General features: G+C 43.7%; 3 protein-coding genes and 1 long non-coding RNA gene across 10 annotated transcripts; 1 reads left to right on the forward strand and 3 right to left on the reverse strand.

The window, feature by feature from the left end:
* Positions 1-25019: 25019 nt before the first annotated feature.
* On the forward strand, positions 25020-34182 carry PSMG4 (proteasome assembly chaperone 4). Its single transcript, XM_039528062.1, has 3 exons — positions 25020-25338; positions 28863-28938; positions 33345-34182. Exons 1-3 carry the CDS (start codon positions 25126-25128, stop codon positions 33464-33466), a joined length of 411 nt encoding a protein of 136 aa, XP_039383996.1. The 5' UTR covers positions 25020-25125; the 3' UTR covers positions 33467-34182.
* A 4736-nt stretch (positions 34183-38918) lies between these two features.
* SLC22A23 (solute carrier family 22 member 23) lies at positions 38919-217547 on the reverse strand. 4 transcript variants are annotated; one of them, XM_039525312.1, is made up of 11 exons: positions 216864-217547; positions 180792-180895; positions 176950-177104; positions 91339-91507; positions 79810-79937; positions 71166-71261; positions 64174-64276; positions 56937-57169; positions 53568-53600; positions 52756-52879; positions 38919-43253 (listed from the first exon to the last, which is right to left on the reverse strand). In XM_039525312.1, the coding sequence occupies exons 1-11, from the start codon at positions 217407-217409 to the stop codon at positions 42905-42907; spliced, it is 2040 nt and encodes a 679-aa protein (XP_039381246.1). In that variant the 5' UTR covers positions 217410-217547; the 3' UTR covers positions 38919-42904. The 4 variants fall into 4 exon arrangements, with proteins under 4 accessions (XP_039381246.1, XP_039381247.1, XP_039381249.1 ...); XM_039525313.1 differs by lacking the exon at positions 71166-71261; XM_039525314.1 differs by lacking the exons at positions 38919-43253; positions 52756-52879; positions 53568-53600; ... (3 more) ...; positions 79810-79937; positions 91339-91507 and adding exons at positions 149925-150103; positions 154425-154483.
* Positions 217548-224189: 6642 nt separating this feature from the next.
* Positions 224190-317322, reverse strand: LOC120398504. 3 transcript variants are annotated; one of them, XR_005594483.1, is made up of 6 exons: positions 317292-317322; positions 316795-316869; positions 315260-315401; positions 314764-314896; positions 244992-245080; positions 224190-224610 (listed from the first exon to the last, which is right to left on the reverse strand). It is a non-coding gene; the product is annotated as an uncharacterized LOC120398504 (long non-coding RNA). The 3 variants fall into 3 exon arrangements; XR_005594482.1 differs by lacking the exon at positions 317292-317322 and adding an exon at positions 316962-317072; XR_005594484.1 differs by lacking the exons at positions 315260-315401; positions 316795-316869.
* A 49343-nt stretch (positions 317323-366665) lies between these two features.
* Positions 366666-399928, reverse strand: PXDC1 (PX domain containing 1). 2 transcript variants are annotated; one of them, XM_039527541.1, is made up of 6 exons: positions 398565-399928; positions 383109-383200; positions 380884-381001; positions 376664-376775; positions 375551-375658; positions 366666-368298 (listed from the first exon to the last, which is right to left on the reverse strand). In XM_039527541.1, the coding sequence occupies exons 1-5, from the start codon at positions 398818-398820 to the stop codon at positions 375565-375567; spliced, it is 672 nt and encodes a 223-aa protein (XP_039383475.1). In that variant the 5' UTR covers positions 398821-399928; the 3' UTR covers positions 366666-368298; positions 375551-375564. The 2 variants fall into 2 exon arrangements, with proteins under 2 accessions (XP_039383475.1, XP_039383474.1); XM_039527540.1 differs by lacking the exon at positions 375551-375658 and having other exon boundaries at positions 398565-399909.
* Positions 399929-513457: the final 113529 nt, after the last annotated feature.

Raw genomic sequence — 513457 nt, forward strand, 5'->3', positions numbered from 1 at the left:
GTGCGAGTGGAAGACGTTAGCCTGTTTCATACATAGATCGATCCATCGCAGCCACCTTCCTCCGCCTTTTGTTTCTTAAGCAGCTCCATTTGCTGCAGCATCAAACACTGCAAGGTGCTGGGGGAGGGGGAAGGAGACGAGTTTGCTGCAATTCCGCACACCCCTTCCACGTCGGAGAGCCTAACGCATTTACAGAATAATGGCTGTGGAACACCAGATCCCACCTAGTCCCGTGGGGGTGATCGCCAAACTCGGACCCTTCAAGAGCCGGTAGATACAGTGTGAGGGTTACAAGTGGTTTGTAATATAAATTCGGTTTTCTTGAGGGACCTATTCTCCTACTGTGGAAAACAGGGACCGCTCCAAGATCAATACAGGAAAATGGGCTCTTCCTGAGACATGGCTCAGGCTGGACAGGCTGCATGCGGTTGTGTGATACCCAGCCTGTTTTTCAATGACTGTTTAAATGTAAACTCTACTGTTACTTGATTATTTGATTTTTGCTGGAGAGGAGAGCAGATTAAGGGGGTTTAAATAAGCTCGTCAGTTTCGTGGAACAAAAGAACGATTAAAAAGGATACTAGAAAGAAACATTGCTGCTTATTAACATATCCGTCCCCACAAATACACACATACACCATATATGCAATTAGCTGTTTGCCGATAGGTGTGTCCAAGGAGGAGCTAAGGGATCTGTAAGGAGATCAGAGACCATTGTCAGTACCGATTCTTGTGAAACTTAACAAAAAACTTCGCAACCTGATCTGCATACAATCGATTTAAAAATATTAACCGCAATATACTTTTTTTTAATTAGACCTTCCTTAATGGAATGAGACATTGGATCACTTTGAAACAGCCTGCAGAAAATAGGATCAACCGCTGTGAGACTTTAAACCGGTTCATTTACACAAAGCAGGAATTTTTTTTCCACCGCAGAGGCTATGTTGCTAAAGGCTGTATTTTTTATTTTATTTTCCTTTGCAAACCTTGGCCTTATTTCCAGATATTCCATGAGTAATGGTGCCTGATGTTTTCTAGGTGATGAGGTCAGCTTTTCATATTCCAACAACAGAGACTGCATTTAATCCTCCTAGCTGCTCCCTAGCAATGTAACATTGACCTCTGTCCACATGCCATGCAGCTATTTGCGATCGTCGTGCACAAAACATAGGCTACATTTTCTTGTTGCATAGCTTTATCCGACCCCTGCAGCAAAACTGATCAAACTATAGCAAACCTGTAGCGGTTTGTCATGTTGTTGCAGATTTACACTATATCAGAGCATGAGGGGCCGAAGAAAGTGGGAAGTCGAATGTGTGTGATACTGTGATCTGTAATTGTTTCATCAGATGGCTTGCTTTTATTTTTTATCACAGTACACCAATATCCTGATTACTGGGACAACTCCAAATATGTCAGATAGGGGCAGGATGAGCAAAGGATTCAACAGCGATAATGCAAGACGGAGACATCGAACCTATGAAAGCTGTGGGAGCAGTATTTTTTATGCTGCAGCTTCACTAGGAATGTTTTTCTTTGCTCAGCAAATCATGTAGGATACCAGTAATATGGTCTATTTCACTTTACATTTCGTTTGATGGTTACATGTATAGTTATTTTGCTGTGAATTTCCATTTTAGAGATTAAATAAACCCAGAGCCCAAACGCATATACTGTCTCAATATTCTAGGATTAGGAAATAGCCATTTCCCTCAGATTTTAGCAAATCTTTATATTAATAAATCTGCCAGATATTCCACGGGAATAAACAAAATGCAGCAGAGTCCAGAATTCACACCAGCTTTTTGCTAGATCTTTTTTCTTTTCTTTGTTCTGCTCTCCAATCATTGTCAATGATGAATCCTTCCTAACCTCCCTTACACAGTTCAGTTCAGTACGCCTAAATATTGAATATTGCAGATGCAGAGCATTGTTACAATATCCACTTGTTTCTTTTGGCATCCTTTCCTTTAAAAGTCATTCGACTTCCAAACTGGTCTGCTTGAAAGCTGCTGAGTTAGGTTTTACCTTTAATAAGATCACGTTATATTCCCTGTAAAATCTGCTTTTACTGGTCTAAACTAGCAGCAATTTAATTATCTGGTTGACTACACTTAGCAAACTATGTGTAGTTTTAATTCCAAGCAAACATTTTTGTGTCAGGTTAAGCATATAATCTAAATCTAATTCTTATAATTACATTCCTAAAAATAATTTCCATTTTATTAAGCCTATTTTCACCAGACCACTAGATGCTTCAGGTGACGATTCAGAATAATGTTTACATAGATTATTCACAGTAAACACTGCATTGTAGATATGTATACTGTACTAAAAAAAAGAAGACCGTAGCTTGCAGCAAAATTAGTGCAAATGTAATTGTATAATTGGGGTAAGTTTGCAGTATTTGTGTTACCAATGCTAAACGTTATGCTTTTATCCCATAAATTGCATATTGGCTAGCTACTGGCAGAACTATCCACATCTGAATGTGCAGAAGTGTATACAGTATATACATTCTATTAGTGTATGCATAATTATGTGTATGCATAGACACATAAACAGGTTTTCAGTATTAAAGTCAAACTGATTATTTACAACCCTACTGCCTAGGTTTTCATAAAATATACATCCCAAATACAAGTATTTCTGAGCTAAAACTTCCAAAGGGAAATGCTGACCTTTAAGATCCCCCACTTACTTTGAGTTCATCCCCCAACAGAGAGAGGCCAAATTTTGAGCTAATCCAAGAAAACAATTTAGTAAATACAGGAAGGGGGAGGGGGAACACCCAGGTATTCACTCCTAAAAATGAACAATAAGATTAAACTCGGATTATTGGACGGGAGGGAATTAAATACCAGATATTACAACCTTCTATGTAAGGGCTGTATTTGAAACCCATTGAAGTGAATGAGAATCTTTCCATTGACTTCGTGTCTCTCTCTCTCTCAATCGAAACTCTTCCCACAGCTCTGACGTTCAGTCTGGCCACACGGTCAATCAAATTCCTCCTACTGCAGTTTCCTAGGCAACCAACATAGCCTCAGAAGCAGCCCGCACAAAAAGGAAGGGAACAAAAAACCTCTGCAACATTTTCACTCATGTCGTTCTTTTCCCATCATTTAAAAGCATTGCAAATGCAGGAGTGGGAAAATTGCTGCAGCATAAAGCAAAGGGCTGGCCGTGGGGTTATACTTTTATCCCCACTGTACTCATGAAAGGAGGACTAAGATGATGTCACTTGAGCGTTTACCTAATGAAGCTCAGAGGATCAACCTGGTTTTATCCACTTTACCCTTCCCCCTACCTTTCTCTTCCATGGCTACCATCCTTCCAGCTGAGGCAGGCTGGATGTGATCCCTTTCTGAGCAGCAGGCTCATCTTTTGAAATGTTCGCTGTTGAGAGAGAGAGAGAGACTTGACTGTCCCTTCCAGATTCTGAGAGAGTTGCAAAGGCCCTTTTGGTCCAGGTAATAAAAGCTCAGGAGAGAGCACCAATCTTACTTCATAGTAAATAAATAATCCGTGCCTCACACAGCAGCAGTTTGTGGTGCATGTTGCAGTGTCAGTCAGAAAGGGCGTCATTTTCCTGCACTGGGGAAAATATATTTCTGTCCTCTTATGCTGTGATGCATTCCTGAAATTCTTCAAAGGAGGGAGCTGACACAAAGGTCTCCGGACTGTGGACTGTGGGTTTTAATATAGGGAACAGTCCTGAGTTACCGCGTATTGTTGTTTTTTAAAAAAAACTTATTTCTTAATATTTATACTAAGGGAATGCCCAAAGTCAGGAGGATCAGGAGCCCATTGAGCTAGGCCACCAACATTGGCCTGCCCCAAACAAACAGCCTGTATTCCCAGAATCTTACTGTTCAAACATGTATGACATACGACAGATGGGGGAATGGACCAAAACATGCAAGCATAGACCCCACTTCTGAAATCTGATCCTCTGTGTCTGTGCAAATTCCCCATTGACTTCAATGGGACTGCATGAGTGAATAATGGTCTGCCCATGTGGATCAAATTGCAGAGCCTAAGTCATCAGGGTGATTTTAGGTTTAAAATTTAAATATATATAAATTAACCTTAACTTCCACCTTGTGAAGTTATAGGTTTTACTGTCACTCTATGCCTAATTTCTACTTGTTAATGTTTACAATATATTAATTACTTTACTTTTACAAATAAACACAATCTTTTGCTCCAGCTATTACACCGCTGCTCATTAATTTTTTGCATTAAGATAACAATACAGAATTTCCCTCACTTGCCAAAGCCCAGCCAAAGCTCTGAGCTAAAATCCCATCCAATATCCATTGAGATGGGCATCCCCAATCTCACTTGAAAAGCTCTCATGTGTCTCCTTGTCAATAGAAGCAGAACACACAGATGTCACTGGGAAGATTTAGGTGTGCAGCAGAAGCCAATTGGGGTTCACAGGGGCACTCTGCATCGCCCAGGATGTGCTCACAGAGCAAACGCAGTACTTTCCAGAATGTGCTGAGTCCAACACAGGATTGTTATTTATTGACTTGTTTATCCATTATTTACTAAGTGTCAAAGAAGTGCCCTTATTTGGGCAGGTGATAATACAAGGGTCCAATAATGGCTCAGTCTATATTTAGCAAATGAAAACATACGGTGAGCCACAGAAAAATGTCTAGGAGGGATTGGAAATGCTTTCCCTGGCTAGGCAGTTATTGAACAGTTAGAGTCAGAGAGCAGACAGTTTAGGGGCAGAGTTTCCATGGTTTCCCCTAGGCCTCCCATTGACAAATGACTCTTTGCTGTAATAAATCCCGTAGCCTAATTTACCATGAAGCACAGTGAGGAGCTATATGGATGGTGTGGTGTACCAGTCAATAGAAGAAATGCAATTTTTTTATTCCTATGTGCAGTGCTCTCCTGGTATAAATATGAATAAGGTTCCGGTATCAATACAACATGAGCTGCTGATACAGCTGTTTCTAGATTCCTGTGGAACAAATTTGCTGTGTGCAGAAAAGCAAGGCATGAACAAATAATAACATTCACCTGCTATTCTGGGTTATTCTTGGTGCTATATCTCATAATCAGGTATTTGTTTGTAATTTAAATGAGACTCGGCAAATCTGATCCTTATCTGCATGGCTTGAGAAATTGGGTAAAACTACTTTAGGAACAGGAGACGTGGACTGAATTCATCAGGTCAAAGCATGTGGTCATAATGGTGCAGAATGCTTGGGCACAAGAAAAAAACTCTTTGTGATTAGAGCCTTCTGGCTTTGACCTTATTTCTCTCTAACCCAAGCATTCTCTTCATAGTAAAAATACTCAAGAAGTCCAACATGGGCAAAATACTGTGACACTGGGCATTCAAGTTCAGGGATACATTTGGTCCATTGCTCCCTGGGCCAGCAGGAGCTGGGAATACTATTGAAACAGTCATCTTTGTAACTGAGCTGAATGAAGCATTTTTCAGTTTTCTCAAGTTCCTCCCTTTTCTTTTGCTTGTTGCATGGAGTGGCTTCAGCTAGCTGCAGGAAGAGTATAGTTATCCACTGTGACGGTGCCACCCATAAGGCTTTATGGAAATATGCTTATGAATACATATGACATAACTAGAATATGTTATATGCTACACATGCTAGGTAACATATCTATGTAAAGGTTATGATCTACTGACTCTATTAATCCTCTTTGTATGCATGTATCATTTTTGTATTCAAAGTTATGAATATTGGCCATGTATTGGCTTGATTTTTAAATAACCTTAGTAGAGCATTTGATCAGTTCCTGGAGAAAGGAATTTGCAAAGTTAAGTGCCCAATCAAGAAGCACTTAAGGAACAATGCATCTTGGAATGCTCCAATCCATATAAGACATCTTTCTGGAGCCATTCAAGATACCATGTGGGCAATGACTTCTGCCTGTAAAAACTGTGAGTTGTGCATGGACATGTGACTTGCCCAGGTGACTCCAGAACTCCATTTTGGAGCTGGACTTTGCATAGGAGAGAGGAGGGGATCTCCACCCACAAGAGAGAGTCTATTTAAGCCCCTGGAAGATCCCTCAATTTTGTCTTCAGCTGGCTAAAGAGAGAGCCTCTCCACCCTCAAGGATACCCGAAAGAAAACTGGAACAAAGGACAGTCACTACAGGAGATGTGAGTGATTGCTGGACCCAGACTAGAAGGAGACTAGTCTGTAAAAGGAAGCTTACTAGGTATTTTATTTGTATTCAGTTTCTTAGACATAGGCTTGCATGTTCTATTTTATTTTATTTGGTAATTCACTTTGTTCTATCTGTCACTACTTGGAACCACTTAAATCCTACTTTCTGTATTTAATAAAATCACTTTTTACTTATTAATTAACCCAGAGTATGTATTAATACCTGGGGAGGGGGGCAAACAGCGGTGCACCTCTCTCTATCAATGTTATAGAGGGCAAACAATTTATGAGTTTACCCTGTATAAGCTTTATACAGGGTAAAATGGATTTATTTGGGTTTAGACCCCATTGGGAGTTGGACATCTGAGTGTTAAAGACAAGAACCCTTCTGTAAGTTGCTTTCAGTCAAGCCTGCAGCTGTTTGGGGCAAGTAATTCAGACCCTGGGTCTGTGTTGGAGCAGACAGGCGTGTCTGGCTCAGCAAGATGGTTCTGGGGTCCCGAGCTGGCAGGGAAAGCTGGGGCAGAAGTAGTCTTGGCACATCAGTTGGCAGCTCCCAAGGGGATTTCTGTGATCCAACCCATCACACCCCCATTTTACAGAGGGAAGCACAGAGGGCTAGATCCACAAAGGCACTGAAGCACCTAACTGCCATCTTAGGTGTGTAAGTTTAACACTTAGGCACCATTAAGGGCTTCAAAAAAATGCTGTAGATGCTTAAAATCCCATCGGGAGTTGGACATCTGAGTGTTAAAGACAAGAACCCTTCTGTAAGTTGCTTTCAGTCAAGCCTGCAGCAGTTAGGGGCCATGGTTCAGACCCCGGGTCTGGGTTAGCAGCAGGCTAATGAGTCTGGCTCAAACCAGGCAGGGCACTGAAGTCCTAAGCTGCCAGGGTAGGAAAGCAGGGGCAGAAGTAGTCTTGGCACATCAGTTAGCAGCCCCAAAGGGGTTTCTGTGATCCAACCCATCACAGCCACATGTTAACAGTTTCGCAAGGGGACACTTCGGCTGATGAATTGCATCCAGCAGAAGAATGTGTGGACATGCTGGTGACGTTGATATTGTTGAAAAGAAGGTGAAAACTAACCTTCAATTCACTAGCATACACACAAAACCCTCCAGCTTATTAAAAAAAATCATCTATTAAAAACATTTAGCTTCTCCCTTTGCCCCCACAGTTCCCTCTTTTCTGCCCATGATTCCTGCGTGAGCTTCCCTTTATCCCCGTGGTTCTCTTTTCTGCCTCCACAGTTCTCCAATGTCCTCCCCCACCCCTAACAATACCATAGCTTCCCCTTCTCCCCTTCCTCTCCTGGAACTGACCCATATCCCCTAGTCACAGAGAGAGAAGGCTCCCCAGCTCTGCTTTACCACCTGTCACTCAGCCGGAGGCAGCAGGAAGCAGATCTGGGAGCAGGTTGGCTGCAGCTGAGAAAGGCAAGAGTTCAGGGGCCACTGAGCAGGTGTTGCTGTACTCTGAGCATAGCAGTCTCATGCTACCACAGTCCCAGGGTATTAGCTAGGTCTTCCATTACCTGGGATTGATTTATAGAAGCTGGCAGAGTCCTAGTCAAACTGAGGCTTGGTATGTACCTAAAACTTAGGTCGACCTAGGTAAGTTGATAGTGTGTGTGTGTGTGTGTGTGTGTGTGTGTGTGTGTGTGTGTGTGTGTGTGTGTGTGTGTGTGTGTGTGTGAGAGAGAGAGAGAGAGAGAGAGAGAGAGAGAGATATCACTGCTAGATTGATGGAGAATTCTTCTGTGGACCTAGCTAGCACCTGGCGAGGGGGTGGATTTACTACAGAGAATAGAAAAAAAAAACCTTCCAGCTCTGTAGCAACTGGCTATGGTACAGTAACATGATGCAGTGCTGCAGCTGTGCCACTGTAGCACTCATAGTGTAGGCTAGCAGATCTGAAGAGTCATCTCCAGACCGTCTCTTTATGCTGTAGGAGCTGGTCTTCCAGGAGAGTTGAGGTGAAACAGAAGGAGGCAGGGAGGAGGGTGGAGACACAGGGCCTCTATATGTGACTGGCCTTTGCTGTGATAGATCTGAGTCTCAGTAGGAGACTGAATTTTGGAGACTTGTCTTCCCATTGGTGTGGTTCTGTGTAGCTGAATGATCCATCAGGCAGAAACTCATGAGTCCAAACTTGCAGTGTTTCCTGTTCCCTCTGTACAATTAATGTGCATAGTTACTTATTAAGGGCCTGATCCAAAGCCCAGTGAAGCCACTGGGCATTTTTCTATTGATTTCAATGGACGTTGGATCGGGTCCTGAATTCCCAAATGCAGTGAATACCTCTTATCATGATTTTTCTATTTGTCATTCACTACTGTATTTCAGGACAATTTCTGCCTGATTTGTGTCTGCTCCATGAAAAATGCATAACAGATGCATGTCACATGGAACTCAGTGCATGCACATGCATTAAAATTCCTGCTGAGCAGAGCTGCTTCTGTGATTCCATAGCTATGGCAGCAGCTTGCTGCATCACCCTTTGCAGACAAGCTGAAAAGGGGAGGGAGGGTGATTTCTGGCATTTTCTGTGCAGCAAAAGGGAAAATCATATTTATCAGCTAAGAGTTCAATAATGTGACTCAAGATTTTTGAAGTAAGACATGCAGCTGTTTGATTTCTGCCCATTAATCATTTAAAAGAGATAGCCTAAAGACCAAATTCTTCTCTCATTATGCCGGCTTAAATAGATAGCAACTCCCTTGACTTCTATGGATTTACTCCAGAGTGCTAAACATTATTTTGCACTGTTTTCTATCAATTAACCTTAGATCTGGGAATATGGTCCATAAGTGATGGCTCTGGAAAGCATCCTCTGGTAATAATGAGTGATGTACACTTTGCAGATACACTGATTAGATGATGAGGCACTGAACCAGGAACCTCCAGAGCTTGAGCTAAAGAGCCATGGTCTCTGTTGATCAGGCACGCAGAGGGGAACACAAAACTGTGACAGATGTGGTGCTGCTCTGGAACTAATTATGACTGCTGTATGTTGACCTGATTACTGGGATGTTTACTGCATGAATATATATGAATGGCTCAAGATAATCCCATCATAAACACTTGAGAGTTGTTAAGGGAAAAAGCCAGGAATATTTGAAAATTTTACCTTCTCCTACCCTACCAATCATAATGGCCGAAGCCTGGGAACACAGAACAAAGGAAATCTGCCAATCTGAAAAAGGTCTCTCCCTCTCCAGAAAGGGGGGTTTGTCTGGGGGAACCAGACCGATGGGCAGGCACCTGCTGTAGTGTCTGAAGAAGCTAGGCCTGCCTAAGTTACCACTGGGGGATGGTAAGCCTTTAGGTAAGATAGACATGTATGGAGGCTGTTTTTGTTTTAAAATCTTTTCTAACCTCTTATGCTTTGTTCCTACTGCTAAACAAACAATACTTTGTTTTAAGAAGGCTGTTTTGTCACTGGATACCACTGGTCACAGACTCCTGAAGGAAAGAAATGTGGGACCAGAACTCAGTCCAACCTGTACTGGATAAGCATGATTGATACCCAGAGTGCTGGTGCCCAGGGCCCCATCTAAGAGTGGGAGAATTGCAGCATTCTGCCCCAGGAGAGGTAAATGCACAAAGCTGAACCTGAAAAGATGAAGTCAGCAAGACCAGGTAGGTGACAGAGGTGCTCCTAGCTCTGTAACCACAACAATAACACACATATCTTACCAGTGGGTTACATATTTTCTTCCGGACAAAGGAAGCTCATCCCAAGCATCTGAGATGCAATTTGAATCCTAGTCAAGCCCCCATATATGTGATGACCACCTTCTTGGTCAACAGCATGGACTGAATAAGTGACCTCTAGGTCAGAAAGCACAAATCTTTGCAACTTGAGCAAAAGAGCTTTGTAGCTGGGGGCTGTATTAACTCTCATCCTCTGTAGATGGAGACAAAGAACACACACTTACAAAGTGGGCTACACAGAGCTATTTCTGACACAAAATATAGCAGGATACATCATCCCTGCCATATATTATATTGAGGCCAGGGACATAATTTTGAAATTCGGTGAGTGAGAAATTCCCTAATATATTCTCTTCCCTCTCTTTTTACTTACTCACACATTACTCTTCCTAGATTTTCTCACCCTTTCCAATGTTCATTTCCATTCGACACCATTTCCTGCCTGTTTTCCCAAGAGCGTTACAAGGTGGGTCACCTGTATGTAACCTGGTGCACTTCTTGACACTATGAGTCTCAACAGACACTTTAATGCACAAAATGGGGGCATTAGAGCCAAACTTTGCAAGCTGCTTTGGGATCCTTTAAAGTGGAAGGAGCTATATCCATGCAAAATATTATTAGATGAACCTAGTAGGGAAAACCTCTTCTAACCCCTGTGGGGAATGAGGGAGTCACTGAACATTGCACTTCCTGTGTATGAATTTGGACATTGTGAATATTCTGCTGGATCAAAGACAAGCTAATCCAGTGACTCACATAACAGGAGAATAATGTCTCATTCTACAACGGGAAAATGTTATTACTTTGCAAATATAGAGGCACTGACATGAAACGTGTTATCCACCCCTTAATCCTCATTAAAGCCTTGGGAACTAGGTCAGTATTATTTAATTATCCCATTTTACAGACAGATGAAATAAGGCACAAAGAGCATAAGTGATTTGCACAAGGTCACGTAGCGGGGCAGTAGAAGAGTCCTGACTGAAATCTAGAAGTCTTGATTTGTGTGCTGATCATTGGATCACACTGGTCATCAGCTGAGCTCTGTTAAAAATAATGCAGGGCAATGCGGTGCATACAGAACATGTTGGCAGAATGGCACTGTGGGAGGCAGAGAATCTGCACACTCCATAGACCCCCTGCCAAGCTACTGAGAGAAATTTGAACAACTGAGTTACAAACCACATCAAAGAAGATTTTTTTTGAAAGATGATACTTTAAGCTGTTGACATTAGAATTCTTCTGTTGTCCTAGCTACTGCCGCTTGGAGAGAGAGAGCAACTACATTGACGGAAAACCACCTTCTGTCAATATACACTCTAGTGTACACTACAGTGGTGTAACGGTGCCAGTGTAGACATGGCCCAAGTACTACGCAAGCAACATATTCACTCACACAAGTAGTGTATATTCTTCATTATATCTACTGTTTTGGTATTGTGATAGCCAACTTTACACCACAGCTCCTACTAATTGCAGCCTCATAAATGAGAGATGTGACCTAACATAATAAATTACATTCAACTTTCATCGCCATATAATAAAGATGAGATTGTTAAAAAGGTAATGGGTGGGTAAAGGTAGGTTGTTATATAGTTAGTTTTCCCCTGTTTGTGTTCTGACTCTTATACCGCTACAGCACTGTCAAGAACATGTTCATTTCACACCAAATGATCTGCCCCAAGACAAGTCCACTCACTCTGCAGCATGTTTCATAGCTGCATTTCCAAGCCACTGCAACAATTACCTCCATTTCTCTGGATGGGTGTTTTTCTCTTTCAGTCTTAAAGAGGAGTGTGCAATGTTCCACATGAGCAGCTGTATTCCGAGTGATGTTTTAAATATGCAGCACCGTCTATAGACAGAAGTCTGATGTGTTGAGATAGACACCTGTGGTTGGGCAGAATATATGATTTCTGTGCCTGACTTTTCATTGTGCAGATTGTTATGACCCTGAATTTCAGAGCTGAACACCTGTAATGCCAATGAATGTCAATAGGTGCTCAGTGCTCAGCAGCTTTGAAAGAAAATCAAATCTTGGATGGACTGAAGAGTAAGATGTCTCAACGTGATGAGATAGGCGCAGTTTCCAAGCGAGTGAGCTTTCTTTGAAGGTGCTCACATAGGAGAGAGGGCAACACCAAATTAGATTAAAATGAAAATGAGACGGGGAAACGTTCAGAGAATATAACACTGTTGTAGGAGATGAACATGTGTAATGGGGTCTCTCCATCATTAGAGCCTAGGATTCATTCCTAAATTTCCCTATTGGTTTATTGTCACTTGTATTGAATCAGGTCTCCATAGGCACAGTACAAACACATAAAGACATGAACCCCACCCTGACAGACCTACAGCTTAAGGAGACAGCTGCCATATGAAGGGCACGGGGACAGGGATACAAGATTTAATACATACACACTTGCAATTGCTTTATTATAACTAGATATGGTAACAAGTATCAGAGGCCATCCATAGCTGTCTTGCTGAAACAAAAAAAAGCAAAAAAGAGTGTAACATATAGACTAACAATAGATTTTTGTGGAGCTTTGTGTTTGTTGAATGATGTTGATGATTTGTTTAGTGGGTTTTACCATCTGCTGCTGCTCTTTTCTTCTTTTTTTGTTAAGGTGGCTCTTCTTTTTTTTTTTTTTATATATATGGTAAGTGCAGCAGAAGTGCATATTGTGGAGTGATAGGAAGGAACAGGTTACAAGACCTTATAAATCAGTTCAAGAAGGGTATTTCATATTTAAGGCGTCCTACAAAAGATAGTACGTGTGTGAGACAGTGGCAAATGGGTGTAGCAGGCTGTTATGGTTGGTGGAGCAAAGGTGATGGGGACAACACAATCAGAGATAAGCATAGGTGCTGGAACTAGAAGTGCTGAGAGTGCTGCCACACCCCTGGCTTGAAGTGGTTTCTATCATATACAGGGTTTACAGTTTGGTTCAATGGCTCTCAGCACCCCCCACTATACCAATTGTTCCGGCATCCCTGGAGATAAGAGCAGACAAGTAGGGAGGTGAAGAATAGTAAAGGGCCTGTGAGGCGAGGATAAGAAGTTTGAACTTGATGCAGTGAAACAGGGAGAGCCATTGGAGGATCTAGGGCTCGGTCCTGCAAGGTTCTGAGGACTCTGGGCCCCAACCAGCATATCAGTAGTCCTTACTTCCATCCATCTCAGTGTAAGGTGGCATGTCAGAGGTGGGCAGGGGTGTGGTGGAGTGCAGCTTTGCTATGTCAGATCCTCAACTGGGGACCAAAGCTGGCTCCCTGGTGGCATTCACCCCACTCCACTGCATCCAGGTTCTACTTAGATGCAATGGACAATCTGGTCCTACATTTGTATGGTTGCCTTTAGGTGGAAATTGATCTGTCACACTGTTTTTCTTTCTGCCTCAGTGACAGATACTAATGCATTAGTGATGAATTCATCCCTAGAAGATGAAGCAAGAAGGTGGGCAAGGTAATATATTTTATGGGACCAACTTCTGAACAGTCCAAAGGTATTACCTCCTACACCTCGTCTCTGTACTATCCTGGGACAACCTTGCAAAACAATTTATTTCCCCTGGTTTTGGATAAATCTTTCAACATTATACCCCTCCACACACACGATAAATTCAGAGTTTGTTAATGTGATCACATTAACAATACAGAAGGATACAAAGAAATGTTACCCATTTTGAGCCAGATTCTCAGGCAGGCTGAGCCAGAGTTAAATGCACTTAGGAGGGAGGGCAAAGGTGGCTTTCTGCCATCTTTCCACTCTTCTTATCCCTGTAGCTGCCATGGACTGGTTCAGAGTCAGGTTGTAATGGGCCCCTATGGGCCATTATGCTGGTGGAGACATCCAAGGAAACATCATGTTTGGCCTTGCCTTTGCTCCTCCTGCTGAGGTTGGGGATTGTGAGACAGAGTCAGCTATGTCAGCTTTACAGAAGCTGAGGATTCCCATGCCTGGGTACACTCAGCCATGCTGTAGCAGAACAATAATGTAGCAGGGCTGAGGATCTGGTTCTTTGTCACAATTCAGAAATAAATGATTTCTAAGGGTGGATACAGGATGTAAGCAGTCAGGATGAGCTCTATCCTGACATCTGGTGGTGAATTGTGGCAAGTTGTGGAAAAGAACTTCAGGGTTGATCTTGTTTGTATAGGCACATCCACCCCGCCTAGCATGAGCCCACAGCAGCCCAAAATCATCACTTTGGCTGCTGTGGGATCCCCAGTTTCTCTGTTATTGGGGCAGGAAGAATAGTGTTGTTACTCTGATTATACAGGGGCCATCTGCCCCAAAAGGCTACTCCCAGAAAGGAGGTCCCAGTGAGAGTAAGACTGTAAAGGAAAGGGGAAAAAAAGGAAGCAAGAAGGCCTGGGGCTCAACTGCCTGGTAACAAAAGCTTAAAGAGCCAAGCTTGGCAAGACTGATGCAGCGAACATGGGTGAGGAGACACAGAAAGCTGGGAACATGAGGGCGAGGAGATGGCCAGGAGGATGAAGGGAACAGGAGAGAGGAGGAGAGCAACAACCCAGAGCTGAGGATTGAGCAGCAGAGATAGAGAGCAACAACCTGACCCTACTAGGCTGGAGGAGAGAGAAGATGGGCGAGAAGCGAAGAGAGACGACTGTTGGACAGGAGGCTGACAGAGAGAGGCTGGATGAAAGGAGAAGGCACAAGAGGCACACAGGAGTAGAGAGAGGAGTGTGTCCTCCACACACAACAGAGAGCACAGGTTGGGAGGCACATGGGTCAGAGGAACACACAGCACCCTTCATCAGAAAAAACGAATGATTTCTGATGATGAAGATCAGACAGAAAGCTCATGAGAATGACAGGACAGGAGGACAAGACTACTTTAGACAACAGAAGACACAGCAGACTCAGACTCTGAGACTTAGAGACAGAACCAGACAGAAGTTACCCATCTGAGAGAAGGACAAAGACATTACATGCCAAAGTGGGATGAGGAATGGGAGGGAGAATGGAGAGAGGAGAATGGGACCTGTGAGAGAAGAATGGTCATAGAGGCAAGCATCAATCTGGTGATCTAGATCAGGATCTCATCTCATACTGCTCTGTTCCTCAGTGACAGAAAACCAGATCGACCAGGCAAAGACCACAGCAACCAAGGCAGAGCAGAGGCAGAAGTTCAGAAGATCCTTGCAGGTGCAGAATTTAAGCAGAGGCCCAGAGTGCATCACAGGCCATCAGAGTAAGGTGAAGAAGAGATTGAAAGAAAGCTGAAGAAAGACTGCAGAAGCTGCCAGACAGACTGCGAAAGAGAAAGAGGACCCTTCTGAAGGACCATAAGACCAAGGAAGATTGAAAGAAGAAGGAAAAATGAAGGTCCAAGAGAGAAAAGAAGAAGAGGGCTGAGGAAGAAAGAACAAGCAACAGAAGGCAGAAACAGAGAGACACAAGAGTGTCAGAAAAGCAGGAGACACAGAAAAGAGAGAAGCACAGCAGAAAGAGAAGGAGAACAGCAGACAGACAGAAAGAACAGAAAGAAGAAAGAAGAAGAGGCAGCAGACAGAGCAGCAAAGGCAAAGAGCAGCAGCAGCAAGCAAGAGAAGCAGCAGAGAAGCCCAAGAAGAAAGAAGGAGGAAGACAGAGAGAGCAGGAAAAGGACATGCAGAGGAAGGGAGATGGCAGAGCAGCAGCAAGCAGAGCAGACAGATACACTGGCACAGCAAGCAAACAGTACTGCAAACAACTGCAGAACAGAAGAAAAAGCCAAGCAGAAAAAAAGACAGGAAACAGAATCAGGAAACTGAACACAAGCAGGAACAGAATAACAGAGGAACAGATGGAACTGAAGAACAGACCAGCACCAACTCATCCACAGAGCACCCAGACCAGCCCCCCACCAACCCCAGACCCCCCCATGACAAACAACCACCCAGAGAGCGAGATCAGAAATGCAGAGAGAATGAGAAGAGAGAAGCCAGAGGTGATGATGAAGACACAGAGGAGCAGACAGCCTGAGACCTGGATGCAGAGAGAAAATGGTGGATGCCTGAAGGAGAATGGGAAAGAAGAAGAAGTGATTGAAGATGAAGAAAAAGGAAGGAAGAATCTATGAATCCCAAGATAGAGAAAAGAAAATCTCAGCAAAAAGGGAAACTACACTCTGGATGGTGCCAGCCAAGGTCCTCAGCCGGGGTCCTCTTAGGTCTTAGAGAGAGCTGAGATTGATGTCACAGAGAGAATGCAGCGCAGGCTCTCAGAACAGATCACCAGAACAGATCATGCACAACAGAAGAGATCATGCACGGAGCGCTCGTGTCGAGAGTCAGAGCAGTCTATGGGTGGAACTCATCAACTGATCGAGCACTCGAGAGACCTCTTGAAGAGAGAGAGCGTGGCATCCTGGACGGCTTTGCAGCAAGCTCCGGCTGGGTGGCATACCTATGGAGTGGATCATCTGATCAAGAATTCATCAGGGTTCTCCTCACTCCACAGCTATCAACTGAACACAGACAGAACCCAGGTCAGACAAGGATTCTTGTTGTTTCACTTCTCTTCTTCTCTCTTCTCTCACTCTGGATCATCGATTGGCACATGAAGACATCCACTGACAAAATGAAACAAGATGAATGTGGACATGACCTGGACCTTTTTGACTGACCTTGCACTCCTTGCAGCAGATGCAAGAGAATGCAGCAAGAAGAGGCAGAGGCAACAGCACGGCAGTCAGCCACCCACAAGACATCCAAGCCCACCATCATCAACCCATCAGCACATCATCAATCACACTCCTCATCAGCCAGGACCCACAGACACTGCCTGAGTGGACACCCTGAAGAAGTACAGTCCTTCACCCAGCAGCCATCACCAGCAGACATCAAAGCAAGGGCAAGGAAGGTAAGAAGAGCAAAGGCAAGCTCAAGAAGCCTCAGCAGAGCAAGAGAGAGCTCTTGAGCCTGCTGTCTGTCTTTGGCACCAAACAGCCATCAAACATCAACGTTCAATCATGAAGCTGAATCCTGGACTGGAAAAAAACAAACCTGGAGGACACCACAGAACCCCCAAGATTCATTAATCATTCATAGCTGCCTCAGAAGGATTCTCCCAGGCCAGACACAGCCACCATCCATCCATCCCACATCAGGACCACCCCATCACAGCCAGCAGAGGAAGAAGAGAGAGAAGGAAGGGCTGATAGGACATACTACACATACACAGCCAGCAACCAAACCCACACAGGCCAGGCAGGCTGCAGTGGAACCCCAAAGCAAAAAAAAGAAGCCAAGAAAGAAATACCGACGCGACCTCAGGTTGATAGCAAAAAAAATATATACTACCACCACCCAGAGCGAAAATGGCCCCAGATAGAAGAAGATGGATCTCTGTTGTTGGCCCCCATACCGGGTGGGGTGACGGGCATGAATGAATGATGATGAATGACTCTGATTATGTGAATCAAGGACAATGAAACTGTTTTATGACAGAGGGACTCTCCATCAACTAAGTAACACTCGCTAGACAAGCGACATGGGTTCCAAAACCCAGTGAATTGAGGGGGTGGGTGGAGAGAACAGGTATGTGCACCTGAAGGCATAGGCTGTTTTTCAGGGCCTGAAATACTAATTGTACCTCTTCTTCTCTCTACTGTAGAAGGACGCTTCAAACACTTTGTATCATTTATTATAAATATTCTCTAATAAAATTTATATCAAAGCTAATTTTAATTTCATTAAGAGTCTAGTTGCGGGCTGCTCAGGTGACTTCACTTTGAGCCATTAGTGCACCAGCACTGAGACTCCCCTACTACAAACTGAAATCACTAAAGAGCTAAAATTACTGAGAGCTGAAATCACTGAGTGCTGGGGTGGAGGCCTGAAGATACGTTGCTGAGGAACTGGTGGAGCAGAGAAGTTTGCGGGGCGACTGGAGCAGCTTGCTGGTGGAGTGGCTCACTGTGAAGGCTGCAGCAGAACCCCATAGAAAGGCGGAGCAGTTGGCCTCAGACCATGTAATGTGCCCCTTAACACTGCTGTGCCGCTGCCCCCCCCCCCAGCTGGGAGGTAAAACTCTGCAGATAAACTTTTGAACTCGGGGGCTGCACTGACCAGGGACAGAGACTTTTGGGTTGTTGAACTTCTGGGTGATTTTTGGGTTGCTGGACTCAAGAGACTTTTGGGATATTGGACTTTTGGGACTGTGGGTGATTTTTTTGGGTTGCCGTACTTAAGACCCTGAGGGGAAAAGGATACTGCCAAACTTACTTGGGGGGGTGGGTCTTTTGCTCATGGTTTGTATTATGAAGCCTGTTTGTGGTGTTTCCCCAACATAATGCTGCATTGTTTCCCTCCTTTATTAAAAGCATTTTGCTACACTGAGATTCTGTGCTTGTGAGAGGGGAAGTATTGCCTCTTAGAAGCACCCGGGGAGTGGTATGTAATTGTCCCAGAACACTGGGTGGGGGCTCGAGCTGGTTTTGCATTGCGTTATTGAAACAGAACCCCTAGATACTGAACCCAGTCCTTGTTGCTGCCAACTCAGACAGGCAGAAGGGTTACAAGACAAATACGGCTGCTACTCTGAAAACTTTCAAAGTCTTTTATGAATTTTCCTTAAATGTAATGATGAAAAAAATTCTGCCTCAACCTGGAAGTTAACTTTTAAAATGTGGAAACACAGAGCTGTGGATTTCCAGAGACACATGGTGGGGCTGGAGGGTGAAAATGAGCATTATAATGGCACATTGGTTGCCAGCTAACTCTGGCGAGGTTATCAGTCAGTTTATACTAGCATACTACTACTCTCAGATTTTAAAAGTCCACAGCCTTCCATACAATGGGAACACTGAATCCCCAAGCAGATGGGCGGCAGGTTGGTGTAATTCTTGGCGGTGCTGAGTATGGGCCCAAGTCCTCCTCCCCTCACTTGCCTAAGGCTCTGGGAAGGAGTTTGGGGGTGGTATGGGGTTTGGGGTACAGGCTCTGGGAAGGTTGTGGGAGGGGTGTGGGTTCCAAGAGAGAGTTTGAGTGCTTGGTGCGGGCTCTGGGTTGGGGTTCTGGAGGGAGCGAGGGGTGTGGGTTCTGGGAGGGAGTTTGGGTGCAGGAGGGGGTTCGGGCACTGGTAGGGAGTTTGGGTGCAGGAGGGGTGAGGGGTTGGGCTCTGGGAGGGAGCTTGGGTGCTGGCTCTGGGCTGACATGCAAGGGGAGGGGCAGGCTCTGGGAGGGAGTTTGGGTGCAGGAGGGGGTTTGGCGTGCAGGCTCTGGGCTGGGGTGCAGGTTCTGGGAGGGTGCGGGCTCTCGGATGGGGCAGGGGGTTGGGGTACGAGAAAGGGTGAGGGATGCGGTGCTTACTTTGATTGGCTCCCGAAGGAGACCCGCATATCACTCTGGCAGTGGCTCCTAGGCGGGTGTGTGTGTGTGTGTGTCTCCGTGTACTGCTGCCCGCAGGCACCGCCCTCGCAGCTCCCATTGGCCCTAGTTCCTGGCCAATGGCAGTTGTGGAGTCAGCGCTCGGGGCGGGGGCAACTCGTGGAGACCCCCTGCCCTCCCCAAGGGCCATAGGGCCATTCCAGCCACTTCCGGGAGCGGCGCGGAGTGAGGCTTAGCCCCATTGCACTGCAGATGGTGGCCGGGGGCTCACGGGGACTTTTTTAATTGCCTGGGGGCTGCATACAGGGCCAGGAGACACTCTGGGAGAGGTGTGTGGGGGGTGGCAGGCGGGGCAGGGGGGAGACCCAGTCCCCAACATTGTGGAGCTGGGCCCCCCGGGCCCTGAATATTCCTGGAGCAATGCACCACAGGCCCATACAACTCGCCGCCCCTGCAAGCAGAGCAGACATGTCCGGGTTGATTTCATCAGCTGTTGTCAGTGATGATCACAGTGAACAAAGTTCTACCTTATGAAGGATTAGGAAGCAAACAGCCTTGCTGTATCCTGGCAGTTGAAGGAGGAGGAAAGCGTGGTCTCCCCGAGGCAGCATCTTTCCTTCAGGATCACACTTTCTTCAGACACATCAGCAAATACCAGTAGCCTCCATCTGAGTAAACTTGCTGTCTACAGACTTGAGTAAGGACAGTATCAACATTATCCTCCCAGAGATTTCTGGTATGGGATAGCATGTTGGCAAACACTCAAGAATCAGGACTTTGGCTCTGCAGATCCTGAGGCACATGCAGTGTAATTTATTATAGCCAGCTGTATCCCAGTTTCCCTCTAGCTTTGATATATCATCTTGCCAATTTACTGTGCCATCTGGTGGATTCCAGCCACCACAACTGCAGCTGTTGTCAGAATTTTCTCTATTGTGTTCTTTGCCTGATTGGAAATTTTGGAAACACCTATTTAGATGCAATTCTGCTTCTGTGTAATATTTTTTGTATTTATCTTCCTGTATATTTGACTAGTAGAGACCTAAAACTCAAGCTGCCTGTTTGCTTCAAATGTTTCAAAACATCAAATGTTTCTTTTTGGTTCATAAGAAAGGCCATACTAGGTCAGACCAAAGGTCTATCTAGCCCAGTATCCTGTCTTCCAACAGTGGCCAATGCCAGGTGCCCCAGAGAGAATGAACAGAACAGGTCATCATCAAGTGATCCATTCCTTGTTGCCCATTCCCAGCTTCTGGAAAACAGAGGCAAAGGACACCATCCCTGCCCATTCTGGCTAACAGCCATTTATAGACCTATTCTCCATGAATTTATCTAGTTCTTTTTTGAACCCTGTTATAGTCTTGGCCGTCACAACATCCTCTGGCAAGGAGTTCCACAGGTTGACTGTGAGTTGTGTGAAAAAATACTTCCTTTTGTTTTAAACCTGCTGCCTATTAATTTCATTTGATGACCCCTTGTTCTTGTGTTATGAGGAGTAAATAACACTTCCTTATTTACTTTCTCCACACCAGTCATGATTTTATAGACCTCTATCATATCCCCCGATTGTCATCTCTTTTCCAAGCTGAAAAGTCCCAGTCTTATTAATCTCTCCTCATATGGCAGCCGTTCCATGCCCTTAATCATTTTTGTTGCCCTTTTCCAATTCCAATCTCTCTTTTTTAAGATGTGGCACCCACATCTGCACGCAGTAGATGTGGGCGTACCATGGATTTCTATAGAGGAAATATGATATTTTCTATTTTATTATCTATCCCTTTCTTAATGATTCCCAACATTCTGTTCACTTTTTTGACTGCCGCTGCACATTGAGTGGATATTTTCAGAGAACTATCCACAATGACTCTTTCTTGAGTGGTAAAAGCTAATTTAGACCCCATCATTTTATATGTATAGTTGGGCTTATGTTTTCCAGTGTACATTACTTTGCATTTATCAACATTGAATTTCATCTGCCATTTTGTTGCCCAGTCACCCAGTTTTGAGATCATTTTGTAGCTCTTTGCAGTCTGCCTTAACTATCTTGAGTAGTTTTGTAACATCTGCAAATTATGAATATGTTGAATAGGACTAGATCCAGTATGGACACGTGGGGGACACCACTATTTACCTCTCTCCATTCTGAAAACTGACCATTTATTCTTACCCTTTGTTTTCTGTCTTTTAACCAGTTACCAATCCACGAGAGGACCTTCCCTCTTATCCCATAATTGCTTACTTTGCTTAAGAGCCTTTGGTGAGGGACCTTGTCAACGGCTTTCTGAAAATCTAAATATGCTATATCCACTATATCCTTGTCCACATGCTTGTTGACCTCCTCAAAGAATTCTAGTAGATTGGTGAGGCATGATTTCCCTTTACAAAAACCATGTTGACTCTTCTCCAACAAATTATGTTTATCTATGTATCTGACAATTCTGTTCTTTACTATCATTTCAACCAGTTTGTCCAGGACTGAAGTCAGGCTTACCGGCTTGTAACTGCCGGGGTCACCACTGGAGCCCTTTTAAAAAATTGTCATCACATTAGACATCCTCCAGTCATTTGGTACAGAAGCTAATTTCAATTATAGGTTACAGACTATGGTTAGTAGTCCTGCAATTTCAAATCTGAGTTCCTTCACAACTCTTGGGTGAATACCATCTGGTCCTGGTGACTTATTACTGTTTCATTTATCAATTTGTTCCAAAACCTCCTCTAATGACACCTCAATTTGGGACAGTTCCTCAGATTTGTCACCTAAAAAGACTGGCTCAGGTTTGGGACTCTCCCTCACATCCTCTCAACCGTGAAGACCGATGCACAGAATTCATTTAGTTTCTCCACAGTGGTCTTATCGTCCTTGAGTGCTCCTTTAGCATCTCAATTGTCCAGTGGCCCCACTGGTTGTTTAGCAGAATTCCTGCTTCTGATGTACTTAAACAATTTTTTGCTATTATTTTTTGAATCTTTGGCTAGCTGTTCTTCAAATTATTTTTTGGCCTTCCTAATTATATTTTTACACTTCATTTGAAAGAGTTTATGCTCCTTTCTATTTTCCTCACTAGGATTTAACTTCCACTTTTTAAAGGATGCCTTTTTGCCTTTCACTGCTTCTGTTACTTTGTTGTTTAGCCAGGGTGGCTCTTTTTTGGTTCTCTATGTTTTTTTTAATTTGGGGTATACATTGAAGTTGAGCCTCTATTATGGTGTCTTAAAAAAGTTTCCATGCAGCTTGCAGGGATTTCACTTTTGGCGCTGTACCTTTTTAGTTTCTGTTTAACTAACCACCTCATTTTTGTGTAGTTCCCCTTTCTGAAATTAAATGTTACAAGTTGGGCCTCTGTGGTGTTTTCCCCGCCAAAGGGATGTTAAATTTAATTATATTATGGTCACTATTACCAAGCGGTCCAGCTATATTCACCTCTTGGACCAGATCCTGTGCTCCACTTAGGACTAAATCAAGAATTGCCTTGCCTCTTCTGTGTTCCAGGACTAGCTGCTCCAAGAAGCAGTCATTTAAGGTGTCAAGAAACTTTATCTCTGCATCCCGTCCTAAGGTGATATGTACCCAGTCAATATGGGGATCGTTGAAATCCCCCACTATTAGTGAGTTTTTTATTTTAATAGCCTCTCTAATCTCCCTGAGCATTTCACAGTCACTATCACCATCCTGGCCAGGTGGTCAGTAATATATACCTACTCTATATTCTTATTATTCAAGCATGGAATTACTATCCATAGAGATTTTATGGTACAGTTTGGTTCATTTAAGATTTTTACTTCATTTGATTCTATGCTCTCTTTCACATATAGTGCCACTCCCCCACCAGCACGGCCTGTTCTGTCCTTCCGATATATTTTGTACCCTGGTATTATTGTGTCCCATTGATTATCCTCATTCCACCAAGTTTCTGTGATGCCTATTATATCAATATCCTCATTTAATATGAGACACTCTAGTTCACCCATCTTATTGTTTGAGACTTCTAGCATTGATATATAAGCACTTTAAAAAGTTGTCACTTTTTAGCTGTCTCCCTTTACATGATGTAATTGAATGAGACTTTTTTTCATTTGACTGTTTCACATCAGATCCTACCTGTATTTTATCATCTTCCATACTCTCCTCTTTACTGGGACATAGAGAATCTCCATTTGTAGATCCTCCCTTAAGAGATGTCTCTGTCCAAACCACATGCTCCTCTGCACCTGTTGGCTTTCTCCCAGCCTATCAAATCCTACTTCTCCTGTATTGAAGCGAGTATGTAGTGATGGCTACTTGATTATTTCCACAATCACACTTTCACAATTCTCCCTTGGATAAAAACAAAACACATCTTTGTCTTTCAGTATTTCCTGTGTACATAGTAACTTTGTGTGTTCCAAGCCTAGAGTAGTGGACAGAACAATCTTTCTATAGAAGACAAGAGGTAACATTTTCAAACTTGGATACCTTGTTAGGCTCTTAAATCCATATGAAGGCTCCTGAATAAAAAAAACAACAACTGATTATCAAAAGTGCAAAGCACCTACAATTGACTTAGAATACAGTTGTGGTGGTGTAGCAACTCTTTAAAGCAAGCCTGTAAACTCTCTAGGCCTCACTTTACCCACCTGTAAAGTGGATATAATAATGCTTACTATTCCTTGTAAAAGCAACAAAGAGTCCTGCGGCACCTTATAGACTAACAGACGTTTTGGAGTATGAGCTTTCGTGGGTGAATACCCACTTAGTCGGATGCATGCAAAGCTTATGCTCCAAAACGTCTGTTAGTCTATAAGGTGCCACAGGACTCTTTGTTGCTTTTACAGATCTAGACTAACACGGCTACCCCTCTGATACTTATCCCTTGTAAAGTGCTTTGAGATCTATGGATAAAGAATGCTGTATATTTGCTGTTATGTACAGGAGCATCCTGAAGGGATGACTCAATTTAGGCAATACAGGGCACCAGGCACACTACGAGATGGGGCCTTCAGTGGCCCGGCCCCCGCTTGGAGAGGCTGTGAGGTCTTTTCTCCTCCCAATCTCTCATCTCAGGAGTGGCAACAGGAGCCTACCCCTCCTCTGGAGCAGCAGGCATCTGTCTTCCAGGGGAGGGGGTATGTGAGTTGGGCCACCGCATGCTTTTCACCACACACAAAATCCAGTGATGGATAGAATTGACGGGGTTCTCCAGAGCAGTGGGTCTTGGAGTTAAACACCCTCCCCTGCCCCATACCAATGAGATGCATGGGGCTGTTTGTATTTTTGAGCTATTGCATCAGGTTTTCTGCTGACTCAGGCAGACAACAGCTGCATGGGTCACATTTTCAGGTTTGGTCACTTCACAACCATGAAAAGAAAGCTGAGCTTGTGCCTCCAGGAGCGGGGGGTTGGGGCATGGCCCTAAGCCGTAGCTAGCTCCTGCCTGAATGTGGTGGATGTGGTAGTAACAAGGCTTGGACTGGGGACCACTGCCTTTAAATGGTCACCCCCTCCCTCCTATAGATCAAGTACAATACGGGTCCCCTCAGTCCCCTAAACTCATCCGCAGCTCGGCCCAAAGCCCACGCCCTAAAGGAGAAGTGGGGGTTGCAGCAGAAGGCCCCCGGGGCGGGTATGGGCAGTCGGGTTTTAGCGGCCCTGAGCACCCCCAGCTCCACCCAACGCCAGCTCAGGGGCACCGGGGGGGCTGCAGGGACAGGAGCTGGGGGGAAGGCTGAGAGCAGGAATAAGGCCTGGAGGGACGGGGCAGGTCGGGGGGAGGAGCCCAGCTACCACCCCCTGGAGCGGGGGGAGGGACGGGTTTGGCCCCCTGCCCACCACCGCTGGGCGCGGCAAGCGAGACGCGGGCCGGGCCTGCGCTCGGGGATCGTTTGCTTTGGCCTGGCCGCGGCAGGCGAGGCCGGGCGGGACACGGATGGAGCCGCAGCAGCTGCCTGAGGCGGCGGGGTCCCCGCGCCATGCGCCGGCCGGAGCCGCCCCGGCCGGGATCTCCCTGCACGATTTCTGCGGGCGCGCGGGCGAGCAGCTCGTGCACTTCCACGCCATGCGGCTGCGGGACTCGCTCTTCCTCTGGGTGGGGGCGGAGCCCGCGCTCCGCAGCCTGGCCGTGGCCATGTGCAGCCCCCACGTGAGTGCCGCCCCCCCCTCACCGACCTTCCCGCCCCCGCCCCGTGCTCCCCCCTCACCGGCCTTCCCGCCCTCACCCCCCCCGCCCCGTGCTCCCCACTCACCGGCCTTCCCCCCCACCCCCATCCCCCCGCCCCGTGCTCCCCACTCACCGGCCTTCCCTCCCGCCCTCACCCCGCCCCGTGCTCCCCACTCACCGGCCTTCCCCACCCCCATCCCCGCCCCGTGCTCCCCACTCACCGGCCTTCCCTCCCCGCCCTCACCCCCGCCCCGTGCTCCCCACTCACCGGCCTTCCTGCCCCCGCCCTCACCCCCGTGCTCCCCACTCACCGGCCTTCCCACCCCGTGCTCCCCACTCACCGGCCTTCCTGCCCCCTCACCCCGTGCTCCCCACTCACCGGCCTTCCTGCCCCTGTGCTCCCCACTCACCGGCCTTCCTGCCCCGCCCTCACCCCCTCCGTGCTCCCCACTCACCGGCCTTCCTGCCCCCGCCCTCACCCCCCGTGCTCCCCACTCACCGGCCTTCCTGCCCCCGCCCTCACCCCCGTGCTCCCCACTCACCGGCCTTCCGCCCCTGTGCTCCCCACTCACCGGCCTTCCTGCCCCTGCCCTCATCCCTCCCCGCTGGGGCGCAGAGCCCCTTCCCCGCGCCCCCCGGTGCTGGCAGGTGGCCGGCGGGCCCGATCCCACTAGGAGGATGTTCACGAAGGGAGTTTTAGCGGCTGCCAGGTTTTAAACCCTCCTGTAAACAGGCTTGATCCGCTTTGGCATCGTGTCTGTGAACGGGGCCTGGCCAGTCTAGGGGGTGGCCTACGATGGGGCGGGGTAATGCACTTCTAAAGATGCCGACCCGGCTGGAGGTGCGAAGTTGCGCAGTGGGGGCTGGCTAGGCCCCGGCGGCACAGCCGTGCTTGCTACAGCGAGAGCGAGGGAAGGGGTCTGCCCATCCCGGTAGTAAATCCACCCCTCCAGAGGTAGCAACTAGGTCTGCAGAAGAATTCATCCGAGGATGATTGATGTAACTGTGTCTGCACTGTGGGTTAGGTGACCTAACTTGGTCACACAGTGTAGACACAACTAGGGCTGTAGCAAGAGCCGCTCCTCCCAGTGTTTAAACATTTCCCACCTAAAATAGCTATAGCATAGGCACTTACTACAGCAATAGAAGGGGTTCTTATGTGGCTGTGTTAAATCTACCTTTCTGAGAGGCTGTACCTAGGCCTGCATGCCCTGTGCATTGTAATTAAGCCAAGCCAACCTAACTTTAGATAACCCAGCCCTAAGTTTTAGGTGTAGACCAGGCCTGGCTAAAATTTTCAGAAGCACCTATTGAGGAGTTTAAATTCCATTACTTTCAATTAGACTTACTTTTAATAATAGGATGTAGGCTCCTACGTGATTAAATGCTTTTGAAAATGTTACCCACTATTTATTTTTCTAGTCTATATCCTACCCAAACATTTCTACTTGAACCCCTTTTCTGTCATTTATACCTTTGCTGAATTTCCCTCTCAAGAGTTGAAATTTTAGGATGAACAGTTGAGCAGCTTTTGAGAACTAGAAGAGTTTATGTAGGAGGGAGGGGGAATATTTCCTTTCATTGCAGCATTTTGTCAAATAGACGGAGGGTATAAGTATATAATTTGGCAGAGAAATGGGTAAAATTTGACAGAAGAGTGTCATCATGATACTTCCTTAGAGGATCTGGTCACACTACAGAAGTCAGTGGAAAGTCTCCCATTAAATTCAGTGGGTGTTGTATGAGACCATTTTTCCTCTGTAGATCTCACAGTGCATTACAGGAGAAAGTATTATCCCCATTTTATGGATGGGGAAAACAGGCACAGAATCAAAAAAACACAACAGCGCTACATCTCGCATCAGGATAATGGGGAGAGCCAGGATTAGAATCCAGGTCTCCTGACTCCCATTTTATTGCTACTATGCTGCAGGTATTTTGATACAAATTGGCTGGATGATTTGGCTCAGCGTAAGCCTTTGAAAATTGCATTTTGCTCATTTGTAGTAGATTTTGACAATTACAATATATGTGACAACAATTTGCCAGTATTCCAACGGGGGACATAGCAGGCTGTGCCTGCATGACAGTTTTGACTGTGTAGTAATTTTTTTTTAAATGTATTCAAGATCTGTGCATTGAATGAGACAGGTCTGTGGAAGAGTACATCTTATTTACTGCATAGTAAGGAACCATACCTCTTTGATAAGGGAGTAAATGGGGATTGAGTTAATTGATTAATTCAAAAATATCTCCTACAGCCAGAGATGGGATACTAGATGAGGAGGGTTCTGAGTTACTACAGTGAATTTTTTCCCAGGTGGGTCTTGCCCGCATGCTCAGGCCATCTGGCCTTAAAGTCTATGGCTATGTGTTATTTGGATTGCGGTAGCCTCTAGAAGCTCCAGGTATGCACCAAGACTCCATTGTGTTAGGACCCTTCATCACTTACTGCCAATATAGCACACTTTGAATGGGGCAGGACTGTGTAGGAAATTGCCTCATAGGGTATGTTTATACTGCAGTTAAACAGCCTCACAGCCCGAGCCCAAGTTACCTGGCACAGGCCAGCTCTGGGTGTCTGATTGCAGTGTAGATATAGCCAGACCATGCACAGTGGTACACACACTTCAAAATGCGTCCAGTGCATAAAGTTTTCTATAAGGCAGTGTTTGTTCAGCAACACAGGCTTCATAGGAGCCCATGCCTCAGTGAGGGCCCAGTTGTGCGCTCCTCAGTAAATAATACTCAATTGTGTGAGTAATCTCAGTGAAACTACTTGTTTACTTCTCAGCATGAACAAGGGTTGCAGAATTGGATTCTGGTATGGGACAGGAGATTTAGGTGGTGTCTACTCAAGTATTTCCAGGTTATGGAATTTTTCTTTAAAAACTATGTAGGAAAAACTATATATGGTATTATTTGTGAAATAGTATTGGTGTGTGTAATTAAAGACTATTTTAATGGATACGCTGCATAAAAAATTGTAGACACCAGGGAAATTTTCAAAAGTGCCTCCGGTATTTGGGAATACAAGTCAGAATAATTACAGATTCATTGTAAGTGCTCCTGGTGCTTTTGAAACTCCCCTCCACCATCTTTATATAATGTATAGGACACTGACTGGGTTGTTTGGGGTTTTTTACATGTTGGAGTTCACCTTGACATGATAGCACACAGGTACTCAAATGATTGTAGGAAAGGTAAGTCTTTTCATAGAATCATAGAGTATCAGGGCTGGAAGGGACCTCAGAAGGTCATCTAGTCCAACTCCCTGCTCAAAGCAGGACCAATCCCCAGACAGATTTTTGCCCCAGATGCCTAAATAGTGCCCTCAAGGATTGAACTCACAACCCCGGGTTTAGCAGGCCAATACTTAAACCACTTGGGGATTCCTTTTTTTTATTAAACTAAAACAAAAAAAGTGATTATTGTTGTTACTCTTATATGGAAAAATAGCTAATTTTAGTACAGAATAAACAACTGATTCTTTGCTTTCTTTTCAGGACTCCATTCCAGTGGCTACATCACTCCTGGGAGATGCCTCTGACACTACCTCAAATTCTCTAGCCCAGCGCCTAGGTAGGTTCTTGAATGGTTCAGAGATTTTTATAACACACTTGTACTTTTGGGAATCCTCTTTAAATTCTTTGGTTGTTTTTGCTCTCACCTCGCATCTTTGGCAATGAAGCACCTTTGTTGTCACCACAAGTTATGTTGCCTGACTTCTCAAGAAGAGGCATACGTTTGTCTCATGTAGACATGAGCTTAAATATTGGCTGACCATGCTTGAAGCTTGCACTGTGTTAAAGCAAAATATTAGTGTGAATCATTCTTGAGGAAAAGCTTTTATTCTAATGGCTTTAGATTCTTCATGCCTAACTTTTCACGTTTCTACTGCTCACCTGCTTAAAGTTAGGCATGTGCTTAAATACCTTACTGAGTCAGTGCTACTGTTCTCTACAGCTATATATCTGCAGTAGAACCTAAGTTACAAACACCTCGGGAATGGAGGTTGTTCATAATCCTGAAATGTTCGTAACTCTGAACAAAACATTACGGTTGTTTTTTCAAAAGTTTACAACTGAACATTGTCTTAATACAGCTTTGAAACTTTACTATGCAGAAGAAAAATGGTGCTTTTAACCCTCTTAATTTAAATGAAACAAGCACAGAAACAGTTTCCTTACCTTGCAAATCTTTTTTTTAAACTTTCCCTTAACTGTTTTAGTAGTTTAACAAAGTACTGTGTTCGTTTTTTTCCCCCATCTCTGTTGTTCCCTGCTTGCGTACTTCCTGTTCCAAATGAGGTGTGTGGTTGACCAGTCAGTTTGTAACTGAGGTTCTACTTTACTACAGAGTTTGAAAGGCAGAAAGCACTTGGTTTCATTGCTGGTAATAGGAGTGTTATCCTAGGAATCTCCTGGCACTGCTGCTGAGGGACACTAGTGATAAATATAATGAGGGCTTTGCATTTCAGTAATCCCCATGCTTTGCTGAGTGATTAATATAGGACAGGAATAAACTTTCAAGGTAGGCCTCTCCCTATCCACTCCCTCCCCCCCAACACTTGCATATGCACTTTTAATTAGTCTTTCATTGCTTCAATACAAATTCTAATGCCTGTGAGCTTAATGTGCATGTGCCAGCACTCTGCAGATGCAAACACTGATGCTTGCACAAATATGTGCAGAATTGTGCATGCATAAATAAAAGCTACCTTTACATCCTACAGCTCTCTTCAGCCAGAAGGATCCCAAAGCACTCTAGAAATTATTGGCCCAGATTGCAGATTTAAGGAAATGGACATACGCGCGCAGGAATCACCTCACGCACCAGTGAAATGAAGCCACCTCTGGGGTGGAATGGGGCATCTGTCTAATAGCTCAGAGCTGTGCTGTAGTCCAGAAAGTGAAACTCTTAACTGAATGCTCCCCTCTACCTCTGCTATAGACGAGAGCACAAGTAGTCACAACAGCAGTGGTACATCCATGAGCCAGGGAGCAGCACCTCTCCTTCATGTTTGTGCCCTCTCCCAATCCTACAGGAGCTTTTCTTCAAGACTATTGCAATGTTGAGATTGTGAATCAGGATGCTGTGGATCTCATTGCTGGTTAACCAGTATTTCCGCTGTGTAGAAGGACTTGCTGTGCTCAGTACAGCTCAAGAGCTAGTCATGCTGTCTAGGCTAAAGGAGAGCAGGAGGGATGTGTGGAATGACACCTGCTCTGTGTGGTTATGGATCAGCCAGGTGTAGAACTACTGCTCAGCTCCTCAAAGGTATTTAGGCACTGAACTCATTCATTTCAAGGGGAGTTAGGTACCTACATACCTTTGAGGATCTGGGCTTATGTTTCACTAGCTTGAGTTGCACTAAACCTTCCAGTTCTTTGAAGTTGCAGATCTCACCCCTCTGAGGGGATGAGGAGGCAGAGTAACATGAGAGATCATTGTAGTATTTTGGGTACAACTTCCCCCTTCTCTTCTCATTTCAAGGGAATATAACGAGCAGGGCATATATCCAGCTGACTCTGCAGGGCAATTTAGATGGGGGAAGGATCTAACTGCCCTACTGGAGTTTCGACCAGGTCACGGGGGTTAACATCCCTACTCTTGTAAAAAGCGTCAAGGGACCAGTAGCGTTCACAAGCGTTGGAAACTCCATTTCATGTCTCCTCCAGACGACTAAGGCCAGACATGGTGCAGAAGTAATTCAGAACTCAGTCTGTTGGTTAAAGTGGTGTGGCAATTAATTAGCTTTCAGTTTAGAATTAGTACTGCAGTTATGAAATGTGAGAATTTTTGAGCATTGATGATAAAATGAGCCTTTGTGCCACAGGGGCCAATACCAAGGCAGAGATGCTTGTTTTTCAAGTTGTAGCATATTAGTGCAACGAGCCACATCCCATTAACGTTATTGTGTGAATTGTTAGAAGGAAAATGAATCAATTTCAGAAGCAGTTCATGGGGCTCCCTCTTCTCACTGAGCCAAGAGGAAGTTGATCATTCTATTAGAATGGAAGATAAGTCAAATGACTTGATTGGTATAATAATGAAACTGCCTCAACATTTATTTTTAAAAGAGAAATTCTAAGAGTAATTCTAATAGCTCATCTCAATTGATTAGACTCTTCCTGTTGGTATGCATACTTCCACCTTTTCATGTTCTCTGTATGTATAAATATCTCCTGTCTGTGTGTTCCATTCTGTGCATCCGAATAAGTGAGCTGTAGCTCACGAAAGCTCATGCTAAAATAAATTTGTTAGCCTTTAAGGTGCCACAAGTACTCCTGTTCTTCTTTCTAAGAGTACAGTCTTTCTGTCCTTGATTTTTCCAGCTGGCTGAGGTGGATTGAGATTTTTAGGAATTCCTGGCAGTATCTTTATTTTAGATACGGAAGATGATCCTTGGAATATCTGAGTTGATACATAGAAGTTATTTGTTCCTGTACCATCTAAGTGAAAGAATGTATGAAAGGAAGATACCCGTCTGCCATCTTTGGAAATCTGCTGTGTACATTTTTCTCCCATTACCATTTCAAGCATTTTTCTTGCTGTTTCCCTTTTAGTTATGGCTGTGTGTTCAGGAAAGACTTTTGTACTAAGGTGATGATTCAGCAAAGCATTTAAGCTGGTACTTAAGTGCTTTGCTGACTTGGGCCCTATATACAAAAGGAGCATGGGACTGGTAGCTCAAAACAGCAGAGTTCTTTGCTGGGTCTCACACCGTGACTAAGGCTCCTCACTTCCGAAAGGTATTACCTGACCTGACCTGTCTCTCACTCATCTTGGGGTCAACATGGCTACAATAACATTGCAATTTATTTCGGTGACAGGAGCCTAAATACCTTACGGATCTCAGCCTATCGCCAGTTACCATTTTGGGCAACTCAACTTCTGAGGGCGGTTGGATGGGGGTGGGAGTCCCGGGGGGGGCTGTCAGGGGGCAGAGTTGTGGATAGGGGTCGGGGCAATCAGGGACGGGGACAGGGAGCAGCGGGGTGGAGGTCCTGGGAGCGGGTGGTCAGGGGACAAGGAGTGGGGGGGGGGAGGGGGAGTTGGCTGTTCTGAGGGGGGCAGTCAGGGGGCAGCAAGTGGGAGGCAGGGCTGGCTTTAGGCTGATTCACCCGATTCCCCTGAATCGGGTCCCGTGGGTACGGCATACCGGCAAGAGCCAGTGCACCAGTTTCCCCAGCGGCAATTTAAAGGGCCTGGGGCTCCCAGCAGGGCCTGGGGTAGGGCTGCGGGGCTCCTGCTGCTTCTAGCACCCCGGCCCTTTAAATAGCCACTGGAGCCCCACCACTTCCCCAGGGCTCCCTCGGCTATTTAAAGGGCTGGGGCGGTAGAAGCAGGGGAGCCCCTGAGCCCTTTAAATAGCCCCCGGAGCCTCCTGCTACCCCAGGGTTCTGGGAGCTATTTAAAGGGCCTGGGGCTTCCCTGCTTCTACTGCCCCGGCCCTGTAAATAGCCACGGGAGCTCTGGGGAAGCGGTGGGCTGCTGCTGCTGCTACCCCGGTGCGGGAGGGGGCACTTACTGTACAGGGTGGGCTGTACCCACACCCCCTTGCCCACAGCCAGCCCCTGTCTCCAGCCAGCCCCCAGCCCCCTTTTTTTACATTTTTTTTTTTTTTTTTTAGTCATCCTGCCGGTGCCCTGCTGGGAGGAGGCAGATGGGGGTGGGGGCCAGGCTGTTTGGGGAGGCACAGCCTTCCCTACCCAGCCCTCCATAGTTGTGCAACCCCAATGAGGCCCCCCGGCCCTAACCTGACACATCTGCCACCCAGCACTCATCACTGACTGCTATCTAAGGGTTTTAGCCAACAAGCCAGACTGAGTAGGTATATAGGTTATACTACTACTTTAGAGGTGGTTCCTCCAGGTCAGTGCATTTGTATTGTGGTATGGGAAACTTGCCTCATTTCTCTCCATAAAATGTTTGATTACTACCAGCACTAATATTGGATGACTGTTCTTTGTTTTGTATTTCAGCCAGGAAGACTAAAAAACAGATCTTTGTCAGCTACAATCTTCAGAATACAGACAGCAGTTTCATATTACACATAGAGAACAGAATCAAGGAAGAAATGATGGCTTTTCCAGAGAAATTCTAACTTTGCGGCATTGTAAGCTACTTTGTTAAAGAAATAAACTGACTGGGTTTCCATATTGACAGACACAGTTAATATTTTGGCACTTTTTGGGTTTGTTTTACAAAATTGTTTGGACCAAACTTGAATAGAACTTAAAAAATGTATTTCTTCCAAACTTTGAGTTCCTCTGCTGTGTTAGAGATGGGCTGATGGCAGAGAAAGGGGGCTGTAGGATATGGGGAGGAATGTTGTGAGTTAGCAAGATATTGTAAACTTGTATATGCATGGAGCTTGACCTACCTGGAAATTATAATCAGGGGATGTTCTCTGGATTTTAGTTGCACATGTAACATACTATGTATCCTAATTAGAGCAAGAGAAAACAAATCTCTTCTAGTGCTTATGTGAAAGCCTGGCATGCTGTTGTGAAAAATCAGCAAATTAAATAAAAGGAAGTACATTGACGTCACTTTCATGATGGGAGAATGGCAGGAATTTGTTCTTTCCAAAGGAGAAGGATTTTTCTACTGAAAAGGAAAAAAATGTTTGATCCTAAAGTGTGCTTAGTACATATGTAACCAGAGTCATGTCTGCTGCTGTTAGTGATGTTTTCCTGTTAGTCGTGCAGGATTCTGTTCCATGTGTTACAACTACTGCTGAAAATGCAGGTGCAGAAATGCACTTTCAGAGTCTAGGCAGAGTTGGTTGGACAGGTAGGAACAAAGGCCTCTCTCACATGTAAATTGAGCACATTTGATGAAGAAATCAGTTAGACGCAATAGTCATGGCCCACCACACTGCCACTTTTACACTCTTCAGAGTAGCACTTCACTTTAGAAGGGTATTAAACAGGGGAAAATACAGTGGGGTAGTTTGACATTAAAGGCACTGGAATAAGTAACTCTACACAGGCATTTGTAAGGGACCAGGGGAAACCTGGTACCCGTAGAAATGAGTCTTTATACCAGTGATTGCTTTTAATATGCTGAATGGACTGGAAATTAGGATTTTTTCCTCTGTCCCTTTACTGAGCCCTCTGTTATCTCTCAAACCTTAAATAACAGTTTCAGATCCTTAAGTGAAAGATGCCATATATGTGCAAACTATTATTAAAAGGGAGTTTTCTGAAGTTGTGTATGAGAATCTTATCTAAAAAAGCCTGAGGGTTTAAGTTCTAGTAGCACAAAGGCAGAATTGTCTCATGATTAAACGGGGGGGCACTGAAGGTCAGGAGACACACATTCTATTTTCATCCAACCCCTGACTTGTTCTGTGACAGGAAATTGCATAACCTGTTTCCCCATCTGTAAAGTAACAAACCTCACACTGGAGTGCATGAAAAGTCTCCACTATAAGTATAAAATATTATTAATGCTGCTATAATAGCTTACTGGAAACAAAGACGCTGGCAGGCTCCACAAAAGCCATCTCAGACTAGTTTATTATGGCTTCATGGTCACTAGTTAAAAAGTAGATATAGCAAATAATGCTTATTTAGAGAATACAACTTCAGCCTCTGGTTATATCTAGTCTCTGCTCTGCATTGTTTTGATAAATAAATTATAATACATAATATCTGTTGCCAGCCCGTTTCTACAATAAGAGTATAAAGGTAAAGACCAAGACCTCTGCTTTCACCTGGCCTCGGTTGAACCCAGGGAATTACAGACCAGTCATCTTAACTTCAGTATCTGGAAAGATAATGGAGCAAGTAATCAATTTGCAAACACCTAGAAGATAAGTAAATTATGTCAAACCAACCTAATAGCTTTCTTTGGCAAGGTAACAAGCCTTGTGGATAGGGGGAAGTGGTAGCTGTATAGCTTGATTTTAGTAAGACTTTTGATACTCTCTCACATGACCTTTTCATAAACAAACTAGGGAAATACAGCCTAGATGGAGCTACTATAAGGTGGGTGCATAACTGCTTGGAAAACTATTCCCAGAGAGTAGTTATGAGTGGCTCAGAGTCTAGCTGGACGGATATCTTGAGTGGGGTGGTCGGCTTTTGTTCAATATTTCACCAGTGATTTAGATAATGGCATAGAGAGTACACTTACAAAGCTTGTGGACAATACCAAGCTGGGAGGTGTTGCAAGTGCTTTGGAGGATAGGATTAAAATTCAAAATGATCTGGACAAACTGGAGAAATGGCCTGAAGTAAAGAGGATGAAATTCAATGAGGACAAATGCAAAGTACTCAACTTAGAAAGGAACAATCAGTTACACACATACAAATGACTGCCTAGGAAAGGGATCTGGGGGTTACAGTGGATCACAAGCTAAATATGAGTCAACTATAACACTTGCGCAAAAAAACCAAAAACCAAAAAACCCATCATTCTGGGAGAAATAATTCTTCCACTCTACTTCATGCTGATAAGGCCTCAGCTGGAGTACTGTGTCCAGTTCTGGGTGCAACATTTCAGGAAAGATATGGACATATTGAAGAATTTCCAGAGGAGAGCAACAAAAATGATTAAAGATCTAGAAAACATGACCTCTGAGGAAAGATTGAAAAAAATTGGGTTTGTTTAGTCTGGAGAAAAGACTATGGGGGATATAACAATTTCAAGTACATAAGAGGTTGTTACAAGGAGGATGGTGATAAATTGTTCTCCTTAACCTCTGAGGATAGGGCAAGAAGCAATGAGCTTAATTACAGCAAAGGGAGGTTTAGGTTGGGCATTAGGAAAAACTTCCTGTCAGAGTGGTTAAACACTGGAACAAATTGCCTAGAGAGGTTGTGGAATCTCCATCATTGGAGGCTTTTACCAACAGCTTAGACAAACACCTGTCAATAGTTAGTACACCTCTACCCCGATATAACGCTGTCCTCAGGAGCCAAAAAATCTTACCGTGTTATAGGTGAAACCGCGTTACATCAAACTTGATTTGATCCACTGGAGTGCACAGCCCCCACCCCGGAGCACTGCTTTACAGCATTATATCCGAAGTAGTGTTATATTGAGGTAGAGGTGTACTTAGTTCAGTCTTGAGTGCAGGGGACTGGACTAAACGACCTCTTAAGTCCCTTCCCGTCCTACACTTCTATGATCAACCAAAAGCTGTGTTAATTCAGAGCTAAGGTTGAGATTTTATGGACAATCTTGGAAACTGAGTTCAGATCAGCAGCCTTAACTCTCCTGTTGTGTATGTATGCACTATGCTAGGTGGTCTCATTCCCTGGTCACCTTTCACCACCTGTTTCTCTAAGCAGTGCATTTTAGACAGAACAGTTCAAACTCCAACTTCATCAAGCATTGTTTTGCTGGCCACACTGAATTCTGCTGAAGAGCATATACGCTAATGGTTAAATTATGATAAATAGCCAGAGCTGGGAGTCCATATGATTTAACTAATTGTATTACAGTAGCACCACCTTGTGCCTCCAACTGAGTGTAGGACCATGACACACACACACCCCTTAAAATCTTCAATAGACAAGACACAGGGTCAGAGAGATGAAATGACTTGCAAGATGTCAGACAGCAGGTCAGTGTCAGAGCCAGGAACAGAACCCGTATCTCCTGACTCCCAGTCCTGTGCCCTAACCACTGGCGTATACTGCCTCACACTGGCTTAGTATGGAGCCAGCACCGCCCCAGGGGAGCTCAGAGAGATTGTCTCTCATGTGGTACTTTCCCTTCTTGGTGCACCCTTGCCCTCCCCCCGGGTTCAGGTAGGAGTATATATGCTGAAGCATCCCTTTGGATAGTGCAAGGTGCTCCCTGGCTAGTTGAGGAAGGTTGGACCACCCCACCCTTTCTCGAGCAATGTGTGGCCCTGCAGAGAGCTGTCCTTGTGTTCCTACAACTGCAGAGACTGTGATTGTCCCTGGGTCTTGTGCAATATGCACAACAGATGTGGCAAGGCTCCTTTTTCTCTGATCCTATTGGGGGAAGGGAGAAATATGGCCCTAATGCAGCATGATTCTACATGTAAACGGTGTCTCAGTTTCACTTAGCAGAACACTCATGACAATTGGGGTCATGGTGTCAACCTCACTTGCCTCAGGCAAGTGAGAAGGATGAGTTGCAGTTTTCCTTGCTGTTTCCTGGCAATAATATACAGAGAGAATCAGGCAATATAGGCATCGGAAAACTAAATGAAATGTACTAAATCAGCTTTCCTGATGTGAAAGCAGCAGCTCCCAGCCTCTGTGAAATCAGGGTGAATGAATGCATACATCAATAGTATAGGTGACAATACAATCACCAATCAAGGTTCCCCAAGCCTCATAGCATATGCCAGTGATACTAAAGCCAAAGCTGTCAAACTGTATATGGTCTTCATCTTCCTAAAACCAGCTGTCTCAGGTTTGACTAAGGCACTGGATGACATCTCGAGACACAGACACGCAGAGGCAGCTGGCCTGACCTCTGGGTTAGTAGTCAACTAAGGTAAACAATATTATTGCCTTGCTATTTTAGCCCAATTCAGTAGCAGTGGGGAGAACAACCTAGGTTGGGCTCCTTTTGGATCAAGACTTGTCTAAAATTATGAAGGCAGAAAATGTTACTTACTACATACAGCTAGATCCCAGAAATAACCTATTGTAAAAGGATGCTTTGTCTATCCCCAACTCAAGTGAACACTGTTTGGCAATCTTCTTTTCAAGATTCCTTCCACTTGGACTCTAGAACCCAGAAGAGATCAATTTTATTAGCAACATTAAGATTACAGTAGTGCATAGAGGCACTGTGCAAAGAGATATTAAGAGACAGTCCTCTGTCCTGAAGAGCTTACAGTCTAAACCAGGGATATGCAACCTATGGCATGTGTGCCAATGGTGGCACGTGAGCTGATTTTCAGTGGCACTCTCACTGCCCGGGTCCTGGCCACCGGTCCGCGGGCCTCTGCATTTTAATTTAAATTTTAAATGAAGCTTCTTAAACATTTTAAAAACCTTATTTACTTTACGTACAATAGTTTAGTTATATAATATATAGACTTACAGAAAGAGACCTTCTAAAAACATTAAAATGTATTACTGGCACGCGAAACCTTAACATTAGAGTGAATAAATGAAGACTCAGCACACCACTTCTGAAAGGCTGCCGACCCCTGGTCTAAACAGACAAGACAGACGAAGGGTGGGAGGAGAAACAGGCACAGATGAGTGAAATGACTTGCCTGAGGTTGCGCAGCAAGTCAGAAGTAGAATCCTGGTCTTCTGAGTCCCAGGCCCATGGATCATGCTGTGGCTTTTCTGCAAATGGAACTTGTAGTTGAGCAGCAGAACTGCTTCAGCTGCAACATATCCTCTTCCTTGAAGGACAACCTTAAGGCGGCAACTGGTGGCTGAAGTACCCTTAGTTAGAGAATCTTTTTTTTTTTTAAATAAAAAAGGTTAGTGCTGTTATGGGAGGTTTTAAAATTTTCATTAAACTTTTTCAGTAGCTGGGGTATTTTTGAAAGCACAGCTTTAACACTCATCACACTGAAGGCAAGAAAGACATTCAAAAGGAAGTATGCTAATGGGGCAACACCTTTTTATTTCTGTACATTTACATACAAAGTTTTTCAGTAGGTACAACAGATGTAACATCATGCAGACATTTAGCTTGTAAGACTGTTTTCAGTACTTGATTTAAGCTTGTGCTATGAATAAGCACCACCAGACTACTCATGATCAAAACATACAGTAACACGATTCTTTAATAAAACTTCATCAGAAACTGAGGGGAGGGAGGGAAGTCTCACCCACTAGACAAACACACTGTACTCCTTTCCCAAGACATTTCACACAATACAATTAAAATGAGGATTTTTTTTTTTAAGTTAAAGTGTGGGAGATCAACCCACACTTAAGTGTTGTCTTTATGTGCTAGCTACAGGTGCAATTTGACTTGACATTCACAGAGTTCATTTAATGGCACTTCTGCTTCCAATTTGGTGATCTTTAGCATTTGGCTCCAGGAAGTGGCATCATTTAAGAAAAATACTTCCATGTTAAAACAAAAACAAACCAAAAAACCCCTGCTTCACCAAAACAACATTTTTCAAAAGTGGCAAAGAGATTATATGGTTTTCCCCACCTTATCTATTTTCAGTGTGTTTGGCAACAGAAACATTGCTGAAAAACACACCCCTTAAAATGATCAGGTGTAATGCCATTTTCACATTCTCTTTAAAAATTCTAAAAACAAAACCCGCCCCTTAAATGGTAACTAAAAGCCCCACTAGTGGGCTAGAATAACTGAGGACTCATGGAAAGAAATGGGCCTAACTGGACAGCAAAGCTTTGAATGCTTTCCTTGTTGTGCTGGCTGGGAACAGTAGTCATCTGAGAACAGTGTTTCCTTTGCGCTGTGGAGAACCATGATTGAGAAGCGTATGGCTTGACAGACAGTTGTTAAAAAACTGCCACAGTACCCAACCATACAAAGAACCAGACAGGAAACATGTTTGTTTATAGCCTCCAGCCCTGCTGTATCATTTAGTACCGGTCTGTCTCTTCCCCAGAAACTTTCCAGCCTCAGATACACTCCACAAGAGCTGATGGCCAATATCTTTTTAAAAAACAGGCTTTCATCCTCTCAAATGAGCTATAACAGAGCTACCGAGGCAGGCTATTACTTAATGTTTTTGCCATGACTGAGCCAAGCACACCATAGGTGTTGGGACCTCATTTCAAAGGACTAGTACCAAATGCCTCATCTCAGGCAAATTAAAAAACAAAAAAAACAAAACAAAACACAAAAGTCAATTTCACAAAAATTGCCAAGTGCTCCTGTCACCTAATGTATTTATTTCTTATATAAATAGGCTGATATGTTTAAACAGTTCCATTTCCTGGGACTGTTTGTAATGAAAGAGCAAACACCAGAATAGGAAACTATAAAGTGCTGTGGACAACAGCGATGACACACCAGGACCATGACAGTGCTAAATGCAATCCACCTAATAGGCTCGTGAAAAGCCTACATGATTTGTACTGTAGCTTGAGTATATTTGCACAGAGACCATGAACTAAAAAGTATATGGTATATGGATTGCAAGGTGCTGCGTAACAGCTCTGAGTCTGGGTGCATGCCCGATTTCAAACAATCCTCCATGCTCTCTATTGGTCTCCTGTGTCAAGGCCCCCCTCCCTGGATTATTATTTGTTTTACTTTCTAGATTTTGATATAAACCCACTTTTCCTGATATGTGGCTTGTAACAAGCTTCATATAAAAGGCAAAAGGTATTACACAAATTTGGCACATGAATACTGCACAAACCAAAAGGCCTTATTTTCAAGGTGAATGCAGACTGCAAAAATCTGAACGCAGAACAAAGCGAAGGAGAGGTGGCCACTTTCAAACCGTACAGTAACTAGAGAGTGTAGGAAAAATTGGTCTGTTGCTGTCACAGCAAGTCTAACTAAGGTGAAAACAGTAGTGTAACTCCAGGCAAAATTACCATCAACTGGTCCAGTGTTTCTTATGTGGCTCAAAAAGAACCTAAATGTCCACATCCTCTGTACAAAAGTTAGCAGCTTTAGGACAACATTGATTTTCCAACCACAACAATCTTGTCACTTCTCCAGGCCTGCTCGTCCTCTTGCACTCATCAGCATCTGCGGCTGTGTGGCTTACTGCACTACTCACAGTCTTGCTGATTTTGTGTGGGTTACAAGAGGACAAAGGCAGCCTAATGGAGGATGTAAGTAGTAGGTACAGCAGTTAACAGACAATATATAGAGCAAAAGAAGGGGTAGGGAAGAAGAGGAAAGTGCAGATTAGCCTTTCCATGCCTATGAATGCAAGATGTCCATCAAACAAAGTGGCAATCATATGGATGCTCAATACAACATTACACATCCTGCTGCTCTGTTCATTTAAATGGCTGTACCACTGGGCAAATCAAAAATGCACGGCCTGAGTGAATAAGGTAAGGAAGGTAGCGGTGGGGGGATGGTTAATCATGAATATCCTTGTATTAACTAGATCCTTAAGACATTCACACAACAAGAATCAAAATCTGATGGCCAATGCAAATCTGTTGCTGGCTTGGGGACTGGAAGGAGGTGGTCACCTGGCTATTATCAAGTAGCCATCTTTACAATAAATGAAAGATTTGCCTCTTACTTTACTAAGCAGAGGCATTTTAAATTACTTTAATCAAACAAGTGATCCTATAGTACTTTTTTTTTTTTTTTTTTTTTAAAGGGAGAATCTACAAGAGCACATTTTTGGTGGGATTAAGGTGGAAGTTCATTGTAAATTCTTGGGTCAGAAATAGCAAACAGGAGACAGCAAAATATATAGTAATCACAATTCTGGCTTGGAGAGGAGGTTTTAAAAATGTCTAATTAAAGAGGACCCATTTCATAGGGAGTGCCCTCTTGACCTAAGTAACATTTTAAACAGCCCTTCCTTTTCCCCCCCCATCTTCAGTATTTATTCAAATAATCAATTCATTCCCTTTTATTCTAATAAAATAAATTTAAATAAGAATAGGCTTTAAACAGTTAGGGCATGCAATGTCACAGCTCTTGTACTAGTGGGAATTTCAGCTAAACTCCTTTTTGGAGCAAGCATTTCAGATTGTAGCCAATACTCCTACATTTTGTCTCCTTTAACCAAAAATATTCTCTGGAACACTAGGATACAGATATTGGACCTCCTGTTAGTTAAAACCATTCTTAGTAAATCTAATTTTACCACTGGTGGTCAACTCATTTCCGTTGTTTATATTATTATTAATCACTTGCAGGAAATCTCTAAAAGAGCCGAAAGTGATATTTAAAATGTAGAAGGCTGATCCTGACTGAAAAACTAAGCTAGTTTGTGTAGTGTTTTGCTGATTGCTTTAACTACAGTAAAAAATCAACTCTACTTTAATGTAGAAAATAACTTTTAAATACATATGGGGGCACCGTCAAAACCTAATTTACGCTAAATAAAATGCAGTCAGAGTTTGAATTACAACAGGTTTTTTTGTTGTTTGAACAAACAGAGCAGGCAACCTGGGGGATTTGACTTTCTAGACAGGCAGAACTAATGTTGCGCTAGCCTAAGTTTCAGTGGATTCAACTTTGCAGCAGAGATACCTCTTTCCTTTAACAAAACACAAAAACAAAAAACATCATCACACCATTTCTTTTCTGGAATGGCTGCACCTCTTGAAATAAGATGGCTTCATTCATGTGATCAGTGAAAAGGGAGTAAAGTGCTTCTTTAAAATGATAATCAAAATAAATATAAACATTTAATTCCAGGAAAAGAAAGTTTGGAAGGGTTATCTCTGGCCAGTTCTTTTCTCATATTCGTTATTTCCCCCCATAACCTTTTCAAAAGTAATTTGTATACCAGTTGAAAATTCCTACAATAAGTGGCTTTAGCAGCAGAGCTGAATTCCCCCATGTATCCATCTGTTCCATCACTGGTCTGCAAACCCATGCAAAACACCCCCACCCAAAGTGCTCCTTCTCCCAAAAAATAAAATAAAATAAAAAAAAATCTGCCCAGTTACATCCCATTGGCAGTGGTATTCTCAGACACCCCGTCGCCCACAGCTGATGAATCGTGGAGGCCAGAGTAATCCTTGAGTTCAGAGTTTGTTAGAAGCAGGGGCTGCTCCCCTTTCTTGTGTGGCAGGAGGGGCTTCCTGGTGTAGTGTTCGCCGTCTGGGATGTTCTCAGGCAGGTTTTGGTTCTTGCTCTCCGGCAAGAGAAGAATACAGATGATGCAAATGAGCGTACAGCAGGCAAAGATCACATGGTGCAGAAAGTAGCCTTTCTGGTTATGAAGCTCCATTATAGGTGCAGTCAGCATACCAAAGCCTGCACTGGCCAGGACAAGTCCAAGTCCACCTCCCCTACAAAGACAAACAGTCTCAACACATACAGAATATAGCAGCTGTGTATTTGAAAAAAACTCACTTCAGCAAAAGATTGAAAACTTTCCTTTTGGTTTATTTTCTGGAATCAAAGTTACTTCACAAAGAGTGGAGCAGTATGTAAAGTGAGGACATTACCCAAGCAGTGGCTGCAGAGGTCAGCAAAGCTTACAGCCTCATTCTCAAAACATGGCCACTGTGCCTACACCAGCCACCTGATCCATTCCTAACTGAAGTACCCTGCATGAAGTGCAGATGGCTCAGGCCTGGTCTACACTGAGGGGAGGGGGGAGAGATCTAAGTTACGCAACTTCAGCTACGTCAATAACGTAGCTGAAGTCGACTGAGTAGAGTGCTGCTGCTCCCCCGTCAACATTTATTAAGCCAAACCATTGTTATAAATAATTCATTAAACTATAACGAACATTGGCATATACTTAGGCCTGGTCTACACTACATCGTTAGATTGATCCCACTGATGTGAGGGCTTGTCTACATTACCTGCTGGATCGACGGGCAGCAATCAGCTGTCGACTTACCTCAGTGAAGACACCACGGTACGTAGATCTAAGTTGTGTAACTTAGATCAATCCCCCCTCACCCCCCAGAGTAGACCAGGCCTAAGTGCCCTACTACACTGACATAATAGCTCCACCTCCATGAGAGGCGTAGTGCTTCTGTCGGTGTAGTTAGGGAGACACAGTGTCTGTGTAGACACTGCATTACTTACATTGTCTGTTAGCTCTCTTGTCAATTTCACAGCTCCAGCTAGAGCCCAGCTCTCCAGCCTGGGAGCTGGGGCAAGAAGCCCTGGGCAGATGGACCACGCTCCCGGCAGGGAACAGGGAGCTGGGGTGGGGAGCAGTCTGCCAGGAGCCTATGGGGCTGCCAGGCTTCCAGCAGGGAGCTACCAGCAGAGGAGAGAGACCAGGCTCTCAGTGCCTTTAGATTACACACACAAAAACACCGTAAAATAAACCTTATTTAGGTTGCAAAGTCAAGTACTCAGAAGTTAAGAAATATCAGAATTAAAGTTACCTGGGCAACCTTAATTCGGTCCCTTTTTGTGTAAACATTATGTTACAGTCATGAATTACATGATCACATTTTATTGTTTTCCCTGCCTCACTCAGTGCACAGAATGATGGTGCTCACTGAATGAGCAGCTCTTAAAATTTTGTTTTCTCCTCATTGTTCAGTATATGGGCCACTCCTCCCTATTCAAACCCAGCTCTGAAAACAATTTTAAATTTCCTCATGGGCTTTTCTATAGCGCTTATCACAAGGCTATTTGAGAGCTCCACAAACATTAAGTGTTGTGAAAATAAATCACAACACCCTTGTGAGGTGGGGCAGGGGGGATCATTATCCTCGTTTTAGTGATGGGGAATTACGGCACAGAGAGAGACAGGTGCTGACTTTCCAATGTGCTCGGGGATGCTGGACCCCTGGCTCTGCCCCAGGCCCTGCCCTCACTCCACTCTTTCCCTCAAGGCCCCACCTCCGCCACGCCTCTTCCTGCCCCACCTCTTCCCACCTCCCCCTCCACCTTTGCTTGCTCAGTTCCGCTCCCTCCCCACCACAGCCTCCTGTATGCTGTGAAACAGCTGATTGTGGCAGGCAGGAGGTGTGGGGAGGGAGGAGGTGGCGCTGATCGGGACAGGACTGCCCGTGGGTGGGAGGCACCAGAGCTGACAGGGGAGCTGCCACCCATGCAGAGAGATTAAGAGCAAAAGCATACACTAATTTTGGTTGCCTAATCTGAGACACTTAGGACCTGATCTTTCAGAGTACTTATCCTTACACAGCACTTCATATCTTCAAAGCACAGCTCCCTCTGACTTTAAGTGCAGCTGTGAATGCTCAGCATGTCTGCAGATCAGAATGAACCCCTTAGGCCCATTGGAAAATTCCAGCCCTACAGTCTGGGTAGAATGGCTGGTCCAGATGCAGATCGATTCCCTCAGGCACTTTTCTCTAACAGCAGCTTTCACCTGTAGCAGTTGTTCCCAGGACTGGTTTCACCTTACAATGGGTCCTCAATGCAGCAGCAACAACTTTAGGTTCTCCCTCAGGTTACTGGATGGGGCTCATCTGTCCCCTGCCCGGAGATCCAGGAGCAGGTTTCCCAGTACCTCCCATTTTCTTTTGCACTTTTCTCCGCTGTGCTCCCTCACCCTCATTCTCAGCACAGAACTCAAAGTCACCTGTCAGCCAGAGCTTCCGTGTCTGTGGGACTCCACTACTGCAGCAGCGTGATGATCTCAGGACCCATAACACTCTCTGTGGTACCCTTTCAAGGCCTGATACCTGCATACTGCCCCATTACATTTAAATTCTGCTTCCTTGGTGCACAGACAGTACTTTCCTGTGAGTCAACATGTTCCAGTCCTCCCGGTGCTCAATTTTTCCCTTTTCCACACAACCAAAACTTCAAATTCAGCAGTAAACTGCACTGCTACATTTTTTTTATTACCATTATATAGGTTATACAGTATGATATAAATCAAACCCAGCACTATAAATCTCTGACCACCAGCCATCTTCCTCAAAAACTAATCCCCATATCCCTGATCTTTTCAGTCTCCATGGATTTACAGCTTGGCTGCTTAAGTGCAGCAAGGGTAGGACATCAAAAAATATGCTGCTCAGACCAGCAGACAAGAGCGAAGCAATCCCTCCTTGCAATGTTTAATTATCTAGCTTTCATTTTACAGAGACAAAGAGTGGTTTCCCCAGGTTTTACAGAAGAAACTGGATTTTTGCAGGGTTCACTGGATTTTCATAGAATCATAGACTTTAAGGTCAGAAGGGACCATTATGATCATCTAGTCTGATCTCCTGCACAATGTAGGCCACAGAATCTCACCCACCCACTCCTGTAACAAACCCCTAACCTATGTCTGAGTTATTGAAGTTCTCAAATCGTGGTTTAAAGACCTCAAGGTGCAGAGAATCCTCCAGAAAGTGACCCATGCTGCAGCTGACCCCAAATATGGCGATCAGCTAAACCCTGAGCATGTGGGCAAGACTCACCAGCCAGACACCCAGGAAAGAATTCTCTGTAGTAACTCAGATCCCACCCCATCTAACATCCCATCACAGACCATTGGGCATATTTACCGCTAATAGTCAAAGACCAATCTCATTATACCATCCCCTCCATAAGCTTATCAAGCTTAGTCTTGAAGCCAGATATGTCTTTTGCCCCCACTGCTCCCCTTGGAAAGCTGTTCCAGAACTTCACTCCTCTGATGGTTAGAAAACTTCATCTAATTTCAAGTCTAAACTTTCTGGTGGCCAGTTTATATCCATTTTGTGATGGCAGTAGAAATTTTGGGGTCTGGCATTAAGCTTTAGCTAACTTTTCACTGAAAAATTAAAACCTACCTAAGTCTATTGTTTCTGCAATTAAATCTCCCCATCACACTTAAGTAACTTTATGAATTTATACTCGCATGGGTCCCACAGGACTAGGTATTCAAAAGACGTACTAGCAGGATCATGCCCCAAATTGGTGCAATAGTGACAAAGGGCTGATTCTTCTTTGCCCTGCACATTGTGCAGTCATTTACATTAGTGCAAAGGGTGTAAAATTCTACCACAGGAGCACGATATGCTCATTTTGTACTGGTGCATTTGACTACGCTAGGGGCAGAGCAGTGGGGAATCAGGCCCAGAGAGTCAGTGGTTCTCAAAATTTCTGTATTGGTCACCCTTTCACACAGAAAGTCTCTGAGTGAGACACGCCCCCCCCCCAAATTAAAAACAAGGGGGTTAATTTAATTTAATGTGGGCTTGTGACCCCCCCCAGAACCACTTTGAAACCCCGAGGGGTCATGACCCCCAGTTTGAGAACTCCTCATCTATTCAATATTGTACCTCAAAGACTGGAAAAAAATGCTCACCTGGATTTTAAAGGCATTTAAATGACAAATTTAAATGCATCGCAAGGAAAACTAAGGGAGAAGGCACAATTTTACGTTCATTGTGTGTCAGGTAGCACTGTAGTTGAAGTCAGAGAGAGATTCTCTCACTGTAGGTTGCACTGTGTATACTAGAAACAAAATCAGGGAGCACTATTAATGCTTGAAAACACTATACTATTTATCTTTTGCTGAATTTTTTTTTATAATATAAAATGATGACAATTCAACATTTGCAGCGGATGTTTTCCTTGCTGACATGTACAATAGATGCGCATGAGTGAAACAATGAAACAACTATGTTTCAAAGTGCAGCACACTTTTGTAGTTCACTTTTCTGTCTCATGCGTGGTATGACAGCGGGCAGGATTTAGAACTTTTCTGGGATGCTTGATTCCTAGATATTGTTCTTCCTCACTCAAGAAGTTTCCTAAGATGTGATGGTGCAGTTTTTTGTTTCAATTTTCTCTAACTCATTGAATATTAATCGACTACGGCCTAGTGTTTCAAGCTGGGGTTTGGGCGTCTGAAATGGACACACTGCAACACCTTGGACAAATCAAACCTCTCCCTCAATTTCTCAATTTCTAAAATAGCTTCCTCATGGGGCTTTTTCAGTCTTAATTAATTTATATCCTCTGAAGATTATATTACATCATATCAGATCTTAAGAAAGCAGCTACTGTATTTGATTTCTGCCATTCTCTGTGTTACCACTAGAGAGTAGGCTTTGCTCACATTTATGTAAGCTAATAAGAGTGAGAACACTAAAAGAGGATCATTTATAAGACTGTAAAACTGCTCTTGTAATCTTCAATGGTGCAAATGTTGAAAGAGCCTGGTTCAAAATGTGTAGTCTTTAAAGGTCTCCCTATTCATATTTGAGAACTTTTCCTGGTCTATTAGAGTTTTAAACATCACCAGAACATGTTACTAGTAACAATTTAAAATAACAATAGTAAAATATTATCTCAGGAATTCTTCACTGAAGTGAAACTAAACCCAGGAATATGGCTTGCACCTCTCTATAATATTTAGAAACACAAAAGAGCAATTTTAATCCCACTGTAGTTTTTCTCAAGTGTTTGACCCTTTCTAATGCAAGTGGCCTGATGTGACAATGGGGCAGAGAACAAAAAACCCCTTCAATTATTGAAAAGATTATTTATTTGTATTGCAGTTGTGTGTTAGAGCCCCAGTCTTGCTCCACTGTGTAAAGTGCTGTGATTTAGAATCCTGATGTGATTATTTGATTTTAACCTCAACAATTTCCCCGCATCTCCACTGGGAAGCTAGAGCCATTGGTGGACAGTGGCCGATGGCTAAAATCCCCAATATTCCTCCCACATACCTTTTCTCTTCACTGCCACTATCAGTAGGGAGGGGAGAGCTGCACAGGAACTAACAGAAAAATTCGCAATGCCAAGGCCAAGCAATACATAGATACTCCCTATCCCCAGGGGCCTAACACCAGGTACGGCTCTCCATCTTTTAGAAACTGGCAGGGGGAGGGGAAGAAGGGAGAAAAACAAAACAGTCTTTCTAAAATCTTGGTCTCTTTGGTAAGTAGCACAACCCTCAGTGGCTCTGTCATCATGCTTATTGGAGGAGGATTTTCAGCTTCATTTAGTGCTTTAGTTCAGTGTTTGAAAGGAGCTTTTTAATGAACTCCTTGGCACAAGGAATTAGAACTCTTCAATGATGCTTTAGTGCTTAGCAGTGTGAAATCAGGGCTGACCAGCATTAAGATGTCAGGGTAATAAGGATCTCAACAATAAATATTTGTGTTATTCCTGGGAGTCTTTATGTCTCTGGAACATCTATTGTAGATTCTAGCAGGAGAAGATAAATTCTTGGAACCTGATGTTGGGGCTATTCAAAAACAACCTTTTGCTTTTTAAAAACTGTGTAGAAGTGCTGGCAAATGCTATTGATTGTCATGGTAGCAATCACACAACAGCCAATCTACTTGTAAGCACCTTAATATTGATACTGTTTTTCCTCACAAACAAAATATGAATAAAGAATTAGTTTGAAAAACCCAGTGACTCCCCCAGTTCCCTTACTATGCCCTCCCAAAAGACTCTGATTGGAGCATCAGTTGAGCATAGGTCAAGTCCTGAAAATAAGATGGTCTGCCAAAATGCAATGCATTATGGGTGGTATTTAATAAAGACAATTGCCCTGTAAAGGGCGTGAGAGAGAAGTGGCCAGATGCTTATTTCATGACACCAGAGCAAAGGCATATCAGCAGCTTAGCAATCACACTTCTGTTTGAAATGTGTTAAGAATATAAGAACGGTAATACTGGCTCAGAGCAACAGTTCTTCCAGCATCCTGACACTGGCCAGTGCCAGATGCGTCAGAGAAAATGGACAGAACTGTCCACTCCTAGCTTCTGGCAGTCAAAACCAGAGCATGAGAGTTGCATCCCTGTTTTATTATCTATCCCTTCCCTACTAGTTCCTAACATTTTGTTAGCTTTTTTGACTCACACTTTACATTGAGCAGATGTTTTCAGAGAACTATCCATGATGATTCCAAGGTTTGTTTCTTGAGTAGTAGCAGCTAATTTTGACCCCATCATTTTGTATGTGTAGTTGGGATTATGTTTTCCAAAGTGTGCTACTTTGCACTTATCAACATTGAATTTCATCTGCCATTTTGTTGCCCTGTCACCCAGTTTTGTGAGATTCCTTTTCACAGTCATCTTTGGATTATCTTTCTTGGGTCCTTGGGGGACCCTGCTATTTACCTCTCTCCACTGTGAGAGCTGGCCAGTTATTCCTACCCTTTGTTACCTGTCTTTTAACCAGTTACTGATCCCTGAGAGGACCTTTCCACTTATCCCATGACTGCTTACTTTGCTTAAGAACCTCTGGTGTGGGATTAGAGGAAAAGGACATTTTTGGTTTGCTTTGTGCATTTGACAACATTTAGCTGTTTGTTCTGCATAGTCATTCAGTTGGTGAGTTCCCTCTCTGTTTAGTTCTTTCACATAACAAGGAGAAAATTAAAAAAAAGAAAAATCTATTGTAAACCCATAAAAATCAGCAAGGAGTCAAAAAAAAGTAACAGTTCCTGAAACAACTTAAAAAAAAATAACTGGACTTGATTACATGTTGATGTATCTCTTTAAATTTTTAATTTTAATCTTTTCCACTTTATTATCTCTTGTGAGAAAAATCACTAAGGTTCAATCATTTTCATCTGTAATTTAGGAAAAACTAACTGGAGAACACAACCTATTGTAATGATGTCCTAAAATAACCCTTTAATAGTTATGATAGTAAACAAAAGGTGAGTTTTGCTTCACAAGCAAAAGCTAATAATGATTCAAACTAGCTTACACACTCGTCTCTTCCTCTGCCAAAATGAGTTCATTTGTGAAATATGTACCTCAAGCCACACAGCTGGAAAAAACAACACTGAATTAAAAAAGGAATGGTTTGACCCTTTGCTACACAGATAACGAAATATTGTAAGGACATTCCACTTTGGGAAGTTCTCTCTCTCTCTCCCCCCCCTTCCCACCTTCCCTTTTTAAAGAGCCTAAATCTAATTGAAAGTCAATGGGCCCTAAAGCACCTAAATCATTTTGACACTATTGCAACTGTTATTCAGAACGTACGAATGAAGTCTATGTACAGTGCATGAGATTATGCTGTTATAAGTAGTGAATAAATTAAATGGAAACTGATATTGCAAAGATATGGCTGGGAAAATTCCCAGAAAAGACCCGACCTTCCCATTTTCACTATTCTCAAGGATATCAAAGGCCATATTTAGGGCAAATATTTGACTCCTTTAAGATAGGCCTGTGTTGGGAAGGTGAAGGGAGAGGCAGACCACTGAACGGCCTTTGAAAGGCATCATGGTACCACTCGTGCTGGTGGAGAGAGGATGAGTGCAGAGGGAAATGATGCACCTTTGAAAGGTGCAGTTCCACTGACATCACCTCTGGGGCTGTTATCACTGCTCGCTGCACTGGTTGCCCCCCCTCTTTTCTTCACCAACCTGCCATTGATTTTTGGCTGCAGCTTTCACTGGACGGAAGCAGGGCTGCTTGTGTCTATTCCCCTTTTAGAACACCCACACAGGGCCAGCATAACCTTCTCTCTCAATGACTTGAGATGCATCATAGGCGCTTACTCATGGGTGCTCTGGTGCTGGAGCATCCATGGAAAAAAATAGTCGGTGCTCAGCACCCACCAGCCACAGCTGTTCGGCAGCTCAGAATGGGGCGGAGGGAGGGCAGAGACCAGCAAGCGGCGGGTGGGCGGGGGCCTCGGGCAGGGGGTGGAGTGGGAGCGGGAAGAGGTGGAGCAATGGTGGGGCTTTGGAGGAGGGAGGTGCAGAGGGGCGGGAAGAGACAGAGCAAAGGTGGTGCCTCAGGGAGGGGGCAGAGGCACAGTGGGGGTGGCACCTTGAGGGGAGGAGCAGAGTGGGGGTGGGGCCTCAGACAGAGAGGAAGTGGAACACCCCCGGGGAAAAGTAAAAGTTGGCACCTATGAATGCATGTGTTTACTACTTTCACAAACCCATGGGGATACGGAGAGGTACTTTTTATTAAACCAAGTGGCAACAGTATAATTTAATTGTTATACTCCGATTCAGCAAAGCACATAAGCACAGGCGTCACTTTTTAGCATGCACAAAATCATTTCAAAGCCTGCAAGAAAACTGAAGTACAACGCAGTGGAAGAACTGGAGATCAAACCAAATTATAGCTACAACGCCTCATGCGATTCTTAATGTAAAAAGTATTGTTCATAATTAAAGAATCATAGAAAAGTAAGGCTGGAAGGTACTTCAAGAGGTCATCTAGCCAATCCCCCCAGGCTGAGTCAGGATAAAATATACCTACACTTAGTAGTTTGTCTAACCTGTTCTTTAAAACCTCCAATGATGGGGATTCCACAGCCTCCCTTGGTAAACTATTTCAGTACTTAACAACCCTTATAATTAGAAAAATTTCCCTAATATCTAACCTAAATCTTCCTTGCTGCAAACAGAGATGATTACTTCTTGTCCTACCCGTGGTGGACATGGAGAACCCCCAGATCCTTTTCTGCAATACTACTGGCTAGCCAGTTATTCCCATTTTGTATATGTGTGTTTGATTTTTACTTGTGAAGTACTTTGTACTCATCTTATTGAATTTCATCTTACTGATGTCAGACCAATTGTCCAATTTAACATATTTTTGAATTGTAATCCTGTCCCCCAAAGGGCTTTCAACCTCTCCCAGATAGGTGTCATCCGCAAATTTTATAAGCGCTCTCTTCGTTCCATCATCCAAGCTGTTAATTAAAACATGGGAGAAAGGGTGAAACTGTCTGATGCAATGTAAATAAATCTCTCTATTTATATGCAAAGTAGTTCCCAAGAGACTGCTCAAACTACAGAACATCCCAGAGTCCGTTGGACAGTATCAGATTATTAGAGATTTCACCTGGCATAAATAAAAGTATGCATTACACAATACATGATTACTAAAGTAAGGACATCTGAACTGGTTCCCCACCCTGCAGTGTGAAGTTTGGAGGTCTTACCTTATTACTGTTGGTGTGATTTCAGCACAGAAGAAAACACTAAGACTTCCAACAGCATGCGATGAAAACATACCCACAATGGAAAATGCAGTAGAGAATTTGTCCTTGACGCTGTCACTCATACCTGTTAGACAGGCAGACAGACACATGTACATGGAAATTGAGCTCAGTACAATCAGTATATGGCCCTCAAGAAATGAAACAAGACTACCATATTAAGTCACTCATTTTCACCTTAGATGCAAGTTTGAGTCTCCTCCCCCAACATTTATTTAAATCAATGTTTAATAAGCCATGTACCAACTACCCAAAACATAAATAAAAATGTCATAACATATTTCCAAAAAACAGCAGTAAACCGACAATCTTCAGCTTTATTACCAACAGCCATCACAAAGTGGTAAAGCTCAAAAAATGTCTCCAAACACTTTCAGGCACTGGACATTTCCCACCCAAATCTGGTAGCTGTATGGAGACAACCAGAATTGATCATGACCTAGTACAGTTCTGTGGTTGAGACATTGCAGATGCTGCAATAGAGGAAGATACAAATAAAATGTTCTCATCTCTACCACAGGCCTGCAGAAAAAAATCCTTATACTGCAACTGATCAGACCCACAGGACCTGTAACAATGAGCAGCTTGCTCTACAAGAAGAGCCCTAGGACATTGAGCTCAGCAGCCACCTTGCACATGAACACTAGCAGTTACTGCAATCAGGCTCTGTATCCTCAGCGACTCTTGCCTTTCAGATACACCCACTCAGAGTGCAAGCAGTTCAAAAACACTGCATAGACATTTGTAAACAGTACCTGAGTCTGGAAGTTGACTATATTTTCCAATCACTGGATCCACAGACCGCAAAAGATAAATTAAAATGAGAGAGAGAGAGAGAGAGAGAGAGTTAAATATGTGATTTATTCAAAGTGGAAAAAAAAACAAACACACAACACCCTCCCCCACCCCAAACCAAACTGCAGCCCTCCACCTCCTCCCCATACTCTTTCCTTTCAGTATCATGACTGGAGTGGAATAGTCTTTCAAAACCATGGCATGCAATTTCCAGGCCTATTCCCAACTGGAGAATGGAATTCTAATGAGGTGATGATAATAACCGCACAGTGGTAAATCATTTGAAAAGACCCAGAATTAGCACTAAAATTAAACAAAAGTCTCTTTGTTGGTAACAAAGGTGGAAAAGAAACTGCTGTCAAGCTTTGCTGTAACCCTGAGGGAATGGCCACAGGGGCTTTAGTTAGAGAAGGAAACCATTACAATCAGCATCCCTGCATTGCTAAAACACATCTTTTTCCCTTGCCAAAATCCAAAGTGAGTTTACAGTGTTTAAAATTATCCACAAGCTGCTTTTTGGCCCACGTTCCTATGCGGTGCTAAGTAATGCTACATAAAAAGCAGAACAATAGTTATGCGAGCCTGGCAGAACACCCTAGCAGCTGGGTTACTCCAGAGAGCTTAGAGAAGTTCTGACTCAGGAGAAACCCTGAAATCTGGAAGGAGATCCCTCTGTCAGAGGCCTTACGAGACACAGACAGACGCAGACACTCACACACACAGACGTGCACACAACTGTTAAATTATACAAACAGCATGGCCATTCATTTCTCTCCAAACCATGGCCTTGCTGCCTATAAGGAGTGATGGTGGGATGTGACGGGGCGGGACAGACCGCAGTGGAAGGATACAAGCTGTTCCAGAGTCCAAGGCTGCCTTTTCCTCCTACTTTTGTACGGGCAGTTTTTAGAAATGGGAGGGGGACAAAGGGCAAACAGTACATGATGGGGGCTCTCAGCAGGTGGGAACAGAAGGGTTTAAGATGGGCATGACATTAATTCTCATTAATTCTCTATGTCCATCTTCAAGGTTAAGAACGGAACACAGCAGAACAAAAATAATTTAGAAATAGTTGTAATCTAGCTATCATAAATCTGTTTCTTCAAAGGCGTGCTTTTTTGTAGTTCATCATTATGCAGAGTATTATAAAAGGAAGATGACCATGTTAACATACCACCACCGATGTATCAACATGGTTGCAGAATTGTGATAAATCTTATACAAAGCACGCCTTGTAAGGTGTCATTGGAAAAGTTGTAATCTGTTGAACAGTGTTAAATGCGTATATTATCATTGTATGTGAAGTTATGAATCTTTGCTACATGTTTTGCAGCATGAGCTTTCGTGGGTGAATACCCACTTCGTCGGATGCAAGTTGGTATTCACCCACGAAAGCTCATGCTGTTAAACGTCTGTTAGTCTATAAGGTGCCACAGGATTCTTTGCTGCTTTTACAGATCCAGACTAACACGGCTACCCCTCTGATACTTGCTATATGTTTGTATCTCAAACATATTGCATTCCTGGGTAACGCCCACAAGACAGATTTACATCAAGACCAGCAAGCCATGGTTGATGGGCCATTAAGGAAAAACAACTCTCCCGAAGGGCCCCTCCCTATGCCTCAGAGAATATGTAGACCATGGATGCCTCATGACTCAGCCAGGGCATGCAGCACATGTGATCCCTGACTCCCATGTTTGTGCCAGTAACCTTCCAGGTACATGGACTGGGGAGTATAAATTGGAGACTCTGATATCATGTCCTTGCCTCTTGCCTGCTCCACATCTCTGGACTATGATTTCTAACAAAGGGAAGCTTTGAACATGGACTGAGGGACCCCCAATCTTTTGGGTGATCCAGGGAGACTTACTGCAAGCTAGCAGATTTAACATCACTGCTGTTCTCCTGATCTACAAACTCTGCCATCATCTGCAATGTATATGATTCACTTTAATCATTTAACAACTCTTTTTTTTTTAAATTAAAACATCTTTAGTTAGTTTACTAAAGATTGACTGCAGCATGGTATTTGGTAAGATCCTGAAGTATATATTGACCTCAGGTGGGTGTCTGGTTTTCTGGAACTGGAGGAAGTTAATACATATGATTGCTGGTTTTAATAATCATTTACCACAGAAGTCTGGTTTGTCTAGGTGGTGCACGAGGGGCTAGAGGTCCTGAAGGGAACTCTCTTTGGCTTCATAATAAGTAGTACAGTATTTTGGGAGCACATTTTTGTTACTGGCTTGATGAAGTCTTATGATAGACTAAACCACCAGTCTGGGGTATATGCCCTGTATTCTGGCAGTTGACCTGAGATTGGTGTTCTTAGCTGTGTTCCATAGCAGGCAGTGTGACAATAATTACTTAGACACATGCATGCACTATACATATTTCTTAATTACACTGCTACCTGTGTGGCCACACAAATCTACCAAGTGGGAGGGAGGAGATAGAGAACACACCTCCAGTTTGGGTGGGACTGCTCCCAATAATTTATAGTAGTGAGACATGTTCCCCTCTGGCCTTTTCTCCAAAAGGCAATTTGACAGATGTTCAGACGCACACTTTTTTTTTTTTATTTTTAACTATTTATAAGAGTTGCAAAACCAGAAACAACCTGAACCCACCCAGCATCAACCCACAGACCTGGTATACACTATTCTTGTCTCTGATATAATTGCAAAAGAGGATGGAAATTTTGGGACTCTGCCATCAATCAATTCAATTGCCTAAGCAGGCTCATTGCAGGTCAGAAAATCTGAGAAAGAGGAGGGAACCAAGAATGGGAGGCCAATTTCCTTTGGAGCCTCCTTAGAGAAAAAAAAAATCTGGTAAAATTGTATGCCATTTCCATGCATTCTCTTAAGACAACAACAAACTTTTTTTTTCCTTTTAAAACCCAGACAATCAATTTTGACACATCATCAGAGATTGAAATCCACTCTGTTTTTAACTCTTCTCAGCGTGGGTGACTAGCTCTGAGCTCTGCTACAGGAATAAATCCCTGCACCTAGAACAATGAACTGAAAGAATAAAGGGGAAATTGGAGGGAGAACAAAAGAGTTTCACTGTAGTTAAATATGTATAGAGAATGGGCTCAAATCTACAGTGACTTCCATTCCCTATTGCTTTCAATGGGATTGTACTGCATGTGAATCTGCACCATCCACAGAGAGCTGATTTACTGCTCTTCTGTTCTGCAGCAGACAGGTTTTTTCCATATGTCAGTTAAGAACAGCCATTGATTCAAGGCCGCATGCAGCTTTGCAAGGTAATGCTCTCTGACCAGTATCAAGGTGCAAGTCACTTATGCCCTCACTTACAGTTGAGAAGACCTAACTGTAGAAGCGATGCCAGAGCTGTCAGAATCATGAACAGCAGCAGTCCTCCTCTTCGCCCTAGAAACCCAACGACTGGGCACATAGCCAGGCAGGATGCCAGAGCAATCCCTGCCATGGTATAGTAGTCTGCATAGAAATTGTGGGTGATCGTCATCTTCGCTTCATGACCCATCATGCTTTTTGCAAAGCAGTGATGTATCCCAAATCCGGTCAGCCTAGAGGAGACAGAAAGTGACAATGGGAGACCACTTCTGAACAGGCAGGCAAATATGGCAAGGTAACAAGGAGCTGGAAAGAAAAGGAAAAACTTAAACTCTTTGAGGGTACGTCTACACTACAGGATTATTCCGAATTTGCATAAACCGGTTTTGTAAAACAGAATTTATAAAATCGGGTGGAGCGCGGCCATACTAAGCACATTAAATCGGTGGTGTGCGTCCATGGTCCGTGGCTAGTGTCGATTTCTGGAGCGTTGCACTGTGGGTAGCTATTCCCTAGCTATCCCATAGTTCCCGCAGCCTCCCCCGCCCCTTGGAACTTCCGGGTTGAGATCCCAGTGCCTGATGGGGCAAAAATCATTGTCGCGGGTGGTTCTGGGTAAATGTCGTCAGTCACTCCGTCTGGGAAAGCAACGGCAGACAAGCATTTCGCGCCTTTTTCCCCTGGATTGCCCTGGCAGATGCCATAGCATGGCAATCATGGAGCTTGTTTTGCCGTTTGTGACTCTCACCGTATGTGTACTAGATGCCGCTCACAGAGGCGATTCAGCAGCGCTACACAGAAGCATGCTTTTGCTTTTGCATGACAGCAGAGATGGTTACTAGCCATATTGCACCATCCAAACCCTTCCATAAATTGGAACTGAGGATGATCATGGCTACCAGTCCTTTTGTACCATTTGCTGCTAGTGCCCCAGGGGCGCAAAAGCCAAGATTGGTTACTAGCCATATTGCACCTTCCATCGTTTTGTACCATTAGCTGCTGTCATAAGTGCCCTGGCCGATCAGCCAGGGGCTAAAGCAAACATTGGGAATGACTCCCTGAGTCAATCCCTCCTTTTTGGTATCTAAAAATAGAATCAGTGCTGCCTAATATAGGCAAGTGTGCTAGAACACCACCGTATCATAGAACCAGAGAGCACAGCTGCTCTGTGTCAGAGCCTGCAGAAATTATGATCTGTATGCTATTCACAGGGGGTGCTCCTGTAACAACCCCACCTGTTGATTCCGTTCTTCCCCCAGCCTTTCTTGGCTACCGTAGCATTGTCCCCCCACTTGTGTGATGAATTAATAAAGAATGCAGGAATAAGACACACTGACTTGTTAGTGAGAAATGAGTGGAAGGCAGCCTCCAGCTGCTATGATAGTCCAGACAGGACATTAAGCAGTGTGTAGGAGAGAAGCCCAGCATCCCACTGCTAGTCCAGGGGCAACTGAATCTTTTCTTTACACATGAAGGGTGGGGGCTGATGGAGCTCAGCCCCGTTGCTATGATGAGGATGGTTACCAGCCATATTGCACCATCCATCCACCAGAAAAAATTAGGGCCAATAGGCTGATGACGAGGACGGTTACCAGTCCTTTTGTACCATCAGCTGAGGCTGATGATGAGGATGGATTTCCATCTTTTTGTACGATCAGCTGATGCTGATGATGAGGATGGATATCCATCGTATTGTACCATCAGCCGCCCATGGCGGGGGGGGGGGAGCAAGGATGTTGGTGTTGAGTGCTGCACTATCGCGTCTATCTGCAGCATTCAGTAAAGATAGGGTGACATGTAAAAGAGTCAGAGGATTGTTTTACCTTTCGCTTCTGGGGGTGGGTGGGGGTGGTGAGTAGATTGCCAAGCTATGCCCTGACCCGCGGACACTGTGTTTGACCCTAGAAGCATTTGGAGCTCAGCCAAGAATGCAAATACTTTTCGGAGGCTGCAGGAACTGTGGGATAGCTTCAGTCCTCCAGTCCATGAGCATCCATTTGATTCTTTGGCTTTCCGTTACGCTTGTCACGCTGCAGTGCGCTGAGTCCCTGCTATGGCGTCTGTCTGGAGATTTTTAAAAAAGGATTCTGAATTTCATCTTCTGTAACGGAGCGCTGATAGAACAGATTTGCCTGCCCTTACAGCAATCACATCCGCATGGTCCATGCGGGAGCTCTTTTTTTATTTTGATTTCGGACTGCATCGCCACCCGTGCTGATCGGAGCTCCACGCTGGGCAAACAGGAAATATTCAAAAGTTGGCGGGGCTTTTCCTGTTTACCTGACCACTGCATCCGAGTTCAGATTGCGGTCCAGAGCGGTCACTGGTGCACTGTGGGATAGCTCCCGGAGGCCAATACCGTCGATCAGCGTCCACACTAACCCTAATCCGATATGTTAATACCGATACTAGCGTTACTCCTCTCGTTAGGGAGGAGTACAGAAACCGGTTTAAAGAGCCATTAAAATCGATATAAGGTGCCTCCTAGTGTGGACGGTTTTCGCGTTAAATCGGTTTTACGCTCCTAAAACCGATTTAAAGGCCTAGTGTAGACCAGGCTTCAGGCAGGGACTTCTCTTACTAAGCCTATACAACAGCTAGCCCACTGGGGGCTGAATCTCCTTTGAGGCCTCAAGGTTCTACTGCGGGGGTCGGCAACTTTCAGGGGTTCACCACTTTCAGAAGTGGTGTGCCGAGTCTTCATTTATTCACTTTAATTTAAGGTTTCGCGTGCCGGTAATACATTTTAACGTTTTTAGACGGTCTCTTTCTATAAGTCTATATATTATATAACTAAACTATTGTTGTATGTAAAGTAAATAAGGTTTTTAAAATGTTTAACAAACTTCATTTAAAACTGAATTAAAATGCAGACTCCCCCCGGACCGGTGGCCAGGACCTGGGCAATGTGAGTGCTGCTGAAAATCAGCTCGCGTGCCGCCTTCGGCTTGTGTGCCATAGGTTGCCTACCCCTGTTCTACTATAATACAAATAAACAATGATCAAAAATTGACCAAACCAAAAGATTTGTGATCAACTGACCTCATTCTAATAGGTACTAAGCCACAGCAGTTCCCAAATCAAGCCATGTGAGATTACATTTTTATTATGTGATTGGAAGCAATCTGAAATCAGTCATGAAAACCAATCAGAAGCTGCCTTCAGATTAATTTAACAGACTTCTGTTTTGATCTAATATCTGACCCTTGGCCTTTAGAATGAGTTCTGATGTGATCAGTTTTATGAAGAAGGGCTGTATGGCTGGGCAGCAAGGAAGCATAATACAAAACAGATCACACCATAGATAGTAACCTCACTCCCCAAGGTAGTGCTGCTGCCAAAATAACTTTTAAAATGAATATTTAAAGTGACATACTGAACCTGTATTTAATTTGTTACTATGACTGTTATGAAACAGAAAATCTATGGCTTGAATTGTGGTTCACGCCATACCTCAGTATCAATTTCTTCCACTTACTTTTTACATGAAAACAGGTCTCTCTATTGACCATTTCTCCTCTGTTTCAAATATTTATTTAAAAAAAAATGGTGGGTGCGGTGAGATTCATCTGGATAGTGCGAGATCTTAGTGCAATGTAAAATCATTTCATGCGCTGACAGGGCTACTGGTATATTTTAGTGCTATCAACACCTCCTCAGGCAGTGCTACACCTCTCCCAGAAAAGGGCCTCATATCTGTGGTAAATTCTGTAGCACTTAGGTAATGTGGACCTGCCTCATTAACTGAGGAGCAGACTAAATATTGCCAAATTCATTCCACATGTGCATCAAGCAGCCACATTTGGGCCTAGGTGTCCAGAATGAATGGCTAGTATGTTACACCAGCTATCCTACTTAATTTCAGGAATTTGAAACAATTTTTATGGAAACCAAACTATGGAAAGCTTTTTGTTTTTTAAATAAACAAACTGTGGGGACTTATACAGCTAAATAAATGACAGTCCTGTGCATAGCAGACCAGTCAGTGAAAGCCAAGATAGAATTGTGCACTTTTTGGAACTGCAAAATTGACATATTTTACACTGACAGAATGCACTACAGGACACGTAGTTGTTTATTCTTGTACAAAATTTCATTTGATTTTAAAATCTACAAAATAATTGGTACATAATTTATTTTCTGTCTTAACTCTGGTGCTTGCTACCTTACAAACACTATTTAATACACAACTAGACAACACTAATATATTACACAAATATATGCAGCAATGATATCCATGTGATAAACGGAAGACCCATGAGATAAATGAATTCATTATACAATTTATTACCTGTGCTCTTCCCTTTAATCTACAACCCCAGGATTTATTCCAACATCTTAAAATTCTGAGGAGATTCAAACAGTTGCCTTTTTTTTTAAATAAATCAACGTGCCCTGAAAAAATTTCCTCTTTCTCCCCTGAAATGTCTTATTTTTCCCAAAATTCACACCTGCCTGAATCTCAGGACAGACTACATGATGCAGGAGGAATAATAATAATAATGAAAAATAGGCTCTTCTTTCCCTATAATAAACGAGATCTGCCTGACAAACACAAATTTGATTCACAGTCTTCAAAGACTGCAAAATTTCTCCACTGACAATGGCCAAAAATCATCCTTTGTGTTGCTTTTATTCTGGTCTTGGGAATTTCCAAATAAGTCTAATTAAAAGTGGGGTGGGTGAGTGGGAATTCATACAGAGACAATGTTTATAAATCCACTTGAGTTACTGTAGCTATAAACTCAGTCTAGCAGCAAAAAAATTGCTCCAGAATGCATGAGGCCACCACAGTGGTTATTAAAAGCCCACCACTTCTTTCACCAACCGACACTGTAAATTAAGGCGCTGATCAGGCAACTGATTCAGCACAGACAGATCCTTAGAGTCAATGGGCCTCACCCAGGCAGGATCAGTTGATCCAATGCTGCAATTCATAATCATATGGGTCACTAACTTCTCATGTGAGTGAAGATTACAGGTTGGGGCCCTAAAATCAAGTGGAAATTCTAACTATGGGCAGGGAACTTATATTTCTACACAATTTTTCTAGGCAATTTCTGGTCTTACTACCACCACTCCATCCCAATTTAAAAATCACACAGGTGATCCAAATGGGCACTTAATATAATTGACATACTAGGAAACACCACCACTTTCCCCTGTTCCCTTCTCCACCCTCAAAAGTAGTTAGGGTAATTTTGAAATAGATTTCAAGACCATACATTTACTTTTATTACACACTTGAGAAGCTCTCCCAGTTTTGTGTGAAATAACTCTCAATCAGGGCCTGATCCTGCAAACACTTGAGCACACGCTTAACTTTACTCATGTAGATGTTTGCCAGATTGAGGCCTTAGAATGTAGGTGTCACACTACTGTGTGAGAAAGTGCGCTTTCCCTGTATACCCCTTTAATGATTTGGAGGAACTGGAGTCCTTTTTGTCCAATTTTCAGGACATCATGGTCAGCTACTATACAGGTCACAGCTTAGTATTTATTGCCAGACAACTTCTTCCTTTGCCAAATTAATCCATTACATTTCAGAAAATGTTAAACAGATTGTAGATAAATTATGCAAACAGTGTTATACTTCTGCAATTGATTACATTCAAATCAACCATATGGGCTTATTTCCTCCTTTCCTCTGTGCTTTATTTGAAATAAAGTCAGGATAAGATGGTAATATCCTTGGACTTTTCACCTTACTTGCTCCCTTCTACCTCCCAGATAATTTAAGACATGCAAATTAAACTGGTAGTCATTAATTTTAATCCAGGATAATGGAAATCTACAGCTTGACCTCTCACTTGAGAGAAACTTACAAGACCCAGCACGAAACTACTGAACAATTGGTTTAAATTTAAAAAGGACATCATTGAATGCACCAAAGACATTAACCACTTTGGACTGATCTGCTTCCTTGACATTGTCCATTGGAAGTATAAGGTGGGATTTTCAAAAGCACCTATGGGTACATCTACACTGTGTTTTAAACCCTGTGGCAGTGAGTCTTAGAGCCCAGGTGTACAGACTGGAGCTTGTGCTACGGTGCTGAAAACAGCAGTGGAGATGTTGCAGCTTGGGCTGGAGCTCAGCCTCAAAAGCCCACTCCGCTCCTTGGGTTTCAGAGCCTGAGCTACAACTGAGTCCAAACATCTACACAGTTTTTTTTTTTTTAGAAAGAACAGGAGTACTTGAGGCACCTTAGAGACTAACAAATCTATTTGAGCATAAGCTTCCGTGGGCTACAGCCCACTTCTTCAGATGCATGTAGTGGAAAATACAGTAGGAAGATGTGTACACACACACACACACACACACACACACACAACATGAAACAATGGATGTTAGCATACACACTATGAGGAGAGTGATCAGTTAAGGTGAGCTATTATCAGCAGGGGAGAAAAATAACTGTTTGTAGTGGTAATGAAAATGGCTCATTTCCAGCAATTGACAAGGAGATGTGAGGAACTGGGGGCGGGCGGGGGGGGGGGGGGAGAGAAGCATGGGGAAATAGTTTTACTTTGTGTAATGGCCCATCCACTCCCAGTCTTTATTCAAGCCTAATCTGATAGTGTCCAATGCAAATTAATTCCAATTCAGCAGTCTCTCGCTGGAGTCTGTTTTTTTGTTGTTGTAATATTGCGACTTTTAGGTCTGTAATCGAGTGACCTGGGAGATTGAAGTGTTCTCCAACTGGTTTTTGAATATTTTTAGCACTGAAGCATGAGCCCCACTCTGAAGACTCAGGGCCTGAGAGTCATGACCATGATTTTATAACTCTGTGTAGATGTATCTTATGTGACTTAGGAGCACAAGTCCTGTTGAAACTGGGAGAGGAGGGTGGAATTCATGTGAAAAATCAATGGAACTTGTGCTCTTGTCATTCGGAAAATCCTACCCAGAGTAGCAAGTTTGTGCAAGACAAAAATATACAGTAGGTCACTGTCACAACAATGCACTTGCACAGCTACCACTCCCAAGAAAGCACCTTATGCTTTTTGCTCCACAGCTTAAAATGTCAGATGACTACTTCCTTAGGCTTCTACACGAGATCACTCTTCTGGTAGAGCTCACTCTTCTTATCAAAGATCAGCTCTCTAAGACACTGGGTTAAGGGTCCTGTAATGGGGCAGAAGAGCCTCCATATTTCCATCACCATCCACATCTACTTTCAGTTTACCAACAGAGAAAACATTCAACATACTTGACAGGAATATGTTGGACTTACGAGTTCACACACAATACTACAATGTTTTTCCACAGGTTCCTGGTTCCCACCACTTTAACAATGCAGACCTTCTTGGGCCTCCTGGTAAGCTCCTTCTCCAGCTCTGAAACAAAACAGATGGTCATTTTCTTGGTAGTGGGGGAGCAGAGTAGCCAGTGGATTTCAGATTTTATTCTGGATGTTCTGGGAAGAGGGACAGTAGGGTTCTCCTCCACTCCTGCCTCAGAGTTCTGAGGATGCCACACCACCCTGCACCCCTCCTCCCCCACCACACACACTCCTTGCTTGTTTCTCTCTTATCCTTCCATGTGTTGTTGATCCTCTCTGCAGTTTTGGATGGCTGCATGTGGCTCCCTGCAGATTCCAATGCTACTCACAATTTAAAAAATGTATGTAAAAAAATAATTGGGGAGTTAGGGATGGAATGTAGATGGATGGTCCTTGGGAGATGTCAAGTTGCCTGATACACTAGCAGAGGTTCTGGTGTATTTAGTCCTAATCGGCAACACCCTCTGCTAGTGCTATGCCTCTCACAGGCAGGGTCCTCACATGTGTGAGAAAATGGATAGCATTTCTATAATATGGGTCTGTGCTATCTAAGGAGTGGACTGGAGACCGCCAAACTCATTCAATGTGTGCATCTCTAACCCCAGGTTTCTAGAAAAAGACGGCTAGAAGGTTATGGCAATACATCATCTGTCCTCCTCAGTTTCAGTGTTGTTGCAGCCATGCTAGCCACAGGATAGGAGACAGATGAGATGGAGAATAGCTTTTATTGGACCAACTTCTTCTGGGAAAGACACAAGCTTTTGAGCTCCAAAGGACCTCAAGACATAGGCGCTGACTCTGGGGGTGCTTTGGGGCTGGAGCACCCACCGGCAGCCAAGTTCCCCCCCCCTCCCCCGCAGCTCACCTCTGCCTCCTCCCCTAAGCACGCCACATCCCCGCTTCTCCTCCCAGCTATTTCATGGTGTAACAAGCTGTGGGAAGGAGGGGGAAGGAGCGGGAAGGGGAAGAGGTGGGGAAGAGGCAGGGCCGGGGCGGGGATTTGGGGAAGGAGTCCAATAGGGGCAGGGAGGGGGCGGAGTTGGGGCAGGAACTTTGGGGAAGGGGGTGGAACGGGGGGCAGGGCAGGGGTGGAGTCGGGGCCGGTGGGAGCGAGCACCCACTGGCGCCAGGAGAAGTTGGCGCTTATGCCTCAAGAACAGCTCTGTAGAGCTCCAAGCCTTGTCTCTTTAACCAACAGAAGTTGGTCCAATAAAAAAATATTACCTCATCCACTTTGTCTCTCCTCCACTTCAGGCATTTAAAGGCATTTTGATGGACACTAAACAGAGGAATATTTTTTACAAAAATTATGGGGGGCTCATCATAGCAATCCCTTCAGATTTTAAAGCAGTGCTCAGTGTTCAAAGATCTTGCCCGCTCTTGAGTTCAAGAAAAGGCTGAAAGTCTGACTGACCCTCACGCTATGCTGTCGGAATCCTGCCGAGGCAGCCATAAACTGACTTTTCTTTGCCATTTTGTAGTGGAATACAGACAACCCTTAGAGAATAGGTATTTGCACAAAACCAGTCTATGAATGGTACAAAACAGAGTGAAGAGCACTGTATTACCCAAACATCTAATCCCCTGAGATTAATTTAGCTGCTACATAAACATAGTAGATCATATTTTCCAAGATACTGTATCAGTTACAAGTGATTCCAAGGATAAAAGCCCAGTAAAAACTTAAGCAGCTGTGACTAGAAACGTCAAAACAGTTCTACATTCCAGCAGTACAAACTGTACTTGCCTCAACACTTCTAGATTAATAGATTGTAAAGCCAGAAGAAACATTGTGATCATCCAGTCTGAGGCCATAGAACTTCACCAAAATAAATCCTAGAGCAGATCTTTTAGAAACACATCCAATCTTGATGTAAAAATTGCCAGAGATGGAGAATCCACCATAACCCACAGTAAATTGTTCCAATGGTTAATTACCTTCACTGGTAAATATTTACGCCTTATTTCCAGTCTGAATTTGTTTAGCTTCAGCTTCCAACCATTGGATCATATTATACCTTTTTCTACTAGATTGAAGAGCCCATTATCAAATATTTGTTCTCCCATAGGTACTTATAATGGAGTCACTCCTTAACCTTCTCTTTGTTAAGATAAATTGATTGAGCAGCCTTGAATCTATCACTATAAGGCATGTTTTCTAATCCTTTAATCATTCTTGTGACTCTTTTCTGAACCCTCTCCAATTTATCAACATCCTTCTTGATTTGTGGACACCAGAACTCTACCCAGTATTTTAGCAGCCATCCTACCAGTGCCAAATAGAGAAGTAAAATAACCTCTCTACTCCTACTCAAGATTCCCCTATTTATGCATTCAAAAAGTTACCCAAAAAGTCTTGGACTAGTCACAATATATACTGACTGCTTATGAGACTGCAACCCAGCCTCCCACAGTAGTTTGCATCAGCTCACTTCATACAGATATTAACAGTCTGGCTGTCTCTAGTACCTCCATCTTCTCCAACCTTTTAAAGGGATACAGGATAAAAAAAGATGAATGAAAACGACTGGGGAAGTAAAGAAAATGAAGGTAATGGGGTGGGGGAGAAGGGGGACAAACAAAGAACAGACGTGTCTGCTATTATCTGGAAAAATCTATCTTTTGCACGGAAAATCCCCCACACCAATAGAGAAATGCTATTTTGTAATCTAATTAGCCATGTTCTTCACTGCCCACAGATATACTAGGCAAGAGTTCAAACATTAACTATGAGACACATTTTAAAGGAAAGAGATATGAGGATGCTGTCACGCTGTTCTCATAATTACAGTTGAAATCTTTCAATTGCTAATCCACAAAATGCAGCAGAACACACCAGATGACAGAATCACAAAATACAGAGATCAGAGAAAAGTAAATTGGTCATATTCTTTGCTGCTTGGTCATATTATTATTCATAATAATTATTTGTATTACGCTAGCAACTGGGGACCACAGTATGCTAGATTTTGTAGAAACACAAGAAAAAGATGGTTCCCTGCTAGTACAGGATTGCTCCCTACAGTGCATTTTTAGTGCTTTGTCCAGTCTAGTTTTAAATTTCTCAAGCAAAAGGCACTTCCCACCTCTTTCTTTGGGAGACTATTTTAGAGTTTTAGTGGATCTAATAGTAAATATATTTTTGCGGATCTCCAGCTTAAATTTTGCCTCTCTTAATGGGATGATATTAACTCAATCATACCCCTTATACCATCACAAATAATTCCTCTCCATTCCTGATTTTTACACTCTTTAGATATTTGTAGACCATTATCTCCCTTATTAATCATCACTCATCCACGCTACATGTACTCAATCCTTTCAATATTTCCTTATGTACCAATCCTCTCAAACTCTCCTAATCCTCCCACTTTGTTGATTTTCTCTGAACTCTCTCTGGTTTGTTATGATGAGGACACCCAGCAATATATTCCAGATGTGGTTGCACCATCTGAACACACAACCTCAAACGTCAGACCTGAGCGTATGCACAGCACCTAGTAAAATGCTCCAATCACAAACCCAGCCAGTTAGCCTCTTTAAATGAGACTTTCGTGCTAATGACTATTAGCACTAAAATTTCAGATGCAGAGGGTACAGTCACTGGAATGCAAACAAATGAAATACTCTCAATAATCTTCAAAGTCATCTACCCTTTTCCACTCTTCATTATTTTTACAATTTCCTCCCCTGCATAGTTCATATTTATAACCAGGTATCCTCCAAGTAGGGGGCAAGGTTGATTTACATTCAAGCTCTAATTAATAGCAACAGATTAGCTACCCAGCCTGCAAAGACTCTCCAACTACAGTACTGACTTCCCATTTAAGTTTATACTACAGTAAACGAAAAAATACAGAACGCTAGGAGCCCTTGGCAAACTCTTAAAAATACATAAACAAACCGATTTAGTAATTTCCTGTAAATACCACCACCCAGCAGCAACATAAAAACAAAAATGTAATAATCCTACTTAGCAAGAGAATCACCAGAGTCCCCTTCTACCTACTCCAAACTCGCCCAACCCCTCAAAGGCCAGGGAGAAGAAATGACCTTTTGCACCATGCCTGGAAGGTTTATAAACTCAGGGTGCTGTGAACCCGGCAGGAGGAGGGGGTGAGTTCCAAAGAGGCAGAGTCCTGAAGGAGAACAGCCTGCCTGTAGCCCCCTCTCTTTTATACCAAGAAGGCTCTATCTAAGGTGCCTCGACTGACTAAGTGTAGTAGTATATCATGGGGATAGCGATGGTCTGTTACAGTGATACTCAGACTGAGGATCTCGAGCCGCAAGTGGCTCTTTAATGTGTCTCCTGTGGTTCTTTGCAGCACATGATATGAAAACCATGTGTGATTTAAACTATTAACCAATCAGAATGCTTTTACTACATTATTAACCAATTGTAGTTGATAAAATTTTATATATCCCTTTCATATGGTTTAATTCACACGATTGTGGCTTTTTTGGGTAATGTTGATCACTAATTTTGCTCCTGAATCACTGAGGTCTGAGTATGACTGGTCTGTTACTTAAGTAGATCCCAGATCATTTAAGTTTTATAGGTCAATGTCGTCTTCAAATCAACCAGAAACCAACAAGCTGATATTGCAGATCACAGATTGTAAAAAGCCATTACTGTCATAGGGGTATTGCAACAGAATAAACAGAGATATTTACTTGATGATTCTGCACTGGATTTCCCCAATTAAAAACAACCTGCATTTAACATTTCAGTTTTTATTGCTTCATTAGGATGTTGGGTATGAGGGAGAAGAAGCTTCCTTTACTCATCAACTCACAGACCCAATATATGCCTTCCTGTTCTCCACAGCATCACTATTTGTAACATTTCCACTCAGGGAAAGAGCAGGAAAACGATGAACAAGGAAGCTCTTTATAACTTCAGTGGAAACTAGAACTATAATGGCCTCATGAAAAAAAAAATATCCGCCTCCAATTCCTCTGTACAAGCTTTGAAGCTGTTGAATTTTCATGGGATTCTCTGCATTTCAGACATGCTGCTTTCAGATGAAACTAACTTGAGCCCATTATTACCAACCCAAAATCTATAATGCTTTTAATCTACCTCTTCCCTTCTGCCTTGTGACAAAGAGAAAGAAGCAAAGCTCATCAACCAAAGCCCAGCAAAAGGACATTCAAAACCACCTGTAGTCCATGGGCATGGTTTGATTCTAGAGCCTTGGAGGGGGACATGCATAGCTTACACTTTCAGATGATAGTAGCAATAACATTTAAACACTTTCACAGCTCTTTTCATCATTAAAGTATTTTACAGAGAACTAATCCTCACAAAACCCATTTTGCAGGAGGGAGATCTGAGGCACAGAGAAGGAAAGTAATCTGTTCACCAAACAGTCAGTCAGTGGCAGAGATAGGATTACAACTCAAAGGTTCCTCACTCCCTATCCTGTATTAATTTTATTAGCCCATGATGCCCATCTTAGTAAATTACATTTTTAAAAAATCAATGTTAAGGAACATTAAGGTTCCAAACACACGTTAGGAAGTGCCAGATTAAAGGTTTCATTTGAAACCTTAATTCAGTCCCCTTGCGTGTATGCATTATGATACAGTCTTTAATTACATGATCGCATGCTATTTTTTTCCACAAGGCTTCCTCTTTATGCAGTGAATGGTGAGTTATTTAATATTTCTTTTTATCTTCTTTGTTCAATGTGTGGCCTTAGGCCTTATTTCATTCACATCATCCAAACCCTGTATTAAATACAAAATTATTAGTTTCCTTGTGGGCATTTCTATGGTGCTCTCACCAGAGCACCTGAACTCTTCACAAAGATGAATGAAATTATCTTTACAACTTTTCAGTGAGCCTAGGGGTATTACCACCCCCGTTTTATGGATGGGAAACTGAAGCACAGAGTTTTAGGCTGGAATTGTCAAAGATATCCACCATTTTTTGGTGCCCCACTGGAAAAAGCTTAGGCGTTGATTTTTCAGAGTACTGAGCATTATATAGCACATTATATGTTAAAATCATAGCTCCAGTGATGAGCTGCCAAAATCTTAACAACGGTTCACTATAAAAAGTTCTGATTTAAGGGGGGGGGAGAGCGGGGGAGAGGCGAGGGCGGGGGGAGACATACCCATGGGGCAGGGGGCCCCTGCAGAGCCTGGGGCAAATTGCCCCACTTGCCCCCCTGGCAGCCCTAGAGCTTGCAGCCCCCTCCCCCCTTACCTTGCCGGCAGCTCAAAGCAGCAGGACGACTCAGGAGCTCAGCTGAGCTACCCAGCTGCTGGCCATCTGCAGCTCTGCTGGGGGGAGACATCCTCGTGGGGCCAGGGGCCCCACTTGCCCCGCCCCTCCCCTCCCCTCCCCTCTGGCCAGCCCTGGAGCTTGCAGCAGGACCCCCCCCCACACACACACACCTTGCCGGGCCTCTCAAAAAGCGGCAGCAAGATGACTCCGGAGCTCAGCTGAGCTGCCCAGCTGGTGCCGGCGACTGGCCACGCTGCAGCTGGGGGGAAGGGCCGGGGGAGCCTCAACCTCCCCAACTGGGAATCCTGGGAGCAACAGGATGGTCCGGCCCGTGGACTGGAGTTCTTTGCCCACCCCCTGGCCCTTTAACAACCGGTTCTCCAAGGAGGTCTAATTTTAGCAACCGGTTCTTGGGAACCGGCTCCAGCTCACCACTGCATAGCTCCCATTAACTTAAGCTACAGCTGATAATGCTCAGATCATCTGTACATCAGACCTCAGGGTATCAAGCCAGGCACCCAGAAAATGAGGAACACACAATTAATGGCCACCCGTGAAAAGTTTGGTTTAAGTGACTTGGCCAGAATCATAGAGGAACTCTGTGGCAGAGATGGGGATAGAATCCAGTGCTCCAGGGCAGCATTCAGTTGCCTTAACCATGACACTGTTCTTTCTCCTCCTGCAACCCTCTGTCTCATTCATTACACACCTTCCAACTTCTGCAACAAATGAGGTAGGGATCCTACAGACAACAGCTTCATTCCAGGAGTATCATCCATCCTGTGCACTGAGTGAGGCAAGGGTCCTGTGGAAAAAATAACTTGTGATCATGTAATTAAAGATTGTTTCATAGCACAAACACAAGGAGGCCAAATTAAGGCTGCACGGGCAATCTATTCTTAACTTTTGAGTGTTTGACTTTGCATGCTTATTTTAATGATTTTTTTTTTTAAAAAATGAAGCTTCCTACTTAACAACTGAAAAACAATCAAATACTGTAGCACATATGGAACTATACAGACATACAGCATTTGTCATCATTATATCATCATAGTAATACATCTGAATGGACTAAGGAATGCATATTATTTCAGAAGCAAATCTGCTCCTGTGATTTAGAAATAGGCTGCAAATTTCACCTATTTTTCTGAGTCACATGGAACTCCCTGCAAGTTCTGATTGCAAATTGGATTACTCACTCTCTGCTGACTGCCTTTGCAATTCTATCTGCGTTTTTTCCCTGTACACTAAGTATTCTTTCAACTTTATTATGCTGATTGGCCATATCTTGGAAATGAACATCTACCTCCTGAATATCAAGAGAGAGGCATTCCAGTTTAGATTTTCATTCAGAGATAAGTAAAGAAGGGAGTTTTGTTATTCAGTCTGGTCAAGTAGTTATTTTTCATCAAGGAATTTTAAGAAGTGTGTCCGTCACCATATACAAAAAACAATGAAACACACACAAAGGCAGGTTTTCATGGAAGCATCAGGTCTGAAACTAAGATATTTACCAGTATAGATTTTCAAGTAGCCCATAGCAGAGCATAAACAAAAACAGTGGTGTAGTCACCTTTCACTTAACTGTAAATAATTGTCTAGATCCTGACATGGTGTATATCAGTGCATTTCTAGTGACTTCAATGGAGTTATGCTGATTTACATGAGCTGAGGATCTGGCCCTTTGTCTCAAGTATAGAGTGTATCCTATCACCGCAATATACAAACTATTTAAAATGAATACAATCCTTTAATAATGTACAGGCAGAATGGAGCTTTGTGACTTCAAAATCCATCAACAAACTGTTCCTCTCCTCCTTCCTCAAGATGATGCGTCATCGATATGCTTCCTTGTGATTTACAGTCTTGTTTGATTAAAAACAACTTGTCTTTTAGCTACCCTGAAATGCAGGTTGTTTGTATGCCTCACCAAAGGAAACACTTGGATTAGTTCTGGTGGAAGATTTTTCCCATAAAAAATTTACTTCTTTGAATGCAAAATTTTTCCTGTCAATACTGTGACAATATTCCTTTACTGTGAAAAAAAGGTTATGCTTTAATAAACGTTTATCAAAATTATAAAAATGTTATCAACCTGCTTATTGAGGTTTTCCCATTTATAAAAACAGCTTTTTAGTAAACAAAAATGTCGACAATGTTTTTTGATTAAAAAAATCAATAAAAAGAGGGTGATTATGAAGTTTGAAATGAAAAGAACTTAGAAATTTCAAATTCTTTGTGAACTAGTTTTTCATTTTTCAAATTAATGCTAATTAGTATGCTTTGGTGTCTAATTGGTGGTGACAATATGATTTGTAAAGACAAAATATCTTCATGAAACAAACTGTTCCTGGCAAAAATCAAGGTGGCTGTTAAGCAATGAAAAATAAAAATACCAGTAGGAGGAGGAGTTTTCTCCTTTATTCTGTCTCTCAGAAAAGTATAGCTTATAACGAACACCATATTACCTCTCTGTGCAAGGCTACTGAGAAGGCTGGAGCAATGCAAATTTGCAGTCATCTAGAGTCATCAGATAAGCTTGTTTTTTCTCATTAGTTTGTTTTTTGGTGCAGTTATGGCCGTGAGACTGTTGTCTTGTTGGTTAAGGTTGTCCTCCTACTGATAACTTAGAATCAGATGTCTTTGCCAATGTACCTAGACTTTTCAGCTGCTTTTGACACTGTTGATTCTGGCTAAGTCTACACTGGAGCTGGAGGTGTAATTTCCAGCTTGGGTACATATACCCACGCTAGCTCTGATTGAGCTAGCATGCTAAAAATAGAAGCATAACCACAACTGTCTGAGTGGCAGAATGGGATAGCCAACTCGAGTATGAGCCCTTCTGAAACCCTAGTTTCACAGTTGGGCGGCTAGCCCCTTGTGCTGCCGTGGCTACACAGCGTGATCAATGAATGCATATGTTAACCCAAACTGGAAATTATGCCTCCAGCTCTGGGGCAGATGTACCTTATATGAGGTTTTGCTTACCTGACTCTGTACCTTTACAAGTGTGGATTGGACTGCTGTCAAATCATTCCATTTATTCCTTCAGAGAGACCCTTTAAGAGTGGTCTTGGGAGTTACTAATTCACCCGAGGGGATCTATGGTGTGAATTTCCAGGGGGTTCTAATTCTTCTGCCCCTTACTTTTTTTCATCATGTGGTCCATCTTCCCATTGACTTCAATAGGCTTTGGTTCAGGCACACACAGAGGCAGTTTGAGTTACAGTGTCATCAGCAAGTGGACAGATGAGGACTTGCACCAAGTAGTGTGAATAACATGAAATTCTGAGCCCTTCATAAATCTGTTCACTGTTTGGACTGAAATTCAGGTCCAAGGAGTTTCCCCCTCCACCAGAAAACTAGTTCACCCACTTATAAGCTCCATAATAAAGAATCAGCATTCACAAACTTCCTCAGGGCATTTCTGTGACTAAAGTAGTTGCTGTAATGATCTGTTGTGTTGCACATATTAATTTGATGGAAACATACAAGCAGAATTACAGTGGGTTTTCCAGCTGCAGACTGCTTCACATTTTCATTGCTAGGGACCTGCAGAAGCAGTCTATCATTTAGATGTATTGTGTAATTCTGTCACACAGGGCTATGTGTGATAATATAGTGAGTCAGAATATTGAGAGACAATGGATCCTAGCTAAAGCAAAGCTATACACTGTCTTTTCCGCTGGAAGACACAAGGCAGTTAAAATAGACTGGTGGACAGCTCAACAATAGGAAAAATGAAAATATGGAATTTCTGCACCAATGTTGAGACGCTGCCCCCGACACCTGTTGTGTACAAGTACAAGCTTATCACCCATCCTTCACTTGACACTTAAAACATAAAGCAGAAGCATCTGCTTTCCTCATTTGCTGCCAACATGCAAGATACCAGGATGGCCCTTTTGCACTGATGACCAGGTTTTCATTGGTCATTTTTGCCCCAGTGGCAGACACAAACCCTTGACCTTTTCAGCTTCAAGGACACTTGAGTGGATTATCTCAGGGTGGTCAGTCAGCTTCAGTAGAAATTCCCTCATGATGTGAACGCACCGACCCTGTAGGGTAACAGAGGAGAGTATTTGTGCCACAGCTTCATAGTCTTCCAGACCATCTAGCATGTTAACATCATCATCCTCAGTGACTAGAAGAAGGGTGTTATTCTGCCTCTGTCCAAACAGGGTGATACAGCCAATTGTAGCAGCTAGAGGTATTACACTGTTGTTGGTCCCAGGGAATGTCTTTGCTTCTGAGTTTGTCTCTCGAATCAGCGATGCACTGTGGGGCAAAGGCTGGGATACTCAGTGCAGTTTCAGACCTGGTCCCTCCATTTTCAGCCATCTTCTCAAAAAGCTGTCTCCGGGTAAAGTGGATGGCTGAATTTAGTAAGCCATGCGCAGCATTTTTTATAGACTTCTATCAAGTCTCTGAGTCAGTGCATCGAGCAAGTTTGTGGGATGTCATGAGGTGATACAGCATTCCTGGGAAGATACTGTCATTGATAGAGGAGCCCTAGAATGGAACAGAAAGCTGTGTTTGCATCAGTGGCAGATACTTCGTACATGGCTTCGTATTTCCCACAGAAGTTTGGCAAGGCTGCATCCTGTCACCATCATTGTTCAATATTGCCACTGACTGGCTGATGGATAAGGTTGATGAGGCACTCTCCGTGGTGTCGAGCTGAACATCAGTTTGTTTTGAGACAGCGAATTACACTAATGACATCTCCCTGGCTCAGTTTGGTGAATCGCTGTAGCTAAGAGCCACTCTCTTCTGGCAAGAAGCAACACACATTGCTCTGGTTATTAATCCAGACAAAACTAAGTCCCTGCCCATTATCAACAAGCAGCCGCTATTACAGCCAGCTCAGCATTAACATGTCAGTATTGATATCGAGCAAGTGGCAACTTTCAAATACTTGGGAAGCATCACAGACAGTGCTGGAGGATGTTGGAAAAATGCTAATACTCCTATAGTAGTAGCAACTGCCATGTTCCAGCTCTTTCAGCAGCCTCTGTGGAGACATCGGGCCATCTAGGTTACTACAAAGCTGCAGATCTATAAAACCACAATTATACCAACTCAGGTGCATGTCAGTGAAATGTGGGTGCCAAAGATGACTGAAGAATAACTTAAAAAAATTTTTTTTGTTGTGTTTGTCACTTGTTACATATTAAGAGGCAGAACAAGATCAGCAGTGAAGATATTTGTAGATGAACTCAGCAACTGCCTCCATCAGCACTGGTTTGTTTTCGGCAGCTTTCTTGGTATGGACATATTATTAGAACGGAAGACCAGCAAATCACAAAGCATGTTTTACCAAGGAATGCTGCTACACGTCTGGCAATCACATGATCCCCAAAAGCTCTAGTGGAACAATAAGCTTGCCAAGGAACATAAACTGAATATCCAGCCAGATCACCTTAAGGACCTTGCTAGAGATGGAGCTGGATGGCATCCAGAGTCTCCAAGGAGGCTATCGCTTTTTAGGATTTGCCTTGGCGACCACGATGATCTGTTTTTCTCTGCTTACTAACCTGTGTAGTCAGAAATCTACAGTTTACATGCAGATCAGGTTCTTTGATCATTCAAAACCAAGACTTTGCTGACATCCTCCCTCACTCTCTTGATTTAATCTACAACATTAATGTAAGCAAAGAAATAAGGGTTTTCAGTTAAGAACATTTTGCCCTCTTGCTAGTGTTTTCTATAATGCATCCCTCCAGCACAGCAGACTGGAAAACCTTAAGCTGCCAGGATAGTTTAAAACAAAACAAAACAAAATTGAACAAAAGCTCAGGGAGAGAGAAAAAGATAGCACTGGCATCAGTGAGGAGGCAGAAACAGACGTGTCCTGTTTCTTAACAGTATCTCGACTAAGTCTGCAAAGGGTAACATCAGCAACATTTATTGACAGCTGGTGTGCATGGATGTATCCAGAGATGGAGACAAAAGCCATAGCATCAAGAAATGCTCTTAGGGGGATATGATAGAGGTCTATAAAATCATGAATGGCGTAAAGAAAGTTAATAAGGAAATGTTATTTATGCTTTCTCTTAATACAAGAACCAGAAGCCACCCAATGAAATTAGCAGGCAGCAGGATTAAAACAAACCTAAAGAAGTACTTCTTCAGACAATGCACAGCCAACCTGTGGAACTCATTGCTGGGGGAATGTTGCGAAGGCCAAAATTATAATGTGTTCAGAAAATAATTAGATAAGTTCTTGGAGAATAGATGCATCAATGGCTGTTAGCTAAGATGGTCAGAGAAGCAACCCCATGCTCTGGGTGTCAATAAATCTCTGATTACCAGATGCTAGGACTGGACGACAGGGGATGGATCACTTAGAGTGACCAGATGTCCTGATTGTATAGGGAAAGTCCTGATTTTTGGGTCTTTTTCTTATATAGGCTCATATTACCCCTCACCCTCCAACCCGTCCTAATTTTTCACATTTGCTGTCTGGTCATCCTATGATCACTTGATAATTTGCCGTGTTCTGTTCATTTCCTCTGAAGCATCTGGCACTGGCCACAGTCAAAAGAGGATACTGAGTTAGGTGGGCCATTGGTCTGACCCAGTATGGCCATTCTTATGGCTCACACATAGAAGTAAGGCTCCCCTCTTAATAATGAATGACAAGGAGTCATATTTATAGGTCTCTGCTATGGGACCATTGATGAGAAAAAATAACTAGCTATGAATATGCAGGATAATAGCCACAAAGCCATTCTGATAGTTAACAGTTCATCTTCCTCCATGAAAATATTGTTAAAATGTCTTCTGTAGGTTACAGTTGAATTGGACAGAAATCGTTTTTACCTTTTTCCTTTAAAATGCCCCCCCCCAGGAAATTACATTAAAAATAACCGTGTTTTTAATTAATATAATGCCTTAGCCCTATGCCATATCACACAATATAAGATGAATAAAGGATTTCAAGTCAGTGCAGCTCTCTAAACTGAACACAAATTGTACACATACAAAAATTGTACACATACAAATCAGCCCTTCCACCACAGTTAAAAAAGGTTATTTAAGTTGCAAATTCAAATACAGACACTCCCCGACTTTTCCAAAATGCCTTGCGTAAGTCGAATTTTGCGTAAGTCGGGAATGTATACCCAACAATTATGCGGAAAAAAAAGCTTATGGAACTTTTTCCGTAAGTCCGGATTTGCCTAAGTCGGGTTTGTGTAACCCAAGTAGGGTGACCAGAGAGCAAGGGTGAAAAATCGGGACAGAGGGTGGGGGGTAATTGGCACCTATATAAGACAAAGCCCAAAATATCGGGACTGTCCCTATAAAATCGGGACATCTGGTCACCCTAAACCCAAGGAGCATCTGTAGTATAAAGTTTGGATATGCTGATTTCAAAGTTGCCCATGTGCCTTTAATTTGACTCCCTTGTGTGTATGCATTATGATACAGTTTTTAAATTACATGATCATATATTATATTTTCCATAGGACACGATATTCTATTCTATATAGGTTCTTAGGGTATCCTCTTCAATATAGTCTCTGAGCACCTTCCAGCAGTGCATTAAGCAACATGAGGAATATCTATCATGCATTTTGTTTTGGAAGTTGTGTGGTTTTTTTTGTTTTGTTTTCAATAATATATACACACTCACTGCTATATGTTTATGTTAGAGAAGGCAAGGTAAAAAAAATGCACCTTGCATTGGGTGATGAGATCTGTGATGGTCCTTAATTCCTGGGGGAGTTGATTCCACAGTTTTGGACCAGCCCCCAGTTCTGTCTCCTGCATAGGAGAGCTTTAGCCTTATTATAGAAAGTTCCATTGTGCCAGAGGAGCTAAGCTGTGAATCACAGACTTTATCCTGTCCCATTCACTCAACAGGTTGGATGCCCATGAGGGAGAATTCAGGTTGCCAAATGTCTGGTGTTCTATGTATTTCTTAACTTTCTAGTACTTGATTTTAAAACCTAAGTCCTAAATAACATTTTAATGTAGTTTGTTTTTTAATAGTTCATATAATTTACACACACATACTGTAATCTAAGATAGAATATATATTGACAGTTTACCACAATATATACATAAAACAATATTATAATCAAATAAGCATCACACCAGAGTAGATTGGGCCACACTCAGCACATAACAGACCACTTGGTATAAATACCAAGATGAAGCAAACATCTGGCTAGGATTTCAATTTTTAATGTACAAATATCAAGGATAAGAGTATCATTTAATCTATTAGCTTCTGGTACAATAGTGACATTTTTCACTCTCTGAGTGAAATTCACCTGAGTGCAGAGGCGGCCATTGCAAGAACCTATGGATTAATCTATTCCCATGTTAAGGGTTTAACTGGGATTTCAGTTGCTCATGAGGTCTTGAATGAATTTTCTGCACTGGGGTGAAATGCACTAATTCATAGTGATGGGCAGAGAGAGCAGACTTAACCGAAGAACAGTTAAGCCATAAAAGTACACTGAAAAAATGTACTAGCTGGCTTCTGGGTGGGTAACTGTTCAGATACTGATTCTAAGGGACATTCTAAGCGTATTTCTGGGCACTGACAGTGCTTTGAAGAGTAAAGGGGAGCTTGACAAGAATTTGACAGGTGCAACAACAGAGATGGAGGAGCTTCAGAAAAATTTTCTTCTTTGTTATAATTGTACACAGACAGAGCCATATAAAGCCCTTCGCTTTCTGAAACACTCTGAAGGACAATAACATCACTGTGTCAATGACAATCTTAGTGACAATAATAGTCCGCTTTTCTTAAAAGCTTCAGGCAACCAGCCAACCAGGTTTAAATTTCCAACAAAAACTACTTTGACCATCACCAGGAAACTGTCTTAAAAAATTCAAAGCGACTTAAAAAGGAAAGTGAAATGACTAGCAAAGATTTTAAGAAATGGAAAGAAATTGGGATTATTTTTAGATCTGCTTAATTGATATTACTTAGAATTTGTTGCTTGGCTGCTGCCACTTTTCGATATGAATAAATTAATGTGTTCTGAAAAGCATAATCTCATTTATAGACAAAGGTTAATAGAAAAAGGCTAATGGTGGTCTCTCTAGCCATGGTGAAATGTATTGAGAGACATCTCTAAAAACATATTGCACTGAAAAATGAGAAATAATATAACTGCTAGGACTATCCAATAAGCAGAGTAATTTAAACACAGCTACTGAGTTCAGGACTGTATTTCAACAATTGTAAAATAAATGAATGAACAGGGAAATTTTACAGATGGTGACTTGATTATTTAATCTGGGGCAGTTATGCCACATGAATACTTGCAAAAAACAAAGCAATTCATATGTCTGGACTTCCACTGCCTGACTTGTTGGGCAAACCTACTCACCGGGCATCACTCCTTTGATATCACTTTCAATGTTCATCTCGTTCTTGTTAGTGAAGTGAAGAATAAGTTTCTTGGATGCCTCAAATTGTTGTGTAGCCATCAGCCACCGAAGGGACTCCGGGAAAATACTTCAAGAGATACAAAATGTGTTAGTGGATGCTTCCAAGGCTCTATCAATGGGAGGCAACTGCATTTGTTGACTTACACTATTTGAGAATAAAGTAATAACATGGAAATGGTAAAGTAAGAATTGCCTGAACATTTAAAAAAAGGATGCTTTTTCCAAACAGTGGAAAAACAAAGGGTAAGATTCCCACTATATAAACTATCCAGGGGTATTTAATATCTCACCCTCCCACCATGTTTTCTTTTATACAGATGCATATAGAGACCAATTCCTGTTGCATCACGTCTTTTGTAAAATGGGGTAATATAAAACAAAATAAGGCAGGGTAACAGGATTGTGCACATTAGTACAATGTATGAAAGGGTTGGGGAGACTTGTCTACATGGTGAGTTAGTGTGTGGTAAGTCAGGGTGTGAATCTACAGTGCTCCAGTTTCGCATGTGCTAACTCTGTGTGGAGACTGATACAAAGAGCAGTGAAAGTCCTGGAGCATGGCTGTCGAAGTATCCACATGCTGAATTAGAGAGCAGCAAGCTGGCGTGCTGTAGATTCACACCCTGGCTTGCCTACTGCACACTAACTTGCCATGAAGGAAAGCCCTAGGAAGCACTGTCAGCAAAAGTCACCAGCTGCCAACCGAGTAAAAGAGTGGGACAGTTTCCAAATGGCAATTCTCACCCAGTACTCTAGTTAAGGAAATGACTGAAAGTTTTTTAAAGCTGGAGGGGGAAAATACCCTATTGAACTTGTTTATGATTACAACACAATGTTGATGTTGTTTTAAGGCAGATTGTTTAAAATTATCTGCAAAACACTGTTTTTCCTCCTATAAGCCAAAAATGTCCAGCTTCATAAACAGCTTTTAAGGTATTTTGACAGAGCAGTGATATGTATATTCCTAGTATGGCTAAATATGTAATAAGCAGCTTAATACTATGTTCAATTTTGTTACGATGAAAGCTCCCTATAGCGAAAATAATATTGCTTTATTTGTGTGATATGCTGCATAAAAATACCCCATATGGGATACTCCTCTGTACAATCATATCAAATATGGAATTAAGTCAAATAAAATGGAATAGCACTTTGAATATAAATCTCACAGGATATAGCGCTGAACCATGTAGGGGAACTTCAAACACTTACTTCTGATTTATTTAATAGTGAGAGTGTCAGAGGACACACCGTATACGCTTAATGCGCCATTATTCCTGAGGGTGGTGGATGAGCAACATTGGGAAAACATCCACCTTTGATATGAACTTCAAAGGAGCAATGTGGATATGAGTTGGTAGAAAACTGATTAACATTGTACCTCAAGAAAGGACAGAATATATGAAAATGATCAGTTTTACCTGCATATAGCAGCGTGTACTATAAAGGAGGTCAGAGCAGATTATCTAGGGGTACTGCCTGGCCTTAAAAAAAATCTATTAATATCTAACCAAGTCTAAAAAAGTAAGACTTGTGCGAGTTTGGAGAACTAACAGATTGTCTCATGAAGGGTAGGCTGTTTAAGAGATGCAGGCTTAATACTGATTAGTAGTAGATGCTGTCAGAAATTACAAGTTCACATATGAAAGCTCTGATAAATCAGGAACTAGGAGGCAGCTGGTGGGGATGTCATTAAAAAACAACAACAAAAAACCCTTGCTGTCAGCTATGTCCTTGATCCGACCTGCTGCCCCATGACCTATATCCAATAAATAGCAACTAAGAAGCATTTGATCAAATACATGTGTTTAAGCAATAATCACGAAAGGGCCATATGCTGTGATACAAAACACACAATTTTGTACCATTAACACAACATTTTGGGGTGGTTCTCCTTAAAAATATATTTTTCATAGAGTTCTCATTTATTTCCATTAAATCGTAGACACTCACCCTAAATCTCTGTCTTAATTGATTAACCTTCTCTATATTTTTAAATCCATTAATTTTCATACTGAGCCAAACAGGCATGTGTGGAACTTTACAAAACACACAGTTGAAATAGGTCCACAAGATTTGTGGTCTTCTCCCTTGTGTAGGCCTCAATTTCTCTTTCCCTTTGACTCAGTAAGTATATTTAATCCTCTAGGGCATCTGATGACACAGTTTGTGTAACAGATGCATTATAAAATAAAGTTATAGTAATCAGAAATTCCACGACAGTGCAGTGACCTTTGTCACCAATGCAGTCTCATGTATGTGAGGGGGCAGGGTGACAAAGGAATGGAGTAAAGGCAGCTGAACCACTAAACAGCCATCTCTTCAGGTTAATACAGTCAAGGCATCACTCTTGGCTTGAATGCAATCCTAGATGAAGAAAAAGGCATATTGATTTTATGCATTAAAATAAGGAGAATGATAGGAAAACTGATCTACAATCCAATGTGTCAAAGAACAGCAAGTAAGTATTGCAAATAGGAGAGCTGTTCCCCTTGACAGCTCATTATACTGCATTGATATCATGTGTCTGCCTCAGCAAATTTTCTAGCAGAACATATTGTTGTGGAAATGGCACATTTTGCAAATCGACTAAAAAAAAATGGTCACTGAATGCAACACACCATCCAGTATTTTGCCCTTGATAACTGGCAGCAATAGCTACCCTAATGGTCCTTTGGAACAGTCTGCTTAGTAACTGAACAAAAGTCACCAGAAACCTTTGCTAGCAAAGTGCTATTTGTACAGCAACTGCTGGAAAAGGATTGTGTTAATGGTTCTGAAGATGGTTTCCATAGTAGAAATCCCTTACAAGTATCAAAGCATTGTTTTTTGTCCCAATCTTTCCATGCTGCATCATGGATTATTATTTATTTTCAATCATTCTTTCCAGTAGTGGCTACAGTAGTTTAGGAGCTCTCCAGCAGAGAAGAAGGCAGTTTCCTTGCCTTGTGCAGCTTACAGTCCAAAAGACAGACAAGTAAACTATTCCCACTCACCCTACCCATCAATCATGTATGTTTTCTGAATAATGTACCGTATTTTCCGCACTATAAGGCGCACCGGATTATAAGGCGCAGTCTCAATTACGGGATCTATTTCTGTACTTAACCCATACATAAGGCGCACCGTATTATAAGGCGCATGCTAAAACATACGGTCTACAAAAGGTGGTAAACGTACGTACTGTACGTATTACGTAATGTTCTCTGATTGGTTTATCGCTGCCAGCGTACGTAGTTTACGTATTACGTCCCTGTGTCAGCGAAAAATGGTCCGACAGTCAATCAAGCAAAGCGCTTACCAAAGTCGCACAACAACATTTTTACAGATTTTGGAACTCAGTGCACACATAAGGCGCACCGGATTATAAGACGCACGGCCAATTTTTGAGAAAATTTAAGGCTCTTAGGTGCGCCTTATAGTGCGGAAAATACGGTAACTGAAAAGGAAGGCTGAGTGTCAACTCACCCACATGTGCGGCCTGATCCCACAAACACTTAGTTTGACTTTACATATGTGAGTAGTTCCACTGACTTCAAGAAAAGGAGGAGCAAAAGTTTCAGATTCACTCTGGCTCCTGCTCACCTCCACAACGTACCCCTCAGGTACATTTGGAAGGGGAGAGCCCCAGTGTCAAGGAGATCGTTGGGGTGGTGAATAAACAAGATGTTAGTAAAGAGGGAGTTAGAAACAGAAGGGAGGGAGAGGATGAAAGGAGGTAGAAAGGAAGAGTATAGTGGCAATTGGGGAGAGAAAAGTTAGGACAGAGGGGAAAGTAACTAAAAATAACGGTCGGGGTCAAACTGTTTAAGAACAGATACCCATTTTGTGTACACGGTGCAGGCAATTGTGTGTGAAAATGGGGCGACTGTACTAGAAAGTGGCTAGCTGGTTGCTCAGCCAAATTACCGTATTTGGGCGTACAATCATGCAACACCCTGCAGAGCTGGGCTAGGGGCTGTTGCCACCATTTTACTGAGCAGCTGGTCACCATCCTTCTCCTGGAGCCAAACCACACTGTGCTCCATTCTGCTTACACCAAAGCGGGGTGGAGGCAAGAAGAGCAGGGAGCACTCACCAGCTGGCCTAAGGTCTACTGGGCACAACAGCCCCTATTGTCAGAAGGCAGGCAGTGTTTCTCAGCAGCTGCCACAGCAAAATAGGCCTGGGCACTGAAAGATGAATAAGCCCCGAGGCAGTCATAGCCACAGTGAGACAGCTGGCATCTATATTTGGCAAGCACAGGAAAATCTTCAGGGCTGAGGTTTTAAAAATATCACACACACACACACACACCCCTCTTCAGAGACACTCACTTCCTCAATACCTGTGTAAGTGTCTTCTCACCTACCGTACACAGGTGATATTTTCCTATATGAGGCTCCAACCCAATTAGTAATAGCATGCAGGTGGACTGCAGCATAGAGCCTCCGCGTGGACAGTCTGCCTGTGCACTAACAATCGCAGGATTGGGGTCTAACGCATCTAACCTTAACTGAACACTTCCTTTTGGAGTAAGATAATTAAAAAATATATATATTTCAAAAGACTGGACAGGCTACAGCTTCCAACCTGTGCAGCCTGTCCGGAACATAACCTGGAAAAAGAAGAGTGGAGAGGAGAGGGTAAAGGATTTCCAGTCCGCCAAGATCTTTGTTTTGGTCATTCAGGAACAAATGGAGAAAAAGAAAGTCTCATTCTCCTATAGCTTCTGTACGATTCCAGCACTGGACATGCTCAAGCCCAAAGGCGAAAGACTTCCAGTTGCTCTAATTACTCAGTCTGATGAGCAACAGCAGGAGATGGAAGACACCAAAAATTTTGAGATAAAAATCAGGGATTAAATGCATCTTGAGGTCCTCAAACTTCCCTAATTGCTCTGTCTCAACTCCAGGAGGTTAAACAACATATTAAGTTAAAATTATCTTAAATATTTAATGCATTTTACTTTTCTTGTACCTGTTTTGATTTCGGTTGTGTGAACTCACACAGGGACTAGTCAGACTTGTGGCATGCATGCATGCATGCAGACACACACACATACACACAGACACACACACGTAGGATTTTTGCAGCTCTGACTTCCAAACTTTAGGCATCATGATAGGAAACTTGAAAGTAAGAAAGGCAAACAAATGAAAAAAAAAAAGCAAGCAAACAAAACGGAGAAGTTAGCCCCCAAGCCTGATTTCACGTCTCTAGTTCACTACAATTGTATCTCCTTGCATTGGCTTAAATTGGGATAATAAAAGAATGTTTATAAGCAGCTGCTGTGCCAACATGTTTTCACAACACAAACAAAATAGGAAATGTTTCTATTTTCTTTCAATTGCCGGATTAACCTTTTGTGGGCCGGGCGCCAAATACATTTGTGGGCCCCCATGTGGTTGTGATGGGCCCCTTCCAAGTGTGGGCCCGGTGTGACAGTGCCATTGATGCCATAGTAAATGTGCTATTGCTGGGATGGGGATGAAAACATTTATTCAAAAACAAAAGAAGATTCTTGAAGCCACACTTGATTGAGACCTCCACTCAGTCCACAGAGAATGAACCGGGCTAACGTCAATCTACCCAGAACACCATTGAATTTGATTTGTGTGGAGGGGGCTTGTTTGTTAGTTTTGTCTTTTTTGATTAAACGCTCAGGGCCTGCTTGGGGCCCTGAACACAAGTGCTTAATTAGCACACTTATGAGCCATATTAAGCCCGGATGTAGCAGTCAGTGGTGTCACACCTGCATCTCCCCACCACCACTGCCTCCTCTCAACGTTATGTTTCATAAATACATTTTTTGAAAGCTGCATTTTCTACTTTGGTACAATAATGTTTACAAAACTTTGGGGTGGCGTGTGGGGAGGAAAACTGCTGGTGCCCATCTTTTGGGGGGAGAAAGGGCCACTGAGAGAGAGAGACAGACTTTAACAATCCAGCCTCAAGCTCCTACCCCAACCTTCACTCCTGGGCTCTCCCCACCCCCATCCCTCCTACAGTTCCCACCCCACATAACTAGCCCCCAAAGAAAGGCTCTCCTCAATCTCCCTGCTACTGGTCCCCACACACTCTTACCCCAGGCTGTTACCTCCCTCCCCCAGCCAGCTCCCCCATCGCACCTGGACTTGCCCCACAACTACCCCTTTCCCCCCAAACCACACTGTGCCCCCTTCCCAGATTGCAGAGGGGCAGTTTCTGGGCATTCCCACTGGCAGGGGGCACAGCAGCCAGCAATGACAAGCCCTGCTGTCACCGCCCCCCCACCCTGCTCCCAGGGACCACAGACAACCACCCCCCACCCTTAAGTTGCAGGGTTGAGAGTGCCCAGGAACCTCGGGAATCATGGTCGCTGAGGGGCTGCATACCACCCAGGAGTCACAGCACCAAGGTTGCCCCCAGCTCCCCACCACCCCAGGAGAATTGGGGAGACTCGGGGGTGGGGGAGCCAGGAGCTCCCACCCCATTGGGAGGGAGGGCGCAGCGGGATTAGCGCCAGGCATCTTCTCCCTGCACCAGAACATTTCCTTGCTTGGGATTTCTTTTTGGTCTGCTCTGCCCACTTCAGCTAGGGCAGCTGGCAACATGGCACTGGGCATTCTGGGACTAGTAGTGCAGCTGGCAGCGCAGGTCCCAGAGCCCCAGTGGAACACAGCGGTGTGCAAACTATAACTCCCAGTACACCCTGCAACACCCAGTCCCTGTTGCATCTGCCCACTGTGCCAGGGGGTGAGGCTAATAGCCAAGTGGGACTAAGGCCCACCTCTGCCCCACCCAGGAAGACGCTGGCACAATCCGGGACAAATGCTGTTCTGGAGTCACTCAGCCCAGAATCAGACTTGAACTCTGCATTTCGGGACTGTCCTGCCTAATTTGGGATGGGTGGTCACTCTCCCCCATCTTCTCCTCTAGTCAAATGGGGAAAACCAGTTGTTAGCTTTGGCAAGGTTCCCCTTTTTTGCCTCACCCATCCCAACTTTCCCTTTGGAGTACTCTCTGTAAAGAGCTGAAAAAGTTTTCTGCTAAGGGTAATTGATTAGAGTTGGTCAGTTTCCCAGTGCCTAAAGCTGAGCAGGCTGCAGTCAGCTGATTGGTAGACTTCCTTTCCTTCTAGAGTAAAGGTAAAACAAGCCCTTTACCCATGGAAAAAACTGAAGAGGGAAAAACTAGAATTACTGTCAGTTTCTGGTTTCAGTGTGTAGAAGTTCTTGCTGCTATCCATGCAGAGACCACTGGGAGAAAGGGGAGGAGCATTGAAACAACAAAACAAAAATCCTTAACAGCACAGAAAAATTCAAACTACAGGAAAAGTCTAAACGGAGTTTTAAAAAAAGGGAGCGGGGGAAGGTAAACACAGAAACGAGGACAGGAGAGAGGCAATAAAAACGAGAAAATGCAGAGAGGAGGAAGGGGAGAGACAAGTGAAGATGGGGAAAGGGAGAAGATGCCTTTTAGAATTTTTGCGCTGGGTGTCACTGGCACATAAATACTGCTGCAGCCAGTGCCAAAGATTTCAAAGCATACTTGGGAGTAAGTGTGACCCCAGCCTGCAAACAGAGTAAACTGCACCAGTGGACTACACTAGAGTAAACTGTGTTTGCACTAGAGCAGGGGTCTCCAACGCGGTGCCCGTGGGCACCATCTAAATGTGCCCGCGTCCTGGCCGGTGGTGGAGCATCTGCTGAAATGCCGCCGAATTTCGGCGGCATTTCGGCAGTGACGCCTCTCGATGACGTCACTTGTCGGTGGCAAGCGGCGTCATTGAGAGGCGTCGCTGCCGAAATGTCGCAGAAATTTGGCGGCATTTCGGCGGATGCTCCACCACCGCCACGGTCCTTTGTCTGGTGCCCGCCAGACGAAAAGGTTGGGGACCACTGCACTAGGGGGTTGCATCAGGACAAGGACACCAGTTAAAATCCAAGCTGCTGCATTTGAGGAGTACGGGGAAAGGATAAATCTCAGCTTATGTAGGGTGACCAGACAGCAAGTATGAAAAATCAGGATGGGGGTGGGAGGTAATAGGAGCCTATATAAGAAAAAGACCCAGAAATCGGGACTGTCCCAATAAAATCAGGACATCTGATCACCCTAAGCTTATGGCACTTGTGCACCTACACCCAATGCAGCTAGCCCTTTTCACGCCCTTAACTTTTAGTTAGTATGTCGGGTTTCTTTGTTCTAATTATTAATACATTTGCTGACCTTCAGGAGAGCCAGATCCAGGAAGCATCTAATACCAAAAAGAGGAAACAGAAAGCCTTCTGTATCCTGGTGATTTGAAATCTGTGCCTAAGTGCATAGTTAGGACCCTGACTTCTTTCATGTACATGTCTTTAAGCGCATTTCTCAGACCTGGCTTACGCACAAACTTCTATGGTCTTCCAGATGTCTTGGACTATCCAGATTCCACAGCTCTGTCATTGACTATTACTTCACTTTTGTATGAGCTGCTCCACTCCCTCTCAATCAGGGTCTTGCTACAAGCTCTATCTGTTTAGGTATTACACAGCCCATGACAGCATGGTATCTATAATACAGGGCAAGAGGGGAGCAGAGCAAGCACAGAGATGGAAGAAGATTAGACCCAGAGATGTAGGAGGAAAGTGAACAGCACTCTCACAGTAGGAAAGGGATCAGGGATCACAGATCAGGGGGAAGACGAGGGAGGAGACAATATGGTAGGTCACAGAACCTTTCTAGCGTTTAACTGATTACTTTGTGTGGGTAATTAACAAGTGACAAGGAAGGGCAGTTTTTCATTTTTTATTTTGTTACAATTAAATGCAAGTTCATTCCCCCACCCGCCCAACTATGCATACAGCACGTGCCAAATTAACTACTCTCCTACACCCTAGTTGAAGGGAAGGGACTATAAAAATGACACCACCAAACCTGCTACATAAAAGAGGCATCCCACTTAAAAAGATGTGACAGGTGAGAGGTATGCACGCAGCATACATGTACTGTACACCCAGTATAACTAAACAAATGTTTTCAGTCCCTTTCTGCTCATTCAAGAAAAATCAGACTCTGCAAGTTTTGATACTTTGTCAAATATCAGAGGGGTAGCCGTGTTAGTCTGGATCTGTAAAAGCAACAAAGAATCCTGTGGCACCTTATAGACTAACAGACGTTCTGCAGCATGAGCTTTCATGGGTGAATTCTTCACTTGCATCTGAAGAAGTGGGTATTCACCCACGAAAGCTCATGCTGCAGAACGTCTGTTAGTCTATAAGGTGCCACAGGATTCTTTGTTGCTTTGATACTTTGGTTATTGCTACCATTATCAAACTATATAAGCAGGTCCTAATCCTACCTTTCTTCCAATCTTCCCCTCCTGTTTTCAATGGGATTACAGGTGCATATCCAAGGGTAGAATTTGGCCAGTAGCAAAATCATGAAGGCCTTTGTTTCGTTTGGGATAAAACATTAATATTTCCAACTCCCATTAATGTCAGCAGGGGTCTTTGCATTGAGTTTACTGGTAGCTGAATCAAACCTTGACATGACCGTGTTTATAATATGAAAAAAGTCTCTTTACACAGAAGTTTGTTTTGTTGGTGTGTTTGGTGCGTTATTGTGCTAGTTAATCATATGTCTTCCTAAAGGACAGTAAAACACTGTCAAATAAAATATTTGTAAAGGATCGTATTGGTATTGTATACTACCAATATGTACTGTTTAAAACCTGAATTGTTATGCTAAAATGTATTCAGGTGTAGAATGACTGAACAACAGTAAACATTCAGCCAATACAACTGATGAAGGGTAGGGAGTAAAATAAAACAACAGATTAGGTAAAACTAACGTGATAAGGTACACCTGCTAAAACACAGACCAGGACACACCAACTCAAAGCAGCACCAGAGCCTCCCAAAACAACAGATGCAAAACCTGCAGACATATCTCCACTGCTACAGTGATCAACACTCCCCACAACACAGCTTTCAAGATCCATGGATTCTACACATGCCCATCACAACATGTGTACCTCATCCAGTGCACTAAATGCCCCAATAACAACTATGTAAAACAGACAATAACTACGCTCTTGAATGAACTCACACAGGAAAATGATAAAAGACAAAAACATCCTATTGCCTGTGGGTGAGCACTCTTCACAAAACCATCACTCCATAGCTGGCCTATCGGTCCTCTTCCTCAAAGGAAACCTGCACAACACTTTCAAAAGACAAGCCTGGCGCTTAAATTCATATCTCTGCTAGACACCAAAAATCATGGACAGAACTGAGACACTAGATTTATGGTTTACTCCAAAAATCTAATCCATTAGCCCCCTCTCCCCCTTTTTGTCCTATGACTACAGAGGTGTTAACAGGCCACTTCACCTTCAATGGTCCATTACAACATTTGCTAACTACCTATGCTAAACAATCTGTTCCACTTTGTATTTAGCTGCCACACGCAGAGTACCTTTCCCAGACCTGAAGAAGAGCTTGTCAGCTCAAAAGCTTGTCTCTCTCACCAATAGAAGTTGGTCCACCCACATTGTCTCTCTCACATCCTGGGACTAACACAGCTACAACTACATTGCACAGCACAGATAAGGCAGTGCAGATTTTAACACATACTAAGCTGATTGAGTGAGAAGCTTCCTGGGAGCCTTAGGATACTTCCCAGCATGGGTAGATGGACACACACTGGCTTTGCTCATGCAAGAATGCTAAAAATAACAGTGTGGCTGCTATGACATAGCAGTGGCTCAGGCTAACCACCAGAGTATAATCCTGCCTGACCCCCTGAGTCTGGACTCAGATGGCTTCCCTGAGCCACTGCCTGTTAATTTTAGTGTGCTACACATCTGTCTCCCCAAGAGGAGAAATACCCTCCCAGCGGCGGTGTAGAAAGCCACTCAGGGGGCATGAGCTTAGCACATGTTAAGGGCAATGTATCTTGTCTACACTAAATTTAAAATGAGCTAGTTTGCACATGTTGGCCAATATATGCTAACATCATTGCTTTAAATCCTAGCCTAGTCCAGCCCAAAGAGAAAGAAAGGACAGGCGAGTACCATACTCTGGATTTGAGTGGAAAACTTGACTTTAGAAACAGAAACACAGATCTCCAAGGGCTAAGGCTGTGGCACAATTGTCAGCACCCTGCTGGTGAGAACTTATTTTTTTCCTCATTTTTTTATAGCTGGTGATCGCAACCTGTCCTCTTCCCAAAGTACTATGAAGCACATATGGCAACTCACCAAAGCAGAATGCTCCTCTCCCTCCCACCCACTACTGGGGAAGCAAGTAGAGGAAGCTACCTTTTAGAGAGTAAGTTTTTTCCTCTGAAGCTTAGTTTCATGTTTACCTATTTGCTGAAGGAGACATTTTATAACTGTGAAAAAGAAAAGCTTGACACAGGCTATAATAAAACGGGGGCCTACCCAGATATCAAAACACCTCCCAAACTCAGTCTTAGTGGCAAGCTTCTTTACAAACAAGAAACAAGGCAGAAATACTTACACCCAGTAAAGCAGCATCAGTAGGAAAGGGCAGATGATGACCGCCTGGAGAACCTGCCAGTCCCTGCAGAGGGCAGCCAGCCCTGGCATGAGGAACTGTCCTGCCATTGCAATGAAGCTTGCCACCATGGTGACCATGAAGCGGTGCCCAGGAGGACAGAGTTCTATTCCTGAAACAAAAAGGCACATGCAAAATGTGAAGGTCAATGCAAGGGAAAAATTTTTTGTTATTCATAATGACAGAGGAGTTCATTAATCGTTCATTATGGCACTGGAGCCAATGTACTCCCATCAATCACAATTTTTTCTATTTGATTTACAAAGTGGATACAGTAGTCCTTTTAGAAAGTATTTCACTCAGTCTTGGGCTCAAAAAAATATTTTACTGAAGACTTAAGGCAAGTAAAAGCTCACGTGTCCCAAAGATTTAGGGGCCAATCCTGCAAGATGCTGAAAAAAGCATAGAGGTGCCAAGTACCTTCAGTTCCCATTGAATTTCATGGGAGTTGTGAGTGCTTGGCACTTTGCAGGATCTAGCCCTCCAGTCACTATGGAAAGCCACCTTCCTCCAAATTTATCATGCTAGTACTAAATCCCATTTTAAATTGGACTTTTCGGAGCTGTTTCCCCCTCCCCCCATAGGGGATCTCACTCAACTTTCAGCAAGACAGCTTCCTATCTTTCCCTTTCTTCCCTCTTCAGTGAAATCCATCACCACTGCCATCATCAGTAATCTCAGCAGCCTTTATGGCAAAGGGTTGGTTGATAAAACTCCTTAAAATCCCTGGTCCCAGATAGTCACCCACTAAGACTTAGAAATGAAGCTGGATCTAGCAGAATCACATTTTCAAAATCAACAGAAACGTAGCAATAAAACTGGTTCAGATCATACAACTACATCCTAATGTTGATGGATTTTTTTTTCCAGCTAGACCTACAGTGGCACCCTGCAATCTAGACTTTCTGCTTGTCTACATCCACTTCCACGGGTTAATCTTGAGGCATAACAAGCTTGCCACAAATACTTACTGTGCAGCCCTTACATAGGCTAGAAAAATGTCTGTCATCATGATAGCATTGATAAAGGCAATGTGCTTTTCCTTGGAACTCTGCCAGTTATTTTGTTGTTAAAATTATTATTAAATGATTAAGACGATGGATAATGGAAAGCCGGGGGAAGGGGAGAGGAGGGAGATAAGATGTCTTAATCAGAGGCCAAGTGGTATGTGGGATGGGGATTTGAGCAGAACGTTTATCACATTGTTCCAAGACTAGCAGGTTATTGCTGGAACAGGAACGTTGCCAGCCAATACAAATGAAAATGTATCTGCAGTGAAGCAGTCAAAATTTTCATTATCCTAGCCACTAATAAACCACAATCCAGCTCTGGCAGGGGGAGGGGGGAAAATAAACTGTTGCATATAAAAAGGCTTTCACAGTTTAATTAGTAAAACATGATTAAACACAGAGCTCCCATCCCATTAATATGGCATCATTCCTAATAATGAAGTACACTGGGTTTAACCAATTCCATTTTTCCATTTAGGGAGGTGTCCTCCAAGTTATGTTTTTATAGCCTCCAAGCATAAAGCTATTTTGTTTTTTAAATTAAACATCATAGTCACTCACACTCCAGTATTCTTTCAGTAAGTACGAGTAGATTTGTTGCTATAGAAACAAAAAAAATCTGCATTAAACAGGTGCAAGTTCAGCTTTCCAATGGCTGAGCTTTGGTTAGTGTCAGTTATGAAAAGTTGCAGACAAGATCTAGTTTTTTATGAAGTCAGAAAGATGTGTCAAAATTGTATAATTGCGTTTCTGAGTCAATGGTGCATAATAGCTGTAATAGTCCATTTTCAGTAATTATTGACTGAAGAAAAGAACTTCAGAGAGGAAAACAGAAACAAAACAGGAGTACTTGTGGCATCTTAGAGACTTAAAATTTATTTCAGGAGATATTTATACATACATATATACATATATGTATAAATACATACATAAATGTATAAATATCTCCTGTCTGTGTGTTCCATTCTATGCATCCAAAGAAGTGGGCTGTAGCCCACGAAAGCTTATGCTGAAATAAATTTGTTAGTCTCTAAGGTGCCACAAGTACTCCTGTTCTTTTTGTGCATACAGACTAACACGGCTGTTACTCTGAAACCAGAAACAAAACAATCGCTGGGCTATCATATATGTATGATCAAGTTTTCTCACTTCTCTGGAGAAGATGAAAAATTGCCATAGTTACTGGATTAGCATGACTTTCAATTAACATTAGCACAAACTAAATGTATCTATTACATACAGCATCACTAAGGCAAAATATTATACATTAGATCAGTCTCTTGACTTCCCAAAGATCTGCAGCATCAGCCTTAAAAGATACAAGAAGCTACAATTGCAGTTGTCAGCAGACACTTGGCAGACCAGCATTCTTCACCTTGTCAACAAGGCAATCTAAGCATCACTGTGTCAAAGAGAAGGGCTCTCAATACCGCACTGATATCTGACACTGTGATGCATATAAGACCCTTCAGCCCACACAGGGCCCCACTGACTTCATGTGGCTCCATGCAAACTCAGGGGTATGCCACACATATCCATTGCAGTGTTTCTCCCATTCAACTAAGAGTTTCCCAACCTATTCCTTTGGGGGAGGAGTTCTATGTAGCCTGTTCCCATTAATTCAAACTAAAGAAAGTCACTGTAATCACACACATACCCCACACACCCCTTTTGTTTTTGGCCACATACAAAAATCTAATGTCCTTCAAGCCTGTCTTCTGGCCTCTTTCTGGCATTTGCTGTTCCTGGCTTCTTTTATTCCTGACACCTGTGTTTCTCCTCTTGGCCTGGGGACCTCTCCTCTGGATTCCCACCCAGGAACCGTGTTTAGACAGCTAACGATCATTCCTTCAGTCCCTTCACCATTTTCCCTTAGCTGCTCTCACCTTTACCACTCTCATCGGTATCTTTACAAGATCTGGAGAGTCTGCTGCCCTTCCCTGACTGTGGGGTTCCTTGCAGCTTCTCCTGGGACCAGCTATGGACAAATTTCCTAAAAGCCAGGCTCAGCTCTTCCCTACGGCAGTTAGATTGTACTGCTAGCAGTTCTCTGCCCCAAAAACTTTTTATGCCGTGCCTCCCCTAACCCGTAATGTGATCTGGCCCCCGGGAGCTGTGATCAGGAGCTGGGACCAGGTGAGGGGCCAGGTCTGGAACCGGAGCCGTGAGCCAGGGACCGGGGCTGGTCCCGAGCCACGGCCAGGCCAGGAGCCAAGGTTGCAGCTGGAGATGGGGCTGGGGCCAGAAGCGGAGCTGCGGGCAGAATGGGACTGGGTTGCGCTCCCTCCCCGTCCCCCGTGGAGGCTGGCCCAAGCCTTGCTGTGCACCCCCCTGAACATTCCTCCATACTCCCTAGGTGGGCACACCCCAGAGTTTGGGATCAGTATCAGTCTCTTCTAAACAGGAGTTCCCTCTCACCGGGACCGGGTTTGTATTCCAAGAGCCTCTTTGCTTTAGAGTATTTTGTCTTTCCCTCTGTCAAGCAAGTGTTCCTCAGATCCAGAAAAAGGGCTGAAGGGTGTGTCTCGCTCAGGCCTCTTGCCTTACCTTAGTCAGTTTTTTTTTAACTGTTGAATTTTCCTTCATTTCTATTCACTGGGGGTGGCAAACTAAGCAGGCCAAGGAGGGGACGTACAGAGACGGACTTCCCCCTAAATCGCCCAAGGTTCAGCCAACGGCCAGGCCAGAAACCCACAGACAAATTTACATCTCCAGAGCCCCAGGGGTCATTTCCCAGCCCCAGCAGCTCTGTCTGTGTCGGTGTCTGCTGCCCCTGGATCCTCTGCACGGCCCCACGGAACCGGGAACACCCTCATCTCTCCATCGAGGCTGAATCCCAGCTTCCATTCCTGGTCTTTGGCACCAGGCTGGGACAGGCACGCCCTGAACATGCGGTCGCCCCCGCAGTCCTCCTGGCCCAAGGCTGCTTGCAAGGCTTTTGCCAGCTTCCTTCAGCCCAACACCCTTCCCAATTAGCCTTCCAAAAGAGAAAGTTACTCACCTTGCAGTAACTGAGGTTCTTCGTGATGTGTGTCCCTGTCGGTGCTCCACTCTAGGTGACGGTGCGTCCCGGCGCCGTTGATCGGAGATTTTCGGTAGCAGTGCCTGGTTGAGACGCACGCACTCAGTTGGTATCTCCCATCTCGTTGGACTCTTCCTGAGTGCGTGCGCCCCACACCCTCCTCAGTTCCTTCTCTACCGTGGAGAATCATAGTAGTACTCCAAAATAGAGGGGAGGAGGGCGGGGAGTGGAGCACCCACAGGGACACACATCTCGAAGAACCTCAGTTACTGCAAGGTGAGTAACTTTCTCTTCTTCTTCGAGTGCTGTCCCTGTGGGTGCTGCACTCTAGGTGAATGTATAGCAGTACCCACTATGGTTGGTGGGACTTTGGAGATGCGGCAGTGAGTACTGTAGATAGTACTGTATGGTCTACTACGGTGTTTGCCGTGGTGTCTTGCGTGAGAGCATAGCGTTTTGAAAACTTGTGTTCAGATGACCCCATAGCCGCTTTGCAAATGTCAGGAACGGGAACATTGTGTAGGAAGGCAACGGATGTCGACCTGGCTCGAGTGGAATGAGTTCTAATGCCTTTGGGCGGTTGAAGATTTTGCGCATGGTAACAGGATCTGATGCAGTCAGAGATCCACTTGGATAGACGTTGTTTAGAGATAGCCGTACCTTTCGATCTTTCGGTAATGGAAACATAGAGTCATGGGGACTTACGAAATGGTTTAGTCCTGTCCAAATAAAAAGGCGATTGCTTGCCTGACATCGAGAGTATGTAGGGTTGCCTCTTGCGGAGTCTTGTGAGGTTTGGGATAGAAAGTAGGTAAGTATATAGGTTGGTTGAGGTGGAAGGTCGATACCACATTAGGAAGAAAGTTAGGATGTGGTCTCAAAGTGACTTTGTCTTTGGAGAAGATTGTGTAGGGAGGGTGGGCCATCAGGGCGCTCATTTCACCAACTCTCCCTGCTGATGTTTTGGCAACTAAGAAATACACCCTCATGGACATATGGAGATGAGAGGTAGCCAAGGCCTCAAATGGAGGTTTCCTGAGAGCATGAAGAACGAGGTTAAGATTCCATGCAGCCGCTGTTGGGTAAATTTCAGGGTAGAGATTTTGCAGGCCCGTGAGAAAGCATTTTATGGTAGGGTGGGTAAAGAATGAATAGCCGTCTAATAGGTCATGGAAGGTGGTAAGTGCCTTCTTGAGTGTCTCTGAGAGGAGACATTAGGGCTTCCTGCCTCTTCACGTGAGAGGATGAAGCCGGGCTCCCGGTGGGTTCTGATGGAGCTGAGCGAAAGTCTGTCCTGTTTTAGTTTCAGGAGGTAGTCTAGAATGTTAGAGAGGGTCACGTTATTGGGTGTTAAGTGATTACGTGAGCACCAGAGGGCGAAACGCTTCCACTTCTGCAGGTAGGTTTTACGAGTGGAGTCTTTCCTACTGTAGGAGGACATATTGGACTTGCTCGGAACAGGCTAGTTCATGGGTTTGGAACCATGAAGAAACCAGGCTGTGAGGTGGAGCTTTTGAAGAACCCGTCCATCGTCCTGGGAAATGTGTTCTGGCCTGTTGGGGAGAGCCCGTGGGTGATGAGAGGACATGCAGAGTAGGTAGGGATACCACATCTGTCTTGGCCAAGCTGGGGCATTAAGGATGACCCGGGCCTTGTCGTCTGCAATCTTCCGAGGAACCCTGTGTAACAGAGGGATTGGTGGAAGGCGTACAGGAGGGAGTTGTTCCATGGGATGAGGAATGCACCTCCTAGGGATGCAGTTCCGAGTTCCACTCTGGAGCAAAATGGAACATTTTCGATTCTGGGTCATGGCAAAGAGATCCATTGACGGGGTGCCCCAGAGGGAGAAGAGCTGTTGGAGTACTGCAGGGTGCAGTTCCCATTCGCGTTGTGTCAGGAAGTGCCTGCTGAGTGCGTCGGCAGTAGTGTTGTGACAGCCTGGTAGGTAGGAAGCGATGATTTGTATTCGATGTCGTATGCACCAATTCCATAGTTGAATGGCTTCCACACAAAGGGAATGCGATCAGGCTCCCCCTTGTCTGTTTATGTAGTACATGCATGCTATGTTGTCTTTTAAGGCCCGAGGAGATTTGTTCTTTATGAGGGGAAGAAAGTGAAGGCATGCTCGCCTCATTGCTCTAAGCGCTAAGAGATTTATGTGTAGGTGTGTCTCTGATGCGGACTACCGGCGTTGTGCCCTGTGTTCCCCTAGATGCGCTTCCCAACCAATCAGGGAAGCGTCCGTGGTGAGCATGAGTGTTGGGGAACATTGCTGGAAGGAAACCCTTGTGCAGAGGTTTTCTGGATTTGTTTACCAATGTTGGGAAGCTATAACATTAGGAGGAGGAGTTAGCAGCATCCCTAAGATGTGTCTGTTGGGTTTGAAATTGGAATTGAGCCAGCCCTGGAGACATCTCATGTGTAGCCTGGCGTGGTGAACCACGAAGGTGGTGGCTGTCCTGTGACCAAGGAGCTGTAGGCAGAGTTTTGCCTGTGTCCTGGGACGAATAGAGAGCGTGTCTTTGAGCTGCGTGATAGCGAGGAATCTGTGATATGGGAGCGAGGCCCTGCTCTGGATTGAGTTGAGATAAGCTCCGATGAACTCGATCTGTTGTTTAGGTGTCAGGGTGGATTTTGGGATGTTTATTTGGAGGCCTAGGCTGTGACGAGGGAGATGGCGAAACGGGTAGCTTGAAGTGTCTCGCCATAGGAGTTGCCTTTGATGAGGCAATCGTCCAGATAGGGGAACAGCGTGACCCCATCTTTGCGGAGGTGAGCCACGACCACGGCTAGAGTCTTGGAAAAAAAACTCTCAGTGCTGTGGGGAGTCCGAAAGGAAGAACTCTGTATTGAAAATGGTCGTGACCGATTATGAATCATAGGAAGCGTCTGTGAGATGGATGGATTGATATATGAAAGTAAGCATCCTGTAGGTCGAGAGCTGGGAACCAGTCCCCTTGATCCAGTGTAGGTATTATTGTGCCCAGTGTGACCATCTTGAATCTTTGTATCCTCACGAATTTGTTCAGTCGGTGTAGATCTAGTATAGGCCTTCATCCTCCGGTCTTTTTCTGAGTTAGAAAGTAATGGGAGTAGAAACCTGTCCCTTGATTTTGCGTCGGCACAGGTTCCACTGCACCTAGTTGTAGAAGATATGCCACTTCTGTGAGAAGTAAGTGGTCGTGAGAAGGGTCCCTTAGGAGGGACGGGGAAGGGTAGGAGGGTAGGAGAAAGTTTGTCCTTATCAAAAGGGAGATCCTCCACTTTGGTCTGCAGTTCTTTGGGGATGCCAGATGCAGAGAGCCATGAGGATCTGCGCATAACCACAGCAGTTGAAGTTGTATGGGCTGCTGTGTCTGCCGTGTCTAGAGATGCCTGTAGGGCTGTTCTGGAAATCAGTGGGCCATCAGTCAGGATTGATTTGAAGTCTGCTCTCCTATCCTATGGAATGTAGGAGGTAAATTCAAAAGTTTATTATAAATATCAAAGTTGTAACTGGCGAGGGGAGCAGAATAGTTTGCAATTCTGAATTGTAGTGTGGAGGACGTATAAATCTTGCGGCCCAAGACGTCAAGGCATCTAAGGTCCTTGTCTTGCGGGGTGGGTCGATATTGTGACTGTTTCGTCCTCTGTGCAACTGCATCCATGACAAGGGAGTTCGGTGGTGGATGAGAAATAGGAAGTCAGTGTCTTTAGCAAGGACATAGTATTTACGTTCGGCCTTTTTGCAAGTTGGTACTAAAGACGCTGGGGTTTGCCAGAGAGTGTCAGCGGGCTCCAGGAGTGCTTCGTTTATAGGGAGCACGATTTTTGAGGGTGCAGACTGTTGAAGGATTCTGAGGAGTCTGTGTTGCGTCTCCTGAACCTCTTGAAAGGGGATATCTTGATTGAGTGCCACCCTCCTGAAAAGTTCTTGAAATTGTTTACAGTCGTCCATGGCCCGTGGAAGCGGGGGGAGGAGGCCTCCGTCCAGGGCTAATGGAGAGTTAGGAGTCGGTGAGACAGGATATGGTGCGTAACTTGCCTACTCAGGAGTGGGCTCAGGCACCTTAGAAGTGGACAGAGCAGGAGATTGAGGCACAGAAGGAGGATGATTGGTAGGAGGATGTTGCCAAGGGTACCACTGAGGCCAAGGCATAGGGTAGGAGAACCCAGGTGTCGCCCATGGAGGGGTGAAATGGGGAAAACTGAGGCTGGTGGCCTTGAACCGTGACCTGAGGTGGCAGAGGTGCCTGTGGGGGAGAAGCAGGAGTGGAAAAACTCCGCTTGCTGCTGTAAATCAAGTTCACCGTCAGTGAAAAACAGTTCAGTTGGAGAGAGCGGCAGTTCAAAAAATGAGCCCTATGTATCTAGGAGTGGAGAGTGAGGCTCAGGTGGCAATGAAAGCTCACATTAAGTGAGAAACTGTTGCTCCTGCTCCCTGGCTGAGCTGAGTCTGCTCTCTGCTCTAGCTCATTAGCAGGAGAAAGTGAAAGTGACAGTAGTGCTGCAGACTGCTTGCAGGTGCCCCGCAGGGGGTCTGGTACTGGTGCCCGGGTGGAAGATATGCCCGGTGCCAACAGTCTTCTCCCTGCAGGGGAGGATTGCGCTGCCGGCACCGCGGCCGTTTGCGGTGCCGAGGAGGCGCGCGCACAGCCAGCACCGCGGCCGTTTGCGGTGCCGAGGAGGCGCGTGCACAGCCGGCACCGCGGCCGTTTGCGGTGCCGAGGGGACCGGAGCCACAAGGACCTGCCTGACATGGGAGGTCGGGTCCCTGCCTCTGCGCTCCGTCGGAGCCACGGCTGAGGCATTAGAAAAAGCTGAGGCACCTGCCTTTGGTGCTGTCAGCACAGAGGGTAGGGATCTCGTGGGAGACCCCCTACCCTTGTTAAAGTCTCTCCTGTGAGACTGTTCTGCTTCTTGCCTCCGCTCCAGGGAGGGTGAAGCAACGCTGCCCACCATTTCCAATCTGGCTGGGGAGCGTGTGGGAGCGGGTTTGACCTTTCCCGTCTCCGAAAGCGGCTGTAAGGATTTTTCCGTCATCAGCATTTGAGCCGCAGATCCCTGTCGCGACGAGCTCTTGACGAGGCTCGTGCAATGGAGGCACTTCACAGGGACGTGGGTGTCCCCGAGGCACTTCACACAGTATGAGTGCCCATCTGTCTGTGGCATGGATTCCTTGCAGGAAATACACCTTTTGAATCCTGAAGCTCCTGGCATTATGAATTAGAGATGGCCGAGGAGAGTGTCAACGGGAGACAAGCCTGAAGGTTTTTTTGTTTTGTTTTGTTTTTTAAACTAAGTAACTAACTATGTAACTACACTAAAGGAAGGGAAACAACTGGGATGTAACTAATAACTATTTCTATGTTCTTTGTTACTGTTTCCTATAGAGACCAGGGAAGAGAAGGCAGCACTGCTCCGAGTCCCGTCTTCGGCCGAGGACGGTAGAGAAGGAACTGAGGAGGGTGTGGGGCGCACGCACTCAGGAAGATTCCAACGAGACGGGAGATACCAACTGAGTGCGTGCGTCCCAACCAGGCACTGCTACCGAAAATCTCCGATCAACGGCGCTGGGACGCACCGTCACCTAGAGTGGAGCACCCACAGGGACAGCACTCGAAGAAGAATCGAGGGTTCAGCAGGCCAGCCTTCCCCTATCAGTATTGGTCTGCTGCGTGGGAGGAGGCAGTCTCTATGTTTCTCCCCTTCTCCCAATCCTTCCCAGCTGATGGGGTGAGAGGGGACCCTTGCCCTGCCTTCTGTTTCAGGTCCTTAAAAGGTACATCCTCCAGATTCCTTCCCCAATCACCATTCATTCCCAGGACCCTTAGGCATCCACATGTATCCATTGGACCCTTCCAAACCCTTAAAGGGCCAAGCAAGGTGGTAGGGTGGGCTGACCACTAGATGCTACAACCCTCTCTGGCAGCCTACCCCATCACAGATACCAATAATAATACCACCTAGCATTTATGTTGAGCTTTTCATCTATTAGATCTCAAAGCACTTTACAAAAGGAGGTAAGCATCATTATCCCCATTTCACAGATGGGAAAACAGAGATATGAAGAATTAGATTTGATCAGCTGCACAGAGTGATGGCCCGTAAAAGCCTGCCAATTATCTTAGAAAATAATTATTTTTGTTTAGATAACCTCATTATTGCTTCCATTCAAGGTATGCAGTATAGCAAGTACAGGGTGCATACAGGAATGCTGCAGCTACTGAATTAACCTATCCTGGCATGAATTTAAGGGCCATTACTCCCTGTGTGGAAAAAGCTGTATATACACACATAGTTGTGTGGAAATGTGCGATTTGTAGAAATGTGCATATGTGTACAACAGATATTTTTGAGCTGCACACTCTTTGAGGGATATTTTTCATCTATAACTAGAGCCCTATATTGTTTACTATCTTTGTGGATCATGGATTGGATGCAGATCCAATTTTTGCATCCTTGCAGGGTTGTAACAGTGAGATAGGGTGCTGGTGAGGATACATATAAAAGTGGAGTGCAGATCGTGAGTTGGATACAAGTTAATTATCACAGATGTGGATCAGATGCGGATCAGATGCGGATCCATTTTTTTGTATCCACGCAGGGCTCTATCTATAACGACCATGTACAACAATTAAAACAATGAATGTATTATGCATTATTTAGATACCCTGTTGGAAATCCCTTTCAAATAATAAGTCTGTGTGGTCTGGAGGTTTAAGCAGAAGGGTGGTGTGGCGGCGCCCCCCCATAAGGCTTTATGGAAATATAATTATGAATATATATAACATAACAGGAATATGTTCTATGCTACATATGCCATGTAACATATCTATGTAAAGGTTATGATCTACTGAATCTATTAATCCTCTTTGTATGCATGTATCATGTTTGTAGTCAAAGTTATGAATATTGGCCGTGTATTGGCTTGATTTCTAAATAACCTTAGTAGAGCATTTGGTCAGTTCCTGGAGAAAGGAATTCACAAAGTTAAGTGCCCAATCAGGAAGCACTTAAGGAACAATGCATCTTGGAATGCTCCAATCCACATAAGACATCTTCCTGGAGCCATTCAAGATACCATGTGGGCAATGGCTTCTGCCTGTAAAAACTGTGAGTCATGGATGGACATGTGACTTGCCCAGATGACTCCAGAACTCCATCTTGGAGCTGGACTTTGCATAGGAGAGAGGAGAGGGTCTCCACCCACAAGAGAAAGTCTATTTAAGCCCATGGGAGACCCCTCAATTTTGTCTTCAGCTGGCTAAAGAGAGAGCCTCTCCACCCTCAAGGATACTTGAAAGAAAACTGGAACAAAGGACAGTGACTACAAGGGGTGTGAGTGATTGCTGGACCCAGACTAAAAGGCGATTAGTCTGTAAAAGGAAGCATTCTGGAACTGGTGAGGATCTTATCTGTATTCAGTTTCTGACTGTATTAAACATAGACTTCTGTGTTCTATTTTATTTTACTTGGTAATTCACTTTGTTCTGTCTGTTACTACTTGGAACCACTTAAATCCTACCTTCGGTATTTAATAAAATCACTTTTTACTTATTAATTAACCCAGAGTATGTATTAATACCTGGGGAGGGGGAGGGCAAACAGCTGTGCACATCTCTCTATCAGTGTTATAGAGGGTGAACAATATACGAGTTTACCTTGTAAAAGCTTTATACAGAGTAAAACGGATTTATTTGGGTTTTAGTCTCCATTGAGAGTTGGGCATCTAACATCTGTTAGCTGCTTTCAGTTAAGTCTGCAGCTTTGGGGCAAGTCATTCAGACCCTGGGTCTGTGCTGGAGCAGACGGGCATTTCTGGCTCAGCAAGACAGGGTGCTGGGGTCCCGAGCTGGCAGGTAAGCAGGGGCAGAAGTAGTCTTGGCACATCAGTTGGCAGATCCCAAGGGGGTTTCTGTGATATAACCCATCACAGGTAGAAACCAGGAACAGGGCCGCCCAGAGGATTCAGCGGCGGGTCCCAGAGCGGAAGGACCCCCCGCCGCCAAAGACCTGGAGCGGAAGAAGCTCCGGGGGCCTGAGCCCCAGGAGAGTTTTCCAGGGCCCCCAGAGCGAGTGAAGGACCCTGCTCCAGGGGCCCCGAAAAAGTCTCGTGGGGGCCCCAGGCCTGGGGCAAATTGCCCCACTTGCCCCCCCCCTTGGAGCGGCCCTGACCAGGAAGTCCTGAGTTATAATCACAGGGGCTAGTGATCCTCACTGTACTCCAGAAACATTTGCCCATCATGCAACAGGTTCCTGGTTCAAAACTAGGCATGAACAGGACTTTCAAACTAGATGATCACAGTGATTCCTTATGGTCTTTGAATCCCAGTATAACTGAGCCAAAAAAGGATTGTAGCTACATTAATAGCAGTTCCAAATAATGTAATCTAAACTCAAAACAAACAAACAAAAATCCTTAAATTGATAATCTCCACCGTACCAATGTATGGACCACATGCATCATATTATAATATTGTTTTTAAAAACAAAAACTCTCAAACTAGCCCCGCCCCCCCAGCACATTCCAACACAGTAGTAGAATTTTTATAATCCAGTCTCTCTGTTTACATTCTAACAAAGCAGTTGAGATTAGCTGGGACACATGAATTGCCCGTTTCTACATTTGTTTTTAATACAGAACTTTCTCAGTGAAGGGCCCTCAATTCTGGCATTCTCTCCAGCTTGCTCTGACAGAGCCAGAGTTTACAGATTTTCGGAGCTGGATTTCTATCCAGTACACAAGTTTTGTATCAGTGTAAATGCATCTGTTTCAGCAAGTTCCAGCATAAATCTGGTGTAAGTGGGGGAGAATTAAGATCTCAAGGAACCTCTGGGTTATGTATTCTCTCAGTCTCTTCTTTAAGATGTTGCTTTAAGGAGGGGATTGGTTCCCCCCCTCAGATGGATACAGGGTTCTTTATTATCACTGATAGATGTTCAGTGTATATGCATTTTTCATACACATGCCTAGAAACCATGAAAGCCGCATTTTTATAAATGAATATACATACATGAGGGCCACATGTTAAAGATGGCTCTATCATACTGTATGTCCTCCTTGATTTTCTAAAGCTATGCCAATCATTAGATCCTCATGGTGTATTCTGGCACTCCCTTGGCTAGGTCTGTGATAAGACTAAATATTTTGTTAACAAAATTACATGAAAGGTAACTACAAATCTGAGTTCCAAGCAACTGTGTCATCCCTTCCTATGAATCAGTCAATAGCACACCATGTTATTCCTTGGGACTCTTGATTCTGACTGTGAATTAGTAAATTGGATTTTGCAATACAGAAATTACCTTCCCCCCCCCCCCAAGTACACTAAACCCCACAACCCTGTTATTACTTCTGCATTTTACTTAACACAGTTTCTGGAGTCACAGCACCCTACGCACTAAGCAAACTATCTTTAGAAACCTGGAAGAGCTCAGCAATAAATGAGTTGTAGTTTCAAAGACTGACGTCCCAACAAAGAAAAGCAAGTTCATTGCCACACCACAGTCTAAACTGGAAGATTTCTGAGCTACTTTAGGAAATGTTACAAATGTATCCAGTGTGTTCTTGGTACCCACAAAAACTACTTGTTAACAACATTAGGAAGTCAATGTATAATGATTATACAGTGTTTGAGGTGCATATCATTTAAACTGTTTAATGTGGATACAGATATCTCATGAATAATTCAAAAAGTAGTGTAGAAAGCAAATAACTCTTTTGGCCTGTGTGAGTAGGCGAATAGGGCACTGTGCATTTTAAACCCATACACAATCCTTTAAGGCTCTTCAGAGAGCCATTAGCCTTGAAAGGTTTGATTTTATAGCTTTCTGAAGCTTAGAAATAGCTTGCAAAAGATAATGGGCTCTGGATTGCCCAGTAAAAATAAATTTATTCTTCACCAGCCTGCTAGCAAGGGGTTAAGATTTACGAAAGCAGAAGCCTCTGATATACTAACACTTGATTGACAAAATGTATGTGATCACAACACTGTACACAAGCTAAATGGGAGAAAGATTTGGGAACAATGTACAGTATTCAGAACAGGATCGGACAAGCCTCTAGACTAGAGCTTCAAGAGCTGTGAAGGACGCCAAGCTAAAACTGACGCAGTTCAAGCTGATGCATCATTTGTGCTGAAGGTGGTACAAAATGAGTGATTACGGCTTCATACTGGTGCATGCTGGCAGTATTTCCACCAATCATATCACTGAAAGCTCATGACTGCTATGGAGGCAAAGGATCTTAACAGAGGTAACATTCACTGGAGTTCAGCTCCATTCCAGAACATAACGATTCTCTCCTTCAAGACTCTGGAGGTGGTCAAAAGAAAACATATATGAAAAGAAAACCAGTAACGACAGGCTACATCCAACAATGGAAATAGTACACAGGTTACAAGGGTATGATCGAATTAAAATGATCAGGCACATCAATTAGTACCCTCTTTCTCAGCTCTCCCTCCCAATATTATATTACAAGAGCTTTTTTATTTCTCCCAGCAGTGACTTTTCAAGCAAGACCTTGTTAAAAATGTCCTAAATGTTAACTTAAGTCCTTCAAACCCACACACAGTTTCCTTCTTTACCTGTGCAAATAAAGGCCTGGTGACTTGATCCCATCTTTCCCCTTTTTGTTACCTAGAGCAGTAATAACAAGTAAATAGCAAACTGTGTTTGCTTTGGGCATTTGCCAACAACTCCAAGCAGATACATTTGTTCTCATTAGAGATCTATGGATGAAAAATACTATAAGAGAGCTAGGGATTATTATTATTAGGTATTTGCACATGCATGAATTGTGAACACATTTATTTTAAAACACCACAACTTGTTTGCAAACAATACATGAAGTGGGAAAAAGTTAAACACTTTGAAAGAGTCCCTATGATCAGGGCAGCCCAGAGGATTCCGGGGGCCTGGGGTCTTCGGCAGCGGGAGGCCCTTCCGTTCCGGGACCCGCCGCCGAAGTGCCCCGAAGACCCGCGGCAGGGGCCCCCCTCCGCCGAATTACCGCCGAAGCGGGACCCGCTGCTGAAGCGCAGCCCGGTCTTCGGCGGTAATTCGGCGGCGGGGGGACCCTGCTGCGGGGCTTCGGGGCACTTCGGCAGCGGGTCCCGGAACGGAAGGGCCCCCCGCCGCCGAATTACCGCCGAAGACCGGGCTGCGCTTCGGCGGTAATTCACCAGCGGGGGGTCCTTCCGCCCCGGAGCGGAAGGACCCCCCCCCACCGGCAAAGACCGGGAGCGAAGAAGCTCCTGCGCCCGGCCCCGCAAGAGTTTTCCGGGGCCCCCGGAGCGAGTGAGGGACCCCGCTCCAGGGGCCCCGATAAACTCTCGTGGGGGCCCCTGTGGGGCTCGGGGCCTGGGGCAAATTGCCCCTCTTGCCCCCTCCTCTGGGCGGCCCTGCCTATGATTAGTTCATCCAGCTCCAATCCTAAACCAGGAAGCAATTAATGGGCCAAGTACCAGCTATGTTAGAGAGATTTCCAGGTGTTAGCTGCCATTTGTTCCTGATTTCAACCTATGAGCCACCAAGATAGTTGTGCTCCTCTGGGACAAACACAGAGCCCAGGAAAAAAGCATTGCCAGCTGTCAGAATCTAGCTATGGAACAAATTTCAGAGTAGAGATTACATGAATCTCTAGAGTACGACCATCTTGAGGAAATGCTGCAAAAACTTACCTTTTTGACAAAGCATTTCCATCATAACAAGAGTGACAACAGACACCCCCTTCTACTACTCTTCTCCTGCAAAAAAACAAAACAAAAAGCCACCACAGCATGCCCCTCTCACCCCCAAACAAACAAACAAAAAAGGAAGAAAGGGCCAGAGACTCTGAAGTCCACTAGAGACACTGCTATCAATTTTACAAGGGAGGGATTCCAATATTAGAGTGAAGGGGACAGTATAAAAGCCTAAGAACTAAATTTCTGTGGTTCAAAAATGAAGTCATCCATTTAAAAAAACAAAAACAAAAACCTTTTCATTTTTAAAGTTCTTCATTCTCCCCTCCTCCTACGGTTCCTGAGTGTAGCCAGGGGCTGAATTTGAATGGCCAAAAGACCTGATGAGTGTCTCATTGTGGTTCTGGTCCAATCAGTCTAGTACAGTGTTTCCCAAACTTGGGATGCCGCTTGTGTAGGGAAAAGCCCCTGGCGGGCTGGGACGGTTTCTTTACCTGCCCCGTCCGCAGGTCTGGCCAATCGCGGCTCCCACTGGCTGCGGTTCACCACTGCAGGCTGCTAGAAGTGGCGGCCAGTAAGTCCCTCAGCCCGCGCCACTTCCAGCAGCTCCCATTGGCCTGGAGCAGCGAACCGCGGCCAGTGGGAGCCGCGATCGACCAGACCTGCGGACGGGGCAGGTAAACAAACTGGCCCAACCCGCCAGGGGCTTTCCCTACACAAGCAGTATCCCAAGTTTGGGAAACATTGGTCTAGTGGACTGAGAGCCAGAACACTTAGGTTCTAAACCTGGCTCTGCTGCTGACTTGCTCTGTAATCCTGGACAATTCATTCCATCTTTCTGTGCCTCTGTTACCTGAGACCCTTTGTCTGACTTGTCTGTTTAAATGGAATGCTCCCCTTAGGGCAAGGATCATCTCTCACTGTGTGTTTGTACAATGCTTAGCAAAATGGAGCCCCCAAACTTGGTTGGGGCTCCTAGGCCCCCCGCCCCATTTTTTTTTTTTTTTTTTTTGATTTCCAGCTCACTTTTGCAGGCTCAAGAATCCTAAATCAATATCCCAATTTCCAGGTGCTTATTAGACCAAACCTCCAAACGTTGCACACTTCATACATATGCTTAGTATACTCTGCTCCCAGCCTGCACAGCTTTGATTCAGCTTGGTTGGAATAGCACAAGCTGCAGGCTGTGTTCACTCCTGGATGAGTTTAGACAAAAAACGGTGTTCCTTGATCATCTGTGCTGGCACCAGATGCAAATAAGGAAGGACTGCGTGGAAATTCTGTTAATTAAAGATAGATAAATGAATAAAAGCAGAGTGCAGAAGGAAAGGTTATCACACACCACAATGCAGAGACAACACATGTAAACCAAAGAGAGCGACAGAGAAAGAAAAGAGAAATCAAATTCACTCTCTGGAGAAATCCAATCCTTTATCAAGTAGAGGGAGAAGTAATAGACTAAACTCCATTGACTGAATAATAGAAATGGGATTACTTTCCACTGTCTTGAAATAGCACAGCATAATGCAAGTTATTCTAAAATGCATCCATACATGACACAGGTGCCTTCCAAGGGTGGTTTCCACACAGAATGGCTCATGTTTTCTCATGTGTATACTTGCATTAAAATGTGAACTATATACAAATAGTAGGCATTTTTTTCTAATGTAATGATTTCTCCATGTATGACTGAAACCTGGGTAGATGGTACCGCTGGCCCAGTTGGCTCCAGCCAGGTATTCAATACAAGGATTGACAGGCATGCTCCAGGTGCAACTGTGGTGTTCGTATCTGATTTGAAGTTCAGGAGGACTCCCACCCCCAAAACTGAACCACACGCAGCATGTCCATTTTGTATGAAAGTGCCAGGATGGTGCTAAAATGGGTGCTAAAGTACGTGTCAGCCTACTGCACAGTAAAGCTCTTTTGTCTTCTGGCCAGAGTCTGGATCTGGGGTTTGGACTGGGTACGGAGATGAGACAATACAAAATTTTAACCAAACAAGGACCAATCATTAAGTGTTATGACTTGAGTCTGTAGTACATCTCTCCATGGGGGGCAAGGAAACCTGTGTTGATAGGCCACACTCAGAGGCTAATGGAACCCAAGTTTCCAGAGGGCTCTGAGAGAGCCAACTGCAGCTGGCCACTCTTTTGAGAGTATGCAGGACTGTCTAATCATTTTTTCACCTTCCGCTACTGAGCAAGTGTATCCCATCCCCAGATTCATTCTCACAGGTTACTATGTTTTACAGATTACTCTGTGATAGGGAAGGCTGTTAGGATTATATCTGCCTGTTTAATCGAGGATGCGTGTCTGTCATTTATTACCTGGTACATTCACAATCTTGGGATATTGTTGGATTCCTAGCTGTTCTTAGATAATTATATAGCAGCGGTGACCAGGATGGCTCTCTTTGATCCACTTCCAGCCAGGAGGCTGTGGCCACTTTTTCCAGATGCGCACCTTGCTACCACAACCCATGACTTTGTCATCTAGATATTAGAACTCCGCAGTGTGATCTAATATGGGGCTAAACTTTAAATCAACTTAAAGCTGAAGTCTGATCTTACATTATGGAAAGATCACTCCATCTCTTCCTCCTCGCCCAAATCTTGGCTGGCAGAGATTAGTTTCTTTCCTTAAAATCAGTTTCTTCATTCCATTCACCCAGTCCCTCCTAAATAGGACAATAATGTTCTATTCAATCTCCACTATTCACAATATTTGAGAAGAGTCAAAATTATTCAAGATGAATTATCCCTTCCTGTTATAATACACACACGCACTTCCATGGCAAACTACAGTAGTTGCTATTTAAAAGTTAATGGATACCACAGAATTATTGTTACCACAATTATTTCCTAATCTACTTCTAGAAGAAAACTGTGGTATCTTCTATGCCACCATACAGTAACTCCTGGCAAATACTGTGGCTTTTTAATGATAACCATCGTATGCGAGTATCAGAAATATACAGCAAAAAAGGAAAAGATGGGCCCAAAATAAATTTAGAAAAGCTCTAGAATAATACCAAGTAATATACTGATTTACCATACACACACTAGTCCCAGGGTCCAGAATTTTATACTTAATGAGATTATTATAATATAAACAAGCAGCTCAGGACTGCCACAGAACAGTGTGTCCTCACAAGTGTCACCTACTATTTTGATAAATGGTGTCTTTCTTCCTTTCATTCTATACCTTCTTTTCCCATTTCAGGATTTTTTTCCTTCCTCCTATTTTCACAATGTCACTATAATAATGCTAAGTGACACAGTGCTGCTTCATTAGACCTTTCCCTCCTCTAGAAGGTAACCTGCTCCAAAGGAAATAATCACATGCATACTTTGCAAATCTAATGGTGCTGCTGTTCATAACAGGTGGCTGCTTTTGTTGTAGTAAAATCGAATCATGATGGCCTTTTTTTCTTTTCTCTGATAGCAAAACATTCCACGTGCATGCTACAAACGGGAATAGCCAAAACAAAACACAGTGCAAGAGATGTCATGGGGGGTAATTTTCCTCTACAGATGGTGGAGTTGTTCATTTGAAGCATATTTGTTTCAGAATTTTGATAACATTACAATCACTTCAATCAGGGAAGAGAAAAGGCATTCACCAGATATGAAACTGCATAACAATTTCTTCTGTTAAATAAACAGGGAGTGATAATCCACAATAGCCATTTGTGAATTTCAATTAATGTCACTTTCAGCTCCACTGCATGTCACAATAGGGAAAAGAGCCAAGAGACACAGGTCTTCAAAAGGTACAAACAAACAAGCAACACATTATCATCCTGTTTCAGGTCTGGTAAGCATTTCCAAGCTGACAGCCAAGCATGATGAAATGCACTTGGCGAGAGAATCTGCTTCCACAATTATTTCATTCAACAGGACAAGTGAATAAGTTTACATCAGCCCTTTGATTCTAGCATTTCCTGATGGAACTGTGTATTTATGGCAAAAATTAGCCAAGGGGCCTTGAACTGTTCTCTTTCTAGCTTATCAAACAGAGCAGTGGCTTTCAACCCGTGGCCCAATCAGCACACAGCTGCGGCCCATGTGACATCCTCAGGACCATACAGGTGGTGCGTATGTATATGTATAGTGTGGATGTGGCCCACATAACACAGAGAGCCACATATGCAGCCCTCAATGGTAAATAGGTTGAAAACCACTGACCCAGACAGATAAGGGCACAGAGGAGACCTTTACATGGATAGTTTTGATGCACACTCCATGCTCATGTGCTCCTTGGATTATAATCAAGTATGCAGATATTCTCTCTATTTTATAGATTATCCGCCAGTCTGAACAAACATGTCCCCAACTGAAGGACCATCTGTGCAACACCAAGGAGGTCCTGCCTTCTAGTTAGTACAGATTTAGTAACAAAACAAAGAAAATATTTTGTTCACCTCTTACAGATTTTGTATTTCTAACTCTATACGATACCAAGAGAAATTATTAAACGAAGCTAGTGTCCTATTCTAAGGGCCAATCGGCACTGTAAAAGAGCTAAACTATAAGGGGGAGGGAGGGAGGAAATCACCATCACACCAGCATCAGGGAGAGTCCATCTTCTGTTTGCATTGAACAGAGTCAGAGAGCATGTCTGGGACAGCCAAGACATCAGAAGCATATAGTAAACATGCTTGTAAAAGGCGGTCACACATTTGGCCTCTAAGGTATAATTGTTTTAAAGATTAATGTCATGCACCCTGGACAGGCTCGTCCTACGTGATGTGAAAATTGGAGATTTAGACACAGCAAATTACGTCGGCTGCTGCCATCAATGTGCATTCACTGGAGGAAGAGAGATGATCAGACTGCAAGTGACAGATTGTTTTTACATTAATGGGTATGTCTGCCTTCAGCAATAACATGCTACAATGACATAGGGTTTATACTGAAGCATTTGTAGGTAAAATACTATCTTGATCAACAATAAAAAGGACTGAACTTCACAGTGGAGGTTGTAGCTATAGGACAAAAAAACAGAAAGACAAGAAGGTTATTTGCTTTTTCTCTCCAAAAACATTCAGTGACAAATTTTAACTTAAAAATAACATTAAAATGATACAATGTGACCTTGCTAGTAAAGCTGGTTGGAAAATTCCAGTCAACAAAAACAGCAACAACAAAACAGTTGGAAAAAGGACAGGGAATGTTTTCCCCTCCATTTTCCAACCAGCTCTTCTTTGCTAAGTAGCATATTTGTGTGAACATACAGAAAATGTAAGTTACTCTCTGGAGGAAAAATTGACTTCCCTGATTCACTTTTTGATGGAATGATTTTTACAGATGATACACACACCTAGAAAGATATTTGTTAAAGATACGAGGCTCTATTCAAGTCAGGAGGGGGTTATATATTTGTTTTAATTCTATTTCATTCAGAATGATAGGTTTTCATGCTTTATTTTCAGCTGCTTAGACTGTAAGCTCTTCAAAGCATGGATGGGCTATTACACCTTTGTACAAAGACTGACACATGGATCTTCATGCATACCTAACATAGGCCCAGATTCCACAATCTGATCCATGATGCCCATCCTGAGTCCAATGGGGTTTCACAAGGGTCTGCCAACATAAATCCAATTGCAGGATCAGGGCCATCAAATGTAATCTTGGAAGAAGGTGCTTGGAGAAGTCAGTTGGCCTTTCACCTTTGTAGACATAGTTCAAATTCCGACTTACTGAAATTAACAAGTGAAATAAGTTGGGTCTCCATTAGATAACAGTCAGGAAAAATTAGTACTGTATATACTCGTTCATAAGCCGAATATTTTTGGTAAAAATGTGACATCAAAGAGCAGAGGTCAGCTTATAAATGGGCCTACACCAAAATGTGATGATTTTAAACTCAATGGAATCATTGAATTGAATATCTAATAGATTGTCGCTTTGTTTACCTGGAGCATCTGCAGGCATGGAGCCCCTCAACTCTCTGTGGCCGCGGTTCACAGTTCCCAGCCAATGGAAGCCGCAGGAAGTGGTGCCACTTCTCACAGCTCCCATTGGCTGGGAACGACAAACAGCGGCCACTGGGATCTTATAGGCTCTGTGTCTGTGAACACTCCAGGTAAACAAAACATCCCAACCTGCCAGCAGCTTACCATGATGGGCTGGGAACCAAAGTTTTCCAACCCCTGAAATATAGGGTCGGCTTATGAAAGGGTCATACAGTTTTTGCTATTTTTACCTAACCATCTTGTGGGGTCATCTTATAAATGAACGGGCTAATGAACAAGTATATACAGTACTTTCTGCTTAAGAGGGACCCAGACAGGGCCGGCTCCAGCTTTTTTGCCACCCCAAGTGGCGAAGTGGGGGGTGGGGGGGAAGGCAATCGGTGGCCCTTTGGTGGCAGCTCAATCGTGCCACTTCATTCTTCAGTGGCAATTTGGTGGTGGGTCCTTCGGTCCCTCTCTTCCTCTTTGGCGGCACCTCAAAGAGGAAGAGAGGGACTGAGGGACCCGCCGCTGAATTCCCGCCAAAGACCCGGACGTACCGCCCCTTTCCATTGGCCGCCCCAAGCACCTGCTTCCTTCGCTGGTGCCTGGAGCTGGCCCTGGACCCAGAGCTGTGTTAGTTGCCTGGATTTGGAAGGGTTTAGAAGCACTATGAGGAGCTGGGTAAGGAAGCTTGTGAAGCTGCTGTCTGCAGTATGCCAGGCTCTAGTCACTGCTGCTCCCTCATTTACCTAAACACCAACTTTATACCAATATTTTTTTTTAAATAATTATGTTACCTCCATTTTTTGGTCAACTAAACGTATCGAACACCATTTTGGTAGTAATAGCACGAAGAAGTTGCAAACCAGAGATCCAGGCCTCAGCGTGCTAGCCATTGTACAAAGTTATAACCTAAAGATGATCTCTGCCCCAAAGATCTTTTCATAAGATCTCAATCCCACAAAGATTTACACGTATAAAGTTACACAAGTGAGAAAGTGTGATGCTGGCAGGCCAGGTGCCAGCTTTTGCCAAGACTGCAGGCAATAGCTAAGAACTGACAAACTCACAGCTGGAAACCAGATCAGTGCACCTGTATGTTAGTTTTGCTCAAAATAGGTTTTAGTCTTATAAGAATGTATTTAGTGTTCAGACTGTATGAAATGCTTGTAAGGTGCTGTATGCATTGATCTCACTTGCAATGTCTGTATTCCATGCCAGAGGTTCTCAAACTGTGGTCTGCGAGCTCCATTCAGGTGGTCTGCGGATAGTTCCCTCTAAGGTGTGCGCCTGAGCCACCCACCTAATTAACGGAGCCGCGCAGGTATGGCTCCACTAATTAGGTGCCTGGACCCTGGAGAAGACGCATATGTAAGGTGAGGTGGTGGCCTCAGGGGGAATAGGATGTAGGTGGGAGGGGGCAGTGGGGTAAGAAGAGGGGGTGGGGAGAATTTGGGATGTGCAGGGCTGCAGCGGCCAGAGAAAGAGGTGACTTTCCTGAGCTCCAAGGCTGCAGCTTCCAGGAGAGACAGCCCTCCTTCCCAGCCTCAGCTTGGGGGCTGCCACAGTGGGGGAGACACCCCCCTGCTTCCCAGCCTCAGCTTGGGGGCTGCTGCAGCGGGGAGAGAGGGCACATCCATTGCATTAGAAAGGTAAGACTACTGATATTAAAATATGAGTTGTGTGCTTTTATTCGTAGAACAAAAACAGTTGTTTATTATTACTTTTTTTTAATATAGCGCTTTTATCCAAAGCACTTTACAATAGTTAGCTAATTGTACAACTTTTGGAAAGATCATTAAGCGGTCCGCTGAGACCCTCAGCAATTTTCAAGTGGTCCTCAGGGAAAAAAAAGAGTTTGAGAACCACTGTTCCATGCTATGAGAAAATATGTAAGTTTTGCTTTATAACTTTGAAAATGTTTGTTCTGAACTTGTGAACCCAGGCACGTGAATCATCCCTGTCCCCCACCCATCCAGACAGAGTATCAAAATGATATGGGCCATCAAGGAACATCGCAATACAAAGGATTGGTTAGTGGCCCTATCATACCCATGGAGAAGTACATGCAGAAGGCATATTCCATTGCTTTGAATGCTGGAAGAAGGAAATAAAAATAGTTTGCTCTTTGAACTGTCACAGAGCCAGAGAAACCAAATCAAAGCCAGACAACCCCGGAGGTTCTCTCCTCAGTCCATTCTGAAAGACACTTAATTGACAGTTCACTACAATTCTGTCACTTTTAGGATTTAGGTGGTAACTCATTTGTGTGTATGTTTGCTGGCTTTAATCTGTAAATGACTCTTATTTATCTTTCCTAGTTAATAAACATTTAGATACTTTATTACAGGATTGGCATTCTCTTTGGTGTAAAATCTAGAATGCCAACTGATCTGACTGGTCTCTTGGGACTGGAAGCAATCTGAATGTTGTATGATTTTTCTTGTAAGTGACCACTTATCACTAAATCCAGTCTGCCTGGGTGTCAAGATAGACTGAAGAGTCAAAGGGGACTGTCTGTGATTCCATGGTAAAACTGTTATAGTGATCCAGGAGTTCACCTTTGTTACTGGCTTGATGAAATCTAATTATAGGGTATCTGCCTACACATAGTTGTGAGCCACTCTAGACAGCGTGACAGAAAGCACTTACGTGATCAGGGCACAAACATATGATGAAAGACAACCAGTCAACAGACAGACGGGAGCACAAGGTAGCTGCAAGATAGGGCAGATGCTAGCTTAAAATTGAGAAAAGAAAGGGATAGATCTTGAGGTCTGGTCTTAGAATCCTGCTGTTAATGGGAGTTCCGTGCACAGAGACTTTGCAGAATTAGGCCCTAAATTGGTAACATTCCAATTGATGTAGAAAGAAGGTTCCCCGCCCCCCACATTCCAGCATAACAAGGTTGGTATCTTAAGCTTCATCATTCCTTACCAATACAGTAAACTTCAAGCTAATTTCTGAGAGAGGGAAGTGTTAGAGATCTGATACCAATTAAACCAGTTCTGCACCACCACATCTGCTGTAGTAAATTTCCTGTATTTGGAAGAAGCTTGCAACATAAGAAAGGGCTGAGGAGGAAATGAGCTCTCTCAGAGGATCTGCTGGAGAAAGAGGGTTGTGACAGCAGTACTATGGAACATATTGGACTGTAACCCCGGTCTGATTATCTGGTAGGAAGTTCTTAGAGGGATGGAAATCCAGGTTCCTGTGTTTTCATTATCTTGTCTTCTGCTTAGAAAAGCTTTGAGGGAGGAATCCTCACTAGACTGACTTTTTCTCTTGACTAAGAAGGGCTGTCTTCACAAAGAAAATAGGATTCCACAATAGAAAGCTGATGAAATGTTGCCATTTTTATATCTTTGGCCCTGTCCCCAATACAACTAAGCATAGTATTTTTGTAACCAGGCAGAGGCATGGTTAACTTAATTGGTTACAAGTAACACAGCAAAATTGGGAATGCCAGAAAAGATGCTGTGTGTGTACACACACACACACACTCTCAAATCCACACCTACAGTATTACCAGTTATTGTGGGTGAGACATTCTGGGTAACTTATCTCATAGTGCTTCAGCAGCAGCTACCCGCACCGAGGATTCTGGGTAGATTTTCAAAGCCCTCACCCCCCACTTTTAATCTATGATTATAAGATTTCTTACACAGGGGTCATGGTTGCCATGGTAGCATGGACACCTTCCTGTTATTGCATATTGCAGCATCCTCCAGCTTCTGAAAGCTAACGTTGGACAGCCTGGAAGAAGAGCTCGGCAGAAATGTTTGAACTGCAAACACATTGGGGCAAGGAACAATTTTTTATTATTTGTGTGCTCAGTGCCTGGGACAATGGGGTCCCACTAAAGATACTGAGGTGCTACCCCAATACAAATAATAATAATTTGGGGTTACTGGTAAATTCCATCTTAACTCAACATTTTTTGAATTTTAAATGGCTGTTTTACTAACTACATTTGGAAAGGACTTCTATCCTTGGGTAACTAATATGTACTTTAACTTTACCATCACAAAGTTTTTTTCTGGGATTTTCTTTTTATTTTAAATGGAAAATCTCACTTGAAGGCGAAGAGCAGTGACTAAGTAACTGTTCAGTAAACAGCTGACACATCTGGCATTTCAACATTTTTTTCCCCAAAGTTTCCACAAAAACCATGCAGTAAATTAAATAAACCCTAACATCATCCGCCAGTTTTTGCCATTTTCTCAGAAATGGCCTTGAAAAATCTATAAAGTTATTAAACTACTCAGCACCCAAGGCATGAATGTTATTTTCAAAGGATAAAGAGCAATTGCATCAGTATGTTGCTCAAGTCCTGCTACAGCCTGGATGGAAAAGTCCTGCCATTTCCTATTGTTTTACAGAAGTTAGGTTCTGAAGCATCACAGTGTTAACAGCCAATAAGGAAATATGTTAACAAGTACATTGGAGAAATACAGTACTCAGTCGCTTTGCATAATCAATCTTCCTGAAAAGACAATCATTCCCCCCCCCACACACAAATGGTCTGTTTCTGTAAATGGCAATGCTTTGTTTAAGAATTTTAAGATGGCAGTTTATGGTTTGGTCTCAGCAAAAGCCACAAAAATGTGCTTAACTAATTAACACAAAATTAAAGGGAAACTGAGTTTCTTGGGAAACGTCCTGGTGCATTGAGAGAAATGTATTTCACTCATTCTGATTTCAAAAGGTTAATGAACTGTGTACACATCATGTAATTTTAAGTGAAAAAGTTAGAGAAAATGTATAAATAATTCTTCATTAATTATAGTGGGTGTTAGAAATGCAGCTATGACTTAACTCTTCCTTCCCGAATCTTAACTATTTCTTTATACATTTCACAGACTGAGACTTGTAATTACTGCGAACTACAGCACTGTTTAGTGTAATTTTTTTTCTCTTCAATGGGATCTATATTTTGTAGGCAAATATTAAACAGATTACACAAAAGAAAAAAATAGTTATCTTTCCATTATGACAACAATCAAATTGTTTTAGTTTCTATTGAAACACTCACATTATTTACATTATGCAATTGACAACATGACCTTTACCTTGCTTACCACATATCCAGTCCTAGGGACATGCGACATCCAGTCACCACTTCCTTGGTCAGTGGATTCATTCCGACATGTCACATGGAAGAAAAGCTCTCATACCTAAGTCCCCTTTAATGGCAATAGAGGCAAACAGAAGGGCTGCAGATTCTGAGACATAGGAAGACCTAGAGCTCCAATGCGCCCTCCTCACATCTGGTTCTCTTTTCCCAACAGTGAGCCATGAACAATCAGTCAGTAGTTCCACATTAGAGACCTCAAAAAGCAATGGGTCTAGATCTACATTGAGATCCGCTAGGACAGACGGACCTGGGTTCATTTTTCAGCTCTGACATACAGTCTATTTATGATCTGCCCTCAGAACTCACGAAGAATGAGCCCAAAGCTACAGGGGCCCATACTAGCAGATCCCAATGAAGGACTGGGGCCTGAAGTTGATACAGAAATTTTATCCGAAAATAAATACAACAGGAACTTTCCATAGATTATTATAAACGGACCTCAAAAATATCTAGGGCACTCAGGTCTTGATTCATCAATTTACAAAAGGTATATGTGTAATAATTCCATTGTCTTCCAATGAAATTATTAGACTCACATGGTTAAATGAGGCCTCAATTCAGCAAGGTACATACCTAACAAGGACAACCTAACGAGTAACATTCTAAATTGCACTTTGCAGCATTCCCTTGAATATTGTGTGAAGAAATGACGCAAGTATTAAGTTTGCAAACTTATGATGATTAAAAATAATGATTCAACGGAAACAGTAGTGAGTAATTAATGTTTTACATTTTTGCCTTCAAGAGTCAAATCTCACATTTTAAGAGGAGTTAATATAAGCCTGAATAGTTAAAACACGGAGACAGAGCAGTAACTTTTTAAGGGCTCATTTGAGACTTCATCTGAGCCACACATGCCTACATGACTCCTGCACAGGGTTTCCCGTGGCATTAAGATAATCACCACTAGGGTGACCTGATGTCCCGATTTTATAGGGACAGTCCCAATTTTTGGGTCTTTTTCTTATATAGGCTCCTTTTGCCCCCCACCCCATGTCCTGATTTTTCACACTTGCTGTCTGGTCACCCTAATCACCGCACAGTCCATCCAGGAAACAATGGAACACCCAGCATGCAGATTTCACCAAGACACTAATGAATCACAGCATTCCAGTTTAAATGCCACTAACTAAAAATAATTGAACACAAGGCAGGTAGTGGGAAAAATGAAAAAAATGAAGTCACTGCAACTCCATATTTTTGATGCATGACCTTTTTTTTAAAATAAAGGTTATCAAAGCCAGGTAAATGTGAACAGTTCATCTGAGTGATGTTTGCAGTCAAAACCAGGAGAGAAAAAAAGATTAAAGACTTTTGAGTGTGCCATAAACCCTTCAACTATCAAAGACACTCGGAAAATGGTGCCAGACAACAGTCATATTTATTATACTGAAATCTGGTGTTTGCTCAGTGAAGGATAAAGGTCAGAGGGGCTACATAATTGGGATGCATCTTGAATTTGGAGCCAAAAAGAAACCAAGGAGCAATGTAAATCTTTTTAAAAAATGGATCTTATTGTAAATCTTTCAAAAACAAAGGTAATTACACAAAATTAGAACATTAAATAACCTGCGATCATCCGGACAAACAGCATCAATGCGGAAATCAAGGAGCTTTATTGTTTAAATTCTCTTTTTTAGTCTCCATTATTCATAATGCGGTCTTGGCAGGGCCAGAAGTATTGCCTGTTTTGAGCAGGACTGAGTCAAGAGGAGAACTCATCCAACCACAGGTTATGAGGCTTGATACAGGCAACATTGAGTAAAATTCTATATATTGCATTTTGCAGGTGGTCAGACTAAATTACCACAATAATCCCTTCTGGCCTCAGCCTGTGAACCCTAGCACAAATAGCATCCAGGAAGTCTGACCAGATCAAGCGACATGATAAAGTCATAGCTACTAAAACTCCATCTAAAAAAGCCTGACCAAGGAAGGGCTTAGACATTAGCTCAGCTTCAGCTCAAGTTTCCAACAGAGACTAAAAATACTAACCAGAAAGCAGATGAAGGTTCTTGACTTATCATCAGTAAGGAGGTTGTAGTCAGTTAGATAGTGATGCCAAATAAAATTACCTTTTTATTTAGCCAAAAATTCCTGATAGAACATAAGTATGGCCCTACTTTAATCCTGGGATGATTGTCAACTCATTGTGGCTGAGTTACAGAAAAGACATGGAAAACTGTGGACAAGTCATAATGGCCCTTTATTAATTGCAGTAATTTGGAAAAGCCAGAGAAGACCTATTTGTTTAAGAAAAATTAGCTGATACAATATAAACACTTAAGTATTCTGTTATGCCTGCTAATTTTTTTTTGATAACCAGACATTTTGCTGCAACTATATTACATATATAGCCTGAGTATTAGAATATAGATATTCAGGCCTGCCTGTAAAGGCCTATACTTTAAGAACTTCAGTGTATTTTTACCACTTAGCTAGTTACAGAGGTATAAAAATCACAGTCTGCCTGTGTAAGGGCCTTCTCTCACTAGAATATTCTGAGGCCTGGTTCTTAGGCTAAGGCCTTTGGCTAAGCAGCAGGGACAGCCATAAGCTGAGAAGCGTATGATCAGATCCTCACATCCCAAACCAGTCACATTGAAATAAGGTGCTATTGGATTGTTAGGAAGATGATCCCGTCCTGATAGTGCCCATCACCACCAGATAAAGAAATGGATCTTAAGATGGTTAAAGAAAAACCTTAATTTGATAGCATCCTGTTTGCAAGAAATCACTTATCAATGGTTGTGGTTGTGAAACTCTCATTTCGGTATTTTATCTTTCTGGCCTCCACTATTCTATTGTTAATCTGTCTGGTTCTCCAATTGTTTTTGTCTGCGGTAGGGTAGTGGGATATAATTGGTTAGAGGATATTACAATATGTTAGGATTGGTTGTTAAATTTCAGTAAAATGATTAGTTAAGGTATAGCTGAGAATATTACTATATAAACGGGTCAGACAGGAAGTGGGGGGAAGGGTTATTGGAATCATGTTTGCTAAGGGGCGGGGGGAAGGAATAGGGAAAGGGGAACAGGGACACAGGCCAGGCTCTGCGACATCAGAGCTGGGAATGGAGCACTGGGGAAACAGACTATCGGCATATAGAGATAAACCTGACTGGTGTGAAGGGCTTCAGAATATGCTTGCTTGGAAACTAACCCTAATAAACATCGCATTGTTTGCACTTCGGACTTCTGGTCTTCTGTTTTCTGTCTACGTAACAAGAACCAGGGGAGAGGATGAAGGGAAAGCCGTCTAACACCCAGCCCTAGCCGCTCGGAAAAATGGAGTTCTACTGTATTAATTGGTGGAAAATGTGTTTTGCAAACCTCAAAATGTATGCAAAATTGTGCACTGTGAAAAGTAAGCTCATTAAAATCAAAACTGTGGTAGAAGCCTAACATTGCAGAATCCGCAATATTGTGAATTAAGTAAGGCCTTAAACATAAGCATTTATGAATGTTTTTCTTGCATTAAGGACCAGAACCTGTATTCCTTGCAAACCAGGAACTCTCATTGGAGTCAGTGCATTTGTGGGTGGAGGGACCAGGGAAGGAAGGGGGAATGCACAAATTGGGCCCTCGGGAGAACCACCAAGTATATTATTCTTAAAGGGAAATGGCATTCAAGATCTCTGCTTGCTTTAAGCACTGAAAACAGAAAGTAGTGTTTGAGTTCAACAATGTTAAACATATGCTTCTAAGTACGACCACCTTTTATTACTGTTACTATTTTCCTTTCCTGTATCTTCCTAGTCTCTTGTTTTAATAGACCTTAATATTTAGTGCTTGTCTTTGCGGGGACTTACTCCAGAATAGCTATTCCAACTGTGGGCACTCTTATTCTGAATTAGTTTAATTCACTTCCAAAGTGGATTTAAATAACTTGGAATAAGGCACTTATTGCAGAATAAAAGCATCCGCAAATGGAGTTAATCATGAATAGTTAATCTGCTTTAAATTCACATTCTACTTTATTCCAGATTAATTTTCATGCATAGAGAAGCCCTTAGGCAAACTGTGCCATGTGTTATTTGTCATCATGATAAATGGGAATCAACTGTTAAATGAGACATTGCATTTTAGCTAACTAACCATATGAAAAAAAGACCAATAGTTCGGACAGCTGTTGCACTGGGCTTCTAATTTAGCCAGAAATTTAATTTGATATTGCTAAATAACACTATTTTCACACTTATTCAATTAAACCTTGTCAGCAAAATTGATAAACATACATAAAAAAAGCATCTAATTAAACCTGCTTCCTTTCCAGTCTTATCCTAGTTCTAAGCAATGGAAATGCCTATTGTTCACTAACTCTTAATGGACACAAATCCTAGCCTGTTGGTGGATGGACCTTCTTTACAACATGTGATCTACTGGAGTCCAAAGAGGAGCCTGTTTTATGAGGAAGTTTTATTTTGTCTTTAGCACTGGTTTTCATCACTGCAAACACTCACCTGGTGATTTAAGGCCATCTAAGTTTGATATCAATTTTCTTTAGTTTTACCTTAATTTAGCCTTCCCATTTGTATTCACTGTGTGGTAAATATTTGCTTAAAGAGACTATAAAATATAGAAAGGTGGTCATTATGTCCCCCACCCCCAGAGCATGTCCACATATTTGGTACAATATCCACTGTTAGTTTTATACTTTAAAAAATAGTGGGACTAACAATGGCATTAATCAGTAATTTTTACCTGCATTTTCTGTGAGAGTTTTAGGTGCATACATTTTTCTCTCTCTCTGTCAGTGTATAAATAGGTCAGGACTTGCCTATAAAAGGAATGCAAGGCTCTGCAGTACCTGAATTAACTTTAATTTCTCAAGGAGAAGATGTCAGTCAGTTCAAGGTACCCAGGCAAAATCTGTAACTGTAGATTAGGCACTGAGAAAAATTGATAAACTTTGGTTGTCACAAGCAGATATATGGTCTTTTCCATACCACTAAAATGAATATGAAAAATAAGGCAGTCAGTTACCCATTTCCCGTCTTTCGCCTTCTATCCAATTTTGGTTCCTTATTCTTATAAGGATTCCTTTCTTTCCTCAAGCATCTTCAAGGGACTCTCATCTCAGTATTAACATCCACTGCTGTTAGATGTGACTCCAATATATTTACAGCAAGGTTTGACAATAGACATACCACCAAGACTGGTACCAGAACAGAATTAAATTATACATTGTTGCCATGGAATCCCACACAGCTGTTTCCCAGTCAGCACTGACAGATTTCCATCCCAGCATATAAAATACCTCCATCAATCTCCTTCCTAGAAGGATACCTTTTACCTACTAAAATGTATTCACTTCACCTTCTCCTATAGAGTCATGAGGGCAACAGAGGAGTTAAGAAGAAACCCTATTATGCCCTCAACCTCTGTTTTAGCACACTGGATTTATTACCACATACCAAATGGACAGTTAATTTGGATTTCCAGCTGCTATTGGGCACTGTGAAGTCCTTATGAAGGCATCTGTCCTTTCAGGAGGGAGGTCTGCTGCAAAGAATGCGGTGGGTATAACTGGCTAGGAACAAATCTCAAGAAGTTTCAAAGTCTGGCTCTGGATAAGCACTAAAAAGTTTGGATCTAAATCTTTGTGGCACTGAGACCTATCCCTCCAATATTCCCCCCACAGCTCTCATTCTCTCAACAGGCCCTGGTTCCCCACTAGCTTCTTCATTTTGATGGGGGAAAGAGGGGTTATGAAAGGAAATGTCATGCAGCCAACTAGCTTCATGCCCATGTCGATGTATGGCTTTGCTCTTTGGAAAGAGACCAGAGGGATCTAAACAGCCCATGCCCCATTCTGATGTCCATTCTCTTCTGTAGAAAGCAGGTGTTTCTGGTCTACTGCTGACAGATAGTGTCTTCTGCTGGCTCACCATCTTCTAGTTTAAAAGGCACACTCTGCAGAGCAGTGAGAGCTCAGGAAAGCCTTCCTTTTCCTCTTGCAAGAACTGCTGATTGTGTGGAAAAGAAGGGAAGGCCTTTCAAATAGCATAAAGCACTCTCAGGGGTCTCAAATTTTAAAGGGAAAGAATAGCAAAAGCCAATGAATAATTACTTGATTCCGTTCACTGGTCTAGAGCAGGCAGTAGGCCAGCCAGGCTGTCCCCAGAAATGGAGCTCTACAGTGATTGATTTACAGGTGACACCACAGCAGGAGAATGGGTCACTCACTCAGATACTCCCTAAAGAGAAAAAGCAGTCACTGGAGTGGAGATCAGGCCCCCAGATCTACTCCTTTCTGTGACAGGATTACACAGTAGTATCACCAGAAGTTTTGCTAGGCATGGACAATCTTTATTCTAAAATTGGGTAATTTATATTGTATTGTATGTTTTGCTAAACCTTTTATTATCAGCTGCTTGATAGTAACGTTGCTGGTGGCTGAAGAAAACCAATACTCCCACAATGGACAAATAATTTAAGAAAACTCTGGCAGCTGTAGCCATGCGGGGAAAAAAAAACCCCACAAGCCTAAAGAAAAAAAACAACCTTGCAACAAAAACCCTTGGACAGTAGGCTACACTGAATTATTAAAAATTACTAAAAAACTGAATTACTGAAAGAGGCCCCTTCCAGGGGTGTTATCTTCCACTTATAAATTATTTGTAAGCTGGTCAAAAACTATTGCCCAGCACACTTCATCTGCTACTCCACTGCTGAAAATAGCACATGACCAACACGGCCAAATCACCACCACACATTCTGATTAAAATACATTTATCTTAGAGAAGGGCAGAGGGAGGGTCTTTGAACATGGAAACAAACTGATAAGAGAGCACTTAGGATTTTAAAGCTTGAGAATCACTGAATTAACTACCCGCAGTTTCACAGTTGCATTGACATAATCCGTGATGCCTGTGCCTAACCAAAGAAGCAATCGGAACAAAAATGGCCACTCAGCTCTATTAGAAATGCAGATGTACCCCGGCCTCTTCAATACATTCACCCTCATAGGAAAAGGACAAGACTAATAGGGAGAAGGTGATGTTCAAGCTTCTAAGAAACATTACAAACTAAGGAGCATGAAAAATAATTTAACTATACAAGTGTTTTGTACGGTTTCTTTAAATAAAAAGTGCTTGACACTAACACACCAATACAATTGGCTGAGAAAAGCAACTGTCAGCTTTTGGGAGGACCTTGTACTTCAGCAATGCATAAAACCCAGAACAGATCATGTCTGTTACTCTTTCCACCATTTAACTGATGATTTTGGTCGGGTTACTGGAATAAGTAGAGTGGCTGTTTCCTCGGGGCAGCTACTCACTTTTGGCTCAGTGCTGGGAGGTGCTGAGGGGAGTAAAGAAGAGAGTCAAGGGCAGGCCTACAACTTTGTCATGGAGATCACGGAAATCATGAATTTCAATAAAGTCCGTGAAATCTTGGCTATTTGATTAGGCCCCCAAAGTGAGTGGTGTTATCACCTGGTGCATGGAGTCATGACACTAGTCAGGTTTGGCCTGTCTGCCTGGCCATAGATGGATGGGCCAAAATTGAATAGCTCTATGACCCGGTATGCTAGGTCACAATGCCCAGTCCTGCAGGATAGGCGCCCCCTTGTGCGGGTTGAGTGCGGGCGGGGCTTGCTCTCTAACCCCCTTCCTCATGCCAAGTTTCACTTTTCAGTAGCCGCATTAAACTCTTGTGTACAGTAGAACCTGAGAGTAATGGACACCTCAGGAATGGAGGTTGTTTGTAACTCTGTAACATTCATAACTCTGAACAAGCCATTATGGGATGCTCCTCAGGGCAGACTGCTTGGAGTGGGGGCGGGGCAGGCAGCTGGTTCTAGCCCCCTGGCTGCAAGGGTGATGAATGAGGCGCCCTGGGGCACTGCAGTGTCAGCGGGTGCACAGTGCAGGCTGTTGCCCTTTAAAACTGACCTGCTCCTCCAGAGCACAGAGTGTAGGTAGGAGCTTGGGCAGCTTACATTCCAGGCCTGGTTTCAGTAGCAGCTCAGGAAGTTTCTTTCCCAGGCTCTGAGCTTGCAAGCTTGTCCCAGCCAGGGGGGAGGGAGAGGGGAAAACAGCATTCACCACCTCCTACCTGTAAGTGGCTGCCCCACACCATGGTGAGTAGGGGGTGGGGGTGGGCACAGGCAACCCAGATGTGCCTACCTTTAAGATGCAATACAGGCACAGTACAATACTGTATTTGCTGGTTGGTTGGTCTATCTCTGCTGCTGTCTGATAGTACCTTTTCCATGATTTATCTCCCTCCCCCCCCCCACCCCCCGTGAATCTCTACCAGGAAATTTACTAAAAATGTCCATGCCAAAATTATAGCCTTAGTTAAGGGTAACCAGCGCCTCTTAAAACTGGGCCTGCAAGGGTGTAGACTGAGGATTGTTGCTTTTAACCTTCCGTATTTTGTGGAGATCAACTTAGGGCCAATTTCTGAATTCCAGATAGCAGAAACTGACAATACTGATACAGATCGCAGTAATTTGGACAGCAGTGCTTGGTTTTAATATTGAGCTTGTGACTAGTACAGAACCATTCACTAATATCACTGGAGATTAGAATTCAAAAAGCTGATGCAGCTTCTTCTTCAAAATCCTCCTTCAAAGAGACAAATCAGCAGGCAGCTCACCATAGGCAGGAAAAACAACATCTTGTGTACTGTGTCTGAATTAAAAAGCAGGGAAGTTCTGTATGGTAATTACACTACAGACCAGGTAGTGTAGAGAGTAAAAAAAAGGCGGTACAGTTGTACTGATTAATCATTGATGATCCCATAAGAGATAAGTCAGCATATGAAAATAAATGAAAAATACCTGCAAAATATTTTTCCATTTAGAAATTAAGAAGTGTAATGATTGCTAAAAGGTAAACAGACAGATGGAAAAGGCAGTTTAAATCTTTACTACAAGTCTGCATGTAAATAAGACCATTTTAAAAAAGAGAGAGACACTCATTCAGATGTAAGAAAAATCTTTTAAAGATATAATGTCTTCAGAATCCAAGTAAATATCATGGATAAACACTAGGGCCATATTTTTCAAAAACTCAGGCCAGCTCTAATCCTACAAACTCTTACACATCGAAGTAACTTTCAATTTAATAGATTATTCACAAAAGTAAAGCTACACTGATGCAAAGTATTTGCAGAATCCGGGCTTCAGATGTTTAAATCTAGGTACACACCTCTATATTGAGGCACCGAAAACAAGTGCCCAGCTGTTCAAAGGTTCTGTCAGTAGAAGCTTCAGGATCTCAAGTAACTTTGGAAACTCAGGCCACTCATTTCTGTGCCTAATTGTTGGGTTAGGTGCCTGACACCCAAGTCTGAACACTTTGATCTATTTATTTATTTTGGCATATTATAGCAGATCCAATTTCCTGTTAAAATACTGAACACTCTTCCAAGAGGCAGTCATTTATTCTCACTAAACCTTTTGAAAACATTAATACTATATATACACACAATTTATTTCAATAAGAAAGAGAAAACTCGATCACCTCAAAGAAATTCTCAGTACCTTCCAATTTTAAATGATGATGGAATACTTACTTAGGATACAACTCAAAAGAATACCCCTAAGAGGAACATTTTCAGAGAATTCCTTCTCTTTTCTGCTTTAAGCTGAAAAGGTTTTGGAGACCACGGGATCAGCAATCAGCCTTTTTTCTGGAAGGGTTTCAGACAGAGCGTAACCCTACAGAAACAATGTTGTTCTAGTTTGTGAAGCAAATACCCACACCCACCTGCTGTCACTATCTTTTCGCCATTACCCCATTTAGCCCTTCTTACTAAAAACTTAGGAGTTAGGTGTGTGATGCTCTGGGATTCAACCCAGACCAGTAAGGGCTTGTGTCGCTGCCACCTGCCCTCCAACTCTGGGTGCCTTAAATGCTGTGGCTCACAGCCCTGACACCAAGAGCTATTTATAAGCATGCAGGTCACACCCTGGCTTCCACCACCCAGTTACTTTTTTCAGAGTGACCCCAACACCCTCCCAGTCACAAATTTCCTCAAAACCACGTGCCCTTCAGTGTCCAGCCCTTGTGGAACTCTCCCTGAAATCATTCAGTTCATTGCTCCATTGAAGAGACAATACACTGCCGCTCGTTAAGTTAACTGGGGTTTGACAAACACTCTTAGTTCAATCACAGCACTGAACTGGTTTATAGTAAAAGTAAAACAAATGTATTTAACAAAAGGACATAGGATTAAGTGATACCAAGTATAAGGCATAAAGATAGAAAGGGTTGCAAGCAAACAAATACGCTTCTAATAGTAAAACAATTTCAGCAAGTTACAATCTTTGCCATGGATGATTTCTCACCTAAACTCAGTTCCCAGAGACTTCAGCCCCATTGGTTGAAGGAGTCAGAGCTCTGGCCCCATGAATCCCTTAAGTAATAGCTTTTTCTGCTCCTTATATCGTCCCAAAGCTCATTGACCTTGCTTCAAGAGGCAGGAAGCCCCCCACCCTCGCCCCCGGGGGACTCAGCTTGCTGTATCTATCAGGGAGCTGATGCCATGTTAATTTTTGCAGCCCTCGCCTACCCCCATCTCCCCCATCACTAGGTTGATGCTTCATTCACCTTTTATGTAAATATACCTTCATTGTTTCTTCCTGATGAGCTGGCTGGTCAGACAAGCAAATACAAGTTCCTTTGTCTAGGGCAGACTGTGCTTATGCGTAGCTTGCCAAACACATTTTAAGAACATAATTCTAGCACATATTTGTACACACCCCATACATACACCACACAATGATTTTCAGGACCAGCATGTTACCACTTTGCATAGGATATCTTACATGACATCTCTTAGATATAGATTATGAGTATGTCAGGCCTGACAAGAATTGCAGACACAGAGCAGTGAACAACCTATGGGTCTCTGTGTCACAATGAGATCATTGAGCAAACGGATATTTTTATAGAAAAAAAACATTCCTACCTCTGACGAGTCAGACCCCAATTAAAATATAATGCATATAAACTGTATAAGGCCTAGAGTTTATTTCTAATGCTTTTGTCCCATACTATAGTTGGTATTTAGTACTAAACTGTATGTGGGGTTCAACTCCTTCTCTCCTTGGATTTCACATATAACACAGTAGATGTATTATATGCAGTTAAATAAATAATAAATAATGACCTACATTTATACTACACCCCTCATCCCCAAAGGATCTGAATACCAATGATCCTGTTTCTGAAATATATAAGAATTACTTTATCATCTGCTGAAATGCTGCCACTACCATTACATAATACTACAGCTGTTTACCAAAGTACAGCAACACCTATTTTAATACTGCTTAATTTAAAGACACAAATATTTTACTGACAAATATGAAATATAAAAATATGATTGACTACATTCTCCCGCATGCAGAATTTTATGGATTACAATGCCTAACAGCTGACAATACTATTATCATATGTGGAGCTGATACACTAGTTTTTGATTTATTTTACCAAAAAAGTTAGTTTGTTACTTTGGGTGTGGGTGGAGGAAATCTGAAAACCAAACCTCCAACCCACTTGAACGACCTTCAGATCTCAAGCAAATATTTTGCAGGGGAGGAGGAAAGAGGAGGAAAAAAATCTTCATATCAACCTCTCTTTTTAATTATTTTTTTTAAATTGTGTAAGATGATTCAGTACATTTAATTGATGAAAGAAAACCAGAGGTTGACATAAATCTCACACCAATGGGTTATGATTCTTCAAACATGCATGTGTGTTTACAGAGGCAGAACATATGTATGTCTGCACCACACATAGGCACACCTGGGCACAGATTTTCCACATCCATGATGTAGTGAAGATTGATATCCCTTAATGACAACATCCCCTGTCAAAACACTACCATGTTTTCCTGCTTTGAACGAGCAGTCGATTCATAGATTCCAAGGCCAGAAGGGACCACTGTGATCTAGTCTGACCTAAATTCTGGCTTCTTCCCTTGATTAAAAGTGACAGTGAAGGAACTAGCCTGCCAAGAGAGAGTAGAAGGGGGAAAAATTGGGGGAAAAGACAACAGGAGAAGCTGCATCTAATAATCATAGAATATCAGGGTTGGAAGGGACCTAATAGACCCTTTTTGCCTGTATATCACCAAGGCCACAGCTACTGTGCCACATGTTGCAGCTCATTTCAACAATTAATGTTTGCTCTTAAAGGTGAACAGCAAAGCTTTACAAAAAGTGTTGAAAGTGTTTAAGTTCCCACAATATACAGTATGAGTGAGTTTACAAACTATGGAGGACTTTTGCTTCCTGTCAAGAACAGCACCAGGGATTCTGCTTTCACTGCAATGGTTGGCCTCACAAATATTGGAAACAGCATTTCCCCCTACAATCTTATAGGCATCTGAGATACCATCCATTGCTGCAAGCAAAATGGAGAAGAATACTCAATGCAGGTCTTAGCAAGTAAAGGAAAGAAGAATGGATTCTCAAATGTGTGTGTTCTCTCATATGAATTTGTGTTTTGTTTTAAACCTTGCACCTAGATTTCGTTAATGATACGGGAACTTTAAGTGATTTTAGTGGACTATGACTGCAAGAGATTCTTGAATGCAAAGGATTGAAAAAAAAGATAAATATGTTCATATGAACCACTCACTACATTGATATTACATTAAAATTAGTCCCTATAATATAGTCTTTGTGGTCAGTAACTGAGAACCAAGAACTCTCCAAAGACTAATGCGGTTTATATAGGATTATAGCAAAGGAAGCAATAGCTAAAGAGCTCTGTTAGCAAATTAAATTCTCTACCACTGTAAAGCATATTCCACACAAGAAATCTGTTACACACTGCTATTAGAGTTCCAAATGAATATTTCTGTGTTGGAGCTAATGTAATATGCTAGGAAACCTTAAGTGGCTTAACATCTTCGGGATGAGAGAAGGAAAGGCAATAGATAAACAATTTCTTAGTATATTTACAATGCTGGCAGTGAAGCAAACCTCAAGAACCTATTATATTTAAAAAAAATGCATACCCATCTGCAGCTATATATTTTGTATCTAATACCAAGAAGTATAGTTAAGACTAACAAGCAATCTTCAAGGATGAGTACCTTCACTTCCCTCTCATCTAAATTTCCATTTTCATTAAGTTTGAGCTACTTTCTTTGGTGTTTGCTCCTAACTCTAGCTTTGGCACGCAGAATTCTCGAAATGCTACGGTAACTGATTTCAGCATTATTCAGTGGGTTTGTTTGTTTAACGTTTATTCTCACAAAAGCCAAGTCTCTGTTGTTCAGTATATGAGCCCATAACCAGAAGAGAGGTAAGAACCTGATGATTCCCATGGGATTTAACCAAGGGATGCTATTAGATTAATGTTACTAGGAAATTATCAACATCGGGACAGAATCCAAACTGGGTCAGAATTAGAGGGATATATACCAAACTGCTTGTTCTGTATGTAGGACCTCCTTTCAGCTAGGAGATTTTTCATAGAGGATCCCCTCTCCTCACCTTATTAAATGAAAAGGAAGTTAGAGATAGCCATTTGAGGAAACACAATTTTTCTCTCTCTGATCAGATTTTGAGATAGTCTCTTATATATTAATTCTGAAAGCAAGGTGATCAAGTAAAAGCATTAGATAGGTTCCTTTACTACCACACCCTCCAACACACCACTCAAAATCAAGTTTGATCTGTAAAAAGCTAGCTTGTGACATTATTTCAGTGAGGCAGAACCTATCTCCTAAAGTGAAAGGAGTCGCTAAACTGAAACAAAAATACACTTAGCTTTCTACTTCCTCATGAGGAAATACTTGCCTTAAAAAAAATAGTGGCTGGAAGGGATGTGACATCTCATTTGTCACCCAACATCTTTCCTTTAGGGCTGTCTCTCTCTCTTGTGTTCCAATATTATTTCCATGTAATATTTCAAATAAAAATAATTTTGCTAGAAGTTTATCATGGAAATAAAATTGGAGTTTTCCCACCAGTTTTAATATATTCATATACACAAATTGATGCTGACATTTTCCCTCTGCATTCCTGACACACAGGAATGATTTGTGATCGCCTGAGAGATTTATTCACACATCTCCTAAATGCAAAAGCCACATTTCCACCTGGTGTGAAAGCTGCAACCTTGCCACAAAAGGTCTTCATAGCCGTATCAGTGAAACCAGTGCAACATCCTAGATTTATCTTTTATTCTGTTAAAAGAATGTTTTATTTGTTTAAAACCAGAGATTCCTTGGGGAGGGATTCACTTGTATGAATAAACAGCTTTTGAAACATCATCAATTCTAACCTTCTGACATGCTAAGTGCATTCCTGACATTTGTGAAGATGCCAGATAATACATGAAAACCCCACTCTATTTTCAAACATGCCCCTGTTATTTAGTTTTTGTTTCCAAGAAGCTGTGATTCAGAAAAGAAAGAAAGAAAACTGGAATTTTTAGAGAATCCTATGGGAATTAGGTTCCATTAAAAATACCAGCCTAATAAGTAAAAGGCAAGGTGGTTGGCCGCACACTAGGGTGACCAGACATCATGTTTTTAAAGGGACTGTCCTCTATTTAAGCTCTCCTGCAGGTGTCCCAACTTTTTCTTAAAAAGGGGCAAATTGTCCCGTATTTTCTGTCTCCCTCCCATCAGTACTGGTGGGTCGTGGTGCTGGCTGGATCTCTACTCGCCAGCCACTCACCCACCGGGGGGAGGGAGGATCCAGTGGCTAACGATGGGGATGAGTGTGCAGGGCTGGCCACTCCCCTCGCTGGTCCTTCCGAGCAGCCCCCACAGTCTGCCCACTCTCGGCCAGCTGGGTCCCCCCCATCCCGTTTCCAACTGGCACTGGCTGCGTGCTGTGAACTGCGGAGGCTGGTGAGTGTGGGCAGGCGCCAGGCGGCAGCCAGTTACATGTCGTCTCTGCTGCCCACCCAGCAGTCCTTTATGTGCTTCCCCCTTACTATCCTCTCCCTTTGCCCTCCCCTCCCCCCCACACACAGCAGGGCACGTCCGTCCTGCTCAGGGCCGGCATTAGGGCAATTCCACCGATTCCCGGGAATTGGGCCCCGCAGCATCCGCCGAAATGCCGCCAGAAACAGCGGCAACAGATTGAGCTGCCACCACTATCTTCAGCAGCAGCTCAATCACTGACGCTGTCTTCAGCGGCATTTCGGCGGCAGCTCTTTCGAATTGGGCCCTGCATGTCCTAAAGCCGGCCCTGGTCCTGCTCCCAGCGCTGTGCAGAGAATCATCCCCTGGTCGAAGTGCTCAGCTCATCAACAGCCTGGCCAGCAGGCTCCTTCCTTCCACCACTGTCTTTGGCTGGGCCGGCACCCTAGGAAAGCCCAAGACCCTCCAGCCCGGGGCACTGGCCAGGAGGAGCTGAGCCCTGCATGTGCCAAAGCCCCACACAGCACTCGCACAGGGAAGCCTCTCTGCCTCTCAGCTAAGCTCTGGAGTGGTGGTGGTGGGAAGCGATTTCCAGCCTGTTCATGCCCCAAACCTGCAGGCTCCACAACAGGCCCTGGGAAAGGGCTTAGCACCCTCTTTGCACCCCCAGGAAGCATGGGGTTGCTCTGTCCTCTAGGCACCCTCCTCTGCTGAGACACCTGTCTGGCCGGGTTCGCTGAAGACCCTGCAGTCAGGTTCCCTGAGCCCTGGTGCACAATGCATCCTTAGGGCTTAACCCCTTCCTGCCCACCCTGTAGCCAGGGGACAGGAGGGGGCTGGGTTATGTCGGTGGCCAGCAGCAGCCTGGAGGTGTTAGCTGCCTTTCAACACTACGAGGGCAGGAAGGGACAAGCGGCTTCCAACCACAGGGGAGCGGTGGGCGAGGGGGAAGAGATGAGCTCTGCAAAGACACAGGCCAGGTCATCCCCCCCCCCTCCCGCCACACACACACACTCCTCCCCTGATGCTGGAAACAGCTCCCATCCCTTCCCTCCTGCATAGTGCTGAAAGGCTGCTGCTGGCCACATTCTGGTGTGAACCCTGACTGCGTTGCCTTGGGAAGATGCGTGCCAGGTACCAAGAGAGGTGGGTCCATCCCAGGGGCCCAGCCAGGCACGGAGGACGGAGAGCGCCGGGTCAGTCGGTCATCCCTGCTGTGTGAGAGAAGTGTACAGGCACGTGCGTGCGTGTGTGTGAGAGAACCCTTCCTGTGTGTGTGGGGGGGGGGGGCGGTAGGGGTGTGTGTGCCAACCCTCCTTGTGTGAGCCCTAAAGCCTTAAAGATAAGAAGGTAAATAAAAAGAATCCAACTATATAGTATTTCTCTTTAACAGGGGGCTCAGTCAACTTGATGTTAATTTGAATGCTTGTACAACTGATTGCCGTTGAACTCGCTTGAATATGAGTAATTTTACCCATATTCAGCATAGGGAAATATGGTCACCCTCCTGCACACACACCAATGAAGATAAGAACCACTGCAATTTATTGGAGTTTTCAAATTAGAAAGGGCCCAACTGCAAATGGGACACAGGTTAGTGAGGATTATTTACACAATTAGCCCCACAGTGGGATTATTTTTGTGAATAAGTGTTCAATAGCTTACAAAAGGCTTTGCAATTGGGCTCTAAGTAAGGTAAAGGATCTAGAGATGGTTTCCGCAGCCACGTAACCCTTTATTTCAAATATTATTGGATACATTACCTGCTAATTTCCAAACTTCTTAATATTTTAGGTATTTTGAAGTTGTGGAATTTTTGGTAAGAAAATCTTTTTTGGGGGAGTGGGTAAGGGTGTTGGACTTGGTTTGAAAAAAAAAATTAGGTTTAAACTCGTCTTCAAAGAAATTTTTTACATAGTAATAGGTTTCCAATACAAAAATTTAGCTCTGCTTTGAAATGGAGCATAGATACACAGCTGCTGTCTCGGACTCTGATCAAGGTGCCTCTTCAAAGCTTGGCTGAAGATTGGGTCATTTACATGTCAGGAGCAAAGACTGACAGAGCATACATGTTACAGATACAGGTAAACAAAACAAAAGACATATTCTAGAGTGCCTCAATTCAGCAGGCAAACTATACAAATATAGTGACTTACAAGTGCATTACTACTCTGACAAGTGACCTTATTAAAAATAATAGCATAGTGGACTTCTACAACTTGCTCTATTTAAATTAATCCATAACAGATTTGCTCAATTTTCAAGTAAAAAGACATTTGTCTTACTCCCTGCCCTGTAAATTCAGCCTGGGATCTGACAGTCAAACTGGGTCCTTTGTAGATCCTGAATCATCAATCACAATAAATGATTTTGCAGGCCAGATGTTGCCATTAGTTAGATGTGAGCATTACAAGCAAGGAACTGCAATCTCTCATTACTGCAAACCCTTGTTCTCCAGACAAACATTTGAAAAAAAGTGGCTTTGAATGGCTGGTATGCCATTTCTTAGCACAGCTGAGAAATGCCCTGGCAGAATTAATGTTACAGTCTCTGAGAAATGTATGAACCAGATGTGCACTTGTAGAAAAGAACTGGCTTTCAGAAACTTGTATTAATCTCTAGGTTATCTTCTTTTCCCAAGGAATCAGTACACTAGTAGAAAGATCAAATATCTTAAAAGAAAGAATGGAAACATTCTCGAGTAATATTTTTCCCCAGTACATTGAATAAATTTACTTTTACCTCAATACAACAAAAAGCATATCTATGGATGCCACTGGGGTTAGTACAGATACAGCATATTGGAGAAAAACCCTTACATAAAAGCACTCAAATATTCCACATTAATGGTCCAAACCTCCTTATCTTCCACTAGTGCCGCTGTTTTGGATTTGTACTGTAGAATATTATAATGTATAGTATATTTAAATATAAAGTCTCTCTCACACAGAGTTACAAAGTCCACCACTCTTTTATAGCAGTTTTCTGATCCTCTTCTCAATAGCCAGAATGGTAGTTTTATGGCATTGCAGCAGGATCAAGACATGCTGGTCTTTCTATACCAGGGGTAGGCAACCTGTGGCACGCGAGCTGATTTTCAGTGGCACTCACACTGCCTGGGTCCTGGCCACCGGTGCGGGGGGGCTCTGCATTTTAATTTAATTTTAAATGAAGCTTCTTAAACATTTTAAAAACCTTATTTACTTTACATACAAAATACTTTAGTTATACATTATAGACTTATAGAAAGAGACCTTCTAAAAACGTTAAATGTATTACTGGCATGCAAAACCTTAAATTAGAGTGAATAAATATAGACTCAGCACACCACTTCTGAAAGGCTGCCGACCCCTGTTCTATACCAACACTAGGCCTTATTACTATTAAATGAGGGTTAAACTTAACTCTTATTTAAGGGAAAGCATTTTTGTGTAAATTTTTTTTTCACTCTCTGGATAACAGGAAATGTGTGGTAGATAAATGAGTAAAACTGAAGCCAGGGAAAAGGTAGGCTTGGTCAATGAATGTGCGAATGCTTCAATGTGAGCAATGGAGTGCTCTTGTTCAGTTAGAAGATATTGGTTTACTTTACATCCATTATACACTTATATGGAACAGCCTCACCCATGGGGAACACCTCAGAAAGAGGTTATAGCCCGTTTTATAGATGTGGTCAGCACCACTAGGCTGAACAGGGCGCTTGAGGTGCTCAGAATCTCAAATTCATACTATTAGATTCACATTATGAGCATCACACCAAAACTCAAGTGCAGAACATAGGTATGTAAAATTTGTTATTTTCTTCTGGAGTTAACCAATATGCCTGCTTGGTGCTTCAGAAACACTCTACAGATAATGGCAGCTCTCAGCTTTGCCAAGGACTACGTTCTGTCTTCAGATATGTACAGAAAATCTGAAGGGAGTCAAAGGACAGCCCTGGGCCATAAAGATCCAACTCCAGTACTATGTTGTCCACTTCAAATCCTCTATTGCCATCACTGAAACTTGGTGAGATAAATCTGATGACTGGAATATGGGTACAGAAGAGTTTAGTTTTTCTGGACAGGACAAAAAGGAAGACATGCTGCATTACACATCAAGATAATATATTCATTTGTTCTCAGGTCCAAAAAGTGATGAAAGTAAAACCAGTTGAAAGTCTCTGAGTATAGGTAAAAGGGGAGAAGACAGGGATGACATCATGATATGGGTCTACTATAGACCACCAAATCAGGATGGGTGGTGGGAGGCATTTACAGAACAAATAACTGAAATATCCAAAACACAAGACATAGTAATAATGGGGGACTTTACCCAGACATCTGTTGGAAAAGCAATATGGCAAAACACAAAAGGTCTAATAAATTCTTGGAATATCTGGGGACAACTTCTTGTGTCAGAAAGCGGAGGAAGTAACCGGGGGGGGGGGGGGTGTCAGCCATTTTAGACTTCATTCTAACAGGAAGGAATTGTTTGTGAATCTGAAGGTGGAAGGCAGTTTGGGTGAAAGTGATCATGAAATTATAGGCTTCACGATTCTAAGGAAAGGAGGAAGTGAGAGTAGCAGAATAAATACTATGGACTTCAAAAAGGCAGACTTTAACCTACTTGTACCTCCCATGGTACAAAGATCCCATGGGAAGAAAATCTAACAGATAAAAAAGTTCAGGAGAGCTGGCAGTTTTCTCAAGGAGACAATATTTAAGGCACAACAGCAAACTATCCTGATGCAAAGGAAAGATAGGAAGAATAGTAAGAGGCCAATATGGTTGCATCAGGAGCTCTTTAAGGACATGAAAAATCAAAAAGGCATCCTACAAAAAGTGGAAACATGGCCGTATTGCCAAGGAGAAGTACAAAAGAACAGCACAAACATGTAGGGACAAAAATAAAAAAGGCTAAGGCACAAAATGACATCTAGCAAGGGACATAAAAGAAAATAAGAAAAGTTTCTCTAAATACAGTAGGAGCAAGAGAAAGATGAAGGAAAATGTCAATCCATTACTTAGTGGGGAAGGAGAGCTAATAACTGATGACATGAAGAAGTTTTAAATGTTTAATGTCTATTTTATGTCAGTCTTCAATAAAAAAGTTTATTGTGATCAGATGCTTAGCACAACTAATATTAACCACAAGGGGCAAGAAATACAAACCATAGTACGGAAGGAACAAATTTATAGAATCACAAGGTTAGGATGGACCACAAGGGTCAGATAAATTAGATAAATTACTTAGATAATTAGATTGGGTAAATTAAAATTAAAAATATTTAGGTAAATTAGATGTATTCAAGTCAGCAGGGCTTGATAAAGTTCACCCTAAGGCACTTAAGGAACTAGCTGAAGCAATCTCAGAACTTAGCATGCATGCATCCGAAGAAGTGGGTATTCACCCACGAAAGCTCATGCTCCAAAACGTCTGTTAGTCTATAAGGTGCCACAAGACTCTTTGCTGCTTTTACAGATCCAGACTAACACGGCTACCCCTCTGATACTTGAATCTCAGAACTGTTAGCAATTATTTTCAAGACCTCATGGAGGACAGGTGAGGTCCCAGAGAATCAGAGAAGGGCAAACATAATACCCATCTTTAAAAAGGGGGAAACAAAGAGGACCTGGGCAATTATAGCCTAATTTTGATATCTGGAAAGATAATGGAACAAATTATTAAACAATCAATTTGTAAGCACCTAGAGGATAACAGAGTGATAAATAACAGCCAACACAGATTTGTCAAGAACAAACCATGTCAAACCAAGCTAATTTCCTTCTTTGACAGAGTTACGGTCCAGTGGATGGGTGGAAGCAGTAGATGTGATTTATCTTGATATTAGCCAACCTTTTGATACAGTCCCACATGACAGTCTCATAAGCAAACTAGGGAAATGTGATCTAGATGTAATTTCTATAAAGTGGGTGCACAACTGAAAATATGAATTCAAAGACTAGTTATCAACAGTTCACTGTCAAAGTGGAATGATCTATATAATGGGGTCTGTACATAGGTCTGGTACTAATCAATATTTTCATTAATGACTTGTATACTAGGGTGGAGAGTATACTTATGACACTAAACTGGGAGTAGCGGCAAGCACTTTGGAGGACAGGATTATAATTCAAAAGGACCTTGGTTAAATTGGAGAACTGGTCTGAAATCAACAAATGAAATTCAATAAAGACAAATGCAAGTTACGACACTTAGGAAGGTAAAAATCAAATGCACAAATACAAAATGGGCAATAAATGGCAAGGCTGTAATACTGTTGAACAGGATCTCAGGGCGACAGTGAATCACAAATGGAATGTGAGCCAATAACATGAAATTGTCAAAAAAGCTAATAGTATTCTAGGGTGCATTAACAGGAGAGTCAGATCTATGACACGGGAGACAATTATTCCACTCCACTTGGCACTGGTGAGGCCTCACCTGGAATATTGAGTTCAGGTTTGGGCCCCACACATCAAGAAAGATACTGACAAATTGGAGAAAATCCAGAGGAGAGCAGCAAAAATAATAAAAGATTTAGAGACTCTGACCTATGAGGAAAGGTTAAAGAAACTGAGTGTGTTTAGTCTTCAGAAAAGAAGACTGGGGGCGGAGAGAGATACCAAATACGTTAAGGGCTGTTATAAAAAGGAAGGTGATCAACTGTTCTCCACATCCGCTTAAGGTAGGACAAGTAGTAATTGGCTTAATCTGTAGCAAGGAAGATGTAGGTTATATATTAGGAAAAAACTTTCTAGCTATATGGGTAGTTAAGTCCTGGAATAGGTTACCAAGGGAGATTGTGGAATCCTATCAGGGATGGTCGAGGTATACTTGGTCTTGCTTCAGCATTGGGGGATGATTAAAAGACCTTTTGAGGTCCCTTTCAGTCCTACACGATTCTCAATGAGAGCCCTGGATGACCCTTCTGCTAGTCCTTTAATGCAGGATATCTCAGTGTCATTCTGGAAAGCCAGCACACACAGAAATGCTGAGCATAGGGCACAATAGTGTTTGTTCTGAGGTCTGGGATTTAACACTGTCACTAAAGTAGGGTCCACTACTGAACTTATCTCCCGCTGCTAAACTGAGACATGGTACCTGAAGATATATTTTAACAAACACCACCAAAATCTACCCTTTCAGACCTGCAGATTAATTAGCTGAATCTGATCTCAATCAGAGGTAAAATTACATGAGCACCAGAATTCCTGCCCTAGCACAAATTTCAATAAACCTCCTGGGAACAAAGTTAGAACAATCATTCTGAATGCTACCCACCTCACTATTTATCCCAATCTAGAAATGGAGGCCACTCCCTTATATCTCCAAACTACTCCACCCTCCCTTTTTCACTCACCGCCTATGACCTACTTCTAAGCTCCAAGGACTGGAATGTTTACATTAAAGCAATCAATTGTCCAGGAGGCTTCAAGATGCACAAGCATTTTCTGAGACAGTACAGCTATGAGAGACTTAAAAGCACCAGTTTAGCTCCATCACTCTCACTCCTCTTTAATAAGACACCACGTATGAGAGACAAAATTTGAGGCCTATAAGGAGATTGTCATTAGATCAGTTACTATAACGATTATACAGAGCTGTATACAATAAAACTTATACTGACGTGAAAAGCTCTCTCCCTGGCCACTTACAAGGAAGGTGGGCATGTACTAAGATCTCATGTTTAAAAGGTGCATTTGACATTTTATACATGGAAACTTGGCAGTGTTTAAATGCCATATGAGCTTTTACCTATTCTGCTAGCCACTTAAAATCCACGCAAGTCTCTGCCTTGTCCTTACATCTAAAGGTATATGCTCTTTGAGGCCTTGAACACAAATTAATTGCGGACACTAGGACTGTACAGGTATAAACTAATACACTCTAAGTTTAAAATTTTCAGTGACAATGAATACAAAGTGTCCCAGTTCAAAGCCTCAGTTGAAACCTGCACACTTGAGCATGCAGCTTTTTCCCTCAGTACAGACAGTTGCCACCATTACCAGTCCTGCCGACTCAAAAATCATGAGTCAGACTCCAAAAAATCATGGTGTGTGAGTTCCTCCCCTCTACTTCCCCCCAGACCTAAAGACTGTACTGTGCATGTTTGGTCTGTCTTTTGATTTCTGAACTCCCCCTTGCCCATCCCCAACGTGTGCACGACAGCTAGCGTTGCCAATGCGCTCACATATATTGGGTAAGACTATTTTGGCTGTTGCTGCAGGACTTTACTCCCCTCCTTCCCAGTCTGCTCATTCCCTGCCCAGTAGTTAATTCTGCACCTACTCTGCTCCCACCTCCATAAATTCACTCCCCCACCATCCCATCAGTTCCACTATCCTCTCCCCAGCCTCTGTTCTGCTCCTCCGGGGGCTCTTCACTCTCCGACCGCAGCGGGGTCCCCTCTCCCTTCTTCCAGGCTGGGGGAGGCAGCTCCATGGGCTCTTCACCCCCACTCCCCATTCTTAGGTTGTGTGCTGCAGGGAGGAAGGGGGAAGGAGTAGAAGCACCATCCTGTCCCCATTGCTCACAGGAGGAGAGAAGGAGCAGAGCCACTCTGAACTCCTGGGCTCTTTAGCTCTGTTGTCCCCCTGCCCTCCTGCGAGAATGGCTTTGGGTTGCTATAGGGAGCAGAGAGAGCTCTGCCTGCAGCAGCTCTGACTGGTTATTCTACCTCAGGAGGCAGGCAAGTGGGGCAGGCAGCCAATCAGAGGGCTCAAATTTGCGAGAGAAGCTTCTTTCATTATCCCGAGACTGACTCCAGCCAAAATCATGTCACTTGTGGAAAGATCATTAGAGTTGACAACATTGCAGTGATTACTCATGTATTTGCCACCTCGATATTAAATAACTGTAGAGTGCTTTGCCTTCAAAGACTAGCTGGAAGCTGAAGCTGGTGCAAATACAGCATGTCATGTATTGGTGCATTATGCAGAGGACAACTCTTATGCTCCATAATTTTCACTGGCTGTCAATACATTTCTGGGAGGAATTCAAGGAGTTCATTTTAATCTATAAAGCCACTAAGAGCTTTGGAACTGGCTGTCTCAAAGAACAGCTCTTCTCCTGGGACACTGCCCCAGTTGCTATCAGTGGAGATGCTCAAGCACAAGCCCCTTTGATGTAAAAAGTACAATCGTTTCCTTGGTCCAACAGATGACAAATTACTGTTGAAACAAAATACTAGTACAGGGGTAGGCAACCTATGGCACGCGTGCCGAAGGCGGCACACGAGCTGATTTTCAGTGGCACTCACAATGCTGGGGTCCTGGCCACCGGTCTGGGGGGCTCTGCATTTTAATTTAATTTTAAATGGAGCTTCTTAAACATTTTAAAAACCTTATTTACTTTACATACAACAATATCCCCAATTTTGCAGATGAGGAAATTAAGAGAAAGGGATAAGTAACCCGTCTAAAGTCACATGGTGAGACAGTAGCAGAGTTGGAACCAGAACTCAGGATTCCTGACTCCCAGGTCTATGCTCTGACCACTAACACCACTTCATTCCGGATAACTGACAACTAGGTTAATGGGGGAAAAAAAAAACCAACAGATACAACCATAGCTGACAAATTACAGAGCCCGGGGAAGAACATTTGTGGCTCATATGGGGACAGACACTCCATCAAAACTAAGTGTGATTGGCTTATTGGCATGCCAGAGAGCCCTTAAAATTTTATTTTAAATTGTTAGATTACACAGAGGCACAACACATTGAGGTATGCTGTCACTGAATCAAAAAAGCCACAAAGTTTGATTGCAAGAAGCACTTCCAAGGAGTTTGATTTGGATCTATGAGTTCAGATACAAGCTGCCAAGCCACTGAAAGGCTATACAGGCACAAAAAAAGAAAATATGAAAACTGATATACATTATAACCTCACCGCAACTGCCAACAAGCAATGCCAGAAGGCTTTCATCTCTTTGACTTTTCTCCTGGCTTATCTCCATTCATGCTTGCAGCACCATTGCAGAGCCAACATCTCAGCTAGACACCATGGCCTTGTCTACAATGACAACAGCTGGATCCCTAATTCACCACTGGTACAGACTTCTTTGAAGAGCGGCAAACTTGCTTAGTTTGAGGGCAACACCCCTTTATATGTGGGTTATTCTGACGCTTCAGTTTATACTCTGTACTTCATATTTTAATTTTTTTTTTTCTAAATAGACAGTTCCTGACAAAATAGAGGAGTAGACAAAATCTGGATTGGGGGAAAAATGAAACCTACCAATCAGTACACCTGCTGCTTCACCGGTAGCAGCACTGGTGGGAGTTGTACTGTAGAGATGACAGTGGTAAGAAGATCTTGAGTCCTGTCCACACCAGTTTCCACTATTGGTACCACAGATGAAGCAGCAGGTGTACTGATTGGTAGGTTTCATTTTTCCCCCAATCCAGATTTTGTCTACTCCTCTATTTTGTCAGGAACTGTCTATTTAGAAAAAAATAAATTAAAATATGAAGTACAGAGTATAAACTGAAGCGTCAGAATAACCCACATATAAAGGGGTGTTGCCCTCAAACTAAGCAAGTTTGCCGCTCTTCAAAGAAGTCTGTACTTAAGATGCCCTATACAAGTTTACAAGCAAATAGGATATTATAGGGGAGGAAGAATGTGCTGGCAGAACAGAGCATGGAGCCGCATAGGCAGTTTGGCTGCCAACAGTAGAGATTGTTTGGATTAAAGAAAAGAAGCATTAAATGTTTGCTTCTGCCACGAAAGTCTGACCCTTGTTTTTGGGAAAGAAATTTAAGTAGATCCAACAAATTAACAAAGCTTCAAATTATGTAGTACTTAGTGGCTGGAAAAGCAACTTTAGATTATATTTATTGCTGACAATCTCCCAGTGCTTGGTCTACAAAACTATTATTTCATTATTAGTAGTGAGAACCACTGACATGTTGGAAAGGCTGCACCGTGAGTTACATTCATAACTTTAGCGGGGTTCAATTAAATACTAACATCCATTATCAGTTCAACCTGGTCTGGGACAGGACAGACACTAAGCAAGATATTCTCTTTACTCCTGCTCTATTGTACAGACAATCTAACAAACTGTATTTCAATGTAGTACACCACAAGGAAGTTTAAGAAAACACACACATTTAACAGCTTACTGAAGATGCTGTAGTCGGTCTCTCTCTTTGCAACAGATGCTCTGTGGTATGAAGTGACACCAGAGAGGTATGGAAGTAGGAATGTCATCACACAGAAATCCACTCCAAGCCCTTAACTTTCATTTCAACTTTATAGTTTCATCCCAAGATACCTGAGTGATACTAATGGTTAAGTGTTTAATGTAATGAAATTAATCATGACCTGTTATATAACAACTAAATATTTAAATTGAAGGCAAACTCAGAGACAAAAACAGGGAACTAGAATTTAAATATGTGAATCAACACAATGTATTTGTCAAGACTTCTACAAGAGATTGTAACTCGCTTATTTTTTAACCTCACTATTTCATTTCAATTGCTTTTGCTTTGCGTACTATACTATAATCACCAGTTTGCTGATGTCTGATGATTCCCAATAAAACTCCCAAAGGAAACAAAGTCAGATAATTCAGACTTAACTTGGTACGTAAGATACCACCTTTCCAGAACTCCACCCTTAGTAATAAATACAGAAGTAAATATATCCCAGCTGCAGGTGAAATCCACATAACCAATCACCACATAATGTCTGGTTTTGTTTCAACAGAAGCATCTTCCAGTACGAACTGAGAATGCTGGTTGCAGCACATTTGAAATTGCACGCTTTGTGCCATTAGGGTAGACACAGGGCCGGCTCTAGACCCCAGCGCGCCAAGCGCGCGCTTGGGGTGGCATGCCGGCGGGAGGGTGGCAGGTGGCTCCAGTGGACCTCCCGCAGGCGTGCCTGTGGAGGGTCCGGTCGTCCGGCTGCTCCGGTGGACCTGCCGCAGGCATGCCTGCAGAGGGTCCGCTGGTCCCGCGGCTCGGGTGGACCTCCCGCAGGCATGCCTGTGGATGCTCCACCGGAGCCGCGGGACCACCGGACCCTCCGCAGGCACGTCTGCAGGAGGTCCACTGGAGCCGCGAGACTGGTGACCGCCAGAGCACCCACCGCGGCGTGCCGCCCTGCTTGGGGCAGCGAAATTGCTAGAGCCGCCCCTGGGTAGGCATATCTGTGTCAGCGGCTGCACCACTTCGCTTTCAGATGCTCTGGACTACTTTGTAGTACTAGTTGCTCTGTAAAGATTTTCACTTGCTTATTATGCATGTTGTTGGAACTGATGCAGAGAGTATCATCAATATGAAATGTTGTTTCATTACTGTATGCAGAACACCAGTCAGTTCAGTCTAATCCTGCTGGCCTAATGAAGTGAGACCTGTCCCTTAATAGCATCATGAATTTTAAGGTAGCAGGGATGAAAGCATAATGCTTCCATAGCCAGCCTGATGGGCCTGAGCTGGATCCCCCTTTGGAAATCAATTGGACACAAAGGAAGTCGGGATGTGTGCTTTTTGAAATATGCAGCTTACAAAAAGGAACATCAATTAAAGAAGACAGAATTTCCATCAGGTTCTGGACAAGTTCTACCATGTCTATCTTTCCTGAAACCCTGGCTCTGGTGATGACAAATATCTGCATTTAAAAAAAAAAAACGTTACCAGGGGAATTTAGATTCCTCATTCCTCTGTTGAAACAATTAGTGGGGCTTCTGCGTGTGTTGACTAGCAGCATAAATAGAGAATATTAATCAGCTCTATTGCAAGAGCAATTTGCTATGATCAGCCTTTCCGCTGCAGCAATAAAGTTTCAATGATCTCTGACACACCAATGTTCTGACATGAGTGATGTCAGGGTTTAGTTTAATCATCATTACTGCTGACTGGACATCTGGACCGTATTATCTTTTTAATCCTTCTTGCTTGGCTGAGACTTGGGTGGGTCCTCTATGCCATTCCCTCAGATGTTAGTTTCACATCTAACAACAGAAGAGGAGAGGAGAGAACAATCCTCAAAACTCAGACAGGTGAGAGAAGATTAAAGTGATAATCAGGGTGACTTTTCATCACTGTAACTTTATTATTGATCAATCCTACCCTTTAAGTCTTTGGGCTGGTCTACACTAGAATCTCTACAGAGGCATAGCTGTACTGATGTAGCTGCACTGCTGTAGCACTGCTAGTGCAGACGCTCCATGCCGATGGGAGAACGTCTCCTGACAACATAGTGCTTTCCACACTGGCGCTTACGTCAGTGTAACTTACGTCGCTCAGGGGAGGTGGCTTATTCACACCCCCGAGGAACTTATGTTATATCAAAGTAAGTGCTAGTGTAAACCTACCCTTTGGCATTCTGGAGTCCAGCATTGCTTAAAAATCCATTTTCATCCCCATAGTTATAACAACAAGATTGCGTTCTAGCTAACAGTTTTTTTGCATCCTTAGAGAAAAAGAACCTCCAAATTATTTTTGCGCCATGGTTGTATGCACATTTCTTACTCTACAGGCCTTTGGATGCAATGATTATGATTTTCAAAGGGATTTAGAGACATATCTTCCATTAATGTCAAATCACAGTGGCCTCAGGCCACCAATAATAATCTGAAGATTTTTGAAAGCTCCTGTAATGGTACAAAATCCAAGATTTTTCAAATTAGATAGAACTTCAAATAAGTAAGAACAATGCAGCCTAAAATAAGGAGTTACAGTAGCTAAGGATTGTCTGGGCTTATAGATGGCAAATGCCACTTAATGCAGATACTTAAAACCTAATAAGTCTACATGCAATGAACTAAACTATATCAGCTTCATGAAGAACTTTTCTGGCAATCTTGGCTGGGAAGATATTTGAGGGTAGGTCTATGCTGCACACTTCTTATCGCAGCGTGTAGAGTACAGGCTGCACACACCCCTGGCACAGGTATTAATAGTAGCACAGATGGTGAGACACTGCTTAGGCAAGTAGGGTAAAAGACATGCCTGAATCTTTAGAGTATGTACCCTACACAGCTCTCTACATGTGCAATCAGCGCCTCCCCCATCTACACTGCTATTTTTAGCAGAATAATGTCCCACTGCCACCCCCCTGCCAGCGCCTTTCACTGCTGCAGGTAGCTAACACCGTAGTGTGAATGCAACCTGCTTTTCACTATAGCATGTAGCCACACATACTCTACATGCCACAGCTAAGGGTGTGCCATGTACATATAGCCTGAGAGGGGATTAAAAAAATAGCTACACAGCTAGAGAAAACATAAAAGTACTCAAACACAGTGCTATAGAATTATTATTATTATAGAAAAGACACTAGGTTACCTCCATTGAGAGAACTATGAAGCTGATAACCACTCTCATAACTTTTAACCAGCAGGACCCAATTTTACATCCTAATGGGCCAATGAGAAGTGCTGTCCTCCTCTGACTATTTCTCAGCTTCTCACACAAAGATCTCAGTGACTTCTCCCTTGCCACCCACTATAGACAGTGGGTCTTACACTCTTCACATCTCAGACCCTTATGAAGGTCAAGCTCTGCATAGGTGTCTATGGAAAACGTACTGACTGAAAATGTCAAGCTTGAAGAGTGACTGGTGAATAATTTTATTAACTTAACTGTATATATGTTTTACTTATTCCCCAAACTCTCAGTCTGCCTGTCTTTAGATGATGAGTTCTTCAGGGCCAGAACCATGCTTTCCTTTTCAGTTTGGAAAGTGCCCAACTTGTTGCCAAGCACCACAAATAAATTTAAAAAATAAAAAACGGCCTAAGATACTATCAGCACTTGAATGCCCAAATGAAAAATTCCCTGCGAAGAATCAACACATTTTACGGTTCTCATGATAGCCTTTCCACTCCTGCTACTTGCCTGGAGCATAACCCTTTGCCCTCTACATCCCAGGGTAATGGGGAGATGTCAGCATTACTGAAGGGCAATATAGCTGTTTGGGGAGTTATTTCATGTTTAAAATTATCAACAAAAAAATTTGTCAAAATTTCTCAGGTTTTCACTGAAAAACTGAAATTTCTCTTGGTTTCCAGTTCTTCCAGAAAAAAGATTTTCCTTCTCATGAAAATTCCCATATTGTCAAAAAAAAAATGTTGTGACAGAAAGTTTCTGACCAGCTCCAACAGGTGAACCTCCACAGGTTTAGAGTTTTGTTCAAATAACCATCCAAAATATTCAGATGTTTCTCTGAGACTCTGTGGTCTACAAAGTTATTTTGGAAATAATTATTAGCATCTTATTTCTGGTAGATTCCCCGTGGGCTAGGAAACTCTATACATGTAAGCTCTATACATGAGATTTCTGGTACATCCTGCTTCCAGTAAGGCCAGAAATATAGGATGAGCAAACTAAGAAAGAGGGACCAGCTACCATCGTACTTTATTGCCTGCAGCTTTACTTAGACTGTAAGCTTTTTGAGGCAGAGAGGGAGGGATAGCTCAGTGGTTTGAGCATTGGCCTGCTAAACCCAGGGTTGTGAGTTCAATCCTTGAGGAGGCTACTTAGAGATCTGGGGCAAAAATTGGTGCTGCTAGTGAAGGCAGGGGGCTGGACTCGATGACCTTTCAAGGTCCCTTCCAGTTCTAGGAGACTGGCATATCTCCAATTATTACCTTTAGGGACTTTTCGTTCTGTGTTTGTACAGTGCCTAGCACAATGGGGTCCTGGTCCATAACTATGGCTCCTATGTGCTATGGCCAGGGTTCTCAAACTTCTTTGCACCGAGACCCCCTTATAACAACAAAAATTACTACATGACCCCAGGAAGGGGGACTGAAGCCTGAGCCCACCCAAGCCCTGCTGCCCCGGGGCCACACCACCCCGGGCCAGGGGGACAAAGCCCAAGTCCAAAAGCTTCAGCCCCAGGCAGGGGGCCTGTAACCTGAGCCCCACCACCCAGGATTGAAGCCCTCCGGCTTTGGCCCGGGTGGTGGGACTCTGGCTTCAGCCATGGGCCCCAGCAAGTTTAAGCCAGCCATGGCAACCCCACGAAAATGGGGTCCCGACCCACAATCTGAGAATCGCTGTGCTATGGTAATATAAATCACCAGCACACCATATTCAGAACGCAACAAAAGTCTCAGTTCTTTAGCCTAGACTTCCCGCAGCTGCAGCAACTGGGGAGATGGGGTGGGGGCAGAGAGATGGAAAGGGGAAGAACAGACGCTCTCAACCACCCACTAGATCACTCATTTTTGTTCTGACAAGCTGACAAGTAAGGGGGTAGACACCTGTCCACAAGGAAATAAGCGGAGACTGCCAGCTCCTTTAACACAGGCCAGCAAACAGCAGATTTCAACCATCTGGAGTTGCTATAAGTCAGTCAACTAAAGGAGAGTCTCAGAAGCATTGAAATTATGACGTTCAAATAAAAAAAAAACCTACACACATTCAAAAATGTTGTATGGAAAAGTAAATTCAAAAAGGAAGGGGGAGGATAAAAAAATGTATCAGGGAGTGTGACCTTATGAAATTGGTAATAACGTGCTTGAAATGGATAATGACAAAAAAAAAAATCAGTGAGTTTTAAAAAAAAAATACACACACAAAATGAAAGGGAAGAAGGAAAAGGGGGAAAATATAAGGAGAATGAACAGAAGGCCCCAGTGGCCTTTTCTTAGTCACAGGATTTCTGATGTTAAGTAACTGGTAGAACCAATTGCGCACGCACGCACACATACACAATTTTTATTTAAACAACTGAAAAATTAGTATAACAGTAAAAAAAATGCCTGGTAACACCTTTGTGTAGAACATGCTGACACACTGAAGCTGCTCAGCATGATGAGCTAATTAAAATTCTCTGGTCTTTCCCAGAGACTGAAGCCCTATTTTTAGATCATTACAGGCTGCAGTAGGGAGTGTGAGGTTCACTTCTTTTTTTTCTTCTCCTTTTTGGCATACTTCTCTCAATATTCTGATGAATAATTTAACTCAGTTAATAAGCCCTTTTGTCTCCTTCAAACATTTCTCCTCAAGACTGACGATGACTCCGTGAAGAACCGAGGTATTGAATTGGCTAGCACTTAAGCAATGCTATCGACCCATGTTTCCCCCTTCCTTTCCTCGCATCTTGCCTGTTTAATAAAAAGAACAGCTTGGAATGTAGGAGGTCCCACCGCCGCAGAACAAACATTACCTAAAGAAAACCCTGGGAGGCTGCACTACATCATGATAGTGTAAGTCCTGGCTATGTTTTACATAGAGCCTCCTTTTTAATTGTTCTAAAACAAACAAAAAAGTCTGTTTTAACTTAACTAAAGAATCCTCGTTCAGTTTGAGCCTGTATGGTCTGCGTGCATGATTGTCCAAATGCTCAAGTTCACCTTCAGCACATCCAGACAGAGTACCTGACAATCACAGAAGTGGCTGAGCAGGGAGGCAGTGCATTGGCTGAGCAGCAGGCCTGGGAAGAATTATACCTGCACAAGGCACATAGCCTCCAGACTTGAAGGGAGCATGGTCATTAGCAGGCCTGGTTACAGCTCTGAAATGGTGCGCCCTGTCCTTCCCCAGTGCTCTTGGTACTATGCTGTGGGCCTCATTCCTATTCCAACCATGGACAGTCATTGTGCTGGCAGCACTAGCCAGGGGCGGCTCTAGGCACCAGCGGGCCAAGCGCCCGCTTGGGGCGGCATCCTGGGGAGGGCGTCATTTGGCTCCGGTGGAGCTCCCGCCGGCATGCCGGCGGCAGGTCCACGGAGCCCGGGACAGCGGACCTGCGCGGTCATGCCTGCGGCGGGTACCGTCTTCCCGCGGCTCCGGTTGAGCTCCCGCAGGCATGACTGCGGCAGGTCCGCTCGTCCCGGTCTCCGGTGGACCTGCCGCAGGCATGCCGGCGGGAGCTCCACCGGAGCCAAATGACGCCCTCCCCAGGATGCCGGAGCCGCGGGAAGAGGGGACCCGCCGCGGGACTGGGGAAGGGCGGCGCAGCGCTCCGCGCTGCTTGGGGCAGCCTACTTTGTAGAGCCGCCCTTGGCACTAGCCATCCTCTTCAGCTGCAATCCCCACCTTAGCCTCCATGTTACAGATGTCTCCTGCATGCTTGTCTCTGGAAGGATCTTCCCTGCACCTTTGTCTGCCTCTGGCACACCCAAATAGGGCCAGCAACAATTTGGGCCACTGGAGATAGGGAATGTAAGTGTATGTTTCCTCTCTTCCAATAATGACTAAACAACATCCTTAGCACATAGTGAGCCAAATTTTGCTCTCTGATGCATCCACAGTATCCAGGATTAAATGGGTCCTTTAGTGATTAGGGATTTTTTTTGTTTGTATACAGAGCCTGCCTGCCACTAGAAGAGTCTCGCTTTTAAATAGTGCCTCACCCTGCAATTTTAACAAACAAAAAAAAAGGCCATGGCCGAAGGGTCTCCGTTACCAGCACATTTTTATTTTACCACATCTTGTAAGTTGCCTTCAGGTGAATTCCCTCCACATTTTTCTCTCATGGAGAGTAACATGTACATATCTGTAATTTGTGAGCTCCACCACTCTTACAAACAGGGTCACAGCAAGGAAAAACTATATATTCTTTACAGAGAAGAGCCAGTTAAATACACCTTTAGCCTCATCTCTCATGATCATCAATTTATAATCCATACAGTCTTTGAACAAGATTCATTTGAGGTGGTGTATATAATGCTCTGCCACAAAGAAGTCTTAAAGGGAGGTCTTCTGTTCTATGTTTGTACAGCGCCTAGCACAGTAGGGTCCAAGTCTATGACTAGGGTTCCTAGGCCCCATGATAATACAAACAATAAATATTATTGGTTTGCCGCAGAAGTCCTGCAAGGCTTAGCGGCTGTGCAGCAGAGGCAGGTACCTGTCATGCAGAGTTCATAAGTCACACAGAAGAGGTGCTGATTCCTCCTGCAAAAAGCCCCCTCTTGCTTCCTCTCAGAGTTGCTTCAGCCACTTCTGTCCCTCTTAGTGGGGTCTGACCCCTACTCCCCACAGCTGACCATAGCCCATAAAGATTCCCCTTTTGCAGAGCTCTTAAAATTCACAGGAATGACATTTCTCTGCTGCGTGGCAAGTAAATAATATGCAGTGGTTCTATATTTTCATTTTGTGGTGCACTTTTTCTAGTTTGTCCCAGGATTCACTGCAGCACTGGCCCATAAATCAGACATCCCTGACACATAATTTAGGTTTAATGTGTCACAAAGTACACAGTACTGAAATATAGGCAGCAGTTATTATGCATGTCTCAGACTATAAATAGCACTCAAGCATAACAAAGGCTCTGCTGTGCTACTGCACAACCTAAAAGGAGATGAAGGAATACACTGAAGAACATGCTCCAGTACAGTGTGAGACTGGATTCAACTGAGACAAGGGATGAGGGAAGAACTGCAGACATACCACCCAAGCTATGCATTTGGATAGGCTGGTCGATAGCTGGGGGGAGTCCTGAGGGTGTAGGAGAAAAATCAGAAGGAAACCAGCATGAAATCAAGACCTAGGCAGATTTTCCCCAGCCTGATCAGCAAAGCAGTAGAATACACTCCTAAAATGCACAGTGTCTTTTTCACCCCATTTATCTCTCTTAAAGATTAAAGCCAAAAGGCATGAGAAAGAAATAATTGAGTGACTATGACACTTCTCTATTCTTCAAGCACTCAATACTCCTGAGGGAATTCTGCGTCACTGTGCATGCACAGAATTCATGGCCCCCACAGATTTCTTTGCTTCCCCACAGAAAAATGATTTCCGACAGGCAAGTAAAGGGAAGTTGCAAGAGTGGTCATGCACCCCTTCCCAGCAGTGTAGGCAGGTTAGTTTGGGCACTCAAAGCAGCCAGTAGAGACATAAATCACCACCAGGGCTTGGGGGGCTGGGCAGTCATGTGTGAGACAGAGACAGACAGATACACACACACAGTCCTTCTCGCCAGGGCCGGCTCCAGGCACCAGCACAGCAAGCTGGTGCTTGGGGCAGACAACAGAAAGGGGTGGCATGTATGGCTCTTTGGCAGCAATTCAATGGTGGGTCCCTCAGTCCCTCTTGGAGGGAAGGACCAGCCGCCGAATTATGAAGTGGCAGCCGATCGTGGCTTTTTTTTTTTTTGGCTTGGGGGGGCAAAAATGCTGAAGCCGGCCCTGCTTCTCGCTCACTATTGTGGCATGCTCAGGGTGGAGGGGCAGGGCTTTGGGGTGTTTCTGAGGAGATAGGCGTGGGGCAGGCTCTGTTCTCTCAAACTGAGCAGAATGTAGCAGCCTGCCAGCTTAGTGAATTGTTCCCATTGTTCTTAGTGAATTCCCCCAGGAGCATAAAAATGTTAAAGCTCCTTTACATTGCCAGAGTGGTGTAAAGGAGCCTTATTGTAAAGGACAGTGTGGCCTTATAAATGTTTATGGTGCTTTAGTGATTAGAACTGGTCTAAATTTTTGGACTGAAAAAAATTCCTATCAAAATGTGCTCTATTAACTGTTTGCTACTCACCTTTCTGGAGATGGTCAGTAGCCAGTATAAACTGTGAGTTTGAGTCCCCAACCCTCACTTCTCTTCAGTTTCCTATGATGTAACACTGAGCATATGGCTGCATATATTTGTTGACTATTAACAAGAAGTAAAGGGTCAATACTAACTACCTTACTATTAGAGGGGGTTTGGTGACTTCCTCCAATGCCCCCCACTCCCATTCTCCAGCCATTGTACTATAGTTTAAATAAATTACCAAAATAATTGAAACTAGTGTGATCACATTGTGTTATTTTAACAAATAAAATACACAGAATTTTAAAATATTGTGTGCAGAATTTTTAATTTTTTTGTGCAGAACTCCCCATAGGAGTAACTCAATTGCAAGTCCTGCTGCATGTGCATAGGAGTAACAGGACATAAGGCAACCCCTTGCTCTCCCTGTGCAGGTTACCTACATGGCCAGAGCCTGTATGTTTGTATGTACACAGCTCTACCAGCCTTCTACCCCAGTCCCAAGCAGGTGGGTGGGCCTGAGTGGGGATTGAGGGGAATCCTTTGTTCTGCTGCCCAGCATGCTATCCAGCACCCCAGAACCGAATTGGCACAGAGGGGGAAGTAAGCCTGACGCAGATTACTTTCCCTCACCTTCAGCAAGTGAAGCAAGGTCACAATCTTGTCCCTGCCCTGCTGTTCAAGTGGGGTAGCTATGCCCTGACCTTTTGAATTGTAGGAACTTATCTCTAGAGGAATATTTTCAGTATTTAATTTATATTTCCATGCATAGAGAAGCCAGAGTCTAAGCAAAGCAGATCACTGCTGGGAGGAGGGAGAGGAATGTATGTAAATACAATGACAATCACTGTGGATTCTCTTCCCTTTTCATATTTTGTTAAAACAAAATTGGTCTTAAAGGTGAATAGAAATATTTATGACAACCTAGGCAAGCTTCCCAAACATAATTAGCAGTACCATTTTATCCAATTATGAGCAGGTCTCCAAGATTCTCTCTATTTCTCATAGTCTGCCAGCTGTAAAAGAAAGAATGCCAAAAAGCTCAGAGATCAGATACATATTAAATAAACCTGACTTCCTATTCTCCACTGGCCCCAAATAAGCAGACTCATTTCTCCAGTAGTGATCATAGGTGCTACCAACACCGCAAGCACAGGGCATACTAGGGCATTCAACACATTTGAGAAATCTAATCACAAAGCAGCTACATTAATGACATAATAAAAGAGAAATATACAAGTTTTCCAAAAGGGTTGTTAATTATATTTGGCCATTCAGTTACTCCTGACAAGGTCGCCTCATTTTCCATAAATATATTTGTTTATCTTTTAAAGTGACATTAATATTTGAAGCTCTTTTCTCCATGCTAATTTTGCTTCCTTCCCCATCTCTACATCCAATTAATTAGTATTTGTTTTGCTGTTTTACTAAACAGGGTAATAACCAATATGACGACACTGTCATTTTCCAGACGACACACTGTTACAACAACTTAACTACTCGTGGTAAAGAAATTCACACAAACTTCACTATGTACTTCACTCATTTCCTCGGGGATGGAAGAAAGCATCTTCTGTGTAAGAAAGTACTCAGTGGCTTCAGTGGGCCTGGTGCTTAAATGTACACGTTTAAACCTTGAGCCTTAAATGCTTAAAGTAACAAATGTGTGTTACTGGACTGGAGCCTTGGGTGCTCAAACGGGCCTTTTGATGTCTAGATAACAGATACCCAACATACATAAGATTGGCTTACCTAATATGAACAACAAAGTTTGAAAACTGGCCTCACAATTTTTGTTCAGAAGTTACTGCTACAGGAGATTAATGAAGTTTATGATGGTCATTGTTTTTAATGCAACCTTCATAACTAAACTGGTAGATTTATGGGGAAGGGAAGTTTAAGTGTATATATTTCTCAGCGACAGAATGGTGAATTTTAAAGAAAATGGACATTTATAAACAAGATCTGGAGTAAATTCCACATGGATTTATAAACAAAGAGCAAGCAGGCCATATTTTTGCGACAGCATCAGTTTAATGATCTGATTTAAATATGAGGCAAAGTGCAACTGTATTAACATTTTGTATGTCAAAGCAATTTAAAAACCAAACACCTCACACTGATGCACACACAAGTTTGCATTTCTATGATCATGGGAAGGAGCAGCATAATCTACTCTGCAAGGACATTGGTGCTTTCTTTGGCTTTCAGCTAAAACATCTTGTCCAACAACATATTTGGGAACAATGATTGAAAAGTAAATATAAACACAATGCTGTTTTTCTATTAGTCACTGATTCCGACCAGATGTGTGATGAACCACACCACCACAGGAGAACAGTGCAGCATGGATTGGTTTTGAGTGACTACAGATTAGATTACTGATTAGAAGACAGACAACTGTCTCATTGCAAAGATATGGTACCTTTCTCTGAAACTGCATTACTCCACCATTCCATGTAATTAGCATGCTCTGACTTACAGACACTCAAGACAAATTTTATATCCTGATTCAAAAAGATTAGGAAGGGTAAGGAGTTATCACACCAGCATTCTGTCTCTAGAAAAATGGGCTGAAACGTGGCTTTAGCCATAAAGCCAGATTCATGATCCCGGTCACATCTCTCCTGGACATTTCCCCACATTACAAAGCCACAACAATTCTCTTTCCCTCCCTCCTCCTCCCTGCACACACACACAAAAATCTGAGAGCAGAAGAGGCTTCAGTGTAGTTTTCAGTTGTTGTGACGCAGGGAATGTTCTCTCTCACACCACACACATGCACACACAGTTTAAATTAGGGGATTGCAAAGTGGAAATGGGGAGGTTTAAATCAGAGTTTGTATTGACCATAAATCCATTCAACCACTATCTGTAAACCTTCAAATACAGTCCTAAAATTCAAAATCCAGCTATTCGCTTCTGTCTCTTCCCACCCCTTGGAATTAATTTACACTCCTAACATTCTTGCATCTGTATATTTCTGCCTCCCTCTGTTGCAGTTTTCCCACTTCCGTTCCTCTTCCCCAGGCAACAGACATCTTTCCAGGTCTCCCCTCCAATCCCATCTCCCTCTCTTTCATTGCCCCAGCCCTCAAAGACAATCACAGCAGCCCCTCCTTTAGCCTAACAGTGGGATATGGCTCCCTCTAGAAGTCTTTACAAACCACTCTTAATTGGACCAAGGTGATTGCTACTGGTTGACTCCAGGCACACCCTTCCCCAAGGGGTAGGAACACTCCAAACCTCAGCCTTCCCAATCCCTCCTCTTCTGTCACCTCTTGAAAAGAGGGATGCTTTTTAGTCAGGGGTCCACAAATCAGGATGCATAAAGAGGTTTACATTGGCCCTCTCCTGTGCACCATACTCTACAATCTACTGCCTCTAAAATTCTCTTCTTAAATTACATATCATAGTATAGTCATATTATACTCAGTCAGTCCAGGCTATTCACAATTCAAACAAGGAGAGGATTGGGGTGAACAAAACAACCAGAATATTTATTTTTCTCTATCACACTCCAGAATGATGTAAAGTTTAGAGCTACACTGAATGGAGAATGACACCTGACAGACCTTCAATAACGGATAGCCATGGGGCAAATGGGGAGGAGGATGAGGATGAGAAGGGATGGAAAATATAGCACACTCCTACTTGACACTTTCAGCGAACAGACAGCCTTCATTGGAGCACCCTCAGGAAGCTGAGACACTATGTGCTGCTTGTGTGTGTCTTAAACACAACAGCAAGCCAACAGAAATGCTCAAAAATCAAAGTGTAAACTGGCAGGTCCCAGCAATGCAATGCCTAGCCAAACAGGGTCTCTCTCGGGAGCTGTGGGAGGGTCCGAGGCAGGAGCTGAGTCAGCATTTAGCTCATGAGAAACAGCTCCTTCGCCATCTATAAAGATCTACTCTTTCAGGCTGACAATTTTCAGACTACTAGCGGGGTGTGTACGTGTATGCACGCGCAGCAGTGGTCCTCAAACTTTTGTATTGGTGATCCCTTTCACACATCAAGCCTCTGAGGTGAAGTGGGGTTTGGGGGTGGAGGCTGAAAGTTCTCCAGTTTGAGAACCACTGGGTATACCATATCTCCTTTTAGAAGCTAGCCTACAGAAGGCAACCTACTGCCAGCTAATGGAGTTACCCTACTAGCTAAAGTAGTAGAGGCCTGTGCTATACAGCTAGAAGTCCTGTGTCAAAACCCTGCTAAGGGGGTCATTATATATATATATAATTACATTAATCGGAGCTGGAAAAATCTCCCCATATCAGACTTGTGTCCTGCATTTGCAGGGCAGTGTCTCCTAAATGGCGGACACATGAGATATGAAACTAATACTACATTTGATTCTAGACAAAATGTCTGCAGCCATCAAAGGGTAAATGAATTATTAAAACAGTCATAGCAATCAAACTTATTTAGTATTTCAGAGACCTGGTATATATTGGGCAGACAAGAAGCTACAATAGCGGATTTGGTCTTGTTCTTTAATTCAAATACACACTTTTATATTTTTCCATAGGCAGTTAATTCCAGGGAGTTCAATCACCTCCATCCTTTCTTCTCATCAAATTAATGCAAGAAAGAATGTAATAAGTAGAGCCAGTTAATAGGCTGCAGGTTTAAAACAAACAAAAGGAAGTACTTCTTCACACAACGCACAGTCAGCTTGTAGAACTCGTTGCCAGGGGAGCTTGTGAAGGTCAAAACTATCAGAAGACTAGACAAGATCCCAATACTGTCTGACCGAGTATGGCCGTTCTTATGTTGGGAAACGGCAAGTAATTGGTACAAAAAATATTCATTTTCCCCCCAAATTTTGACAATCTTGGTCATAGTAATTTTGGAAGACCCTCTTTCCCACTAATACACACATACAAAACTGCTTTAAAAATGTGTTTCCTGTCCTGAAATCTAGGTGACCTATCTGAACACATTCTGTGTTTAGATGTGGAATATCTGCCATTTACCTGCAGGAAACAAACTGCACTTCAATATATTCAGGTATATTCCAGACCACTCACTTATAAATCAAATGTAGAAAAGCACAGATAAAGGTTTGCAGCATTTGTTGTGACTAACTCTGAGTTACATGAGTCAAGCTAACAATGTTTCTCTTCGTTATAAGGAAAAGTTTGCAGGGAAGCTGGATGTTTGGTTCTATCAAGTTATTTCCTAACAAACTGATTTACTGTATTGTATACTGATGTCTCTAGAAGGAGGAGTTTTAACATTGATGTGTGTATCAAAACACATGGTGAGTATTAAACAGGAGATGACAATCACAAAATTGGCTGTCCTCCAGCTAATCAGTCTGCCTTGGCTTGGATACACTAGTAAAGTGCTGTTGAAAACCAAATTTCTTGTTTAATGGGGCAGAAAGATAACATCTATTTGAATAAACATCTCTCAAAAGTCCCTCTATGTAAAACTGTCCTCCAAAGAATGGGACGGACACACACACACACACACACTTCCTGCTAGTTACACCAGTTTTATTTGTGATTTGCTATCCCTCCAGGTGTCGAGTTATGAAATTAAATTAAGAGTAAAATCTCACATACTTTAATTATTTCCTTTTCACTTAGAACATCCATAGTCATGGACAGAGCTTCTTCCTGACCTTTGGCAAGAGGACAAACATATCCGTAAATAACCAAGTTAATAATAATGATCTGTTAGATATTTTATTAGAGAGACAAGATGGGCAAAGTAACACCTTTTATTGGACCAACTTCTGTTGATGAAACAGACCAGCTTTCGAGCTACACAGAGCTCTTCTTCAGGTCACAACATCACTGCAAACAGATATTTTATTAGGACAATTATGCCAATAAATAAACTTGGCACAGTGAGCAATCCTAATGATGCTTTCAGCATTCAAATTACTGCTCTGGAATAGTATTAGCACATAAGTTCTAAGGAGAAAGTGTTCCACAAGGGAAGACTGAGGTCATTATGATAGAGGACATTGCAGGGTTAAGACACGGTGCACGGGGATTTCACTTGAGGTGTTATGCCAAATTAACAAACAGCATTAAGTGCTTTATCTGGAAATCATGATCACTACAAACATTCACATCATATACCTCTTTTCTGAAGAAGGGAAGAATCAAAACAATTGAATGAAAACCACTGAATCAAAAGTAATTTGTCAGCCACATGTGTATCCCATAGCCTTTGTACTTTTTCTTTAGCAACTGATGAAGTCCTAAAAACAACTGCACTACTCAGCCTTTATGCAAGAACTTGGCGTCCTTGTTCCACTGTTATGTGTATACAAATCTTCCTGAATTTATGAGATGCAATTTGTTTGTTTGCATAATAAGCAAGCAACTGAAGTAGCACAGACTATTTTACAGTTTGACATAAGGATACAATTTGGAGGGCAAAAATCATTCATGTGGAACTTGATAACAGGACAGAGATTAAGATAGTCTATTAATGAAAATATTAACATTGTGTAGTTTAACAGCAGCATGAAATACAGCCCAACTGCCTGAATAGGTGATGAAAATTCCCTGCCTAAACAGATCACCGGAGCCCTAAAACCCCCAGACACTGCCTCCTTAGGTCTGCTTGGTTATGTTCATCTTAAAGTACCCGTGTTACACATATTTGTTACAATATAATCCTATGTAACCCTGGTAGGAGTAAAAGTTTTGCCATTTACTGTACAGTATATCAAAATATCATTGGAGTTGAAATTTAGAGAATAATGACCCCCCCATCATTTTGGGATAATTATAAATTTAGGATGATGTTTTAGTTCCCTTTACATGCAGTTTTTGGGTGGTAGCCTCATTTTGATTGGTTATTTTGCAGGTAAATATTTGCAAATGCATGACTTCCCGCTCATTCCCTCCAACCCACAGAAAGACTGAACTGTAAACCTATGCTTAGTCATACCAGAAAGCTGGCAGGTATCTCTAGTGCTATATAAACCTTCCCTCGCTGCCTTAGCCACGTATTCATTCTAAACCTCCAGAGAAATAAATCAGACCACACCGGATAATTTTCTGCACGCTCACTGACCTTGTTAGCTAGATGTTTTTTCTCTTCACTAGAGCCACCTTCTTAAATCTGTTGGGGTTAACATGGAACTCATGCAGGAGTTTGTGAAACACCTCATATATATAGAATGACTCATTAACCAGTCTTTACTGTCTTTCTTCTCTTATTTTTTCTCTTGGTCTCTCGCTGGAAATGGCTCAAAGTATCTGAACAAAAATTTAACATAGCCATGGAATATTATTGTCTTCTTTCTTCACACTGGAGTGAAGTCAATAATGCTGTTACTGTAAGAATGTAATGTTACCACTGCACAAATTTGAAAGTTATAAACGTAGGCAGGGCTGGTAGACAATTATAGGAGCTAAATTTCCTGAAAACTCCATCTGCATTGCCCATGCTTCAACCCTGGAGCTGAATAGGACTTTCAAACTATGGGCTGCTGTAGGCTGTGGCAGGTCTGGACTCCTGAAATGAGAGCCTCTCTCTACTGTGCAATCAGTGACTCCACTGCTAAGCCCAAGCACTGTGGAGGAGAAAGCTGCCTGATTCAAATGCAACGGACAAAAGCCAGACCTTTGGGAAGAAGCCTGGGGTGGGGTAGGTAGAAACTGGGATTGGGGGATGGGGGAGACTGGGATTAACTAGGCAAGAAGACTGGGAGTGTGAGCCAGGGAGGGAAATTTGTTCATTACTCTGTATCAGCAGCTCTCGTCAGGCCTGACCTAACTACACTTAACTCACTGGTGTCGTGATATTTATTGAAAAGGTGACATGGAATATATTGTTTGAAATCTAGCAACACACAGGTCATTAATATCACTGTGAAATGTTTGTAACAACGCTGTAGGTGAAATTATGGATAGTCTCTGACATTGTGTCTTGGAGATTGTGAACAAAGGAGACAAAAGAGGGTTTTTTCCATACAAAGGGGAAAGGAAATATAGTGGCAGATGCCCTGTCCATAAAAGAAGGTTCTGACCTGCTGCTTCCAGGTCAACAAATGACTAACCCTTACATATCTATTAACACAAGCCAACAGCATTGAGGTATCATGTCTGATTTTTCCCATTCTCTCTACTTTTCAAAAGATAGATTATTCCAAGGAAAAACTCCTCTTCCCTATCTGGTTTAGATATGGGAAGTTTCCTCAGCGCTGTAATTCCTGACCCAAATAAAACACAGATGTATCAGAAACCTAATCACTCTTATTTCAGACCCGTTTTTGCACTTTTTCCAATCTGTGTAGCATAATAAATCCCCCTTGCCCTTGTTTTTTAAAGCCCATTATACCCAGTTTTCATATGTAATAATTACTCAGCAACACATTTTAATGTCAACTCCTAAGTGACCATTCATTCATTAATTAAGCAACAGGGAAAAACAAAAAACAAGAACATGCCACTGCAGTTCCAAATAAAGATCTCAGGATTCTCTTGCAATAAATATGAGCGGGAGGTTGAAAAACAAGTCAGCCCTGTAACCATCTTTCAATTCTTGCACTCTGGACACAGACAGCAACATCTATTCCTTTATTCACCCGCTACGTACAACAAGCTTATAAAAAATTAGCCTTTTCCTGAAGAACAAGCTCAGTGAAGCAAAAAGAAAAAGAAAACAATGAAGCTGCGTATTCTCGTTTTTCCATGTAAGAAGCTGCCCTTCAGTACTGTAATGTTGCAATGCTGCATTTCTGCTCCTGAGGCCCTAGTCACTCGCTGCCAAGTCACTGGACAGAAAACTTTACTCTGAGCAACAGACTATTGTCGTCTGCTGACTGTAGTTTCTATTTATTCTCTGCTGAAACTTCTCTCGCACTGTTAGCAAAAGCTTGCCAGTGAGAAGGAAGTCTAGTAATAGAGACCTGATCATATCTGGTTCTCTAATCAAGTTTCAGTGGATTTTTTTTTTAAATGAGCCCAAGGATATAGCCTGCTCATTCCAAGAGCTGAAGGGCACTAAATTAAAAGAACCACGGATAGCGATAATGGACATGCTTTTCTTTAAAGGATCTTCAAGAAGCTTTTTTCTGTTGCCAGGTTAATTTTTCCCTATGACAGGACAGATATGTCCTAAGAAAAAAAATGAAGAGGACCATTTTGGTAAGAAGTTTACCTGTCCAACATATGTAAATTTCTACAAAATTAGACCTGTAAATTACCAATAAGCAGAGCTAATACAGATATAATCTTTAAAAAGCCTATAATGAGCAAGTTTTGAAGCTCCTCTAGGCTTTAAAATTGCCCATCTCATCAAATTCTCAAAGATGTGAAAAAGTAGGTATGTACATGATGGTGTCCCTAGCAATGGGTCAACAAGAACTGTGTCTTCTTTCACCAGTGGAGATTCCTCAATTAAGGATGGCTGCTTTATTTAAAACAGAGAAAGCTTAAAGCAGGGGTCTCAAACACACGGCCCATGGAGTCATTAGCTGCGGCCCGCCAAACTCCCCACGCCCCTCCCCGAGTTATTTCCTGCAGCTGCCAAGCTCCCCTCCCCTCCAGCTTGTGCAACATCCCTGATCCTCTGCCTGCCTCCAGACACTTCCCACTGCCAAACAGCTGTTTGGCAGTGCTTAGCGCTTTCCAGGAGGAATGGGGGAAGAGCAGGGAGCCGCGTGCTCAGGATAGAAGGCGGAGAAGAGGTGGGGCAGGGCGGGGATTTGGGGAATGAGCTGGAATAGGGACGGGGCCTCATGGAAGGGGTGGAGTAGGGGCGGGGCCAGGGCAGTGAGTGGGGGGTTGCAGTGATGTAGCCCTCGGGCCAGTGTACTAGTCCTCACGTGGCACTTGTAGTCATTTGAGTTTGAGATCCCTGTCTTAAAGTGCTGGGGGGAGGAGGGGGTTGTTTTAAAGTTGGTTCTCTCTAGCATAGTTGCAAAGGCAGGCTGCTTATAAAAAAAATCTTGCATCTTCAATAATCTTTAGTAAGTGAAATTAAACAACACTTCATATAATCTACTATATTCTGTAATAGGATTTTGCCATTTATTTCCTGATACCAATGCAGGATTTTTGTAAACTGGATACTTCCAACCTGTTAGCAAGAAGAAAAAATAACTACTACATGCACAAGCAAATAACCTTGCAAAAACAGTGTCAGTCATGGTGATTATACCAATTCTGCATTTACACAGACACAATTAAGTGCTCTTGAACCTGCCTTTAGCCTGCTTGAAGAAAATATGAAACTTTGCAAAACTTTTGCTAGATTTATGAATAGATATTTTAAAATTTTATATTCCATCTAGGAATCAGGGGGAGGTAGGGAAGGTTAAGTGGCTCTAATCCACTTAGAACAGACAGGGGAGTTGTTTCTGAAACAACTGATCTCCCATAAAATATTTTACTTCATGTTTCATTCTTGTGGGAAGAGCGACATCAGACTATAAATTCAATGTGCAAGCTGCCATGGGTACAGTGCACGAATAGAAGAAGTGTGAGAATAGACGGAAATGAGAGTATTTCATAATCATAACAGACAACAGTGTCTCTCACTGCAAATTGGGCCTAACTGGGAAAGACATTAATATCTCATTGCAAATTTCACCAGCCACTTGAAACACAACGATGGGATCTCTGTGATAGCATGGCATCACACAGCAGTACTGCTCTCATATTAGCAGTCACTAGTCTCGGACAGATTTTTTTTTTTTATGGTCTATACTCTTAATTTTACTGCATTTTTGTTCTTGCAACCTCAGATAACGGGGTGATGCCTAGTTCAAATCTATGTGAAGCCTTTGATTGTTAACATGCCTCAACTCTTTCGTGTAAATGCTGGTTTTTCTTCTAGCTAAAGTGAAAATGTTTTTTATTCACACCCCATTTTATCAGGAGTCCCATGTCCTCCATCTTGCTGTGTGCTACTTGCTCAAGGATCCAACCTCCGAGCATTGATCAAAGGATATCACTGGGAGTGCTATTTGGAGAACTATAGGTTACTGAAATGCAACAGTCATAGGTGATCAAGAAGAAGAAGAAAGTGTGTCACCTGACGAACGGGTCAGAGATGGGCCTAATACACCTGGTAAAGATCCATTAATACAATCAGGTACTCAATATTCTATTCCAGATCTAGCATAGACGCCAAAAGAAATCCTGAAGCAGGAGATGGGACCAAACTTGAGACCAAAAAAAAAAAAAAAAAATTCACTGTTCGAGCCTCTCTCCATAATAAGCCAAACCTGAACCTTGCTAATATTGTCTGTGTCCAGATATAGATTTAAAAACCTCTCTTACACTAGTTCCAAAGTGGTCAAATGTGACATTTTAGTTCTCCCAGTAGAGAAAAGATAAGGATAAAGTCACTTTTGGAGACAGAGGACTAAACAAATAAAATAAATCTTAGAGAGGTTAAAGTTTCAATGCAGAGTAATTTTCAATGAATTTTCAGATCAAAAGCCATTTTATGAAGTTTTCCCCCCCACACACACACTTCACAGAAAAACATTCTTTTTTGCCTTCGTATATTATATGTAAATATGTCAACTTTTAGACTAAGTCAATATTCTAAGCCAAAATTATAACATGGGGTTTTATAATGGAACAATAGGGACAAGCTGCTTCTCCCAATTTATAAATTTTAATAAGTCTCTTGTTTTTCCTGCCTAACTTCACTTTATCTTTTCTTATAATTGTCTTCAGATATCAATCCCCTCTCTTCCGCCCCTCCCCCACTCAACATTGTATTTTCTACTTCTCCCACATTCTCTCTCTCTCCTTTTTTCTCCCAACCTCTCTTGCTACTGGCCTTTCCCACAGCACTGGAATACTGGATGTACAGAACTAACAACATGGTGAGGTGTTTCTCTTAGGCCCCAATCACAATGCAGCTGTCTGCGTAAATGATTCTCTGTGCAGGATAGAGGCCTTTACTCAGTATCCATGCGAGCTCCCCAAGAGTTCCCCTCTATCTTCCTCTTCAATCAGGGGATTAGTTTAACCTTTTGCCATATGTTATCCAGGTATTTCACTTATCTATTTTCTATGTTTGAGTGCATTGGTCCCCAAGTTTAGATTTTTAATGGTGATACATTATGTTGATAATGCTTTGCAGTCCAGTGCAATTTCTCATCCAAGGTCCCACAGCTCTTTACACATTACGTCTCTCAGCACTGCTGTGAGACAAGTGTAATCACCATTTTGCAGATGGGGAAACAGCCACAGAAAGGTTAATACCAGGGGTCGGCAACCTCTGGCACACAGCTCGCCAGTTTGTTTACCTGCCGCGTCAGCAGGTTCGGCCGATCGCAGCTCCTGGCTTTGCTGTCCCAGGCCAATGGGGCAGCGGGAAGCGGCACAGGCCGAGGGATGTGCTGGCCACGGCTTCCCGCAGCCCCCCAGCTTCCCGCCGCCCCCATTGGCCTGGAGCAGTGAACCGCGGCCAGTGGGCGCCGCGATTGGCCGAATCGGCCAACGCGGCAGGTAAACAAACTGGCCCGGCCTGCCAAGGTGCTTACCCTGGCGAGCCGCGTGCCAGAGGTTGCCGACCCCTGGGTTAATACCATCAGCCTTGAACCTCCATAAACATGAACCACTTGATAGTTCTTGGGAATCAAGGGGCTAAGGAAATCACCCAAGGTAACACAGCAAGTCAGTAAACACATCATTAAGAGAATCCAGAGCTCCTTATGCCCTGTCCCATGCTCCAGCTGCTAAACAGTGCTCCCTCCCATATCAAAGAACATTATCAAGATAGTTATACCTTTCTAACCAAGTAACTGTCCTTAAGAATTCTTTTCCTCTGTGACCGATACCATGATCCTATCCAGTGGTAAGCTGGAGCCAGTTCGCACCAGTTCGCAAGAACCGGTTGTTAAATTTAGAAGCCGGTGTAGAATTAGTTATTAAAGGGGCCAGCGGGTGGGCAAACTCTGGTCTGTGGGCCACATCTGGCCCACGGGACCATTCTGTCCGTCTCCCCCGGCCCCTCCCCTGCTTCCCCCCCTCTCCCAGAGCCTGCCTTTGAGCAGCATGGTAAGGGGGTTGGGAGGAGGGGTTAGATAAGTGGCAGGGAGCAGCTGGAGGGGGTGGAGGCTCTGGGGGGGTGGTCAGGGGATGGGGGGTTGGGTGGGTGTGGGAGTTCCAGAGCTTTTTGGAGTGGTGGTGGATGGGGTCGAAGCAGTCAGGGGACAGGGAGCGGGGCGAGTTGGGTAGAGGGTGGGCTCCGGTGGCTATTTAAAGGGCTGGGGCAGTAGAAGCAGGGGAGCCCTGGGCCCTTTAAATAGCCCCCGGAGCCCAGGGGTAGTGGGGGGCTCCAGCTGTCTCTGCCACCCCAGTCCTTTAAATAGCCATGGGAACCCCAGCTGCTTCCCCAGAGCTCCCGTGGCTATTTACAGGGCCGGGGCGGTAGAAGCAGGGGAACCCCAGACCCTTTAAATAGCCCCCGGAGCCCCGGGCTGCTGCTGCTACCCTGGTGAGGGTGGGGGGGGCAGCACTTACCTTACAGGGTGGTCTGGGGCTGACTCTGACTCCCTCAGCCACAGCCCTTCCGCCCTAGGCCCCTCCCCTTCTGGGGGCCAGCGCTGGCCCCAGCGTACTGGTAAGTCACTGGACTTACTTTCACCCCTGGTCTTGGGAGGGGGTGGTAAGGGGACAAGGAGTCAAGGGAGGGGGTTGATGGGTTGCAGGTTCTGAGGGGGGAAGTCGGGGGCAGGACATGGGTTGGGTTGGGGTCGGATGGGGCGGGAGAGACAGGCACAGGGGGCTTGTACTCACCACACGGTTCCCTACCGGGTCTTTGGCGGCACTTCAGCAGCGGGGGATGGTGTCTTCACTCACTCCGGGTGAAGGACCCGCCGCCGAAATGCCGCCGAAAACCCGGTAGGGAACCAGTTATTAGGATTTTGGGCACTCATCACTGATCCTATCTGTTTTATTATTATTCAGTTGAATATCAATCCACTTTCAGAACACCTATCATCAAATTTTTGTATTGCACTTACTGAATGCTTGTAGCAGAGAAAGGGGGCCAGGACAGAGATCAGGAGCAAGCAAACACACAACAAAACAAAACTTTAAAAAAGGGTTTACAAAGATCCTCACGCTCTTCATCAGAACATGGGTGAACTGATTTCTTTTCTCTCTTACAATTCACGTTGCAGCCATAAATTACACAACATTAATATTAAACGCTAACACCCAAAATTTGCCCTTTGATACATATACACCTGTGTACATCCTATCAATTAAAAATTTAGCCACATGTGCTCAAAAGGTAAAATACCACTCAGACCTCGTGTGTCTCTCTCAATAATCACATTGCAACAGCTGATTTCTAATTTGTACATGCTGCAACAAATAGTGGTTGCTTTCTTTAAAAGAGGACTAAACCATAAAAGCATAGGTATAGAGTTTGAATGCTAGAGTATATATGCCAGTAATCACACAACTGAAACATGAATTAAAGCAAAATAAACTTATGTTTTTATACTGCATATGACTGAATAGTGTGCGTTTGTAGAAATTACAGCAACGAATAATTTGATACAGAAAATTACATACACAGAATGAAAAAATCAAATAGGAAGTTAAACTGGGAATTCATCTGAGGTTGTACTGTTAGGGAAGAAAGGGTGCAGATTTATTAGGAATAGAAATTTAGTCCTGCATTGTTGATATATAGTTCCTCTTGAATGATGGAGAGAAAAATGTATGTATGTATTGCACTTACTGAATGCTTGTAGCAGAGAAAGGGGGCCAGGACAGAGATCAGGGGCAAGCAAACACACAACAAAACAAAACTTTAAAAAAGGGTTTAAAAGATCCTCACACTCTTCATCAGAACATGGGTGAACTGATTTCTTTTCTCCCTTAAAAACCTTTAATATCATGTGTTTGTTTTAAATACTCAAACCACTAAAGGAATAGTTTTGTTGTTGTTTTTTTTAAATTGTGTCCATTTGCATTTCCCATTCTGCTCCCATCAAAACTTGGTTTGCACTTTCCTAACAAGATGTTCTGCGGAGAGGGCAGGGCAGGGCAGGGCAGGGAAGCATCACGATGCGCTGTTTAAAAGCTGTGCTATGGCACCATATATGCATGGTTTTGCAGCAGAAAAAAAAGATACACATAAAAAACACAGAGAAATACACAAATCTCACAATGAGAGAGAGTTGAAATGGTATCAGCTGGCTGCTGGAAGGGCAGCCTCAGCACTACTGAGCCCTAAATGCCGCATTTAACACACTAGGTTCTGATGGTCTGAGGTCAGGACACTGATCATAGCTTAGGACACAGAGTAGCTGAAGCCTGATGAGCCAACAGCTCTACCAGAAGAGGCTGGACACAAATGGCTTTGGCAAGGAACACTCCAGTACAGCAGATTTAGCTCCTCACTTGAGAAAGATACTGAAACCTACTCAGAGCACGGGAAGCCTTTCACATCTCCAACTCTGAATCATTTACACTTCTGACAGAAAAGTCCTGGATGTATGATGCTAACTGTAAGTCCATGATAACTTGAAGGACAAAGACTTTTGTGACCACAAAGATGGAGGTAACTGTTCTCTGTAAATGCAATAACTTAGCATGGTAGAAAGAAGAATCTTCATGGTTTCGCTAACAGAATGGACAAACACCATTGTTTGTGTAGCAAAGATTAGAGAGCTGTTAATTCCCCAGTGGTTCAGGAAGTATGGAGAGTTGGATCCTTGGGCAAGAGGCTAACATGGAGTTTGTTTGCTGGCAGCAAACATCCTGTTAGAAACACACACCCTCCCTGCAGTGCTACCAACCACATACATCAATTTGGGAACGTAAACAACATCAGGAAGGAATAGAACACACGCTTTGACAAGCTGGTAGCCCTATTGCTGCCAGAAGCACTGTGACCCTTCAGAAGTTCCCCTGTATCCACATAAAACTGTTACATCAATTATAGGGAACCCTTGTTGGAGGTAGCACTGAGATGATATAGTGTTCCCTACTGCAATACAGTTTCTATTCTCTCGGTCACAAACTCCTAGGTCTGAGGACTGACAGGATATTCAGTACCGAATTGAGACAATTTCCTTTTAAATCAAATGCTTCCTTTAAAAAATAAATTAAATAAATAAAGCTACCTCCCCCGTCCCAGGAATACTGCATTATTTTGCTTTGAAATTGTCTTTTGGGGATAGAAACTCAGCAATGGCTATCTTCAAACACTAATATTTGTGTTCTGGTCCCTGAGGCAAATAGTAAGGTTATCTTTAGAACGTACAATTATTATAGTACCAATAATAGCTCCATTACACTCTCTTTTCACTTTTCTCATGTCATTTTAAATCTCAGCTCAGATCTCTCAATTCCTTTCCATAATTTCTCAGCCTTAATGTTGCTAAACTTTTCCAATATTAGTTTATATGTTGCATTAAACATACAGCCAGCAATATATATGACATTAAAAGCTATACTTGTTTTCTGCAATGCAGAAGGGAAAATAACTTTGGAAAATAAAGTCGGTTTAGAACAGGAGAAGCATCCTGGCATGATTAGATCGGGTACACTGAAGTTAAGGAGGTTAGGACATCTCATGTATGTGCAAAGAGCATTCAAAATTAAAAGCATCTTTCACTGGTTTCCCCATTGATCACCCCTTTAGAATCAATACATAAGGGAGACCACAGTGCCAAAAGAAGAGCAGTTGTGAAGTTTTCAGATTTACAGAACAAGGAAATGCTCCTTAGTTTCTGCCACAAAAGGAAAGGACAGAAAAAAAATACAAGTTCACGTGACAGAATCAACGTTATTTCCTGTCAATCCGAAATCCAGGGCATTTACACCAAGGCCTCTCTATACTAATCTAGCAGTGTAAAGCAGCATCAAGTTGGAAACGTTTCAAAACTTACATTTACACCCACTTTAACACCTCTTTGCACTGTCAGAGTGATGTAAAAGGTACAGCTGGGCTATATTTTTCATGTGTATTCTCTCCCCCTTCCCGCCTCAAAGCTGTTGAAGCTCTTTTGGAACAATGAGAAGAGGATAGTTCACATGGACACTGCAGGCTGTATTCTGAGCAGGGAAAATTGTGGGATTGATTTTATCTGACCCATCATATTGGATAACACGGTCATCCACAAGAGTATTTATCTGCAGCACTATGGTTAGGCCACATTTCCAATTATGCTCAAAATACAGAAATTTGTATTTGTTCTTTGAGCAATACTGCACTGTTCAATACACTGAAGTGAGATCTGGTGAGAATCTCTCTCAAAGCATCTGTCTGTCATCACTCTTGCTGCATCAAAGCTGAATAGAATTAGTTAGGGTAGATGTTGATTACATAAACAAGAAGTTAATAATTTTAAAACCTTGATCTTGTCATGGGAACAGAATCTTATCAAGGCACCACAAAGTCAAACCTCATTTCAGTCCGTCCGAAAACTGGTTGAATGTTCCCCTCCCCCACTTGAAAGATTCATTTCACAGCTTTAGTCATGCAGCACTCCAGATTTGGACTGAACAATTTTTCCTCCCTCTTTTGCTGGTTTCTAACACTTAACGTAACTCGCTTGGGCTACATTTGTTCGTTTTGTTATTGAAGGGTTGGGGGAAGATAATGGAGCACTGAGGATTTGACTAGACGCTGGAGTGGTCGTACCCATTCAAAGTCAGATTACCAAAAGTGCTCAGAACCCAGGAGCTCACATTCCCACACACATAGCTAGATTTTTGAAAAAAAGCTCAGCAGTCACCATACTGAAAATCTGGCCATTTATTTTGTTGCCTAAATGGCAGCATAGTTCTTTTGCAAATCTGGCTGACAGCCCACAGTCTAGTAGGTGGATTTCGTCTGTACAGATCTTGCTCCTTTCTTCAGCTAAAACTCTAGACTTCGATTACAAGTTACAAATCTTCCAGAAAAAAAAAAATGAAAAATTAAAAGGCAGCCTCCCCTCTTGCTAAGTCAATAGGACCCAAGTTAAATTTCTGTCAACTTAAAGTCACCCTCTGTCCATTTTAAAGGATTAAAAGGTTAAGAAGACAAAGCCATAAAGCTTATTAATTATACAGAGACATCACAATGGAAAACATTACTGGACAGTCTGAACTGTCTTTTGAAGCATGAGCTAAAAATTCCATAGCACACAGCAGGTATCTCCATGAAAATTGAGAGAGAGAGAGAGAGAGACTAGAACATGGCCCTACTTCAGGGGTGGGCAAACTACGGCCCGTGGGACCGTCCTGCCCGGCCCCCGAGCTCCTGGCGCAGGAGGCTCGCCGCCGGCCCCTCCCCCGCAGCCTCAGTTTGCTCGCTCCACCACTGGCGCAATGCTCTGGGCGGAGGGGCTGTGAGCTCCTGGGGCAGCGCAGCTGCAGAGCCCAGCCTGACCCAGTGCTCTGTGCTGCGTGGTGGTGATGGCGGCGGCAGCGTGGCTGTATCGTCACCAGCCACCAGTGCTCCAGGCAGTGCAGTAAGGGGGCTGGAAGCCGGGGGATGGCGGGGTGGTTGGACAGAGGGCAGGGGAGTTCATGGTAGTGGTCAGGGGGTGGGGGTGTGGATGGTGGTTGGGGAGAAACAGGGGGTTGAATGGGGGCAGGAGTCCCCGGGGGGCTGTCAGGAATGAGAGGAGGGGGTGGATGTGGCCGTGGGGGTCCAGGGGCTATCAGGGGAAAGGGAGCAGGGGTGTGTGGATGGGGCAGGGGTCCCAGAGGGGCCGTCAGGGAACGGGGGGAGTTGGATGGGGCAGGAGTCCCGGGGGGGGGGGGGGAGGGGGGAGGGAGCACAGATAGGAGCTGGAGGCCGGGCCATGACCCCCTCCCCTAACCAGCCCTCCATACAATTTACAAAACCCGATGCAGCCCTCAAGCCAAAAAGTTTGCTCGCCCCGTCCTACTTCCTTTTATTGTGCACGAGCCCCCTCGCAGTGACATGGAAATACATCTCCTCCCCTATAACAAACCTATTTTCAGAGCCTATTTACCTGTTCATTCAAGTTTATGCTTTCTAATTTCGCAAAGCAGTCTGCAGCTCAGTCACCCATGAAATTACTGAGCATTCTATGATTGTGTGCAAATCTGTGCCATTGTTCATGCTATCTAGGCTCAGGTAAGATCACTAGAATGATGGCATGTAGCATTAACAGGATGCTTGTTAAAGCTGTCAGCAGCATCTGGCAGAAAATAACTTTTTCACCCACTGAGAGACCTCAGTTCACCTTCATGGCCATTTTCCTTTATCACCACCCTGCTTTACATTATAGAAAATTTCAAAATCAGAAAAGTAGGGGAGAAAAAAAAAATCTTAGTTACAATGCAGGTGGTCAATTGATTAGACTCTTCCTGTTGGTATGCATACTTCCACCTTTTCATGTTCTCTGTATGTATAAATATCTCCTGTCTGTGTGTTCAATTCTATGCATCCGAAGAAGTGAGCTGTAGCTCACGAAAGCTCATGCTGAAATAAATTTGTTAGTCTCTAAGGTGCCACAAGTACTCCTGTTCTTTTTCCCATATCATGTTAGTTTCCTGTTCATTTTGCTTTGTGCTATGCCTTAGGAGGCAATGCTCCAGCTTTGTTCTTCATTCCAGTACACTGAGAGGGATGCACTGCAATAACATTAGTTTTTTTCCAATAGCACAAATCATTTGAAACGATAAAAGATAAGAACACACACAGATGTTAGTACGCCAGTTCTACTCACCCAGAAAGATATTTTCCCCTTCAAGATCTTTAGCACGGAGGACTGTGCCTTCTTAATGAATATGACAAGTGTCATAGCATTTTAGCAATAAGAAAATCACATGCCAAGTGCCATTGGTCTCCATTCTGCACTCTATACTATAGGACCCCTGTATTTGCATGGAATGCCAATGAAGTTAATGGAGCAAAATGTGTCACAAATTGCTATTTATGCAGAGTCAATGGCAGGATCTGGGCCTTAGTAGTGTTTTCCTGTCTCTAAGTATAAAATTAAAGTAAGCAATGGGTGGTGTCACACAGAAGTCAACAACAACAACAACAACTCTCAGAGCAATGGCCCTAGATGACTAAGTGAGCCAAGGATGGGAATTACCTTTGTGTCAGAACCAAAAAAATAATCAATGTCTTCCTCATCACATGCTCATGCTCAGCAATTGTCATGTTTGCTGAGTGCACTTTGTTCAGTATGACTAATAATCTGGGGGAGACCGCAAGCTAACCAATTCAGGATAGCAGTGAAAGAGAGCGTGTCTCTGGCTGCTGCATGTGTGTCATGTTTCAGGGTTAGCTGCACCTCTGTCCCCTCTTCTGGGGTGTCTGACTGCCCCTCCCTCTCTGGTGTCAGGCCTCGAGCCTTCAAATTCTCTGACGCAGAAACCTGCAATTCTCCCACTTTGAGGCAGAGTGTTGTGTTACAGTGCCCTGTGTATCAACTGTGTTTACCCCCGACAGGTCTGACTAGGTTCAGCCACCTTTAGTTCTTCCCGTTGGGAGCTGTGACCAGTGGTTATTACAGTGACCCAGAAGTGCCTTTTTTTGAAAGCAAAGTACTGCTTAATCTTAACATAGGAACACAGCGTAGCAAGGGAAAAGAATTGTTAAAACAATGAACAGCCTATACACATCTGTCTTACCTAAGGGCTACGGTAGACCTCTCAGCTCAGAACCCCACTCCTGCAACCTCTGCTGGGATAAGACTGCTTCCCAACAGTCTCCACCTCAATCTCTTCCTGAACCATCTGACCTCTTGTGAGAGCATCCTGTGTTTTTAAACCCTTCAGAGGCTTTGGTATCTCTCTTCTCTCACACAACTCAATCTCACCATTGTCTTTGAAAGAATACGAGTTCTCCAACGCTCAGTTAGGGGCTGGAAGGTTTGATTTTCAGCTCGAGCAGAGATACCTGTGCTACATCTGATCGGACTAGTGCGCTAAAAATAGAAGTGTAGCCACAGCAGCGCAGGCTAGCCACCCCAGTACGTACCTGTCCAAGACACAAAGTATGTATTCGGGGCAGCTACACAGTCATGGCTACATTGCTAGGTTCTTTTGTCCCCAACACCTTAATGCACGTAGGGAATGTCTGTGCTGGAGCTGGAAGGTGTAATTCCAGCTTGGGTAGACATGCCTGCACTAGCTCAGGTGTAGTTCCAATATAGACATACCCTTAGTGCAGGGTTTCTCAAACTTCATTGCATCATGACCCCCTTCTGACAACAAAAATTACTACATGACTCCGGGCAGGAAGGCCAAACCCAAAGTCTGAGCCCCGTCACCCAAAGCCAAAGCTTGAGGGCTTCAGCCCTGGGCAGGGGGGCTGTAACCTGAGCCCCATCAGCCAGGGCTGAAGCCCTTGGGTTTCGGCTTCAGCCCTGGGTGGTGGGGCTCTGACTTCGGCTTCAGCCCCGGGCCCCAGCAAGTCCAACATCAGCCCTGGCGACCCCATTAAAACAGAGTCATGACCCACTTTGGGGTCCCGACCCACAGTTTGAGAACTGCTGCCTTAGTGTATTAGGGATGTTCAGAAGGAAAGAAACCATTACCTGCTCTAACTCTGCCACTCCAAAAGCCTTGCAAGGTAACTAAAACTTAGCAGTCCTATGTTTTCAAGCAACACTTAAATAGTATTTCCATTCCCAAAGCATCTGAGACAGTTATTTATAGTTTCCCTTAGGTGAGCACTAAGTCCAAGCATAACTAGCAAATCTAAACCACATCTTTGTGGAAGGCTAATAACCTTTGCAGGCTGTAAACACCTGTACGGTTTAATTCTACTCAGTAACACTGAAAGCTGGGACCGGATTTGAATTATATGACCAAAGGCAAGAGAAGAAAATTTTTCCCAGGTACCATATAATTTATTATGGCGCACTGAACAAAATCTTGTATATATTAATCACCCTATCTCCTCTCACTGTAACCTAAAGACAAAAAAACCAAACCAAAACAAAAAAAAACAGAACAACCCAGCACTATGTAGGATCTTATATATGTGCAGGTTAAGGATGTTGTGCTAAAACCAGAGATCTGATGGGCTGAATATCAATCTACTTTACAATAGGTAGTAAACAAAACTGTATGAAGAACTGTACAGAAGGTTCCAGGATATATCTTGATCATTTTTTTTCAGTGACAGAAATAAAAGAAAAAAATACCATACTTCCCTCTCAATAAGATACTAGCTGCTAATTATGGTCATGCTACTGTACATGTTCATGCTACCGTATTTACTGCAGCACTCCAGACTCAGCTGCCAACCAAAACAGTTTTGTCTGGCTCCTGGGAAGGGAATATCTTTATCTATATTCCAATATAATGCAGAGAGGTGGAGAGAGAAAGAGGCAAAGACCTGTGAAAATATCAGATTTAGGGATTTATTTTTTATGCTATTTCTCTGTCCCCTGCCTAAACTATGAGTTGGACATTCAAGAATGTTTATTAATTTAGCTGGAAGTCACACTTAAAAACTGTTTTTAACTCTCTAATTAATAAAAATAGCAGCCAATTTTAGAAGTGACTAGTCTTTTGTGTCCCTGACTTGAGATGCCTTAAAGGAGCTTGATTTTCATATAGTGTTGAGCAAGCACCTTGGGGGCGGGGGGAACAGAAAGGGAGGGTTTTGAAAATCTTGGCCAGTAAGGGTAGATCTACACTGCGATTAAAAACCCGCTGCTGTCCAGTGCCAACTGACTTGAACTCACAAGGCTTGGGTTAAGGGGTTGTTTGATTCCAGTGTAGATATTCAGGCTTGGGCTGGAGCTCGGGATCTAGAACCGTGAGAGGTTCCCAGAACCCGGACCCCTGCCTGAGCCCAAATGTCTGCACCGCATTTAAACAGTACCTGACCCTGAGGCCCACATGCCTGACTCAGCTAGTATGAGGCTGTCTAACTGCAATGTAGACATAATTTAGGTGTACCAAATCAACCTGCAGTCCTCTCTCTCGTGAAAGAACAGTGAGCAAGCATTAGTTTCTCACAAAATTTCCATCTAGTTTCTCTCAGCAAACAAAGCAAAGCAGTTCAGAGAACAATGTGACTCAAAGGAAGAGCATGAGACTTCTCCTTCACAATTCTCTAAATGAGTATATAGGGGAATAACCCCAGCTACTAATATCAAAGACATCTCAGTAAAAATCATGTGTCACCGTACATACAAAGAGATACAAGGATTTTTTCAAATCTCTGAAAAGAGCTGTTGTGAAATCATGTTGACATCTGTTATGCCATGAACGTTGCCAGGACACAGGAGGCAACTCCCAGGTTAAAGAAATTCAAAAGAATAAACATTGTTTAATCCTTTCTTCCATTTGCAAACTCATGAACACATTTGCTGCATAGGCTGATTCTCCAGCAACACAAGAAAAAATGGAGAATGGGGCCAGGTAGGAGGAATTTCTAGTAACAAAACCAATGCAGTAGACTCAAAAGAACTCTGGGATTCAACTGGTTTTTTGTACAAACCTCTTGAAATACATACTACGGGAAGTATAACATATAGCAGACCATGTATTTAAGCAAAACATGTTTTTGGCTGAATTATGAAGGTAATACTCACGCAGTGCATACAGGGAGAGGATTATTCCAGCCAGGCAAAACCCTTCAAAAAACCTGAGCGTGCTGAACATTGTCACATTTACTGAGAGAGCCACAGTCAGTCCAAATATAAGAATGAATATGACCGAGAAGAGTAGCACTGGCCGTCGACCAACCCTACAAATGGGAAGGAAGTGGGGAGAATAGTGTTAAAATTCAAGTTGAACACAATGCTAGATGCTTATCTCTTGCAGAGGACATAGGCATAGATGGGAACAAATTACACAGTTCCTCCCAAATGCTGCTACCAATTTTTAATAGCAGCCAACACAAATTCCCGCCCCCCCCCCCCCCCCCACACAGACACTTCATATTTCTGCTTATTAAATTTAATTATTGCTTTGGTTAGACTTGCAAAGATTTCATTGACAAATTCGTTTATGAACAGATTAAAGCAAATGGCATTAAGTGCATCATTATTTAATATAAGAGCCATTTTCAAAGCCTGAAAGTGAACAAAACAGCAAATAAATATATAAAAATTGCAGTAAGTGCAAGCCATTAACAAAAGTTATGACAAGCGATTTGGGAAAAAGCCCTTAGTTTTCCACGGTGAGGAAAGGTCACTTGATTAATAGAAGCTCTCTCAAGAGAAGAGACATTTTCCATGCCCATTACATTTACCAGAGAATTCTTCTCTTGCCACATGCTTCAGCTCCACAAATCTCACCTTTCATTTAGTTAAAAACTAAGTTTCTAGCCCCCATGGTTGTGGAAACAGCCTCAAAAATGTAAACCAAGCATAAACTGAAGAAGCATCACTTTCCTGAGTCTTCAGAGAGCCTGAAGCAATACCTCTAAAAGGGATGAACTGCTGTATTCATCTCAATCAGCACCCCCATGAATTCCACAACCCACCAGCTATGAAACGCAGAGTATTTCCAAAGGGCCACAGGATTCAACATTATTTGCAGCCAGACACCTGCATTTTGTTTTGGACAAAGGATGCAAGCAGCCATAGACCTTTGTGCAACCAGCGGTGGATGGGATGAGATATTCAGACGCACTTGCAGATACATGCAACTAATGCTATAAAACATGCACTGCTGTCAAAAGAAAAGTGGTCTGAAGACAGGATGTGAGGGGCATATTCTGTGAGTATATAAGCATGAATATTGCCAGACACTGAAAATTCTAGGTAAGCCCAATTTCCAGTGATCATGGTGCTCCTGTAGAAAGGAGCAGTAAAAGTTTTCGACAGCACATTGTGCTAGACCAGAGAGTGACAAACTGCCCTACTACAAAAGGATGTCGTCTGCAGTGCACATACCACACTGTATTAGAACACGTGCTGCCATCCATAATGCACGGGTTGTTGGATAAGGATTTGGCCCCAAGTTTGAATAAATGGAGTCTCCACATGCTGGAGCCCATAGATTTTCCACCTATACCTACCGACACAGCTAAGGTTTCCCCTAATAATTACTTGGTGAATGAAAATCACTATAGTGTCATGAGGTCATCGCTTATAGCTTTAGAAGTTTCCTTCTAAATTAACACCATCAACTTAAAAACCTGTATGCTGCAAACAAATTTCTTTATCTAGGTAACTACCACAAACTTGGATTATTAAAAGTGAAAATTTTCAAAATCCAATTTATGTCACTATTTATGCTCTCTCTCAACTTAGACAATGCAAATAAATTAAGTCAGTTTCCCTTTTGTTAATTTGGTCACTTACATGTATGTTTCCCAAACTTTTAAAAGCTGAGCACGCTACCCACACCCCTTTGCAGGACAATGAAACAAATCATTCACTCTCACCCATCTCCGTACAACTCTCGCACACGTTGTTTAAGATCTAACCTAATTTTAGAATTTTATTTAAATGAAATAAAACTATATTCCATTGTACATATCTGTAAGGCTTCATTTTAAGGAGCAATGAATATTTAATACCGGACATTAAAGAAATATTTCAGTGCAGATTATTTTATTATTTAAAATTGACATTAAGATGCTGTGAAGCTTTGGGCCACGTTGCCTCACACATGCAGCAGGGTTTGTCTCCTCACAGCTGTGAGGTCTGGCACCACAGTGAGCAGTAATCATGTAAATCTTCATAACACCACATCTCCTCACATCTCTTCCATTCTTCAATCAGTAGTGAAGAAAGTATAATCAACTGAATTAGCATCCACTGGAATGAATGGGGCAGGTTCAAACCATAAAGCTATTGTTTCAGGCTCTCTGCAAGATCAAGCAGATATCACTTCGGTCACAGTATAAAGTTTTTCTTTTTAACCATGCCAACTAGAGATTTTTTTTAAGTGAAAACAGATTCTGGAGAATAATTGAGAGTTCTATGAATGCTCTCATTCCCCAATAATCCAGAGGGAGGTACCCCACACTTAATGCAGATATATGTGTTCTTAATACTGCAATATTTGGGTTTCAAACATTGCAAGAGAATGTTCATTTGTTTCAAAACAACTTTTAAAAAATAGCAAAACAGTGAAAAGGTTCATAAAGGCCTTTTAAAAATAAGATGAACATTCTGGGCCAAATGTGAGCTGATATTCTCCCTTTTATCAGCAAATATGGCTAAAAAGTAATTTGTGATTGTAGTATCTATTTGACAGAACACTAGAGGCTAGTGCTGCCTGTGACGGAGTGGGGTGGGGGTTCTTAGGTTTTTTTCGTGTTTTCCAGTGGGTTGCATGCAGAGGGAGTGGGACTCAGTGTCCCCAGCTGTTACTGGTTTAACGAGGTGAGGGGAGAGGGAGTTTGTTGTTACAGAGGACCGGAGAGGGAACTTGGGACCCCAGCCGATGGCCTGTAGGATGGATACACCAGTGACTAGTGACCTGACGACCCGGAGACCCAGCTCAGGAGTCGCAGACGGTTCTGGCCAGTGGGAGGACAATGGGCTGCGAAGAGAGGACCCCAGTGACCTAACCAGCTGGTTCCAGCCACAGGGGCCAGAGGAGGGCTGAGAGGAGATGAGGACCACATGACCCTGGTTACGACCCTGTTTACCTGGAGAGAAGACAATGAACCGAGAGGGCTTGGGGCCGGTGATATCAGATGCCCAGCTGGGAAGCAGGGGGCATGCTGGGCTGGGGAGGGGGAGCAGGCAGAGCCCACCTGGATGAGGAAAAGACTTATATGTGCCAGGCTGAGGGAGGCCAGGCCTGAGAGTTTCCTGTGCTGTGTTCATCTCTCAACAAACACTCCTGTTTTACGCTGGCTGAGAGTCACTCCAGTCTAGAGAACAGGGTTGCATCATCTCCTTCGGGGGTGGAGGCCCTGGGGGTCCAGAGTGAGTGGACTCCCAGAGGGGGGCCCACGGCGAGAAACAGGTGTGCTAAGGCTCAGAGAGGTGCGGCTCCAGGTGGTGGAGGGGCCTAACCCCAAGAGAGAGTGGACCCCCGAGAAGGGCTGTCTCACTGAAGGGGCACCCGCCACGAACCGCACGGGGCCAAGAGTGGGCATGACCTGTGAGTCCATGACACTATCTAAAACAAACGCTCTGTTTTTACATAATTAGAAAATATTTAATTCTGCTCTGTCATGACAACAGTAACAAAGTGTGTCAACAGCAAATAATTAGAAGTCAATAGTTAAGTATTTTCCTTTTATGTTATTTATCATGCTATAAATGACTCAGCCCAAGCAATTAAAACAGTTTTGTACTGCCAACTCATGCTACTCTTTTCAGAGATTGGCACATCTAATTATTAAAAGGTTCTTCCTGAATAATAACTTAAATAACTTCCTGAATAATAACTTGTAAAGTTCTACAGAGATACTTAGCATCTTTATTCATTTAAATTACATAGCATTAAAAGATTTTTCACTCACCAGTCAGCTATACATCCTGTTATCAAGTAGCCAAAGATTAAGCCTACCAGTAGGGAGAATTTAGCAATATGGACTTTCCAGGAAGATTCACAAACAAGATCCCACTGAAAGAAGGAGAGAGAGAGAGATACATTAAGACATACTTGGTTCCTCTCTAGTGCATTTAAACATACACACATTGTTGTAGCAGTTCTTTTAAATTTTAGCATTCACACTTAAAAATGTTCTTAATTCATTGTTCAAGTCCAAATCCAACTCACATTAGTGGGAACGAAAAGACTCCTTTACTTCAGTGAGAGTTGGATCAGGTACTTAGTTATACACTAATAATTTTGGTCATTTAAATCTTTCTTTTCAAGTTTGTTTACTTGGATTTATAAAAATGAGCATCTATCCATATGTTCTAGGTAGTCTTGAACTAACTTTAAAATATATCCAAATAATACCCCAGAATGTCAAAAGTGCAGCAGTAGAATTCTATATAAACCACCACCAGGAAGCCAGATAATTTCAAATCTCAGATTTCCCTAATCCTCTGTTTTCAAATGCCTGGGGAAGATGATCAGTTTTGTAACAGGCCTCAGAGTCACCCGGTTCAGGCTACTTCAGACCAATTAACGATAAGTTTTTTGCAACACAGTATAGTATCCCCCATCAGAATTCACTTTCTCTAGAGTAAGATGGGCTGATGGTGTAAGAAAAACAGCCTGCACTTAGGAAACGCTATGTTCTATTGACTCAGAAGTAAGAAGAGCAGCAGGAGAATCAAGTGCAACTGTGTGTCGGCCTGATTCAGCTCTTTCCACAGTGCCCTTTATGGTGCAGTGATAAGACGAAGGTGGAATTGCACTCTAAAACCATCTCAGTTGCTGACATTTTAGTACTCCAAAGGGAGTGTGTAAATGAGTGGCCTCCTCCCAAGTGACCCCTCATCAGGGCCGCCCAGAGGATTCAGGGGGCCTGAGGCAAAGCAATTTCGGGGGCCCCTTCCATAAAAAAAAGTTGCAATACTACAGAATACTATATTCTCATGGGGGCCCCTGCAGGGCCCAAGGCAAATTGCCCCACTTGCCCCTCCACGGGCGGCCCTGCCCCTCATGGCCTTGGGGCAACCTGCAAGTGGCCTTACTTCACTTTCTCTCTTGGATCCCAGTAAATTCAATACAAACACATCCTCAAGGCCATCACAGTTTAACAACAAAACACAGCGCAAAAGTCCACGACCAAAAACCCTACAACCTAGTCCGTATAACCCCAGTGCATGAGATCTTTAACACTCAGCTCCCTTCCCACCATCCTGGTATCTTCTGCCAGACCTGGACTCTTTCACAGTCCTCTGTCCCTCTGCTGGGATCATCACCCCAGTTTTCCTTCTGAGGTATGACCTTGCTCTTTCCAGCCAAAACTCTCTCAGCCTTTCCAGTGGGAGCCTCTCATGCTTCCTCTAGAGCCTAGCTCTCTGAAGGAGATGCTAGCAGATAAGCCCCTTGGCTTTTCCCCTTCCTTCAGCCCCCTGGACCTTAGCTCTGGCTTAGGATCAGCAGCCATCTTCCTCTGCTGCTTCTCCCACTTCAGCCCTCTCCAGCCCTAGTTCTCAGGCTTGGGGAGTCCAGCCTGGAAACCACTTGCTGTTCTCTTGCATTCAGCCCTCTCCCAGGAACCGCTCTTCCTGACTGAACCAGTTGGTGCTAATCCTCTGGCAGCTCCTTCTACCAAACCTCTCTCAGGCACCTCCTACCTGCCCCAGGTGCTGCCCTGCTCTCTTAATTAGCCCAACTCCATGCTCCTGGACTGGAACAGAAGAGCTCAGCCCTGTTTTATTAAATGGGCTAGCTACACTTACAGGGAGGCACAATATTCCAGGAATATTATCACTAGAAAACTATCACATCCTGCCCGATTTCCTGCAAGGAAAAGAAAATCATCAAGAAAAACTGCTCTGTAATTTCCATTCATTTTCCCAACATCGGAAAATTTTGTGGTGAGGGCATTGGCTGGGGCCTCAGGAGATCTGGGTTCAAATCCTGGCTCTGCCCCAGACTTCCTATCCATAATGTGGAGGTGGTAATTCTTCCCTACCTCACAGGGGTGTTAGGAGGATAAATTCATAATGTTTGTGAGGTGTTCAAATATTAGTGCAAATGGGAACCATGTATATTCCTAGAGAGATATTTGCAGCTTTCTAAATTAAGTGCAATGGATATTGGCGGGGGAAAGAGAGTGTTGTTCCTTTCAACCTTAATTTGACGTGTACATGGTCATCCATGTGCAAAGTAATGGGGGGCCCTTCCAATCAACATTTTGCAGGACATGACTACAAGATCAAACATACAGAATCAAATATGTCATTTGCTTTTCAATTATGTATTTAGAATCAACATCCCAAGTGAACGTTAGGTGGGTTTGCAGGATTTATTAATCTCACAAAAAAGGGCTAGATTTAAGCCCATCTGGTTCCAATAAGAGAGATGCTCCCTGCAAACTGGAGAGTGGAGTATACCATTTGACAGAAAGCATAACACCTGCTTGAGCAGCACCATCTCTATACAAATCAGGAGAGGTTTCAATTTTTTTAAATTATGGGCCAGATCCTCAACTGATAAAAGTCATCATAGCTCCATTGGCATCAGTTTACATCAAGAGAGCATCTACCCCTATGTTTCTAGCATTGTGCAGTTAGTTTTGAAAGCATGATCTAGTGTAAGTCAATGCAGCACAGGCTTCCTGGGTCTGCAGATGGTCTGGAACAAGAATTCTGAGAGGTCTGATCAGACCCATAAATCCCAATGAATTAGTAACTCTAAAAATTATAGACGACAATTTAAAATGTCACCATTTTAAAACTATTTCACAGCTTATTGTATTAGCAGAAACTTTCAGCTAGTATACCAGAATCCCAAATTGCCTAGACCCCCAGTTTATCCAGCTTCCCCCATTACAACTGCCACAAACCAGAGATAAATTATGCCAAACTATACACAGGTTATCTACACCTAACATGTACATAGAGATGTAATAATTGTATTGGGCTATATAGTGCCACAATTTTCTTTGGGCAGAACTCCTTGCTGGTTTCACTAGTTGGTTCTGCATCAAAATTGATGGCATGCTCAATAGTATGCTCAAATAAAAGGTTGCCACAGACATAAAATGTAATGTTTTGTTTTCTCTTGAACAAGTTACATAAATTGACACACTTTTCCTCCCGCTGCACAGAGGAATAGAAAGAATAAGGAACTTGTCAGATTCAAAATATAACTGATTCCTCCAGACTTCCATATAAGCAGTTTTTGCTATATATACACACATAAAATATTCAAACTCAATCCAGTCATAAACCAAACATGGAAAAATTCAGCCCAAAACCTTCTAACAAAGTTATAAGCATCTAAAAAACAGAGAGTTGGAAGTAATAGATAATAGGTATTGTTGCCATTCCACCTGTACATACTTTACACCCAAGGGCATAGATATTACATACACATAGAAATCCTCTGCGATGACACCAAAAGGCCCTTCATCCTGTCCACTGTTGCAATGAAGAGCTGGGTCGACCTGCGGAAGGGCTTGGTACGCTCTAGGTAAAACGCCAGGGCACATCTGATGTCCAGGCTGTGCAGCCTCCTTTCCTCATTAGTGATGTGCAGCTTGGGACAACACCGGGAGGAAGATGTCCTGGTTGACATGGAAGAAAGACACCCACCTTTGGCAGAGAGGCCGGATGGGGTGGCAGTTGAACTTTGTCTTTGTATATGGTGGTTCCGATGTCAGGGCTTTAATCTCTGACATCCATATCGCCGATGTTACTGCCACAAGGAACACAACCTTCCATGGCAGGTGGGAAAGGGAGCAGGAGACCATAGGCTCAAAGGGCGGCCCTGTGAGCCTAGAAAGAACCAAGTTAAGGTCCCACTGTGGGACAGGAGCCCGGACCGGCAGTGGCCTCAAGGCCTCTCAAGAACCTGAGAGGCATGTCGTGTGAGAACACTGTCTTATCCTGGATCGGAAGGTGAAAAGTGGAGATGGCCGCAAGGTGCACCCTAATGGAAAAGAGGGCCAGCAGGGAACAGAATTGATGATATTTCCTGTTCTGTCTGGGGGCAAACAGGTCCACCTGGGGAGTTCCCCACTACTGGAAGAGCATCTGGGCTACCTCCGGATGGAGCGACCACTCGTGGTGAGAGAAAAAGGACCTGCTGAGGTGATCTGCCAGTGTGTTCCTGACACCGGGGAGGTGACAGGCCTCCAGGTGGATCGTGTGCTTGATGCAGAAATCCCACAATCAGAGAGCCTCTTGACAGAGAGCCGACGAGCGTGCTCCCCTTGCCTGTTGATATAGAACATCGAGGCCATATTGTCCGTCAACACTCTCAGCACCTTGCCCGCCAGGTGCAGTAGAAAGACTCTGGAGGCCAAACGTACTGCTCTGAGCTCCTTGACGTTTATGTGCATCATCATCTCCTCCAGGGACAATGTGCCTGTGTCTGTAGCTCACCTAGATGCGCTCTCCGAAGCGTCCGATATCAGTTCAACTGAGTGGCGTGGGCTCTTGAACAGAACTCCTTCCTGGACAGTCTTGGGGTCGGTCCACCATTGCAGGGAGGGAGGTAAGTATCACTAGCAGGATGGTAACAACTTTGTCCATGTGATCTCTAGACTGGGAATAGACTGCCGCCAGCCACTGCTGCAAGGGTCACATTCTGAGCCTTGCATGGTGGATGACATACACTCGTGCTGCCATGTGATCCAGCAAACACAGACTTACCCGAACTGCAGTTAGAGGGAATGCGGAGACCCCCACGATGAGGTCCACCATGGTCTGGAACCTCTCCTGTGGCAGGAAAGCTCTAGCGCAAGTAGAGTCGAGCATCACTCCGATGAATTCTATCCTTTGCACTGGAACGAACGTTGACTTCTTGTCATTCACCAACAGGCCCAGGGACCAGCACCAGCACTGTGTGACTGTGATATCCTGCTGAGACTGAGCCTGGAGGACCCTTGACCAGCCAGTGATATTTATATCTGGTAACCCCAACCCCCCCCCCGTAGCGCTGCTACCACTGACATGCACTTGGTAAACACCCTTGGTGCTGTCACTAGGCCCAAAGGGAGGACCGCAAACTGGTAGTGGTCCAATCTCACAGTGAAGTGCAGGAAGCGTCTGTGTCCTTGGAAGATTGCTATATGAAAGTACACATCCTTCAAGTCGAGGGTGGCATACCAGTCTCCCGGACCCAGGGAGACCATGCGGAATTTCAACTTCTTTAGGTATTTGTTAAGGTCTCGTAGGCCCAAGATGGGTCTTAGACCACCTTTGGGATCAGAAAGTACTGGGAACAGAAACCCTTGTTCCTGTACTCACGAAGAACTTCCTCCACCGCTCCCAGCTGCAGCAGGCCCTTCACTTCCTGCACAAGGAGACTTTTGTGAGAAGGGTCCTTGAAGAGAGACAGGGAAGGATGGGTGTGAGGGGAGGTAAGAAAGAAACTGGAGGGTATAGCCCTGGGCTACTGTGTTGAGGACCCAGTGGTCTGAGGTTATTGTGGTCCATGCAGGGAGGAAGAAAGAAAGGTGGTTGGAGAAGCATAGGAAGGATGGATCCGGGGTACAGTCTGGTACCCAGCTTCCCAGCCTAGGACCCCAGAGCAGTATCGTCCTGCCCTGGTCAAATCTGGCCAGTATATGGGTTTAACTCCTGGTCCGCCTCTCCCTCAATGTGAAGAGGACCATGCACACTTGTGGTAACCAAACTGAGATTTTCCCCAGACCTCTTAGTCAAATGCACACTGGTTTGGATTAAAATATAAAATAAGTTTAACAACTACAAAAGGGTAGATGTTAAGTGATTATAAAGTGATAGCAACCAGATCAAAGCAGATTACCTAGTAAATAAACAAAACTGCAAACTGAGCTTAACCTACTAGATAGGTAGGATGTGAATTAGCAAATTCTCACCCTGAGTGATAAACCACCTGGCAGGTTCTTAAGGCACAAGCTGCCTTGGCTCTGCAGCTTGGGTTTTCCGGGTTTTCATACACAGGCTAGCAATCCCTTAGCCTGAGACCATCACTTCCCCCCTGTTCAGTCTTTATTCCTCTGGTGTTTCTAAGCGTGTTGTTGTAGGGAGAGTGAAGTCCCATCATGATGTCATTGTCCCCCTTTTATATCTTCTTCCCACTTGCTGGAAAGCTCTTTTGCTATGACCTGTGTCAAACAGTTCCCATTGTGTAGTGCTATCTCTGAGAGGTTTCTATTGTACACAGTTCCTGGGGTAATCCTTGTGCTTGTGTGCTTTTCCTCAATAAGCCATTAACATTGTTTGGCCTTTTTACTGTTGTACCTGAAAGGCTGCTTGTGGGTGTTTTCAACCTTACAACATATTTCAGTAACACACACACACACACACACACACACACACAGCGCGCCAAACTTCATAACTTCACATATGACGATAGCACATACAATCCAATGAGATATTAATGTCTAGCTGATCAAGACTTTTAGAATGATACCTCAAAAGGCATACTTTGCACAAAACATATCCTAATTACATGACAGTGGTGAATATGGGGTGCCAGGGTGTCACAGACTGCACCTTAATTTCACACCTTAACAAAAGAGAGCACCTCTGGTAGCGCGGTATCCCCAACACCACAGTGGGGAGTTAGTACAATATTGACGCAGAAGGAAGAGTGCTGCCTGCTGAGTTTACAACACCTTTTACAACAGCTCCTTGGACCTGCCTTTGATGTCTCCCATCCAATCCTGCCTGGTTTGGGAGATTGGATGAAATGACAATTTGAGGTAATAGATTACAATTGTTACATTTAACATTGTATTTCAAAATGACTGAGGAAATCCTAAAGAATTTAGCAGTACCAAGTCAGTTTGTAACACCACAGCAATTTAAAGCATTTGCCATATGTTGATACACTGTTGGTAACATGTTGCAAGTGTTTCTATACTGTAACTGTATTTCTTGGCAAAACCTAGGATCCTGACATTTATCTGATGTAGATGAGCCACCACACCATAGGCTAAAACCAAAAGAGATTACTCCAATGCTTCCTCTCATTGTGTATTTGACAAAAACTTAAACACCTGAAAAGTAACTATTTCATAATCCATAGAGGTCTTACTCAGTGTTAACCAATTAATAACTCACAATGAAGTCAGTGGAATCCTTGCCTCAGAATGTGGCCCTACGTTTGTTAATTATTAAGGTGACTTGTGTAACAATAAGGGTACTTCCCTTCCTGTCACTGTATGGGGAGCTGCTCCCCCATTCACCCAACCCCTGTGCAGCCAGACCCCCTGATATGAGCCTCACCCCTCTCCCCTGCTCTCAGAAGACCCCCCACCCCTTCTGCACCCCCATGGAGGCCCCCCATACTCAAACTCACTCCAAGCCCCCCCACATCTGGACCCCCACCCCACTGAGCCCCAACCATCTTCACCCAGACCCCCACCCTACCAAGTCCCACTCCCCCAGCACCAGAGCCCCCAGCTGAACCCCAACCACTGTCACCTAGATCTCCCTGCAGAGTCCCATTGGCCCCGCACCTGGACCCCCCACCCCAAGAGCCCCTGTGCATCCAGATCCCCCCCCTCACACTTGGACCCCCCACCAAGCTGCCCACACCCAGACTGCCCCACACAGAACCCTCTCAACCCACACCTGGATTCCCCACCACCACCACCACCACCAAGCCCCTCCACACTTGGATCCTGCTGGGCTGAGCCTGCCTGTCCCATACCTAGTGCGCATGGCATGGAGGGAAAGGGCCTTGGGGTATTTCTAGGGTAGGCCTGGCCCTTGTGCTGCATCTGTGTCCTGGAGAGCAGAACCAGCTCTAGACACCAGCAAACCAAGCACGTGCTTAGGGAGGCACAATTTCAGAGGTGGCATTCCGGGTACTCTCAGAGGTGGGTTTTTTTTGTTTTTTTGTTGTTGTTTTTTTGGCACTTCGGCAGTTGTGCTCTTGGAATTTTATTTATTTTTGCTTGGGGCGGCAAAAACCTAGAGCCGGCCCTGCTGGAGAGATTGGAGCATGAGAGTGTGGAGGGAGGATTGCAGGATGATCTCCCACCTCTGTGCAGTCAGTGGCTTGTGCTCCCCATTGCCATGCTGGAGCCTTCACATTTATTTATTGACAAAAAAAATTGCAGAATTTTAAAATAGTGTGTGCAGAATTTTTATTTTTTTGGTGCAGAATTCCCTCAGGAGTAATCTGCATTCACTATGCTATTAAAAAGCATCAAAAACCTCTATCTAGCTTTTCCACCTCACCTAGGCTCACAGCCCTACAGGCATTTCGAATTCCTCACTCTTCTCCTTCCCCCTACATCCAGACTGTCACCAAATCCTGACAGTTTTTCCTGCACATCTCTGAGTCTATCTTCTCTCTCCTTACTTACTGCATAACACCCTTGCAAAAACTAATGCTGGTGAGTGGGTGTGAGAAGTTAAAAAAACACTTTAAAGGCATGTATTTAAACAAATGAGCCACAAACTAGAACTACAATTTTTGTTATGAAACTATTTCAGATTATTCATTTTGTATTATGATTTAGAGGGCATGCTAAATATATGAAAAGGCAACCTTGTCTCTAGATACTTACAGGAAGACTTTCACCATAAATTCTGTTGAGACATCATTATAAAGTTTCTTCAGTAGAGTATCTCACTATTTGAGGCATTTCCAACAGAAACTAATAATCTGCCTTTAGGAATAAGAAGGGAATCTGACAGAGAAGAGTGACATGATTCAAGCTAGCAAAGCATGCTGCTCAGACAATCACTGCCCCTTCCAACAAAGAAAGAACAAGCAAGAATTAGTACATTGCACCATAATGCCTGTACATGGGTTCATTTTCTCTTTAAGCATAGATGAAATAAGATTCCCTTGGACTACGTAAGAGCTGGGCAGCAGCTGGTACCCAGAATTGCCATGTCACAAGACAGAGAAGTTAAAACCATTTTAAACCACTTTAAAAGGATTCCTCCAAATTCCTTCTTCATAAGAGAGATGCAGTCTGACCATACTTTTTGCATAAGGAAGTTTTTAAAATATGCAAACACACTAGAAATAATAAAAAAATGCTTAACTCCATACAAAATAGCCAGGCAGTCATGCTGCATGAAAATGACCGAAAGAAGAACCTTCCAAGGCAACATGCCAGATCAACTATTACATTTAAAGTTCTGCTTCTGGTGGTTTGCTGACATACATGTCTTTAAAATAATGGAGGCAGTAATAGCCCATATTTATTAACAGTTTTTTCTACCCCTAGATCTGCACAACTACACCCCTATACACTCTTTCAGCACTTCCAGTCATCAGCAACAAGGATACACATTTAAATGAGCAAATCTGAAGTACTGCAGCAAAGGAGATTTAGGTTAGATATTAGAAAAAAAAATTAAGACTAGTTAAGCTCTGAAATAGGATTCCAAGAGAGGTTGTGGAATCCCCATCACTGAAAGTTTTTAAGAACAATTTAGACAACACCTGTTGGGAACAGTCTAGGTTTACTCAGTCCTGCCTTTCGGGTGGGGGGTGGGAGGGGAAGGAGGAGGAGGAGAGGGTGTTGGACTAAATGACCTCTCAAGGTCCCTCCAAGCCCTGTATTTCTTTGATTCTCTCCTCAGCTTGTGTAAATCAACTAAAATGGAGTTGCACTGATTTATACAACTGAAAATACTGTCCCTATATGATACATGACAAAGTAAGGGGATGGGGGGTTGTAAACTCCTACAGTGAAAAGAAAATTGTAGCCCCAAAATACCTAACTGTAGACCAACAGTTTTGTTGTTGGACTGGCAACTGATGTTATGACCAGGTAAGTCAACGAGAATGACCAGAGAAAGCTGGAGTGGGGAGTGGATTGAAAACATCAACAGTAGAACTAATAAAGTGTTGCAAAGTTTCAGTAAGATTTTGTAATTAAAAAAAGTAACTGATGAAATATTCATGAAATGTTCATCCATGATACGTTCACACCTTGAATACGGAGCGCAGTTCTGGTCACCCCCATCTCAAACAAGATATATTAGAACTGAAAAAGTACAGCAAAGGGCAACAAAAATGATTAGAGGTACAGAAGAGTTTCCATATGAGACGAGATTAAAAGGACTGGAACTGTTCAAGCTTTGAAAAGTGCTAAGGGGGGTATGATAAAGATCTATAAAATCATGAATGGTGTGGAGAAAAGTGAATAAGGAAGTATTATTTACCCCTTCACATAACACATGAACTAAGGGTCACTCAATGAAAATTAATAGGCAGCAGGTTTCAAACCAACATAAAGAAGCATTTCTTCACAGAATACACAGTCGACCTGTGGAACTTGTTGCCAGGGGATGTTGTGAAGGCCAAAAGTATAACTGGGTTCAAAACAGAATTAGATAAGTACATGGAGGATAGATACATCAACAGCTATTAGCCAAGATGGTCAGGGAAGCAACTGGGTTGTCCATAAACTGCTGACTGCCAGAAGCTGGGAGTGGACAACAGGGGATGGATCACTTGATAATTGCCCTGTTCTGTTCATTTCCTCTGAAGCATCTGGCACTGGCCGTTGTCGGAAGACAGGATACTGGGTTTGATATGTGATTGGTCTGACTCAGTATGGCCGTTCTTCTGTACAATTTTCATCATTTTTGATTAATTATATAGCTAGTTGAAATTTTGACATTAGAAAAACGATGAAGAAATTTTAAAGGAGAAAAAGTGGAAAACTTTTTTAAAAAATGTAAAAATACTCCCCCCCTTTTGACCAGCACTAATTAAAATATTTTCTCTGCCTAAGTTGTTTCTGATTTTATAAGCGGGCATGTGGTTTGTGGGGTTTTTTTTGGGGGGGGGAATAACCACATAAAAGCACTACACACTGTAATCAGACATACTTCAATCTGGTTGGAAAACAGTGGGTTCAGTTACCAAGAGCTAGTTTTAAACAAGTACTATTGGAAATCTAGATCAGAATGGTTATAATAAAACACAGAAAGCAAATAAGTCTTTTGAAGTTTTGGGGAAACAAGTTTCCTGGCTTCAGGGTCACATTGCTCTTGGATGCTGGACTCCAAGTAGCAAAAAGGTATCTGTAAATCTTCCCAACTTCATCACAGATGGCTGCTGTACCAGTACTGAAACTCAGCCCTAGACTTTAAATTGATAGTTAGCTGTCAAACTCTAATAAGTCTCTACCAAGCATGTAGAGACTGAGACTCTAGGAGTATATCTACATTGCCAGCTGATTCAGGTTGGCGGGACTATAAAACTGCAGTGTAGACATTTGGGCTCAGGCTGGAGCCTGGGCTCAGGACCCCACTGGGGGGTGGGTCCCAGAGCACAAGCCCGAACATCTACAATGCATTTTTATAGCCATGCAGCCTGACCCTTGTGAGCCTGAGTCAGCTGACATGGGTCAGCAGCCAGTGTTTTATTGCACTGTAGACATACCCTTGGAGGCTTATAACTTGGCCACAATTCGGGTAAATTTTCATAGAGATTGCAAAAAGCACGTCTGGCACCAGCTGACAACTCCCGCTAAATTTCAAGTCCCTGCTCAAAACTATTAGAGCTTTTCAACAAAATGGTGTAATTCATTTATTTTGTTTAAACCCATAGACAATGTATTTTTCCCCTCACCTCATTCTTGAAAACTGCATTTTAGCTGACACTTCTCAAAACAATTCAGACTGAGACAGACACCCAACCAAGAAAATTTCAGCCCCAACAGATCAATTCTGGCAAAGTTATAAGCAACTGAAAACAGGGTTTTATAAGTGGAAAGTGCCAGGCAACATTAACTATAGGCATCACTACCTGCACTGCCTAGAATTAAAAATACCATTCATCATTGCCACAAAGCTAAGGGTTTTGAAAAAAGTGCTTAATAGTCCTCTAAAGAAAGTTACAATTAAATCAAATCATGAACAGTTGTGTATATGGTGCCTATGAAACAGTTTCTCCTCCCCATCCTTCAAATTACTTTTCTGCAGAATATCACAAAGCTGTGTTTTTTCCTGTCATGTTTAATACAGCAAGTGCTAGCAAGGGCCATAGTTACAGTTGCCAAAAAAAAAAAAAATCCTCTACATCACCATTTTCAGATTATTGTAATTTGCCCCAAAAGTCACCACATTAACTTCTGAAATGCCCTGATTTTCTAAAGCTTGATATTTCAAAGTTAACATTGCACTGAGGTGATGTGTTAACATTTTGTGTGTGTGAGAGAGAGAGATCATCTTCCATCCCAACACTTTATAAACAGTCTTGAAGTAAGTCTACTCACCCCCATTTTACAGAGAAAGGCAGGCATGCACAGGTTATGTTACTTGCCCCAGGTTTCTATGGCAGAGACCCAAAAATTTTGTGTGTGTGTGGGTGTGTGTGTGATTTTACATTGAATGGTCCATTAAACTGCTACTTAGTAATATGAGGCTCCCCGTCACCCCATTTCCAACCAATATAAGCAATAAAAATCACTGTCTTTCAGGCTGCACCCCTACCCCCACCCCCAAGCTTGGTAAATAAAACACATCAGCTACAGCTCGCCTTCAACATGCTAGAAATACTGCAGGCTCTCTCTGAGAAAAGCTATTATTATCTGTTCTGTCTCTATTGTGGCTAGAGAGATGGAAAAATAGTGCAATTCCAAGTCATTTATTGATTTTATGGTTCTTGTTAGATTCTGTGATTTGTCAATTGCATTACTCTAGAGTACTGTATTTGATCTTGTGGTTTCATCCCCAGTTATAGAATTGCCCAGAAATATGGTTTCCTTGTTCAGGGGGAAAAAAAAAAAAGGTTATATTTCCCTGGGACCCCTCCCCTCTTCCAGGTGCCACTTGATATGCTGGGGTCCCATCAGCCTGGATTCCCCTTACTCTGTGCTGCTGTGACAGGCTTTCAAGCCCCCTTCCAGCACACACACAGGTAGGGACTCACGCTGCTGTAGAATCACAGTCTACAATCAGTTCTGTGTAGGAAGACTCAGCTTGGAGAATTGCCCAGCATTCTGGTGCACACACCCTCTAGAGCAGGGGTCCCCAACCCCCAGGCCGCGGACCGGTCCGCAGCCTGTTAGGAACCGGGCCGCGAACCGACCCCTAGCACATCAAGCGGCGTGTCTCCGGCGGGGCCCCTGAGCCCCGCCCCCTCAGAGGGGGGTGGGGCTGCGAGCTCCGGGCTGAGCTCAGCTGCCTCCGCTCAGCGTGGAGCTCCCAGCCCCGCCCCCTTACCACGCGGCTCTGAGCGGGACGGAGCTCAGGCCCCGCCGGAGACACGCTGCAGCTGTCGGGCGAGGCGCTGAGGCTCCGGGTGAGGAGGGAGCCGGGGGTAAGAGGCTGGGGCCAGGGGGGTTGGCTAAGGGGCAGGGAGTCCTGGGGACAGTCAGGGCACAGAGAGGGGGCAGAGGTTGGGGGGGCGGTCAGGGGGCAGGGAATGGGGGGGTTGGATTGTGGGTGTTCCGGGGGGCTCTGTCAGGACTCAGCAGGGGGGGATAGGGGTTGGGGCAGTCAGGGGACAGGGAGCAGGGGTGGGGTCCCAGGGTGGTGGGGGTCTCTGGGGGATGGTGAGGGGACAAGGAGCAGGATGGGTCAGGGATTCTGAGGGGGGCGGGCAGTCAGGAGGGCAGGAAGTGGGTGGGGGTCAGATAGGGGGCAGGGCTCCCACTAATTCTGCATTATGGTCAGTTGTATAATTATTTCATTATATATTACAATAATAATAGAAATAAAAGTACAAAAATAAATGTAATGCACTTGAATCGTCCCAAAACCATCCCACAGGTCCGCGGAAATTTTTTTTTCTACGAAACCGGTCCCTGGTGCCAAAAAGGTTGGGGACCGCTGCTCTAGAGTGTAAACCCAAAATTATATTGTCTTGCGTTGTATAGAGATCTATATAGCGTAAGCTCATGAAACTCACCCCCCCCCACCAATGTGGAGGAAGATATGCAGAGCTTTCTCTCCCCCCTCCCCCATTAAGAATTGCACAAACTGGGTATTGTAGTAAACAAAAAACAAGTTTATTAACTACAAAAGGTAAATTTTAAGTGATTATAAGGGATAGCAAACAGTACAAAGCAAATTACTGACAACATAAAACAAAACATGAAAACTAAACTTAATACACTAAGGAATACTGGCTACAAATAATTTCTCACCCTAAATGTTGTTTCAAGCTCGTTGCAAAGTTTCTCGAAGGTAAAAACTGCACTGCTTGCAGCTTAAATATCCAGGGATTCCTTTTACAGCCTGACCTTTTTTGCCTGGACTCAGCGCCTGCCTTCTTTGTTTCTTCAGGTGTTCTCAGCAGTCTTCGTTCTGGGCGAGGAGGCAGTGGAGAAGAGCCCAGATTAACTCACTCTCCAGCCTTAAATAGGATTTGCATATGGCGGGAATCTTTAGTTTCCCAGTTTTGACCCCTACCCCCTTCCTATGGAAGAGTACTAGGTGACATGATCACATGACCCTGAAGTGTCAAATCAGCATCCCAGGAAACTTCTCAGGATGGAGGGAGATTAGTATCTTCGAAGTCCTATTGTCCTTCCTAACGGCCCATCCAGGCTGATTGCATACTGTCTGGTTTGGGTGTTTCCCAAATACACACACAGTTGTAATTGTTACATATTTCTGTATCTGAAGTTAGGAATATTGATAATCACATTCCATAAATCATAACATTTCCAATGATACCTCACGTGACCCATCTTGCACAAAATGTATCTTAGTTATGCCATATTCATATTATAACAATATTTCTATGAAGAATATGGGGCATAATGTTACACCCCAACCTAGTACATTCAGGCATGCAGCAATCTACTGCATCCCATACAAGCTCTACGCACAAAGTTTAAAGTTAGTAACAGCTATCAACAGAAGTGGAATTCCTGTCTATACTTTAATACAGTAAGCCTTTTCTCTGGGCTTGGCTACACTTGCGAGTTACAGTGCATTAAAGGAGCCCCGGGCACAATAGCTCACTACCCATCCACACTGGCAAGACACGTAGAGCGCTCTGACTCCACGGCTAGAGTGTTCCTGGTACTCCACCTCGGCAAGTAGAATAACGTTTGATGTTCCCCCGCTGGAGCGCCCCAGCATCAGTGTGAACGAGGTGTTGCATTATTGCGCTCTGATCAGTCTCCGGAAATGTCCCATAATCCCCTTAAGTCAAGTGGCCACTCTTGTCATTGTTTTGGATATGCCCTTTGAAAGCTCCGTTTGACAGCTGGCATGCTTATCTGCTCCGAGACAAAGCAACCATTACTGTGGAATGCTGTGTGTGAGAGAGAGAGGCGGGGGGAGGGGGGAGGTCTGCTGCTGTCTGAACTTACAAGACAGCATGCTGACATGCTCTCAGCCCCCCCAAAACCCACTCTCCCCCCCCACAACACACTCTGTCACACTCCGCCCCACCCCACCCCCATTTGAAAAGCATGTTGCAGCCACTTGCATGTTGGGATAGCTACCACAATGCACTGCTCCACGTGGCCGTTATAAGAGCTGCTAATGTGGCCACGCCAGTGCGCTGGCAGTGTGGACAGACTACAGCGCCTTCCCTATTGCATTCTACGAAGGCTGGTTTAACTCAAAGCGCTCTATATCTGCAAGTGTAGCCATGCCCTTACTCTTGAGCCATCAGGAAAAAATACCTTTGCTCCATGGCTGTGCCAATTACACTGGGAAGTTTATAAAAATTAACACCCTGATAACTCAATCATCAGTATCTTGGAAACCTATGCTGTAGAAAAATCTTCCAACAATCCACTGACCATCCCAGCAAGATCTCAGGCATGTAAAACTTTCTGAAATTCTAGTAGTATTACACTGAAGATCAGCTACTCTTAGGTTTCAGTTTTATTGGGAACAGCTAACATTATTAGCAGCTTTGTTGCTCCCCAGCCCCAGTAAGAGGTAAATACATTTGATCAGAGATTTGGCATGCTTTTTATGAGAAACAAGGAAGAAAGTTTACTAATTACACAATCATTGTTAATATTGATTTGTTAAATCATATGTCCTGTAAACAGTGCTCTAAATGCTTAAAGGAATTAAATTAATCATAGTAGCATTCATCAACCTCCCACTTCTCTCTCACCTTCTGTTTATTTTTGGAGACAGGGATATCCGTTTACCTCCAGGCATCTTAGAATTCACCCACCCCAAAAATATGAGACTTCCACTTCTGTTTTACTTGCCCTTCAGTTGATAGGATCACAGTCTCTTTTTCATCTCAAAGTCAGCATTGATCTTGGCCAAACATCAAAGCCCTGGGAGATCTATCATGATGCCTACAACAGTTGTAACCCACATGAGGTGTGGTGTTCTGTCCCATCTAGTGACATCAAGACCATTTAGAGAGAGATTAATGAGGCCTGGTCTACACTACGCGTTTAAACCGACTTTAGGAGCGTTAAACCGATTTAACGCCGCACCCGTCAACACTAAGAGGCCCTTTATATTGATATAAAGGGCTCTTTAAACCGGTTTCTGTACTCCTCCCCAACGAGAGGAGTAGCGCTAATATCGGTATTACCATATCGGATTAGGGTTAGTGTGGCCGCAAATCAACGGTATTGGCCTCCGGGCGGTATCCCACAGTGCACCACTGTGACCGCTCTGGACAGCAATCTGAACTCTGATGCAGTGGCCAGGTAGACAGGAAAAGCCCGCGAACTTTTGAATATCATTTCCTGTTTGCCCAGCGTGGAGCTCCGATCAGCACGGGTGGCGATGCAGTCCCAAATCCAAAAAGAGCTCCAGCATGGACCGTACGGATGTGATTGCTGTATGGGCAGACAAATCTGTTCTATCAGAGCTCCGTTACAGAAGACGAAATTCCAAAGCATTTTAAAAAATCTCCAGACAGAGGCCACAGCAGGGACTCAGCACACTGCTGCGTGATAAGCGTAACGGAAAGCCAAAGAATCAAATGGACGCTCATGGAGGGAGGGAGGGGGGACTGAGGACTCAAGCTATCCCACAGTTCCTGCAGTCTCCGAAAAGCATTTGCATTCTTGGCTGAGCTCCCAATGCCTGTAGGGTCAAACACATTGTCCGGGGTAGTTCAGGGCATAGCTCGTCAATTTACCCCCCCCACACACCTCCAGAAGGAAAAGGGGAAAAAATCGTCTCGACTTTTTAAAATGTCACCCTATGTCTGCAGCATCCTCTTCCCCCCTCCCTGGTGGCAGATGGTACAATATGACTGCTATCCATCGTCATCATCAGCCTGGTGGCAGACGGTACAGTGCAGAAGGACTGGTATCCGTCCTCATCATCAGCCCGTGAGTGCTCCTGGCTGGCCTCAGGTGAGGTCGGCCGGGGGTGCCTGGGTAAAAATACCGGTCATTCCCAATAGATGGTACAGAACGGCTGGTAACTGTCTTCATCATAGCAACAGGGGGCTGAGCTCCATCAGCCCCCGCCCTTCATGTGTAAAGAAAAGATTCTGTACTGCCTGGACTATCATAGCAGCGGGATGCTGGGCTCCTCTCCCCCACACTGCTTAATGTCCTGTCTGGACTATCATAGCAGCTGGAAGCTGCCTTCCCCTCATTTTATCTCACTAACAAGTCACTGTTTCTTATTCCTGCATTCTTTATTACTTCAGCACACAAATCAGAGGACACTGCAACGGTAGCCCGGGAAGGCTGGGGGAGGAGGGAAGCAACAGGTGGGGTTGTTGCAGGGGCACCCCTGTGAATGGCATGCAGATCATCATTTCTGCGGGATCTGACACGGAGCGGCTGTGCTCTCTGGTTCTCTGATACACTTGCCCCATATTCTAGGCAGGACTGATTCTATTTTTAGATACCATAAAGGAGGGATTGACTCGGGGAGTCAGTCCCATTTTTGTCTTTTGCGTCCCTGAACGACCTCAGCCAAGGGCACCCATGACAGCAGCAGACAGTACAGTACAGAAGGACTGGTAACCGTCATCTCTTTGCTAATTTACAATGGCAGCAGACAGTACAGAACGACTGATAATCGTCTCTGCTATCATGCAAAAGCAAATGAATGCTGCTGTGTAGCGCTGCTGTATTGCCTCTGTCAGCGGCATCTAGTACACATACGGTGACAGTCACAAAAGGCAAAACAGGCTCTATGGCGTCTGCCAGGGCAATCCAGGGAAAAAGGGCACGAAATGCTTGTCTGCTGTTGCTTTCCCAGAGGAAGGAATGACTGACGACATTTACCCAGAACCACCCGCGACAATGATTTTTGCCCCATCAGGCACTGGGATCTCAACCCAGAATTCCAAAGGGCAGGGGAGACTGCGGGAACTATGGGATAGCTATGGAATAGCTACCCACAGTGCAACGCTCCAGAAATCGATGCTAGCCTCGGACCGTGGATGCACACCACCGAATTAATGTGCTTAGTGTGGCCGCATGCACTCGACTTTATACAATCTGTTTTACTAAACCGGTTTATGTAAAATCAGAATAATCCCGTAGTGTAGATGTACCCTGAGTCTGCTCTACAGCCTTAGCTAAGAGCCTTATGGCTTTTAGCTCATGCAATAGAGGCTCATGGAATAAGCTCCAGAAGCCCCAGATTCAATCCTGCCCGCCGACGACCAGGGTCTGTCAGTGTTACAAGTGGGGACTCATCCAGGATTTCAACTGGGAAGTCTCTGAAGCTCAGAACATAGACTCATAGACTTTAAGGTCAGAAGAGACCATTATGATCATCTAGTCTGACCTCCTGCACAATGCAGGCCACAGAATCTCACCCACCCACTCCTGTAACAAACCCCTAACCTATGTCTGAGTTATTGAAGTCCTCAAATTGTGGTTTGAAGACCTCAAGCTGCAGAGAATCCTCCAGCAAATGACCCCTGCCCCATGCTGCAGAGGAAGGCGAAAAACCTCCAGGGCCTCTGCCAATCTGCCCTGGAGGAAAATTCCTTCCCGACCCCAAATATAGCAATCAGTTAAACCCTGAGCATGTAGGCAAGACTCACCAGCCAGCACCCAGGAAAGAATTCTCTACAGTAACTCAGATCTCACCCCATCTAACATCCCATCACAGACCACTGGGCATACTGTTTCCTCAGCTAGGGGAAGTATGTAATCCACACACCTCCTGGGTGTGATGTTCTGTCCCATCTAGTGGCACAGAGACCACAGAGAGAGATTAATGAGTCTGCTCTACAGCCTTAGCTAAGAGCCATATGGCTTTTAGCTCATGCCTTTAGCGCTGGAGGTCCCAGGTTTGATCCCGTTACACAGTCACTTAAAATAATTTTGCCTTAAGTTTCCATGAACATCAGAAACCTGTGTTCCAGTTCCCCCAAAAGTACTGGGTATTTTGCCATCTGATTTCAATCCAAGTTATGCAATATTTGGTATTTTTCTTAAAGCCCAAGCTGTGATTTTGTGAAGACTGGAGACATTACTTTTGTTTAAAAAAAGCACTTCTGTAGTCCACATACTTTCAGAGAAAGCCTTGAAAATGTTAAACCTAAATCCAGAAGGCAAATAAAAACAATCCAAAAATTATCTTTAAAATCACATTTCTTAAGTTAATTTCATGATTGTTTAGTGCCCAACTCATTATTTTTGAACGTTTAAGGTCAGCAATATTGTGTGCTTCTACCAAACCACTCCCCCAATCTTGCAAACACTCACACGCATGTCTAAAAGCTAAGCATGTACATAAATGTTAGCAGGATCAAGGCACAAGTTTGCCATTTTCTTTATGATCTGGATAATTGCTACCAGCCCAGAAAGTAAACAGATAACATTTACTTCCTGAACCCATGGGCTCCTTCTACACAGCAGCACTGAACATTGCTCTTTTGTAGGCCAGAGGCTACTGTGTTCTTTAAAGCTCAATGGAATTCTTCATTTATGTGAATTCTTCTTCTTCTGTGTGTATCTTATCTTGGACATTTACAAAAACAAAGGATGTCAATTGTGTTGCGCTGAGTTTCTAAGGTGATTATTTCCTCTTTTGTTATTTCCTCTCATACCACAGGGAGCAATCAGTTGAAAAAAACACAGGGGGAAAAGTACCTTTGACCCTTAGCCTATTCCCCCATGAAAAGAAATCCAGTCTTTTTGTGCTGTAATCATGCATCTTTAATATTACAGTTTTGTGATAAAACTGATTTATCCTTACATAACTTTTGTTTTTGTTTTGTTTTTTAAAGACAACTTCAGCCAATTCTCTCATCCCAGCACCATGAAATTTCTGGGAGCAAAAGCACATATCACCCAGAATCAACTGTGAAATGTACCAGAAAACAATGTTTTACAATTGTCATTGCTAAGTTTTCAGCTGCTGATGACCATTGCTCTAAAAAAAACATTTTTGTGGCACTGGGTCTGTGACAACTGGGTATAAAGTTAAACAAGTTTTCAGACCTGTTTTAATACCAGTTTAACAATCATAAAGAGAACCTTAAGATTTAACGTGTTAATATTTAACTAAAACATTAGCGATCTCTTTTCATACAATTGCAGAACAAGTTTTTAACCCTTCGAATGCTAGCATTTTTCAGACAAGTGAATGCTTAGTGAATCCATACATACACCCTAGAAAGGGTTGGAGTGGAATAGAAACCGGTTTGCTCTCTCTTACAGTGGGCTCTCAAAAGTGCTCTCAAAAACATCTCCTTCTTTCAAGAGAAAGATGGGCAATACTAGCAGGAAGATTGGAAATGTCAATTGTAATGCAAGGCTTTGATCTATTTTCACATTTAACATTCATGATGAGAAGCGCTTGACCTTTTGAAGGTCAGAGTGTCCAACTGAGTTCAACTGATGCCTCCTATTTCATCCGTTAAGTGTCAACACTACTATGACCCAAGGAATTGACAGCTCTCTTGTACTTTGCAGATTACAGCTTTTGGAATGAAGGAGAGTAGAGAAAGGGAGGGGAGGAAAACTATCTAGGACCTCCCCAAAGACAGAACCAAAAATGGTTACCAATACCAAACACTTTAAAGTGTTTTTGCTGAATTCCAGGAAAAGATCAAAATATTCCACCTGATTTTTAGAGCAAATTAAGGAGCTGGTCCAGAAAACACCTACTCACATGAGGAAATCTTGCTTGTGTAAGTAGAACCCTTTATCTTAACGGCATAATAGTTACATGAGTAAAATTACTCACGAAGATAAGTATTGGCAAGATCAGGCCCTAACAAAATAATGGCTAGCAAAAAAAAAAAAAAGTATTGTTTTTAAGTAATTCCTATGGCTGGATGCTGCTTTTCAATAAAGCAATTTCACTCCTGATCTCAGTTTAAAAACAAAAACAAGTATATCCCAAAACCTCAATATTTATTTTTTATGCATGGTAGAATTTTCCTTTTTAATATAAAAGGGTGTTTTTAAAACAGAGATGGTCAGGTTTAAATTGACCTAAAAATTGATGTGTGTGTACAGTGAAGTTTTTATAAAACCAATGACCAACCCACGTTTCTGTGGCTTTTATTTGTTTTTTAATCCTTGGTAATATTTGCAACTCAGATATTGCAGTGTTGTATAAATGCACAAGAACCTTGGTCTGGAGAAGGATTGAGAGGAGATGCAGCAATTCTTACATGCTGTAGAGCCAGAGAGAGGAGCCATTTAATCAGAAATAAGACTCTGAAGAAATGTCTGAGTTGAGAGAGCTTTTGGGAGGACCAGAGTACATTGTACACTCTGAAAAATGTGCACAAATGCAGAGTCATTCAGATAAGTCACATCATATACTGCATTACTAATTCCATTTAATTATGTCATGTTTGCCAGTATATATTATTCCTGGTTATTTTAACTAGCATTCTTTTGACTTTATTGCTATTGGATATAAACAATCATTTCAGAAATTGGCATCATTTTCAGTCTTAATATGAATGAGTCCATTTCTTCTAATTCAGCAAGATAACTGGCCCCTTTGGCACTCCCTCTGTTTAAAAAAAGAAAACAAAACAACTCTACCAAAACCAAAACACTACCCTACACACACAATTCTCCCCTTGGGGAGAGGATGAGAGAGAGAATGATCTCACATGAGAGATGTTAGTGACAACACTTAATGCACTACTGGAAGGTGCTCAGACACTGCAGTGATGAGGGTGGCACATGAACCTATAAAATAACATTTTTACTGTTCTATATTAGAGTTTATAACATCACATTGGGAAAAGTTTCCTTTCCCTCCTACCCCACTCCCCTTTGCGTCCCCATGAAGAAAGCCTGCACAAGAGCAGACATGCGACTTAAGTGGAGCAAATGCTTTGCACGAGTCCTCTGCACAGGGTGAATTTCACCCCACATTAAATACTATTCTGTATAACTATGGGCATAATCTGGTATGGTTCAATCCCAATTTTATTTTTGTTCAGATTTCTTCCCCCCCCCCCCCCCTTTAGTTGACATTAACAGAAAAAAAGGTAATTTGAATGTGAGGATACAGGGGCCTACTTAGACAAAATTCATTATAAAGGGGTGTCAAAGATATTCAGAGTATGTATGGCTGTTATCCCTTTTAAATCAATGTGGCCACTCATGCATAAAGTTAAGTGTATACCTTAGTTTTTGGGCAGCTGGAGCCTCCTCTACACTACAAAAACAAAAAACAAAACAAAAAAATCGCCTGTGGCTGGCCATGTCAGCTGACTTGGGCTTGCAGGGCTCTAAAACTGCAGATTAGACAGTCAGGCTTGGTCCCAGAGCTGACCAGGTCAGCTGACATGGGCCAGCCACGGATGTTTTATTGCTGGGTAGACATGTCCTAAGAGGCCAATCTGCTGGAATCTAGTGTACAAATTGAAAACTTGTTGCCATGACTTAGAATAGCATTAGAATGCATTTTTAAAACTTGTTTATTTTGACATAGGGTCATCTCTGCTCTTTTCCAAGTCACCAGATCATGTTCCATTACAGCAAGCTTTCATAGGTCAGGAACTCAGCAAGCTTAATTAATTATACAATTACCCAGAGTGTGCAGGTAACACTGCAGAAAGAAAGGAATGACTAACTGAGGGAGTGTGAGAGAATACTTGTACCAAGCACAAACCATGTAATGGAGTGAGAGAGAGAGAGAAAGGTAAAGAACATACTCTAATAGGGAAGCAGAAACCAAGATACACCAAAGCATTATATTCATGTTGGCATTTTCTACATTTAGTTCCACTTAAGAACTGTTTTAGAAAATTTCAATTCATAATTTGGTTCTGTTAAAGGTGAACCAAAAAAAGGAAGATCGCAAAAAAAAAATCACAATAAATAAGAAGTATTCCTGATTTTATTAAATAGAAAACAAAGTTGCATTGACAATTTGACCACCCAAAAAAATCTCACCTCAATGTTACCCTGTCAAAAGTGACAGAATTGCCTCCAAATTTGTCACCTTAATGAAGACAAGATAGAGAACCGTGTCTAGCACTGTGGTAAATATAGTTTATCCTCCCCAATATACCTTTCTTAAAAGCAAAGACTCAGCTATGAGCCACAAAGTAAGATAAAGCAAAGTCACTGGAGCAACTAGGAAGTATGTTTTTAGATAGCCTGAGCTGGTAATTAAACACAGTAAAGGCATGCAAAAAAACTGTCTAATCACAACAGTGAACAGTTCACTTATACAAACTAAATGATTAAGTCTCAAACTTTGTTAGAAAAATTCTAATATACACTTGACAATGCAATATATCCATCAAAAAAACTGGAGGTCTCATACAAGGATATAAATTGTATGAAAGAATCTGTATTAAGTCTAAATAGGTTGAAGAGAGATTTCAATGTATTTAAATAGAGTATGATATATGGAAAAGAAGAATTAAACTAATACTAGCAATAATCCATCATAAATACTACAAGCTTTATTTGTGGTAGGTTAAAGTCATGATTCTCAGGTCTGAAGTATTTTATATAAGGCCAGCCAACAAATTTTATTTGTATCATTGCAAAAAAATAATAATAATCTGCATTAGATATACAAGTCTCTTGATTTGCCTGACTTCTAATAGCAGCATTAGACTAAAAGTTTAATTCTATATTTTCCAGACTGACCATTTAAAAATATTTCGATCCCAAAACAGTCAAAGTCAAAAAACAAATATGGTGGATTAGCTCACCAACAAGTATTTGTAGTTCAGCCAGATAGTAATGCATGATTTCAACACCAAACACAAAATAATTCATTATTTCTGTTTATACAGAATTGTCCATCAACATCTTTGTAATTCTGAAATTTCTGGATGCACAAAATAACCACCCTTGTGATTTGCCTCATTTGGCCAAATCCCACACTTTAATTTGAGTCATCATTACAAATCACTATTGCTTTTTGCATGTTTCCTATGTTAGAACCTTGATGACCAATAATAGAACAACTGTGAGGAAAGACACTGAATCATCACATTTAATCTCCAGCAGTAATTCCAGAAAATCTTCAGCGCATGCAATTTTGCTATCTCCTCAAATCTCTAATAAAAGGAGATTTGTGGATTTAGCTTGGTCCTTGACTCTCCACATGCCCTCTAGTTGAAACAAGTTTAAGAGATTATTTAATTCTTTGTGTGAATTGCTCATGATGGCTTGAAAATTCTCAGAGTACGCACAGTGTTTTGTAGTTTTAAACTTCATTTGTTGTAAAAGAAAAATAAATAGTTTTAAGCCTTTCTCCGTGGCAATAATTGCTATAAAAGCTGTTTTTGCATACACTTTTCTGGAAAGATCAAAGCAGCACCCATACCAATTCTTCTCAAATTGTCAACTGTTTTGGCTAACTCTAAATACAAGGTTTTGTTGACACATCTGCAGCCCCTCCACAGGAATGAATGATCATTCTTACTTTCCTCAAGGTCTCTCAGGGTAATTTTGGAACTCATCCTGTGTACTGCAGGAACTTGTTTTGTCACTCTTCCTACTCAATGTGCATGTGAGGCTGTTGAACTAGTGAGAGAGAGAGAGTGTGTGGCATATTTTATATGTAGGTAACATAAGAACAGCCATACTGGTTCAGATCAATGGTCCATCTAGCCCAGTATCCTGTCTTCTGACAGTGGCCAATGCCAGGTGCTTTAGAGGGAATGAACAGAACAGGCAATCATCAAGTGATCCATCCCAGATTGTCCACTCCCCGCTTCTGGCAAACAGAGGCTAGGGACACCCAAGAGTATGGTTTTGCATCCATGACCATCCTGGCTAACAGCCATTGATAGAACTATCCTACATGAACGTATCTAGTTCTTTTTTGACCCATGTTATAGTTTTGGCCTTCACAACATCCCCTGGCAACCAGTTCCACAGGCTGACTGTGTGTTGTGTGAAATTCCTTTTGTTTTAAACCTGCTGCCTATTAATTTCATGTTCTTGTGCTAGGTGAAGGAGTAAGCTGGAACAGAAATTATTTTTCATTTGCATCACTTCTGACCCAGCTCATGCAACAGAAACAATGAACCCATGTCTTTAAGAGGCTGAATGAGGGCTAGCTGTCTGAGAGCTGACCCTGACTAGACTGAGATAACATTGGCAGTTTGAAGGATGCAGCCAGAAGTGGCAAATATTATATCTGCATTTCCTGACTAAAGAAGTGAACTCATCTTTTGCAAAGTAAGTTTGTAATTTAGATATTTTATCAGATCTTGGTCTGCTTCTGAATACTCAAGAGAACAGCACTGGCCAAAAATATATTTTTTCCATCTGTGGCCAGAAAAAACATAGTGATCATTTCTTTTGTATGAGTACACCTTGGGACCTTCACCTACTTGTCCTTATCACATTGAGATAACTATAAATGGGCCTACAAATTGAAACTATTCAGATGCTAAGTGGGTGCGGATGTTGTATCATAAAGAGCACATGACACCTGTGCTTCACATCTGTGCCAACTACTGATTAGTTTCTGGGTGGCAAGCAAGGTGTTATCTCCTATAAAGGCACCAAGTGATTTGTAACACTGTTACATGAAGGGTGATCTATGTGAAACTACTGCAATTGAGAGTAGCAGAGATGACTGTGCCGACTACCCTCAGTTTAATAAGGAAGGACATGCTGTCAGAGGTTTCTTGTGAGATGCCTTCAAGCTATCGAACTCACTCCCTTCCCCACCACTCTGTGCTCAAACACCCATTCTCTCTCCACCCAGCTTGCCTGAGTCCATATTAGTCAGTCATCTGGGCATGCTCCAAAACCCACCTTGTTTTCCCCAGGTATGAAAAGGCTCAATCCTGAAAGGTGTTGAGCACCCTTGTGACAGGGTGAGTGCTCCTGGAACTGTGTGACCCGAAGCACCCCCATATTCACACCTTAAACATTATGCAATTATGTTTGTACAAAATATGCCTTGTGAGGCATCATTTGAAAACTAATACCGCACTGGTCATTAATATCATTGTAAAATGCATGTTAAACTTATTTGTGAAGTTATGAATTCCCTTTGTAAAATGTTACTAGAACATGTTTAAGACAAGAGCCTAACTTAGGTAAAGGTAATAAACAGGTCTGTTCTAGACAAAGGGATGTGTGTTTATCTCAATTTACATATTAGCTATAAACAAAGCTATCAAGTAAAACAGCAAGGGCGAGAGAGAGAGAGAAAAAAAAAGAGAGAGAGAATTAAAATGGCTCCTGCACCCCAGCAAGACACAGGAGACTGAATCCCAGGGGACCTTCCTAACTTTGAGAACAAAGACAATTATTTAGGAATAAGGGACCTAAGGCAATAAGGGAAACCATCACCTCGTACTTCTGTGGAAGGCCCTGACTGAGAAACAGTCAACCATGCTGGACAAAGAATAATGGTTGATAGAAACCATCTTAAGCAAAGACTGTACCTTGCTAGATTAAGTTTTATTTAGATTGTTAGACCCATGTTTTCACTTTTATCTGCTTGTAACCATCTCTTCCTTTATTTCTTCTACTTGGCATCACTTAAACTATGTCCCATTTAATAAACTTGTTTTATTTTAATCTACACTATTCTAGTATTGTGTTTGAATTGAAGTAATTGTTAACGCCAGTTAATGTGGCAAGCTGCTGGGTATTGACCCACTAAAGGAATAAACAAACCTTTTTAAAAACACGGTAATAGAGGCTCAAACTAAATATATACCCCACATTTTTAAAAAATAAACAGTAAGAGGACAAAAAAAGTCACCATGACTAAACAACAGGATAAAAGAGGTAGCTAGAAACTAAAAAAAGCATGCTTTAAAAACTGGAAGTCAGATCCTACTGAGGAAAATAGAAAGGAGCATAAACTCTGGCAAGTAAAGTTAGGCCAAAAAAAAAAAAAAACCAAACCCCACCCTTTATTTTGAAGAGCAACTAGCAAAAGACAAAAACTAACAGCAAATTTTTCTTTAAGTACAAACATGGCAGCTTCAACTTATTTCATCTGACAAAAAAAAAAAGAAAGAAAAAGAACAAAAAAATGTCATGGTCTCTAAACTATTTCACTTCACTGTAGTTATGCCACAGCGTTCCTCCTTAATGCTATGGCGACCTTAAGCAAATCATGTCAGTGTTCTGTGCCTTAGTTTCCCCATTTGTAAAATGGGGGTAGTGACACTGGCAGACCAGGTGCTAGCTCCTGCCAAGGCCTCTAGGCATCACTTGGATATTTACAAAGGCATAGCTGGAAACCAGTTTGGCTCACCTTTGCGTTAGGATTGGTAAAATAGGTATTTGGTTTATCAAAATATGTTTAGTGTTTGGACTTTATGAAATGTTTGTAAGATGCATTAATCTCACTTACAATATTTGTATCCTGTGCTATAAGGTAATATTTAAGTGTTTGCTCTGTAATTATAAGAGTGTTTGCTCGAACTGTAAATCCCCCCCTCCAGTCAGGAGAAAAGCATTACCAAGTGTGACATACTAGTTTGCCACAGGAAGCGTTATGTCCTGCCCAACAAAAGACGGCCCATAGACACCAGAAAAACCATTGTAGAACATCAGAGGACAAAAGACACGAAGAGATGTGCACAAGGACTCATCCCATCAGCTTGAACTCTGGGGGAAGGGAATCCCTGACAGAAAGGAACTGGATCTCTGTGCTGCTTGGGAGGGGCCTACGCAAGGGAATCCCTAGACTGGGTTAGCCCTAGAGGACATATAGAGCTTGCATATTACAGCAGCCTCTATTATCTTTTGGCACCTAAGATGGTAACTCATTTGTGTGTGTATGTTTAGCTGCTATAACCTTCTAAATAACTAATTTCTTTTCCTTAGTTAATAAATCTTTAGTTAATGTATTATAAGATTGGCTACAAGTATTGTCTTTGGTGTGAGATCTAACGTCCAACTGATACTCTCAGGGAAATTCTGCGCCACGGCACAATGCAGAATTTTTCAGAAATTAATGTTTTTTAAGACAATTGCCCCCCGCCCGCCCACCATAGAAATGGGCTGTAGTGCTTCTGGCCACCCCAAGGGGCTGCTGGACCTGGCAGAGCCCAGCTCGCACACAGAAGACACTGCGGGAGTAGAGAGTAGGGGAGTAGAGAGTTCCCAGCACTGCAGTTCCCCACAAGCTCTGAGGGAAGACGACAGTAGTGTTCAGGAAACTCCACACAAGCCTGGGATGGAGCAGCAGGCTGTTTCTCCCTCTGAATCCCTGGGCTTAGGGAGTGCAGGTATCTGGGCATGGGGATCTGAGGGGAGGCCCACAGCTGGCCTCTGGGGGGAGAGGGGTGCAGGTATCTGGGCTGGAGGGTCCAAAGGCTGTGCTCTGGGGGAGGAGGAAGTTCGGGTACATTGGCTGGGGGGGGGGCATGGCTGGGCTCTGGGGGGGAGGAGTTGTGGGTGTCTGGCTCCCTGGCTGAGATTGCGGGTGAGGGGGGAAGGGGCGGAGAAAAATCTGGTTTGTCACAGGGGTTTCTTTAACTCTCTATGCCTGGGGGTATTTTTCTCTGTGTCTGTATTGTTACAGAAATACCTGCTGACAGGTATTTTGAAATAAATTACCAAAATAATTGGAACTGGCATGATTATGTAGTGTTATTTTGACAAATAAAATTTGAAGAATTTTAAAATGTGTGCAGAATTATTAATTTTTTTTGGCACAGAATTCCCCCAGGAGTAAACTGACTGGAGTAAGTGACCTGTCTTTTGGGACTGGGAGTAATCTGAATATTGTTGTGATCTTTAGTGTACGGGACCATCTAATCACAAAGGCAAGCCTGTCTGGGCAAGATGGATAGGAGTGCCCAAAGAGACTGTCTGTGACTCCAGGTACGTCCAGACTACCCACCGTTTCGGCGGGTAGTGATCGATTTATCGGGGATTGATATATCGTGTCTCATCTAGACGCGATATATCAATCCCCGAACGTGCTCCCCGTCGACTCTGGAACTCCACCGGAGCGAACGGCAGTAGTGGAGTCGACGGGGGAGCCACGGACATCGATCCCACACCACGAGGACGGGAGGTAAGTCGGAATAAGATACGCAACTTCAGCTACAGGAATACCGTAGCTGAAGTCGACATATCTTACATCAACACCCCCCTCTACTGTAGACCAGGCCTCCATGTTGAGGCTGTTGTTGTGCCTGAGGAGTTCGCACCCGATACCTGGTTGATTAAATTTAATTATAGAACTCACAACCAATTTGGAATGTGTGCCCCTCTTCTTAACAGTCTGCCCTGAGGTTGGTACTCACGCTCCTGAGCCATTCCAGACAGCCTGACACTGGCATAGCCTTGGCAGGATTCATATGCCATGGGTCAACTGGGTTTATAGATCATAACCCAGTGCTGTTAAAAGTTTAAACTTGGCATTGAGAGTTTTTAAAGGCTAAAGAAGAGACGTAGTGATTGAACATAGTGATTCAGGGGAGGGATAGCTCAGTGGTTTGAGCATTGGCCTGCTAAACCCAGGGTTGTGAGTTCAATCCTTGAGGAGGCCACTTAGGGATCTGGGGCAAAAATTGGTCCTGCTAGTGAAGGCAGGGGGCTGGACTTGACCTTTCAAGGTACCTTCCAGTTCTAGGAGATTGGTATATCTCCAATTATTACCTTTAACCACCGTAACAGGATAGTCTTGATAGAAAAGACTTGAACAGTTATGTAAAGAGAGGGGAATATCCCACAAAAAGTACTTTCCAGTTCAGATGCTAAGAGCTTTTCTCATAACTTTTAACCCGGCATCCAATGACCCTTCTGTCTCAGACACTGCAGAGGCAGGCACCAGAGGAAAACACTGCAGTGGAACTGGCCTGATTGCATTGCCTGGCAGCCCAGGAAAAACACGAGCACCAGAAACAGGTGGCGGAACTGCAGACCAGGGAGACTGAGGCAGCCCAGGATGCAGTCCAGACCAACAAGGAAGAGAGAGCCTACAGTCACAAGGCCAACGAAGAAGTTGAGGAGAAAGCAGACCAAAGAGGCATGGATCAACTGGAAGCTGAGAACAGGGCACGCACGAGGCAGCTGGAAGCTCACAGACCGGCAAAAGCAGCTTCCTCAGACAGTGAGTACATCCTCCACAACACAAGGCAGTGGGAGAAAGTTTGCCCAATTTATAAAGAAAACTGACTTTATAGAAGAGTATCTGTCCACATCTGAGCAACTAAGCAGGATGAACCATGTCACAGAGGATAAGCAGATGCCTATTCTTCTAAGCAGATTAACTGGGAAAGCCAGATGGCTTGACAGGAGTAATACTACTTACCATATATACTTGTTCATAAGCCAAATATTTTTGGTAAAAAAGTGACACATCAAAGAGTGGGGGTCGGCTTATAAATGGGTCTACACCAAAATTTGATGATTTTAAACTCTATGGAATCATTGAATTGAATAGCTAATACATTGTCATTTTGTTTACCTGGAGCATCTGCAGGCATCGAGCCCAGAAGCGCCGCCAGCTTTTTTTGCGCCCTAGGCAGAGGAAGGTCCCACCCCCAAAATGGCGCCCCCAACAGAGGAGGGGGACAGTCCCACTCCTGAAATACCGCCGATGACCGGGGCGGCCGCCACCCCACAAATGTTAGCGCCCTAGGCGACCACCTAGGTCGCCTAATGGGTTGCGCCAGCCCTGATGGAGCCCCACAGCTGCCTATGGCCGTGGTTCGCCTTTCCCAGCCAATGCAGCTCCCATGGGCTGGGAAACAGCAAACCGCGGACAGTGGGAGCTGAGGGGCTCCATGCCTGTGAATGCTCCAAGTGAACAAAACATCCAGGCCCACTAGCTGCTTACCATGATGGGCCAGGAGCCAAAGTTTGCCAACCCCTGAAATATAGAGTCGGCTTATGAAAGGGTCATACAGTTTTTGCTATTTTTACCTAACCATCTTGAGGGGGGGGAAGAGGTCAGCTTATAAACGAACAGGCTAATGAACAAGTATATATGGTACTTCCTTTAGAAAGTGCTTTGAGATCTAGAGATGAAAAGTACCATATAAGGGGGTGGATATAATAATTACTGATCCTTTTTTTGTCTCAAGAATTTATCCAGCCCAGGACATTTATGAAAAGGAAGTACCCTCATCTAAATTTGCATCTGATATCTAGGCAAGACAAGTGAATGGTGTGAGAAACAAACAAGCCCAAGTTCTCAAAGTAACATTTAACAACTGTAATAATATATTAATACATCTAGAGAAGATGATTAATTTAAGTACCATGCCAAGGTCCATGATTTATGCACTGAATCAGGACATTAACCCAGATCTGTGATTTAATATGGCCATTGAGATTCTTGTGGTTGAATTATGTAGTTAGCTTCTTCTTTGTAATTATTTCAACAATATTAAATAACAAACGGTGTGGTCCTTTTTACTGTTTCCAGCTCTTCATGACTGACAGCACTTTCAAAAGCAGCTCCCCCTGCAACTCAGTCAAGAGTTCAGTGCTTCGCTCATGCCTGGAACAGCTTTGCCTTTCTTGAAAAATATCAGAAAGGCAAGAATGATGCATGGCCCCAGGAAACCAGCATTCTGCTGCACACTAAACGGCCAGCTAACTCAACACTACAGCCAACAAAGACCAAGAAGAGGCAGAAATGGATACCCTGAAAAGCTGTGCTGAAAGTGACAAGACCTCAACCCTGCAAGTCCCAGGCATAACATAGGGCAAGAGGCTGCAATCCGTTGAAGGAGGAAAGAGGTTGGGAAGCTAGTTAAAGTGACCCATTTAATTAATGGACAACTGCCTGCCAGAGCCGAACAAAGGAAGGTGGCATTCCAAACACACAAACAAAAGAAGTAGAGAGCAACAAAAGAAAAAGTAAGGAAATTCAAAATACACTTTGCACCAAAAAACAAATATTTTTTTGGCTGAGACATTGTAGGTGAACGTGACAGAGCTCACTTTTCTTCCTCTATAGGAAATATACTGGCTGAGTTAAATTGCCTTTTTTGTTTTACACTTCTTTGGCTCTCTATGTGCTGTTTCAATATAACCCCTGGCTACCACACAGCTGAGTGTATATTAGTCGAAGATACATTACACAACACTCTATTTAGATAGATCGGAACATTGCGTGATAAGAGCAGGTTTATTTTGTTGGGGGGGGGGGGAGGGTGATAAGAGGGAGACTTGAGCATCCATCTTTCTGAATAAGTCAGTGCAGCTCCATTTTACAAAGAATGCTGGAATACCTATATGGGAATTAGCGGTTATGGCCCAGTCCTGCTCCCAGTTAGGTCAATGACAAAACTCCTATGGATTCACCTGAGAAAGATTGAGCCAGGGTGAAATGATGCTTTGTTGTGTGTGTGTTTTCCCCATTCCTTTGTAATAAACCAAAACTGAAAAGGCATCCTGACCCTTAGAAAATGCCATAATTGTAATTATATAGTATTACAGCTTAGTGGGAAAGATCTGCCAAGTTTTAGGAAGCAAACACACACCAAAAATAAAACTACACAAAAAAAAAAACCTCTGAAGTCTGTTAAAGTTGTTTTTTATTAAACAAGACAGCAGGGACCGCAGCTGTTTATTTATCCATTAAAATCTATTTGCCCTATGTGCTAAATTGTTCCAAGGAATGCATTTTTTAAAACACGGCTATAGCCTACAGGATAAAAGAGTAATGCTCTCTGCTCTTTTTATTGTCAACTTCACAATAAGTTTCAAAAGATTCTCAGCATTTTAATAAGGTTTTATACACAGAGACACAGTATTTTTGCTATCTCCCTACTTTAGACATAAGAGCTTGCCCTGGAACAGTGGCTCTCAACCTTTCCAGACTACTGAACCCCTTTCAGGAGTCTGATTTGTTTTGGGTACCCTCAAGTTTCACCTCACTTGCTTGCTTACAAAATCAGACATAAAAATACAAGTGTCCTAGCACACAATTACTGAAAAATTGCTTACATTCTCATTTTTACCCCATAATTTATAAAATAAATCAATTGGAATATAAATATTGTACTTACATTTCAGTGCATAATATATAGACCTGTATAAACAAGTCATTGTCTGTATGAAATTTTAGTCTGTACTGACTTCGCTAGTGCTTTTTATGTAGCCTGTTGTAAAACCAGGCAAATATCTAGATGAGTTGATGTACCCCCTGGAAGACCTCTGCATACCCCCAAGGGTATGTGTACCCCTGGCTGAGAACCACTGCCCTAGACCAGTGGTCTTCAACCTTTTTTCATTTGTGGACACCTAAAAAATTTCAAAGGAGGTGTGAACCCCGTTGGAAATCTTAGACACAGTCTGCAGACCCCTGGGGGTCCACAGACCACAGGTTGAAAACCACTGCCCTAGAACATATGCATAGCTCAGTCTCCAGTCATAACAGAAGATAATCTGTCCCCATAAAACACAATTTCAGATTTGTAGTTTTATATCACAACACTAAATTCAGTGTGTGCGCTCATCTTCGCAGTGTTTGTGAATTTTTCTAGGGTTTATTTGCTTGCTCTATATCTGGTTGATTTTTTCACACCATGTACACTTTAAGGGACATGCTGAAAAACTGAAATGATTTCCAATAACCAATATGAACCTGTGCTGGCTGCAAGAAAGACCAACCAGACTGGTCATTTGATTACTGCACGTCTAGCTGAGGAAAGCAATGCAGCACAGTTAATCCGAACAAAGTTCCCATGTGAGAACTAATTTTTGCTGAGCTTTGGGAGTTTGAGATTAAGGGAACTATCATGATGTAACATTTTCATTTTATATCTCATGAGCTACAGCTGTTTACTAATATCAATGAGACTTGTACACAGATGGTGCAAAAGTCTTTTGCACCACTGCTAACGTAAATAACAAACATTAAAAATTCATCACGTGTGAAGGCAAAGTGATCCTATACATATGCTAATTAGCATATATGGAAATACTATCCATTCATTGTGGCTTTAACTATAAACCATATTTATAATTTACAGGATTGCTTTATGCAATAAAACATTTTATATGTATACATTTTTCCTTTTTGACTAGAATGATTTCTATACCTAAAATGCATGTCTCTCCCTTTATTCCTTCACTAAAAACAAGAAAGAAACACTTATATTTCACAGTGCATACCAGTCGTGCTACGTTCCTCACTAACTGCCACCCTCAAAAGCTTTTGCAGAAAAGAAGCTTGTTGTGTAATCTAAAACTGATCTACTTAGTATGCTGCATTGGTACAGGGGAAGCCTATATAATGACTTGAGGTTCTCTGTTTAAAACTGTTTTCTTTTTGCTGTTTGGTGACGACCATGATACAACTGTAGAAAGGTTTTATTTTAAAATAGTCTTTTCATTAGCCCAATGGATTTGTAGCTCTTGAGAGATTAGTGCTAGCACTGAAAACTGTGAAGATTAGGTGAGTATATCAGTAAATAAACCACTGACTGTAGACCCCATTGTCCTATTTCTTGTCCCTCGCAACTTTGTAACTTAATAACAAAAATGCATTAAAACATAAACCTGAGACAGAAGTCTAGAATATTGGAGTAGGTAGGAAAGAGGAGGAAAGGAAAAGGGGTTCAGGTTTTAAATACATTAGTTCAAAGAGTACATCAGGATACAAAGTATGGGATTTATTCAAGGCTAGCTGGTTAATGGGTTATTGATTGCTTTTGCTTCTGGATGTGTGGGTTCAATTGCTTCATGACAAGCCCAGTGGTGCCAAACTATTCTTCAGCGAACTGCGTATATGCATGTTCAGAACAGCCACAGATACGGGCAATACTGGCAATTGCATTTAGGAGAGGCCCAGAATTACATTAACAACAACTGTTGCAGAGTTAAGGATTCAGGTTCAATGACACAGCTGGGTGTAACTTCTGACCAACACCTGCTGGTAATAGATCTCGTTCATGCCAGTCCCATTAGAAAAACAAACCTATAAAGAATCTGGCATTCAGGAAGTAGATAAGGGTTCAGAAGCATGTGACCCAGACACCGGCTAGTTGCCTCCTGGCCTGCTTTCCCTCCTGGGTGTCTGAGCACAAGTTTAAGTGGGGCATCCTTTCTCCCCTGGGGGCAAGGGCTCCACAGTCAAACCCACATTGCTTATTTTGTCTCCAGCCCCTCAGATCAACCTATGCAGTTGTGAGACTGGCTTGTGTAAATGAGGTGGAGGTGGGAGCAGCAGGAGAAATAGCTTAGTGGTTTGAGCATTGGCCTGCTAAACCCAGGGTTCTAAGCTCAATCCTTGAGGGGGCCATTTAGGGACCTGGGATTTAAAAAAAATCTGGGGATTTGTCCTGCTTTGAGCAAGGGGTTGGACTAGATCTCCTGAGGTCCCTTCCCACCCTGATATTCTGTGATCCTATGATAGGTGCTGGAACTAGGGCTGCTCCAGTACCCCTTGGCTTTAAGTGGTTTCCATCATATACAGCAGTTACAGGTTGGTTCACCTCCACTATACAAATTGTTCCAGCGCCCCTGCTTGGAGGAACAAATAAGTAGTGCTTAATTTGTAAGGAAAGAGGTGCCCAGGCTCAAGCAATTAGGTGCTGGGGCTCAAGCATTTTTTTAACTTTCATAACTGAGGCAACAAGCCCAGAGGTCCCAGGACTAGGAACGGCCAAGCCTAGAGGTGCCCAAGTTAAGCACTGCAAATAAGCCAAATGCTCTGGAGCAGAGCGGCCAGGGGTGCAGTGCGGGATGCCCGAGGCTGGAGATGGGGGGTGGGGTGAGACCCCTGCTCCTTACCTTGCTCACGATGTTCTGGACGAGGCCGGCCCGGATCCGGTACTGCCACTCGTGGCAGTGGCACTGGCTGGCGTTGTCTCCCGGCGGCGGGGTGGGCAGCGCCGGGGTCCCCAGCATCCCGGCGCCGCTGCTCTGGCTGTGGTTCGCGGGGCCCCGGGTCAAGTGGCCCGTCCCGTTGCCCTGCCCGTCCGCCTCCCGGCACCAGAAGTCGGGCTGGTCCAGCAGGAAGGAGTCCGAGAATTGGCTGAAGCCGATGAAAAGCGCCGGGATCCAAGTGAGCAGCACCAGGGTCCTCTGGTACCCGCCGCCCAGCCCGCCGAGGAGAGGCAGCACCGAGCCATCGTAGTCCAGCAGCAGGGGGCTGCAGGAGCCGGCGGCGGGCGGCGGCAGGGTCTGGATCTCCGCGGGCGCGGGGGGAGCCACCGCCAGCGTCGCTGCTGCTGCCGCCGCCGCCGCCGAGCCCGCCTCCCCGGCCGGCAGGGACCCGTTCTCCTCGGGCAGCTGCCGGCCTCCGCCAGCCGCTTCGCGTCGCCGGTCTATCGCCATCCGGGAGCCTCACATAGAGAGCGCAGGGGCTGGAGGGGGCCGGGCGCGTCGCAGCTAGCGCGGAGCTGCCCCGGGAGGGCGCCCCGGGACCCCCCTGTCCTGCGCTTCAAGCCGCGCTCGGCCGAGACCCCCCGCCGCCGCCGCAGCCGAGCCTGCCCCGCGCAGCCGGCGCCGAGCCGCCTCGGGGAAGCCTCCGCAAAGCCGCCTCCGCTCCGCACGGCCACGCTGCGGCTTCCCTGCCCCAGCGCCCGCTACGGGTCCCGTGGGCAAGCCGGGGGCAGCGGCCCCGCAGGGCAGAGCTCACGGCACCGCCTGGCTGGCTCCGTCCAGCCCCCGGCCCCGCACATCTGGCTCCGCGCCACGGGGGGCGAGTCCCCCCACCCCGGGGCCCGCCGGGCTGCGGGTGAAGCCCCGAGAGCCGCTGCGCCCGGGGGAAGCTCGCTCCAGTGCGCGGCGGCGCCTCTTCCTCTCCGCCGAGGCTCCCGCTGCTGCACGTACCGGGGAAAGGGGCGGGGAGCGTTCCCCGCTCCCTTCCGCGTGCGCCTCTCTCGGCAGCCCCCACCTGCGCCGCCAGCCCCCGCCCTCCCCCGGCCGGAGGTAAAGGTAACCGCGGCAGCACCTGCGCTTGGCGCCCGGGTCCTCAGTGGCAGCCTGGCTCCCCCTGCAGGGAGCAGCCGGACCCAGCCCTTCCCCCACCCCGGGCACCTCCACCGGCAGCCGAGCTCAAGCCATGATCAGCAGAGGAGGGTGCAAATCCAGCGCGCTCACTGGACACCCTGCCAGATCCGCTGAGCTCCGGCGCCTCCTGCTGCTGCTTCTGCTCCGGCTAGGAACGTGAAGGAGGATTTAGGAGCTTGCGCTGAATTGCAGCAGGGTTTGGCTCAGGCAGGAGGCGGTGGATGTGGTGTCAGCCAACAGCAGCAGGGGGGCTGGGGGGGGTGAGGGTCAGCGAACGTAGTAGCTTTGAAACAAGATCGACTCACGCGTCTCACTCTCACCCACCCACCCCTGTGATCGCTTTGATTCCTCTCCTCCTCACTCTAGTTACCCCCAGTTTAAAGGAATCGGAGTGGGTCTTCGTGCTAGGCTTCCTTCTCCTGGAGGCTCTTCAGTTAAGCACGTCCCGCTAGGGTATCTGTTTTGGCTAGTATTGAGATATCAGTCTAGTCTCTTAAAGCTGTTTAAATGTACACAGGCAAATGGCTTATTCGCTGTGATTTGATAAAGAGATTCCTTTATCCCCTATGGGCTGGAATATGACATTGTGTTATTGCAAGGAGAATAAAAACGGGTAGAGTTAAAATGAATCCAGCCTAATAACACTCCATTCAGGTGGTCCAGATAGTGTCACTACTGCAGCAGAGGTAGTGCTGTATTTTACATCATGTATATCCTCCGGGAAGATCACCAACATCCCTGTATAAATTATAACTCATTTCACCCACCACTGGAATGCAGCCAGCTCGGGGGTAGGATGGAAACGCTGTGTCGGATAACTATTGTTACATTTGGCATATGTCCTTTTAAATGAGTTCTGTGAACATGTTTACACCACAACACAAATTATATTCACATGGCACTTTTCACAGAAATATGCAAAGCCCTTCACAATTAACTCATTTATTAGTGGTAGGAGCAAAAAAGACTTGAACATGAAGAATAGTTCCAAAGTTAATAGTTGTTCCTTTCTAATTAAAAGTGGGTTGGAAAAGAACATTGTAACAGGTCTTTGATCTATAGAGTTTTGTGGTTATTTCTATGTGAATTATTTACTCTATGATGTCTATTATTCAGTAGGGTAAGAGTCCTGCAGCTTGCTGGTTCAGAAAAGCTATGAGAAGCCAAGTTACAAAACCACCCTGAGTGGCTGAAGAAGGGAGATTAGATAACCAGAACAGTCATAAAGGATAACTGATGGGGGGGCCCAGAGGGGTCAAAGGCAAGACCAGAGGCTGAACCAGAACATCCTGTCTCTGACGCCTATACAGATACAAAATAGTTGGAACTCGGAAGATGTATGTGCATAATTTCAAAGAAAATGGCAGTTGAAAAATTAAATTACAAAAAAATCATTACTTGTGTTAACCTCTGAGATAATTAAAACTAGGCTTGGCAGAATTCAATTTTTATCATTTCAATGGAATTATCCATGTTTATTTTAAGTATTTTTGTATCAATTTAGATTTTCACAGTTGTGCAGAATTATGGGTTTTAATTTTTTTTTCAATTTTTATTGATTTACATTTTTACAACTGTTGGAAATGATGGGGGATCAGACAATGAGGGGGTCTGATAATTATTCAATGACAGTAGATGTTGAGATTCAAAAAGTTAAAACTGTACAACCATTAAAACACCAATTGTCAACATCACAATCTAAATATACGAAGTAAATATCCTTAAATCCAACTCTAAGAAGTTTTCAGCAGCCTTTTTCTTGCTTTACCTGTCTGTAAATTTCAATTATCAATGGAAATATTTTTTCATCTGTTTGAGAGAGTATGGTGAAATTGACGTTCACCAACATTTACCAATAAAATCTAATATAAAAAAATAACTGTAAATATAATTTACTTTTCACAATAAATGCTGATTTTTTTTCCCCTTTGCATTTCTCTATGCTGGGAGAAAGGCTAGTGAGTTGTACTTTTGTTTAGTTAATTTCACCTTTTGGATTTTTTCCCCCCAGATGCCTTTGAGAACAGCAGAAATTTCAAATGTGTGGAAATCATAAAAACAGTATAGACAATGATTCTGCAAACAATGGCGCATGTAGACAGTCTGAGTTCAGTATGTAAAGTTACTTCACTTGTAAAAGTATTGGTAAGATTCGGGTTATTTCTAGTACATTTAGGCAAACAATTTATTTGTGAATGGCCATTGATTTCAATGGGAATTGGTGCCTTAATACCTTTCAGGGTCCAGGCCTCTGTGGCAGAAACATGGATAGAATCCATTTCTCCAGGGCAGCATTCAACTGCATTAACCATGAGACCAAACTTTTTCTTGCTGCAATCCCCAGCCTGATTCATTATCCATTTTCCAACCAACAGAGGGCGAGGAAGCCCAGTGGGCCACTCTGTAGTCCTCTCTGGTTCCAGGGCCCACTGGGTTGGTGGCTCGTCCGCGGTGCAGTGAGCCCAGGCATGTACCTGGTGCAGTTCAAGGTCTCCCCCAACACCTGTCCCTTTTGCGGTGAAAGGGAGACTATGGTGCAAATCTACATAGGCTGCATCAGGTTGCAGCCCCTCTTCCAGCTCCTCCTGAACCTCTTACTGAGGTTCTGGTTGCATTTTTCCTCACATCTCTTGACCTATGCACAGCCCATCCATGGCCCCACAAAGTCACAGGACCTTCTCCTGACACTGGCAAAGATGGCCATCCATCACTCCAAGAGGAAGAAGTTTGATGGGAAGTGCTTCACAACTGTGCGGCCTATTTCTGTTCCCTTGTCCAGTCATGCCTCTGAGCAGAGTTCCTCTAGACCATGTCCACTGACTTCCTAGACCCCTTTGAGGAGCAGTTGGTGCTGTCTGGGGTTCTCTGCTCCTTATCCACCTCTCAATCGCTCATTCTTTACCTCTGATCTCACTCCCAGGCCTGTTTTTTCATTTGTTGCCTCAAGAATCAATTGTAGCCTGGGCTCAGTGGTTCCTCCCCTTTACCTGAAGGGGAGGGCCTGCAGTTATGGGTGTGCCTACAGCAGCCTGCCCCAGTACTACAATTAGTACACGTATTCCAACTCCTGCAACAAATGAAGCAGGTCAGCCTTAACTCTGGTGTTTCCCATGTTTTTAGTGTTTGATTTTGAAACCTTAATAATGTTCTTTTAATGAGTTTTTTTGTGTGTAATTATAAATTAGTTGTCAAACAACACAATACAAAAAGGAATTTCTCAAACATTACAATAAGTTACTGAACAGTACACACAGTCTTTAGACTTGGTTAGGTTTGTAAGTCTTAATTAAATGTATAAATCAAACCAAGTTGGAATAAAGTCAGTTTCATAGCTTTTTAAAAAAATCCTCAAATGTTTACTATTAAATGGCCCAGGGTTTGAGCTGGTCTCCAAGCTCAGAAACCACAGGCTTTGAGACGGTCCCCATTTGACATGCCCCCCAAGCATGAGATCTCCAGTCTTCTAAAAGTAACACAAATAAAAATATTTTTCAGCAGAATGGCTGTGAAACTGCAGCCTGGTGACTATATTTTAATTGAGATACTGTGATAATGGTATAGAATATTGACTATCAGTTCATGAGCAAGAAAAGTGTATTGTTACTTGTAATGGGAACTGCTGGCTGCTAGATTTTGAGGGTCACAGTCAGTTTTACTTTGTAACTTGATTTCTAGAGCAAGGAAAACATGAACTACACCCAGGGTATCCCTTGAGGGTTATGAGAGTAAAGTAGTCAGAGGTGCCCTGAGGGAACTCACTGACTCAGAATGCAGACAGATAAATTACACTTCAATGCAGACTAACTGTGCCAGTGTGTGTACATGCTACAGAAAATACCAAACAAATGTAAGGAGTGTGACTTAAAGCCTAATTGCCTCAAATGTATTAATCACCCTGTTCCAATCTCAAAGGACTACATTGGCATATTTAATAAAAATAGAGCTTGTAATCAAGGACTTTATTGCACATGAAATATTTCCCTGCACTTTCTCCAGGTTTTGTTACCCCTCCAAGTAGGAGACATGCCCAATGGAGAGCTTCCCTTTACAGGAGAAACCCAAAGTCTGTTATTCATCCTGTTCTGTAGCAGTGAAGGGAAAGCAGCTTAATCCAGCCAAAAGCTGCAACCAGGGAAAGATGATAATGAAGGAATTATTGTAACTGGTGCTAGAAACCAGAACTATCCATTTCAATAGCACTAGACTTATTTAAAAATATCAGTAAGGGCAAATCTTGTCTTCCCCCAACACCTGAAAATGGCCATCCTCCCAGTTTCCACTCCATGGCACATCCCAGATCCCAGCCCAGTCACTGGACAAGGGTATTTGGCAGAGAATTCTGGCTTATGAGGTAATTTTTAAGTGAAATTACTATAGGGAAAGTGTGTCAAATTGCAGCTCTGAAGACTTAAGTGCCATCCTCAGAACAAACACAGCCTGAGCAGTATTAGTATAAATCATCCCCCAATCCTCTCTCCCCTGCCATTTTTCTCCGATTTAGAAATAATTCTGATACTGGAAAGAGTCTTGGTGCCTATACAATTCTTGACCTTTCCGCCAAAGACATCCAACAAAAGTGCCAATTGCAAAGGGGGTTTAGACACTACCCACAACTGGAACAGAACCCATCAATTCCATTTTATACCCATCAAACAGATATCACAGGGGTAGGCAACCTACGGCACACGTGCCAAATGCAGCACGCAAGCTGATTTTCAGTGGCACTCACACTGCCTGGCTCCTGGCCACCGGTCTGGGGAGCTCAGCATTTTAATTTAATTTTAAATGAAGCTTCTTAAATATTTTAAGAACCTTATTTACTTTACATACAACAATAGTTTTGTTATATATTATAGACTTATAGAAAGAGACCTTATAAAAATGTCAAAATGTATTACCAGCACGCGAAACCTTAAATTACAGTGAATAAATGAAGACTCAGCACACCACTTCTGAAAGGTTGCCGACGCCTGAGATATCAGATGGCAGTAACTTTGAGTCACTGCTGCCAAGAGCTGGGCTCACATTGGAGACCTACAGGTCAACTTTTGAAGTCTTAAAATTACTAAGGGACAGAATATTGATCCAAAACAAACTGTTTACACTGGTACATGTACCAATTACTTCTTTCTATATACACTATGATGTGTGCTATGCTTTACACCTTGTGCACCTAAGATTTCAGCATGACCCTGTTTCTTTTATAACCCTTACATTCTCTGCTGAACAATGATGAAAGAATAAATTAAGCTTTATTTTGTATAGACCGATATCCTAAGAGCTTTGTAGCATTAAACAGCAGCTGCAGGTGAGAGAATTATGAGGTAGAGGGCTAAGGGAAAGTGATATTGTTAGCCCATTGTCCATATTGTCCATAAACAGACAATCTGGGAAGAGAAGAAAGGCTGTTTTGAATGGCAAGTCCTACAGAGAAGGCTCTTGCCCCAAACTCAGCCAGACTGTATAAAGAAACCAAGAAGAGGGCAGTACTCAGACTGAGGAAAGTTGACAGGGGAATAGAAAGTAGAATTCCCACAGGAGGGACTGCACAGGATTGGGATACAGGGAGGCATTAAGATACTTGTATGCTTTCTGGATCCTGGCTTGTCACCCTATGCATTGCTTTAGCTTGTAGCAGCAGCCATTGGGCCCAGGACTCTAGCTGGGCATCGTCAGGACATTGGGACACCCTACATATACACCCAGCTGGTCTATATTAGCTGCAACACTGGCTCTATCCCACCCAACAATCCCCATACACTGGGGTCATTCTCCTAAGGCCAGCAATGCCAGCAGAGCACCACCCATCTCAGGATTTGAGTCTGCTTGTGTCCTAAATGGATATTTTCAAAATATTCAGGTGGGAGTGTATATTCTCCCCTCATTGCATACTAATATAGGTAATATAGGTAAGCCTTCACAGGGAAACAAACGATCAACTAGTTCAAGTTAAAGAGAAAGAATGTACTGGGCTTTAGTACAGTGTTTGGTGTTTGTTTTCATTAATAAAATTGTGATTAAACAAATGATTATACCACAAATGGATAAATACTAGAGTTGTAAGGGGAAAAATATGCTCTATAATGTTTATATTATGTGTTATTTCGTTTTCAAAGGATTTTTTCAGTTACAGTTAAGAGATTTGCACTGATAGGTTAACATTTCTCTATCTTCTAGAAGGCAGGCAGCCAAGTAACCGTAGATATATGATACATTCAGGTCTGGCAGATTTCTGATTCTATATGTAACCACTCTTCTACACCTCAGCCATATAAATGATCAAACCTTCATTCCAGTACATTGCTAAAGCTGCCTCATCTCATAGGGCTCAGTCCTGGAAAGTTGCCCACTGCCTCCTTCATGGTTCTTATGGTGCTAATTCCAAGCTCACTGAAGTCAACAGGAATGGTTCCACTCCCTTTAGATCAGCTCCTTTTGAAGTCAATGGGAGTATAGGGCACATGACCGCTCGGAGGTGCTTAGCATTTCACAGGAGTCGCCCCATAGCACCTGCTTCTGCTCCCTGTGAAATAAATAGCAAAATTCCAGTTAACGTCAACTGGAGCAGGATTGGGCCCCTAGTGTATAAAATCAGCCATGGTGCTCACCAGTATGCACCCAATGCATTTGAGGGTAAGTGTGAATCATCAGCCATGCTAAAAATACTGTATTGGGTGACCTCTGTTGAACTTACAATATGCTTTTCTATTTCTGTTGCACAGTGAAGCTAGTACATCAGAGGAATCTGAAAACTAAGTAGGCAGCCAGGAAATGCAAGTTCCTAGAATGGCTCTCCAGCTGGAAGAGCCTAACTGGAGATATTTTGTCAACAGAGGAATGCTGCCATCAGCAGCCTAAGGAGAGTGGGGAGCTACACAAGAGCTATTCACATACTTCAGGAGAGCATTCAAAATGCAACACAGGAAGTCTTGGAGAAAGGAAGAGGGTGCCATGAAGGGAGTGGGGGTGGGGGGGAAGTAGAGGAAAAATCATCTAGGAAACTAAAAAAAAAAATCCTTTTATTAAGAGGAACAATCTAAGTTGATGATAATGGGGAAGACTAATACTGGCTCTTGGCCTGTTTGAATGACTAGGGTATAAAAGAACAGAGAATCACAAACAAATGTTGCAGCCCTTGTTATGGCATTCTTTTTGTTATTCCGCTACATTAAGTTGGTGTATGTGCCCGTCAATCAATGCCATAAGCGAGGGGTGGGCAAATATTTTGGCCTGAGGGCCACATCGGGGTACATGGGAAAATTTTTTTGCTTGGGGCAGCAAAATACTTGGTGCCGGCACTGCTCCTGGGACCCCATCCCCTAGCCAATCCCCCCATTCCCCATCCCCTGCCACCCAAACCTCTGCCCCATCCAAACGCCCCCTGCTCCTTGTCCCCTGACTACCCCCCAGGACTCCCTGCCCCATATCCCACCCCCTGGCCCCGGCCCCCTTACCATGACATCAGAGCAGCATATCTTCAGCATATCTGGAGCCGTGCCTCCTGGCCGGAGCCAGACACACTACTACCCTGCCCTGCATGAGCGCACAGCCCCAATGCACAGAGCGCTGCCGGCGTGGCTGTGGGGGGAGGGGGAACAGCAGGGGAGGGGCCGGGGTCTAGCTGCCTGGCCAGGAGCTCAGGGGCTGGGCAGGATGGTCCCACAGGCTGGATGTGGCCTGCGGACTATAGTTTGCCCACCTCTGGCATAAGCAATGCCCACATAACACTGGCTTTCACCAGCATAATAACAAATACAATTTTTCCCCCCAAATGTGATAGAATTTTTCTGCCATGCTCCATATGTAGGGCAAGAGTGAGTGGAGTTGGCTTTAAAAAGAAGAGCCTGGAGTGGTAACTGGGGATGTTATTAAGGAGAACAATGTTCGTAAGATCATCAAATTTGTGACCTTGCAATGGGAGAATCTTTGAGGCGTTCACCAATTTCATAGCTGTCTGGAAATGAGGTGGGAAAGAAGCCAAAAGTGCATCCCAAAAGCTGAGCTAAAACCTCAGATATCTTGTAGCTCAGTGTTTCTGCCAGTATCTTAGGATACATTTCTCATCTCCAGTCCTTTCTCACAGTGAATGTATTTTACAAATACTGGCCATCTGGACCTTGACAAAACAAAGAGGTCTGTCCATTTATTGTCTCCTGTATATTCATGGTCATTTGGCAGGGGTGAGAGCAACAGGCAAATATCACAGTGGCTTAGGACCAGAGTGTAATTCCCCTTACCCTGGTGAGCAGTTACTCTAACAAGTTGTTCCAAGGGCTCCTAGTCAGCAAAGGTTTCACAATCTGGCCCATAGCAGATAACAGGTTTTCTCAATTTAATTATTCATTTACAGGATATTTAAAAATTGAGGAGAGGGGGAGGAAGATTGTGTCTAACCTCCCAATGACAGTGGAAACACAAGGTTGAATAAAGGACAGTTACCTGTTCCGTAACTGGCATTCTTCGAGATGTGTTGCTCATATCTATTCCACAGTAGGTGTGCGTGCTCGCCATATGCACCGGTGCTGGAAGTTTTTCCCTTAGCAGTACCCGTAGGGACAGCGCTGCTACAACCCCTGGAGTGGTGCCTCTATAGCACGCTATAAGGGGAGCTGCACACTCCCCCCACCCTCAGTTCCTTTTTGCCAGACCAACTCCAACAGAGGGGAAGGAGGGCGGGATGTGGAATAGACATGAGCAACACATCTCGAAGAACACCAGTTATGGAATAGGTAACTGTCCTTCTTCGAGTGATTGCACCAGTGTATTCCACAGTAGGTGATTGCAAGCTATGTCTGATGGAGGTGGGTAGGAGTTCACAGATTCCCTGGCTGAAGCAAAGCTCTACCAAAGCCAGCGTCATCCCTGGAGTGGGAGACAATCATATACTGCGATGTGAACGTGTGCACTGAGGACCAGGTAGTGGCTCTACAGATGTCCTGGATAGGGACATGGGCCACAAAAGTGGCCGACGAGGCCTGAGTCCCTGTCGAGTGCGCCCTCACGATAGGTTGTGAGGGAACCCCTGCCAGGTCGTAGCATGTGTGGATGGGAAAGCCTCTGGATGGAGATCGGCTGACCCCTCATGCGCTCGGCTGAAGCAACAAAGAGTTGCAAGGACCTGCGGAATGGCTTAGTCCAATCCAGATAAAACCTGAGCGCCCTGCGCACATCGAGCATATGGAGGTGGCATTCCTTGCTAGAAGTGTGAGGTTTGGGGCAGAGGACAGGCAGGAAGATGTCCTGGCCCATGTGAAAAGCGGAGAGCACCTTAGGGAGGAATGCAGGGTGTGGGCAGAGCTGCACCTTGTCCTTGTGAAAGACTGTGTAAGAAAGGTCGCAGGTCAGGGCTGACATGATAGCCACGAGGAGGGCTACCTTCCATGAAAGCTGAGACCATGAGCATGTGGCCAGGGGCTTGAAGGGGGGCCCCGTGAGACGGGCTAACACCAAGTTTAGATCCCACTGAGGAAACGGGGTTTTAGCATAAGGAAAGGACCGGTCTAGCCCCTTGAGGAAACGCCCGGTCATGGCATGGGAGAAAACTGAGCAGCCCTGGACCGGCGGATGGAATGCCGAAATAGCTGCCAGGTGCACCCTGATGGAGGAAGGCGCCAGGCCCTGAATTCTAAGGTGAAGGAGGTACTCAAGGATAAGTTGGATTGGGGCAGCCATCGGGGAAGTACCCCGCTCGCCTGCCCACCTGGAGAACTGGGACCACTTCGCTAGGTAGGCTTGGCGTGTGGATGGCTTCCTACTTTCTAGGAAGACACGCCTGACCCCTTCAGAACACCTTGCCTCCTCTGCATCTAGCCATTGAGCAGCCACGCTGTCAAATGGAGGGCAGCCAAGTTTGGGTGGAGGAGGTGGCCCTGGTCCTGGGAGAATAGGTCTGGGTGGAGCAGCAATGACCATGGAGGGGCCACCAGCAAGCCCAGGAGGGTCCCATACCAATGTTGCCAGGACCAGGCTGGAGTGATCAGGAGGACTCGTGCCTTGTCCATTTTTACTTTCTCTAGGACCTTGCCGATGAGGGGAAACAGGGGAAAGGCATAAAGAAGTTGACCCTACCATGACAGGAGGAAGGCATCTGAGATTGCATTCCTCCCCACCCCTCCTCTCGAACAGAACCTGGGGCAATGGCAGTTCTGTCGGGTCGCAAACAGGTCTACTTGGGGAGTGCCCCACGCTTGGAAGAGCTGGTGAGTGACCTCCGAGTGGAGCGACCACTCGTGTTGGGAGGAGAAAACCCTGCTCAAGCGATTGGCCTGCGTGTTGTTGACGCCTGGCAGGTGGAGAGCCTTCAGGGAGATGTCGTGGGCTATACAGAACTCCTAGAGTCTGAGGGCTTCCTGGCAGAGGGCCGAGGACCTTGTCCTGCCTTGCCTGTTAATGTATCGCGTATCGCCTTGAGTTCCCTGACGTTTATGTGAAGGGAGAGCTCCGCGGCTGACCACATCCCTTGGGTCGGTGCGTTCCCTATGTGGGCCCCCCAGCTGAAGTCCGACGCGTCGGATACTAGGTCTAGTGATGGGGTCGGGCCCCGGAAGGGAATTCCCTGGAGCATATTGGCCAGGCAGGACCACCATTGTAGTGTGGCGATCACTGGCGCTGGAACCGAGAGGACCTTGTCCAGTTTGTCCCGGGCCTTGGAGAACTCTGAGGCCAGCCAGAGTTGGAGGGGCCTTATCCGAAGTCTGGCATGGTGGACCACGTACGTGCACGCCACCATGTGGCCCATGAGCTGCAGGCATGCCCTGGCCGTGGTGACGGGAAACTCCATGACCAAGGCTATAAGCCCCTTCAGGGTCTGGAACCTGCTCAGGGGAAAGGAGGCTGTGGCCTTGAAGGCATCTAGAAGAGCATCTATGAATTCTACGTGCTGCACCAGAACCAATGTCAACTTGGTCTCGTTCACTAAGAGGCTTAGGTTGGCACACGTAGCCAAGAGCAGGTCCACGTGGTTCTGTACCTGGCTGGGACCATGAGCTGCCCTTGAGCAGCCAGTCGTCAAGGTAGGGAAATACCTGTACCCCTCGGCGTCTGAGGTAAGCTGCTATTACCGCCATATACTTTGTGAACACCCTGGGTGTGGTGGACAGGCCAAATGGGAGGACCATAAATTGGTAGTGGTCCTGTCCCACTAGGAAACGGAGGAAGCGTCTGTGCCCCTAGAATATGTGGACATAGAAGTATGCATCCAGAAGGTCAAGGGCTGCATACCAATTGCCAGGGTCTAGAGAGGGTATGATGCATGCCAGAGAGACCACGCGGAACCAGCATTTTACCATGAACCGATTGAGGTCTCGCAAATCCAGGATGGGCCTGAGCCCCCCTTTTGCCTTGGGGATCAGGAAGTAATGGGAGTAAAACCCTTTCCCCCGGAAGTCCCATGGAACCTTTTCCACAGCTCCCAAGCTGAGGAGCTGACCCAATTTCTGCTGTAGCAGGGTAGCTGCAAAGGGTCCCCCCTGGCATCCGAGGGAGGGGGTGGGATGGTGGGTGTGAGAAAAATTGTAGCGTGTAACTCTGGGAAATGGTGTTGATGTTATTCGGGACCATTCCGCAAGGAACGCAGACAAGCAGTTGCTGAAGGCAAACTTTATTGGTAGGAGGGTCCTCTCGGGGGCCACTCGGGTACCCACCTGCAACCAGTCTAAAATGCCACTTGCCCTGCTGCTTGCCTCTGGAGGGCCCAGGCTGCGGAGCAGAGCGAGACTGTTTCTGAGGTCGCCTCTTTTGAATTTTGGACCTCTTGTAGGTGGGTTTGTATCTCAGCTGGGGCGCCAGGACGGAGGTTTGCAGCTTAGGCTTTTCCTTGGGCAAAACATAGAGCCCGAGGGTTCGAAGGGTAGTACGTGAGTCCTTCATGCCACGGAGCCTCACGTGTGTTTGTTCTGTGAACAGGTCCTTGACATCGAAGGGAAGATCCTGCATCACAGACTGCACCTCCGTGGAGAGCCCTGACAGCAGAAGCCACGATGCCCTGCACATAGACACGGCCAAGGCCATGGACCGAGCAGCCATGTCAGCTGCATTGGACGCCACCTGCAGAGCAGCCTTTGTGGCGGCGGTGCTCTCCTCCACGAGGGCCTTAAAATCCTTCCTTTTCCACTCCAGAAGGAAGGACTCAAATTTCGGCAGCAACCCCCACAAGTTAAACTCATAGTGACTGAGGAGGGCCTGGTGGTGGCCACCTGGAGCTGGAAGCTGTACAATGAATAAAGCTTCCTGCCAAACGAGTCCAGTCTTTTAGAGTCTTTATTTTTAGGTGTGGGTCCTGGTTGACACTGTCTTTCACTATGATTTACGGACTCCACCACTAGGGAGATGGGGGCCGGGTGGGTATAAAGGTATTCGTGCCCATTCGTGGGCAAGAAATATTTGCCTTTTTTGATATCGGCACAAGGGAGGCTGGCGTTCGCCAGAGGGCATTGGAGATGTTAGCCACCCCTTCGTGCAGCGGGAGGCCATTCTGCCCAGTACTGAGGGTGAGAGCACGTTGAACAAGGAGTCCGAGGGTCCCTCCATCTCCTCAGCTTGAAGTTGGAGACTGGATGCTACTTGCTTCACTAGCTCTTGATGAGCCCTGAAGTCCTCTTGCAGTGTGGAGGTCGGGGGGGGGGCTACAATCTTATCATCTGGTGCGGGGGAGGGGGCCAGTACGGTGCTCTGCACGTCTACCGGTGCCACGGGATCCACCCCTTGGTTGGATTCCTCGTGCGGTGCTGAGGAACCATGACCCACCGATCTATTCCTCAGAGGTCTGGATAGTGCGGCTGAGGGAGCCTCCGATGCCACCGCTATTGACCGAGGGCCTGGCTGGGCATGCACAGGGGGTCAGGGAGTCCACTGGCACCACTGGCCTTGCCATGGGGGCCCTTGCCATTGACTCTGCTGCGGCACCAGTGGCACCAGCTGGTCGGGTTGGCCTGGCTGGGTCATAGGGGGCCGCGTGTGGGTCGAGGTCGGGGTTACTAATGACCTATCAGTACCATGGGAGCGGTACGAGTGGTGGTACCGAGAACGACGTCTGCCACGGGACCGGGACTCCGATGTGGAGGAATGGTGCCGCCTCGAGCTGCTGTTCCTTGAGACGCTGCAACGCCTGGATCCGTGGTGATGCGGAGCTGGCGATCCCCACCGGGAGTCATGGGCACGGTGCCTCGAAGCGAAAGAGCTGGAGCATGACCGGCGATGGCGCCCATGTCAGGAGTGGCTTCGGTAGCTCCACTGAGAATGGGAGTGTCTATGGTGTCTGTGCCTGTCCTGCCGATACTCCCTACTCGGTGTGGAGCAGTGCCTGGAGCTCCGCTTCTACGGCATCTGACTAGACAACCTGGTGGGTGACGAAAGCGGAGGCCAGAAACTGTGCCCTGACAGGACACTGAGTGGTGAGCAGGCCCGAGAGCAGTCCCCTGACCGGGATCTGTGTTGGGTCGGCGTCGACTGTTGAGAGCCCAGTGGCGGCTTGCCTCCGGGCACCTGCAGAGTCATAATGTCCTTGACTGCCTGCAGGACCTCTGGCGTTGAGGGCATCCAGGCTGCTCAACCTGAGTTGGAGCTCTAGAGAACTGGGGAACTGGGGCTGCCCGACACAGGTCTAGCCTCACCCCCTGCTTTCTCTTGACGCTTCTGAGAAGATGGAGTCTTTCTCTGCTTCTTCGACGGGGAGCGGTGCTGGCCACTGGGAGGTGCCGGGAGATCACCGTGCATTGAAGACAAAGTGCCCAGTGCCAATTCCATTCGGCGTACCGGGGTTGGAGCCAGTGCCGACTTCATGAGAAGGGCCCGAAGTCTAATGTCTCTCTCTCTTTTTTGTCCTGGGTTTAAAGGACCTGCAGATCTTACAGCAGTTGCTGATGTAAGATTCGCCCAGGCAGCAGAGACAGTCGGTGTGTGGGTCACTTCTGGGCATCGAACGCCTGCAAGACTCACACGATTTAAACTCTGGGGCCTGGAGCATTCCCCAGCCTGAACTAGGGTGACCAGATGTCCCGATTTTATAGGGACAGTCCCAATTTTTGGATCTTTTTCTTATATAGGTTCCTATTACTCCCCACCCCTCTCCCGATTTGTCACATTTGCTGTCTGGTCACGCTAGCCCGAACACTAACTACCTGACTAAACTGAAACTTTTCTTGGACTAACTAACACAGGTACTACTAATGACCAAACGAGGTCTTGGATGAGCTGCAGCAAAGCTGGAGCAGGTAGTTCCAATGCACTGTCACTGGCAGCAAGAAGGAAATGAGGGTGGGGGGAGCGTGCGGCTCCCCTTATAGCACTATAGAGGCGCCACTCCAGGGGTCGCAGCAGCGTTCCCCCTATGGGTACTGTTAAGGGGAAAACTTCCGGCACCGGTGCACGTGGTGAGCACACACACCTACTGTGGAATACACATGAGCAAGCACTTGAAGAAGAATTATACAGTAATCTTCCTTCTGCAAACCTTTATCATTTTTTAGCACATTATGGGGAAAATGCTATGGAGACATATTATTTTCAAAATCAGATAAACCTTTGTCTAGTTGGGTAATATTAGTTAATTTAGAGATAGCTTAGAGTCCAAATACCTTCGGGAAATCAAGTAAACCCCATCCCTTACTATGTGGGAGAAGCGAGGCTGGATATTTAATACCAACACTGGAAGACTGGGTTGTAGACCTTGAGGGCTTCAGGTGGCTTTAGCCCCCTTAAAAATTTAGGGATTGAATTAATATCTAAAGAGAACACAGAAGCTCATTTATCTCTCTTTATTAAAAGCGGACACAGTTAGTCATGGTACAAAACTACTCATTAAAGCATTATTTTAAAAAAGAGTAAAAAGAATGACTTACAAACCAGAGAGTTCCAACAATGATCTTCACCCTGGGTTTATTGAAATGAATTCTTCTGCAACATCTGTAAGGTGTAAGTCCACAATTTTGTCCTTGTGTAAATGTTAAATCATACATCAGTTGAGCAGTGATAGTCCCATTGTGGATCAATCCCATGTTTTAATGCTGTAGCCCTTCATATGGAGGTAGATCAGTGGTTCTCAACCAGGAGTCTGGGGCCCCCTGTGGGGCCGCAAGCAGGTTTCAGGGGGGGGCAAACAGGGCCAGTGTTAGACTCGCTGGGGTCCAAAGCAGAAAGCTGAACCCCACCACATGGGGCTGGAGCCCAGGGCCCTGAGCCCCACCACCTGGGGCTGAAGTTGAAGTCTGAGCAATGTAGCTTTGTGGGGGCCACTGTGGCGATCTCCAGGCAATGGCCCTGCTTGCTACCCTCTAACGATGGCCCTGACTTTTATATGCAGAAAACCAATTGTTGTGGCATAGCTGGGCCCTTGAGTTTTTATAACATGTTGGGAGGCCTCAGAAAGACAAAGGTTGAGAACTCCTGACATAGATCATTGAAACAACATTCACTTACATCAGTGGTTGCAGGTACCACCAAAATCATCATCAGCTTTACCACTTTGGAAAACAGCCGATGTTTGGCTTAGCTGAGGAAATTCAGATATTTCTGAACCGAATTCAGCAATTTTTCTGTAAGATGACAGTTGGCTTCCAACAGATGATGCTGAGTGATTAGTCAATCATGGCTGAAATTGGAACCATACACCTGAAGCATGTCTTGACATTGCATTTCTGTTATGTTTGGATTTATGAGAGCTTCAAGAATTTGAATAATTTTGTAGCCTCTCTGTTCAAATCTTGACTGAATACTGGACATTGTAAAATCAGTTACTTCAAAGTAGATGTACCCTTTGCTGAATTTGGGTAGCTGGATTCATCTACCCCTATTTGCATTTTCTTGGGAACTTTTCTCTTCCTTGGAAGCTCAAGCATTCCAGCTATCTCTAATTATAAACTTTTCCAGTGGATTTTAAGTTGTATCTCTCATCCGACTGGATGGACTGGAGTGAATTAAGTGTTATTTTCATAAGAGATTTGCCTTCTGTTGCTGAAACATCCAACACTTAACAGAATGTGGACAGGTTGTTCGCCATGATTAGGACTTTTCAACCTAGTTCACTTCCAAAGGGGGATATATAGCTTTTCTATCTGAGTTACTAAGCCACCAGTTCAGGCTCTCATTCCAGGTTTTTTTGCTGCATCCTTTGCAACCTCTCAAATTGCACACTGTGCAAAGTAGTTCTCAGAAACGAAAATCAATGTTTCTGCCCTCACAGTCCATTTTGTTGGACAGAAGACATGGATGCCTAGTGATAAACTTAACACATCATATTTTATGTTCTATAAAATCTAGTTCAGATGATTCTTTAATTTATTTTGTGATTTTTGTAAACAATTTCAAGAGTATCTTTTAGGATAGTGGTTTTTAATAGCATCCTGCCATGTCAAATTCAAAGTATGCCCGTAGCACTGAGTGTGTGTACACACACACACACACGTTCCTCCTGTTGCAATGTAGTTGCTACACCGGATACTAAGCCTGCCATATTAACAGCATCATCATAGCACTATCGGTGACAGTTGTTGATTCTCAGATTTTAGATGCATTAATATCTTTAATTACTGATACGATTACCTCCACCATTGTACTGGTGACATTGTACAGCACAATTAATGCTTCATGAACATTCATGTCATCCTCATTTCACAGACAAAACCACGTGCTCATTGTTGAAGCCTGTTTCATCTACTGTAATTGTATACCATGTTCCAGAAATTATCCCTCACAATTAAGAGCCATGATTTCCATAATCTCACTGTGAATAATTGGACTTAGAATTTATCTTTACTTTCAGCCACTTGGAATATTAGGGTTATATTCTGCCTGCAAACAAAGCCGTTGAATAAAGTTACAGTCTACCTCTTCATTTAAGGGCAGATTTTCAGCTTGTCAGTATAATGGCCTCACAGTGGAAGTTCTTGTCTGATAAGAGAACATATACTATTTACTACTTTTATTAGATTCTTCCCTTTTTCTTCTGATAGTACTGAAATCTTAGCATCTCACCAACATTCTTTGTGGTCTTTTGAAGTATATCAGCTGTTTCATGTTGATGCCTCTCAAATTTGACTTGAGCCTTTTTCCAATGAGAGAATTCAGATTGTGTAAAAAGCTTCATCTGTGTAGTTAACCAAAAGTAGTTTCTACTATTGTACAACTTTTAGGTGCAAAGAAAGCATATCATCACTAGCTTTCTAATAATGGAATCCTTGAAAATCATCAAACCAGAATGAGCAAAGTTTTCCAAAGTTACACACAGGAAAAGACGTGTAGTGTCCTTTTTAATCAATTTCCTTTTAGCATCTTGAAAATATACATTGTTTAATTGCCGAATTAAAACACACACACACACACCTCTGGCAAACTGAAACATTTAGGAAAAACAATGAGGAGTCCTTGTGGCACCTTAGAGACTAAAATTTATTTGGGCATAAGCTTTCGTGGGCTAGAACCCACTTCATCAGATGCATGGAGTGGAAAATACAGTAGCAGGTATATATATACGTAGTACATGAAAAGATGGGAGTTGCCTTACCAAGTGCGGGGTCAGTCTAATGAGACAATTCAACTAACAGTAGAATACCAAGGAAGGAAAAATCACTTTTGTAGTGGTAATGAGGGTTCCCCATTTCAAACAGTTGACAAGAAGGTGTGAGTAACAGTAGAGGGAAATTAGTATGGGGGAAATTAGGTTTTGTAATGACCCATCCACTCCCAGTCTTTATTCAGGCCTAATTTGATGGTGTCCAGTTTGCCAATTAATTCCAGTTCTGCAGTTTCACGTTGGAGTCTGTTTTTGAAGTTTTGTTGTTGAAGAATTGCCACTTTGGCTTTATATAGTCACTGCATTTGTTGAAAAAACAGATTTTTTGGAATGTGGCACTGAAGAAAGGGAACAGCCTGCACCTGAGCAGTTGATTACATTGGAAAACAATTGCTTTTACGTTTTTCTTGTATAACCTGCTGTGGTCCTCTCTCACCCAGAGACTAACAAGAAAAGACTACAAATAAGATGGTAGCTGGAGGCCCTTTGACCACCAGGCATGATAGAACTGGAGTTAGAGGCTGCAAAAAGCCAGCCAAAAAATCTTGGGTTTTATGATGACTGGCTTCCCCACTCTCTTTGGAAAAGAGCACACGGAAGTGGGGGAGAAGAGCCTGTCCCAGGTCTCTCAAGAGAGAGGGGAATCAGAAGTTCTCATGCACAACCTAGAGCTAGAAAGGCAGAGGATCATTAGCCTTTCTGAGAGGAGGGAAATAGCCAGCATTGCTGCAGAAAGAGTGGGAAAAGCACAGATAAGTGAGCCTCACCAAGGCACACAGAGTTCCGCTTCACAAGAACAGGAGATTCTGGTTGCAGAACCATTTCCCAACCAGGGAAGAAAGGAGTTAGCACCTGCTACAGGAGAAACCTTCAGCAGAATCCCAGCTACCTTGAGACAGTTGATACCACTCGGGAAGACAAAGGACTTCAAGCAGCTGAGACCATCAGATGCTTATGGAAGCCTGGGTTGAAGAGAAACTGAGACATTAGGTGACTGCCTCTGCCACAATAATTAGCTTGTTTGTGGGTAAAGATGTTTGTGGGTAAAGATGATATTCAACAGCTATTTTATTTAGCTCTCCCCCCCTTTCCAAATAAAAAAAGCTGTCTACTCCCCTGCATTAAGGGCCCGTAAACACGGTCAGCCCAGATCCACTGCCTGAAAAAGGAGACAGACAGAAAGGCTTTGTATTCATTGCCATGTGTTTTTACCATGAGATAACAAATGTGCATTAATGATCCCTCTGTAAAATCCTACTGGAGACAAGACACCTGTAGATTTAATAGTGAACTAAATTGATGAGGTCAACCACAGGGGGAGGTATGGTGTTGACCACCCCTCCTCCACAGCTACATCATGCTAAAAACTACATGTGCCTTGTCTCCACTAGGATTTTACAGTGTGATAACTAATGCAAGTTAGTTCTCCCATGGTAAACACGCCCCTTATTTGCAGTGATGACATAGCCAAATATGAAGAAAGAAGATCAAAAGAAAGTAATGAGAAGACAAAGAAATTGCTTCCAGCTGCTCTGCAGACTCTCTTTCAGTGGATCCTCCTCCTTCTCTCAAACAGGCTAAGTGAAGTAATTGGCATGTGACTTGTTATGCAAGTGAATGAGTGCAGTAATTGTACAGGTTTAGTTGTGCTTATATGGCACACGGATGTTTGATTCAGCATTTGCTTACTAAGCAGCCAGATTTTGAGGGTGTCCTGAAAGAAATCCATTGACTAAATCCTTCTTCCCCACAAATTCAATGCTTAATTCCCCAGAGCCAGAGCAATTACTTTCCTTTTTCTTTTGATATCTGATGCCTTCCAGATGGCTTGGAGATTAGTGGACACAGGTGCTAAATTTAGAAGAATTAGTGGGCATAAAAAATGATTAAAGAAATGTTTACTGCCATTGCCTCTACAAATAATGCATCTTGCATATCCCTTTAAAAACGATCTTGTGAATTTACAGGAATATCTGCTAATTGTGCTGGCTTCACAGACCTTGTAACTGGAATCTTCTGTTAGGTATACAGCAGGCAGTAGTAACGTAAGCTTCCTCATACCACCCTGCCCATAAACATCAATCCCAACCTAGAGGAACTAACCTGTTTAGAACAGAGAGGATAGTTCCCTCCCTAAGCTCATTCAGTCGCTGAATTCTCTAAGAGGCTGTCAGCAGGGGTGCTGGTTGTGGTGGTGTAGTTTTATGTTGATCCAGGTGGAAATGTGTGCATTGGGACTTGGATTGGACAACCAAACTCACTGCAGTAGGGATTGTATTTGAAAGGGGAGGTCTGTTCTGATACGATTGTAAAAATAGCACCGTGTCTCCCAGTGTGTATTGCTTCTCTGTTGTTTCCATATCCAATCCACTTAGTGTCAACGTAATAAGATGATTTCTCTGTCATCTTTGCAACCACAATGTGAGACCCCAAACTGGGCTCTTTCCTTCTCAATGCAATAATAAGAATTCTGCAGGCCAATTTCTGCCCTCATTTACACAGGTGCAATTCCCTTCTTTTCAAATTATGCCCTCAGTGACATCTGTGGAGTCCCATTGTCTTTGATGGATTTGCAGATGTGATTGATTGGGACTTAATAAACAGTTCTATTGATGAGGCATGAGAAGGAATAGAATCCAGATTACTCTCTGGGTCTGCAAGGCTAACAGGGGTAAAACATAATTTAGAGCCTGATTTTACTGCTCTTACAGAGAGTGAAACTCATGCCTGGATAAAAGAGCCAGCACAAGGCCTGTACACCACGTAAAACCTATTTTAAGGGTTTAAGTGAGACTTAAGTGTTACATAGGCTTCATGGTTGTTCTCTGCACAGTGGTAAATGTCACTTAAGTAGCACTTATTCATAGGTTCCATTGACTTTAATAATTACTTGTTAAAGGAATCTGTTGAGTTAAGATGGCGTCATTTTCTGGAGTAGAGTTGTAAATTCATTCATTTTGAGTTGGAGTAGGGAAGAGAAGGTCGCAGGTATTTGTGCTGTTGAATAGTATCCTTGGCTTTTTCAAGTTAACTTTCAGCACCAAAATACTACACAATACTGAAGTTATGTCTACACTTAAACCGCTATTGCAGCTGCACTGCTGAAGCACTTCACTGTAGACATTACCTATGCTGACAGGAAGTGTTCTCCCATCAGCACAGGTAATCCACTGCCCATAGAGGTGGTAGCTAGGTCAATGAAAGAATTTTTCACATCCCCAAGAGACATCACTATACTGATGTAGGTTCCCAGTGTAGACCAGCCCTTAGGAGCTGAACTCTTCAGCAAACTGATCAATACTGATCACAGTGTTCTTTAACTGAACTTTGGTTGATGTTACTTAAGATGCAGAAGCTATATAATAGGAATCCTATTTGTGGCACAGGCCACTGTCTCTTTTGTCATTTCCCCTTTTCATTATGTTTAAGCATCAACAGTCTTTTAGACTAATTAGTCTACGGCAGTGGGCTAGGGAGACTTCAGTGACATGCACTGCCTAACACATACAAAGCATTAAAGAAAGATGTGAAATTACAATGGCAATGTTGTATGGGTAAAACTTCCTTTAGCACATCTTTTTTCCCCAACACCATCACAACTTCCTATTAAAAAAAACTTTCCTGTTTAAACAAAGCTGTCTCATGGGGCTTTTTAATGCAGGTAAAACAGGAGGTTTGGTGAGGTTTTGGAATACCTGCAGCAACTATAAATAATGTATAGAGTGAAATTCTAGTACTATACACTGAGAATTCAGACTGTGCCATGATATTAACTTTTGCAAGCACAATAATGAGTCTCAAAGAGACAACCAATAAATTCCAACTTTTAAAGGCTGCCTGGTTTGATTACTGGTTGTGCACTGAATCAACAGCGAACAATAAACTAGGGCCCTAAAGCATTACTAGTAGGAAAATGAACATGGTTAATTTCTGCTTTTACTTATCTTGGGGGAGGGGGGGAGGGGTCCTCTGTGTCCTCACTGGAGCTCTAACAAGCCTTCATTTTCTCTTACTTTATAACTCCTACAATACAAGTATTCAGTCATGGTTGTGCTGAGGAGAACTGTGACACACCCTGGCACCCCAATATTCACCACTGTCATGTAATTAGGATATGTTTTGTACAAAGTATGCCTTGTGAGTTATTGTTCTAAAAGTCTTGATCTGCTAGACATTAATATCTCATTGGATTGTATGTGCTATCATCATATGTGAAGTTATGAAATTTGGCTGTGTGTGTGTGTTACTGAAACATGTTTTGAAGTTGAAAATACCCACAAGCAACCTTTCAGGTACAACAGTAAAAAGGCCAAACAATGTTAATGGCTTATTGAGGAAAAGCACACAAGCACAAGGATTACCCCAGGAACTGTGTACAGTAGAAACCTCTCAGAGATAGCACTACACAATGGGAACTGTTTGACCCAGGTCACAGCAAAAGAGCTTTCCAGCAAGTGGGAAGAAGATATAAAAGGGGGACAATGACATCATGATGGGACTTCACTCTCCCTACAACAACACGCTTAGAAATACCAGAGGAATAAAGACTGAACAGGGGGGAAGTGATGGTCTCAGGCTAAGGGATTGCTAGCCTGTGTATGAAAACCCGGAAAACCCAAGCTGCAGAGCCAAGGCAGCTTGTGCCTTAAGAACCTGCCAGCTTGTTTATCACTCAGGGTGAGAATTTGCTAAATCATATCCTACCTATCTAGTATTTTAAACTCAGTTTGCAGTTTTGTTTATTTACTAGGTAATCTGCTTTGATCTGTTTGCTATCATTTATAATCTATCCTTTTGTAGTTAATAAATTTATTTTATGTTTTAATCCAAACCAGTGAAAATCTCAGTTTGGTTACCACAAGTATGCATGGTCCTCTTCACATTGAGGGAGAGGCAGACCAGGAGTTAAACCCATATACTGGCCAGATTTGACCAGGGCATGATGGTACTGCTCTGAGGTCCTAGGCTGGGAAGCTGGGTGTGTCCCTACCTGTGCGAATGCTGGTGAAAGTGCAAGCTTGGAGGGCTTTGCAACTTGTCACAGCAGCACAGTGTGAGAGGGAGTCCAGGCTGATGTCGGTCAGAGGGCTCAGTGGCACACCAGGGGGAGCCAGTCAAACTAGTCAGCATTTCCTTCAGGATGTTTGTAGTGCTATTGTAGCCAGGTTGGTTCCAGGATATGAAAGGGAGAAGGTAGGTGAGGTAATATTGTTTATTGGACCAAATTCTTCCAATTTGGGGGGATGTGGCTCATGAAGAAGTTGGCATACTGGGGAGTCATCCTAGAATCTGTGGTTGTTACCATGGTTAGGACAAAATGTTTGTTTTAAAATGTGACGTTAGTGTGGGTAAGGATGCCAAATTCATCCATTTTGATGTGTTTTGGGTGGGTTTCTAAGTGTTGTACATTATCTTGTAGGTAATTGAGGCAGGCAGTAATTCCATTTTTGTGAGGGATGTTGCTATACAGGGAGGTGACATCCATGGAAGCAAGAATGGTGTTCTGGGGGAGATTGTTATGTTATGGAGTTTCTGGGGGAAGTCGGTAGTGTCTTGGAAGAAGCTGGCCCTTTTGGGGCTTGAGTGGTTTGAGGATAGTTTCTATGAGTTGTGTTATTCCTCAGGAAGAGTGCCATAGGCAGCCATGATGCAGCCATGATGGTTCCCTTTTTTCTATATCTTGGGAAGCATGCAGAAGGTCTCTGGGGTAGGTTCATCAGGAATGAGGTTGTAGAGTTTTTCTTTGAGTTATATGGGGAAAGATTTGATGGTATCTTTAAATTCCTGTGTGAATTGTGATATGGGGTCTTCTTTGAGTTATTTTTAGTACGTGGTATCAGAGTTGTCATTGGCCTCATTGACGTAGTAAGGATTAAGGACTGTGATATCAACTCTGTTTTCTTCTGCTTTGATCACTACCTTGTGGTTTGATGTCAGCGACTGTGTAGCTATCTTGTTTGTGGTAGAGAGATTGTGGTGGATGTAATGTTTGTTGAGGATTTTACATTCAATTTTTTCCCCCCAAAGCAATTAATGTAATGATTTACTGTGTGGTTTCAGCCACTATGGGGATGTCCAGTCAGATGGTTTTTTTTATGACGGTCAGTGCAGATGTGGTACAGTAGTTGTCAGTGGTGTTGACTTTGTTGTGAAAGAATACCTTGAGGTGCAGTTGGTGGAAGAATTCTTCCTGTTTGCTACATGTTCGTATGTTATCAGGTTCTGTGGTGGGGCAGAAATTTAGTCCCTTGTAGACTATAGATACTTCCATGCCAGTTAGGGATAATCTTTATAATTTGATAGTGTTGGGTCTATGTGGTGGGTCCTGGCATCTTGGTTCTCCCAGAAGTGGTGCTCTATTGGTTGTTGCAGTTGGTTCCACTTTTTGTTTTTGTGTTGGATGGCTGTCATCGGGGTTTATGTATGATGTTGTTTTAGGTTGCTACATGATCTCCAGGTAGTTTTCCTGATTTTTTTCTCCTAGTATGTGGGAGAATTTCTTGTTTTGAGGTGGTCCTCTGGAGTATGAAAGGTGCAGGTTATGGTTCCTTGGTTTTTCTAAGGGCCCTCTCCAGAGCTGTTCAGCAGATTTAGAGTTGTATGTAGCTGTCAGAGTTATAGATGGTACGTCTTCTGGGAATGATGTTTTGTTTCTAGCATTTGCTCAGGAAGTAGATGTCACTGTTTAGTCTGGCTTCCTCCTTCATGTTGTGAAGTTTCTATTTTCAATGGTAAAATTCAATATCTTCCATAGTAGTTTGCCTGGGAACTTAAATTCTTAACTCTGCTAGACACAGCAGTGAGTCTCAGAGCTTGGGTCAACTGACTCAGGCTTGTGGAGCTCATGCTATGGGGCTAAAAATTGCAGTGTAGACTTTGGGGCTTGGGCTGGACCCGAGGCTCTGAGACCCTGCCTCCTCACTGGGTCTCAGAGCCTGGGATCCAGCCCAAGCCCAAATGCCTATGCTGCTATTTTTAGCCCCATAGCATGAGCCTGAGTCAGTTGACCCAAGCTCTGAGATTCACTGCTGTGGGTCTTTTTATGCAAGGTAGATGTACCCTAAGATTTCCTTTCCTAGGCCTGTAGAAGAGCTCTCTGTAGCTCACAGACCTTCCACCAACAGAAGTTGGTCCAATAAAATATATTACCTCACCCACTTTGTCTCTGTCATTTCCTTTGGTACCTCTCCTTACTCCTTAACTGACTAGAGAGGTCACTTCAGAGCATCATGATGTGCTTCCTTTCCTCCTTTAAATGGTCAACGTGCTGCCTCTGCCTCATTTCCAGCATAAGGCCAAGTTCTTAGTAGACTAAGATGCTACTGAATATAACTAAGGTGTCAGGCTCAGGGACTTAGTGAGTCAGAGAATGGAAATGGAAATGAAACCAGGTCTTCCACATGACAGCAAAGGGCACAACCTGCCGGGATACCATACCAGTCCTGCATCTTAGGTTTAGAATACATAACAGCAGTGGTGAGCTGGAGCCGGTTCCAGTTGTTAAATTTAGAAACCAGTGTAGAACCAGTTGCTAAAGGGGTGGGCAAATGCTGGTCCTCTGGCCCACCTGAGCTCCCAGCTGAGGAGGCTCCCCGGCCCCTCCCCCGCTTTCCTCGCCCCCTTGCAGAGCCGCAGCGTGCCGAGCCGCTGGTGCCAGCGCAGCTCTGCAGCCCCTGATGCTTTGAGTGGCATGGTAAGGGGGCCGGGCTGGGGCTGGGAGGATGTGTTGGCAGAGCCACCAGGGGGGGCAATTTGCCCCTTGCCCCAGGCCTCGGGCCCTGCAGGGGCCCCCACGAGAATCTCTGAGGCTCCCCCCGGCCCCGCCTCCGCCTTCCCACCTACCCAACCCCACCCATTCCTCATCCCCTGACCGCCCCCCCAGAGCCTCGGCCCGATCCAACCTCCCCCACTCCGTGTCCCCGGGACTCCCTGCCCCTTATCCAACCCCTCCCTCCCCCTGGCCCCTTACCATGCCGCTTACCCCCGCCTCCCCGCTCTCCTGGAGCCTCAGTGAGCTGCATCCAGGAGCAGCCCTGTACAGTGCTGCAGCGGCATGGCTCCAGCGGGACCTGAGCTTCTCCCGCTCAGAGCCGCGTGGTAATGGGGAGGGGCTGTGAGCTCTGGGCCGACTGGCGGGAGCTCAGGCCCTGCTGGAGCCATGCCGCTGCAGCGCTGTCCAGGGCCACTCCTGGACGTGGCGCGCTGAGGCTCCAGGAGAGGGGGGAGGTGGGGGTAAGTGGCATGGTAAGGGGCCGGGGGTGGGGGGGTTGGATAAGGGGCAGGGAATCCTGGGGATAGGGAGTGCGGGGAGAGGGTTGGATGGGGCAGAGGTTCTGGGATGGGGAACAGGGGAAGGGGTTGGGTAGGTGTGGGAGTTCCAGGGCTCTGTCGGGGTGGTGGTGGATGGGGTCGGGGGAGCCAGGGGACAGGGAGAGGAGTGAGTTGGGTAGGGGGTGGGGTCCTGGGGGGCAGTTAGAGTGGGAGGGTTTTGGGAGGGGGTGGTCAGGGGACAAGGAGAGGGGGGGTTGTTGGCTTGTGGGTTCTGAGGAGGGGCAGTCAGGGGCAGGATGTGGGTTGGGGTCGGATCGGTGTGGGGGGGAGACAGGTAGGCAGGGCTGGCTTTAGGCCTATTCCACCAATTCCCCCGAATCGGGCCCCGTGCCTAAGAGGGCCCTGTGCCCAGTGAGAATCCCTTCCCTGGCTGGAGGCGCCCTTCTAATTTTTACTCACCTGGCGGTGCTCTGGGTCTTCGGCGGCACATTGGCGGCGGGTCCTTCAGTGACGCCAAAGACCTGGAGCGAGTGAAGGACCTGCTGCCGAAGACTTGGAGCACCGCCCGGTGAGTACAAGCCCCATCTGTTTTTTTACATGTTATTTTTATTTTTTTAGTCATCCCTGCTGGGGCCCCGTCAAAACTGTTCGAATTGAGCCCCGCACTTCCTAAAGCCGGCCCTGCAGGTAGGTGGGGCTTGTACTCACCGCGCGGTTCCCTACTGTGTCTTCAGCAGCACTTCGGTGGCAGGTCCTTCACTCACTCTGGGTGAAGGACCTACCGCCAAAATGCCACCGAAAACCTGGAGCGAGAGAAGACCCTGTCACCACCGCCAAAGTGCCACTGAGGACCCAGTAGGGAACCGGTTCTTAGGATTTTGGGAGCTTATCAATGCATAACAGTATACTAACTGGGTTACATTTGTTTTAATAGCATTATTATTCACAGAGCAGCACTGTAGGACATGTTTGTTACTTTGCCAGAGAAGGTTTCTTGGACCACAGGACACATGATTCAGTGTCAAGTGTTTTTTATTGAAACATGATACTTCAGCTAGAACAGACCTAGTTTCCAAGGTCAGTGATTTCACACACTCATGCTTGGGCTCAAGGCTTGCCACACTTACATACATTACCAGATTTTCCCAAGCCTCTCTCATTTTCCTCTAGGGGACAGGATCTTAATCACAGGAGCTTCATCACAATTCATGGACATCTGTTAAATTAAGGGAAAACACATTTATTATGGCATCCGTTTTTAAAGCAACCTTCTAGTCTGTGGAAGATGCGTTATTAATTCAAACCAAAATATCACAATAAATGAGATCCCCTGCATACACTGGCTCAGTAAAATAATACGAACAATTCCATGACATCCAATATTATATGTCTGGAAATATAAATGCACAAAAAGAATTTCATTGCACATACTGTAGAGTCACATAAGCCTAGAAGCTGCTAGAGCCCAGAGTAGGTTCATTGTCAATATTTAAAATAAGAGAGAACATTTGGTGTTCTAAGAAATGCAGTTTCTAACATCCTTTTGGTAGTGTGCATTCTAAGTGTAGTTAAAAATAAAGCCTGCTGGGTCTCCAGCACACAGTACTGAAGAGCTAGAAATGCCTGGCTTGTGCTGGCTCTTATACACCGAAGTTGCACACTGGACAGTTTTAGTGACTCATTTTTAGATTTCTTGTCATAGATGTGGAACATTATATTAGTGTAACAACTGGGTTTGACCAACTGGATCATAATTCTTATAGCCCTGTAAGCATAGGTACAATAGAAGTATCACACGGCATTATACAATTACTGATTCTCATAACACTCCTTTGAACCATTTTCAAATGGGAAAACTGAGAGGCAGAGCATTGAAGTGTCATATCCATGGCCACACGGCAAGTCAGCTGGGAATAGAGCTCAGGGAGTTCACTCTGCTTGTCAATGTAATTCACCATCATATAATCCTCTGTGTTCAAACACGGTAATAAAGACTCGAGTGTTTATTTTCTGGTGACAACTGGAAGAGATTTATACTTATCCTTCAACCCAGGCTGATTTAGTATACTCTCAGTGTCCACTTAATGTCTAATTGCTGAAAAGATACATCTGTTTCAAGAAGTACTCACTTTGCATGTCCTTTGGCACATATTTTAGTTTAGAAAAAGAGTATTTTTTTTTGTCACATGACAATGAATGTAGACACTTCAAGGCAGGCCACCCCCTTATGGACTGACCATCATGTCCTTCCCTTGTTAAAACACTAACAAATATAGCTTCATCATGTCAAAGAGAAGGGAATGAAACATACCATGAGAAACAGCTTGCCCAATAAAAAAATATATTCAGTTTACAAAATGTAGGGATTCCAAATCCTTTTTCCCCTTCCCTTTAAAAATGTTTTTGTTCCTCTCACAGTAATAATATGTGTGTGTGAGTCCAGCACTTTTCAAGGTATTTGTATTCCAGTACATGAGTCTGGCATTTGAATATAAAATGAATACTGCCACCTGGCATTGGACTTAAACGTTCCATGTGCTCTCACCCATTGTGACATTCATCTTTAAGTGAACCTTACTGTGATGGGTTGAATCACAGGAACCCCCTTGGGGCTGCCAACTGATGTGCCAAGACTACTTCTGCCCCTGCTTACCTGCCCTAGCAGCTTGGGACTTCAGTGCCCTGCCTGGTTTGAGCCAGACCCGCTAGCTTGCTGCTAACCCAGACCCAAGTCTGAATCACATCCCCTAATAGCTATAGGCTTAAACTGAAAGCAGCTTAAGAAGTGTTCCTGTCTTTAACACTCAGATGCCCAACTCCCAAACAAATCCATTTTATCCTGTATAAATCTTACACAGGGTAAACTCATAAATTGTTAGCCCTCTATAACACTGATAGAGAGATATGCACAGCTGTTTGCCCCCCCCCCCAGGTATTAATACATACTCTGGGTTAATTAATAAGTAAAAAGTGATTTTATTAAATACCGAAGGTAGGATTTAAGTGGTTCCAAGTAGTAAGAGACAGAACAAAGTGAATTACCAAGCAAAATAAAATAGAACATGGAAGTCTATGTCTAATACAATAAGAAAACTGAATATAGATACAGCAAAGAATCCTGTGGCACCTTATAGACTAACAGACGTCTGTTAGTCTATAAGGTGCCACAGGATTCTTTGCTGCTTCTACAGAACCAGACTAACATGGCTACCCCTCTGATACTTGAATATAGATAAAAATCTCATCCTCAGAGGAATTCCAGTAAGCTTCCTTTTACAGACTAGTCTCCTTCTAGTCTGGGTCCAGCAATCACTCACATCCCCCGTAGTTACTGTCCTTTATTCCAGTTTCTTTCAGGTATCCTTGGGGGGTGGAGAGGCTCTCTCTTTAGCCAGCTGAAGACAAAATGGTGGAGTCTCTCAGGGGTTTAAATAGACTTTCTCTTGTGGGTGGAGTCCCTCTCCTCTCTCCTATACAAAGTCCAGTTCCAAGATGGAGTTTTGGAGGCACATTTGCAAGTCACATGTCCATGCATGACTCCGTTTTTACAGGCAGCAGCTATTGTTTACGTGCTACCCTGAACATCATAAGGTAGACTTCTTATGTGGATTAGAGCCTTCCAAGATTCATTGTCCTTTAAGTGTTTCTTGATTGGGCACTTAATTTGTACATTCCTTTCTCAAGAAGCTGACCAAATGCTTTACTGAGGCTACTTAGATATCAAGCAAGTACACAGCTAATATTCATAACTTTGAATACAACAATGACACATGCATACAAATAGAATGAATAGATTCAATAGATCATAACTTTACAGAGATACGTTACATGGCATATATAGCATAAAACATATTCCAGTTATGTCATACATATGTATTCATAAGCATATTTCCTTAAAGCCTTATGGGGTGCATCATCACACTCACTTTAAAGGGAGGAGAGAGACTGAGATACTACATTTCTAGAACAGGCAGCTCAGTTTAACAACCCCAGCCACAGCTTTAGGCTCATAATAGACAAATGTGGACAAGCAACCCAGGAATGGAGAGCTTGGTAGGAAATGAAAGAAAGCAGTGGTCTCAGGCCCCGTCTATGCTATAACTGCAAGTCACATCATGGGATCTGGCTACATCACTCTTAAATTAGTGGTTGGAGCCGAAGTGTCCCAGCATTGTGTTTTTATCATGAGACTAACACCAATTCTTTTTCTTAAAGCTCCATCTTCTGGAGTTATGTTATTAGGTGAGAATCTCCCCTTTTGGTTTTAAAAAAATAAGTTCCTAGCCCTCATGGTTGCAGAGAAAAGCTGACCCAGGTGTATCCTAAAGCCTCAAAAACTAGAAAGCAAGTAAGAACCACCCCAAAATGTATTGTTTTATAGTCTCATGATTTTTAAGACCATTTCATGATAGTTGAAGGCTGACTCGTGATTTCTGAATGCTTGTGGTTAGCAATGCCAATGACCCTGTAACTAGAATAAAGGGAAACGGTCTGGTTCCACCAACACTGCTCTTTTAAACCCTGGTGTAACTAGGTCAAGGGACAGCCTTATATCTGGGTCCTCCAACTTAGAATTAGTTCTAGATGGGACCTAAGTCTCAGCTTTGGCTGCCCTACCACATACAGCTCTTGCCAGCAGCCATATCTGTGGTCATGACAATAGCTATATTCATATTACTTGTATTACAATGTCACCTAGAAGCATTGTGCTGTGTGTTGTGTATGGGCATAATAAGGCACAGAGCTTAAAATGGGGATAATACCGCTCCTTTTCTCACCCCCTTTGTTTATTTAGATGGTTCATATGGGAAGCTGAGTCACAGGGAGACAGAGCAACTTGGTCCAGGTCACAAAAGAAGTCTGTCACAGATGCCACTCCCATAACTTAACCACAAAACCACCCTTTCATTAAGATCCTTAGGAGAAATGTAGGAGTCAGCACTCTACATTATTATGATTTGCAAAGATCCCCAGAAAGATGGGATGGGAAGCAGTGCTTGCCAGGCCACAGGAGTTGTGGTTGTGCTCGTGGATAGTCTTGTCTCAGATATATATGGTTATGCCACTTATACAGATCCTACAAATGACTGTCATTGAGTTTTGCCGGTGAATGTTAGTCAGTGTCTATTTACCCTAATCTTTGTTGTTTCTTTGGGCCACTGGAAGCCCTTCCATGGGGTAGGGTGACGAGACAGAAAGTGTGAAAAATCAGGACAGAGGGTGGGGGACATCTATATAAGAAAAAGCCTCAAATATCGGGACTGTCCCTATAAACTCAGGACATCTGGTCACCCTACCATGGGGAAAAGTGGTGCATGGAATCAAATAATTTAGGTGACTTAACATTTCAAATGGGTCTGATTAGAGACCACTTCAGCTTTTGAAGACTTTCTGCAATTCCACTAGAATTCAGGTTTTATAAAATTCTAATCTAAAGTACCTCTGGGTTCCCATCTGACTGAATGTCATTGTACTATGCCTGCTCCCTAAGCTATGAACTTCAGTTTTAAGAAAGCCTTGGAGTCCCCTAAGGCATTGTAAAATCAAGATTCCATTCTTATGAAAGGCTTTACTTTTTCAGACAATAATTTCTCTGAGTAGTAGGGCAAAGACTGCCAAATTATTGTGGCACGACAAAACACTGCAGTCTAACCTTTCTGGGCCAGTCAAAATGTACTTCCCCCCTTTTGTCATTCAGATTATAAAGTCTTTGAGTGGTTTATGCTACTTGGCAACCCACAGTGAAACAAGCTTTTCGATTGGCCCTAGCCAAAACTCTGCTTTGTGAAAGCCTGCAAACCAGTATGAGCTCAGAATTCTAATCTGGCCTAGGTGAGGATTGCACTATACATTCACTCTGCTTGCAGCCTTAATAAATCACACATCAGGCATGGCTCGCGTGAGTCGAGCCCTGCTGTGCAGAACTCAAGCAAAGCAGTGAACATGTCACACACACAATTTTTCAGCTGCATTGCGTCCTGAATACCATATGAGCCTTCCTCTCCTCTCAGGCAGATTTGAGTGTGCTGCACACAAGAAGCTGAGATGATACTAAGAGTGCAATGCTGCTCTTTGCTGCTGCTGCTTCATCATGCAAGTTTGCTAATAAAAGTTAATCATACTGGCATTAAGAAACAAGTTTTGGGGATGGTTAGGATGTACTTATATACGCACAAACCAGTTAATCTTAGGTCCCACTATCAGAATACTTGTCTATACAAAAGAGTGTTGGAACAATCGTTATTTGATGGATGGTGATAAAACTATGGCTTCATAAGGCTTAGAGAGAGAGGTTTCCCAATTATGTCAACTAGGCACCATAACATTTGTCCATGCTCTGACTAATACGTTGTATAATGTCCATTTTACTGCTACACTGTAACGTTATTTAAGTAAAAATCAATGAAGATAGGTTATGAAAAGATTGTTTTTATTAGAACTTCCTGGCTCTTCAGATCAGCACATATTTAATTTTCAAAAAAGACCCTCTAGACGCTGAAGGGATCTAATTCTGTCCTTAGTTACACTACGTGCAACCCCAGTGGAGTCAATGGGGCTGCAGCATTGCAAGTGAAGGCAAAATTTGGCTCTTTGTTTCCATGGTGCAATAAAGAATGGTGTAAACGTTCTGCTGAGACAGTGAGTAAAATTCCAGATGAACCTTAAAGCAGTTCAGATTATAATGTGGTGCTCTAATTAAGTCTCCTGGTTCTCTGGTGAGAGAACCAACACAAAAAACACCACAAGCCCCTCCCCACACATTAACATTTGGTCTCTTTTGGGGGAGCAGGGAGGGCAGATGGCACAGGGACAATAAGGATGGGAGATGGAATCCTAATTTCCCAGCACTTGTTATTACTTATGTTGCCATACAGTGAGAATTGAGGCCTGAGTTTTCAAACCTGGGTGCGTAGACAACTCAATGAAGACCTCTGCTCAATGTGTAGCTGCAGTCCAAAAAGCAAATGAGGAATGGGATGGAGAATAATTTGGAAATTATAATGCCATTATTAACTAATGGTGCAGCCTCATCTGTAATACTGCATGTAGTACTGATCTCCCATCTCAAAACAAGATATGGAAGAATTAGAGAGGGTTCAGTGAAGGGCAAAAATAATGATCAAGGGCCTGGGAAAAAAACTATCCTATGATGAGAGACTGAAAAGATTGGGATTGTTCACCTTAGAAAGGAGACTAATAAGAGGGAACATGGTAAAAGTATATAAAATTATGAATGGCATAAAGAAAGCAGATCATGAGCATCTATTCTCCCTGAATTGTAACAGAAGAACAAGGGGCTATCTGGTGAAGTTAAAAGGTGGGAGATTTAAAACTGATAAAAAGGAAACACTTTCACACAACGTATAGACAGACTGTGGAACTCATTGCCTCATGATGTCAAGAGTTTAACAAGATTCAAAGAAAGACTGGCCAATTATATGGCTAACAAGAATATCCAGAGTTATCACAATTAATGACAATAACATTTTTGAATGGGATATTAAACTGTGTGCTTAGAGCTTAAGCCAGTCTGACTAGTAGAGATCAGGATGAGACCTATGTGGAGGGCAGATTATCCTACACTTACCTACTGCAAGGTTCTTATACCTCCCTCTGAAGTATCCACTGTAGGAGATATAGGATGCTGGATTAAATGGACCTTGGGTCTCATCCAGTATGACAATTCCTATTTTTCTAAATCCATATGTAGTGAGCTGAATTAAAAATGGCTTGATTTTCATAAGCACGGAGAATTCACAATTCCCATTCAAGTCACTGGGAGTTACAGGAGCTCAGCATCTTTGAAAATTAACCTATTTTCATTTAGGATTCTAATTGTAGGAACTCAGGTTTGAAACTATTGGTCTGTACAAATACTTCCTTGGCTTTTCACACACTATATTATTAATATTCTGGTAGCACCTACAGATCCCAATTAGGATCAGGCCCACTGAAGTAGGCACTGTACAAACACATAATAATACACCCCCCCCCACCAATTTGTATTCATTTGGTTTATAGGATTTGGCTTTTGAATACAATTTTATAAATAGGTTTCTCAGCTGTCTACTGCTAGAAGGTGGCACATGTGTTGGATCTCCAGACTGCCACAAAACAGCGTTCAAGATGCTACCATTCCATTGGAACAAACTGCTGTTTCGAACTGCTAACAGTGTTAATAGTTTTTTGTTCATAAACGAGCAATGATCATTAGCAAGAGCATACTGTAAAAGGATTGGCAGCTCTATTATGCATGATCACTGTTCAAACAGTTCTATTAAACTTAGCATTTGCCTACTATCTGATACCTGGATTCCATAACATTAGATCAATGCCTCAGTTGTCTTTCTATTTACAATCTCTATTTTGTTTTAAATAGAAAGTCAATAAGAAAACAATTAGGCCTTTATATAATCATCTTTACTCTTCTGTCCTTACAATCTCCTGCTGGGGAAATTGTTCAGTCAGTGAGATTTTTATACTGTACCAGCAACCTTTGCATTTTTTATTTTAAAATTTCAAATAGAAAACTCAGGCAGTTTGTGTTATTGCGAATCAATAAGTCCCCAGAGTGCTACATCAAAGAAAACCATGCTCCCTCAGAATTAATCATTAATGACTTCAGTTGAGCTAGAATAATTGTTATTCCCATATTTTTAACAAAAACACTTTTAAATTACATTAGGGAGTATAATATCATTATTTCAAACATCCCAATAAAGAGGAATAACTATAAGGTCTGCTGAGGCTGATAGAGAATGGAGAAAAGCTGATTAAAGTTGCTACCCTTAAAAAAAAAATGCAAGCCCACTGTACCTACAGCAAAGTGGAAGAATTAGGAATGGGGAGTGGGTTATAATTATCTCCCAACATCTAGATCAACTCTGTTCCGTTTAATAGCAAACACCCATATATCTAGATGGATTTTCTATCTTCCAGCACTATGTAGTCAGGCTGGGTTCTTTCTGGCTCATGCACCAGCAGCATCAAAAAAAGATTCTGCAAGACTAAATGTTTACCTCAGTTGCAACTGTGCAAACCCAGCTTAAAGAACAGACTTGCACTCGTGTAACCAAGGGCAGAATTTGGCTCTGGAATTAGAATTTTAGCTCCTTCTGTCATAGTTCTATTGGTTCATTTTGCCATTAAATCAGGAGACTCTAAACACACACAAGAATCAGATCCTATTGAGTAAGATGTCCCTTTTCTTACTATCTCACTTAGTGTTCTGTAGTCAGGGCTCCCAGTGGAGGGAAATCACTTATGGATATATCGTCTGCGAATCTAACTTCATTCATTTCAAAGCCTTGATAGTCGGTTCTAAGAGCAATTCATTGTCAACAGTCTCAGTTATTACATCATTTACATGTGGCTGGCAGCAGCAGGCATGAGCAATGGTTACACTGTCGGTTGCATCACCTGCTTGTGGTTTTATTCTAACAGGTAGAACAATGACACAGGGCTTTGACCAGGGGCGGCTCTAGGCACCAGCAAAACAAGCTGGTGCCTAGGGCGGAAAAATCTAGCGGGCGGCAAAAGGCTGGGGCCCCAGCTGATCCTGCCGCTGCGAGCCGAGGAGTGGCCCCGGCGGCAGGGGAGCCCCGGGACGACTGGACCTGCCGCAGGCATGACTGCGGAGGGGGCGCTCGTCCCGCGGCTCGGCTGGACCTCCCGCAGGCATGACTGCGGCAGCTCAAGCGGAGCCGCCGGACCCGCGAACCGTCCGCAGCCGCGGGAGGTCCAGCCGAGCCACGCGGGACCAGCGATCCCTCTGCAGTCATGCCCGCGGGAGGTCCGCTGCTCCCGCGGCTCCGGGGCGCCTCCCGCGCATGACTGCTTGGGGCGGCCAAAAAGGTAGAGCCGCCCCTGGCTTTGACATTCCACTTTAGTGGAGGAGGATAGATGCCAGGGCTGCCCAGAGGGCGGGGGCAAGTGGGGCAATTTGCCCCAGGCACCGGGCCCCACAGGGCTCCCCCCAAGAATATAGTATTCTATAGTATTGCAACTTTTTTATAGAAGGGGCCCCCGAAATTGCTTTGCCCCAGGCTCCCTGAATGCTCTGGGCGGCCCTGATAGATGCCGATTGACAGCATCCTAGAGGGCACATGTACCCAGCTAAACTCTATCTACTTTTCATCCACAGCTGGCAGTTCCATCAGACAGGAAGAGCCGCACATTCCTAATAATTTCTAAAGCACTATTGGTGTCCTTGGCACTTTACATGCAGCAGTGCAGTACATCCTGCAAAGTGAGGAGCTGTGAAACCTTTTGGGAGAACAAAGGGCCATAACAACAATCCACACTACACTATAATGAAGGTATGATACACAGGAGTGCTCTTAAGAGACTCAACTTTAGTTCCTGATCCCAGTCACCTGATCAGGGTTATTAAAAAACAATAACAAAAAATCCACCACAACACCTTCCTCCCTTCATCACACAGCAGCAGTTGGAATCCATGATCCCTGAGGTTACCAGCACTCTAGAGAGTAATTCTAAAACTGTGGTTAAAAGCCACATGGTCACCCATGGCCAGTATGAAGTATCAAGAGAATCTGGCAGACTGCATCCAAGTTTACTTCTATAGAGAGATGGGGAAAAAGCAGTTCTCCTCTTTCCATTAAGTACAAACAAAAGGGTAATGGGTGGCAAGTGTGTAGTCAGCACCCTGTGTAGACTGAATCCTCAATTAAATGATTTACTTGTAAATCACTGCAACCCATTAATTCTTCTCTATTTATTAGGTGGCTTTTTATTGCCATTTTATAAAGCACGTTTTCTTCTCATTTGATTTTAAGTAGAGCTCAGACCTTCTACTCTACAGTTTGATGCTGGTTCTTTTAGTCCTCTACAATAAATACAACACAATGAAGCAGAAAATATTGCATTCTTCATCTAAGAGTTTCAGGCTAATAATCTGAAACCACCCATCAGGGTACATTCAATGTAACATTTCCACAAAGATTAGTTGGGGGTGTGAGGTATGTCTTTGTTAGCTAACCTATTAGCATTTCTAAAGTTCCTATTGCAGTAGTATCTATTGGGTTTCCGGGAAACGGCCGCCCGCCCCATGCTAACGGATCCCCCCCTCAGCCTAAGGGGAGGATCTACAGGACCTCAGAAACCCACTAATTGCGGGGGACAACTAATAAAAGAACAGGGACAGGAGTGCGGTCAAAGGGTCATAAGAAGGGAGTCTGACGGGGACACCGAGCAGAGAACCCCGGACAGCGCCCACTGCTCCTCAAAGGCGTCAAGGGATTGCAGTAGTAGCAAGGTGCTGCCATATAACTAACTTATAAAACAGGAAACAGATTCCAGAGGCTAAGTAACACAGTGGATCAGTGTCAGAATCAGGGTTGAATCCAAGATTTCCCCTGCAGCAGAGATGCACTTAGTGCAGGAATGAAGGGGTGAGTGAGGGAGAGAAAAGTGGCTTTACATCACCTTTGCACTGCTTGGTATTCTGAGTATGTCCAAGGGGCCTGTCCAAATAACAGTGTAAATTAAAGCAGCCTTAGCACTACTCATGCACTTGGAAGACAGACAGGATGAGGAGCTCAGGGAGGCAGTCTAGGACTGGGAGCCCATGGAGGGTGTGTGTGTGGTGCGGGGGAATGGGAGACATAGATTAGACAAGGAGCTGGGATGAGGGGGGCTGGAACTGGCTGGGAAAGGAGACTAGGACTGATTTTTCATGATGCTTAGCATTATATAAGCATTTCATATGTTCAAAGCATAGTTACCATTGTCTTCAGCTGAAATTGAGAGTGCTGAGCACTCCTGCAAATCAGACACCCAGCTCTCAAGTGCCCAGAACATGAGAAACACACAATTAGTGGCCACCTGTGAAAAGTTTGGTATAAGAGACTTGCCCAGCATCACAGAGGAACTCTGTGGTAGAGGCAGGGATAGAATTCTGTTATCCAGGGCAGCGTTCAACTGCCTTAATCATGAGACTGTCTTTTCTCTTCCTGCCATCCCCTGCCTCATTCACTACACACTTTCCAACTTTGGCAACAAATGAAACAGGGGTACTACAGACAAGTCTCCTTCTTTATACAACTGTGATTCATCCTTAGTTCAGGTCCTTCTTGTGCACTGAATGAAGCAGGGGTGCCGTGGAAAAAAGTAGTATGTGATCACTAAGGATACGATTTAGTTACAGAGGTCAAGGAAGTCTTGGATTCTGTGACTTTACCGGATCTCCGTGACTTTGGTTTCAGCTGTTAGAGGCAGGGGCAGAGCTGGGGCTGCACATCCCCAACCTGTGGCTTTGGTCGGAGCTGGGGCTGTGCATCTCCTTTGCAGCTGCAGGAGGAACCAGGGCTGGGTGGTTATTTTCTGTGAGCCCCTCCTTTCCCCGGCAGCTTTGTCCAGGACTGGAGTCTGTGCAGTGTGCCCCTCCTTGACCCCTGAACTTCAGCCAGGGCCGGAGCCAGGGCTGTGTGCAATGGATATACAGGGTCAGATTAACCCATAGGCTAATAAGGCTATAGCCTTAGGCCCTCTTATTTTTAGGCCCTACTTTCAGCCCTAATTTTTAGGCCCTCCTATTTTTAGGCCCTACTGTAGACCCTCCATTCCATATTGAAGTAACAGCTGGTGACGGTAGCGGGGCCATCGGAAATTTTGTCTCATTAGATATTGCTTCGTACAAATTAATCCATCAAGATTGTGGATTCAATTTACCGTGGTTGTGATTTTGTCTTTGTGGGCTAAGTAAGCATGGGGCCAAGCAATATTGAACATTGTACACAGTAGGCCTACACTGGACAATAGAAACCATGTTGAAGAAAGGAGGGCGGCAGAAATTGAAGGAGGCCAAAGAAAGATGGAAAAGACAAGATGTAGTGCTGAAAGGAACTCCTTCTCTCCTAAAATTTTTTCCTCTTGCTAAGTCTGGGGGTGAGGAAGTCCAGGGGAATACCAGCCCACGTGAACCAGCTGCGCCTGATGAAAAGGAGCAGTCTCCTGTGACTTCTCTAGCTGCAGTCTCACCCCACTCCTCTGAAGACTTTCCCAGCAATAGTAACACAAAAATATCCTTTTCCAACGATCCAGGCAAGAGGGACATGACTTCTCAAGATCTCATTGCATATTGGACTGAGAAGGGCCCATAGAAATGCCAGAATCTAGATGCTGACTTTTCATTGACAAAGCAAGAGTACACCAATCGGAATCGTTATCTGACCAAATCAATGTTTGAATATGTGAAGCCTAACAAACAGATTAGGCTCATCTATTTGCCTTCTAAGAAGAAAGTGTGCTGTTTTTATTGCCGCCTGTTTTCTGATACCAAAAAGTGGGGAAATGTTCTGTGAAGGCTTCAGTGATTGGAAGAATACAGCATACATTATCAATAAACAAACATCCAGTTAATGCTGTCCACCACTTGCACTAAGATATTTTGATGGTCATTAGAAATATCTATTTGCATTACATTAAAATTTCCATCCAAACCATTTCACCATGTGCTCAGCTGCAGACTGACCGCCCAAAGGCAATTACACTCTTTTAATCTTAGCTAATTTAGTCAGAACTGAAATGCAAATAGTGGGGTTCTCCTCACAGAGGGTTTTTTAATGCTGTCCATTCGTTTTATCAGGCTATTAAAAGAGAGAGTGGGCCAGAACCTCATCTGATGTAAGTCAGCAAAACTCTTGACTTCACGGGAGCTACACTGCTTTACATCAGCTGAGGACCTGGCCCACTTTCTGTTCCTCTGGCAGACTGTTTCACAGTTTAATTTGAACAGCAGCTATTCAGGAGGAATTGTACAAATGCTGGATGGTAATGAGCAGCTTGCAAAAATCAGTCTTTATATCAGCTTCCCAAGACTCCCTGTCACACTGTATGTTTCTTCAGCTGCAGAATGAAATAGAAACAAGATCCCCTCTGTGTGGCTCATCTCTGTGGAGACCTAGAAGTTGACATGGGCACATCCCAGGGTGTATGAATCAATGTGAGTGGTGTACTTTTGCACGGAGAAATATCAAGTACAGCATGGATTAATTTGTGGGAGTTTGCACTTTGAGTCTGACATAAACAGTAGTATTTGGGAAAAAAAATAAGGTATAGGGTTTAATTGTGTGGAAAAACAGTTTATGCAATGCTGATGATGTTTCAGCTGAAATGTAAGACACTAAGCATTTAGAAAAAGAATCTCACAGCTTGTGTGTACTGAATGTGTAAATATCTAGGAAGAGTGACTGCGTGGTGTGGTATAAAAGTTTAAATTGGTGTGAGTTTAGGGTAAATGCATTCCTAAAATTGCAAAGGCCACAAATGAGTTGTGCACGTCTTCCCACTCAAACATTTATACCACCATTGTTATGGGCTCTGACTGCAGAGGCCTCAAAGGGAGAGAAAAGGCTATAGTGAGCACATCTTGGAAACTTCCAACATTTACCTCCAATAACTCATCACACTATTATGCAGAAAAAAACCTAAAGGTCCAGCCTCCTGCCATCCACCAGGACTAGAAACAAGCACCCTATTAAGGGAAGATTTCTGACTTTCTAATGGTAAAAAGCACAGCTAGAAGATGGAGAGGTAACTACCTCTAGTTCTAGCCTTGCAACCACTAGTCTACCGACATGTCTCAATCATGCTCGAAGATTCAATTCCGCAAAGAAAAAATTGGACTATCAGCAAAGCTTGCTAACACTGAGATGTATTAAATTGTGGATTAGCATCTCCAGGGAGGTGGGAGAAGCCCCATCATTTAAGTTATTTAAAATTGGATTGGACAAAGCACCACAAGATACATTGTAGGGAATACTCTTACATGGGCTCCACAAGGGACTGAGCAGGTGTGACCCAAAAGAGACCTTTTTGATGTGCCACAGAGTAGCCTGCACATGAATTAGCACTGGTGATCTAGATGCAAAAGATGCTGTAGCCCATTATGAATCCTTTCAGCCATCATGGCCTCATCTGAGATGATATTTTAGCAGTTTATTAAAAAGCACTTCTAAACTGGAAGGAATTCAAACATCTCATACTATTTCTCATAATATTCTATGAAAAAAGCACTATGCATTCATTTCAATGAATAGTTCGAAATGCCATTTCAATTTCAAATGTTACTGGTCATTTCCCCTTAATAGCCAGTGTACAGCTCAGTACATTTTAATTACTGCAATATTATTAACACTAAAGCCTTTTCAATGTGTAAATTCTGGTATCAGAAGTACTGCTGCAAGCAGCACATCTCAAAAATACACACTTAATACTTTGCAAGGCATCCATAAAATTTCTCAATTTGATTGCAGCTGTAGGCTCAGTTATACATCAAATACTGGGCAATAATCTATAGGTAACCTGTAAGAGCTGTTTTCATTGGACTTCTAATTAAAGTGTGCATGAGCAGCATTTCAAAGGCTGCCATTTCTTTAGCCTCAGCTCGTCACCCAGCAGGGACTTGCGGACCCATATTGTAAGGAACTAGAACATCAAAGTGGTGGCACTGAAATTATACAGAATAATCCTAAGCGGTGAGATACTACCACTGTATAATACAAGAGAAGAGCAGGGGTGAGAGAGGGAAGGAAAAATCTGTTCCTTCAACAAGTGAGAGAAGGTAGACCAGGAATCTTGACACATTTAATTCTTGAAAAAAATGAGAGCAAGGAGTGGTCCCTGAAGGTGCTCAGGGAAGAACAAATGGTCTCTGAAATATAAAACAAATATTCCTACTTCACTGTAAAGAGCTCCACAACACCTAATTGCTGATTAGGAACATCCTATTGAATGCTAGCTAGGAAACCAATTAATTTTTTTTTGCCAAGATACAAGCCTTCATTTTTTATTTAAATAAAAATATCCTTCTTTCTCTGGCTTTGTGTTTGGCTAGGCCATTATAGCAGAAATAGAACTAACCTTCAGGACAGTAGATGCCAGAGCTGGGAGGATACAGCAAGAAACCTAACAAATGTATTCACCTATTTTCTTGTGGATAAAAAAACTTGCCAGCTCACTGGTATTTCATGTGCCCTTTAGTTGCTTGTTCTCAAACATTTGTGTGGGAGAGTTTTTATTTGCCAGAATAGTCCCAGAAAGCAAACAAGTTGCAAATATATTCACAAACATCTGCACAAGGATCTGCATCAGAATTCTCCTTATAACCAAAGATCTTTATATTACTTGCCCAATAGATCTGTTTAATAACTATGTATGCTTGCAGATAATCTGCAAACAGAAGAAGGGACTCTCCGCTGTTTATAAAGTTTAGGTGAGCCAATCAGGGAATGCAAACAACATCAGGTGATTTAAAGCATAGATAGTTAACCAGAGGATTGCAGATAATCACAGCAACCAGTTAATGAAGAAAACATGGGCTAAAAGTTTGTACCTGCAAATTTTTCATTGAGCAGTGCAATTTTTACAAGCATATTCATTAGTTCCAATGTGTTTGTGGCTATTTCATGATCAGAAAAATCTATCAAATTAACTGATTCCAGTAAATGAGCCATAATCATTTGATCAGCTCTACTTTTTGCTCTGAAATTAAGCCAGCGTATTTCACTTCTGAAGAAGTGCAGATCAGTTTGAGAGTTTTAAGAGGATTCAAAGACTGTAGGGCATGACCTAGGGTCTATCTATCTTAGGATATGTCTACACAGCAACTAGACACCCGCGGCCGGCCTGCACCAGCCGACTCAGGCTCACGGGGCTTGGGCTGCTTCACTGTTGTGTAGACTTCTGGGCTCAGGCTGGAGCCCAGGCTCTGGAACCCTCTCATCTCACAGAGTCCTAGACCCCAGACCAGGGGTAGTTAACTGTTTTTTGTCAAGGTCCAAATTTCTTGATCAAGGTATAGTCAAGGTCCAGATGCCACAGAAACATTTTCCACACCACAATAACAATAAATAAATAAATAAAGAGTTCATGGTCCATTTGAAAGCATCTGGCAGTCTGGATTTGGCCTGCGGTCTGCCTGGCCCAGACCCTAACATGAGCCTAGGCTCTAGGGACCTCTGAGGTTGGAGGATACCAGAGCCCAGGCTCCAGCCCAAGGTACACAGCAATTAAACAGTCCCATGAGCCCAAGCCCCGTGAGTCTGAGTAGGCTGCCATGGACCATCCATGGGTGTCTAGTTGCTGTGTAGACATAGCCTTAGAGTTTTATATTGCTGCCCATTGCCATAGTATCTGAGTGCCTTCCATGTAAAGCCAGTAACTAGCACAGTCTGGCTAGCACAGTCCCTAATGGACTTCATGGAGACTTTGGCACTTCTCCCCCTATGGGGTTGGAACTCAGCTTGTTGTGGGGTGTTCCCAGGGCCGGCTCCAGACCCCAGCGCGCCAAGCGCACGTTTGGGGCGGCATTTTGCCGGTAGGGCGGCAGGCAGCTCCGGCGAACCCTCCGCAGTCATGCCTGCGGGAGGTGCACCGGAGCCGCGGGACCAGCGGACCTCCCGCAGGCATGACTGTGGAGGGTCCACTGGTCCCGCGGCTCGGGTGGACCTCCCGCAGGCATGACTGCGGAGGGTTCGCTGGTCCCGCGGCTCCTGTGGACCTCCCGCAGGCATGCCTGCGGATGCTTCACCAGAGCCGCGGGACCAGCGCACCCTCCGCAGGCACGTCTGCAAGAGGTCCCCCGGAGCCGCAGGACCGGCGACCGGCAGCGCGCCCCCCGCGGCGTGCCGCCCTGCTTGGGGCGGCCAAATTCCTAGAGCCGCCCCTGGATGTTCCTACTGCAAGCAGCCCTTATGGTGGCTGTCTCAAGAGGAAATGTTTTGCAATATTTCCTGAAGATGGTGACTCTGGATTTGCCTGATCTCCTCTGAAGATGGTTCCATAGCTGGATCCCTTTGACAGAGAATGCTTTTTCCTCAGCTGTCTCATGCTTCATCCTGGGCTTAGTGATTTGTATTGTCCCAGAGAAGTGCAGCTGTCATGGTGGTTCAAAATTGAAATTCAGTCTTGCATGTTTAATAATTAAGCAATCAATCTGCAAACATCTAGAAGATAGTACGGTGATAAGTAACAGTCAGCATGGATTTGTTAAAAACAAATAATTTCAAACCAACCTGATAGCTTTCTTTGACAGTGTAACAAGGCTTGTGGATGGGGGGAAGCAGTAGATGTGGTATATCTTGAGTTTAGCAAAGCTTTTGACAGGGCCGCCCAGAGGGGGGGGGCAAGTGGGGCAATTTGCCCCGGGCCCCGGGCTCCGCAGGGGCCCCCAAGAGAACAGCTGAGGCTCCCGCCTCCGCCCCTCTCCTGGAGCCTCAGCGCATCAAGCGGTGTCTCAGCACCCTGAGCCCCGCCCCGCCCCGCTCAGAGCCGCATGCTGAGGGGGTGGGGCTGCGAGCTTCAGGCTGAGCTCATCTCCCTCCACTCGGCGAGGAGCTCACAGCCCCGCCCCCTGACCACGCGGCTCTGAGCGGGACGGAGCTCAGGCCCCGCGGAGACACAATGCAGCTGTTCAGCGACGCACTGAGGCTCCGGGTGAGGCGGGAGCCGGGGGTAAGAGGCTGGGGCCAGGGGGTTGGCTAAGGGGCAGGGAGTCCTGGGGGCAGGGAGGGGGCAGAGGTTGGAGGGCGGACAGGGGGCAGGGAATGGGGGGGTTGGATTGTGGGCGTTCCGGGGTCTGTCAGGACTCGGCGGGGTGGATAGGGGTTGGGGCAGACAGGGAGCCGGGGTGGGGTCCCAGGGTGGTGGTGGGGGTCTCTGGGGGACGGTGAGGGGACAAGGAGCAGGATGGGTGAGGGATTCTGAGGGGGGCAGTGGGTGGGGGTCAGATAGGGGGCAGGGCCAGGCTGTTTGGGAGGCACAGCCTTCCCTTCCCTACCCTAAAGCTCATTCAGCAGTTTGAGGCTTGCAGAAGAGCCAAGCTGTTAGCTTTTCCATTAGGGCTACCGTCCCTTTCACTTCTCAAATGCCAAATTACAGTCTATATGTAATTTCAGTGCCATAGGGAGATTCATGTCAGGGGAGGGTAGCTTCATTTAAAATTAGCCACTGGGGGGAGGGAATCACATGAGAAGAGCAATATCCTTCCCAACCCTACCAAGGGTTCTCAAACTTTTGTCCTGGTGACTGTTTCACATAGCAAACCTCTGAGTGCGACCCCCCCCTTATAAATTGAAAACACTTCTTTATATATTTAACACTATTATAAATGCTGGAGGCAAAGCAGGGTTTGAGGTGGAGGCTGACAGCTCACGACCCCCAATAATAATCTCATGACCCCCTGAGGGGTCCTGACCTCCAGTTTGAGAACCCCTGGATTAATTTAATTTTAGCACCCTGTGTCCATTCACATGCATGTGCTATTTTGAGCATTTCAGTTTTGACAACATAGGCTCATCCCAGATTCTGGAACAAGCTCAGATGCTCAGTTCATGGAGTATGTACATAAGCTACACTAAAGACAAACCCACAGTAACCATCTCCAGTTTGTGAGGGACCTCATGGAGCCAGTCTCTAGGAAACAGATAAATGCATGGAGGTTAAGTCCATTAATGGCTCTTATACAGGATGGGTAAGGAATGGTGTCCCTAGCCTCTGTTTCTCAGAGAGTGGAGATGGATGGCAGGAGTGAGATCACCTGATCATTACCTGATAGGTTCACTCCCTCTGGGGCACTTGGCATTGGCCATTGTCGGTAGACAGGATACTGGGCAGGATGGCGTTTGGTTTGACCCAGTATGGCTGTTCTTATGTTCTAACCTAAATGAAGCCAAAGTTATGGAGACAAATATGAGTCAAGGAAGCCAGCAGAGTATCAGAAACCTGGAAAAATCTCGCCTGGATGGGCTCAGGTGTTTGGTTACAAGCTGAGGTGGTTCAAAAGTTTTGGATTTTTTTTTAAGCAGAATTTTTTTTACTGTTTCTTTAAACAATCAAAAACAGCAAGCAGCAAATATTTGGCCACACACTTCTGAAACCTCAAACCATGTTCAGGTTTTGGCAGACTAATTTCAGCTTTTCAATCAAAAAAACCACAATGAATTTTGAAGGAAAGCAGACATTGTCCGTGATTTTTTTCTGCTTTTTAAAAACCCCTAGTTTTCGATCCAGAAAAAGTTTTGATGGAAAATATTTGTCCAACCCTTTTAATGAGCTTTAGTGCCTTTTAGCACTAGCTGATGCTGAGAACCAGTGATACCTTGTAAAGAAGTTTTCTCAAAACTGGGTTTGTGCCGAAATGCGGAAGGTTTATTTTTCCCAGGGGCGCCCGTGGTGGGGAGCAAGTGGGGCAATTTGCCATGGGCCCCGCAAGGGCCCCCAGAAGAATATAACATTGCAATTTTTTTATAGAAGGGGCCCCCAAAATTTCTTTGCCCCAGGCCCCCTGAATTCTCTGGGCAGCCCTGGCTTTTGATATTGTCTCGCATGACCTTCTCATAAACAAATTAGGGAAATGCAACATAGATGGAGCTACCATAATGTGGGTGCAAAACTGGTTGGAAAACCGTTCCCAGAGAGTAGTTATCAGTGGTTCACAGTCATGCTGGAAGGACATAACAAGTGGGGTCACACAGGGATCAGTTCTGGGTCCGGGTTCTGTTCAATATCTTCATCAATGATTTAGATACAGAATACATTTATAAAGTTTGTGGATGATACCAAGCTGGGAGGGGTTGCAAATGCTTTGGAGGATAGGATTAAAATTCAAAATGATCTGGACAAACTGGAGAAATGGTCTGAAGTAAATAGGATGAAATTCAATAAGGACAAATGCAAAGTACTCCACTTAGGAAGGCACAATCAGTTGCACACATACAAAATGGTAAATGCCTGGCTAGGAAGGAGTACTGCAGAAAGGGATCTGGGGGTCATAGTGGACCACAAGCTAAATATGAGTCAACAGTGTAAGACTGTTGCAAAAAAAGCAAACATCCTTCTGGGATTTAAAAGCAAAAAAACAGGAGTGCTGTAAGCAAGACACGAGAAGTAATTCTTCTGCTCTACCCTCTGCTGATTAGGCCTCAACTGGAATATTGTGTCCAGTTCTGGGCGCCACATTTCAGGAAGGATGTGGACAAATTGAAGAGAGTCCGGAGAAGAGTGATAAAAAGGATTAAAGGTCTAGAAAACATGACTTATGAGGGAAGATTGAAAAAACTGGGTTTGTTTAATCTGGAAAAGAGAAGACTGAGAGGGGACATGATAACGGTTTTCAAGTATGTAAAAGGTTGTTACAAGGAGGAGGAAGAAAAATTGTTTTTCTTAACCTCTGAGTATAGCACAAGAAGCAATGAGCTTAAATTGCAGCAAGGGAGGTTTAGGTTGGACATTAGGAAAAACTTCCTAACTGTCAGAGTGGTTAAGCACTGGACTAAGTTGCCTAGGGTTGGAAGTTGTGGTATCTTCATCATTGAAGATTTTTAAGAGCAGGTTAGACAAAGCTCTGTCAGGAATGGTCTAGATCATACTTAGTACTGCCGCGAGTGCAGAGGACTGGACTGGATGACCTCTTGAGGTCCCTTCCAGTTCTATGATTCTATGTAGTTGTGGCTTGATCCATTAATTCCTTTGAAAATTAGGACCTAATTTCTCTAGCGAGATTAAGAGAATTGAACATATACGTCTTCAAGAAAAGATGGCAAAAAGCATCTAGAATCATTGTATAACAGTACTAAAGAAGGAGTCTCACTTCCCAGCTATATTGGTTCCATGATATTTTTTATACGGCTTTAGTCAATTGCCAGCAAACATTTCTGGGTGCAGACCTGTCAACACATCACATCTGCCGTAGCCCGCTCTGGACACAGCAACAATCCCATAGTCAGAAACATGTTTTCCTAGACTCCTTCTGAAAGAGCTACAAGTAAGTTGAATGCAAGTCCCCCATGTTTGAAGAGCATTTGGCCAAAGTTATTGGACTTTCACTCAAAGATTTCTGTGTTTGGAAGAGTCAGATTGCTGAGGCTAGATGCAAGTTTCCTTTCCAGACAAAGACAATAGTTCTGTATAGTTTCCAGTAGTGCGTGTTGGTATGATATAACAAGATTAAAACAAAACAAGAAAACAAAATATAGGATGTTTTGCTTCTTTTGGCATCTTAGTTTTATTAAAAGGCATGTTTTTGAGCTAAGTGTTTTTAAATCGGATACCAAATAAAATCTTAACATGACAAAGTAGATAAGACGTCTCTGATCTAGTTCCCTGCTTCCTTCTCTGTAGGCATCCTGGGTGAAGTTAACAAGATGCCTCGGCTGAACCATGGCCAAGTCTTCATAAGGGCTTTTCACTGGCATAGAAATATCAATTAGGGGTGTGATTTTTTTAAACAATATTTGTATTGTAGGGGTGTATTTGTAACAAAAGCCCTGGTGTAGATATGATTTCACTGGCAAAAAAGTGCTTTTCCCAGCAGATCTTATTTTGTTGAGGAAGTGGTATAAACAATACCAACAAAAGAGGGCTTTTGCTGCTATGAACTGTGACTGCACTAGCAGTATTTGGCAGTACACCTCTATAACTATAATTGGCAAACCTGTTCTAGCGTAGACTTTGCTGAAATCCCACTGACTCAGGCAGTTTCCTAACATCTGCTGACAGATTGAGCCAGACAAAACCTGCTATGCTCCTGCAGGAGCCCTCTTGCTTGTAGCTCCCACAACATCTGTGTTGGTCGGATAGCCGCCTCCATTGTGAATTGATCATGGGTTTTGCATGCCACTAAGTTAGACTTGTATGAAAAGGAAAAGCCGTAAAGAGCTACTGTATCTTAGAGGGTCACTGTGTTATTTGAAACTTACAGTAGTTATCCGCAGTGATGAGCTGCCAAAATATTAACAACTGGTTCCCTCCTCCTCACCCCACGAGGGGGATGATGCCCCCCGGGACTCCTGCCCCATCCAATCCCCCACGTTCCTTCACAGCCCCCCCTCCCCCCCCGGGACCCCTGCCCCATCCACCCCCCCCCCCTGCCCCCTGCTGCCCCATCCAACCCCTCCTCTAATTCCTGATGGCACCCCCGGGACCTCTGCCCCATCCAACCACCCCTTCTCTCTGTCCCCTGACTGCCCCTGGAACCCCTGCCCCTGCCTGCCCCCCACCGCTCCATCCAACGCCTGCTCCTTCCTGACTGCCCCCCCGGGACCCTTGCCCCCATTCAATCCCCCTGTTCCCTGCTCTCTGACTGCCCCGACACTAATCCACCCCCCCAACTCCCCTGCCTTCTATCCAACACCCCCTCCATGCTCCCTACCCCCTCATTGCGCTACCTGGACGTGGGAGCCAGGCTGGGCCGCTCGGCCGGGGTTGGGATCGGAGCCAGGGCGCTGAGCCGGGGCCAGAGCTGTGCCTCCCGGCTAGCCGGGCCCAGGGGCCGAGCCGGAGCCGCGCCGCCCAGCCAGCCGCGGTCGGGGCCAGGCCGGAGCCGTGCCGCCCAGCCGGCCAAGATTGGGACCGGGCCGGAGCTGCGCTGGTTGGGGCCAGGCCAGTGCCGCGCTGCCCGGCTGGCTGAGGTTGGGGCCAGGCCAGAGCCGTGCTGCCCGGCCTACCGAGGTCGGGGTCGGGCTGGATACACGCTGGCTGGGGTCAGGCCTGGGCCGGAGCCGCGCCACCTGGGGACAGGGTTGGGGTCGGGGGCCAGGCTGGAGCCGTGCGGCGCCTGGAGCCCTCCTCGTGCCCCTGCCCCAGCTCACCTGCGGGAAGCCGCCGCTTCTTTCTCAGCCCTCCCAGGCTTCCTGCGTGAACAGCTGATTCGCAGGAAGCCGGGGAGGGGGAGAAGGCAGAGGCGGACTGAGGTGAGCTGGGGCCGGGGGAAGGTCAGGGAGCTGCTGGGGTTTTGTTAAATTTAAAAGCCCTTTTCGAACCTGTTGTCCCTCACGGGACAACCGATTCTAAAAGGGCTTCTAAATTTAACAACTGGTTCCTGCGAACCTGTGGGAACCGGCTCCAGCTCACCACTGGTTATCTGGAAGAACATAAGAACGGCCATACTGGGTCAGACCAGTGGTCCATCTAGCCCAGTATCCTGTCTTCCGACAGTGGCCAATGCCAAATGCTTCAAAGGGAATGAACAGAACAGGTAATCACCAAGTGATCCATCCTCTGTTGTCCAGTCCCAGCATCTGGCAATCTGAGGCTTAGGGACATCTAGAACATGGGGTTGCATCCCTGACCATCTTGGCTAATAGTCACTGATGAGCCTATCCTCCATGAACTTATCTCATTGTTTTTTAAATCCATTTATAGTCTTCACTGTGACAACATCCCCTGGGAACGAGTTCCGGAGGTTGACTGTGCAGTCTGTGAAGAAATACTTCCTTTTGTTTGTTTTAAACCTATTAATTTCACTGCATGACCTGTGGCTCTTGTGTTATGTGAAGACGTAAATAACACTTCCTTATTCACAAGCTGCATTCTCAGCAAAGTCTTGCTTATCTTATTTCTTTTTAAATTGTTAAATCGACAGAGCCAAAACTATGGGATTTTTATTTCAGGATACAAAGCATATTGGGAATCAGAGAATAGTGAAGAGATTACTTATGACATTCATGATGTTCTTTCCCTTGTGATTTTCAGTTGCTCTGGTTTATCTTTCCAATTTGCATATTTATCAAGGTGGATTCCTAATCTTGAGTGAAGCGCTTCTTTGCTTTTGTTCCCAAAGTCCTACAAAGTAGATCCTGCTCCCTTCTTAGTTGGGGGTGCCACCTAAAACAGAACTGGCATCTTTCCATGGGGTGAAGGGGTGAGAGGGGAAGAGCAAAGCAAGATTTGGGGTGCACATGTTAAAAGTTCATATCCTTACTGAGCTGTGGAGCTCAACTCTTCCCCCTTTCATAGAATATCAAGGTTGGAAGGAACCTCAGGAGGTCATCTAGTTGAATTTTCTGCTCAAAGCAGGACCAATCATAGAATCATAGAATTCAAGATCAGAAGGGACCATTATGATCATCTAGTCTGACCTCAATCTTCCTGGGGAAAAATTTCCTTCCCGACCCCAAATATGGCAGTCAGCTGAACCCCGAGCATGCGGGCAAGACTCTCCAGCCATACCCTCTGGAAAAAGGTTATATCATATCATTGACCCATTGTACTATTCCCCAGATAGATTTTTGCCCCAGGCCCCAAACTGGCCCCTTCAAGGACTGAACTCACAACCCTGGCTTTAGCAGGCCAATGCTCAAACCACTGAGTTATCCCTCCCTTTGTACCTGCATGCCCTGGGAATTTGGGTGTATGGACTGGAACGAGACTGGAGCTGGTGAATCCAGTATTACTGGACCCGGTGAATCCAGTATTACTGGACCCACTAACCTTCAACGGAGCTGGGTTCTAAAAGCAGCAGAGAGAGGTATGCTACTCCATGGACTGCAGAACTCCCTGTGTCAACCTCTCCTACTTGGATTTGGTGTGGGCAGGGATGATTTTGCCCTAAACTCTCTTTATTCCCCTCCTCCTGATTATGGGAATCTGTCTCCTTCCCGAGAGCTGGCAAACATGTCACAAAAACAAAGACTTTCCCCTTTTCTGACCGTTCACACTCAGAAGTTTATTAATCTGAACAGGATACAGTTTGGAGATGTTATCGACACCTAGAATGTTGAAAGTGTCATACAGAGGTGATGGGGTGGTTTGGTGGCCAGGGCCGGCTCCAGCTTTTTTGCCACCCCAATAATGGACAGAGTGCTGCCCCTTTCTATTGGCCGCCCCAGGCACCTGCTTCCTTCGCTGGTGCCTGGAGCCAGCCCTGTTGGTGGCTCATGGGTAGCAGAATGTTTTACCCATTTAGCTTAGCTTTGAACTGGTAGATGTCACCCAAGAAGCTATTCGTGCTCCACCCCCACAATTCCTTGAGAAATTGCTGTGCCAAACAAAAGTAGTTGTTAATTTGGGGCACATGTAAGTAAAGATGTTATTTAGGGGCAACACCAACAGGTACGGAGACAGGCTGGATATTCCTGCTCAGGCCCGCTGACAGGAGGGGTAGGGCAAAGGGGGCCATTGCCCAGGGTGGTAGGCTGAGGCCAGGACCCCAGGCCATTTTAAAGTGCCTGGGTGGGCCGCAAGGCTACTAGGCATAGGTGCTGAGCACCCACCAGTGGGCCCCTCCTCCCCAGCAGCAGGCCCTTCTGAGCAGCTCATCCCTGTCTCCCCCAGTGCCTCCTGCCTGCCACCGTCAGCTGTTTGGCATTGTGCCGGAGGCGCTGGGGGGGAGAGAGGGGGAGGAGCAGGGGTGGGCGATGCCCAAGTGCCAGGAGTGGAAGGGCTGGGACTAGCCCCTTCTAGCCAGCTGCTAAGATGCTGCTTTGCAGCCCTGTGCGGTGGCTGCCTGAGAGAGCCTGGCTGGAGAGGTGACTTCCACTCCCTGCCCAGGCTTGGGTGCTGGGGTCCTTGGCAGCTGAACTGGTGGGGAGTGGAAGCTGCCTCTTCCCCAGCCAGGCTCTCTCAGGCAGCTGCCGGGCAGGGCTGCAGAGCAGCGACCAGGAGGGGCTGGGATTAAAAGTGGCTGCCCCCTGCTCCCTGCCTGGGCTCCTGCCTGCCACAGAGAGCAACAGAACTTGCTGATGAATGAGGGGGACAGGCACAGAGGGAGGACAAAACACCTCTCCTGCAGGTAACATGGGGTGGGGAGAGTGCGGTGGCCCTGGGCTGGGCACGGGGGGGGGGAGGGGAAGAAAGAGACACATGACCTGCCCTTTAGATTGTGCCCCCACACACACTATGGGCAGGCACTCGTTGTATATGGGGTGGGGATGGGGCACTGGGGGAAGGGGCCTAGGATGGAGTGGGGGATTGAGCACCCCCTGGGAACTCTGGAAATTGGCACCTATGCTCCTAGGTGTGCGTGGGGTGGTACCCGCAGTGGCAAAGGCAGCTGGGCTGGCATGTGGAAGCCCTGGCCGTGCTGCAAGAGCATGCCCAGCAGCACAGCCGGCAGCTTGCTGGGCACCAGCAGGGGCCCATTGACAGTTCTGCCCTGGGGCCTGGGAATTGATGTCGGTGGGCCTATTCCTGCTCAGACCCATCTTATTAATGTGCGTGTGAATTTCAAAAGGACTACAGTATATTTACCTCCTGGGCTCAGAAGCTCACAAAAGGCTGATCAAACCAGCTATGATGCTGCCTATTCCCAATTAGTACAGTTCCAAAAATAAACAAACAATCTCGCCTGCTCAAGTTAAAAGATTTAATGCAGACTGTTTGACCATATTGCTTTAGAAAGTGTGGTTAGTGACATTTTATACAGCCCCCTCCCCTTATGAATCTCCCCTCTCCTCCCCACCTTGTATTGTGTTTATATTCAGCAGTGTTTGTGAGAACAAGTCTTCTGGGAATAGAGATTGGAAGAGATCCAGACGGTTCAAATTTGCAGGCTCTTTGCATCATGTTCTCTGAAAAACAGGCTTGGAATAGAATGGAACGAAACAGACAATCCATTGCTGTCAGCTTTAAAAGAAGAGAACCTTAGACCGAGGTTCACTAGTAACAGTGAACACTGGCTGCCATAGCATTTTCTAAAAATGCTACAGACTGATGGGCTCATGCTCCTGAACAAGCCTTCCTCACCCCTCCTCACACCTCATGTCTCTGTCAGTCTCAGAACAGTCAGAATTTATTCCAGCTCCACGGCCGACTACATCATTCTGCAAACTGGCAGAGCATTTCTACAGTTGAGTAAGTGGTCTGCTATAGAGAGCACAGCTGTGAGTAAAACACCCCCTCTCCCTTTTCCTGACCAAAGGAGTCACACACCAAGCCTTTACAAATAGCTCAGATTTCAAGCAGTAGCATACAGGGCTGCATTCCCTGATGTCCACCTCTGTAAAGATAATTTGGATCCCCCCTTTTTGGTGGGGTTGCCCCCACTTTTTTTTTCTTTTTTACACTGCCTAATGCTACTGCAGCACTTCCACATGCCTTATGCAGCGTTCACTTCGAGTGCCATTTATTGTGTTGCTGGTGCACCACTCAAATGCTGGCACCACAAAAGGGGACATAGCAGATCTCTAGAAAATACAAGGTAGGTTTGTTTTGCTCCACATGGCCAATATATGTGGAAGCACACAACTGATTAATACAAAAACTGATGGCCTTATTCTCCACTACTTTGCACCTTGTATATTCATGTGTGTGTTTCACTCCCACTTTGTACAGGTGGGAAACGACTATACAAAGGGCAGGGGAGAATCATGCCTATTGCATCTTACAGTTATAGAATGGACCATGCTCGCCAAAGTCAGAGAATGGTAGCTGCTTGGAAAGTCAATATGGATTGGATTTAGATTAAAAAACAAAAAAACCCTTCAGCTCATGCTAAATAAGTAATATTTTAAGCACTATACAGTGGCAAATGCAAAGCTTGTTTTAAGTCAAACAAGATATTGGGGCTCAAGAAATTCGCAAGACTCACAGATCTTGATCTAAATTAGACTTTAGTTCAACATGTATCCCTGAACTACAGTTTCCTTTAAAAGTTTAAGGTAAATTAAAACAAAAAAACTGTGGGTGCAATTTATAGGTAAATCAATCTTCTAGAAAAAGGTCAGAGTAGAATTTAGTTGAACTAGAAAAAAATACAATGGAGAATTGGACTAGAAAAGACACAAGGAAGGAGACTAGGCATGACTGCAGCATTTCTTTTCCTTCACCACTTTTCAGTACTGTTCAGTTTCCTCCTCTTTTCCAGCAGAAAATAGAAAGCTGAGTGAAAACAGAGAGGCACAAGGTCACACAGGCCCAAGTGAAAGGAAGATTATTGCTTCTTTTACTGGAATAATTTCAAACCCCTACCATCCCCTTTCTCCCCCTCCCCCCATCATCATTGCTCTGTGGGCCAAACACTCCATCAACCATGATTAAGAGTGCTTGGTGCAAAGGTTTCACAAAGAAGTTTGGAGAAGAGAACGAGGAAAACAGAATCCTTCTCCTTAGGCCATGGGGGACTCCCTCTACAGACTCAGGGATATAGCAGCATCTGTAACAGGAGGGTGAATGGAGCATAGTTGTCCTCTATTAGTCTGTCCCTCCTCTGCTCCCTAGTCCCCTTCCATGGTTGGATGAAGGATCCATGAAGGACCCAAAGGGTGGCACAGAGGATGCAGACCCCTTGGCATCTTGCCCCTACCCTCCACTTCTCTCACAGCAGAGCTGTACTAGTTCTAAGGCAGTCAAAGCCCTTCATATGCAGAGTGAGGGAGGTAGGCAAAATTTACACCTATGTGTACAACACAGCAAGCTTACTTGGCACTTTTACACATCTACTAATGGTAGAGCATGGAATTTAAGAGATGCCATGATGGAACAATTCAGCATGTAATAAAGAGTGGGGAGGTAAATGAAGTTAAATAAAGAGCCAAACAATTGCAGCCTGCTGGAATGTTGCTAGCAATTAATGTAAATAGCTCAAAAGTGATACAAGATGACAACATACGTGATGTGGAAAACAATAACCTTGAATTGAAACGTGGAACACTGCAGCAACACATAACTGGCGGTGGGGAGCTGTACGCAATCAGGAGAAATCAAATGGTATTTACCACTGGACCAGGATTTGCATACTACTGATTGTGCTGAGAGTCACTCAGAGAAATATATCCCCTGGTAATAAGCTATGCTTGGTGCCTCTACTGGGACAAAGAATTCTGCAAATCTGAAAGTGAGATCTGAGTGACTGAGTTCACATAGCACCATTACAAACCAAAGGAAGATTTAGAAGCATTTGCTTATGACTTGGAATCCTTGCTGGCATGGCCATTACAAACATATGGGGAGATACTAGGCCACATTCCTCCCACACCAGCTGAGCAAGGGCTCTATCTCTATGAAAAGTGGCCAACAAGAAGTCACTCTGTAGTTTTGCCGATACCATGAACTTAGTCAAATGGCTGTGGTACACAAGAAGGCCTGGGATGGCATTGGATTGGAAGAGCCCTAATACTACGAGAGAAGCAAGATTCAGCAGTGTGGTAAGTGGCAGTGCTGACAAAGCAAGAAGCTGGTGACAGAGGTGAACATAAGTATCAGTAGCAGCCATTATCTTAACATGATGGTGACATCTGTCTCACAGTCTGAAAGTTGACTGTCAAGACTTCAAGAACGCTAGAGGTAGAAGGCAACTGTGATGGCCATAACTGTGGAAGTGGGTCAGTCAGTAGACTGTGTGTTCTAGACAGGGCTAGGGCACCCCCCTAGCAGTGGGTTACATCCAGGACAGCAAGGTTTAGCTCCCACTGAAATTCTTCATGAGGAGATTTCCTTGGGGAAGGGAGAAGAATTTTACTGCATCAGCAGTATTTACAGCTCACAGCCAACTAGGGTGACCAGACAGCAAGTGAGAAAAATCAGGACAGGGGGTGCGGGGTGTGTGTGTGTAATAGGAGCCTATATAAGAAAAAGACCCCAAAATTGGGACTGTCCCTATAAAATTGGGAATCTGGTCACCCTACAGCCAACATGAATTGTTCACTGTGAACCTTTTACACTTGGTAGGGAGGGAATGAGGAGTGAGAGTGAATTTTTCTTAAAATGAAGAGCATGCTAACCTCAAAGGAGGTGTGGTTAATGTGAAGTGAAGTGTGTGCAACAGGACATGGACGGGGAATATATACTATAGAGAGAAGGATCCCTGCGTTCAAAATAGTACCATGTTCTGTGGGCTCGGCCCAACTCAGAGCAAGGCAGATAAATCATGAGTCTTTATACGGGCAAGGCTTTGCAGGAACATGAATATTTGTGTTTTTCAAAATTACATCCTCTTTGGGTTTTTCCACCCTCACTTAGTAATGTGAGGAGCATGTGTAAATTAAAACAAACAAAAAAACAGAGACCCCTGGTATCTTTATATTTAAAAAAAAAATTGTGGTAGATTTGAATTAGATTGCCTGTCATCTCTTTGCACTGTGGTAATAAGCGGTCCCACCGAAGATAAGCAGGAACATTCCCATCTCTCAGAATGAGACATGTTTAGTTTAAGCTTCCTGCAAGATTGAAAACTATCATTGCAATTTTCACTAGACTCTGCAGGCCTAATTCAGAGATGTTTCTACACCGCTCTGGCAGTGTGACTGGGCCCTGACCTGGGTGTGCAAAGGTGTAAATAACAACGAGGCCCTGCATATTTTAGGAGACATATAGCATTGCAGCTATGCCACTGTGGCACGCCTAGTGCACATATATCCTACAGTGACAGAAGGGGATTTTCCATCAATGTAGTTAATCCACCTTCCTGAGAGGCCACAGCTAGATCAACAGAATTCCTGCGTTGACCTAGCCATGTCCATGCCAGGAGTTAGGTTGGTTTAACTATGGCGCTCAAGGGTGTGAATCTAAATTTTAAGTGTAGACCAGATCTTAGTGTGTGCCATGTTTTAGAGTGACAACTACAGAAAGTTGCTGGGAAAAGGTACCTGAATTGGAGCATTTTATGTTGGGAGCCTTTACAAATGGTATTTACATACCTAAAAGGGATGCCAATTTGAAAAACTTTAATATTCCTAAAAAGCCTTACTTGTTTAAAAACTCCTAATTTATCCTCTTTACTCTGTGTTGTACAGAGCATACAGAACCTGGCACTATACTGAACTCAGGGTGATTTCTCTCTATTGAAAACATTATCACCTATGTACTGAAGGCCCAATGGGACTTGGGCACCTAAATAATTTGACAACATTGCTATAAATAGATACAAGGCAATCTAGCAAAATATACATTTAGATAAGCAGATTTTTTTCTAAATTGAATGTTTCCTAAAATGCATGATGCAATTAGAACTACAGGATTTAAGAAATTTTAAGTATCAATATTTCACTCATTGTTACAAAGATACCTAGCTTCCACAGGTCAGACTCCTGTCTACCACACGTTCTGGATCCACAGAAGTCAAAAGAATTCAAATTTCAAGAACTCCTGTTCAATTGCAATGAAGCCTCACTACATCTCCCGCTCCCACATGGCACATAAGATGTGTGTTCCACTGTTGATATTTTTAGGCCAATGGTGTAACAGGTTGCTATTAAGGGAGGCTGTCATTGGGTAGTTAACAGCAAACTTCTGTAACATCAGTCTGTGAAAGTCTTAAATAAGGACTGTCAGATATGACTAAAAGCTTAATATATCTAAAAAGGTATGGTTTAAAGACAGTTTAATCTTCTCAGCCTCTTTCTTCACCTCTGATCTGATACTGAAGTTGTAGGGCTAACCTATTGGCCCCTATTCTGAGAGCTTTGTGTTGCAATCCAGCATCCCTCACTGACAGAGTAGTCCCTAGGGAACCATTACAACCTGGCATGAGTTATAGCAGCCTTTGGGATACTGGAAAGTGTGACATGGACTGGTTCAACTAATTTATGCCATGTGCTTAGAGGCATCTTTGCTTCCCCTTCGTCCATCTTCTATACTCAGCTCTGGTGCAGCAGAGGAATTAACTCACATAATTCATGTCAAATTGTGATGCGATAAACACATTTGTAACTTCACTGCCAGAAAAAGAAAAATGACTGTTGTCCAAGAGGCCATTAACTTTAGTGAGTGTTCTAGTAAAATCCTATTAAACTCTTGAAAGAGGTAGACATAGCAGTCAAACCAGGGTTACTGCCGTACGGAATTCTGAGCAGAAGTTGAGGCTAGTCTGAAAGTCAGATCTGTTAGGAGTAACAGTCATAGGCTACTTAGTTTGTCCTAAATGTTACAAATACAGTGGCTATGCTGGAGATGGACTATGTTGATCTCTCCATGCAGAATTTTCTATTTTCAATAAAAGCAATATATCGACCAAGTAAATGCCTTAAAATGCATATGATCTTGTTTCCAAGTTTGCTCCAGTAGGAATTTCTCTTTGAAAAAACAACAGAGACCATCTACAAAAAAACAAAACAAAAAAAAATAGACAGGTGAGGTGACCAAACAGTAATGTGACATGGAGTCTTCCTAGAGATGGTTCAGTTTTTTTTTTAAAGGTAAGAGAGAGGAAAGAGATAGGGCCTGATGAAAAAAAAAACACACACCTCATGGAAAAACTTTGTCCTTGTTTTTCAAAGTTTCAGAACAAAATATTGCCAAAGCATTCTGAAATTTTGTTTCAAAGTTGTGGGGAAGTCCCACTCTTCCTCACAAATGGCAATATTTTAAATATGATTCGGTCCACCACCACCACTCCCAAAACTAAGCTTTGAAACAAAATTTAATTAAGAAGACTCCTGACTTCCTGAGACAATTTCCATTTTTTCAGCCATTTCCAGTATTTTCCATTTTGGTCACCAGTCAGTGACTGAAAGCCATTGCCACCAAGATGCTGTTGAGTGGCTTGTGTGAAGTGAGCTGGTGGTCTCACACAGTTCATTTTGAACTGGTATCCACACCACAAACACTATTATAACTGTTGCCGTGTTTGGCAGTCTCAGCAGAGATGCCATGGGGGCATGAAGACTGAATTATTTTTTTATCCACTGAGCAGCCTTGAAGCATTATTATTGCTATGGCTCTGGCTAGCTCTGTTTTCTGAACAAAGATTTCTGTTTCTTCTGCCATCAGTCTGTCACCTTCTACAAGTACTAAATTCACTTTAAAACTCATTCAATTATTCAGATCAACTCAGATTAATTTCCAGTCCATTATAGGGCAAGAAGGAAACATATAGCCTAAATCAGTGTTTATAATTCCCTTAACTAGGACAGAAGGCTCTCAAATGTTTCCTGATCCCCACAAGTGGCAAGAGACCAGGTAAAATTTAAAAATGATAGGCATTATTTTTTCCAGTGGGCACCTGACTAAAGGGCTTGCCATTGTGGCATGGTTCCATGTTCTCTTGCTGGATTAGCTTTTGTCTCTGAACAATAATCACACTGACTATGAAGGGCTGGCTTTCAGTTTTAATGAATCAGATGAGAGTGGGGATTAGCTGGAGAAGACTTCTCCTCTGGAAGAGTCTATGCCCAATGGCTGAAAGTTTCCATGAAAATCAACAATACTCCTATAGTTGGACTTTGGAGCAATACCCTGCTGAATGAGTAGCCAAGTTCCTACTAGAAGGAGAAATCCATAAAAGGTGCCCTGAACAATACGAGTCCAAGCCAAATATGTGCAAATCAAGAATTAGCGCTTTTTTATAAAATGGCCATATTTTCTTAAAAGCATACACACTACTCAGAAATGGAATTCCCAAGTTTGTTTAGAGGCAGTTATGGAAGAATAAGGTTCTTCAATGTGTGTGTAAGGGAAAAAACCCAATACACTTGGTAAAGGAGAAGAATGACCTTTACATCACGTTGGACTGATAAGCGCTGTTGGGGTTTGGGGGGGTACTGTTTTTTGCTTTAAACAAACAAGTTTCTCTTCCTACTTGCCCAAGCAATGAGTACTATGTGAACTTAAATGGTAGAACTGCAGCATTGAGTCAGCACTAGATAGTGTATATTACATTTTGGGTCTGCATTTTTGAGAATGAAAATTAAAAATGACTCAACGTTAATTGAAAGTTGCATAACTGGAAATTCAAAATAAAATGTATGCTATGCTAAAACAGAAGTTTGCTAGGTCAGGAACAATCATATATTTAGCTTCCTACCCTAACCCAAGAGGAAAGTTAGAGAGGGTTTGCTGCTTTAAAAAGAAAAATTATACACTAAGGTCTGGATTCACACTTAAACCCCAAATCAGGTCCCATTGGGATTCACAAAACCCCTTCTCAGTTGCTCCCAAACCCTGTAGGCACCTATAATTGTTTGGTGTGTAAATTTCAGCAGTAAGAGAGTTCTCTAGGCATAAGTGTTTCTGCCTCTGAGCATACTGTGACGGACTAGCAATATCCTGTAATATCTTGAACAAACCTTATTGGATTAAGATAAACTTTATTGAATTAAGTTAACCCTAATTCAATAAAATTTAATACCTTTGGGGGTACATTCTATTAAAAATGCAGTTGTTTATGTGTTACTACAGCATTGTATGTACCTTCTTTAGTAGGGAGGAGGATGCTAATGTATTTCCTCTGTTATCAGCCCTGTAAAGCTATACCCTGCCTGCCTCCCCCTCCCCCCATATACTAGCTCAAACTGGATTCTCTAGGGACCAACAGACAAAGAAAGGATTTTTGGATAAATAGCCTGGTTTAAAACTGGCTCAGGGCCTTCTTCCTGATCTAGCAAATGGACAGGACCCCTGGTCCATGGAGGCCCCCAATCCTCAGGGGAGGGTTGGAAGGACTGGGCGTACTGAGGTCCCATAAGACTGGGTATTTGTTCTGAGCTGAAGCTGTGATGAACTTGTGACCCCAAGGAAATCTCTTCAGTGGGGATTTGAAGGACTGCTCCTGCCAGAATCCATGATACGGTTGGTAAGCTAATTAGCAAGCGTGTAGGTTCTTTTGTTTTAATATGTTTTCTCTATAGTGCTGTTACCTTAAGAATAGAACAGGCTTGCACAGAAAGAACTGTGTGGTAACTTATACCTGTCGACAATCACTCTGTTATCAGTCTCTGATGAGAAAGCAAGCAGGTGTGCTTCGGCAGCCTGTCTCTGCTGGGAATAAGATAGCAAAGGCAAGGAAAAACCCCATATAGTGCTGCAGCTACATCCTATGTAACGCTGCAGCTATGCCACTGTGGCACTCCTAGTTGCTATATGTGCAGCCTGGAAACACCTCCCATCAGAAGGTAAAGAGACATTGGTCTGCACCCAAGAAAAAGGAACAGCTGGAAGGCTGACAGTGGGTGCCCTTGCTGGACCCCCAGGGGAAATACAGGTAGGGTTGCCCTGAACTGTGACACATGCCTGCTGCAGCCCTATGGCAGGCATCCATACACCTAAGCCCCAGAGCAATGCACAAACCAGGGGAAGATGGCTTTCCTCTGCCTAACTTGCCTATGAGGCCCAATCTGGTAAGCGTGCTCAGACCTCACTCATGGCCTTGGGCCCCTGTAGACAAACTTATACAAAACAGCAGGAGAAGACAGCAGCAGGACACCCTCATAACCTTAAGCTCACTAGTTATTATGGTAATCTCCAGAGAAGTGGGAGACCCCCACTTCAAGTACCTCCTCCACTGAGTGGGAGAAGGGGTTTGAACAGGGATCTGCCACCTGTCAGGTGAGTGCTTTAACCCATGGCTACAGAGTCACTTACAGGTTCTTTCTTAACCCATGATGAAAGACTCATCTATCCACAGTGGAACAGCTTCACCAGGAGAGACAGAGAGCCCCCACATCAGAATTTCCCCTAGCTCAGTGGTTAGGCACTTACCCGAGAGGTGACAGATCCCTGTTCAAGTCCCTTTGTCCCCCTCAGGTGTGGGGGTGGGGGAATGTGGACTGGGAGTCTCTCAGGTGAGTACCCTAACCACTGGGCTAAAAGTTATGAGGGAGCTCCGCTGGCTTCTGTGGGAGGGGGGAGGTACAAGGAACACTCAATGTTTAGGGCACGCTACACTTAAAATGCTGCATCGGCGCTTTAATGAAGATGCTCTCTCCTGTCACAGAGCTCTCCTATTAGCTTAGTTAACCCATCTCCATGGGAGGCGGTAGCTATATGGGAGAAGCTCTCCTGCCAACATAGTACTGTCTACATGTGGGGGGTTAGGTCAGTATAACTATGTCACTTGGGGGCATAGGCGCCAACTAAAGGGGTGCTGAGGGGCTGGAGCACCCATGGGGAAAAATTAGCAGGTGCTCTGCAGCCAAGCTCCCTCAAACATGCTGCGTCCCTGCTCCTCCCCCTCCCAGCATTTCCCACCTGCCACTTAACAGCTGTTTGATGGCGCTTAAGACTTTCCAGGAGGGTGAGGGAAGGAGTGGGGAAGCAGCACACTCGGGGGAGGAGGCAGTAAAGAGGTGGGGCAGGGGCAGGGACTTGGGGGAAGGAGGTGGAATTTGGGCAGGGTAAGGGTGGGGCAGGGGCAGGGCCAGGGGTGGTGGTGGGGTCAATCACCCATGGGGTAAAGGGGAAGTTTGCACCTATGCTTGGGGGTGTGGAAAATTCACGTAGTTATCTGATATAGATCTGTAATGTAGACCAGACCCTAGAGAGGTTTTGCAGCAGAGAATCCCAAGCAGAGATAGGCATTTAAATTCAGGCTACAGAGCGGTTCCTATCTCAGAGGGGTTGGGCTTCGCACTCATCCCATGGCTTGCCCTCTCCTATCGGCTAGCTTAGGCAAGGCGCTGCCTAGCATTTGGCATCTGTCCCCATTTGTTGCATAGGGAACCTAGGCACTTAACTCAGTCTTTGTGACTACAACTGATTTTCTAGGTGCCTAAAAGGTGTGGTGACACTGAGGCCTGGTCTACACTACATGTTTATATCGAATTTAGCAGCGTTAAACCGATTTAACCCTGCACCCATCCACACAACGAAGCCTTTTATATTGATATAAAGGGCTCTTAAAACCAATTTCCGTACTCCTCCCCGACAAGGGGAGTAGCGCTGAAATCGGTATTGCCATGTCGGATTAGGGTTAGTGTGGCCGCAATTTGATGGTATTGGCCTCCGGGCAGTATTCCACAGTGCACCATTGTGATCGCTCTGGAAAGCAATCTGAACTCGGATGCACTGGCCAGGTAGACAGGAAAAGCCCCGTGAACTTTTGAATTTCATTTCCTGTTTGCCCAGCGTGGAGAGCTGATCAGCATGGGTGGCCATGCAGTCCCAAATCCAAAAAGAGCTCCAGCATGGACCGTACTGGAGATACTGGATCTGATCGCTGTATGGGGAGACAAATCCGTTCTATCAGAGCTCCGTTCCAGAAGACGAAATGACAAAGCATTTGAAAAAATCTACAGGCTATGATAGACAGAGGCCACAGCAGGGACTCAGCACAGTGCTGTGTGACAAGCGTAACGGAAAGCCAAAGAATCAAATGGACGCTCATGGAGGGAGGGAGGGGGGACTGAGGACTCCAGCTATCCCACAGTCCCCGCAGTCTCTGAAAAGCATTTGCATTCTTGACTGGGCTCCCAATGCCTGAAGGGTCAAAAACATTGTCGCAAGTGGTTCAGGGAATATGTCGTCAATTTACACACACACCCCTCAAAGAAAAGGGAGAAAAATAATTTCTCGCCTCTTTTCAATGTCACCGTATGTCTACTGGATGCTGCTGGTAGACGGGGTGCTACAGCGCTAAACAGCAGCATCCTCTCCCCTCCCCAGCCCTCCCCGGTGGCAGATGGTATGGTACAATATGACTGATAGCCGTCCTTGTCATCATCCTGTGAATGCTCCTGGCTGGCCTCGGTGAGGTCAGCTGGGGGCGCCTGGGCAAAAATGGTAATGACTCCCGCTCATTCCTTTCTTTAAGCTTTGTGTCCTGGAGATTCAGTCCTGGCAGATGGTGCAATAGGGCTGGTAACCGTCCTCATCATAGCAGCTGGAGGCTGAGCTCCTCTCCTCCACCACCCTTTAATGAGTAATGGAGATGTCCTGCCTAGAATATCATAGCAGCTGGAGGCTGCCTCCCCCTCATTTTATCTCACTAAAAAGTAAGTGTTTCTTATTCCTGCATTCTTTATTACTTCATCACACAAATGGGGGGATAACTGCCACGGTAGCCCAGGAGGGGTGTGGGAGGAGGGAAGCAATGGGTGGGGTTGTTGCAGGGGCGCCCCCTAGAATGGCATGCAGCTCATCATTTCTGCGGGAACTCTGGGGCTCTGACCCGGAGCGGCTGTGCTCTCTAGTTCTCTAGTAGACTTGCCCCATATTCTAGGCAGGACTGACTCTATTTTTAGACAAAACATAAAGAAGGGAATGACCTGGGAAGTCATTCCCATTTTTGTCCATGTGCCCCCGGCCGACCTCAGCGAGGCCAGCCAGGAGCACCCATGACAGCAGCAGATGGTACAATATGACTGGTAACCGTCTCTGCTACCTTGAAAAGGCAAATGAATGCTGCTGTGTAGCACTGCAGTACCGCGTCTGTCAGCAGCATCCAGTACACATAGGGTGACAGTGAAAAAAGGCTAAACGGGCTCCATGGTTACCAGGCTATGGCGTCTGCCAGGGCAATCCAGAGAAAAAGAGCATGAAATGATTATCTGCCGTTGCTTTCACAGAGGAAGGATTGAGTGATGACATTTACCCAGAATCACCCGCGACACTGTTTTTGCTCCATCATGCATTGTGATCTCAACCCAGAATTCCAATGGGCGGGGGAGACTGTGGGAACTATGGGATAGCTACCCACAGTGCAATGCTCCGGAAATTGACGCTAGGGTACATGGACGCACACCACCAAATTAATGTGCTTAGTGTGGCCGCGTGCACTCGACTTTATACAATCTGTTTTAAAAAACGGTTTCTGTAAAATCGGAATAATCCTGTAGTGTAGACATACCCTGAGAATCACCACATCCAAGTTTCTTTGAGAGTCTAGCCCTAAGTGTCTTTATATAGTATGGTCTTGATATACCCCAGCTAGTGCAAGAGGCTGCTGTTTGCATATTCTGTCTGAGCATGGAGTCTTCTTAAAAGAGGAGACAATATTGACACCATCCCTGGGAGTTTCACTGTGCAGCTTTAAGAGCAAGCCACCAACTTTGTAGAAGGCTCCTTCCCTCTCCCGCCTCCCTTGATGCCTAGGAGGTACATTAAATTGTGCCCACATCTGAAGCTGTGTTGGTTTGCTCCAGGCCTCCTCCTCACTCCCACCTCCAGTGGAGCTGTGATTGCAGGCCTCACTGGGGACTTTCAGCCTGCATTCTATTGGCTTCTTCCAACAAAAGCTTAGGAGTAAACTAAGCCAGGCCTTTTAAAATGCAAAAGTGAAGGGAAGAAAAAAAATGCTACAATGTAGATTTGCTTTATTCTGTTTAAAAAACAGAAAAGAGTAAATTACAAGATACTTAGAAAGTAATTTCCTGGTAAGGAAATCTAGAATCCTATCTGAATTTTAAGCAAGTATCAGAATAGTCACAGGAAGTGAATTCTAAACTCCTCTATAAGTATTCACACCAGAATACTAATTAGAAGAACTATACCTTTCCAGTCAAAAAAAAGGAAACATATGTTATGTAAGGGTCCAATTAAAGCTACCCATCCTAGCTGAAATTTCAAACACTTCAACTCCTCAGACACCCTTCAGACTAAGAATCATTTGTACAAATATTTGGCAATTAGTCATAACTTATATGACTGAGGAGGTGGTAAACTCTTCACAAACATAGTCTTCAGTCACCCACAGAAGATACAAAGTTTGTCAAATAAGTGACTAACTACTGAAGCTATTTCACCTAACTCTATTGCATTTTTACAGAGTGAAGTTCATTTTACGAGACCAATGTTTAGTACAATTCCATTTTCAGATGACAAGTGACACCTTGCTATTTTCTCCCATACTCCTCAACCCCCTTTGTGTCCCTTGTACCCTGTTCAACAGACACCAAGCTTTGCTTTTATTTCTTTATTCTCCTTGTGATGGGGTGGACTAGGCCCAGAGGCCCTCTGCTGCACACACCCATCCCAGGAAAGGAGCAGAAGAGAAGTACACCAAGTGGCCTAGAATGGTTGCGAGGAAGCAGCCAATGAGGAAAACTGCAAGGAGCAGCTAATCAGGACTTAGAAAATTCACATAAAATGAGCTGCAGGACCAGAGTCCAGAGTCAGCCTGGAGCGGGAGGAGAGAGGACTGTATTCCTGGCTGGCTGAAAGAGCAGCAGGACCACAGACAGCTTAGTGCTGGCAGGAACGAGGGGAGCAAGAGAAAGCTCCTGGCTGGTTGCTGGGACTGAGCCGAAGACAGTTGCCAGCAGGGACTGGGGGAGCAAAGGAGGAGCTCCTGGCTGGCTGCTCATCCTGAGTAAGGACTGAGCCCAGGGAGGGACACAGGAAAACAGCATCTCCAGGAAAGAAGCCCTGTAGGTATGGCCCATACCAGGGCCGGGACAAGTTAAAGACTATATACCCTGGTAGGGTTTTGTTCTGTTTCACATACAGACAGTGTGTGTGACTCAGCTGGAGGGCTGAGTCACTGAAAACCCACCTGAGAAACGACCAACAGGGGTCACTTGGCAAGGGGAAGCTCACAAGAAGTGGGATGTTTACAAGGAGTGCGTGGCACCCCATTACAGTCCTCATGACTGATTTCATGTCCTACCTTATGTCTTGCGTTACTGCTCCTCTCTCCTCCTGTGATCCCTAGCACTGGGGCCTGGCATGACCTTCTTCCAGGTGGAGCTACCATGCAGCCCAGAGATCTGCTGAGAAGCTATTGTCCTCTCATCCTCAGCTGCTCTGAGATGTGAAGTAGCTAAGCAGGTGAGAGTCACTAGTGGTTACTGGGTTAGTGATAAAGCAGAGGTATTGTAGGCCAATGCAGGCAAATGGCAAGTTACCAAATAGCTCATGTATACAAACCACTACTGGAATCAGTGGATACTGACAGTCATGGGACTGAGTATTGGCTTTTGTAAATTTAGCCAGATCAAATGACAGCAGCTGGTAACTAAAGTTCAGTTGTCTCTTACCAGCACTGCTGTGAGGCACTTATTACTTTGGGATTCACATTAAACCAGAGCTTTGTCCCAGTTTCATTAGAACAAGCCAAGACATTGGGACAGTCCTCTTTAAACCAGGGCAATGCTGGTAAATCAGGGTATCTGGTCATCCTGTTTGTGTTCTGAAATGAGACAAAGTGTTAAGACTTTCCCATTTTCTACTGCTTTTGGCTATGGTATTATCTACACAAAGCTATATCGAGGGGAGAAAAGCAGACTGTTCATAATCTCCTTTTTATCTTTCACTCCCACATGAACACTGTTACACACACAGGAGCCTTTGTGTGCTAAAGAGAGAGAGCTGACAGAGACATCCCCAACAGTTTACAGTGGTAGGGCAAGCTAGGAAGGGATTACAGTCACTAACTCACTGGGATGGGAGTCAATCACACCATCCAAAGAAAGACCGACTAAATCTTTCTGATGTGCATTCAATCACACACCACATTTGGATGTTATTCGATCACTTTGGCTGTAGCAAAGTGACTGTCTCCTTTGCTCAGAGAGACCTGACAAGACATTCATTGCCTTAGAGGATACACTATACAGTTTTACATTTAAAAAAATTATAGATACATAGAGTTTGAGAAGAGTCCTTCTGCAATTTCCTTTATTTGTGGGGAAGTGGAACAGGTGGAAGAGGAACAACTGCAAGTGCAACTGCAATTGCCACTTTATACTATACTTGATCATTTCACCATTAGTCATTCTTTCCACTCTGCACACCCCCACCTATTTGGTTTGGGTACCCGCCTATTGTTTTTAACCATAGGCTAAGATTGTAAGCACACAAGGAGCAAGGATTGTCTTTATTATTGTGTGTACAGCGCACATAATGCAAAGGGGTCTCAATCCCTACCTGAGGCTTGTGGGTGCCACCAGAATATTAAGGAGTAATGAGTCTTAAGCCAGTGTAGTAAAAACTTAAGTACAGGCTGGTAAACAAGCCAAAGTTTATCCCCAGGCCCTCTCTATGCTAGTATTGGAGCCTGATCCGATTCAAGTCCTATTGAAGCAATGAGAGTTTGGCAGTTCGCTTCTGTAGGAACAGAATTGAGTCCCTAAACACAGTCCTTATTATGGGTGTTGGTCTCATTTTCCTGGCCAGCATAAATAGGGACAAACTATGGTATATTTTGGTTTATAATTATATCCCATTAGCTATGCTATAAACTCAGTCATACTAAGTTTCCAAACAATTTACAGTATGGTTCAATTTTGTCTTCCACTAATCAGGGAAATTAGCATAAGTCATCGTTAAAGACAGGGTACTAAAGTCATCTCCCAACATGCATCTCAATGCTGCAGCCCTAGGTTGCAATATTTATATTTTCATGTCAAAATATTGCTTCAGTGTGCAAGAACTTTGCTTCTTTATATTATGATGCAATCTCACCACATGCCAACACAATGCTGGAATGACCAAAATGAAGTTCTGAAATGGGTTAAACCTTGTCCTGGTGACCAGAACAACCCTAATGCTCTTAGAGAGGGTCCCTCCAGGTCAACTGAAGCATAACAGCAAAGCATAGTATTGAGAAACTTGTGTTTCAGTGGGCCACACTCTATTTACTTATTCTGTTGACAGAGATTTTTAGGTGTCAGATAGGCTAGTACACCTTGCATGAACACAGACATTTCTATGAAAATGTAAAAGACAAAACACTTATGGTCTTTGGCCTCCTGCAGTAGTGAATGCCACAGTCTGGATAAAGGAAGATTCCCTTGAGCTAGTTCAATATTTACCTGAGAATTATTGCACAGGATGATCCTGTTCTCATATTATGCAACAGTAATTTGAATAACAGGGGGGAAAAAAAGAATACATGATCAAGGCTAGAAAGGGGAAAGGCTTCTGCCAGTCTGTTCAATTCTGAACATGGCAGATCTATTAGGTTACTGCATAGAATAGCTAAGAGATTTTTTAATTGTTTTTCTTTTAAAAAAATGTGTTCATTTATAAAAAACACATTACAAATTCTGTTTAAAAACATTCGGAAGGACCATGTGTGGAGAAGGATTTTCACTCCAATAGGCTATAGCTGACCTCACAGGTAAGAAGGGGAAACGAATAAGCAGTAGAAGACAAGACATTTGACTTTTGATTTAAAAGAGTAGTCAACAAGAAGGTGTTTTTCAGTTTGCACCTCAGGACTTTGCTGACATTTCTGGCTACTTCCAAGTTAAATAGTAGAGCAAACAGCTCAGAAGTGAAACAATGAGTGCCCAGCAGTCTGTATTCTCTGTGCACATGAGAGATCTTTCATTGTATCCATTATTCACTACTTACTACAGCTTCAGATATTCATGTGACAAGTTGAAAAGCTTAATGTGATAAGTGAGTTTATTGTAGCATGCTGACTACTTCACCTGTAACCTGCCCCCTCAAATCCAAATCCTAGAGCAGCTTCTGTCCCCTGCCAGAGAAGTATTTCCACCTTTGCTTTCCAGTTGTAGAGTAGCCTCCCAAAACATAACACTTGTTCATTGCCCAGGACAAGCCAGTCTGTAATGGCATGGCACCCACCTCTTGTGAGCACCTCCTTCCAGTTGGGTGAGTCTGTGCTTCTCTCAGTTTACGGTGACTTCTTCTCTAGCAGTTTCTAGTGACTCAGCCCTCTGGCCAAGTCTCACAGTCTGTATGGAACACAACTCAAACAGACCCCAGGAGGTTCAACAGAGACATATCACAAGGCCTCTCAGTCTTTAAGCCGTCTCATGGTCTTACAGTCCCAGCCCTGGTATTGAGCCATGCCCCCAAGGCATCCTCCCCAGAGACTTTTCACTCACCTTTGTCTGTTCTGGCCAAAGCTCTCCAGATGGGCCCCTTAACAGTTCAGATCCCCTTCTAGGGGTTTAATCACTGTCTAATTGTAGGCCATTTCCCCAGTGGCCTGTGGGGGGATCCAGCCCAGGGACCCTAAGAATAGCAGCCATGTGCCACTGTGTCCCTTTATCTAAACCACTTTCAGTTCTCTGGGTCAGTTGCCTGCAGCCCCAGCCTTCACCAATGCTTCACCCTCACCTCAGGGCTCTTCTATGTACAGGCTCAGCAGCCAGCCAGGAGCTCTTTCTCACTGCCCTGTCCCTGCCAGCACTGAGCTGTCCATAGCACTGCAGTTACCTTTGGCCAGTCAGGAGCACCATCTGAACTCATCTAGCTCCAGCAAGGAACTGACTAAGAACTGCACTGTTAGCACTAGTTTGCAAACCTCTGACTGGCTAGCCCCTTGCAGCCTCCCTTCCTGTCCTGATTGGCTGCTTCCTGTGCAGTCTCTCCAGGCTGCTTGGAGGACTTAGCTCCACTACTCTCTTCCTGGGATGGGTGTGGCAGGACACTGAGGCCTCCAGCAGGGGGCCTCTGGGCCTAGTCCACCCTGTCACACAGTCCAAAAATATTTATTTAGAACTCTAGAACATTTCCTAAAGTAGTTTCTGTAACAAGTGTCTGTACAGAGCGCAGGAAAATATAGGGTGGATTGTGGGATTTTTACTGAAACTTGTTTAAGACGACCTGCACAATTCATTTGTGGCTTTGCGATGCTTGACTACCAGGCCCATCTCAGACTCAGATAAATCCTGTACACCAGGTCATGGTGTATGACATATAAATATGTGCAATCCTAGACATGTTGTGTGGAATTGCTTCTCTGACTCCACAATATTTGGTGGCATCCAAGTATAGATCAACATGTATCCCTACTACTTTAACAATTTTTTCTTGTTTCCCCTGGGAGCTGATCAGCTTCTGCCTGGAATCCTTCTCACCCAGCAGCTGGAATATTTTTAATAGCTCTGTTAATTTTTGAAATCCTAGAGCATGTATAGCTGGATGATTATGGATTTAGTTGCAAATACACCGATGATGATGAGGAAATAATTCCTCAAGGGGTCTGCTAATAGGTCACCTACCAATAATCTAAAGCACTCAGCCTCAATTCCTAGGTTTGCCTATGGGAAATACAATCTAAGAGTCCGGGGCTGAGCTCACAGAGCAAACCAATTGTTTGTGCAGGTTGTGCACATAGCTATCTCATGGAGCTAAATGTTATTATTGTTACTTCTCCTTACCCATTCCAACGTATTGCTTGCTACATCTACTCATTGCATCTTATCTTGACTAGGACCCCAATCCTGCAACAGATGGGTGGACTACTGAGCCTACGTGGAGTCCCATGGGGGGTCTTCAAGGGTACAGCTTACCTATGCATTGTACATTGCAGGATTGGGGCCTTAGATTGGAAGTTCCATGGTACAAGATGTCTTTCTGCATTGGTACAGTGCTGAACACAGCAGGAGCGCAAACCTGACCAAGGCCTTTGGGTGCTGTCCTAACACCAACAGTAGTTTTGTGTACGTACACACACACAATTCTACTGTAGGGTTCATACTTTCTTGTACTGACTTCTCTAAAGCCACTCCCAGAGCAAATGTATTCAGTTTTCAATTCAAAGAGTGATTTTTCTAAGTGCCACCATTGCAAATTCAAACTGAGATCCAATAAAATAAATGAATCAGAGCAGCACTTGTCCTAACTTCCATGTGCTTTACCAGTAGACCAGATTCTGCAGTGATAGCTTAACCTCATAAATTTGTTATGAGTAATGAAGCAGGATAAAAATGGGGTTTTACTCCTAAATCAAGAATACTTACGTATTAAAAATACACTGCTTGATAAAGAAATAATTAATATAAAGAGGTGGATTATATACTGATAATGCTATCACTATAGTAAAATTGAAGTGAAAAAGAGACTTTTCTTTTTAATCTTGAATATCTCATCAGATCACTTTTGGAAAGATTAGAAACCTAATTTGTTCTTGATGCTGCATAGTGCCATATTAAGATTTGCTTTGAATTTCATTTCGTACTGCTTGCAGAAACATGTATTTGATAGTGCTTAAAATATTGATGGCACTGTACTGTATGCACACACATCTATACTGTACTGTACCTCTAAGGTACTTGAGGAAATTAAAGTGTCTTAAGATCATCACATCAAGATGTTCTTAATTTTTTTTAATTTGCTGCTTTATTAGGTTGATTAGTCTAGCAACTCTAAATCAGATGTTTACAAAGATACAGTTCATTCATAGTGTATGAGGACTGAGGAATAAGCTTTTCCTAAACTATGGGCTTATTTTTGCAGCTGCAGGCAGCAGCAGCAACACAAACACACCTCTGCAGCGCTGCGGCGGCGCCAGCGCCAGCGCCAGTGTAAGCAAAGCCCAGCCGCGCGCCCGCCGGCGCCCCGCGCTGTCGTTATTCCCCCACAGGGCTGGGGAGGGGACAGCTGGGAGAGTTTTCTCCAGCGCTGGCGCTGACTACTAGCGCAGCGCGCGCGCTGCTGCCGCGCGCTGCCGCGGCAGCGCTTTGAAGTTTAAGTGTAGCCATAGCCATAAAACCATGCACAGTTTGTCTAGCCTTCTACTTGCTAGAAGGCAATACAGATTTTTAAAGCAGCAACTTACTTTTGCCTGGTTATATAAACAGTCAAATTTGTGTTCAGAAAAATAATTCTGAACTTGCAAGAGATTGTAAGCGTATGTATAAGAGGAGGGAGAGAGTAGTGACCTTTTGACTCACTTTACACTTGGTAAGGGTTATATCACGAACCAGCTCCAAACGCAACAGCAAATAAGCAGAGTTAAATGCTTCTTTCTTTAGAAATATGTGTTTTTTCATATGTACCGTGGCTCCCTCCCATTGACCATTTCCCCTCTAAACACAAATAATGGATTCAATTTGTTTAATGGTGGATGAATTTACTGTAAAATCTAAAAGCCAAGGACCCAGCTCATCCCTGATGTAACTCGATTGACTTGAGTCAAGTTTCATAGGGATGACTTTAGCCTTAAATCTCTGCTTATTTGTGAGTAAAGAAGGCACTTTGGGTACGTCTACACTACGGGATTATTCCGAATTTACATAAACCGGTTTAACAAAACAGATTGTATAAAATCGAGTGTGCGCGGCCACACTAAACACATTAAATCGGTGGTGTGCGTCCACGGTCCGAGGCTAGCGTCGATTTCTGGAGCATTGCACTGTGGGTAGCTATTCCGTAGCTATCCCATAGTTCCCGCAGCCTCCCCCCCCCCCCTTTGAATTTCTGGGTTGAGATCCCAGTGCCTGATGCGGCAAAAATCATTGTCGCGGGTGGTTCTGGGTAAATGTCGTCAGTCACTCCTTCCGCTGGGAAAGCAACGGCAGACAAGCATTTCATGCCTTTTTTCCCTGGATTGCCCTGGAAGATGCCATAGCATGGCAATCATGGAGCCTGTTTCGCCTTTTGTGACTGTCACCGTATGTGTACTAGATGCTGCTCACAGAGGCTATTCAGCAGTGCTACACAGCTGCATGCTTTTGCTTTTGCATGATAGCAGAGATGGTTATCAGCCATATTGTACCATCTACCATACCATAAATTGGTAATAAGATGGGCATGGCTACCAGTCCTTTTGCACTGTTCCATTTGCTGCTGTCATAAGTGCCCCTGGCTGCTCTTAGCCAGGGGCGCAAAAGCCAAAATTGGGAATGACTCCCTGAGTCAATCCCTCCTTTTTGGTATCTAAAAATAGAATCAGTCCTGCCTAGAATATGGGCAAGTGTACTAGAGAACCACTGTATCAGAGAACCAGAGAGCACAGCTGCACTGTGTCAGATCCTGCATAGATTATGAGCTGTATGCTATTCACAGGGGGTGCTCCTGCAACAACCCCACCTGTTCATTCCATTCTTCCCCAGCCTTCCTGGGCTACCATAGCATTGTCCCCCCACTTGTGTGATGAAGTAATAAAGAATGCAGGAATACTTGTTAGTGAGAAATGAGTGGAAGGCAGCCTCCAGTTGCTATGATAGTCCACATAGGACATTAAGGAGTGTGGAGGAGAGGAGCCCAGCATCCTGCTGCTAGTCCAGGGGCAATTGAATCTTTTCTTTACACATGAAGGGTGGGGGCTGATGAAGCTCAGCCCCCTGTTGCTATGATGATGATGGTTATCAGCCATATTGTACCATCTACCAGGAAATAATTAGGGCCAGGCGCCCTTGATCGACCTGACGGATGCTAGTACGCATGGTTACCAGTCCTTTTGCACTGCCCCATGTGCCAATAGGCTGATGATGATGATGGGTATCAGTCTTATTGTACCATCAGCCACCCATGGCGGGGGGGGGGGAGCAAGGATGTTGGTGTTGAGTGCTGCACCATCGCGTCTATCTGCAGCATTCAGTAAAGATAGGGTGACATGTAAAAGAGTCAAGACAGGATTGTTTTCCCTTTCACTTCTGTGGGTGGGGGTGCGTAAATTGCCTAGCTATGCCCTGACCCACCGCGGACACTGTTTTTGACCCTAGAAGCATTTGGAGCTCAGCCAAGAATGCAAATGCTTTTCAGAGACTGCAGGAACTGTGGGATAGCTTGAGTCCTCCAGTCCATGAGCGTCCATTTGATTCTTTGGCTTTCCGTTACGCTTGCCACGCAGCAGTGCGCTGAGTCCCTGCTATGGCATCTGTCTGGAGATATTTTAAAAATGATTTTGAATTTCGTCTTCTGTAACGGAGCGCTGATAGAACAGATTTGCCTGCCCTTACAGTGATCACGTCCGCATCGTCCATGCGGGAGCTCTTTCTTTATTTTGATTTTTAACTGCATCGCCACCCGTGCTGATCGGAGCTCCACGCTGGGCAAACAGGAAATATTCAAAAGTTCGCGGGGCTTTTCCTGTCTACCTGGCCACTGCATCCGAGTTCAGATTGCTGTCCAGAGCGGTCAGTGGTGCACTGTGGGATACCGCCCGGAGGCCAATACCGTCGATCTGCGGCCACACTAACCCCAATCCGATATGTTAATACCGATGTTAGCGCTACTCCTCTCGTTAGGGAGGAGTACAGAAACCGGTTTAAAGAGCCCTTTATACCGATATAAAGGGCCTCTTAGTGTGGACGGGTGTGGCGTTAAATCGGTTTTACGCTCCTAAAACCGGTTTAAACGCGTAGTGTAGACCAGGCCTTTGATTCTAAGGGGGATTTCAGATTCAGAAGTTAGTTACTCAGAGTCTCAGAAGAGGATCTAGTTAAGTTAAGGCAAGATCATCTGGAAGTGACAAGGCCCTGTAAGCGTGTAGCTTACCTCTCAACCATCATGTATGCCGCTGGTGCCTCAGTCTCCCTTCACTGACTAGGATCTTCCCAAGCAGATAGGGAGATTCAGCCCCCTGGCCATTTCAAAATTCCTCCCATTCCAAAAGAAACAAGAGTTCAAATGAGAAGACAAAGTCAGATCTTCTCCCATCAGTGCAGGAATCCACAGGAGGTTCTTTTCCTCTTGGTTGGATGGGATGCCCACTCCCCCCAACCCACACCCAGAGTCACAGTTGAGCTGTAGCCCATACTATCCTCCTACTGCAGGCCTCAGCCCAGAGACTAATAAAACAGTTGCCACTCCACCCCCAGACTTTCTCTTAGGACCACTTTTTTGCTCATTTTCTTGCCTACCTAGTAGGTCTTTCCCGCCAAACCCCTATCACAGGCTGCTTCAGATTGTCTTTGGAGACCACTCCCACTAGCACACTGTTGTTCGCTCCACTTCTGCTTTTACACCTCTTCAGGTGAGCCTTTAACAGATTCCATTTCTGACTTCCTCCACAAAGGTAGTTATACACCTAAACCCCCAATTTAGATGCCTAAACCTTGGGTTAGGGTGCCTAAATTCCATATTTGGCTCCACTGTGATCCACAAACTTCAGCTAAATCCTGTAGGTGCCTAAACTCCCTCAGTGCCTTCAGGGTAAAGTCTCCCTCAGTGCCTATGTTTCTGTCTCTGGGCATGTGCACTGCTGCCTCACTCTAGGTACCCAGACACTTCTCCCCCCACAAGCCCTAGAGCAGGGGTTCTCAAACTGGGGGTCGAGACCCCTCGGGGAGTCACGAGGTTATTACATGGGGGGGATCGCAAGATGTCATCCTCTACTCCAAACCCCACTTTGCCTCTAGCATTTATACTGGTATTACATATATTTAAAGGTGTTTGTAATTTATATGGGGGGGGGGGGGAAATCGCACTCAGAGACTTGCTATGTGAAAGGGGTCACCAGTACAAAACTTTGAGAACCACTGCCCTAGAGCAATTCAAGAAGCAGGGAAAGACAGGCATTTGGCCATCCAAGTCATGTGTGGGGCCACCTACCAAATCAGGTCCCATTCAAAATCCAGCCTGAAGGGGAAATAGTAATGTCCAACTTAACTTTCAGCCTTGTGGCTAGAGCACCACCTGGGATCCAGGACACTCACGTTCAGTTCCCGCACCGCTTCCAGAGGGGGAGAAGGGTTAGTAAGAGGGGCCTTCTCTCTCAGAAGAGGGCTCTAATCACTGAGCTATCAGATATTCTGATGTGGGACTCCCTCAGTCTCTCCTGTTGAAGCTGTTGCACTTCCCAGCAGCCTGGATTTAGGTGCCTATCTCCTAGCACACATCCCTCTGGTCAATGCCTCCCTGCAGCCTGGATGGAAGTGCCTATCTCAGAGGAGAGGGGCTTAAGCACACACCTCTCTGGTAGGATTGGAAGGTGTCTGGTTTTTCACTAGAACGCCTGGTTAAAAAGGGACCCTGGCAGCTCCCGTCAGCACTGCTGACCGAGCTATTAAAAGTCCAGTCAGCACCACAGGCAGGCTCCCTACCCGGATCCACGCAACTCCTGGGAAACTCCCGGCATCTCCCTCTGGCTCCTAGACAGAAAGAAGGCCACGGGGGCTCTGTGCGCTGCCCCACCCCCAGCACCAGTTCAGATGCTCCTATTGGCCAGGAACCACGGCCAATGGGAGCTGAGGGGACGGTGCCTGCAGGCACAGACTTTGTGGAAGAGCCACGTGGTCGTGCCTCCACTTAGGAGCCAGAGGGAGATGCAGGCAACTTCCTGGGAGCTGCCCGAGGTAAGCACTGCCCGGAGCCCACACCCCCTCCTGCACCCCTGCCCCAGCCAGTAGCCCCCTCCTGCACCTCAAATCCTTCATCCCCGGCCCCACCCCAGAGCCCATATCCCCAGCCAAAGCCCTCACCCCAACCCCTTACCCGGATCCCTCTCCTGAACCCTGAACCCCTCATTTCTGGCCCCACCCCAGAGCCTGCACCCATAGCCCAAAGCCCATATCCCCTCCCACCACTCCAACCCCCTGTCTCAGCCTGGAGCCCCTTCCCATACCCCAACCCCCTGCTCCAGCCTGGTGAAAATGAGCAAGTGAGTGACAGAAAATCGAACACCCTTGCCCTGCCCCGTGCCATGCCCCTTTTTTGAGGCCATGCCCCCGCTCACTCCACCCCCTTCCCTCCATTGCTCACTCTCCTGTGCAGTTTCTGCGCACTAAGTGGCTTGGCAGTGTGTACACTTCGGGAGTTACAGCGCAAAAAGCTGCTTTACTGCACAGAAACTTTCCAGTGTAGACAAGGTTTAAATACAGACTTCACAGGGAAAAGCATTGGTACCAGTGAATACCACTTTAAAAAGGGGAGAGGAAATAGAAACAAGAAAATGTGAGCTAATGACATGATTCCCAGCATCCGGTCAAAGTAAATAGTCTGAGCTAACTGAGGTTTTAGTAACTTCTATCGGGCTATGCTGTCTCTGACATTTTTCCATCTTCTTGGGAATCATAACCAGCGCCATAACGAGGGCAAGACAAGTGAGGCACTTGCCTTGGGCGCGGAAGGTGAAGGGCGCAGAAAGTCTCTCCTTCGGCGGCAAGTCCTTCCCTCCAAGATGAACTGAATTGCCACTGGTCGTCGGCAAGGGAGAGGGGCGGCATGTCCGGCTCTTCAGCAGAAATTCGGCGGAAGGTCCCCCAGTCCCTCTCGGAGGGAAGGACCTGCCGGCAATTCGGCAGCAGGTCCTTCCCTCCGAGAGGAACCCGCAGCCAAAGAGCCAAATATGTCGCCCCTGTCCCTTGCCTCGGGCTCTGATCATAACCACCTCCACCCTTTCTTCTCTCATTGTGTAACCTTCAGTTTGGGTCCTCTGCAATGATTTCTGGCTGCCAGATGGAATAGCAAGGAATGGCAGAGTACACAGGGACATCAAAATTGGCAAAGATCAGTGCTGCTAAAGGGACTAGTCACCATCAAACTGAAAGTGCACTAAGATTTGTGACAAGTAAATACATGGACTGGGTAAAATTAGCTTTTCTAAATATCTGTCCATTTCCCACAAAAAACTCTTTCATACTCAGGGAGTCTGTAAACCTAGCTCTTCAGTCCAGGGGCATCAGGACCCTCACTTGTCTGTGAATCACTTGGCTCAGCCATGACATAGCAGCTTTAGGGATCGGTACTGCTCTGCTCTGCCCTCCTGAGTTGAAACAGTTATATAGCTGAGGTCACTATTTTCCAGGTACATCCACTAGGTTTATAGCTTACATTGCTATAAACATCAGAAAAATAGCCATATTTAGTGCTGGTTAGAGCTTGTTGGGACTTGTTAGCTGGGGAGCAATTTGATTCTTTACTATGCAGTTGCAAACATTGCTGCATCTCATATAAGCTAGTTTCAGTTACGTAAGGTAGTGCTAGTAGGGTAACAGGATTGTAAAGCCCCCTCCATCGTAACAACCTCATGAAAATCCATGACAGGGATGACACATTTGGGGGGAACTCCCATTTCCTGACTTGAAAAATCATATTATGAACAAAATCATGCAAAATGATTATCAAACACTGTGTTGTGTCTGGTGAAGGATACAAGCTAATAAGCACAAACTTTATGCAAGCTGGATAATTCAGGGAAGTAGTCATTATCATTTGATGGCTGTTTAGTCTCAGTTCAGTTCCCACAAGATATGTTTCCACATCAGAAAACCACATTTGGCACTAACTGGGACTCTAGCTGGCAATCTCTGCAGAGAAAAGCAATTAATAGGCATGGAGGCTGAACTACCTTCTTCTATCTTCAAAGGAGCTATGCTGATTTGCACCAGCTAAAGATCCTGCTCAGTGTTACAACTTAAGCACTACTTAAAAAAATTAAAAGGATACATACAGATTTATTTTGCTAATAAAGGTATTATTAGACATGTATTAACTTGCTTGAGAAACATGAACAATTCATCCACATCAAACTCTGTTCCTTTAAGGAGTGTGAGGAAAGCAGTTCATTAGTAAGCCAAGGAATTAGAACCAATATGGAAATTATGGTTCTGTGTTTATTAACGAAACAACAAGTTACATAACTGGAGAATGACATTTGATTGGAAGAGAGATTGAAGTTTTAACTTTCAAAAAATTATTAGTATCAAATGCAGGTTTTAAGAGATTTAAAAACATGAGTTAAACGACAACAATCTCTCTAATATAACAAGCACAGGCAAGGCACAATAGTATTAGTGAGTCTGGAGAAAGAAGGCCATGTTTTAGGTTGGTCCTAATTTGGTATAACTAATGCCTGGAGCTCAGGAGTTGCCGGTGGCTAGGCTGCTACCTAACACAGACCTCTCAGCATGTCACATTCGCTTCTATGCATGCTGAATAAAGATCTCTTTCCCACATCTCTGCCTGTCTCCTGCACAAGAGACAAGGTGGGGGAGGTAATACCTTTTATTGTTGGTGAGAGACAAGCTTTCGAGCTTACACAGAGCTCTTCTTCAGGTTCTGCGTCACTTATTGCTAATGAAACATGTACATTCCTGAGAACTTTAGATATTTATTTTGCAATATGAGAAGATCATTATTAATTATTGTTTCTATTAACATAGTTATGGACCAGAACCCCATTGTGCTAGGCACTACACAGACACAGAACAAAGAGACAGTTTCTGCCCCAAAGAGCTTCCATTCTAAATACTATCTTAAACTGGAGCAAAAATTAAAGCAGAGGGCTAGATTCCCTCCTGCAGCCGAGATCTGCTCAACGCAGGAAGGAGATGTGATGCTGGAGGCTTAGGCCAACACTAGGTCTATGTATCAACTGAGAGAGTCTGTCAGACTTAATACTGCTGAAATGCTATTAAAATTAAGTTGTTAACATTGCAGTAAAATATGTAGTGGTTGGACTTTCCTAAAAGGCTGGTGAACGGAACACTAAAAGTCATAAACAGAAGAAATACAGTGATTAATGTAAAGTAATATCTGTACATGTGTTACTCTCACACAGATGGGACAGACCGCATGATAACAAGAGGGCCATTAATCATTGCTGAGTTTAACCCACACAACAGGTACACCCCTAAGAAGAGAGAGTGGTCAATTGATACCCATTAGAAGTGTGTGCAGAGGAAACACCTCAATTCTCAATGCAGTGGGTAGAAACCACTTTACATGACAATGCAGAAGGGGAAACTCCCACCTAGGGATGAGTCACATAGGATAGCTGCACAGAAGAATTCTCATGGACTCCCTCCCTTCCCCCACTCATCTTTTGCATCTGTGAGCCCTGGGGTCAGAACAGTCACATAGCAGAGTTTTCAGATAAAAGCTGCCTAGTGCAATGGCTTTCAAACTTTTTTTCTGGTGATCCAGTTGAAGAAAATTGTTGATGCTCACGACCCAACAGAGCTGGGGATGAGGGGTTTGGGGTGCAGGAGGGGGCTCAGGGCTGGGGCAGAGGGTTGAGGTGTGGGATGGGGTCAGGGCTCTGGGCTGGGGGTGCAGGTTCTGGGGTGAGGGCAGGGATGAGAGGTTTGCGGTGCAGGAATGGGCTCAGGGCTGGGGCTGGGGCAGGGGATTGGGGCACGGGCTTATCTCCGGCAGCTCCTGGTCAGTGGGGGTGCTAAGGCAGACTTCCTGCCTATCCTGGCACCACGGACCGGGCTACACCCTGGAAGCGGCCAGCAGCAGGTCTGGCTCCTAGGGGCTCTCACCCGCAGCCCTGTGGCCCCCCACCTGGAACTGGATCTGCTGCTGGCCGCTTCCGGGCCACAGCTCGGTGTCAGAACAGGTAGGGACTAGCCTGCCTTAGCCTGGAAGCACTGCCAACAGGACTTTTAATGGCCCAGTTGGCAGTGCTGACCAGAGCTACCACGACCCAGTGCCTTTCATTCTGCGACCCAGTACTGGGTCGCGACCCGCAGTTTGAAAATCACTGGCCTAGTGGGAGGAAGAGGGTTCTTTACCAGTCTGGATCCTAAGAGGCCAGGACTTTGTCAGGTAAGGTACCCTTAGCCTCCATAGCTGGGATAAGCCTCAGAAGCTGAACCTATAAGACTTTTTTCAGAGTAGCAGCCATGTTAGTCTGTATCTGCAAAAAAGAACAGGAGTACTTGTGGCACCTTTTAGAGACTAACAAATTTATTTGAGCATAAGCTTTCGTGGGCTACAGCCCACTTCATTGGACGATGAAACTTATGCAAAATAAATTCGTTAGTCTCTAAGGTGCCACAAGTACTCCTGTTCTTTCTATAAGACTTAGTTACTTGAACCGAAATGTTATGTTTGTCTTTGTCTGTCTGTGTCTGTAGGCTTTGCCCAATGCTAAGAATACTAAATAAGTTTATAACAGGATTGGACTGAGTGTTGCCTTATTGGATAAAGCAGGAAGACCTAAAGAGGGACTAATCTGTGGAACATATCTGATCATTTGGGACCAGAGGTACTTGGATTTTCTGTGATATTATGGTGAAAGGGGCCTAATATCACAGGGGTCCGCTCACTCCGTTTCAAGGGGGGCTGGAGCTTCCAAGGGGACTGTTTAAATAAATTCTGTATGAAGGCTGACAAAAGCCTAGGGAGTTAATAAGCAGAGCAGTTAGCTGGCGTGTCTATGGAATTAGAGTCATAGCTGGCACTGGGTTAACTTCCCTGTTATTGAACAGCCTGGCTTGAAGTGGAAACCACAGTCTTCAGATACCAGGGGGCACGATGGGACAGGATATTGAGGAGTTGATTACAACCTCCAGATTCTGAGGTCCAGTGTGTGCTGGCCCTGACATCTGCTCCAGTTTATGCCACTGGCCTTCTTAAGGAACACTATGCCTGTGGAGGATTAGTGGCGCAGAGCAGACCTCAGTCATGCTACCACACTGTCTTGATTCACCTCCAACAGATCTCCTACACCAGGGTGGGGGCAGTACAGCTAGTCCAGGAGTCTGCTCTGCTGGCCTTATGCCAGTAGGAATTTCTCCTTCATGAGGGGATTGCCCTACCAAATGTTTGCAGCTAGAATCTGGTCCATTTGTACTAGGGTGACCAGACAGGAAGTGTGAAAAATCAGGATGGGGGGTGCGGGTAATAGGTGCCTACATAAGACACAGCCCCAAATATAGGGACTGTGTCTGTCCCTATAAAATCAGAACATCTGGTCACCCTAATTTGCACTACCTAAGATAAGGGCTAAACTAGAGAAGTTTTGCTGATATACCAGTATAGTTGAACTGGCAAATCCTCCTAGTGTAGACGCAGCTCATACTGGCAAGTGTGTTTCCCCCCCACCCCAATATAGCTTTGGGCAAGTCTACTCTTAAAGCGCTGCATTGGCACAGCTGTGCCACTGTTGCACTTTAATGAAGACACTTTAAGCTGACAGGAGTGGATTTTTCACACCCCTGAACAACATAGTTATATCAATATAGGTCTGTAGTGTAGATCTGACCTTAGACAGTTCAGCAAGTGAAATAAGCTATACTGGCAAAAGCACCGACATTAGGGCTTTTGCCTGTACAGAAATGACATTTAAATAAATAGTCACATCCCTACCCAACATTACTATACCATCAAAAGCCCTTGTGTAGACCTGGCCTAAGTGGCATGAGGGGGCAAGACCTTAGCAGGAAATCTGGCCCATAGAGTCACACATGCCCCTATGCAGAAAGCCAGCACGAGGACTTTGCACCACTGATGTCCCACGTAAGCATTCAAAACAGTACCTATGTGGGCTTTGGGGGCTGCATAAGCATTGTGCTTGCCCTCTGTGCCAGGGAACACAGAGGGCAAGCACAATAATTTGTGCAGTGAGCACACTTATTACAAAGCATTAATTAAAATGGATAAAGTTGGCATAAAAGCACCATTACATCCTTTAGGCCATGTCTGCACTACAGGTGCTACAGTGCCATAGCTACATGGCAGGAAAGAGATCACTTGATCATTGCCTGTTAGGTTCACTCCCTCTGGGGCACCTGGCATTGGCCACTGTCGGTAGACAGATACTGGGCTAGATGGACCTTTGGCCTGACCCGGTACGGCCATTCTTATGTTCTATGCCACTGTAACACTCTAGGGTAGACACATATCACAGAGACCGAAAGGGCTTTTCCATCACTCTGGGCACACCATCTCCCCCAATGGATGGTAGCTAAATCGATGGAAGCATTCTTCTGTTGATCTTGCTGCGTCTACTCTGGTCGGCACAATTACAGCACTCAGGTGTGGATTTTTTGCACCCCTGAGCATCATGGCTATGTCAATTTAAGTTTTAGGTGTAGAGTAGGCCTTCGTTAGCTACCAGCACAAATACAGATTTAAACCAGCTGTCAGTGTGTCTATCACACTGTGGTTTTATGTTAAATTGTCATTTTTCCCCTAGGTACCTGCCACATTGTCATCATAGCAATGCATTCTGTGACACCTTACTTAGGCTAGAGAATGAAGTGCCATGCAGAGATGTTGATTTATTTATTTTTAAACAGAAACTACTGGGGATGGAATAGTATATATGGTGTAAGATCATTGTGCAAGGCCCTGGCAATGTAAAATTCTCCCTTCAATCCCATCCCCCCTGAAATAACTTGGAACAGTTTATGCTAAATTCCAGAAACACCTCCACATATCTCGAGGTCCTTAAGAATCCATCATGCTTTCTGGACATCTAAAGATATTTGACCAACACTGGAGGACATAAAGAGGCAAGGAGAGACCTTTGGTTTCTCTTAACTCATCTTTGATAGTGGGTCAGATCCTGATTTAATTTACACCAAATTCAGTCAAATTGCTGAGTTTACACCATTGTAATGGAGATAAAAATCTGGCTCATGTAGCTCCAAAACTCTAGCAGATGACCTCTAAAACCTAGAGCTTTTCCTGAGAAGGTCAAATAAACATGGTTTCAGATGATGCACAAAAGGAGATTAGTGGAAGTTCCCATTGATATATTAACTTAATTCCATACCAAATGCTAATAAACAACAAACAATAGCTATCCCATTTCACTTAATAGCATACACACCAACAAAGAAACTGGGAATTGCCACAGCATCAGACAGCTGCCCCACCTATTGGATTAAGTAAACATTTATAGAAGCTTAACTTTATGGTAAGCATGAATCAGTCAATGCATCATAACCATGGATATTCTCAAGTAAGCCTGGGGGAAGCTTTTCATACCACCACAGACCCCACGCAGGGCTGATTTCAATTGTAGGATAAGGAAAAAGACTAAGGCCACCTGCCGACTAGATGGTCTCCGGTGACAATCCATTCTCAAAGGCAATTGGAAATTTGTTGCACAGTTACAATAATAATATGGAAAAGTCACAGGGTGATATAGACAATTTAACAAAATAATGATTGATGCAGTTTGTCAAGCATTCTGAATGAGCCATAATCTTTTGGGCCCTAGAAGTATAAAAACAGCATCAGTGTTTATTGAAACAAAATGGTCGCATGAGATGCAGGATAATGGAAATCAAAAGCAAAGTGTTAAAAAAAAAAAGTCAAAAGTGTATATGCCTCTGTGCCAGTTAAAATCCAAAAAAATAGAGGCATGTTTTGGATACGGGGTGAATGTTGTTCTTGCTCACTGCATGGGATAATTCAGATTATATGAAAAACAAACAAAACCACCCAAAGCAATCTTTCCTTTTAGACCCAAATCCAGATTGGAATTATGGCTAGGAAGGGTTGTACCAACAGTGAATAATATCTAAGGGAGAACCTAATCCCATGAGCCTCAGAACAAACGTCTTCATAGAAATGGACGATGAAATCTACTGTACAAATTACAGTTGCACATGCTAATGGCCAACAGCACACTTACAAAAATACATGAATCATATAGATGAATGCATAACTAATATTCTTCCTATTCAGGAAGAACAGTCTTGTGCTGAAATCTTAGAAATGAGAATTAGAAAAATCTGAATTCTATCATCCCTGTGTAACCTTGGCCAAGGCTGCCACTTTATGAGATCCTTTCCTCATCTATGAAATGAGTGTTCTAATGTTTAAATACAACTGCCTCTGAAATAGGCAATGACTGCAAAGTATTTTATGATCCTGGGGTGAAAGGTACTATAGAAAAGCAAACTATTCCTATTCCTAATTGAAATCATTAGCAACTATATATTATCAGTGGTAAAAACTGCATTATTACATTTACCCTGGTGAGCAAAGATAATACCCTGGTGATCACCAAAAAGTATACCAAATAAGAAACATAATTTAAAGGGACAATTTGAAGTATGGTCACGCAGGCAAAAAATGTGTTATGATTAAAATTGCTAAGATAGGGGAGGGCTATCTTCTGGATAGCTTAAAAAAAAATTACCACTCCCCCTATGATAGCAGGGAACTTGCCAACTTCCTCCCATAGGCTATGCTCTCAGGGATGGAATCTGGGAGCACAGAATAGGGGTAGGGGAAGCCAGGCAGCCCAGCACTTATTTCTGTTTCCCATTTCAGCTTTTGCTGCCCTGGCTACTAGGTAGTATGGGTTGAGAGCCCCACCAGTTGAGGTGGCCAGTGGGAGCTTGTGTTAGAGTCTCCATTGGGATCCACTGGTCCTAGGTTAGACTTTCCCACAACCCCCAATTTATGGTGGGACCAGTAGGGTCAGGCAGTGGTATTCAAATTTTAAAAGAAAACAAGCCACCCAACCAAGCCCCACATGCGTGCATGTGTGTATATATAATACACACACAGACAGCCTGGATTTGCAACCATGTGATCTTATTGCTGTTACCCTTGTCCTTTCTCCCAAGGTTCTCCTTGGTCTTTGTTACATGCACTTGTGTCCAATCCACGTAGACTGCAAGCTCTTTCGGGCAGTGAAATCTTCTTCTTTGTATCGTGCCTAGCACAATGGGGCTCTGATCCTGACTGGGGAATCACTGGGCTCTAACGCAACACACATTATAATATTACACAATCACAGTCTTGTGGCTGGATGGCTTTTTCCTGTAGTGGAAACCCTCTCAGCATCAGAGCACCACCTAAAATTTGGAGTGCTAATAAGCCACCTATCTGACCCAGGGCTAAATACCTGTGTCTCTTTTTCAATGTCATGGTGGATTTTACACTGACTGCCTCATTGTGATGCCAACATGATGTCTGGCACAGAGATCCTCTACTTCAATAAAATATATCAAAAGATGTTTGAGAGGCAGCTATGTTAAAACATGGGATGACACATGCATAGAGCCTTTTCCCAACTTAAATAAAGATGCCATTATAATTATCCACTACATGCTTTTCTAAATATCAGCCACGATTCTTAACATTGCAGTGGTGCTAATGATTTGATAGAAAATCTGGGGTAGTTCGGTTTAAAAACATGCCACACTGCTAGTGTTCTGAAACCTCAGGCTCCTTTGTATTGCTTGCTGAGTTCATAATTAAAGTAAAGAGAAGATAAGGAAATATCCTTTGAGGGCTGCAAGTTTCTAATCAGCATTGTATGGTAAGAATTAGTTGAGTATGACATAAGGGGCAGCCACTCGCCCTAAACAAACAGTTCTTTGTTTGTAGTATATGTACATACTTTAATGAGTTTACTAAGGTGTAAACCTTATACCTTTCCCCCACCTCTTACATCTAATTCTAGGGAACTGATGCAGAGTCGGCTATCTATTAATTTAGATGGAGGGATCAGACCAACAAATGGCAGTGATGGAGAAGGGGCTCCTTATTGAGGTGAATATAATACTTGTGAAAGGTGCGAGCTTGACAATCTTGAAGATTCACTGAAATCCTTTAGCCATGGAACAGGTATAGCAGAGGCAGAATAGGGATAGGCCACCCCCACAATCCTTTTCCGACATTTCTCATCCCTGACCTAAGAGAAGAGAGGTTAGTCTGTCTTCCCACTAAGTCCTAGCCCTCCCTGAGACTGCCAACAAGGGTGCAAATTAGTGCTGAACATTGTGTGATGTGGAGGTCTAGTGATGTTAAAAGGGTTCACTAGAGTCTGTGCAAGGTGAACTAATTATTATGATAAACTTTGAGTCTCAGGATCAGGGTGTTGAATGCGAGTCTGAAGTGAGGAAAGACCAGGGCAGTGGAATGTGTGAAGATTCTCTCATTCATGCTCAGAGGGCAGGTATGCAGAGACTGTGTAGCTGACAAGCTTACAGACTAGATATGATCACCGGTCTGCTCAGCGGATGATAAACTGGGTGAGGTAATATCTTTTATTGGATCAGCCTCCGTTGGTGAGAGAGACAAGCTTTCAAGCCACACAGAGCTCTTCCTAGGTTTGGGAACAAAGAGCTTTATGTAAGAAGCTCTCTGTAAGAAGTTTGTCCAATAAAAGGTATTATCTCACCCACCTTCTCTCTAGTATCCTGGGACTGACGTGGCTACAACAACACTGCATACGGCAAATGATAGCTATTTGAATTCATGCATGTCTGCTTACATACCCCTTTCCAACAAGGTAGGGTGACTTCATCACTTGCAAATTCTCATTGGGTCCATTGAAATGCATCACATTTATGCATATATGTGGTAGTTTTACATAACAGGACAATTGTTCTCTTGCCCATATCTATTCAAGATGACATCATGATCCCATGATGTCTATTAGCATGGGAAATTTGATCAAGGCCATTATCTCCAAAGAGTCTAAAACTTATCTGAATTATCCCCTTATTCCTCCCTGCTTAGAAGTACTCATTGTTACTACCTTGAGAGTTATTTGCCTTTTCTTTTTACATACAGTAGGGTCACTTGTCCCTTTGTCTATCATACTGTGAAAGTTTCCTTTTGAGTATGATTACATTTCAGGGACAATTTGACTCATGTACTGTGTCTAAAGTGACAGCATATAGAGCCTCAGGGCTAGGTTACACTGGGCATCCTAGAGCAGCAGAGGATTGGGAAGGCAGAAAGGTGGTCTCTGGACACAGTGTAATTTGGGGCTCCCTACCATATTACAGAAGGAAATGAATAGTAATTCTTGTCTTTAAAATTTTATTGAGAACCAAAACATGAGGTAGTGATAATAGAAAAAGTTTTACATGTATTCTGCTAATTAAAAAACAAACAAAACAAAAAAAACCCACAAAAAACCCACATTGCTTTTTAAAGTCATGAATGATATCTGAAAATGCAATACCCTGAAGTACATCGGGCCCCCTTTCAGCAGACCCAGTTTGCTCATGTGTGAAGACATTATTGGTTTGACTCCAAGACTGAAATTCTGCTCTCTACTTAGCATGACCCCTCAGTACCTTCATTTCCACCTCCAAACGCTAGAAGTTGGTGCTAATGTTCTGAACAAATTTATGTGATAATTTTTCAGCATTCATACAAGAATGTCTTGTCTAAGCTGTACACCGGTCACCCTGACAGCCCCAAGGAGTGCTTCAGATACAGACTGAGCAGATGCAGAATGACAATTGAACATATGCCGTCCAATACCAAAACGCTAACATCCCCCTACAACCTGTATGTTACCCCCAATGACACAATAACTGACGCCTCAAACACTTTGTATCGTTTATTTTTAAATATTCTCTAATAAACTTTAACCTAGCAATGGGTTTTATCTGCAGTTTCTGTTAACATCTTCTGCACCTTTGCAGATCAGATATATCAGGAGTATCACTCTTGCCATAGGACAGCACTCAGAGGCCTCATCTACATTAGAAAAGGTTTGCTAGTATTGCTTCCTAGTTAAATACCATTTATCTCTGCAAAAAATGCTTTGAAGGTAGAGCTTATACCAGTTCCCTAAGCAAAATAATCATACCAGAAAAGGCACTTATAAAAATGTTACTAAATGAACAACAACAAAAAGTCACACCCTAACAGACAACTGGCAAAAGTTGCTAGTGTAGACTGGGTGGGAGTGTTGACATTTCTTGATGATTAAGTCATTTTAGGTTATCACTGTCTGTACTATTCTTTTACATAACAGGAAGCTTTTGTAAAATATTAAAACCTACAAAAAAGTGTCAAAAAAGAATTATACACAGTATTTTTAAACATCTTTTGGTTAGGAAGAGTTTTCCTTATATTTTTACACTTTTACAAAGTCCCACAATATTAGGAGTGAGTATCCTATTTAATCTACAGAACTATTATAATATCTGAGCACCTGGAATGCCATTCTTGACAGGTACCTTTGACCATAATTTAAATGCAAACCTCTCAGAAGGTACTAGCTAGTTACCTGTTCTGACTCTCTTGTGTGTACTGCACCTGTAAGTTTCTAAGTACTCTCTTCCTGGAGAGCAGTTTCAGTTTATAATTGTAGCTGCTGCAGTGAGTACACATACTATGCTCCCTCCTGGAGACTTTACATTAGTGCCTACTTATCTGGTTGTTTTCCTTGGTCTGAAATCAAAGACAGACTGAAAGTATATAGTTGGCCTTTCGTATATGGAAAAACAAGAAGCAAAGTACAGTGATAGCAACTTACAATTTTACTGAAAGTCTCATGGTATTTTGTGTTGTCCTCCCCTCAAGCCCCACCTCCTGTGGTCATGTGACTGCACAAGACTCTCAGCTTTTTATTAAGCAAATTTCTAGCCCTCCTAATTATGAAGAAAGGCTTGAAAGTGTGAGCCCAAAAGATTTCAACACCAGAAGGCAAATATAAGCAACCTCCAAAGTATTATTTTTAAGGGAATCTTATGATTTCGGAACGTTTGGCGCTGGCAGCATCATCCTGAAACTAAGAAAGAGTCTAATTGGATTGCAACTTCTTTGGGAGTGTTTTATTATCTGTAACACAAGGGGACGCAATCCTGCTGGGGACTTTTGGACACTACAACATTAGAAATATTAAATTATGACCAGATGGTTTTTTTTGGCGGGGGGGGAGGTGGGGGGAGGATGTGTGTATGGGGGGAAAGAAAGGAAGGAAAAAAAAACAAGCAAATGAGAAACCTGCTACTTACTAGTCCCTTCACTATAGCACTCCTGATGCAAAGCTCTCAGACTGGTCTAGTGCAGGGGTCGGCAACCTTTCAGAAGTGCTGTGCCGAGTCTTCATTTATTCACTCTGATTTAAGGTTTTGCGTGCCAGTAATGCATTTTAACATTTTTAGAAGTCTATAATATATAACTAAACTATTGTTGTATGTAAAGTAAATAAGGTTTTTAAAATGTTTAAGAAACTTCATTTAAAATTAAATTAAAATGCAGAGTCCCCCGGACCAGTGGCCAGGACCCGGGCAGTGTAAGTGCCACTGAAAATCAGCTCGCATGCCGCCTTTGGCACGTGTGCCATAGGTTGCCTACCCCTGGTCTAGTTCATTAGCATGAACCATCCTACTGATCTGTTCTGTTAATTCAATGTATGTACAGATCTGTTAAACCAACTTGTTTTGTAAGAAGGTTTGCCAACAGGAAATGATATTTGGCACACATAAGAAACTTGTGTGGGGAGAACACCCTGAAGTTGTTCAGGAGGTGCCCACCTGTGAAGTAGATAGGGAAAGACTTAGTAACGACGTTAGCCTGGTAACAGCACAGTGCTAAGCAGTGACTCACAACTCTTACACCTAGGGCTCCTGCACGACAGCAGTGTACTAGGAGAACACGCCAAAATAAACTTTTGGACTATCTTTTGTTCAAATATTGGTCTCTTTTTTCCCCATGAGGAAGTGTGGCAAAGAGTTTACAATACTGTGCAAAACAGTACAGCACAATGCAACAAGATACCTGCTTTGCAGGGGGCGGCACGGCCCAGTACTGCAAGCAATATCAGCGAAGCAGTCTGGGGCTCCAATAGAAACAAAGCAACATTTACATAAAAGTTGAATGGTTCTTTTAACTCTCATCAGAGCTTATTATTTTCTGACCATCTCTAATAACAAGCCTCTGAACTCTGCCCCGCTATGTTCTCAGTAAAAGCAGCAAAGAGTCCTGTGGCACCTTACAGACTAACAGACGTATTGGAGCATGAGCTTTCGTGGGTGAATACCCACTTCGTCGGATGCATGTTCTCAGTGTTCTCTTTCACTGATACACCCTCACATGCAAATACCTTGGCATCCAGATTAGCTTTATGAAAAATTGTGAAGAAACATTAAATCAGTGTTCAGAATTGTGGCTCAAAAGAGCGGGTCAGATTCTTTCCTGTGGCCAAGATCTGCTGGACACCAGAGGGAAAGGGTATCAGATTACTAGTATGGCTCTGTGATACTAGGGCTGGTCCAAGGAGTTTCTCTGACTTATGCCAACATCGTTGGAGAAGAATCCTTATCCCAGCATCAGATAGGCATAGCATAGCTCTACCATGCCTCCTCCCTGTCCTGACACACCCTTTATATCACAGGGAAGGCAGCATGGTTGGTGTAGGTGCTGTCTCCATCAATTTCACTGGGGTTATGGGGGAGGAGAGAATTCTTCCACAAGAGGGAAATTTCCTGCTGGCCACTTGCAGCCAGAATCCATCTCCTTGATGTCACCTCAGTGGCATAAAGGAGGCAGATCTCATCCTACTGATCTGTTCTGTTCTAGTGTGTTAGCATGAACCATCCTACTGATCTGTTCTGTTCTGTTAATTCAATGTATGTACAGAAATGAAGGGAGAATAAGTGTTTCTCTGTGGGAGACGTTTACAGATTAGAAACCATTAAAAATGACAAGTCTGGTGATTAGCTATATAGTCTGAGCTTATTTTAAGACACTTCAGAAGAGAATATTTTAGGGAGAACATTTCTATCCTAACTAAATAGGAAGATTCCTGGATTCAATGAATAATTGACCCTTGCTTCACAAAAGTGAAAGCAGTCAATCAGGCTTTGTGGGAATAGAGTGGTTCTGAAATTGTGGTCTAAAGGCCAGTGGTGGCTTAATGAGAATTTCTGGGAGGCCCCCCCATCACAACAATAAAGAACTTGTCTGCCTTTAAGCAGCGAGTACTGCAGTTAGTTTGCAGCCCAGTCCATAAATCTTTCAGGAGTTCCAGAGGTATTTTTGTCCATCTGAACTAAATAAAAACCCCAAACAAACAAGTAGTTCTGCACCCTACGTAGCTATGTGTCTTTGTCAGGTGTTTCTTTGCTGTAAATGGTATTTTGTGCCAAAGAGGCATCAACCGGCATAAAAACTGATTCCAAAGGTGCTGAAATTGAGAAATAATCTTTTCTGGGCAGTAAACCAAATCATGACTTCATGCTGGGAATAATGATGAAGGCGTTCACACCTTTACTTCAAAGACAGTCAGGAATATGAACCAGTAGGAAAGTACAGAGAGCGATGGAGAGTTTCACTGATTGGAGCCTGACAGTGAAAATGTGAGATGGTAAGAGTGAGTAAGACAGATCATAGGAGAGTAAGCAAGAGATCTAGCTCCCATCTGTCTGAGCCCTGTTCTATATGCAGTTTTTGCATCAGTATGGCTATGTCAGTTGAGAGCAGGGAGGGATGGGGGTGGAGTGAGGTGGGGTTTTTTAGAACCCGTGTAGTCATACATATTCCCTGTATGGGAATACGCTATCCCTGTATAAGCACCTTTTTACTGGTAGAACTGAATCCACACTGGAGAGGATGGGGAGATGGTGGGAGAGAGTTGTATAGCTTTAACTATACGGTCATCTAAAGGCTGACTCCCTCAACAGGGGGTATACCTCCCAACATTTCTCCTGGCTAAAGAAGGTTGCAACACCCTCAAATCTGGCCTGTCCACTCCTTCAAGGAGGGAGACAGAGGGGGGGTGGATGCGCCAAATATGATTGGCATTGCAACCTAGTTTAAGTGGTCTCAATGACAATCAATTTGCCCTGGCCATGCCTCCCGCTACAGCCAACTGCTCTTCATCCAATTGCTGGCTTCATCCAAGTCCTTGGATAGCCAGGAGATGGTGTTGTTTGTATCTGATTTGTAGTAATGCAGAGCTGGGTATAATGGGAGACATTTGTTCAGGGCCGTGTCTCTTTCTCTTACATAGTAAGGAATCTGATATTCCTCCTTCTGTACTTCATGCATATTGCAACAGCATCAAAACTGTGCTGACGGCTGCTGCTAGTGTAGTTTTGGTTTGTACCCATAACCCATTTAAGAAGAATCATTGAGTATAATCCAAACAATACACCACACCAGCATGTGCAACATATATTTGGGTTCGGGGGGGGGATCTTGGTTTAACATCAGTAGAGCAAGAAGGGATTCAGAGGGTAAAAGCAGTCAGAGTGTACAGAAGGACAGCGTGGCCACCTCAGCTGGGTACAGATTCTCACAGTTTGCACTGCTTGGTTTTGGATCTGCTTCCTTCTAGCAAACAGGTGGTTGTCATCCTGACCCAACCAAGGGAATATAACTCCTGACCTAAACAAAGGCACAGCTGCCACCCAGTGGAATTAAGAATCTCTGCATTAATTAGAGTCTTCCATTTCTGCCTGAATCATCATCATCATCATCATCTTCAGGCTATAGGAATTTTAAACATCAACAATAGTAACACTTGGCTTTTCTATAGCATGTTTCATTTTGGCTCTCAAAGCGCTTTGGAAGAGTATTGCTATCCCTATTTGCCGGGCGAAACTGAGGTACAGAGGTGAAATGATTGCCACAGATCTGCTGTGCGAGCTTCAGCAAGTGGCGAGTACAAAAACCCAGATGTCTGGTCTTCCAGATCAGTACTCTATCCACTCCATTTGACAACGACAGCTCATCAGAATGAAGAAAACCCTCCCACCGTTTCCCCTGTGGTACAGCCTCTGACTACAACCATATAAAGTGGGAATGTGCAGAAGAGGGAAAAAGATAAAATTTTAAACCATTCTGTGTCTGATTTTGGTCTGGGTAATGGGTTTAGAATTGAGGATCAATTCCCTTCTTTTTAACTCTCCTGTTTTCCTTGTTTGTGCATTCCTCTAAGAAAAAACAGTTTGGCTTTATAGATGCCTGCACAGATGTTTCAAATTGTAGCAGGACAAGCTAGTTTGTAGGAGAACATGCTTAATGTTTGTAGGAGAGACCCACCTCGCCACATGCAGGATCTGGAAGGTAAGAGGTAGAGGGGAGACAGAGGTGTCAGTTTTGGCTGTAGGTGTAGCTCCATGGCAGTGATACACCACAAAATCGCCAAACCACCACAGATGCAATAAGTGTCAGGTCTCTGTGACCCTTTTCAGGAAAATTAGGATAGTTTTTAATTTTATAAGTGCCTTCCTTTGGCTCCAGTCCTAGATTACCATGTAATTTCCTATATGCATTTCTATTATGCACAAAGGATGAAAATTGGTGAAGGTCATCCATTGTGCTGGATGACAGGCACCCAGAATTTGCTACCAGCTGCAAGAGTAAAGAAATAAATGTATTTTCTAATGGCTGGGGCCAACATAAAAACAATGGATAATATAATGTTTTATTTTGCAACTGGAATCAGATTCTGAGAAAGAAGATATTTGCCCCTCCATGATGCTTGACTGGCAGAATGGTGACAGGATATATACAGTGAGTTATTTCCTTTGGACAGGAACTTTCTTTGTATGGTGTACATAGCTAAGTTGCCAGTAAACATCCACAAAACTACCACATTATCCACCTTTGAATCCCTCCTCAAAACTCTCCTTTGCTATGATGCCTACAAATCACTTAACAATGGTTAGGCAGCTGTTGTGCTGAGACGACTGCGGATCTTGCTGACCAATATGGTCTCACTGTTTCCTTGTACTTCCCTGTCTAGGGAGGCCACTCCTACGGATTTAAATGGGACAGCCCTCTTTTTGGGTGGTTTGTCCCCCAGCTGGTAATGAGATATAACTGCATGTGTTTTGTCCCATATGGGAGGGGGAATGCCATTTTGAAGACCATGCTGCTCCCCCCACACCAGTGTGACCCCACATGCACCGGTGTTCTGGGAATACATGAGTGGCCTCTCTACCCCATCTGTCTGTCTCCATCCATTGTCTCTTGTGTTATGTAAGCTCCTTGGGACAGGAACTGTTTTTGTTCTGTGTTTGTACAGAAGCTAGCACGATGGGGCTCTGGTCCATGGCTAGGACTCCAGGTGCTACAGTAATAATAGTACACAAATAATCATAATTAATAAGGAACGGTAGAGCATTTATACTGTCTCTCTCCCTGGATGGTGTGGCTCAAGGGCCATGTCTCACTGATGTTCAGAGCACTAGGTGGAACTAGGATTTTATAGGCTCATGGGGATTGCCAGTTGACAACAACATGAATTATTTTGATTCAAAATTGCAGCCTGTTTTTAGCAGTGCACTCACGGCCCTTTTATTTGTGTCAGACTGAGTGGCATCAGACAAAAACGTTTTATAAAATGGCAATAAGGAGGGGCATAGAAGGAATGAAGGACCAGATCCTCAGCTGTTGTACATGGGTGTAGTGTCACTGAAATCCCAATTAAACCAGCTGAGGAGCTGGTCCATATTGCTTAATTCCGTTTGCAAGGAAGAACACAATGAATGTTGAAACTTGGAGATGCGCCATGCATTTGGCTTTTAGCTTTCTGAAAAGGTCACTGGAGATCTATATTGTTTGGCAATATTTTAGCATTTCTGCTCAAAGTTCACTTCATTGAAAGACTACTTCAAAGCAAGAGACAGTGACTCAATAGCAGAGAAAATCCTGTATTGCAGCAATAATTTCCTAGCTTTGTTTGATTGGCTTATCAGGCTACGTCACAAAATCCTTGTTTAAATCATCCAGGTTGTGGTATTATTTCAGGAGGTGGTAACTTATCTTCAGAATTTAAAGATAGATAAGATAATCTACTTATTCTAAATTACTTATAAACTTCTCTGAAAAACGAAAGCACCTTCTTAGATAGGTCAAGGTATTTTTAAAACTATTTCCTGAAAAAATAATAATCAAATCTACTTTCCCTGGCTATTGTTGGCAATACTGACAATCAACTCTTTATGCCATGTATCCAAGTTTATGCATTTCAGAGTCTGATTTACACAAGGTGTAAATCAACATTGCTTGATTGATTTCACTGGAGCTTTACTGATTTATGTCAGCTAAGGATCTGGCTAATGTTTTTAACAGAATATATTTCATATAGCTTCACAGAGTCACTTCTAGACAAAAGCAAGTACAAACAAAGCAATTACACAAAACCTCAGTGGGAGATTATAGCTTTCTTCCTAAAATAGAAGAGTTATTTACAAGAACTGCTTTGTTATTTATCAGTCATTCATGATGGGGCAGCCAATTAAGTCTAGTGAATATGATCCGCCAGCCCATCACCACAAGTCTGACACCCTGTCCAGTCAAAACTAGCTGATAAATTGCCTCACTGTAAATGCAGACACACTTGCTGATTCACTCAAATCAGATAATGACACCAGGAACTGCCTGCCAGCCTGCAATCTATTTCCTATGTTCGGAGTGGCGTGGGTCACTGCAGTTGAGCAAGCCCAGCCAGAATCATGGACCTACCATTTAATTGACAGCTCTGACATTCTGGCCTCTCTGAAATGACATCAGCTTCTGAAAGAAAAGAGTGCCGATTTTCTTCAACCATCCCACAGCTGTGAGCTACAGAACTGGATACAAAAGTCATGCCAGCATCCTAGAGTGGGGGAGGGGGAGAGAGAGGCAGTGGGTTCCTATGTAACCCCCTAAAAGAGAGCTTAATAGGAGTACACTATGTTATTAGCAGCCTGATATTTAGAGGTGCAGTGAGAAAATCAGGGCCTGGGCTATATGGGGATGTTACATTACACTAACTGTAGTTAGTTTGTCGTAGAGTGCCTTGTGTCCACATAAACTACTTTTGAGAACAGATTTTATTTGGCATCTGACGTCACAGTAAGTAGTTATCCTTGCAACAGAATTAACTCTACTTTGCAGTGAGTCTGTTTGCTCTAAGATTTCTGTGGACCAATTCCTAACTGTTGCACTAATTAGTATCCCACACAACATTGGTTCATACCTGGATCAACCTGTCTTGGTATCTTGCTCTCTACTGCTCAGGAGTCATCATCAGGGTTCAAAAATGGCCCTGGCAAAGTGAATGGAAGCCAAGAGCAAAATCATGGCAGTTTGTTTAGTTTGACCTCCAAATCCCAGAATGCCTGAAGTTTCCAGGACGCATCACACAAAAAAACAGAGGAAAGAGTAGAGCAGCTGAACATTTCACCATGGAATTTCTGCCCAGTAAGCAGAGCAGTCAACTGAAATGAACACACTGATCAACAATGAAAGTACCATAACAAAGTGGTGGGGATGCACTTAAGTTCTCTTCAGTTAAACTGCTGCATTCAGAGCAAACAAACTACGGCAATGTAATATCATTATGCAGACATGCCCAAGGAATGAAACAACCACTGAAGGCCAAATCCAATAGGCAAACTCCTCTCTGGAGCAAGAACATTCAAGTGTTCCCAATGTCTCCAATAACAACATTTCATTCAACCTTTAAAGACTATTTTCCACTGCTCCCTGGATAGACACATCCACTGTATGGACCATTTATCTAAAATCAGAAACACCCTCCCCACCTCTCCTTAAGTCTCTGAATTCTTTAAGATCCATCGCTTGGGATGTGTGTACATCAGGAGTAGCTCCATTTAATTTAATTGAATTATTCTGGTCTGAAGCCCATATGAGGGAAGAATCAGGTTTAATGTATAAAAGCATCATTTTGGTGAACAATGTGCTTAGTGAAATCAGTCTATTCCAGATAGTGGCTCAATGGTCTAAATTTAAATCCTGAAACACCTATAATCACTGTCTATGACACCTGGCCTGGTTGAGTCAGACTAACTCCATTGCAGATAGTCTCTCAGAAGAGGCCTTAAGAAACAAGGTACTGTCTGTTCTGAACAAACAGAACAGCGCAAAGGGTGTCCTCCATTTTCACGTACCTCCATCTGGTTTCCAATTGTGCCTATGCAACTTTGGATCGCCAAATCGTTTGCATGTGCAATTTCTGCACACTGTCACTTATGCAAATAGACTATACATGCGCAAATGCACTTTAAAAAAACAATTTTGGTTGCACAAAAATTGCACACACACACGATTTTCTCATACAAAGTTGTGCACATAAAAGTGATGTTGGCTTTGTATATTGGCCCTAGCATTCCATGCAAAAAATACATGAATTGTTATCTCAAATACTGTAGGTCTGACACCTTTACTCATTATGAGTAAGCACCTTACTTGCACACTGTCCAATTTAAATTAATGGGATTATTTGCATAGGTACTAAATGTGAATAAAGATAGCAGGATCTGATCCTTAAATTACCATAAAAAAGATGCAAAAAGAACCTTATGTACCTTTATGCATAATCTACAAGCAGATGTCGGAAACCAATTAACATACTGCTCATTGCTGGTATTATTGACATCAGATGTGCAGATGTAATGTTTGTGGCTTCTCATAAATGCTGGGGAGAAACCATTGCAGACTGCATTGCTTCATCTCTACCCAAATGAAAGATCTACAGATGTTTTAACTCACCGGTAGAAGAAACATTTGTAAAGTTGCCTGAAATCACTGTTGTGTATTGACAGAGTGTTGCAAAGGCACTGCAAGCTTGAGCGGTACAAAACAATTTGAATTACTTTTCATTTAGTAAAAGTAGGGGATACTATTAATAATAATCCTTCATTATAAAGAGTATTTACCAAAACTAGAAACATCTCATTCTAGTATAGTCATCCCTATGCTACGTGGGCACCAAGTCTCACATACAAGTTAAATAATCATTATTAATAAACAATAATCAAAGAGTGGATGGGGCTATTTTTGGAAAATGCACTACAAATCTAAAACCGGGATAAAAGTAAATTGACAAAATGCAGCACATCCTTTCATACTAAAACTCAGTAAGCTAATAAAAGTAGCCAAAGTATTGTAGTTAAGAGATCGGATCCTAACTAGATGAAAATGGTCTCTAGTGGGTCATGAGTAGTCAATGAAAGCAGAAAAGAATGTGACTGAGGTCTGGATCATACCTTCCTGGCATCTAAGCCTCTCTCATTCCCGTGCAAAGAGAATGCCAGCCTCTGCTGCATCACAATGTGTGCAGCTAATTAGAATCAGAAGACAGAGCCTCAACATTCTGGACGTTGGGATGCAGCACAGCACCGCAGACTGTTAAATCTGAACTGATTAAAGGAGAAAAGGTTATACATGTGGATTTGCTGTATTGATGACTTTTTACCTCAGCAACAAAGAACTTCACACAGTCTCCCTTCTGACCATGTGGTTTCTGGAGCAATTCCTCTCTGGTCTCTGCTGTAGCTCCAACAGCAGTCCATTAGGAGCACGGCCCCTGCCCCTCTGGAAGGTGTTACAGTCTCCTTCCTCCATTTCCTGCTGCCCTCTTTTATAAGGATCAACCAACTAGGTTCCAACTTCTCAGATGCAGGAGGCAGACCAACGAACCAGCCATCTTAAGACCTCTGACTCCAGAGGAATGGTATCCCTTATGCCTTCACATCCCTCTAGACTAGTGGTTCTCAACTAGAGGTACATGTACCCCTGGGGCTATGCAGAGGTCTTCCACAGGATACGTCAACTCATCTAGATATTTGCCTACTTTTACAACAGGGTATATAAAAAGCACCAGTGAAGTCAGGACAAATTAACATTTCGTACCGACAATGACTTGTTTATACTGCTCTATACACTGAAATGGAAGTACAATATTTATATTCCAATTGATTTATTTTATAATTGTATGGTAAAAATGAGAAAGTCAGCAATTTCATTAATAGTGTGCAGTGACACTTGTGTACTTTTGTCTGATTTTGTAAGCAAGTCATTTTTAAGTGAGGTGAAATTTGACGGTATGCAAGACAAATCAGATTCCTGAAAGAGGTACAGTAGTCTGGAAAGGTTGAGAGCCACTGCCCTAGATCACTGGGACACTAAGTACCTTGTAGTCACACCCTATGCACTATTGTAATAATCTTTGTACAAAATATGCCTTGAGGTATCATATGAAAACTAATAGCTTACTAATCATTAACATTCTTGTGTGATATATGTATGTGATGGTATTAGAGTTATAAATATATGCTAGAATTATGACTAAGATGAGAGTAAACCAGGAGTGTCGGGGGAGTTGTTAAACGAGTCCATCCTAAACAAAGGAATGTGTGTTTACCTCCATTTTCATATAACCAGTAAACAGGACCATCAAGACAGTAACGAGAGATCATCACAGGAAACAAAACAATTTGCATTTAAGCTAATAAGTGGGGTGAAGACCACCAGACTCCATCTTGCCTTCCTCACAACTTGAATAAACTTTACTTTGAGCAGTAACCTTTAGAAGAATTAATTGCAAAGGCTTTTGGGTCTATAAAGACAGGAGGGCTGAACTTCAAGCAATAAGCAATTGAAGCAACTAGCATACAATATTATTGTATTATAAAGTGTATAGAGTGAGGTCTTTTCTAAAAGCTAATGACACACTGATTATTCACAGTGATTAATACAATTGTGAAATGTATGTATTAACCCTGTATGAGGAAATATGGATACTTAATATTATGTTTTAAAGTCTGCCCAAACAAAGGGAAACGGGTTCCCTCCCAGCCAGGAGAGAATGCAGCTATTTACCTGTCTCCTATGTAAATTAAGCATGGTGGACTCAAAACAATGGAAACACCTTTTATATACAGGGTGATGGAACCTGTGCAGAAGTGGGAGGGGGAGTGGGAGGGGGGGCACAAGTGCCCAAACAGTGTGCCACAGTGCCTGAGAGCAGACCCTGGCCTGTGTCCCCACCCACCCTCTTACCATAGCCCGGTTCTGGCTTCTGGCCTGGTCAGGGGACAGAGTCTTTAGGGGAAGAGGAGCAGGGGGCAGGGCCTCATGGTGAGGGAGGGCTAAGGCCCACCTCAGACCCCCCCGAACGGGAAGAGGCTGACACTGGTAGGCTGATCACCTTATCAGCTCCCCCGCCATGAAGTGCAGCCCCTGCCAACACAGTTTCACACCTGCCCAAGGCTACTACACCTATGTTAAAAAGTAGGTGGGCATGGCCCTCCTGGCTTCCCTGGTTCCAGCTCCCCTGAGCCCCAGTAAATCTTAATCTGCCTCTGCACATACCAACTTGGACTGAAATAACTGATGGTATGAATTAAAACAGCAAGCAATTTTGGTTCAAGTTTGTGTGTAGATAAGCTTTGCCCACATGACAAGATTTCACTGAATTTATGTAAAAGCAGTAAAGAATCCTGTGGCACCTTATAGACTAACAGACGTTTTGCAGCATGAGCTTTCGTGGGTGAATGCCCACTTCGTCAGATGCAAGAGTGGAAATTTCCAGGGGCAGGTAAATATAAGCAAGCAAGAAGCAAGCTGGAGATAACGAGGTTAGATCAATCAGGGAGGATGAGGCCCTGTTCTAGCAGTTGAGGTCTAACCTCGTTATCTCCAGCTTGCTTCTTGCTTGCTTATATTTACCTGCCCCTGGAAATTTCCATTCTTGCATCCGACGAAGTGGGCATTCACCCACGAAAGCTCATGCTGCAAAACGTCTGTTAGTCTATGAAGGTGCCACAGGATTCTTTGCTGCTTTTACAGAACCAGACTAACACGGCTACCCCTCTGATACTTGACACTGAATTTATGATCACATACTGAGACTGTTGGGTTGGAATATTACTTGTGTCCATACACAAACTGGTTAGGTAGTACGTGTGAAAGGACAAGCAGAAGTGTGATGGCAGCTATTTACCTGTAGTTCCAATTATTCAGCAAATAGCACACTACTCTGTAATAGTTGTTGACCAAATCAATTGTAAATTTTACTTTAAAGAGTTAAAAAAAACTGTAGAAAAACAATGAAGATTTCCCTATCTTTTCTTCTACTGTTAACTTGCCAGTTGTCGGTAAGCTACAAATCCTAGCTGATAAAGTGGAGGAGACAGCTGTGAAAGGGGATTTAGAAAACTAAAGAACAGATATCATAAAAAGACCATTTATATTTTGTTTAGCACAAACAAAATGACATTATAAACACTACAGAAAAATATAGAAAAAAGTCAAATGGCATCTTTTAGAACGTACATTTCCCTTTATTATGATTCTTTATTATCTGTATGGCAGTAGTGCTCAGGAGCCATAGGTGCTGACAGCTGGACCACCCACAGAAAAAAAAATTAGTGGGTGCTCAGCACCCACCAGCCACAACTGATTGGTGATGCTGCTGATCAGCGGCTTGGGGAGGGACTTGGGGGAGGGTGGAGAGCAGCGAGCAGCAGGCAGGTGGGGGCCTCAGGGAATGGGGCAGAATGGAGGTGGGAAAGAAGTGGAGCGAGGGAGCAGAGCACCCCAGGGGAAAAATAAAAGTTGGTGTCTATGTCAGGAGCCCCAGTTCTGGACCACGCCCTATTGTGCTAGGTGCTGTACAAACACAGAACAAAAGATGGTCCCTGTCCCAAAGCGTTTATTCTCTAAATAGTCCATTCAATTATTAACATGTGAGCCAAAGAAAGTTTGATTTAAAAAAAAGTCAGTTAAACCAGCAATACCTAGTCAATAGCAGAAGCAAGATCCAGCTCTTTTACCAGTATCAAACCGAGATCAGTTGGGCAATCTACCCCTGGGAGAAGCTCCCCATAATCATCCACAAAACAAACTCACTATCCTCCTTCAAATCCCCCCTTAAAACTCTCCTGTGCCATGAGGCCTACAAAGAACTTGGCACTGATTAGGCTGCTGGTGTATCAAGTCTACTACCTATTTGGCTAACCTATATTGTCTCATTGTTTCCTTGTTCATCATCGGCTTGTCTGTATCCGGCTGTTTTCTCTTGTCTTATACTTAGATTGTAAACTCTTTGGTGCAAAGAGCACAGGGCCGGCTCCAGGGGTTTTGCCGCCCCAAGCAGCGCCCCCCCCCCCCCAAAAGCCGCGAACGCGATCTGTGGCAATTCAGCAGGAGGTCCTTTGCCCTGACCGGGAGCAAGGGACCCTCCGCCAAACTGCCGCCGAATAGCTGGACCTGCCGCCCGTCTCCAGAGTGGCTGCCCCAAGCACCTGCTTGCTAAGCTGGTGCCTGGAGCCGGCCCTGAAAAAGAGTATCTTTGTTCTATGTTTGTACTGTACCTAGCACAGTGGGGTCCTGGTCCATGACTAGCATTCCTAGGGGCTACTGCAATACTACTACTACTACTACCACCACCACCACCACCACCACCACCACCACCACCACCACCACCAAATTTAAGAAATAACAAATAACTTAAGGCTCTTTTGCCTTCACACAAAAACTTCAGAACAGATTGCGGCATTTAGCCACTAACCCAATTGGAGGCAGTGTGGTGTTTCCTGGTTCATAGGGGGAGTGTACACACTGTACCACAGGTGCCAACTTTTCCTTTTCCCCAGGAGCGCTCAACCCATGCTCCACCCGAGGCCCTGCCCCCACTGCATCCCTTCCCCCAAGACCCTGCCTTTGCTCTACCTCTTCCTGCCCCTCTTCTGCCCCCTCCCCCAAGGCCCCGCCTCACTCTGCCTCTTCTCACCCCCACTCCACCCACTCCTCGAGGGCCCTGCCCACCCAGCCACCACTCTGTGCCCTCCCCAAGCCACCAAACATCTTTGGCAGCACCCTTGCCCCCATCAGCTGTGGGGCAGCGATGGAGAACAGCTGTGGCTGGGGGGCACCCACAGAGTCAATGCCTATGCACCATCCCTTGTGATGGTGCCACCAGCTAATACAAATCAGATGCTAAGAGTCCCAACTCCACCTCCACCTCACCCCTTTAAGGCAGAGTGGACCCCAGCAGCAAACAAAGGAAGCATTCAATTATACCTAGCTCTTCCACAAGGAGTTGGGCAGCAGAAAGCTCCCTGTGGCCACCCTCCTCTTATGCACCTGCAGCAGCCAGGGACAATCTGGCCTTGTAAGAGCTTTATGTTCTTTTTAATCATAGAGATCATGCAGAGTACAAGTCTTTGCTATTTTACTACGGTCTCTTAGACCAAAACACTAATAGAGCTACTGTAGGTATTTGACTATTTATATTACCTGCCACTCAGTTAACTATTCAATGCTTATTTGAGGTTTCTTTAGAGTTACCTGTAATTAATATAGAAATATCACTTAAATGGCTGCAGGGACTCTGGATGATTAGGGCTAGAGTGACCAGATAGCACATGTGAAAAATTGGGACGGGGGTGGGGGGGTAATAGGAGACTATATATTAAAAAAAAAAAATCCCAAAATCGGGACTGTCCCTATAAAATCGGGACATCTGGTCACCCTAATTAGGGCTCATAAAAGATGGGTCTTGCAAATGATAGGTCATCCCTAGTTAGGCCATGGACTGAATGCTGATGTGCATGCAAGATAGAAACAATTGGAAGGAGAATGATGTAACTGATCTTTGCAAATTACATTAATCTACTTTCTTTGCAACTACCCCTAAATTCACAGCCCTACTGGAACTATCAGGCAGATTTCTGGTTCTTTTATAGAAAGACAAAAGAGATAACAACAGACAGGTCAGTTTTTGAAGGATATAGTAGAAGTAGTTATGGATATTTTTTCACTTTCATAGTCAGATCCCTGTACAGACAAATTTGTACAAGTGTATAATGAGCAAGAAATACATTCTAGCAGGTATCAAAGGATGGGATGTAAAAGAAAGATGAGTCTTTAAACTGGCACTAGAAACCCATTCTATGATTCATTATCTAAACTTCTAAATGCAACAGAGAGACTTTAAAGATGAAAAGACCATGGAAAAGCTTACCAGGTTTTTGAGATAATGGCCTGATTGACAACTCCATTAACCCAGCATAACTACCTAGCCTAGCCAGCCCCACAGTATTTGTGCCATTACGCAATGATGCATCATCAGCAACAACAGCTATCAACGTAACATCATAAGTCAGTGGAGTAATTTCAGTGGAAGCCAACAAACTTATACCAGCATGAAACTGTTGTAAAGGAATAACTGTAAATCAGATCCAGTATTTTGTTTTTTGGATGGCTGTTTGAAAACTCTTACATCCCAATATAGACTTCTCCCTCATGTACCAACTGTATTCACCAAGACAATCTCATAGGCAGTGACTGTACAAATAATAGTCTGGTTCAAGGAAGATTCAGTGTTTTTGGAAGGATCCTCAGAAGCAGGCGGTAGCAGCAAGTTTCCAAATAGGAACGGAATTGATCTGACAACCATTTCTCCCAAAAACATCAGCAGCTAGAAAGACTTTGGCCCCAAATATTGCTTTCAGCTACATTGTGTAAATCCAAAGTAATTCCACAGACTTCAGGATGTTGCATTAAATTCTGCTGTTGCTATAGACTTGGGTAACACAGTGGCACAAACATCAAGGATGTGAGTGAAATGTGTTTGTGGCTCCCCCTTAAGACTATGAGTTTGATCAGGGGCGGCTCTAGGAATTTGGCCGCCCCAAGCACGCCGGTCCCGCGGCTCCGGGGGACCTCTTGCAGACGTGCCTGTGGAGGGTCCGCTGGTCCCGCGGCTCTGGTGGAGCATCCGCAGGCACGCCTGCGGAAGGTCTGCCGGAGCCACCTGCCGCCCTCCTGGCAAAATGCCACCCCAAGCGCACGCTTGGTGCGCTGGGGTCTGGAGCCAGCCCTGGGTTTGATTCTCCCCTGCCTCAGACTCTGTGCCAACATTTACACTGGTACAAAGTGAGTGAAAAGTGCAAGTCAGATTTACCCACTTTGTACCAGTGTAAATGAAAACAAAAGTTGCAAAGCAGTAGGGAAACAGAGCCACTGGGTCAGATCTTCCCCTTGTATAAACTGGTGTAGCTCCTTTAGATCCATCCCAATATCTAGAGAACTGAGATTGTGGAATTCCAATCTTCCCTTAGAATGTAAAGCTCATCTAACATATGGGAACACTGGTGGAGGATAAAAATCTTTAAGGAAATGGTCTTTTATTCCCCCCCCCCATCATGGGGAGAAGGCCCAGTCTGCACTATGGAGCATAGATAGAATATTACAGTTGGATGGGACCTCAGGAGGTCATCTAGGCCAAACCCTTGCTCAGAGAGGACCAATCCCCAACTAAATCCCCAAATAGCCCCCTCAAGAATTGAAGTTGCAACCATGGGTTTAGCATGCCAGTGCTCAAACCACTGAGCTATCCCTAAGGAACAGTGTTAGCTGATTAGAAATTTCCCTGGGTCATTCTTCAGTCTGAGCTATTGTAATTATTCTAGTGTAATGTAATTAAGAACAAGAAAAAATGATGATGATATTGGTCATATCACAGTGTACATGTTTGTCAAACCAGTCAAATTGCAAGTCTGATTTGGCCACATTCTCTATGTGCTGTGATGTTTCTAGTTCTCAAAACAGCTGTGATAATAATGCATTAGCTAGAAAGTAATCCAATATAGTCAACATCCTCTGTCCGGACAGGGGGAAAAACGAATACGATAGCAGAAAGGCAGAAAACAGAGTTCAAGGAGTCCACTCAGTGGTTAGTGCTTTGCACTTAGATTCAAGATACTGTCTTCTCAGAGGGGCTGGGAGCACTACAGAATGTGAACACAGTCCATGCAGGGAATATGCATCTCTTACCACACTACAGCAACCCCTCTGATTGATTAGGAGCATCGCTCTCCCTTCAGCTAACAGAAGGGTGAGTGTGATGGGGACTTCAAGGTCAGGTAGAGGATTTAAAGCAACAAAAGTGTGTGCGCGCAACTTTTATATCAGAATAAATCTGAGGTCTCCCTTGTAACTAATTTCCTCCTCGCCTAGATATCAGAGACATCTCCCACTCTTACATTTGTTTATTTACAGGAATCAGTTACATTACAAACAACCTAAAGGGACCCTACCATGCCTTTAAAAAAATATCTTTGCACAGTGCTATGCAGCCATGGCTCTACATAAATGTTTAATAATAATAATAAACTACTAAGCAAAGATTATAGACTAGCTCCTCAGCTGGTATGAACATTGTACGCATTTTTTGCAACCCCATGCTTCCAAATATAACTGTTCACATCACTCCATACAGGCCCAGCCTAAGGATTTGGGAGAGCGTTTGAGAGAGCGTTCTTTGGAATATACCTTAAGCTTAACCCACTTATTTAACATTAAAGAAAATCAAGGAGAAAGGGAGGCTTTTAGGTCACCCCCACCTTCTTGCTGTGGATGTGGCACCCAGCTGCTTGGTACATTCAGCTCCAGTGACTGGTTTGTTGTTTTGAGTGTATCTTTGTGAGGATGAGGGCTAGAGCCTTGCGGGAAGAGGGGATCCATTTGGGAGAGCAGTGCTTTGAGACTGGCCAGGGAGTAAGGATGGCATTGAGCCCCTTGCAGGGAAGGGAAGAGGGGGTTCAGGCATTAGAGAGCATGCATGCTGCTTGCAGGCTGAGTGGAAAGGAACGGAAGGCAGAGATGGATACCCTAGAACAGAAAGTGATAGCCACCTAACCACACATGCTTCTAGTGGGGTGACTGAATGACCCAAATAATTTTCATACTCCCATTGAGCAGGAGCCTGGACATTTTGTATATCCAGTTTTTAATGGGACATGGAGGACAGCAAAAGAATCCCCAAATTTGATCTCTGACTTTCCCATTGGAGGTCACCAGTCCAATCATTTACGAAAATGGTATTAATTTCCTCTGGGAGGCAGCCACAATGGGCATGAAGCCCTCAACTGGAAAAATTGAGCTTATCTGAGGTCACCGCTTGTACTTACTGGATTTTAATAAAGAGCCTTGGTCAGGGTGAATAAGAGCTGCACAGGTACTGGCATTAGCAGCCCTTTCCAACGAAGAGGCAGCCTGCTTGTCAGCTAGTACTGTTTATTTATTGTACTCTGATATCTAGTTTCTTTCCAGCCACCACAACTCATATTTCTTTCTTTTAAAAATTCATTCCGCTTCTTGCTGTGACCTAGTTTCTAGACAACATATACTATAAACTGAGTAACAGATCAAAATCATATCAAAACCATAGCTATACTTGGTTGAATGGAGACATATCCATTGCATTTCAAATGAAAAGAGTTTACTTTTTACACTTATTATATGATGTAAATGACAAGCTTGATGAGATGCTGTTATAGTGAATGGTTTAATCTAATTTGATTATCAGGCATCCTTATCTCATTACTAAAAAAACCTGCTGGATAATGTCAACAGAAGCTCATTAACAATTCATCCTTTGCAAAAGAGTCAGGAACAGCTAAATTTCTAGCTGTCATCCACAGTACTGAATAACAGGGCTGAAGGACTGGTTACATTGGACCTGACCATTGCTATATCAAGTCCCTTGTCCTCCCTCCACGATTTGCCTGATGCTTCTGAAGATGGGAAAACTCACCACCACAGCATCAAACTAATTGTACAATTCTGTACACATTGGGGAAAGAATACCTTCTTGTCTCTTTCAGTGTTTGGTTCATGCGCTGAAACATGAGCTCTGACCAATCCTGTTTTAAACATACAGAACACAGAGGCGCCAACTTTCCGATTTCCCCAGGGTGCTTGACCCCTGCTCCGCCCCTTTCCTCAAGGCCTCACCCTGCCCCTTCCAACCCCTGCCCTACCACCGCCCCCACCCTGCCTCTTCCTGCCCTGTTCCACCCCCTCACCTGAGCACAGCCTGCCTTTGCTCTGGCTTTTCCTGCCCCTGCTCCTCCTCCTCTCCCGCAGTCAGGGCCAGCTCCAGGCACCAGTGCAGCAAGCCGGTGTCTGGGGCGGCCAACGGAAAGGGGCTGCATGTCCAGCTTTTCGGCGGCAATTCGGAGGGAAGGACCTGCCACGGAAGAATGAAGCGGCTTTTTTTTGTGTGCGCGCTGCTTGGGGAGGTAAAAACACTGGAGCTGGCCCTGCCCCCAGTGCCTTCTGCCTGCCACTGAATAGCTGATCAGTGGCAGGTGGGAGGCACTGGGGAGGGGGAGGGAGAGGGTGTGGGAAGAGGGCCTGATTGGTGGGGCCCGCCAGTGGATGTTGAGCACTCACTATTTTTTTCCCGGGGGGGGGGGTGCTCCAACCCCAGAGTTGGCACCTATGGAACAACAGATCTAATTTTTGGTCATAAAATCATGCAGTTCTTCAAATATTCAGACAGAGGATTTGTCCCTCTGATTTCCTTGGAGCACTGAGTTCCTCAGACAGTGTTTAAAGTTGTTTTCCTTCAAGTGTTCTAAAATGACCAGACATTAATTTAATCAAGTGGCTCACAAAAATAGACACCTTAGGTCTTGTCTAGTCATGGAGTTATACCTGGTTAAAATTCAAGTGTGCACACGCTTATTCTGGAAGAAGAATGTCCACATATGGACTTATTAGCAATAAGTCTATGTGTAGACAAGCCCTTAGAAATGCTGGTGGTAGAAACACATTGATAAACACATGAAGGATTAAAAGTAGTGACTTGTTCAAAAGATCTGAAGTCCCAGCCTCCCTTTTTGTTGGTGCAATTGGCATTTGCAAACGTGCACCTCCATTTTTGCCCTTCAAGACAATTTGTGTGAACAAATCAGAGTTCTTGCACCTTTGGTTGCCTGATTTGCATATATGATCATGTACTTCAGAGGTAGGCAACCTATGGCACGCGTGCCGAAGGCGGCACGTGAGCTGATTTTCAGTGGCACTCACACTGCACGGGTCCTGGCCACCGGTCCAGGATCTCTGCATTTTAATTTAATTTTAAATGAAGTTTCTTTAACATTTTAAAAACCTTATTTACTTTACAACAATAGTTTAGTTATATATTATAAACTTATAGAAAGAGACCTTAAAAATGTTAAAATGTATTACTAGCATGTGAAACCTTAAATCAGAGTGAATAAATGAAGACTCGGCACACCATTTCTGAAAGGTTGCCGACCCCGATGTAATTAGATCTATATCCACAATTCAGCTGCGGGTGCAAAGATAGAGATGTACATTCTGCACGTGCAAACTGCATCCACAAAAGGGAGGCTGCAATGTGACCCAATAGGGCTTTCTAGTTTCCTTATGTAACCCTTCTGCTGGGCCGAAACGATAGCAGCAAGGGCCGGGTTCAATACATAGGGGTCCCTTCCCCACAACATAATGCAAAACCAGCTCGAGCCCCCACCCAGTGACCTGGGAAAATCTTACACACACCCCTGGGTGCCTCGAGGAGGCAATACTTCCCCTCTCGCAAGCACAGAGTCTTGGTGTAGCAGAAAAGGTTTAATTACATGATAAACAACAAGCATTAAATTGGGAAAATACCTCAGCTAGAGTTCATAGGTCAAACCGTGAGCAAAGACCCATCCCAGCAAATTGGGCCATGTCCTTCTCTCGGGGCCCTTGAGTCCAGCAACCCCCAAATCACCCACAGTCTCAAAAGTCCCACAATCCAAAAGTCTCTGTCCTGGGTCAGTGCAGCCCCAGAGTTCAAGAGTCTCTCTGCAGAGGTCCCCCTCCCCAGCCTGGGTAGAAAGGGGCACCTTACGTGGTTTCGGGGCCAACTGCCCTGCCTCTTCGTGGGGTTCTGCTTCCACTAGTCGTCCCCGCAAACAGCTCAGCTTGCTCTGTGGGCTGCTCCGCTCTGCCAGCTGCTCTGGTCCACCAGCTGTCCTGTGAGCCACTCCAGCCGTCCTCGCGAGCTGTTTGGCTCCACTCACCCAGTGGCTGCACAAACTGCTCCACTCCACTCTGCCAGCTGCTCTGCTCCACAGTATTGCTTCAGGCTCCCCCACTCATTAGCACAGTACTCAGTGCTCTCAGCTCAGCAAGTCCAGCTCTTCAGTGATTTCAGCTCTTAGTGATTCCAGCTCATAGTAGGGGAGCCCCGGTGCCAGTGAGTTCAGCTCAGTAACCTGTATCTAGATTCTTAAGGGAATCAAAAATTAACTCTGACATTCCACAGTGGAGAGAGGCACAGGTGGAACTGGTGCTTCTGGCTCACACAAGAAGCCTGCACCACCCAGTACAGATATCTGTCCCCAGCCTCTCTCCTTTCAATGGGTTTTGGAACCCATGTGCCCCATCTAGCAAGCGCTATCCAGCTGACAATGAAACCCCCCCCATCACAAGACAATTTTGTAGTTCCCCATTTACCCAATCAGGGTGACAACATTTCATTCCTCCTGCCCCAATAACAACAAAATTGGGGCTCCCACAGCTGTGAAAATAACCATCCCATGCTGCTTTGCGGTATGCTAAGTGGGGTGGGAGTGCCCATGCAAATAACTGAAATGCTAATGCGAATACTTGAAACTTCCACTCTGCACTCCCCATAATCTACCACCAGATGTCAGGATAGAGCTCATCCTGACTCTGCTTACACTTACATTGGCTTCCATTCCATATTCTATTCCATAGCACAGACATGAGTTTTAAAGTTGGCACTGCAGGCTCTGGCTATCTCCTCCTTGAGCCTCTGTCTGACTGATAACATTCTCACACACCCCTTTTAGGGATCCCATTGTTACAGCTTCAGTAGGATATTGTGCCTTTGCTGGGATGGGCTTTAGTGGGGATAGGGCTCTGGCCCCTTAGATATTGAGTCATTCTGACATCATTTAAAAAAAATCTACTTTTTCCTAAACGTGCTTTTAATATGATCACCATTGGCCACGGTATCTTTGTCATCTTTCTCTCCCACACCGTTTTGCCTGTTCTGATCCTCTCAATTTCTTTTACTCATTTGATATTTTATGAGGTGGAATTTTTGCACTGCATTTTATTGTGCTTGTAAATATTTTTGTGCAGTTTCCTGAGTACTTCTGTGGCAAGAACTGCTTTAGAAATAAAAATTGTATTATACTCCTGTGATCACTTCATTACAGAAGCAATCATTTGGAATACTGAAGGGTAACAGTGGCTATCTTTTCCATTTGGGGTGGAAAGGACAATCTAGGTCTGGAAATCACTGGCAATTCAGAACTGTCTGGAGATTATTTTTCCACCCCTTTTGATTTGACAGAGAACTAATGGGTCCCTTTCTCTCACATGGAGGTAAGGGGCCCAATCCTCCCTTCTTTGTACAAGCAAGTCTCCCATTTAAATCAGGGGAAATCAATGTAAATTTAATGGAGTCAATACTCATGTGAGCCGGGGTTTGCATGATCAGGCCCTGTGGACCATCTACACAACATACAAACTATGGATCTTATCTTGCAAAATCTCACATGATTAAAAGCTGGTAGTGCCTTAATGGACTACACATAGCACCCCTGATGTGCAGCCATCTTTTGGGTAGCCACTCACTGTGTATAATGGAGGATAGGGCTATGCTGGTTAAGCACACCCAGGCACACCCTACTGTTATGAAACATTCCATAAAATCTTTACTATCCTGAACCAAGGGACTGAGCCAGAGCCCTTGTTAAGCTAAAGGGGGTCTTTGCACTGATTTCACTGAGCTTTGGATCCAGCTCCAAGTGCTTGGGTTTCAAGGTCCCATCCAAAAAATCTCTACATAGCAAACTGCAGGGAATTTAATTTACCTGCCTCAGCGTGATGAAGGGCTGTGTTGACCGAGCTAAGATTTAAAGCAGTGCTTCCAGAGCTGTAAGGCTGGCATTTCAAACTTGGCACATTGACCAAACATGAGTAATCAGGATCTTATTTTTCCTTCCTCTTACTCTCATACTTCAAAAAGCTTGACTGATTTTTCTATACCCAAAGGTCATGCTTGATTTTTATTAGAGTTGGTTGAAATTTTAAATATATCAATTAAAAAAAAAAAGACACCAGAAATTATGCATTTTGTGAACTTTTAGGGGGCCACTTTTTGATCAGCTCCAATTTTTATTTATCTACACTTATGAGAAACTCACAATTTTATATTCAAAAATATTTTGAGGCTGAAAGATCCTTTTTTTTTTCCTGGAGAAGAAGAGTAAGTCAGATCTTTTTGATCATCTACTTTGCCAGGATATTCTATTCCATCTATTAAGATACCCTAAGGCTATTGTACTGCCAGCTTCACATGTCAGCCTCCCCTCCTGTTCATGTCCACACAGGCACTCCAAGTACTTCGAAAAGGCTCAGCTTTGAAGAGTGACAACTGAGATTTGGATTTGTTTGGCAACTGAAAGGATTGTGCAAAATGATTTATTTCCGCCCCTCCCCCAACATTTCTTGGCTCCTTTCCATATCAGGATGTGACACACTGGGCATTCCTACCTACAGCTCCAGTTCTGCTCCAAACCAAAAACCATGTTGTGCTCCTTATTTGTATAAAGAAAAGTGAATAGAACATTTCCAAGTGAGGGGAAATCATTTTTATGGAAACAGGAAGATCTGCATTTTTAAATTTACTTTATAGACTCATAGACTTTAAGGTCAGAAGGGACCATTATGATCCTCTAGTCTGACCTCCTGCACAACGCAGGCCACGGAATCTCACCCACCCACTCCTGTAACAAACCCCTAACCTATGTCTGAGTTACTGAAGTCCTCAAATCATGGACTTTAAAGACCTCAAGGTGCAGAGAATCCTCCAGCAAGTGACCCATGCCCCATGCTGCAGAGGAAGGTGAAAAGCCCCCAGGAGCTCTGCCAATCTGCCCTGAAGGAAAATCCCTTCCCGACCCCAAATATGGCGATCAGTTAAACCCTGAGCATGTGGGCAAGACTCACCAGCCAGCACCCAGGAAAGAATTCTCTGTAGTAACTCAGACCTCACCCCACCTAACATCCCATCACAGACCATTGGGCATATTTACCTGCTAATAATCAAAGATCAATTAATTGCCAAAATTAGGCTATCCCATCATACCATCCCCTCCATAAATTTATCAAGCTTAGTCTTGAAGCCAGATTATGTCTTTTGCCTCCACTGCTCCCCTTGGAAGGCTGTTCCAGAATTTCATTCCTCTAATGGTTAGAAACCTTCATCTAATTTCAAGTCTAAACTTCCTAATGTCCAGTTTATATCTATTTGTTCTTGTGTCCACATTAGTACTAAGCTTAAATAATTCCTCTCCCTCCCTAATATTAATCTCTCTGATATATTTATAAAGAGCAATCATATCTCCCCTCAGCCTTCTTTTGGTTAGGCTAAACAAGCCAAGCCCTTTGAGTCTCCTTTCATAAGACAGGTTTTCCATTCCTCGGATCATCCTAGGAGCCCTTCTCTGTACCTGTTCCAGTTTGAATTCATCCTTCTTAAACACGAGAGACCAGAACTGCACACAATATTCCAGATGAGGTCTCACCAGTGCCTTGTATAACAGTTCTAACACCTCCTTATCTTTACTGGAAATATCTGACCTGATGCATCCCAACACCACATTAGCTTTTTTAATGGCCATATCACATTGGCGGCTCATAGTCATCCTGTGATCAACCAACACACTGAGGTCCTTCTCCTCCTCTGTTACTTCCAACTGATGTGTCCCCAATTTATAACCAAAATTCTTGTTATTAATCCCTAAATGCATGACCTTGCACTTTTCACTATTAAATTTCATCCTATTACTATTACTCCAGTTTACAAGGTCATCCAGAGATTTTCCTGTATGATATCCCGGTCCTTCTCTGTATTAGCAAAACCTCCCAGCTTTGTGTCATCCGCAAATTTTATTAGCATATTCCCACTTTTTGTGCCAAAGTCAGTAATAATAAGATTGGTCCCAAAACCGATCCCTGAGTAACTCCACTAGTAACCTCCTTCCAGCCTGGCAGTTCACCTTTCAATACGACCCATTGTAGTCTCCCCTTTAACCAGTTCCTTATCCACCTTTCAATTTTCATATTGATCCCCATCTTTTCCAATTTAACTAATAATTCCCCATGTGGCACCGTATCAAATGCCTTACTGAAATCAAGGTAAATTAGAACCACTGCATTTCCTTAGTCTAAAAAATCTGTTACCTTCTCAAAGAAGGAGATCAGGTTGGTTTGGCACGATCTACCTTTTGTAAAACCATGTTGTTTTTTGTCCCAATTACCATTGACCTCAATGTCCTTTACTTTCTCCTTCAAAATTTTTTCCAAGACCTTGCATAGTATAGATGTCAAACTAACAGGCCTATAGTTACTCAGATCACTTTTTTTTCCTCCTTTCTTAAAAATAGGAACTATGTTAGCAATTCTCCAGTCATATGATACAACCCCTGAGTTTACTCATTCATTAAAAATTCTTGCTAATGGGCTTTCAACTTCATGTGCCAGTTCCTTTAATATTCTTGGATGAAGATTATCTGGGCCCCCCGATTTAGTCCCATTAAGCTGTTCGAGTTTGGCTTCTACCTCGGATGTGGTAATATCTACCTCCATATCCTCATTCCCATTTGTAATCCTACCATTATCACTAAGCTCCTCAGTAGCCTCATTCAAGACTGAGGCAAAGTCTTTGTTTAGATATTGGGCCATGCCTAGATTATTCTTAACCTCCATTCCATCCTCAGTGTTTAGCGGTCCCACTTCTTCTTTCTTTATTTTCTTCTTATTTATATGGCTATATAACCTTTTACTATTGGTTTTCATTCCCTTTCCAAGGTCCAACTCTACATGGCTTTTGGCCTTTCTCATTTTATCCCTACATGTTCTGACTTCAATAAGGTAGCTTTCCTTGCTAATCCCTCCCATCTGCCACTCCTTGTAGGCTTTCTGCTTTTTCTTAATCACCTCTCTGAGATGCTTGCTCATCCAGTTTGATCTACAACTCCTGCCTATGAATTTTCCCCCCTTTCTTGGGATGCAGGCTTCTGATAGTTTCTGCAACTTTGACTTGAAGTAATTCTAGGCCTCCTCCGCCTTTAGATCCACAAGTTCTTCAATCCAATCCACTTCCCTAACTAATTTCCTTAATTCTTTAAAGTTAGCCCTTTTGAAATCAAAAACCCTAGTCCCAGATCTATTTTTGTTCATCCTTCCATCTAGTTTGAACTGAATTAGCACATGATCACATGAACTATTATTATTACTAGCACTTGTCCTCCAGTCTATATCTGGGAAGTTAAAGTCTCCCATGATCACACAATTCCCATTAGTGTTTACTTCATTAAAAACATTAAAGGAGGTCTCTATCCATATCCAAATCGGATCCTGGCAGTCTGTAGCACACCCCAAGCACTATCTCAGGGGAGGTTCTAATAGCTTTCTTTCCCAATGTGATTTTTGCCCAGACAGTCTTATCCATTCCATCCCTTCTTATTTCTTTACAGTCTACCTCATCATTGATATACAATGCTACTCCACCACCTTTGCCTTTACTTCTGTCTTTCCTAAACAGCACATAGTCTTCAATACCTGTACTCCAGTCATGACTACTATTCCACCACGTTTCTGTTATCCCTATAATATCCGGTTTCACTTCCTGCACCAATAGCTCTACTTCCTCCATTTTGTTACCTTGGCTCCTCGCATTAGTGTACAAACATCCTAATTTTTGCCGTTTGGCTTCACTGACATTCTTTACTCGATTAGGCACAGACATTCTACCACCAGTATCACCTATTAGACTGGTATCTACACTACCCTTCCTCCTTATGTCCATTCTCCTACCCACAGCTGTATCCCTTCTTAGTTTGTTTTCTTCCCTCTCAATGTTGAATTCTGGTGTGGAGATTACCTGGACATTTCCCAACCATCTCCCCCAAATTCCTAGTTTAAAGCTCTCTTAATCAGTTGTTCTTCTTCTACCTAGCAAGAGGGCAATACTACGCTTTAAAAGCACAGCTGTAAATGTTTTAATGCCGTTTTTAAAGCAGTCATCTGTATCCCATACAAAAAAAAATCTCTTCTAGGTTACATGCAGTAGAAGAAGTGGGGGTTGTGATGGGTTGGACCCCTCCTATCTGGGATGCCACCTTACGTGCTGGGATCAGGGAAAGGCAGGGTGAGTCCAGGCTAAGACAAGGGTCCAGTCTGTAAAGACAAAGCAAACTCTAAGCAACAGAAACTCTGCAACTTGCCTAAAACATCGAGGTGAGAAATTACATTTTGTAACCTGTTTGAGTGTACTACGGTTAGTTTGCGTGTTTTGTTTTATTTGCTCAGTAATCTGCTTTGTTCTGTTTGCTATCCCTTATGCTCACTTAAAATTTACCTTTTGTAGTTAATAACTTATTTCTTGTTCATTTCAAAACCCATTTTATGCAATTCATATCTAGGGGGGGCAAAAAGCTGTGCATCTCTCTCTCTCCACCTTGAGGGAGGGGGCAATTTTTATGAGCTTGCATTGTGCAGATCTCTATACACTGCAAGACAATATTAGTTTGGGTTTACACCCCAAAGGAGGTGTGCACATGAGTGCTGGATAAATCCCTGATCTGTATCTTCCCACACAGAGATTATTTCAGTCAGTGTCTGGGTGTGGCCTTACCTGTGTGTGCTAGAAGGCTTGAGGGCCTGTCACAACTAGGACAGGGTGAGGAAACCCAGGCTGGTGAATGGTCAGAATCAGTGGGACCCCAGCACATCAGGTGGCATCCCAGAATGGAGGGTTCAACCTGTCACAGGTGTGTTGCCATCTTCACATAATTTGACAGTGCCAAATGCAACCAAGTGCCTTTCAAATATCTGAAAGTCAGAAATGCCAGAGCATGACTACACTCTTTAACCTGTTTGCAAATAGTGGTGTAGGAGGGAATTTAGGATCCAACATCTAGCTTACCATGTTGGATCTCTCTATGCAGAAGTTGCAACACAGACTGAGCTCTGATTGCACTGGAAATTCATTGTACACAGAGACCCAAACTTTGGTCCCACTGAAGTGAACAGTTAAATTTCCACTGATTTTATAAGTTCAAGGTTTGACCAAGAAAGTAAAAGAGTTGTTTCTGCCACATTATTAGAGAATACTTGTCTCCAGGGTATACTGATTATCACACACCTGTGACTACACTTGCTATTTTCCCAGGCTTGTTCCAAATTTTGTTGCCTTAAAAAACACAAAAAACAAAAAGAAACCACCACACCACCAGTCCAGTAGAGAAATGTTTCCTCTGTCTCCCTCTCAAATGTGTACAGTACTTTTCCCTCCAAAAATTATCCTGGCCCAAGACCCAGGATGAGTGAGATTCAGTCCTGAGCCAGTGACAGTTTAAGGCATAAAAGGGTCACAATTTTTAGATTGTTACCATTCAGCCCTGCAGGGCTAGAAACAGGAACTTTATATCATTGCAAAGGCAGGATTTTCTCTACCCAGTGGAGCACAGAGCACTCACTTCTTCCCCTAGAAGGGGCCCCAAGATGTCATGACTTTAGGTCAAGATTTTCAGAGTGATTGTCAATTTGGGTGGTTCAGGTTTTGAGTTCCAACTACAGCCACCTTAAAGAAGGCAGATTCGAGGGCTTGTCTACACTTGAGATGTTGTAGCTGTGCCACTGTAGCGCTTCAGTGAAAGCATTACCTGCACAGATGGGAGGGCTTCTCTCATTGGCATAGGTACTCCACCTCCCTGAGAGACTGTAGCTATGTCAACAGGAGAAGCCCTCCCATGGACATAGTGCTATCTTCACCGGGAGTTTTTCACATCCCTGAGCGATGTAGTTATACCAACGTAAGTTGCTAATGTAGACCAAGCCTCAGAAAGCACTAAGGATCCACTCTCTGAAAAAACACACCCCTTTAGGGTTGATCACCTAAAAAAAAAAAAAAAGTCAGCATCAATGTTCTGCTTTTGTCTCAGTGCTAAAATTTATTGATGTGAACCCTCAAAAAAAAAGTGTCAAGATAAACAGCTGTTTATTGTATTTTCTTTCAATATTATGTTTAACACCAACAAGTTACACACAGCTGAATTGTTTGTAAATGATCCAAAGTCATACCAGTAACAAAGCCATGTGGGCAATATTTTATGCACTGTTTAATTAATTAAAAAAACCTGCTTCCACAAATGTAGATGTTAGTACACAGACCAAATTAAAAACAGGGCTCAGGGATGCAGTTTAATAAACTGGAAGTGAACTGAACATCATTTGTTCAAGAAGGAAGTAAGAGATAGATAAGCTTTTATCCTGAGCCAGACGGCCTGTGGAAGAAGTGTATACTCTGATCTGAGAGTTAGAAGTTCTTAAACTGTAGATATTTTCTGTTGTCTGCTAATGGTTGGTCACTGCTTGAACTGACAGGGCATTATATTTTTATTATTCTTATCAGCTGTTTTTCATCCCCTTTACATCTTTGATAACAATAGTTATCACATGCATAACATTCCATAAAGTAATAGGGCCATCTTCATTCCTGGCATAAGATTCTGATTTCAGGTACACTGGTCTAGACAAAGTGTTACACTGGGATAAACCTGGCTCGGGCCCCAAAAAGTAGCACCAGTGATGAATCTGACCTATGGAGTTTACCCTAAGTTAATTACGTTGCAGTTCAGTGAAGCTGGATTGACACGAGCCCCTATAGAAACCACAAACCTACACAGAAGCCTTACGAGGCTATCTTGACCTTTCCGCATATAAATGATCGACTTCACTATTGTAATAAAAAGTCTAATTTTTAGAAGTAGAGAGCTTCCACAACTCCAGCTGAAGTCAGTGGGAGCTGCCAGTCCTCAACTCTTCTGAAAAATTCAAGCCCTTTTAATTTTTCAGAGGGAGAATAAATGTTGAATCAAATATTTATGAAAGTGTCTTGCTAGGGGCAAAATATGGATAACTTTCCCCTTTATGAAATGATAATGCAAAGCATTCGTATGTTTCTTCCTGAAAACTTCTCAAATTACTAAATATCTGAAAACAAAGCTTAGTTGAAGAAAATGATAGAACTATGACATATCAGCACATCTATAATAATGATAATGACCTCCTATGTAAAGAGCTCCGAGATCTACTGTTGATATCACATGGATTGATCCAATGGTTAGGGCACTATCCTGGGTCTTCAGAGATTCACATTCAGTTCCCTACTTTATGACAGACTTTCTATATGACCTTGGGCAAATCACTTACCTGCTCTGTGCCTCAGTTTCCCCATTGATAAAATGGGTATACCTGAGCAACCTTGCAAGGCCTTATATTCAACTCGATATCATCTCTCTGTTTGGATGTATGCCATACCTTTTGAATGCTGCATCTGATTACCTGATAATGTTTTAGGCATCATGGGCAGAACCCTGTTAACTTTGGTGAAAGTCACACAGCCAAAAGGAGGAAATGGGGGACACACAGAGCGCCAGGCAGAGCTAGAAACTTCAACCACTTCCAACTGTCTCTAGATCAGATAACCTATTGATGGTACCTATTAACACCTTCAAGAACAACAATACCCCTCAAAAAGAAAGAGAAGGAAGGAGGAAGGCAGGGGGAAGCAGGGAATGGAGAGGTTTTGGGGTGAGGAAAGTTAACTTTGACCATAGCACTGGCAAGTAACCCTTGCAGAAATGCTGCTGAGCAACTAGAGGAGCCATTTGCTTTCCATCTCATGTTGCAATAGCTACAGCTTTATTACTGTGACGTTACAACCAGTTCTGCATTTTTCTGGTGAGATTCCATGCTGCAGCCATAACAGCTGAAACCATGTCTCTCCTGTATGATTGGTGTGTGTGTGTGAGAAATCTATAAAAGGATATTTTCCAACAATAGTTAGCTGAATTCTGCCCGTAGATACACATACGAAAAACTTCCAGTGAAATCAGTGGGAATCTATGGGCCCACTTCTTCCCATACAACTCTAGCTTTTGACTGTAGCACTGGAAAGGCCTCATCAAAAGCCTAGATTCTGCCATCAGACCAGTGTAGGCAGACACTCATGTCCACATAAAGCCATATTGCGAGGAACAAAGCTTAATCCAGCCTGACTGCTCTGCAGAGCAGTGATCTGCAGCATGACCCATGCACTGCAGAGGTCTCTACTTGGTGACTAATTTCACTAGTAAATATCTAGTGAGTGCTTGCTTTATCAAGCAGCTGTTGTCTCAAAGGATGATCATTCATGGCTTGTCCTTGGCAGATGGCTACAACAGCTGCAGATCATCTGTAGTAAGACATGTCAGACAGCTAATGCCACTAAAGACCATTCATCAAAAGCAACTAGCTTCAGTTTGTGAGCTCACTAGCATAGATGGCATATTAGTGTATTATTAATCATGAATATTGCATGATAAAATGGAACAGGTAATAAATAGTATTACAGTCAGGGCCGTCCTTAGGGGGGCGCATGGCCTGGGACAAATCAGCCCGTATGGGCTCCCCATGAGACAGGCTGGGTCTCCCCCAGGGGCGCTGGTGGGGGGAGAGATGGGGCAGGGGGGCACACTGGTGGGGGAAATGGGGCTCCAGCTGCTCCATGGGGTGTGGGCTGAGGAGGCTTACCTGGAGCAAGGCACACCCACTGGTGGTTGGGGGTGCCCATCGGCTGGCTGCCGGTGCTGCCTTCTGCCCAGCCTGGGCTGGGACCCCCACACTCTCCAGCCTCTGCATTTCAATAATGGCGGGGCCCCAGGGTGGGCGCACGAGGCAGGGGAGCTGTGTGCGCAGCACCCTCCTGCCAGGTTTGCCCTGAGCCCAGCAGGGACCCAAGAGCCCAGGGAGGAGGCAGGGGCCAGGAGATCTGTGCACAGGTGCCACGGGGAAGCCTGGCTGTCTGCACAGCAGCCAGAAACCCCTGACCCAGGCCTGCTGAGCCCCTCTCCCCCACAACTATGCCAAGCGGTATGAACCACTGTGGGGAGGCGGGGCCAGACACACCACACTGCTTCCTGCTCGCTGGCTGCCCTACTGCAGGCAGACAGCTGCTGTCCTCGCCCCACCTGATGCCATGATGTCGAAGCACGGGGCCCAGAGCATTGCCCCGATTTGCCCTACCCAAGGGACGGCTCTGATTATAGTCATTTTTGTAGTATAAAAATGTATCGCTCTACATTTAGAATTTTAATATTTATTGCCATTCATAGTATTCTACTACCCAATAAGATCTCCCTCAAATAATGGCTCTTCTTCCATGAGACAATCATCTTTTTTTCCTTCCAGTGGTAAAGACTGGAGCTTTATAACCACCAAATATATATATATATGGACTGGAATATTAAAGGAAAAGCAGGGTAGCTTAGGAAGCTAGTAAAAAGTTCTGTTTGTTTTGGATGGATGGGTGGTTCGTTTGCTTGGTAAGCAAAAGACTCATTTTGAGACAGTGGCTGAAAAAGAATCCATAGCAGTACATGTACAGCAACATGAAGGATGTAACTGAAGGCCTTTGATAGTTCTAGCCAGCATGTTAGCTGGTCCTCAAGTGCACTTATTAGCCTACATGAAATTCAACTATACTTATATTAGAGAGACAAGGTAGGAGAAAGCTAATTGGCAACCAATGACCCTGAAGTAAAACACTCCAATTAAGACAAGGCATTGGAAAGAATGGTGAGCCCAGTTTTTCTTGAGTACCTGTAGGGTTTATCTTAACTAGCTAGCATGTTAAAACTGTCCCTTGTCTACACCAGGCTTCTAACATGTGTTAGCTATCATGTTTAAAGTACATCTTTCCTCCTAGCATTCTAACTACAGAGAGATAAAGAAAAATCCTGTACAGACTGAGTCAGAGCCCCAACCATAGAGGAGCTTTCTGTGTGCATTGGGTCACGGGGGAGTATGCAGCAGAACCTTGCTTCCCTCCTTGAGCACCTTCATCTCACACTCTAGTTCTGGTATATTTTGCAGCACAGCCTTTTCCATCTCTTTTTACTACAAAGGGGACCACATGAACCACAGTATTTGCAGCTGTGACATTGGCAATCAAAAAAAAAAAAAAGACTTAAGGAAGGAGAGGATTACATTTAAAAATAAGACAAGAGGATGAAAATCATATTAGTTTTCTATTTCATGTTGCCTTTTAAACAGTCTTGCTCATCCATTATTGGTACAATGCACAATTATTTTCTGTCTAAATGATCCAGCCGTGGATGTGCCGGATTGCTTATTTGCTTTCTGCAGATTTTTCATTACTAGAACAGCCATGTCCTGGTTACCATAGTAACTGCTCAGTGGTAAATTCCATCAACACACAAAGGTGGGGGGGAGGGATGAAAATTTTAAGAAGACTGAGTACAGAGAGCAAGAGAGCATCTTCTCTTCCTAAAAATGCACAAGACAAATTCAGATTTACACCAGAGGAAGCAAATCAGGGCCTTTTCAATGGTAGAGCAGTGAAATTGCTAACCAGAAAATAAAATGAGCCTTCATGCTCTGTCAGGACTAACGGCTACATCTTGCAACAGCTTTCGGTACATATTGCTGGACCTGAGGACTTGAACTTGTGGGGGTGGGGATTTGTGCCAGTGTAACTATGCCATTGTAAATCTCTAGTGTAGATGCACTGCATCAATGTAACTGGTGACGTAGGCTTTGGTCTTCACTAGGAAAAAAAAAGGTGGGTTCTTACCACATATTACCATTTAACCATGTGGTAAAATCCTTGTGGACACAAGGCAGGTTGCAGTTTCCACATGTTAGCCAGTCTACACTACAAACTTATGTTGTTATGTAACAGCATGGCACCCACCTCTGGCAAATCCCCCATTTTGGCTGGGTATTTTTGCACTTCTCGGTTTATGGTGACCGCTTCTGGCAGTTTCTGTGCCTGTTTCTAGGGAACACAACTCCAACAGACCCCTTCTGGGGTATTAGTCCAACCAAGTCTTTAAGCAGTCCTGGCCATGGTAGGGGGATGAGCCCCCAGGATGGCCTCCCTGGGGATTCTTGGCCCACTCCAGGGCCACCCAGAGGGTTCAGGGGGCCTGGGGCAAAGCGGGGGAGCAGACATGAAAAAGGCACCTTCTGCTGCAGTGCTTGTACTTTTGCGGCGGTGGGCCCTTCACTTGCTCCGCATCTTTAGCAGCGCTGAAGGACCCGCCGCCAAAGACCCAGAGCGAGTGAAGGGCCTGCCGCCGAAGTGCCACCAAAGACCAAGACCACTGTTGGGTGAGTAAAAATTGAAAAGGCACCTCTAGCCAGGGAAGGGAGTCTCAGCCGTGGCCCGGGACAAGTTGCCCCACTTGCCGCCTCCCCCCAGGCAGCCCTGGCCCACTCTGGTCTGTTTTGGCCCCAGCTGGGCCTCAACAGTTCAGATCCCCTTCTGGGAGGGTTTAATCACCATCTAATTGTAGGTCACTTCTCCAGGCCCACCCACTACTCCAGGTCCCAAGCCAAGGACCCTCAGAACAACAGCCACACACCATGGTGTCCCTTTAACTAAACTGCTTTCAGTTCCACTTCCCTATGGCCCCAACGTTCACCAATGCTTCATCCTTACCTCAGGGCTCTTCTATTTTCAGGCTCAGCAGCCAGCCTGGAGCCCTCTGTCACTCTCCCAGTCCCCTGCTAGCACTGAGATGTCCATAGTGATGCCATCTTTCAGTCCACAAGGAGCACCACATTCCCTCCTCAGGCTCCAAGCAGCAACTGACTCTAGTATACACTGCAGCTCCTTTTATACTAGCCTGCCATCCTCTGATCAATGAGCCCCTTGCAGTCACCCCTTCTGATTGGCTGCTTCCTGCGCAGTCTCTCTAGGTGGCTTGGAGGACTTAGCTCCACTGCGCCCTGCCTGGGATGGGTCTGGCAGGATTCTGAGGCCTCCAGCAGGGGACCTCTGGCCCTAGCCCACTCTGTCACATGGTATAAGTACGTCACTCAGGAGTGTGGAAAATCCACCCATCCACACAGTTATACCAACCTCACAGTGTAAACAGCACTTTACGTATAGAGAAGCTTTCAGGTAAATGCAAGTCTCCCCCAGAGTTTACCTTGACATGTGTAAAAACTACAAACCACCTTGTCTTCACTAGAAATTTTCCTTTGTGTTGAATAAAAAGAGGTAAGAATACACCTTTTTCCTAGTGTGGATGGACCTTTGAATTGAGGTATCTTATCCCATTTTAAAACCAGGATAAATTAAACTGGTGCAAGTCACTTTTTACAACAGTGCAGCATGTCTGCAATTCGGATTTGCACTGGTGCAACTATATTGCTAATTTCACCAGTAAAAAAAAAAATCCATGGTATAGACAAACTTTCTGATGCCAGCCCTCAGTATATTGATATCTATCCAAAGTCACATTAATTGATTAGTTGACCTATCACTTCATGTTTATTTCAGTCTGAAGAATTTCAAGAGGATTTAAAAAAAATGACGCTATGAAGAGAGAGAAAAGATGGTTTTACTATATATTCAAATACTGGATTGGGAATTAGGATATCTCCAAATTCCTGATTCTACCACTTTCTTCCTGTGCTATCTTGAGTATGTTACTTAACATCTGTCTCAGTTTCCCAATCTGATGGGGGACTGTATGCTGGGAAGCAGTGACTCTGAAAAAGATTTGGGGGTCATTCTGAATAATCAACTGAACATGAGCAACCAGAGCTATACTGTGGCCAAAAGAGCTAATGTGATCCTTGAATGAGCATGAAGTAAGTGTATAATGTTGCCTACCACTAGGAATTGCAGATAGTATCTGAGAGCCTACCTCCATACCTTATAAAAACCTACATAAATAGAAATAGGCAGAAAGGTGTTCATGCCAGATGAAGATACATTTTTTTGTTCTGGGGATTGGGTTATTAGCATTCTGATGCTCTTGGTACAATATTCTAATTTACCTATTGTACAATTATTATAATAATCTCAATTGTCTAAATCAATGTAGGTAGCACATAACCCCTGGCTTAACCTACTGTCTGAGGTTCTCAAACTTGGGGTCATGACAGATCAGGGGGATGTGAGGTTATGATGTGCGGGTCATGGCCTGTCAGCCCTGCATATGGCGGGTCTGCGGCTCTAAAGAAAGGGTGTCTGAACAGAAGTTCGCCCAGAGCGCCATTTCCCCTAAGGCTGGCCCTGGGACTGAGACAACGTTAGAGGGCTTGATTGTTCAGCAGCTGAAGTGATGCATTAAACCGCAGGCAAGCCAAAACACTGAGATTGGGGAAAAAAAGTAATTTATAATTTAATAGTCAGACACACAGGCAGGGGTGGTACTGGGAGATGCTTTCAGGGGCAATAGTCACCCCAAATTTTGCCTTAGGCCTCCCCACCCCTTGTAGCCACATCTCCCAGAAGAGAGGTCAAACATTAAGCAGAAGTAAGGGTGGCACAGTATGTCATTGGCACACTTACTTCTGCAATTCTCCAATGCTGCGGGTGGTGGCACTTCTTACAGATCTGGGTGTCTGGCCAGCAGCCACTGCTCTCTGGCTGCCCAGCTCTGAAGGCAGTGCCTGCCCTCAGCAGCAGCGCAGAAGTAAGAGTGCCAATGGGGCACTATGTATGGTGTGGACAGAGATATTGACAACATTTCTCCCCCCCGTATTAAACAGGAGCTATTTAAAAAAATCTTTTCTTCTTCTAACAATAATTTGATAAAAATGTGTTTGTCAATTTAAAAGCAGTGAGAAAAGGTAAATTCATTTTAAACAGGGTTGTAAATTTAGCATTTAAAATAGTGGCAAATATAAAAAATGTGTTTTTAATTTATAACAGGGGTTTCACTCAGAGGCTTGCTGTGTGAAAGGAGTCGCCAATATAAAAAGTTTGAGAACATTTTTTTCCCCCTGTCTGCATGTTTTATCCTCACTAGATAAGAAATAAGTTATGTGGTTAGGAGATAAGATTTAGCTTTCCTCTACCAAGACTCCAGGAACTCAGTCATATGTAGGCTTGGCAAAAATCAATTTTATATATTGCAACAGATAATACTGATGTTTATCTTTGAGCATTTTTTTATTTTTAACGATTAAAGCTTTCATAGTTGTGCAAAGTTATGAGCTTTAAACCTATTTTTATCTATTTAGATTTTCACAGTTGTAGGAAAGTATGGGGTGTAGGCAATGAGGAGGGATCAGACAATTATTTAATTACAGAAGACATTGAGATTCAAATGGTTAAAGCTCTATAACCCATTAAAATACTGTCGACATCAGATATCAAAGTATACAAAGTAAATATCCTTAAATCAAACTCAGAGTTCTCAAAACCGCATTTGTCTATCTGTAAATGGATCAATGGAAATATTGTTTCATTGGTTTGTGTGTCTGAAATTGATGTTGACAGACATTTTACTAATAAAAATCTATTCCTTCCAAGCCTAGTCAGATGATAGTAAGATCAGTATGTTTTTCTGAAGCTCATTAGTTTTGGGTAACATATGCTTTTTCAGGCACAGGTACAGAAATAGAGAGGAGAAACAAATTACAAATTCTAAAATATATATGCCTGCTTCACAACACATCAAGCTGTAAATCTGAAATATCTTACTGATTGCTGATAAAGATGCTTGAAAATGTTAGAATTTTGTGAAGTGGCCTTTTATTGAAATACAAATTTTTGTGCAGATTTTTTTAGCTTTGTTTTTCTGATACTGTTGATAAAAAATAAAACGATAATTTTTATTAATATTCTGCTTTGCATTTTTCAGTGTATTGTTCATTCTTCCCTTCCTAGCCATCTTTCTTCCCCATTTTTTCCTCAACCCTCCCCCTACTCCTTCCTCCATACACACACCTTTCTCAGTGATAAAATGGGGGAGAGGGAAGTGCAGGGGAAAAAGAGAAAAAAAAAGGAAAAAAATGGAAAGGTTCAAAACCAAAAATTTGATTAAAAAAGTTCATAAAAAGGTTTAAAGAAACAAAAAAATTGTCTGTTTACAAAACCTGTAGAGCAAAAATGTCTTCAAAATGTTATGCTATTTAAAAAAAAATAATCAGCTAGCTCTAATGACTGTCCTATGCCAGATTCCTATAAGTGCTACTTCCACTATTTTAAAGCACTGCCAAGAAATCTGAAGACAAATTTCATTATTCCCTATTTTTAGAACATTCTAAGTCCCATGCATTTGAAAGTCATTGCTAGGGAAGGCCCCCAGGACATGCCAGAAGAGCTCTTCTATATTTCTATTAAGGCTCCATCCAGGCTAGAATATTTTTTTTTAAATTATTATTATTAATTATTTGTATTACCATAGCACCTAGGAGTCCTAGTCATGGACCAGTACCTCACTGTGCTAGGCACAATGCAAACAGAACAAAAAGGCAGTCCCTGCTCCAAAGAATTTATAATCAGAGGCCTAGCCTATACTTGAAGTTAGGTCGACATAGCTTCAGCACCCATAGATGTGAAAATTTATCCCCCGAGTGCTGCAGTTAAACTGATCTAACCCCCATAGAGGTGCAGCTGGCTCAATGGAAGAATTCTTCCATCCTGTGACTCAGGGAAGTAGGTTACCTACAGTGATGGAAAAACCCCTTCTCTCATCGTAGGAAGATTCTACATTATGGCGCTACAGCAGCATAACTACAGCACTGTGCCTGTAGCGCCTGTACTGTGGACATGGCCAAGTATAGGAGAAAAGACCTCAGATGGATACAGACAGACAGATCAGGGAGGACAAAGACATAATGAGACAACATTGGTCAGCGTGACCATGGGTGGCAAGTTTGTAGAAATTTTGGTGGTACCCAGAACCCCCCCCCAACTCCACCCCCCCCCAAACTCTGCCCCCACCTGTCTAAGGCTCTGGGCGGGGTTTTGGGGGGAGGTATGGGGTGCAGGTCCTGGGCTGGGGATTAGGGTGCAGAAGAGGTGCAGGCTTTGGGATGGAGTTTGGGTGCAGGCTCTGGGCTGGGGGTGTAGGAAGGGGTGAGGGGTGCAGGCTCTGGGAGGGAGTTTGGGTGCTGGGTGCAGGCTCCAGGCTGGGGCAGGGGGTGGGTGTGCAGGAGGGGGTGAAGAGTGCAGGCTTTGGGACAGAGTTTGGGTGCAGGCTCTGGGCTGGGGGTGTAGGAAGGGGGAGGTGGTGCAGGCTCTGAGAGGGGGTGCACGCTCTGGGAGGGAGTTTGGGGATAGGAAGGAGTGCAGGGTGAGGGCAGTGGGGCTGAGGATGAGGGGTTCATGATGTGGGGGGCTCAGGGCTAGGACAGAGGGTTGGGGTGTGGGGTGAGGGCTGTGGGGCTCAGGGCTGGGGCTGAGGATTAGGGTGCAGGGGGATGAGGGCTCTGGCTGGGGATGAGGGTTTGGGGCATTGCAGAGGCTCAGGGCGAGGGTGGAAACACAGAGTAAGGGCAGCCTGCCTTGCCCTTAGTAAATGGCGGGCGCTAGGACCCTGGGGCAGCAGACAGCAGTTCTGCCGGGAGCCGATCTCTGGCAGCTGAAGCAGGCAGGGAAGAGATCCGGGCTGCTTTCTGTCAGGCAGGGACGCGGCGTGGCGGGGAGAAAGACACACGGCGGGGGCTGGGACCTGCTCCAGGCAGGGACGCGGCGGGGGGGTGGGGGGGGGGGAGGGAGACCCAGCTCCAAATATTGCTGGAGCAGGGCACCCGGCCCTGAATATTCCTGGAGCCCGGCCACCGCAAACATATACAACCTGCCGCCCATGAGCATGACAGGCAGTGGACTCAGCACACCAGCAGCCTAACGGTTGTTAAGGTTGTTGTAGGCATCTTGGAAAAAAGGAGAGAGTTTTAAGATGAGTTTTAAAAGCATCTGAGTTAGATTTGTGGATGTTTACAGGGAACTCCTCCCACGTGTGAGGGGCAGCATGGGAGAAAGTACGAAGGTGCTCGTTTTAAAATTTAACAAGTGGGCAGCCTGTTAGCTAACGTGGTAGTTTATAACTACTACTGCCTTGTTCCCACTACGATTTAACCATGTGCTAGCTAACACTTATCAAATATGCACCTTTTTTCCTGGTGAAGGCAAGGCCCAAGAATCTGCTAAGAGAATTAATACCACTGAAGATTTCTCAAATAGTAATTGTTTGCATACTTTGGTGATAGACACTATAGAAAAGATTAGATTGTCCACTTTGATTTTACAGCTTTGGCTATTTTTATTGTTAGTTCTCTACCAAATATTTCTCAACTTTCCTTTCACACCTGGAGAATGGCCAGTCAGCAATCCAGACTGCAGAAGAGAGATTTATAAACATCAGATAAACCAAAAAGGTATCAAAGATTTGATTGCGGGTTTCAAAGCTATACCTTGCTTTATAGTCAACCACTAAATATCTGGATTACATTATCAAGTGCTGTATTTGAACATAGAAAAGGTAGCAACTGATCAATCTGAACAATCCTTGCAGAGTTCAGTCATTTTAGTTCTACAAACTGAACCCTGCAGGAGTTTTTCCACCACGGTTTTTCCACCAGGGTTTTCACTAACTATATCTGCTACAACAAGGACCCAAACCTTCAAGGAGAACCCTCTCTGAAAAGGCCTGGCTTCCTCACAGGCCATGGGAATCCGACTTCTCCAAATCTTATCTTTGCTATCTTCTTGTTGGGCAGAAAGCCTGGAGCCAAAACATCACATTCTTGTTTGGTTTGCTGACTTGTTAGACCCCTTTTGTGACACAGGCAGCTTCCCTTACATTGCACATCTAATACAAACCATTACATTCAAAGAGTACCAAATCATTAGTACTTAAGACATTAGTATTTTAGTACTTAAGGCCTGATATGCATCTTTTGAAAGGGAATACATCCTTGATATGCTTGAAATATAACCCACTGAGCAGTTGTTCACATTTGTCATCATTCATCCTATGGTGTAGATTTAAATCACATTTGTAAATCCAGGTCAAAACAGCTCCCAGGGAGGATTGGGTGTTTATCAGTGAGTAAAAATAAAACAAGGCAGCTGATCTGTGTAAAGAAAATATTATATTGCTTCTCTGTATCTTCCTCCTGATGTGCAAAGTCAGCAACTCATGAAGACAGTGTGACGGTTTGGGTCACAGAAACCCCCTTGGGACTGCCACCTAATGTGCTGAGACTGCCTCTGAGCCCATTTTCCCTGCCAGCTTGGGACTTCAGCACCCTGTCTTTTAGAGCCAGACATGCTAGCCTGCTGCAAACACAGACCCAGGTCTGAACCATGTCCCCCAAAAGCTGCAGACATAACTGAAAACAGCTTAAGTGGTGCTTTTGTCTCTAGCACCAAGATACCCAGTTCCCAATGGGATCCAATCCCCAAATAAATCGGTTTTACTCTGTATAAAGCTTATACAGGGTAAACTCATAAATTGTCCATCCTCTATAACACAGATAGAGAGATATGCACAGCTGTTTGCTCCCCCAGGTATTAACTAACTCTGGGTTCAATAATAAGCAAAAGTGATTTTATTAAGTATAAAAAGTAGGATTTAAGTGGTTCCAAGTTACCAAGCAAAATAAAACAAAAACACGCAAGTCTAAGCCTAATACAGTAAGAAACTGAAGGCAGGTAAAATCTTACCCTCAGAGATGTTCCAATAAGCTTCTTTCACAAACTAGACTTCTTCCTAGTCTGGGTCCAGCAATCACTCACACCCTCGTAGTTACTGTCCTTTGTTCCAGTTTCTTTCAGGCATCTCTTTGGAGTGGAGAGGCCATCTCTTAAGCCAGCTAAAGACAAAATGGAGGGGGTTCCTGGGCCTTTTATATTCTCTCATGAGCCAAAACCCCTTTGTTTTCCTGTGCAAAATCACAGCAACAAGATGGAATTTGTAGCCACCTGGGCAAGTCACATGTCTTTGAATGATTCAGATTTTTGCAAGCTGCCGCCATTGTTTACATGTTCGTTTGAACATTCCCAGGAAAGCACAGATGTGGATTCGCATCTCCCAAAGTTCATTGTCAGTTAAGTGTTTCTTGATTGGGCACTTACTGAGAATAGTCCTGTCTCAAGAAGCTGACCAAATGCTTCACTGAGGCTGTCATAGGTCTCACCCCCACTTGGAACTGTTGGGCTCCAATGTGGGGACCTGACTTGGTTTCCCTCTAAACTAAAATCCTAGTTTAGATCTAGTAAGCTGCCACCACTCAATCAGGAAATGTGGATTGAGACACAGTCCTTCCCCAAAATCCTAGGGGATTCCAAGAGCCCCAAATCCATGGAGTTCTTACACTCAGGAGAAATAAACCATTCCCCCTGCTTTCTCCCCCCTCCCTTTTCCTAGGAGAGATACCGGGATCTAACTATAGAGGGATACCTCCCCCTTCTCTTTCCCTGAGAATCCACCCAAGGAAAGACCAAATAAGTCCTTAATAGAAAAGAATTTATTAAAGAATAAAAAGAAAGTAACTTGTCTCTGTAATTCAAGATAGAACAATACAGGGTCTAAACTTATCAATTTCTGGAGAGAATCCCCCCTCCCTTCTTTCTCAGTAAAAGCAATATCAGCAAACAGGAATAAAGAATTTCCTTTAGCAAACACACAATTGCAAATATAGAAAGCAACTCAAAAGACTAATTCGCCTTTCTAATTAATACTCACTATTAAATAGTAGAAACTACTCCAGGAGAACTTGGAGACCTGACTGTCCTCTCTTAGATCCAAAAAAAACTCTAACAAAGACCACAGACAAAGGCTTCCCTCCACAGAGATTTGAAAAAATCTTGTCTCTGATTGGTTCTCTGGTCAGGTGGTCATCAGGTACTGCATGTTAACCCTTTACAGGTAAAAGAGACCTTAACCCTTAACTATCTGTTTATGACAGAGGCTACTTAGCATCAACCACATTGAGATACAAGTACATAGCCAATATTCATAACTTCAAATACAAAAATGACACAAATACAGACAGCATAATCATAACCAGCAAATTACAACCTTTTCATGGACACCCCACTTGTCCTTCTCTGCACAAGACCTGGTGCAACCATAAGACCCTGGTTGCAACAATGATCTATAACAGTTCATGTCAATAATGTCACAGACAGAAAAGGGAAGGAGTAGTGGCATCTTTGTCTAGTGTGCCCTAATGAAAGGGAGCAGTTGTAGTTTGCTCATTCTGCACTCTCTGGCACAACCCTATTGCATGAGTGCAATAGAGAGAGCAGAAGTTGGCCCCATCGTCGTGGGGCTAGCTCAGAGTATTTTGAGCCACTGAACAAAGTTGTGATCAAATCCAAAACCTTTTCATGTTTTCTACTGTGCTTTATGGTAACAATAGGGAGGACAGATGTGGAGACTAATTTCTAGAACTACACAAAATAAATTGTTCTAGTGATCCAGAAAGTTTGCTTGCTCCTTTTGACTTAACAAAGCTAGCTATATGCATTTGTAAGCTATTACTGTAGTATCAAGTTGTGGTCTAGTAATTGGAGGTACCTGATTGGTGTTATCCAATTGCATATAAAATTCAGAAGGCGTCCATCTTCCTTTGACGCAATTAAGGAATCATAATTTTGACGCCTAATCTGTGAATTAATTTCTCATCGTCTCCCCTTTCCCTCATTCTCATGCGATAAATTCTCAAACGTATCAATCAGTATAAAATCCTGAATCTGGCTCTGCCAATCTCAGTCCTCCCAAAGGTAATAAACCCATCTTTTCTATCAGAGCCACAGAACTGCTTTGCAATTCCCTCTTGACTCACTGAGCTATATATTTCTCTGTCTTGTTGCTTAGTTCACCAAAAATTCATTAGGTACTGCTATAGTACCTGTTCTTCTGTGCCCCTACTGTAGTCCATGTACTTCTTTCATAATATGTGTTTATATTAACTAGCAACCAGCCTTCTCTCTCTTTAGCTGCATAACTAATGGCCCCGCCCATCCGCCACTCACAGCCTCCATCCATCATCATTTCCCAGATTGTTGAGCACGAGGGAGCAAATCTCATTGTGTTTACTATTTCTAGAATCTTTTACAGCACAGAAGAGACTAGTTCAGAGTCTTTAAGTGCCTGGGTTCTGTCTATGTTTTCTCCTTCACTTGATCAGTGTGAAGCCCAGCTACCATCACTGGTGCATTGCTCAGCACCAGGGTCTTACAAATACTTTCCATCTGCATTTCAATAGTGACAAGAAGATAAATGGTTAGCTCTGGAAACAGAATTATTTATGCACAGGACAAGTACAGTATAGGGAATAACGGTGCAAATACCCTCAGAATGCCCCACCAGTGGACTACCTGCAAGGTAGGTAGCAGAAGGACTACTTACAAAGGAGCACCTCTATGCCCTTCCTCCTGGAACTACCACATTCACTCCATAGCCTCACTGAGGATATTGCCAATAAGGATTTTATTTTGTGCCCATTCTCATGGTGGTTTGTCTGCAAAATGTAGAGACTTGTCCAGTAAACAATGATCTGAGACCACCAACCTATTTTACAGAGGCCTTTAAAGAGCTATCCAAAGAAAATGCCTTTAGGTCTCTACGAACCTGAGTTGGATTCAAACTAGAAGCGGAATCAAAACTCTTAACTTATCACCAGTCTCAAGCCATCTAGACTGAATATTTCTAGAAATAGGTCTATAAGTTTCATCTTTTCATTCGGAAACCCAAAACCATGTTAATTCTTCACATTCATCAAGGTCATGCCAAAATTCTCTCTTTAGAGCTCTAGAACCATTACATTCTCCAAACCAAACTAATCATGCTTAGTCCTGTGCTACATTTATACATTTGAAGCATTGCCGAGTTCACTGGCTCTTTAGGTGTAGTTGAGGAAGCTTCTGATGTATTGAAGTTCATATTCGCTGTTACTGTACCAGCAAATAGTTGGGAACATTAGGTAGAAGAACAAGCGAAGACTACACGTAATAAACAAGAATTGTGATGTTTACATAAAAACAAAATAATCACAAGCGACCAACCCCAGGAACGTATAAGAAGAGCTTACTCTCATTTTAAGACTTGTGCTTTCTTAAGTACTGTATGTATAAAATACCCTCTGATTAGTGCTCTATAAATACAAGGTGTAGATCAAACAAAAACCCACCCAGAAATATCTGAAAAAACATAAAAATTATATGGAACTAACATGATGCTTGCAAACCATCATGGTATTCACATTATATCCCTCCTCCGCCAAAGCCTGTGTCTCATCTATTTAGATTGTTAACTCTTCTGGGCAGAGACTGTCTCCCACTGTGTTTGTACAGTTCCCAGCACAAAGAGGCCCTGATCAGAGCTGTGGTCTCTAGGTGCTGCTGGAATACAATTAATAATAAAATAATGTGTGTAAGTGCCATTTATACCCATTCTAAGGCCGCTTTACAGTGCCAGAGCAGCGTTTAGGGGCCTTAGCGTAAGTGAAAATCATGCCCTCAGCAATGAAGCAAGTCCTGGATATTTCCAAACATAAACAGGAAAAAGTCACAGAATCATTAATCATATTATCAACCACTCCCCTCCCAAAAAACTCACCATTAAAAAATAGCCATAAGCATTTTTCATCTGAGAAATACTGAAATGGAGTTTGAGGTGAGAGGAACATACAGCATTAATTTAAATGACATTCAGAACATTATACATTGGTTGTGGGCTAAGGTCCCTCTAAGCTGCGTGGCCACGCAGCAGGCTATCAAAGGCCATGCAGACACGCAGCGGGGAGAGGCGCTTCTCCCCTGGCTCCAGAGCTGCAATGGACTAGTATAGCAGTTTATTTCTGAAATCTTTAATTTGGGAGGTCCACTATCTCTATTTAAACCTTTATCCATAAACCAACAAAATTAAAAACCCCAGTCACACCAATCCTGCTGGGATGTTAACCATTTATGTTAACCAGTCTGATCTGACCCTTGGACATTGCCAATGTGAAGAAACACAAATACACCTTCAAAGTGACTAAGAGGAGTCATCACATCACATAGAGGAAATTAGGGTTACCATATATCTGGGTTTTCCCAGACATGACCTCTGTTTAGGTCCTCCAATCTCCATGCTGCTGCATTTCTGAAATAAGAACAAACGTCTGTGATTTTGAGTTGGGTGGTCAGAGAGCGGTGGGTGCTGGCTGGCCACCTCTGAAGGCAGCACTGCCGCCAGCAGCAGTGCAGAAGTAAGGGTGGTGTGGTATGGTATTGCCACCCTTACTTCTGAGCTGCTGCTGGTGGCAGTGCTGCCTTCAGAACTGGGCAGCCGGAGAGCTGTACCCATCCTCCCCACTCCTACTTCCTCTCCCTCCAACAGTGTCTTCTATTTGGGAACTTGAAATATGGTAACCCTATAGAGGATATCCTCTGAACTCTCCTCCTTTTGTACTCACAATCCTTCCCTTTTCTCCTCCATCCCCCAGCTGTCAAGTCAGGCTCTTTTTCACTTTCTTCTCTATATCTGAAGAATAAAGCCTGGAACACTGAATTTAGAATATGACATCATTCACCAACTTTCTTGAAGTTAAGGCCTGTTAGACAAAAAAAGCTGAACTCCAAATTTGTGAAGTTCCTCTCTACTATACAGTATGTTTTTATTTTGACACTATAGCCTCTGTTAAATTTAATTTTTTGTTTCTGAGGCTATAAAAAAAATGGAGTGTGGGTTTCAAAATAAGTGTGGCTTCTATTACATTTACTTACTTCTGCCTGCGGCTGGCATGGTAAAGGTGCAGCTACTAACAAGAGGCAATGACTAATTGAGAGTGGTCCTTAAACTCAGCTTTACCGTATGTAAATTAGACTAGTTGTTTGGATTATAACATGGCTCTAAAAAAAAAAAAAAAGAGGGCTCAATCCTGCAAGGTGCTGAGCCTCCCTCTAAGGCACCCTTAACTGCCACTGGAGTTGAGGGAGTTCTGCATGTTACAGGCCTGATACATACCTTGTAGCTGTAGCAAGGTACTAAGCATAGTAAGGCTGTGTCATGACCATGAAGCAGCTGCCCAGGGAGGTGCAAAAGAAATCTTAACCTGGTCCATGAAGATTCAAGCAGATACCGTGAAAGCGTTTGGAACTGAATCCTGCATTTACTGCAATTCACTTGCATACACTCACACACTCACCTATTGTTTGTGACATATTTATTAAAGATGATTTTAATGGCTTGGCCACAAATTATTTTGAGTCAATCAGCTGGTATCCACTGCAATACCTTTTAGGAGAGCCTGGGGATTATCTAATGGCAACAGTGGGTTTACACCAAAGGGAATTAAGCAACTGTATCTCCATATAGTGAGATGGAGACCTAACCCCCTGCACTGCCTGTCAGCAACATCTGTACACAGGATACTTCACAGCATGTTGCACACAGTGGAGGTTTGATTCATTTCCTTTTTTAAAAGGCACACTTAGTATTTATAAAAGGTGCTGGAGTGACCACCCTGGAAACTGCAATCCACACACACTCTTAGGCCTGGTCTACACTATTTTAAAAAAAAAAATAGAAAAAAAAAAAATACTATATAAAAAAAAAAAATCTCAAACTATACAAAAAGTAGATCACACATATAGGGATAGAGCAAAATCCTCTTGGGACAGTTCAACAAAGCTCTCAGAGATACAATCCCACAGTCCAATCCAAGTTTTCATCACCCCACTATGTAGTAGATTAATAAAGCTGTTTGCTGTTGTTCACTCTTTTTCCGTTCTCTTTGTGTCAGAAGAAGTGTGTGTGTGTGGGGGGGGGGGGGATTATAATTGCAGGATAGCCTACATTAGCAGGGTACAGACTATCGGGGCAGGATCAACTGCAGGGCACACAAGAGCGGACAGATATACTCACCTTCCCCCCACACCCACCCCCCCCCCTCCCCCCAAACCCACGCCCCAGAGCCTGCATCCAATCCAAATCCCTATCCAAACGGGCACCACTCTCCCTTCCAGCAAATCCACCTACATGCACAACCACTTGAAACCATCCCCACCCCAGAGACCTATGTAGGAGCACAGTATGTTATGTTTCAAACCCTGAACAGAAATGCAAAGAAAGATTTATTATTAATAAAACTTCCTTCCGTTTAATTTTAAAACGCGTGTTTGGGAAGTGGGGGAACTTGGAGGGGTAGTGGTAACCGCAGATCTCACTCAACACATAGAGACACAGGCCCAGGATCAGTCTTAGTGCCTCAACCAACTGTTCTCAGCTCTGCTCCAGAGTAGGGTGACCAGATAGAAAGTGTGAAAAAATCAGGACAGGAGATGGGGGGTAATAGATGCCTATACAAGAAAAAGCCCCAAATATCAGGACTGTCCCTATAAAATCAGGACATCTGGTCACCCTAGTTCCAGAGGGACCATTTATGGCAGCAAAGCAGTAATTGAAGGTATGTCTACTATGACAAAGTTCCTCCTCTACTTTGGTGGGTCCTGCGCTTATTGATAGATTTGCTCACTCAGTGATCTTCCCCTCTGGTGGAGCCCACAGTCTGGGTCAACTCCTCCTGTGGGTGATCAAGAGTTGGGAGGTTTGGGGGGAACCCACGCCCACCCTCTACTCCGGGTTTCAGCCCAGGGCCCTGTGGATTGCAGCTGTCTATAGTGCCTCCTGTAACAGCTGCACGACAGCTACAACTCCCTGGGCTACTTCCCCATGGCCTCCTCCAAACACCTTCTTTATCCTCATCACAGGACCTTCCTCCTGGTGTCTGATAACGCTTGTACTCCTTAGTCCTCCAGCAGCACACCCACACCTCTTGCTCCCAGCTCCTCACACCCACACACCCCACAAACTGAAGTGAGATCCTTTTTAAACCCAGGTGCCCTGATTAGCCTGCCTTGATTGGCTGCAGGTGTTCTAATCAGCCTGTCTGCCTTAATTGGTTCTAGCAGGTTCCTGATTACTCTAGTGCAATCCCTGCTCTGGTCACTCAGGGAACAGAAAACTACTCATCCAGTGACCAGTATATTTGCCCTCTACCAGACTCCTGTACCCCACTGGTCTGGGTCTGTCACACTACACATAAACCGCTACAATGGCACAGCAGCACTGCTGTAGTGCTTCAGTGTAGACACTACCTATGCCAATGGGAGGGGTGCTTCTATCACTATCAACCTAGCAGTGTCTACAACGGGGATAGGTTGGCATAGCTATGATTCTCAGGGGTGTGAAAAATCCACATCCTTGAGAAACCGAGTTATACCAATGTAAATTCCTAGAGTTGACCTCAAACTCAAGGACTATTCAGAGTTCTTGGTCTCCCTATGGTTTGCAATGTGGGTTCTTGTCTTGTTAGAGCTGGATTGGAACCATCAGCTCATTTCTCTTATGCCACTGAATACCCATCAGACAGTAAAACTTCAGGCCACTGCTGAGCTGATAAGATTTCAATGGGCACCTTAGAGCATGTCTACACTGCAAGTGAAGGTGCTATTGTAGCCAGATAGGTATACCCATGCCAGCTTTCATCTAACTAATATAGGTAACAATAGCAGTATAGACATGCTGGCACAGGCTTCAGCATTCTTTTTCACTTTTTTTTTTGAAAGCAAAAAAAATTATTTATTTATTATTTAGTAATTATTGAGAGAGAGGAGATGGCCATAGACACACAGGGTCCTCAGGTGGTAAAACAATGGTAAAACATCAAGCCAACCTTTTTTATTTTTACAGACACAATAATAATAACATACAGTAAAAACAACAACTACACTTTTTACATTTAGCAAAAAAAATTAAAGGCTTATTTATTTGTCTCTAAAAAAAAAAAGCCTTTTGGTTTTTTAGTAGTGATTGCAAGGTTATACACACTTACACAGTTCCTTCCCTGTCGCTGCACTTCTCTTGCTCCTACAAGTCTTACGTCATTAAGGTTACAGTATGGCCTGACTCTTGCTAACTAACATTCATTAAGATCTCTTCAAATCCTTGTTAATTATTTACTGGCTTCCACAGCATGGACTAGCAACCCAAGTACATACCCAGGCTCCGTGAAGTGCTTGCACTCAGGCTATGCTACAATCACAACTTCACTTGCAGTGTAGACATACTAAGGTGCCTGCTGAAATCTCAGCAGCTCAGTAATGATCTAAGGTTCTCCTGTCTGATGGGTTTTCAGTGGCATTAGGGAAATAAGTTGATGATTCAGGTCCAGCTCTAACAAGACAAAAAGGGAATGTGTTCAAGCCCACCTGAACCCCTAGGCTTGAGCTTGGGTGGCTCACCTGAGCCTCCCCTGGATCAATGGCCTTAAAGCTATTTTTAGTGCACCAGCTTGAGCCGCACTAGCACGAGTCTGTCTACCCAGGCTGGGAGGCTGGCACTCCTCTGCAGTGTAACCATACCCTTAAAGATGAAATCTCCTTTACCAATCTTCACCTGAGTCAGGTCCCTCAAGGATTTCTACAGTAGTAGCTTGTGCAAAAGGAGTGGCCATTTCAATTTAGTAGCTGGCTTTCCATCCAGCAAGTCCTATTTTACAGTTTGAGAGACTTGATCCATCTGTAAAATGGGGATATAGTAATTCCCTACTTCACAGGGATGTTGTGAGGATAAATACATTAAGGATTATGAGGTGCTCTTAGACTATGATAATGAGGATTCTGGGGCTATCAGACAGACAGATAGACCAGTGGGGTTTGTTCAGAGATTCAAAAATCACCAACCCACACATAATTATATGATAAGTATTTCCATTTAGTTCACAAAACCTCACAATTACCATAAGCTTTTAGCTGAATGCGATTTCCGTCACTGTTACGCATGGATACTTATGTGTAATACCATCTTGGTATATTTCTTCCCTTTGCATAAATCCCCAACTGCATGTCTTAGCTGAAACTGTTTATGACAAGAACAATTATACAAACAAGAGACAATTGTTCTACAGCACTGAAGATCTGAACACTCAATGTGCAGTCAAGCTTTGGAACAACACATCTGTCTGCAAATATTTCCATCAGAAAGCCATTAAACTGATGAAAGAAACTTGGGGCTGACCAATAACAATATCTGAGTAATCTGGGGGTGGTGGGAAGGGAAGATTGTACTTCATCACTGTAATACTTACATTAAAAAAGAAAAATGATCATGAGGATTATAGGTAGGTATGTAACACAAGAGGAAACATTTATCTTAAAAAAATCTGCTGTTGCTCTACAAACTATTGCAGTTATAAATGAGAAATGAGGAATCATAATGAAAGACTGGACTGCAGGAGACATTTAAACATGCTGCTTATAATAATAAATAATACAAATAATAATAACAACAACTACAATAATAAAAGGGTTAGTGGAAAATGTATGGTGCTGAATGGCCTTCCTCTCTTTCCTTACTTCCTTAAGATTTTTGACAATATTCAAAGGTCAGCTTGTTTAATAACTTGTGGGGAAATTACTTCAAATTCCCAAGAAATGAGTCCTTAGTTCCTGATCAACCACTAGACTATACTGTATACTGTTTTATTCTTCTCATGGCAGTAACTGTTTAGCCCACTATTTTTGCACAGTGTTCCAAAGTAATAGGCATAAAGAAACAGTTATTCCAAAAGAGACTAAGCCCCCCACCCCCAAAATAAAGAAAAAAAATAAATCAGGAGAATGGGATTTTGGAACTGTATCAATAGTCAACTATTTAAGTCGCACTAAAACAGAACTGAGCAAAGACTTAGGAACAAGAGATCACCTTAAGGCCCTGATTCAAAGCACTTCAGCATGTCCTTGAAATCCTGGCCCCACTAAAGTCAACAGCAAAATTCTCCCTGACTTCATTGGGGCCAGGATTTAACCAAAGGTTTTTATTTAATTTAATATGAAAACGAAGAACAGAAGAGTATAATATACCTTGTGTATAGTCAAATTTTAATATGCTCTATAATTTTCATTTTTCAACAGTCCAATCATTCACAACTCAAATACTCTGCAGAGGTTGTTGGGGGAAGCCGGAACCTGTGGTAGCTAGGCGAAGGATAATGAGGCTTAAGACACCCAAGAACATATGGGAGGTGATTTAGAATTATGGAAGGAGTTTGGGGATAAAAGCATTGCCCGGATGTTCCTACTAAACCAGAAGTTAACGAACAGCGCTGAAAAATACGTTTTCATCATTAGGCTACAGAATATACACCCCCACAGAAAAGAATGGGAGCAGCAGACCCATCTACGGGGTATTTCCCGGCTTTCTGCAGACACAACTACATTGGATACAGTTGGAAGGTTTTCTTCACAATTATGAAAGCTGGAAATGTAAATTTGTTTTTGTTTTTTTAAAAGAAAATTATTGATTTAGGAGCAGAATTGTGCAGTAAAGGGAGGATTCCAGGGCTGTGGAATACATGGGCTCTGCTTATGTTTGTGTGCTGTAGTGGAAAAATGTAATACATTTCCAAAAACGTAAGAGAAAAAAATCTAGTTTTTTAGTTACTCAAGGGACTTGAAAGAAAAGAAGTACACACACAAAATAATCAAAAGGAAAAACTGTTACTACCTTAAGTACTTAAGCAAAGGATTTCAGGGAATGGTTCTATCAAATGATTTTAAAATTGCTTTCCTGGCAACAGCCAGAGAAAACCTCAATGCGTTATATACAAAGACTTCCTTAAGACACAGTGCTCATCATAACATCAATCTCTGTGCTCCTTCTTCCCATGCAAGCTTTTTTAATTTAGTGAAATCCAGCTCTATGAAGTAAAATCAAAGTCCCAGAAGCACTTCACTGCATTTCCACTCAGTGTGATGCTGCACCATAAGCAATCAGGTTATGCTATGTATTTATCACTTTGAATTGCAACAATTAACACCTACCAGATACATGATAAGTGTTGTACTCCAAGGCCTTACCTTCACTAAGGGAGAAAAAAGATGTATTTTTAATATGTTACAATCCTAGACAAAGCAAACTATACTTTAAAATGTGTTGACTGGCCAAGATAAACCTTAAATTTTCCCCTAAGATTTATTTTATCATCTAAGACCTTATCTACACACACAAGTCATGCAAGTATAAAGCTAAGGTGTGAATTTACACTGATGTCATTATCTATATAATAAGATTGCTGGAATGTCACTCTGTGCATAACTCAGAAGCCTAAAATGTCAGTAAAGTCCATGTGAAGCAATGGAAGCAACTACGAGCATGCTTGAGAGCTGGTTTTATTTAAGTATCACCAGGTTGAGTCATTACTGGGTTTCAAAGTCTGTTACTATCCCAGTTTTTAAGTTCTCAGCCCGTTTTTACTTTATGAATTACACATGTGTGGTGTTCAACTATAGTAAGGCATGTATCTATGCCATGCCCAGAGTCCTAGACCATTGTGATATCAGTGGTCACTTAATCAATCACAACCCTTAATCTACAGCTAATTTACATGCAACAATTTCATTGGTTACATGAGGGAGACTGCACAGATGGAGGATTACTTGGCCCAACTGCCACAGACATGCACTCAGCTGCCACCCACAAAATAACACAAGCAGCATACACAATGACCCCAGACATACAGAGCTCCTCACAGCAATACACACCCCTCATTCACCATCTGTACAAATCAACACAACCCCCCCTAGACACAAATCATCACACCCACCCACAAACCACCAGCAGCAGCATGCACAATAGTCCCAAACATCACCTGGAAGCCTAGACCAGCTGTTGAGTCACCGTGAAGGGATGGAAACAGCTACAAACACAGTTGAGAGATATTTTTGTTGAGAATATCACCAGGATTGCACTTCACTGGGATTCACGGTCTGTCACAATCCCATTTTAAGTTCTTAGCCATTTTTGGCTTCTTATTTTTTTACTTACAACTTTATGAATTACAGCCATGCAACATCACAGGCTTTCAGTTACTAGTACAGAAAAAACTGCCCAGGTGAACACTCATTCTGGTAGAAGAGTGCCCTTCTGGTTTAGTTTATGGCACTTCAGAAGGGGTTTAACCTATGTAGGTGTTTATACCAGTATAAGAGGGCATATCTATGTGGGGACACTCATAAAATTTAAAGGGGATTAAACCTGTGTGTGTGCTCTCAACCACAAATAACATGGTTTAATGTGATTTAGATAGTGGACTTTAAATTCACTCATTTAATTAATCTGGTTTAACTGTCCTGATTTTCCCCATGTAGACATTCCCAATGTCTACATGGGGGTTACACCTGTATAAATGGACCTGTGTAACTGGTAAAAGCATTCACATGTACACAAGCCCAATCAATATGTGTTAGCTGACAACTTACTTTTCTACACTAGGATTTAAACACATGTTAAAAAGACACCTTTTTTCCTTATGAAGACATGGCCCAAGTGGATTATCACTTCCCCACCACCTGTTTAGCAGATGCAAAAAAGGAAGGAGGGAGGGAGGTTGCCTCTGACATGGTCTACATTAAAAACTTTTATAGGCATAGCTATGTCAGAGGTATGAAAAAACCACACACCCCAGGTGACACAGCTTTGCTGACAAACCCCCCAGTGTAGATGAAGCTATGCTGAGAGAAAAGTGCTTCTGCTGACATAGCTAACATCATGTGGGGAGGTGGTGCTTCTACACCAACAGAAAAACGATGTCTTTTGCATACACTAAGGGGCTATGAGGGTTTAGGCTCCATAGTATAGACATAGCCTTTGTTCCATGAGCCTTGTTTACATTGGCCTCTGTCTCTGCCATCAGTGAGCAACCAGTGATGTAGCTGCACTGGTGCAAAACCTAGTGTGGGCAAGGAGAGCCACAGTTTGCACTGATGGAGCTTAGCCTGGTTTCAAGCAGGAGTAAGCTCGACTTCACAAATAGTGGTTGTGTCCGTCTGTGCTAAGGGTTGCAGAGAGGCAGTTACACCATTGCCTGGCCACCAGTGGATGAAACCAGGTCATATCCCCAGTGTAGACAAGGTTCAAGGAGGAATTTTTCAAACTCATTGCAGCTGTTCTTGGCTGGGAATGAATGAAAATATGGAAGCTTCTGGAAGACTAATAGCTGCCACCACTCCCTGCAACTGTAGGGGATGAAAGAAGTCCCTGCTACCTCTCCTGAGAAAGGAGGAAGGGATTATTTTGTCACATATTCTCTTCTCCTACAAAAAGATTTTTTTCTGAAATAAATCAACTTTGTTATCAAGGGGTTCCAGTGTGATTGCAAAGCCGTAGGTTTAAAATAACTAATTTCCTATTCCTTAGCAGCATAACAGTAATACATAACGTGCTGCTATTTCACAAAAGGAGGAGTCTCGAAAAAACACAGATCAGAAATGGACAGGCAAAATCGCTAAAGTCATAGCTTCACTTTGCAGGCACATTCTTTCAATGGAATGACAAGCTCCAAGGGGAGAAACAATCCTAGCCCAGTCAATGTAGTGGAGGAATCCCCCCCATCAGCTCCTGCTTTGCCCAACCTGACTGATCACTGCCAGGTTATCTAATTTGCTTCTGGACATTCAATATTTCATAGAGATTGACAGCCTGGGTCCACTTCTCCTTTCACTTATACTATGTAATTTCATTGATCTCAATGGAGTTATTCCTGATTTGTTCCAGTATGAGTGGCCGAACTCCTCAGCTACAACTCAGGGATACACAATGAAGCTAGCGTACATGCACAAAGAAGGCTTTTGTGATCCCCATAAGCTTGGCCTGACTGTATGCCAGGCTAGTCCCCTAACATAATGTAGAGCAGCATTAAGGCTACTCTAAATTGCATTGGCTGTCAGTGGCCCCAAACGTCCCATTTGGAAACCGGGGAATAGAAGGGAAATTACCCTTTTCTTCTACCCATTATTGCAGCGGTGGCAAAGGAGTTGCTGCATCAGCTCTGTGCAATCAGTGGATCTCCCAGCTACAGTAGGCCAATCCTTTTATGGCCAGCAACAAATGCTTTGCTTTGCAGTGTAGGATCTGGGTCCCTAAGTAAAGACTCAGGCCCTATGACTCAAGCAATATGCATTTGTATTTACAGGTTACATTTTTCTAGCCCACTTTTACATTTCTGTTGCATGCTATTGACTGGTTTATGTTGATTTAAGAATATCCAAACAACCTTTGGCAATGGTCTAATTAAATTGACTTTAAGTCATACCTATAGGTAAACCAGTGCAACTTTCTGCACAGACAAACCCAACATTTGGTGATCAAAACGGGATGTTTTCCTCTGTCAGTCAGTTGAGTCTTCTTTACTATGTATCTTTCAATTGCTGCTCTAAAAGTGTATCCTTGCAGATCACTTTTTTTGCCTCCTAGATCTGAATACTGGCCCAAGTACTACTGTCACCTCTACCCTGTAATGTGCTGCATGCACTTCTTAATACTGCTGGATATACTAATATTATCCAGTAGAACAGAAACCAAATTATAGTAGGAAAAACAGAACATTTATCTATATTAAAAGACAAGGAGAACTTAATAGAATCACTTAGATCAGTGGTCCCCAACCTTTTCAGTTGGCGGGTGCCAGCCGAAGGACCACAGCGGCGGTGAAGCACCCGCTGAAATGCTGCCGAATTTCGGCGGCATTTCGGTGGCGAAATCAGAAGCTTTTGTTCATTTGCAGTACAAAGTATTAATCTTTTAAAAAAACTTTTATAAACGTGTATGAATTATAATGAAGATCAACAGTGACCTATCAAAAAGTGACCTGGCCAAAAGCAAAAGCTAGCATTGGCAGCACCAGCTATAATTAAGGTTGTATAACACTTCCTATTATAAGACCCTGTTTTCAGTTGCTTTTAACTTTGCCAAACTTTAATCATTTGGGCTGAATCTATGCCCACTAAAGCATACTCATTTTTAGATACTGGAACAGAACATATTATTCCTGAGTCTCATCATTCCTCTGCTGTCAGCAAATACCTTGAAACTCACTGACAGTGCCTCTTCCTCCTCTAGTGCTAGTCCACATAGCAGTAGTAGGTTGTCATCCTCTATCAGTTACTGTTAGGTCAAGTGCCACAGATCTGCGTGGTGGATCTAAAGTCTCAACCCTGCTGATGACCCATGTGTATGTCAATACAATGCCACATGATGGAATTTCTGTTTTTTCACTTTGCTTTTTCAAAACAAAAACAAAAAACAACCTAGACTGTGTGCATGCACGCAACCCCACAAAACTACACCACCCTAGAATCATAGGACTGGAAAGGACCTTGAGAGGTCATCTAGTCCAGTCCCCTGCACTCATAGCAGGACAATATTACATAGACCATTCCTGACAGGTGTTTGTCTAAGCTGCTCTTAAAAATCTCCAATGATGGAGATTCCACAACCTCCCAAGGCAATTTATTCCAGTGCTTAACTACCCTGACAGGAAGTTTTTCCTAATGTCCAACCTAAACCTCCCTTGCTGCAATTTAAACCCATTGCTTCTTGTCCTATCCTCGGAGGTTAAGAAGAACAATTTTTCTCCCTCCTCCTTGTAACAACCTTTTATGTACATCTTTTCTCTTCCTGAGGGGTCCTGCCTCATTTGCTGCACACCTTCCAACTTCTGCAACAAATGAAGCAAGAGTCCTACAGACAACAATCTCCTCTACTAGACAGCCCTGATTTATCTCCAGAGCAGGCCCACTCTGTGCCCTGAATGAGGCAGGAGTCCTGTGGGAAAATAGTATGTGGTCATGTAATTAAAGACTGAATCGTAACACATACATGTCAGGGGACGAATTAAGGTTGCACTGGCAAACTTTTGAGGACTTGACTTTGGAACCTTCATAAGATCCTTTTAATGTAGTGTTTTGTGTGCAATAGTCAGATAATATTAAAGTGCATATTCTATGTGTGGCAGTGAACGCTCCCACACCCCTCATGCTATGGTTTGATTTTTACTTAGTACTAGATCCATTTTGAATTTTAGAAGTGGACATATTCATGATTAATACTTTATCCTTTTCCAAATTTATGTTTGGTACAAGGACTAAGGCCTCATCTACATGAGAAAGTTGCACCAGTTTAACTAAAGGGGTGATTTCATAAAGTGTAGTCACACAGCCTTTTGCACCAATTTAAATAGTTTTTAAAAACAGATTTACCTGAAACCAGTGCAACTTCTGGTTATGAACTAAACCTTAATCTCACAGATTTAATAAAATGACCCACCCACAACATCTCCTCTCCTGTCTGCAGCTTGACCTGTTTTCTCATTATGAGAGAGGTCACTTGCTCTTAAACTTAGTGATAATAATACTTAGCTTTAATATAACTTTTTATCCATACATCTTAAATTACTTTACAAAAGGTAGGAAAGTATCAGTGGATAACATTTACAAGAATACTTATGTCTCAGTGGAAGTCAGTGGGGCGTAGGCACTTGTAAAATGGAGATAGCAGGTAGAATTTTCAAATGGGGAAACTGAGGCACAGGTAGTGAAGTACAGTTGCCCAACGTTCCATAGCAGATTAGTAACAGAGCAAGGAACAGAACTCAGGTCTCCCAATGCCCAGACCAGTTCCCCTTCCATCGGATAATGCTGCTACCCAATAATAATCAGCTGGAAGCATAGACTGAAGACCTGTAGCTAGTGGGCAAAGAAAATAAATCTAGTTCAAGAACACGAAACAAGGAAGTTTCCCATTACATTCCATCTTAAGGAACTCCTCCACCCTGAGAAACTATAGATGCTAGATTTGATCTCATTTTCACCTGTATAAATCCCAAGGAGCTCCACTGAAGGCAGTGGTGTTAATCCATGTTTACACAGAGGTGAGATCAGTATCCAGCCCTGTAGCTTTCACTTGGGTATTAATTATATCTGCAGCATGAACACATAAGCAGAACAGGAAAAGCAGCAGTTACTCAACCTGTTTCCAAAATTATTGGAGGAAAAAGCAAAGGACTCAGGTCTCAGAGACTTACTCTCCATGAAAAATAAATGGAAGTCAACACTTTAAATGGAAGATATCATACTTAAGGTGAGTTATTTTATTTAATTAAATATATATTTTAAAAACATACTGTGTAAAGGAATTAGGATTCTCAATAATTTATTATGTACATTAGCAAATTCTGTTTACTGTTGTTATACACAGAGCACTGAAGAGTATACAGGAGAGGAGCTGTGCCAAGTTCTTCAGGACCAAGGCAAAGCTATTGTACAGATAACCAGCTCAAAATGCACTCTTCTCAGTTCATATCTCTTTAAATTAATTCTGGCCATTACTACATTAAATGCTTGATGAAAGGTCACGGCCCGACCATGCAGGGTGTTGAGCTCATATTGGGAGTTCAGGGTGCTCAGCAACTTACAAGATTGAGCTCTAAGAGAGGTTAACATTGCACTACTCAGTAGTAAAGAGCCTTTAGGGTCTGATTCTGCCCTTTCTTACACTGGCATAACTCCATTGAGGTGAATAGAATTTCATTGGTATGAAACCAGTGTAGGCAAGATCAGAATCAGGCCCATTAGGTCTATGGGGGTGGGTTAAGCGGACTATCTGAGCTGGGGTGGTTTCTTTTTTCCTGTCCTCGTAAAATAAGCTGTAGTTTATCTTTAATTATCAGTCTCTACAGAGCTTAAATCTCCCCGTTCTCTGGAAAGTAATACGCAAAGGTAATTATCCATCTTGTGTAAACAACTGCAAGCACTGCTCAGATTTCCTGGTCCAAGAGAAAAACCAGATCCAAGTGCCTGGCATGCACTGACCATTCTTAGCAAGGCAGTTTAGCCTTCCTATCAGCTTTCCAGAACGCTGAAGTAATTCAAGGTACTGCAGCATTATAAGCTTTCCATTGCAATGCCAGTTTGCTCTCCTATTTCAGGAAAGGAAAGGAAAGAAGTCAGCTCTCGGATGATTAAACAACACCCAAGGATTAACAGAGTTAAAGTAATCAGATTGCGCATTGGTTTCCTGTAGGCACTCTATGGTATTTGTAACATTATATGTAAGGCACCTCTTATCTCACAGCTGAACACACAGCAAACTATGGGACCTGTCTCAAGTGACCACATAAAGGGACTGACAAACGTTGATTGCTTAACAGAGGTGGTCTTCTACTAAAGGTGGAGTGGAAGTGTACTCAGTACATCTGGGGATATTTTGTTGTGACTGCTAATAAGGGTAGTCTTTTGTACAAGTTGCACTGTATACCAGTGACCACTGGTGCCAAACAATAGCACGATCGCTTATGGTTTTGTCAGTGTAGTGGTTGCCATGGCCTTTGCAAAAATTATTTCCTTGGATCCAAGTAGCCCTAAGATCTTGCTACATTCCTTTCAGGGAAAAAGGAGTTTCTTGAAGCAGTTACTTCCTTGCAAGGTATCTCCTTGAGTCACAATGAAGGGCTAAGCTGCAAAATCAGTTTCGTGGCATATCTGCAGCAACTGCTCTGCTGGTTTTAATCACACAGCTTTATTCATAGAAGAGCAATGGGAAAGCAGAGTCTATGAGCAAAGAAATCAGTTGGATGCTAGCTGACTGCGTCCCCGGAAAGCCTTAGTCCAAAATATCCGTCTCAAATGGGACCAGGTGGTAATATGTCAAGTTGGTGACGTAGGCTGCTGGATCATCAGTGTCTTCTAGCTCTGAAGTAAACTCACTAACGGTTTCAAACCTAAAATAAAAAAAAAAGTGTCAAATCACTTACACAACATGGGACAAAGGAGTGGAGGACAAAGGAAAGAATGAACAGAAATTGTGGAAAGAGAGGTAAAATAACTGAAGACTGACTCCAGGAAACAATGAGGAAAGATACCTGCTAGGGAACCATGTGGAAACAAGTCCACAAACAAGAATGCTTTCTTGAGCTGTACCTTCAGCTAATGTTGCTTGCTCACCTTGCAGGGCAATGGTTTGAGTAAGTATTACCAACTAGCCTTAGTTCACATCAGACCAGAGTAACAGTATTTCTAATGCTTTATTGCAGCTTTATCTTTGTGCCGACTACTTTGTAAGAGAACGATCCTCCCAGGGATCCACCCCTTCTTCCAGTACCTCAGTGCTTCACCCTAATGAAGCAGTGCTTTGTTTTTCAGAATACTCCACCAAGGAAGGCCCATATGGACTACTGGTGGCTCACAGATCACAGTCTGTGAACCATTGACAGATTGTAATTACGCTTCTTTGATACATTGGCCAAAGTACTATGGCATCTACTGCCAGTTTCAGAATCATTGAGTGTTACACGACTAGAGAGATCCCCCCCCACACACACATGTCACCCCCAGTTAACAGTAGGCCTGTGTCTTTCTAAACCATGGAAATGAATTGAGGGAGGATCAGTTTGTTTTCAGTAAAATAGGATGGCTATCTTCTTAAATACATTCACTGAATGAAAAACCAAATCAAACCTCATAATATAGTATGGTAACCATATGGAGGTAGTAAGTTATCCAACAGTGTTTATTAAAAATTATTACCACAAGGATGAGCACCCTCGTATGATAGTTGCCACCTATGGCTTGTGTCATCATAGTACTTGAGCACTGTGGATTTGTGATACATTGTTAGTGTGTCATAAGAAAGTTGGCCTAGGTCAAAAACAGTAGTCAAGTCATTCTTGAGAATTCTTTTCTCCATGCCTCCCCTACTGCCAACCAACCATAGGAAGGCTGTGTTCCCAGGAAGTCAATGTTCTATCAGGCAATGCCAGAGATCTAGGACAGGAGTTGATTAAATTTTACTAGCCAAGAGAAGTTCAAACTATGGTATGTGAATGACTGCATGTGAAGCATTTAAGAAGAACCTCTAGGGCTAATTCCACTCAACCACACACTCATATGCAAGTGAACCACCATACTCTCTCCTAGGTTAAAACATGCTGGTCATGAAGAAAGGAAGCTAGCAAGCAAGCACTGGAAAAATGAGTGATGTAACTGAGGACCAAATCCTCTCATTTCATTCTCACAGCCTTTGGCAGCTATTTCAAATGCTTCTGTTCTGAGAACACAGAGGACAGAGTCTGAATGGAATCTGGTTTTGTTTTGGTTCTGAAAATGGAAATATAATCCTTTCCATGTATATACAAGGCTTTGTATTTGGCTTCTGCAACAAACCAGAATAAGGAACTAAACTATGACAGAATGACTACAATTTCTTGCAGAGTCTGTATATCCCTCTCTAATCCCTACAGCCTGAATGCCATCCCTTACTCACACACGGTTTTAGCAAACCAAGTTTAGCTGGACCAGAATAAAAGATGATCCTATTCTTGGTTTCTCCTCCTTTGACATCTTCTGCACCACCTTCATGCTGCTGCATTATGGGACCTGCCTCACTTGGGATGGAGCCAATACTCATATTTTCTGACATCTTGTTAGACATCATCGAATTCTCTGAAGAGAGACCAAACAGATGGAGCCTTAAATAGTTCAGTGCAAAGCTGGGTCATCACATTCATCTGAACTGATTAGACTGCTGTAGCTGAGTAACATGACTACAGTCATCCCAGCAACTCTATCACCGATTGCCATTAGGGCACGCTATTCCAGAGATGAACCAAAAGTGCTGAGGCAAAGAATAGCAGCCAAAAGCTTCCAAACCCACATCCAATTTCTCCATCAAACTCTTTCTTTTGGTTTCAGAAGCCTCACCAGTCATTGGCAGGAATGTTTTAAACACTCCATTGCATTCTGACACCAGGCTTCTATTTATTTTCCATGGTCTTATGTTCAGGGTGAGAAAACTAGAAAAGCAGGAGACAGGTCTGTTAAGATTCTATCTTTCCCCCATCAGTATCTCTACTGAAGAACAGATGACACTTCTGTTTAAAGTGGGACATACACCATAGACTCTGCAATATTTTAAAATCTTCATGTGAAGCTGAACTCAGTTAAGGAGACCGCTTCAGACAGCACAGCAGTATGATACATAACATGCTTCTGAGTCATTACAAACAAGTCTTTTTCCCAAGTGAGAGTTTCTGAAACAATAGTTCTTCAGACTATTAATTAAATGCAGATTCCTTCCTCTGTCCTCACCAATTATTCCCTAGTCCCTCAAAAGATACAACATCCTCACAAAGGGTCTAATTCTCCTCTCATTTGTACACACTGATGCAAAACGGGTAATTTCTCTCCTTACAATATGATTACACCAGTGTAAATCATGGGTAAGTGAGAGGAGAATCAGGGACAGTGCACTGCTGATGAAGAAAGTATTAGCTGATTCTCCTCTCATAATTTACATGATTGTAAGCCAAGAATATCTCCACAGACGTCAATGAAGTAACACTAGTGTAAAATTGGTGGGAGAAGAAAACCTGGTCCCATGTATCAGCCCGCATAAGATCAGTATCTATATAGCGCCTCTGCTCTCTATGGGTAGATCTTAAAGGTCAGTGGTAGCATTTTCTCTTCCTGATAGTAAATGGTAGGATTTTACATTTCTGGCAATGTTCTATTCCCAACATTAGTATTTCAGCATAGCTCTCTATTTAACTTATTTGCATTTGCTAACATAAAAATCGCCTATCCAGAGCTCTACATGCTTATAACACTACAGTAGGGTTGTCCTTAAAAATGCACATCTTCTATTACAGTGAATTTTTACTAGAAAGCAGCATGACCAACTCCACAGTTTTCACCACCTGCTGCTGGCCCAAAGGGTCCAAACAACCCTTGTAAGAGAAGGCTCATGTACAGCAAACCAGTGACTAAATTATAATGAGTAGAAGAGTCTGTTTAGCACCTTTTCTCTCAAAGGATTACAAAGCACTTTACAAACTATACCCAAGGGGATCATTTCTGTCACCTCTGGGATGGAACACAATGTTTCACAGCATACTGCAACAGTGCAACACATTTCAGGACAGGATGTGAAGAATACGGCCAAGTGAAATTCTAAATCTGAATCCTTCCCGGGCCATTCAATGTCACATAGGGCACAAAACAGGGTCTAAAATTACAGGGGAAATTAAAGGGACAAAATATAATTATTCAAACTGGCATTTGGCCAGAACACCAGCACTAACCCTCCTACTTGCAAAAGTGCTACAACATCTTTAGTGAAGAGTGATCAGGATTTCCATTTTATGGATCTTACAAAACACAGCACCACTCACAATCTAATGCCTCTGTCAGGGTTCCCTCCCCACTCTGAACTTTAGGGTATAGATGTGGGGACCCGCATGAAGACCCCCTAAGCTTATTTCTACCAGCTTAGATTAAAAACTCCCCTATTCCTTGGATTAAGTAATGGTGCCACCACCAAGTGATTTAAGCAAACATTTAGGGAGGGCCACTTGGAGCCCTACCTTCCCCAAATATCCCCCCAAACCCCCTACACCCCTTTTCCTGGGCGGGTTTGAGAATAATCTCCCAAGCCCCTAAACCCCCTTTCCTGGGGAGGCTTGAGAATAATATCCTCACAAATTGGTAGTGGTGAACACAGACCCAAACCCTTGGATCTTAAAACGATGAAAAATCAATCAGGTTCTTAAAAGAAGAATTTTAATTAAAGAAAAGGTAAAACAATTACCTCTGTTAAATCAGGATGGTAAGTACTTTACAGAATAACAAAAGACTCAAGAACATACAGGATCTCCCCTCTAGGCAAAACCTTAAAGTTACAAATCCAGGGATAAACCTCCCTCTAGACAAAGAAAATCACAAGCCAAGATAAAAGTAAGCTAACACATTTCCTTATTATTACTTACTAATTCTAATTGAGTTGGATTGCTTGCCTTCTTGAACTGTCTCCGGCAAGCACACAGAACAGACCGACAAAGAACAGACAAAACAAAGCCTTTTCCCCCTCCCCAGATTTGAAAGTATCTTATTTGAAAGTCCCCTTATAGATCCTTTTGGTCAGGTACCAGCTAGGTTACCTGAGCATCTTAACCCTTTACAGGTAAAAGGATTTTGTGCCTCTGGCCAGGAGGGATTTTATAGTACTGTATACAGAAAGGTGGTTACCAGAGGTGAAAGTAAGCCGGTCCAGTGTACCAGCAAGAGACAGTATGCCATGCTGGACTGCACCGGCTTCCATGGCGGGGACTTAATCCCACCTGCAGCTCGGCACCCAGGCTGGGGCCGAGATTTAAAGGGCTCGGAGCTCCTGCGGCTGCAGGGAACCCAGAGCCCCTTAAATCCCACCTGCAGCTCCGGCGGCTGGGCTGGGGCCGCTCGGGGCTCGGGCGGGGATTCAAATGGCCCAGAGCTCCCATGGCTGCGGGGAGCCCCGAGCCCTTTAAATTCCCCCTGCAGCTTTGGCTGCCAGAGCTGCGGGGGAGTTAAAGTGGTGGCCGGAGTTCTGGGCCCTTTAATTTGCCCGTGAGCCCCGGGGGCTTCCAGCCACCTCTGCAGCTGGAAGCCCCGGGTTGATTTAAAGGCCCTGAGGCTCCCAGCCACAGCCGGTGCCTAAGGGCCTTTAAATCTTGTGAGGCTCCGCCTCTTCTGGTTGAGGCCACACCTCTTCCAGATGAGGCCACACCCTCCTCAGGACTCCAGCAGTACCGGTAAGTCCTGTAAGTTACTTTCACCCCTGGTGGTTACCCTTCCCTTTATATTTATGACAGCCTCTGAATGTTGGACACCAGTTCAGTAAAGACTTAAAGGAAAGAGTGCCATCTATTGAATCTCCAGTACCACTTTCTGAAGCATGTAGGTATTCTGTGCAAATTTCCTATCCAAATTCAAATCTAGCCAAGCCCTACTTAGCTTACGATATCTTTGAGTTGCTGACGAAAAATGTGGATCTACCAGTTTTCATTTCAGGTGATACTAGTCAGTCAAACAGGAATTAGCTCTTATTTCAGACAGAAAGCACTATCCAGTCAATTCAATTGTACACAGACTGCAAATGGATTCCATAACACTCCAGAAAATGTATACTTTCACTCAAGATTATCAACCTACATTTACAGCTGCAATATAGGAAATCGTCACTAACTGCCTTTGACAAAACCACGTCTTACATAAGTGATTCCAGTTCTATCCCTGCTATAAAATACAACTGCAGGAAGGACTTCACTTCAGCATAAGAACAGCACACGTATACATTTGCAGTTATTAACTTCTGAACCATTCCCTGCAAGAGAAAACAAGCTACTTCTGAATTTAAAATATGAATGGGTAAAAACTTCCTGTTTCATTGGCTTATTTCTTTCATCACAGTTCATCTGAAAACCCTGCATCAGTTATGTATTTCTCAGATTTTAAGGCCAGAAGGGCCCGTTCTGATCATTCAGTCAGACCTCACACATAGCACAGGCCACAGCATTACACCAGCTGATCCCCAATTGTAGCCTAACAACTTTTGGCTGGCTAGAGCATATTTTTAAATCAAGACTGGATGTCTTGCTAAAAGAATCTAAGTGTTGGAAAAATCTATCGTGGCCCTTGGTAACCTGTTCCAATGGTTAATTACCCTCGCTATTAAAAATATATGTCTGCTTTCCAGTTTCAGCTTTGATGACTTCAGCTTCCAGACACTGGATCTTTTTACGCCTACTTCCAGCCATTGGATTATGGCTCTATACGTGCTGCAGTTCAAACTATGTTATCAAGGATCAAAGTTTGAAACAAGGAGCAAGATCCTGGCCACAATAAAGTCAACAGCAAAATTCCCATTGATTACAACAGGGGACCTCAATATCCTTTAAACCAGGGATTTACCTCAGGGCCAGGGCCAGTCCTCAAATCCTCCCAGTGGTCCAATAATGTCACTCATGTCGCCCAGAACCCACCCCCTCAAACTCCGCTCCCCCACCTGCCTAAGGCTCTGGCAGGGAGTTTGGGTGGGGGAGATGGTCTGGGATAAGGGATTGGGATGCAGGCTCTGGGAGGGAGTTTGGGGGCAGAAGGGGTGAGAGGTTAGGCTCTGGGAGGGACTTTGGGAGGGGGAGGGAGTCTGGGATGCAGGCTCTGAGATGGAGTTTGGGTGCTGGGCAGGCTCTGAGTTGGGGCAGAGGGTGGGGGTGCAGGAGGAGGGGGTGGGGTTGCAGGCTCTGGGAGGATGTTTGAGGGCTGGAAGGGGTGCGGGGAGGGGGGCAGGCTCTGGGAGGGAGTTTGGGGGCAGGAGGGGTACATGGGGAGGGGGTGGGGGTGCAGGCTCTGGGAGGGGGTTGGGGGTGCAGCACTTACCTGGGGTTCCAAGGCGGGGCGGGGCGGGCCAGGGGGCATCCGCATGCTACTGCCCCCAGGCACCGCCCCTGCAGCTTCCCATTGGTCACAGGGGCGCTCGGGGCAGGGGTAGTGTGCAGAGGAACAGACCCGCCCCACCCAGCCCCGAGGCCTCAGGGAGGGGCTGGCAGCCACTCAGCTCCGCTGCGCTGCTGGTGGTGGGTGGGGCCCCAGGCCATTTTAAATTGCCAGGGAAAGCATGTTGGGGGGGGGGCGCACGGGGGTGGCAGGCAGGACCAAGGGAGATCCAGCCTCAAAATTGCTGGACCCCGCAGGCTACACTGGGGAGGTTCTCGGGCTGCAGATGGCCCGCGGGCCAGAACTTTGAGACCCCTGCTTTAAACCTTTTAGCAAACTGATACAGATTACATTCTAAATGAAGTTTAGAAAAGACCTTAAGTTTGGAAACCAAGTTTCTGTCCATTTTATCCATGATGTTTTTCCTCCCTTGGTTTTTACTGGCTTGACTAATGGGTAGTTCAATGTTTTTCATTGCAAATATTTAAAATTCTTGAATACACTGTTACCTCCATCTAGTTGAAGCTATTAAAGTGAAACATCAATCAGTTGGCATGACAGAACTTCACAGGAATGGATTTCCATAAAAATTAGTCTGTCAACATACTCATCGACTCAAACTCTATTTGAAAGCTTTATCCCCAAAGTGCCTACAAGACAGACCCAAAGGGGAAGCAATCACGAATAAGAAGGTATATTTTAGTTACTGAGTAATAAATTACTTGCCTCCTAGGAGGATTTCACTTCTCTAAGGATCCTTCATTTTTCCACACACTTGGTTCAATCCAGCTCTCACGAAAGACAAGTTGTAACAGGCCAGTGTCCGCTCCTGTTCTGAGATCCACACAAACAGCCTGGGATGCTTTCTGTCTGTTAGCACCTCCATGAGTTTTACTGATATTACCTCCACCAAACCACCATCACAATCCTGTGCAGCAGCTCTCTCTGCAGTTTCCCCTAGTCCTCAGCCCTTTCTCTAAGAGAGCGCTCTCACCATCCTGACCTCTTGCGTCCTCTGAACTCTGCTAGCATCCCCCCTTGCACTTCCTTTCCGTGCTTTTTAACTATCCTCTCAGCTAGTAGGATAATTAGCTCCTTAGCTCATCAGTCCTCCCACCCCACAGTTTGATTAGATAATTAAATACTCCACTCCTCCAGCAGGCCTTTTCTGGGGGAACTAATTAAAGCTGAGTGATCAGAGTGCTGGGTCAGCTACTGGTTCTCAGCACTCTGTCACACAAATCAGACCCTTTGTACCTTTCGCCCTTGAGGGCCCATGTTGCATCCACAGTTTTTCCATCATAAGAGGGCCAGTCTCTTTTAGGGACACTGCAACTCCCATTGGGAGTCTTTCTATTGATTTTTATGACTGCTGCAATGGGCCCTTAGGGTACGTCTACACTGCAGCTACAGATAAGCCTCCCAGCCCAGGTGGACAGAGTTGGGCTAGTGGAGCTCATGCTAGCATGCCAAATATAGTTGAGTAGATGTTGCAGCATGGCGTAGGCTCAAGCTAGCCACCTGAGCTCAGGCCTACCCTGCTCCCTGGATCCGAGCTTGGGCGGGGAGCCTGAGCTTCTGCTGGCACTGCAATGTCTACACAGCTATTTTTAGCATGGCAGGTTAAGCCCTGCTAGCACACGTCTGTCTGCCCAGGCTGGGAGGCTCACTCCCAGCTGCAGCATAGACAAGACCCTTACAGACCAGCCAAATTAACCAACCTTTAATCAGCCAGACTGGCAATTTTACCAACACAGGTCTTCCCACAGCACTGTGTTTGTTAGGAGACGGTTACAATTAATTTAAAGACACCAATACTCAGGAACAATGTATACTTACAAGTGCTCTGCTGAATCTACATCCAGGTGCTTGTCTTTTCCGTTTGGTATACTGTGGTCAATAACTATTGTTTCAGTGTTTGCTAAACAAAATCCATTAGATCGCATGATTTCTGTGGGGAGAAGGGAAGAAACAGGTAAAATGCTGAAAGTCTGAGATGGTTCCAGAAAAAGGGGGGGAGGGGGAGGGCAACAGGGCAAGAATAGGGTGGATGCGCTTCGCACAAAGCTGACATTGCTGCAAACAGGACATACTGACGTGTCAGTGAACATCTGTGCAAGCTAATTTAAAAGAAAAAGTATTTTTATTATTTTATAGCTTAATGATGAGCGGGGCTCATTTGCTGGCTTCATAGCCACTTGAGCATCACCTGAGCAATTTTACTTGTGATCAGTCCTACTGAACTCATGTGCTTGAATATTTGGAGTTCAGAATCCTAATGCGAGAATATTTAACAAATCTTCCCATCTGGGAGAAGGCCAAATTCTGCTCCCATTAAAGCCTGTGCCACTTCAGTGGCGTGGCATCTGCTCCATAAGGTTATAGTCCAACAGTACTCTTGATTGTATTCTTCCCAGACAGCAAGTTATCATAATTAAACAAAAAGATGAAGAAAATAAATAATTACAACACTAAATCAACAACAACCTAGGAAGAAAGTTAAACAATAGGTTTTCCAACAGCAATTTTCCTTGGGCCCAATTCTCTATTGCCTTGAGCCGTGTGTACTCATTACCTCTCTGCAAATGCTACCAGCTCAGAATGGCTGAATTCTACAGTCATTCTTTATAGGTAGAAGGGTCTGACGCAATCCACATTGAAATCAGTGGACAGACACCTATTGACTTTATGGGGCACTAGATTCGGCTCTAAGTGAATACACAAAGTTATGATATCATAAATACTCAGCAAGCTCACTTCAGCAAGCTCACACTTTTTGGGCCTGAATGCCACTGACTTCAATCAAGATTAGGCCCAACACTTGCAACTCAAATGAGTGATCGTTAATTAACAATCCTATCAGAGGGGTAGCCGTGTTAGACTGGATCTGTAAAAGCAGCAAAGAATCCTGTGGCACCTTATAGACTAACAAACGTTTTAGAGCATGAGCTTTCGTGGGTGAACACTTGCATCCGACGAAGTGGGTATTCACCCATGAAAGCTCATGCTCTAAAACGTCTGTTAGTCTAGAAGGTGCCACAGGATTCTTTGCTGCTTTAACAATCCTAATTAACTAAACTTCAAAGTTAAAGCTCTCAGGCTAGAAGTGAAGAAACATACCTGCATTTACTTTATAAATTCTGCATGAAACCAAGTTACAATTCAGGGGGCACATTTTCAACTGGTATACATGGATACAGCAGCATTGCCTTTAATGGTTTCTTACCCATTTACATCAGAGATTTTAGCCCCATGTTCATTAGAACACCTTTTCATTCACTGGGAGCAGCAAAAGTATACTGGGGCTGGCACATCTTTGGATTCTCCTCTCACTTGCACTCATTTCACACTGCCACTGATCTCAATAGATTTTTTTCCTGATATACACCAAATTAAGAGGAGAACCAGGCCCTATTTGTTAGTTCTGAGCATTATCTGCAAGAACAACCGGGAACTATCCCGCTGTTGAAAGTTAGGTGGGGTGGGTCTGGACACAAAAGATTTGCATCTTGAACCCAAAGAGTTTGCCACCCTGTGATACCTACCAACCTTAGTTGTGAAAAGACCTGAGGTTTGAATTTTTTACAATAGAGATACATTTTTGCATTCAGACTAACACTCATGTGCCTCAATGTTTATGTGGAAAAATTAATCTCTGACTTCTAGTCTATTTTTATTGCACCCAAGTTGAATAGAATGTATATGTGAGTGGTTTTACATTGAATCTCTCCAGAATTCCACATCAGCTGTGACTCACTGTCAAACATTGTTCAGTAGATTGAGATGCAGACTCAAGGATCAGATTCTGCTTTCATCTGGTGAGCTTTGTTTGTTTCAAATATTTTAATCTGGAGTGGACTGTGTTGGACACAGTTTGTTTTCTTTTAGTGAAAACAAAATATTTTTGCAGAGTATTCTGAGGTTACAAGTCACCTAGAGAGTTGTATTAGATCCAATGTAAAGCAAGCTCTGCATGTCAGTTTTTTCCAAGCGTCCTTGACGTGACCTAAGAATATTACAGCATTACTCCTGCAGTACGAAGCATTTTAGAAGTTAACCTTTAGTGCCATCTGCTGGAACCATCCACTAAACAATGCAGTCATTTCAGTGTGCAAAATTCAGACTAGAGTTGTGTCAACTAAACATCATACTCTGGGCTTTGTTTTGAAATTATTTATAACAGCCAGTCAGTCCATAAGACTGACTACCACAGAGTGCTTTTGGATACCCAGACAGAGGAAAAAACAAATCAAGTCAGGCGTGACTATAAATTGTAGGAGTTAATTTGGGATTTAAAAATGTATTCTTGTTCAGGTCCCATTGTTTCCATAGCTCCTCTACACATAGGCCTTGCCGAATCTACTCACTGCTAGTCCAGGCTTCACTCTTAGAGCTAGAACAGAATGGAGCCCAGACTATTGCTTAATCACCACATTCCATCTGCTTTTGGACCCATCATGTCACGCGTGCCGAGATGCACACAGACTACGTTACTGTTAAGTATTGCCTTTAACTACATTTTTCTTCAGAGAACAAAACAAGCCTTAAACCCTATAAAAACAAAAAAATGGATTCTCCAGGGTTTAACCAGTTCTGCTCCAATGGAGTTATACTTGATTTATACCAGTATAAGTGTCGAGGGAATCAGACCCAGTATGTCAATTGCCGGTATTTTAAACTGCAATTTTTCCTAGACTTTCTTTTAAAGTACATTGTTTAAGAGCACTTTGTTTCACATTATCTAGTCTTAAGGCTAGATTCTGCCACCCTTACTGACACCAAGTAGCAACTTACTCTACATGTAGTCCCATTGAATATACTCTTTAGTGTATTTTCAGAGAACATTTTCAGGTATACAGAAGCAAAATAAATGGCATATAGTTTAGCACATCATGCATTTAAGTGGGTGACTGATGCAAGAACTGTGCACAGAAATGGTATATGTAATTTCTAATTAACATATACATAACCTGTCTAGAAATTCATATCTTTGCCATTAGAACTGCCTAGACATCTTTATCACAGTTTGTTCTGTACATTAGTAAAATGACTAAAAATAGATCCTGAACAAGCTAAATTTTGCAAGATGATATAAAGAACAAATGACTGATTTTCTGTGTTTGCATTTACTCCCTCTCGGGATACATTTACACCTGTCATATACCAATATAGGAAAAACCTACTTTTTTTTTTGTTCAGATTAACGAATTTACCCACCTCTACTTGACTCACATCCCGGTCAAGGAGGATTAGGTACAGTAAATGGATTCACACCCTCCCTCTCTCCCTCAAGCATACGAGTAGATATCTGAAGAGATAGATACACAAACCCTCCACTGAAGAGGAGACTGAATTTGTACATGGAATCACTGTTCCACACTTACACCTGCTCTTGCGTTTCATTTAAATTTTTTGATGCTCTTCACCATTGTTTATACAAGTGGGTTTGCTGTTAAATTTCTCAGTCATACTTTATATTAAGGGTACATTTATAAATCATTTATAAAGGGTTAATAAACTCTAACAAATGATTACTCCGAACCATGGCATATAATCATGTACGAAATCTTCTGTTGTACTGATGTAGTCACAACTATCTGTAAGATATATTACTCATGTCTTCTACATCTTTTCACCTCGTATTAACCCTTCTTAAAATATTTATAAATACATCTTTAGTACAAAATGTGACCATTCTGCATGTTATAGAAATATACTTTATTTAGTTCATGTCCTCTCAGTTTTTCCATTGCGATGCAACAGTACAGACAGCACAAGGACACAGCCTTCTCAAGGAATGGCTAATGGACTCCAAGCAGCGGAAAGAAGAGTCTGAAGATCGTATAATGCCCAAAGGAGTCATCTCAACATGCCCTATAGCTCTGCTGCATAGCATGTTTGCCCTTATGATATTTTATACATTAGAAGGCAAGAGAATGGGGAAAGTGGGGGGCGAAGGGCTTCTTCTGAAATGTTGAGGAGGGAGGGGAGGGAAAGAACAGACAAATATTTTAATTTAATAATTCTTGTGTGCATTCAAGCGAGCTAATAATTCTTACCTGATATTTTAACTGGACTCTGAAAGCTTGGTTGAATTTTATGGACATTGTCATTTTTTAACACTTGATCTAATGGAGATCTTTCAAAGAAGGTAAGGACAACTTCAGATCTAGAATACTGAAAAAGAACCAAAGAAATAAATATTTTCAAAGTTTAAGGCCCAGACTCACCGCTTGGTTTGTTTATCCTGTTACCCCCTACCTCCCACCTGTTACCGGGCCAAATCTTGAGAAATGCTGAATACATGCAATTCCTATTGACAACATGCAACTCCCATTGACTACATTAGGCATTCCAGATGCCCAGTGCCTCTCAGGGTTTGTCTAATAAATTATGACTACTTAATGGATGCATTTATTTTTGTTTTTTGTTACTTGCCCATCAGTGATTTTCGAGGCACTTTGTATAAAATATAGTTAATGTTCCTTATAACAAACTTATTTGTCCAGTGGCGGAGGGTGGGAGGGAACCTCTTACACTGAACTCATCTGGACATGCCAAAAATCTCATGAAGTCTGAAACTCCTCTCGCTGGCACTCCTTTTCACTAGTGTAACTCCACTGACTACTGTGCAGTACATTTTGCTCTACACAAGAACAAGTAGCCAACCAGATCCATGATCTGCAGATTTCAAAATGACCAACCATTCACATTGGTTATCAATCACCATGGTTGCCAATTACTCAAGTAGTTTTCTTCCCCAGTAAGCGCTTTGTTTGCTCATGAGTTAGTTTCCTTGGGAAAGACACTGACACAGCAGACCTGACTACACACTTTGTAAGTATCTGAGACACTGAAATATAGCAATATGACTGTCAGGCAGAATGATCATGTCTGGCACATGGTCTATTGGCTACACCATCTTATGATAGGACGTTGGCTGAAAATATAAAATAAAAATACATTGTATTTCCATGCTGCATTCCATTTGAAGAACTCAAAGCACTTAAAATGAATAAAATTGCTCAGTATCTGACTCTCTGTATCACTGCAAAGTATCATTATCCCCATTTTATTGATGGGAAAACTGAGGCACATATGTTCAGTGACTTCCCCATTTATACAGCAAAGCCAGTCCCATGACCAAGAATGCAACTCATCTCCCAACTCCTGCATGTGTGGTTGAACTTCAAGAGCACTTGCTCTTTTACAAGATCGTCCCAAGGATCTTTAAGTGTTTTGCATATATTAATCAAGCCTCAACATAGCCTCATCATGGAGATAAATATTATAATACCTTTTGTACAGATGGGCAACCCAAGGAAGAGAGGTTAAGTGACATGTCCAATTTAAAAAGCGGACTGAATCTAGAGTCCTCATAACATTAAAAGGAAGGCATTCAGAAGCCTGGGATAGCAGTGGCAAGACTATAAATAATACCCATTATTATTATTATTCATTGAGCACCTTCAGTGTGCCTCGTGCAATAAAAACAAGGAAATACACGGTCCCTGCTTGACTGAGCTTACAATCTACAGCCCCAGTCCTGCAATCAGAAAACACAGAGGTAGACCCTTGTGCCATACAGAGTCCCACTGAAATCAGTGGAAGTCTGCTCATGTGGATCTAATTACAAGATTGGGCCCTCAATTCAACACACCATGCAGGTCAGATATATTACCCTGAAAGACAAGGAGATGATAGTCATGGCAATGCCACAGGTCACTTTGTAGTAAATGTTATGTAACAGAACATTACTTAGATCATTGGTTCTCAACCTGCCGGCCGCTTGTGGTCCAATCAGCACACAGCTGCAGCCTCTGTGACATCCTTAGGACCACACGGGTAGTGTATATATATGTTGTGTGGATTCAGCCCTCATAACAGAGAGAGCTGCATATGTGGCCCACAATGGTAAATAGGTTCAGAATCACTGACTTAGATGGATTAACTCTGACAGGCTCCAGATAAGAACTTGTGTTGAAATGAGGGATGTACCTGACTGGAGAGAGGGTGATAGTTTGGTGCACTAGGAAAAGCAGGGTCCTCTGGGTAAAAGAAGGATACCAAAGGGCTGCTTAGGAGCAAAGGCAGCAGGGGTAGAAACAAGGGGTAGGGTACTATGAGGGTTGAGATACAGGGTGGGATGATATGCAGAATCTTGAACAACTCCTTCTGCCTCTGCAAAAGCTCAAACAGCCCCATGCCTTCCCATCTAAATGAAGAGGGCAAGTTACTATCCACCAGGTCTGAAGTTCAGTAAGGTGGTACTTAGCATACTTACTTTCCAAGGCATATTTATAATAATCTTCAGAAGCTTCTCCACTTCATTAAGCCTGGCTTCTATATCACGGGCCTCTTTTATTGTGATTAGTCCTAGAAACAAGGTAAACACATTGTAAGCAAGAATGAAAATACAAAACATGCAAGTGGACGTCTATATGTAGTAGACAGATCTAGTTTGCTCAAGAATATGTGGAAAGGCATCAAACAGCATGCCTAATTGATACACGTCTTTTACCTCAGGAGATGATGACCCATTGTTCAGATGTAGCTCCCCTAACTTAATTTCAGAGTGTTGTTGTGTTGGAACACAGGGTGGGATATTAAATCAAAAAACCCCAAATCCTCTTTCTAGAGCCATGATCCATCTTTATTTCTCAAAGAAGAGTGGAAAAGAAAATACCCACACAAGAGAAGAGGAAAGAATCAAACACAAGCTAAACAAAGCTCTTTGAGAGCAGTCTCATATTTCTTTGAACGTAATACGGTACAAGAGCAATAATCAAAGGAAGATTTTCAAAACCCTATTTGTAAACAGCTAGACTGCAGGACAAGTGGCTTTTGCTACAACTGTCATGGTAATCATCCACCATGAACGTTATCACACAGCCATAGAAACGATCAAGATGGAAAAAGACATTAGGTCCTCTACACCATCTTAATATCCAGTCAGTGCAATATATTTAGAGTGCTTTGTCTCTGTTTTAAATGTCTCAAAATAAGAGTTTTCCACCATAATATTTGAGAGATTTTTTTCACAACCTAACAGACCTCATTGTTGGGAAATGAGGCAGTCCTAAACGCTGCTGCAGAAAAAAATCCAGCAAACTGAAAAACCTGGGTGAATCTTTTAAAAGCAGACAACAAAAACGTGTAAAATAGTTTGAGGTAGAACCCTGTCCTTGAGCACTCTGTTAATTTTTGTGGTTTTACACTCATATTTTCCTGTTTTTAAAAAAAGTTTTAATCCCCTTGTTTCTGTGTGAAAGACCCATACAAGACTGTCAAACATACAAAACGAACAAACTAAGGACAAAAATATAGAAAACTTTCAATCTCTCTCTGGCATTGTTATTTTAGGCTGTGGCTACACTACACAGTTTAAAGCGGTGCGGCTGTGGCACCGCAGCACTGCTAGTGCAGATACTCTAATCTGATAGGAGAGAGCTCTCCCATCGATTTAATTAATCTGGCCCCTGCACGCAGTGGTAGCTACGGTGGCGGGAGAAGCTCTCTCCCGCCAACACAGCACTGTCCACACTGGCACTTAGATCGGTATAACTTACATCGCACAGGGGGGCGGCTTATTCACACCCCTGAGTGACATAAGTTATACCGACATAAGTAGTAGTGTCTACACAGCCTTATTTTAGGTGTTGCTTGTAGCACTGGCACATACGTAACTTCCAGGCAGAAGTGTGAGTTTAGGCTGGCAATGGTCCTTAAAGTACAGCTTTAGTTAAAAAAAAGGTTACAGACTATCTCAACAGCAACTACTACTGGCAGTGGGCCCCAAATTTACATCATCCACGGCAGAGCAGAGGATTGCCAAGGATGGACCAATAGGATGTTGGATGTGTTGTCACATTCTGCTATATTCTACACAAATCCATTAGGCACACTGTAACTTCCCCTATTTCTTCCATGCTCAAGGAAGGAAGAGGTTCCTTGCCCAGAGCCCGAGTCAACTCCCACTGAAATCAATGCGAGTATTTCTATGGACTTTAAAGGGAGTTGGATTGGGCCTAAAGAAAGTAGACATAGCAAAACCAGCAGCCCTTAATATTGGGGTGCTCAGAAACTTGATCTAGCTCTGAATTTTGTAACTAATAGGCACCTACAGAGATTCCATCTTACTACAATGTAGGTGAATAGGGTTATTGGGAAGTTGGACCAACATATAGATATAGCCTCATTTTCTACGTCTTTCTAGTTGCTTGGTAGCCCATTTTGCCAGCTCTTTATTCCAGGCCAGCCCCACCTGTGCTTTGACATGGGGCCAATGATTCTATATGCAAAGTGGCACTGTACTGTTTGCCTGGCTTTTACTAAGTAGGTAAGTAAATAAATCCATGTATTCCTGTCTTAACATTAGTGACATCATAGCAGAATTTTCTGTAGCCTTCACGATCCATTGCTAATTTCAAGGGCTGAGCAGCTGACCTTCCAGTGATCTGCCATATACTATCCATCCATCATTGCCTCGTTGGTCATCCCCCACTACAATCATTCCTTCCATAATAACTTTCTCGGGTTATCCATCTCTACGCCTAACATGACCAAGTACATAAGTTCGCATCTGTTGATTTCCAATATCAGGATCTGATTTTCTCCAGTAATATTTCTAACATAGGCATTCATCTTTTTTTCCTGCCAGACATACAGCATTATATAAAAACTTTCTGCAAATCCTTGGACACAATGGAACTACTTGCATGAGAACAGACTATTTGTGTAAGTAAAGGTTTTCAGCATTGGGCTCCAGTGTTGCAGATTCAAGACACTGACACACCTTCTAATCTTCCTAAAGAGATGGTTGGCAGGAATCACTACTTAGAGAAGAATATTTGTCCACGTAAGAGCTCTCTCTGTCTACAATGGCCTATTCCAGGGGTAGGCAACCTATGGCATGCAAGCTGATTTTCAGTGGCACTCACACTGCCCGAGTCCTGGCCACCGGTCTGGGGGGCTCTGCATTTTAATTTAATTTTAAATATTGTTTCTTAAACATTTTAAAAACCTTATTTATTTACATACAACAATAGTTTAGTTATATATTATAGACTTATAGAAAGAGATCTTCTAAAAACGTTAAAATGTACTACCGGCACGCAAAACCTTAAATTAGAGTGAAGAAATGAAGATTCAGCACACCACTTCTGAAAGGTTGCCGACCCCTGACCTATTCTTTCATCAGAAATGGCAGATGAGATTTTTAGTCTCTGGAATTTCACAGGCCACCCAGTAGGGGGTTCTACAGCTCCATGCATCCACCAAGATTTTCCATCATAAGCAAGAGATTTCACCTCTAGTACATGTTTCTAACCTCTAGATCATGGAAAAGAATCAGCTACGGACCAAATACAAAAAACAAAAACCTACCAGAAACGGGAACAGAAGGCTTTATAGCTTTTAGCACAATAAAAAAACATTTTTATTAAAACCTTAAACAATGTAACAGAAGAAAAGAAGCAGAGTGGGGACGAAGGAGATTAGGAGTGATGAGAGGCAGCGAAAACTCCTACCCTTTTGCTTTTTTACCGAAAGCCTGCAAGAGCCATCCATGCTCACTTGTTACCTCTGAAAATAATGCTTCCTCTCAGTGACTGACAAGTACCAATTTGTGGCCAGACTGTATGATTAGCACATGGGTCTGCTTTTAGGATCATGCAAATCAGCACTGCCAGAGAGAGAGCTCCAGGAAGGCTTTGCCCACATGCATGAATAAGGACTATATATGCATGAATAAATCGCTATAAACGTTCTCACTCACTACAAACATGCAGCCTAAAGCTGCTGATCTTATACCATTAGTCACTATGAATTCAGCTAGGTACAGGCCCCTCTGCTTTATACATCTGCATTCTAAATATGTGGAAAATACCCAAATGGTTTTACATGTAAACTGAAGCCAGCATAATTTCATTTGTAATATTTGCACACATTATATAATTTTAAAAATTAACAGGTACAAGACATGCCATAGTACTGTCAGTAACTGTAGGCCACGATCCTGCAATTTATGGGACTGCTCACATGCATAAGAGTTCGCAGGATCAGTCAGAGTAACTTTTGGCCGAGAGGGTTTCAGGATTTCACCCAAGTCCTCCATTTACACTGCTAACACAGAGTTGGAAACCTTGTTCTGACAGAAGCCCTTAAATAAAGGAAAATAAATCAGAAGAAGATGCCTTGTAGCTTGGAACCCAACTGTACTATTTTTCACTTGTTTAGTCATGCATACGTAGGTTAGCTGAGAGCTGGGAAATATCCTAGTGAGGTCATGGAGAAATGTTGCTCACACTCCTTTTCTTCTGCTGCAGTCTGACTTCTAATTGAAAGCATGTGCTAGATCCTCCCTGGAAACTTTGCTGTGCTGTCTTATTATGTGTACTATGCTTGGACAAATAACTATCATTTCAAGTGATTTAAATGCTGTGAACGCCCATCTTTATCGTTCTTAAGCTAAACTGGATTTCCATGGGCTTCTTCTCCCCACCACAAAACCTTCAGTTATATACAAATGTTACTAAAATGTGAATAATTACCATATTTTAATGTCCATACACCTAAACTTGCACACTGCTGAACTTCTATGTAACACACATACATAGCAAAGCATTTATTTGATTCATTTGCATGTTTTTAACTGATAGGGGGAGGAACTTCACTCAATGGTGCCCAGCTCACTATATCACATGCACTGTTGATGAGAAATGTACATAATGAATCACTTATAAAAAGATCTATTGACTTCCAAGGCAAAATAGCTACATACATACATAAGAGTTGTAAGTCTCACACACCATCCTTAGATAATGCCATGAATAGGTCTTTGGTTTTCCAAAAATGTAGCTATGTTTAAGTTGGCAACATCTCAGACAGGTCCCAAATCCTGTTCATCTTACTCACAAGATTAGCCCTATTGACTCCAATGGGACTAACTCATGGGTAAGGGGCGAAGGGACTGGCATAGAGATCCTCATCCTCCCCTTCCGCTCTTAAGTTTAACTCACTAACCATGGAACCTTACTGGAGCATGGAGGTCAAAGCAAGTGTATGCTTTCTGCAAAGTGTGTGCGATGTTGTACTGTGATTACTATTACATATTAAATAAATCACATTGTACCTTCCTCTCCTCGACCCAGACTGCAATCTCCCATGGGAAAACCCACAGGAGGGAGCAAGGTAAACCAAGAGGTGGACAGTCCCATGGAGTACGTACACTGGCAAAGTTTTCCTACATCGAAAGGGATTGAGGGACCACAAATTTTGGAGGTTGAGCCCCCAACCAATTGCATGGAAGGCAATTAGATCTTACAAATCCCCACCTGCAGGGCATGCATTAGCAACCTCAGCCTGGACTCAGAGGAAGATAAGACAGTCAGTCTACAGCTGTTATTGCCACCCCTCCTCCGCATTTCTGCACAGAATTATACAGGAACAAAGGGACATTCAATTACATTAAAAGGTGGGAAATTCAGAACGGATACAAGGAAATACATTTTCACACAAGGAGCAATTAAGCTGTGAAACTGCTTGTCATAGGAAATAATTGAGGCCAAGAACATAGCAAGATTTAAAAGGGGGTGCGGGGGGAGCTGGGTATTTATATGGCTAACCAAGAATAGCCAGAGTTGTTATAATTAAAGATAATAAAAATGTAGGAAGGGATATTAAATTCCATGCTTCAGGGTTTAAACTAATCTCTAATTATTAGAGATCAAGATGAAACCTATGTGGAGGGCAGATTATCCCACATTGGCCTACTGCAGATTTTTTACACCATCCACTGAAGCAGCTGGTTCGGGCCACTGTTGCAGACAGGATACTGGACTAAATGGACAGATGGTCTGATCCAGGGTGGCAAATCCTATGTCAGGGGTTCTAGCAACAAATTTTTTAGTGGCCTCAGAGTGCAGCCACCAACTCTCACTGGTGGCCGCACTGACACTTTTTTCTTAAAATACTTAATTAACTTTAGGAAAAACAATTAAATATGCACAGATTCACATCCAAATCATTGTAATGTATATTTGTAGGGTTTTTTGGCAGACTCAACAACAAAAATAATGTGGCCTCCCCCATAGCCACCCCTCCCCATCCAGGGCTTAGCGCAGGGGTCTCAAACTCAATTTACCGTAGGGCCAGTGCCAGTCCTCAAATCCTCCCAGTGGGCCAATGTCACTCACGCTGCCCAGAATCCGCCCCCCAAAAACTCTGCCCGCACCTGCCTAAGGCTCTTGGAGGGAGTTTGGGTGGGGGAGGAGGTCTGGGGTAGGGGATTGGGGTGCAGGCTCTGGGAGGGAGTTTGGGTGCAGAAGGGGTGAGTGGTTGGGCTCTGGGAGGGAGTTTGGGTGGGGGAAGGGGTCTGGGGTGCAGGCTTTGGGATGGAGTTTGGGGGCTGGGGTGTGTGTGGGGGTGCAGGCTCTGGAAGGGAGTTTGGGGGCGGGGTGATGTGGGGAGGGGCTGCAGGTTCTGGGAGGGATTTTGGGGGCTGGGGAGGTGTGGGGTCGGGCGCAGGCTCTGGGAGGGAGTTTGTGGGTGGGGGGAATGTGGGAAGGGGGTGCAGGCTCTGGGAGTTTGGAGGCGGGAAGGGACATGCGGTGAGGGGGTGGGGGTGCAGGCTCTGGGAGGGGGGAGGGGGTGCGGCGCTTGCCTGGGGCTCCAAGACGGGGCAGGCCGGGGGGCCTCCGTGTGCTTCTGTCCCCAGGCACTGCCCCCACAGCGTCCCATTGGCCGCAGGGGCACTCGGGGCGGGGGCAGCGCGCAGAGGCACAGCCCCACCCCTGGGCCACTGGGAGGATCCAGCAGCGACTGGAGTGACCAGGCAGACTCCACTCAGCTCCGCTGCCGGGGCACCTGAGGGGGGATCTCCCGGGGCCAGCAGGTGGGGCCAAGGGAAAGCCCGGTCCCGAAACTGCTGGAGTCCCGCGGGCAACACTGGGGAGGCTCGCGGGCCGCAGATGGTCCGCAGGCCAGGAGTTTGAGACCCCGGCTTAGCGGGTCCTGGGGCTTGCTGTGAATATTTGTATATTTGTTAATATCACAGCAACTTAGTAGCTACCTGGGAGGCTATGAAAAGTGATACCGTATATTAATAAATAGACAAGTATCACTTTTCACAGATAGCTAGTAAGTCTGCTGTGAAGTGATACCTGCATGTTTGTTAATTTCACTTTTCTCAGCAAGCCCCAGGACCTATTAACTCTTGGATGCGGGGGAGGGAGACAGCAGAAGCCAGAGGCAATGGTGGGTCAAGAACTCCCCTGCTCCTGCAGCGTTGTGCCCCACCTCTTTCCAGAAGCGGTGCAGGGCGGCACATCCAGGAGCAACAAGGAGGGAGGAGAAGGGGCCGATGCGTCCCCTGCTCCCATCACTACCCAGGAGGCTGTTGTGGCCACACAAAAAGCCCCTAGTGGCCGCATGCAGCCACGATGGCTACATTTGAGAAATGTTGTCCCAAGTTCTTATGAGAGCAGCACCTCTCCTGTGACACCTCGTCTTCAATTCTGCCACACTATCCATGCAGGGGGCTGGGGATGGCGTCACAAAGGCAGCACTTTCCCGCTATCTTCAGGGAGCTGGGGAAATCCACACATGGAGGGTTCAGTCCATGCATTAATTCTGGAGAGAATAATCCAGGTTTTAGAGGTCACCTCTGTGCTCCAAGGGTTTCATTTTCATGTGATGTCACCAACGTTGCTCATTCTGGGGGCGTTTCTTGGGGAGAAGCTGGCAAGCTGTGCTGGGGGCTGGATGTTGGCAGTGTGAAAAAAACATTGTTTTAAATTGGTTACATTCTGAACAGAGTTCTTGCTTGGGAGCATTTAGGGCCAGATTTGTAAAGGTATTTAGCATTATGCATGGAGAGTTAGGTCCTTAGTGAGATTTTCAAAATGTTCATCTTTAGGCAGATAAATACCTGTAAAAATCTGGGCCTTAGCGCACAAATTTAATCCTGATACAACAGGTTTCTTATTTTAAGATCCATAGGTCAGATTATGCAGAGGTAAGTTATAGCACCTAGCAGTATTCCTTTCAAACAACAGCCTGACAAATTCCCCAAAACAGGAATTCAGGAGTAAAAAAGGTGGGTTTTTTTATTTCATTCTATATTTAACTCAACTGTTTGCGCACACATGCACAGCCCAAGGAGGTTAAAGGCAGAGAACTCTGGTCTCTCAACTCACTGGCTTTTTACATACATTCATACCAACATTACCATTTATTATGATAGCGCCTACAAACACCAGTCTAGGTGTTCAGGGCTTTACTGTCACAAGCAAAGAGAACAGTCCCAGCCCTGGTGATCTTGCAGACAGGGTGTCAGGTAAGAAACATGGTATAAGACAGAACACAAAAGACAAAATTAAGTGAGGGAAAAGTGATGGGAGGAAGAGGAAATGAAATGAACTGAGTTTGGCATTAAAATGGAAGTCCCTGCTATCTCTTTTAGCACTGAATTCATACAAACTCAGAAATTCAGCATGGAACATAGACCAAAAAAACCCCAAACTGACAAATTTTATTAATTCATCATGTACTCCAGATTTTTGGATGGCTTTGTTATGAAACCAGCAAGTTTCATCTTATAACATTACAGATGAACCATTCATTTTTGCCATCACTGGACCACACTGTTGAATGATTTGGTGAACATCAGCTGGTTTCAATGGATTTACCTATAACCAAGTAAAACTTGTAAAGGAGACTGAGAAGCAAATGAAAAAATGTGTCCTTTCACTAAAAGGTCCTTAGCAATCGTATGCAACCAATGCCATCCTGGAAGAGCTGAATCTAAAGACCACTAAGGCAAATAAAAAAACTGAATTTCAGTCGGACTACACTGCTAGAAGCCTGAAAATGAAGATCTGTTCCCTTTTGTCCACCAGACTGAAGTTCTGAACTCTGTTAATGAGCTATTGACATTGTCAACAGTGAAATGGGGCACAATAGATGCAGTGTATTTATCCGTATTGTCACAGTACTGTAACAGCTGCTGTCTTTGGAAACTGCTAAATTGCCTCTGTAATGCTCCCTTCACACATATATTAAACTCCCAGATGGTCTTGTAAACAGTGTATAAGAGAGCACACATAACACAGTAGGTTACGGGTACAGAAAGTGCAGCAAAATGTGACAGTCTTCTAGTGCGTGTAGTCCAGATCATGCAGCCCTCAGTCCTTCCTGGTGCACTGCAGATGTGACACAGAAGCAGCTGAGCATCTCTTTCCCATTCACTGATGTAACAGGGGAGGAAGGCAGAGATGATCCAGCATGAAACAGAAGTTGTGTTTCAGGAGATAATGTGGAGGAGGATAGGAAAGCTCTGATGTGCCACAGATAATTAATTATTGGTGACACCAACATTCTCGTGAAGGACAGAGAAAAATGTGAAGAGGAAGAAAGGAAACAGAAAGTAGGCCAAGCAAAGTGAGACATGACGGGGACAAACAGCCTGGGAAAGACTGACGAAGAAAGGAAGAGAAAAATCAGACTAGATGGGACGGGGGTGGGGGAGGAAGCAGCCGGAAGAGAAGCAATCTGAAAAGAGAAATACAGCAGAACAGCCCTATGAGACAGATGAGATTGTGTGTACTGAGAGTGTGTGTGTAGGTTCAGCAGAGGTGAAAGTAAGCTGGTACGGTCCAGTACAGCGTACTGGCTTCCCCAGGCGGCGATTTAAATGGCCTGGGGCTCCCGGCAGCGGCCGGAGCTCTGGGCCCTTTACATTGCCACCAGAGCCCTGCTGCCGGAGCCCCTGGGTAGCAGAGGTGGCCAGGAGCCTCGGGGTTCGGTTGGTGATTTAAAGGCCCTGCCTCTTCCCATTGAGGCCACACCCCTCCAGTTGAGGCCATGCCCCCTGCTCAAGACTCCAGCATACCGGTAAGTCCTTTAAGTTACTTTCACCCCTGAGGTTCAGGCACTACACACAGCCATAATGTGAATGGCCATTCTGGCAGTGCATTTGAGCTTTCATGCTTACCATCCAGGTGTCTCTACACTGGGAACATGAACCTTCATAAAGTTATTAGCACATGTTAAGAGTTTATAAATACAAGGATCAAATTCTGAAGTCTGTGAGGGCAGAGTTTCTGGAAGCAGAATTTGGCCCAGGAAAACAGCACTAGAGTGTATAAAAGTGTTACAGTTCCACTCCATTAGGATTCCCAGAAAATACATAATCACTCAAACGGCCAAATTTATCACTGGCTTCAGTGAGATTGTGCTTAGGAGATAAAATTTAGATTGATCAAGAAGCACTAGGGCAGGGATCAGCAACCTTTGGCACATGGCCCACCAGGATAAGGCCCCTGGCAGGATGGGCCGTTTCGTTTACCTGACGTGTCCGCAGGTTTGGCCAATTGTGGCTCCCACTGGCTGCGGTTCACTGCTCCAGAGCAATGGGGGCTTCAGGAAGTGGCACAGGTTGAGGGATGTGCTGGCCACCACTTCTTCCCGCCCCCATTAACCTGGGACAGTGAACTGCGGCCAATGTGCCAAAGGTTGCCGATCCCTGCACTAGGGGCTGGCTCCTGCACTCGCTGAATTCAGTGGGAGGTTTGCTTTTGACTTAATGGGTGAAGGATTGTGCTTGAAGAAGTCTCTAACTACTCAATATTATTTTCCAGGCAGTAGCCACTTCTCGTTCATTCTATGACAGATTTGTACCTCATTTTCTCTATTTTACTTTATTAATTTGATCTAGTACGATTATTTCTGGATCTCTTTAGAGTGAATTGATCATTTTTATGTCAGCCCCCTAATCCTTTTTGCTGTCTTCCTCACCAATTTTTACAGAGGAGGTAATTTTGAATAGATGTAAGCAGAATGTAGAGTGGTAATGACAAGAATTGTAAAGTACTGTGTATGTCTGTGAGTAATAAGACTGCACTTATTGAGCCAGTCTGCACTTTTATATTGTATTGTTTGTGCAGGCGCTTAGAGTAAGGGATAGGTGCACTTCAGACACCCAAAGAAAATACTATGAAGATTCTGGTGACATCATAATGAATCATGAGAATGAAGATTGTCTGTCATTATAAGAACAGGAATCTGATTAGAAGACAAAATTTATGCCCCTGCAGAGAGTGGCAAACAGCATGGAAACAGACTTGTTAGCCAGCTTACTATTAATGTGTAAGAAAAACGTTTTACAAAAGCATCACTGTAATAAGGAGTACAGCTGTCCTAGACACTCACACCTCATGCTGATGAGCGTACTTGGCCTTTAGCCTCATTATGCATTCCAGATATCCAGGTATCAAGTATACTTTCCCATGAAGTCTTATTGCTTATACTGTGTATACTACTTGTACTATAGTACAAGAGACTGATACTCTGTATGTGTAGACCTCCCCACTCCCTATACAGAAAGGGGAAGGTGATCAGCTATCCCCATAGCAGCATTCCTCTCCCTCCCTGCACACACTTTCTCTGGAACTGCCAGGGCATGTGAAATGAAATAAAGCTGGCGGCTAATAAAATGTGATAATCCCTAATCTCTAATCCCTCTGGTGAGAATGCCCCTGTCCTGGCATAGTTGTAATCAGGGGAGACCATGCCAATGCAATTCCACTGGAACATGTAATCAGTGGTTCTCAAACTTTTGTACTGGTGACCCCTTTCACATAGCAAGCCTCTGAGTGTGACCCCCCTTATCAATTAAAAACACCTTTAAATATATTTAACACCATTATAAATGCTGGAGGCAAAGCAGGGTTTGGGGTGGAGGCTGACAGCTCGTGACCCACCCAATGTAATAACCTCACAACTCCCTGAGGGGTCCTGACACCCAGTTTGACAACCCCTGATGTAGATGGTCTTGTGCCCTTGGTGGATTTTGTGAGCCTTATGGACCAGACCCTGCCTTTCTTCTGTGGATGGAGGAGAACCGTTCCCCTGTCTCCCACACAGCAGAAGAATACAGACAAAACTGCATGAGAGGAACCTCATTAAATTCCGTTTCCTATGCAGGTACCACACCACCTAAGGGTACAACATGGCTCATAAAGTCTGATCTTTGCAAGATTCTGATAACCCTCAGTTCACATTAAAGTGGCAGGAACATTTATGCTTTCATGGAAACTCTGGTCTAAAGGAATACAAATTAATACTACTCTCGACTTGCTTTTTCAGTCAGAATTTTTGCTGGGTGTGCTGGTACCCGCCCCCATTAGGGCACAAAGTCACTGGAAAAGTTAAGATATATTAACACAGCAGCTCATGGCATTGAGCACCACTAGGAAGGGCTCAGGATCCTGGGGTTTTGCAGGTCCAAATGCTGCAAAGTTCATAATGAAAAGCATGCTTGGTGTAATATTATAGCCTGACCCCCAATGAGAAGAGATCTCCCAAGACCATGTACCCTGGTACCAAGCACATGATCAAGACTTTCTATCTAGGGAATCCTTGTTGCAGTACAGAAGCATGCATTTATACCAGATCGGTTCATTTGCACAGATGCCCTGTGCAAGGGTCAATGATATTTCTTCAGACTGAAATAGATTTACATGTAACAGACTTCAGAAGGCAAAACACTGGTCTACACTTCAAATTTGTGTCAGTATAACTATGTTGCTCAGGGGTGTGGATTTTCCTGTCAATATAGCTACCACCTCTTGAGGAAGTGGAGTGCCTATGCCAACGGGAGCAGCTCTCCCATCAGCATAGGCAGTGACTTCACTAAGCGCTACAGCAGGGCAGCTCCACCTGTGCTGCTGCATATCTGTAAGTGTGGACAAGCCCTGAGCTACAGAACTCTAATCTCAAAACAAACCACAATCAGCTTGCAACTCCTTCTTAAAGATTTAAAATATGTATTTCTCCAGTATTCTCCCCACCTCTTTTTTTAGTATTCCTAGTGCAACAGCGGCCAATATGGGTCTTTTTTCCCCGTTACCTTATTTTTGCATAAGCATCATTAATGCTGTACAGTTCAGGAAATAGTGGATGGGGGGGGGGGGTGTCACTACAATTTGCTGTTACTGCGCAAAGAGGAACATACCAGCACAGAATGTTAGCTTTGTTTTGAACCCACAAGTATTTATAGTCCCACGAAAGGAGTGGTCTACCATCTCTTTCTAAAATTTCTGCAGCTGAAAAGTGGACATTTTTAAGCCTACAAATTAATAACCATTTTTAAGATCAAACTATTTTAGCTCAATTTTTAGGTGTCTGCTACTTGAAAATATCCCTTAACTTTTATATAACATAGTTTGACAAAGTGTATATAAATGATAGGATAATCTAATTCTTCTGATGCTACTTAAATGTATCTACTGTAACCAGAAGTACTTCCAATTCCTGCTCTGCAATGCAAATTTGACTCACAATGCTTTCACTGCTTCCATAAAGATTGAAGATGCAAATAAAACTCTGCCAGGCACTTTTGGAAAAGCTAGGATCAACCATCTATCTAACTCAGTGCTAATGCCTAGAAACTGTGTGACTTTCTACTGGGTTAAATATATTGAAATTTATGGAAAAATGTGATTCTTCTTTAAAATGCTACATGCAGAAACCTGAGATCCAAAAAGTGTATCTAAAATGGGGTCATACCCCCTATGTATACCAAACACATTATAAAATCCCCTGCTTAAATCCAAAGTATCATTTAGTTAAAGAAGATTTGCCTGTATATGTGGCCAGACATGCACAAGTTCTGGTGAATAAATATGAAATACAGACTGTACAGAGAAATGCAGTGATACCTCATTACCGCAGTCATTTTTCACAGAATTTCATTTTAAGAAGTGGGTTAACTGTAACTGGAATTATCAGCTACATACTGCAAATACTCAGAAACAATTTAGGTCTTTGATTCCATCACATTCACGTGTTTCACTGTAAATAGTTTCCATCATTAGCCAGTTCTTGAGATTTAAAATATCTTAACCCCCAAATCATAGAATTGTCAGCATTAAAAATAATGTAGGGAGATAGACGCTCCCAATGACTGTAGTATTAGGGCTCAATTCTTCCACCCGCTCCTCATGCACGTCATTCACTGTGGAAGCCTACTGAAATCAGGATGACAATTTATGTGGGAAAGATTACTCACAGAAGTGAGGGCTGCAGGACCCAAGCCTTGCACAGGAATTAAATCTCCTAATGTGCTAAGGAGGTTTCCTGACCTATTCATCAGTTATAGTTCATGCTCCGTGGGACCATCGAGTTGGGGCATTGGCATTTCAGTGGGAGTGAAAAAGCACAAATGGGGCCTCTGAAACATGTAATTAAAGCCTAATATTTTGCAAGAGTGGTCACTGATTTGAAGGGCCTCACTTGAGACAACTAGGGCCTGGTTTTTAGAGGTGTTGAGTACTCACAGCTCCAACTCAAGTCAATAGGGCCTATAGGTGCTCAGCACCACTGAAAATCGGGCCCAAAGTATGTTAAATTGAGTGCCCAAATCAGTAGGCCTTAGACTTGGCAGCCAGCTCAAGGGTTTTCAGCTTTTATACAGCAAGGTTCCCCAGTTGACTGCAGGGGGCACTCAGTGCCAAGACTGTCAGGAAGCATTCCTTCCTCCCTCAGTGTCAGCTGAGAAAGGATGAGGAGGGGAAACAAGATGAACTAAAATGAGCAACTCTACATTTTCAGAAACAGAAAGAGAAGCAATTTCCCATGAGCCTAGAATACAGCACAGGAATCAGGGGGAAAGGGGCGGGGCAGAAGAATATATTCCAGATATTTTTAACAGGACAAAATGACAACACAAATAGATGGAGACTTGGCAGGAGTAAAGAAAGCAGGAGGCTTGAGTGACTGACAGAGTCACTATGCCTGCAAGACATATTTCACTTTGAATTACTCTAGAAAAAAAATGATATTTTAACCACCTTAGCATGGGGAAAACTCTCTGATGCTACCTCCAACCTCAAGGACCATGTCTTTTCTCACACAGGTGAGAATCAGAAGCAACTCCATTGAAGTCAGTAGAACTACACTGGTACAAAGGAGCAGAGAATCAAGCCTCAGAATTTAACTCTCCATCACCCTGCACTGGGGCCCAGCATAGGATGCTTAAAGAGAGATAGCAGCAGCAAACTTCCATGTTCTCATGGGAAAATATACACAAAGTCTGGACTTTCCCCCCTATTATTAGCCCTATAAGTCTGCTCTATTGACTGTGAAGAGCTGCAGACTTCCCACTTTCAATACCCGTGTTTCCCCCATACCACCCCAAAAGCCCCCGCATCCCTCAGAGTGTCTCGGGCAGGGGTGGGGAGGTGTTAAATCAGTGCGGATGGAGCAGTAAACACAGATTATGTCAATTAGGCTCACTTGGCCCAAGAGGGGGTGGGACAGTATTCTAAGCACCCTCTCTGCAATTACATCCACAGGGTGCATCCGAATTTGGTGCTCGTGCCTATGTGGAGCATGATGACTGAGTTCGGTTTCCCGGCAATCTGGGCCCAACCTCTGGCGCAGATTCTCTCCACTGCCTTGTATGAAGGGTTACCAGGCGGTATTCCGCAGCCACTGGACACAGCTGTAAGTTGCACAGTGGAGAACCCAGCGCGTTATATGGCGTTTAACCCTTTCCTCCCCCACTCGTTCTGTAGCCTGTCAATCGCTCCAGGAACACGACTCCAACCCACACAGGCAACAACAGAGCCTGACTCTCCCCAGCAACTCCGCTCCCTCTCCCCACCCTCTCCAGGGCGTAACACCCCAAGCCAGGAGCAGGGTCTTAGGCAATAGGAAGGAAGCCAGAAGCTGCCCAAACCTTGGAGCAGGGGGGACTGTGAGAGCTCGGGGCGATCCTCCGGGAAGGAGTCCAGCAGCCTCTTGAAGAGGCGGCCCAGGTCCGAGTAGCTCCGGTGCAAGTAGAGCACGTTCCGGTCCGACCACTCGGTGCGGATCTCGAAGAACTCCTCCTCGTCCCCGCGCCGATTGATGATGAGTCTCCGGATGCCGTTCACCCAGCAGCCCCTCACGTACATGTTCACCAGAGAGGTGCCCTCAAACACGGCCGAGGCCATCCCGCCGCTGCCCGCACATACCCCGGCGGGGAGCAGCCTCCTCCCGCTGCTGGGGAACCCAACGGTAGCTGGGGGGCGGGTTGCAAATCAAGGGGATGGGGGGTGCGATGCGACCCAGCCCGCAAAAAGCACGGGCTGAGTCTCCTCCTGCGCCGGAGGGAGGGAGGTCCCAGCCCTGCCCTCCTCCCGCTGCAGCGGTGCTGCGTGTCACACGCCCGGCAGGCAGCGGCACGGCGGAGAGACCTCGACGGGCAGTAACTTTCCCCGACTTTCTTGCACTTTGCGCGGCGCCCGGCAGCCGCGTGGCCAAGGCAGGAGGCAGCGCCCTTTGCAGTCCGATCCCGGGCGCTCCCTGCACACTCAGCTCTTGCTGCGCCTTGGCTCCTTCCCCACGCAGCAGCTCGAGGAGGCGCCTCCAGGCAGGCAGCCCTCCCCGCTCCCCGCTCCCGCCCCGCCGGCTCCTCTGCGCCCGGGACTCCGCGCGGGGGAGGGTCGCGAGTTCCGCTCCCCCGGCCTCGGCTTCCTCTCTCCGGATCCCGCGGGGGCGGGATGCTGGGGGCGGCTGCTGGGAGTCTCCCGGCGGCAGCAGGCAGAGGCCGAAGCCCCCTTTGCCTCCTCTCGCCAAGGGACTAGGGCCGGGTTATTGCAACGCGATCGGGCGCGCTGCCCCCTGGCCCCGCCTGGGCGGCTGCTCTGCGCGCTCCGGCCGGGGCAGCTCCCTGCTGCTCGCTGGCGCTGCCGATCCCGGCACGCTGGGGAGGGGTCAGCGAAAAGCCCCGGCCCGCGGAGCCTCCTCCTGAGCTGCGCTTGCCAGGCTCCCTCCCCGCAGCAGCAGCAGCAGCAGCAGCTGAGAGTCCACAGCCAACACCCGCCCCATCCCCAGCGCTGAGCAGGGTCCCAGGCCGGGGTCCTGCGCCTCGGGGTGATCTCACAGACAGCCACTGAGCGGCCGAGAAATTGCTCTCCCTCCCACTGAGCCTACAAGTTTTTCTTCCAGCCCCAATAGCTGGGAAGAGACAGCTCCCCCCGTCCCAGCCGCTGGCTGCTGCATTCGCGGCCTCTCCGCGCCCGCTTCTAGCCTGCACGTGGCTTTAAAGGCAGACCCCGCTGCTCTGGAGAGATGCCTTCCGCAGCAGGAGTGTCGGCGGCTCTCCGGGGGGATTGGCTCGGAGATGAGTGCCTGCCATATCGAGCCTCCCACGCAGTGTTAGCTAAAGCAGGACAGGAGCCTGGACTCGTGGTGTACTGTTGAGGAAAGAGCGAGACTAGAAGCACATATGGGATTATAGCGGCAAAGCAGGGGGGAACCTAGCAAACTCGCTGGTGCTTTCCACCAATCTGGCTTTCCCTCTTTGCCCCCGAGGGCCAGCAGCACCCCTGACTGAGCCTGCAAAAGCATTGCACGCGTTCTCGCAACCATACAGTAGTTTGGTTCACCCCCATCCTAAGCAGATCCTCATTAAGGAGAAATCAATGCTGGGGCTGGATAGCATGGGTGTAAGGTCTATCAGTCAAGAGAGCTATCTGCCAGAACTAGAGAGATGCCTATTATGGGGGGGGGGGGGTGAGGGTTGTTGTTCGAGTTGTTTGAAACACCTGTGAATCTGAACAGTAAGTGGTACTTCCTAGACCCAAAGTAAATGAAGGCACAAAACCAGAAGTGTTTGGTTGGGGGTACCTGCACCTTGATGAAGAATTTTTGCTTATTGGCAAATTGCAACGCGATCGGGTTCTGCTCCCTTGCAGTTCACCAGCTCTGACAGCAGAACTGCAGTGAGGGAAGAGTGGGCTGCTGGACACTTTCCCTGGACCCTACAGTGGCCAGAAGTGAGAGGGGTAGGTTCTTTGGAAGACCTAAGGTTCCCACATTAACCTGCTACTGTACTCAGTAGCACATCAGAGCTGGTTTGCTGATGTGATAAACTCCTAGGGTTCCTCAGACCAGGATTGCAGCCAACAAACCAACAGCTGAGGATGCAAGCAGAGGGCAGATACAAGGAGTTACCAGAGCTGTGGAACAGAAAACCTATAAGGATGGACAGATAGCTACTCTGAGGGGATTGCAGCTGAATCAATGTTGGGGGGATGGTTGTGTAGCTTTTTCATATGAAAGGTACTGCACATTGCATTGTTGTTTACCTTTATTGCAGATATTGCTGAATTTTAAAACACTTTAAATTAAGAAAGGGTGAAAAAGATGCTTGACACGTAAACTACATGAAGCCTTGAGTAAGCAAAACCCTCTCAATTTTCAACTTGTTGGTAGGAATTGCTGATAAGTCACTAAAACATTCTGATGCTTCAAGACACACAACAGAAGAATTTTGATCCTTTTCCCAGGGACGCACACATAAACTGCCCACACTCTCTATTGACTCAATTTCTTTATCAGCACAGCTGTGTTAAATCCATTCTACAGCACAATAGAACGTCAGAGAAAAGAGCAAACCACAACTGAACCATATTTCCCCAATTTAATTTTCATTATAGATCATATTGAATTTTTTTAAAAGCTGGAGTAATGATACCCAAGTCCCTTAAGATTGAACTGGATCCTGCCCCAGTCAAACTAAATAGCCAACAAACTGACCTCAGTAAAAAAAAGCAGGATTGGGCCTAAATCTGACAAATGAAAGTAAACCAAATAAGCAACTCAGCAATCTACACAGAAATTTCACACATTGCTACCACAGCAGACAGTGCAGTGTGTGGTAAAGGCCCACCCACTTCTTGGCTCTCCACAAAAAGATTCCATATCACTGACAGACAAGACTTCTCTTCTGTATTTGTTATTAGCTGTTAGGAATAGTCAATGTGTTTTCAAGGAAAAGGGATTGATGTGAACTTTTGTACTGAGGGAAGAACTTAACACAGTTCTTTGTGTTATAAGGGGGCTTTTGTAATCTCTTCTCTTGTTCCAGTACATGGTGGTCTCCCAAGTTCTTCAATGTAAAAACAAAACAAGAGAGGCATTTTATTTTCTAACTGTTGCTGTGGTAACCCAAGGGGAAAAAAACCTCACTGCATATCCTAAGGAAGTGAAGGCAACTGTGCATCACACTCATTTTTAAGATGTCAGCCTTGTGTTGCTTCTAAATATAGCAGCTGAAGCACTGTTTGAATACTATGTGTTTAATTGTATTTTTTTCATTACAATACAGACGGGGACTGATTTTTGCCCCCTGCTGTGTTCCCCCAATTCCTGCTGAAATCAACTTGAAGGAGCTCTGTACCGTACAGATTGAAATTCTCTTATATTTCAGGCCTGGTGTTGAGCGTCCTCATTCCCATGGGGCATTCAGCATCTCACAGGTTTGGGCCCTTTTGATTTTTCATTTGTACAATTCACTTTTCTCTCTTTCAGTTACACAGCTCCCCCTCACCCCCCGCACACTCCTTCACAGTTTAATTAAAGTGCTCAAAGCAATTGAAAACATAAACTTCACAAGAAAACTTGTGTGCATGTTACTGCCTGCTTACAAAAAATGATTCAATGCCAAAAAAGTCATATTTAGGCATATATATTGTATACAAATACATCTTATTTTTAGAAGTGCTGAAAATGAGATTACTTGCATGCCTAAAATTAATTATGTACATAACTGTATGCAGGATCAGCCCCTTACACCTCCAGTGAGTGATTATATAGTATTGTACCAGAAAAAAGTTACTTAATTCACTAAATACTAAGGCTGTCAAGCATTTAAAAAATTAATCACAATTAATCACGCGATTAAAAAAAATCATTGATTAATCATGCTGTTAAGCAATAATAGAATACCATTTATTTAAATATTTTTGGATGTTTTCTACATTTTCAAATATATTGATTTCAATTACAACACAGAATACAAAGTGTACAGTGCTCACTTTATATTTATTTTTGATTACAAGTATTTGCACTGTAAAAAAATAAAAGAAATAGTATTTTTCAATTCACCTAATACAAGCACTGTAGTGTGATCTCTTTATCATGAAAGTTGAACTTACAAATGTAGAATTATGTACAAAAAATGCATTCAGAAATAAAACAATGTAAAATTTTAGAGCCTGCAAGTCCACTCAGTCCTACTTCTTGTTCAGCCAATCGCTCAAACAAGTTGTTTACATTTGCAGGAGATAATGTTGCCTGCTTCTTGTATACATCACCTGAAAGTGAGAACAGGCTGTTCTCATGGCACTGTTGTAGCTGGCATCACAAGATGTTTACATACCATATGTTCTAAAGATTCATATGCCCCTTCATGCTTCAACCACATGCGTCTGTGCTGATGATGGGTTCTGCTCGATAACAATCCAAAGCAGTGCGGACTGACGCATGTTCATTTTTATTATCTGAGTCAGATGCCACCACTCCAGCCGAAAGTTGATTTTCTTTTTTGGTGGTTCGTGTTCTGTAGTTTCCGCATCAGAGTGTTGCTCTTTTCAGATTTCTGAAAGCATGCTCCAAACCTCATCCCTCTCAGATTTTGGAAGACACTTCAGATTCTTACACCTTGGGTCAAGTGCTGTAGCTATCTTTAGAAATCTCACATCAGTACCTTTTTTGCATTTTGTCAAATCTGTAGTAAAAGTGTTCTTAAAATGAATAATATGTGTTGGGTCATCATCCGAGACTGCTATAACATGAATATATGGCAGAATGTGGGTAAAACAAAGCAGGGGTCATACAATTCTCCCCCAAGGAGTTCAGTCACAAATTTAATTAACACATTTTTTTTAGCAAGCATCAGCATGGAAGCATGTCCTCTGGAATGGTGGTCAAAGCAAGAAGGGGCATATGAATGTTTAGCATATCTGGCATGTAAAGACCTAGCAATGCCAGCTACAAAAGTGCCATGCAAATACCTGTTCTCACTTTCTGGTGACATTGTAAATAAGAAGAGGGCAGCATTATCTCCTATAAATGTAAACAAACTTGTTTGTCTTAGCGATTGGCTGAACAAGAAGTCAGACTGAGTGGACTTGTACACTCTGAAGTTTTACATTGTTTTGTTTTTGAGTGAAGTTATGTAACAAAAAAAACCCTACATTTGTAAGTTGCACTTTCATGACAAAGAGATTGCACTACAGTATTTGAACTGAAAAATACTGTTTCTTTTGTTTATCATTTTTGCAATATTTATAATAATAAATAATAATAATAATATACACTTTGATTTCAATTACAACACAGAATACAATATATATGAAAATGTAGAAAAACATCCAAAATATTGAATACATTTCAATTGGTATTCTATTAACACTGTAATTAAAACTGCCATTAATCACAGTTATTTTTTTTTGAGTTAATCACGTGAGTTAATTGCAATTAATCAACAGCCCTACTAAATATAAAAGAGTCCTGACTTAAGTATAAACTGTGGTGCAGCTTTAAAACTGAATTGATTGTTTCTTTAGATGAAAGATTACTTCATAATAATCAGATGTTGTTTGCATCCATAAAAATTTAGTGGAAAAATGCTCTCACACAAAAAAATGATTTGCAGTAGAATAGCAGTATGTCTAGGAGGAAAGTAGGTCAGCACCTTGGGCCATAAAATGGATTTGCAATAAGCATGTATAACCACAAGGGATGTGCATCTTGCAAATGAAAATGATTGTTCCATTTGTTTTTTCATACTTTTGTTTTCTGCTATTCAATTTACATGGATAGTGCACTTTTTAAAAGTAGATAGAGGGTGGTTATTTGCATTCATTTAGATAATTTATATGCAGCATAATCACAGTCAGTGGAGAAACATCTGTGACACAATAGAGAACTGGAAATATGTATTTGGTTTTTGTTTTTTTGTTTTTTTTTAAAGGAAGGGCCTTTATTAAGACACATTTTTATCCATTTCCTGATACGTGGCTTTTTATATGACTTGTGTAGGATGGTTATTATCCATATTTAAGGGAGGAGAGATTGTTTTGCCGGCACATAGATACCTTAGCAAATAAAGATGCCATGTGAGTGTGTATTTTATGCTATGAGGTTTTTGAAGTGATCTGATTGTCATGTTGCAATCATATTTCTTAAATACATGCCAGCTCCCAGCCACTTAAATTCTTTAGATTTGTGCCTCAGAGTTTTTCAGCCTAGCAAACCATAACTTTCACTAACACGTGATATTAAAGAAAGGAATGCTTTCCAGCAGAATGAAATCAGCTAAAAATACATGCACAGTGCCTACTGTCTATTTCTCTGCTTGCTGAAATAACCCAAACCCTTTGTGGAAAACTGACATTCAATTGTTAGACTGAAGCACACACAAAAAATAATGTACATAAGGTGTCAATCTCAGAACTTTGTTCCATAGTATTATTGTGACCTGTTCCATAATAGCATCATAATGAGTACAATAAAGGCACAAATAGAGGAGAGAGGGTTCTACAATAAGAGAGAACATAAATTTTTTTTAATCTACTTTTGCCATCTTCCTTCTTTTCTCTAAAGTGCAGCAAGTGTTAAACACTTTGAAATCCAGGTTACCCACAGGATGAAACTTGTTCATGCAAACATTTGATGAATAAAATGTTCACTATAATAAACAGTTCAACAACATTCTAGTGATAATTAATTTCTTTATTTCCCTTCATAAACAAAATGACCTGGTTTCAACAGGTTTTCACAGGCAGCACAGCCTGTAGGAGAGAATTGGAGTCCATTGCTACTATGAGAATCCTGAAAGCAGGTTGCCCTCCAGTCCAGCCTTATATCTGGAGCATGTACCAGTGGCTGGGCAATGGGACTTAGACTCAGGAGGCCTTGGCTCTAATCCGGGTTCTGTTGCTGGGTGACTTCGGGCATGTAATTTCACTATGCTGTGCCTCAGTTTCCTCATCTTGTAAAACGGGGATAATGATACTTTGTTAAACACTTGGAAAGCTATGAGATAAATGTCAATGAATAGCTATTGCAATGACCACTAAATAACAGAAATAATTTTAAAATGTAAAGGAATTGACCTGATAATGCAGCAACCCAGCACCCAGGCCCGTGAGGTCACCTGACAGGAGATATTTAGCACCTTGCAGGTTCCTTCCTAAAGTAGCAAGATGGCCAATCCAGATACCATGGATGAAGAACCAGGTGGAATTTACAGGCCTGGGCTGGCTGGGTTTTTAAATGGAGGAGGTAAAAGACTTAGAGGGGGAAAGCTAGCTGCTCATTGCATTGTTCTGCTCTTTCACCAGTGGTACTGGAATAAATGAATTGTAGTCACTTATTTCTCCTGTTCAGGAATCCCAATCTTGCAAAGCAGTGGGGGCAGAAACTTTATTCACTTACGCAGAAAGTAAAGAGAAGATAATGAGTTTTAAACAGCAACCCAATCCCTGCTAACACCTGCAGACAACATGGCGTGGGGGGTCCCATTCAATTCTTCCTTGTTAGATCCCTCCTATTAGAACTTATTTGCATCTATAATTCACAGTAACTCCTCATCTTTTAGTCTTTAGGGAATTGTTATTCCCATGACAAGATCTTTCCTCTGAAACCTTTTGGTGAAAGGCAACCCAGGATTAAATGGGCTGGTGACTGAAATATCTTTCATGTTACTAAAGGGTGGTCTGTCTGATTGAGGGATGAATGCACAGCCAGAGCTCTGTTGGAATTCTGTATTCTTGCTGTGTTCTCCTATCACTCCTGCAGACTAGAGCTGGCTCTGATCCTGTGAGGTGATGAGTGCCCTTAACTCCCACTGAAGTCAATGGGAGTGGAGGGCATGTCATACCCAGGCAGCATTGGACTATCCATAATACACCTCTACCCTGATATAACACAGTCCTCGAGAGACAAAAAATCTCACCGTGTTATAGGTGAGACCGCATTATATCAAACTTGCTTTGGCCCCCCCTGTTCTTTGTTCCCTGACCACCCCCTCCAGAGACCCCCGTCCCTAATCACCCCCAAGATGCCACCCCCTACCCAACCCCCCTGGTCCCTGTCCCCTGACTGCTCTGACCCCTATCCACCACCGCCCCCCACCCCCTGACAGGAACTCACTGGCAGCGGCGGGAAGCAGAGCAGCCTGGCCCCAGCCCACTCCACTCCGCCACTTCCCAGCCGTGGTGCTCCGCTTCCCACCGTTGGTGAGTGCGAGAAGGTTGGGGAAAGCATGCCCCCCTGCATTCACCTGCAGCGGGAACTTTCCTTGCCCCGCCCCCAGCCATGTTGCTGGGGGGCGGCAGGGGAAAGGTCCTGCACTCACCTGCCTGTTGGAGCTGGCTGGGGCTGGGCTGCTACGCTTCCACCGCTGCCGGTGAGTGCAGGGAGATCCCTTCCCCCAAGCCCCCTCCCCCAAGTGACACAGCTGGGGCCGGGGCGAGGGAAGCAGAGTGGGCTGCTCCCGGCCCCCCGCTAATCTCCCAGGCCACTCTGGGACTGCGGGCCCCCCAAAAGTGCCCTCCCACAGCTCCTGCCCCCCCAACCCTGGGGGGGAGCCCCTGACCGCCCCCGAGACCCTCTGCCCCTTATCGAACCCCTCGGCCCTGGCCTTGCACGGCACCCTTAACGCGCTGCTCAGAGCAGCGTGTCAGAGCTTTACCGCCTTGTATGCGAATTCGCTTTATATCGGGTTGCGTTATATCGGAGTAGAGGTGTATAAATGTTGCATAAATGATTATTACACTTTATAGCATGTTTTCTGGGTAAAAACTGGTTGAAAGAGTCCCTCCTTTCCCTCAGCATTGACAATGAATTTGATTTACTAGCAAAGCCTGAAATTCTTTCCATTAAGAAATGTATTATAAATGTTCAAGGATCTGTAACCACATTTGAAAGCTAGATATATTCATGCCAAAGGGTAAGCTAGCTTCATCTAGCTAAAGAACAATTGCTAGTTGAAACAATTTTACCCTTTATTAGCCCATAGAAAAAAGGTTGTATACTAAGTATATCTTTAATGTGTTTCAGGCATACCAAAGTTTAGTAAAAAATGTGGCAAATCAACCTGCAGTATACTAAAAATGTAGATGTAAAAAGATGAAAGATGGACTGGATATACACTATTCAGGTTCTCAGCCTAATATATATTAATTTGGGCACAAAGATATATGTGCTGAAATTAAGCACAGTTTACAGTTATCTCTTTTGTGGCCTAATAATAACAACCTAGCTCTTATGTAGCACTTTTTATCAGTAGCTCTTGAAGTGCTTTACAAAGGCAGACAAGTATTCTGATTTTATAGATAGGGAGGAGGATGCACAGGCCAGTGAAGTGACTTGTCTAAGATTGCACAAGAAAGAGCGGCTTGAATGTAAATTGAAATCTCTTAGCTATTTGGCAAGTAGCATTTTATAAAATTAAAAATCGTATTGTTTCAGAAGGGAAACTACATTGTTAATACCTGAAATTACTAAGATCAGTGTATGTGCAATTGTACTGTATGCATACCCTAAAGAAGAATTCATCTATCAGTGTGGTTCATTGACTTTGAGATTCAAAGCTGCTCTAGTTTCCTTCTAATTTTTCCTTTTCTAAGGAACAGTCTAAGCTAATATACTACAACTTGGAAGGTCAGTGATTGCCCTGTGGGTCATTTTAGGGCTAGTGATGTTGAAATTGAAATAAATGTGATCTTTGCTTTCCCTCCACTACATTAGGCCCAGGATTAGCCTCTCTCTTTTAGGCCCTGATCCTGCAAAATGTTGAGCATGCTGGCCAAATACTTACTCACATGCTTACCTTAAGCATGTGCCTACATGCTTTGCAGGATCAGGCTCAAACTGCTCAGCATCTTGCAAGATGAATCCCTTAGGTATCTGCACAGACCAAGAAAGCATTTCACAAAATGCAGTCCCCATGCACTCAAAACTCCCATTAAAATCAATGGGAGCCTTGGGTATGAAAGAAATCCAGGATGGAATCCTTGGTGTGAAAAGCAATGGCTGCCAAATTGGACTGATGTGCATAACTGCTTCTGCAATGTGTGGCTAGTCTACATTTACTACTTCAGCTACATCAAGTCAAAACAAGCACAGATGATTTGACATATCTGCATAGCATAATTATAGATGTAAATGATGACTGCCATTGCAGAAGCTAGAGCAATAAGCTAAGTAAATACATGAGGTATTTCAGTATAGTTGTAATATACATCAGTACTATAGTATCAGGAATTAAGTTTGAGCCCATCATACCCTTGGTAGTTCAGTCTGTGCATGACAACCCAGTCGTCAGCTTTAATGAAACTTCCTCCATCTCCAGGATGAGCCACGGTCTCCCCCATTTTTAGTTATTTGGGTTTCAAAGCAGAGACCTTTACCGGAGAACAGGGTTTCAAGCCATGCTTTTGTTTTGGAGGTTCCTGAGAGTACAGCTGCTGAAAGATCGGGGTGGGAGTTCCATTATTTCTATTCCCTTCCCCCAAAACACACACGTACTGTTGATGTTCTTATTTGGTTTTATAGTCCCTTTCATGCCGTCAGAAGCTGTTCTGGGTTGTGGGAGAGTAGGGAATGAGTGAGATACAAATGAAGCATGAATAATACACAGAACTATTTTCCTTTTTCTTCTGTATTGGTAAGTGTTCTATTTTTCTAACTCTTCCCAGGAGCAAGACAGAAACCATTCCTCTCTTATTTCCTACCCCCTCCTTTTTTTTCCCTTCCCTTCCAGAAAGGGGCTTGTAGTGAATCTCTGACTGTTCTTAGCTATTATGCTCTATTCCTCTGTGCTATTTAGCATCGCTGCTGTGTGCATGTATATGGGTAGTTCTTTCATGTTCTGTGTATAGACATTTCTTTTGGGGCTCTTTTAAGTCAATTACTATGTTGCCTTCATGAAGTTTTTTCCCCAGGAGCCTGCCATCTGGTTAAAGGATTATAATATTTTTGGTCTCTAATGTTCCCTTCCACCCTTTTATTGTCACAAATATAAAAAAAGGTCATGACAGATCATGTAATATCTTTTTGTTTATTCACATGGGGCAAGATCCTGTGAGGTGCTGAGCACTCATCTCCCGCTAAGTTTCTATATCATGCATTTGTTATGAAACTAATAAAACATCTAAAACCTATTAGGGAATGCCGGGTGGATGCTCGTTGGACCTGTAGAAAGCTGCTGCTTGTTTCCTTAAGTGAAGCCAAGTAAGTTACTTCAACTAAGGGTTTATTTGTGCCATAACTGAACACTACATAAGGCCATTACAAGATCTTGGGTAACTAAGTGGGCAATACACAATGGTTGTGATGAAGCTGAGCCTTGGAAAGAAGACAGTTTCCCTCACAGCTAATTTTTAAAAAGCCTTAGGGCCTGGTCCTATAGCTGTTCCATGCATGAACTTCAATAGGATTCAGCCCTTAGTTTACTTTAATGACACCAGCACCTACCGCCAGTGGGAGTTGAATCACAGAATCTGCAGATTCTAACCCTTGGTTTTCTTTTGATTTTCCTTTTTACAAGTATCTATAGATTTGACTCAGACATTACATATGATCATACCTAGTACACGTGAAGGTGGATTGCACAATTTGCCCTGTGGCTTCTTCTTTATTCTGAATTCCTCTTAGACAGCCACTCCCTGGAAATGGCAATTGCAAGACATGTTGATTTGAAGGTTTGTGTCTACAGTAGGGCTTTTTCCATAGCACTTCCCACTGTTGCTCCAGTTTTAGAGCTGCACTCGTGGTAGCAACAGTGATACACGCTGATATAGACAGGACACCAGACATTCACCAGCATTTTAGATACTCATCTAACCCTACTCAGATCTGATCTACACAACAAAGTAGGTCAAATGCCTTGTCTATGTTACCCAAAATTGGGCCAGCAAGTAAGCTTAGGGAGGACTAATGACCCACCACAGTTTGGCAGAAAGCAGCACATTTATTAAACTGATAGCTAAGCTCAAAAGAAGTGGGAGTAGTCACACTTACACTCCCAGGACAGGCACGGCACTGGAGATGTCAGGATCCTTCAAGGTAAGTGTCCCACAGCACAGCGATGGATGGTGCGATGAAAGTAAGTCTTCCTAAGGCACAATGAAATGCAACGTGGTGAACCACTGGCCAGCTGGTCCGGGTGAAGGGCCTTCATGGGAGGTACAATCTTGTGAGTGCACTCCTGAGCACATGGCTCCTTCCCCTTTTAAGGACCTGCTCCTCATGGCCTGCGACTAGAGATGACTTGGCTGCGTCTGGTTGGTCACACTCCACCTCAGACAGTGTCCATGCATTGGGTGTTTGATCGCTGCCTAATTAGAATCCCAGATATCTTGTCTACCTGGTAGCCCTTCTGATCTTCCAGCTGTTCAAGCAGCCCATTCATCCCACAAGCATTCCAGGAGGGAGGGGGAGGGGAAAGCCACTTCACAGGTATTCAAAGGGGGGGGAGGGGAAGTGTAGCAGACCTTTTGAGCATACAGGTTATACAGAGTATACAGATCACTGCTGCTCCTACAACAGTCTACACTAGCTAACTCTCCATTGCTACGAGTGATGGGGTTCAACCAGAGGTAAATTTTAGGAGAAACAAAATCCGAGTGTACAATTTGGCACACTGGAAAATGAGGGACTGTGTCTCTTTCTGCTCTCCACAAGAAGCCATATTTAATATGGTTCATATGAATACGTTCTGAATGCTGTGGACCTGATTTTCAACTCACTTACACAAGTGTTATGTTAGTATAACTCTGCTTCTAGTCCACTGGAGTTATTTTCTCCATTCACACTAGTGCAAAGAATGGAAGAATCTGGCCCTATCTGCCTAGCTATCTACATAAGGCTATAATCATTTTATACACAATTTTACAACTACTTTTAAAGATGTGCTCCATACTGGATCTCTAAGTTGTACTATGACTGGACTGGCTTTAGAGGTAGGCAAACAGCATTAGCATTAACTGTGCTTTAAAATGATTATTCAGCCCATACAATTGGGGAAATAGAAAGCTCCTTGTAGAAACCCTCCAGTCACACTGTGCACCGGTGAAAGGAGTAGGCACAATCTGGCCCCAAGTTAGACAAATTAAAAAGACTGTAGTGACTATAGACGTCACATGGGTCCATAGCATAAACACAGTTGAGTCCGTTCCACACTGACAAGACTAAAGTACCTTATACCGTGGGACCTGGATCAATAAATGTTGCAGCAGAAATGGGCTCATGATCTTACTAAGTAGCATCACAGGCTAAAGTCACTGATTTCTGCTGCACAAAGATGCTGTTACTCAAGGTTTGCTATTTTGTTTTTTACATAATCAATATTTTATTTAGGCCCCCATACTACCTTGTCCAGAACTATCACTCTACAAGCCTAATCCAGTCAGCAACCAATGACAATCACCTCTTTTGCTTTTGTGATGTTCAGGTTAGACAAGTCATATGGTCAGTAATTATTAGTATTATTAGTTTCCAACAGCAGCCACAATAGGCTCATTACTCAATGTCAATGATTGATGCTCCTGTTTAATACAATTCAATACCACGTGTATGTCTTCCTTGAATTCCATTTACTCAAAGAAACGCTGCTGGGTAGTCTAGGTCCCAAACTGATGTTTTGTTAAAAAAAAAAAAACCATAGCTTTTTCAAAGAACTAATAGTAACATTTTCATGAAAATATATTCAAGTCTAATTATTTCCCTCCAGTGTTTGCCACCCAAACACTGCAGCAGCATCCTAGTGCATGAGAACCCCCCAAACAAAACTGACCTGAAACTATAAACAAAAGAGAACGTGAACTATTCCAGAGGATCCTGAATGATGTTACTCCAGTTGCTGTGGGACCTCTCCCATGGAGAGCAGCACTTCCAACAATGTGCAATGGCCATTGCCATTCAGATTGCAGCATTGGTGGTGAACAAAGGCTGCCTTTTCTCTGACCTCTGTCTCAGAACAGTCCCCATGAAACTGGTGGCTTGTCTGCAGTGGGGACTTCTGCACCAGTGTAGCTATGCTGATGTAGTTTCACCAGTGCAAATCCCTGTTGTTCTGCTGCACACATGTAAATCCAGGCCTCAGTGGGATTACTCACAGGTATAAAGCAAAGCATGTGTGTAAGTATTTGCAGGATCATCAGAACCTTAGGGTGAAATCCTTGTTACACTGAAGTCACTGAGAGTTCTGCCACTGACTTCAGTGGAGCCAGAGTTTCACCTTTAGTCTTTCCTTTCCAAAGCTGAGGTGGGAAGGAAAGATCGAACCAGCAGTGTAGATGAAAAAGAGAAAGATAAGAGGGCTGGGGTGGGTGTAAATGAAATGGAAGGAGTGACAATTAAAAACGTATAAAGCATCTCAGCTTTGTTTGTTTATTTAAATGCACAGTGAAACAATTCTAGGGCCCTTCAGTCTTCAATTCGGAAAGGAAACATGAAGCACAGCTTAACTGACATGAAATATAATAGGCTGCCTGCTTGTGGAGACCCAGTCAGGTCATGGGATTTAGGATTGAAGATGATTGAGAATGGAGCATGCCTCCACCTGCCTGAGCAAGTGGTAATGGCTGGGTGGAGGGGCAGAGTGCTCATTTTTTGTTTTTGCAGCAACTTTATTAATTAGTGCTACATTCTGAAGGAAAACAAATTCAGCTATTCAGTGACTTTTCGGTTTAGCCTGGACAGATTCCTGTTTTGTGTTCTGAAAATTACCTTAGAATTAGTCAAGAATGTATGCGTTTTATAGTCAGCCTCTTGTAACACAGCAATCTGAGTAAAACAAGGGAGATACTTTTGTTCCACAGTTTCCATTTAAAAAACACCTCCCCCCTCCCAAATAATTCCACAGTTTCCTGTCAAAAAGAGCCAGCCTAAATCCCAGGAGACTTCTTCCTTCTTGTCTGGAACAAAACCCAAGACAACAAGGGTTGGCTAGAGTCAAAGCTGTGTCTGACAATTGTTAACTTCCACCTTGTGCCCCGCTCCTCCCCGAGCCCTGTGGCAGCTCTCTGGCACCCCTCCGCCCTAAGGCGCCCCCCCCCCGTGGCATCTTCTAACCCCCACCCTAAGGCCCCACCCCGCGGCAGCTCCCCCCGGACCGAGGAGCTGTGCAGCAGCTCCCCACCCTGCTCACCTCTGCTCCCCGAGCACGCTGTCGCTGCTCCACTTCTCCTGCCTCCCAGGCTTGCGGTGCCAATCAGCTGTTTGGCGCTGCAAGCTTGGGAGGGAGAGAAGCAGAGCGGGGCAGTGTGCTCAGGGGAGGAGGTGCAGCAGAGGTGATCTGGGGCGGGGAGCGGTTCCCCTGTGTGCTGCCCCACCCCTTACTTGCTGCAGGCAGCCCTCCCCACGCCCCCCTGCCCCAGGTCCCTCCGCCTAAATGCCGATGATGACCGGGGTGGCCGAAGATCCGGCCACCGTGGTCACCGCCGAAGGACCCGAAATGCCACGCCCCAAATGCTAGTGCCCTAGGCGACTGCCTAGGTCACCTAATGGGCTGCACCGGCTCTGTGTTTACCTCCTTTGCAGAGTGTCGCAAGAATTCTCTCTTTTTAAGAACACATGAACAAAATGGACTACAGAAAGGTTAAAAGATTTACCAGAGATCACACAGCAAACAAGTGTCACAGCCATGATTAGAAATCAAGAACCAATTATTCTCAGTATCATTATTTTTAACCTTAATGTCAGTTCCAAGGATTAAAGATGGGATAAGGACCCTGGGGGAGGAACGGGGGAATTAACCATAGGTTTCTACATTTTTAGTAATGTTAAGTCATAATAATCAATTTAATGTTATCAGTTTCTTTTGGTGTATGGCCAAAATATGTTTAACGTGGGTGCCTAAAACTAGTCTCCTAAATGGAACTGGTCAGAAATTTTCTGATGAAACTAAGTTTCATTGGAAAATTACGATTTCTTGGACTGAAATATTTTATCAAAACTATTTTAGATTTGACAAAACTTTCACCAAAACTCAAGCATATTTCCATTGGGAATCTTCTGGTGTTTCCATAGCTTAGTGACAGGGAGCCTGCCAGCCTCCAGAGTCCTGTTCTCTGAGCTTCCAGACTCCAGGCTAGCCTAGGAGTCAAATCCCTGGTATACCCAAATTCAGGGCAGTCCACCGGGCCTGGAATCCAGTTCTGGGAGTCCCAGCAGGAGCTGGTTGAAATTTGCATTCTTGTCAATTTCACTCAGCAGCTGCTGGTCCTAGAGAGCAAATTTCATTTTGGAAACACAATGTGCCCAGTGTTTGTGAAACTAATTTTTTTTTTCAGTTTCTCATTTCAACAAGGAAATTCAGAAAAATTAAAGTTCAAACCAAACTAATTTTTTGTTCTGAATATTTGGGTCTGTCCCGAACCAAAAAAAAAAAAAATCAATTCCTCCCTCAACTCTACTCCTGAATCCATATTTAGACGTCCAAATGAAAGTCCATTGGAGTGTAGGTTTTCAGCACATTTAAAAAAATAAAAAGGTCACATATTTATGTTCCTATATAAGGATTTATGAGCCTAACTTAGCCACCCAGGTCTGAAGAATCAGGTCATAGTTATTCAATTGATTTTCTTATCTTAGCAGTTTTTTATGAGGTTATTTGAATAATAAAAATCTGATTATTTTCAAGTATAATTATTTCTGAGCACCTGCCCTTTGAAAATCAAGCCTCTTTAAAATGTCTCATGTTGGATACTGAAAAGCTGAGCCATCCAAAATCATTAGTCATTTCTGAAAATTTAGGCACACATAGCTATATCCTGTGCAAGAGCTCTTTTGGAATTGAAATTATTATTAGGAAAACTGATTGGAAGTTCCAGGTAGTTTTCGGCACATTTAAGTTCTCGTGCTGTGGCTCTGTCTTGACAAATAGCTGGAGGTGCGATGTTTTCTAATACAGAAAACCCTGGTAGAGGTGTTGGGTGGAAGATGACGACCTTCATGTGCCCACCCTGTTAAGCGGGAAGCCATGACTACTGTCATCAAACTGGTGATTGCCATTGACTGTCGACCTCCTAGTTAAAAGAGCAACAAAACAAGCCTTTCATTTAGGTGAGTAAAGGATACTCATATAAGTAAGGGTTTTGCGGGCACTTGGAGCCTAACTACTGGCATTGTCAGCATGTGACTATTTGACAAAATAATCTATTCCAGTTCACTATTTACTTTGGTCAGGAAAGCAAAATTGCTCAAACTTACGCAAACATCTCTCTTTCTAATTTGCTTTCATTTCCTTTTATGCCGTGGAACATGAAAAGAGAAGTGAATTTGATGTTTAGTTCTTTGAGGGGACATTGAAGTCGCATTACTGTGATTTTTCTAACATCTAAGCTGATTTCCCACTCTGAATCTGACATGCGATTGTCTTTTTTTTTTTTTTTTGGTTTATGAATTTGAGCTTGAGTCTCTGAAAACTGCAAGCTGGACTTGCCGCCTCATATCCTGTTTGTCTTACGCTGACTTCCATGGGTGTTCAGTGTGCAAGCCCCCTGAAAAACAGGTCACTTATTTACTCATCTCAGTATGAATTTAGATGCCTTCATTTAGGTAACTAGGAAGGTTGAACATTTTAGTCTATATGACTTGGCCAAGATCACAGAGAGAGTCTGCGAAAGAACCAGGAATAAAACCCACATTGTCCTTTAAATCACAAGACTTCTCTTTCTTCCCTCTTCAGAATAATTCTATTAGTAAAAAATTAGTGGGCAAAATCCTGAAGTCCTTCCAAAGAGCCAGCTTCTAATCTCAGCTTCACTGATGTATAACTAATCTGAGATCAGACTTCAGGGTCTAATTTTTCTTCAGTCCTTACTCAGGCAGCCTCCCAGTAGTTTCAAAGGAGGAGTAAGAATATGTAAAAGTTGATTAAGGTCTTCGGGATTCAGTCCTATATGAGTAACTAGAAGTTTTCTTGAAGTAATTCTTGCCTTATTAATAGCATCATAGTACACCTGTAAAGTAATGGTGGCTGTTTACTACTACTACTACTATTTTACTAATGGAAAAGAAAACTGAAGTGATGTACACGTCTTAAAGGATAGCTGAACACTTACAAGCTTTCAGTGTATGTCTGCAGCCTCCTATGGAGATTATTATTAGAGTGCTCATTTTAAATAGAAACATTTTTACCACATAACTAGATCAATGAACAGGGAAAGAGCACCATAAGAAATTAACACAAAGAGCATAGTACTGTCTATTATCTGTTCGGAATGGGCCACTAATTTCTTTATTATATACAGTGGAGACCACCAAAAAGTCAAAAGGCCTGATTGTGATTTCATTTACACCAGTGTAAATAAAGTGTCAAATCACTAACAATTAAGGGATTGCACCAGCATAAAACTGCTCTGAGCTCAGAATCAGGCTGCACTCAAGGCAGTTTTCTTGCCTGACCATGAAAAGCATCATGGGACCCAATGGCTGTGGATAAGCAATATCCTTCTTGCTATACTGTGACTGTGTGGTTTTAGGAAGTAAGGGTGCTTCGAGTTCTCGTGACATATAATAGAACACACAATGTCAGACTGTGCTCCACTATTTTTAAAACTACTTCAGAACTCATCATCTGCTATTTAAATTTTGTCCTGACCAGAGATTAGTGAGTTTAGACTTCAGAATTAAGAAATCCTTTTCCTTATCCTCACAAGTGTTTGCAGCAGACCAAGAAATGGAGCCTGTTATTAGAGCTAAACTGCTGATTATTTGGCTTTTTAAAAATTTATGTTTGCCTGAAGATCATGCAAAACTTTTGCGCCCAGCTACAGAAGTATAAATCCAGAGTAAATCCATTAGTCTCAGTGGGCCAGATTCTGCTCTTATTGACGTTTGGATGAAACTGGAATAAATAACTCCCTTGAAGATAATGGAATTACTCCAGATTTAAACCAGTGTAACTGAGGAAAATTTGTCCTTCTTAACCCTTTTATCCAGTGCCTCATTATATACTGATGTACAGAAGATAGGCCAATTCCTAAAAGCCTCTTCTCATGTCTTTTCAAACATTCCCTCCTAAACATTGACAGTTCACGTCAGGGTTGGTGTGAAGCTGTACTGCCAGGTGACATTCTGCATCAACCAGGCCATGTGCCTCCCAGATGTCTCTGGTGTATGGGCAAGTGTTTCTGTTGGTACCCCCACTCAGGCATGCAGTCTGCTACCGCCTCTGCATCAGTCCTGCCTCCTCCCTAACCCTCTCAGTTCCCTTTGAGATGCTCTGCACTGCAAGGCGAACAGGGATGGAGCAATCCCTGCGCTCCAGTGAGTGTTGGTACAGCAGTTCTTGCTGAGATGGGGTGAAGGGAAAGGTTCAATGCTCGCCACTCACTGCACACCCAGGTAAGAGCCAGACAGCATCTTGTTCTCATGGAAAAAAGCAATAAACCAGATACTAATAGTAAATCTTAATAATGTATTCATTCTTCTACAGTTCTAAACAATGGACAATCTTGCAATCCATAGTCACTTGATTCACTGAAAGCAAGGATAATCTGCGTGAGAAAGACTTGTAGTATTGGGCACCCTAGAAAGACAGTCTTCACATTTTATTGCAGATTTCTGATCTAGAAAGAGATGGAGTGTATGGCAGCTTCTAACATAAAGAGTAAATTCTGTGCTGAAAATCATTTCGCGCTTTGGATAAATAGAAAGTATACTATTTAAGTATACTAAATAGAAAGTATACTTTACTATTTCTATACTAAAGTATAGAAAGTATACTATACTATTATAGTATAGTATAGTATAGTATAATAATAGAAAGTATACTAAATTGCCTCTGAATCCTGCTTGGGGTAATACAGATCTAAATCCTTATTCCATTATCTCCATAATTTAAGGCCATCCTGGAATGACTCCATAATAAAAAGAATACTTATGGGAGTTTGATTTACCAGATTGAGATAACATCTTATTTTGCATGTTGGATGTTATTTTATTGTATGATACCTTTTCCAGACATGCCTTTCAGCTTTCCAGATATGCCCCCTGAAACTACATGCTCATCTGTTCAGCTCCTTTGAAATTCTGTGGTAGACAAGCCCTGCTCCTCAATGCTCTCTGCTCTGATGTCACGGCATTTCAGGGGAGCTGAACAGTTGGGTCTGGAACATAAGTACTGTAATTATACCCAAGCATCTGAAAGCATTGGGTGGTTGGAAGTACATTTATTATTGCCATGACCATTAAGGAGATGAGCGAGATCTAGGGTGAAATCCTGAAGTCAATGGAAGTTTTACTGGGATTTCATCCCTATAGCTCAACTCTGATCTCACACTGATATAACTCCATTGACTTCAGTGGCATTAATTCTTGGCCCATAACTCCTACCAAAGGCAGCAGGAAGAGGGCTGGCCTCAAAACTCTCCACAAAAAAAGTTAATAACTTATCTTGATTACAAACTCTGTTCTTCAAGTATAGCCAGTACTCAAGTTCTGAAGATCATTTAACTATATGGGAAGTTTGAAGTAGAAGCAAGCAGATTTTGAGCTACAGGGATCAAATGAAGTAAAAAATCAAATCAGATTGTTTTTAATGATCTGAGATGACAAAACAGTTCAAATGTATGAGAAACATTCTTCTTTTTCTTCAGAGCAAAGCTAGCAATTTTCAGGCCAAGCTATATTTTGGAACCAAAGTTATAAAGCAGTTAATATGTCTTATTATGGACATAGGTTGCAACCTTAGCTATGGAAAGGTTTCCACATGCCCATAAAAATGGGCCACATTAAAACCCTGGATGATTTCACCTCATGCTCCTCATATTGGACTACATGAAACAAATACCCCATTCAGTTAGCGAAACTGTTTCTTTCTTTAGAACTTCTCAAGCGGGTGACAACAAATTTCCTTGGACAAAGGGGGTGTACTTAGGACCTTCCATATGGAAAGAATAATTTCAGGGATCAGAAGTAGTATATACATCTGTGGAAAATCAATGCAGGATTTTTGGGGGAGGAGGAAAGAAAAGGAGTGGGCTAGACTTTAGAATGAGATTTTTTATTGCACCATATGAAGCCCAAGGACAATGTAAGGAGGACATATTATATTAGAATGCTGAGGCTTTGATTCTCCCTCTTTTACATGGGTAGTGTTTTTTAACAGTGCAACTTCATTGACTTTGATGGAGTTACTCTCAATTTACATCAGTATAAGATATAAGTAAGTCTTATATGCGCAAGTGAGGAATGGAATTTTCCTTTTACTATCTACAACAGTATTTTATTGTACAATAAAAAAGAGGTTGAAAGAAATAGGCATGTGGATGTTGAAAGTGAGGCATGGAAGGAAGCTTATAAAGAGGTCTGCAAAAGGCTCTATGTACCACTACTTACTTCCTTAGTGTGAGGCTTAAGTGGTTCTATAGGGTATTGCGCTGGCTTTTGTCAGTGGGGAGAGTCTCACCTTCAGTGCACTGAATACAGAGTTCGAGAAGAGTTCAGCTTTTAATAAGTGTTGCATCATGAAATCATGCTATCATGCCTAGGTAGTACTGAGCATGCTAAATCTCTACAAGTCACAGTGATCCAGATTAAACATTTACCATTCCATTAACCACCAACATCCAGGAACTAAAGCAGCACACTTTAACGTTTCAGCTATGTTGTCCAGTGAAGACACATTCTTCCCATTCATCTCTTGCTTGAAAGTAGTGGTTTGCTCCATGCTAGTATTCCTGTCATGCTGGTTAGGGCAGTGTCAGATCACCTGCCATGTATTGTGATTTCTACCTGCCCAGGAAGTAGTATAGCATCAGTGGTGCAAGTAGAAATCATTTCTTGCTGGGACTGCATTCATAGGAGGGACACACGGGGTAGGGCACGTGACCACCCCACATGACCCTCCATGTGACTCCTCCCTGCCCCGCCCCCAGCCTGGGGCCTCCACACTCTCCCCATTCCCTCCGACATGCCCCTTCATATATACAAACATAAACATGCTTATTCACTTTCCCCCAAAATATGTAGTATTCAGTTTGTTTATATGGAATCTGGGAGTTGGATAAGGAGCCATTTCAGCATATGTATGACTTATTGAAAGACAAATTTTAAGTAGAACTGTATCATAAACTGCTTTATGGTATTGTACCCAAACATTGCATTTCAATGAAGGATTCAACTTCCTGTATAAGAACAGACTCCTGAAACTCTTACCAGTCCACAAAATGGTTCATAGTCATGCAAATAGTTCCATTGTCTTCAGTGGGATTGATCAAATGATTAAGGGTTTACACTTTACAGGATTAGGTTCCAAGTTTGTAAATTGCTCTGGACGAAACTGGCAATGCCTGAGCTGTGAGCTCAGAAGGAGCTTCATTCGAATAAAGGTGGGCAGATATGTGATAAGTCTTAGCTCCGTTGCTAAGATGAGGAACATATTTTCAGCAAAGTTCTTGGCAGATTCCTGATGCAGCTGGTTTAAGGCTGTCAGTGTCTGGCATTATAATATTCACTTATAGTTCTCTCACCCACAAAGCTGGAAAACGAGGCATTTGTTTTCTTTGTTTTGCTGCTACAGTTCCAGTTAACAAAATGCATGTTAGACGAGTTTGGCTGCAAAGAAGAACTCTATGTACACTGGGGACAACATCTGATTCCCATCGGGCTACAGAACTGGGCTGACACCAAACATCCTCTGGTCAGTGCAAGCAGAGGCATTCCTCTAATGATTTGGACTTGATGTGATGCAGTATGGATGTCATGGATAATTCAGACGAATGGGGAGAAACAGAATCAAAAGCACTGTTTAAATACCTTCCATCCCCCTCCCCTCTGTAGGACTCCTGTTCAAAGTAACAGCAGAATACATATGGTAACAAACTTAAACAAAGGCTTTGTTTAAGTTTTTTAGCATTTGCATTGTGCAGTTAAAGCCATATAAAGAATGAATGCCCTCCCTAGCAGTGTTCTGTTCCTTTAAGGAGCAGAGCGCAGCCCCATCCCCCTCCGGAAGGGGGGGGCTAGCCCAAAGTCTTTCTGGTACCCTGTACCTGCTAAAAATTTCTTGTCGGTACTGCGTACTGGAGAGTACCACCCTACTTGCACTCCTGTATAGCATTCAAAGAGAATTTTCAGAAATATTTCAAGTTTTTTATTATTAGTCTCTTTCTTTATTATATCCTTAGCTGAAGTCCTGTAACATCCATTGATCTACTGTCATCTGCGTGCAGTTTTGCAACATTTGATATTATTTCTACCGCATCATCATGACTGAGCCTCAGTAAAATATTATACAAACCTTTGCATGTTATTTTTATTCTTAGATATGTTTTCCCGGTTACCTCACACTTCCACCGACTTTCAATCTGTCCTTTCACCACCATCCCAGAAATGTATAGAACAGGTATGTTTGTTGTCTGCAGAGAAATGTATAACTTTGTAAGTTATAAATAATAGCAGTAATAATTAATTTTTTATTATGCATTTCTTACAGTTTTTCCACCACAGTTTCACATGCTCTATTTGTACCCAGTGCAAGGGTATTACCGGTATCTCAGCAATATTTTTTAGAGAACTAGGGTCATTGTAAGATAATTTTCAAGTAGAAAATGTTCCACATTTCCTAGCCCTTAATTGAGTCTAATTAGTTTGCTCCTCCTGCCTGATTTATTCAGTAACAAACACTGGAGTAAAAAATGACATCTGACTCACTTCCATCATAATTAGTTGTCATTTTACAAACGCAAGATTGTTATTGATTCAATCAGACAGAAGGAAGTGGAAATGTATAAATAATAATTAAAAACTATTAATATAAAGGTGCTAATTACAAGTATACTATGCACCCATAATACCCTTCAACCCAGGGGCTCAGTCACACCAAGTGGCTTTGTGATCAGCAGTAATGGGAGAGGATACATGGAAAGCATACATGAAATTTTTTTGGGATATTAGTATATTTTCACTATGGGTTGAAGGTAGTGAAGTGAGTGACACTCCTGAAGGTGTATTCTGCTAAAGTACTTGACTAGGATTCAGAAGATGATGGATCTATTTCCAACTCTGCCACAGACTTCTCTGTTATGTTGGGCAAGTCTCTTAATGTCTCTCCATTTCCATTTCCCCATCTGGAAAATGGGGACACTGCTTCCCTATGTCACAAAGGTATAATGGAGTAAGTTTTGTGAACTGCTCAGCTACTATTGTCATAGCAGCCTGTGGCGGGGCAGTAACCCCACTCCTGCCCTGAAGCGCTTAAAGCAGCCCTGGAGAAGGCTGTGGCAGGGAACCAGTAAGCCTGGGCTGATTGGGGAAGCAGTCGCAGCTGGGCCATGCCCCAATCAGGCTGCAGCTGGCCCTATAAAGTGGCTGCTAGGCTAGAGCTCAGGAAGAGTTTTCTCTCTAGCTGTTGAGAAGGATGGGCCTGGCTGCTCGGCACTGAGCAGGGTCCCTAGACAGGAGCAGGGCTGGGGAAAGGCCAGAGGAGCTGGGGAGCTCTGGCCTGGAAAACCCCCAGGCTGCAGGCCTTGTTAAAGGCCAAGAAGGTACTGGGGTTGCAGAGGGGCAGCCCAAGGGTAGGCAGAAGCAGCAGGTCCAAATACTCCTTGCTGATGATGAGTGGCAATTATACTGCAGTCCAGCCCAGTGAATGGGGGCTAGATGGTGACTGGCAGTAGCCAAAGACTGAGGCAAGGTGGGGACAGGGAGTTGGGGGTTCCCTGGGGAGGGGAGACCCAGCGAGACGGCGGAGTACTGCACAGGGTGGAACCCCGAGGTAAAGGGCACCGGGGTCCGGGAGGGACTCCAGGACCAGCAGCAAGCGAGACACTGGCCTGCAGAGGGCGCTCCGGAGGCTGGCGAGCTAATTCCCTGGACGACCAGCAGGAGGCACCGCCAGATGAGTGGACACCCTGCTACACATCCATACAAGTATTTTATGCTTAAGGTATTACCAGCTACAATAACAAAAGCTACTCATGTAGCTTTTGTAAGGTACACTATACTGAATCTAAACATATCAGACTGAATGCTCAGAAGGAGTTAGAGGCCTACCGTCTATTTGAAATCAGTTGAAGTTAGGAACCTAACTCCTTCTGAACATTCAGCCCTTCAGACTGCAGTATGCTTAATAACATGCTGGTACAAATGGTAATCTGACTTACCAGTTTCCAGGCTGAAAACACATCTTATATTCTAGTATCACTTTAGTTAGCATCAAGCCTCCCATTGAGCTCAAAAGGTCAAATCTTTAACCTATGGTTGTTTTTATTCATCATTTCAAAAGCAGAGTTTGTCATCATTTGTTGTTCATGGGATTTTGTCTTTTGCCAGGTCCCCAAAGTATTTCACATTCTGTCTTTGACTAGACACTGGATTTGTATATAATGTGAAAAACTGCTCTCAAGTGTGCTTTCCCCTGAGCAATAACTCCCCAGAAGAGTGGCAAATGCAAATAAACTCCTTTACCTTCCAAATGTGAGGAGATTTAGGAGAGCACGAGGAGTGGCTTCATCACACCTACACAGAGCTGATCTTCTCTCCCACCCCCAGATAAAAAGATGTCAAAAATGGAGTTTTACTGAATGTAAAACTTTTCATGAAAGTTTCATTTGACAATATCATTTTTTTGTTTTATGAGAAGCTTTCTAAATGAAAAACTCCATATCTAAACCCAATTTTTATCATTTAAAAAGGTTCTTTTAAGGATACTGTCAGTTACGAAGGTTTTTGATGGCTGCTCTGTCACTTCTTCTCTTCATGAAAATGTCTTGATACCTTTTGGCAGAATTACACTGATGACCTGGCTAATTCCTACACAGCTATCATATATTGTACAATTTAACAGAGGAAAAACAAAACAATCTTTTGCACATTAAACCCAAACTTGCTGTCACTAAAGTCAGTTGGAGCATTGGTCTTGCAAATACAATGCAGTTACCTTACAATGCTAAACACATGAAAGAGAAAGAAGAGCTTCTTGGCTGATACACGCTGAGAAGTAGCCAATAGTAGTGGGCTATTACCAGTTCTAGAATATTGTAAGCAAGGCTTCCAGCTGTAAGCTTCAGCTCTTTTTTTCCAGGAATGCTGGACAAGTTCCCCATTGGATCTGTTGGTGAATGTGTTTGATTCTGAATATCTGAACAAGGAGATTAAAATAAAATCAGGACACTTTACACTGCTGCAGGTCACCCTGCTTCTCCTTATCAACTGCAAACCTAAAGATTGGCCAGGACTGACAATGCAAGACTGAGTTGTTGTAGCCATGCTGGCCCCAGGATATTAGAGAGACAAGGTGGAGGAAGTAATATCTTGTCTCTCACACCAACGGAAGCTGGTGCAATAAAAGGTATTACCTCACCCTCCTTGTCTCCCTAATTCGAGACTGGGAGAGTCTGAGCTGTGAAATGGAGACTTACAGAAAAATGCATCAAATAAGCCTTTTCACTGGTCAGCTATGTTTGTTTTTGTTACTGTTGTAAATAGGACAACTTAAAGGTGTGTTTTAAGATGTACATTAGGTAGGTTTCAAATACCTCTTACCCATGCAACCATTGGTTTGTTTATAAATACCAAAGCTTTGATCAGTACATTTATGATAATACACTCTTTGTATCCATTAGATAACAAAAGGAAAACGCTATACATATAAAGTATGATTTTTTTGTGTGTCACTTTAAATCCCTTCCCAGTGGCATAGCTAACATCTACATTGAAGCACTACAGTGGCACAGCTGCAGTGGTGCCACTGTTGTGTTTTAAATGTAGACAAGCCCTCGGTCGGACTCACTGGGCAGAGCCCATGGTGCAGATGCTCAGTCTTGGAGCTGCTGAGGCTGCATCATCTACCCTTAAGAAAGAGGGGGATCCCTGAGGGGGTCTGGAACACTGAAGGATTTCATCCAAGGGAGGGTTTAAACTCTGGGACATAGGACAGCTCCTGTGGATATTTGACAGTTACAGACATCTTCTAATTTCAGATCTTACAATCTCACCCCCAACAGTTTTTATTTTAGGTATGTAGAGGTACACATCTCACTGCAATGCATGCACACAGTCCCCAGGGGTTAGAATGTGAGGTTTCAGTTTGAGCCTTTGTCTAGAAGCAACCTAAGGAGAGAGGAGAGCAGCGGGAGGCAATACAAACAAAAAATTCTGTACAGGTTGAGGTGAAGCTATAATGTATTTGCTGTTATACAGTGCCTTTCAGTCTTAGGTAACCAGAGTAACTGCATCATTTCAGTGATCAGCCAGGATTAAGAGTTGGGGGTTGAAGAGGAAAGAAATTTCAGAGTCAAGAGGGAAAATACACCACATGTGAAATCCTGGCCCACTGAAATCAATGAGAATTTTGCCATTGACTTCAATGGGATCAGAATTTGACCCCCAGGAGTATTTGTAAAGGGTGTAGGCAATTTTCAGTAATTTTAGATCACGTACTTCACAATAACCCTTCAAGGGAAGTAGCGGAAACTCCATTTAGAAATACACTGAATAAAGCACCAGATAATGTATTACAGGGACAGGAAGATGGATGAAATGCCGCCAGATGTGCTTCCATTGTCTCCAGTGGGATAATACTTACACTTAGACTGATTTTGGCCTGGTAATCTGGTAGGACTTCTCTCTACTTTTAGGGATCACATATTACAAAGTCTGTTCTTGCTGCCGCTCAGGTCAGTGTGGACAAAACTGAGCTCTAGGATATAAGATCGAAATAAGACATTTTGGGTGTCAAAGTCATTATGTGGCATTGTGACCTGGGATAAAGGTTCAGAACAAGCACAGTTTTATGAGACCTCTCAGTAGGTCAAATCCTTCCAACCCTACTCTGAGGACTGGGGCCTTCTGTAAACCAGAGGTGCTTCTGTTTGCTCAATCAGGAAGGAGACCATGAGCCAGTTTAAAACCAGGCTATTTATCCAAAAATCCTTTCATTGTCTGTTGGTCCTTGAAGAATCCAGTTTGAACTAGTGTATTCAAACCTTTCCAGGGGGCGGTGTTTCTCTGGAGATGTTACAACCTGAGTGAAATTTGCCTAATCATTCCCTGCTGTTCTCCTATTTACCTTTCCCATGGACAAACATAAGATCCCTCAACAACACACAAGTAATTGCATTTTTAATGCAATGGACCCCAAAGGCAGTAAACCTAATTCAATAAGGTTTAACTTAATTCAATAAACTTCATTCAGGATATTGCAGGAAATCATCAGTCTGTCACAGAGTTCCTACTGCAGCCCTTATCTCCTACCAACTGAACAAACAGTTTGCATTATGTAGTCCTGCAATCACTAGCCCTCACTCACAGCCCCTGGACTAGGCCTGTCATCAGTCCCTCCAAACTACATTCCTCAGAATAACTTTGTCCTGGGTCAGGGCCATGCCTGGCCTATAAACTGCTTCCAAGTGCCAGCATACACCCTGTTGGGTTCCTCATTTGCACTTATAAAAAACAAAGCTTTAAATTTGATTTTAAAAAAAATCACACAGAGCTAGTATGCACTGATGTAAAGAAACCAGCAAAACTGCAGAACTAAAATCAGAGTTCTCTTCTATAAAGTATTCTGGATTATATAGAAATCTTTATTTTTTACCCTCCCATGTATTCTCCTTGCTATCTTTGTCCCCCATTTTGGATGGCTTTAAAATTCTCTCCTCACAGATCTTACGTTAAGATTAAGAAGATATTTTCCCTTCTCTTCCCTGACACTACCAGCCAAATGGTCTTTTCTACTTTTTAAGTCAACATGGGCCTCCTGGTAGACAGGTGTTTCCTGGCTGGAGGTTCTATTTCCAGCGATGATTCAGCAGAAAACAGGACACCTGGGTTGTGATGACTAGAAGTGGTGGCCACTGCAGAATATTTTTAACTGCAATCATACTATTTTTTTATTAAAGCTCTTCTTAATGAACAAACTGCACTTGGAAAAGGGGCTATGTCTACAAATATTTGCTGCCCCACAACTTCTCCAGTTCTAATAGTTTTAACTTCTAATATAGGGAGACATTCTCTGTATCTCCAGACTGCCACAGGAAATCCCTCACTTTCTTCCCACGAAGCGTGATTACAAATCTTTTTGCTTCTGAGCTGCTCATAGTTGTTTGAATATAATTTTTCCGCACAGATGGATCAGCTTTTCTACAATGGCTACTGAGGTTGGATTAAGACTACACTATGTGCTTACAAAAGATCTTTGCAGGCAACAGTCTGAATCTAAAGGAAGCCTCTTGATTCATCAACTGCAAAAAAAATATAGCACAGAACAATGAATATCCCTCAAATAACCCTCCTGATAAGATATTTGAATCAATTTAAACTCCAAAGTATCTCACGCACAAAGCTAAAATTATGCTTGTGAAAGGATACTACCTGCTTTTTGGTGAACAGGGGGTTAACTTCAGTTTAGTTTCCTTCTCACCTTGCACAGGTTCTTAGGGAAAGGACTACAAAATGGCTGGTCGAGCTACATGCGGTGAGAATGGGCTCTATGTGTGGGGTGACAGGTCTTGACTGAAGCTCCAGACAGGCTAGTTTTTGTTTCTGCCTATTTTAACCCTAACTTGCTTCCCAGGAAGCACTAACCCAGGAATCAGAGGGGTAGCCGTTTTAGTCTGGATCTGTAAAAGCAGCAAAGAGTCCTGTGGCATCTTATAGACTAACAGACATATTGGACCATGAGCTTTCATGGGTGAATACCCACTTCATCGCATCCGACAAAGTGGGTATTCACCCACGAAAGCTCATACATCTGTTAGTCTATAAGGTGCCACAGGACTCTTTGCTGCTCTAACCCAGGAACCTATCCTTGCAACAAAGTCTGTTGCCAACTCTGTCCACATATCTATTCAGGGGACACCATCATAGGACCTAATCACATCAGCCACACTATCAGCGGCTCGTTCACCTGCACATCTACCAATGTGATATATGCCATCATGTGCCAGCAATGCCCCTCTGCCATGTACATTGGCCAAACCGGACAGTATCTATGTAAAAGAATAAATGGACACAAATCAGATGTCAAGAATTAAAACATTCAAAAACCAGTTGGAGAACACTTCAATCTCCCTGGCCACTTGATTACAGACCTAAAAGTCGCAATATTACAACCAAAAAAACTTCAGAAACAGACTCCAATGAGAGACTGCTGAATTGGAATTAATTTGCAAACTGGACACCATCAAATTAGGCTTGAATAAAGACTGGGAATGGATGGGTCATTACACAAAGTAAAATTATTTCCCCGTGTTTATTTCCCCCCTCCCTACTGTTCCTCACATCTTCTTGTCAACTGCTGCAAATGGACCATTTTGATTACCACTACAAAAAGTTTTGTTCTCTCCTGCTGGTAATAGCTCACCTTAACTGATCACTCTCCTTATAATGTGTATGGTAACACCCATTGTTTCATGTTCTCTCTGTGTGTGTGTGTGTGTATATGTGTGTGTGTGTATATATATATATATATATATCTTCCTACTGTATTTTCCACTGCATGCATCCGATGAAGTGGGCTGTAGCCCATGAAAGCTTATGCTCAAATAACTTTGTTAGTCTCTAAGGTGCCACAAAAGTACTCCTGTTCTTTTTGCGGAGACAGACTAACACGGCTGCTACTCTGAAACTTGCTTCCTTGTTATAAACTTTATTCATTGAGGGAAGAGAGCTTGCTGGCTATTACTGTGTTATTTTCTGCAGCATCCTTCCAACAATGATCCTATTATTATTTATTGCTTTAAATTATTAACAGCAGCAATCCTGAACATTAAAATAGAGGCTGCAGCTGAGGGACACAGCAAAAGCAGCAGCAGAGGAAGCTTATAATGATGGGGGATGGAATTCTTCAACCCATATAGAGCTTTTAGAAAATGTTATAGAGGAGATTTTCAAGGGTACTCAGCATTGACCTAACTCTGCTCCCACCGAAGTCAGTGGAAGATTTACCATTGAGCCGTTAGGCCACCACTGGCTGCTTTTGAAAATCCAATCTGACACATGTTGCAAGTTTAAATGATGCTTCCTTTGCTATTTTTGTTATGTCTCTCAGTGGGGTCTGTGTCACAGATATTAAAGCATGATGTTGCTTGTTTGAGTCTTTGCAGATAGAAAGCTCTGGCCCAGCTTAAATGGAAATTATGTTACTAAATTATTCTTGTGATGGGGTGCACTGGTACCATGAGGATTAACTCTACTCTCTGGGAGGCCGTGCCCCTGCGGCCCTGCTGGGCATGCTCTGGCTGGAGACTAGATATAAAAGGGAGCAGCTTGGCTCACTGAAGGCTGACTGCCACGAAGGGAGGATACACGCTGCAAGCTCCAGCCTGGGAACCACGGAAGCTCCAGACGGCAGAAGCCAGGGATGCTGACACACCAGAGGATGCCCAAGTAGTGTTGGCACTGCTGGGAGCCACACTGACCAAGGAGCCCAGAGACCCCAGAAATGCTGGGACCACTGCATCAGGAACAGGGTAGGAAGTAGCACAGGGGGATTAGTTATTCTGCTGCCTGTGGTCAGCGTGTTCTAGGCAGATTCCCAGCTGACCCAGTGGTGGGCATACTTGCCACTGACAGGGCCCTGAGCTAGGACCTGGTGCAGCAGGGAGGTCCTGGGTCCCCCTACCTGGCCTCCACAACCCCCTGCCCCAGGTGGTGACTTATTCTCCTGAGCAGCCACCAGGCGAAACACCCTACTGAAGAGGGCCATTATACTGACTCTGGCCATTGGGCCATGAAGCCCTGCTGAGCAGGGCAGCCCTTCTTATGGACTTGTGCTGCTAGGCCACGCAGCCCTGAGAGAGGGCAGCCATATTGACTTTTACCCCTAGGCCAAGCTATCCCAAGACAAGGGATGGTGGTATAGACTCAGCTGCTGAGCCATCATTACCCCCACCCCATCGCAAGAAGGGACAGGGGGTGCTTGCCCCATGACAGGCCCACTGATAGAGTTGCTGAGGAAGTGACATAATATTGTGTCTATTCTCATCTGTTTTTCGTGCTCTGCTGTTTCCAATCAAGCAGTAGTTCAGTGTTAAATAACTGGTCAAAAAGGCCCATCATGGTGCAATATTCATGCTGGGGCCAAGAACAACCAACCCTAGACTAGGTAATCTCCTCCCAGGCCGATATTACTGCTTCTCCTCAATTAATCACCCCAGGAGCACAAACTGAGCCCTTCCTCACTGGAGTCTGGTCTCATCAGTCTTTGTGAACTTCTTGGCCTCTGCCAGCCCAAGGGAATAGTTACCCCAGAGCTGGTCCTGCATCCTGGCCTCTTCCATTACATTACTTAAAAGTAGAGCAGTCAAACAAACCCTTTATAGTTTTTTTAATCCTGTAAAACACCCTTTATTCCAATGCCGCCAAACTGCAGTGTCTGAGTGACATCCCTTGTGAAGGGATTGCTACATAGCATCCCTGCATTGTTCCATCAGTCTATAATTGTTTCATTTTACTTTGAGTTTTACTGCATTGGTTAAATTTTATCTGTGTTGTGTCAAGGTGAGATGACTTTGGTCTGTGAAATCTTCCTTCTTCCCAGCATTTCCTTCTTGGATTTATGATCTCGAGCCAATTGACTCCTCCAAGCTTTTCATAATGCTGCAGTTACCACTATCTTTGAACATCAGTGCAAGCACTCACCATGGAAGCCCATGCAGACAAATACAAGAATGGTCTGGGAAAGTGATGAAAGACAAATTTAGCAAGCAGCTAGTGCTGTCCTGAGTGACATTACCTACCAGCTCCTAGAAAGTTTCAACTCTTTCACAGCTACAGGAATTAGATCTTCCACAAATTCCAGCATAAAATAGTGGTTAATAAAGATGAACCACTCCTGTTAAGGTGCATGCATGTAATATAAACTTAGGGCTGGATTTCACAGCCCTTATTCATGACACTAGTTTAATTGATTTCCAGTGGGACTACTCATATGAGTAAGGGTGGTAGGATCAGGCTCTTAGCCAGAGGAAAGCACAAAAGCCCAGATTTGTAAAGGTTTTAGGCCTAAGTAATTTTCAATCCCATTTTCAAGAGTCCTTTCAATGAGACTTAGGTCTGGTCTTCAGCTAAAACTTTGTTGACCTAGTTGCATTGCTCAGGGCTGTGAAAAATGTCACACCCTGTGCAATGTCATTAGGTCAGCCTACACCCCAGTATAGACACCACTAGGTCAACGGACAAATGCTTCTGTCAACCAAGCTACCACCTCTTGAAGGGTGGACATACTACAGCAACAAGAAAACCACCCGTCATTACAGCAAGGGTCTGCCACTGTGCTGCTGTAGCGCTTATAGTGTAGACATAGCTTTAGGTTCCTAAGTGCCTAAATCACACTGGAAAATTGGATGTATCCATCATGTAAGCCTTGCAACACTGAGTGGAGGAACACCTAAATACCTTCAAAAATCTAGGCCCAGAGCATTTTATTTCCAGTAACTGTGACCATTCTAGCTTCCATTTCTTTTATTTACTGTGCATCTCTTTACTGTTTTCTAGCATAGGAAGCTGTAGTGGTCCCTCCGTCTCAGGCTTGGAAGGAGGCCACTCTGACTCACTGCATCAAGCAACAAACAGCAGTCAGTTAGCAGTCTATGGCTCTGGCCCTCTGGGCAGGGCAGAGCAACACACAGTCTATAGCCATAGCCTCCTGGCTGGGGCAGACAGTAGTTAGCAGTCTAGTGTTCTGACCCTATTGGCAGGGCAGAGCAAGGAACAGTATTTAGCCCAAAGCCTCCTGGTTAGGGCAGACAGCAAGAACAGACTTCAGGCCTAAAGGTCTAAGATAAGCATGTGGCCAAATGCCAGCTGTGGAGTTGGCAGCAGGGGGAAGGGATTCCCAAGTCCAACCTACTCCACTGGGTCCCAGCTTAGGGCCCTAGCAGTGGTGGGTGGTTCCACCACTGGATCAGCAGGGATCCCACCAAATCACACTGACTCGCTTCCCGGCAGCACAACCGGACTAATGTCTGGTTCCCCTGGGCTACTTCCTACCGCAGACCATTGGCTCCGCTCAGTTGGCCACACATCCTCCACAGCTTCTGGGTAGACGGCCGATGGTAGTTCCAGTACCTCCTCTCCATCCTCAGTCCTCTTCGGGGACACAGTGTGGGGTGACTCAGGGCCTGGCCTGGAGTCCTGCAGAGGGCTTGAAACATCTGCCTCCTTCCCGGGCTCAGCCCCAAGTGAGCTGTGGAGAGCACTCAGCACTCTACAGGATTAAGCCCTAAACATGGAATCATGTAGCATAGGCTTGTGATGGAGTAGGAGAATAAAATAGTATGGCATAGCCAAGCAAATGCTGCAAACACAGGCCCTATTGCAAAAGCTTTCCTATTCAGGAAGGGTGTTTAAGCACGTGCTTAAAGTATTTAAGTGCTTTCCTGAATCAAGGCAACATAGAAAACAATAAAGCAAAGCCTGGTAATGGATACAATATGAAGAAAAAGAGCTCCATATGCTATGAACATTATTCAATTTATCAGGAAACTGACAGCATGGGCAGCAAGACTTAAGCCAAACAATATCTACAAGAACAAAATTTCCCTTGAAAAGTAACTTCCAATGAATGCTTAGATGTCTCCATGTGGTCATCTAGGCCAATCTCTACAAAAGATAGTTCAGGTGTCATGAGGATCATCAAGAAACAAGCATGATCAAGATCCATTCCCTCTTGAAATTAGGGTGCTGGCTTTAGGCTCAAGGATACAAGTGACGATGTAGAACATCACTTCTAAGGGAATATCAGAATAGTGCTGAAGCTATCATGGTAACTCAGTTCCAGGCAAGAATGGGGCAGAGCTGAGAAGAGTTCCTAAAGCCATTATTGAGATCATTTCTGTAACTGGTGAAAAGGATTCTGGGATGTGTTTAGGGGTGACAAGGACACCAAATTCTTTCTTTGCTTAGGATGTCAACACATCGAGGGCCAGTTCAGAGAAGAAGAGTGTCTTGAGACGTTAAGAACAACTCCACCAGAGGTCATTCCAATCATCATTGCATTGGGAACACAGGTTTGGAAGACCTACAGTATATTATCTGTCTAGTGCTATGAAGTCTCTGTAGATATGTAGCGTAGGTAAGGGTAGCCAGGAGCTCCTGTGTAGCCTTGAGCAAGTCACCTAGCCCTTGAGTTTGATTCCCCTTTTGCAAACTGCAGATGGTGCTTCCAGAGCTCTCAGAGGTGTAGTGAGCATGAGTTAATGTTTATACAGTGCTGTGAAAAGAAAGATCTAAGTATTATTATATTGCATGCATCTACTCAGTGCCTGCTAGTCATTATCCCATATCAAGTCCCCAAACTTCTCTTCTTCCTCTTAACAAGTGTCTCATTACTCTTTCCCAACAGCTCAGATGGGAGGAGTATGAATTTGGTTGTACATTAAAGATGCCCCAGTGTGGTCCTTGTTGAAAAACGGTGTTGGATCCTGCTTTGTGCCAGTGCTCTGGAGCAGAGTTTAGTGAACACTAGCCTCCTGCTGTGACCCAGTTCATATGAACTACACTATTTCCTCTGATGATACCCAACCATGTGGACTTCGAGTTTTACTTGCATGTATGTAAGGAAAACTCAATCACCCAAATCACAGGAAGTGAATGCAAATGATATATCAACTGAAGCTAAACAAATTGATTTTTCAATTTGAGTGAATGTCTGTGGAAATATTTTCCCATATATTCCCAGTTCTTCAGTAAACATATTCTTCATGAGGGAGAAGTCCAAGTCTAGGCCACCTGACTTAGTCATTCACCCTCCAGCTTGAAGCAGATGCTATGCATTATCAGCAGGAAGCAAAAGCAGCCTCTCCAGGGGAGTGGTGAATGTTTCATAGAGCAGCTGGAATTAAATGAAGCTATTAATAGAGAACAAGAAAGCAGTTAATGTGGTAATGTGCTTTTTAAATGGCATAATGTAAAGAAAACATTGCATTCAGATTCTACTGCGCAGAAGGGAGACAACATTCCCCCATCAGATGTAAGATATCCATCCAACTGCTTCTGATATATCTTATTGTTTAAATAATGTGTCAGAGTAGAAGATTTTTTTCTCTCCCACATTGCTAATTAAAGACAGTGGTGGTGTTGCCCGAGCATCTGTAAATGGCTTTGAACAGATGCTTTGTATTCCATTTGTAATTAAAACTGATCCCTCACTGCAACGGTCTTCAGCTTCACTAAATCAGAAATGTATTTTCTCAGCATCACGGTTGGAAACACAAGCTCTATTCACCATCCATCCCACACTTTCACTCTGTGGTATATTGGGAACCACCTCCATGTGGCTCCAGTCTTTATAATACATTTTCTTCCATTAAGCCAAAGCAGATTTCCTGCAACATGCAAGTTTATGGCAGAGCTCTGTAGCACTTTTGGACTGCAGGCATTTATACTTACATTGCAGCAAGAGAGGTTTAGGTTGGACATTAGGAAAAGCTTCCTAACTGTCAGGGTGGTTAAGTACTGGAACAAATTGCCTAGGGAGATTGGGGAATCTCTGTCATTGGAGCTTTTTAAGAACAGGATAGACAAACACCTGTCAGGAAAGGGCTAGTTATTTCTTAGTCCTGCCTTGAGTGCATGGAACTGGACTAAATGACCTATTGAGGTCCTTTCCAGTCCTACACTTCTAGGATTCTATACAAACCCATTATTTCATTCACCTCTTCAGCCTGGTGTTTGAACCAACCTCAAAATTCAAAGTGAAACTCAGAGGAAAATGCCCAGTTTCAAATGTCTCTAGCATAACAGCAACAAGTTCACAAACCTTAGCAAGGCTGGACTGTGTTTTGAGTCAGCAACAAAACTAGGCAAGTTTCATAATGACAATTTTGCATAGCTCCACTTTAAGGGAACTTCTTTTAAAACAGATTTTGCAGACAGAGGGCTAAATTCAGCGCCAGCGTAACTCTACTGATGTCACTGGCTATACCAAGCCTGCAGTAGCCTGCAAACCAATTCCTTAAAGAGAAAAATAATTCTAAGTTACTTTGGAAATCCATTCACTTGTAGTGTAACCAGATTTCCAAAGTGAACAGGTGGACTTAATGAGGGGAGAGGGGGTTGGTGACGGTCAGGGAACTGCATGCAAGGGTTTGGAAAATGGAGATGGGAGGAAGAGAAAAGGGTGCTCCATTTTTTTCTGATTTTTTTTTACTCCCCCTCTCCACACACACCCCAATTGCTGCTTTGGTTGTTTTGCTTCCTCTTTCATCAAGCTTCAGGCTTCTTCCCCTTCCCTCTCCCTCCTTTTTCCTTCACCCTTTCTCTGCCACAGTTATTCATTATCTCTGTCTTGTCTCTCTCCACTTGCTCTCTTTTTCTCCCCTTCCCCAGTGCCTGCCACAATCCAGTGACCACCTCTCATGCAGGGAAGGAGGGTAAAAGCACGGACATCAGCCCCGGCTGGGGCAGTTGCTACCTGCAATATGGTGGCCATGCAGCTGAACTACCAGTAGGCTCACTACCTTCAGTCCTCAAGCCAAATTCACCCCTGAGGTGTAACTGCTCTGCACCCCACCTCTGGTACAACTTGGCCAAAGCCCAGAGGCATTCAGCTGCAGGAGATTCATCCCAGTGTAAAGGGGATCCTCTAGTGGCATAGATGCTCTTGTATTGTCCCATCCCTGCTGCCAGTGTAGCCGGGGAAAAGGGAGATGGCTAGAGGAAATTGATCATGGCTGCAATGCTCTTGTGCCACACTGCTTTTTGGCCGGGTTTTTGATTCCTTAGGGCAATTAGCAGCTGTCCTAAGTGAGAGCAGTCAGTAATCTAACTCCCTTCTGGTGACGTGGCCCGGCTCACAGCATCAGCAGATAAAGGGAGTGCAAAGGTCAACTTTGCACCACCTTTGTATCCCCAATATGCATTATGTGCAGCTATCTGACTCTTCCCATAGGGGAGGATTGGCTCAAACACAAGCTTCCTGGAGGGAAAGGTGGCAACCTATAACAGACTTGATGGGGGCTGGTCCTTGACATAATGTATGTGCTTGGCTTGCCTGATGTCAGTTTCACCAGCTCAGTGAACAAGAGGCTATCTTAGGTGGCCACGTCCCCAAGGGTTTACAAATATGGGGACAAAACTCTGTTTTTTTTTTAAAACTGCTCGAGGCAGGCCCTGAAAAAGGAGACATTCCTGGTTTTCAGGGACCTATGGTCACTCAATACACTTGCTTCAAATCTTCCTTGTAGATCAAAGCAAAACATTTTGCTTTTATTCATGTTTTCTGTGTTTAAAAATAGCCATTTAGCAACATGCTGTGGTGTCAGTGGTTAACATCCTGCCTTGTGACCCAATATGAGTAAGCCAGGCAAGGTCCAGTGGTCTCTGACTAGCACTTATTGCTATGAGAGCTTTGACTAGTCCTGGGCCCCCAGTGCAAAGTATCTAATAGGTCAGAGAAAACCTCCCCTCCCACATCTGAAACTGCCCACTACTGCAGTATTGCACCACTTAGCCTTACGCTCACCCCAGCTGATTGCTTTAATCTGAATATGTGCCTACAACAACAGAAAACACGGCTTTAATTAAGCTGGATTTAAACACTCACCATTCCTGAGATTTCCTCGCTATGAATCATTAGTTTATTTTAGTATCTCAGCTCCATGCCCTGCCTGCAGCATTGTCGCTCAGTGGCTGCCAGGCTAAAGCTACTGGCTGTGAAGTGATTTGTATGAACAATCACCCAGCTTCCAAAAAAATCAGAGACAAATTTCGTTACACTCTGAATACCTCCCCTCCCTCCCCATTGCAGGGGCTGTACAGACAAGTGCATTGTAGTACCATTATAAGAGCTTGAACCCAGAGGCCAGCTCTTGGGCACTGGGGGAGAAAGAACGTGTATCAAGTAATAACTGAAAAGAAAAAAGCACATGTGTAAGAGAGCTCTTTATACAGTACAATCTAATTATAGGACTACTGGGGCCCTAGTCACCTGCTGGGTGTTACTTGGGGAGGATACAATATGGCCCAATGTGTGGCAGGGGCCAAACTCCTTATTCATCATGATACCCCTCAAGAGCAGCATTTTAGAGAGGGGGGGGAAAAAAGGAAGAAGAAAGCGAACTGGTCAAAGCTGCCTAAGGCTCTGCATGGCTGACAAGAGGGAAGGAAACGGGGGACAATTGTACCATGTCCTGAACTCAGGGCCCCCCAAAAACATCTGCCATGTCTGTGTACATGAAGTGAAATGGGATGCGGTGGGGGCCCCCCAGTGAATACGATGTACCAAGGTCCCACATTTCTCTTGACAGGCCTGGCTATAGGTAGCACAGGAACACTGGGGGATAAAGTGCACTCGCCGTGTCAAATAAAGGAGAGCACACAGGGTCCAATGCAAAGCGGTGTGTTGATAGGTGCTGTCAGTACAAGGAGCAAAGCCCTGCAAACCCATTAAGTGAGGGGAGAGCCAGCTCCCTCCCCCACATATCCATGCTTACAGAGGTTAAGTAAACATGTACCTCCCGCTCCCCTCCTGTCGCAACAGCCTGTTGCAACCATGTCCAATTAAGGGGGAATGACAGGCCATAGGGATTTTTCGGCTGGCCATACTCCCCTGTTCCAGAGGCCACACCCTTTTCTACTGTGCTGTACTGCCACAGCTCACTCACAGGTGGTGTGCAGCCCTGCCCTGCACCCCAGAACATAGCAACAAAGGGATTTTTATATAACATACACATCTGTAGCCCCATATCAGCACAAATGACATACATATTACTTATAAAAGCAGCAAAGAGTCCTGTGGCACCTTATAGACTAACAGACCGTATTGGAGCATGAGCTTTCGTGGGTGAATACTCACTTCATCAGATGCATATTACTTATAGTTACCCAACCCTATTTCTCACCTAGGAATCATTGTTGGGCTTATAATGTAGAAAGCCTAGAAAAATGTGATCTATCGACATCTGTATCATGAGTCTGTTATCGCAGAGCACTTTTTGTCCTCAACCTGCCTTGGGCTGAAATTTTTTTTTTCCCAGATAATATTCCTACCATTTTTTCCATGTAAATATTTCCCCCCAGCTTCAAGTAGCTAACCTAGTACTGACTAAACAAAACACACAATACCAGTGCTGAGGACAGATTAATTTATACAAATTAAAAACTTAAAAGCCAACTTTGCATTGAACAAATGCCTGATACTGTTCTCACTTACACCACTGACTGCACATTCTCATGGGAAAGAAGAATCAGGCCCCATAACAGTTTTCCATTTTATTATTCTTATATTACAGCAACACCTAGGGACACCCATCATGCCCCATTGTGTTGGTACTGTACAAATATGTATGAGGCCTGGTCCACACTAGGACTTTAATTCGAATTTAGCAGCGTTAATTCGAATTAACTGTGCACCCGTCCACACCATGAAGCTATTTAATTCGACATAGAGGGCTCTTTAGTTGGACTTCTGTACTCCTCCCTGATGAGGGGAGTAGCGCTAAATTCGACATGGCTATGTCGAATTAGGCTAGGTGTGGACGGAAATCGACCTTAGTAGCTCCGGGAGCTATCCCACACTGCACCACTCTGTTGACGCTCTGGACAGCAGTCCAAGCTTGGATGTTCTGATCAGGCACACAGGAAAAGCCCCGGGAAAATTTGAATTCCTTTTCCTGCCTGGCCAGTTTGAATCTCATTTCCTGGTTGGACATCAGGGCGAGCTCAGCAGCACCGGCAACGATGCAGAGCTCTCCAGCAGAGGAGTTCATGCAATCTCAGAATAGAAAGAGGGCCCCAGCATGGACTGACCGGGAAGTCTTGGATCTGATCGGTGTGTGGGGCGAGGAGTCTGTGCTTTCGGAGCTGCGCTCCAAAAAACGGAATGCAAAGACCTACGAGAAGGTCTCCAAAGCCATGAGAGACAGAGGATACAGCTGGGATGCAACGCAGTGCCGAGTGAAAATCAAGGACCTGAGACAAGGCTACCACAAGACCAAAGCGGCAAACGGCCGCTCTGGAGCCTGCCACCACTGCCCCACCAGTGGCCGTGGACTCTGACGATGGGACAGTGTCGACGGCCAGTTCCTCGGCGATGTTCGCAGATGGGGAAGATGAGGAAGGGTTTGTGGAGGACGAGGCAGGCGACAGCGCTTACAACGCTGGTTTCCCCGACAGCCAGGATCTCTTCATCACCCTCACGGAGATCCCCTACCAATCCTCCCCGGCCGTTAACCCGGACCCTGATTCAGGGGAAGGATCAGTCGGTAAGTGCTTTAAACATGTAAACTTTTATTATTAATGGAACAGGAATCTGAACTATGTGAAAAGGAGGTCTATATATATGGGGATAGAACAGAAATCCTCCTGGGAGATCTCCACGAAGCTCTCCTGGAGGTAATCGAAAAGCCTCCTCAGGAGGTTCCTGGGGAGAGCTGCCTTATTGGGTGCTCCGTGGTAGCACACTTTTCCACGCCAGGCTTTCATGAGGTACTCAGGGAGCATTGCCTCCCTGAGCATGGCTGCATAGGCCCCTGGTTTGTGCTGGCTTTCACGCAGCATGCGCTCTCTATCTCCTTCAGTGACCGTCCTCAGGGTGATCTCGCTCAGAGACTCCTGCATCTTACTGTAATGTTACGCCTGGTCCAAAGTATTTTTAAAAAATCTCCAGACAGACAGCGTAGCAGAGACTCAGCACGCTGCTGCGTGACAAGCGTAACGGAAAGCCAAAGAATCAAATGGACGCTCATGGAGGGCGGGGGGACTGAGGACGCAAGCTATCCCACAGTTCCTGCAGTCTCCAAAAAGCATTTGCATTCTTGGCTGAGCTCCCAATACCTGTACGGTCAAACACATTGTCCGCGGCGGTTCAGGGCATAGCTCGTCAATGTACCCCCCTCCCCCACCCCCAGAAGGAAAAGGAAAAAAAATAGTCTCTTGAGTCTTTTAAATGTCACCCTATGTGTACTGAATGCTGCTGGTAGACGCGATGCTGCGGCACTGTACTGTAGCATCCTCCCCCCCACACACACCTTATGGGTGGCTGACGGTGCAATATGACTGATATCCGTCGTCATCATCAGCCTTGCAGTAGATGGTGTAGTGCAATACGACTGGTACCTGTCCTCGTCATCAGCCCATAAGTACACGGCCTGCTAACCATCTTCATCATAGCAACAGGGGGCTGAGCTCCATCAGCCCCCGCCCTTCATGTGTAAAGAAAAGATTCTGTACTGCCTGGACTGTCAGAGCAGCAGGATACTGTTCTCCTCTACCCCACACTGCTTAATGTCCTGTCTGGACAATCATAGCAGCTGGAGGCTGCCTTCCCCTCATTTCATTTCACTAACAAGTCACTGTTTCTTATTCCTGCATTCTTTATTACTTCAGCACACAAATCAGGGGACACTGCAACAGTAGCCCGGGAAGGCTGGGGGAGGAGGGAAGCAACAGGTGGGGTTGTTGCAGGAGCACCCCCTGTGAATGCCATGCAGCTCATCATTCCTGCATAATCTGACACAGAGCGGCTGTGCTCTCTGGTTCTCTGATACACTGGATCTCTACTACACTTGCCCCATATTCTATGCAGGAATTATTCTATTTTTACATACCATAAAGGAGGGATTGACTCGGGGAGTCATTCCCAGTTTTGTCTTTTGCGCCCCCGGCTGATCTCGGCCACGGGCACCTATGACAGCAGCAGAAGGTATAATGCAATACAGCTAGTAACCATCATCACATTGCCAATTTACAATGGCATGGTAGATGGTACAGTATGGCTGATAACCATCTCTGCTGTCATGCAAAAGCAAATGAATGCTGCTGTGTAGCGCTGCTGAATCGCCTCTGTCCGCGGCATCTAGTACACATACGGTGACAGTGACAAAAGGCAAAACAGGCTCCATGGTTGCCACGCTATGGCGTCTGCCAGGGTTATCCAGGGAAAATGGGCTCGAAATGATTGTCTGCTGTTGCTTTTCCGGAGGAAGGAATGAGTGACTACATTTACCCAGAACCACCCGCGACAATGAAATTTGCCCCATCAGGCACTGGGATCTCAACCCAGAATTCAAAGGGTTGGGGGACACTGTGATGGGGTGGGACAGGGGCAGAGTTTATGCTTTCCGGATTGCCTGCAGCAGGAGTGCGCACGAGATAGGTGCTGTGCATGCTCTTGTTCACAGACACAGACTAGACTGTGTTCATTGTTCACAAAAATGTATCTTTGCAAGGAATTCACTCCCTTTCTCCCATCACACAGCTTCGACTGTCTCCAGACCTGCCACAGCATCCCCCTCACAGAGGCTGGCAAAGATTAGGCGGCAAAAGAAAAAGACACGGGACGAGATGTTCGCTGAACTTATGGGCTGCTCCCGAGCCGAGGCGGACCAGCAGAGCCAGTGGAGGGAGACCCTCTCTCTGTACCAGCGCTCACACAGCGAACGGGAGGAGAGGTGGCATGAGGAAGACAAGCAGGCGACTCAAACGCTGCTTGGACTAATGAGGGAGCAAACGGACACGCCCTGGCGCCTTGTGGATGTTCTGCAGGACCGCAGACAGGAGGACAGAGCCCCCCTGCAGTGTATCTGCAACCGCCCTCCCCCGCCACAAAGTCCCATACCCCCCTCACCCAAAATAACCAGAAGGAGGGGCGCCAGGGGCCGTGAAAACTGTCACTGCACCCCAGCAGAGTGCTCAAGTACCCAAAAGCTCTCATACCCTAAATTTTGAGAAGTCCTTCCCTTCCTGACTCACCCAAGCCCCAATCCCAGTTTCATCCCCTAACTGTCTAGTTAATTATTAAAAATACTTTGCTGTTAATTACTGTTTCTGTCATGTTTTTTTACAGAAGACTGTGTTTGAAGGGGGAAGGGGTTGGTAATGGCATAGGACGATCACCTTTACCAGGGTACAGACACGGGGGCAGGATCAGCAGCAGGTCACACACACAGTGCAGTCAGTAGGCACCCTGGTCGGTATGGGAGGTGGTTTCCAGGTTCTGTGTGGGTTGGGGGGTACGTGACTTTGTAGCGGGGGAGGGCAGTTACAGATCTTATGCAGCGGTCCTTGTCCTGGACCGCAGAGTCACGCAGCAGAGGAATCTGTATCCATCCTCCTCCGCCAAGGTCACATAGCCCCCGCACACAGAATCCCAAAAAGGAGGGATGGCAGGATCCGTTGAAACAACCAGTCCGGCACTGCGGACCGCTTTAGGAGCAGGAGCCTGTCATTCCTCGAGTTTAGAGGCGGTCTTTACATCACTGCACACCCTACGCAGCACAGTCTGCGTCCCAGTTTCAACCCTTTAACACAAAGTAATTAATAAAGAAACCTTTGTTAAGTAACAATGGAACATGTATTTTATTTTTACACGTGTGTTGGAAGTGGGGGAAACGGGGTGAACGGGGTATGTAACTGCAGAGGATAGTCAACAGTAACTGGGTAAAGAAACAGGGGCAGGTTCAACTTCTCTGTAAAGAAACTGAACAGTCACAGGTCACGCTGCTCGCTGCTCACAGGTACTTGAAGAGTTCCTTGTCGCTGTCCAAGGCGCCTGTATAGGGCTTCATGAGCCAGGGCATTAGCGGGTAGGCTGGGTCCCCGAGGATCACTGTAGGCATCTGCACATCCCCAACAGTTATTTTGTGGTCCGGGAAGAAACTACCTTCCTGCAGGTGTCTAAACAGACCACAGTTCCTGAAAACACGCGCGTCATGAACCTTGCCTGGCCACCCGACGTTGATGTTGGTAAAACGTTCCCTATGGTCCACCAGTGCTTGCAGCACCATTGAAAAGTAGCCCGATTTCTCAGCAGCTGACTGTGGAAGAGATGGACGATAAGGTGCGAGGAGGTGAAAACGGCCATAACTGCAGCGAGCTCCATGCTCGCAGTGCTGTGGCGTCCGCGCTGTCACTGACTAGAAAAGAGCACAAACAGATTGCCCACAGGCGCTTTCAGGGAGGGAGGGCGTGATTGACGGTTCAATGATGACAGTTACCCAAAACCACTCTCGACACAATTTTTCCCCCAGCAGGCATTGGGGGCTCTACCCAGCATTCCAATGGGCAGCGGGGACTGCAGGAACTGTGGGATAGCTTCCCACAGTGCACCGCTTCCAAAGTCGACGCTGGCCCCGTTAGTGTGGACTCACAAAGTCGAATTAGTGTCCTTAGTGTGGATACACAAATTCGACTTCGTAAGGTCGATTCCACAAATTCGACTTAAGTTGATTCGAACTACTCTTGTAGTGTAGACATACCCTTAGTCAATATCAAGGCAATGAACGGAGTTCCACAAACTGATTTCACTTATGCATTCAGCTATTTTTAAGCCAAATCCCATTTTACAGGGAAAATACTTCAGCATTAAACAAAATCAGCTGGCTAGTTCCCCACCTCAAAATGGTCCCTCTACTCTTTCATGGCCTCTACAAGGAGCATTCATTCTACTGTCAAGAACACATGACTCAAGGAGTTCAGTGCTGAGTGATCTGGAGATTTTCTTTGTAGGGACTTTATGGTTCCAAGAAATGTTGCCAGGACACCATCCTTATTTTTAAAAAGGAACAGAAGCCTCAGGTGCAATCAAATGAGAGATGTAAAGAAGATGACATGTTCTTTATAGTTATTGAGTTTTTTCTTTTTCTTTGTTTGCTTGGGATTCTCTTTCAATACTTTCAGCCCTTATTCTTGGCTGCAATTTACATACCCATCTCTCCCACATGACTAGTCACTGCCGATAAACCTTACAAGACTATGTCTAGTATAGTCTGCAGGCTTGCCAAGGAATCAAAACAGCTTCTGACTCTCTATTATTTGCTCTCCAACTCTTACAGCAGGGACGGCTGCATTTTTCTAGGCCAGGGAAAGGATGCCAGTGTGATGATGTCATTACCCTGAACAGTCAGCCCCTTCTTTTCCGGTTTCTCTTTTCCCAACAAACTCATGAATCACTCCAGCTTAATCATATGATGCAGGGCTTGTTCCAGAAATATTTGGAAGTAGGTGGGAGCTGAGAGCAATTAAAAACAAATACTGGAGGGAACCTTGCCTTAATGGTAGCTTGTGGTTCCCCCCCACCAAGGAAATCTGCTCTTTAAAAAGGAAAAATATAAGTCATCTGCTTTATTTAGCAAGAGCTGGCAATACAATCTCTGTTCCGTAGGCCAGGCCATGCCGATGTCACCAGCAGCTGGTGGCTAAATATTTTTCAGCTTAAGTTAATGTGTTCTTCAATTCCTTATATGCTTACACCTCTACCCCGATATAGCATGAATTCGGATATAACGCGGTAAAGCAGCGCTCCGGGGGGGCGGGGCTGCGCACTCCAGCAGAGCAAAGCAAGTTCAATATAACATGGTTTCACCTATAATGCGGTAAGATTTTTTGGCTCCCGAGGACAGCGTTATCAGGGCAGAGGTGTATCTTTATGGAAGTTGGAATGTTACACTTCCAAAATGATTTGACTGAATTCTGGCCATCGGAGAAAAAGGCACTGGGGGTTTCATTTTGTATTGCTGTAGAAATGATGGGCCCTGAATAAGATTTATAATAATGACCACATCTTTCTTGTCTTTTTGTTCTGTATTTGTCCAGCACCTAGCACAATGGCATCGCAGTCCTTAACTGTAGGTTTTAGGTGCTATGATGATTCAAACAATAAACAAAAAATATAGTACCTTCCAGCCCATACTTTGCAAATTGCCTTCACACACTCGTGTGAGGTAGGTCAGTAACCTTATTGCCATTCTACAGCGAAGGGAATGGGGAAGGACAGGTCAAGTGACTTTCCAAAAGTCACCCAGGAAGTCCCCAGTAAAGGTAGGAATAGAACCTAAAGACCTGATTTGCTGGTCTGATGCATATTAGACAAAAATGGTTACACGCTTTCTGAGGGAGTTGGCGTGAGTTACACATAAAGCAATTCTACCTTAGCGTCTTGAGCAGGGGTCTCAAACTCAAATGACCATGAGGGCCACATGAGGACTAGTGCATTGACCCGAGGGCCGCAATACTGACACACACCCCTCACTGCCTCTGGCCCTGCCCCCACTCCACCCCTTCCATTAGGCCCCACCTCTTCCCACCCCTTCCCTGCCCCATTCCAACCCCTTCCCCGAAGTCCCCACCCCAACGCTGCCCCAGGGGTGCAGAAAGGGTGCAGGATGCGGCAGGGGCTCAGGACAGGGAGTTGGTGTGGGGGGTTCAAGAGGGTGAGGGATGTGGCACAGGGTGCAGCAGGTGGCTCAGGGCAGGGAATGCAGGAGGGGTGCAGGAGGGGTTCAGGGTGCGAGCTCCAGCCTGGCGCTGCTTACCTAGAGCGGCTCCGGGGTGGCATCAGCGTGCACCGGGGCCAGGGAAGGCTCCCTACCTGCCTGCCCTGGCCTCCAGCCCCGCGCCGCTCTGTTCCAGGCAGCAGCTGGAACCGTGTCCCTGCAGCCCCTGGTGGAGAGTGGGGGGGCTCAGGGTTCCGTGCGTCTGCTGCGCTTGCCGCTCCTGCAGGTACCTCCCACGAAGCTCCCATTGGCCGCGGTTCCTTGTTCCCGGACAATGGGACCTGCAGGAGGCAGTGCCTGGAAGGAGGCAATGCAGGAGCCCTCTGCCTCCTTTCCCCTCCCCACCGGACCGAAAGGGTGTGCTGCCTGCTGCTTCAGAGAGTGGCACGGGGCTCGCAGCGCCACAGGCAGAGGGGCAGGGTGGGGTACGGGGAGCTTGGCGGGCCACACGCAAGAGCCCCGCGGGCCGCTTGTTTGAGACCCCTGGTCTTGAACATCATGGAACAGAATGTGGTGCAGACACACTGTAAAAAGTGTGACTTTTTTTTTTTTTTTTAAATGAAGAGAGGGTAGGGGGTAACTAGTCAGGACCAAATTCCTCATCAGTCATTCATCATGACGCATCCCCAAATCAGCATCAAAACTGGGAGCAATTTAAAGCTATATCTTTTCCACTCTGCATGTGAGGGAACATAGCAGATACTAGTGCTGGTGTAGGGTCAAAGTATGATGGAGACCTCACAGTACCTGTATGATTGCATTAGTCATGGGGCAATCTCAGATTCACTTACGCTGTGTGTGTCTCCTTGATGAGCTACAGGCAACTTGAAAGAGTTTCTCTTTCACCAACAGAAGTTGATCCAATAATAAGATATTACCTCACCCTTCTTGTCTCTCCAATATCTGGGACCAACACGGCTACAACATTGCAAACAAAATGTCTCATTGACACCATACTGACATCATGCTTCCACTGAACATTGTTACGTACTGGGTTGTGGGCTGTTGTGTAGGAGCACTGCTTCCATTGCAGAGGTGTTTACTGAGTTTTCCTTATTTCTCTCTGAAGGCATCATATGTCTGTTATTATTTATCATTTGTATTACCATAGCACTTAGTTATGGGCCATGACCCACTGTGATAGGTGCTGTACAAACACAGAACAAAAGGATGGCCCCTGCCCTGGATCTCTGTTCATCTCTAGTTTCTGTGTTGCTAAATTCTTTTAACTGATTACACGCACATGGTGAATTTCTAATCATGTGTATCAATGAAAACTCTGTTCAAGAGCTGGCAGGACATGCACAAGTGCAGCAGACAGCACTGAGCACAGTAGCAGTGTTTGTATGCAGTTATATCAGTCAGGTGCACATTCTTTTGTATACATCTAATTCACCTCAATTGTTATTTATTCCAAAATTTTAAATTGCATTCCCATTAGTCCTGGCTTTTGGCAAGTTGCCAGTTCAGATGAGGCACCTCTGTGCTAGGACAGTGTTTTTATTAATGTCATCATAGGAGAAATCAAGAAGTGAAATCAGAGCCCTATTATAATCCCTAAAACTGGATTTGCACATCCTGAAAGTTTATTCTTCACTTCTTCTTACACTGAAAGTTAGCAGACACTCTTTTTGCTTTGCTTCTTGATGCATTTGTAGAAAAAGGCTCAAGCTGCAAAATTTGTTTTTATATTCCAGACACTGACCAAAGTTCCAGGATGTTCTAGCCCAGGCCTACTGTATCTCCTATAATTCCTCATCCCTGAGCTGGGCACAATTCACACATTGGACCTATTCATTCTACCTCAAAGGAACCAGCTTCTTAAGTTCCTCCTTCGAGTTCAGTTCTGCTGCTGATCTCTTGCAGCCCCACACGCTGGGCCTGATCCAAAGCTACAAGAGTCTTTCCATTTACTTCAGTGGGCTTTGAATTAAGCTGGGTCTGGCTCCAGTTTAGGAGGGAAGAGGATTTTCACTCAACTGCTGGGCATGTCAAATGAATTGAATTTTCAGTTACAGGAGCCTATTAGCCTTCATGTTATGCCATGGCAGCCAAAGTATCCTGTTTTCTGAATCTGCATTCTTCCATCTCTCTCAGTCTGCTAACCAAGCCCACCATTTCACCATGGGCTGCCCATAGCAGAGTGACCTACCGCCAGCCTAGCTGTGCCAGAAAGCCACCAAAATAGCTTCAATCTGCAGGAAATAAGCCTGAATTTCTCTTATGCCAGGTTTCTCCTTAGGCTGCCACCTTACCAAGCGTGGTGACAGTTCTTCCAGAGAACAATGCAGCAGCAAGTGCTCCACTAGCTCATACCACCTGCTTGCCAGAAGACAATATTATAAAATAAAATAAATTTAAATTAATGAATGAGTAGATGGCAAATGCCTAGAAGACCTTGATATTGTGCCAATGAGCAGGGCCGCCCAGAGGCAGTTTCTAAACTCATGTATATACATATTACACAGTTAATGATTTCTCAGCATAAACCAGATGATCCCTTCTGGAGTTTAACTAGTTAAAAAAAAGTCTATTTTTCTTGATGGATTGAGCAGAAAAATCTTGAAAATTACAGTAAAATGCTTGGTGGATGAAAGATAAATAGATACATGTGATTTTGATTGTCCTATATCAGAAATCAGATGTCATGAAGAATACACACGTCTGGGCAAGAGACAGTGCTCAAATTAGAGATTTTTTTTATTTATTCAATGTTTTCAAGTACTTATTTTTAAATTCACCTCAGAAAACCTAAATGGCTCACCATAACTCCAGTGTCAAGAAATCAGATGGGCCTGAGACAAAGCTTAGATCTAGATCTGAACCTCTGCAAACATTCAGGAGACAGTTGTGTAATTTGGACCCAAAGTTTTCATTTGGCCCATTATACAGATGAATTACCGTTTAGTGCAGGTCTGGGCTTGAGGAAACCCTGTGTGATGACAGCAGGCTGTATGGGCTGTGTTTAATTAATCTAGGAGTTAAAAATCCAGGAAGGATTTCTGTGTTTTGTTTGTGAATTCGAACAATCCTTTTTTCCATTTTACTATATAAAAAAAGTCCTCTCTCTTCTTTAGGATGGGAGACAATATAAGGCAACTATGAAGGTCAGATCTCATTGCAGATTCAAAGTTCAGGAATGTCTGGATCTAAACTTTTGATTTGACCTTTTACAGAGATAAAAGTTATCAGCAAAGTCCAGCTCCAGACATGAACATCCTCAGAATTCAGAGATATTTGGATCTAGAGCAGGGGTTGGCAACCTTTCAGAAGTGGTGTGCCGAGACTTCATTTATTCACTCTAATTTAAGGTTTCGCATGCCAGTAATACATTTTAACATTTTTAGGAGTTCTAATTTCTATAAGTCTATAATATATAACTAAACTATTGATGTATGTAAAGTAAATAAGGTTTTTAAAATGTTTAAGAAGCTTCATTGAAAATTAAATTAAAATGCGGAGCCACCTGGACCCTTGGCCAGGACCCGGGCAGTGTGAGTGCCACTGAAAATCAGCTTGCGTGCCGCCTTCGGCACCCGTGCCATAGGTTGCCTACCACGACCTAGAGTTTCTGTTCAGTCCCACCTCTACAGGAGTAATGGAGTTTGTGTTACAAAAACACAGGTCCTAGGAAGATAAAATGCTAATCCTTAGGGATTTTTACCTTTTGTTTCAGAGTGGCTCTAATCATGACCCAATTGTCAAGAAAATTTTGGAACCTCTTATCGCAACAAGGATCCCCCAGAACCCCATTACACTTGTACACATTCCAACTATAATTCCTGTCTTCAAGGGGTGGTTATATAACTTGTCTGAACATCGGCCAAGTGTTGAAAGTTGCTGTGAAAATAGACAATAAAATTTGGCACAAGATTAATCTTCTTGAAATCGTAAAAAAAAACCTTATATTTCGAATACCCGAGATATCTAATTTTGAAGAAATTAGAGACCTGATCCTGAATATGTAATAAGTAATATATGTTAATGTTTTATTGTAACTTTGCCTTAGTACAGTTAAAAAACACAAACACACAACTGCAGCAGGCTGAAACATGGAGTGCAAACTGCTCCTCAGCACCTTGCTTAAGTTATGAAAGCTCAAGGAAAGGAACTGGTTTTAAAATGGTAAATCAGCAGTGCTATATGGGGTTGGGTTTTTTTTAGCTAAATGTGGTGGCTGAATCACAGGTTCAATTAAGTCTGCCAAGATCAACTCAGCCCTTTACGCTTCTGAAATGTAGGTGTTTGGCCTTTTCAGATGAAAACTTCAACACTTAATTTCATAGAACAAAAACTTTCCTCCCAATAGCCATTGGTGTGCTGATACATGATGACTGCTGCTCCTTTCCCCCAGGGTGGCTGCATTTCAATCAGCTCAGTGTATATACACATAATTTGTAAAATGCTGGATGATCCTTTGCAATGAAAGACCTCCAGCAGCTTTACCTGCTCATCTCACGCTTAACCTGCTTATCTCATGTGTAAAAGTCAGAGGCCAATCCCTGCTGCCATTACCTAATTAGCACATGTAAAACACATGTAGAGTCTACTCAAGCTTCCTCTCTATGCCTAGATTGCCTTCTATCCCCAGATCCCCCAACCCATCTGCCTTCTACCTGTCTGGGCATGACCCCTTCTTCACCTGCTTATGAAGCATCATTAGAAAGACAAAATGGGTGAGGTAATCAGGGGCGGCTCTAGGGATTTTGCTGCCCCAAGCAGGCTGCCGCCGGCGGTTTGCCTGCGGAGGGTCCGCTGGTCCTGCAGCTTTGGTGGACCTCCCACAGGCATGCCTCCGAAGCCGCGGGACCAGCGGACCCTCCGCAGGCAAACTGCCGAGGGCACCCTGCCTGCCGCCCTCGTGGCGCCGGCGGAGCGCCCCCTGCAGCTTGCTGCCCCAAGCACGCGCTTGGTGTGCTGGGGCCTGGAGCCGCCCCTGGAGGTAATATCTTTTATTGGACCAACTTCCATTGGAGAAAGACACAAGCTTTCAAACCACATAGAGTTCTTCTTCAGGTCTAGGAAACATACTCAGAGTGTCACAGCTATGGAGCATCATGACACATACATAGATCAGGAGGTTGACTCAAGTGCAGATTTCCAATCAGGAGCATGGAAATTCAGTCTTTGCTACTGGCACTGGAGTCAAAAGAAACTGTGACAATCAAGTATGGTGCTCTGGCTCCTTAATTAGTCAATGTACATGCGTCAGAGCACCACTTCCCCTGTTGGGCCAGTTAACATAATTTGGAGGATGTTGTGGTGTATCTAAGGTCCTCCAACCTTAGTACAGTGTAGGTATCATTTGTTGTAATGCATATTTTCCTGGATGACTTCACCACCAAGACAAGAAAAGGTCAATTGGCTGACATAGGTGGAGATCATGGATTAGAATGTAGGAATAAAAGAGCACACAGACTGATTGAATGTGCAAGCAGGAATGATCTAATTGCCTAAAATACGTTGTTTCAGCATCACCCGAGACGTTTATATACATGGCAAAACCCTGGAGATGAACCAGGGCATACTATAAAGGAATCATATAAATTATATTTTAATATCAAAAGGTTTTTGTAATGCAGTTTTAGATGCTAGAATGCTCTCAGTGGCAGACTGCAATAGTGACCATAATCGCCTTGCTGTGAAGCCGAGACTAAATCTTTAAAAATTACCTGATCTAAGAGACAAAAAACCCTACCGAGTACTGTGGATGGACTCAAACAATAACAAAAGTGGTTGACTTTTGAAATGTATTCCATGCAGTGTCTTGCTCTCTCCTACAAATACAACAATAAAGATACTTCAAGGAAAATTGGGGAAACAAACTAACACAGCAGAACATACGGACAGTACATTGGTACTGGGAGAGAAAGGATGTTAAGCAATCATGGGATGACTGATGACATTGTAAATATAATAAATGCAAGAAGAGAAGAGAAGTTATACAAACAAATTCAAGAAGTATGCAAAGAGGCAAAAGAAAAATGTCTAGAAGAAAGATGCAATGAAATCAAAGAATATAAAGTAAGGCACAACCACAAAGACCTTTGTTGTACTGAAAAAAAAAAGAAAAAGAAAAAAAAAGAGACACACACAAAGAAAAAAGTCAAGAAAAGGAATGAGCTGTATTAAAACTCAAATTGGCAGAATATGCTATGAAACCAAAAGTATCATGGAAAGATGGATGGAATATGTGAAGGAACTTTTTGATGATCCTGAAAAACTAAAAGACAGACATCACAAACGGAGAAGAAAAAGCATAGCATATTGCAGTGTCAAAACTAGAAAGAATGCTAAAAGATAAACAAGGTAAAGCAGTTGGGCAGGATGGCATTGTGGTTGCAATGCTACAATCCCTGAATGAAGATTCAAAAATTTATCTGCTAAAACTTTCAATCAGATGTAGACATAAGGAGAACTTCAAGAGGTAAATCTTTATTAACCTTTTGGTAAAGAAATGATGCTAGCAAATGTGAACAACATCAAAACAAGAAGCCTGATAAGCCACTCAGTCAAAGTTTTTTTGAAAATCACCTGCAAATGAATACATCAACATTGCTAGACAAGAATTAGCAGAAGTCCATTTGGTTTCCACCAAAGATTAGGAACAGGAAGGCAATTTTTGCTCAGAGGAAATTATATGAATATGCAATAGAAATGTAAAGGGAAACTTATATGTTCTTTGTGGATTTTTCAGAAGACATTTGATAAAAATCCAACCTGACAATTTTAAAAAAGAACAATTACTTGAGACCCTAGTGTGACGTTTCCCTGTTGTTATCCGGACTGGTGATCTGCTAAGTCACTCCAATCCTCGACTCTGGGAGCCAGCCTTACCTTGCTCTGCTGTGAGAAGCCCCACTCCTGGGCTATTCACACACAGTCTCTGGCATGTAAGCTGCTTGGATCATGCAACTGAATGATACTAACCACTATCTCCGGTCCCAGACAAAGCCCTAGGAACCTCCACCTTGCAGTGTCCAGTTATGCCCGCTGGATGCTGCAGGCTTATATGAGTTTATCAATTTAACAAAGAAATAGATATGCACCAGGCTTGTTATCCCAAGGGGGAGTCACTGACATGCTTCAAACCAAATGCACTGCTTCAGGTAGAATAAACAAATGTATTAACTACAAAGATAGATTAAGTGATTATAAGTCAAAGCACAACAAGTGAGATTTGGTCAAATGAAATAAAAGCAAAATGCATTCTAAGATGATCTTAACTCTTTCAGTGCCCTTACAAACTTAGATACTTCTCACCATAGGCTAGCTGGTTGCCCTTCAGCCAGGCTCTCCCCTTTGATCAGCACTTCAGTCACTTGGTGATGTCTGTAGATGGAAGTGGAAGAGAAAGGAAGACAAATGTCTCTTCCTTTTTTCATGTTCTTTCTTCTCTTTTGCCTTTGCCCCCTCCCCCGCCTTCAGGGTCAGATGAACATTACCTCATCACAGTCCCAAACTGACCAAAGAAAGGGAGGTGACTCACTCGAGTCACTTTGTTGCTGCCTAGGCCAGTGTCCTTTGTTCCTATGAGGCTGGGCTGGGCTTGTCCCATATATGCCCTGATGAGGTGTGAACTGCCCCTCTGCTCTTGGAAAGTTTTTGCCTGGGCTCGTTTTAAGCAATGAGGACACATTTTCAGCCCCGTAACTATATACATGAAATTACAACCTATAAGATAACTATAGCATTACTACAACAACACTTAGTGCATCATGAGCCTTCCAAAGACACCCAACATGACAAACTTTGCATTGGATACCACACAATCATATTATAAGGATGAAGATAGGGGTGCAGATTGTTTCCTCGAGGTACAGAACATCACACTTAGGTCTCAAGAAAGAGAACATCTGTCTGTGGACACACAGCTCGGCAATCGCAAAGTGACTCTATTCTAGCACACATCCAATCAGGCAAGATCACAGGCAAAACCAGGAAAAGGAAGAAAGAGCCAGCTACATTGGAAGCATTGCCAAATAGACTGACATCCAAAGGAGAGAGGAAGTTTTACAATTCTGTTTCAACTGTGAAAGATGGAAGGTGGTGGCTGACAGCCAGAAGATTGGAGATGTCACTCCACAAAGATAAGATATTTTCCTCTGTCCACTTCTGACTACTAAATGGAATGACTGGGCCCACACACCTGTGCACACGTGGTATAGCAGATGACTCACTTCCTGCAAAAGCTAGGCACAACAGAATGAATTTAAAAAGTCACTAGGAAGTATATAACAAATTGTTGCAACTAAGAATATCTTATTAAAAAAATAAAGTGCTCTACAAATATTGATCTACTCCATTGTGTCACCCAGAATTAGAGACAGACCCAATCAGAAGCCCTGATTTGGATCCCCCCCAACCACTAGAAATTTGAAACTTGCTCTTGGCAAAATGGCAATATACTGATTCAAACCTCCTTTTTCTTGAGCAATCCTGAATTCTACACTATTCAAAATCTGGATCCAGATCTGAATTCTGCAGTTTAGGCTCATCTCTATTAAAATTATAGCCACATAAAATGGCATCAGCAGGGCTTGAGCTCACTAAAACATCTAGGAAAAGTCTACAGACCAGATCCTGAAGTCCGTGTTCATTTTTATTCAGTCAAAACTCCCATCACCTGAGTAAAATCAAAGTAAAGACTTCTGAGTTTGGCCCTACATAAATATTTCCTCTCCTTTATTTTCTCTCCCACTCTCTCAAGGTGTAGTAAGAAAACCAACTTGTTAAACAGCTAAGTAGAGCCAAAGGTCAAGAGTGTCAGCGACTCTGAATGCTAATGGATCAGTGGAGGAGATGGAGCTTCAACATAATTCTGAAGAGTGACTCTAAACTAGTTTCATCCCAGGCCCCTCAACCTTTGCTGGATTAATACAATTAGATTCTGGTGATACACATGAAAAGATTTGACTTGCATCCGAAGAAGTGGGTATTCACCCACGAAAGCTCATGCTGCAAAACGTCTGTTAGTCTATAAGGTGCCACAGGATTCTTTGTTGCTCTTTCATGAAAAGATAGACACTTGAAATGCTCTCTTGTCCAAAATAGGACACAAAATCACTCTGAAGGCAGATGGCACTTCTGTGATTTACAATGTTTCAATAAAGAAAGATTACCATAATAATTAAAAGTTTACAGCCTGGTGAGAGAGACATGAAAGAACCATGCTAAAAAAGGGAGGAGAGGGGGAGAGTGGGGTGGGGGCAGGAGGAGGTCTATTTTATGGAAATGTCACTCATTGTAAATACATAGAAGAAGAGTTTCTTCACTCTGTCCTCCACTTCCTATTTTGTTCATGTCAAGGACAGCAGTTAGTTTATGTTGTGTACAAAGAGAGAGCATAAAAGACAAGTAGCAGTTGCACTGCTAAGGTCTGTGCACCATGGTGGTACCCATCCCATTCCACGCCCTCCCATTAGAGGGACGAATATAAGCCTCATTACAACTGGAGCCCAGGATCACTGAAAGCACAATTTTGCACAGACTCAGACATACAGATTGTTTTATGGAGTGGCAGCTTTTATTAGTCAACCTGGCCCTTTGTGAAATCATGCCAAAAGTTGCTAGGTCTGAGGACAGATGTTCTTTGTTCTGCAACAGATGCATCCTTGCTTTGTCCATTTTCTTTTATGGCCACATTGCTGCAGTAGCATCCTATCCCCAAACAGACTGTCTCACATCTGCCGTAGCTCTAAAGGAGACATTCTTGCCTGGGATTTATAGCAACTGACTTAAGTTATAGGCACACTGCTACTGCTAGTTTTCACCCACTGTTGTGTGCATGCGTACTTTGTTTTAAATGACCAAGGGAGATGCCAAATCAGTGAAAGTCTGTAATTCAGACATCAGATATAAGGACGTAAAGCAATGAGACGTTGGGGGAGGGGGGAGGGCTGAATCAAGCAAGCCCTGTTCAACTTGGCTATCATCCATATTTGTACTAGTTTGCCGTTTTTCAATATGCATTATTAGTTCTTTGTTATATCACTGTTTTTTGTGTGTGTGTCTGTGGGGGGGGTGGGGTAAATTAGATGGGAAAAATGAGGACAATCTTGCTTAACAGATTACGGAACAAAATATCTCAGTCTAGATCCCAAATGCAGTTGTCCCTGCTTGGTCCTGACTCAGGCAAAACTCCTATTGGACTTCAATTATATCTCACCCTTCAGTTGTTGGCTAAGCTGTTTCAAAGAACTCACCACAAGCAGAGAAAGAAATCAAGTTCTGCTTTCAAATAGGGTTTAGTTCATTTTTTTTTAAATCAGCTTTGAAAGAGCTTTTTAAAAATTGTACAGTAGCAAAGATCCCTACAGAATTACTACAGAGAGTTGAAATGGAATCAGGTCCCGGTGTCAGTCCATTCTTCTTAATACAGTGTCCAAAAGTATTGCTTTATAGAGAAATTTTTAAAAGGTAGCTCCTCCCATGAAGAGTTCACCATCTGAAAGACTAACCCTGCAAAACTCTTACTCCCTCCCATGAATTGTTACTCACATAGGACTAGGTAGGCCTATTGTCAGGGGGATGACTCACTCAAACAGGTGGCAGAATAGACCCTTAATTTTAGGCAAAACACAATGAGTGCCAGCAATAAACAAATAGATAGGTACAGGGGGAAGGGAGCACAAGGTTTAAGAAAGTTACGTTATGTGGTTACTGAAGGTTTTTTGGTGGTGCATATATAACCCCCCCCACACACACACACACACACACACTCAAATTCAGACCTAGCATCAGTTCAACCTCATTGAAGTAAATTGTATATATTTGTGTAAGTTTATATGCTTGAAAGCCACTTCAACAGATTTGTTCACTGTGTTTCTATCATAAGAGAATAGAAGCAGGTGGGTTCTATCACTTGTTAGTTAATTTTTTGTTTTGCATTATGGAACAAATGTATTATTGTTATCATTGCATCCATTAGATAACCCTGGGTAGGGGTCTCATTTACACTAAGGTACCACAACCCTAGCAGTGTGCAATGGCCGAGTGGATGTAATTGTCAATTATTGCCAGAGCACTGTAAATGGGCTGCATGAGAATCTGTGGGCTTAAGTATAAATTCGTATAATCATTTTAACCAATGCCCAAGTCCTAAAACTGGTGCAGAGGTCATGCTTAAGACTTGAGAAGAAGAGGAAATCTTCACCAAATTGAGATCCTAGGACAATTACTCCTAATCTGCTCCCACAGTAAATTCACATCTGAAAAGCATGTAATAGGCTACATCTCTATGTTCCCTGAGTATTAAAAAAAAAAAAAATCCTACACAGGTTTTAGGATCCAGCTGTAGTTGCTGACTGAAATGAAAATATAATTTTCATCAGGAGTTTACACAATATGTTCTGTGTGATAATATTTTTAATCCTTTTGACTCAAGCGGTTAGCCAATATTCAGTCTTGTTGGTTGTTTCCATTAGGAAAAGAAATTGAAGATGGAGTCAGGTATTTCTCTGCTACAATTCTATTTAATTTACAGAGAATGTACATGAAGTCCTGTTTCCATGAACACAAGAGGAATCACAGGAGGCAGTTTCTTTGCTCACAGCTCCAAGTGTCTTTCTAGGCAGCACTCTGCCCAAAGAGTCCCCTCTTTGTGCTTTCTCTCAGGCCATATTTTCAGTGCTTTTCTTGCTGTCTGCTTGGTTTTTGGGCTGCTTCTGCTCCCAGACACATACAGCCCCAACAAACAATACCCAGTGAAACCCCTCTGCCCACAGGAGTTTCTGACTGGCCTTGAATGTGGCCTGTGCTTTGGGCGGTGGTTCCTTTTGTTTCAGTAATATTATTCCTGCTTTACATTTATCCTGAATGAGGGGCAGCTGTCACACCCACCAGCTTTAACAAGGTTTCACCCAACCTCCATCATAACAATATAGTAAATTAGCATCCACTGATCTTTAATTTAAAAAATAAATAAATAAAAAGGGGGTGGGAGACAATGGGTTCACCTATTTTTGTTGTCCAGTGTTACATGCACAGTCTGGGGATTAGTCCTGCTCTGAACAGGGGGTTGGACTAGATGACCTCCTGAAGTCCCTTCCAACTCTGATATTCTATGATTCAAATGGAATTACACCGAGAGGGGTTTGACCTGCTAATATAAAAATGCACATTGCCATGTGGCTTGCAGGGTTAGGGCTAGAACAATAGAGGCTCAGGTCTGAACAAGTCATCTTTTGTGGACTGGGGTTTTGTTGCATGGGCCCTAGTTTAATCCAAATTGACACCAATTTAGCAAAAGTCTGTAGTTGCATTTCGGCATATATTTACAAACAATAAGCATGAAGACAAGTGCAAGCCAAAGAGTAGCTCCTGTATTTCCTCAGAGCATCACAAATTTTAGTCAGCACAATCCCTTCATGTGCATCTCTTTTGAGAAAAGAACACACTGCTTAAAGATGTTGGTTCATCTGCACCAAATTATCTCTGAGATAGGAATGCCTCCATGAGCTGCCCCTGACTGTGAATTAACCCCTCAAGCCCCAGGCCATTGTCCGGCTTGGCAAGACCTTTTTAGAGACCCATTGGGGCAGGATGTGACAAGGCCTTAGGGTCCCTTCCAGAGGACACTAAAAGGTCTGTGCATCCTCTCAAAGTCATATTTATGAAGTTCAAGTTGAGAAATATCTTAAGATTCGCAGAGGAGGAAAAAACAAACAAACCTGGAAATGGGTAAATGCTTACTGAACGGAGTAGAAATTAGCTGAATTTTGCCTGGAAGAATGTAAAAATATCAGCATTTTCCACAGAGAAAGTATCTTTAGTCAGAAGAAATAGCGTTGGAGTGAAGGATTATGCCGTGTACAGCCATTTGAAAAGAGTGGGAAGAATCTCAATCTATTTTTTGTCCCAGGAGGGAGGAAAAAAAAAAGAGCTCATTACATTGAAGTATTTGCAAAAGTGCATGACAGAAGCCTGACATCACAAAGTGGATTCAAATGCCCCATGCAGCAGAAGCAGGAAACAGGACTAGTATGTCAGTCTCTACAATAATCTCCTTTCTAACTGCATTCAAAATGAAGATGCTCCCCCTTCCCCCGCCAAGTGTAGTCATTGTATACAATTGCCTTTAACCAGTATTTGAATAAAAGAGGGGCATGTGTCATGCCATAGATCCAAGGATTTATGTCAGCAGATTAAATGTCAAGGGTTCAATTCTCAGTCAAAAGTTGGGCTGCTCTCTTCTATTCAGTCAATAACTTGAGCTGTAAAACCTTGGCACTCAGATCCTCCTCCCCAGCAGTGTCTCATATGTATAGCACCTTTCAAGCAGATTTAAACAAAAAAACTACACCCGCCCACCATCATCTTTCTGACTACTACTTTCAAACAACAAGAAATAAAAAAGGAAACAAGTGTTCTCCTATATCCCATCCATGTAAACAGCTAAGAGGGCAATGGAGAATAGAGATGGGCTCAAAGATAGATTTTTTTCTGGTGTGTCCTCTGCAATAAGGTGGCACACCACACCTGCTTTCTCAAGCTCAGGAACACAAATAGGGAGGAATTTTTAGTGTGCATGTAGATGCAACATGCATTTCCTCAGAAACATCCTTAGAAGTTCAACACAAAATAACGTCCTCATCAGACCAAGCCTCTTCCACATTTTTCATCACCTGTTCCAGAACATGTTTATTTTGCCAGCTAGACTCTAGTTTCATAAATTAAAGAAGGGCCTCTTTCTTGAGGAAAGCAGACCTGTGCTTACAGCAGTGACCTGCCATGGGAAAACATGTCAGTACACAGGAAGAGGACAGGAAGTGGTGTTTATAATATGCAACAATTGGGCTGCTCTTTGCCAGAAAAAGTGAGGTCAGAGGGTCACGGCTGTTAGCTTGCTATCTATTTCTAGATAATACCAAAAACCCTCAAAGGACACAGGTTCTGTGCAATTATTTCAAGGAGCTGTTTCTGGTCATAATTTGCACTTGTTTTTCCAGGTTTGATTAAATCAGTGGTCAATTAACTAGGGTTTGGGGGAAATCTGTAGCTTTGTTTCAGGCTTTCATGTGAAACCTTTCTCCACCTTCGGTTTGAATTGGTTCACAAGAGAAACAGGTCAAATGCTTAGTCTTCCCTAATGTGGGAGAAAAGCTCCATTAAACTCAGGAAGTTCAAATGATTTCTTTCCACATCATGAATCACTCAGGTTCACTTGAAGTTTGCTCAAAGATTTGCCCCACTGTGAGGCAGATTCTGCTATGCCTAGTATGTTAAGCAGCACCTTATTCCATAAGTGGCTTCACTGATTTCAGTGGGACTGCTCAAAAAATAAGGTACTCTTATCCTAAGTAAGAGAATCAGAATCTAGTCTGTTGTGCCAATAAGGCTTACTCCAAACTCTGGCTAGGTTTACTGGAAATTTTGGAAACCTGGACAAGTCTTTAACACTGAAACCAGAACATGGACAGGAGATGCTCTTCCTTTTTCTTTCCCTTTCACAATTAGCCCAATTACATTAATTGAAAGACTCCCATTGATTTCATTGTGTTTTGGATCAGGGACTTGGTGCATGTATTTTTAAAACTTTTTTGATTGTTCAATGGAATTCAAAATATGGGGGAAGTGACAGAGAGAGCGCACATGCAAACAGTTACACACTACACAACTAGGAAGGGTAGGTGGATATTAAAATAATTAGTTGATCAACAAGCTAAGCAAGAAAATTTCAAATATAGAACCAAAAGTTGCATACATAGTATGTAATTAAATTGGCACATGGCTGGATTTTTGAAAGGGAGGGATAATGTTATGGCCATTAAAAAACATTTGTAACGATGCATGTTGATATAATGATACGAGTAAAATTTCAGGCTTCAGAGCATGAGCATTGCTTAACTGGTTCACTGCCCTTCGTATGGTGGCAAGTAAGCCAAGTAGTTATTGCTGCCGGATGTCATATTAAATGGACCACTGAGCTGATCCAGTATGACAATAATATTGTAATAATATAGTTTACAGTTATGTAATGTTTTTCATCAGAAGATAAAGTACTTTACAAAGACGGAGAAATGTTATTCTCACCCATTTTGCAAACAGAGCATCTGAAGCACAGATGTTAAGTAGCTTGCCCAAGGTTACCAAGCAGCCAGTGGCAGAATTAGAAACCATCTTTCCTGACTCCCACTCCAGTACTCTAATCATAGACAACACTGCTTTCCTATGAAGGAATGTGACAACTCCTGCTGTATGTTTATAGAAAGCATCCTAAAGGCTTTCCCAATTACCAGGATTATTAGATGAGCATATTTTCTAGTCAGACATGGGGAAGTTTGGGGACAAATCACTCTCTCTTCCCCATCCATCTTTATTCAAGAGAATTGAAAAATGAATTCACACTACCAAGAATAGAAAACAGCCACAAAAGAGGGAACAAACTTTTAGAAAATGTTTACATGCTCTAACTCTCACCAAATAGATTGTATGCAGCACATCCTGCTTTTTCAATGCCATATGAAAGTAATTAACTCTTGCAAGGGATTAGCATATAAACATAGGGCAAAGTTTTCAAACTTGGCTGCATAAGATGTTGTCAACACTAGTGAAATTTATAAGAAAAAAAATCCCATTGGCAATAACATTGATTCAGCTGAACACGTAGAGCTCCCATTAAAGTCACTGAGACCCATTAAACCACGCAGCACCTTTGAAATTCACTAACATTTATTTAGGTGCCTAACTTTAAACTGTGCCTACAGTGGGGAAATTTATATTAAAAAAATCCCACAGGTTCCAACACTGAACCTCTTTTAGCACTGAGAAGAGCAATAGTGTCAAATTGGTGGCAAAATGTACTCTACAGGGAGTGATTTCTAGAGTGCATTAATGTGTTGCACATTAATTGTTCAATATAAACCCTTCTGTTGTACTTTAACATAGTGCTGTTTGAAAGATTGCTATGCTGAAGCACACAAGGAACCATCAGTGAGCATCAGCAGCTCTACTGCTGTTACTATATGGACTGTAGCAGGCAAAGACTCACCAGCACAGCATCTCCTGCTGGTCATCCTGGGAATTAGCTCAACTCCAGCTACGGAGTGCCCTCTGAAGGCCGGTGTCTCGCCTGCCACTGGCCTCATGTCCCTCCCAGACCCCAATGCCCTTTACCTCAGTGTTCTGCCCCAGCAGTACCCCCACGCTCTGAGTCTTCCCTCCCAGGGGAACCCCCAACCCTCTAAACCCACCTTGCCTCAGTGGCTACTGCCAGTCACCATCTAGCCCCTACTCACTGGGGCAGACTGCAGTCTGTGATGGCCACTCATCATTGGCAAGGGGTTAAGTCCATAAATGGCTATTAGCTATTAGCTAGGATGGGTAAGAATGGTGTCCCTAGCCTCTGTTCGTCAGAGGATGGAGATGGATGGCAGGAGAGAGATCACTTGATCATTGCCTGTTAGGTTCACTCCCTCTGGGGCACCTGGCATTGGCCACTGTCGGTAGACAGATACTGGGCTAGATGGACCTTTGGTCTGACCCGGTACGGCCGTTCTTATGTTAGGACCTGCTGCCTTTGCCTATTTCCAGGCTGTATCTCTGCAAACCCAGAACCTTCATAGGCCTTCACCAAGGCCTGCAGCCTGGGCATTTACCAGGCTGGAGCTCCCTTTCGCTATTCCCCAGCACTGCTCCACCACAGGTATCTTACTTTCCCAGGCAGCCAGGTCCTCCTCACATCCCTTTTATAGGGCCAGCTGTGGCCTGATTGGACTGGCCACACCTGTGGTCAGCTACTCCCTAATCAGCCTAGTTTGGCTGCTTTCACTCCTTTTCCCATCCACAGCCCTCTCCAGGGCTGCTTTTAACCCCTGCCTAATGGAGTGGGGCAGTCACCCCACTACATGGACCAATTAATGTGCAACACTTTAGTACACTTTAGAAATCACCCCCATAGAATGTCTTTCCCCACCATTTAGACAAGCCCTCAGTCTTGTCATAGTGTTGTGTTTTAGACTGTGAACTTGTTGGGGCAGCGACTGTCATTTATTAGGTGTTTGTACGGAGCCTAGCATAATAGGCTCAATCTGGTGGTGGCATTAAGGGGCTACATATAAATATTACATCATAATTGATAAATTAAATAATAAATATAGACATGAAGATGCTCAGATACCACAGTTAACCCAAGATTGTCTTTTTAGAAATTGGCTATAGATGGATTTGTAATTAGTAGGAATCACTATCCTCCTTGTTTGCCAAGATTTTCAAAAATGGATGCCTAAAGGTGAGCTCATAAATCTACAATTAGGTGCCTAAGCAAGAGAAGTTCTAGGTGCTCAGAACTTTTGAAAATTATTAGTCACTTATTTAGATCTCTAAATATAAATTTAGGCTCTTAACTTTAGGCATCCAGGTTTTTAGAAGTTAGCTATTTGAAACTTTGTAGGACCTGGCCTGAAGAAAATAAGAATATAATAAAATAATAATGAACAATAATAATTAAAAAAAAATTTACTCAGGAGATTCCTCCAACTTGGCTTGGGCCCCACCTTGTTCCTTTTGTAGATCCTCTTTTTGTTAACCATGTTACTGAGACTGCAGTACCAGGAGTTGATGGGAATTAATGCAGCATTACACTACACAATGCCAGGATGAATGTCAATCAAAAGCAAAGCTCTAAGAGTTCTCTTTGAGAGAAAGTAAAGATTCATCCCCTTGTTACTGAATATGGTCTAAAATGCAGCAAGTGTCATAAGTTTTAGAGCTTCAACTCAAAAAGTCGCTGGCGGAGGTATCTGAATGAATAAAGAAATACTGTACCATTAGAGTCAGAGATTTTTCTCCACCACATTTGTCATCCAGAATGTTTAACTCTGGAACTGCTGCTATTTAAATCCTTGTCTCACAAGACAGTTTTTATTTATTTATTTTAAGGGAAGTGCCTCAGAGATAACCTTAGGCAGGGATGAGGGTAACCCAGATTTTTGGCCGATGAGGGCTGGTTGCACTCTCTATTCTATTCATAGGTTCTCATATTGTACCTATTTTCAATTTTTTAATATCTCAAACCAAAAAAAAGAAACCAACAGCCACCTTAACCTGTGGGCTGAAACAAAACATGAAGCATTTCAGCCTCAAAAGACTCTTGTTTCACAGATTATTAGGAGTAGATGAAAACAAGTGATAGAACATTAATCTACAGCAATGGTTCTCAGACTGTGGTTTGTGGACTACCAGCGGTGTACAGAGCCTTGCCTGGAGAGGTCTCAAAGTGGTCCTCAGAATGAAAGAGTTGTAGAAATATTATGTGAAAGCCATAAGTGCCCCTGCCTGTCTCCTTGTGAAATTATAAAATGCTTGTGTGAATGGTGGGAATTATCACCAAGTATCTAAACTTCAGATGATTGAGGCCAGTAACAGCACATGGAAGTATTCCACAATTCCAGAAAGACACAGACAAAAAAGCCCTTATAAGTGTACATTGTAATCGGACTCAGTTTAGATTGTTCTTTTTGAATGTTATATCGGAGGGAGAGAGAAGAAACATTGCTTGCTTTAATATGGTTATTATTTCAGGACTTTGTAATAAATACATGTGCAATCTGGTCCCCCCCACACACACTTCCTCACTGATCCCTGGCTACCTGTATTCATACTAAAAAGTCTCATTATACCATTGTTATCATAACTGCTCAGCTTCCTTTGGCACAGTCACACCTTAGATGGTACTGAAAAACACTATGTCAACACTGCAATTATAAGATGCTATAGATTTGCTAAGTATTTTTAATAATAACCCCCTAAAACACAATTAACACACTTTAGAAATGTGTGTATTTACCCTGGTTCTTTTACACGTTTTTTATGTTGACTCCTGAAAAATAAAAGCACTATGCTCATCCAAAGGAGTGCTTTAGTCAGTTTCTTCCACAGGGGCATCAACCCTTGTTGAACATCTGATTTATGAAATTAGTGAAGTCTGGTGTGATGTTTTCTGGTGTTTCTCCTGACTGCGCTAACCCAACTTCTGTTATCAGCTATTATGGCTATCATCTTGTGGGACCAAAAATAGTGCTCTGATCAGAACACTTCCAGACAGCACAGGAGAATTTTGCTTTCTCTTTTGATGGTACAAGAATATAATTTGTCTGAAGCCAATCTATAGCCATTTCTAGCTGATTTGTCTGCCTTGGTTTTCAGCAAGATATGTTCAGGAGGCGACACTAATTTTTTCCTCTTGAAATTAAAACCTGGAACTCATACTCTGTTCTCACTTATACCTCCATGCCACACTATTGCCTTCAAAGTGTAAATTAGTTCAGAATTTGGCCAGGTCATCACACTTCTGTAAGTGACCTTTTATCCTTATTGCTAAATATCTGAAATGATATAATGACCTTCATTTTCTTCCAAGTGATTCCTTAGCAGATTCAGATGGTTGCTAAAATGCACAATGTAGAGATGGATGTGAAACACAAAGTTAAGACCTGGCTGGAGTCTAGAGTTCAGGGTTGTTTAGATGTGAGCTTTTGATTCAGACCATTATAAAGTGATTTGGATCCTTCTCACACTGGGAAAGAAAGCTACTAGAGCCTCCCCTGAGATAGTGCTTGGGGTGTGCTATAAATTGCCGGGATCTGATTTGGATATGGATAGAGACCTCTTTAATGTTTTTAATGAAGTAAACACTAATGGGAATTGTGTGATCATGGGAGACTTTAACTTCCCAGATATAGACTGGAGGACAAGCGCTAGTAACAATAATAGGGTTCAGATTTTTCTGGATGTGATAGCTGATGGATTTCTTCACCAAGTAGTTGAAGAACCAACAAAAGGGAATGCCATTTTAGATTTGGTTTTGGTGAGTAGTGAGGACCTCATAGAAGAAATGGTTGTAGGGGACAACCTTGGTTCGAGTGATCATGAGCTAATTCAGTTCAAACTAGATGGAAGGATAAACAAAAATAGATTTGGGACTAGGGTTTTTTATTTCAAAAGGGCTAACTTTAAAGAATTAAGGAAATTAGTTAGGGAAGTGGATTGGACTGAAGAACTTGTGGATCTAAAGGCGGAGGAGGCCTGGAATTACTTCAAGTCAAAGCTGCAGAAACTATCAGAAGCCTGCATCCCAAGAAAGGGAAAAAAAATCATAGGCAGGAGTTGTAGACCAAGCTGGATGAGCAAGCATCTCAGAGAGGTGATTAAGAAAAAGCAGAAAGCCTACAAGGAGTGGAAGATGGGCGGGATTAGCAAGGAAAGCTACCTTATTGAGGTCAGAACATGTAGGGATGAAGTGAGAAAGGCTAAAAGCCATGTAGAGTTGGACCTTGCAAAGGGAATTAAAACCAATAGTAAAAGGTTCTATAGCCATATAAATAAGAAGAAAACAAAGAAAGAAGAAGTGGGACCACTAAACACTGAGGATGGAATGGAGGTTAAGGATAATCTAGGCATGGCCCAATATCTAAATAAATACTTTGCCTCAGTCTTTAATAAGGCTAATGAGGAGCTTAGGCATAACGGTAGGATGACAAATGGGAATGAGGATATGGAGGTAGATATTACCACATCCGAGGTAGAAGCCAAACTCGAACAGCTTAATGGGACAAAATCGGAGGGCCCAGATAATCTTCATCCAAGAATATTAAAGGAACTGGCACATGAAATCGCAAGTCCATTAGCAAGAATTTTTAATGAATCAGTAAACTCAGGGGTTGTACCGTACGACTGGAGAATTGCTAACATAGTTCTTATTTTTAAGAAAGGGAAAAAAAGTGATCCGAGTAACTATAGGCCTGTTAGTTTGACATCTGTAGTATGCAAGGTCTTGGAAAAAATTTTGAAGGAGAAAGTAGTTAAGGGCATTGAGGTCAATGGTAATTGGGACAAAATACAACACAGTTTTACAAAAGGTAGATCGTGCCAAACCAACCTGATCTCCTTCTTTGAGAAGGTAACAGATTTTTTAGACTAAGGAAATGCAGTGGATCTAATTTACCTCAATTTCAGTAAGGCATTTGACACGGTTCCACATGGGGAATTATTAGTTAAATTGGAAAAGATTGGGATCAATATGAAAATTGAAAGATGGATAAGGAACTGGTTCAAGGGGAGACTACAACGGGAGACTACAACTGAAAGGTGAACTGTCAGGCTGGAAGGAGGTTACTAGTGGAGTTCCTCAGGGATCAGTTTTGGGGCCAATCTTATTTAACCTTTTTATTACTGACCTTGGCACAAAAAGCGGGAATGTGCTAATAAAGTTTGCGGATGAAACAAAGCTGGGAGGTATTGCTAATGCAGAGAAGGACCGGGATATCATACAGGAAGTTCTGGATGACCTTGTAAACTGGAGTAATAGTAATAGGATGAAATTTAATAGTGAAAAGTGCAAGGTCATGCATTTAGGGATTAATAACAAGAATTTTAGTTATAAATTGGGGACACATCAGTTGGAAGTAACAGAGGAGGAGAAGGACCTCGGAGTATTGGTTGATCACAGGATGACTATGAGCCGCCAATGTGATATAGCCGTTAAAAAAGCTAATAGAGTTTTAGGATGCATCAGGCGAGGTATTTCCAGCAAAGATAAGGAGGTTTTAGTACCATTATACAAGGCACTGTTGAGACCTCATCTGGAATACTGTGTGCAGTTCTGGTCTCCCATGTTTAAGAAGGATGAATTCAAACTGGAACAGGTTCAGAGACAGGCTACTAGGATGATCCGAGGAATGGAAAACCTGTCTTATGAAAGGAGACTGAAAGAGCTTGGCTTGTTTAGCCTAACCAAAAGAAGGTTGAGGGGGGATATGATTGCTCTTTATAAATATATCAGAGAGATTAATATTAGGGAGGGAGAGGAATTATTTAAGCTTAGTACTAATGTGGACACAAGAACAAATGGATATAAACTGGACACTAGGAAGTTTAGACTTGAAATTAGATGAAGGTTTCTAACCATTAGAGGAGTGAAGTTCTGGAACAGCCTTCCAAGGGGAGTAGTGGGGGCAAAAGACATATCTGGCTTTAAGACTAAGCTTGATAAGTTTATGGAGGGGATGGTATGATGGGCTAGCCTAATTTTGGCAATTAATTTGGTAATTGATCTTTGATTATCAGCAGGTAAGTATGCCCAGTGGTCTGTGATGGGATGTTAGATGGGATGGGATCTGAGTTACTACAGAGAATTCTTTCCTGGGTGCTGGCTGGTGAGTCTTGCCCACATGCTCAGGGTTTAACTGATCGCCATATTTGGGGTCGGGAAGGAATTTTCCTCCAGGGCAGATTGGCAGAGGCCCTGGAGGTTTTTCGCCTTCCTCTGCAGCATGGGGCATGGGTCACTTGCTGGAGGATTCTCTGCAGCTTGAGGTCTTCAAACCACAATTTGAGGACTTCAATAACTCAGACATAGGTTAGGGGTTTGTTATTGAAGTGGATGAGTGAGATTGTGTGGCCTGCATTGTGCAGGAGGTCAGACTAGATGATCATAATGGTCCCTTCTGACTTTAAAGTCTTTGAGTCTCTGAGTCCAGTTTAATGTGATCACACAAAATGAGGGTCAGAAGACACAGTTACCATACCCATATCAAAGGGACTGAAAATCAGGAATTTTTCACAATTGATATGTTGAGGTGCAGGCGTTAGCCTTTTCCTCAGCCCAGCACTGCTATCCTAATCAGGCATTTGCTGTCTTCTCACAGCAACTCACATTCCAGCTGGTTGGCATGTTTCATGTCAGCTGTTGTTGCGGCAGATTGTGAAATTCACCCACACAGAGCTAGCATTGGGACATATTTGTGCCAGTGTCTGGGATACTTTTACAGTAACTTTTCCAATTTAAAAGAACTTTGCTTCAATGGCGGTGAAACTGCAAAGGAGACAGCAGGCTATGTGAGAGAAATTTTCAGTCACTGGTGTATGGCCCCCTCCCTCCCATCCAGCACCCCCTAATAGCTTCATCCTCAGAAACAACAACAAAACACAGGGCCAAAGTTGTTCTCAGTTACATGAGTGCAACTCCATTGATGTTGAGCTCACAAGTTCCTTGGAGTAAGGATCATGTTCTTTTTCTGGTACATTTGACCAGCTGTAAAGCCCTGTGCACATTTAATGAAGCTGTGTAAATTATTAATAATAATGATAATAAATAAATAATGATGATAATGCTCAGAAGCAATTCTTTTCTGCACAGCTCTATTGCCAGATTAATTAAATTGAGCAGAGAAACAAGAAATGTTACAAACCAAAGATAATACCTTGCAATGCACTCCTAGGAAGGCAGCAGCTGGAAGGTATCCCAGCTTAGGCCAGGTGCATACATGCTAAAAAAAACAAACCATTTATGTGAAGAAAAAATTATACTGTATAAAGCACATATCCCACAGAATGATTTGAATCCTAGAGATAGTTCAACCACGTCAGAGTCGAATTACATTAATGAGACAATAATGATACCTAGCCTTTACAGAGCAGTTTTCACCAGTAGATCTCAATGTACTTTACAAAGGAAGAAGGAATCATTATCCCCATTTTATAGATGCAGAGACTGAGGCACAGGAAGGAAAAGTTTTTGCCTAAAATCACCCAGCAAACCAGTGGCAGAGCCAGGAATTGAACCCAAGTCTCCTGAGTGTCAGGGTAGTGCCCTAGGAAGTAGGCACACTGCTTCAATAAGATTGAGAATGTTGGCACAGAATGGGGAATGGTTTGCGGTACCTACTATGTGAGTGTGGCAGAGTAAGGACTGAAATCTATTTCTTTCAATCCATGACTTTTCACAAACATTACATTCATGAGAAAAAAATAAGCTGTATGGATTTATAATTCATATCTGATCCTGATGGCCATCAACATAAACTACTGCATTTCTCCAGCTAAATATGGAATAAATTGACTACATATGAACAAAATCAGAGCCACTCACAACTAACTCTTTTCATTAGCAGAAGCCAAAAAGAGAGCTAACTAGAAAAAGAAATGTAAGTAATACAGTATGTACTGATGACAAGAAGTTCTTGTCAGTACCCTGAGGAACTGTATGCAGGACAAATGTGCATATTTCTGTAATGCCTCTGTCCTTATATTGTATCTATTTATTTTAGGAATTTTGTACTGCTGCTCACCAATATATTATCTGAGAACTGCTCATGTGAAATCAACAGCAATAACCAAGTTCCCTGAGAGACTTCATGGAGTCTCTGCCACTGCTCCCATTTTGGGGTACTCTGCTTGGGGAAGGGTTTGTGTTTTGGGGTTTAATTGTTAATTTACTTTTATTTTGGTAGGGTTTGGGTTTTTCCCCTTTGGTTTTTCCTCCTCCAGTTGACTATTTTCTGTGGTTGAGGTGTTTTGGATAGAATGAGGTACTATATTAATATTGTGTGTGTCATTTTTATGATGGAAAGGCCTTTTTCAAGGTTGCACGTATCAAATACTGAATTTTGCCAGTATAGTTTGCTTCAGATTGATACTTCTAATCATGCAAAGTATTTTGTTCCCATATATGGTAGAAAGAAACAGTAAGGCCACTGAAAATAGAAGACTTCCCAGAAATACAAAGAAATAGTGGTGACTGGATTGTGCTATAAAACATAGTTCAAACATTCGGGCCAAATTGACGGTAATTAAGCCTTCGTTTGCCCCTCCCCATCTATTCCCATGCTAGAGTGGGTTAAACATTTTGGCAGGAGCAGTTATCCAGCACTAGACAATCCGATTGTTTCACATTTCTTTCCTCCTGCAGATTTGTTGGAGAGGAAGAGCCTTTTACAGCTCTAGAGAAAATTTCATCTGGATGCTTTTCTACAGCACACTGTAGCCAAATCCGTATTACGGACTAGGGACAGATGTAGAACAAACTGTACTTGGGCCAACTGTTGAACCTTTTGAAGCATAAAACTGAGAACTTTTCCTGACTCCCATTAGGAGAGAAATGTATTGTTGATCACTGCAACTTCTCCCAGTGATCATGTTCAGTGATTCACTGACAGTGAGGCCTGGTCAACCCCTAAAACTTAGATGAACCTAGCTACATTGCTCAGGGCTGTGAAAAGTGTCACACTCTGTGCAACCTAGGGTACGTCCATCTAGACACGATAGATCGATCCCCGAACGCGCTCCCGTCGACTCCGGAACTCCACCGGAGAGAGCGGCGGTAGCGGAGTCGACACGGGGAACCGTGGACGTCGATCCCGCACCATGAGGACCCGAGGTAAATTGATCTAAGATAGCTTGACTTCAGTTATGCTATTCACGTAGCTGAAGTTGCATATCTTAGATCGATACCCCCCCTAGTGTAGACCAGCCCCCAGTTAGGTTGATCTAATCCCCACCATAAATGCAGCTATGTCAACAGAGGAATTCTTCCCTCATCTACCTACCACCTCTCAGAGAGGAGAATTAACTAAGTTGTCAGAAAATTCCTTTCTGTTAATGTAGGAAGCGTCTACAGTACGGACCTACAGTGGCCCAGTTGTAGCATCATAGCTATGCCATTTTAGTGTAGACATACACTGAGTCTTTCACAAATTTCAGTTGTAAGCATATGTCATATTTTCCTGTAAGCATCTCAGTTATAAAATGTGTACATTGCAGCTGTAATCTCTTTAATAAAGGGATTATATCCCTCTGAAAATCTTTGAGCAGACTGACATTTATTTCTACACATCATTAGTTGATCTGGATTTGAACAATAATCTCAAATTCTGAACACACACACACACACACACACACACACACACACACACACTCAAGCTCTCAGGAGATTAACTTTCCCTCCACCATTTTGAGTGTGGATTGCATCTAGAAAGGGTCCATTATCCAGATCCATTTTAGATGCAGCCAAAAATGGCGAAATTCGTACTAGAAGAGCTGATCTCATGAGCTTTCCATCATTTTGGGTCAAAAAGCTCCCAGTCATTCAGAACCTTCAAATATAAATCTGACTCCTTAGTTCTGGTTGGTCTTGAACTCTAGCTTTGAATTCTAGCCTAAATCTAATCCTGTTTCAAATTTTCATTGTGTCTACTTGGTCTATCTCCAATCAATAGTACTGTGTATATCCAGTTAAAAAGAAACAGGACTCCATTTTCCCCTACAATCATCTGCAAGAAAATATTCTCTCTTCCAGGAATCCCAAAAAGTTTGTAGCATCCTTCATAGGAGTCCTAGATGGTAGGTGATAAGGAACACAAAAAAACCCTAAACATATTTAATCTAATCTATCAGGAGGACTTTTGAGACAAGATTCCAGTTTAAATAACATATTCTATTAATTTTTTCTATTATTGCAACTACACCCCTGAAATCCTGCTTGTTTCTAGATGCCTACACCTCCATCCAAGTGGCCATGCTCTCGGTATCACTGAAAGCATTGTTACAAACATCTAAACAGGTGCATAATTCTCTCTATCATATGGGTGAGGGAAGTGATTTGAGGGGGAATAAAAGGGATTGTGCATTCCTTATGGATTACCTGACTGCAACCAGGGCCAAACCTGTGTTGGTGCCCTGTAATGGAGGATCCCACTCGCCATTAGTGCATCTCCTCATGTCTAGATGTGGGAAAGTAGCTCATGCAGCATCCGGTGCTCCTTTCTGATCTCTGCTCACTCTGCAATAGTGTCTCTTCTGGTAATTTAGCCCTCCAGCCAAACTCTCCATTTAGTTCACCCCTTGTGGGACTAAAAAGTCCAATAGGACCTCTGTCCAAATGCTGTTTCCAGATGGAGTTCAGCCCCAGCTTGGGGATCTGTGCCACTATACCAGTGGCTGGCAGGGAAACCCAGGTGCACCCACTACACCAAATTTCATCCCAGAGACTCAATAACCAGCAGTCCAGGTCTGCTCAATCACTATCCCCTGTTGCTCTTCCCTGCACTCCTTCCTACCCAGCCTCTCTGTCTTCCCTGGCCTGTTTCTGGGTTTACCACAGAATCGTACTCTACTCCCTCTGGCTACTTCACCCCATCCTAGCCTCTTGCTAGACTCTTTACACCATGGCAGGATCTCAGGGATTACTTACCCCCTGGATTTTCTCCTTGCCCCTGTCAGCCTCCCTCATCCCAGGAAATGACTGATGCCTCTTTCCCCTGCAGCCCCCTTCTGCTCTCAGACTCCTGGCTTTATAGTGCCCCAGCCATTACCCACTGGGCTTCACTCTTACTTAACCCTGCCCCTCCATCTGGGAGGTGATGCCAAGTAACTTAATTGGCCACTCAAGCCCCTATTAACTCTAACAGGATTGGTGTGGGTTGCACACCTCATCACATGCCCACAGAAAATTTTGTTTTCTTTCAGCACTTTCACCCTGCTCTGGCTAGGTCTTCACTGCAAAAAAGGTGTGGTTTTACATTAAGAAAGCTATCTCCATGTAAAATCCTAGTGGAGATAGGGCACTAGAAGTTTTACCTCAATGGAGCTAGCTGAAGTCAACCCCAGGTGGGGGATACAGAGAGTTGACTTTGACTTGCTACACTGAGGTAAAATCTGTGGTGCCCCATCTCCACTAGGATTTTACATGGAGTTGGCTATATACATTTCCCACTGGGGTTGGGGACAGGGAAGACAAAACCTTACTATCTTTCCTTCCTCGCTACCTCCCACTCTCCTAGGAACTAGTCTTCTGGCTGACTGGCCTCTTCTCACCAGCTGTATTCAAAGAACAAGGTCCCAGAGCACAGAGATCCTATCTATACTAAGAAGAAAACAAAGCACAAACAAAAAAAACCCACAAACATTTCTTTGGACTCCTTGAGCTTGCGACACTTGCACAATGTTTTGCATGTATACCATAGCCATCCCAGGCATTTTGCAATAGCCAGTTGTAGTGGGCAGTTGCAACAACCTTGGAGCAAGTCTTTAGCTTAGTTCCAGTTGAACTGGTGCAGTTTACATGAGTTTCTCCCGGCTCTGGACAAAACCCAGATATACAGCCACTGTACCAACTTTCCTAACTCCATTCCATAATACAGTGCCGTGCATCTGGAAATGACTCAAAAGTCCCTGCTTCCAGCAACTATGCTAGGTACTATGGGAATCCCAGAATGCACTGGTACAACAGTTAAGAAGGATTCCAGTGTGTGGAATTTTTTCATAGCCCTTCAGATTGTCTTTTTAGCTAGGATTGTAGATGCATCTTCTATTCTGAAACTTATGCTACTTGCAAATTGCCACCACCAAAGGTTAAGCTTTTTATTCATATCTCACAAACAATCCTCTATCCAGCTGTGTCAACAGTGTCTGGGAATTCTGTTTGACTTCACTTAAATCTGCCCAAATGTTGTACAGTATGTTCTATATTTTCATACATTAGAGATTTCTATAGAATCTATCATTAGCTGTAACAGTTTCCAGATGAGAATTGCTGGCTCAGCTTTTACAGCATATAACTTCATCTTTAGTTTAGCATTTGTCAGAAAAAAAACCCAAATTACCTACTCTTAATTTGAGCATATAGAATCATAAAATCATAGACTTTAAGGTCACAAGGGACCATTATGATCAATGACAAACTAGATTAAGAGAGAGCACTATCTATTTTTGTTCAAAGCCCCAAACTCATGTATAAGCACTGTAAATTACTATATGATGGCAACCCTGTGAAGAAGTGGTGCCAATTGCTTTTTTTTTTTTTTAAGTTCTTGTTTCTTGAGGCTAAACACCGCACAGCTGAGGCATTCTGCGTGACTTTCACAACATACTGTACTGGAAATACAGCTGCACCACAGGAAAACTAACAGAAGCCCATTCAGCTTGTCAGAAGAGAAAGGGCTATCTAGCATGGCAACAATTTCTCACTTGATCAACCCTACAAGTGGGCACAGAAGATGGACCTGAAATTCCACTGACTTCAATGGAGTTACACCAAAATTGGATTTGACTTCAGTACACTGACTGGACTTTGAGTACAGTTAACTGAGATGACAGTGCATGCTCAGTTTATGTGAAGAAATCACAGAGGGACTTCATTCACAAAGTAATATGGGAGCATTCTGAAGAGACTGGCTGCAACTTGCTTTGATCCCAGACTCCTGGCTCTCAACTCAGGCTCAGCTCCTGACCTTGATCGTGATTTACTGTCTCCAGCTTAAGACCATTGCTGATGCCAGTGAAAGACCATAGCCTGTCCCTGCCCCAATTCTTGCCTCATGCTTTCAATTTGGTAATGGACTCTGACTTTCGGTTGTGACCTGCTCTGGCCCTGAATTGATCTCTGGCTTTCAGCCCTGACATGGAGTCTCTCACGCCAGGCCCACAAGCTGCCCATGAGCCAGTCCTGATGCAACCACCCTAGCAGATAAGGAGGGATAGCAACTGTTGATTAGGACACACAAGTGAATGGGGACAGAAAGATGGGTTTAAGCAGCAGGCTGCAATATTATTAATTTAACACATGGGAGGGATCCCACCTGCCCCATTTCCCACATATTAGGTATTTAAATAGGTCCCATGCAGGTGTTAAAGGCTCCCACTATATAAACCATAACTCCTCAGGCTATCCCTAGGATTTAGCTCACTCTTCTGAATCCTCTCACCCTCTCACTGCGAAGAGGACAGAAGGTTCCGAAGAGGGACCTCTGTCTGAAAACTTCAGGTCTCTGTTTTCCCATAGGCACAAGGTCTACCAGCAAAATCCCAGGGCTCTTCTGGGCACTGGCCCTTTTGTCTTTGTATCTGCATTGGTCACAGGTCGCAAGTTGCAATGAACTAAACGTTCTTACAGATTAACATTAGCAATTTCTCAACCCTATTCCTACTTAGCCTGCATGATGCATTGAGGAAGGTGAAAAAATACCACCAGGTTTCAGTCAATGTGGCCCCAATGGAAAAAATTCCTTCCTGACCTCCAAAACAGATAATCAGACATTCCCCCAGCATCCTAAAAACACAACTCCTATACTACAACTGTGGGCGGGGGGGGGGGGGGAGGCGCCCTAAAATGGAGCAAGACGTTCCAAAAGTCACAGGCAAGGATTTAAATTAATGAAGGGCTGAGGGAAGAGGAGGAATGAGGGCCAGTCAGCTCCAATCTTCCTCCGATTGGCCGGTGGGAGAGCTCCTGGAGAAAGAGGGGCCCACCCTTGCATTCAATGTGTGCTTCCCTCCACCCCTTCCTTCCTTCTGCAGTTGTCCACCACTCTGCAGGTCCTACCATCTGTTGCATCAGGTAGGTGCCATTATTTTATTCTACACATTGGAGAAGCAGCCATTTTGCCTTTGCCCCCACAATTCCTGGACAGAGCCCCACACGAAGCCTGATTATCTTAGCTTTGTGCTGGAAAGGAGAATTTCACCCCAAAGAGAGAGAGTCCATTGTTTATCGGATTTACTATGCTTAGGAAAATAAAATTATAACTAATCCTTTTGCATAGAGGAGGTTGCAACCTCGGAAAGTTTAAATAAAAGTTAACAGTTTTACACAAGGCTAGTAAGCCCCTAAATTAGGATTCTGGGAGGGAAGGGAACACACTCTCAGTAATCCACATGCATAGATTAGGGATAGGAATAATGTAAGCAGGTTTCAGAGTGGTAGCCGTGTTAGTCTGTATCAGCAAAAAGAACGAGGAGTACTTGTGGCACCTTAGAGACTAAACACATGTATTTGGGCATAAGCTTTCGTGGGCTAAAACCCACTTTATCAGACGCATGCAGTGGAAAATACAGTAGGAAGATATATATATACGCAGAGAACATGAAAAAATGGGTGTTACCATACCAACTATAACAAGAGTAATCAATTAAGGTGGGCTATTATCAGCAGGAGGAAAAAAAACTTTTGTAGTGATAATCAGAACGGCCCATTTCCAACAGTTGACAAGAAGATGTGAGTAACAGTAGGGGGAAAATTAGCATGGGGAAATAGTTCTTTCTTTGGGTAATGACCCATCCACTCCCAGTCTTTATTCAAGCCTAATTTAATGGTGTCCAGTTTGCAAATTAATTCCAATTCTGCAGTTTCTCATTGGAGTCTGTTTTTGAAGTTTTTTTTCTTGGAATATTGCGACTTTGAGGTCTGTAATTGAGTGACCAGGGAGGTTGAAGTCTTCTCCGACAGGTTTTTTTAATGTTATAATTCTTGACGTCTCATTTGTGTCCATTTATTCTTTTGCATAGAGATTGTCCGGTTTGGCCAATGTACATGGCAGAGGGGCATTGCTGGCACATGATGGCATATATCTCATTGGTAGATGTGCAGGTGAACGAGCCTCTGAGAGTGTGGCTGATGTGATTAGGTCCTTTGATGGTGTCCCCTGAATAGATATGTGGACAGAGTTGGCAACAGGCTTTGTTACAAGAATAGATTCCTGGGTTAGTAAGGTGCCATAAGTACTTCTCGTTCTTTTTACAAATGTAAGCGGTTCCTGCTCATACCAATAGACTGACTTAAAATCAACTTTATGACAAAATCTGTCCCCCTAAAGTATCATTTGCTGCTGTGGAGCCAAGTTCTGATCCTATTTACAAAAGTGTGAGGGCCTTATTCTTCATGATACTGAGTGCCCTCAATGCCCAATGAGTTGAGGGTAGGCAGCACAGACCAAGAAGTGCTTAGCATCACAACAGATCCAGCCCTATATCTGGAGCCGCTCCACTGATTAATCTGGTTTTACAACAGGATAAATGAGTTCAGAGCTTGTTTTTTGCACGCTAACATATTGAAAGCCCTGTATCTCTATTATAGATTTCAAAGGTTTAAATACCATTGGAGGCTGGTATATAATCGAAAATGGATTGGTTAAACATACACATAAAGGTGTGTTTAAACCCCTTTTACAGCAATGAGTAAAGATCATAGTGGATCTGACTCAAAGTAGGCCAGGCTAGACCCCAAGGAGCCTCCATTGAGGTATATATATGTAAGCAGACTCAGGATGAGCTCTACCCTGACATCTGGTGGTGAGCCATGGAAAAGGACTTCAGGGGCTAATCTCATTTGCACGGGCACACTCACCTTGCCTAACATGAGGTACTGCCTGCCCAACTGGTCACTTTGGCTGTTGTGGGATTCCCAGTTTCTCTGTTATTGGGGCAGGAAGAATAAAGTGTTGTTACCCTGATTATGTGAATCAAGGACAGTGGAACTCTTTTATGACAGAGGGACTCACCATCAACTAAGTAGCACTGGCTAGACAAGGGACATGGGTTCCAAAGTCCAGTGAATTAAGAGAGATGGGGGATGGGTATTTGTGCCTGGTGGTGTGGGCCCCCTTTGAGAGCCTGAAACACCAACTGCACTGGCTTCTCTTTCCACTGTGGAATATAAGAGCTAATTTTGATTCCATTAGGAGTCTAGTTATAGGCTGCTGAGCTGAATTCACTTTGGGCCAATGGTGCACCAGCACTGAGGAGCCCCTACTACAAACTGAAATTACTAAAGAGCTAAAATTACTAACAGCTGAATTCACTGAGTGCTGTGTTAGGGGGCGAGGGGCTGGCAGAGCAGAGCAGTTTGTGGGGTGGCTGGTGGAGTGGAGCTGCTGGTGGAATGGTTTTCAATGAAGGCTGCAGCAGAACCCCACAGAGAGGTGGGGGGGGGCAATTGGCCTCAGACCATGTAAGGTGCCCCTTAATACCCCTGCACGTCCTTCCCCCTCCCCCATTTCCACCCAGGCTGGGAGGTAAAACTCTGCAGATAAACTTTTGAGCTCTGGGGCAGCACTGACTAAAGACAGAGACTTCTGGGTTGTTGGACTCTTGGGACTTTGGGGGATTTTTACATTGCTGGACTTAAGACCCTGAGGGGAAAAGGATGCTACCAAATTTTCTTGGGGGGTGGATCTTTTGCTCATGGTTTGTGTTATGAATCCTGTTTGTAGTGTTTCCCCAACATAATGCCACATTTTCCTTCCTTTATTAAGAGGGACTTTGCTACACTCAGACTCTGTGCTTGCGAGAGGGGAAGTACTGCCTCTTAGAGGCACCCAGGGGGTGGTACTGAAACAGAACCCGTAGATACTGAACCCTGCCCTTGTTGCTGCCAACTCAGATGGGCAGAAGGATTACAAATACTGCATGCGATGAGCAGAGAATTCTATTAGAAGAGAACAGATTTGTGTTATGATAGGTTGTGTGAGCTCTGATTTCACTGCAAGGCTGTTAATTGCACATTCACTCTCACATTATGAAAAATCTCATTTGCAGTGAAGGGAAGAGAGCTTCAGTATTTGCACAGAATGAAAGCAACAAAGATATGTCAGCAATAATGTATTATTCAGAGCATCAGCATACCAAACCGAACTGTGAAATAACAGCAGAGATGTAATCAAAAGCACAAATCCTGCTGATTTATTTTTTAAGTCAGATGATAAAAATCTAAAACTTGTTAGATCTCTGACCTAAGACTGATCTATTTATATTTTTGAGTCTAGGGGTAGGGAATTGATAATGGGATATGGATGCTTTCACTTTTAGGTCATCAGTTCAATCTTTCCCAGGTTGGTAGTTGACCATTATCTGGTGGCCTATGTACCCACAACTGGCACTGCTTGGAATTCAAGTTGGCAGTCTGTAGAGAAGAACAGGATTCAGCAGGCCTGGAGACTGAACTATGCTCTTCCTTCTAGAAGTGCTTCCTCCAGAAGAAGGTCAATGCAAATTGGGGAAAGCTAATATAGTCGCCTCTCCTTGGTGTACTGAGGATGTCAGCCTCTAGAGCTCCCCATCTGGCGCCTGTCATGAGAACAAGCAATTTTTAAAGGAAGTTTCCAAAGCAATGGATGGAAAAAGCTGGATAAATTTCCAAACAGTCTAAAATCTTCCAAGAATGATTGTTATGCATTGCAACTGAGCAAGCATGTGCAAACCCAAACATCCTGCTATCAAGCAGACTTCACCTCTCCCATCCCCATGCTATCAGCTCAGTGACTATGTAGTACTTAGAGACAGGCTGGGTGTATAGACACTGCTCAGAAACTGTCAAAGTCAGGAATTAACTCTTTCCCTTTGGCTAAAGGAAGAACTGCAGTTGGCTGCACAGAAGTCCTGCTCCCGTAACTATTTAATTCACTAGACAGACTCCGATTGAGTTCAATAGTCATTGGATCAGGATCTGAAGGCAGAGATCTGAAAGTGTCTTGAGCAGTTCATGGACAGGCAGACCTAGTGGTCAGAGTCAAGGTCCACAGTCTCTTGACTCCTGCCCTGTATTGGCTAGGTCAGGATACCGGGAGATCAGAAGCAGGAGACAATCCGGAAATCAGAGCCACAAGTCAGACACCAGGAGTCAAGCTGCAGGAACAAGGTGGATCCCAGTTGCACAGACACAGTTCCTCTTCCTGTGCTGGGTTTATATAAAAGCTGTGGACCAATCAGGACCCCCTACATTCTGCCAATCAGCCTACAGCAGGACTGGAGTCCTCTGTCGAGGTTCAGACAGTTGCTAGGGCAGAAGCACCAGGTCACTGGGTGCCAGGAGGGAGCTTCTAAGAGGCCTGTAGACTTAGGTTCAAGACTCATGGTCACTGACAGCAGGGGTCAGGCCAGTTTTGGGGAAATCACACACATTAGAGGAGGATTGTTCTGTGGAAAGTTAGGGCAGGAGTTTGAGGTAAAAAAGCAGGGAAGATAACTAGGGTATGACTTTAGTTGAGACTGAGTAGTTTAATGAATTGATGTCACCCATCATAACTAGAATTTAAATTGGGATTAGTTAATAAATGTCTCAAATTAAGCAGCACCAGCCTAATTTCTAATTGATATTGCTTCATAATGCAAAACCACACAGACACACATTCAGTAGGGTTACCAGTCTCTTCACAAGAGACCCAGGACCAGAATAATAGGAGGAGTTATTTTAGACCATGGCTGAGGTGCATTCATTTCAGGGGAAGCTGCAACGTTTTTATCCATCACTTCCTCCCCTTAAATTCCTCCATGATGCACTTTGTCCACTGCTCATTTTGTTTGCTGTTTAGTATGTGAATTACAGTTGTGACTAGCATTGTGGCTGTGTGCATGTAAGCATGCATGGCTTTTTACATGCAGACTCATTTGGCATGAGCACCAAATTTCTCTCTCCCTTCCCCTCCTCCCCCATTCTTAAATTCCATATACAAATCTACATTCAGAACATTAAGAGCCCTGGCTCATTAGCATGAGTCCTTTATACAATGTTTAATTACATGGTCACATACTGTTTATTCCCCAAGACCCCTGCCTCACTCAGTGCACAAAAAGGATGGTTCTCTATCAATGCGGCCACTCTTTTACAGTTAACTTCATCTGCATTGTTCCATGTGTGGCTGTCTAATGCACCACGCACCTTGCAATCTCTCCCATATTAACATTATTCACTGTACCATCCTGCATCGCTCTGTCCAATCTGCACAATGAATGAGGCACCAATTCTGTAGAAAGAATTCAAGTGGTCACATAATTAAAGACTGAATTATAAATGTATACACTCAAAGGGCTCAAAGTTAAATTTGCCCAGGCAACATGAATTTTGGTGTTCCCAGACTTTTGATAATTTCACTTTGGAACCTTACCATTCTTTCAGGGCAGTTTCTTGAATGGAATTTCTCTCTCTCTCTTTTTTTTTTTAAAAAAAACAAGGAAATTCTATCACATGAAATGTGTCCATTCGGTTTGCTAAGCAGAAGCAGAATGGTCTCTTCTGCACCACATATGCTCACAATAAAACAAGGTCTCTTGCAAGATGAGCCAGGGCTCTCTGGAAGCCCTATCTTCATCCACACACATTCTCAAAGACTATATTACAAGGGTGTTGACATATTAAAACTCAACATTCTTATGCATGCCTGTGCAAACACAATGGAAATATGAGAGATTGTCTATTCAAAGAAAATTGCCAGTCTATTTATATATGCATGCATGAGCAGTGCTAATGAAACAGAGAACTTACTTTTATCATATAATAAAAACAGTATATACACATGAAATGTGCTTTTTAAACCCTTATAAAATTCATCCCCAATCAGACCCTATTTTTATTTTATCACCAAAGTGTTTATCTGTGATCTTTAGGACTTTGGCCCTGATTCAGGAAAACACTTAAGGTATAGCTACACTGGAGCTTGAGGTGTAATTTCAGCTTGGGTAGACATATCTGTGCTAGTCAACCTGTGGAACTCATTGCCAGGGGATGTTGTGAAGGCCCAAAGTATAACTGGGTTCAAAAATGAACTAGATAAGTTCACAGAGGATAGGTCCAGCACTGACTACTAGCCAAGATGGTCAGGTAGGCACAACCTCATAATCTGGGTCTCCCTAAATCTCTGACAGGCAGAAGCTTGGACTGAATGACAGTCAATAATTGCCCTGTTCTGTTCATTCCCTCTGAAGCATCAGGCAGTGGCCACTGCTGGAGGACAGGATATTGAGCTAGATGGATCCTTGGTCTGACCCAGTATGGCCATTCCTATGTTCTAGTTTTGATTAAAGCTAACATGATAAAAATAGCAGTGTAGCCATGGTTGTACTGGCACTAGGATGGACTAGCCACCCTGAGCACAATCTCATCTCAAACCCTAGGTAACCTATTCAGGATAGCTAGCCCATCCCATTGTCCTTGCAGTCATGGCTACTCTGCTATTTTTAGCACACTAGCTTGATCAGAGCAAGCACAGGTTTGTCAGTCCAGCACCACTGTAGACATATCCTCAAGCACACGCTATTCAGTAGAGCACTGAAGCCCCATTAAAGTCATGTGTTTAAGTGTTTTACTAAATAAAGATGCTTTCCTGAATTGGGGCCTTGTCAAATATCACGTTTCCATCCCCTCTTGCTGAGGGTCTGTACATGTTCAATGAAATGTTGCAAAGTTTTTTTTTGCAGCAGAAAGATAAACATTTTTTCATTCATGCTTGAAAATGGCTGCACTGAATCACTCACACACTGAGAACAAGTGTGACAAACAGCAGCTGAAGGCGGACATGTTTAATACAATTCTAAGACACCAAAGCGGACCCTTTTGAATAAAAATGTTTGAATAACTTTATGCATAGGCACCGACTCAATGGGTGCTCTGGGACTGGAGCACCCATGGGGAAAAATTAGTGGGTGCTATGCACCCACTGGCAGCCAAGATCCCTGCCCCGCCTCACCTCTTCCACCTCCCCCTTGAGCGCCCAGCATCCCCATTCCTCCACCTACCTCCCATCACTTGCTGCCACCAAACAGCTGTAGCAAGCTCCAGGAGGGAAGGGGAGGAGCCGGAACGTGGCGCGCTCAGGGGAGGAGGTAGGGAAGGGAAGGGGATTTGGGGAAGGATTTGGAATAGGGATGGAAGGGGGCAGGGGGTGGCTGGGGTGGGGCTGTTGAGCTCCCACCGGCGCCAATAGAAGTTGGCACCTATGATACGTATCGATGTTACTCCACCTATGATGGGAAAATATAAAGATCATGAAACACTGCTTAGCAACCATCTGAGGACTTGCATGCTCACAGCTGCCAAAACAAACTGGCACAGAAAAGAACAGCCATTTCCCACATTTTCTTCAAATGTCACTATCACTTTCACCATTTCTCTTCTTTCCAAAATTTAACCCTGCATTTTTTCTCCTTCATGCTATATATGTATTCATGTGGGTGTATTTTTCTTTATTTCCTGCTAAACTCAAACAAAAAGCTTATATTGAAAAAGTCTGCATTAAAAATGGGGCGATGGGACTGTATTTTAAAATAGGTCTTCTAGTATGAGATATTTGTTTAAAGCATTAGGATAACCCCAGCTGGGAAACACGCCAGGACAATGGACATAGGAAGCGGAAGACTTTGGGTTTTTTTCCCCAGTCAGACACTGACTTACTGTATGGCCTGAAACAAATCACTTAAGTTATATCTGCACTGCAGCTGATGGAGTGCTTCTCAGTGCAGGTAGATGGACACACGCTAGCTCTGCTTGAACTAGTGCACTAAAAATAGCAGTGGGGGTGCTGTGGCATGGGCAGGCACATGGGCTAGTCACCCAGGTACAAGCCTGCTCAATCCCCTGGGTCTGTAGTTGGATGGGTAGCCCAAGCCATCACCCATGCCACAATGTCCACACTCCTATTTTTAGTGTGCTAGCAAGCCACATGCCTGTCTACCCGAGCAGGGGGGCCTGCTCACAGCTGCAGCATAGACATACCTTTAGCACCTTCTAAGAAGGACAGAGCAACCTCATTTCCCCACAGGATGAGTATCTTACTCCGTCTGCCTCATTTTCCCCAGCTGTAAAATGGAAATAATTGAATATTCCTGCTTGCAAACTCAGTCACTAGAATACTAATGGAAAAAACAAACACAAAAGGGGATTGATCAGAATCATAGAATCATAGAATTCAAGATCAGAAGGGACCATTATGATCATCTAGTCTGACCTCCTGCAAGATGCAGGCCACATAAGCCGATCCACCCACTCCTTAGCAAGCGACCCCTGCCCCATGCTCCTCCAGGGCCATTGCCAATCTTCCCTGGAGGAAAATTCCTTCCCGACCCCAAATATGGCGGTCAGCTGAACCCCGAGCATGCGGGCAAGACTCTCCAGCCAAACCCTCTGGAAAAGGTTATATCATACCATTGACCCATTGTACTATTTACCAGTGTGGCACTTAATTGACCTATTGACTAAGCCTGTTATCCTATCATACCATCCCCTCCATAAACTTATCTAGCTTAATCTTAAAGTCATGGAGGTCCTTACTGTTTCTAGGCTGTTCCAGTATTGCACTCCTGATGGTTAGAAACCGTCTAATTTCAAGCCTGAATTTCCTGACTGACAGTTTATATCCGTGTCCACATTAGCACTGAGCTGAAATAATTCTTCTCCTTCCTGGTATTTATCCTCTGATATAATTAAAGAGTGTAATCATATCTCCTCTTATCCTTCTTTTGGTTAAGGAAAACAAACCGAGCTCCTCAAGTCTCCTTTCATACGAAAGGCCTTCCATTCCTCGGATCATTCTAGTGGCCCTTCTTTGTACCCGTTCTAGTTTGAATTCATCCTTCTTAAACATGGGAGACCAAAACTGCACACAATACTCCAAATGAGGTCTCTAACGCCTTATATAACGGGACTAGCACCTCCTTATCCCTACTAGAAATACCTCGCCTAATGCAACCCAAGACCGCATTAGCTTTTCACATCACATTGCCTACTCATAGTCATCCTGCGATCAACCAGGACTCTTAGGTCCTTCTCCTCCTCTGTTACTTCCAACTGGTGCGTCCCCAGCTTATAACTAAAGTTCTTGTTAGACATCCCTAAATGCATAACCTTACACTTCTCACTATTGAATTTCATCCTGTTACTAATACTCCAGTTTACAAGGTCATCTAAATCTCCTGGAGAATATCCCGATCCTCTTCCGAATTGGCAATACCCCAACTTGGTGTCATCCGCAAACTTTATCAGCCCACTCCTACTCTTGGTTCCCAGGTCAGCAATAAATAGATTGAATAAAATCGACCCAAAACCGAGCCTTGAGGAACTCCACTGGTAACCTCCAACCGGACAGTTCCCCTTCAATACTACCCTCTGCAGTCTCCGCTTTTACCAGCTCCTTATCCACCTCTGGATTTTCATTTCGATCACAATCTTTTCCAATTTAACCAGTAATTCTTCTTGCGGTACCGTATCAAACGCCTTTCTGAAATCCAGATATATTAGATCCACCGCATTTCCCTTGTCTAAAAATCTGTTACTTTCTCAAAGAAGGAGATCAAGTTGGTTTGGCACGATCTACCTTTCGTAAATCCATGCTGTAATCTATCCCAGTTGCCATCGAACCACTCTCTCTTTTAAGATTTTTCCATGACTTTGCATACTACAGATGTTAGACTAACAGGCCTATAATTCCCGGGTCACTTTTTTCCCTTCTTGAATATAGGAACTACATTAGCTAATCTCCAGTCAGTCGGTACAATCCCGAATTTAGGATTTATTAAAGATTATCGCTAACGGGCTAGCAATATCCTCGCCAATTCCCTTAATATTCTAGGATGAAGATTATCCGCCCCCAATTTACTTCCGTTAAGCTGTTCAAGTTTGGCTTCTACCTCAGATACCGTAATGTCTACCCCATATCTTCATTCCCATCGGTCCTCTATCACTATTCCTTAGCCCTTCATTAGCCTCATTAAAGACCGAGGCAAAGTATTCATTCAGATATTGTGCCATTCCAAGATTATCCCTAATCTCCACCCCGTTTAAAGTTTTAAGCGGTCCCACTTCTTCTTTCTTGGTTTTCTTCCTATTTATATGGCTAAAAACCGTTTGCTATTGGTTTTAATCCCTTCGCTAGGTCCATCTCCACTCGCTTTGCCTTTCTCACAGCTTCCCTGCACCCTCTGACCTCAATAAGGTAGGTTTCCTTGCTGATCCCTCCCATTTTCCACTCCTGGTACGCTTTCTGTTTTTCTTAATGACCCTCTAAGACGCTTGCTCATCCAGCTCGGTCTAAAACTGCTACCTACGAGCCTTCCCCTTCTCGGGATACATGCCTCTGACAACTCCTGCAACTTCAACCTGAAGTAACCCCAGGCGCCATCTGCCCTTAGATCCCTAAATATGTTAGCCCAGTCCACTTCCTAACTAGTCGCCTTAATTTAGTAAAATTAGCCCTTTTGAAATCATACACCCTAGTCTCAGATGCACTATTGATTATCCTCCCATTTATTTGGAAACGAATTAGCTCATGATCACTGAGCCAAGGTTGTCCCCTACAACAATGTCCTCAACAAGGTCCTCGTTACTCACCAAAATCAAATCTAAAATGGCATCCCCCTCGGTTCAGCAACCACTTGATGAAGGAATTCATTAGCTATCACGTCTAGGAAAAGCTGAGCCCTATTATTATTACTAGCATTTGTTTCCCAATCTATATCCGGAAGTTAAAGTCCCCATGATCAAGCAGTTCCTATTAGTGTTTACCTCCTTAAAAACATTAAAGAGCTCTCTATCCATCTCTAAGCTAGATCCTGGCGGTCTATAGCACACCCCAATCACTATCCCGGTGCGGCTCTGGTGGTTTTCTTCCCCAATGTGACCATTGCCCAAACAGACTCTGTATTGTCCATTGCAGTGCTAGTTATCTCATTACATTTCACCTCATTATTGATATACAGTGCTACTCCCCCACCTTTACCTTTGCATCGGTCTTTCCTAAACAGCACATACCCTTCCATACCTGTACTCCAGTCATGGCTACTGTTCCACCATGTTTCTGTTATTCCTACGATATCCGGTTTCAATTCCCGGACCAGGAGCTCCAGTTCCTCCATTTTGTTACCTAAGCTTCGCATTGGTGAACAAACATCCTAATTTTTCCTGCTGGGCTCCTCTCACTCTTTTCACCCAACTTGGTAGGGACACAGTACCTCCAGTCTGACTTGTAGATGTAGCCTCTGTCCCCTTCCTTACACGTAACCGCCCCTCTGGCTATATCTGTTGTTATCTTGTTGTCCTCACTCCCAATGTGAAAATTTGTCGTGGAGAGCACTAGGACCTCTCCCGACCGTCTCCCCCCAGTGTCTAGTTTAAAGCTCTTTTAATCAGATGAGCCAGCCTCCCTCCTAGAAGTCTACTTCCTTCCCTACTTAGGTGGAGCCCATCCCTTGAGAACAGTTGTCTGTCCCCAAAAGCCTCCCAGTGCCCATACATCCCAAAGCCCTCCTTGTAACACCACTCCCTCAGCCAACTATTAATCGTCACGATCCTCTCACCCCTTTGGCGCCCTTCCCTAGGGACAGGTAGAATCCCACTGAAGATCACCTGAGCCTCAATTTCCTTGAGCGTCTTACCCAACCTGGCATAGTCTCCCTTGATCCTCTCTAGCGAGAATCTAGCCGTGTCATTCGTTCCTACATGAAGGATGATCAAAGGGTTCTTACCCGCTCCTCTTAGGATCCTTTTCAACCTCAGGTCCACATCCCGTATTTTAGCACCACCTAGACAGCACACCCTTCTGTTCTCCGGATCGGCCCTGGTCACAGGCCTGTCCAACCTTCGCAGTATGGAATCCCCAATCACGTAGACCTGCCTTCGCCTGGGGACAGCACGGTCCTCTAACCTATCCCCCGTTCCCCCTGGTTGCAAGCTCCTTCCATTCCTATCATCCCTTGTGGTTCCCCTTAAGCCATCCTGTATCCTCCCTGGGCCCAAACTTGGTGCTACTTCCATCGACTCCTCCCCTTTTTCTATGGGACTGGCCGCTCGCCTCTTTTTCTTTGGCCTCCCACTGTCAGCTACCACTTGCTGTACCCCTTCCTCATTCTCCAAACCTTCAAACCTGTTCCTTAGCTCAATTTCCCCCTCACTGGCTCTCCTTTTCCTTGGCCTGCTTCTCACGGTCACATGCTTCCACCGCCCATCTTCCTCCTCTGGTGGTCCCCCTTCCTTGGCCTCAGCCCCTGCTGCCCCCTGTGCCCCTTCAGTTACTGCTTGCCATTGCTCCATCAGCCTCTCAAACCCCCTTCTATTCTCTATCAGGGTTTCTACCTGCAGCTCTAGGCCCTGGATCTTTTCCTCCAGCAGCTCTATTAGGCGACACTTCATGCATATGTAGTACTGTTCTGGGTCCCCTGCTAGGACCAGGTACATACCACAGCTGCTGCATGCTCTCATCCTTGGTGTGTCCTCTGCTGCTTGGCTCATGGCTGCTGGCTGCTGCTGTCTCGGCCTCGCTTGGCGTTCTTACCTGGGGGGCGCAGGGCCTCCCCTTCCACCTCCCCCTGCCAACTCCCACGCTAACTCCCCTGTTGGCAGCCCTGTTCGCTGCCTCCTGTGCCGCTGCCTGGCTGGGCGGCCACTTTTATAGGCCCCTCCTATGAATCAATATGAATATGTTTAAGACTCTGAACAGATACAGTAACTTCTCACTTAACGTTGTAGTTCTGTTCCTGAAAAATGCAACTTTAAGCGAAACGATGTTAAGCAAATCCAATTTACCCATAAGAATTAATGTAAATGAAGGGGTTAGGTTCCAGGGAAATTTTTTTCACCAGACAAAAGACTATATATATATACACACACACACACACACTATAAGTTTTAAACAAACAATTAAATACTGGTACACAGTGATGATGATTGTGAAGCTTGATTGAGGTGGAGGAGTCAGAGGGTGGGATATTTCCCTTACTGCTAAAGGATGAACTAGCAATTGGCTGAGCCCTCAAGGGTTAACTCTCTCACTTTACAAGGCAACAGGAATGGAGGGAGATATGCGCATTCCCCTTTAAGTACACTGCCTTGTTAATTAGATCAGCTTGCTGAGACCACAGCTGCTGCAAGCTCCCTCTGTCCTGAGCCCTGGTGTGTCCCCCCTGCTCTATGGAAGATGGGGTAAGTGGGGTGCAGAGCAGGGGGGAGGGGGACACCCTGACGTTAGCCCCCCTCTGCCTTCCCTCTCCCCCCGCACAGCAAGGAGTCTCGGGGAGCAGCTCCAAAGTAGAGGGCAGGAGCAGCACATGGCAGTGCAGGGAGGGACACAGCTGAACTGCAGGCAGCTGCTGCACAGGGAACTTAGGGGAGTTGATATGGGGGCTGCCAGTCCACCCTGGTTCCAAGCCCCACCAGCTAGCTGCAATGGGCTGCTCTTCCTGCAAGCAGTGGACAAAGCAGGTGGCTGCCAAATGAGGTTAGAAGGGAGCATTACACAACTTTAAATGAGCATGTTCCCTAATTCATCAGCAACATAACAATGAAACAACGTTAACCGGGATGACTTTAAGTAAAGAGTTACTGTACTTGTGGGAAATGTTTTGCTACTTTGCCCCATCATTTGGTAGCAACTAACTAATTTATTTGCTTTGGAATTCCTGCTTTTCCAGACATGTTGATAAGCATTTAACACAAATAATCTAAATAAGGATTGACTTATTTCATTATCAGTAATGATCACATTTAGAGTATTCTAGGTATCCATGTTTTCTAGTATCTTGATACAGAAATATAGATTCAGTTTACACCCCCGACAAAAGAGCATCTCCAAATAATTGGTAATATAAGGGGTGAGCTGAACAAGGAAAAATGATGTTGTGTGTTTTACAAGCTAATCTTTGAGATTTGTTTTTTCCCCTGCAGCAGAGCTGAGCCAACAGATTAAAGTAAAACAGGTCTAAATTAGGGAAGGAAAGTATTTGGGTTAAATATTTTGCTGCATGTTATGGTGCATGTACACCCCATCACACTAGGGGTGGGGAGAGGGGGTGGTAGCCTCATAGTTAAGTCAATATGGTTGCCCTGAATCTCAGGGCTGTGTGGGCCAATGGCTGGTTCAATAGGATGCCCTTGGCAGCAGGGGAGCATTGCCTAATGGCCAGAGTCAATAAGAAGGAGTTTGGTGGGCTGCCCCCCAAAGGGGGAGGCCAGGTAGGGGAATCCAGCCCCTCCCTGCTCCAACAGGTCCCACCCAGGGACCTGGTAGTACCAAATGGGTTCACCACCATGTCAGCAGGAAATCAGCCCACAACATGTCAACTGCTGCAGGGACACTGGCTAGCACTCCCTGGGCTACTTCCTACCATGACTCCTGCAGTTGAAGTCGGGGTGTCTTCAGACACTTTGGGCTCCTTGGGTGGTGGCTGCAATCTCCCTGAGTCATCCGCAGGTACCTTGGCATCTCCTGCTCCCATGGTCCAGGATCCTAGCTGCTCTTCAGAGGGAGCCAGTGAGATGCATCTTTCCTTCTCATCAATCCACCCAGACTGAGCTGGACTGTTCCCTTTTATACTGCAGCAGCAGCTGGAGCATGCCCAGCAGGGTCGAGGGGACATGGCTTCTGTAACCCCTTCCGCTCCAGTGTGGGGCAAGTACACCCTGTCAAACTGCACCAGAGAAGCAATCAATGCATCTGTGAGGCAGAAAGGTGGTTTTACATCCCACTTCCCCATTCTCAAAGCTAACTGGGGGCTAGTCCAGCTGTAACTTTCCCAAGGGCCCTCCGGCCATCCCCCTTACCCCAACACACACACACCCTTACCCAGGGCTAGGAAGTGGCCTAGTGTAGAGCCAATGTAGCTAGCTCTATGTCACCTGGACATTTTCCTACTCCAGGAGAATCCTTGTGTAGCCATTAAGCCAGGAATAAGGCTACTTTGCACCACTGGCGTAGCACAGAGCTGCTTTAACAGGGGCCAGAATCTCACCATTTACCTAGAAAATAAAAGGTTTCCCATTTTTTCCTATTAAAAAAAAAAAGCCCATTTGGAACAAAAATCATCATGTGGGGGAACAACAGAATTTTGGAAGAGAATGATGGTAAACTTTCTAGGGGCATTCCAAGTAGTTGAGAGGTCCAGGCTCACCCAGGCTTTACAGTCTGTGCAAATGATTTGCTGTCTGCTCCCAAATGCTTTGGATGTGAGCGCTCCTGTTCACACCGGAAGCACTTTTATACATTATAAATACACTTTTAAAGAGAGCGCGAGAGAATGAATCACTTTCTCAGACTTCTTGCACCAGTGCACCACATCTTCACTAGGGGTTTGCACTTATGCAGCTACCTTGGTGTAACTACACCAGTGGCTAAAAACCCCAGAGTAGATAAGCCCCGAGTCACCATTATCCTGCACCTTGTTTAGTCTTCATTGATACCACTGAAAAGATACCACTTTGCTTTGGTAGAACTCTATATCCAGTTTGCACTGACGTAAATGACTACACAAGGTGCAGGACAATGGTGAGCCAGGCTTATCTACACTGGCATTTTTAGCCACTGGTGTAACTATACCAATGTATCTACTGAAGTGCAAACCCCAAGTGTAGATGTGGTGCAATGGTGTAAGAAGTGATGTGCACTAGTGCAGATCATTCTGAGACTACAAACACCCAGCGTAGACAATGTCTCAGACCCTAGTCCACCAGTTTTGAGGGTAGTGATTTAAAGTGCTTTCGACTTCTGGAAACCTGAGTTCAAATGTTAGCTGGAATGTCATCCTAAATTTTCTTGAAATCAGTGACAAAACTCCTGGTGACTTCAGTGGGGCCTTAATCTCCACTGGATATTAGCCACATTGGATACTCCTGTACCACAGCAGAGTTTGTTACACAATGAAGCAAATAGAAAGGTGTTCTAAAGAGAGACACAGTAGAGGAATATAACAAAGCTACTGCAGATCAAGACTGACCAATCAGCTGGGCCATTCATAGCATTTACCACCTCATGCCTGCCTCTAACTTATGCTATTTGTCCCTCAGATTAATCAGCACTACAAAGTACCTAAATTCCACCAAAATAAAACAATTACGGGCTAGACAGTGACTCAAAGAAAATATGTCTTTCCAAATGCTGCAGAAGTGATTTTTTATTTTTAGCTGGACCTCCTCCTTGAAAAGTACAAACTCTTGGAAATTATAAGAAAACGTTTCTGCTTCATCGCAGACTAAGGAAGTCATGTGGATATCTTTCTTTTCTCTCTTGTATTCCTGCTTTCAATTTCCAGTTGAGTGGGCTGGGTTATTTCGACTGAAGGCTTCTCCACCCCCACAAAAAATATTGAAATTAGTTCAGGCTGTAACAGTTACTGTTTTAAAAATCTTTTCCCCCCCTCGACTCCATTTCAGTTGATCCCCTGCCCTTTCCTTTACTTAACCCAGCAAGTCAAGACTTGCATTTGAAGAAGTGGGTATTCACCCACGAAAGCTCATGCTGCAGAACGTCTGTTAGTCTATAAGGTACCACAGGATTCTTTGTTGCTTTAACCCAGCAAGAAATTTCTTCTCCACTTTCCTACCTATACCCCCCACACCCAACCCCTTTTTTGTGCCAAAGAGTTAGGTCACTTGTGTACTTGCATTGCATTTCCAAGCATTTCTAAATGCCCTTGTACCTAGTGGAGGGCGAGGGACGAGGTGGATGATCCTTCCAACCTGTCTTCTGGAAATCAGAGGTCAGAGATTTCTGCTTTAAACTGAGAGACCTTAATTTAAATACTGAACACCTACCAGAAAATTCATTTGGAAATCTAAAAATCCATCTTTGGAGATTTATGGACCCAGTCCTGCTCATAAGAATGGCCATACTGGATCAGACCAAAGGTCCATCTAGCCCAGTATCCTGTCTTCTGACAGTGGCCAATGCCAGGTGCCCCAGAGGGAATCAACAGAACAGGTAATCATCAAGTGATACATCCCCTGTCTCTCATTCTGAGCTTCTGGCAAACACCATCCCTACCCATTCTGGCTAATAGCCACTGATGGACCTATCTTCCATGAACTTATCTAGTTATTTTTTCAATCCTTTTATAGTCTTAGCCTTTATAAGGTTGTCTGGCAAGGAGTTCCACAGGTTGGCTGTGTGAAGAAATACTTCCTTTTGTTTGTTTTTTTGCCACTGGACTCAATGGCAAAACTCTCACTGACTTCAATGAGAGCAAAACGAGCCCCATACGTGTGGACATTATTTTTCACCATTTATAGAGACTTCAACCAGGAAAACATTGGGAGTTAAGATTTCAGACTTACGATCCCAGTCCAGGTAAGGCAATGGAAACCAAAACTAAATTCTTCTCTTTCAGTGCCAAAAAGAGCCTTCAACATTCCACACCACATATGCGGATATTTTACTGGCACTCTAGATAAAAGTCTGGAGACTCCAGACAATCACCTCCTTCCCACAGGAAAAAACAGTGCAGCTGTGAAACATTCCACTGAAATAGTCACCTATGATCAGAATCCGTAATAGTAAAACACAAGGAGCTTCTTCAACAATCAGAAGCTTATATGCTCGGCTCATATGACAAGACTGCAAAAATGCGTCCGGAGCATTAATCTGATCAACAATACAATATAAAGGAAACCAAGCCATAGCTGATCCCCTTAACTGGGATCATTTGAACATTGGCGTATTATGGAAAGATATATGGCTCCAGCCAATGTGTGTGCTGCATCCGCAATCTGGCAGATCTAAGAGAAACAAAAAGAACTGAACTCTTGTCAAACCATCTCCTGTACTTGAGTTGCTAGCAAATTACACCTTCCAGTTCAGGTAGATAAATACGGTGGCAAAGATGAAATATTGGGTAAGGGGCTTTTAAGCACAGCACTGGCGATAGTTTGATTCAGTGATAAGAGTGGCTTCTTGTTTCACTAATCTGACTGCTGAGTGTCTTCCAATACAGATAGGTTTCCCATTAGATTGTACTTGAGGATCAGTTCCTATGAAGTGTTTGGACAGGTAGGGACTGAATTGTGAAAGCCCTTCCAACAACAGTTCAATTCACTTGGCTCCATCTAGTCAATGGGAGTTGAGGGTGCTTACCAGCTTGCAGGATCAGGCCCTATGATTATTTACTTTTCATAATGTACCTGTAACTAATGAGCCAGATTTTCAATTGCTCTGTCCCTTGTAGTGTCATTTTCACCATTGCAAAGGAGATGTAAATGCCCTATAGATGGTGCAGGGTGATGGAGAATCAGGCCCACTGCATTCATCTAGTGCCACTCCTTTCTGTCCAGTCATACAATCTCGCTACTAGCAGTGCAAGCACATTCTCCTCTGCAGCTCTTGTCAACTGTATTGGCTACAGCAATTCTTCCTGTATCTCTCAGTATCAACAGTTCTCTGTCCCGTTCCAAGTCACACCTGAAAACATTTCCTTTCTCCCTGACTTGTTGGCTCTTAAACTCTCTCCTTCTGCTGTTTATTATTTATCTGTGCAACTGTGTTATTAAAGTCTGCAACATATTTGGGGAAATGCTTTGTGTCAAAGATCCTAAAAAGTTATATTGTATTAAAAGTTAGTGAGAGTTAATGAAACTGGACATGGTGTAGAATTAGGATTTAAAAAAAAACATAAATCATTTTATTAAACATGTGTCAGTAAAGACCTGTGTTTCAAATCTTGCTAGTGAAGGGATATAGTCAATAAATGTCCTTGTTGAATAAAGATATCTGTACTGCTTTGAAGGTAATATAATCCCAGACACAAGCAAAACAGTTTGGGGGATTGAAACCTTCTAAGTGTGTACATATTGGAGATTATTGCAAGTGCTAATTCAAACATTAGGATAAACTTGGACCCACTTTTCCATTCTGCCTTTGATAACTGCACTGATGCCTGTAATTATACTGGTTTTAATTTATAGCCATTATAAGCATCTGTGTATTGGAATCTCACAAAGAAAAACCTGAATATTTTACTTAAATAATGCAAGGTCTCATGACATCTCTCCCTCCCCCTTTCAGCTGCCTCCCTAATCTACTGGTTGTGTGTTTTTATTTTTTTTCTTTGTTGTTGTTTGCTTGCTTCCTTACTTTCCCTGAAAGGGCAGCCCTTCCTACATTGAAAACAAAAATACAGATTGAGAATGTAACTACCAGAGCTGGAAACTGAACTGTGGTTTCTGGAAATCTGATGTTTATATCTTAACAGACAAAATTCATCAGAACTTCTCCCTGTGTCTTAGGGAATGAATCCATAAATAAAAGGGGAGGGAGGAAACTGGGCCTGACTCTGGGAAATGCTGAGCACTTGCAACGCTTCTTGAGATCAGCACATGTGAACACCAGGCTCATTGACTGAATCTAAAGAAGCTGAGAACTGCATTGCAGAATGCGGGCTTTGGCTGAGTCCAGGCACAATACAGAAATCCTTTCCCTTTTGTTTTAAAACATTGTTCAAACAATTCTCACACCAAACCACCACATGAAGTGTCCTTTTAAAATATTTCCACTTGTCCCCTACTATTCTATGGCATGTGTTTTGGTAACTCCTGGCAACCTGGCCATGAATTTCTACATAGAACTATTGGCTTCTGAAGGAAAAACAAATCTATTTTTTGTCCATGTTGAGCGTCCAGGAACAGATTGTATTGCTGCTTCACAAGTGCCACGCAGCACAGACAGAGTTTTGGCAGCCTTGACCTGTCTTCTACTGTTTACTGTGAGTCTCAGAGACTCTCCTTGCCTGAAGCCAGCTAATTATTAACTGCTGGGGTAGAGGAGGCAAAGCTTAAAGCCACACACTCCCCTGCTGTAGAGCGCTGCAGGTTCAACAAGGAGACAGTTTGTGTAACACGGTATAGCGGAACTTACATGCTGTGAGAGAAGGTATAAAGCAACACACAAAACCTTCTTTTATAAGAAAAATTATACCAGATTTAACAGCAAAAGCCCAAACACTACAGCACCATTAAGGAAACGCCTGATTCACCTCACACACATCCCCCAATGTAAAATCATCATAACTTCACTGAAGTTGATCCAGATGTACAATGGTGTAAGTGAGAGTATAATAAAACCCCATTTCTTACTTTAATGGTGTCACCATGTTTGGGGCTTGTGACCGTGGAGGGGCTACACTGAGAATGCTTATTCAGGACAAAGTGCAAGGAATAGAACAGACAATCCTCAAAACTAGTGGTTTATTCTATAATTAGATTTCACCAAACCAGTAACCAAACAGCTTCTGTAATCTTACTGGTGACCAAGAAGCCAAAATACAGTCCCCTTTAAGCAATCCAACCTTTGGCTCCTACCCAGACTGCCAAGTCTAATATAGTGAGGGTTACTAAATACCTTCTTCATCATATATAAAGTTCGAACAATCCCAGGAGACTGGACACATTACCCACCAGGTCAATGAATATTTCAGATCTCACCGAAATACATGCTTACAGCCCATCCTTATTAACTAAATCTAGGATTTATCAATAAAAAGAGAGAGCATTGCTATGGTTAAAAGATCAATATACATACAGATATGAGTACAGTTCCTTAGCAGAGATGGTGAGGCTGCTGATCTGCAAAAGTTCTTCTAGAATCAGTTCAATAGGTTCTAGTCCAATAGGCAGTCCATGTGCAGAGCTTGTTCAAATTCTTCCATGAGAATTCTAGGGCTAATCCAGAGCAGACCTGGAGACCTCAGTCTTGTGGGCTTAGACTTTCCTGGTCAAAGTTTAAGCAGCTCTGAGATAAAAAAAAGGATTAGACCCAAATCTTTCTTTATAGCTGAAGCAAGTCATGGTCACAGCAGGGCCTTTCTTGGATGAAGAATAGGTAATGCATATTGTTGCTTTGAAGATAATCTGTTTCCTAGGCATATACTAGTTGTATTCATTAGCATAAGACAATTAACCATCAAACAGTTCACAGGTAGTTCACTACGTAGGGTTAAAAATTTCAAAGAGAAATGAGGCCAATAACTTTATTATACCACAAGTCCCATCTAAATGATAAAAATTTAGCATCTACTAGCTAATTAGATCAAATTGTTAAACTTCTAACAAGATATAGGTAAACACAGACAAATACAATTAGTATCTACTTGTGATTCTCTAACATACAGGCCTACATATCAAGGATTCTAGTCTACAAGGAATGGCCCTATTTACCATTTCAATACTCTTCTAATATGTCTGTAAGGGTTGCTTCTAGGTCATCCAGCCTCCTGGTTGCTTAACCCTTGCTAGCTCTGTGTCACAGGGCTATTGATGTTGAAAACGGTAGTATTTTATTGATTGTTTTTTAAAAATTGACCACAGGCTGTATCTTCACTAGGACATGACGTGTGTTCTTAACTCAAGTTAGCTAACGTGGTAACTAACATGAGGTAAAATCCTACTGAAGACAAGGCAGTTTGTAGTTTTCACATGAGTTAGCGAATTGAGATAAAGACTATGGGAGACCCTAGGTTTTATCTTTAATGCTAGTTTACATGGCCAAAGAATCTGGCCTCAAGGCCTCTGTTAATTGTGGTATATAGTGTTCATTCTGCCTAATGTGGACTTTATCTGGAATAATATTGGTGATTTTAATAATTAGTGTTCTGTTTCCATGATTCCTAAAGATGTGATGGGCCTGATTTTCCTCACACTAGTTTTACACCAATTTAACTCATTTATTTTAATGGAATTATTCTTGCCTTTGCTCATATTTTCTGTTTAAAGCTATGGTGTATGTGGAAGGCATACTAGGTTTTTTTCCCCCTCAGTGCCTTCCTCACTGAGATCTTCCTTGCTAAACAGCTATGCTTTTCCTTCCTGATAAAGTCCGTCTCCTACAACCTTTGCTGTCTCTTCTCCACCCTTATCTTTCTTCTTAATCCTCTCCTCAGCCTCTACCTTCCTCCCTCGCTGCTGAGAACCTTCTTCAAAGAGAAGACTGAAATAATTTAGCATGAGCTTCCAATCCCCCACCCCGCATACACACACACACCCTGGATTTTCTCCTCCTTCACTCTGGACTACAATTCAGACATGTCTCTCCCACTTTCAACACTGACCTCCAGACCAATTTCTTTAGCTAACCCTCTTCTGATTTGGGACCTCTCTTCCTCCCCTCATTCCTTTCTCTCCCCTTCAACATCTTTCTCCCTCTGTCACTTGACTTATTTTCCTCAGCTTTCCAATATGCTATTGTTTCCCCAGTCCCCCAAACCCTTGCTTAATATTAGCTGCCTTTTCATCTACAAGGGTCACCGGGGGGGGGGGGCGGCAAGTGGGGCAATTTGCCCCAGGCCCCACAGAGGCCCCCCATGAGAATGTTGGAGGCTCCCCCCTGGCCCCGCTCCCACCTCCACCTTCCCCCATCCCCTGGCGGCTCAGCGCGCCGTGTCCAGGAGTGGCCCTGGACAGAGCTAAAGCAGCGTGGCTCAGGCGGGGCCTCAGCTCCTCCCGCTCAGAGCCGTGTGGTAAGGGGGTGGGGCTGCGAGCTCAGGTCCCACAGGAGCCAGGCCGCTGCAACACTGTACAGGGCCGCTCCTGGACGCGGCGCGCTGAGGATCCGGTCGAGGGGGAGGTGGGGCTAAGTGGCATGGTAAGGGGCCGGGGCTGGGGGGTTGGATAAGGGGCAGGGAGTCCAGGGGACAGTCAGGGCACAGGGAGGAGGGCGGTCAGGGGATGGGGAATGGGGGTTTGGATCGTGGGCTTTCCAGGGGTCTGTCAGGACTCGACGGGGGGGGGAGTGGATAGGGGTCGGGGCAGTCAGGGGCCAGGGAGAGTTCATGGGGGGTGGGGTCCCAGGGTGGTGGTTGGGGGGGCTTGAGGGAGTGGTCAGGGGACAAGGAGCAGGCTGGGTCAGGGATTCTGAGGGGGGCAGTCGGGGGGCAGGAAGTGGGTGGGGGTCAGATAGGGGGCAGGGCCAAGCTGTTTGGGGAGGCACAGCCTTCCCTACCCTAAAGCTCATTCAGCAGTTTGAGGCTTGCAGACAGCTATTTAACACAAGGAGCCAAGCTGTTATCTTTTCCCTTAGGGCTACCATCCCTTTCACTTCTCAAATGCCAAATTATAGTCTAAATTTAATTTCAGTGCCATAGGGAGATTCATGTCAGGGGAGGGTAGCTTCATTTAAAAATTAGCCACTTTAGATTAACAGTGATAGAGGCAAGAGAGCCATGGGGGAGGGATCACATGAGAAGAGCAATATCCTACACCATCTACCTCCTTCCCAACCCTACCAAGGGAGACCCCCCCTCCCCTGCATTCACCAAGGCTCCAGAGGGGTTAATTCAGTGGTTCTCAAACTTTTTTTACTGGTGACCCCTTTCACATAGAAAACCTCTGAGTGCGCCCCCACCCCCTTATAAATTAAAAACACTTTTTTATATATTTAACACTATTATAAATACTGGAGGCAAAGCAGGGTTTGAGGTGGAGGCTGACAGCTCGCAACCCCCAGTAATAACCTCATGACCCCCTGACGGATCCCGACCCCCAGTTTGAGACCTCCTGGGTTAATTTAATTTTAGCACCCTGTGTCCATTCACATGCATGTACTGTTTTGAGCATTTCAGTTTTCACACCATAGGCTAATCCCAGATTCTGGAACAAGCTCAAATGCTCAGTTCGTGGAGTATGTACATAAGATATACTAAAGACAAACCCACAGTAACCATCTCCAGTTTGTGAGGGACCCCATGGAGCCAGTCTCTGGGAAACAGATAAATTCCTGGAGGTTAAGTCCATTAATGGCTATTAGCCAGGATAGGTAAGGAATGGTGTTCCTAGACCTCTGTATGTCAGAGGGTGGAGATGGATGGCAGGAGAGAGATCACTTGATCATTACCTGTTAGGTTCACCCCCTGTGGGGCACCTGACATTGGCCACTGTTGGTAGACAGGATACTGGGCTGGATGGACCTTTTGTCTGACCCCGTGTGGCCATTCTTATGTTCTAACCTAAATGAACCCAAAGTTATGGAGATAGATATGAGTCAAGGAAGCCAGCAGAGTATCAGAAACCCGGAAAAATCTCTGTCTGGATGGGCTCAGGCGTTTGGTCACAAGCTGAGAAGGTTCAAAAGTTTTGGATTTTTTTTTAAGCAGAATTTTTTTTATTGTTTCTTTAAACAATCAAACACAGCAAGCAGCAAATATTTGGCCACACACTTCTGAAACCCCAAACCCTGTTCAGGTTTTGGCAGACTAATTTCAGCTTTCAATTAAAAAACCACAACAAATTTTGAAGGAAAGCAGGCATTGTCCATGATTTTTTCTGCTTTTTAAAAACCCCTAGTTTTCCATCCAAAAAAAGTTTTGACGGAAAATATTTGTCCAACCCTTTTAATGAGATTTAGTGCCTTATAGCACTAGCTGATGCTGAGAACCAGTGATAACTTCTTTTCAAGTCACCTTTACAAGATTTCTCAAAACTGGGTTTGTGCCGAGATGCGGAAAGTTTTTAAATGTTTATTTTTCCCAGGGTGACCCGGAGGAAGGGGCAAGTGGGGCAATTTGCCCCGGGCTCCACAGGGGCCCCCACGAGAATAAAGTATTCTATAGTATTGCAACTTTTTTTTTTTAATGGAAGGGGCCCCTGAAATTGCTTTGCCCCAGGCCCCCTGAATCCTCTGGGCAGCCCTGAGGGTCACTGAGAAAGTGTCTAGCCTGACCTATTTAATGATATTCTAGATCCCAACAGATTTTACTGATCAAAGTACTGGTATTTTGATGTATTTCTTTGTTAGCAGCCATTTTTTCCATCTGTGCAGAACTTGTACAAGGACCTTTTGAAGTGACTCAGTCATCAAATATTTGAAAAATAGAGAAGAATGAAATCAGAGTGGTGTTCAAGTACCTCCATAAAAAGGCTTAAAATCAAAGGAAACACATGAGGACAACCTTTGAGGATGCTGCCTCTTCATATGCACAGTAAAATAAAACCTGGGCTGCTGAATTCAAGCAAAGGAGAAGCAGCATGGAGAATGAGCCAAGAACAGCACACCCCGGAGAGGCCACTGCAAGATGGTGATGAATGAAGAAGAGCTCTATGTGGCTCAAAAGCTTATCTCACTCACTGACAGAAGTTGGTCCAATAAAAAAAAATCACCTCACTTAGAAGCTCAACAGTCAGACACATAGTTGAGACAGTGGGCATCAGCACTGGGTCAGTGCAAGCCATCCTCAATAAAGACTTGGGCATAGGAAAGGTGTCAGCAAGATGGGTGCTCAGAATGAGAGCTGATCAGAAGAGTGCAACTTGACATTTTCAGTGAACTTTTTGCTCCTCCATGGCAACACATCACCCCACACATCCCAAGTTGCAGTGAGCACAATGACCAAATGTGGCTTTCGGTTGCTTTCCCAGTCAGCCTGTGAACCAGATTTGGCTCCCTCAGACTTCTACCCGTTACTCAAGTTGAAGGAAGACTTTTGTGGAAAAAGCTTCAATGAGGTGATCACAGCACTCAAGTTGTTTCTTGACATGAAGGACAAGGACAAGGACTTCTACAAGATGTAAAAGCAGCAAAAAGTCCTGTGGCACCTTATAGACTAACAGACGTATTGGAGCATGAGCTTTCGTGGCTGAATACCCACTTCGTTGGATGCAGGAACCCAGGTTTTTCTACAAGATGGGCACAACCAAGCTGTGGCTACACTGGATGAAGTGCATTAATGTCAAGGGGGATTATACTGATACATAAACAAACAGCTGAACGTAAATTATGTTTTTTTCTTTATCAGGCTAGAAACTTTCTAAACTTCCCTTGTACCTGCCCCACTTCCCTTCTATCTGCCCCATCTCACTCCTTTCCTTGCCTCTCTATTTCTTGAACATGCTGTCTAGTCCTATTTCATCAACTCCTTCTCCACTAACTCTCCCCCTATTCATCTATAATCTGGTGCCTGCCAGCTCCACTCTGTTGAAGTGTTCCTTACAAAGGTCACCAAAGACCTCTTCCTGTTTAAATTGATACTCCTCTTTTCCAGTCTTATTCTGCTTGACTTAGCCATCACTTTTTACACAGTTAATGATTCTTTCTTCCTGGATACTCTCCTCCCTAGAATTCTGTGACCCTGTGCCTTCCTGGTTCTCACAATAGCTCTCTCATTGTTCCTTCAGTGTCTTCTTAATGACTGACTCATTCTCTCTCCCACTCTGCTTCGAAAAGGTAAAGTGCAGTATATAGAATGTGGGGCCTTCATCAAAGGCCATTAATATCTGAGCTAAGGAAGTTTCTTGATTAATGGTAGCAGCAGTAGATCTTATCTTCTGTGCTGACCTGCCCCTGAGTGGGGGTCCTGAATAAACATGCTGAAGATTTTTGTATGAAGTTTTGGGGTAAAATTATGAAAAACAAAATAATTTGTAAATATTATTGCCCCTTTTGATCTAAGTGGTTGGCCAGTATCCGGGTCTTGGGGGTTCTCTCTGTCAGGAGGGGATATTGATGATAGAGTCAAGTATTTCTTTAATGCACTGCTCTTTATTGACACAGAATGTACACAAAATCCTATTTTCCTGAACACAGCATGACTCAAACAACAGGAGTTTCTTTGCTCACAGTCCCAACTTCTTTCCAGTCAGCACCCAAAAGCTCTCTCAATCATCTTTTCTTGGGATCATGCTACAAATACATCTCTAGCTGTGCCTTGGCTTCCTTGTGCCTTGTCTTTCTGCTTCGGTCATTATCTCTGCTGCTTCTCCTCCACATACAGACACATAGCTGCAATCAAACCAATCCTCCACCCCTGCATTTGTTGACAGATCCTGCCACAAGTTTCCTATTTGACCTTGGCCAAGTTACTAAGAACCTCATTTTCAAAAAGGAAGGTGCCAGGAGCCAGGATCAGTTGCAAGCTAAGTTCCCTGTAAGCTGCACAGCCATGTGGCTGCGCAGAAGGCTATCAAGGGCCGCACAGGTGGGGAGAGGAGCTCCATCCCCGGCTTTGCCCAGCCCAGCCCCGCCAGAGCTGCTGTGGATGGGGAGAGGAACCTCTCACCCGGGCACGAGCTGCTAAGGCGAGAGAGGGCTGAGGGGAGTCCTCTCTCCCCACTGCAGACTGCACCCCAACCCCCTGATCCCCAGCCTCCCCCCCACACACACACACACACCACAACTCTCTGCCCCAGCCTTGAGCCTCCTCCCACACTCCGAACTCCTCAGCCCCACCCCGACCACACATCACCTCCATATTGGTGCACATAACAAAATTCATTCTGCACATTAATGTAAAAAATTAGAGGGAACACTGGTTGCAAGCCTAATTTTTGCACATGACCAAGAATGACACAGAGGTATTTTGCATACACAAATAGCCAGCAAGATGATGTAATGGCCATTTGCAAACTGCTAATTTGTGTGTGTAATTGCACACGCATTTTTCACATATGGCCATGGACACTCAGCCTTTTATTTTCTAGTTAAATATTTCTAGAACCCAGAGGCCCTGATCAAGATTCAGGGATCCATTGTGCTAGAAGTAGACATGGTCCCTGCCCCAAAGAGTTTTCAGACCCATAACATCTCTTTACTGATAGGAAAACTTCAACAATGGGGCTTAAAATACTTACCTTCCGTGTATGTATACGTATGGGCTATTTATTTTTTATAAAATGCTTTGAGAATCCCAGCTAGAAGTCACAGCATGGTCCCAATCCAGCAAACCACTTTAAGCATGTTACTAAATTACTCATGTGACGGGTTCCCCCTGGGGTGCCACCTGGAAATGGGGTTCCACTGAGCCCTCTGACACACCAGCCTGGGCTACCTCTCAGCACTGTGCTGTTGTGACAAGCTGTAGACTGCTCCCAGTCTTGCACTTTCACCAGCATTTGCACAGGCAGGGACATACCCAGCTGTAGTTGCATGCAGGCTGCAGTCAGCCATTGCATGAACCAACTATAGAGAGGCTACAGCCAAAATAATCCCCAGCCTAAGACTCCAGAGCTGTACCATCCTGCACTGATCAAAACCCCAACCAGTATGAATATATTACCTAGTTTGCCTCTCCCTCAATATGGAGATGAATATGCAACAAACTTGTGTTAACCAAACTGAGATTTTTTTCCCAGACATTTCACTAAAAGGCACACTGGTTTAGATAAAGCAAAACAAGTTTATTAACTACAAAAGAAAGATTTTAAGTGATAGCAAACAGATCAAAGCAGATTACCTAGTAAATAAACAAAACTACAAACTAAACCTAAAATACTAGATTGATTGGATAGGAATTAGCAGTTTCTCACCCTGGCTGCTGATACAAGCAGTCCACCAGGTTTCCATACACGGGCTAGAAATCCCTTTAGCCTGGGACCAGTCTTCCCCTAGTTCAGTCTTTGTTTCTGAGGTGTTTCCAGGAGTATCCTTGTGTGAGGAGTGAGGCCCCTAGATGACGTCAGACCCCAACTTATATAGCTTTACTACATGGCAGAAACCCTTTGTTACAAAAACAGTTCCTAGCTCAGTTTGTGGAAAAATACAGGTACCCAAAATGGAGATCAGTGTCATGTGGCCCGTTCACGTGCCCTTGCAGCCCTGCTGAGTCATAGCAGCCATTACCCATAGGCTGTCTGGAGCATTCTCAGACAGGCTCACCAGGTGGAGAATAAGTTTCTCCGAAAGCCTATTGTTTCTCCTAATGGCCCATTACCTTGAATAGGCCCTTCACAACCAGCTGTCTAGACTGGAAGCATTTTGCCTAGTGGGTGCTACCACATTTGAAATACAGATACATAGTTAATATTCATAACTTCAGATCCAAAACGGATACATGCATAGAAATAGGATAATCAGCAAATCATAACTTTTCCAGTGACACCTTACATGACCCATCTTATCCAAAGAGCACTATAGTTATGCCATTATCATATCACAATAATATCACTATGATGAATATGGGGTGCAGTGTCACAACTCACATGCTCAAAGTTAATCTGGAACTAATCATGTGCTTAAATTAAGCATACACTTAAGTGATTTGCTGGGTTAGTGCCCCCTATATGTGAAGTATTGTTCATAAGGGAAAGTCTGGGATGATGCATAAAATGCTGCTTCCTTGGGCATACAATGGGGTTCTTATTACTTCTTGTTTGTTACAAGTTCTGCAGGAAATGTGCTCTCATTGAACCAGAAGTCAGTTCCTTTGTTTTCTGTCATTTTAACTGAGAATGAGTAGATGGAGCACTTCAAGTTTAGATAGAGTACTTCAGGTTTAGCTGCATATATTTTTTAAATGTATTAGTGATGTGTACTCCTTTATATTGGGAGTATTTTCCTAGCTTATGATGCCATCTTGGGGGACAACAGCTTCTTTCCTAAGTGATTAATAATTAACAAAAAAAAACAGAGAGAAAAAGCATACATCAGCGATGAAGCTCTCCTGCCAGGAGTGCTGGAAACCTGACCTGTAGTAATTCTGCTTAGTGATACAGATGTGCAATACTCCATTGTTTCATTGTAAGGAGCATCTGGTTCTTTCAGGCTTGCTGTTTTGTAAGCCACAACAGAATCTCATTTTCCACCCATGCATTTTGCTAGCGGTGTGTTTTTTTGTTTTTTTTTTAAACCAACACAACTTGTCATCCAGCTACAGGAACAGCTGCAGCTGTTTTAAGAAGGTATTTATAACCCTTCTCTTCTTTGGCTGGGTGACAGCTTAATTCTTCTCTTTAGCAAACTACCAAATGTAGTAAAAAATTTATGCAACCTGCCGGCATTTAATCACCTCAAGCATAAGGTTAAAGTGTTTCTATGAAGGGAAAAGAGCATTAGTACTCTGCATAATTAATGATTAGGCATAAAAATAAATGGTTAACTTCAATCTATCGATCATCATCACAGAGACAGGGATAAGCAGATTTTTGTTTTTCTCCTGACCAGCCAGTGGTGAATGTGCACATGGGTTCAAAAGTGAACAATAAGATGCTTTCACAAACCAGGTAGGAACATGTAAACAAAACAGCAGTGCAATTATTTACCCAAGAAAATAGGACAGGATGTGCCATCTGGATAACATAGGCACAATCTGTAACCTGTACCAGATTTATAATTGTTGCAGACAAACTCCTCACCACTTTCCAGGGTATTGTTTAAAGGGGAAAAACTGGTCAGAGAAATGTGAGGCTCATGTGTGTTAATCCCTTGAGACTCAGTGAGCCAGGGTAATGAACATAAATGACTTCTCCCCTGCTTTCACTGTGCAGGACAAGGAGTCAAATCAATCAGTACCGTTAAGAATCTGAGAAGTTATGCTGCATAAAGAAACAGCTGGCAGGAACAAATTTCAATGGATTTTTATAAAGATAGAAATAAAAATGTGTTGTGATAGGCTGTCATCCCAATGAATGCATAGTTCGCTTGGATAAAGGCTGAGTATTTGAAGATCTCTCGATGAAATGATATGATTTGACAAATACTGGCTAATGAATGTAAGAGCTGTAAAAGAAGCAGTAGAGAAAACCACAAAAGCGCAACCTTAGAAATCAGCCCTTGTTCAGCTTGAACTGTGCTAGCATTTTGATTGTGTTCAAAACCAGTTAATGCTGCCACTATTGTCCCACAGTCCATTTTCATTGGGCAAATAATAATAATAATACTGGGGTAACACTTACAAAGCACTTTTCATAAGTCTATCTCAAAGTACTTTACCTCATTATCATTAGCCCCATTTTACATATGAGGAAACTGAGGCACAGGGAGCTGAAGTGACTTGCTCGAGGTCACCCAACTGACCAGTGGCAGACCAGGAATAGGACCCAAATTTCTTGAGTTTCAGTCCAGTGCTATTGGCACAGGGAGCAGGATTTCTCTCTCTCTCTCTCTCTCTCTTTAAATGACAACCATTCTAGCCAAAAATATGCTCTAGACTGACCCTTAATGTAATTTATAAATTGGTTTCTGAACACAGTTATTGTACTTCAAGAGAATGCAGAGAAGAGCCACAAAAATGATCTTACTGCTGGAGAAGATCCCTTACAATGAGATGAGACTTTAAAAGGTTTATCCAAAAAAAAAAAAATAAAAAAAAAAAAAGGCAACAGATGACTGGATTATGGTGTATAGGTCCTTTCCTGGGGAGAAGATACTAAGTACTAAAAGCCTCTCTAATCTAACAGAGAAAGGCATAAAAAGAACAAATGTTTGGAAGTTAGAGCCGGACAAATTAGAATTAGAAATACACAAATTGTTAACAGTGAGGTGCTAACCATCCGAACAAGCTACCGAGGGAAGTGTTAGGACTAGTCTACACTGCCAACGCTAAAGTGCTGCCACACTCTCGCAGCGCTCTAAAAAAAATCACCTCTGCAAGGGGCATAGCTCCTAGCGCTAGTGCACTGTTTACACTGGCGCTTTACAGAGCTGAAACTTGCTGCGCTCAGGGGGGGTGTTTTTTCACACACCCTGAGCAAGAAAGTTGCAGCACGGTAAATTGCCAGTGTAGACAAGCCCTTAGATACTCCTTTTTTTGATAACTTCAGACCAAGACTTAATACATTTCTGGAAGATATCCTTTACTCAGACACAAGTTATTGGGCTCAATACAGGGGTAAACTGGATGAAATGCTACAGCTTGCCTTATACATGAGGTCAGACTGGATGATCTAATGATCCCTTTGTCCTTATGAAAGGATATATTTACTGTTTCTTTAAATCCATAGCAGGTGGTCAGGTGGCAAAGGGCTTGGAAGGTTGTAGGATAAGCTCTACAGTGCAGCAGAGAAAGAAGTTTTAGGGATAATACTGCTTACCTTATTTTAACAGAATTTCTTTTCAGTTATTCTTTACTATTGTCATATGACAGGTATGACAGGGATCCTGATCCTAAAGAGGTACCTGCATGGAGCCTCACTAATATCAGCACTGGTGGCAGAATTTTTACAGGTTTAACTGATGGTTTATACATTTGATGTCACAGGCACGCCAAACTGAAGTAAGATCCCTTGTGAATCCCCTTGGCAAGATCAGAGCAATGGCTTGCCATGTAAAATGTGGTCACGAACTGTGTCACTGCTGTGTCAGGCTGTAGTGTGGTCAGGGCTTGAGAAAGAACAAGAAATCATTCTGGTAAGACTCGGCAGCAGCCAACTTGTCCCCTTTTAGCATGAACGCAGAGTGGAATCAGTGTCCCAAATACAGACCTCATCGGTGAAATCCTGGCCTCATTGAAGTTAGTGGCAAAATTCTCAGCGACTTCAGTGAGGCCAGGATTTCACTTCACCTATCAACAGAAAGGAAAAAAGCATGATATGAAGGCTTGTATGAAGTCCACTCTTAATAGGCAAATTACTACCTTAAGAGACCGCCCAGGTCCAATGGGATCCTGGTCCATGAATGGGGCTCCTAAGTATTACAGGAATACAAATAATAAATATAATAGTTATACTGCTCCCCACAACTATACTGCTCCACCTTTATTAGATAAGTTAAACAAGCATATAGTTAAGCCAACTATTTTTTCCATCCCTTGAGTGGTGATTAAGGAAGGTTTAATTGTATGTTAAAGGGTGTATTACACGTCTTGTTTTCAGTTAAGGAAAACAGAAATTAAACCTGGTACATTACAGCAGAACTACTGCACCTTCACTTAGTGGTTGGCACGTGAAAAAAAGACATTCCAGTCACCCTTTCATCCTCTCCAAAATTCAGACAACAATTAAACCTCATAAAACATTACACCAGTTGGTGCTGAGAAGGGTGTTTTCTTTGTATGTAAAAATGCACATATTGGGGTGTAGTTCTCTTTCTGTTCTCTGCTTGTTTATAAATATAGAGATAATGTAAGTTATTATGCAGACATCCAAACATTACATAGCATTTTTCTAACCCCAATCCTTTAGTATGCAAAACACTAATAACTACCATTCCACTCCTTAAACTAGAAGACAGCGGGAGATGCTACCTCATATTAACAAAAGTCTGAGAACAAACCACTGAGCAATTCCACTGTGGGCAACAGTGCCTGGGACATAGAACCGTAACAGAGTGTAGGGAGCCTGTGCCAGCAGCCACAGCCTCCTGCCAATCCATACTGGCAAGAAGTAGCAAGATTCTGGCCAAACCCTTCATTATGACAGAGAGAAGCTATGCTGAAGAAGCAATGCAGAGGGCTAGGAATAATTTATAGTGAGGGAGACTCATCTGCTATCTACCAGGGCTTAATTCAGCAAGGTCCTGAGCACTGCCTGGGAAGAGCTGAACTCATTCATCTCACACTGACATCATTGGAGTGGTACCTGTGTAACGGAGAGCAGAATAAGTTCCAAGCTAAAGATTCAGTGCCGGATTGTATGTCCCCACATTGGGTGCGCATAGCTGGGAAAGTGCATACAAAGCCTCTTTCTCCCCTTTGCTGCAATGGCTTGTCACAGTTGTTGCTCCCTCCATCCCCTGAAATGTCTAGAAAGACAAGGCCATGCCCCCAGCCTTGTCCTCCTCCACTAAGCTGGGATGTTTTTCTAGGAGACATGATCTAGTTCAAATTTAAATTCAGATAAATTCTATGTTCTGTATTATACAGGAGATCAGAGTAGATTATCATAATGGTCCCTTCTGGCTTTAAAATCTATGTATCATCAGTTTAGTTTACACCTGTAAGTTTATTGACACAAGCTAAAGCAATGTAAACCAGGTTTAAACCAAAATCAGAGTATTCATGCAGGGGGTTGCACCAGTTTAAAATCAAACTTTAAATTAAACTGGTGCTATTTTACATGTAGATGAATTGTAAGGGTGGGGTTTAAAACCAATTTACACCGTGTTAGATCACAAGTGGACCACACAGGAAGGTAAATTAGTGCTTAATATGGTATCACAGTACACAATCCCCATTTAAAAACTTTGTTTTTTATATAGCTAAGACCTACACAGAAATGTAGGAAGACAAGGTCCTTGCATAGAAGAACTTACAATTAACTCACTGTTACAGCCACTAGCCTCTGCTGAGGCTGTGCTTTGTTGGACTGGTCCTTTATAAACGGTCTTTCCTGACAGCGGAGGGAAGGAGAGGGAATGTGAGTACAAAAGAGGGCTTGTGTGTATAACTCAATTTTGCTTGCGCTTAAACTGCTTGATGACAGTCACACAGTGAAACTGTTTTCCCTATTTTTATTGCTGGAAGATTTAGCTACCTAAATAGTATAAGTTACCCACACAAGAGTTGTATATACAACTTGTGCATGTATATATGTCAATTAGATACCACATTCCAGGCATTCTTTCCAGATTTCCTAGGAATTTGAGCTTGAAGCAATTGTAGGAGAGTTGAGAAAGAGCTTCTAATTCATCCAACTAGCTGCTCATTCATCTAATTGTCTTTTAAAATGTTTTAAGTTAGCAAATGTGTAACAGAAGTTGTTCCAATAAAGGATATTCCGTCACCCACCTTTTCTTTCTAATATCCTAGGACCAACATAGCTACAACACCACTGCAAAGGCCATTATAGGGCTTGGCTACACTTACAAATTTGCAGCGCTGCAGCAGGGTGTGAAAACACACCCTCTCCAGCGCTGCAAATTGTGGCGCTGCAAAGCGCCAGTGTGGTCAAAGCCCCAGCGCTGGGAGCGCTGTACGTTATTCCCCACAGGGAGGTGGAGTACGGACAGCGTTGGGAGAGCTCTCTCCCAGCGCTGGTGCTTTGACTACACTTAGCGCTTCAAAGTGCTAAGTGTAGCCACAGCCATAGTCAATATCTAGATCTATCCTAATTCCTTTTTGGGACCAGTGAAGAGGAGAAAAGCTAGAGAAAGAGAATGAGAAGCACTTTCCATTACATTGTGCCATATTCTTATATTCATATTCTTACATTGTGCCATATTCATATTCTGCCGCTTATTTGTATCTTTTTAAGCACTCACTTTTTTGATCAACATCTGTTCTACTTAAGGCTGGTAAACAGAATGAGAATCTTACTACTTTAAGTACCTTTTATCCTCAAGACAATTCATATACTGGTACTTTGTCCTTTTTAATTAACTAATGATGAATAGTTCTCCCCAGCTATAATAAGAATGAAGATAACAAATCCATGAAAACTTAACACTTTTTTAAAAGGCTATTTTTCTACTCAGAACCCAATTCCTAAACTTTCATCAAACTTAATAAACAGTCTGTGCTGGCAACAATGAGACATCAGCATATTAAAACTGTCTAGCCATGCTTTGCCAGCATCCCTAATGCTTCAAGCTGTTCTCTTGTCTGCTTTCACAAGCTACATGTGGTTGGGCCTAGTTAGTACTTGCACAGGAAATTTCCAAGGAAGAGCCAGGATGCTGCAAGAAGTGGTGTCTGGTAACTAAGTCCTAAGGTAGTATGCCTCTCCCTTTGAGTCATTAGTGAATCAATGCCACAAGGAGGTGTTAAGGGGCATTAGACAGCTTAAAGGTGAAATCATAAAAGTATCATGTAAAACCATGTCCATTTATGGTTATTAAAAGTCCCCCTGCACTTTTTGCAAGAATCGGGCTGTTAATCTGTGTTCTGGCCTAATTCCAATTTGTTTAATTATATCCTGCCTACCTAAACTCCCTCTGAAGTTTCCCTCAGATGTGATACTCTTCTTCAGTTCACACTTTAAACTGTTTAATGTTGTGTAATTCTCTCAAATAGCTAACATGTCTCACCCCAGAGATGGCTGCCTTAGTGTCAATGATGGGCAAAATGATTCCTATATAAATAACTTGTAAAGTGCTTTTGGAATCCTTTGGGAAGAAAGGCATTATTAAATGTAAGCTACTATTACTGTGACAGCTGGAAATTTACCATTTGGGAAGATTCCAGTATAAAGAGACAGCCAAAAGAATACTGTACTAATTATTTGGTAGTTTACTTGCTAGCATTGTAAAGAAATGAAATATTTTCCCATTAGTAATTAGTGGTGGGATCCACAAAGGGACATATGCATCGCAATGCTGAGCATCACAGCTCCTAATTTTTGGATACCTAGAAAATCACATGATGAACACTGACCCACAAAGCCAAGTTAGGCACCAGGCTCCCTATGCAATGAATGGGGAGAAAGAGGCACCTAAGAATGCCATCCACAAAAGCCAGCATCCTCAGCAGCTTCCTGCTTAAACTAGCCAATGGGAGATGTCAATGCACTGAGAACTGCCCCTTTCTCAGAGATAGGCATCCTCTGCTAGCAATCCATGAAGGAGAACCCCTCTCCTGGCTCAGGTGCCTACATAGTTTCAATGAGCTAAGCGCCTATTGAGAGGGCAGTCATGTAACTTTCAGCTCTGTGGTTAGAACTCTCACCTGAGATGTATGAGACCCAGGTTCATTTCCCTCCTCTTTGCAGAGGGGGAGAAAGGATTTGAACAAGGGTCGCCCACCTCTCAGGGGAGCGTGCTAACCAGTGGGTTATGGGATATCCGGAGGTGGACTCCCTAACCACTGCACTAAAGTGATAAGATGGGCAGTGGCACCACCTCCAGCAGGCTTCTGAATAGGGCCCAATCCAGTAGGGGTGCTCAGAAGGTGCCTGCCAGAATGGGCCACTTCAGCAACTTAACCCCTATCTTCACCTAGTTCATGAATTGCTTTGGGGCCTAGGTGGGAGATAGATGTCTGAGTGCCTAGAATGAGGTGGCAGCAGGCCCAGAGGCAGAACTATCAGCACCTAGGGAACTTTTACTTTGAAAAATTGAGTTGAGTGAGTTTTGGCATCTACAGGGGTCAATGGGAGTTTTGTGGGTGAGTGGGGATCCCTAAATCCTCCCTCCAACCTAAGTAGCTTTGTGGATACCATCCTAAAATCTCAAGTACAGGTGAAGAACTACTTTGGCTACCCTCAGAAAGGCAGTGCAAGACTCAAAGGATGAACTAGTCAGTGTTTAAAGAGTTTCCTTAACCTGTTCACTGTGAGCTGCTCACCTTTCTGAAACTGATGAAACTATTGCTAATGTATACATTTCAACAAGATAGTACTAAGTGGGCAGCCATCTCCTTCTTCTGAACAAAAATATACAGGAAAATGCTATTACTTCAACTAGAACATCTTACAATATAGATACAAGAGAAACAGAAGGAAAAACAGAGATTGATATCAGTATGGGAGCAGAGCTAAAGCTGTTTATTATACATAGGTTCTTATATTGCCGTAATCAGTGTAGTAGATGAGCACCTTCACTAATACATTAGGCAATATGACTAACATCTGTAGCATATGGTTTGTTCTCTCTCTCTTTTCTCAGAGGAGGAATTGTGTGTTTAGGATAGGTTTTTTGTTTTGTTTTTTTAAAAAACCACTGCTATATTTGTGTTAGAAAGGGCAAAGTGCACCTTTCATTTGGATAGAAGGTGGTAAGGTTTGTTTGAGTGACTTTATCTGTGTATTTCTATATTTTCAAATGTTGGAGGTCTGCTGCAGTTTAACCTTAACTCTCAGTTTTCTGGATTGTTTTTTTGATAATCTCAAAGGAAATGTCTAGTTGTTTGTCCCATGAATTACCAATATGTTCTCTAAACCTTAACTTCATCTTACCCTTTTGTCAGAATTTAGATCTTAAACCCTTTCTGCCTGAAAGGAATGGGAGTCTCTACACTGCTTAGATTTTGCAGAGAATAAAATTCT

This window comes from Mauremys reevesii, linkage group 2 (assembly GCF_016161935.1).
Source record: "Mauremys reevesii isolate NIE-2019 linkage group 2, ASM1616193v1, whole genome shotgun sequence".
In the NCBI taxonomy this organism is placed as follows: domain Eukaryota; kingdom Metazoa; phylum Chordata; order Testudines; family Geoemydidae; genus Mauremys; species Mauremys reevesii.

Bases quoted from the DNA above. Each gene is read 5' to 3' on its own strand.
- PSMG4 (XM_039528062.1), top strand. From the start codon at position 25,126: ATGGAGCCGCAGCAGCTGCCTGAGGCGGCGGGGTCCCCGCGCCATGCG. The intron at 25,339-28,862 runs GTGAGTGCCGCC...CTTTCTTTTCAG, and splicing joins TGGCCATGTGCAGCCCCCAC to GACTCCATTCCAGTGGCTAC. The intron at 28,939-33,344 runs GTAGGTTCTTGA...TTTGTATTTCAG, and splicing joins TTCTCTAGCCCAGCGCCTAG to CCAGGAAGACTAAAAAACAG.
- SLC22A23 (XM_039525312.1), bottom strand. From the start codon at position 217,409: ATGGCGATAGACCGGCGACGCGAAGCGGCTGGCGGAGGCCGGCAGCTG. The intron at 91,508-176,949 runs GTGAGTATTACC...TTTTTGTTTCAG, and splicing joins CCTCTCCCTGTATGCACTGC to GAATAGAACTCTGTCCTCCT. The intron at 79,938-91,338 runs GTAAGTATTTCT...TATCTCTTGAAG, and splicing joins CTGATGCTGCTTTACTGGGT to TATTTTCCCGGAGTCCCTTC.
- PXDC1 (XM_039527540.1), bottom strand. From the start codon at position 398,820: ATGGCCTCGGCCGTGTTTGAGGGCACCTCTCTGGTGAACATGTACGTG. The intron at 376,776-380,883 runs GTAAGAATTATT...TTCTCCCCACAG, and splicing joins GAGTCCAGTTAAAATATCAG to AAATCATGCGATCTAATGGA. The intron at 368,299-376,663 runs GTAAGTATACAT...TTTTTATTTTAG, and splicing joins GTAGATTCAGCAGAGCACTT to GTTTGAAACCGTTAGTGAGT.